The 519,728-nt window shown below is 43.4% G+C and overlaps 30 protein-coding genes, 2 long non-coding RNA genes and 2 pseudogenes across 64 annotated transcripts; 16 read left to right on the top strand and 18 right to left on the bottom strand.

Moving 5' to 3' along the window:
- Window positions 1–1,293: 1,293 nt before the first annotated feature.
- LOC125022684 lies at window positions 1,294–3,305 on the top strand. Its single transcript, XR_007114471.1, has 3 exons — window positions 1,294–1,434; window positions 2,167–2,276; window positions 3,057–3,305. It is a non-coding gene; the product is annotated as an uncharacterized LOC125022684 (long non-coding RNA).
- Window positions 3,306–5,295: 1,990 nt separating this feature from the next.
- Window positions 5,296–18,317, top strand: LOC125022752 (serine/threonine-protein kinase BRSK2-like). Of its 7 annotated transcripts, none has more exons than XM_047609670.1 (19): window positions 5,296–6,676; window positions 6,767–6,861; window positions 7,053–7,138; window positions 7,400–7,540; window positions 7,716–7,832; window positions 7,997–8,030; window positions 8,570–8,638; window positions 8,742–8,888; window positions 9,661–9,692; window positions 9,820–9,984; window positions 10,870–10,967; window positions 11,531–11,684; window positions 11,805–11,865; window positions 13,432–14,062; window positions 14,275–14,323; window positions 14,455–14,578; window positions 14,878–15,131; window positions 15,232–15,321; window positions 15,522–15,674. In XM_047609670.1, the coding sequence occupies exons 1-18, from the start codon at window positions 6,592–6,594 to the stop codon at window positions 15,293–15,295; spliced, it is 2,406 nt and encodes an 801-aa protein (XP_047465626.1). In that variant the 5' UTR covers window positions 5,296–6,591; the 3' UTR covers window positions 15,296–15,321; window positions 15,522–15,674. The 7 variants fall into 7 exon arrangements, with proteins under 7 accessions (XP_047465626.1, XP_047465625.1, XP_047465624.1 ...); XM_047609669.1 differs by having other exon boundaries at window positions 5,297–6,676; window positions 15,510–15,641; XM_047609668.1 differs by having other exon boundaries at window positions 5,300–6,676; window positions 14,921–15,131; window positions 15,522–18,317.
- A 614-nt stretch (window positions 18,318–18,931) lies between these two features.
- LOC125022753 (carnitine O-palmitoyltransferase 1, liver isoform) lies at window positions 18,932–32,768 on the top strand. Of its 2 annotated transcripts, none has more exons than XM_047609675.1 (19): window positions 18,932–19,089; window positions 21,848–22,012; window positions 23,139–23,278; window positions 23,551–23,722; window positions 23,920–24,021; window positions 24,314–24,451; window positions 24,641–24,718; window positions 25,728–25,835; window positions 26,907–26,991; window positions 27,926–28,121; window positions 28,204–28,392; window positions 28,507–28,612; window positions 28,700–28,816; window positions 29,143–29,307; window positions 29,686–29,814; window positions 29,981–30,136; window positions 30,246–30,359; window positions 30,643–30,735; window positions 31,519–32,768. In XM_047609675.1, the coding sequence occupies exons 2-19, from the start codon at window positions 21,872–21,874 to the stop codon at window positions 31,642–31,644; spliced, it is 2,355 nt and encodes a 784-aa protein (XP_047465631.1). In that variant the 5' UTR covers window positions 18,932–19,089; window positions 21,848–21,871; the 3' UTR covers window positions 31,645–32,768. The 2 variants fall into 2 exon arrangements, with proteins under 2 accessions (XP_047465631.1, XP_047465630.1); XM_047609674.1 differs by lacking the exon at window positions 26,907–26,991 and adding an exon at window positions 26,314–26,401.
- Window positions 32,769–35,513: 2,745 nt separating this feature from the next.
- On the top strand, window positions 35,514–40,673 carry LOC125022758 (troponin T, slow skeletal muscle-like). 4 transcript variants are annotated; one of them, XM_047609682.1, is made up of 13 exons: window positions 35,514–36,205; window positions 38,305–38,334; window positions 38,448–38,461; window positions 38,549–38,575; window positions 38,745–38,760; window positions 38,857–38,905; window positions 38,998–39,114; window positions 39,213–39,290; window positions 39,395–39,508; window positions 39,605–39,714; window positions 39,828–39,918; window positions 40,006–40,046; window positions 40,330–40,673. In XM_047609682.1, the coding sequence occupies exons 2-13, from the start codon at window positions 38,312–38,314 to the stop codon at window positions 40,373–40,375; spliced, it is 726 nt and encodes a 241-aa protein (XP_047465638.1). In that variant the 5' UTR covers window positions 35,514–36,205; window positions 38,305–38,311; the 3' UTR covers window positions 40,376–40,673. The 4 variants fall into 4 exon arrangements, with proteins under 4 accessions (XP_047465638.1, XP_047465637.1, XP_047465636.1 ...); XM_047609681.1 differs by having other exon boundaries at window positions 35,515–36,205; window positions 38,742–38,760; XM_047609680.1 differs by having other exon boundaries at window positions 35,515–36,205; window positions 38,272–38,334; window positions 38,742–38,760.
- A 63-nt stretch (window positions 40,674–40,736) lies between these two features.
- LOC125022756 (dynein axonemal assembly factor 3-like) lies at window positions 40,737–45,483 on the bottom strand. The gene is made up of 12 exons (XM_047609676.1): window positions 45,177–45,483; window positions 44,835–44,917; window positions 43,446–43,552; window positions 43,256–43,349; window positions 43,005–43,159; window positions 42,638–42,838; window positions 42,429–42,551; window positions 42,231–42,353; window positions 41,616–41,754; window positions 41,310–41,424; window positions 41,053–41,127; window positions 40,737–40,890 (listed from the first exon to the last, which is right to left on the bottom strand). The coding sequence occupies exons 2-12, from the start codon at window positions 44,914–44,916 to the stop codon at window positions 40,749–40,751; spliced, it is 1,356 nt and encodes a 451-aa protein (XP_047465632.1). The 5' UTR covers window position 44,917; window positions 45,177–45,483; the 3' UTR covers window positions 40,737–40,748.
- A 152-nt stretch (window positions 45,484–45,635) lies between these two features.
- On the bottom strand, window positions 45,636–50,051 carry syt5b (synaptotagmin Vb). Its single transcript, XM_047609677.1, has 9 exons — window positions 49,830–50,051; window positions 48,800–48,994; window positions 47,833–48,008; window positions 47,638–47,736; window positions 47,305–47,472; window positions 46,899–47,066; window positions 46,595–46,709; window positions 46,320–46,453; window positions 45,636–46,229 (listed from the first exon to the last, which is right to left on the bottom strand). The coding sequence occupies exons 2-9, from the start codon at window positions 48,987–48,989 to the stop codon at window positions 46,020–46,022; spliced, it is 1,260 nt and encodes a 419-aa protein (XP_047465633.1). The 5' UTR covers window positions 48,990–48,994; window positions 49,830–50,051; the 3' UTR covers window positions 45,636–46,019.
- A 1,042-nt stretch (window positions 50,052–51,093) lies between these two features.
- Window positions 51,094–53,224, bottom strand: zgc:56095 (Ferritin, lower subunit-like). 3 transcript variants are annotated; one of them, XM_047610017.1, is made up of 5 exons: window positions 53,055–53,224; window positions 52,380–52,483; window positions 52,098–52,244; window positions 51,871–51,996; window positions 51,094–51,653 (listed from the first exon to the last, which is right to left on the bottom strand). In XM_047610017.1, exons 2-5 carry the CDS (start codon window positions 52,479–52,481, stop codon window positions 51,504–51,506), a joined length of 525 nt encoding a protein of 174 aa, XP_047465973.1. In that variant the 5' UTR covers window positions 52,482–52,483; window positions 53,055–53,224; the 3' UTR covers window positions 51,094–51,503. The 3 variants fall into 3 exon arrangements, with proteins under 3 accessions (XP_047465973.1, XP_047465974.1, XP_047465975.1); XM_047610018.1 differs by lacking the exon at window positions 53,055–53,224 and adding an exon at window positions 52,634–52,798; XM_047610019.1 differs by lacking the exon at window positions 53,055–53,224 and adding an exon at window positions 52,588–52,613.
- Window positions 53,225–54,283: 1,059 nt separating this feature from the next.
- On the top strand, window positions 54,284–66,151 carry LOC125022280 (receptor-type tyrosine-protein phosphatase H-like). The gene is given in 24 exon segments (XM_047608804.1): window positions 54,284–54,634; window positions 55,319–55,427; window positions 55,756–55,830; window positions 56,174–56,251; window positions 57,089–57,346; window positions 57,706–57,832; window positions 57,834–57,881; window positions 57,883–57,956; window positions 58,319–58,576; window positions 58,936–59,184; window positions 60,192–60,452; window positions 60,715–60,969; window positions 61,134–61,364; window positions 61,672–61,941; window positions 62,058–62,148; window positions 62,243–62,293; window positions 62,504–62,585; window positions 62,730–62,820; window positions 62,955–63,025; window positions 63,233–63,367; window positions 63,520–63,642; window positions 63,882–64,042; window positions 64,890–65,025; window positions 65,625–66,151. Coding segments are annotated over 24 exon segments (3,450 nt in total). The 5' UTR covers window positions 54,284–54,565; the 3' UTR covers window positions 65,772–66,151.
- si:dkey-197c15.6 (putative nuclease HARBI1) lies at window positions 65,954–68,243 on the bottom strand. Its single transcript, XM_047608806.1, has 2 exons — window positions 67,077–68,243; window positions 65,954–66,609 (listed from the first exon to the last, which is right to left on the bottom strand). The coding sequence occupies exons 1-2, from the start codon at window positions 67,753–67,755 to the stop codon at window positions 66,179–66,181; spliced, it is 1,110 nt and encodes a 369-aa protein (XP_047464762.1). The 5' UTR covers window positions 67,756–68,243; the 3' UTR covers window positions 65,954–66,178.
- A 172-nt stretch (window positions 68,244–68,415) lies between these two features.
- LOC125022283 (phosphatidylinositol glycan anchor biosynthesis, class P) lies at window positions 68,416–69,807 on the bottom strand. The gene is made up of 5 exons (XM_047608807.1): window positions 69,603–69,807; window positions 69,409–69,493; window positions 69,140–69,212; window positions 68,909–69,027; window positions 68,416–68,774 (listed from the first exon to the last, which is right to left on the bottom strand). Exons 2-5 carry the CDS (start codon window positions 69,488–69,490, stop codon window positions 68,659–68,661), a joined length of 390 nt encoding a protein of 129 aa, XP_047464763.1. The 5' UTR covers window positions 69,491–69,493; window positions 69,603–69,807; the 3' UTR covers window positions 68,416–68,658.
- Window positions 69,808–70,010: 203 nt separating this feature from the next.
- On the top strand, window positions 70,011–73,373 carry rexo4 (REX4 homolog, 3'-5' exonuclease). The gene is made up of 8 exons (XM_047608805.1): window positions 70,011–70,507; window positions 70,605–70,930; window positions 71,022–71,168; window positions 71,822–72,015; window positions 72,146–72,234; window positions 72,327–72,401; window positions 72,481–72,555; window positions 72,674–73,373. Exons 1-8 carry the CDS (start codon window positions 70,322–70,324, stop codon window positions 72,818–72,820), a joined length of 1,239 nt encoding a protein of 412 aa, XP_047464761.1. The 5' UTR covers window positions 70,011–70,321; the 3' UTR covers window positions 72,821–73,373.
- Window positions 73,374–80,578: 7,205 nt separating this feature from the next.
- Window positions 80,579–128,350, top strand: LOC125022296 (annotated as a pseudogene).
- A 2,391-nt stretch (window positions 128,351–130,741) lies between these two features.
- On the top strand, window positions 130,742–135,648 carry LOC125022166 (potassium voltage-gated channel subfamily A member 7-like). Of its 3 annotated transcripts, none has more exons than XM_047608551.1 (3): window positions 130,742–131,040; window positions 131,310–132,069; window positions 134,461–135,648. In XM_047608551.1, exons 2-3 carry the CDS (start codon window positions 131,392–131,394, stop codon window positions 135,352–135,354), a joined length of 1,572 nt encoding a protein of 523 aa, XP_047464507.1. In that variant the 5' UTR covers window positions 130,742–131,040; window positions 131,310–131,391; the 3' UTR covers window positions 135,355–135,648. The 3 variants fall into 3 exon arrangements, with proteins under 3 accessions (XP_047464507.1, XP_047464506.1, XP_047464508.1); XM_047608550.1 differs by having other exon boundaries at window positions 130,743–131,040; window positions 131,306–132,069; XM_047608552.1 differs by lacking the exon at window positions 130,742–131,040 and having other exon boundaries at window positions 131,288–132,069.
- A 1,353-nt stretch (window positions 135,649–137,001) lies between these two features.
- On the bottom strand, window positions 137,002–139,093 carry fgf21 (fibroblast growth factor 21). Its single transcript, XM_047608553.1, has 4 exons — window positions 138,329–139,093; window positions 138,111–138,188; window positions 137,903–138,006; window positions 137,002–137,809 (listed from the first exon to the last, which is right to left on the bottom strand). The coding sequence occupies exons 1-4, from the start codon at window positions 138,474–138,476 to the stop codon at window positions 137,519–137,521; spliced, it is 621 nt and encodes a 206-aa protein (XP_047464509.1). The 5' UTR covers window positions 138,477–139,093; the 3' UTR covers window positions 137,002–137,518.
- A 964-nt stretch (window positions 139,094–140,057) lies between these two features.
- Window positions 140,058–163,426, bottom strand: LOC125022165 (liprin-alpha-3-like). Of its 2 annotated transcripts, none has more exons than XM_047608549.1 (32): window positions 163,117–163,426; window positions 156,721–157,496; window positions 154,162–154,263; window positions 153,510–153,674; window positions 152,028–152,102; window positions 151,863–151,922; window positions 151,521–151,649; window positions 150,690–150,782; window positions 150,378–150,430; window positions 149,739–149,832; window positions 149,435–149,569; window positions 149,257–149,340; window positions 149,022–149,153; window positions 148,865–148,927; window positions 148,654–148,733; window positions 148,106–148,250; window positions 147,824–148,017; window positions 147,493–147,736; window positions 147,267–147,406; window positions 147,032–147,180; window positions 146,807–146,903; window positions 146,409–146,490; window positions 145,966–146,166; window positions 145,792–145,854; window positions 145,342–145,368; window positions 144,497–144,672; window positions 144,258–144,355; window positions 143,985–144,160; window positions 143,783–143,851; window positions 143,216–143,378; window positions 141,310–141,378; window positions 140,058–141,184 (listed from the first exon to the last, which is right to left on the bottom strand). In XM_047608549.1, the coding sequence occupies exons 2-31, from the start codon at window positions 157,054–157,056 to the stop codon at window positions 141,326–141,328; spliced, it is 3,678 nt and encodes a 1,225-aa protein (XP_047464505.1). In that variant the 5' UTR covers window positions 157,057–157,496; window positions 163,117–163,426; the 3' UTR covers window positions 140,058–141,184; window positions 141,310–141,325. The 2 variants fall into 2 exon arrangements, with proteins under 2 accessions (XP_047464505.1, XP_047464504.1); XM_047608548.1 differs by having other exon boundaries at window positions 148,106–148,292; window positions 163,117–163,425.
- Window positions 163,427–164,418: 992 nt separating this feature from the next.
- si:ch211-234p6.5 (pleckstrin homology domain-containing family A member 4) lies at window positions 164,419–178,294 on the bottom strand. Of its 6 annotated transcripts, none has more exons than XM_047609759.1 (24): window positions 177,944–178,271; window positions 175,378–175,447; window positions 175,194–175,292; window positions 175,033–175,105; window positions 174,826–174,926; window positions 173,985–174,103; window positions 173,684–173,896; window positions 173,318–173,561; window positions 172,664–172,723; window positions 172,312–172,461; window positions 171,614–171,673; window positions 171,415–171,495; window positions 171,018–171,170; window positions 170,821–170,919; window positions 170,521–170,629; window positions 169,738–169,802; window positions 169,362–169,466; window positions 169,189–169,279; window positions 168,875–168,930; window positions 168,353–168,484; window positions 167,863–168,261; window positions 167,224–167,345; window positions 167,022–167,131; window positions 164,419–166,040 (listed from the first exon to the last, which is right to left on the bottom strand). In XM_047609759.1, exons 1-24 carry the CDS (start codon window positions 177,982–177,984, stop codon window positions 164,902–164,904), a joined length of 3,891 nt encoding a protein of 1,296 aa, XP_047465715.1. In that variant the 5' UTR covers window positions 177,985–178,271; the 3' UTR covers window positions 164,419–164,901. The 6 variants fall into 6 exon arrangements, with proteins under 6 accessions (XP_047465715.1, XP_047465714.1, XP_047465716.1 ...); XM_047609758.1 differs by having other exon boundaries at window positions 168,353–168,487; window positions 177,944–178,269; XM_047609760.1 differs by lacking the exon at window positions 177,944–178,271 and adding an exon at window positions 175,689–175,894 and having other exon boundaries at window positions 168,353–168,487.
- Window positions 178,295–183,805: 5,511 nt separating this feature from the next.
- On the bottom strand, window positions 183,806–185,799 carry LOC125022523 (stonustoxin subunit beta-like). The gene is made up of 5 exons (XM_047609230.1): window positions 185,639–185,799; window positions 185,124–185,165; window positions 184,989–185,051; window positions 184,744–184,883; window positions 183,806–184,669 (listed from the first exon to the last, which is right to left on the bottom strand). The coding sequence occupies exons 1-5, from the start codon at window positions 185,679–185,681 to the stop codon at window positions 184,259–184,261; spliced, it is 699 nt and encodes a 232-aa protein (XP_047465186.1). The 5' UTR covers window positions 185,682–185,799; the 3' UTR covers window positions 183,806–184,258.
- A 651-nt stretch (window positions 185,800–186,450) lies between these two features.
- LOC125022483 (stonustoxin subunit beta-like) lies at window positions 186,451–189,803 on the bottom strand. The gene is made up of 5 exons (XM_047609168.1): window positions 189,622–189,803; window positions 188,023–188,055; window positions 187,877–187,939; window positions 187,644–187,786; window positions 186,451–187,338 (listed from the first exon to the last, which is right to left on the bottom strand). The coding sequence occupies exons 1-5, from the start codon at window positions 189,668–189,670 to the stop codon at window positions 186,910–186,912; spliced, it is 717 nt and encodes a 238-aa protein (XP_047465124.1). The 5' UTR covers window positions 189,671–189,803; the 3' UTR covers window positions 186,451–186,909.
- Window positions 189,804–191,889: 2,086 nt separating this feature from the next.
- LOC125022618 (tripartite motif-containing protein 16-like protein) lies at window positions 191,890–193,814 on the top strand. Its single transcript, XM_047609438.1, has 5 exons — window positions 191,890–192,370; window positions 192,475–192,507; window positions 192,589–192,651; window positions 192,768–192,910; window positions 192,980–193,814. The coding sequence occupies exons 1-5, from the start codon at window positions 192,319–192,321 to the stop codon at window positions 193,400–193,402; spliced, it is 714 nt and encodes a 237-aa protein (XP_047465394.1). The 5' UTR covers window positions 191,890–192,318; the 3' UTR covers window positions 193,403–193,814.
- Window positions 193,770–195,228, bottom strand: LOC125022619. Its single transcript, XR_007114465.1, has 3 exons — window positions 195,138–195,228; window positions 194,211–194,256; window positions 193,770–193,903 (listed from the first exon to the last, which is right to left on the bottom strand). It is a non-coding gene; the product is annotated as an uncharacterized LOC125022619 (long non-coding RNA).
- Window positions 195,229–201,254: 6,026 nt separating this feature from the next.
- On the top strand, window positions 201,255–223,947 carry mybpc2b (myosin binding protein Cb). Of its 4 annotated transcripts, none has more exons than XM_047609211.1 (30): window positions 201,277–201,375; window positions 206,541–206,558; window positions 209,403–209,423; window positions 210,769–210,792; window positions 214,916–214,984; window positions 215,105–215,253; window positions 215,352–215,469; window positions 215,582–215,630; window positions 215,832–215,891; window positions 216,000–216,169; window positions 216,393–216,525; window positions 217,060–217,184; window positions 217,267–217,372; window positions 217,665–217,831; window positions 218,194–218,359; window positions 218,468–218,574; window positions 218,677–218,706; window positions 218,843–218,985; window positions 220,219–220,378; window positions 220,496–220,600; window positions 220,723–220,911; window positions 221,015–221,149; window positions 221,243–221,410; window positions 221,525–221,613; window positions 222,026–222,221; window positions 222,325–222,464; window positions 222,601–222,760; window positions 222,887–223,023; window positions 223,307–223,493; window positions 223,802–223,947. In XM_047609211.1, exons 1-30 carry the CDS (start codon window positions 201,354–201,356, stop codon window positions 223,825–223,827), a joined length of 3,369 nt encoding a protein of 1,122 aa, XP_047465167.1. In that variant the 5' UTR covers window positions 201,277–201,353; the 3' UTR covers window positions 223,828–223,947. The 4 variants fall into 4 exon arrangements, with proteins under 4 accessions (XP_047465170.1, XP_047465167.1, XP_047465171.1 ...); XM_047609212.1 differs by having other exon boundaries at window positions 201,306–201,375; window positions 210,772–210,792; XM_047609214.1 differs by lacking the exon at window positions 210,769–210,792 and having other exon boundaries at window positions 201,255–201,375.
- On the bottom strand, window positions 223,948–233,331 carry LOC125022512 (testicular acid phosphatase homolog). 2 transcript variants are annotated; one of them, XM_047609217.1, is made up of 12 exons: window positions 231,674–233,331; window positions 231,380–231,513; window positions 230,338–230,433; window positions 229,082–229,168; window positions 227,895–228,050; window positions 227,539–227,637; window positions 226,566–226,661; window positions 225,989–226,121; window positions 225,619–225,701; window positions 225,438–225,544; window positions 224,998–225,179; window positions 223,948–224,256 (listed from the first exon to the last, which is right to left on the bottom strand). In XM_047609217.1, the coding sequence occupies exons 2-12, from the start codon at window positions 231,467–231,469 to the stop codon at window positions 224,147–224,149; spliced, it is 1,239 nt and encodes a 412-aa protein (XP_047465173.1). In that variant the 5' UTR covers window positions 231,470–231,513; window positions 231,674–233,331; the 3' UTR covers window positions 223,948–224,146. The 2 variants fall into 2 exon arrangements, with proteins under 2 accessions (XP_047465173.1, XP_047465172.1); XM_047609216.1 differs by having other exon boundaries at window positions 231,380–233,331.
- A 7,612-nt stretch (window positions 233,332–240,943) lies between these two features.
- Window positions 240,944–251,091, bottom strand: lrrc4bb (leucine rich repeat containing 4Bb). Its single transcript, XM_047609956.1, has 3 exons — window positions 250,552–251,091; window positions 246,274–246,874; window positions 240,944–246,170 (listed from the first exon to the last, which is right to left on the bottom strand). Exons 2-3 carry the CDS (start codon window positions 246,514–246,516, stop codon window positions 244,176–244,178), a joined length of 2,238 nt encoding a protein of 745 aa, XP_047465912.1. The 5' UTR covers window positions 246,517–246,874; window positions 250,552–251,091; the 3' UTR covers window positions 240,944–244,175.
- Window positions 251,092–262,075: 10,984 nt separating this feature from the next.
- On the top strand, window positions 262,076–267,887 carry LOC125022951 (heparan sulfate glucosamine 3-O-sulfotransferase 2-like). The gene is made up of 2 exons (XM_047609964.1): window positions 262,076–263,373; window positions 266,574–267,887. The coding sequence occupies exons 1-2, from the start codon at window positions 262,748–262,750 to the stop codon at window positions 267,190–267,192; spliced, it is 1,245 nt and encodes a 414-aa protein (XP_047465920.1). The 5' UTR covers window positions 262,076–262,747; the 3' UTR covers window positions 267,193–267,887.
- Window positions 267,888–279,258: 11,371 nt separating this feature from the next.
- Window positions 279,259–292,645, bottom strand: LOC125022944 (ubiquitin carboxyl-terminal hydrolase 31-like). 2 transcript variants are annotated; one of them, XM_047609950.1, is made up of 17 exons: window positions 291,080–292,645; window positions 287,854–287,991; window positions 287,562–287,650; window positions 286,352–286,444; window positions 285,985–286,120; window positions 285,718–285,868; window positions 285,347–285,527; window positions 285,149–285,260; window positions 284,968–285,062; window positions 283,998–284,075; window positions 283,701–283,830; window positions 283,385–283,504; window positions 283,064–283,289; window positions 282,821–282,979; window positions 282,584–282,736; window positions 281,212–282,484; window positions 279,259–281,172 (listed from the first exon to the last, which is right to left on the bottom strand). In XM_047609950.1, the coding sequence occupies exons 1-17, from the start codon at window positions 291,617–291,619 to the stop codon at window positions 280,947–280,949; spliced, it is 3,900 nt and encodes a 1,299-aa protein (XP_047465906.1). In that variant the 5' UTR covers window positions 291,620–292,645; the 3' UTR covers window positions 279,259–280,946. The 2 variants fall into 2 exon arrangements, with proteins under 2 accessions (XP_047465906.1, XP_047465904.1); XM_047609948.1 differs by having other exon boundaries at window positions 279,259–282,484; window positions 291,080–292,563.
- Window positions 292,646–294,198: 1,553 nt separating this feature from the next.
- Window positions 294,199–301,838, bottom strand: cog7 (component of oligomeric golgi complex 7). The gene is made up of 17 exons (XM_047609955.1): window positions 301,351–301,838; window positions 299,741–299,889; window positions 299,496–299,612; window positions 299,190–299,358; window positions 299,023–299,105; window positions 298,802–298,924; window positions 298,513–298,711; window positions 298,301–298,428; window positions 298,031–298,185; window positions 297,803–297,919; window positions 297,644–297,709; window positions 297,024–297,210; window positions 296,767–296,907; window positions 296,518–296,601; window positions 296,213–296,327; window positions 295,094–295,237; window positions 294,199–294,970 (listed from the first exon to the last, which is right to left on the bottom strand). Exons 1-17 carry the CDS (start codon window positions 301,514–301,516, stop codon window positions 294,804–294,806), a joined length of 2,310 nt encoding a protein of 769 aa, XP_047465911.1. The 5' UTR covers window positions 301,517–301,838; the 3' UTR covers window positions 294,199–294,803.
- A 921-nt stretch (window positions 301,839–302,759) lies between these two features.
- Window positions 302,760–303,809, top strand: LOC125022954 (myeloid-associated differentiation marker-like protein 2). Its single transcript, XM_047609966.1, has one exon. The coding sequence runs from the start codon at window positions 302,807–302,809 to the stop codon at window positions 303,701–303,703; it is 897 nt and encodes a 298-aa protein (XP_047465922.1). The 5' UTR covers window positions 302,760–302,806; the 3' UTR covers window positions 303,704–303,809.
- Window positions 303,810–305,828: 2,019 nt separating this feature from the next.
- LOC125022953 lies at window positions 305,829–308,139 on the top strand (annotated as a pseudogene).
- Window positions 308,140–308,409: 270 nt separating this feature from the next.
- Window positions 308,410–309,811, top strand: LOC125022955 (myeloid-associated differentiation marker-like protein 2). Its single transcript, XM_047609967.1, has one exon. The coding sequence runs from the start codon at window positions 308,853–308,855 to the stop codon at window positions 309,699–309,701; it is 849 nt and encodes a 282-aa protein (XP_047465923.1). The 5' UTR covers window positions 308,410–308,852; the 3' UTR covers window positions 309,702–309,811.
- Window positions 309,812–309,961: 150 nt separating this feature from the next.
- On the bottom strand, window positions 309,962–314,392 carry LOC125022952 (putative protein MSS51 homolog, mitochondrial). The gene is made up of 7 exons (XM_047609965.1): window positions 313,968–314,392; window positions 312,951–313,156; window positions 312,330–312,479; window positions 312,055–312,179; window positions 311,402–311,965; window positions 311,200–311,293; window positions 309,962–310,500 (listed from the first exon to the last, which is right to left on the bottom strand). Exons 2-7 carry the CDS (start codon window positions 312,965–312,967, stop codon window positions 310,296–310,298), a joined length of 1,155 nt encoding a protein of 384 aa, XP_047465921.1. The 5' UTR covers window positions 312,968–313,156; window positions 313,968–314,392; the 3' UTR covers window positions 309,962–310,295.
- Window positions 314,393–314,798: 406 nt separating this feature from the next.
- On the bottom strand, window positions 314,799–325,532 carry LOC125022950 (putative protein MSS51 homolog, mitochondrial). Of its 2 annotated transcripts, none has more exons than XM_047609961.1 (7): window positions 325,343–325,532; window positions 323,765–323,940; window positions 322,490–322,639; window positions 320,007–320,131; window positions 319,144–319,707; window positions 316,132–316,225; window positions 314,799–315,485 (listed from the first exon to the last, which is right to left on the bottom strand). In XM_047609961.1, the coding sequence occupies exons 2-7, from the start codon at window positions 323,920–323,922 to the stop codon at window positions 315,278–315,280; spliced, it is 1,299 nt and encodes a 432-aa protein (XP_047465917.1). In that variant the 5' UTR covers window positions 323,923–323,940; window positions 325,343–325,532; the 3' UTR covers window positions 314,799–315,277. The 2 variants fall into 2 exon arrangements, with proteins under 2 accessions (XP_047465917.1, XP_047465919.1); XM_047609963.1 differs by lacking the exon at window positions 325,343–325,532 and adding an exon at window positions 324,026–324,137.
- A 445-nt stretch (window positions 325,533–325,977) lies between these two features.
- Window positions 325,978–364,508, bottom strand: capn15 (calpain 15). Of its 4 annotated transcripts, none has more exons than XM_047609953.1 (12): window positions 362,827–364,508; window positions 346,780–348,433; window positions 341,039–341,247; window positions 339,087–339,270; window positions 337,944–338,167; window positions 337,235–337,360; window positions 335,407–335,559; window positions 333,292–333,453; window positions 332,952–333,187; window positions 332,660–332,829; window positions 329,856–330,034; window positions 325,978–328,923 (listed from the first exon to the last, which is right to left on the bottom strand). In XM_047609953.1, exons 2-12 carry the CDS (start codon window positions 348,409–348,411, stop codon window positions 328,746–328,748), a joined length of 3,453 nt encoding a protein of 1,150 aa, XP_047465909.1. In that variant the 5' UTR covers window positions 348,412–348,433; window positions 362,827–364,508; the 3' UTR covers window positions 325,978–328,745. The 4 variants fall into 4 exon arrangements, with proteins under 4 accessions (XP_047465909.1, XP_047465910.1, XP_047465907.1 ...); XM_047609954.1 differs by lacking the exon at window positions 362,827–364,508 and adding an exon at window positions 361,511–361,643; XM_047609951.1 differs by lacking the exon at window positions 362,827–364,508 and adding an exon at window positions 358,793–361,475.
- A 1,330-nt stretch (window positions 364,509–365,838) lies between these two features.
- LOC125022942 (ankyrin repeat and fibronectin type-III domain-containing protein 1) lies at window positions 365,839–499,420 on the top strand. Of its 4 annotated transcripts, XM_047609946.1 has the most exons (24): window positions 365,839–366,070; window positions 370,670–370,770; window positions 397,524–397,705; window positions 403,374–403,615; window positions 453,170–453,210; window positions 467,441–467,563; window positions 480,802–481,021; window positions 481,286–481,493; window positions 484,320–484,517; window positions 484,731–484,844; window positions 485,042–485,139; window positions 486,144–486,234; window positions 488,585–488,692; window positions 491,090–491,189; window positions 491,352–491,484; window positions 491,639–491,758; window positions 491,832–492,047; window positions 493,147–493,313; window positions 493,418–493,568; window positions 494,337–494,505; window positions 494,633–494,799; window positions 494,921–495,128; window positions 495,220–495,962; window positions 496,071–499,420. In XM_047609946.1, exons 2-24 carry the CDS (start codon window positions 370,754–370,756, stop codon window positions 496,377–496,379), a joined length of 4,125 nt encoding a protein of 1,374 aa, XP_047465902.1. In that variant the 5' UTR covers window positions 365,839–366,070; window positions 370,670–370,753; the 3' UTR covers window positions 496,380–499,420. The 4 variants fall into 4 exon arrangements, with proteins under 4 accessions (XP_047465902.1, XP_047465901.1, XP_047465900.1 ...); XM_047609945.1 differs by lacking the exons at window positions 365,839–366,070; window positions 370,670–370,770 and adding an exon at window positions 387,319–387,851 and having other exon boundaries at window positions 495,220–495,956; XM_047609944.1 differs by lacking the exons at window positions 365,839–366,070; window positions 370,670–370,770 and adding an exon at window positions 387,319–387,851.
- Window positions 499,421–514,927: 15,507 nt separating this feature from the next.
- nog2 (noggin 2) lies at window positions 514,928–517,605 on the top strand. Its single transcript, XM_047609968.1, has one exon. The coding sequence runs from the start codon at window positions 516,265–516,267 to the stop codon at window positions 516,895–516,897; it is 633 nt and encodes a 210-aa protein (XP_047465924.1). The 5' UTR covers window positions 514,928–516,264; the 3' UTR covers window positions 516,898–517,605.
- The last annotated feature ends 2,123 nt before the right edge of the window (window positions 517,606–519,728 follow it).

Below are 519,728 nucleotides of genomic sequence, written 5' to 3'. Positions count from 1 at the left end.
GGGGTGTTTTATGTGTATGCCTTGCTCTTGATCACAGGTTTTCTTCTGAGACGCTGTCATTGACTTCGAGTCGAGATACAAGCAAAATAAGGTATTAGAAAAGTGTTCCAAAAGATGTTAGGAAAAGGATTAGTCATATAAATGTGATCCCCTTTGTTTAATAATGATTCTGTCTGGAGGCCCATTTGACAAGAAATCCATCTTTGTTTGTGTGTGGGTGTTTGCTGCCCTCTAGTGGTAAAGATCAATACTGTAACTGAAATACTGTACATAGTCACGACTAAAACATTTCATTCTTTAAATATTTCACACGTTTTGACGCACTATAGGTGCAAAAACATGGCTGACAAAGTGACTGTCATATTTTGGCATGTCTTCCTTTCACCTACAGTATCTATAACATGAAGAAAGGACACGTCATCCCTTACTTCTTGATTTATTTTGATGTAACTTCAGTATCACTAGATCACCTGGTCTCTTTATGCTGTGTCATTACGAATGGGCTGTAACCATAGACACAAAAATTATGCATATAATATTTTGATCATGCAGGGAAACTCAAATCTTCATCTTGAGAAAAAACAATACTGGACTTTGAAGACTGTTAAATGTGCCTCATCAGTAGTTTTGCAACTACCACTGTTGCCCTTAAAGTTGGAATAAAATATTTTTGATAGACAACGATGTCACAAAATGTCATGAGCAACAGTGTTTTTTTTTTTGTTTTTTTTTTTTTTTGAAAGAGTAGTATATTTTACAGCCATTTGTCAATCCATGCCACATCCACATTTATTTTTACTTATAAAAGTCTAAATATTCTAGATTATTTCCAAAGCATCATCATTCCCACAGGCTTATTCAGTACTTACAGTTTTATTAGCTAAACAAATGCTACAACTCTCAGCTCAACCCCTTAAGCTAACAGTATAGTTGAATACAAATCCAGCAACCCTAGTCTCTTACCAAGAAAAAGCCCTCTGCCAGCTCCCCTGGAGTCACTATTTTACATGCATTAGGAGGCTTTTGTAATTCACAATGGCTGACTTAAAAGGTCAACCGTCTGCATATTCATTAGAAGAACATTAAAACAAAAAAAAGAAGGATGAAGGGATTTAAGAACAGTTAAACAGGTTGATTTGCATAAGTAGGACAAGTAATTAAAGTCCAAATTTCAAATAAAGTGCTCATAGACCGTTTCTTCTCCCTCATCATATCATACACGGTCACTGCCCCCCCTCCCCTCCCCTCCCCTCGCTCTCCCCCTCCCTTCCTCTAGTTGTCTCTTCCTCCATCTCAATCTGTCACCATACTTGACTATAGCTCCTGCAGCGGCACATACCTCCACAAACTCCAGCTCTCCTCTGTCAAAATGCCATACTGTAACGACGCTTTGCCAGCACCATGCCAGGTTATCAGAGAGGACGCTGACAAGTGGTGAGTTCTGACAGGAATGATTCTGAAAATGGGACTCTATCAGTAGTTGTTTTTGTTTTTTACTCCAGATCGTGTGACAGTTCACAAACAAAACATCCTTGTATATGTCCTCTAGGAAGATTTGTTCATTAACTGTGTTTGGGTTCCAGTTAAATGTAAATGGGTTCATATTAACTTGTCTTGTAAAAAAAAAAAAAAAAAAAAAAAACAACGGGGAAAACTGTTAGTAACTTTATGTAAATCATCATAGGAATATGTGTAATGCCATCTACACGTGGCCCCTTACAGTAACATAAACGTCTTGAGGGCTGAGAATAGACCTGAGGTTTAAAAGAACATGTATGACCTATTGCAGAAGACCGGCACATTCCAGGCTGCTGGTTCATGTTACACGCAAGAAGCCACAGATATTTAGCGCATGTCCACGTGCAGCAGTGATTAGTGCCAGTGGAGCCGCTGTCCAGATTACTCACTTGCTCTGCCATACTTCACTGAATGAAGATAAGAGCTGCAGTGGATGCCGCGCTGAATTAATCCCTTCGATGCACATGTCGATGTTGTATTTCGAGGTATTCCTATGTGCCTGCACGTTTCAGGGGAAGTCGCTTTCTAATGTGCTCATTTGTGTTTCAGGACTCCGTGTTTGCATAGTATTATTTGCACGAGGTGAACTGAAAACTTAAAGAGCAGAGGCTGGTAAGTCTGCTTGGTAAATGTGGCTTTGTGTTTCAGTGTCAAAGAGAAGGGAGTGGAGCACTGTAAAGATCTGATGGATGCCTTCCAGGCTTGTGTGAAAACCCTGTCTGAGGGATCATAACACATTATGAAATACAGCTTTTGACGTAAGTTCACACAGATGGCTATGAACTGTTAACACAAAAACACGTACAAGGTCACGACGTACGATCAGGCATTACATTATGACCACCAACAGGTGATGTGGATAACATTAACCATCTTGTGACAATTCAGTGTTCTGCTGGGAAACTTTCAGCTTTCCCCAGCAGGATGCAGCCTTTCACACACACACAAAAACAGCACATGGTGTTGACTTGGCCTCCAAATTCATTAGATCCCAAACTGATCAAGTACCATGCTCATTCTCTGATGAGCCACAACTGTTTAGGAGGCACAAGGGAGACCTACACAGTATTAGGAAGGTGGTCATAATGTTATGCCTGATTGGTCTACACTGAAGAATAGTAGTTAGAGTAGTATTTAGAGTTTCAAAGCTGTAAAACAGACCGTGAGTGGAGTTTACTATGTCTTATTTTTATTTTCACTTCAGTTTCAGTTTCAATCAGCAGATTGCCAATAATGAGTTCAGTCAGTAAGAAACTCCACTAGAAAGTCCAATAATATTGAGCTTAAAATAAAACTGAAGCAGGAAATTAGATTTAGAAACTACAAATCAGTATCCTGCTCCATTTACAACCTATAAATAACTGACTTACTGATGGGTGTTTGGGATTTTGTGTCAATAACTGGGTCAAATCCTGTCAAGCATTTGATGGATCTCTATAGAAAGCTTATTGTGGTTTAAATGACATACTGTGCCACGCGTTCTTTACCGGTCGATCCTGCCATATAACTTCCTTCGTCTTGTTTCTTTTTAACCACAGCTCCTTCACCTTCCCATCTACCTCCTTGCTCATTGCACTGGACTGAACCATTTGAAATCTGAGGATGGGGGTGATGATAATATATCACTTCTGAGAATAAATACTTCTGTGAATGTGTATTTTTTAATTTTTTATTATAAGCATTATTATTGAGGACTAGATTTGATCACTGGTTATTTATGCACTATATGTTTTATTTATATATATAAAATGTAACATTCAATAAATATAAATCTTGTTCATTTACAACGCATAGTCTATTGCTTTTCTGTTTAGCAGTCACAGATATCATTACATTAGGTTACATTAGTTATTAAATGCGCTGTCCGTTGGCACGTTTCTGGCTGAGCCGATGTTTCCAAGTGGAGTAGTTACTCTTAATAGAATTAAGAAGAAGAGCTTGTTAATCTCTGCTTAATCCTCACATTACTACCTGCACTGAGCAGTCTAATGTCACTTTTCCAGTCTGAGCTCTGGCTGTGAGTGCGGGGCCTGCGAGAATGCACGAAGATCTGGAAAGACCAGCTATTGTAGCATGATAAACAGGACTTGGGGAGACATTGCGATGTCCTACAGACAGGATTGACAAGGAGGAATCATCATTTTGGTTTCTGACAAACTTCATTCTGTTACAACAGCAATCACATAATCCCACAAAGACATACATTTTACACTCCATCTGTCTAATATGGGGACTTATCTGTTATTTTGTCTTAAGGCATGATTTATTTGTATTCTCCTGCAGGTTGTACCATTTACAGTCCTAATGTAGGCCTACTAAACACCCCCTTTTTAAAACCTCTAACATCAGAGCAAAACCGAGAGTAGCAGGATGTGCCTCTTTTTCGTTCTATTTCTGCACCATGATTGGAGACAAATCCTCCTGGCTGCGTGAAAATCAACCGGCGCAGATGAAGCGGAGCTTTGGGGAATTATCCACCCACACACAACATTTCAAATTGAGATTGTAGAGATTTTTCAAGGCACTTTACAGATGATGCGTTCAAATGTCCTACTTATCCTTTTTTATAAAACTGTCATCTCTGTGTGATTCACTGGAATTCAACAGTCCTCTGACGCTTCCTCTCCAGATGAGGATGTTTGTTGGGTCACACTTCTTCCGCTCATCATGACATATTTTTTAATGTGGGTGTCGGTGAAGTTTGAATGTCCCGGTCTGTGTTTTAGAAGCTTTATAGGATTTTTTTTCTCCCATTAACTGGAGACTAGTGACTGTGACAGAAACAACCTATGTGCTATGTGGCTTCAAAAAAAAGGAAATAGAGAGTGTACACAGAATGTCAGACACTGTATGTGGTTTTAACATGAATGCATTAAAATAAACAAACACGCTGTTTTTAGAACTGGTATTTGGACATGAACTAAGAAAAGCACAGCTACTAATTCATCTGTTCTACTTATGGCCCACTAAGCCATGACACAATACCAAGACTGTGAAACTGAAGCCGTTATTTGTCCGCCAATACTTTTATCATTTACTGGTGTGATTTTCCTTTCTTAGTGTCAACAGCTTATCAGCAAACCTTTAACTAAACGAACATACAATAATGAAAGTAATAGTTTGAAGACAGATCTTTCAACAAATAATTAATTTATCTATTCTTTAAAATTACTTGACAGGTAAGGCTCACTAAGATAATTAGGGGGGTTACAACTTTTTTTTCGAGAGAGAGAAAAGTCAAAAGCCCAACGTATTAAGTACACCAACTCTAATCCCCAGTCCTTCAATAATTCAATGTTTTCTTAAAGTACAAAACAAATGACCATTTATAATCTTCGACGCATTCTTGTAGCTGAAATCAAGCAATAGTATAAAATAAAATGACGATTGTCTTACCGATTAACAATATTAAAAAATTGTGTGCTATTATTATCATTATTATTATTATAAATAAACGAATTTATTTTCTACGCCACTGTATATTTCTCGTTGAGTATCATTATCTTGAATGGCAAATCATAATAATAATAAATTAAATAATAAAAAAAATGCACTAAAAACTTTAAGTACATATTTTTGATAACGCCTTTAAATTATAAGTGAGGAATCTGAAGTGGTACAAAAAGGGGAGGCATTTTAATATTTTAGCAATATTTCAATACGTTAAAATGAAAAATATTCAAGTAACTTTGGTTTACACTTCCTATGAAAATAACTCCGGGTGAAAATAAAAGGCCACCGCACGGAGCACCATGTTGTTGTGAACGCGGCGCAGCATCTTCCCAACCAGCCGCCGTCCCGTCCGCTGCCTCTGGCCATGTTTACCAATGTCTTTCATCACGGGAGAGAGAGGGAGGTGTCCGCTCGCTGCGGCTCCCAGCGAGCCCGGAGCTGAGGTGAATGCAGAGATAAGCTTATTTTGAGGAAGACGATCGGGAGGAGGAAGAGAAGAGGAGGGCGGGGGAGGAGGAGAGAGGATGGAGAGGGAGTGAGACCCGGATGCTGATGCGAGTGAGGCGAAGGAAGGAAGAGGGGAGAGAAAATATCGATTTACGGCAAGAAAACCGAAGGGAGTATAATACGAGGGGCCTCTACCCTGCGGGAAGTACGGCCAGGAGCGAGGAGTGGGGCCCGGCTGTTATTACAGCGGCTCCGTCCGCGGGTATCTTCGTTTTTTTCACCTGTGCATCCGCCGGTGAGGGAGGAGGACACGCCAAAGGAGAGACGAGAAGATGCTGTGATCGGGCTACTCGCAGGGATGTAGAGGCGGCGGAGGGACAGGGAGGGGGAGGACTACGCTACGCTAAAGATGGTTGTTTTGCGGGGTCGTCTTCCAGATAACACGAGAATGCGGCGGCCGTGTGATAAATCCGCGATGTCCAGAAACTTCGGGCGGTGTGGGTTTTTTTGACAGGCGCTGAAGCTACAGCTAGCCTCGCTGCTGTGTGGGAGAGCGGCGGCGGGGCTAAAATAGCATGTTGTTGCACCTGTAAAATAGGCCCGGCAGTCCGAATAACACCGATTTAATTCTCCGCCTGACGTATTGGACGTTTTTGTTCGTATAGTCATCCGGTGAACGGCTTAAATCTCCGCAGGAGAAAACCCGTTTCTTATTAGTCGCCATTTACAGTTAACGTCATACACGTAACAAGGTGTAAGTTGTACACATAAGCTAATGTACATAGGAAAACTCATTAGTTTGTCTTTAGCATAGTGGTCGGTATTTAAAGTAGCCTAACAAGTTAATGTCACCTGGTTTCTCTTGCTTTACTCTATCAATATTAAGCTTTTTATGTTAGATGTTTTCCGCCATGTTTACCGTGTTTTTACACTAAAATATTTAGCTCAATTTATCATCCGGGTGTTGTAAATCAAATCGCTCCATAAATAACATCAGAGTAGCAGTGAATTCAAAGGCAGTCCTTCTGAGTTTTAGCATCCATCCGACTTGTATCCCACAAAAAAAAAAAAAAAACAACAACCTCCTGTGTAAGCTGTACAATATCACAGTAATTGCAATAATCACAGTGCAGTAGTAGTACTAATTGTGTATTAGCCTCCAGTAAGAGCAGTATGAGTAAGGAACTGTCTCTGAGTCAGTCAGCTCAATATGTTGGGCCCTATCGACTGGAAAAGACTCTGGGGAAGGGACAGACAGGTGAGTACGAGATGCACGTTGCGAGTATAAAATGGTGAAAATAAAAGTTCCCTCTGTCCTTACGCCTCCACGTCTCATTCTGTGTGCCAGGACTTGTCAAACTGGGGGTCCACTGTATTACGGGTCAGAAGGTAGCGATCAAAATAGTCAACAGAGAGAAGCTGTCTGAGTCGGTCCTGATGAAGGTACAGTACGACGGCGCTGGCGCCGAAAACGACGCTAACTTTGTTTATAGCATGGTGTCTTAGGCTGTTCTCTGCCATCTGTATTAGCCCATTAACATCAGATGCTTCATAAATGACAGTTGACTGGCTTTTGTGCTCTGCTTCAGCGCCTTCTCCTCTTCCTGTCCCTTTAAACCCTTCTCTCTAAGCAGGTTGAGAGGGAGATTGCCATTCTGAAACTGATCGAGCATCCGCATGTGTTGAAGCTGCATGATGTTTACGAGAATAACAAATATCTGTGAGTTCCTTCTGGGCTCAGGAGCCATTCAGTCTGCATGGTTTTTGATCTGTGGTGTGTGATCGGTATAAATATTACACTTTTCGTCCCACTTTTTCTTCTCTGATTTACTCTGAAATGCCTTTGTTCTTTCTTGAGTAATAAAACCCTTTAATACTGTTAAGTAGATTGTCTGAAAGCAAGATAAATCTCGTTTTGATGCTCTTCAGAAGCTGTCACGTCTCTTAAAGATGACGGACCTTTTCCCCCGGCTGTCGACAGGTACCTGGTGTTGGAGCATGTGTCTGGAGGAGAGTTGTTCGACTACCTGGTGAAGAAGGGCCGGCTAACTCCGAAAGAGGCCAGGAAGTTCTTCAGGCAGATCATCTCTGCTTTGGATTTCTGCCACAGTCATTCCATCTGGTTGGTTTTTAGCACAGAGCAGCGTATCGTAGACCGTAGTCCGGGTCACACAGTCAGTGGAAATCTGATGTAATAAATGAGTGGAAAATCTTGAATAACATTCAATAACATTTGTCTAAAGTAAAATACCATAAATCGTACCACGGCGTGAGTAGTGTTTGTTGTATTTGTGCAGTCACAGAGACCTGAAGCCGGAAAACTTGCTCCTGGATGAAAAGAACAACATCCGTATTGCAGACTTTGGCATGGCCTCCCTACAGGTGGGGGACAGCCTGTTAGAAACCAGCTGTGGGTGAGTTCATAAATAATCAGGACACTCGTAATTTACATTTTTATTTCGGTAACTTGCAATGTGAATCTATGCTTTTCATGTAATACAGCGCGTAGTGCTTGCTCGCACTATTTCCACTGCTGTTTTTTATGAACATAATCATGTACATTTATCTTCCTTTGCAGATCGCCACATTATGCTTGTCCTGAAGTTATAAGGGTATGTTTATAAATTGTTTGAACATACAAATGATTACAAGACAGGAAAAAAACCTTATTTTATTTTCACTCATCTATTTTTGTTGTTTTTACTTGTTTTTTCCATGGCATCCATCATAAATACCATGTAATAATAATTCATTACAAAAATATTGTTGTGTTACATGAGCTGAATTCTTATCAAAGACATCACAAGTGATGTTAAAAACACACACAAAAAAATACTATAAAAGCAGGCCCATAATGGCTTATTGAACCTCCCACTGTGCTGTTTTATGAAAGCTCATCTTTAGTAAAGAGTGGATCTTTAGGGCAGCAAGAAGATTATTCAGTTCTATCAATGAAAAGATGGTTTCACAGTCTTATGGAGCGAGTTCGACTAAGTACTGGATTAAAATGGATTACAGCATTTTTTTTATTTTTTTGACAGAGATATAGTCCGCCTCAAAATGATCTTAGCAAATGCTGCTAATTATTGTGATTCACTTGTGAGTTCGGATAGTCTGGTGAAGGGATTCATGGGGAGTTTGTGTTTCGCAGGGAGAGAAATACGACGGGCGGCGAGCAGATGTGTGGAGCTGTGGGGTCATTCTGTTTGCTCTTCTGGTGGTAAGTAGTTTACTCGCCGTTTTCCCTTTTCAAAGTGCCCCCTCGCGGATCTGCAACTCATGCTCCCTTGTTTGTTTACTTTCTTCCCTCTGTCCCCAAACAGGGTGCCCTGCCTTTTGACCACGACAACTTACGTCAGCTCCTGGAAAAGGTGAAGAGCGGCGTGTTCCACATGCCACACTTCATCCCCCCGGACTGCCAGTCGCTGCTCAAGGGCATGATCGAGGTCAACCCTGAAAAGAGACTCACGGTACGAGACAGCTCACAGCAAGTCCTGTTCACATCTACGCTAAACTGTTGTCCACCCCGCACGGAAAATTCCATCTCCTTCGTTAACATTTTCTCTTCTCGATTACGTAAAGTAGAGACACTGTTGCATTTTACTTTGGGTTGATTCCATTATAAGCGTTTTAGGTGCATCTACACCAGGATTTAATGTTTTTCATTATATTAAATCATAGAAGAACATATATGTTTTTAAGGTCATATTTGAGAAAGGGCTGAACGATTTGGGTAAAATACATAATCACAAATTCATGGACACACTTAATTCCGTTGCTTGATGTTAATTTAAAAATTATAGTTGATCATTTCCTCATGAGAAACCATGGAAACATTAACAGCTTCATGTACAAATGTAAGGATGAGAACTGGAAAACACGTTTTCCTTTAAGCCTGTATTTATTACACATTCTGTAATCATCATATTACACAAAGTGCTAATAAATAATAAGAGATAATTGGGTCTGCATAAACTATAGTCCTAATTTGAGTTTCATAAATTTGACACATTACTTCAATTACATTTTGCCAGACCATTTAGTTGCGCACGATTATTTTGTAATTCTTCTAAAAAACAACTCTGCAAGTTGTCGTTTTAATATGTAGTACTCAGCTGAGTTGGAATATGCAAAAAAAAAAGATCTGGTGTGAAGTGTTTACACAGCATTGCTCTGTGGCCATGTGGCAGTTAACAGACTGCATAAACTAATGGCCCCATCTGCCCTGTCACCCCCTTACAGCTAGAGGCCATCCAGAAACACGCCTGGTATCTGTGAGTATGCGTTCGTTTTCACGTACTCGACTGCTGAAGTGAATGGTGTTTAGTCACATGCACTTCGTCACATTTGTATATTGTCCGTGTTTCATGCGTGCGCCACGTGTTCCGCCTTGACTCCTAGGGGTGGTCGTAATGAGCCGTGTCCTGAGCAGCCTCCTCCCAGGCGAGTGTGTGTGAGGCGGATCTTGTCCCTGACTGAGCTGGACCCAGATGTGTTGGACAGCATGCACTCGCTGGGCTGTTTCCGAGACAGAGGGAAGCTCACACGTGACTTGCAGTGTGAAGAGTAAGGAATATGTAGACGATTATCTTCATTGCTGGACTGTTCATTGAACGACTGGATAAACTGAACACTTGGCGAACGTAAAATACAATGCAATGGACGTGAAACATGATAGAAATAATTATCCTTGTATCTTTAATACTTTTCAAATCAACATTTCAAACTGAAATGAAATTTGCAATTTTAAAAACAGACGCATAGTAAAAAATTAATAATAAATAAAAACAGTAAAACAGACAAACAACGTACACGCCTCAGTTAAAACAGCGAAGTGCAAGAATAAAAACTGTGATTTGCTCAAAGTAAGTATTTTACCCGTGTGCTGAGTCAGTTTGACAAACCTCGCTTCACTTAAGGCTTAAACATGACAGACTGTAGCCTCACACTCCGTCCAACTTTGAGGACAACATCCTCTAGAAGAAACCGCAGTGACGACGGGCTTTTATGCCCTTCTCAAAAACGTAACCTAGCCCAAAGTAATGTCACCATCATTCGCTTCTCCTATGGTAAAATGACCATTTGTTACGTGACGTACTTGCTGCGTGATGCGCTTGCTTGTTTGTATTCTGCCTTTGCAGGATCAGTCACTGAATGTACAGTGGAATGAAACGTAATATAGAAATGCTTAATCATACAGCTTTGAGTTGAGGTGCACAGGTTACAGTTCTGTTCCCTTTTGTTCCAGCCTCTGTCAAATACACATGATCTGTTAAATTGGGTCTGTAAATGTACAGATATTGAAATTTTGTGTCATTAACTTGTTAGAAGTCATGATTTTTTCTCTTTGGTGAGGTAACCGATCACAATCTGTAGTTTCAGTTTTTTACCTTTACCGTTATGTTTTTAGTCTAGCACCTCTACCAGTAACTTTCTTTCTATTTGTATCAGAGAAAACCAGGAGAAGATGATCTACTACCTACTTCTAGACAGGAAAGAGCGCTACCCCAGCTATGAGGATGAGGACCTGCCTCCGCGCAATGACGTAGGTCAGTCTTTAGAGGGCAGGAGGGATCCACTCACGGGACGGAGCTGCTTTTATCTGCCTCGGCCTCTGAGAAGCAAATGTAAAACATACATGTGCTCATTGCCTCTGCCAATAAATCTGAGATTACATACAGACAGAGGTCATATTTGCAAATTTTATTTTGCATACTCATAACACACTCTGCGGGATATTTGTCAGATTTCTTAATGGGACAGAGTGCAGCCATTCTGCCACTTCAAATGAGGCCTCGTTTATCACAGTCACAGATGGTGCACTGAGTGAAAGGCCTGTGGAAAAATAGCATTTACCATGATCACCCTTTTCAGAAGTACAAGACACAAAATAAATGCACAATGAAGATGATTAAGATCCAGACACATCCTTAGCAACAGTGTTTGTTAGGAATGTGTTACAGCGCTTTGAGACAAAAAGCCGCCCACCAGTTTGTGAGCGGTCTCATTGTGTGAGACAATCTATCATGCAATGTTAATGAAATGTGTCTTTAGTGCATCTGTTACGCCGTTCAAGGGAAATTTGTAAGACGTTTATGGCGGTGTTTCTCAGCAGACCCTCCGCGAAAGCGCGTTGACTCTCCCATGCTGACGCGCCACGGCCGCTGTCGTCCCGAGAGGAAAAGCCTGGAGGTGCTGAGTGTTACCGAACAGGGGTCCCCTACCCCGCCTCGCAGGGCCCTGGACACAGCTGCACACAGCCAGAGGTACGGTGTGTTATTCTCACACATGCAGAGTACATACCCTCTAAACAGTCCACATCAAGAACTCGTCCTTCCACGGTGTCTTGTTGGTTACAGTCTTTTAAGCATTTGTCTCTGTTTCAGGTCTCGCTCAGTCAGCGGAGCCTCTACTGGCCTCTCCTCCAGCCCTCTCAGCAGTCCCAGGGTAAGAGTCTGTTAGAAGACCGATAATAAGTGTTCACACCATAGACTGTATAAGTATGGACAACGTCTCGCCACTCCTTTGCGCTGGCCAAACTAACGCTATTTTCCCGGGGACACGGGCGACACCATCTTGCGACTCCGGAGGTCCGAGAGTGGAGCAAAGTTATCACACACATCTGCCAGAGTCACTCACGTTTACGTTTAATTAATAATACACTCTACCTCCACCGGTTACAAAGAAATGTTGAATTATACACTGTAGTTGTTTTAAATGTTTTTTTACAATCTCACGGCCTCATCGGATGACATTAAGGAAGGGTTGGCATGGCAACTGGTCGTCAACATTATGCCACATCCTGTTTTTCAAAACAGTTAACATAAAAAAACTTATCCAAAAGATTGACACGTGAGTATGCATCATCATTATGTTAACTACCTAAAATGACTGAGCCATCTTTGAAAAAAAGTGACTTTTTGTATATTTTAGTGTCTTAGTTCGGCGCAGAGTGCCGTCCACTAACAGGGAGGAGGTGGAGCTTGTGACCTATACAGCAGCTAGTCACTAGTCTGGAGCTCGACTTGCTTTGTTCTGTCGTCCATCTTTATACGGTCTATGCTGTACACAGTCTTACTGTTTTTGAACCTCACACAAACATGCATTATAATGTACAGATTTTAAATGAGCGCTACACACAGACGAATGAATATATTCTAATATATAACAGTCATGCACTAAATCTACATTTGTTTTCACTAGTGTAGTTCTAAGCTATATTGTTGAATATGTGTGCGACTGTGAAAATATTATTGACATTAAGATATTACACAGACTGTCCAGTAAATCAGGATTGTATGTATCTATGTATCTATTTTCAGGGGTATTTCACTGTATTTTTATGTTGTATTTTTAAAAGCCTACATAGACACGTGCCTACATTTTCACATGTTTATTGATTGACTAATTTTATGACAAAACAAATGTTTGATGATGTCAGCTGCCCCTACGGATTAAAAAAAAAAAGGAACCACTCTTTACAGACGCCAAAAATATCTACCTATCAATCTCCTAAATCATTTGTACACATCACTTCCTCAAATTAACTGTCATCCGAGGGGAAGTTTGCACATTTGTCTGTCTTCATGTCACTTCTTTTTTCTTGTCTGTGCACGAACTAGTCGTACTGCAAGTTGTTTAGAATATTTAACGTGATAGTACTGAATTTGTTAACCTCAAAGCCTATGTGGAGGGAAATCCTAATAGCCAGCAGTTAGTCCACAGTAAAACCTTCACTGCCACTGTCCTCTGTCACCACATTCTTAACCCTGTCACTACCACTGCTGTCACTAAACCCTCACTTGCATAAAATAGTGAGAGATGTTACTGTTACTTACAATAGGCCAAAGGTAAAGCATTAGTAGATTTGAATTTTGCACTTTCACTGCTCATAAGATGCACTCTTCTGTCATTAAGCATGATATTCATTTCCATCCTTTCTCCATGTTCCATCCCTTCTCTTTCTTGTTTTCCATTTCTCCAACCCCCTCACCCCACAAACCCGTACCCCAGTCCTATCAGAGCCCCGTCTTCACTTTCAGCCAATCAGATGTCACCTCTGCCACCGCTTCCCCCCTCACAAAGGAGTCCAAGCAGGGAGGCATCACTACTCCTCGCTCCGCACGGGCTCATGACAAGCCCAAAGCTCCCCCCAACCCAAAGACCCAGACCTTACCCACCAAGGGACCTGCTGACCGACCCCATCTGCAGCCCATCAAATCCCTGCCTCTGCACAACCCATCCTCCCGCTCGCCCTCCCCTTCCCCACTGCTGTCACCCATCCCTCGTTTCTTCTTCCCCTCGTCCTCTGTCCTAAAGTCAGTGACTAAGAGCTTCTACCCAAACTCTGCCCACTCTGTGCCGCAGGTCACTCCCCAGGGCTCTCCGTTGCCCACACCCTTGGGCACCCCTGTCCACCACCCTCACCACCCTTCCTCCACCCCGCCCTCCTCCTCCTCGTCCTCGTCCTCCTCGCGGGCGGAGGGAGGGGGAGGGGTGGGCTCGCTCTCGCTGACTCCGCCCTCCAGCCCGGGAGGGGGAAGCGGCATGGCGGCCAGCAGCTCGGCCCACTGGAGGACCCGCCTCAATTCGTTCAAGAACAACCTGCTGGGCTCGCCGCGGTTCCACCGCCGCAAATTACAAGGTGTGTTCCTTGCGTTCAAATAATATCGTGAGTGAGTTGTGTTTTGACTGCAACGGTGTGGAACAACCACTTTGAAAAGGTGTCTTTCATTTTCTCTTTTCAGCGTACAGTGTTACAAACCTCAATGTCTCTAATGAGGATTATATCTTTTCTGTGTTGAAATGGCTACATTTAATATGGCACACATGTATTAATAGTGATTTGTCTGTCAGTTCCCACTTCAGAAGACATGTCCAGTCTAACACCAGAATCCAGTCCTGAGTAAGTCACACTCCTTAAAATAGTTGATCACAGAGTGTTACCCGTTTTGTGGTTATAACGCTGTGTTGCGTGTTCCCTTACGGTTCCCTGTAAATGCTTAGACTGCGTATATATTTTTGTCCGGTTACCAGGCTGGCTAAGAAGTCATGGTTTGGGAATTTCATCGGCTTGGAGAAAGAGGAGCAGATCTTTGTGGTGATCAGAGACAAACCTCTGAGTTCTGTCAAAGCCGACATTGTCCACGCTTTCCTGTCTGTGAGTATCCGATGCTGTCTGCCATTCACGCCTCTCTCTCTGTCTGAGCTCCTTTGTAGAAAGCATGGCTCTCACTGGCAAAGCTGCACTGAGTTCACTCCCATACTCTGCACACTTCATTTCTGTCATTATCTCAGTTTTCTTATTATTTGATCTTTATTTAATCCTGCTCACTCGTGGCACGTAGGTGGATCACTTTGCTTTCACCAATGGCTCACTCTTTCTCTCTCCTCTCCTCACCCTCACCCTTTGTCTCCCTATACTCACGTTGGCCCCCCACACCTCTCCCGCCTCGTAAGTCTGTCGGTCTCTCTGCTTCTTCTCTGTCTCCCCACCACGCAGATCCCGTCCCTCAGTCACAGCGTCCTCTCCCAGACCAGCTTCCGGGCCGAGTACAAGTCCTCCGGCGGCCCCTCCGTCTTCCAGAAGCCCGTCAAGTTCCAGGTGGACATTGCCTTTTCCGAGGGCGAGAGGGAGCGGGACAGGGACCGGACCGAGAGGGAGGGCAGGAGGGAGACAGGAATCTACAGCGTGACGTTCACCCTCATATCAGGTAAGCGTGGCTTTTGTTAAAATATGTGTTTGCGCACGGAAAACGTGGCTGAGAGTCAGGTGTGCAGCGTGACATGCGCATGACATTGTTGCATCTCCAGGTCCGAGTCGCAGGTTCCGGCGAGTGGTGGAAACGATTCAAGCTCAGCTTCTCAGCTCTCATGATCAGCCATTGGTGCAAGCCCTATCTGGTAAGACTGCTTAGACACACTTGTCCACACACTAATGAAAAAAGGAAAGAAAGAAAGGAGAAACAAAAGTGCATAATGCTCATTTTTAGGCTCCCCCCATATTTAGTCCCTCCCATATTTCTGGTCCTGACCTATGTGCGACTGTAGCCTGTTTACATTTAAAGTGACTTTCCTGTCCTCCTCTCCTGATCCCTTCCCAGATGAGAAGAACGGCCGGCCCCACGGGACCCCCACCCGCCAAAACTCGAGGCGCTCTGAGGGTGGGGGCGACAGGTGCGAGTGGGGCGACCGAGCAGATGGCGGAGGCATAGGAGGCAGCGGGGGAGTTCTGCAGCGCAGAGGCTCGGCAAAAGAGAGAACCCGACTGCTGTCCTCCAACGGAACCCAGTCCCAACCGTAGGAAAAGGAAGTGAGGCCACACAGCAGGAGGTTTGAACTACACCAGAAAGACAGAAGACAGTCTAACTTCATCTCCAAGTATCCCTGCAAGCCATGAGCAACTCCTATTCTTCCGCGAATAAGTTATTGAAGGTGCTTGACCATAGCGAGGATCGAGCCTTTTCCCCATCATGCGTTTTATTTACGACCCGGCATTTTCTCGATCTTTCGGATCACCTGGATTCCTTCCCTTAAATGAGAAAGAAGTGTTAAGGAACCACCCTTTAATGAAAAAAAAAAATAACATGTGAATGAGCAGTTCGGTCTCCATCATAGATGCAGCTTCACACAACAAACTAGGAATTTTGAAGTGCTAATGTGCATGCCAGTTAGCAAATCAGCCTGCTCCAGGATGCTGACACGATCAGATAGGCTAGTCTACCATATCATTGTAATACAATACCTGACACCAAAAACAAATATTAGTCTTGTGACCGTCCTCAAGATTACTTTTAAAATTAACCAGTATCACTTATCAAGCAACATGCAGTCCATACTGAAACATAAACGCATCTCAAAAGAAGAACCATAAAGAGGCAGCAGCCTGCGACCACCTCAGTGAGTGGCAAAGAATTTAAGAATAAAAGGTCCTGTTTTTCTCAGGAGAAACTAGCGTCTTCTCCTGAGGCAAAGAAAACCAACAAAGTAAGCTAAGTAAGTGAATGTGAAAAAAAAAAATAATATTTTTTTATTTAGTTATTATTTGTGTTTACATGTTTCTTTCGAGGATGTCAGTAGCACCGTGATCGCAGTAAAGACAACAACTAAAACACTAACAGTGTTTGACGGGGGAAGCGGACCAGTTGCTTTTTGGGAGGCGTTCATTTATTTAACGTTTAATGTTTTGATTCTTTTGTATTTCCTTTTTACTCAGAGACGATATGATGAAACAATGCATCAGAGAATTTTGCATTGGACCTTTTGTTGCTCTGGAGAAATGTGTTTTTGATTTGAACAGAAATATGAACATTATTATATGAAGAAAAAAACGACGACAACGACAACAAGAAAAAAAAAACACTATGCGTGAGTAGTTCCATGAACCTCATCACAGCTATTTGTGCCCAGATTGAATGAGAAGAGCATCCCCGGCCTTTGGATCAAACAGAAACCACCTTCCTCGTCACGCTTGTCTCCTGTTGCCATAGTATTCACGTACTGACATGTAACAAAATAAAACTAAAAAGAAAACACTCGAAGTAATGGACGTTTTCATAATGCCAGACTTAAAAGGCTTGACGGTGTTGACCCCTCGTCGAGAAGGACTCGAAACCCGGGAAGCGAGCAGATTCTCCTAACCCCACTCTCCTCATTTCAGTGTTCACAACAAGCCAAGTAGTCCATCACCGCACCCACGCTCATCACCGAGAGTCGCACCATTCTGCAAGCAGACGTAGCAACTCGGACAGTCACGTATTACTCCAGTACTCTGTCAGACTAGTCGATGTTCATCACCAGTCTTCCATGCAGCACGATATGCAACAAAAGTACAGAATGCTTTCAGAGAGACACGCACAGTGCAGCGCTGCAGTTCTATTTATTTTAACTGCATTTTTGTGTATTTCTCCACTCTATCCGCAAATCTATTTATTCATTATTTATTTATTTTTATTTATTTGATTATGTCATGTATTTGTTTACAAATGAGATTCCATGCCAACAAAAATGTATCATTATCATATCCAAGAAGCCTTTTCTATATTATTTCTTTTTTTTATTTTTTTGAGCACCTCTTTTCACTCAAAAGAACGACATTGATAGCAGTGCTGACAAGTTGCTCTCATCTTACGTCAGATCTCATGTCTCTTTAAATTTTACCTGTCTCTGCTAAGTGGAATCTATGCGTGAGACGGGCGGATGAGCTGAAAACTTGGCGGCAGATGCATTTTGAGCTGATCACGTACGGAAATGTCGACTGATCCAGTAATATTACATCGAGCAAAACGCTAACTGGGGTATAATTTCTCTCTCACACATTGAATGCTTGCCAATTCGCTACACCTCTTGCTTTTATGCCTTGTCCCTTTGACCTGTCTGCCTTTTCACCTCTGTCGTGTAGTCATCATCACAGGACAAAACTGTACGAAGTCGTTTGCCTCACTGTCCATACACACCTTATGATTGCTCACCGTCTTTCACGTCACCTTCACTTTCATTGACCCAACTATGGCTAAGATTGTAAACTATTCTCCATTCATAAGGGTCAGTAGAATAAGGTGTTTAAAAAATGAAATGTCTGTATCATAATTTAAATATAAAAAGTGCACTATTATAACTATTGCCTGTGATAAAAAAAAAGAACAATTATGATTGAATTGATGGTTAAAATAAAGAGAGATCCACCTTATTGTTATGGTTACAATAATAAACCCAAAATTCATATGTGTGTCTATTCAGTTTCTGGGGTAAAATTATGTCTGTGTTTGTTTGTTTTTTGTTTTTTTTTTGCACAAATTTTGCACAGGCTTAAAATAATTGCACCATCTGGGTGCATTATTGTGAACATTATTTGTATGTGCTGTAGTGTCAAATAACATAAAAATAATAATGAGAACCTACTAATGGTCATTACTGTCCAGGTAAAAGATTCAAATTAGAAAACTAAACGTGAAATCTAATTTCTGACCAAGGAAATAGTAGTTTGACAGATAAACAAAACCACTCAAGGTGTGTTTTGTATGTTTTTCTTTGTAAAATTGCTTTTTCCCCAGAGCTCCTGAACTCATCTCAAGGTTCCGCAGATGGGGATCCTTCACGAGGAAGACTGAAAGATGCGGTTAAGGACTTCAGAGAAATCTGGTAACTTGGTCTGAGGTAAGATTTTTCAGGCATGGGAATAAGATAATTCCCTCGTCTAGATACTATCTCGAATACACTGGCGTATAATGTTTAACATAAGTACTTGAGATGCAGTTGACATTATTGAGAAAGAACATTTTGTTTTCATTTACTGGTAAATTCCGTTTACTGGTAGCTTTTGAAAATTTGGTTATTTTTTAATGTTTTTGTTTTACATTGTTTGCGATAACCGTGCGTCAAAACACCGAAACCTGTATCACACAAGTCAGACACATCTAATTATTTTATTATCAGATACTGAGTTAAATGTCCATACCTCAGTCCCGTGGTTGTGAGACTTCCGAAGGACAATGAAGGCAGCCTCATCTCACCCGCTCGAGCATCTGTAGTACAGTCGCGAGGAGGAGGAGGAGGACAACGGTTGGCCGACGTTCGAGACGCGTACACCGGACACTCGCGCAACGTCAGAAGTTGCCAGTCGGTTCCTGCTTCTCTCGGTCCTGGTCATTTCTCCACCGTAAACAACAACAGGTACGCCCGTAGCCTTCTCACGATATTGTAGCGCATTGCAATGAAGACTCAAGCCCTCGCATCTTTCAGCGTTAAACAAGCCTTATCAGCAGCCGTTTGTGGCTCGCTAACTCCACAATGGGCTGGGCGCAAGGCTAGCACTAGCAGCAGACGCAGCTAGCGTTCACGTTAAAACCGTGAACTGTCGTTAATGTCCAGCAGCTGGCTCACTGGAAGCAAACATAGCGAAATTGCTTTAATGTGATGCTTTCCGGTATAATGATAACACGATAATAAGATAAGCTAAACACGGACTGTTACAGCTGCTGAACGAACTGCTACTTTCCCTTCACGATCAAACCTTACGTTTTATTCGATTCAAATGTATCAGCTTGCTATAATAACCCCTTTTCTGGTTATTTTATCACCTTGGTGTTTTATTATCTGCGCCATCTCATCAATAATTTGCTTTGTTTGTGTAGTTGTTCTACCGTTTGATTTGGTTTGCCGGCTGAAACCTGCACAGCTCTGACTTGATGAAACCCTGATAATAAATGAGACAGGAGAATACAGTAGATGAGATGAGCTTCCTCGTCTGTGTAATTTAAATGTCTGTGTGCTGTAGCACTGAGGTTGAGAAAACACACTATATTATGTGGTCTAAAAACGAATTCGACAAGTTTGGGCTGAAACTAGTTTGCACCAGTGCATTCTTCCATGAAAGGTGAATATGACTCCAGGAAAAGTTGGATGTTCCTATCCGATTTTAAGTTACCTTGATGAAATTCTATGTGATTCCATAGCACCATGTAGTTTAATGAAGTTACTGAACAGGTTAGAGGAGTTTGGTGAGTTATTCCAGCCCAGAAGGCACAGCAGGGAAGGCCGAGTCATCCGGGATAATGAGTTCCTTACTCACTAAGGAATGTCAGGTCGGTAAGAGACTGTCTTTACTGGGACAAGAAGCCATTATTATTGTCAACAAAATGATCAAATCAAATCTAAACCTACATTATGAAGAGAGACGATCATTGTGCTGCACATCATGTGTCTGAGAATTGGCAGTTAAAATGAATTACTCCAGTTACTCACCGGTAAATAGTTTTAGACTCAACAGCCCTATTCTGTAATTTTGTGAGCTTGACAAATTAGAACATGTCCACAGTGGACGCCCTATACCCTCAGAGAATAGTGTTGTTTTTTTATTTGATCGGGTTACACAGGATTTGTGTATTCTGCGTGAGAAAAAAAAACCATCTGCAAGTATACATGAATGAAGAAAAAGTAACTCTTTACTTGACCCTCCTGTTGTACGACTCAAACCTGTTCCTGTAAGTCAGATTTTGTTTTCCTTTGATATTATACTGATCACACCTGTCTTTTTTAGTTTATAAACTCTATGTGTACACAGTTGCACTGTTTATTGCATTTAACTTTGGAATATACCTTTTTTATCATCTTTTTCTCTCAAAAGTTAATGAGCACCAGTGTAAGTCATCTCATTAATATGGTAGTTGTCAGATCTAAAATATTGGTCTCAGGTCTTTGTCTTTACATATTGCTGTGAACCCACTACTATCTATCTACTGAACGTTTTGTCTGGCAAATTTTCTCAGATCAAAACTATCTTAGTTGTTAAGTCCTCTAATGAGGCAATTCAAATACATACAACTATCAAAGCCCTCTGTTCTCCTATCCATATAAATTGTACCATATCTGTAGCTTCATCAAAAAAAAAAAAAAAACTGTATGTGATATTGATTGTACAATATAGCGGATCGGTTTCCACATAGTCTTCCTCTTGTGGAAGTGGTCTAATCTCAATTGAGCAAGTGTATTTTGTCTGTGTTGGCAATGAAATAAAGGAGTTGAGGTTACCAAAGCTAAAATTTAGTGTTGTTGTCCTCGGCTGCAGCGTGACAGTATCTGCCAGATCTGACATAAAGATCAGAACCTCAATGGAGCCTTCGGACAGTGAGAAAATGTTCTTGGTTTGCAATTTATAGACCGACAAAAAGAGCATACGTATCCTCCATTGAGGTGCAGTCCAGCATCGTAGTGACTGAACCTCAGGGCATCATCCATAACCTATTTGTGGAGTAAAATCAATTCCCTTTGTGAAGAGAGCAGTAATTGCTTTAAAACAAAAATACCCAGTCACATCAGCGTCCAGTCAGCGCTTCCAGCACCAGAGTATAACACATCTCTGTGGAGCTGTTCTTAAAAGTGCTTATGTATGTGTAATATTGATGTGTTTTGTCTGGCTAACGTGAACTTTTCGCAATTCATCTTCAGCTTGTTTCAGCTTGATTAATTGTCTGTGCCTCCCTGCACAGCATTTCTACCAGGGTTCAGTTTGCCATTAGCTACTGAGTTCACATGAGAACTTTGTCAGAACATAAGTGATGTTGCTGTAAGTTGTTTACATTTTTTGTGTTGTTGTTTTGCATGCAGTCCTCTGCATTCTCTTATTAAATGGGTCAATTCACGCTATAGAGGGAAGCTGCTAAAATGTTGTTATTCGTGCGTCCTTTGTTGTATTCTGCCTCGAGAAACCAAAATGCCATAGTCAAGGTCTAGGAAATATTGTGTATTGTTTCTAACCACTAATTCAGGAAGCAATTTGTCCACAGTGCAACAGTTAAGTGAGTCTTTAACTATTTTGCTGCGTATCCTGGGGTTTACAGGAGACTCAGTCCTTCTAGCATTTAGCTTGTATTTAGCTAGCATTGTTAGCTCATCAACATCGTTCCTCAGTTTTGCTCTGTTTGAACTACAGGGGGTTTCATTGTGCACGGTAATCATGGCAGAAGCCCACCAGGCGGTGGCTTTCCAGTTCACAGTCACCCATGATGGCATCGACCTGCAGCTGTCTCACCAGGCCCTCACTGAAATCTACCTCTCTGGTGTCCGTTCCTGGAAGAAGCGGATCATCAGACTCAAGGTGTCTCCTCTCTGTTTTGTTTTTTCTTGTGTAACTTGAGTCCCAAACCCTTCAGTAATAGTCCCAGCTATGTTTGTACTGTCTCCCTTCCTCCTTGTTACTCCTGCCTTTCCTGTAAGTTAGCACTAGTGTTTTGGTCAAGTATTGTGTTGAGTCCTGGGTGGGCATTTTTTTTTGCTCATTCCACTCATTCTTTTCTCCTTTGCAAACCATTTACAGCCTCTTTTAAGTCCATAGGCAATGTACCCTCAAAAACAACAGGGAAACTGAAGGAGCACTGAAATGAACAGTTTGCTTCAGGTCCTTCCTCAACATTATGGTCAGAACTTTGTCTTCACTATAGCAAAACATTTGTTTAGTTCTCTTTTGACCATTCTTTAGTACAACAACTTGTGTACTTGGGGGACATTGTCTTCCTGCATGATGCAGTTTCTCTCAAGATTCAACTCAAAGACAGATTGTTTTAGAATTTGTTGTTATAATTCAGAACTAACTGGTTCATGAGTGATGTCAAGCCACTCTGGCCAAGAGGCAGCAAAACGGGCCCAAACACCAGCGTCTCATTAGACTTAGACAGACTTTAAGATCCACGAGGGAAATTGCTTTGTCGCCGTAGCTTCGTTATACATAAAAGTAAACACGCGTAAAAACAAGATTAGATTACAATAAAATAAAAATGATTCTATCTAGTAAGATAAGCAGTGTAATGAAGGCAAATTTACAGGATTCCATTGATTGGAATGAAATGAACTTGTAGTGCTTGAGATGCACTTAATTTGATATGTAAAATTAAAACTAATGTAGAGAAATTTATTTTCACTTACAGCAGAATAAGTGCACTAAATTTGCTGGCTGATTGCCACATATTATGACACATTTTGCGAGTGGGTCGTCACTTCATCTCTAATTGATTTTAATGAAGCATCGTGAACAAGAATTCAACACCTTGTATTTGTCGGTAAATCAGGTTGTTGTGTCACTGAGCAAAATGTAGCTATGCCAGTCAGATTTAGATGGTATCTGTTATCTTAATTTGGTCCCATCTGTACTATCAGTGTGTATGCCAGGGTAGTGATACACAGGAAAGCTAACATTTAAGTGAATCTTTCTTCTCTCGCATTAACAGAACAGCGTGATAACTGGAGTATATCCTGCTAGTCCTTCCTCCTGGCTTTTTGTGGTCATAGCAATCCTGGCTACTATGTACACCCGCTCTGACCCCTCCATGGGACTCATAGCCAAGATCCAGGAGCACCTGCCTGTCAGGTAACACTTCTATTTAGGTTACCAAAGTGCATTATTTGAAAGTTAAAAATTAATTTTTACACATTTGCAAGTAAAGAATTGGGTCAGTGTGGTTTTCATAGCTTTATATTAGTGTGAAAAGTGTGGAATGATTAGCTTTTGTAATTTAATCTTCCCTGCAATATCTCTAATCAGCTGTACTGTCCATAGCTCCTGATCTTGTTTATCTATTTGTTTTTGCACCTGTTTTGTTCTGCAATTTCGCCCACTTCTCTTTTTGCCTCCATTTCTAGCCAGTCGATGAGTACGCAGTGCCAGGCAGTGTTGTCGGCGGTGCTCTTCAGCACCATGCTGTGGCTCTTACTCATCTTCACCATGCGTCTGTGCCTCAAGCAACTCCTCTCTTACCACCGATGGATGTTTGAGCAGCATGGCAAGATGTCCACCACCACCAAAGTCTGGGTGGTCAGTGTTTTTTATTTTTTTTTATCACCTTTTCCTCTTGCCACCCTAAAGTAATCATTCCTCTCACTTGCATCCTTCTAAAAAAGCATTTCAATACATTTTTAATGATTTTGATTAAACCATGTAGCCAAAGTTAAACTTAAAGATGTCTGTACTTTTGACATTTTAGCATGTGAATTCTTGTTTGTATATCCCAGGCGCTGGTGCGGATCTTCTCTGGCAGGAAGCCTCTGCTCTACAGCTACCAGGGCTCGCTGCCAAACCTCCCAGTGCCCACCATCAAGGACACAGTCAAGAGGGTGAGATGTCACGCGAAGCAGAGGAAGTGAAGACATACTGATTACTGACAATAAAACAGATGGATCTTTTCTCACATTCATTGTTTTTCTATGTCTGACTGATGACGAGTCGAACAGGCAGAATAGAGGCGAAAAAGAGCTGTTGTATTACATCGACAGAATCAGATGTGGTTTTAGCTGCGGAATATTTGTACATATCACCAACTGCAAGTGTTCATTAATTAATGTAGCAACCATTTTCTTTATTTAGTGAACCATTTTTTTGTTGTTGTTGCATTGTCTCCTTGTTCAGTACCTGGAATCAGTACGTCCGCTGATGGATGATACACAGTATGAACGCATGACCAAACTGGCCGCGGAGTTCGAGAGCAGCATCGGTAACCGCCTGCAGTGGTACCTCAAGCTCAAAGCTCTCTGGTCCTCCAACTACGTAAGTCTTGTCAGCACTGCTCTTGTTACATGTGGCTACTTAAATGTCAAAAGCAAGGCAGCGGAAAAGAAATAGAAAATCCCATTAACAATGTATATCTTTGCAAGGTTTTGTGGTTTAAATTATTTATTCAGATGCCAGTTGGCTGCTCTATTAGCTTTCTCATCAAGACTGTATGTGTGATTTTAGGTCAGTGACTGGTGGGAGGAATATGTCTACCTACGGGGACGCAGCCCAATCATGGTCAACAGTAACTACTACGGCATGGTATAAAAAGCTCTCTGTAATCTATTGATTTTTTTTTTAACAAGGTGTACTCCTCACTTTGGATTGAATACTGCATAGTCTAACCAGTGTCTCGACCTTACAGCTGAATTACTTTTTTATTGTATGGCCTTTGAAGCATTTTAGTTTTTTTCTGGTAGTTTGTTTGTATCAGAATGCAAACGCATATCCAAATACTAATTACAGCAGCATTATCCTGACAAATTACTATTGCGATCTTAATCACTGCCCAAGTGAATAATACTGATTATCTGGTTATCATGGCACCTGTGAGTGGGTGGGATATATTAGCTCACTGAACTGCACAGGGGAGGCTGGCTTGTGTGGTCAGACTCAACAGACGAGCTACGTTAGCTCAAACTGAGGGAAAATGTTTATATTGATTCTAATCAGATGACATCAGAGCACACAGTGCGTCACTGTTTGTTTTGTGTGATCAGATCAGTCGCTGTGCCCACTCTGAGCACTTTCCACTAGTGAAAGCCCCTGCCGTGGATACGTTAACATCAGAGCTAGACCAAGTAGCAATGCAACAAGGTGGCCTGGTCTGATGAATCACATTTTATAGCCGTCATATCCAGGTACTTGTGCGTCACACATTGCACCAGGAGTTTAAGAACGCCCCCTGCCTGTTGCCATGGGGCTGTGCTTGTAGGTGGTGCTATATCAAAGTAACATCCACACATTGTAAATGCCAGGATCCTGATTTACAAGAAGAACATCAATGTTATTCACTTCATACAGTAAATTGGAGGTTTTAAAATTGTGATGTGCGTCATATGGGGCTTTTAAATATGTCCTCAGACATGAAGCACAAACATTTCTTTGTCTTTCACAGCAAGAGTTCAGGAGATCAGTATTTATAATGTAAACGTCTCCTATGACTCAAATCTGTGACCTTTTGTGTTTGCAGGTGTACTCTGGGATCATTTTGTTAGGCGATAATGTGTACACTGACCTGACTTCCTGTATCCGTTCACTCTTCCCCCAGGACTTCTTATATGTGACTCCAACGCCCATCCAGGCAGCCAGGGCAGGGAACAGCATCCACGCATTCTTCCAGTACCGTCGCAAACTCAACAAAGAAGAGATTAAACCTGTGAGTTCAGCTACCAACCAAGCCTCCCTGCTCCACATATATATATACATACACACATACATCATATACAGGCTTGTTAATTGAATGTCTTGTATTATGAGACATAATATTTATTTGCGATGCCTCAGTACATTATTGGTAAAGAAATCTTTGTAGTCCAATGTGTATATGAGGTAATCGGTATGTGGGATTGTGTTTTGACTCCAACATCCATCCGTCCATCTTTCCGTGTGTAAGCATGTGTATCTCCATTCACTTAAGTTTTTTCATGTGAAGGCATTTCCCCTGTGTCACCATGCCCTGCTCGTCTCTCACCCCTAACCTTTTGTTCTCCTTTCAATCCCTCCTTCACTTGCTTGATTTCTCTCACCGCTTTCCTTTTTTGCTCCCACACTCTTCTTGTTTGATCCCACGTTTCTTCCACCGCTCTCTCCTGTTATTCTCCCTATGCCCTCGCCTTCTCCTCTTCGTTTCCCAGAGTCGCATACCAGGCACTGTCATTCCTCTGTGTGCTGCTCAGTGTGAGAGGATATTCAACACCACACGCACTCCTGGAGAGGAGACTGGTAAAGAGACTGACTTGTACACACACATAGACGGCTCACAGCTTGGTATATGTCAATTTACTTCAACAAGACCATCTGCTCCAGTTTGCAACCGCGTAGTACACCACTCCTTCAGTGAAGATGAGGCCTCCTGAAGGAGTTTCAACCCTCCAGAGTCTAAGTGTGGAATAGAAAGTTGTGTGAAAGATGGTGTATGTTAGCCAGCCATCAGTGGTTCACTCAGATACAAATTTGTTTCATCCCGTCATCTCTCATCCGTCTCCTCTTGCTTTCTGGTCTTATCTCAGGTCTCCGTAGGTTTCTGGAAAGATCTGTCCCAAACTAATTTCTGTTTTCTTCTGCTCATACATTTTGTTCTCACCTTCTCTTTCTTGTCTTTCCTTTTCCCTTTTCTATTTGATCCCAACTCTCCTGCTTTATTTATTTATTTTTGTCCTTTTCATTTACTCTCTTTCTATCCTATCCTTTTTTTTTGTCCTGGACTATCCTTTGTTTTCCTGCTCAGTGGTTGTTGAGGTCTGCAGTTCCTTGCTGTTCCTATCAGTTTGAGCGGATGTTTGATACTTGTCGAATCCCTGGAACGCTAACAGGTAGTGTTCTTAATGTTACACAACTGCTGCAGCTCTAGATGAAAGTCTCTACCACATACAAATAGAAATGTGTTCAACATATTTATAGGGTAGAATTTAAACAATATCACTGTCTCATTTGTAATAACAGTTCATTGTCCATCGTGTCAATGAGTAACTGTTTTTTATAGTGATCCTATGAGTCATTTCAAATACAGTTCAAATACAGTTCAAAGAAACATAAATGTCCACATTGCAGCACTGATATTCCCACATTCCCATTTGTTTAGAAAGCTTGCTCTGTCACAGGCTATGTTAGTCTATGAATGTGGCCACAATCATTCAGCTTTGTAGTCTATTTAAGACTCACTCTGCATAACATGTGTTTCTGTTCTGACAAGCCCTGAACTGTTCAAGCAGATGTGTCCGGAGAGTTATGAAAATATCTTGGTAATCTTGCTCTGGTGTGTTAACCATTATCCAATGGACCGTAATAATGGTTCCTCTTTTTTTTTTCTTCTGTTTACAGTATTACATCACAGCTTACTTTCAAATAACAAAATATAATATTAATACAGCAAAAATATTGTTTATGTAGAATATATATCTCTGTATTTATTATGCCACTTTGGTAGATTCTGTTATGTGTTTGTTTACATACAGGAACAAATAAAAAAAGAAAAACGAATGCAGTTCTGAAGATGATTAACATGAATGTGAGGGACGCTCATGCCAGTAAGGCACAGGAAATGTTTTGACTAAATCAGAAACACGCCTAAACCCCTAAGTGCATCTTCTCTGATGAATTTGTGTTGCTGTCACATGGTTTCAGCACCTTGCCACCATCTGCATTTTCACCTTTTCTAAACTGGTCCAAATTCATACCTTAGACTCAGTGAAATATTTACACTTATTACACTCTCCAACGTTGCCCTTTTTCCTTTTGTGTCCACAGATACTCTGCAGCATTGGCAGGACAGTGACTACATAGTTGTATACCACAAAGGCCGCTACTTCCGCCTTAGGGTGTACCAGGCTGGTCGACTTCTCTCTCCGAGGGAGATTGAATATCAGATACAGAGGATTCTCGATGACCCGTCACCTCCTTCCAAAGGGGAGGCCAAACTTGGAGCCCTTACTGCTGGAGACCGGTCAGTTTGATAAGCTTCTTTTGTTAACACTGTCATGACCGTTGCACAGCATGTCATTATTGTCTTCTCAAACGTTTACCAGAATCCCATGGGCTAAAGCCAGGGCGACGTACTTCAGCAGCGGAGTCAATAAACGCTCTCTGGACTGCATTGAGAAAGCTGCCTTCTTTGTGACCCTGGATGATGAAGAACAGGGCATGATGGGAGACGACCCAGCAGCTAGTTTAGATCGCTATGCTAAGTCATTGTTGCATGGGAAATGTTATGACAGGTAATTTTACCCCGGACCCATCACTGTCCTGCTCATTTAGTTCATCTTTTTCATACTGTTGGATTGTGACATGTTTTCTTTCAGTGTTCACTCATGATGTCGGTTGTCATACAGGTGGTTTGACAAGTCCTTTTCAGTTGTTTACTACAAGAACGGGAAGAATGGCATAAATGGAGAGCATTCGTGGGCTGACGCCCCAGTGTTGGCACACTTATGGGAGGTAAGGAACATGAAAGCTGGTTTTGCAGTGTTACCATCTGGCTCTAAGAAGAAGCCGTTACTTACAAATGTTGCGTGTTTGCCCCAGTACACCCTGGCCACCGACAGTTTCCAGCTTGGTTACAATGCAGAAGGTCACTGCAAAGGAGAAGTTGATTCATCACTGCCGCGACCACAGAAGCTGAATTGGGAGATCCCTCCAGAAGTAAGTCAATCAATTCAAAATTTTTATTACATTTTTTATTGCTTCTCATGCCCAACTATATAGGCTATAATCACAAACATGGCACCAAGCAGCAATTGTTGTTCTGTGCAAAGTAATTTTGTAGTCACCTAACCAAGAATTGTTCAGAAAATCTATTTGTAAGCTTCGGAGGTAGTAATGTTGTGTGTCAACGCTTTGAGGTTCTCAAAAGAGAGGATACACTACAAGTTCGCTGCTTGTGTCAATTTCTTTTCTTCCTCCATACACCTCGGTAGCAAGTGATTTTTTTTCTTCCATCATATTGATGTTAACTGTGTCTGTCTCAGTGTGAGGAGCAGATCTCCCAGTCTCTGGCCGTGGCTCAGGCCCTTGCCAATGACGTGGACTTCCATGTTTTCTCCTTCCAAGACTTCGGCAAAGGAAAGGTCAAGAAGTGTCGAGTCAGTCCGGATGCCTTCATACAGATGGCTCTTCAGTTGGCCTACTACAGGGTGAGTCTCTCACTAAAGTGGAACACATGTAATGTAATAGATCAGTTTACAGCCTGTCTGTTATTTTGGCTATGTGTGTCTGTTGAGTTTGATCTGAAAAGAAACAATAAGCATAAATGTGCTGTCCCTCAGTACCAATAGTTAGAAAATCACAATATAGAAACAAGATCTTAAGATCATTTAGTATTTGATTCCAGCTAACATCGGCTAGCTTGGATTTGTAAACCGAAAGCTCCAAGTCAGATATTTGACCTCAGTTATTGAATTTTAAATTGAATATGTAATACAAAACAAGATTGAACATGTGACAGAAATGATTCATTTTGGCATTTCTTCAGCATTAAGTTGCATATGATTTTGTACGTCTTTGTGTTCCAGGACCGGGGGACTTTCTGTTTGACCTATGAAGCCTCAATGACCCGTCTGTTCAGGGAGGGCAGGACCGAGACCGTTCGCTCCTGTAGCAATCAGAGCAGTGCCTTTGTCCGAGCACTGGAGGGTGGAGAGGTGAGAGTCTGACAACAGCCGCTGTTTTCATCATTTTTGTCTGATGTATCATGACATGTATGAGGTACAGTTGTAAATCAGAAGTGGATGTAAATACCCACATTACAAATAATGATGCCCGTTTTAAGTGAGGGCTATACCAAGCAATTATGCCATTCTTCTCCAGGAACCAGATGTGTGCAGGCGTTTGTTCCGTGCAGCGTCAGAAAAGCACCAGGAACTATACCGCATGGCCATGACTGGAGGAGGCATCGACAGACACCTCTTTTGCCTCTATGTGGTGTCCAAATACCTCGGAGTGGAGTCTCCTTTCTTAAAAGAGGTTCATTCCTGTGCTTTGTCACCTTACTCATATTAGTCTGTCCAGGTCAGCGTGACTGTCTATTTCTTAGTAAATCCAGTACCTCAGCAAACTGTTGTGGGTGTTGCAGGTGCTGTCTGAGCCATGGAGGCTGTCCACAAGTCAGACTCCAGTCCAGCAGGTGGAGCTGTTTGACATGGTCAACCACCCAGAGTACATCTCCTGTGGAGGAGGCTTTGGACCTGTGAGTATTGCCCCTGGCGTAACCTGTTTCACTGTGTACGATGTGGGTTTGCAACACTACATAATAACAAAAAAAATAGTCAGATAGGGGCTTTTACTCTTGTTTTTTTTCTGGTGGAGGCCTCACATGTTAATGACCATACACAGGTTTGATATATGGTTGTAGCCTTTTACCTACACAGACAGTAGGTAAATGAATGAAATATGTCTTGAATATACAACACAGTTGCTTCTGATACTCATGAGGCAGCAGGGAGTATGACTATTGTCTGTGTCTCTTTCAGGTGGCTGATGATGGTTATGGGGTGTCCTACTGCATTCTGGGAGAAAACCTGATTAACTTCCACATCTCGTGCAAACACTCCTGTCCAGACACTGTAAGTTTAATTAAACTAGTCATTTTATGCTTCAAAAAGAAAGTGAGCACAGCAAACTCTTCGGTTTGTTTTATCACATTTGCCACAAAAACAGACTTTTGTGTACTCAGAAGGAGCCAGCAACGTTTGTGTATTTTACACAAATGTAAATTCAGATGCATTTTCAAGTATAACATTTAGTATTCTCATAAGTGGTGCTTTCAGTCCAAACTGTTCTAGAAACCTTCTGAGGTTAGCAAGGCATTGGAGAACATATCCAATAACTAAATACGTTCAAGTTTTTTTGTTTGTATGGGTTTATGACACCAGTAAGGTTGTTCAAGTAGTGTAATAAGCACCTGACGGATATATCACAGACACTTTTGACTGACTTTTAACTTACAACAGTGTTGCTGCGCTTATTTTTCAAATGACTTTTCTCTGTAGTAATTCTCTGTTGCCTTCGTGTGCTCGGTTCAGTTCACTTAAATCATTCAAAGTTCCTCTTGAACCGGAAAAAATTCCTCTCCTATAGCAGGAACTTATCAAGGTCCTTAAAACAGTGTTTTCAGTTCCGCTGATGGCGCACACCATTAAGAGAACACTTCCTCTCATATTTATAAGAATTACAGGAACTAAGAGCTTAGAGTGTCATTTAAAAATTAAGACTTTCGTTGTGATGCACTGGTCGGGTTGCCCTGGATTTCTGTGGCTTGTACTGATATCAGTACTTGACAGTGTAATACATCCAGTACTATGAAGCTATTTGGACTTCTCATTCTGTTTTCTGTGTCTCCCTCCAAGGATGCCCACAGGTTTGGCAGTCAGATTAGAAAAGCCCTGCATGATCTGATGCAGCTGCTGGGCCCAAACCAAAAAGAGCCCAACAAAACAGAAGAGAGACGGCACCAGGTCAAGAAAGATCAATAGATGCTTCAACGGAGGAAAAGGAGGTTGAGGAAGGTGTGCCAACATAAATGTTCCGTTAAAAAGAGAGAAAGAGCTGGTTGATATAGAAGAGGTGATAAGTTAGAAGGTGATGTTTTTATTGATATGCATCTTAATTCATGTGTGTTTTTATTAGCTGTGTGACGGATGTGTGGAGAGAGAACAATAAACGAGTACTGTACGGTTTATCGATTTAGTTTTAACAGGCGAACCATCTGAAAAATAAGAATCCAGAACAGAATAAAAATGTTATTATTGTGCCATGTGACTATTATAAAAAAGCCAGTACACACTGCACCACTCAATGTTAGGGTAGGAAATCCTAACGGCACCTTACTGCAGGGAATAATTTAACACATATTCAAGTGCAACATGTTTCGACACTTTTAAGTATGCCACTAACATTATGTTTCTGAATTTGGAAAATGCTGTTGGACGCGTGTGATATATATTTTCATCATCGGAGAGGAATCATACAGAACTGTCGAGGCGATTTCATTTTCTACTATCTGAACGCAACATTGCTGTGACAGTGACACCGGGTATTTTAAAATGTTGGAAGTCTGTGACTTCTCAGAGTTTACTCAACGTACATATGTATTTAATCTGCTTTTTACATACATGATTGTAATGCTGTGTTGAGAGTACCATGCCGTTGATATGCTGTATGTGTAGTGAAATGACACGGCTCCTTTAACTTGACAGGTAATATATTCAGTGCCAAATCATCCAGGAGATAACTAACTTACCTGTGCGGACTACGTAGGTTAGGCTTTGTTTCAGTGGTCAGTAACCATTTCAAACACGTTAAAAATGTGCCCCAGTTTTTTTCTGTTTTATATTGTTTTGTATTTACCACTGTGCAAACACGCACCATAATAATGCAATTGTATTTATGAGCATCATGTGCTATGATGCCTTGGACAGTGCTGCAGGTCAGATGTGGGTTAGATATTAAGTGAGTTACCAGTGACGCAGGTTCCTGTTTTTTTTTCCTCCATTGATTCTTTTGTTTTTACTCTAGATCAGATCAGCTTGTTTCACTATATTGCTATTGTGAGCCTTTTTAATGAAATATTACAAGGGAATATAAAGAAATTCTTAGAGAAAAAAGGTGTTTGTCTGTTTGTTTTGCCTCGCTTTAGCTTAGAACTAACCTTACCCAAGGTGCAGTTCTGCCCTGAGGACAGTGATGGCGCCTTGTGGAAGGCCACGTGGAAGACACCAAGTCTGTCAGTATTTAAAAACAGAAACAAAGGAACTGAGAATTGTTATTGCATAACATGGTATTAGGGCTTGGCAACACATCCACAGATAACTGTTGGACTTTACTGTGTGTACAACTGATTTGAGAGGATGCGTGGAGACAGAAGTGTTAATAAGCAGTGGGTCATATGTTTTATTTAGAAACCTCACCAACAGATAAATTCAAATCCATCTGGGCTTGTTTGAACTTTCTGTATAATGTTTCACCACTCATCTAAATCACATCTTCAGTTCTGACTGACTAATGGGGTAGTTCAGGGTTTTATTTTCAGAACATCTCTCAGCGTTGTCCACCTGTTACTCGCATCACTGGCTTGTGACTTGTGCGAATGTTCCAGTGGAAATGTACTGGCTAAACAGTTCTAATGGAATCCGCCATTAGCCTGACAATCATGTCTGTGCTGATGTTAAGCATGTGTAAGCTACACCGTTCACTTTCATGTCCTGAGATTAGGATTTTATTGTCCGAAGTACTCGTTGTAAACTCCAATGTTTTGATATTTATCTTATCAATGCAGTTATTCCCGGACCAAAGTACGAGATGCACGTCTGCCATCGTAACAGTTTTCACGTCCACTGAGCCGCAAGTCCAGCATGGTTAAAACCGGTCTGACCTTAAGTCAGAAGTAGTCTACTGACCTCACCAGGGTTAGTTTTTCATTCAACAAAATCCTGTTGTCAGGGGCTGAGTGGAAGCTAATCCCTAGGCCGACTGAAGGAACCTTCATTTCAATTATTTAATTATTTATTCAGTTATTTTGCAGAAAGTTTACTCTCGTGTCTAGACAATAAATATGAAGCCACAGTCATCGGCTGGTTAGTTCATCTCATCTTGAAAGTGGCTCACCTTTTTCTTGGCCGGGAGCTGAAGCAGAAGAAGACATCAGTTGCGCGGCAGCTTCGCACTGCTCTCAGCCATGAGTGCAGTAAAACGTGGTGGTAGCGTGCTGGTGAGCTGATTTGTTATCGGGGCAGAGGAAGTCAGCTGTTTGCCCCTCTTCCTAGATAATCCAACCAGCTGCTTGTTTTAGCCTTCGAGTGCCATCACTATCTCGTGAAAGCACTGACCTCCCTGGCAAGTTGAAGGAAGTGTTGTCGCACAGGGAGCGGTGAACCGTTTCCCATCGTCCCCGATGCCTCCACAGCGGAATCAGGTAAACTGGTGCAGTCGGTGTAGTCGACTAACCCTGGTCTGAAAGGAGTTTCTCCCACAGACCACAGCCAGGACGCCGGCCCGATCTTTGTCAGACCGATCCAGAGCTCTGAGGTCACACTATGGGGTGCCATCATGCTGTCCAGCCTCTTCTTGTCTGCATGGTTGCCGATGGTAACCAGATTATTGTAGTAGCCACTGAGCGCTGGTCCATCTCTTAGACGTGTTTATTAGGTAGTTCTCATTATCTAATACCTCTGCATTACCTGTAGAGGTACATGCACCAAACACGTCATTAAGAATTATCGTTATTATTATAAGAATATATTTAATTCACCATTTAATCATTGAAGCTAGCAGTAAAATAATTGGATATATCGTTTTTTGTTTCTGTGGGATATAAAATGACAACTGTTTAAAAGTTCACACATTGAATTCTATGTAGTGTATCAGCAGTATTCCTCTTTGGCGTAGGTTTGGTGAACATCCATTTAAACTGCTCATGCTCATGTAATAAATATAGCTTTATTTTATATATTTATTCATGTTTTTAAACCTGAAGTTACAAAGTGCTGTACATTAAAAACCGATGCAAAATACAACCCAAGCTCAAATAATTAAGGTAGATTCAACAAATATGAACACAATACAATTTGATATACGGTTCTTTACATCACAATACGATACACTATGATGTCATACCATACCACACCATACGATTGATATACTGCGATGGGACGTGTTTTTATTTTTTCATATATAAATAAGTAAGTAATACGATAAAAGGGGACAATGAGTCCATTTGCAACCACAACCACTGTTTCCATTTGAGGAGCGTGTTCTGGTTGATAGAAAACATACATTCTGATAATTGATCATTCTTGCTGCCTGTCTGTGGCTCTTTGTAAACTTTACATTTTTGGATTTTAATACATTTAATGGCGTCAGAAGGAAAAACGTGATCGATGAGTCAAATTTTGTTGAAAAGAGCAATTTGTTCAACAATCTCCATTTGCCTGAACCATTTTGAACTATATATATATGTATATGTATATGTATATATATATATATATATATATATATATATATATATATATATATATAAATAAATTTATTTAAATTAAATTTAAATAGAGATCCCTACATTTCACAATCAATTCATTTATGTGCAAGAGCCGTTTACAAGCCTCAAACTGAATACGTCATTAAAAGTGAAGTTCCCTGAACATAACCCTGGTATCACAGAGTTATTTCATGACAGTCAATAGTAATTCAACCTCCTTACCTCCCTTAAAAAGTGGGAGGCACATACACAAACTGTTGTAATTCCAACACCGTTCCCCTGATTTGAATGTAAATACCCTCAAATTAAAGCTGGAAGTCTGCAGTTACAGCACATCTTGTTTGTTTCATTTCAAATCCAGTGTGGTGGTGTGTAGAGCCAAAAAAGATTAGAATTGTGTCGATGTCCCAGTAATTATGGACCTGACTCAATGTCCGTCATGGGCCTTTGTGCCCATACAGACAGAAATCGTCTTGGTTTTGCCTTGTTATTCTTTCTCTGTTTGTCTGAGCCCCTGCCACCTGTCTCTCTGTCTCTTATTTCAGCGGTGAGGTCAGCTACAAACCCTCCGCTCATTATCCCTCCTGTCAGACTCCCCGAAAGCCGCCAATAATCCAGCTGCAGTCCAGTCCTTCATTTCTAAGTCATGGCCGCCCACATAATCACACATCAGGAGTTCTTGTTCCCGCTGTAACCTTAAGGTCTAAATTAGTACTATGCTGACTATAAACTAATTCGTACCCACGAATCTGGTTTACACGACAATGAAATAGTTCTTGAGAGATTTGTCTTCTGCTGCTGCGGCGTCGTCAAATCTCCACAACGGTCCTCAAAAAGTCTAAAATGCAAGCTGGTTTTCAAAAGAAAGCAGTGCAAGTTTACAGGCACACAGACCGATCATGTGTCTACATATTTATGCCCTCACGACATGAGCAACACACACACACACACACACCTCCTTGCCATCCCAGAGGACCCTTTATAAGGCTCTGTTCCCCTCCTGGTGGCCTACTACTCTTTTTTCCAACATCAGTGAACCCCTGTGTCTTGTGCTGTTAAAGGTACGTGTTTTGGCTTTTTTTTTCCTCTACTTTGCTCTGATCCTAAATTAAGATGTTTGAAAATATGTGGTATTTGAAATATGTGAACATCCTGCCTTTGTAAGATATTCGCGCTCATTTAGAAAGCATCTGGAGCAGCACCGTAATAGATTTGTCTAGTTTGTCACCTTAAGAGGTGGCAGTAGATTAGATAGGTTTTAATTATCGAAATTCAGTTAAATGTAATTAATCCAAATGTACGGAGTGACATTAGTGCCATAAGAGTAAGAAACTAAATGCAGGAACACAAAGAGATAAAAAAAAAATCTGTTTTATTAAAAGAATAAATAAATGTGACAAATGACAAATTTATAAAGAACAATTACAAAATGTATATTTAGTTATTTAGTAAATTTTCCCTATTGCTTTTCCAACAGTATTTACTCTTTGATTTATCCTCTTCTTATTCCCACATTTCTTCTGCTTTTTATTTTACATATGTTTTTACAATTCCATAAAAGGATGCTGTTTTATAGCAATGTCACATTGTCACAGTTTTTTTTTTTTTTTTTTTTTTGCCAGTGGATGGACACCTTAGGCCTGCAGAGCTAGGCATATTTGGAACACACATTTAAATTCAGTGGGCCCGTAACAGCAGAAAAAAAAAAAAGTTTAATACAACGTTTTTGAACGCTGCTCTCAACAGTGGGGGCGGATGAAGGTGTAACGCAGCTCCAGCGTGATGGGTTATTCTCGGTGCCCTCCGCCCCTAGGTCCATCTGTCCCGCTCAGTGTGACTCGGACGGTCAGGTTAGCCAGCAGTGAGGCGATGTGGCGAATTCCTCTCTCAATCCTTCATCCGCCTTTTCTCTGTGCCCGTGTTTATTCAGATTCACATTCTCATACTCTGAGATCTTGGCTAAAAGCTAGCTATGGAGGGATCTGGGAGACCCGGGGATTGATCTGCTACAATAATACACTCAAAGACAGGCAGTCTGGGGTGGGGGGGTTTGAGTAGTTTGAATGGACTGGTGTTTTTTTCCTTTCTTTCTTCTGTTTCTTCTTTCTGACTTTGCACGCCGTGCTCGATCTGCTTTAAGAAGTTGCAGTGAAATATTCATGTAAACGTTTGAAGTCAGGGTGGGAAAGCTAAAATATTTACAGGGCTTTACACTTATTTTCAGCTGAGTGAGACAGCGAGTAGATCAAATGATAATTAGAGGACTTGGCTGGTGTTAATAGCAGCCAGCCAACCAGCTTAATTTCTCCATCCCACATTCTCTCTCGTAAATCAAATTAAAGAAGAAGGATTGGACAGCTGGTACCTTGCTCTTATCCTGGGCAACAGGATGCTCCTCTGGTCTGCGCTCCCGCTGGCTTATTCTATTCCTAGAGCATCATGTACAATGAATTTCCCCCCCGTGTTATCCCGTAAACAGGAGACGGTGGGCATTACTATTCTGTTTTTGGAGAGACAAAGGGCTGTTTTTACAAGGCTTATCAAAAGCTCAGCCAGGTTCTCTTTGCGTTTCTCAACACTGCCAAGTTAATTTCTGTAAAGACGCCACCATTAAGCGGCCAAACACGCTACGTAACGGCGGCTTAAGCGGGGAGGAGGCATGTGGTCCAGCAAAGTTGCGCAGAAAAGGCAGTAATATACATCTGAGGTTACATAACGTTGTCCTAAATTTGAATATAATCTATAAGCTACTGGTCATACCAGACCAAATAAGGCCGGAGCAGCAGATGTATCCAGCGTATTTCATTTTTCTATTTTATTGCCGAGGAAGGCAATAAGACTCACTTATGTATTCTTTCTTTTGGAAAATATATGCAAATACATGCAGATTTTTTGTCAATTTTGTTGTGTTAGTTGCGTATTTAAACAGAGCATTTCAGAAAACGTATAATGTGACATTATATTAACCTATTAACCTGACGTCAGTCCACTCAGGCGTAGAGAGAAAAGAACTCCAAATGTAGAGTTTAATAATAGACAAAAGGGCGAACCGCCTTTTAGAACGTACACATTTCTGGAGCCAAAAATAATCACTCTGACACCGTCATGTGGTTGTTGTCTTTGACAGTGTGCATTTTGATTCTTGTGGTTTCCTCTCCAGTGTCACCATGTCTTATTTAGAGGAGCATGGGTGAGTTAACCTGTTGTTTGTCATTTCCGAACCTTTCAGCATTCTTAATACTTCAGTCTCATTTCATAGCATTATTGATATATTTGTCCCATTCTTTTTTTTTATTCGTTTAGAGGGCACCAGGAAGGTAAGGAAACCCCTTCATTCATTAATAAATCGCAAAGCTATGTTCATTTCAACCACCCAGTTGAACCATCACATTTTCTTTGCCCAGACGAAGATGAGGAGCAGGAAGAGGGAGGTGAGGCTGCTACGCTGTTTCGTTCTGACCATATGTAACACCTTTAATAGAAATGACACATCCAGATGCCCTGTCATTAAAAGTGTCACCACACCACAACCTTGTAAATATTTACATATAGTTTTATTTATCTGTCTTTATTGCTGTTGTGGTTACCGTGTTGAAGAAGAACGTCCCAGATACAAGTGAGAACGAATATTACACATTGAAAATACTGTGAGGTTTTACACCAGTAAACAGCCTGATCGGTCGTACTGACACGTTCTGGTGTTATTTTACAGGCCACTAGCCGCTCCGAAAATCCCAGAGGGGGAGAGGGTTGACTTTGATGTATGTTATTTCAGGAGTGCCGTGAAAGGTAACAATTACACAGCCACACAAAAACCAGCCATGAATGACCTGTCTCCGCTGGTCCCTGTTAGGACATCCACAGAAAACGGATGGAGAAAGATCTTCTGGAGCTGCAGACTCTGATCGATGTCCACTTTGAGCAGAGGAAGAAAGAGGAAGAGGAGCTGATTGGACTCAAAGACAGGATTGTAATGCTTCTCCCCGTTGTGTTTTCGTGTCTATTTCTCACTTGTTAGGCTACAGACCAACTAGCTACTAAAGAGGAGATGGTGTTTTTGGTTTTAAGGAGAGTCGGCGGGCAGAGAGAGCAGAGCAGCAGCGTGTGAGGGCCGAAAAAGAGCGCGACAGGCAGACGCGTATTGCGGTAAATAATGATTTTATTCCATATGTTGTTTAATCCGTGCGCTAATCCACTAATGGCACTGACCCAGAAGGGCAAATTGTGTGAGCCGATGACGACTTTTTCAGGAGGAGAGACAGAGGAGAGAGGACGAAGAGGCCAAGAAGAGGGCAGAAGACGAGGCCAAGAAGAAGAAAGTGCTCTCCAACATGGGCGCTCATTTTGGAGGTTTCCTAGCAAAGGTCAGACAAATGTAACTCAATGAAGGCGCGTGACGCCTATACCGCAAGTATGCGCGCCACTTGGCGTGATGGCCCGAGTGTTTTTCCCTCCTGCAGGTGGAGCAGAGGCGAGGCAAAAGCCAAACGGCAAGGGAAATCAAGAAGAAGACTCTGGCAGAGAGACGCAAGCCACTGGCTATTGAGCACCTGAGAGAGGACGGCCTGAGGTTGTAAAACGTTAAGAATTATATTTTAAACCAGCTCCGAGTTGTATAATTGTTGTCTGGCCCTAGCACACAACAATCTGCCATCTCAGGTTGTCAATGCTGTTGTGTTTTAGAGCGAAAGCCAATGAGCTGTGGGAGTGGATCTACCAGCTGGAGTCAGAGAAGTTTGACCTGACTGAGAAGATGAGGAGGCAGAAGTATGAGGTGAGACGTGTAGCTGACAGAACACAAACCTGGCATCTTAAAAAGGGCAGGTAACATCAACATCTCTGTCCTTTTTTTCCCCCCCAGATCAATGTCCTCCTGAACAGAATCCAACATGCCCAGAAATTGTAAGTCAATCTGCTTGTCTTCACAGATCTCTGGACAAACTCAGACCACTGTAGTGAGCCACTCTGCTTTGACTATGCAGATCCAGTCACAGATCAATGGCTGCAGCCACACCTTTGCACAAGAAATGCACGTCATGGCTCTTTAGTGTTTGTATTTTACAAACAGGATGCACTCGTATGAGATATTTGCATGACATAAAAGTGAGAGATGGGGAAATGGTAGTTCCTTTTCCAGTGACAGTTGCTCGTAATCGAATTTAAATGTTCTCTTGTTTTAATGCAGCAAAAAGAGCCACGGCAAAGGGAAGGTTGGAGGACGCTGGAAGTGATCTCTCTCTCTCACAAACACACACGCACGGGAAACAAACAAGAAGATGGTCCACTCCTTTCAGAACGTGGCTGCAGCGATGTTTGCAGTGTTGCTCCTTATATTTTATTAAAAAACATCCATTTAAATGTGCATCTGTAGTTTTTAGAATGCATGTACACATTTTCTACCAGTAACATTTAAATTAGACATAAAGTCAGATTGTATACAAACAAATATGAATCTGAGGCTTCTGGCAGTTGCTACTCATTCGGTGGCAAATTGCCCTATGAAGAAAAAATAAAAATGCTTGCATAAGATGTTGTAAATGTCCATGCTGTCTCTTGCATCCTGTAAAGATTGGTCTGCTGACAATGGGAATGGATAATCAACCTTTATGTCTTCTGTCCTATAAAAATGGCGTGGACGTCATCATTTTTTCCCTCATGCCACGGTTCAAACCCAGCCTCTAGAGCGATACTCGCCACTTTCTCTGCAAAGCCTGCTTCCTGCTCTTTGTCCAAATCCAAAATGTACCTGAGACACATAATGACATACAAATGCATCAAAAATAGCCCCACTGTTGAGTTAGGATATTACAGCAAACACAAAATATCTGACACAGAATACAGAATCGCTGTACTCTTGGTGACTGAACGGTCACCATGGTAACACGGCTGTTTCTATAAAAATCCTCACTTGGCCAGCTCCACGACGAGCACGGCGTCTGGTGCTGCAATCTGTCCCATCATCGGCCCCAACTGGTGCGCGCAGCTTTACAGCAGACACCGAGAAGGAAACAGAAACACAGAAACGAAACGTGTTCAGCAACTCATATCAGTCGTCTGCTCTGTAGGAGACCGGATGGTGGATGAATCCTGTTTTTAGTTTGGATATTTACACTTTTACAAAACGCGGTAATTAAAGATATAAGAAATATGAATAAAATGTCTTGCCTGGCAGAGAAGTAAATGCTGTTAAAGTAGTGGGAGTATTTCTGTTTTTCTGGCAGTTTGTGAAGTGAGTCCATAGGCAGGAAGGTCACAGAGATCCCGTGGAGATGCATCAGATCTGAAGAGGATTTGAGAAAATTCGGATTCGAGTTTTACTTGCAGTTTTCTGTCAGTAAAAAAGGAAATGATGCAACACAAAGTAATCTTCTACTTCAGATTAATCTTTTTCACTGAGTTGCACTGTTTTCAGTGTGAGCTGCTAATGTGTTACCTAAAGTCAAAGGCCTGCTAGCATTAAAAGCCTTTTACCGTTAATGGTGGCAGATTTCTGTTCAGTCCCTGCGGATGGCTCCTCCGCCTCGGAGTGAGAAGCAGTGGGGCAGCCCCGTCTACTGGACAGGGACTGGAACAATCCCTGCACGTTTGCAAAGGATACATCTTGGGATGTCTGCGGATGTAGACGTATTTTGTCTGTCAGTATACACACAACGATCCGCAAAAGAGGATTAGGGCCACTGTGAGAAAAAAAATGAGTTCTGACTTTGAACTCAGAATTCTGAGTTGAAAGTCAAAATTCTGAGAAAATAGTCAGAATTCAGAATTAAAGTTAAACGCAGAATTCTGACTTCAAACTCAGAATTCTGACTTTTGAGTTTAAAGTTAGAATTCTGAGTTTAAATTCAGAATTCTGAGATTAAACTCTGAAATCTGACTTTAAACTCAAAAGTCAGAATTCTTAGATTAAACTCAGAATTGTGAGTCAGAATTCTGACTTTAAACTCAGAATTCTGACTTTTGAGTTTAAAGTTAGAATTCTGAGATAAAAGTCAGAACTTTTTTTTCTCACAGTGTCCCTAATCCTCTTCTGTAATGATGAAATAGAACAGGATCTAAAATGTTATTTGTGCCTTTTCTGCTTTATACCTTGATGTGTTGCCCATTCTGCGTCTTCAGCAGGCTCTTGTCATCCGTTTCAATGCCAAAGGAGAGGTAAGGGCTGGAAACAATGTCTCCCCAGTAGCCTCTGACACCCACTTTGTCCCCTCTCTGTCTACACACATGAACAAATTAAGTTCTCTATCATCTTCGCTGTGTGGAAGACCTACGTAGAGAAACACTTGCCTGGTTAAAGACCCTTGAAGAGAGCAAAGTCGGATTGGGTGTTTGGTATACACCTTCTCGCAATTCGAACGCCAGCCCCCGTTCCCTCCATCGTGCATATTGTTGTTTGTTGATGACACCACACTGCAGATGACAGTCAGTGCAGACAGGTCAACTCCGTCAGTGGAAAAATAACAGTTCCCTCTAACAAAGAACAAAATGTTCAATACCCCCTTCTCATGCAGCTTCATTGTGAGGTCCCAGTCGAAGCAGCCCTTCTTTGAGTCGTAGCGCGTTCCAAGATGCTGCCTGACCCGATAATCCCAGGCTCTGGACATGGAGATAGGAGCAGGAGGCTCAGATGACGTTGACGAAGACCGCGGTTGCTTCCATAGTTTGAATATCCTGGCCAGTTCGTCTCGCTCCTTAAACTGAAGAAACACTCAGTGAATAAAACATATATACTTTACAGAGTACTTGTACAACTGTAAGTCTAGTATCAGATGGCTTTGACTGGGAAGGCCTTAATGTCGGGTTTTAGAAATATGGGGCCTGCTGATACAGAAGGATACGCCTGTTTACGAGCGCTGTTTTTACCTTAAGAAGAGTCGTGTTCAGACATGCATGTGTGGCTGTCTCCAGTGTTTCAGTAACAGACAAAGACAGCTGTGATGCTGCATGGCTCAGAGTCTCCTCTGTCTGACTGCGGATTTCACTATTCCCAAACACCTCCAGGAAAACTTCTGTCTTCTCTGCAAATAACAAAAAAGCAGGGCACACTGTAGCTTTATAAAACGTTTGAATTTTTACAAATTTTTGTGATGTATATTAAAATCCCACCGACCCACCATTTATTCCCATGCTTTCCTGGGGCACCAGTGCCAGATAGAGGAACAGCAGCTGTCTGGCCACCACCTCCATGCTGTTTTCTACCACCCAAACCTGCAGCACATCAGAAAAAGAAAGATTTGTAGCTCACAGTAGAGTGGCATTTAAGGATTAAGGAAACCAAACTTTTCCGAGGGCTCCAAGACTCACATGAAGACTTTGTTGATCCTGCAAACCAGCAACGGTCTTCAAAATATGACGCAGATCTCCGCTACCAACCAGCAAGACATTGACGTCTCGTTCGTATCTGTGAGGTCCTGGGTGCATTACATGGTCACAGCTTACAGGAGTCATTACAGAGTTCAATGCTGAACCTCAGCACTTTTTAGGAAAATGTGACCATTCACAAGTCTTTATTTACACATTTAAATTCCAGAATGAAAAGTAAGGTTGAAAAAGGTATTATTCTATGTGTATATATATATATATATATATATGTGTGTGTGTGTGTGTGTATGTATATATATATGTATATATGTGTGTGTGTATATATATGTATATATGTGTGTGTGTATATATATATTTGTGGGTGGATGTGTGGGTGTATATGTGGGTGTGTGTGTTCAGCACTTGTGTATATATATAAGATATTTTGAAAACCACATAAATCAGTCAGAGAAGCACTTACTAATTCCGTCCTGTATCACTACAGTAGATACAGTTGACGTTGGTGTGTTAAAAAGGAAGTTATATTTTAGCTTGAGGAAGTTCGGTAACACACCTGTTGAACACATCTGTGCCTCCGGTTTTGTATCTTGTTACAGTGTTAATGATTTCTCTGGTTTTGTGCACATTGCCAACTTAATTATAGCATCATATCATTATCACTGATACATTAATATGTAAGAAGTTCTTTATTGTTGTAGTCGGCCAAGACGAGGCTTAATGGGACTCAGTAAGGGACTGTTCAGCTGTTGTGGCTTCAGTGTAATCTTCAACACGGCATCAAATTTTATGACAATGATTTGTATCCAAACTAAACAAATGAATAAAAAAACAGAAAGCAATTACAATGATTTGGTTGGCTTTTATAGTAGTTAGTCTACTTGTACTACCCTATATTATTACAGCAATCTCTATTTTACATTGTGAACATTTGTACTCTCTCTGGCTCTGTTTTCGCAAATCCCTGGTATTTGTGGGCATATGTAGCAATAAATCTGATTCTGATTTTATATTGTATCAGCAAATTGCACATGACACATATATATTTCATTAAAAGTATATGAGATGAAACCATCCATTGTAGGTTTACTTACATTTGCCATGACAGCTATATGATTACACGATATACTCACTTGTTCATTAGATACACTATTGAAAATGCAGTCTGATGTAACAATCTTGCTCTAGCTCTCAGCCTCATGAAGGTTATGGGCACTGCTGCTGATTCATCAGTGTCATCAGACACACTGACGTGTTTTTCATATAATCCAGTTTAACAGCGCCACAGAGGTACTTTATCGCACGTCGGTAATGCATGTGGTGCACAGCGACCACAGCATCCTCGCGCACCAGCCGCGCATTCCAGACTCTTACCCATATTGATCAGGTCGCGCGCAGGACTGAAGCCCCACCAGGTAACGCAACCCGCGCCCTCAGCTGCTCGTCCAGCACTCATCCTGCAATGTCAGCGACAAACCAAGCCTGAGTGGTTGTGGTTTTCACCGAGACTGACTAAACAGAAGTACACCCATGTCTGTGTCCTAACAGAGCGCCGTGTGGCAGCACAGAGTCCGGACGCTAGCTAATGCGAACATAATGTTAGCTTGTAAATGTAGCTAATATTTGGGGATACGTGTCTATAATTTCAGTTTATATAAATATATATATGTCATAGGCTTAAATTATAAAGTGAGGCAGAAATATTTTAAAACTCACCCCAGTGAATGATGGTAGTCGTGAAAAGTTTGCCGTCTCAAACCAACCGTCTGCACAGAAAGTTTGGATTGTGTTGCTAGGCAACACTATCAAAATGGCGGAATCAATAGTCATGTATTGTCATTATTGAGGACATAACGAAATTTTGAGCTATAGCTCCTGGTTTAAGTGGTGAAAATGTTAAAACATTGGAATAAGCACTATATACAAAAAACAAATTAAATAAAAAACGGAACTGTACAGATTTGTAGGTGGGGGGACTGTGCGTCTATGTCAGGAGGGAGGGTTGAGTGTGTGTGTGTACGGGAAGGGGTGATTGATTTCACAACTCTGGGGAAGAAACTGTCTCTCACTCTGCCGGTCGTTTGGTGATTTTTTATTTTATTTTTTATTATTGTATACTCTGACCAATATCCTGTATTATTAAGACAGGTTACACAAATGATTGAAATGATGATGTGAAAAATGTACATTTTAAGTTTATTAGCATTTTCACTAATAGCCTATGTCTAACATCCACAGCACTACAAAATGAGCCAAACTATTTCCCCACTGTAGGATAAAAGACTTTCCTTATCTTATCAGCCCACACAAAAGACGCACGTGTACAGATAAGTGTTTTCCATGAGTCACATGGGGAAGCTAAGGATTTATCAACAATAAAATATCAAAAAATGTTTGTACAATATACTTGCACACACATGGTCCACACATACACATACTTACAAGAAAGCATTTCAGAAAAAAAAACAAAGTGGAAAACAGACCATGCAATTTGAGAACACACCAGGTTTGACACATAGTAACATTTCATCAGCCTGTTACTCCATTGAGATTGGGACTCTAACGAGGTTTTGCTTTGAGCGCTGCATCAACTTCCTCTTCGGGCATGAGCGTGTGCCACTGGGCGACTGGACGCCTGGGATTGGCAAGCATATCTGACCAGTGGCGCAAGCCGACTCCTGTGGCTCCATAGCCCATGAAAGTCTTTCCAATTGGGTCATTGCTCCCGAGTTTATCGTAGTCAAATACTGTGATGACAACCTGCACTTTCTGCAAGTTAAATATAAAATCCAGTTATGCTACTTACTGACACCGTACTCTGTGTTACATTTTAAAGCTGACCGTCGATGTAAAGCTTACCTGTATTTGCGCAAAGGGGACCTCAAAGCTGAAACTCTCATTAAAGTAAGGATTGAGTGTGTTTTTCTTGACTGTCGTCTTCTTCTTCTTAATCCGTTTACCATTTTGTTGCAGAACAATTTTCACGTAAGGGTCTTGTGAAAGAAGAATGAGAAAGGTTATTTTGTTGATGTGTTTTGTGTGGCTATTTGGCATCTTCATGTATGTAAGTATGTTTTAAACAAGAAATTAAGAAAACATCTGATAGAAAGATTTATGGCACAAAGCTTGATTACCGGATAAGCCACCAACGTCCATTTTCTTAAGATTCTTTGCCTCCATAATGTTCACTGTCAGTTTTCCAGCAGTCGGTACATAACGTAAAGAAATGCAGATATCGCCCAGTTTTTCCTATCGAAAAAAATAAAGTGAAGATTTGCAAGACATTTTTATACAACTCACAATTTAGTCATTGCTCACCATTTGTGATATAAACACAAATGATGTTTAATTATAACATATATAATTACTGTATAATTATAATATTTGTCCTCAAAATTTACAATAACCAATTTTTAAATAAAGACTAAGACATCTCACCTCCTCTTTCTCACCACTCTCTAAGTCCCTCCATTGTTGCATTGGCTGGCCCAAATCAATACTGTTCATCGGAATCTTTATTTCACCAATCATATCGTGCTTGGAGAATCGATCAAAGTCAAAAACTTGCAGTATCAAAATCTTTCCACCCAACTCTGCATATGGAATCTAAAAAGAATAGTTAATAAGACATTGGAATGAAAAATAGTTGAACACGACGTTATGAATCGAGACAGCCACTTTATAGGTCATTGTTAGTTTTGGAAATACATGTTCTATATGTTGATAGATGTCATTAAGGCAATGAGGAACTAAAGATGAGGGGAAGTATAGATACAAGCCAACACCAAAACCAACACAAGATATGTGATATGAAGACAAAACGTGCAACATCAAGTTGTGGTACCTTGAAGATGAAAGTCTCATTGAAAACAGGGCATAAGTTTTTGCGTTGAACTTTTGTCTCGTACTTCTTCTTTTTGTCTGGCATAAAAAAGACTTTAACATAAGGGTCTGAAGTTCCTCCCATGTCCATAGCAGCAAGATCCTGAGCCTGAAGGATACCCACTATGAGCTGCAAAGGAAACACAACAATGGCAGGATGACAGTGGTCAAAAATCATGCAAGAATTTGTTTATAACAGCTAAGTTTGTGTCCGTATCTACTTATCGTTTATATGAATTCCTGATGAATTCAAGGATTATTGATGAAATAGTTGATGTATTCGGGCAGGGCCTACCTGGGAATCTGTGAAGTTATAGTCCAAGGAGAACTCCAGTTTACCCAGCTTCTCCTGGTCTTTCTCCTCTTCCTCCCCTTCCTTCTTCATCTCACCATCCTACAAGATAAAACATCGGTGAGATGGCTATTCATCATGTAAACCTGGATCAGGTATGTAGAATAACAGGTTTCTGGAAATACAGTAATGATTTACCTTCTCTCCAGCCTCTCCTTCACCTTCCTTTGCTTTTCTGCGGCGACCTGTTTTCCCCTCCCTTGCTTTCTTTGGCTTTTTCTTTTTCCCAAAGCATTTTTTGAAAATACAAAAGATGAAGCACGCCACCAACACTAGGACCAGGACAACAATGGCTCCTACTGCCCACATGGGAACTGCAAAATTGACAGGCGAATTGGCTCGTCAGCCCTCACAGTATTGTACAGAATGAGAATATTTTTATCTAGGCAGAAAGTAGTGGACATTCTGATATCTTTTATATAATTCACATCTTGAGTTTACATAAAAATGTGGAAAATCCACTTTGATAAGTCAGTTTTCTATAATCTGAACAAGTTCTAATAATATTGTTTAACCCCAAGCTACCATGATTTGGAAAAATAATACCTCATACATGGTAAAATAAAATATGGTGCTTCTTGTTAACTGAAAGTTGTTGTTTTCAGTAACAAGTTAGTAACACCCTTCTCCACAATCTGATAATAACACAGCCAGCAGGGTGTGACCCAGTACAACCACAGATATCACCAGTGGCAGCACTGCAGCAGTTCATTATTAAGGGCTTTATTTTTAACATCGTAAGCAGTAGTTGTTTGTTTCTAGGGGGAATGATGCTAATGCATCTTTCTACATGGACTTGGGCATGAACATTGTAATTGTTGATGTAACAACCCAGAAAACAAGATCATATTTCTTTAAAATCATCTTTATGATATGTTGGATTTGTTCAAATAATTTCCCCCTCATATCTACAATAACTATTACAAAATAAATGTACAAGATGATAAACACTACTGGTCAATGCGGTTATGTAATAATATTAATCTCTCTCAATATAAATTCTGTGCTGTAGTATAGTGGATTTCCTCCTTAAAAATCAAATGTATTCAGTTTATGTTAACCCGGGAATTTCTCAAGCGTGTTGCCAATTGTAGAGATGACTTACTTGGCAGATGACTTAGTTCGTTCATGAACTTTTCCTTCATGTTGTTGTAGTCGTGGTGTTCTGTGTGTGCGTGTTCATGGTGCTCTGAGTGAGAGTGCTCACGATGAGCTGGCTCTGTAGCTTCCTCTGATTCAGGTTCGGACGGCTCAGCAGCCCTCTGGGCTCGGACGCCAGCACTGACCAGCCTCATGTCAACTGTCAAAACAGTAGAATCAGTGCAGTTATTCACACTGTGGCGATTTATGATGCGATGAGTTGGCGCCTGGAGTGGGTGATCACACAAATTTATACATGTATGCTGTGTAATCCCTATGTTCATGGGTTGCGGTGCCGTTGAAGAGCATTGGACATCTCTAAGCCAGATGCTCCACATGGCTGACCCTAATCCCTCTGTTACTGTCATGTTCTCTGCCATCTCCTCCATCCCATAACCCACCCTCTCACTCCCACTTTCATCTCATCTCCATTTTCCTCTCTCCTCACTGTCTCTGCTAGACTGGATTAAAGTCTGGCACAACAATATTAATCCAAAATCCCAGATTCTCCATAAATATGGATTGGTCTTCTCCTTCAGTTTTGCAGTTTCACCCCTTGTTAGCTCTTTTGGAAAGCTGCAATGATGAGCGTTTTATTAAGGCATTTCAAGAAAGCAGACTGGGCTATGGCCATAATTAAGAAAAACACATCTTTTTATTTGTAGTTTTAGCTGATATATATTCCCATCATTTGTCCATTACAGTAAAATAAACACTGTAATTCTTGTGTTCCATATACGTGATACATTAAAATCCCAATAAATATTTTGATCAAAGCAAAAGTTAAATGGTGAAATAGGTTTATGGAAATTTACATTCCTCAAATTCTCTTAATTTATGTGTCATTTGATTTGGTGGGTAATGTTTATGCCCACAAAAATCTGAGCAAATGACATCAAATGAACCAGCTGTGAGGTTAGCTATCTTTTTCTCGCCAGCTTGAATTCGTTCTATTGTTGCACACTTAATTGTGAGCATAAAAAAAAAATCCTTACCTACTGATATGTCCCTTTAATTCCCTCAATACTGAAAGAGCTGTTGGAGCAACTTTACTTCTGCGTATATTTCTTGTTGCTTTTCTTTTGGCGTGTTGGGAGTTCTCACACACCCATCAATCCTTCGGTACGCTGCTCTCCACTCTCTACATCAAAGCTAAAACGCTGGCAAATCACTAGAGCACTGTTGTCATTTAATCCCCCCTGCCCCTCCTACTGATATTAGAAGGCTGACAACCCATCTATTGCTTTATGTTTGAGCGAGAAAGTCTAGAAACCAACAGTCACCCTTTCTTGTATTACTACTGTAGTGTTGAAAATGTATCTCATTGAACTAGTTAAGGCTTTTCCTTGTGTAGGGGAGGAATGCCTGTGCATTACATCAATGCTGTGGTGGTTGTGTTTATCCATTAGACTCAAGAGATTGTGGTGTGTCGAGTCTTTAACTAATCCCCTCAGCGTAGCTGTCTGTGCAGTCAATCGTCAATCTACCAATGACTTTGAGTGGATATGCCATCATCCCCATCCATTGGCTTCCATTTTACTATACAAAAAGCATACCCATATTAAATGCACTGTGAACAGTAATCCCTTGGCATGCCGACATGTGTTTGCACAGTCGCATCTGGAGATCTCAGAGGGCGATCCAACACACAACAGCCGTCTTTAAGTGGTAGCATACAAAACTCTTGAGAAAAACATTAAGACAGCAACAAAGGAAAATATTTTGAGCTTTCTTGGATTCTTTGAAATGCTGTGTTACTCGTTGCGTTATATTCTCCAAAAGTGTGAAAGAAAAAAAATACATGGATTTGTAGTCAACACCATTTGCTAATTAACATGAGCCTATAACAGCTCTCCTCTAAGGTACATGCTATATTAGAACGAAATATACGAATAAAGAAATTCTGTGAATGAATTAAGCACCTGAAACATGAAGAGCAAAATAGGACATAAATACGACATGCTTGGCTATGATGCACTATGTTGACAAGTCTCTGCAAGTGCCTCTTATCTGGGATGAAACGTATAATTCACTAATAAGCAGTGCGGACCACTGAAACCATAAGATGTTCAGTACCCTAATGTTAAACATTAAGCCAACACCCACTGGTGAGTAAGCAAAGTCCTACTGTTATCTTTACAGCACTCTATGTACTGTGTAGACATGACACTCTGTTCATGCCCAGACTGCTTGACTAAATCAGATGATCTGTATGAAGGATGGCACATAGAGTTAAAAAATAGAGACTGAGAAGAAAAGTTGTCAACATTATCAGACTTTATTGAATGTTTCAATGATATTCCAGATCTTAACAATTTGTTTTAAAAAAAAACAGCTACGAAAGCTGAAATCTATGACACTGGGAAGCATAACACATAACACCATGTCTATGTGAACAAGCGAGTCATTTTAACAGCTTAGAAAAGTGGTAGTTTAAGCACCACAAAAGTGAGAACATTATTTTTACTTTTTTGCATTAGAAAAATTGAGGTATTTTCAGTCGACTTGGTCTGAATTTCTCTTGTGCCAGTGGTACAAGAATGGAGTTGCTGGTAACTTGAAAATATTGTAACATTTGGATAACGGAAAAAGGGACTATTGCCCTTTTTGTTTCTATGTAACTTTGTAAATGTGGAGTTTGTGTCATGCTACATGTTTCGCTGTGACCTTTACAGAGTGTGCTTATCGAAGAGGTATTCTCCCATAGGTCCGTGTGTCTCAGACGCAGTGATGCGGGTCAGACTGCCAACATAATCGCCCAGCTTCTTGATGGTGTCATGGCTGTCGGTGAGGAAGTGCTGCTCGAGGAAGTCACACAGCTACAAAACAAGTAAGACAGAAAACAGTGAATAGGATGTTAAATGAATCAATTATGATGGTCAAACATGCACTAAATTAGGAAAACTTATATTCAACACACCTCAGATTATCCATGCTGTGATTTAGCTTGACATTAAACCCACAAACACTTATTTAATTCGCACCAGTGTAGGTCTACAAGTGGCATGTATATCTCTTTAATAAAGCCAGACTTACATGAGGGTCTGTATGGGCGCCAGCTCTGCGGTGAACATCAAGTACACAGGTGTTAAGGGATTTCTGGTGTTCCAGGGAAAAGGACATTGCATCCAGACCACCTCTCCAATCCTCCCTACTTGGTTTCTAAAACGGAAAGTTGATGTTGATCAACAGAATTGCAAAGAAATATCACAATCTTCAGAATAACGGCTGTAAAGTGCCATCTGTTATTGTTTAGGACGTACAGCAATGGTCTGAAGCAAAATGCGGCCTCCTCTCATGTTCTGATATTCCAACAGCTTCTCAGCTTGTTCCCTCTCCTTCACTGAACGCTCCAGGAAAAAAGTGGAGAACTTTGGCAAAGCAACATCATCCCTGTCAAAATACATCCCCTGAAAGAGAGGAGGGAAAAACAATTCTTATATATTATATTGTGCAAGCACAGAAGAGAAAAATACGCTATCTCTTCAAATATAAATTGCATTTGAAATATTCCTATGGTTTATACCGTTGTGGACAAATCGTACCAGTGCAAGGTAAGTGTAGGATGCATTTAGCTTCAGGTTGACGAGCTTGTTGATGTCTCCTTCAGTTTCAGAATGAAGGTTCTGTTTTACCACAGACTGCATGTCTAACAGACAGAAGAAAAAAAAAAAAATACAGTTATCAATCAGCATGAATGGTAATATACTAAACCAGTGCCAGTTAATATACATTTCACACAGACAAATTTACCCGTTCTGTAACAGCAAAGCGCCCAGGGGAAAGAAACACTCCTTACCGTAATTTACTCAGGCTAAGCTGACTACCAAACGCATATGACCAGTCGATCGTCCCCTGAAGTCAGCTTGATAACGCTCTTAAGGTCGGGTTTGTTGCCGAGCTTTTACGCAACTGGTATTTAACATGTCAGTCGTGTAATCATGTTGGTGAGTTCAGGTGGGCTGTAACGTTTCCTGTCAGGTGTCTAGAAGGTCGGGCTAACATTAGGACAATTTGAGCTGTTTAGTCAGTCGCTCCAGTGCTCGTTGAAAGCGCTTTAAACAAGATGGAAACACTAGTGCTTCCTTAACATGTAGCACATGTAAGTTAACCACGGTGGGTGCTAGAAGTTACAAACTGACGTATTAGCCACCGTTAGCACAAATTGAATATTAGCTGGCTGAATTAGCACAAACTAAAATATTACCAAGTTCACTTACCCGCCAGTCAATAACAGGTCAGTGTAACGTTTCTATTTGTTTCACCGACTTCGTTTGTCGCTTCCACAGCTTGGCAGTGCTGCAACTGCCTGGCTGATTTTATCTTGTTTACACGCCACGAAACTGCAACAGCCAACCTTGGTTACCTCGCTTGTGTTTTCATGCTTTGTGCATCTTTACTGCCACCACTCGGCTTGGGTGACACATGGCACACTTCAGATAATGAGAATGATTAACCCATACATAGCCAAAGAGAGTATGGTCATCCTCGCCTCAACCGAATGTTTTACCACTTGATCTGATATCTGCTTTGTAATATTATTTGAAATAAGAGTAGGTAAAAGCAGAATTAATATATGGTGGATCTTGACATCCAGAAGCCTAGGACTTCTGCCCTTGCTATGTTTTTGGAAACATTCCATTTCAGGTGCTGAAATGCCATAAAAAGGTAAATATTGTACAGACAGTTCCCCCCTAAAATCATAAAATACTGTAAATGTGTATCAATTATGACTGGATCCCTTTCCAAATAGTTTTGTACTCACTATCAAACACAGAAACTTATTTTATTGACTATCATATCTAATATGGACCATAAACACTGACATGACTTTCTGTTCTGGTAAAAGTATATTGGTGCTATTTTTTGGTCACACTTCCTTGTAGAGCTCAACCGCAAGGAAGCTATATATATCACCTCCTACTGAGGCAGTGTAAAGAAACCAAAAGCAAATCTTTTTTTTCTGTGAAACGAACTCAGCTGAAGAGACCTTACAGTGATTTTACCTTAAAAAAAGTCCTTATTATTAGAATTATAATTTTTTTAAAAAACAAACAAACAAATCGCATATTTTGTGTTTTTAGACATCTGCGCATAAATGTGTATATTTTGAGAATGTTCTCTGTATATATGTTTTCATGTGAGGCTCTGGACAGATTGTGACAGATTTCCGTAAAGGGAAAATAAAGAATAAAGAATCTGTTACTTTTCTTATTTGAAAGCTTTGCCAGTGTTCAGAAATTAAAATAACAAAACAAAAAACACATGTTTTTTTTTACCCATAAAACCGGGGCAATCCCTAGCATTAAACCGGCAGTAATAGCATGAAATAACCACTGGAACATGTGAAAAGCCGACCAATTTATGGATTGACGGACCTTTGACAAGCGGCACACTATGGTCGTTAATAAGGAAGTAACAGGCGGGGCAAAGGTTTCTGTGGTTGTACACGGCCAAAAAGGAGAAGCAGCTATTTACTTAGTCACTTGCCAATATGAGAAGAGACCAGAGAGTAGAAAAGGAGGACACGGTTAAGAATTAAAAGTCAACACCGCTGGAAGTTAAATTGGCAATTAGATTGCACCAGTTTTGGAGACAACCTGGAGTGTTTTTTCTTTTTGTCAAGAAACTAGTGGCAGTACTGAAAACAGCAAGTTGGACTTCATCTTGGGGCAACAAAGGAATTTAACAAGTTCATAGAATGTGTGTAGGATAGTGATACTTGGCAACGATGAGACTTTTATCTTCCAAAACTAACATAAAACACTTGTTGCTGTGTGTTTTCTTGGGCCATCTTTGGGTAAGTCTTTTTTAATCCTTCCCTTTGATCGTAATCAGATAAACCTCAACAAAAGGAAACAGTCGAAAAAACTGTCAAAACCACAAAGAGGCTTGTGGCCTCGATACGTTTTAAATTCATCAAAGTTAAGTGAAGACACAAGGACTACACTCTCTGAGTTTGCACAGAAAGCTGCAAGAATTGCGCAACATCAAAACGATGGACTTTTTTAGATGGTGAAATATGAATTCAGTCATTCTCTAGCAGTTATCTATTCTCTCACTTCCTCGGAAAAACAAAAGCCTGAATGAGGAAATGACACTGTAAAGGTAGTGGTATCTCAGACACTTATTGTATATTATAGACAAGATTATATAGCTGGGTACAGTTTTTATTATATTCTGTACTATATTTATCAGAATTATGAATTATAACTGGGACAGAAAATGTAAACTATGTTTTATAATAGAGCACAACGAGTGAAGTATAACACAGTATTTGCAAAATATTGAGGCAGTTTCCGGACCATAATTTGCATTTCACATTGTCAGATGTTTCCTCAAGTTTCCTGCACATCAATCATTTACTCAGTACAAATGAACAGCTTTTTGTAACACCCTGTCATGGCAGTTTAGTGCAATACAGAAGTAAACATTTGGGATTATTATTTTTTCTTCCCTGAGACGATTCTTTTTCTGTATGTAGGGAGTAGCTGACTCCACCACTACATCACCAAGCCCAGCGAGTACAGTAGCAAAGTCAAGCCCAACAACAACAACGACGTTGCCACCAACAACTGCAACTGCAAGGCCTTGTAAGAATGAACTACGGTCTTTTGTCTTTGATTGGAGACATGTGACACTATGGGCGCCAATCACGAATGATAGTTTGTGTGGTGAAGGTCAAAAGAAACTGCAGAAGTGCGTTATTTACGATTTTTGACGGTGACAAACTAGTTTGAACTGAATCAAACTTTTTTTATCTGTATGGCTGTTTTTGAAAAAATGCAAAACTAGAATGAAACTTACAAAAAACAACATACAAAGATATTGAATTATTGTTGTTTTTAAAAATAAAGTAAGACTCTGCGTTATTTTTAGTTTTTCTACTGAAATAACACTTTGTCTTCTGTTTTCTTCCAGCTACCCCAAATGTTAAGAATGTGACGCAGGGAGCACAAAACAAGGCTAACAGCACTGAATCCAATTTAGTGACAGGTAGGTGATTTATGAATATTAATTGGAAATTTGATATTTTATGTACAACGCCCAGTTCATCAGACAAACTAAAAGGATTGTTTATTTGTAAATATCTGGTGAGATGTAATTAGCTGAAGTAGCAGAAGTGTGTTATTTACGATTTATTGACAGTGACAAAATAGTTTGAACTGAATAAAACTTTTTACCTGTATGGCTGTTTTTGAGCAAATATAATAGAATGAAACTTATAAAAGAACATACAAAGATATTAAATTATCATTGCTTTTAAAAATGAAGTGAGACTCTGTGTTATTCTTAGTTTTTCTACTGAAATAACACTTTGTCCTCTGTCTTCTTCCAGCTACCCCAAATGTTAAGAATGTGGTGCAGGTAGCACAAAACGCTAACAGCACTGGATTCAGTCTACCTGGAGTGACAGGTAGGTGATTTATGAATATTAATTGGAAATTTGATGTTTTATGTACAACACCCAGTTCATCAGACAAACTAAAATGATTGTTTTTTTGACAGTGACAAAATAGTTTGAACTGAATAAAACTTTTTACCTGTAGGCTGTTTTTGAGCAAATATAATAGAATGAAACTTATAAAAGAACATACAAAGATATTAAATTATCATTGCTTTTAAAAATGAAGTGAGACTGTTTTAATTTTTTATTTTTTATTAAATGACAGTTTGTCCTCTGTCTTCTTCCAGCTCCCCCAAATGTTGAGAATGTGGAGCAGGTAGCACAAAACGAGACTATATAACTTGAAGGACAAAGGTTAATAACTCGACTTACATCCTACGTTAATCGACACAGAAAGAAAATTAAGGAAATGATTACCGAGACGCAGACGTGTATTGTCATCTGGCCTGATCTGGAGAATACAGTTTCACTCTCATCACTGTGTTTGAGGCACAACACATGGATTCACAATTAATGGATGCAGTAGGTGATTTATGAATATTATGAAAATGATGTTTTCTTAAAACACCAGTTCATCAGACAAACTAAAGGATTGATTTATATTTGTAATACTGTGACATAATTTACTTAATGCTGTAGCTTCAAGTTACTTTTGTACGAATGGCTTAGTTTTTGACGGGCAAATGATAAACTTTTACTGTAGGCATTTTTGAGCAAATTAATAGGAAACTTATAAAAGAACATACAAAGATATTAAATCATCATTGCTTTTAAAAATGAAGTGAGACTGTTTTAATTTTTTATTTTTTATATTCAAATGACAGTTTGTCCTCTGTCTTCTTCCAGCTCCCCCAAATGTTGAGAATGTGGAGCAGGTAGCGCAAAACGAGACTAGTATAACTCTGAAATGGACAAAGGTTAATAACTCGACTTACATCCTACGTTACATCGACACAGAAGAGAAAATTAAGGAAATTAGATTACCAGAGACGCAAGACGAGTATGTGGTCTCTGGCCTGACTCCTGGGAGAATATACAGTTTCACTCTCATCACTGTGTTTGAGGACCACAACAGCACTGGATTCACAATTAATGGAGTGACAGGTAGGTGATTTATGAATATTAATTGGAAAATTGATGTTTTACTTAAAACACCCAGTTCATCAGACAAACTAAAAGGATTGTTTATATTTGTAATATCTGGTGAGACATAATTTACCATATAAACTGCTGTAGGCTTCAAGTTTTTCAGTAGCAGAAGGGTGTTGTTTAAGATTTTTGACTGTGACAAACTGAATAAAACTTTTTACCTGTATGGCTGTTTTTGAGCAAATATAATAAGTGAAACTTAAAAAGAACATACAAAGATATTAAATTATCATTGCTTTTAAAAATGAAGTGAGACTGTTTTAATTTTTTATTTTTTATATTCAAATGACAGTTTGTCCTCTGTCTTCTTCCAGCTCCCCCAAATGTTGAGAATGTGGAGCAGGTAGCGCAAAACGAGACTAGTGTAACTCTGAAATGGACAAAGGTTAAAAACTCGACTTACATCCTACGTTACATCGACACAGAAGAGAAAATTAAGGAAATTACCAGAGACGCAAGACGAGTATGTGGTCTCTGGCCTGACTCCTGGGAGAATACAGTTTCACTCTCATCACTGTGTTTGAGGACCACAACAGCACTGGAATCACAATTAATGGAGTGACAGGTAGGTGATTTATGAATATTAATTGGAAAATTGATGTTTTACTTAAAACACCCAGTTCATCAGACAAACTAAAAGGATTGTTTATATTTGTAAATATCTGGTGAGACATAATTTACCATATAAACTGCTGTAGGCTTCAAGTTTTTCAGTAGCAGAAGGGTGTTGTTTAAGATTTTTGACTGTGACAAACTGAATAAAACTTTTTACCTGTATGGCTGTTTTTGAGCAAATATAATAGAATGAAACTTATAAAAGAACATACAAAGATATTAAATCATCATTGCTTTTAAAAATGAAGTGAGACTGTTTTAATTTTTTATTTTTTATATTCAAATGACAGTTTGTCCTCTGTCTTCTTCCAGCTCCCCCAAATGTTGAGAATGTGGAGCAGGTAGCACAAAACGAGACTAGTATAACTCTGAAATGGACAAAGGTTAATAACTCGACTTACATCCTACGTTACATCGACACAGAAGAGAAAATTAAGGAAATTAGATTACCAGAGACGCAAGACGAGTATGTGGTCTCTGGCCTGACTCCTGGGAGAATATACAGTTTCACTCTCATCACTGTGTTTGAGGACCACAACAGCACTGGATTCACAATTAATGGAGTGACAGGTAGGTGATTTATGAATATTAATTGGAAAATTGATGTTTTACTTAAAAAACCCAGTTCATCAGACAAACTAAAAGGATTGTTTATTTGTAAATATCTGGTGAGACATAATTTACCATATAAACTGCTGTAGGCTTCAAGTTTTTCAGTAGCAGAAGGGTGTTGTTTAAGATTTTTGACTGTGACAAACTGAATAAAACTTTTTACCTGTATGGCTGTTTTTGAGAAAATATAATAGAATGAAACTCAAAAAAGAACATATGAAAATATTAAATTATCATTGCTTTTAAAAATGAAGTGAGACTGTTTTATTTTTTAGTTTTTCTACTGAAATGACAGTTTGTCCTCTGTCTTCTTCCAGCTCCCTCAAATGTTGAGAATGTGACGCAGGTAGCACAAAACGAGACTAGTATAACTCTGAAATGGACAAAGGTTCATAACTCGACTTACATCCTACGTTACAAGGACACAGTTAAGGAAATTACATTACCAGAGACGCAAGACGAGTATGTGGTCTCTGACCTGACTTCTGGAACAAAATACAATTTCACTCTCATCACTGTGTTTGGGGGCTACAACAGCACTGGAATCACGTTTACAGGAGTGACAGGTAGGTGATTTATGAATATTAATTGGAAAATTGATGTTTTCTTTACAACACCCAGTTCATCAGACAAACTAAAATATTTAGCATGAATATCTGCTGAGATGTAATTTATCATACAAGGTTTACAGACGGGTGAATATTTATTGTTTCATGGAAGGTTTACTGGTGATATGCAATTTCTCATATGAATTACTATATTTTTCACCAATAATATTTTTGAATGTAATAAAATAATAAAATAATTCTAGTGAATTAAACTGCCATAACAACATTTTGTATCCATCAGTATGACCCACAATTAGGACTAAGTTTATTTCAGAAAAACATGAGAAAAAGCGGAAAAGATACACTGCAGTCACTAGTAAAATCTCACAAAAGAGCTAAGACAATGAAACAATGTCTAATTATAAGTTTCTCCACAGCAGGTGGATGTTGACCGTTTATTTTATTTCGACTGTAGCTGATCAAATACAATTGAATAGATTTAGCAGCTGAAATGTCTCATTTCAAAATTAAATGTAACAGTTTCTTCTCCATGTGCTTTCACATTCTCGCTCCTCGTAACACGAAAGAGTTCAAAGCAGTTGGTCAAAATGAGACCAGTATAAATCTCCAGTGGACACAAGTGAGCGGGATCCATAACTATGTAGTTGCTTACAATTACACAAATTTCACAGTTTCTGCTGCTCTTCAGACATACACAGTTGTAAATCTGACAAATGGAACTAGATACGAATTTACTCACTTCACTTTGTTTGAAAATGTCAAAAGCAGTGGGGTAACCATCTTTGCAGTTACGGGTGAGATTTTTTTTCTCTCATAGAGACCTATAAGATTGTACAAACAAACAAATAATTCTGTTAATGATTTTGTGTCATTTGTAACATAAAAGTTTGTGTTTGTTCAATCTAACTTTAATTTTATTGCTTGTCATGACACACCCGTCGCCCGTTGGACAAAAACTGTGTGTCTTTCTCTAATACAACTGTTTGTCCTGCGTCCTCTTTCAGTTCCAAAAAATGTTCAGACTGTGACTGCGCTGACACAAACTGAGAGCAATATCACTGTGAGATGGGACAAGGTTAACAACATTTCACATTACAAACTACAAAGGGATGGTAACGACACGTGCAACATCAGTGATACCACCAATAATACATCGGTTACATATACTATCAAAGAACTTCCTGCTGGGAAAAACCACAGTTTCAAACTCATCACTGTGTTTTACTATGCCTCCAGCACTGGATACACATTTACTTTTCCTACTGGTAGGTGATGTTTCCCTCCTAAACAAATTGAAGAGAGAGAGTCTTTAATAACTCACTTTGCAAAAAATATTTTTTCTCATAGTCTTATACTGCAGGGCTAAATCAAATGTGTTTTATAAAAATATCATTTCTAAACGTTTGTAGTGATCACACTAACACTATCGTATTCTATCTAACTATCATAGCCTGTAGTAATTTGAAGTGACAAACAAGTTCAATCTCTAAGTTTTGTGCTGAGTAAAACAGTTTTTCTTCTCATCAGCTCCTCCCAAGGTGCCTACGGTCAACGTGACCAAACGCTTTGTGACCAATATAACTCTAGAGTGGGAGGATGTGGATACAAACTGGGAATACTTGCTTCAGAGTAATGACAGTGATGTGAAAATCAACCGCAGATCCTCGAATATTGTGTCCTACTCAGTCACAAATCTCAGCGCTGGAACAAAATATTTTTTCAGAGTGATCACAATGTTCTCTGGACTCAACAGTACCTCTCATGAATTTAACACCATAACTGGTTAGTAGAAACCTTCTCTCTAATACAGTATTGAAGGAATATATCTCAGCCCAGTAAAGTTGTAAAGGTTAATGTTCTATTGATTGAATAACTTCAACCAATAGAAACTCATGGTACGTAGTAACAAGTAGTAACTAATTATTATGTTATCCATTTCTTTTCAGCTATAGACTGTGCGAGTGCAGATTGGCAAGTTAGTAGCACATCAATCCAGGCAACGATTGATGGCTTGTTCTCGAATGCAACTGCCAACAATGGATCACAAAATCATGTCAGTTCTGGAAGTAGACATGTGTCATTTAATGAGCTTTACCCTGGTGCAACCTACGAGATTCATCTTGTGTATGAAATGAATTCCATGCTTTATACACAGTGTCTTCACAACGTAACAATCCGTAAGTACAAATCTGTCTGACCACAGTTTTTCCCCAAACAAATTTTGCTACATTTTCTACAGAAATAATGTTGAGTACATGCATATTTCAGTCTAGCTTAGATTAATGGCCTCAAGAATTTAGCCATGATGGTAGTGGAATCTTTTGTGCCCTTAGAAGCAAGTATATATTAACACTACAGCAGCACTGTAATGTGTTTTATCTACATACTACAAGTTTATACTATTAAATGAGTTGCATTTAATTATTTTAAATACCAATTCATTGATTGATTGATTGAGTGAGGTCTCCTTTCTCTTTTTATCAGAGCCTCAGAAATTAAGTGCTAGATGTAAGTCCACGAATTCTGGCTTCTCCATCTTCATTGAGTGGGATCCACTGGATGGTGTGTGGACTTCTGTGGAAGTGGACGTGACTGGAAAAACTCCTACCTCAGTATTAAGCAATACACAGTCTCAGACAGTAAAGACAGTATCTGACTGCCGACCTGGTGCAACCTATAACGTGACATTAACTTCACTGTCTGGGTCTGTACGAAGTGACGCGTTAAACTTTGACTGTAAAACTAGCGCAGCTGGTGAGTAAAAGTCACTATGAACTGTAAAATATAAAGATATGTCACTGTGATGGAAACATGGTCTACTGTAAATAATTTGTTTTCTAAGCATTTAATTATTTTATCCCATGCATTAGTCATTGTAGGCCCTGTGTGTGCTGCAGTGCTATTTTGTATCCTGGTCTGTCTGGCTGTCTTCATTTTCCTTAAAAGACCAGGCATTTTCAGGTTGGTGCCTCCTCAGTGACAACACCAGCTAGATATTTTCTCTGAACGTGTAGTCTGTTCAGTCTGTTTGTAAAACTCTGATTTGTTCTTACAGCAGAAAAAAGTCATTCATTAGTGGATCCAAACAACCTAACACAGAGAGCAAGTAAGTAAGCTTTTCATCATTTCTTCATAGTGTTGTCAGTTGCCCACTTTGTTTTAAAATAGTTCATTATCTTTTGTATTAAAATGCCCAGCCACATGTGAGATATGTCCTGCATCTAAAATGAATTTAAATCCCGATTGCTGTTTTTATTTTATTGTTCCATTGTGTAAACAAAGTGGCATGAATTCTGCTTTTACTTTCGTTTTTCAGACCCATATCTGCAGCAAAGTTTCCAGACCACTTCAATCTGCTGAGTTTGGATGAGAACAGAGGTTTCAGCCAGGAATATGAGGTGCAGAAATTGAATTATATCTTTCCCTCTTCCATATGTATTTTTCTGACAAAGCTCGACACTGTGTGTGAACTGGGGTATTGTTTCATTTGTTTACGTGTTGGCCTTAATTTCATGGTGTGTCACTTGCCAACTTTAATATAGGACCTCAGTACTGTTGGCACGGAGCAGACACGAAAGGTAGCCATTCTACCGGAGAACAAAGTGAAGAATCGTTTCACTAATGTCCTGCCATGTAAGTCTGTCCTCTCACTGCTGAACCACGCTACAAGCATTACATACTTCAACTCATGAAAGATCTGCTTACTCCTTCTGTGGTTATTTAAGCAATGTCTACTTCCCAGTTAAACCATCTACTTCTTTTTCTAGATGACTGGTGTCGGGTGAAGCTAACTTCATCAGATGAGACTTCAGACTACATTAATGCCAATTACATGCCAGTATGTTTTACTTTATAATTGCCGATCATTTAGCGAGATTTCTGCGACCATGACATAGCAAGCTTTAAAAAATCTTGACTCAAACTATACTTGAGGGAGAAAGGCCTGGTAAAATATCTATACATGTGATTTAATTTTTTATTCCCCACTGACCGATGTTAGACAGTATAAGACATGCACATACTAACAGTGTCTACTGCTTCTCAGGGGTACAACACCAAAAGAGAATACATTGCTACTCAAGGTCCTCTGCCGTCCACAGTCAACGATTTCTGGAGAATGATCTGGGAACAAAGATCGAAAGGCATCGTGATGGTAACCAACTGCATCGAAGGAGGACGGGTAAGGCTTCAAGACAAATGTCACGGCAAATTTAAAATCTAGAGATGCGTTGTGGTTTGTGTGCTGGTCTGATTTGTCCTCACTCCACAAAAAAATATACAAATCAAGTATTTAAGCAATACTTGTCTTGTGTTTATGTTTCCCTTTCGTAGGCCAAGTGTGAACAGTACTGGCCCGCAGACAGCCAGCCCTGCCTCTATGGAGAGTTGCTGGTCACTAAGAGATCTGAGCAACAGAAGCCCAACTGGACACTGAGAGAATTTAGTGTGAAACACGTACGAAACATCTCTGATTATTTTACAGTGTCAAGAACATTAACATATTAACATATATCTAAGTCGAAAAAACAAATACACACAACAACTTAAACAGCATTGCTGTAACGGACACACATTTGGCGTTGAAGGCTTGGATTACCATGACTTGGATGACTGAGAACCTTCACAGACATCTGAAGAAAATAGAGTACCTAAACCTAAACTAAGTAAACTGCTCTGTATGGACTTCTTCACAGAAAAGCACATCAGAAGAGCGTGCAGTGAAACATTTCCACTTCACTGCCTGGCCCGACCATGGAGTCCCTCAGTGCACTGAAGTCTTGATCGAATTCAGAGGACTGGTGAGACAGCACATCGAGGAAGAGGGGTTTAAATCACCGACTGTGGTTCACTGCAGGTACAGAATAAGTGTTTTCTTTGAATATGGGATCCAGGAAGAAAACCATACACTTTGGCATGGTGCCTTCATATGAAAACCAGTTTCAATGAATAAAAAGGTCAAAGTCCACATGGTTTTATAAGCTACATAAACACCAGTTATCACAATCATGCTTTTGCTGGTAGGAACAGGTAGGGCCAAGGGTGCAGTGTTGATAAGGTAGGAGCAATGCAGTTAACAAAGAATGACAACACCTAAAACACAGGTGTACTGTACATAAGACACAGCTTGAAATTATATTGAATTGTTTATTTCTGTTCTTGTCGTGGGTCATATTCCCAGCCTATAGGCACACTAAAAACAACTGGTTTTGTGTGCCACAGTAAACTGTTGTCAATTAGCTCTAAGTTCCACATAGAAAGCAGCAAGTGCATAATGTGCAGATTACCCAATGTACCAGCAATCAGAATAAGTAAGAGACAATAAGAATAAGTAAGGGAATGTTAAAAATATGGGAAACATATATATATAACAATATGTACAAGTATAAGTGAAGTGAACCTGTGTTCCGAGTTATTGCTCTACAGAGAAAACATAAATAAATATTGCACATAACAAAAAGTACAAACAAATTCGGTCAAAAAGATACAGTAGATATAAATAAGAAATAGTTAGAAATGGGCAAGAGCGAAAGGTAACAGGCCGCATACACGTTCTTGCATGCACACTGACAGTGCGCATGTGTGTTTTTGTAACGCCTCAAGACGCAGTGTTTTGAGGTCAGATGTCGACCATTTCTACACAAAATTAAAAACCATCAGGAGTATCCTGTGATAACACTTGCGCCGTGTTGTTTCTCTTTTAGCGCTGGAGTGGGGAGGACGGGCACTATAATTGCCCTGGATGTACTGCTTCAGCAGCTACAGAAACAACAAGCTGTGGGCATCAAAGCTTTTGTGCACAAGATGAGACTGAATCGACCGTACATGGTGCAGACAGAGGTAAAACGTGTATTCGTCTGAGCAACCGCTTCCTCCTATTGGTACTCTTTCACTTCCTTTTAGAACCAGTTGGTGATGCTGAGGCATTTGCTCGCTATGTGTCTGCTTAGTGGTAATCTTTGATCTCGACAACAGGGGTCTGAAAATAACTTCTCAACTGCCCCACTTAAACTTCACACAACTCAGTCTGAGTAGATTTATGCACACATTTATTTTCAAGTGCTTGTATAAACATTGTAGTCATTTTGAAACTTTAGTTAAATAAAAAACAAAGCAACTAGGTGTGGAGGCCATAAATAGTTCCACTTCAGTGAAAGGGTTCACCTGGAGGTCACATGCAAACTATTATCTTACTTTTAGTTAAATGAATATAAACCACACAGTGACCTTGTTTATATGTACATTTGCATTTTCCTGCAAATGAATTACAAATGCAAACATATGTGATTCATCAGCAAATGCCGAGGTGTTGAACTCAGTGGAAATCTTGCATACATGGACTTCTCAGTAACACCGCAATGTGTACACAGCTTTTTTAAACACGAGATATTGTTTTTACATTTCAAATGACCTGCGATTTCTGTCCAAATTCTTTTCAGTCCCAGTATGTTTTCCTACACCACTGCATCATGGACTCTCTGCAGCCAAAGGAGATGCCTGAAGAGAGTCTGTATGAGAACTGTGACATGATATATGCTAATGCTACTGCACTCAGAGAGTTTAACAAAAACAAGATAAATATATAGTGGCAAACTTGCACCCTGGCCTTTAAGCACTTAATCAAAAACTGCATGGTGTGTTTTATTCTATTACAGTGATTTTCATTTTATCTATTTATTGTGTACAAATGGCACAGCTGAGATGTTATTTATCTTTTACATCCTGCCAAATGTGTACGATCATTGTTTCAGAAAAGATGACCAAAGAATGTTTTAATATTACATTTATTAACAATAACAGATGAGGGTAGAAAACAATCTTTTGTACATAAAAATAAAAAATATTTTGTATTTAAAACAAATAGCAGAATATAGTACTACCAAGTTTGTAAATGAAATGCAGTACACTGTCGGATTCGTGTATATTTTCAAACTAACTGTGCATAAATCTTCCAATGTAAACTGGGGTTTCGTTGCAGTGTGTATTCTTGCTGTCAGAGATCGTCTTTTGTAATGTTACTTCCTTGACTGTCCTGGCTGTTCAAACGGACAGAGAAGTGACTGTCAATAAGTTCCTGTCTGGCTTTCAGAGCGTCAGGGTTGATCTCCACTGGCACTGAATGCTGTTTGGCAGGAGGCAGAGGCTCAATTTTACCAAATGCAGGCGGAGGGGGGACAGAGAACTTTTTGGCGATGTTGTGCAGTACACAGCACGCCTTGATAATATTAGACTGTTTGTTCAGGGAGCCTTCTTGTGCAAAACCAAGTTGCATCAGGCACTTGAAACGCCTCTTCATGGAGCCAACCGTTGTCTGCATGACATTGTGGATCTTTGCGTGGGCCTCGTTGAAGCGGACCTCGTTGTCGTTTGCAGGTTCAGACACAGGAGTCAAGACATGTTTGCTCAAGTGGTAGCCTTTGCCCCCTTAAAAAGGAAACACAAGGGACCACAATTAATACAGGACAAAAAAACATCAGAATGTCAGATTTAAAGACTGAATTTTAATACTAAGAATGATATAAACTGGCCTTGCCAAGCAGAGAGAGTCATCTGTATCCAAGGAGTAGTGCATTGAATACTGTGTACTTAATATATTGGCAAGTGGCCTTACCAGACCAAAACGAACCAACATTAGACCTTACTCCATGGGAATTTGTGAGTATGTGATTCTTGACCTAATAACCCAACAACTGAACCTTTCACCTAACCTTTAAAGTCTTCCTCAAATGCTGGTACCATGGCAACTAAGTGAATTCACTCTGCTGAAGGACTGTGACGTGGTTGAAAGCTGCGGGAAAACCTAATGATTGGACCTCAAATGTATTATCGGTGCCATTAAGTACTACTCTATTTCTTGTGTCCACTGGAACGAATCTTTTTGAGTATCTCACCAATAACCCAGAAAGGGCCGTGCAGCTCCTCCTCCATTTCCCTGCCCTTGGTAGAAGAGTCCCACATGTCCTGCTCATAAGCGCTGCCCACACAGCACTTCTCAGCGCTCAGTATGTTGCCGTCGTTGTCGCATATGATCTGGCTGACCACCGATGTGTAGCCCTGGGCGTTGACAAAAGACCTGAACGCGTCCTTCTCATAGGGGGAAACTCTGGTCTTGAAGTGGACCGGAGCCAGGACGCCCAGAACACCTGGGATGCCGCAGAGTCTCTCTATCTTCGCGGCCACTTTGACTCTAGTCTTTGTAGTCAGTGGGAATGATATGAACTGGTCGGACAGACCTGCTATGACACCGGAAACCGTGCCAACAATATTGGTGAGGCACTCCGTCTGACTCAGTCCGAATCGCTGCAGGATGGCGGCGGAGGAGACTCCGTGTGCGTAATAGTTAAGCGCCACCATGACCATCGAGTCCACGGGCAGCACGAGGTCCTCTTTTTTCATGCGGACGCCCACGGCGTCTGTGATGAACTCCATGCAGGGTCTGGTGAGGTGTAATATCTGAAACAAATTGTCGTCGTCGAAATCATCGAAACAGCTTCGAGTCCCGTCTTCTGCCTCTCCGCGTTTGAGGAGCTCGTCCTGAACTGCAAGCCATATCGGCACAGCGAATGCCATCTGGTTACTACTGTAGTATGTTTAAATATATGTATCTTTCTGGGTCCACTAGCAACGTGCACCACAAGTATCAACAACGAGTAAACAGCTGGAAAATGGATGTGCGAACAGTGTCTTCTTCTGTATTTGGCGAAGCAGATAAGGCGCTGCATTGGTGTTTTGCTGCCCTCTGCTGTTTATTTTACCCCTTTACAACAATTCCTTATAGTTTGTAATATAGTCTACCACTGCGCAGTTATTCCTAAATTTATTTATTTATTATCCAGTTTACCAGGATGACTAAGCTGCAGTAGGAAGTAGCCTGAATGTTTCATTCACAGGCACCCCGTAGAGCTGTGGGTTGTCTCCACCCAGCGGACAGAAATAGTCACCGCATGCCAGTGTGACTATCTTTCAATAAACGTACCGAAGTGAGTTTAAATTTTCTTTTGGGAATTAACGTGCTTCAATAATTAAATAAACCTGCATGCCTGGAATCTCAATTGCCTTTTGTTACAACCCTAGTTTTAATTTATGCTGAACTATAAGTTTGAACCTCCCCTTATGATTTAAGTATCATGAATGATCTGAATTTGGTAGTTTGAGGTACCCTATAGTTAATTTATTTCTTATTATAATGGCATTAAATGTGAAGTCTTTGCACAAAATATAGATAAAATCTTTGTTAATTAATATATAATCATATTTTATTCAATTCAAGTTTCTTTCACAATCAAATCCTGATGTTATTACATCACATTCACAATATTTATCCATTTGCCCAGTAAGAACATGTAAAAGATCACAAAAGTCTAACCATTCAGGATATCTTTTTATAAATAAAGTATAATGAATCTCTCATGAACAAAATGTAAACAGTGACACCACAATAAATCCCCAGAAGCTTCACTCCCCATCTGTTTGTTATAGCTTGGGTGATAAATAGAACATCTTGTTGACTTCACTAATGGAGACATCCTTCAGGCGCGGTATTCCACCCTTACGGTTGCTTTCTGTCCTCTGGCCTTGTGCATACACATCTGCAAAAGAAAGGACATGTTTAAGGGTGACAGAAAGCTCTTCACTCCATGACAAAGTCTTTTCATGTCAGTGTTTGCTCATGTCTTAATCCTCGGTACATCATACCATGAGCTTTTAAACTGTTTGTTCTCACCTGTGATGTTGTCCACAGAGTCGAGCGGGGCTGTGTTGTTCATGTTGACTCCAAACAACAGCACTGTAACGATCGTTAAAGTGACCAGTAGATAGATTGGCAACGCAAGAGCCCAATACCTACAAAGGAAAAAAAAAGTTTGACTGAGAGCGTCACATGCATTTATTTATGAATCCAGAGAAGGAACGTAGAACCTGATAATTAGTGTCACATTAGAGCAATTCTACTTACTTTTGAGGCCAGTAGGTGAGCCCTATTGAATGAAGCCACTCCTCTGGTATGAATGCCCAGATGCAATACAGAACTGTAGAGAAACGAGAGGAATATTTAATCAAGGCTGACAGGCTGGTTTGAAAACCACACCTATTTATTTAAAGAAACGCTTTGAATCACAGTATTTTTGTACGCCTGAATTATACACCTGTTTGTTTTGATTATAAAATGTGTTCAGTAATTTATACTTTGAATTCGAAGAGCGAAAATAGCAAGCGTTGACTCACACAAGCCAAACTGTGAGCCCAGGAAAAGGACAAACCCATAAATGGCTCTCTCGGGAAGAGGAGAGGGGGAGTTTTCCACCATGATCTGAAACCAAAATAATAACAATAATGATAGTAAAAACAGAAACACGAGGAAGCCTTGTGAAAAAGAAAGAATTAAACTTTCAGACTCAAAGATTGCTGTAGATACATACCTATAAAAGCCTATTTGTTTGGCTCGTTTTGTAAATAAGGTCTCCTGCCAACGCAACTAAACCGAGCTTCCTTGACTTAATGTTAATTACAGATGAAACATAAACGCGACGCGTTTATTATACGTATTCTACATTTATTCTACGTGTAAATAACACACAACACCATCAACAGCTCAAAACACTGTCCCATGTGATATTCAGTACGATGAGAAACGTTGCGAAAACACGAGTTCCGGTTTGTGGAGAAATATGCAAAATAAACCGCAGAACAAAACACTTTACATGTTGCAAGATTATAAAATGTTATTTATATCTTTATTTTTGACAAAGTACAGCAAAGGTTTTGAGTGTTTTGTGCGTTACTGAGCGTGAACGTCAACATAACGTAAAGTGTTTTTGACGGACACGTTTGACAGATGCACATCGCGGAAATACACAATGCAGCATGGCGTACATGAGTACATGAAGTGGACGACTGAGCATTTTTATCCACACTTCAGGAAATCATCAGCAAGAAAAATTTACACTTGTGTGTCTACAAAGTAAACCTAATCTGTAGATGCATTTTTTTCTGAGACACTACGGATCTTTATATTTGAAAGTGGTATTTGTCGTCAAAGTGACAGAGCTCTGATCATCCAGCGTGGCTGAAGAAGACTGCTTGAAGAATTCACACGCCTTGACAAATGACACAGAATATTTAAGCAGACGTGTCCACAATGTCTAAGGCAGCGGCAAAGAAACCCCAGCCCCCATTTAAAGGTAAAATTAACAAAATAAAGAAGAAGAGCAGGATAAAAAAGAAACAGAAAACACTCTTAAAGGAGAAAGTGGCTAAAGCTCAGCAAACTGCACCTCCAGATGATGCCCAACAGTTCTCAGCCAACTGGAAAATCTTACAAGAGGTCTGTAAGCTGTTTAATTTCCCCATTTTGTCTTATATGCCTATTTGTATTTGCCAATACTTGAGGATAATCCTCCACTTTGCTAAACCTTTCACAGATTTTAAAGGCCAGTGAACCAGAGAAGAAGAAGCCTGTGATAGCCAAACATCAGAATGGAGTCCTGGAAAAAAAAGCAACAGAAAAGTCTGCTAAAAAGGATTCCAAGGACAATGCAGGTCCCAGCCATACAGACACTGAGAAAAAAGTGAAGCAACATACTGTTCCTAACAGCGTTGTCCCCAAGGAGACTCTGAAGAAAGTGCCTGCTCCACCAGAGTCGAGGCAGTCTGCTGCTCCAAAAAGGAAAGAGAACAGTGCAAAGGCAAAGAGCGCACAAGCAGCCAAGAAACATAAATCTGTGGCTGAAGAGACAAAACCTACAGAGTATGTACCTGTCAGTTTTTTTTTTTTATTATTATTTGTAGGTCAAGAATAATAATAGCTGCTAACCTCACCTTGTTACGTGCATTTGTAGAGAGGATCTTTGGTTTGATGATGTTGACCCGGATGACATTGAGGCAGCGATGGGAGCAGAGGCCGCAGAAATCATGAGGAAGAAGCAGGGCATACGTAAGACCAGTAACACAGAGAGCAACCTGGTCAAAGAGAAAGCCTTTGAGGGGTAAGTAAATACAATCCTCATCCAGTTTCTAATTTGAACCCCGCAGCTATGCTCCAAGAGAGAATGCAGAATGAAACACTTGTGCAAGTTTAGCATTAAATAAGCAGAACTGACCTGTGTCTTCAGTGTCAACTGCGACTGATAAATCTGATTTGACTTCATGCTTTTTCTAAAGAAAAGTTTAATTTTATTTTTTAAGACCACAATCTTTATTCTAATACTTTACCACACAAACAAAATGTTTATTGGTTTGAACTATTTTCTTTGGCATGTCAGAATGGTTTAATTTGTTGCTACTGCCATACTGTATGGTCAAATCTGTTGACACTTAATGTTTTAGTATCCTATATCCTTAACTCAAGAATTCACTTGTTTCTATTGGAAAAGGTGTGTACTTATTTGTAATTTATTTTGTGGCAATATAACTTGTAAACAACAAGGTGACTTCCATATAATACTTAGCCTTTATTACAGGTGAAAATGCTTGATTGTATAGAGAAGTGTTATGTAGACACTGGTTAGATAGTTGGGTTTTGTTGTTTTATTTGAGATGAAGGAGGAAGACTGCAAAAACTGAGAAAATGGAGAGGCATCACTCAGGCCAGTTGACATAGTAGCTAAAACTGTCTTTATGTTTGTGTTCATCAACCTAGCATTACCAGAGTCGTGGCCATTGATTGCGAGATGGTGGGAGTCGGTCCTGGTGGAGAGGACAGCATCTTGGCGCGCGTGTCGCTTGTGAACCAGTTTGGAAAATGCATCTATGACAAATACGTGAAACCAACAGAGAAGGTTACGGACCACAGAACAGCCGTCAGTGGTATCCGACCAGAGGACATCAAAGATGGTGAGATGTGAAATTAATTATGAAGCATAACTGCTTGCTTAATTGAAAAGAATTATACTAATTATAGTAATAGTCAAATATGTGTGTGTGTTTTTTTTACATATTATCATGCTTGATATTTTAACTGAAGGTGAGGATATAAAGACTGTGCAGATGGAAGTTGCCAAAATCCTACAAGGGAGAATAGTCGTTGGACATGCCATACACAATGACCTAAAGGTAGCCTGGATAAACTCTCTAAGAAGCAACAAATACATTTTAAACTAAATGCAAGTACTAGAAAACTGACTTTAAACAAACTCTTGTTTCAGATTCTGCTCTTGGATCATCCAAAAAAGAAAATTCGGGACACCCAGAAGTATAAACCTTTTAGGAAGGCTGTGAAGGTAAACATTTAATACAGTTCCCTCCAAACACAAATGAGGTAAATGGTCTTATCATAAAGAGATGATTTTCTTCTTTTAGAGCGGTCGGCCTTCGCTGAAAGCCCTCTGTAGGCAAATCCTCAATGTGAACGTCCAACAGGGTGAACATTCATCTGTAAGTTGTCAGCGAAACAAAACAATGGGAACATGCATCAGTGTTTTAAACACCTGTGAATTACTGCCTGTCATTAAAACTGATTGATTGCTGCCCCCTTTCCTTCTGCGTTATCCAGGTCCAAGACGCTCAGGCCACCATGAGGCTGTACACACTGGTGAAGAAACAGTGGGAAGCTGAGATCAAAGACCATCAGAAAAACAAAGACTCAGAAAAGAAGAGTCAGAGAAAGCCAAAGATTCCTAAGTACAAGGACAAGAACTGAAGACATTTTGAATTTAAATCTAGGACAGACCATGTCCTCATCAGAACACACCTGGCTGGAATTATCAGAGGTTTGGATTTGTTTTCAGATGAAGAAACAAAAAAAGTGTCCTTTTCAAGTAACAGATGTTAGGATAGTATAAAATTGGGACTCTTTGGGCTTGTGTAACATATACATATACTACATGCCACCCTCAAACCATTATAATACCAGCAGAAATTAAAAATGGCAGGAAAATGTGTTGTTTAGCTAGTGGTGACTGGTTTCGTAAGAGCTGTTTATTAAGTCTTGGGAACACTTCAGTGCTTGGTCAGGAGTTCTTCTGCAGTGACCTTTTGAAAAAAACATTTCCAGTATTTCAAAATTTATATATAAGACCCAATATGTTTATCACAGTAGTCAAAAGGGAAGCGAACGTTCTTCACCATCGAACTTCCTCTACTCTTGAGAAATGTCACTGATTTTTGTGCCATTTCGTGACCTGGTAATGATGCTTCCTGTTTTCTTGTTTAACTTTTTTGGAAAAAGTATGAATTAAACATGTGAGAAATTATTTTTGCCTTGAACTTCTCTGTCTTAAAAGCAGAGGATTCACTGTTGGAATATGGAATACCTGGTGGCGCAGTGGTGCTTAGCACTGATGCCCCACAGCAAGGAGCACAGGGTTATGGATTGTGACTGGGGCCTTTCTGTGTGGACTTGATGCTCTGTGTCTGCATGGCCACCGTCCAAAGACATGATTGTTAGATTAATTGGTGATTCTAAATCGGCTGTAGGGGTGAGTATGAATGGTTGTCTGTGTCTGTGTCGCCCCCCAACACACACACACACCTTACAGAAAAATGAATACGGAATACCTACAATAATTTTTTTTTTTTTTGCTCAAGTAATTTGTTTGGATTGCAGTTGATTCTTATTAAATTTCTTGACATATTTCCTTCATATTAACCTTAGGGACGGCCAAAGCCTGACTTGTCTGTTGGATCCGGGTCTCTCATGGTTGCGCGGTCTCGAATGAATGAATGCGTTTCTTAGGCTTTTGGCTCCTTGTGTGGCCCCAGTATTGTTGTGTGATTTGCTGCCTCTTTTGGTACAAAGGTGTCTGGTGGACAGGATGTTTTCTTGGAGTATGTGTCCCTTGTAAACCAGTGTGGGAAATACATGGATATCAAATATGTGAATCCCAAAAAGAAGGTAATGAACTACAGCCATCAATGATGGTGTGTTGTGCAAAAGAAACTATTAGAACAGCAGTGTCAATTAAAAGATGTGGTATGGTTGTTGGTACCAGACGGGCTGGTCTAAGTATTTCAGAAACTGCTGATCTACTGGGATCTTCACACACAACCATCTCTAGGGTTTACAGAGAACGGTCTGAAAAAGAGAAAGTATCCAGTGAGCAGCAGTTGTATGGATGAAACTGCCTTGTTGATGTGAGAGGTCAGAGGAGAATGGGCAGACTGGTTACGTCCAACCTTGAAGAAGATGGGCTACACCAGAGACTACAGTTCACACAGGCTCACCAAAACTGGAGAATAGAAGATTGGAAAAACGTTGCCTGGTCTGACGAGTCTCGGTTTCACCTGCGACACTCAGATGTCAGGGTCAGAATTTGGCGTAAACAACATGAAAGCATGGATCCATCCTGCCTTGTATCAACGGTTCAGGCTGGTGGTGGTGGTGTAATGGTGTGGGTGATATTTTCTTGGCACACTTTGGGCCCCTTGGTACAAACTGAGCACACAGCCTGCCTGAGTATTGATGCTGACCATGTCCATCCCTTTATGACCACAGTGTACCATCTTCTGATGACTACAGCCATCAGGATAATGCACCAGGTCACAAAGCTCATATCATCTCAAACTGGTTTCTTGAACATGACAATGAGTTCACTGTACTCCGATGACCTCCATAGTCACCAGATCTCAATCCAGTAGAGCATCACCTTTGGGATGAGGTGGAATAAAGCCTCTGAGGAATGTTTCCAATACCTTCTTGAAAGTATGCCACGAAGAATTAAGGCAGTTCTGAAGGCAAAGGGGTGTCCAATCTTTTACTAGCAAGGTGTACCTAATAAATTGGCCAATTAGTGTATATGCAACTTTGAGATGCTAGGGGTAACACTTTGACTGTGGTGTGTGCTTACGGACCAAAGAGCAGTTAAACATATATGGAATCCCGGAAAGTAGAGACTACATAGTTCTTCATCTGGTCACCAACTGATGGTAAGTAGGATCAGTTGGTGGGAACTACTGCCAGACAGGTTAACTTATACCTGTAATGAAGGTGGTTATCATGCCTCGCAAGGAAGTTCAGGGAAATACAATCCAGACTTGGTTTGCCCAGAGGTCTCTGGAAGCATCAGAGAGGTGCAGAAATGCCCCACATCTCTTGAATATTTACGGTAATGTTTTCTGTCATTTGCTGTGGTTTGAAACTTGGTACTATGACATGTCTCTTGTAATACCATTTAATGGTACGGCGAGTGATGGAACGGCGAGTGATTAAATAAGCTGATCATTCTTATTCCTCCTCTTTTCCACTGCCACAGATTGTGTTGTTGTCTCTTGTGTCCTAGTTCCTGAATAAAATCTTCGTTGCTGTCTAATCTGGATGCTTGAAGAGGTATGACTGAAATATGTAAGAAACTTTCTCTGCAGCTCTTGTCTTTGTCCGAGCCAGAAGTGAAATTGGTTCAATATTGCGTAAAACCTACTTCTTTAAACAGCAGAGGACAGATGGTTGACCTGTGGAATACCCCAAATCTCTTCAAATGTTGAATATAGATTTACCACTGTGATTGCAAATAAGTTTCATTTCTTCATTTCTTGGATTTGTTGGTTCATATTAACCTCAAAGTTTGGCTTGTCATTGATTTTTGAGCTAGGGTTCTGCATGCGTTTTGTACGTTTCAGTTTCACTGATGGAGTGAGGGATTCAGGCTCCTCGTGTGCCCCCATTATATCAGTGTGATTTGCAGCCTCTGTCATACAGCAGGAATTAAACTTACACCCTTGGTCAGAACAGTCTTGGCCTCCAAATGACACTCTTAAGTTATGGATCTCAGTCACAGTTTGGATGACTTGGACATATGAAAACTTTCAATCTTTTTCTGACAAGCACAAAAGAAGAGATATTTTAAGAAGGATTAGCTGTCTTTTTCTTCTAATGTTATGTTTTTTATGGTTGTTTTAAGTCTCAAAACAAAAGTACCGTACCCAGGTTGTTAAATGTAAAGTCTAAAAATCAAGTCAACTGGTTGTGGTTATTTTAGTCAAATTCAGAATGAAATGATAAGAAAGAAATAAGTTGTTTGGTGTTTTTTTGTGTGTTTTATTTGTCTCTACTATGGTGACGAAGTGATGAATGTCGACTTGCCTGGTCGCAGCACTTCGTCAGTGTGATTTGCTACGCAGGGACTGATGCACTCTGTGCCGTACATTGCTGAAATTAAGCCAGCGCCCTTGGTCTGCAGCCTCCGGGCTCTAAATTAGGTCCTGTATGGAGCTCAGACAGATGCTGTGAAGGCCTTGGGCAGAACAGAAGAAATTCATTCCATCATACACCAGGTATGTTGGAATAAAGGAATGGCCTCATTTGCTGACACAAATTGTGTCAGCAAGTTTTCTGGGGAAAAACAGGAGGTCCGTAAAGTTGTATTACGGTCTTGTATTGCACCCAAACAACAACCGGGATGATTTATTACTGAATTATTTACTAAATAAGAAGCAGCAGCAGCCTCACAAACACTATGGGTTCTTAGGTCCTCATATTTTATATTCACTTTCTGAAATGTCTTTACTTGTAGAACAAAGAGGGGTGTAAATTAAAAGTCAGGAAGCTAAGCACAATTATTAAACTGTTACACTTCACCTGTCTTTTTAATGAGGACACCTTCTTATGAAATGAGCAAGTTTGACTAGGAAAGGATTTTGTATGCCTAGAGAGTCTGGGGTCCTTAGACAATGAAGTAATGTAAGCGAATACAGCCATTAAGTAGGAAGGCTGAACAAAAGACTCATCATCATACCCTGCCTAGTCTAAGTGGAAGAGGATACAGCCTAGTGGCAGATTTAATTTAATTAAACTCCACTGTGTAGGAAACAGACAAACCTCAATTTTGACAAAACACATTTCAAATAACACAGTCAGCACTAAGAAAGGACCAGCATCTTTCTCACATTTAGGGGGTTCTCTGCCTCAAGTGCAGGTTGTGTGCAATTTTGCCAATGTTCAGTGTCTTATATCTGCATAAAGGAGCCCAAAGCGTGTGTCATGAAAGATGATATATGTCAAAAACCCAGTATTGTATTTTTCAAGCTCGCCTGAGACCGTACTAAAAATACAAATACCATTAAATGTCATTATAATCAAATCTTCACATAACATTCATTAGATTTATTGTAATTATTGCAAATATCGTACTGCAAACGAAAGAACAAAAGCAACCAAGCAAGGTGCAGGAAATAACAAGATTGACCACTTATTTGACAGATATCATTACTGATGCATTTTTGCTACTACAATGACACCATGGGTAATAATTCTGTAAAATGTTGTCCCACCGTCCCATTCTGCATATAAACTGTGCCTCTGCAAAGTGTGTTTTGTTTTCCTCCCTTAACAAAGCCAGTTTTCTATCCTTGTACACCTTCCACTGAACATACAACATGTTAAATGACTGAAGATCTCTACAAGTTTTATCTCTCTGGTGGCATTTTTCATTCTGAACACGAGACGCATTAAGTCAGTGGACACTGCTTTTCAGTTTGTGGTGCAACATTGTCAATGGGTATTTGCATTCTCAAGACCAGTATCTGTTTACCATATACTACTGCCCCATCTGTGCAAACACATAGTAGATATAGAGGAAATGCAGAATAAAACAGGCCAGTTGTTAAATATAGTATTTAATGTGCCAGACAATCGTTAACTGGCAATTATAATGAACCAGACTGAGGACAGAGCAATTTACAGAGCTGCCTGAGAATCCCATCCTGTCTGCTGAGGTCTGTTGTTCACTACTTCTTTATGCATGAGCTGTGGTATGCTGCCGCCGAGAGATTGCCTGCGAATGTATCTGTGTTGACTAATGCTCACTCTTAGCCCGAACTAAGTTGAACATTCAGTATTTATGCAGGTTGATGAAGAAACAGTGTCAGCTACTTTCAGTGGATGGCTTCCTGCTCATCTGTTCTAGTCGTTGAAGGGTGCATTCACTTTGAGCTGAAAGCAAAGAATGGCACCGTGATGAGCTGTGACTGACAGTTTTGTTGTTATTGGGCACACTTAATTGTGACTGAGAAATGTGGTGCTATGCCAAATAATGCTGAATATCGTTTGTATGTAGTATCTATATTCTATAGTTACTTATGGGAAATAATCCAGGACCTGAGTACATAATTTCATTCCATGTCATGCTTCTGTAAGGTTGCAAATGATAAATAAAATTCCTTGAATCATTGCCCTTCTGCAGAACCCATGTTCACTTCAGCTTGAGGTCACCAACAGATGGCCGGACATTCTCCTTCAGGATTTTTTGGTAGACGGCAGAATTCATGGTTCCAATTATCACAGTAAGTCTTCCAGGTCCTGAAGCAGCAAAACAGCCCCAGACCATCACACCACCACCAGATTTTACTGTTCTGTTTTTGAAATGCTGGGTTACTTTTACACCAGATCCAATGGGACACACACCTTCCAAAAGGTCAACGTTTGTCTTGTCAGTCCACGGAGTATTTTCCCCAAATTCTTGGGAATCATCAAGATGCTTTCTGGCAAAACCTAGATAAGTCTTTATGTTCTTTTAGCTCAGTAGAGGTTTTGGTCTTGAACTTTGCCATGAGGCCATTTTAGCCCAGTCTCTTTCTTATGGTGGGGTCATGAATACTGACCTTAACTGAAGCACGTGAGGCCTGCAGTCCTTTGGATGTTCTTGTGGGGTCTTGGCGACCTCTTGGATGAGTCGTTGCTGCGCTCTTGGGGTAATTTTGGTCGGCTGGCCGCTCCTGGGAAGGTTCACCACTGTTTCATGTTTCACCATTTGTAGATAATGGCTCTCACTGTGGTTCACTGGAGTCCCAAAGCTTTAGAAATGGCTTTATGACCTTTTCCAGACTCATAGATCTCAATTACTCTCTTTCTCATTTCTTCCTGAATTTCTATGGATCTCGGCATGACATCTAGGATCTAATTTGAGGATCTTTTTGGTCTTTGTCAGACAGGTCGTATTTGAGTGATTTCTTGATTGGGAACAGGTGTGGCAGTAATTAGGTCCTCAGTGCGGCCAGAGAAACTGAACTCAGGTGTGATGTGTCATTTAAAAACTGCATTTCGTGTTTACTTGTGCATTTGGTCTTATATATAAAATTGTCTGAAGACCTGAGAAAAATAAGCAAAAACAGAAAATGGGGCACAAACTTTTTCACATAAATGTAAATTGCTTCCTATTTTTAAATCAAGTTTTCAGTTTTCCTCGTACTTTGATTTATGACACAAATCCTTCAAATTATATTTTCCCATCTGCCACAGCTGTACTTTATGTGTTTTAACTAGCACATGAACACGCTAGGAGGGGAAACATTTCCTGCTAAACATTAGTATCTCTTACTCTGCCAAACATTACCATTTGTTACCCTGCTCACATTTCTTGCTGTGCTAAACATTAGCATTTGTTAGCTAGAAACTCCATGTTATATACTGATCACACTACCAGTGAAACAGTTTATTTATTTTCAAAGGATGCAATACAAACCAATACAAAACAGACACCTGTCCCCTGTGTCTACGTGACTGGGGTAGCACCACACAAATCAAAGGTCTTCTTTTTTCAACCTTCCAGTCAAACACTTAACATTAATTGTTAATTCTTGCATAATGTACTAAGTATATGTGAAATGGTGCACAGTATCCTGTAGTTTTGCTGATTTAGTACTTCTGCTCTCCATTGTTCAGATACTTTTCTTTAGACTCCAGGATTTCACTCCTTAGTTTCACAGTTATGTTGGATTAAAATGCATGATCAGTAAAACATTCATTTCACAATAAATCGCCAACGCCAAGTTCTGCTTTGTAGCTCGTGTGGTAGAATGTTTTCCCTGGTGTTTCTTCATGGCGTTGTCCTTCTTCTTTAGTCTGTTGTTATCCAGCTTCCTCGTGTTCTGCATGATCTTCTCCATTTTGGTGGTCTATACGGATGCCTAGGTCTGATGTGAAGGGGCCTGGGAGGCCCCTTAAAACCGACATTAAAATACACACATTTCATAAAGAGCATATCAGCATGCAAATATTAGTAGTTAGGATGCAATTAAGGCATTTTAGAACTGTTACTCATAGTATTGTTATTTATTTCCTCAAACATACCAAATGCTAATGCAGACTTTTGTCATATGTGCAGTGACAGCTTTAGTAACATTTAAAATTACCCATGAATATTTGAGTACAACATCTGCATTAACCTGTTGTTTGACTGATCCTAGATTGTGCCACAGGGCTTTGGGAGGTGTAAATGAACAAGAAGTGATATAGTGCAGAACAGACACGTTGAGTGTTCCTCGGGGTGCAGACAGAGACCTCGCTGTTATTAGAGGTGCTGTTTGGACGCCTTGTAAGACATGAATGCCTGCATGCTGAAAGAAAGCAACCTTACAGCAGCCCAAAATACTCTTGCGCTGTGAATGCAGCTCATGCTCAGCAGACATGCAATGTCTTCCTAATGGACATCTTTTAACACATAAATTATGGCATCAAACCTGTGAACCTGTGTTATGGTTTAGCCAAAAAACACAGAGGGCTTCTGAAAAGCCTTTACCAAACTGAACAGTGACAACACAAAGTAAAAGTTCTCTAGGATGCTTGTGATGTTACACGTTATACATCAGTTTCAGTTTCCTGTATTAAACAGCTAAACTATTTTTCCCCCCTTTATGTAGCCTAAACACCAGGTCACCAGGAAAAACAAATGAATCAACAGACTTCTGTTTATTTTTCTGTGAACATTTATTTGCGAATGTCAGATTTCACAGTATGTCATCTGCACTGATTCTCAACGTGCTCCCATCTTCTCTCAGCCTCCTTTACACAGCCCGTGTCTGTCTCCACTTTGCTTTCAGAGGAACATTTTGTGGTCAGAGCACAATGTTGAACGCACCTAAGGAATAACCTTTTACCCTCGTACTGCCGTTGTAAATTTTATGAGGCGATGTTGCACTCCTTCAGAGTTTCCTGTCAATAAGTGCGTCAGCAGTATTGCTTGCTGATCGCTGTACTTCTGTGAGAATATGACCATTAGCCTCCGGCAAGAAAAATGTATGCACAGTAGAACGCACTGAGCAATTCCTCTGACTCTTTTCTAAAAGAGTCAGAAATAATCAGGTGATACTGATCATGCTGCCTGACTAACATTTTGAGGTATTTGTTCGGTCTTATTATAATTAATAAATGTGTTACTCTACTCCAGACTCGTGCAATCCACCTGCTCCTCTGGTACCACATGACTGCTGATGTCAGCCAAGCCAGATTCAAGGCTGGGAACCTGTAGACAAAATGGTGTTTGTGTGTCCATCCAGCAGAGTGTGTGGGCTCTACTGGCTAAAGTGGGGAAGAGAAAAATAATCAGTTGGACATAACGATAAATCAAAAGCAGTATTCCCTCTTAAGGTCTGGCGTATGTGTTTTTATTCCATATGTATTTATGAAGTTCAGCAGCCATATGAGAAATTAGCCTCTGTATTCACCGGGGTCCTCCCACCCTTCTGTCTTGCACTCTAATCCGCCCACATGTATCGTCTGAGGAAAAAAATAGTGCAGAAGGTGACGCTTCTCCAAAGGAACAGAGAGAGGCACAGAGAGGAAAAGGCAAAGAGAGAGCTGTCTACAAGCTGCATCTCCACTGAAACGTTTGGAAGGGGGAGACAGAGGAAGAGCTGAATGGTGTAGCTACACCCTGCGCCTGGAAGCGTAGAGACACTGTAACAAAGGCTGGCAGTTATTTTTTTTATTTTTTATTTTTTTTTTGGCAATAACAGAGAGGTGTGAGAGGGGCTCTGAAATCGAGGGGAATTCTAAAAAAGAAAAAGAAAAAAAGACAGTTTTCAGGGGGACTTCTGCTTCATTTCATCCGAAAGACTCATCCCTTGCCATCATCAGCATGACCATAAGCTATAAGTAACATTCGGCAATAACGGTATCAAAACGAGATTTCCAGCAACAGACGCGCGCTATCCTATTTTGATTTGTTACAATCGGGACAAAAAAAAAAAAAAAAAAAAGATCCACTGAATGCCTGCGAGAGACTGGATACTCTCTGAAATCATAAAGAAAGAGCGATCTAACAAAGAAAACTACATTTTGATTGATCTTTAAGCTTGATGTGCGTGTTTCTGCGCGCACTCGAAACGAACCTGAACCAAAAGCAAGTGAGTATTAACCGTGTCTGTGTATATGTCTGTATTTTGGTGGCTTTATTCTACGTTGATCCGCGCTGATACAACAGAGACTTGAATGACCAGGGCAGAAAAAGGAAGGCACAGACCCAGCGTCTAACCTACATTCAACAAGTATCGTTTTGTGCTCAATTATTCCGAAATTATCTGTAGCCTGTTTGTGTCCTGATCAATATCTGGACTGATCGCAGTGTGTGAAAATGATTTAAAATTGGACTCGCCGCTGTGTTTTTGTCATTATTTAATACAAAGAGCAATGCACTTTTGCAGTCTGATAATAATCACCTGCTTAAAAATTATTTTTTAGAAATCCGAGCATTCCTCATTGCACGCGTGGTGGGTGTTTCCCCATGTACACCACCAGATCAGAGCAGTTTCATGCCTCTCAGAGGAATGTGTGCGTGCATTCCTCTCTGCATCATTTTTCGTGTCTGTGTTTTTGCCTCTTTCCATGTGTGTGTGTGTTGCTTTGTGCGTTTGTTGGCATGCATTTGTTTTACTTGCATGTGCCCTCAGCGTGTCTGTGTGTGCCTGTGCCTGTGCCTGTGCCTGCGCGTCGTGGCAGCACTGGGTAAGTGTCAAGGCCTGAAATGGAGGTTTGATGAAGGAACCACGGGAGGCAGGGAGGTAGGGCGAGAGGGCTGCTGACACACAAACGCACAAGGGAGAGGAGAAGATGTTGCGAGGAGGGGATGGGGTTGGGAGCACTGGAGCAGAACCACAGGAAGGACATAGCGTCACTGAGATCTCACCTGGGAAGTCTGGGGGGACAGTTAAATGTCTAGACACGGTCTTCTTCCCCTACAAACCCCGCCGACACATCACCTAACCTCGGACAGTTTGCCTCGTCCGCATTCCACTGCATTACACACCAAGTCTCTGGTTTCATAACGCCTCTTCTGCCTTCACTTCCCAGCACACGCGTCCCTTTTTCTGCCAACTGGCTCCAGCGTGTTCGCCTCTTAACGGGAGCTCTGCTTTTCTTTTTTTCCTCCATTTGCTCTTTCTGCCGCTGTCTCTCTCTCTCTCTGGTTCTCCTCCCTTCAGTCCTGCATTATAAATCTACAGCTGGTGCTATTTTTAGACGAAGGGTAACCCAGAAAACACCCCTTCGATTTTAGCAAACACACACACACACACACACAAAAAAAGATGAAGCCTCCCCACCAGAGACAGTGGTATCCCGTCAGTGGGTTGGCGGTGAAGGGAAGGGGTTTAAAAGGAGGGCGCTGCTGTTTAAGCAACGGGGGGAATAAATCTATTTTGAGGCTGTGATTGAATTACGCATGTGTCGTGTCCCGGGCTTGTGTGTGTTCTTGCCTCTCTGACCCGTTCCCCTCTCCTCGGCCACGCCGCTTTCTCACTCATCCCCCATCTTTGTACCAGCTACAGCTGCAAGAACTCTCCCTCTGTCCTTCAGCTAATTGGAGCTGATCCGGCCTTTTAAACCCTCTCCCTTTCAAATGCTTGACCTTGAGGCTCACCTCCAGCTCACCCTGCGTCTCCTCTCATGCCTATTGTTCCCTTTTCCCCTCCGCGTTAAAACTCAGCCTCTCTCCCTCCTGTCTGGCTGTTTAGAGCCTCACATGGGACTTAAACTTCCCTCCTTTATGTCTAATTGCCGGCTAGTTCACAGGTCAGGGATCAGTGCAGTAATACTTCATCCCCTGTCCCGCTTTGTCTGTCTAGCCCCGTTGTACCACATCATAGCTCTGCTGGATCGCATAATGGTCCTAATCACGCAGGAAGGGCAGGATCATTAATTAAGAGTAGACAGGTTTAAATGACCTAAGAGAGAGTCGGGAGGTGCGCGGGTTCAAGCTATCTGCTCCTGATGCAATTTCTCCAAGAAATTTAAAGAGGGATGTTAGCTTGGATTTATCCAAGCCCAAAAATAGAGTTCCTTACCGACGTGACACACTATCCTGTCGCTCCCCCCCCTGTACTCTGTGAGGTTTCAGGATTAGTCTGAGTTCTCCTACACCAATAATTTATCCTTGAAGGGAGATTTAGTACCTCTTCTATCATCGCTCCCTGATCCCTGCATCCTTCTGTCACCGGTGAACTTTCATCTGGGTTTCAGCCCCCACCAAAAAAATGAAAAATAAATAATAATAATGGTAATGATAATAATAGTAATGGTGCCAGGCTTTATTGTCCTGTGGGCAGGAAAGATTTCAGCCATGGACACTGACTGAGCTCTCAGCGCTCTATTACAGGCTTCACTGCTGCTAGTCTATTCCTAAAAATGGCTTTATGTATTAATCATCGCCAGCCAGCTAAAAGGAGAAAACCAGGAGTGCATGGTTCTTTTTTTTTTTCCCTGTCGTAAAAAAAAAAAAAAAAAAAAAAAAAAAAAAAAAAGCTGGAGAGGAGCATACTAAGAGAGCAGCAGCTGCACGCTTCTGGCAGGGGTGATTGACCAATATGGACAAGTTTCAAGACCCCCATGGGGGGTGTTGGTGCTGCTGTACATGTGGATTGGTCAGCCCCTGGAGATCTGCTCAGTGGTGTTGCTGAGTAGAGGAGCTGCCTCCGGTAGATTGGTAGTTTCCTTTCTGCTTGCTTAATTGATTGGCTACTTAATACATGTTCTGGGAACTGGCAACTAGCGAGCTTTATTTCTTTGATGAGAAATGCTTTGTTTTTTCTATTTCTATCATATTATCTGCCTCAGAGCTGCTGGGTCACTGTGTAACTCTGTTTTCTCTTTTTGTCTGTGTGCTTTTTTTTCCCCCTGCATCCATTCATGCAATTCTAGTCATTCCAATTAATTAATTCTACCTCGCCATGATCCACTAAAACACACACACACACATCTTATCTGGCTTCTCCTCTCCTGGCAGAAGCGTACACGGTGAGGAGCAGTGACGAACCGAGGGGGGAGAGGACGCTGTGTGGTGTGACACTGCACTAAAAGGGGAGGTGACCGCAGTGCTTGCGCCGCGCTGCAGTGCTTCACTTTCTCCTGTTGGGGTCCCCTCAACACTGGGGAGTGCGTGAGAAGGAGAGGAGAGAGAGATAAGGTAGAGAAGAGGGGGAAAGGAGTGAGGCAAGGAGGGGAGGGAGTGCGGCGATATGGACGGAACAGCGTGAAGCCTTGTGGTTACATCCTTTGATGAGGTAGCGGGTGGGAGAAAAAATGGCTGTGCATCACAGACACACGCTCTCTCTCTCTCTCTCTCCCTCTCCGGCACACGCACAGAAACATACGTTACACACTTGCCTGCAGAGCCCCCCGTACCCCCAGTGGTGCATTTACCATTCAGCTCAGCTGTGTGGCTACACTTGTTTTCCTTCCTCCCCTCCTCTCTTTTAATCACTGCACTGTTTCCGTGCCTCTCATTGGTACCGCAGGACATTTCTTATTCACCCTCCCACACCTTCGCAGCCATTCAGGTGCTACTGCACTGCACTGCACTGCACTGCAAGGTCTTTTTCAGCCTCTCTCCTCCCCCACCTGCTTTCCCTCCCCTCTTCCATTTTCCCCAAACATCATTCCCTCTCTCTCTCCTTTACCTTTTTCTCCCCTAAGCTCTCTATCGTTCGCTCTTCTCCGGCACTACTCCTCCTTCTCATCACATCTCTCCCCTATCTCCCCCTCCGAGGTTGGTAAAGGTTTTTGCTTTTCCTGCCAACTGCTGGTTGGTGCATAGTCAGCACTCCTCCAAATTCCTCTCCTTCTCTCTCTCTCTCTCTCTCTCTCTCTCTCTCCCTCTCCCTCTAGTGTGCGCTGCCCTCCCCTCCCCCCGGTTACTGCTGCTGGTACCTCACAGTCAATGCATCCCATAATCTCATGCTCCCTCCCCCCTCTTTCTGCAGTGTTTCTGCTAATATATATTAGCGTCAGTGCAGTCTTCGTACATGAGCCGGGCGCACGCTCTTTTCCTCCCTGAGCACCATCCTCCGTGTCTATCAGCCCACTGCAGAAAGCACATGTGGTCCTTAAAGGTTGAGAATGATAAAGCCTCGTCTCAAAATGGCTTTTTCCCCCCAGCCTGTTTGTTGCAGCCAGGTGAGCGAGCGAGCGTGTGTGTGAGTGCGCCCCCTCCCTCCGCCCTCCTCTAGCCTCCTTCTCGTTTTTTTTCCCCCCTGTGTATGAGTGCAGTGGTGAGGCAGGGTGGCGCAGGACATGGTGGCCAAGGCAGGAAATGCTGCAGGAGGGAGAAAGTGGTAGTGCTGCAGGGGAAGGAGGGGGGGCTTGTTCCTTGTCTCAGTTCCTCTGCACCCCTTTTCGCTTATCACTCAGTTTTTATTCTCTTTCTCATGTGCACTCCCTTTATGCGTTCTTTCTCTCCTCTGAGCTTTTTCATCTCCACTGGCACTCGACTTTCCTCCTCCATTTTACGCATAGCCATGCTTGTCCTCACGCTGCCCCACCTCCTTTTGCTCTCTGGTGTGTTTGTGGGCTGCCGTTAGTGATAAAGGTGCTGAGGCAGGCTCTTTAAGACGTCTGCTTAGCTCCCCTTTATTAAGCCGAAAACTGCAGTCATTCTCTTCAAATGCAGCTGCAAAGTGTTCAACTCACGTGCCCCGAACTCCTGGAAATCTGACCTTGTCGGTGACTGCTTGAAATTTTGTCTTATAATTCTAAGGAAATGTGGACGCACACTTCACCAATTACCCTCCAAAATAGTTCTGATACATAAAAGTGTATTTATAAAATCGATAAGCTCACCGCCCACGAGGGAACAAACAGTCATTTAACCACAGTTACAGACTTGCGGTCGTCCATGTATAAAATATTCAGCAGTTCAACTATAGCCCTACAACTGCCTATGAAGTGAAGTCAGGGTGCAGAGTTGCAAAGTGAAGCCAGAAAAGTTACTTAAAGCATAAAAGTCCCCAAAAAAAGTGAGTTCAAAGAAGCTGCATCCAAAAAAAACTTGAACGTCCCGTTAGAGGGAGTTTGTCCCAGAGAGGGAGAGTGCCGCTGTCCATGGTTCTGAAATGTAATCCATCCCAAGACACAAGTACTCCCGGCTGAAAAGTCCCACAGGACAAAGCTGACTCTGGGTTAAGATCTTCTTACACGCTTCCTGCATAGCTTGACTTTCAAATATTCTCACCATTTATGGTTATTTGTTGTATATGCTAAAGGTTGGATTAAAAAACTCTTTTTTTTTTCTGTCAAGCAAGCAGATTTGATGCTCCTGCAGCAAGAATACTGCAAAGACTTGGGAAAGCTGGGGGGGAAAGGTAGAAATCTGAGGCATTTGACATTTTAAATGCTCAAATTTTCTTATCTGTGCACTTATATAGATTTAAATTCTTGTTGGCTGTGCACAGTTTGTTCAGTGATTGTTATCCCATGCACTAGTCTTGGTTTTAGTAGATCTTACCTGATTGTTGTCATGTCTTTTTTCCAGTATTTCCAAAAAGAATAAAAAATTTAAAACAGGACAATGAAACCAAAAAAAGAGGCAAAAATAAAAGAAGAAAGAAACTAGCAACAAAAATCTGAAGAGAAAATAGAGACAGCAAACTTTTCCATGAACAAAAGTTGTTTCCACAGATAAAAAAAAAGTGTTGCGGAATGATCAAAACAGCAAAGTAAACACAAATAAGAAGACAGCGAGAAGAAAGGCTGCAGCGTCCTGCCTGAAACAGAGCAAAAGTCTGAGGGGACAGAGGAGGGAAGAGTTGACCCAAGTGAAGGACACTTACTTTGGTGAGGGGAAAGGATGAGAGAGAAGAATGAGTGAGTCAAAAGTCAGGGGGAAATGGAAGAAAACAGTTTGAGGAAGATGCAGCAAAAATGGGGGATGGAAAGAACAAAAATAGATAGATGGAGGAAGAAGGGGACACCAGAGCGGAGTATGACTGTTGTGAGAGAAAGAAGAGATGAAGAGTTGATTCCCCCTCCTTCAATGAAATGTGATTCCTTTATGCGGAATATGAGAGCGAGAGAGGAAGAGAAAGTGAGGGAGAGGGTAGTAGGAGGGAGAGGGGGAGGGCCAGTGAGAGCTCACAGCAGAGGAGGGAGGAGGAGAGTGGTGCATTTCTTTGAATAGAGAAAAAGGTTAACAACATAGATACAGTGCCATGTATAGGCTTTTTTTAAAGCTGTGAACGTGTGTCTTTTCTGAGGCGCCGTGAGCCCCTCTGGATGATGAACGCAGCCCACGGGTGAACAATCAGACCTCACCGAGAGGAGAGAGGGAGAGAGCAAATAACTCAGGCTTTTTACTGCAGCAGAATTCATTCACTTTTATAGTGCACTCTCCCTTTCGGTGCTCTTCCTCCTCCCCCCTGCACACTCTCTTCTACCCCCTTCTTCCATTACTAGAGCAGAGACAATATTACACTAGCTGTTCACTGTATCTGACCCCAGTCAGTGTCCACTTTCTGTCCCTTTTCTCCCTCTTTTGTCCCCGTCCCTGTTGTCTTTGTTTGCCTCGTTGTTCCTGATTGTTCTGTCCTTTTCGATCATTCCATTAAAAATCAGATTTACGGGCCGATCCTCCCCCTCAACCTTCCTCACTCTCGCCCTCTACCTTCCTCCCGTCTTTGCCCCCCCTTCCCTTCTCTGCATGCCTTCACACGCACACACATACATGCACTGTACATGGGAGAAGTGGCAGAGAGAGCACTGACATAATTGTGCATCGCATGAATCTCAGTGCGGTCGGAGGGGGCTGCAGCAGTGTGTGTAGCAGGCACATAGGCTGATTGAGGAGATCTAACATTAGTACGGACACCGCACTCTCGGGAGGCAATTAACACACACACAAACACAGTGCTGCACCACCACGTCAGAGAGGCTGGATCCCCAGTTTTCTTCTCTTTCCCCCGTGTTTCTTTCACTTCTCACGCGCTCACGGGTGCCAGGGCAAACATTAAAGCGTTTTTTTTTTCTGTAGGTGCAGTGAGGGTGCGTGGTAAGTGGCCTAATTAGAGAGAGGGTTTGAATGAGCACTGACTTGAATTCAGAGGTGGTTAAACGAAAGCATACCACAGAGGGATTAGAGTGATGGTAGCAGGCCTGGGACTCGAATTGTGGCAGATAAGACTGGGATCTCAAATCTCCTCATCTGTGCTGGTGTCAACAATGAGCCCGTGAGGATGCTGACTCATGAATGTGTTCGCAGCCACCTGTTTTCATGTGATGCGCTGACATGTTTTTTTGCTCCACGGTGCTGTGTTAAAAACAACTTTGCCACGCATCCTCTTCCCGCTTCCCCTTGTCACCCTCTGCACCTGCACAAGGTCGTCCTGTGCCCTTCCATCATCCGATTATCAAGTGAATAATTGCACATACATCTGGCACCGCCGTGGCGTTCGACTCTTAATTTGTATTGCAATGTTGATAATCCACATCTATTTCTCCCTTCTGCTAAAATTTCTACCCTTTTTTTTTCTCTCCCCGCAGACTCCTCAGACTCCTCCCTCCTCCTCCCTTCGGTTTCTCTCATCCTCTCCCTCCCCCCCGGTCCTCTATGCTCAGTTCGGTGTGTGTATCCTCTTTCAAAGGGCGCAAGGGTGGGAACAAGTCGTCCAACAAAGCATGTTACAGCGCAGACATGACTTGTCCGTCGGAAAGCGAGAAAATCGTGATAAACTGCGGGGGGGTGCGGCATGAGACATACCGGAGCACCCTAAAAACGTTGCCCGGTACCCGCTTGTCGTGGCTCACCGAGCCGGACGCGTTCAGCAACTTCGACTACGACCCCAAATTAGACGAGTTCTTCTTCGACCGCCACCCGTCAGTGTTTTCCTTCATCCTCAACTATTACCGCACCGGGAAGTTGCACTGTCCCAACGATGTGTGCGGTCCCCTGTTCGAAGAGGAGCTGGCGTTCTGGGGCATCGATGAGACGGACGTGGAGGCGTGTTGCTGGATGAATTACCGGCAGCATCGGGATGCAGAAGAGGCGCTGGACAGCTTCGAGACTCCAGAACCAGACGCGCCGGACGACGACCCAGCTCTGGGCGGTGCGGATGGGGACTTGAAAAGACTGTGCATGCAGGAGGACGCGAGGAAAGCGGGCTGGTGGAAAACCTGGCAGCCCAGAATCTGGGCACTGTTCGAAGACCCGTATTCCTCCAAATATGCCCGGGTAAGTTTCCCCATGTCTCTCCTGGAGGGACCGACTTATGTCTGTACTGTTGTATATTCTGCCTCATGATGTCTCAGACCACTGCTTGAGTCATGATAAGTTTTATAAACTTTGCTTTTAAACGTTGTGTTGCCATTAGATATCACTGCAGAATGGGGGGAAAAAAAACAATCCCTCACAACCGACTGCCGGTGTGTTATCTCCCACAGTATAGCTCATATTAAGAGGCGAGATGTGCTGTAGACCTACTGATATTGAATAATTAATGCTGATAGCATAGGAAAAATCGGAGAATGGTATGTCTTCTGTGTTGGTAGATGGGCACTCGCTGAAGTGACAACCAAGGGCGTCAAACCCATCGCTTACACGTCTTACACATGATGTATATGGGGTTGTAGACGAGCTGGATTCACACTGAATACCGTTTTTATTGCGATCATAACTCCTATCGTCCTGCTCCCCTGCTTAAGCGGGTATGATACATGCGTCCAAACACAGCATCCACTGCGCCTCCTGCATCCAAACGCCTTCATTAGGTTATACTTGTCCATTTACGATGCACATCAATGCGCCCTATTTCATGGTAGTCATATTTATTTTATCCCATCGAAGGAGAGGCTTGTACGACGCCCGATCGTCCGCGTTGAAGTGCATGTCTTCTTATATATTTGCCCTTGGTATAGCTGCACTCTGCCGTGTTGGTTTTTGTCAGTGCTCCGTCTTCCAGTTGAATGCTACATGCCTTTTACGCACGGGCTTTATTGCAGTTACGCACAACTTGAGCCTTATTGTTTTCATGTGGTGGTGATGGTGCACCTCCTAAAAGCTGCCGTTTGATTGCATTTGATCATACAGGTGTACTAGTAACAAGTATCCCTCGCTGTGCTTTTGATCCGTGCTACATGAAAACAGTTACAGTGGTTTTCTGGTTCTTTTTCCAGCTGCTTGATCATAGCTGCTTTGATTTTTGTTGGTGTTGTGGTTTGATCCTCCTCCTCCTCCACCCGGTCTTTGCTTTTCTTAGCACCATTGTTTTCTTTAATGAGAGTGTGCGAGAGCCCCTCCATACTGTCAGTGCACAAATCCTGTAGGTCCAAATGCAAAACCAGACAGTCAGCAGACACCTGCAGTGGCCGGACACTCGTGCCATCTCCCTACAAACAGCAGAAAGTCAAAATCTGAAATCTTAAAATGAATGCACACTCAGCAATACATACTGTGTGTACAAGCACAAACAAATATAATACCGGCACACAAAAGCTCTTTCCTCTATGTTCTCATTCACACTTGTTCTGGCACCAGGTAAAGACCCACATACCAGATTCAGTTTCCTCCAGAGTAAATGGAAAGTGCTTGACTGTGACGGACACATAGTCTGGTTTAGGCCACCTGATCTGCCTCTCTGGACTTGGGATCTGGCAGGAAGTGCTTCTCTAACCATCATTCTCATCCCAGTTGGATTGATTTCTCACTACCCCCACCCCTCTACCCCCACTTCATGCAAAAAAAAAATAATAAAAAAAAAACAAACAAAAAAAACCCCAGCTCATTGGGGTACTATTTACAGATTGTGCAGGTGTTGCATGAGAGGGAGCTAGCTTCAGTGTTTGACTTTTCAACAAAACAAATTTGGATGCTGCAAGTGTGCCCGTGCACAGATTCAGTCTTGGATTCTTACAGCCGAAGCAGATTCGATTTTTACTCTTACACTGGATGCAAGCTGCTGCCATCTAGCTCCTCTATATTATGCAATGTACAGTTAAACACCATGCTCACTGGCCAAGATCATGAATCGGAAACAAAACAGTGTTAAGTGAGCACATAGTGTCGTTTGTGATACTAGTGGGGTTATGGAGAGAACAGAGCAGGTGGTAGGTGGGATTCATTTCAGTGGCTGCATGACACTGGCTCCATTTGTGGGGAAATGTAGCCCCATTTTGCTGTTTAGGTCTAATATGCCAGCACCATACGTCAAACAGCGATGTGACCCAGATCGCTATTTTTTTTTCCCACCCTTGCTTGCTTTTTTTCTTTTAGATATTCTGTCCAATGTGGCAGAACCTTTCGGTCTTGAGGATGATATATGAAGAGGAAAGACAGAGTCGCTGAGAAATGCTAGGGAACAGGGAAAAAAATGAGATGCTGATGTGGAAATACAATGAGGCAGATGAGAGAGAGCGAGAGACAGAGGGAGACGAGAGGAAATAAAGGGAGACAGGAGGAGAGACATTACTCCAGTGATTTAAAGGGGGGTTTGTTTGCATGGCTGTGATGTAACTCGGCAGCAATCAGTGTGTTGATCAGAGCGTTCGACGGGCACGCAGGGCTTTTTCTTAATTTCCCCTTCGCCGCTCGTCATCGTGAGGGGTTCGCTCGTGGATTTACCGTAGTAGCACAGACATGTACAAACGCACACATGCTGGTGCCTGTGCTGGCTTTTCTGCTGCAGTAGACATGGGAGAGAGGAGGGGGGGTGGGGGGGTGGGGAGCTCTGGAGAAAGAGAAAAGAGGTGGAGGGGGTGGGAGGGAGAAATGGAGAAGGGGTGAGATAGTGGAGAGAAACGGAGGGAAGGGGATTGAAGGGGAGCCTGTGAGGGACGTGGACGGGGGAAAGAGGAAGACAGAAAGGTAAAAGACGGCTATTGAGACAAATAGGGAGGAGGTGACATCCACAGAAAAGAGAGACGTTGCGTGATGGGGGTGGGCACCCTCGTCTTAGCTCGTTCGATCATCTGTGAAGGCTTGAGCCATCCAATCTGCCTAGCCCGGCCCTCCTGCCTGCTTATTGATTGATATTTTATTGATTATCTTCTCTTTTTGTCAGTTTTTAAAGCCATTCTCTCTTTCCCTATCACCTCTCAAAGTGCACAGCACTTGGGCTCATCGGACGCCCCTGAACGGTCGTACAACTGTTGAACCATCGACAGTATTTATGGACGTATATGCCTCTCCTTGATGAGGCGTTATACAATATGATTTGCATGTGATTTCTTTATTGATCCGCGCCTGCTCGGCATAGATCTCCCAGCAGAGCTAAGGTGTCATCGAGCTATTCGACAGGTTTTGTTCCGGGGGCCATTTACGCCCTTTGTTTGATGTGTTTTTAATACACTTTAAAGTTTTTAAACTCAAATCTGCATAAACGACAGCGATCTTAATTGAATACCCAAGGATTTGTTAATATTGATGGACTGCAGTTAATGCTTTGTTAGTGTTCTGTTATTACCCAGCAGAGGTAATGGAATTTGAAGACCACTTGTCACTTTGGAGGTTCGATTGATATTAATTAGCCTTTAATGTTGTATTATTGTCAGTACTAACTAGTCACTAAATTCATACCCAAACTTACTGATTCCTACTTAAATCTACTTTGCTTATGTGTCTCACACATTTAGCTGTGTTTCGGTTACTTCCAGTTTTGCGGCAGAAGGGCACGGTCGTCTTTGTCAGCAAACCCCTGACAGCACCATTTGTAGCTCAGCGTGCATGGGACGCCCCTTTGCCCCTTCCGAATCTGACTCTGTGTGCCAGTACTTGATTTATTTCTGGGGAACGGCACTGTATCCCGAGCCCAACTCTCCCTGAAGGTCACGTCTTTTGGTTCATTGTTTGCGCTTCTTTTTCCACTGCGTCCAGCATCAAGAGTGCACAGTGCTGTCACAAACACAAATGTGACCTGCCACCACGCTGGACAGCCTCAGAGCAGGTTGTCTCCGGGTAGAAAATCTGCAGCTGTAGACCAAAGAAAAAAAAATGATAGGCTTTATTATTTACATATGTCCATGAAGAAGTTTTATGTGTTCAGAAGAAGAGAAAAATTAGGGTTTCAACTGTCCATTTAGCATTCTATACACCTGTGGATTCAGAATTGTTAAAATAGAGAAAGCCATAATATTAGCCCAGAATAAGAAGAGCAACAGAGGAAACCTGAACCAGACCATTACACCACAGGAAATCCAGACCATCAAACAGAGCTAGAATTGGTGGTCAACTATTTCACTTATGTCACTAACACCTTGTTACCCCCGAAAGAAGTATTTTAGTCCAGTGTAAAAGCGGAACTGAGAAGTGAAATTCTTTGAGAGAAGGGGAAGTATTTGACTTGTGAGGTTAACAGATCAGTAAAGCTGCAGGATCACGGTCACCGAGACCTGAACATTGTGTACATTTCTGAAGAATTAACCAGAACTGTTTTCTTTTTTTTGTTTTGTTTTGTTTTGTTTTGTCACATCTCTTTCTCCACCTGGTCTATTGAGCACCTGTGAATGAATGAATGAATGAATGCAGGACGTCCATTCAGAGGAGCAGCAGAGAGCGTTCATTGCCCTGACTAAAGCAGAGGAGCATGTAAATAACGGAAAGACTGATGGAAATAATCAACTTCCTAGAGGAGCAGGTCCTAGAGCTTCAGCAGTACCCAGCTGCTTCAGACCCTCTTAAACACTGTACCATGGAGGTACACCATGGAGGGAAGAATATAATTAAGACTAATAAATGATTTTTTTGTTTGTTATTTTAAGTACTAGTGGCCTATTCAGTAGCAGAAATACAGGATTGTATAAGTCTAGACAAAGGCTCTTGTCTTTTATATGGTTTGAACAGGTCTCTTATAGTGGAGTTCCTTGGCAACAATCTTCATTAAAGTGTGCCGCACTTTTTTTTTTTTTTTTTTTTTTGGTATTAACCGTATCAGACACATGCCTTTGTTCAATACTAGGTCACTTCTAATTTAGCAAAGTCTTGTGAGAGCACCATTATTTTTTTCTTGCCCCAGAGCCACACAGTTCCTCCCAGCGTTGGCTGGATTTTAATGGGAGCTGTGGTGAAGGTGACTGTTTATTGTCTGCGCAAGCCCCAGCCAACTGTAGCCAGTTTCTGACTTGACCTTGTTTTATTGCACCGCTATGTGTTGTGTATACCCATCACATTACAGCACTCCTCCTACCCTACTAACATCCTTTTTTTTTTGAAGCTCAAAGCAGTAGCTTCCCTCTGTGCCAGTGATGAGACTGGGATGCGTTTTTGTTACTTTAATATGCTCTATTGTGATCTCATGAAAGGTTTTAAGTGCGTGGATTTAAAATGTTACTGTGTGGAGCCTGTCATGCGCGCATCCAAGTTGTCTCCATTCAATCCCCGACCCGGCTAAAAGCCCTATTTCCCACTTCCATTCTTGTTCCTCTCCCTGTGGGCCGCATCTGAAAATAGCAAAATAGGAAAAAGAAAGGAGGCCTTAATTTCATTCTCCGGTGGCAAATCTGTTCCTCCATTACTGATGCGAGATGGATGAGTCTGTGCACCTGTATGACCACTGGGCGCACAAGCAACACTTAACACAACACTAGTCTGAAAATAGCTAAGGCACCCAAGCTGCCCTGACAGAGAAAAACAGATATTCCGAGGTGCTTACTGAGTTAATTAAGGTAAACGGTTTTCTTGGAGCGCTTGCTGCTGGAGGAGGCGTGGCAATAAGTCAACTCGCCTCTCCCGTGCCTGCCAATGGTAAATATATCTCCCTCTGTTTCAATTTTCCCTGACAAGGTTTTGTACTGCAGTTCGTCTCATATTGTGTTTGCATCCTCGGAACATCCCTGTCCCTCCGTTTGCTGCCTTGTAACTTGAGCGCTGTGTGTTGGCGATACTTAACTGGATAGATGCTCCATGTCTCATAACAAGGACAAGGGCAGGATGGTTGTGTTGAATAAGCAAGAAACTCTTTAAATAAACCGATGAACAAACCAGGGTTTGGTTTAGCTTAGTGTGGGGTAACACAATATGTTGTATGAATATATTTCCTCAGTTATGTAGGGTGTTTTACATCCTGAATGCCACACACAACCTGACTGCTTTATTTATTCGGGGATGCCTTTGCGGTGCCAGAATACTTGGCAGCTGGAAGTTAAATGCTTCAAGATTTTGGTAAATACACTTAGTCCCTGCCTTGATGAGAATTAGACAAGACAACTGATACCACTCTGATGTCTCTCCAGTAAATATGGTGCTGCAGCCAGCTTAGCTTAACATAAAGACCGGAAGCAAGTGGAAACAACTAGCCTGGCTCTGCCCGGTAACAAACTACACCTACCAGCACCTCTTGAAACTCACTGTAACACATTAGATCGTGTTTCTTTGACCCCTATGAAAACTGAAGTGTAAAAACAATGATTCATCGGCTTACAGTGGGGTATGTTATGTTAGATGTCTTAGGCAGGACCAGTGACTATCCGGAGTCTCCTCTGGTTGCCTGGCAACTGCTCTGAGCCAAGATCTGGTCTGACACATAGCCCTCTGTAAAACTGTGAATTGTTTTCTTTTTTTTTTTCCTTCTTGTTTTTTGAACACTTGGGTTTTGTAGAGATTAGAACAAATAAGACGTAATCAGTGGTTTCTAGGAGCTTATATGGAGATTTTGCTACTTTCGGCAAGACACGGGAGCGATCTCACAAAATCTCAAACTCACCGCGATACATTACATCTCAGGCAGAAGCACTGAGCGTGTTTATGTAGTTATTCTGCAAAACCAGCTCCCCCCATTTTCCTCCCTCACCTCAGCCTCTGCCCATGTAGCCATGTCAGTTAAGTGCTGAATCAGCGCCAGCCAGCCCTGTACAGACAGTCAATTAGTCGGACCTCGCCGTAAACCCTGGCAATTTTTGCTCCTGTGCTCTGGAACCGAAACGAGTCAGAGCAGCAGCGCGGCTTGAGAGCGCGCACGGTGCCAGAGCCGATTACAGTGGTAGCTCTAAATTCTCTAAATGGGACCAAGTCTTGTCAAGTCACACGAGGGAGCAGCACATTGTGTTGCAGTGGTCACAAACACATGTATATGTAAACAAACAAGTGCACGGCGTGCACATAGAACTGAGAGGGAAAAATTGTTTTAATTGCGCGCTGAATCAGAAGTCCCTTTACAGCATCGGGGCTGTCAATTATTCATAAACAATATCCAGTAACTAAAGAGAGGCCTTACATATTTACCTACTCCCACTACAATGTGCATCTTTCATTTGACCCCTGCAATCAGCTGGCTGGACATAAATCATTCTCAGCACTCTCACCTTTGCACATTGGCCCATACTCTGTAAGTGTGGCCGCCCATAAACCATTCAGCTGAGCGCTCACACTTATGACACACAGATGAATCACATCATTTGACATGCCTCCACACGTCGCCCTGAAGATCACTCTCACACACACACACACACACACACACACACACACACGCATGTCATGCGGCAGCGACCGGGACCAGCAAACAGGAGTAGCCTTTTAAACGAAGCAGCAGATATACCTCCTGTGGTCTTTTTTAGGCCTAAACTAATAAATGTTTTTCTATCTAACAGTCCACAGAGAAAAAAAGCAAATTGTTGCATTTTTTACATGCAATTTTTATTTTATTTTATTTTTTTTACTGATAACAAACTAATTATTTTTTATCAAAATACGTTCTTTGTTAATTCTGAAAGTTTTTACAATATATGAAGGCATTTTTAAAAAAGAAACATAATTTCTAAGTATTTTCAGATGCAACATTACTTTCATGTGACGCCAAGAAACACTAAAATAATTTTTCTGGTCATTCAGCTAAACAGTTATTTGACTAATAAGATTTAGTGATGCCAGTTTTCCTCATTCCCTAATAATGTGTTAAATGTTCAAATTTGATAATAAATCATCATGAAAATGGTAAAACACCAAATGGATTATTCAAAGCACATGTCTAAGATTAAGCCGCTCCACACAATAAATCACACATTTATCAGAACTGATCCGCCAACGGTCACCGCGCCGTCGTTAAACCGTCTGCTTGTGCCGCTCCGGTTTTGTGGGTGTCTCTGCATGGTTGGCCACATGTCATCACGTGGCTCTTAAACAGTCAAACTGGATCCCTGCTCGTTCCCTTGGATAATGACATCGGAGGGTGTTACTGGGACGATTCCTGTGTGACCATCTGCTTCCTTGTGATTGTCCCTCCTGTCCAAGTGGCTGCAGAGTGGAGGCAGAGAGCCCATGTGCAAGCGAATGACTAGAGAAATAGAAACACGACGCAGAGAAGTCTGATCCCAGAGCGGACTTGGATGAAGATGTGTCAGATTGTGCTGTAGAGGTTTGTTTGGAACAGGAATTTTTCTCACTAATCAGCAGTTTCGCAAAGTTGTAGGTGTCTTTGTTGAGCAGTGAGGTTCATTATGGACAGAAGCACAGAGGGAGAAAGGACAGAGGGAGTTCTGAAAAAGAGTAGGCGGCGTCAGCACAGTCGGTCATCACAGCTAATAGAACAGACTCGCTTTAGAGTAAGTGTCAAACGGTGCAAACGTGGCAGGAGAGAGGGCGGTTAGAGAAAGAGGTGGAGGACAGAGGTACTGTGCTGCAGTAGTCAGAAAATGGAGGGCAGGTGAGATGGGACAGGCATGTGTGCAGTTGACTCACCTCCATGGAGAATTAGTTTGTCTTGAGAATTGTTTCACAGGACTTGAGTGGGGACCTGAATGCTGCATAGACGACACTCTGACGTGTCGACTAGAGAATAGTGTGTGTGTGTGTGTGCGTGTGTGTGTGTGTGTGCGTGTGCTCTCCAATTCTACTGTTTCACCGTTTCATGTCAACAAGTTCAGTCATTCAGGGAATCTCTGAAACAGTAGACTGTGTTGTAATTTAAATTTAACCAGGATGACTTCCAAGGGCATTGACCTCAGAGAGTCGGTGTTTCTAACAGTCAGAAAATAAAATATATGCAAGGATTACCCTGAGCAGGAGCTAATTATATCTCACTACCGCGCTCCAACATCCCTCCTCCTCCTCCTCCCCCGTGTGGTCCTGCATTGAGGTGTTTAGGTGCATGCATATGAGGACACTGGCCCCGAGCCTTGTGTTTTGCACATATGCAATCACGCAGCCGTCCCACTACGTCCCGCCCCTCCCCATCCCACACCTACATCTACCACTCCCGTCTTTTTTTCACGCCTCACCTCTCCCGTCCTTCAAATTTCCGCAGTGTCCCGTGGTGTTAGATGCTGGGCGACCCCTAATAAGGGCTCGCGACTGTCTGCTCCAACCGCCCAACCCCGGCTCGGACTTTCACCAGCGTCGCCCATCCACGCTGTTTACTCAAGCGACAGAGGATTAGGCAGGGAGGAGGACAGCGTCACAAGAATTAGACGTCTCAGCTGCTATTGTTTTCGGCCACTTGTCACCAGAGTCATGTGACCTTGGATCAGCGCACCTTGAAATCGAAACCACTCTAAAATGATAAATTTCTGTCTTGTTGATTGATTTTCAGTTTGCTAAATGACTTTCTATTGCTTCACCATTTCCTACCTGGGCATAGTGTAAGTTAAGCTTACTGTCTGGTGGCAGACGCAAGAGTAATGAGCGCATCTTACTTTCGACAAGGAAGAGAGTCGTCTTTAATCTCTCCACAGGAAACCCAAAATTAATGAAGTGCAGCCTGCATTAACTGTTTTAGATGGAGCTGACACAAAATGATAAGTGTGATTAACATTCTTAGACACATGTGTTGGACCATGCCACTATAATTTAAACTCATGCAGAGAGGTCTTAATGTTTTGTTCATAAGAGGCCACTGAACTAATTTATAATTCATCATGGAGAAAAAAAACAACATACCCCAAAAAAGAAAGGAATTTTTCTGTACTGGTCTCTCTGTCTCACTCATCCTGCTCTGCCTCTCCACACTCTCATTGCTTGTCCATTTCGCACGGCATGTCCCTGAAGGCAACTCTCTCTTTTGACATTTTAGCTGTTCTTTTTGTCTCGTTCAAGACTTGTTTTCTTTTCTTTTGGTTTCTCTCCCCCCGTTTTGTTTTTTTTCGTTGCAAAGCGAGCAGCAGCACCACCTTCTATTTCAACATTATTCTGCAGCGATGATGACACCCGTGATAATGATGGCACAAACGAAGGCTATTCCTGTAACCCACCCAAGGTTACACTCACGCTGCGCACTGAGTGGTTACTTCGGAAGTCTCTGAAGGATGGCCTCAGTCATTCCTGAGATAATAGATTAATCACACGACTCCAGTCTTAACCACTGCTCGGCTCGCCCTTCAGGAGAACGTTCTGGGTCTCGCATCGTTTGAATTTTCGTTTTTATGCCTCATTCACACGCAGATTTCTGATCATCCTTCAGCATCTCCTTATCTTTTGCTGACTCTGCAGCGGTGGTCGCCCATTTGCTTTGCCCTCAGAGGAAGACTCTGCTCGCTCGTCATACTGATGCTGATTAGACGTCGCCGTCGTCAGTGTACACTGAACAAAAGCCCTGTTAATGGGGAGAAAAAAAAATCTTTCATGTGCCTTTTATATCTGTCAAGGTCACTCACCCCTGACCTGACCAGTTACAATCTTTCACTGAACAATCAAGAGCCGGACGGAATGATAACAGGACGATCTCGATTTGGCTCTTGCACCTCTATATTCAGCCCTTTACTCCAGCTGTAGGAGCAGTATTTGGCTTAGTCTTGTCCTTGGTGCCTGAAAGCAGAGGCTAACGCAGTGGTTGTCATGGTGACTGAGAGCCAGGCAGGGCTGTGGTAATACTGTAATGATAAAGCTCTTCTGGATGGTGCCGCAGTAAACACAGCGCCACTAGGGTCCCGTTAAGGAAGAGCGCAGCGCACTGCCGTGCATGCAAAAACGCCTGTAGGGCTAATATGAGCTCCGACAATCTCCCCTCGGTTATATCACTTACATCCGCGCTTTCCCAACACCTCCTCCTTTCTTCTTCTCTATCTCTTTATTGCAATCTCACTCTCCATTGCCCTGCTCTCTCTCTTCTTGATTGGTGCGATTCACATCATTGTCTTCTCTCCTCTGCTCATCTTTTCATCTCCTTCCCCTCCATTCCTCCACTCTCCCTTCTTCATTCATCCATCGAAACACAATCAGCGCTGTCGATCATCAACTTCCTTTCGCGCCCCCTCCCTCGTTCTCTTTTTCTTTCTCGAAGGCTCCTTTTCATTTGCTTCTCCCCCCCTTTCTGTCTCCATCTCTGACTCCCCGCTCTTTTAAATTTATGTTGATGATCTTCCCAAATCTAATTTCAGAGTCGAGAGACAGAGAGGGGGACTCTATCGGACCTTGAAGGTCATTGGGCTGCAGGTGTCACACATGGGAGCTTTACTGTAGGAATTTCAGCATATTGCACCCCAGCCCCAGCATAACATTCAGAGCATTAACATGGCCGTTTGAACCGGAACACACACACACACACACCTTCCCATTCCAGAAAGAAGAACGATGGGTTGAGAGAACAGAGACAAAGTGCCCGAGGAGATAAATAAGTGTGAAGTGACAGATTGCTACTCCTCCTTTTATCATCTTCCTCCACCTCTTTCTCTCGTTCTCTTTCCGTCTCCGCGCTCCTCCCTCTCCATCACTTCAATGCAGTGCTCCTGCAGCTACCACTCACTATCTGTGATCAGCAAGTGTGCACACACACGCACACCTCCTGTGCCCATAGGCTGTTTGTCTCTCTCACGTCGTGAGTCATGTCCACACACACATGTGCCAGGCACTTATGCCAACAGATGTATACACATACAGTACACACTCATCCACAGGTTTGATTAATAGTTGAGTTAATGTTCTAGCAGCAGGAGTTCTTCTCTGTCCCTCCTCTCAGACAGAAATCCCCTGTTTGACAGCTGTGTGTTTGCTGCTGTATATTGTAAATAGTCAGACCTCTGTGATGGATTGATCAGTATTGATGTGACGTTCGGCTCTGCAGTGTAATCCACTGTACACTGTCAACTTAAAATACTGCTCGATTTAATTACTGAAACCACAACTGAACGTTTGTTTTATCTGTGGCAACATTCGATTGTGGCTTTTAACTAATCAGGGTCAAATTAATTGCCTATAGATTACAGCTGCGTCCAGCAGTAACAACACTCTAGACTGGGATACATTTAGCTGTCACAGTGAAGTCGAGCTTCCTCCGCGCACACCGGCCCTCTGCTGCCGCCTGAGTACTCGTTTTGTATTTCAGTTTCAGGTTCTTGGATTAGAATACAGATGTGCCATTTCCTGTGTGTATAAGATTTCCCGCCAGTGAAAACAGGCAAAGTTTAATTTAGCGAAGGGGGGCGAAGTTGCGAGTCAGGAGAGGATTTGCGGCAGCATCACAGGTCTCTGGTGTGCTTGCCGTATTTGTACTGCGCCCACTAGAAAAGATATGACAGAGCATCTCTAGTTGGATGGAGAAAAGAACAGTGCACAAAGAACACACAAAGACGTTGCTTCCAATGAACTTAAACCTACAACTTTATAAGAATCATTAGCCTCATACACCTTCCTCTGCCTTTTCTGCAGTAATCGTCCCTCATCACTTTTTTAAATTGATTTTAAATGGCAAAGGACGGGAGTCAATGGTTTTGCACACAGATCTGCAGCCAAAATGTGTCTTAGTTTTTATTTAATCAGGAATCAATTTTAAATTGAGTTGAATTGTGAGATTGCTGGAGATTCTATTAATTCTGCCATGTCTAAGTAAAGAAGCAGTCACCTACCAACTAGCAACCAACGACAATACACCAGCTAACTAGCCTAGCCAATAGCAGTAGGTAAGAAGTGATGGGATATGCGACTATGTCAACCAACACTTCTCCCTTGTGCCAAGATTCAGGGCAAGACACATTTGGAAGCCCTGTCCAACTAAAAAAAAAACAAAAAAAAAACAACAACAAAAAAAAAAAAACAGCAGACTAGCCACCAGCTACCAACCAGCAACGAACAATAAGACATCAACTAACTAGCCTAGCCAACAGCAGTAGGCAGTATGCGGCATATCAAGTGGGGTTTTCAAGTGGGCACCTCCCTTCATCGATGTTTCATTAAGTTTGGCCCAGGACACCTCAAGAAGACTTAACAATGAGTTCCAACGTCCTGGAGTCACCCCCCTCCATGCAGACAACCGTGTGACTTCAGCGAGAGATTAGCTTAGCGCGACTATTAACTCCTAAAACTGCTCAGCCAGCCTTACCTTTAGCATGCTCCCCAGCTATTATGTTTCCTCCTCAGCCACAGACACTGATTCATTTTAGATCAAATAGTCAAATAAATCTATACTACATGTAGCGACAGATGTAGCAAGGCAATATATTTGTAAATCACATTACATTAAATGTGATAGTTATTAGATAGTCTCTTATAATATATTACATTTGTGACCCCCTTGTGTGTGACAATTTTGAGTCACAACATGGATGTGTATGACCCTGAACACAGCATCTCTTCTAATGCAGCTTTGAGTCAGATTTGTTCTCTGGAACTCCTTTTACACGAAGGTTCAACCTTCGTTAAGATCAAGTGATTTTTTTTTTTTTTTTTGGACTTTGGAAAACCCACACGCAGAACTCCCATCTGTCCTTCTGCTTGACAGAAGTTGTTTTTTTAATGTCCAAGGCCTGTCATTCACTATTAGCCTTCCACCTCTTGATGGCTTATTTTTTTGTGCCTTCTCTCTCTTCCTCTCACTGTCATTTCAGTCATACTTTCTGTCCCTTTCTTTGTCTCATGACACAGTCGCATCGCATCAAGATCATCAAAACAACGAACCACCTTTGCTGATACTCTACTCAGTCCAGTGTTTTAAATTAAACTATTTTGGCATTCGGTTCCTCTTGCGCTCTCTCTCTCTCTCTCTCACTCTCTCTCTCTTTCTCTCTCTTAAATGTTTCATACTCTGTCCTTTGTCCTGAAATGCCTTGAACTTTTTCCTTTGTGCTTCTTTATGAATGCATTCACATCGTCTGGTCACCCTGCCACCTGTCTGTCCCCCCGCCTCTTTGTAGCGTAGCTGAGAGCATCCTACACTATGCAAACAACTTTGAAGACACATGATTTGTCACAAACCATCAGTGCTGCTCATTCCCTCAGTCCAAATGTCATTGTAACAAATATGGTAACATATAGATAGCACAAAGGTATACAAAGAGCACAACCCTTCAGGGCAAAACTCTCCCCACTGCCCTGATTTCTACATTGGAAGTGTTTCTGGTTCTCGGCCAATAAGGGAGACTCCTGAGCCGGTCCCGCTGGTGCTATCCTGCTTCCCTGGGACGGGGGAGCTGGTATCGGGGTAGAGGTAGGAGGGTGATTGAGAACCACAGTGCGTGTGTATGTGTTTTCACGATACAGAGGAGGAGAGCACTGCAGCAATCTGAGAAAGTAGGTCAGACACAGACTAGTGAGAAACATGGCAGAGGAGAGACGAGGTAGGGATTCGAGATGGAGAGGAACGGGGAAGAAGGACGGATCAGAGAAGAGAAGGAAGAGCAGGAGCTAACCTGATAACAATAATGACTGAACTGTATGGAATACAGAGAGGAAGTCCTATTAAAAATACATGAATGCTAACATAATTGATGTAAGAACAAAAGACTGGACACTGACTTTCCTAGAAGGTCACTTTGTTGGCTCAATGCTTGTCGTCCGATCTCCTCAACAAGTACAGCAGCTCAGAGTCTGAAGCCTTCTGCTTAATCTGTTTCTGTTATAAAGGCACTTAGAGAAAATATGTGTAGGCCCTCCAATTCAAAGAAGAGGGGGAGAAAGAAGCGAGACCTTTCAAGAAAAATAAGTGAAACAGGTTCCCTCCATTTGCTTAGTTATAAGACCTCCTGTTATAAGCATGTTGCTCTCGATATTACATAAGTGCATAATGTCGAAAATATGGCAACGCGCACAATGCACTGATGGCACTCAGGCTTCTTATATATATGGGCTCCACTCAAGTATGAATTACCTTTCTTTTTTGCTCTTCAGGCCATGTCTGCGTTTTATTATTTATTTGATAGAGCACAAAGTATACTGCATCTATAAATACACTGCAGGGCTTGTAGCGATGGAGCGCAACTGGAAAAGACTGGGCAGTAGCCTCTCACACACCGGTGTTGTCATGCCACTGTAACTGGTTCACTGACAGCTGAATAATAAGTAATGAGGTGACACAGATGGCAAGAAAATTCCCTTTAAGTTATGATAAGTAAGCAAGTTGGAGGCATAAACGGAGAAAACTGAGTTCTCTATGGTGGGCCGCCCGTTAGTTTTTTTTTTCTTTGTGTCCAGGAAAGTTACCCCAGGGATATCATTTGGGAAATGAATAAACATTAAGCTGCCGGACACTGCACTTTGTAAAGGATGCCACTTATAGAGTGTCTGCCAATACTCCCAAGAGGTCTTATAGAATAGAATATGTTTGATGTAAACCTCAAATATAATTCAAGACACTTAATATTTTGGATGCATATTTGTACAATTCCATAAACTGGCTTCCAATACTCAAAAAACATTGAGTACTCATCGCACCCTGCTCATCATAAAGCAAATTTGAAGAGACAACTCAAGCAGGCTAAATGATAGCATGATTGAGTGAAGGGTAATGTTATCTGAAGCACTGGAGACCTACTTGTTGATGCTGTTGTTGAATGTGTATTACATTCAGATTTTTAATATTGTATCATTTGAATTGAGACTACAAGTAGACAAAAATCTACTTTTGAATCATGACACCTAACATCATAGCTTAACCACTACGGGAAGCTACGGGAATAGACGGGAATCTCAGGTATTAATTGGATTTATCATGCGATGATCAATTATTTATTCATCTTTTCTCATTCCTCCATCCTACCCTGTGGTCTTGTTTATAATGAGCTTTTATGCACTTGTGTTTCCTGGTTTGGGTTCAGTATTACATCTAAGCATTTCAGCTTTCCTCCTATCATGACACTATGATATGTAGTTATCATTTAGTTTAATGTTGAGCTGATGGTAGTGTATAAAGTCTTCAGATTTTAGGCCTTTTGGGGGGGGAAACTTTAGGTGAAAACTGTGGATTCTGAATTTGTATCACTTCTCTGTATTTGGGTTTGACATGCACTAGTTGGTTTTCTTTCACGTTTGCTTAAGGTTTCACACTTTCCTATTTTCCCTTGCTGATTATTCTTCATTTGCAATTGACTCTTTCTTACATGTTTTTTCTTTTTGTCCTTTTTTTTTGTCTGTGTGTGTTTTTCGTTTGCTGGTTTTCTCTTTTCTTCCAGTATGTGGCATTTGGCTCGCTGTTCTTCATCCTCATTTCCATCTCCACGTTCTGCATGGAGACGCACGAGGCCTTCAACACCATCCTCAACAAGACGGAGAACGTCACGTTGGACAACGTAACCCACGAGGAGATCGTATACGAGGTGGTGACTGACAGCTGGTTGACATATGTGGAGGGTGTGTGCGTCATCTGGTTCACCATCGAGGTGCTCCTGCGCGTCACCTTCTGCCCGGACAAGCTGGAGTTCTTCAAAAGCACCCTCAACATCATCGACTTTGTTGCCATCCTGCCCTTCTATCTGGAGGTCGGCCTGAGCGGTCTGTCCTCCAAAGCTGCCAAGGATGTCCTGGGGTTCCTCCGTGTTGTCCGATTCGTCCGTATCCTCCGAATCTTTAAGCTAACCCGTCACTTTGTGGGTCTCCGTGTCCTTGGCCACACCCTTCGCGCCAGCACCAATGAATTCCTTCTCCTCATCATCTTCTTAGCCCTCGGTGTCCTCATCTTTGCTACTATGATCTACTATGCTGAACGAATCGGTGCAGACCCAGATGACCCAACAGCCAGCGCCCACACCAACTTCAAGAACATCCCCATAGGATTTTGGTGGGCCGTTGTGACCATGACCACGCTGGGTTATGGAGATATGTATCCAGAGACGTGGTCAGGGATGCTGGTGGGTGCGCTGTGTGCCTTGGCTGGTGTGCTAACCATTGCTATGCCTGTACCTGTCATTGTCAACAACTTCGGCATGTACTACTCCCTGGCCATGGCCAAACAAAAGCTGCCCAAAAAGAAGAACAAACATATCCCCCGAGCGCCGCAACCAGGTTCCCCCAACTACTGCAAGCCAGATGCCCTGGCTATGGCTACCGCGTCACCGCAAAGGATCTTGGGAAATGTTTTGGGTGGAGTGATGGGCTCTGGAGGCATAGGGGGTGACTGTCCTCTCGCCCAAGAAGAAATTATAGAGATCAACAGAGGTGAGTGATATTTTTTCATGTTAAGTGTCCTTATTCCTTAAACAGTTGAAGTATCTATATTAGGAGTCAGATTCTTTGTGTGTAGTTTACAAATTCACAGGCAATCAGGCTTAATTCGTTAAAGCTTCAAACCAGGGGTCGTTTTTTCAGGCCAAGGCCAAGTCCAGGCCTTTAGCGCATCACAGCAGTCTTAAAGGTCTAGTGGAGACTAAAAATGTCAAAGAGTTCAGAGAATGAGTGGGAGTGGGAGAAGACGTCATGCATAGTTGATTCTCGAGCCACTCTGGAGAAATCACTTGCCCATCAGAACTTATGAGTAATTTACCATCAACTGGTAGGTTCACAGTTGCCTTAAGGCTCCCATCTGTTGGTGATGAGCAAACACTAAGGAAGGAAAATGAACTCAATTATCTGTTAAAGCTGCTTAATGCATCACAGTTTGCGCTGACTTCACATGTTTTCTCTCTGGCATTAGCGGTAAAATCAGGAGGAGAGGTAATCTGGCTCCTTTCTTGCTTTTTACAAGCTGCAGCATCAAGGGTCAGGCACATGCAACAATAATGCACACGTTAATGCATCTCTTTACTTTTTGCTTAGTCATCAGAGTCAGAAAATATTGGTTTCATCAGTGCTTTTACTACATCTTGTGCTTGGCTTTCTTCCAGTCAGTTTGTAGGTTGTGTCAATGTATTTGCTTTATTTATTTATTTATTTTTTAGCAGGAAGCAGGAAGTCAAACTGCATCCAAGATACAGCATCATCAGGCTCTGTGAAATATCTTAGCGTAACGCCTCAGCGAGCAGGGTGGTTACTGCTGCTGAGGCCACTCCTAATCATTCAAGAACATTATTCACTACTCGACATGTTTGACAGTTTTATGGTTGTATACCAATGCTCATGTCTACTGTGCAGTATTTATATGTGAGTGCTTTCTGTTGTCGTGTCGTCTTAAAATCTGACATTAGGAGAGTTTAAAATGAGTAAGAAAGTTAAAAGTCGTTTCCATAAATTCAGATCGACTCTCATTTATTCTCGCAATTCTGTCAGTAGGTATTTTTGATAAAGTGTTTCTCTTTGCCACGAACTCTCCTGAGTGTGCTTTTCCCTTTGCGTTTGCCCCATCTAGATTCCAAGCAGAACGGTGACGCAGCCTCGGCTGCCTTGGCGAACGAGGACTGCCCCACCATCGACCAGGTGCTGAGCCCAGACGAGAGGAGCCCTATTGGGCGAGGTCCTACCCGGGAGCGCTACCAGCAGGACCGAGCCTGCTTCCTACTCAACACCAGGGAATTCCGTGCCACAGATGGGAATGTGCGGAAAGGTATGTGTCGCACCGTGAGACGGATTTGTAGACATGCACACCTTATGTAAACAGATCCACACAGCGAGATGACAATATAATCACTTATTTGTCCAGTGTGCAGCCAATGCAGATAAAGCACATACAGGACAGTGTATTATTTTAACATTTAGGAAAGATGGGTCGGATGGGAGAACACATGAAGACTATAAACTATAGGGGGAAAAATCCAATAGCAGGTAGCAACACACACACACAGTCTACAGTTGTACACTTCCAGTACATACAGCTAGCACTTCTGCTCTGCTCTCTTTCTTTCTTTCCACCTTTTCACATTCATGTCGTCTCTGTGTTTCCATCACCGCTTGGAATTATCTTTTATTTCTTCTGTCAGATTTTCTGTCCCTCTCCTTCTCTCCATTTTCATTCTCTTCTCACTGCCTCAGTCTTCCATCTTTCTGCGGTGTCTGTGTGTTTCGTTCTCCGTCCCATAATGTCACATTCATTCATGCTCAAAAACAATCTCTGTCTTTCTCTGTCTTCTGGACTCAGACAGTTGACCATGCATTAATTTACTTCTCGTCACTTCTGTTTCTCCTTGTCTGTTTCTCTCTCTCTCTCTCTCTCTCTCTCTCTCTCTCCTGCCTTGCATCGTCCTTTTTTTCTTTTAATTTTGGACCTCTCCTCTCCTTCACTCCTTTTTGAGGACTTTTCCTTCCTAACCTGCCCCACATTTTCCCTCCTGGTTCCTCTTTCCCTCCCCTCCATCTTTACTCACCCCTCCTTGTTTTCCTTTGTGCTTCAACCATAACTCCTTCCCCCTTTTTTTTTTTTTTTTTTTTGCCCCCATGTGCATTATTTTCATGCCCGTGAAAACCTGACATTCATTTACTACTGCAATCCAACCACCACCACTGCCGCCAACCTGCACCAAAACACTCCCTCACACTCCCTCCAAACTTTTAACACCCCCTGTTGACAACAAACTAGAGGCAGCAGCCCTGGCACCCAGCCCAGACTCCCCTCTGACTGAGGATTGGTATAAGATGGAAGGGTCTCTGTTACAGCAGGACCTCAATGCAAACTCCACCTCCTCCTGGATCAAACCATAGACCAGAGGTAACACTTATTCCAGTTAAACTATGAAGGAGCCCGTAGCATAGTCAAGTGAAAACATCAACAGTGCCTCTCCATGACATAGCATGCTTTGCAACTACTTCACAGCGACATAGCACCCACTTTAACACAGATGCAGCTGCACACAGTATGTACGACTTCAACTCACAGGTACACCAATATTTTCACTGTGTTGTGTCTCTATGTTCAGTCTGAAGTGTCACCTCTAAATAGGCTTATCTGTGCCTGAAACTGTGGAAAGCAGATGCAAAAAGTTGAGCTAAGGTTAGGTACTAACATGAATGTAAAGGTTGGCATTTTAGTGCTCACCATGTGATTTGTGGGGATTTTTATTTTATTTTATTTTATTTTGTTCTTTTACAATGAAACCTAACCTCAGCCCAATATCCTACTATATTCTGTGAACTCAGCGACAATCTCATTGAACAATGTAAAAAAAAAAAAATGTATAAAACAAAAAATGGGATTGATCTGTGACACACAGTAAGCAGACAAATGTGTGTGTGTGCGAGAACTTACAACCTGCATATACTGTAGTCATGAGTGCGAGAGCGCGTCCGTGTGGTCTCTGCACGCGTGCAAATGCGTCCAGCGGCTCAAATGAGAATAACCCAATGTTTGTGTCCTGTGCCAGTAACTAATAAAGCACACACTGAAGAAGAATGAACGGGAACGGCGGGTCACGTTGTTGTCTGATGTGCCTCTGTGTTGTTGTTGTCTCTCTCTTCAGGTTGTGTCATATCACGCGTGTGTATGTGGGCTTTTTCATTCCTACATGTTATACACTGTGTCTCTGTCCTCTCAATGCCGTCTGAGTGTTGTGTTTGTGTTGTTGTGCGTGGCTTAATTTTCCTTCTACTGTGTTTATTCGTGTTATTCCCTACCCCACAGACCTCCTCCTTGGCAAACAAAAGCACACACTGCAATTTTGAAAGTATTTTCTTACTCATATATATATATATATTTGTACATGAAAAATATGTAAACGTACTCAGGCGCGGCTTACCTGCCTTTTTCCTTCTGCAATATACTTCAGGCTCAAATATGTGCACACTTACATGTGCGTTTGTTAGATTTGATGTGAAAATCAATTGGCCAGCCTTGATGGCTTCACACAGATGTGACTGTGAGTGCAGTGTTGTACATCATATTTCCAAGGCCTGTGGTTACTGGGGTCAGTGGAGCCATCTATGTCGAGGGATAGTACCTCTTGAGACATGGCACGCTGGAAACTCGCATTTGAAGCTGTCTTACGACGGCAACAAACCCAATTCAACTTCACGTTGTGAATCAGCTACGATGCTGCGACACTGATTCACGAAATGTGAGCGTGTAATGGATCTGAAATACTATTCCCTAGTGTAACCGTGCTTTCAGTGCCTGGTGTAGTCCAAAAGTTCAGGACCTTTTTGTATTTGCAATGCGGAGACCTGGCTGGAAATCAAAAGGAACATAAGCTGCACTCGGTGACTGAAACACTTATACAGATACAGACAGACAAACGCTATGACAGATTTGACTGAAAAGTGGCTACGTGCTGTCCAAGGTAAGAAAACCTTTGAGCTGTCCAAGCTTATCACATAGAGGTCGCTGACATCTCTACTGTTTTCAATTGTTCTTATGTATAAACTGCAATTTAAGTGCTGCTAAAAATCCCTCTTTAAAACAAATCAGGAGTTCATTAAAGGAAATAAGTGCTACTAGGATGCACCTTCACACCGGGGACCTCTAAAGGACCTTGTGTTTTTTTTTAGTCTGTAAACGTTGACCCTTGAGCACCGGAGAAAGAGATTGAACTTCATCAAAACCATAGAAATGTGATCTTCCTTTCTCTGAAACCCGATTCTCTAGCATTTCATAACAAGGGCATGTGTACGCAACCTTGTGAAAGACAAATGACCTGTCCACAGTGTTATCCGCCTCTTGTTTGTTTGATAAAAGTTTGAATGTGTTTAGCCGTTTAAATTTATGGCTGCCCACAGAGCTGGTGGTGACACCAGACACCGTGACACTCCTCGTTTTTAAAGAGGGATTGTGCCGCTGCCCTGAGCTCCTTCCTGTGTGCTTCGTTTGTGGTTTATTTCGTAGATCTGCGCGTAACATGTCTTTGCCAACTTAATTTCTTAGCTTTTAAGTTTCTTCTCTTTGATTGTTTGACTTCCTCTGCACCCAGTGCTATATGCATGGCTCACAAAGGTCAAACGATCAATCAGCCCTTTGATTGCTCTCTCCAAAACACTCCTCCAGACCTCGTTCAAGGTCCTCAGTCATACCGGGCTCTGTCTCTTCCTTTGTCTCTCTGCCTTCTCCACTCTCTCTCCTTAATATAAATGTATAGTTGTGAGTTGTGTTTTTTTATTTATTTATTTGTTATTTTCTTGTGCTTTTGTGCTTATTTATGGTGTGTATTCTGTGTCGAGTATTACGTAGCAGTTCCGTCTGTACAGATTTCTTTTTATGGGTTGCACTCTGAATGCGTTATTTTTTTTAAGTATATACAGTTACGTTGTGTTCATTTAAAAGTGTTGTATTTTGCTGTTGTCTGTTTTCTCTTCAATGTCTTTGAGTTTTGTACAACTTGCTGTTTTGTGTTTTTGACCTCCCCTATGTTCTTCCTGTGTTCTCCTTTTGTTTCACCATCACCTGCCAAATAAATCGGAACGGCCGACAAAACAAAGGCATTGGCACAAGCGGTGCGAACCTGGTTAAGGACGTTCTCAATGACACGTTTGACAAAAACGTAGATTTTATAATCGAGTAACGGGGATAATAGTTTAGTTATCAAGCACCGCCATTCATAAATTGGTCGTGGTTCAGCCGGTGCCTATAAAGTTGCCCTCAATCCGCAATTCCTCCCGCCCTTATTAAGCCTTTAGCGCTCACAATCCTGATTAGGACAGACTACAGTCTATTAAGATAGACTGTAAACTGCGGACATATTTTCAAGCCCAGACGTTTTGTAATATTCTCTTATCGGAAACCGCAGCACATCTTTAGTTCCAAATTATTCCCAACAGTCTTTTGTAGACCAAGTACATCAAGTGGCTTAATACAACAGGCTGCAATCAAACACAAGTGAATAAGCTTCGTCGTCTAAAGTAACTTGTGTGAAAATGTGCTTTATGTGGTAACACTTGTCAGTCCTCTTGTGTTTTAGGTTTACGCAGTGTGTAAAAATTTGTTGGACATCGTCATGCATGTTCTAATGTGTAACAGGACCACTCTGTGTGTGTGCGTGTTACTGTGTTACCTCATCACTCCTGCAAATATCCTGTCAGAGTTTTACCTCACAGAGGAAATAATACACAGCTCCTTAATACGTATGTGTAGCACATGTGGTATATATCCAGGAATATGTATAAGAAGTATAGATATAAAATATTAAATGGATTGAAGCTTTAACAATGACATCTGACGCACACTGTATAGGCCTCTGTGACCTACATACAGCTAACGAGGAGGTGCGGGATACGGTTGCATGTCATTCAGTTTCCCCAAAAGGCATGGCATGTACTGTATGAATGCATACATGCATTGTGGCTTCAGAAATGGTCATAAAGAGATCAATATGTCTAATTATGGGTAACGGGAGAGCACGCCGTCTTTAACAGGCAATTGATCCCATGTAAGAATGATACCATATGGCCATACTAAGAATAGACTCTGAAGAGTCAGCAAATCATGTGCACCCTCCTGGAATTGCAGGCCATATGTCAAGTAAGAGATAGAGGTGGTCAGGCAGCCCTCAGCCTTCCGCACGCATACAGTACATACACAAGAACGTGCGCCGGATTATTTCCCTGGTGAACACTCTGGCCACAATATTTGCAGTTCTTTCTCCGTTGTCCTGTGTCGTCCCTCTACACAACCTTCTCCCGCTGTGATTAACACTCATTCTCCATCCCATCCCCAGGCCGCCACTGCAGTGAAAGTGTAACTAAAGTCTGACTCTAGGTAGGTACATGCTCCCTCCATAGTGTAAATTAAGTGTGACTTTGGGCAGGAATTATGTCATCACTGAATACAGTGACAGGCAAGCCTCGCCGCTTTCCCCTGACAAAGAATCCCAGTGCACAAAACCCTTGTTGGTGTTGTAAATACACTAGGTAGCACAGAGAGGAGGAGGAGGAGGAGGAGAGCGGACTGTGACAAACTGCAGTGGCTGACACATGATTAACTCTAAAAGCATTTTTGGTTGTCATTTGTGAAATTTTCTTGCAGTACAATGTTTTTTTTTGGTTTTGTTTTTTTAGCAAAAGCAAGCTAATGTCAGTCAGTTTCTGACTGCAGAGCAGCCAGCCAAACGATATCACCAGAAATCATCACTTAACTGCCTGACCCTCATTATTCTCCATCACTCTCACCTTTCATCCGGTCAACAGATGGGAACTTTTTTCTTTTCTTTTCTTTTTTTTTGATATCCCCTTTGACAAGTGTTACAAAATTTCTAACTCTACATGAAATCGACAAAATCCTGACGATCACTAAAGCCAGTATGAAATAACATAAACATTGACACCTTTACTTTTAGTGTTCTAGTTTGGTCAGAGATCATAGTTACGTGAAACACAGTGTTATTAGTTTTTTTTTGTTGTTGTTTTTTAATCAGATGAGCAGTTCTTCTTTCTCTTCCCCCCCTGATTATTACAACAGATACATCTAAAATTGCATATATAAACATTATGTATAAATTACTCATAAGCCCCCAAATGCTTCAACTCTGCAGGGCATTCAACTGTTAATCAGCATGCAACAGCAGCATGCAAGTAAAGCAGTTGAACCAGCATAAAACAGGTTGGAGCATAAATGTAATTGGGCCATTACTGTTAGAGCTTTTATAGCAAGATATTACAACTATCTGCTTCCTAGTTCGCTAATTAAAATAAATACATTAGAGTATCCTTCAGGTTCCTGTCTCAGCTGATTTGGCAACACCCTACATGATGAGGAACTGGAGACGTGCAGTCTGTCACTCAGATGCCAAATCGTATTCAATCACAGTCACATTTATAACGCAAACACATTTGATTTCCTGGGACTGCTCGACAATAAAGGCCAGGTCATGAATCCTTTTAAGCCGCAGTAAATGCTCCGTTTGCATTAGAAGAAACTTAATTCAGTTCTTATTGTGTCAGAGAGTGAGCACTAAATAGTAAGGGTGATATAAATTAGATGCAGAAGGACTAAATGCTAAGATAATTTCCTGAGAATTCCTCGTCTATATGAAAGCCTGTGGGATTCTTTTTGTCATTGCCTCTAAACTTGGTCAGTGAACGTCAAATACTGCGTGTAGCTGCTTTTTGGATTTGTTTGCGACATTTGGGACCGAACTTGAGCATGAATCAGCACCACAGATTTGCCAGACAGCTTCTCAGAAACCTCTGTGTGACGTGAAGCCTAAAAAGCCAGAGGAAGGTGCATCATCAATATTTTACCGAGTTGCCATCCGACTAATGTTCCCGAGCTAGTCAGAATAAAAAAAAAAGGACTTTTATTCATGGTCGGCTCAAACGATGCGTTATCTAGAGTGGCCGAGTCGACCACTGTGCAACGCAGTATTGATGCATTTTTCCATTTCAGCAGGAAGGCACAAAGGGCGTCATAACGTACCGATGGGTGTTCTTTGTTGTCTCGCTGGCGTTGTGATGGCTGGAGTTTCACCTTCCGCAACCACCACGCAATCTGTCGGCGCCACAGCTACATTCAAATACCAGCTAATAAACACATCCCGTAAAACTCCACCCATTATATGTCAGCTGGCCATTGTTAGAGCGGGCGACCGCCGCCTACCAATGGTGTGTTTCCCTTCTCCCGACGCAACAACACTCTGTCAGCACAACCTTCTCTGTGACTGCTTCCTACAGGGAGAACTCAGCGTCTGCATGCTATGTTATATACTATAAATACAGCGGGAAAGGACACGGACGTGCTATTCTTAGATAAATTGGTTGTTGCAAAAGATATCTTGCGAGCCAAGAGTCACGCACTGTGCTTTAAAGTCACTTGCGCAGCTGGATTGAGTCACTAAATCACTCTTTGGTGTCGCTTCCCACTGTAAACACAGAACGAATCGACCTCGTAACAGGATGCAATTATTGGGGGATACGAGGTGTTTTAAAGTAGTGAGGGTTTTTTTTTTTTTTTTTTTTTGCGTTGGCCATTTGAAGTTTACAAAAATCCGAAGCAAACACTAAGTGGACTCTTAATGAAGAAATGCACTGCATAAATTAATGAGTGGTAGACACTACATAAAAGCTTCCTGTGGTCAACTCATACAACGTATCCGTGACGTACGTACTTTCTGCCGCGTGTCTGTGTTCAACTGTGGCCTAACGGTTGTCTAAAGCACCTTAACATTGCACATTAGGCTTCCCATAATAAAATGTTGGGTGATTTATGCAATGGGCCTATTATTATTGGTGTTAAATTTCTATATATCAAATAATCTTTTGCTTTTGTGTTTTTGTTTTTTTAAAGAAGAGACATATCATAACTCACATTTTCTTGTTCTGTCTTGTCTTGTCTGTCTTGTCTCTGGCTGTCCTCGTCTGTCCTTTATATGTTTTTATTATTTAATAACATTTTCGATTTCTTATCCTCAATGTGTTCTCCTCACCTGTGTGCTTTTTTTTTCTTCTATTTTGACTTCTTCTACTGCCATTTTAAACCCCATGTTCCCCTGACTGTGGAAAATTTGTCATAATGTGCATTTCAACAATTATTTCCATTTATTTTTATCAAATATCAAAACACCAAAACGTGACGTGATCACATGAATCGATTGATGGCGAAAATTACTTTCTTAAAGCTACAGGCTACGAGAAATCTCGCAGTCTCAATAACATATCGGGAATGGCTGGGTCATCACTGCGGCTCGCTCCTATCACTAGCCCACCCTATGAGACCTACGAGGCCCCAGGGCCACTGCGCCGCTGTCGTTCCCCCATCCCCTCCATTTTGTAGTGGAAACGGTGTCCGTGATTGGATGATAAGATTTTGCAGTGGTTTAGCTATATACCGATCACATTGAAGCCTCCATTTGCTTTGTGCAAATACAATAGCAATAACGTAAAAAGGAACTTGAATGTAGAAAGAATGACCTCTTGTCTCGTGAGTCCAGTGGTTTATGAAGCATGCGTCACGTTAGAGGATCGAGTTAAATTAAAAAAAAAAAACAAATATATACCAATAATAAAAAAAAAAAAGTTTTTAAAGTAAATAGTTATTTTAAATTACTAGATCAAATGTAAAATAATACTTGGACTGGTAGGTAAATAAAATAGCATCATGGGTTAAAAAGAAAAAAAAAAATGACATGACGTAAACACGCACAGTTACATTTTAAAACTTAGAAGTAAATGTCTCCGTTTTTGTGTGTCCTGGACCAAACTAAACTAAGCTCACAGCACTGTCGACAGAAATGACCATGAAACAAGATACTTCTGTTCATTTAGCCAAAGAAAAAAATAACATTTATTTGTTAGATAAATGTTTATCAGGTTTCTACTTTATGTCCTTTGTGAGTATTAAATAAGTACAACTTAGACATGATTTTCCTAATCTTCACTAAAAAAAAGTAACACTAACTCAGTCTTTGTGTATTAGAACTTTGTTTTGCATGCTATTTCTGTGACAGCATTCAACACTGAGAAGAACAACACTGCAAAGAAAAGTCGAAGTGTAAATGAAAAACAGACATACTGTATCATGCAATCTATCTTAATTACTCAGCAGTGCACAACATGTATCCATGGTAACATGGTTGCTTTTATTACATTGTTGTCAAGATGTCATATTACAATAAGTTATGTAGTTAAACCTCTTTCCACTCGTTTTTTATGTTATTAGCTGCTAGTCTGTTATCTAATACAATCCTAGGATTTTATCACCATCGTATATATGCAGTTGTAACAATCATCCAGGACCAACAATTGGTTTCACTTGATGCTCCAAATTAAACAAACTAAAACTATTAGTACTATTGTCCAAGGACAAAGACTCACTTATGCAAGAAGAGGAGAAGAGTGAGGTTAGTTGGAAGAAGGAAGAAGAAGAGGAGTTAAGGCACAAGACAAGGGTCTTGTGATCAATAAAGGTAGCTAACTAGTGCTAGCTTGTTAAATGCTACTGGCCTTAACATGTACATGCTCAAAAGCCCCATGAAATTGCAAGTGGATCCCTATTGGCTTGTGTTTCCTACAATTACCAATTACAGGAAGTTAGGGAGAGTCTGTTCTGATTGGTCAGCGTCAATGTTCCCACCATTCACCAGCCGATTGTGTTCTATCGGAGACTTAAGCTAGCAGTGCTGTCGGTGAAGGAGAGACGCAAAGAAGGGATTTTACTGGATGCAACATTAGTACACATCCCAGTAGTGTGAGTCTGCAACACCGTTAAGCCTTTTTACAGGAAATGACAATGTAAAATACATTTAAAAATACTAATACAAGTCAACTTGTTTTGCTTGACCCAGATACTGAAGTACAGGTGACATATAGTTTAAGACATACATATATAAAAAAATAAATAAATGCCACAACGTCCAACTTGATTTCATGGGGACTTTAAGCTGATGAACAACAAAGTCAGATATGGATGTCTGCATAATTAAATATACAATTAAAACACATACAAGCACTTTATTAACAATTAATATTAATGAACTAACCTTTAAAGCTTGCATGTTGACATAAGACAGACTATATAACGAAACATAAATAGACTGAGCACATTAGACCACACGATCACACACATCCCTTCAGCTTGATCTGTCTGTTTTACTTCATCATCATATGCTTTTATAATCATTTTATTTACTCATTGTTTTTCTTTTTATTTAGAACCATGACCAATCTCTTGGTTAATTTTGAAAAACATGTGGCAGTCGTTACAATTTAATATTTTTCTCAATAATTAAAAAAACATTTTTATTATTTTTATTCTTATGTCTATGTCTTGTTCATATATGTTTTTCTCATGACTAAATAATTTCCCTGCGGAGATCAATGAAGTGATCTTGAATTAGGCCCATTATTGCTTCTCATTTTGTAACTTAGCCTACCTTCTTCCGATCACCATCCTCACATGTTAATAGATCTGAATAGACGCTAAAACCTGAGCAAAAAAATAAAAGATTTTAAAAATGTCACATTCACATATGCAATAAACATGCAATAGTAGTTGAACAATGGAGAATATGCTGCGCACATACATATGTAAATACGCAGATATATTTTTAATCCTAAAAAAACGCACAGACTCAGCAGAGTTATTGTCTTTACTTCAGCTGTTCCAGTTGTAAGTGTACAAACGTATGACAGTACCATGAGCTGTCTGTCTCGTGTTATTTCAAGCCAGTGTTGTCTGCCTTTTTGATGTTCTAGCTGCCATTTTTTAACTGTTTTGGTTTTGTAACTTATATATGTTCTTCATTTTGTACTGGTAACGTGTATTTCATTGTAAGGAATGTTTTTTCTGCACACTGAACATTTGTCAAAGACATGTGATGCTAACTGTCCTGAACATCTTTAATCAACAAAACTGTAGTAGGACTGGAATCAAGAAAAGAGAAGTGCATCTAAGTCAAGTATTTTTTGTAAGTTTAAAGGGAGAATATTTCCATGCTTCTTCAGAGACAGGTCTTGAGAACCCATTTTGTCTAAAAATCAGCGTGCTTCCAGATAACTCTGAGAACTTAAATATGCAGTATTAATAGTAAAGCTAAGACATCACTTGAATGTTTGTCTTCAGCTGGAGTTGTAGAGCGTCATCTAGAACAGGTCGTTTGTTTGAAGTCCATTGCACATATTTTCAGACCAAAGTTGCTAAGTAGTGGTGGTCATTCTCCGTGTCGCTTAATTTCACCATAATGATGTCAGAAAATTCCAGTAATTGAGTGTTGTCTGAAAATATCTGAAAACGCATGCGGAGAATTATTTCTCTAGTGAATTCAACCATTTTTGATATATAATGTCGAGCTGTACAGTTAAAGGTAGGGAAAACTCTGGGATAGTGCGTTTTTAAAGTGATTTAACCTGTAGAGAAACCTTTTATGAGTGCATGATGACATACATGGATTGACCTGGTTTAAATTCTCAAAGCTAATCTTAGTCCACTTGAGCAAACCTAAATGTTGGTCTGATTTTGATCTCTATGTTTTCAAAGGCTCGTTATATCTTTTAAGCGCACATGCATACTGTATAATCATAAAATGACTCCACAGTGTGGACGTTGCAGTTTGCAGATACATTGACTTACACTGCTGTGTCACTTTATTTGGAATGTGCATTTTCTGTTATTGTGAAAGGAAATGTCCACCTTTTTATCTGCAGGGGAATGTTTTTCAATGCTAGAATTGACAATGGGTGAGAGGAGCAACACGATCTCCACTTTAATTGGAACAGTTATCGTGTAGAAGTTTGTTTAGTGTCTCAAATTGATTGAAATTGAAGATTTATCTGAAGAGTTAAAAAAAAAAAAAAAACAAGAGTCTTATGTTGTGGCCATTGCAAATTAGCTGGCACACTCTGGAGGAAACATTGTTTAATTAAACAAAACAGGCATTTGTTCTAAGTGCCTCTATGAGGCCCCAGTAGGCTCTGATGTCAATTTAGGATGCAAACTAGCTAGATTTAACTAGCCAAACCTTTGAAGCAATGCTTAATAGGTCAGTGGTTATTATTGAATATGTACATATCTGTATCTACACATGTGAAGACATTAAAGTCATATAAAGTCAACGCTACTATGTACAGTATACTTTGTGAATGTGGGGGAGACCGTTTCTTAAGCACAGTTCTTACTGATCTTACATGTAAGGCGTCAGTGTGTTTGGTTATACCCTACAAACTGCTCGGTGAAATGCCACAAAAACTTAAACTACTATCTACATACATGAAATAATAGTTTCTTTTTTATCATTATTTGTTTATCATTTTACTGCACCATTTTCACGTAATATGGATATGTCTAAATGAATATTGTTACTGATTCTTTTGTAGTCAAAGCTTAAAGTTGCAGTGCAGAACTTATAACCAATAATAATAATTAATTACTCTAATAATTAGAGTAATTCCAACATGTCATATGACATCAGAGGCGTTCCACTGTCTCTCAGTCTCTTCTGTTCTTTCACTGCTCTCATACGGTGAGTCATCGCGAACCACAACAATGGTAATCTGTTGACGTTGCCCTTGATCATTTTATTTTAAACCGTAATCCTCCCAGAGAATGCAGAGTTCCTTTTTCATTTGACACATTAGACACGTCTCTCAGAAGCTTCCCTAGGCTGGTTGCTCACAGAACCCAAGTTACATTAGTAACTCCCGTTTCTCTTCCACGGGTCTCCATGCTCCTACTTGTTGTAGGTTACTCTGTCTACTAAAGAGACAGATTTACCTGGCTCAGATTAGGCAAATTGCTGTTGTGTAAATGAATTTAATGACAATGAAAAGTTCTGCACTATAGCTTTAAAAGAAAGCGTTAAAGAAAGTGTTCTTGGTTCTGTGATGTTTGGTTTTGCAATGAGTACAAAATAGTTGGAATGGACGGTATTTGATTGAACATAAATGTAAACATAAACATAAATGGTCTTTGATACCAGTTATTTGTGCCTTTTACTCCTGATCATAAGTTAACTTAGTCTCCTGTATCATTCATGGAAATTGTCAAACTAATATACAAATGTAACTAATGCAGCAAAATGCATATGTCAAAAAAGGTCAAGAAACTGGGCTGTTCCTTTAATTGGCAAGGAAGGAACCGGATTTATTAATAAAGTACAATGCTGTTTGAATAACTGGACTTCTAGAGGAACTTATGGAGCCGGCCCAAGCCTGAAATGACAGTAGGACAATTTGAACAATTGTGATCCATTTGTTGTAATCCTGTCTCCTCAGTGGTGACGGTGACCTTCGTTCCAGGATGGGGGTCATATTCCATTCTCTGCCTTGTTTTATTTCAGCTGCCCACTTATAAGTCTTGTCTTGTGAGACACTTATATATATGTCCTTGGGGACCGCCTTGGTTGATAAGCCCTTGACTGCAGAGAAGCTGATGTTGTCCATTTCTTCAAACAGCGCTGACTTTTCAGTTAGCCAAAACAGAAAGTGCACAGCTCTTAATTTCAGACTTCCTGCACAATCACTCAAAGAGAACTGTGCATGTAGCGAGAGCCGTATAACTCAGCTTATCAGTCGCCTTTCATTCTTTTAAACTAACTAACACACTCTGGCAGTGTGCTATTAAATGGTTTTGTGCAGCCATTAATCAAATCTATACATCTGAAACTGGGAAAACATGTCAGGCATGGTATTGCCTTCCTGCTTGCATTTAATGCTTTAAAACTTTAAATCTAGATTAATGTGCATTTTGGTGTTAATTATATTCTCAAAATAACAGGTGGTGACTTGTTAAATCTAAATCTAAATGCCGACAATTTATTGTACAGCTGGTACTGTGAGGTATGACCTGTGTCTTGCTAACAGTTTTTTCTTTCTTCTGGAGAAAGCCACACCTATTCAGTGGATAGTGACAGAAGAGGCCAGAGAAACGAAGAGCTCACAGGAAGAGCTGCGATAAATGATAATGTTTGTATTCCAGGTTAATGTTTGCTGGTTAGACTTGTTGGAACTGTTTAATCTCCCAGTAAATAATGAGTCATCATCATGACACAAGAACTGTTAGCCGTAAACACGTGGAAAAACTAAAAATGCACAGCGTACTGTTGTTCACCATGTCTCGAATTAGCGCCTGTGTTTGCCTGATGTGAAGCTTCCCAAGGTGTGTGTGAACCCTCCTGAAACAGTGTTTGGAAGTAATTCCGTCACTTCACTCGCATTTATGAAAGTCACGACTTCCGTGAGCAGCACTGAGTATGTTTGTATCTGTCCATGTCTCCAAATGTATGTCATGAGCTGTGCATCATTCAAATGAACATGTTTCCACGCACACATGCACATACACAGAACCAGTAATAATCTCCCTGTCAACTAATCTTTTTCACTTTGAAATATTCTGTACATGAATCACTCCTGTGAAAATATTTTTTTGAGGGTTAGGACAGTGGAGATCATGGTGCTGGTCAGTTGGCTGGCAGCTTCTTTCATTCACTTTGTTTTTTTTCTTCTACTGTCAGCCACACGTTTTAATGTCACGGTTTCTTTCTGTCTGTGCATATTTATATGAGCTAGACTGTTTTCTTGTACCAGTTTAAATTTGTGCACTTCATTTTGACACAGTTAGCCTGCAGTTTACAGGTAATGGTAATCCCTGATTATTTCCCTATTGTAAATACTTTTAGTAACATTATAAAACTGTGTTGTTGCAATTGACTAATCCAGAAGATTTGTTGAGCACTTTTATAGACATAGATACAAGTGCTTATACATAATGTTTGACAAATTATGTTTATTCAGTGAACGCAACATTAATGGCTTTCTGTTCTTGTCTTCACAGTGTTAAGTTTCTAGCATTCGCCTTCTCTCTAATGAGGAGTCAGTAACCGGTAAACACAAATTTGCGGCGGGAGCCACGTAAGCGGCACGTGTGACACGGATGGACAGTTTAAAGGAGATCTTTGGGGTGACAAGAGAGACCAGAGGTTAATCATGATTTCAAAAATCACATGGTCTGCTCCTCACATTTTTACCAAAGCAGCCTCTCAGAACTCCGAGCACACTTTTTGACAACTGTCTGACTTTTTTTCCCCCCCTCCTTTATTTTTCTCCTTTTTTTTACACTTTGGGAGAGAAACGGACTCCTGATAACACATTCCAGATGACATCTCTTTGACAACATTGTAATCGCCGTCTTGTGTGACGACCAACTCAGTACCTTCTGTAGTGCTGGACAACTGAGCAACTTCACGAGTTTTTGGGAGACGCTCGTCTTCAACTGGACTGAACGAACAATGTAGCATCTCTGCTAACATATTGTAGCATTTGTTGGCTGGGAAATCACTTGACTTAATCCATCAACAGTTCAAAGAGAGAGGAATTTATGCATTCAAGGGTTTTTTCCTAGATGTCATCCCCCCCCTTGGGTTCCACTGAAGAAAAAAATACAGAGGGTACGTGAGAGATAAAGAATAGGTCTTACTCACTGAAATACATTCCAAAAAAAAAAAAGTGCACAAATACTAGCCACTCATTCAAGTTTAGCACTTGTATAGTATATTTGCCACTGAACTTATGTCTTCCATTCACTTCTATCAAACTGAAACACTGTCCTCCTCACAAGTACCGAAACAAAGCACTAGCTATGGAGTCGAACAAATGAAGCACATGTAGCATCAGCTCAAACACAGATGGTGTAAATCTCCAGAAGCTGTCACCGTAACAAAATGGTGGAATAAGACTTATGTTTATCTCTCATGCTGCTCGCCCAAAATTCCACGTGGGATACCAAAGGTCCTGTAGCATGCACTTGCTGAACGACCTTGTGTAATGTATTATAGAATAGGACGAGTATTCCATTCAAGGTGAGGCTTGTGCTCACCGTCATACTGCCCGTCGTCTCTGTTTGGCACAAAGTTATTCCTCTGAAGAAACAGAACAAAACAAACAAACAAAAAAAAAAACAGTCTTTTAACTGCCACTGACATCCTATACTTATATGCACATTAAAAAATATTACAATGTAGTTTTCCCACATGCCTGACCCAACGCTCGGTCATGAGGAGCAAAAAGACTGACTCGAAGAGGCAAAACAAGTCCTAGAACCTCATCGACACAGGGCCTAAATTACAGCAAAAGTGATTCCCCCCACAAGGGCTGTTTTTAGGTCCCGCAAAACTGTCCATTAGCTGGGAATTTTAAAAGGGTCCAATGAGATAAATATCCCCCCTGAACACAAATGCCGACACTGCCAATTAGGCGCAAGACTACCCAGATGCATACAGCCCCATTTCTCTCTTGTCGCTCTTGCTGCCAACTACTGCTTCGCTGGCAAGTCGATGTCAAGGAAAAGTTGGCGCCTTTAGCACAAAGGGGGTAAGCGAGAAGAAATGGACCAAGAGTACAGCAAGGGAGGAAGTGTATAAAGAGAACAAATATATATTTTGATAAACAAATGTACAACACTCCATGACTCTGGAGGAGGTTTATGAGTAGAAAAGATCCAGAATGATGAAAAAAAAAAAAAAAAAAAATCAGATGCAAATGTGAATCGAGTATATGGCATCATGGAAAAAAAGTTAAAGTATTGATAAAAGGTGGAGAACGAATATTCTGTCGTGGGGGTGTGCAAAAGATGTTTTCCCCATGAGCACTGGGAAAATGCTTCTTTCTTTTTCTTTTTTTTTGAAAGACAATGAGCAATGACAGACTCTTGCCTATAAAGACGTGAGGACAACAAAGGATGGACGCTGAGATAAACAACTGAAAAAAAAAAAGATAATGCATTTTTGTAACTTTGTTTACCAGCATGACTACTTTGCATGACTGTCTTTTCTGCAAGCCCTTAGTTGAATACAAGGGTGCTAGAGATACAAAAAAAAAGTATATATAAAATGAATTAAAAAAATGTTATATGCAATTAATGTTTAAAAAAAAAGATTATAATGAAAGAGAAGAGCTATATTTTGTTTTCAAAAGTAAAAAAAAAAATGTGAATATGTATGTTTGCAAAGTACACCCTGAACTATGTTTCGTTTGATGAAATCTCTCTGCTACTACTGCCCTACATTCTTCATTCCAGTGTTTGTGACCTCTGCCATAGTTTTATTTTCTAACGTATTGAGCAGTATTTTTTCTAACTCTTCAGTCTGCAGCGATCGTTCAAGACTTTGCCTATAGCATCTGCGCAGAGGACGTTTGTCGTTAATCACAAAGTCCGCGTTTTCCTCCTCGAATCATTTGCACAACTTCCGTAGCAGCAGCAGCAGCAGCAGCAGTTCGAAAACAACGGCTCTCCATACTACAACTCTGACAGCTTGATTAGTAGTCATAGTTTGCTTTTTTTCTTTGGCAATAATACATGAGTTGTCACATGATTGTAGCAGGTCAAACGGAGAACCTCGAGTCCTTCAAGTATCTTCAGGGCCTCGGTGTTACAGAGATTCGTGAAGGCCCTTGGATGGCCCATGGCAGGATTTTGCTCGGATCGGCAGTTCTGTTCCACACTCTTACGTAGAAAAATGCGAGTGCGAGCGTGGGTTATCCAATACGAGAGATACTATGTCGGCAAACAGTCGAGAGAGATTTCAGGTTTGCATGGAACCAACTGCCATTCCAAAGTTTGTGTGTGGTTTTAAGGACTCAGGTGTGTTGATGGCGTGCGTGGATGTAGGTGTTTTTTGATATTTTCTTTCTAACATAATAAATTCTAGTATATAGACAACGATAATGTGAACACCTCACAGTGATGTGTAAAAAACAGCATGCATTATGACTTGATAATCTCTCCAGGGGGGGAAACAGAGTCTTGACATATCCCCTTAGCCTCCTGTCATTGTTCGTCATGAATCCAGTCCTGATAACTTTAAACACTGTGCCGTGTTGTAGAGCAGAAACGTCTTCCTCCGAGAGGCAACTGAAAACTACTCACACTCACAGTGTCAGCATGAGTGTGTAGAGGTAGCTCGTCTTCGTATCTGGTTTTCTTTAGGTGGTCAGGTCTTTGCGTCCGTCATTTACCATGGAGTTACCGTCATCCGGCTGGCTAGTTGGCAGCTCATCACAGCACACAAACACAGTCATGTGAGCACCAATCAAAGAGACCCAGAGCTTCCAAAATGATGTCAGAAAGCGAGTAGTAGAGGATGAGGAATACCAAGTGTCCACCAAGGGGAGATTGATGATAATCTAATAATATGAAGTCAAAAGTATCTCAGTGCTGAGTGCTCTTCATGCACCTCATCCTTGGCTCGGAGTTCCAGGTGAGTTTCAGGCCCTGCTGGTCCAGGGCTCAGCTCAGGCAGCTGAATGGTCCTCTCTCCATTCCTAGTACATTGCTGTTGTAGGCTCACCAGAATACGAGACTCAATGGTTGTGATGTAGACTACACAGACTATCCAAGGAATCTGAGAGAGTCTACGCTGGTTTTACAGGGTCAAGAATTTTTTGTCTGTTTGCAAAAAAAAAAAAAAAAAATGGTCTGTGGGATTTTGTTTTCGGTCCCGTTATCTTTTTAAAACTCACGGTTTCAGTTGCCATTTTGGAAGGTACTTAAGCTACGCGGCTTTGATGGTTACAGCGATGTTTACGGATATTCCAGAAGTCAGGCAATGGTGCGCACACTTGCAAAATTGCTGTGCTCCACTCAGCTGTTGTCTGTGTTTCTATGGCCAAGTAGTGTCCCTCGTTTTATTTTTTATTCTTATTTTTCCACCGTCGCCATTTCTTCATTCTCTCACATTGTGACTGCTCTGCCAAATGCCAGGCTGAAAAAAAGATGTCTTTCCTTTTCCAAATGCATAATACTGCCATTTGATTTATAGACACGTTGAAGAGAATGAGTTACAATGTTGAGAGTGCTAAGTCTGTTTTATTTTCTGAGGTTTTCAATCTGTTATAAAATGTTATAGGTTTCATGTTAAAAAAAAACACACACACACACTCAACCAAAAGAACATAAATGCTTTACATGGTAAGTAGGTGCCACTGTTAACTCCTCTGCAGGTGTTTCATGTGGTCCTTGGATGACACATCCTTGATAGCATCCTGTTTACTTTCTTTACATGCCTCTTTTTGTTTAATGTGTTCCTTTATTTTTATTCGATTTTTACTGAGGACACTGTATGCAATCTGCACCACGAATGCCACTGATCGACACTTACTGTATGCTCCCTGAGACGCAGACGTTCTGTCATCAGTTCAGATGATTGCAAACGCATATGTAGAGGCTTTATGGCTGTCCATAGAGTGACTTAGCAATCACACTAATCTAGAAAAAAACATTAAAGGGGAAAAAAAAGGAAATTATTTTACAAATTGATGAATCCAGAGTTGTTTTAGAGGAGATGTTATCACACCGAAATGATTTTTCTAATAGATTTAATATGTTATTTTAATCAGAACTAACCACTAACTAACCAATAGACGCGCGTCGTATACTACATGCTAGCATCATGCATCCACGTAGGCATTCCAAAGATAAAGGTCATTTTACGTGCTATCAAATTGTATAAAACAGACTTAAGTGCTAGTCCATTGTACTGCGGTCTAGGAGAGTGAATGGGGGGAAGAGGTGGTCACTTGAGTATCTGGTTGTCACTTATGCCGAATTTTATTTTTGAAATGTCGGGAACACAAAGAACAACTCATCAAGAACTGTATAAAGTATATTTCAATGGAATGTTCATGATCTATCTTTTTATATTTTGAAGAAAAAATAGAAACATATCAATAAAGTGTAATAATTGAACATATTTCTACTAATGAGACTTAAAATGTATGAATGTCAATGCAATCTAATGTGAACCAATCTCCATAGCAGCTTGAATGATTAACTGATTAACAGTCATGAGATGCTTTTTCAGAGACATTAAAATTGCTTAAAAATCATTGAAATCAACTTAAAATAAATGAAGATTAACGTCGGTTAAGTGTGTGTCAGTTTATTTTGGAATATCTGATGAAACGCGGGCAAACGCTGACAGAATATACTGCGACGTTCTGTACTGACACTGTCACGGTTAAGACTCTTCATCGGGCCGTCAGGAACAGCACACCACAATACACTGACTGATTTAATCTGACTTGAAGCAACGGAAAATCCAAAGTCTTCCAACAAACTAAAAGATGACAAATTTCTCACCGAAACTTCATGGAAATGGTTTATTTCATTGCCAGCATTTCCAATAAGTTTCTATTTCAGTGACAGAGATCATTACCTTAAGATTTCATTACCTTACCTCTAAATAAATATCAGGAGGTGTAATATATGTGTAATATGTGTAATTTCTTACTATATATTGTAGGTGAGTTATGAACTCGAATCCACCAGTCAGCAGTCTCACCTCTGTTTTTTTAATAACATGCCTCAGACAAACTGCAATTTAAGGCAAGGGAAGACGTCGCAAAATCAGAAACTCAAGCGAGTTAACATATTGATTTGAGCGAGGTAGTTGAAGCTTAGTGGAACAAAAGCCAACCACACAGTGTTCTGAAAATTCTTGCATCCCTGATGAAGGCACAGAGGGTATTACACGGACCACATGCTAAGAAACACTAGTGTGGTCTGATGAGTCATCTGTTTTCTACTTATGGTTACCCGCTGCCTGTCTCAAGCTGCGTTGCCCATATTGTGGTGGTACATGTAGCTGTCTCATGGGACATGTAATGATCCGCTCAGCAAAGAGTTGAAAGTCGCTTTACTAAACCAGGTGCACTTTATGTATTATTCTTTTATCAAAGTTTGTGGTGCATAAGTAATTTTGTATATATATTCATATATACATATATATATATATGTGTGTGTATATATATATATATATATATATATATATATATATATATATATATATATATATATATATATATATATTTGAAATGATTTTGTTCTCACATGCTGTATATTCTTGAGCGTATTGCTTTATAAACACTTTTACTCAAAGTCTCATCATACCCATATCAAGTGATGTCAGTTGATTGCATGACATGTGCTCAGACGGGAATGCAATGCACCAGCCTGGGGAGCAGGGAATTTTATTCTACTGAGGAAATGTCGGCTCAGGCCTGTTTCAGGTTTTTCCTCCTTGTGTCAAAGCATCACCCCCCTCTGGTGGTAACACACAATAGTGTCTGCCTTAGCAGATTTACATTAATGTTAGAAGAAGGTACCGTGCAGTGTGACGTGACCACGTGATCATTTTTAATATTTAAAATGTTGCAGGAGAAGCATCTTATTTCCTTTCTTCAAGGACAAATGTTGACAAATGCCGCGGGCAACTGGAGCAGAAGACGGTGGCATCACTAAATTCCTTATCACTGTGGTGTACAAACCACAAAAAATCCACATCGACAAAATAAGGGATATTCTTTTTATGTCGGCCTTTTCCCTGCACCACAGATTGTTTTTGCAGCTATCTAAATTAACTATTAGACCTGAAATGTAGGCCTCAGAGGTTTCGATGCAGTGGCTTTTCGTCCTGATGAAGCCTGTGGGGTGACACACAGCGATTGTGTAGGGATCAGCCGCAGACTGGGAGATTATGATGATCCGGAGGTGGAGGTGACGGGGAGGCAGAAAGGGGATAAATTTCCTTTGAAGTCAGGGTATCATCATCCTTGCACGAAGACTGAAAATGTGACAAAGATAAATAAAACTTGGCCGTGCTGTGAAAGGGAGCCAATTCCAGCACCTTTCCTCTAATTTGGACGTGAATGCGCTTACCGTAAATGAAATCTGAGAGCTAACAGATTACGTAACTGTAACTTTATAATGGTTGATTACAAAAAAACACTAAGGTCTAAATGCCATATTTCTCTCACGAGGTGGCACATGTGTAGCCACGTGCTTTATATTTAAACCTGGTGTAGACACACAAAAGGGAAATAAGCTGTTCCACACGTATAGGAGCTCTGTAAACACACTCTTGTCTTAATGAACTTCATGGATTTCTAATCGATTTGATCTTGATAATATGATTTTGAAAACTGAAAAACTTAAAAGAAACAGGAATACACAATAACTATGTACCTCAAATCATGCCAGCAGAAACTATAGTAACACAATTTTTTAAATGGGGTTCAGGAATGGAAACTATTTTCTGCTTATCTTGAAAAAATAGGTGAGGTCTGTTAAATTCAGTAAATTTCAGGGCAACGAGGGACCTCCGTCAGTCATTGCACCATGCTTGTTAGAGAGGGTTGCACCATGCAGCACTGGCCAGAGGTGACATTTGATCGGAAGGTTGAAGGTTGTCATGCTCCATAGCTAAAATGGAGGGAAAGGACAGGGAGGGGTTGCATGGGTGTAGCGGAGATCGAATTTCAACAGGACAGCATTCCCAAAAAAATTTCAAGACAGACAACGCGAGGCAGGCGAGGCACACGGCAACACCGTGGATGTTGCCTGAGCAAACAACTGGAACCAGGTCAGAGAGTTAAGCTGGACGCTGTGGACCCTCTGTGTGACCGACCTAAGGTGGACAGCCTAGCAAGGACTTCGTGTACATGACAGACAAACATGACGTCAGAGAGAAGAACAGACAACCTGATGAGCCACAGGAGAGGAACAATGTGATTTTTCATCCCGCCACATTATTCTTTCTGAGGAGCTTTCTTAAACTTAGTGAGTAACTTCTTTCAACTGAAGAAAACTGGGTGCATTGCATGTTGTTTTCCCCCTTAGTTCATGAATAAAATGCAACCGTTAAGTAACTTTTAAAAGAAGCCATTTGGGTAAACGAGAACATTTAAATGGGAGGAAATCTGTCATGGCACATATTTGCTAAACTGCTACCGTATCATCCCTTCAGATATTTGCCTCTATTGCCATCTGTAATGCTAATCAACAGAAAACCAAACCACTGATGGAACTATCACTCTGGTTTCAGACAGGGTTTGCTTTTAAGTCCAGGTGTTCCACCAAATCTCTGGAGAGCTGGTTTGCAGCGTTCCCTGACTGGGGATACAAACAGGGATGGAAAGTGAGGAAACACAGACCAACGAAGGTGGAGTCAGTAGCAAAGAGAGCGACGGAGAGAAAGATAAACATCTGAAGAACCAGCTCAACAGTGAGGAGAAAGGAGAGAAGGAGATTCAAGGGAATGAGAAAGAGAAGAAGAAAGACAGGCGGCGTTCAGGGTCTCTGTGGAGGAGTGGATGGGCCTTGAGTGAAAGACTGGCCATTAATGTCTCAGGGATGCGTTATGAGACTCAGCTTCGCACCTTAGCTCAGTTCCCTGACTCCATGCTCGGAGACCCGAGGCGCAGGTCACGATACTTCGACCCCCTTCGAAACGAGCTGTTCCTGGACCGCAATCGGGCCTGCTTTGATGCCATTCTGTACTTTTACCAGTCAGGCGGGAGGCTCCGGAGGCCTGCCAACATACCCCTGGACATCTTCATGGATGAGCTGGTTTTCTATGAGCTCGGAGAGGACGTCATGAATCGCTTCAAGGAGGACGAAGGTTTTCCAAAAGAGGAAGTGAGGCCCCTGCCAACCGGCGAGGTCCAGAGGAAAGTGTGGATGCTGTTCGAGCACCCCGAGTCGTCATCGGGTGCACGCATCATAGCCATCATCAGCGTGATGGTAATTGTGGTGTCCATCCTCATCTTCTGCCTGGAGACGCTGCCCGACCTCAGGCATGACAAAGAGGTTGGAAATGTAATGTTCTGCACTATTTGTGTGGCAGATATAGAGGTGTCAAAGCTAGAGAAGTTCTTCTGTTTAGTTAACTTGAGGACAGTTGTGGAGAGGGAAATTTAGTGACAGGAAAAACTGCAGATCCATGATAGGTTGAAGGGTTGACTGGTAGGTCGAGGGTCAAAAGTAACAGGTTAGAAATAACAAAACAGTTATTTTATTGTCACTTGCTTAAACAAAGACATCATTAACAAACTATTAACAAACCTTGAGTCAAACCAGCAGCATATGAGCTCTTGAATGGAATGTGTGTTACTGTTGGAGCCATGGGAAGCAGGTGTTTAGGTAAACACACGCTTGGTGAGTACTACAGAGTGTTAGGAGGAAAAACACTGACGCACTATTGGCCAATATGTCTGGAAGCAGACCAGAGAGAGAGAGAGGCCGCATGAAGCCTTGGGGTGATTATTTTAGTCGGCTGTTAAATCTGATACACTCGGATTCAGGAAGTGCTAGAGGGTACAGGGAGTAACGGGTGGGGCTTGGAATACAAATAATAGAAAAGAAAGACAGAGTGAGGAGACAGTGAGGTCTGTTGATGAAAGGTCAGAAGTGACCACACACTTAGGTAAAGGTGAGCCAAAGCCTTCCGGTGGCTTAGAACCGGACACTAAAAGGTCTCGCAGGATGAGTAGCATACATCGGGTCATGTTAACACATTCCTCCAGGATTGCAGAGCTGGGCCAAGCTGCCTTTGCACCAGGGAGCTGCCAGGAAACTACTGTAACTTACTCCTGTTCATGACAGCGGTAGACCCACTGAACTGCTCTTGCAATGTCAGCCTCATTGGCCAGGGAGATGGGAATAGAAGGTGGAGATGGATGAGCAGCAGTGCACAGAGACACTCATGTTTCTCTTCGAAGATCTCACAGGGTTATATTTAGTCTTAGGAGAGCCCTTGGAGCAAATCAGCACATGGATGTCTACCTTTAGTAATAAACACTGTCACTGACCTGCTACTGAATGTCCTAAGGAATACCCTAGATTTATTTAAATTACCTTGAAACTTTATATACTGCACACAACCCGTTGCAGCACGCCGAACTGATCGCTTTACATCCGTGCCATCCGTTTTAATGCGTTAAACTGGATGTTAAGCGTGATAAGATGTTTTAAATAGCCACCGCCCAATGCTCAAATCTTACTGACACGGAAGATGGAACGACAGGTGGACTGAAAAAGGGTTGGTATTGCAAAATTGAAAACCACAGATGTCTTTTATGATGCTGCCAAAAGCGAGAACCAATGGCATGCGAGAAAACCTGCTGACATTGAGTTTAGTAGTTTATTAGGATACCATAACAAAACTGCACCTCTGTTGCATTCTCTACAACCTTTAGGTCTAGACCAATCAGACGACTGTCTTCCACCGTCTGGTGGCGCCACCGTTAATGCAAGGCAAGGAAAGTCTGACTCGTGTCAGCACTATGGAGTTGCACTGAGTAGTTGGACTAAAGGCATCAGGCTTAGTTACCTGTTAGTGACAAATGAAATGTAGAAAGATTTATCTTAATAACAATATATTAGCATCAAATAATAGCTAATTCTTCCATAGCCATTCCTACTAAACACATGGCTGCTGGACAGCGTAACAGGCCTACATAGAGCAACTAACACACAATTATTCTGTTGACAACCAATATCAGCTTCTCTTAACCAGCTAACACAGTGCTAACTTAGCTGTTACTGACTGTTAACTGAAACCTACCTACTTTCTGTTGTCACACCAGTTCTTGAGAGCCACATCTTAGTGTTTTTTACACCCGGGGAATCTATGTAATATATCTGAGCGCAGGCAGAGTCAGTTTTCGTGAAATAACAGCTTGTGTACTTGGCAATTTGTACTTCCCTGGATATGTCTATAGACTAATCACATTTACATGAATTGTAAAGCAGTTATTTGCTTTCTTGTTGAGATGAAAAGTCATACAGCACACTCATGCCTGTACACTGAGTAAATATACAGCTGGAGCCTCACTCATCTTAGCTTAGCACAACTGTAATTGTTCTATATTTCAGCCACCTCCCTCACTTGCCAAGTTTTTCTTTTAAAGGAGGAATGTTTTGAGATTTTAGCTTGTGTCTGTGTCCTTGGGTCTTCAGTCACAAATATGAACTTCCAGAAGAACTGGCATACATATATATATTTTTTTAACCTGGATGGTTACTGGTGTAGAAGTTAGGTGTTTGTAGGCTTGATGGCTTAACAGCTTGATGAGCTTTGGAAGTGCTGGTAAGTGGATTTTGTTACCTTTGACAGAGCTAGGCTTGCTGTTTTCATGTGTATTTTCTGCTAAAGATGCTGCTATTCTTTCACATATTTTTCCTGTCTGTTCATTTCAGGAGTACCACTTGCCGACGAAGAATGCATCTGAGAACAGGCCTTCTTCTCCAAGTGTTTTCCAGGACCCCTTCTTCATTGTGGAGACCATGTGTATATGTTGGTTCTCTTTTGAGCTCATCATGCGCCTCTCTTGCTGCCCCAGCAAGATGCACTTCTTCAAAGATGTCATGAACATCATTGATTTCAGCGCCATCCTCCCTTACTTTGTCACTCTGGGAACAGAGCTGGCCAAGGACAACGATGCCTCACCCGCCACATCCTTGGCTATCATCAGAGTCATCAGGCTGGTGAGGGTCTTCAGGATCTTCAAGCTCTCTCGGCACTCGAAGGGCCTCCAGATCCTTGGCCAGACGCTGAGGGCAAGCATGCGTGAGCTTGGCCTGCTTATCTTCTTCCTGTTTATTGGCGTCATCCTCTTCTCCAGTGCTGTCTACTTTGCTGAAGCTGACCACAACAAAACGGTCTTTGTCAGTATACCGCATGGCTTCTGGTGGGCGGTTGTCACTATGACCACAGTGGGCTACGGTGACATGTACCCCGCAACAGTGTGGGGCAAGATGGTGGGCTCCATGTGCGCCATCGCTGGTGTTCTTACAATATCGCTGCCTGTGCCTGTCATAGTGTCCAACTTCAGTTACTTCTACCACCGGGAGAATGAATGTGAGAGTCAGTCTGAGTACACTCATGTCCAGACAACTCTGTGGGAGGACGAGGAGCCTGAGGATGAGGAAACAGAAGAACGGGACCAGGATCTAGAGGGTGACTACTATGCCGTTGAAGGCATATGCAGCCCACTAAATGGGACTTTGCTCGGTGGACTGTGTTCAGGACAAAGCATAGAGTACAGAGGAGGGAATATGTATCTGAGGGAGCCGCTTGTTACTCAAGTTTAAGGAGGGTCGGTGTGTCTTTCATCACCAAGGTAGGAAATGAATGAGAAAAACACATGGATTCAAGTACAGGTTTTGAGGTCCTGAAGAGAACTAGAAAACCAGCAATTAGCAATTTGTGTGATACAACCAATCTAACATACCTCCTGACAATCTTATTTTGTTTATTTATAGGTATTTATTGCAGTGAAAGCCAGTCAAGTGTCACTGAAATGCAACTTTTGTATACCACACTCTCATCAAAACAGCATTTTTACATTCTCAGGGTCATGAAATAAATATATGAGCTATTATTTATTAAAGCTGTCAGCTCGTGTTTGAGGTAGAAATTACTTTGTGAATGTCTGCACATTGAAACTATGATGTCTTAGCAATGTCACTTTGTGCCTTAAAGTTTGAAGTGGAAGTCAATGTAGATGTCACGTCTCATCAGAATTCAGCCAGCGGAGCCGTCATGGCGGACAGCCCGAGATCTCATGTAGACTAACCCCACATTCTCAGCCTTCTTCTGTAAGCAGTGTATAAAGTTCACAGATTTGCTTTGGCTTATGTTACCTGAAACGTCTGACGTGACCTTTATCGTGTCACCTGTAGGAGCTGTAGGATGGCTAATGCAAGTATTTAAGTAGTGTTAAAGAGGATATATCTATCTGCTTAATTATGCTCTCTGTGTTTTTAATAAAGATTCCATTTTATTAATTTTCTTAAAAAAAAAAAAGCAACAGTGTCATCTTTCTTGGGTGTGGTAAAGATTTATAGCGATGCCATAAAACAAATATTTACCTTATATAGCAGTTTTATTTTTGGATATGAATGAATCAAAGAAACACGATACTCACATGCATACATTCTTAGTTTAATGCACCTCTAAGCCGCACTGTGCCAGATGGAGCCTGTGTTTCACTTTTGTAAGGCTGCGATCAGCCCTTTCAGCAGCTACTAATCTCTTACAAGCAGTTCTTTCCAAACGCTCTCAGTTTCACAGGAAGACATGAGACTTTCCACGACAGTGATCACCCACGGAAGGTATGATTAAAATGAAACATCGGTCTGTATATGTGCTTCAGGTGTTGGTTTAACCAGCAGTGAAAGGACAATAAATTGAAATAAACAATTATTTTCGGTGGGATACGTATGCATGTATGGGATCTTATGTCTGGAACACAGAAAGGTGACCCAGTCTAACTTGAGATGTTTTGTTGCTGTAGCAACACATACCTTCGATTGTACATGGATTAGAATATGTATGAGAGCAATGTTCAAGGCAGAAATATCTACAGCTCACTGCAACTTAATGATTTACAACATTAAAAATTAGTCGAGTATGATTTAAGTTTCATTTTCACAGAAACAGAAACAAGGAAATTTTAAGTGTGAAAACTGCAAATACTGTTGGGCACAAGTCAACACAAGTTCAAAGGTTTCTTTAGGGTTCAATATATGCAAACCTTATGCCTTTAGGCTGCTAACAGACTGCACATAGCTGTAGTAACTGAATAAACCAGCTCAGTCCAAAGGCAAAACTAGTTTTATTTGTCTCCAACGCCCACCCACAGGAAATGTGGCTAAGCCCTACTTTGTGTCATTTTCCATTCGTCCACTAGAGGGTACTGGTTCTATCACAACAATGAGCACATTTCTTTACTCATGTGCAGGAACTCTGTGATCACTGGCCAAAGTATGTTCGTCTTATTTGGTAAATGCATCCTCTCTGGTATGCCTACTTGCTCCATAACACAGGGGACAAGTAGCGCTGCGTAGCATTGACTCAGACAAACAAATGGGATATTTATACCATATTTATTTTCATTGAGAATTTTTCTGCAGTAAGATAAATACACACTTGAGCTGTGTAAAGCTTATTGGACTTTCCAGGAACAGCTGGTTTAGAGAAACTCCAAAAGCCTCACGTATCAGAATCAACATTTCTCTCTCACACGACAGGAGGAGGAAACTATTAACCATAAAGTCTCCCAAACCTTGATGAAAAGTATTCTGTCTTTAAATAACTTAGAAATACACAGTGGACATAATAAATAAATAACTTATAGTGAGGACAACAACAACAACAACAACAACAACAACAAAAATATCCCAAGCTACTTTTCTCCTGACAAAATCAAGTCAACAGGTTCATCCTAAATAAATGTGTTTGAGATCAGCGTCTTTACTTGTCCACTGAAAACTGAGGACTGACCATGGAGTTTAGACCCATTCCAAGAAGGTCATCGGAGTCCATGTTGAAATATCTCGTATTCCCTGATGGTTCTTCAGACCCAGTGTCGGCTGTTAGAGTATTCCTAAGGGTCAGAAATCGAGTGAAAGGGGTTGCGCGTCGATCTGGGGAAAGCTTCGACGCCAGAGACACAGGAAATCCATAGTGTGGGGAAAGGAAGCGGGTGTATCCATCGGCCAGCAACAGTTCCCTGAAGCAGCAGTGAGCCTCTGTGTAGTGACTCTGAAACACATAGCAGCAAGTGTAAGCAAGTGTTAATACTTGAGTATCATGGGACAGCGCGGGTATTAAAGAAGATGTTCTTTTATGACTCACCTGTCCTCTCAGACGGCCTGTGCTGTCCATGCAGAGGAACAGGGATGAGCTCTGCCCCTTGATGACTGTGTGTCCTGATCTGACTGATTTCAGCTGCAGCAAACCTGTAAACAAAGAAACAGAAACCGATTAAATCAAATGGCCTCATGTCGCCCAGTGGATTCTGTTGAACCGTGCAAACCCAAAGAGTTGTCCTCCTAATACTCACTGTAAGGACTCTGAGCATCACTGCCTGTCACTCTCCCATCCAGACTTATCTGCAGATACATCCCACGTCTGTGGTTATCTTCAAAGAGACACAGAAGAATTAAAAAAAAAAAAAAAAAAAAAAATATTTTTAAGAACAATGTACGAATTTCCACATGTACATTGAAATTTTTGAGAGTTTTGCAAAATATTAATAAAATAAATTCAAATAAAAAATACCTGTGTAGAGATGCGCTTCTCTGACTTGACTATCAAAGGATAAAATGGGGTTGGAGTCAGTGAGATAAAACGATAGAGAGAAAGGAAGCGTGATGATCAGGAGAAAAGAGGACAGGTAAGAAGAACGGGTACTTTGAAACAAAAACATTTGGAAGACAGATTAAGGAAGCCCCAAAAGCAGGCAGATAAGCAATAAATACAAATAAATAGCTTCTAAAAAAAATAAATAATAAATAGAAAATATACAGCTCTGTGCAAGAGAGATCTAATCGGGAGGAAGTTTTGTGCTCTTATAAAGGAGTTAGGGGAAGGAGGTCCTGAGAGTAAGAGTGTGAGTCAGACATTTCTACATGTTTGAACTGTGATTAAACGGCTCTGTTCTCTCACTATGTATGGGCTTCTTGCTGTTGTTTACTGCAAGAGTGGCTCTTCAAGTTGGGTCTTTGGACGCCCACGAGGTCAGGTGGGTTAAAAAACCTCTGAGGCAATAGCAAGCCATAAAAACATGTATATTTTAATTATCCACTGAGGTCATCGCTGTAAAATTGCTTAACGACGTCTGAATACCTGATTAGTTAGCAGATTAAGCACTGCCCACTTTACCTATTTTGTTTTATTTGGGATGTTTTAGCACAATGCTCATTGTGACGACAAAATGACAGCCACGAGTGATTGTTCTGTAAGCACTTACTGTAACACCGCGCACTTTCTCAGGCAGACCACCACTTTAAAAATATACACATTTCACCATTGCCGGAAGATAACACGAACGCTCCTCTCTGCGTCATCTGACGAATAAAATAAAGCAAACAGTTACGAGTGGAAGCCTTGGAAGTGACGAGCACTGTTTTGAGTTTCCCAGTGTTTATCTTATTTTAATGTGCGTGAGTGGGTGAAACAGATTTATTAGCAGAGGAAATGTTTACAGGACCGCAGCTGTGACCAAGGCACTGTGTCTGCTCTACTAGACTGTAAACCCTGATACCAGGAATGTTTCACTTCCGATTGCATCACCTGTTTTATTAGAGTGTGATGAAAGGATGGGTTATCCATCTATATATCTATTCAGATTGACTGACATAAGCCCAGAAAAACATTGATTCATGTCTTCATTGTTCCTGTTTAAAGTTCTAATAGCACCTTGTTAGTGAACAGAAACTACTCCACGCTGCGTGCCAGAAATATGCACAAGACACCGTCGTACACAAGTCTGATTAAAGTTTACGGTTTAGTTACTGTATCATGCCCATAAAGCATCGATTTAAATAAATCTTTGGCCAGAATGCACTGGGGATTCCTCTCCCTGCGTTGGCTCATCTCCAGTGTTCAATTCACCTCAACTGAGTATGTTGTGATCAGAAGAGTACAACTGTGTCAGTCTATTGGCTGGAATATATTGACATTAAGGACATTAAGGGGGTTTAGTTCCCAACAGGGAGAGTGGAATAATTATTCACGTCTATTACGTACAGTATCAGTGAAATAAATGCACCATATACAGTATACATAGCAAAAATAAGGCTATTCTGTGTCTCTAAGCTCTATGCTACGTCTTCGTTAAATCATATCCCTGCACTGCTATGTTTTGAAGCCACTGTAAAGCTGACAGTTCAAGGTTAAACTAAGCATCTGCATTTTAATGAATCGTGGTGTGAAATTCAGCGGAGAGCTTCCTGTGATCTTCTGTAACCAGCCGGCGTGAAGGGAAACAGCAAAATGACTCATCCCGTAGCATGTTACAGGTATGTTTTTTAATTACAGCTTTTACAATCATTATCATTATTATTATCGTATTATATTCAATTATCATCACTACTCTCCAGTAATAGGAACTTAAATCATAACACAATTTGTTTTTCAAAATGTACACATACAAGTAGCATATCTTAAATGTCCATAATTTAAAACATATTTCCTTTGTCAACCTAAAATGAAATTACAGTCAGTCTTAAAACTAAGTATGAAATGAACATACAGTTTAATACACACACATACATACATACTGTACATACATACATACAATAGCAGTTATCATAAAAAAATGATAAAAATAAAATACACACATTTTACAAAGTCCCCAAGCTTTCACATCATTAGATGATTGATATCATGACGCTCACTCTAAAATGGTAGATTTTGGCATGCATATTAACACAAATGCTCTCTAGCTACACTCGTATTCCCCGGTCTGAACAGAATTTCATCATAAAGCACTAAATTTCTCATTGTCTTTCCCTTTCGCATTTGTGCATCTCGTCTCTGTTATGGCTTAAGAACATACATTTAAATTCCCCTGCATATTCTCTCCTTGAAGCCTCCCTCTCCCCAGACTGTACTGTACTGTGATGTTACTAGGAGTATGTTCTACTATCAGTCTAAATCAGACCAACTGAAAAGGATGTGTGTGTGTGTCTCTTGAACTGAGCAGGAATGCATTTTTTTTTTTTTTCCAGGTTAAAAACTATAAATTCATTGTGTCAATATTGCCATCTCTCACACTCAAAAACAGAAGATGAATTCACGATAGGCAATGGTCACTTTCTACAGGCCACTTTCTACAGAGTCAAACAGCATCATGCCACAACTATGGATCAAGATGTAGAGAGAGAGAGAGAGAGAGAAAGAGAGAGAAACTGATGGGCAAACAGTCATTCACACATCACTTTATTTTCATCTTTTCATCAATAATCATTCACTCAGGGTCTTTGATTTTTTTTTTTTTTTTCGAGACACGCGTCTTGAATGCTGTTGGTCATCTTTTAGTGTCCATCTGTGTTTTTGTTCTTCTTTTTTTTTTTGTTTAGTTTTTTTCAAAAATGTGTGTTTTTTTCCCCCCATTTAGGTCGGGATGGAGTTCTATAAAAAATGGAAGAAAAAAGCCGTTAAAGAACCATAATAGCTCCTGCTGAGATGAAATGACAGATTTCACACAAGCTAAATTTAGGTGATGATACATCCGTCAGTGTCTGCGCTTTTCTCACCTGGTGTGCTTATCTTTTAGCAGGAATACGTTCTCACGGACCCCGACTCCCCTCTTGGACCAGAGTTAACTGATTAAGAGAAACAAGCAATTAGTGAATACAACTCATTGCATCCTGAAAAAAAAATAAATAAAAAAAGGCAATTTTTGTTACTTATTTGAGTCCAAACACCAGATTCAACATTTTGGGGACAGGTGTTGGGACTGTGTAATAAATTGATGGTTCATTATGCCTTAGTTCAGAGAGGGTTTTCCTATATTTTATTATGTTTTTCCTATATTACATACAGCAGGTGACTTTGTTTAATTATCTCTCAAGTCTGGGTTGTTGGAGGACCATTCATTTGAGGGGAAAAAACAACATAAAAACTAATTCCTACAGTTACAGGTGAGTGTCTGGTCATTAGCAGGTCCTAGTGATGTGAGTTTAAAGTGGGCAGCACCCACAGATGTTCCTAATAAAAACCAAAGCTCCCCACCAATTGAGAACATAGACAGCATAAAGATAGACAGTGGAAAAGCTCCTGGAAAATGAAGACAGTAGAGCTCCCCCTGGTGACTGGTTGCAGTATAGGTCATAAATACCTCTATGTTGGTGGATGGGGCTTGGGCCAAATTAGAACAGGAAAGAGAAATCTCGTTTTAGGTAGTTGTTTGATGCTATAGATACTATAGAAACAGCATGTCTTGATGGATCACCATCACTACAAGTTGCCATGCCAACCAACCATGAAGTGGCCCCGCTGGACCGAGAGAGCTGGAAAAAATAAATAAATAAGTACAGTGTATAATCCAACCAAGAGAAGCACCTCAAGTGGCCATTCAAAGAACTGCTGAATGCTGAAGAATGCTGGCTTCATTTTACAGGCCCAGCAGGCTGTGTGTGTTGGTAAATGTGCCCAATTCTATGGTTTTTGGCTTCATTTACATTAGACAGATATATACACTTACTTGCCACTTTATTAGATACACCTGTTCGATTGTTTGTTAATGCAAATAGCTAATTAGCCAATCACATGGCTGCAATTCAATGCATGTAGGCATGTAGAGGTGATCAAGACGACTTTCTGAAGTTCAAACCAAGCATCAGTATGAGGAGGAAAGGTGATTTAAGTGACTTTAACGTGGTATGGTAGTTGGTGCCAGACGGGCTGGTCTGAACATTTCAGTAACTGCTGATCTACTGGGATTTTCACACACAACCATCTCTAGGGTTTACAGAGAATGGTCCCTTTATGACCACAGTGGACCCATCTTCTGACGGCTACTTCCAGCAGGATAATGCACCACGTCACAAAGCTTATATTACCTCAAACTACATCTCAAGTTTCTTGAACATGACAGTGAGTTCACTGTACTCCAATGGCCTCCACAGTCACCAGATCTCAATCCAATAGAGCATCTTTGGGATGTGGTGGAACGGGTGATTCGCATCATAGATGTGCAGCCGACAAATCTGCAGCAACTGCGTCATACTATCATGTTAATATCAACCAAAATCTCTGAGGAATGTTTCCAATACCTCATTGAAAGCATGTCACAAAGATTTAAAGCAGTTCTGAAGATAAAAGGAGGTCCAACCTTTTACTAGCAAGGTGGTGAGTAATAAAGTGTTCGCGGTGAGTGTATATATCTTAATGTTTTTCTAACTTAGTCATCAAACAACTCTGACCTTGTCAACGGATTTGTACATCTTTACGACCACTTTTTCTACTGACATTCTCTTCATTGTGAATGTACTTAAAAGACGGGCAGCAGGCTAAAGAAACAAACAGTAGAAACCTTTGCTGTGTTTCAGTGTCACAAAGTCTGAATTTGTATCTGGCTCAACATTTCATAGCTTCATTTGATTTTTTTCTATCAGCACGTGGCGAACCCAGTTTTGCAACTAAGCTGCAACTCCTCACCTTCACTCTGGACTTTTCTCAGTGTGACAGAGGGGGTCGAGATGGCGGAGGCACGGAAGTTGGCAGGTAATGTTTCTGAGGAGTCGGAGGTCACACCGCGGAGGTCCTTCTCTCTGAACATTTTCCTCCATGATGGCGACCGCGTAAATGTTTTCGTGCCATCCTGTGGAAGAAATGAAATAGTACTTGCGATAAAACAAACAACCACAATCAAAGTGGAGGATATCTTACTCATTACGCTTGGGGGCAAGATAGTATTTGACTAATCAGGATTTGTTATGACAGTATTCCACAGTCGCACAGTTTTTAGTTCTAATGATGTAACTAAGCAATTAACGCCAGTGTAAACACAGCTGAATCTGTTTGGCAAGACAATGATGTACTGACTCTGGTACACAGATGTTTTTTTCACTGAGTAGTCTACAATGACACATATTTAACAAAGGGCAAAATGTATTCAAAGGCAGTATTGTGAAGTAAAACATGTCTTCCTCTGGGTTGTCTCTGATCTACTAGCAGAAAAGATAATCTGGACTGATTTTCTAGTGACAGTCTGCTGTGTCGTACCTCGTCTGGCCTCCTCTCTGTTCCCATGGAGATGAGAGCATTGTATTCCTTCTCTAGGAGCTGCCTTGCCTGCGAAAGGAAACACAAAACAGATTTGAAGAGTCAAAGATGAAGATAACGTTGGCATTAAGCAACAGTTGAGTTGTACTCTATTGTATTATCAGTTCAGTGTCTATAAGCAGCAAATGTTTGTGTTATGTACCTGCGTGTTCTGATTTGGTATTTGTAGAAGGAGGGCCAGGTCAGTGTAGTCAAAAGTGTCATCTAGTGCCAGGAGGGCTCCATGGACGCCACTTTCTAATAGGTTGTCGGCAAACTCTTTCAGACCAATAGACTGCACCCAACACATCACTCGCTCATTGGACCACACCATCACATCTGAGGGAAAACCACACAGAAAGACAGTAATTATTGGGGGCGTGAGTAAGTGAATGCTCTGAAATCAGATGTGAATAGATTTCTCCACAGGCCTCACCTTGGTTTTGATGTTGACTCTCATCCCTCCTCCTCTCAAGCTCCTTCCTGTCATAGTTCAAGCGCTTCAGGCACATGATACCATAGTGAAGACTCACCCTGTAAGTGAGAAGGAAACATTGGTCTAATGTTGCACGACAAATGACAGGGACCTGAGAAATGCCAAGAGGAGGGTTTAAGTAAGATGATCTAATAATTCAGATAAAGACCACAAACAGTCCACCGATTTCAGTTTCAGACCTGTGGAAGCTGTCCACCATCTTCAGCTGGCCTCTCAGTTCTTTCTTGGTGAGGTGGTCCAGCATGCGGGCATCCACCAGTGACTCCATGAAGTAGGAGCGATACTGTGGCAGACCCAGGCTGGGCAGCCATTCATTTCCCACCCACTCGTGGTTCATGTCTCCATAGGCCAGGATCTGGAGGAAGGTAGGAATGATGCAGAGGAATGGTACTAAAGAGCCCAAACTAGGTGCACGGCACACAACAAGTAACACCTGACTTGGATTTTAAACAAAGCACTAGATTCCTACCACTAAACTGTAAAATGTTTTCATAATTCATTACATAACCTCTTGTACAGAGAGATTTCATGTTTTTATGCATTTTGATGCTGCACAGTGTGGTATATAATATGTGTAAAGAGCTGCCTAATGTGTAAGTGGAGCATAAAATGCCCTGAATCCTCAAAGCATAACTTAAAAGGCTAAAGAAAACAAACTCTCTCTGCCTACAGGTTTTCCTCCAGCTGTGCTCTATATACACAGCAGTAGTGTGTATAAAACAGTTGGCCTGTCAACATCCTTCTACCAAGCCAAAACAAGGCTCACTGGCAACAGGAAACACTGGCTAAAATGGCAAAATAATAATAATAATAATAATAAAAAATTGCCTATATTGGTTCATTTTGTCTAAGGTAACGTGGTGGCTTTCTAACCAGGGGTTTATGCCTGACTAATGACTTATTTTACATGTTACATATCATATATTATAAGCTCACAGTTCATATTGTCACTCAAGCCAGGTGCTGGTTAAGATTTATTTATGTGATCAATCCACCTTATCACTTGTGTTTTCCAGAAACTCACCTGATCCCAACTGAACTCCTTCTGCTCCTTGTGTTTCAGCCACAGAAGGATGTACAGAGATAGGGACAGGGAAAGATCACCAGGGAGAGTGTGTTTGTGTGTTTGTGTTTGTGTGTGTGTGTGTGTGTGTTATGGTGTATCAGTGTCAGGACAGAATGGAGAGGAGGAGAGGTAAGGCAAAAGGAGGAAAAGCTTTGTTAGTTGAGTGAGAATTAGTCGGAAAAAACACTACATCAAAACAGATTTTCAGGGAACAGCAAGGGAAAGGTGTAGCCAAACATGCCTAATCAGAGACAAAGAAGAAGAAAAAAGCTTATCAATAAGAGAGCTTTGCTCATAGTGTACTATGTATCAGCCATGTCTGAGTCTAGTGCAATATTCATGAACATTGGAAACAAAACAACGTAATAATGGATTCTCTTTCAGGTGGAATATAACAATAAGTCTTACTGGTTTGGTGGCAGCAGTGAGAGACTCCATCTCAGCATGTGTCATCCAAATGTTACTGGTCGACTGCGAAAACAGCGAACAAACAACAATCAGTCTCCCACAATTAGGAGCATGTATGGATTTGCCCCAGCTGTGTGCGTGTGTATTTGCATCGTGCTCTTTACTGAGCCTTACAGAGCGAGTGCTTGCAGGTGCAGACGGACTAGTGAGGGAGACCATTTCCTGGATGGCCAGGCGAAGTTTGAGCCTGTGCAGAGGGTTACTGATGCCAATCTCCCTCTGGATCTCTGTGTCTGACAGGTTGGCCATGATGGCGCCGCTCTTCACGTTGGCCCGGCACGCTGCCACATACCACGCTGGCATGCCCACCCACAGCTGGGAAAACAGAAAGAAGAAGTGGTAAGGCAATACTTGTAGTGCACACAAACAGATGATCAGGTGACAGAACACTGGCTTTAGACCTTTATATTTGTCTTTGTTGAGACCCTGGTAAGCTGCCGACTACTTTTCACATCAGCAACAGTGGCTGAAATTCACTAAACTCTTTGTATCAGGCAAACGTAAACTGGACCGAATCTGTTTTGGATTGGCACAGGAAGAGGTCACATGACACGCACCTCAAGCCATGTAACAACAGTCGGGCCATCCCACGAGGCGAAAGGCAGACCCTGACGACAGGCTTCCTCTAACAAGTCGTGCCTGGCAGGGAGAGTGGAAAAGGATGTTTGACAGAGATTCATTTCATCATATCTCACCTTACCACTGTCTCCTTTTATAAATAGAAAATCACACTGAACATGAGATGTCGCATACCAAGACATTTGCAGCTACACAAGAGCATGTATTTTTTAAATTAACTGCGCCAGGGGAATAAAAGTGTCATCTAAGACTTGGTCAGTGTCACGCTCTCCCAGTGGCACCTGCCTGTGTAATTTACTAATAGGCTATTATCTACAGGGAGGCTCAAAGCTCTCTGTATAACATGAGAGGTGTGAAGAAAGATGACTAAGCTCACTTCTTTTTGCTGCGGCGGTCTTTTTCCACTGTTCCGGTCCCAAGTTTAGCCAGCCCTAATGGGTCAGCTGAACCCAGGTCATCAGAGGGTGTGGAGGCTGTAAAGATCACAGGTTAAAAATTATAATAACTGTCTGTATGCTTCTCTTAGTGCAAACTGATAAGTCTGCCAATTGGACAACAGAGATGGCATTTTGAATGGCTAGTTTCCAATCTGTCCACGGACCCAGTGACGCGGATTCACGTCCAGGTGCACCGATCCTTCCCTTTTCCTTTTTGCCAAAGAGGCGACCTATGGAGGACTTAATGCTTTTCTTTTTGCTGGCTTTGTGGAGGGAATCTTGGCTCGCTGTGGTGGAACCGTCAGCAGAGAGACTGGACGGACGGAGAGGGGAGAAACAAGGATCAGCGGCTGAATCAACAGAACTTGCTTCAGGCATATCAGACGCTCTCGAGAGTACCTGCGATATTCGCGGTGGTCATCAAGGCCTGCCCCCGGGTGAGTATGTGTCATTCGGTCCAACCGCAGAGCCCGAGGGACAGGTGGAGGGGTGGAGTCAATCAGGGCGAGTGCCCGACATTCTTCACCCTCTTTGCTATTCTGTAGAGCAGTGAAAAGAAAAAAAAAAATTCAACAGACATGCTCCTCAGTTTGACTTTTCCTCTAAATCAGCTTCAGCGCCGTACCTGTCTATCACTCTCCCTTGCAGGTGAATGGGGCAGACGAGGGGTGGAATGTCCAGAGCTGGGCGGGGAGGGAGACGCCAACGTGGAGGAGGTGATGGAGGGAGTCATGTAACCTCTCCCAACACTATCCCGTCCTCCCAGTGAGGAAGGTGGAAGGGATGAGGCATCAAGGGCCACGCTGCTGACCCGACTCTCGATCTCCTCCGCCCTCAGCTCTGTGCTCTCCTTTTCTTCTTGAATCAACCTGAGAGGAGAATGGAATAAATTTGATATACCGGCTGCCCAAATGGCCAAAAGGACGTCACATTATTCTAAACTCTGATACACGTACTTAATCTCTTTATTGATGGCCTCCAGTTGCTCCTGTAGCATGATGGCCAATGTCTGTACATCTGTCTGTCCACTGGGAGAGAGCAGCTCCGACCCAAAAAGAGTCTCCCTGTCGTCCTCGTCATCAGAGCAGCCTCCCTCCACACCGCCTTCAAACCCAGAACCCAGCATAGTGCCGCTGTCCCATTCTCCATACTGGAAAGGACGCAAGACATTACTTCATCTTGACAACAAATTATCACCATCACCACATCATGACACCAACTCAGCTCGAGATCAACACCTTGCCACTGTCGTCTCTAGACGGCCCCCACCGGCCGCGGTGTGCCCGCCTGACCACAACCCCGCCAGAGGAGCTGCTGTAGCCAGCAGGGAGTGAGCCACCACCCTGGGGGTACCGCAGCTCCGAGGCGCTCCCTGGAAGAGATCTTCGAAAAAGGGTGGAGGGAAGTGAGCTCACGCTGCCCGCCCTATGATGAAATCCAGAATTCATTCGTTATGTCACAGCACTTGAAAATGACATTGTCCCCATTCCCTGGGTGAGTGTGTACAATCATTGAATTATGACAAAGATGTGAGTTTCTGGAAATAAAAAACACATATAAAAGGGTGCATTAGCGGGACTAAAACTCATTATTTGCCTATTTGTCAGGCAGACAAACACCCTCCAGGAACGGTGTGAATAATTATTTCAGGGAGCAGTCTTTAGGAGTCATTAAACAGAGGTGGAAATAAAAGCTATAATATCCCTTGGGAGTCTTTGTTTATATTTGAGGCATTCACCAAATGTATTGCATAAATACATTCACATAAGTATTCGCTGCTGCTAACCTGGAATATGAAGAGCCTGGCCTTCCTCTCAGCTGATCCAGCTCCAGTTGGATTCGCTCCAGCTCAGCAAGGAGCTGCTCCTAAAATAAGAAAGAAGAGAAGAGACTGTAATCTGAATTTCTTCCAACAAAAAATGACCTCTGACTGTTCACCACATCTGTGAATCTATAAATATATACACAATACACAATAAAGCTGAGCAGGTAAATACCTTATTAGCAAGGAGATCATCTTGGATTTTCTTCATGTTGGACAGTTCCTCAGAGAGAGCATTCTAGCAGTGCCGAAGGATAAACAGATATTTTTAAGAATTTTTTACTTTGTAACAATATACTGTACCTGTTACCACTGACCGCGTTCCTCCTTACCTTCTCCTCTAACGCTGCCATCCTCTCCTTGAGGTGGAGCTGAAGTCTCTCGTTGGATTCAGACAGAAGCTTGTCCACCGTGTCTGAGAGGCGTTTGTTGTGTTCGTCGTTCATCTTCTCCCTCTGCCTTGCCTAGGGTGAAAGCACAAGGGGAGGGCTCAAAGTAAAATAAAAAAATACACAGGTTTCATTTTGCTGAAAAGTGAAGTAAGTAGAGAACCGCAGTGAACGTTACCCTCTGCAGCTCCTGATTCTTCTCCTCAAGTTGAGCTTCCATTTGCCGCAGACGCTCCTCAAAGTTTCCGTGGCGCTCCTCCGCCTGATAATACACAACAAAAGGATGTTTCTTCAAGAATTACAAAATATGTGGAAATAGAGTTAAGTAAAAGCAAAGACTGAGTGATTCAAATGACCTTGTTGAGAGCAGCCACTCTTTGTGCAAGCTGGGCCTCAATCTCAGGTAATGTCTCAGCCCTCTGTAGCGTCTGCTGGAGCTTCTGTTTGGCCTCATCCAGACGTTCCTGTAGTTGCCTGTTCTTCTCTTCACTCTGGACACACGGAGGAAAACATATCCTTATGAGCTCTGCGACTGGAAAAGGCACTCCAGACCCATTTAAATATTTGCAAGTACTACTGCAACTCCATCAAACACAGAAGGAGTTGGCTGTTTTACTTTAATGATAACCTGGAGGCCAGGTTATTTGAGACAAACTTTACCTGTCTGTGCAGGGACTCCTTGCTGGCCAGCTCATTTTCTAGCTTATCTTTAATATCGTGGAGAGAAGTCGCCTCCCTCTGGGCACTGAGGTACCTGCACACAACAGAAAGTCCCTCATCTTATACAGTATGTGAGTATGGTATATAGTCTTGTATTTATTCAGTGGTTTTCTATTGTGCTTTACAGACACATCGACATTTGGCATATTCTGGTAACTGAACTTCTAGCCCTCTGATTTACAGACAACCCACTGTATCTACTGAGCCACATTTGCAAAAGAATTGCCATTGATTTAATTGTCTTTTACATGAGAAAAAGAACACTAAATCTAAACAATGAAATCCCACATTCTTCTACATACAAGTGTTAACACATGGAAAGAAGATATTTTACTTCCACAGTCAGCTACGCTGAAACAAACTGGGCACCTTATTCTATTCGGACTCAGCTGAAGTCTTAATACGAATGTAATGCAAATGTCATTATGTAACAGACTGCATAAAGAGGTGTCAGGACACCTTTGCGACATATTGCCAGCCAACAGGTGAAGCATATTGTCCCCCTGCTACATGCATTAGAGCCGGTGCATGAAATGCGTGTTCAAACAAAAGAGTCCCCACAAGGGAACTAAAGATTACCTCCTTTCTAGTGTTGTGATTCTTTCCTCCATGTCTTCTCTTTGGCAAAGAGCCTGAAGAAGAAGCAAGATGATACACACTCAATGAAAACTCGACCGTTTTATATTACACAGTTATGAGTAAGAGATTTTATGTGATTATGACATGTGCAGAAGTCAATTTCTTTGTGACATGCGTATATTTATATTAACAGAAAACAACCAAAAAACATGATAGACATTATTTACTCTCTCTCATTTAGCTCAAATATACACTTTGGTACTGAGAGAGCTCGGGGTCTTGGCCAGGAAGAGACAGACTGGCCCAACAGACCTCTTTCACTTCTCTTTGGAGCTTCTGATTGGCCTCCTCCGACTTCGTCACCTCCCTCCTGGCGGCCGCAAGCTGTTCCTCTATTTCCCCAACCTGACGTGACACCACAAAAGGGATTGAACCTACGTGAGTCAGTGCTAACTGCCACAGCACTGAATGTAAGCAGATACGACGGCAATTGATCACAAATGCCCGTCTGGTCAATGAAAGAGTCTTGAAAAACACCACCTCCACTGTTACTGGTGCTACATGTTGACTTTAAGTGCCTTTTTTTATTCGTCATTTTAATTTGCTCCTTTGTTCATTTATCTTTGCACCAAACAGTCAGAGGGTCCGAGAGCAAATATTCTTTCCAATTAGTCATCTACATCAATTTACACCCATTACACAAGGCTGTTTTGCACAGGCCTATGATTGAATTCAAATGGCTTCTCATTGCCTGCTGTATGATATAATTATGGCTCTTTTAGCCAGGTGTAATAGTGCAACCAGCCACAAGAGGGAAGAGGGTGACTGGCTGAAGTACATGACATACATTAGATTTCCTCCTTCTTGGGATATACTATGTTATTGGTATAGCCTGTGGGGCATGTCCGCATTGATTTATTATGGTTGACGTACATTAGTTAAATAAAACAAACTGGAAACAGAAAGGCACTTGGACGGATCATTTCGCCTGTGTTCTTCACACTGGTCTGATGTGGGCAGCACTAATTTAGAAATGTGTGAGCTTTCATTGTTGTTTCCTTTATGTTGTTTGACCTTTGGCCAAAGCTCCAAACCTCATTTTGGTGCCCACTATCACAGATATACAGGATCACATTTACTCACCTGCCGGCACATGAGAGCCAGCCTCTCCCTCAGCTGGGAGAGCTCGGCTCTCTGCCGCTCTATCTCTCCTTCTCTCTGTCTTTCCAGCTCCCCATCCTCCAGGCCAGAGGAGGGACCGTTGGGTAGTCGCTGGAGTGGTCACGGTACAGCAGAAAACGAGAGTGGCGGAGAAAAAGAATCAGTTAGAAGCAGTTGCAGATGCGCAAGCGTTAATGAGCTGTAGATGAGTTGAATTCACACTGACACACCATGGTACCCACTATCTACTGTTCTACTGACTGTCAGGACGCTAACACATACACAAAAACAACTGGAACCAACATGCATAAAACCCTCCCTTACATCTTTCCCGCCGTCCACCCCTTGTTGACGTCTTTTAATTTGGTCTCTTAAAGAGATTACCTGAACAGAGAGAGACAAAACGGACAAAAAGACAAATCGAGTTGATGTTTTTATCACACACTGAAATCTATTGAGATGAAGGATCTCTTCCAAGTTGGACTTTACCTCTTGAGAAGATGCTGCAAGTTGATCCTCTAACATGGACACCCTCTCAAGGGCCACGCGGAGCCTCTCTCTCACCTGTGGGGTGTGAAGGATTAATGCAAGTCAAGGACTACTGCGGCATTAAAATGAAGTCTTGGGATAAATTTTTTATTCTTCGCCAGTAACAAAATCAATCTACTTGACTTGAAGCTTTTAGGACAGAGCACAAAACCGTTATGAGCCAGTTAATGAGAGGCGAAGGCACGACAGAAATTCACTGTGCAAGGTGCATCACGTTTTATGTGAACCACATTGTATTGCAGAACAACCCACACCAGCACTGGGTGTGATCATTCTCATGAGACAGTCTCTGAGTTTGATGAGATTTATTGCTCTATTTATCACATCGAATCGTGTTCTAATGGCAACTTCAGGGTAAAACAGTTCTCTGCGGACAAAAAAAAAAAGAACTATTCATCCTACTTGTAAAGAGGAACATCTTAGTGACTTTATGAGTGACCATACTGCCTATATTCTCTGAGCTGAAATCATATCATCTGCTACATTGTACAGTTTTTTTCCCCATAATATACACAGTAAATGCCTGTGGAAACATACTGCATACGAAACATGCAAAGTAACAGCTGCAACTCGTGAGCTTGAACTACAATATTCTGATTTCATTATACTGTTAAAAACAGAGCTATTTTGTGAGAGTTTGCGTCCGGCTTAAGTTTATTTCAAGTCAAGGCAAAATGTGTCAATTGTATCTTTTCAATCTGCAATAACTGATTTTCTGGCCTCTTGGATGCAGCAGCAGTATGAAAAAAATCCCCAGTTAAGCGAACAAGGCCAACATCTTAGCAAAGATTCACATCTAACAGATAGCGTAAGATAGCATTAGCATTAACTTGTTGTATAGTGTAAATGACTGGCAAGTCCAATATTCTTTTAGCTCCATTTTTGTTCTCCACCACCTGTGTGGCTGCTGGCGGCCTCAGTCTGTTGGTGTTGGTCTGTTGGTCTTTAATTATTGTTTGAATTACAGTAACTAACCGATGGACAACATTCAAAGTGTGGCTCAACACTGGGGAAAAAAGCTGCAATTACGGTAATAATGATGCACCGCTGCTAATGGCTACAGGTTTGGGAGCAATGTAGGACCAGGAAGAGAGAGTTGTTTGGAGGAATTTGTTGGTAAAAAACGAAGTTAGTTAAACCCTTGAGATGCCACGATGGTCTTCCAGACAAAAGCACAACTTCCCGGTGTTCAGCAACACTTTGAATTTTGTCAACAGAGCAAACCATTGTGAGTTACGGTAATTCAAATACCGCGTACTTTAATGTATCACAAGCCATATGTTCCAGCTTCAAAAAGGGTTAATACTCAAGAGAAATAACGAAAATCCCTTCAGAAATGAGCTGAAATTGACAATTATGTTGAAGTTATTTGAACCATTGTTGATGAAAAATATAATTAACAGTCGCTTTTTTTCAACCCACCTTCTCATCCAGGGCCTTGTGGTGCTCAAACAAGGATTTAAGGGCCTTGAGGACTTCCACCTCACTGGAGACCCCTGCAGGGGACTGGGCTTGTCTCTTCACCACTGTCATCCTCAAGCTGCGCTCATGGCGAGACACTAGACACTCTAGATGTTCTAGCAACAACTGCGGGATTGAGTGGGTTGAAGGGGAAAAGGGATGTTGAGTTGACAGGAAAATGTAAAGGGATGAGCGCACAGAGGCAGTTTGAAAGATGGGGACGCAGCAGACGAGTAGGAAAAAGAGGATAAGACAGAAACAGCGAGCACAGGATGGAAGGCAGCATGCGATGTAGAAAGAGAGAAGGTTCAGAGGAGAGGCAGAGGAGTGAAGGGTTTTCAGAGTGACAAGCAGACGAAATTGGGTTGTGGGAAGCGTCCCGGGTAGCAAAAAGTGACAGAAAGATAAGGACAGCAGATACCGACCAAAAAAAAAAAAGAAAGAGGGAGACACAAAGAGAAAGGAGTGAGTGTGGATGAGGAAACAAGGAAGGCAAAAAAAAAGAGAGAAAGCAAATGAAACAGTGTCACACCCACACAACCACAATGGGTGAGGAAGATAACACAGAGTCTGTTACAGTGCTAATAAGCAAAATGGCCGCTAAACATCTTACACGTGTGTTGTTTCTCTCCGCCTTGAGCTCGGCAATCTCCTCCTCCCTCTCTAGAAGCTGCTCCCGGCAAACGTTCAGCTCTTTAGTCAACACAGCAAACTCCTGTGGAATACACAAGGCGCGTTCAGGGGCAAGAAAACAAACTGTTTACATGCACGCACGGCCAGCTGGGCCGCAATGAGGGTTTATATAACAAATAGTACATTTAGCCAGCGCAGAAAAAATATAGTGACTTTGAAAATATAATACAATTGGGTGCTGGAGGCATACACACAACAACAACTGCACGCATTAGGTTAAAAATACGCATAAGCAAAGACTTGCAGACCCACACTTTGCGAAACACCTGACACCAGGAATGTATGAGGACGTACATGATGTAAAGCTACATAATAATCATGTAAATCACTGACACAGTTTCCAGCACCGCTCTCTCTTGCTCATCCGCCTCTGTGAGCTCGCATTCATGGATGGATTACATCACACTGTTACACAATGGCTCGGCACCGGATTGCACAAAAGAGACCCCAAAAAACACAGCATCGATATGCCATTTACAACAGCACTGCTGGGGATACATTTGCTACTCCTGCGTGCCGCTGAAACAAGAGAGCGTACAGGAGAGCATACCTCACAGGATTTGCTTTAAAAAAAATAAAATAATAAAAGAAATAACACCCAGCGAGAAAAGCTCTCCGAATCCACGGTCAATGATTTCTTTATGTCTCCATAAAACACACCCGAGACTCTCAGCTTACAGGAAATTGCTGTTTACGAGTGTAATATGCAGATGTTTACAGTCAGGATTACATGCTTTATAACTCAAAAAACAGTTGAAAGTAGACACATGAAATGGGCCAGTGTTTGCTAAGAGGTTGGAGAGGGGTGGGGTGGGGGGGCAGAGAGAGAGATCTCTACAGATGGTAACACAGTGGGTTCATTGGCTCTTGGCCTTATGGGATTGTTTCTTGTTTGGATAGGGGTCAGCTACTCAGTGGGGTTTTCTTGTACCCTTGTTGTTTCTTTTCTATTTTATCTCGCTCTATCTCTATAGGCTACGATCTCTATACATTTAAAGGTTGCTCTACAGTTTTATGTTTGGAAACTGAGTTTGACATTACAGGGATGCAGATTTGATTTGTCTGTGGAATGTATTTTAGGATCTGTACTCAAATAACTTCAAATGCAATAGACGTTTAGAACTATAAATAATAGTAATAATAATAGGAAAAGCCATAAATACCCATTACAGTTTTCTCAACCCTAGAGGATCTGGATGTATGTTATTCTTCAGAAATTACATACATACATAGGTCTAATGTTTTTCAGAACATTATGTAAAACATAGGCCTCCACTAGGGGGTCCGTGACCCCTAGGGGGTCCGTGGAGATACTGTGGGGGGGTCGCAAAATCTTTGGGCGATTAGATATTTTCATTCATTAACATGAATCCAACATATCTTTGTAAACTGATAAGCAGAGACATAAGACGTTATCTTTCAGTCAACACTTCACTCATTCAGCGATACAGGAGCTGAAGCAGAGCGCCACACTAGACCTGTCAATCAAAGCCTTCTGTACACAGTAGGACCCGCCCCTATCGCTGCAATCACAAGGCCGGTTTTACACGCTGAATAGCTTAATATTGAAAGCAGAATGATAATAATGTATGTTTATAATTTGCACTAGGCTGAGATTAATGTAGTAGATACGGGGGTCTCTACTTAATCTCTCCATCCGTTTGGGGTCCTCGATCTGACAAATGTTGAAGACCCCTGATTTAAACCATACATAGAAGATCAAAATAGATGTTGTATTACTGTTATATGTTAATATATATTATAGAATATGTATTAATGTTATTTGTATATTTTTGCAGGGGATAAATGACAAAGAAAAAAGAATATATACATATATATATACATATATATATGTTAATATTGACATATATTATTAGGCTGGAGAAAGCGTAATGGGCTCTCACATACGTGCTGAAAAAATGTTAAATATGATAGCAAACTATAAATGTGTAGACACAATATTCACAGTCAGAGCTTGAGATTTGTCCCAAAGGGCAAAGAGAAAGCAAATTATATGTGCAGGAAAAAAATCTTCAAATTACACTTATTATCTATGAGCAGTAAACTCAGAGAATGAACAAAATGAAGTATGCATTTAAGTTCAGCTGAAGCCAGTGTTGTCTTCCAGCCTATTAATCATCCTCTAACGGCAAATATTATTACACTACGAGGGGAAAACTGCAAATGCAAGTTCAACTAGCCAGAGAGAAGATGATAGGATCATGAACCCGTGTATTAGTAGAAAAAACATTTGGAGACGCAGAGGAAGCATTTCTCGCTGTGGCTCTCTCCATGAACTGTCACTGCAAAGGCTTACTGTCTTATGAGCTCACTTCACAATGACACATTCATAAAAACACACTCACACATAACTAGTCTCTGGCACCACATCGGATGAGCACTCAGAAACACACACTTTCGCATCCAAACAATTAGTCCGCATACATATATTCACATGCTGTAATACACACGGCTTTACCTGTGGCAGGGCGATCGATAGCTGCCTCTGAAGTGACTCCTTCTCATGGCCCAGCTCGCGGAGGCGGAGCTGAGCTGTGCCCAGGCTATCCTGAGTCTCCCTCAGGTTCTCCAGCAGCCTCTCCCTCTCTGTCAGCATGTTAACCATTAGGGACTCCAGGTTTCCCGTGCTGCCTCCTTCGTCTCCTCCGCTTCTGGCCTCCCTGCCACCGAACCCTCCTCCGCCCATCGCACCGCCGGGGCCTCCGACTCCGGCCCCGGCGGGCGAGGAAGGGCCTCCGCCTGTCCCGCTTCGCCCATCCTCAGATATGGTGGGCATCACCTCGCACATCATCATGAGACCGTGGCGTGTGTGTCAGGTTTACTAAATAGGGGATTGTACGTGCAAAACGCCTGTTGTCGTGCCTTGGAATATTTACGAGCTTGTACTAAAACTTGATGTACAAAATATAAACCTTTGCATCTTCAGTTTTCCAAAAATATCATTGCTTTGGTCTACATCTACATCTTATCTGTGTTTATTGCGCTTTTATGTTCACTTCTTCGTATGTCTTTGCTTACATGTCCCGACTTGCATGGTAAATGATCAGAATGCTTATGAGTCTCCTTGTTATGCAATAGGAGAAAGTATCTACAGGGAAGCCGCTCTGTGGGTGGCTAGGATTGGCGGAGGGTGAGGAAGGGAAAGGGGTTATAGGAAAGAAAGGGATAAAGGAGGGCTGCTGCTCCTAAATTGTGTCCACAAGGCAATCCTCCTCACGGCACCGCCAGCAAGAGCTAAAAAACAGAAGAGAACAGAGCAGAGCGTTGCATTAGATCTCTTTCACTAAATCCCACTGTGAATACAACAAATGTGAATGGACGTCACAAGCATGGGCTGGTAGTTTGAAACAATAAGATAGACTGTTCTATAGAAAAGTGACAGTAATACAAACTGATAGTTTGAAATTAGGTATTTTTGACAAGATAACACAATACTGACCTAATATATAGTGCAGTAATGTATATATAATACAGAAATGCTTATGCGCGCACTGCAAACGTTTGCATTCTCAAGTTGCAGCAAATCAAATCAAAGAAAGGTGTTTCTGGGTAGTGTACACACTGAGTCACACAATAGGAGAACTGTCTTGAGACGGGAATGAAACTGCTACTACTGAACTCAGTTATCTTCCAACTGAGAGTCCCCCTTGAAAATGCGTTTCAAGGAGGAAAAACTCAACACTTCTGAGATACAGACGAGCTCCGGCTACCATCTAATGAGCTGAGCTTAGAACAAAGATATTAAACAGGGAAACAGCAGACAACTTTAAGTGCAAATAGTAATGAGCTCAGATAAGAATTAAGAGCGTAAACAAAGGAAAGAGTTACGTTTGCTATGGCTGAGCCTCTGATGCTAATGAACCTTTATTGTTCAACACAATTTTAACCCAAATAACACAACATTCTGATTGATATTGTGTTTTCTAAAGCTACAGTTCACACTTTTTGGGAATTACAGTAGATGAGCTGAGGCTAATAGCTAATCAGCTGAACTTAGAATACAAATTGTAAAGAGCTAAGTCTACAGCTGCTGGTTGACAGACATTATAGACCAAATAACACAGAAACTTGGAACTGTGTTCATTAAAGCATTGGGCCAAAATACTAAGAGTTAGATGAGCTAAGGCTAATAGCTAATTAGCTAAACTTAGAATAAAGACTGTAAACAAGTATGTTAGCTAACCGCTAACGTTTTCAACCTCAAAGGCAAAGCACAAACCCCCCAGAAAATCAAAACATGTGGGGTTCTTTCTTTCTTTCTTTCTTTCTTTCTTTCTTTCTTTCTTTCTTTCTTTCTTTCTTTCCTTCATGAGCATCTGAGGGAGGCTATTTGCGGGTTCTATTTTCCAGTTTTTCTTCACCCTGCAAACATTGGGCCAAAATGTTATGGATCCAGGCAATCAGCATTATTATATCGCCCTCTCTCCTTCCTCCAATATTCTTCACTGTCTTGTCTAGAGTGCTCAAGGGTTTGCACTGGCCTTTATACTTTTAAGTGGTTTGGACTCATTTAGTGAACCATGCAGGGCTTTTTACATCAGTGCGACTGGGCAGCACAGTAAAGTATTCTTTTGTTCAACCAAAATCATCCATTTTCTGTATAACACGGGCCTCGACACCAGTAAAATAGCGAGCCTATGCTAGTGATCATATTGTTAGGAACAGTGACATATGTGTTTTGTCCTTCGTCCACTCTTGCAGAGTGAAAAAACTGGTTGTGTGCACATATGAATGTTGATGGCAGGACTTCAGAAGAACTCTGAAGGAATAAAGGGAAAATAAAAAAAAGTGGCCAAAAACATAAAAGAAATGAAAACTGTCACAGCTTGCTGTCATTGTAACTATCATTGTATCACTGAGCCATCATCAAGTTTGATAAACAGCCAAATAGATAGAATCAGCTCTGGTCTCGTTTCTAAGGGGAAGCTGAGCTCCTAAAACTCACTAAAAAGTCATTTCACGGTTCACACCGAGTAGTCCACGTAGTTTTACTTTATGCTTCAATATTATCTAAAGTATTCCTTTTTTTCAATGCTTTATATACACAGTGATTCTCAACATTATTTACTTTAACGTTTTGATTAATTATACGGATATAAGTACATTTTCAACAGCATCAGAAAAGTTTAACGTACTAATAGGCTGAGCCTTTTTTTTAACACTAATCTCTGTATCAAGGGGTTTGAGGATGACAGCAGGATCTAATCCTGAGGCTCCAGTTCTAATACTCAGACAGGTTTAGTATGTCTATTGCCTGTGAAATTTAAAGTTTCGCTATGGTGTTTATGCTAATTATGATGTTTCTCATTTCGCTATGCTTACCAGTGTCTGAGTTAGCGATGGTATTAAAGAAATTCACCTTTCATTATCATACACCCTAATACAATAATCCCTCATGCAGGTGCCACAGAGAGATGGGTTTCCACCTTTGTCTTATGCTCAGGGTACAATGACCAATATATAAAACATCACGGTAAAAGCTTTGCATAGTAATTTAAGCATATTGAGAAAAGACGGCTTAAATGTGCGGAGATTTCGGATTGTGCAGACTTTCTTGAATGCGTTTAAAGCACTTCATTACTGATAACTCTAAGAAGCAGTGCAGACGCATGGATTTACACTTCAAGGTGTAATTCTTCATACAGGTAGCAATGAACAGTACCTGCTAGAAGGCTATGGGATGGATATGAAACTGCTAATGTAAACCCAGATTACTGTGCAGCACTTATGCTTATTATTGTTACAGCAGCATCCAGGACCAAAGTCAGTGTTGCTTCTAGCTGGTAATTGGAGGCCTGATACAGCTCTGAATTAGCTCCTCATGCTGGTGAGCTGGCTGGAGCACTTGGCAACCTCTGTGTGTCCCACTAAAAAACAACTTATTGCCTTTCCTGCTTCACTGATGGATAATTACTGACGCAAGACTGAGCTGGCGTTCTCTACGATTCTTTAAAATTCAGTTTCAAAATGAAATGGGACTCATGAGCTCATAAGAGCTTCGGACTTCCCTGCCACGCTGATGACTCCATATACAATAGTACATACAGCCTTCCCAGAGGCACAACATTTGGAGATTAAGAGTGGCAGAAAATCTTTGCGTGTGAAACACTCTCATGGAAGACACCTGACTGAATAACATCACAAATAAAGGTCCACTTGTCACTAAAGCAGATGGTTGTGATCATAGCAGCTACCTTGATTAATTCAGTTTTTATGGGTCTGTTGCTACGGCTCAGATTCAAGAATAGATTTAACATAGCAGGCTGTGTAGCAAGCATGTATTTTTAAGGCTAAGGCCCCAGATGACGAAGAAAAGAATGACAGTCAGCTGTTTTGAATGAAGCTACTCCCTTTTTTTTTAAATTGGACATATTGTTAACAGTGTTAATATTTTTACGGAGGGATGCATTTGGTGAATGTCTGTCCTTAAAAAAAAATGCTGCGTTAATCAGAGCTGCCTCTAATATTCGGTTTAGACTTTTCCCATGCGACTCAAAAGATAAAACACAACCAACAGCTTGTGACTGTTACTTTGTGATCCAAGTCGCCCAAAATGAAAATTCATTTGAGATCGCCCACAAGCTTCCAACCTCTCAACTTGGAGTAATCGTGAAATCATTGTCCTTACCAGCAGCTCTTCATTAGCCACAGAAGGGGCAACACGAAAAAAGGAGTACCGTAATTACTATTTTAACAGTACCAGACACTGCACGGCTCGCGGTAGTAGCAGTGGTTCTGTGCACTCTGTGTCATATGATGAGTTTGCACTGGTAAAAAAAAAAACAAAGCCTTTGCTGGAGTCCTGAATCAGTATAGGCGGCAGATAACTGTGCAGCCTGCAGCTTTGACTGAAGCGTCAGCTGGGCTTCAGGACCTGTGTGTTTCCAGGCGAGAGAGATGGATCACTGGGAAACAAGAAGGAACACCATCGAGTGCTCATCATGCCATAACACTACAATTTTACAGACATTACAGAGGCCTTTGCTTTGAATGGCTGCGGTTTTCGCGACTGTGGAAACGCCGGCATTGGGACTGGCAGCGAGGCGGCCCTGAAAACAATGAGCCGGTGATAACATTTTCCTATAATGCAGAGCTACAGTGCAGCTACATTATCAGGCACATTCATTAAATTCATTGGCGTAATGGGTGAGCTCATGTCACAGTGTCACCTCACCGGAATAGATCATGAGTGTGTAGTGTCTGCACGCGATTTCACATCATGATTGCCCACATCATAATAATCATCATCATCATCATCATCCTCATCATCATCACACAGTCACACTGAACGCTTCTTTATGTAGCCCGGATTGCACAGTCTGGTTTTACAGTATCTGGTTGCTTTATAACCAATTAGGACAAGGCCCCTAATCAGGGGTGGATCATGTTACTAAATGCCCAGGACTGGGTAAAGGGACATATCATAGGCGTGTGTTGTGAGCTCTGTGTGTGTGTGTGTGTGTGTGTGTGTGTGTGTGTGTGTGTGGGTGTGTGTGTGTGTGTGTGTTTGTGGGAGAAACAGAGAGAGAAAGAGAGGAGGGAGGAAGAGAAAGAGCAGTAAAAACAGCTCTCATCCACCAGACACTGGGGCGGGGAGAGGGGGTTTGGAGGCTCACGCCGCCTCCGACAATGGGAAATTGAAGAATGGGGCTCTCTTTTAACACTCAGTTAATCACCTTCACTGCGAAAGAATGCGCGCACGTCGGACGCTTCATTGGCGTTTCAATAAAAGCGGTGCACATCGCGACTAATAACGAACGCGCCCTCCTCATACCATGAAACGGTACCCCCTGGGCAAGAAACGCATCATTGGAATCGATAAGTGATTGTCGGCAGCTGTGTGGAAGGAATGGAAGCGCCGGGATCGGGGAGCGAAAGAAGCTTTTGTTTGCACTCGCATCCACGCCGCATGACAGGGAAATGACGAGGCTTTCCGGGCGCCAGGTCCACTGATCTGCGGCTGTAGCCCATACCTCCATGTCTGAATGTATGTGGACTCACTGTGCAGGAAAGACCGTTTGGCGAAGGGGCGCACGGGCGCGCACGCGCAGATCAACATTCTTATAGTAAAAAGCTTGGCAGCTGTGTATTGGAGGGATCTCAAATGTTTCCCTTGCGTGTGTTAAAAAAGACCATTAAACCTCAGGAGGGGGATAAATGCGTGTCAGAGATCCCGGTCGAATAAAACCGTGGAGGGAGCCACACAAATACTCACATTTGCAGCAAAGGGCCAGCCTCTTCCAGACATTATAGAATTATGAGCAAGCCCAGTGACAGCAGTGAGACGAACTGGGTGGTTTGACTACAAAGCCCCCAACGGCAAAGAGCTTAGTTTCAGCCATGATTAATTACAAGCAACACATAGTAGGCCAATATACAGTGGCATCTTATGATCTTATGAGGTCTCTCTCTCTCTCTTTCTCTCTCTCTCTCTCTCTCTCTCTCGAGTAGCTATCACTTCACCTAACTGTATGTAAACGGGAGCGAGCGAGCGCGCCCTAAATAAATCGTGCTGTGCGCTGCCAACACACCTGTCAATGCCTGACACTGACAGTCAGCAAGCGTTATTAGTCTACCTAATATAAGCCTATCTGCTTCTATTCAAATTGCCCCCCTCCTCCTTACACACACACACACACACACACACACACACACACACACACCCATACACATACAACCCCCCCAACCTTTCACAACATAACGCTGGACATCCTATTCCGCGCCCGTGCGCACACATGCATTCGTCGCCAAATTCGCGCGTGCACATTTTCTCTCCAGCATCTTTCGGTGAATATTAGCCGCCTTCTGAATGGAAACTGGGTTGCGATGGGGCGGCGTGAAGTTGCATCCTTACCACAGTCATCGGGGGGAGCCTGTAGTGTCCATGTTTGACGTTAAATATTCCTTAGCTCCATCTCCGCGGATCCTGCCTCGGTGTGCGAGCCCCCCTCATCCAAAAAAAAAACCGGAGTAGAGCTCCCTGAGCGTGTTCTCTCTCTCTCTCTTTTTTTCAAATTTTATTTCGGCCCCTCTTTTCCCACATGTAAACGGAGGAAGGGGGGAGAGAGAGACGATACGCCACCTTAGCACAGACTCCCCCTCCGCCGGATTGGAAGGTAATGGGTCTTAAAGAAACATTCTCTCAGCATTCTCCGCATCTCTGTGATTTACGCGCGCGCCGCGCACTCACGCGCACTCCCAGGCCAATCAAACACCTGATTAATTATCCAGCGTGTGTGTACATCGCAGACAAGAGCACAATAACTCACGTTTTCCTTGACACTCGGCGCGCCCTGCCCTTAGTTTATTATTTATTTATTTATTTGAAATTCGCCACTAATAGAAATATAGTGTGTATCACGAGCAGCATGTCAATTATTTTGAGATCCACGAATTGCTTTGCAAGAGAACGGCCACAGGATTGTGCACTGCAGGCCCAAATTTAGAAAAACTCCTGCAACATATATTGTAATATTTCAAGCTATAACGGGTTAATGTGTGAGTTATGCATTATATGCAATGGTTTTATGGCAACAGCCTCTATAAAACACACAACCACTCACACACTGAGCATCACTGTTTCCCTATTCTGCTGCAAACGCACAACATATAGCAGTAACTCTTGAAATGTATTCAAGGATGTCTCTAATGCTTGTTATGTGGTTGGGGGTGCATGGCAGTGGTATTAAATCATGGCAAGAATGCACTGAAAAACTAATTTTATTACATTTGTGTGCCATATCTATATGCTCAATCCTTCAGCACACAATAGATTCAGCAGCCCATACATAAACGTAATCTCTGTAGTTAATATGCATGTTGATATTGAAAGCACATTTGTAAACAGATCAGTAGGTCTGGCTGTGTGTGTGTGTGTGTGTGTGTGTGTGTGTGTGTGTTGCTCAGTAAACATAAGGTGGTGCTGTCTTTAAGAGAGGGAGCCTGGGAAGGGGTGATGTAATGTGTTCTCAGACAATGATGTCATCGACTGAGACACCGCAAGGATTTAAAGTGACAAAGGCATTTTCAGCAGCTCCATGCGATTCTGCATCAGGTCTCCTCCGGAGAGCATCGCCCGAGCACCCGTGGGACCTTCACTGAGGAGGGGGGGGATTCAACGTAAATGGTGCACATATATAACACAGGAGTCTGCGGCTTGGTGTAGGACACAGCATGTTTATTAATCAGGATATCAGAGATACAAAACACATTCTGTTACAGTGGATTACCAAAGGCAGCCATCATCTAAAGTTGGATAGGTGCATATTCAGAGAGGAGCAAACACGTTTACCTGAAATATACTGGGCATGTACTTGATAGCAACTACACTTAAATACATTATATATATATATATATATATGTGTATATGTGTATATATATATATATATATATATATATGCTGAAATATTAAGACTTTCCATTGTATCTGCATCAGTGTTTAACCACATATTATGAATGAAGGAAATGTTCAAGTATACTGAAGATTATGTGTATGTCTGAAATGCAGTGTTCCCATCATACGATTAAAACTCAACGTTAGGTCCAAATTCCGCCATTTTCTATCACAGTGAATCACTTAACTGTACTTGCTTGTTCTTCTCAAGTTCATTCACTTTAAGCTCCTTAACCGTTCTTGCTTCTACAAACTTGTCCTCAATACTGTGACTCTCGCCTTTCCAAACGAGGCACTCCGACTCATAGCTCTGCCATCGCACACAGAGCTGGTCAGAGCGACGGCGTGCTTGTCACCTCGTTCTTCTTTATTGTTCTCCTCACTCAAGCTAGTGCATTTCTTCAAATCTCCAGATTTCTCTTGGTCCTCCTTCCTGTCTCCGGACTCCTTCGGCCCGCCGCGTTCCTCTGTTGCCTTTGCACATTGATCAACGTCCTGAACCTGAGCTCCATCGCTACGTTCTATAACTTCCTGCTCACTTTCAAGCCTCGAGTTGTCCTTGCATTCCTCTGGTGCGATCTGTTCATGAACACTCGTCTCCTTTTCTTTGCCTGGGATTTCCACTGTTGAATCCTGAGGTTTGACATCAGCTGAATTTTCAGATGGTAAATGTTGACTGGAGTCTTTGCTCTCTTGGTCAGATGATGTCCCGACGGTACTACTCACTTCCTCTGCCACAGATTCAGTGATCAACAGTTCCTCTCCCGGTTTGGATGGTGCTGGAGCATTTGAATTCCCATCGGTCTTTGTTATGTCTGAATCTGAAATACTGATGTCGCATGCAATCTTATAGAAAAGGGAATGGTTCTCCTTCATTTTCTTCAAGCTTTCACTCACCGCTGATGACATTTCATTGGAATCAGTGTTGTCATTAGTGCAATCTGTTTGGTTGTCAGCGTCAGCTCTGTCCTCTAGACCAGGAATCTGCAAAGGTATGAACTCTTGCCACTGGTTGGTGGAAAGGAACCACTTGGCTCTCAGATCGGAGGACTTAGAATTGCATTCATTATCATCAGTTGGATGTTCTTCAAGCATTTGTTGCTCTTCGCTTTTGGAACCTATAAATCCTTTACCTCCATCTTTCTGGTAGACGGTGATAGATGAGATGTGATACGATGAATCTGGATGTCTGATTCTTGTTTTGGCAACCCCTGCTCTCCCGCTGCTCAGTGTTCTGGTCACAGACTGGGCCTGACTTTTAGATGTGTTAACATGCTGCTGATGTTCCCCCTCCTCATCCTGAGATTGTACGCTAGAAAACGGAAGTTCTATGCAACTTCTGAGGTCATCTCCACTGCTTCCGTAGCCACCGTGAGAGTCGTGGCCTGAAAACAGGAAACCGGGCAGTATTTTATCACTTAGTGAAGTGGTATTTGATCTTTTATGGCTAATGGCTAGTAGAGGTCAGTTTCCTTACTGAGGAAGTAATTTATTAAGCCTTCACAAAGGAATGGGTCAAACTACAGTCTTACTGTTGCATTTACACTCACCAGCCACTTCATTAGGTACGAGAAAACAAATGCATTCTAATATAACAGTCCTGAACTAAATCTCTTCACGGAGATTGATGGGAAAGAACAAGTAAAATTATTGATACAGCAGTGTTTTTGTTTTGTAGGTGGGTGGTTTGTAGCACTATTGAATTGTCTTGTTGTATTGTTGTTGTTGGACTGACACATGACTCACTGACTCATCAGAGAATGGACATGGGCCTTCAGAGGGTGTCCTGTGGTGTCTGGTAACAGGATGTTGTTAGTGTGGGGTCTTTGGGTCCTATGGGTCCTATGAGGGGAGGGGCCTCTGTGGATCATCCCACAGATACTTGATCAGTTTGGGATCTAGTGAATTTAGAGGCCAGGTCAAAACATTGTGCTGTTTTTTTTTATGTTTTCTTCAGTTGTTCCTAAACCGTTTTTGTGTGTGTGTCAGGTTGCATCCTGTTGAGGATGGCTGCTGCCGTCAAGGAGTGACATTGCTATGGGGTGGGGGAGCCTGGTCTGGTCTAGGTGGGTGCTACAAGTCAAAATATCATCCACACAAATGTCAGGTCCAAACATTTCCCAGCAGAACAATGAAGTGGTGATCAAGATGATCAATGCTATTCACTTCTCCTGTCAGTGGTCATAATGCTATGGCTGATTAGTGTGTATCCTTCACAGTGACCAAACTGTTGCTGTTTCAACATAAACTGAACAATGTAACAGTCGTGAAGCTAAGATTTAATGCATTCGCTTTGAGTTGCGTATCTAATGAACTGGCCACTGAGTGTGTATCACCAACACGACGCTTGTCTTATTTGTAAGTACCTGCTTTCATCCTTTGTTTTCTAGCTGTGTCAGGGGGCACCTGGTGAGCGTCCTTCACCTGTGCCCTCACTGGGAGGTGACTGCGGGTAGTAGCGCTCTCTCTGGCTGCGCTGATAGATAGACGACAATCACTTTTTGGAGACTTTCATTTAAACAACTAACACACAAACCAAACTGAAAAAAAGAAAAAAAAGAATCCCACCTCCGTATGACTCTCTCCCGTATTCGCTCCACCCTCCGTAGCTTAGCTTCACGCTGCTCTGGGGTCAGACAGAGGTCGGGGTCCATGTCCCGGGTCAGGAGGGCAGGGGGTCGCTCGGCTGCCTGTTCAAGTAGTTTCGCATTAAAATGCACACATCGATATGATCTCACCTGCAATTCATCACTTAATGCAGAAATATGTACAGGAAACAATGTGAAGGCATCAACAGATGTTTTATTACCTTGTTACTTCACAATGTTTCCTAAATTGACCGGAATTTCCTATGAACATGATTTTGATATTGTGTTTCAGAAAATGAAGGAAAATGATGGAGTGTTTACACATGATTTAGATCTGTGACTGGTGTCAACAGTGAATTTTATGTTTCTCCAAGCTGTTTTTTGGAGCAGTAATAACAAAGACAAAAATATATTGTGGGGAAAAAAAAGGTTTGTTTTAGAATTACATCCTGCCACACAGAGGGGGGAAATGCAGTGTCAACGGAGCAGAAGGTTTAGATTAAACAACCGACAGTGAGCAAGTAGATTCATGGATGCCGTAGATTTATGGCATTAATCATCTTTGTAGCCACATGGATCTTTAATTAAAAAAAAAAAATCTTATTTCATTATTTCTTACCCTAATGTCTGCGTTTTCACCTCCATTTCCTAAACCTGCTTGGTCTTGCACTCGACTGCCCGAGGCCTCCGTCCCCTCTGTCGCGTTCACTTCCGAATGCGTCTCCTTCTTGGAGTTCCTGGACACTCCTTGCTGTCTGCTTGTCTTTCTGACAGCCTGGTCCTGGTGGACGTCTACCGAGGACAGGTTTGGACCGGGGCTCTCCAGCAACAGCCGCCTGGGCGGCTTGTTCAACAGCTTTCTGCTCGGCTCGTCCGGCCTCTGCGTCTCAGTTGAGATCTGTTCGGGAAGTGGAGTGTCAAGTTCGGCCGGGGGATCCTCAACGGAAACGCGCCTGGCCACGAGCGAGGAGGGCAGCACAGCTGTGACAACTCGCGTCACCCTCAGGGGAAATGGGGTCTGAGAAAGATGGATTAGTAAATGTGTGTTCGTTTGTATGCAACGTAATGCAGCGATTCAGACATTTATACGTATTAATGATCGGGCTAACCTCGTCTCGTGTTTCTGAACTTTGACCCTGGGAAGCGACGCTCGGAGCAGGTACAGGAGGTTTCTTTTTATTAGTCAACCTCTCCTGATTCCTCCTTATCCTCTCAATCTGCTCCTCCTCACTCATCTTCATCTTCTAGAAAAGATATACGCTTTTTAGGTTGTCATTATATATATATATATATATAATATGGAATTCAATGAAAAGGTGTGTCCAAATTGTGTGTGTACATATAAATATATATATATATATATATTGTGTGTGTGTGTGACTGCACGTGAGAAAGGGGGGTTGGGTGGCTGAAGTGAGGAGCCACTGTATCGAGACACGAGGCTTTACCTCCCCCTCTCGCCTCACACAGGCACAGCAACATGCCCTAATTGCGAGGCAGATGAGAGAATCAAAGAATTGGAATTTGGCTGTGATTGCAATGAGGAAAAATCAGCTTTGACTGCTTCTATATTTGGACGGTTTTGGATGGCGCTGCATACCGGCATATGGGAAATTACGACAGAATCAAACCTTGGTTGATTGGCTGGCTGTGTCTGGTGGGATCCACTTTGAACCAGACTGGAATTCTAAAGATGAAATAAAAATAGGGGGAAGGAGAAGACAGAGGAAATGAGAGTGGATTAGTTGAAGGAGAGCGGCAGGAAGAGGGACGGATATGAGGGTGGAAGGTAGAACAAAGCCATATGGTGACTAACGACGTTTCGCATACAGCGCCCATCAAAGCTATTAATAATCTAGATGACACACAATATGGATGTACAGCGCAGTGTATTTCTAGCACTCCTTTCATTTATTCTATTTGTATTGAGCATATGTGTGCCAACCGGATGCGTCTTTGTGTGCTTTCACATTAAGGAGGTCAGGCTGGCTATTTCCTCTCCTGCGTGCAGGATCGACAGCGTGGCTGTAGATGCCCTGAAACATAAGCAGAGAAAAAACATTGAAATCACTGTCAAATCCGATCACGTCCACCGCTGATTGTGTCACTGTGTCTCACCTCGTACGGTGACTCTGTCCAGTCATGGCCCTGGTCCCTGGTCGGGTGACTTTCCTGTAGCTCCTTGGGTAATGGAGGGCGGACTGGTGGCTCTTGGTCCACTTCCTGCAGGGATCATAGTCACAAAGGGCAAAAACTGTAAACTTTTGATGGGCGATCCCACCGTATCAGCAGCAGACTGAAATAAATGCTGTCCTCTGCGGATCCTGTTGTGCTCTCGATACTCTCTCAGCCTCCCTAATATCATGAATGCTATTTTCAGAAAACGCCCGCGGGCTCAAAAATCAAGTCAGTGGATGACAGCAAATTGATTTTAAACGTCGCCTTGAGCGGACAAGCGTTCCCTTGACATCGGAACAATGGAGAGGAGTTGTACCGCTGGCAAGCCGCTCTCTGTAAGAGAGCCTGGAGATCCAGGATGTGGAGCTGAGGACTGGAACACTGCGGGGGAGACAGAAAAAGGTCAAAGTGTTGTTCATTCACTGTCAGGTTTCATGAGCATAATCAAGATGGACAAGGAAACTTTACACAGTGGTGTCCCCAAGTGGCAGACCGGAGTAAATGCATAAAGTGTGACATCCATTCACTACTTGTGCTAAAGCAAAGATACAAAATGCATTTTTTTATGTAAAATGCTGCGACATGAACAAAATAATTCAAAGAAATCCCATCACCCATTAAGGCTAGGAGGTGGTGAAAGCCGCACTGATTTATTTACTACGTGGACTCACACCATGTGGTAATTTAAACAATTCACAACATGTTGTACATATGTCCAGGACTGATCGCAGGGTTGGTGGCGTAATCCCCTGCTCCTCCTGTCCACATGTCGATGCACGGCAACACACTGAGTCACAACTAGCTCCTGATGGTTGGGCCAGCATCTCGCGCATGGTACCTCACGGCACGGGTGTGAGTGTGTGTGTGTGTGTGTGTGTGTGTGTGTCGATGATTGAAATGAAATGAAAAACTGAAAAGCAACTGGGATAAAAGAGCTGGAAAAACGCAGCCCTTCGCATTTTCGAGCGCTTATTATTTTGTTTCATATCATAGTCTGTGAGTTTGTTTGGTGTTGCTCATAAGCCTTTAAAATGATTGCAAGTACAACTCGTCTGTTCATGATGGAGTGAAAAGAGGAGAAGCAGCAGCTGATGCTTACTGTGGTGTCTCTGCAGTCCCAGCAGGAAGCGGAAGTGATCCCTGTTGACCTTCAGTCCGGCAAGGATGTCCTCCATCATCCACAGCTCTCTCTGAGCCTGAGACTGCTCCTGATAAGATACAAAGCGACTCATGAGACACCTTCCAGCAATAACATTGTGATGGCTGGAAAGGTACTGCTAGCTCTGAGGTCACGGTTCAGCTCTACGCATGCACATGTATGGAATGTGTACGGAAGGGCGACCCCAAAACATAGCCTCACACGAGGTTAATATGCATCTGGCTCGTGATTTCCAAATACCTGCGGCATTCCGAAGTTGCAGATGTGCTGCAGGTGAGAACGGATGACAGACAGCTCACTCTCCATTCTCTCATACTGACCCCACACCTGCTCCATCTCCTGAATGAAAAGATTACAGGGTTTGTGGATTGTGACGTTCACCAACACGAGAACGATTCTACAGCAAACTGTTGATGTGGAATGGTCTTATTACTCACCAGCGATACGTCACACATTCTGGCCCGGATTGTGACCAGCTCTTCTTGGAGCAAAGCTTTCTGGGTCAGTGCTTCTTCGTGGGCCCGGGGCCCTGGGCTCTTCCACTCATCCAGTTGCAGCCTGGACACCTCTAATGCACACTGGACGCTGTCCTGCAGCAGGAACATACTTTGTAGTTTACATTTTTTCTTTATTATATTTAAAAACCACAGCTATTAAATCAGTGTATTTCCCAAAAAGTAAAATCTACGTTAAAATCTGAGGATAACTGAGAAATAGACTTTTTGTTTACTACACTACTACCAGCTCATCTTTAGCATTTAACTAAATGTATTGGCTGGGTTTTGTCATCAGCCCTAAATTTGCAGACTTGTGTTTTTTTTTTTAATTACCGACCTTATCCATTTGCAGCTGGGCCAGTTCTACAGACAGAGACTGCAGCAGCTTATCACACCCACACAGCCTCGTCAGCACGGCCTGAAGAGGGAAAATCAAACTCGTGACTACTCAAGAAGAAATGTGGAATTAATTCGAATGCTACGCCATATTCTCGTGACTAAGATCCACACACTGTGGCTAAGTTATGTACGCTCACATCTGCTTCGCTTTCAAGAGGCCGGACCGGGGGCATCTCCCTTGGGTCAGGTTTTGGAGCCTGAAAAGCATCATTGTTATGTTTAGTAGCACTTTTTTGGGCACACGTTCTTCCATTTCAGGAGCATTTAGTGTACGCTGCAAGATGTAAATACATGTTTCTAGGATATTTCTTTAACGAAATAATGTTGCCACTTAAGTGAACACACATTTTAGGCATTAAGAGTGGGTTATTGCTTTAATGTTAGTGCTTGCATGTTAAAACTGTGTGCACCCTGCAGCAATGTTTTACGGGTTAAGTCTCAAATCTGACGTGGAAAAAAATTCAAAGTGTACTTACATATGACGCATTTGTAATTTAGCGAACAGTAACAGCAGTAGCATAATCGTGTACTTGTCATAGACAAAAAGCACAATATAGTACAAAAGAAGTAGAATCAAACACAACGACATGTGATTTATTAGTAACAAAAAATATGCACAAAACAGTGACATGGACATAAAACAAGACGGTGGCACACGCATGACAAATGCGGGATGACGTGACAGATATCAGTACTGTTAGAGTTCCTTTATTAAAAGCCGGCACAGTTAAACAGAGTTTAAATCTAAAAATAAAAAAAACGCCACGACACGATCGACCAAGCTGCGCCACACAAACGGGGGAACACAGCGCAGCTCAGCGGGGCAGGGCTGTACCATAGCTGGCGGTAGCACGCAAACAGACAAATGGCTGCGGTGATGGTGATGGTGGTGGTGGTGGTGGTGTGGGGGGTGGGGAGCATGTGCTGCCCTCGATGTGGGGGGCAAAGGGGGCAGTAAGTCTGCCTGTGCCCCCGTAGAGTAGCTCTGAAGGAAGAAAGGGCATGTACATGAGAAATCCATGTTACTAGGGATTTGACATATTAAGTGTGCTTTAAGTAGGTGTAATTTAATAACTATAATAAGTCCATACTCCATAACTGTGATTAATGGTAATGTAGAGGTTTTGTGAATGTGTTTAATGTCATATATGTATATATATAAATATACTGTATATAAATATTCTCACCTTGCCCAATGTTCTTCGCCCACTTGGTGTATGATGGACTGAACCATATGTAGGTACAGGCTATGAACAGAGAACAACATAAGAGTGAATGAATGACTTGTGGACAAAAAATTGCAAGTTGAAGGGACATTCTTCATAAGAGAAGTTACACAACTTTGTCCCCCTTGCCCGTTTTCTCTCCTACCACACTCTCTATAATAGAAGCTATTTGCTTAACTTAACCGGTTACAGATGAAATGTCAATATTTGAAATGTGCTGCAGGGCCGTAGAATACATTATACATCATTTTAACAATAATAGACCACGGAAAAAGAGCAATCTATGAGAGAAATGTGTGTTTTTGAAGCAAAACTAATAGAAGTAATTTGTACGCTCAAATTCCCATTTCTAAGAAAATAAAGAAGTTGTGAGACGCACTACTAGAGCTAAAACTTGTAAGACTTGTATCTTGGTTAATGTTTTCTGAAAAAAAAATGAAATAATTAAAGGAACTAACTGCTTTTTATTATAAATAAAATCAATGAATCTTTCATTATGTTGCAGCTAAACTTTAGATTAAACTCTTTAATACTGAGAGATATTATCCCACATGGTGACTCCATGCCATTGGAAAATACTTTATGATGAAAATAAACATTAAGACGAGTCCTGACCTTGCTCAGGCTTTGCCACCGTTCTGTGACTGGAGTGGTCGGGGTGGATTTGAACTCCAGCTTGGGTGAGGCAGGTGCGTAGTACAGGGTCTGCGGAATCATGACCAGGTCATCGTGTGGTCGGATGTCGACCCTTCCCACCGGCGTGTGGGGTCGTGATCCCAGCTGACCTCTTGAGGTCAAACACCCTGTTCCCATAATTTCGGTTTGCGGCGGCGTGTTTAGGCCGAGGGGGCTGGGTGTTCTGTTGGCAGACATCAGAGAGAGCAGAGCAGAATGCAAATTTAGGACCTTTCCCTGATATTTCTGCTGCCTTTGAGGAAGCCACCGGGACGTGCCATTCACACACACTGATGACTTGACAACCTGCTGTTCCTCTGACGTCCACTCCGCCTCTCCCTCCGCTCCGACTGTGACATCCCCATCCTCCCACCGCTGAGCTGACTCGGTTCGCTCAGAGTCCTGCTGACGTGCTTGTGTTTTCTGGAGAGACCCTCTTCATCAGACGGGGATTTCGGAAAGTCCACAGATTCACTGCTGCCGCCTATCTGTGTAAAGTCCTGGTAGCTCGAACAACGCCTGAGAGGATCAGAGATGCGAGGGGAGAGAAAGGTTCATGAAAACAGACCGACATCAGTCTCTCAAAGCTTCAGTTCCTACACGGTACCTGCTCATTGAGCTGTCAGGCTCCATTGCAGCAGACTGACTGAGGGCTCGGACCCAACCCAACATGTCCTCCTGAGTGTCAGCACTGAAGAAGTATGAGCGCATTCCTTGGTGCACCACCTAGAAGTTATTCATGGATAGTTATGAGCACATACACTTCTTTTTTGAATATTTTATTTTTAACCTTTTCATGAACAAAGTCACAGTTACAGACTGACCAGACACAATCAAATTAAGGAAAAACTCAATATGCACAAGGTGGCCAAATAAAAATGAAGCAAACTCACAATGACTTGACAATAGAAAATGGCAAAATAAATACATTAATTAAAAGAATTAATAAAGAAAATTGAAGATAGTGATAAATGAATGAAATGCATTTAATGAAAATATACATGTTATGCAATAATCAAATATACAGAGAGAGACTAAGGGGAGCACAGATCATGCCACGCCACGCTTGAGAGGGAGATTAGTCAACCTGGTGTGCTGGTAGGTTTTCCATATAAATTAAAAATGGTTGCCATACTTGGTAATAAAAAGTCTTACTTCTTTTCTGCATCCAATAACTTATTTTCTCTATTGATAGCAACTATTGATCTCAGAGAGTAACATTTTAATAGAAGGGGGACATCAGATTTCACACTTTACTGCAATACATTTCTTAGCAACTGTCAAAAGGCCAAACTGTCTGTAAGTTTCTTAGAATAATGTGTGCGCATATATATTTCTGTAGAAACTTTCAACTTTCAAAAATTTAAATTTTTATCTCAAAGGCTATACATACACACAACCAGAAAACGGCTTATATTTCAATAATCTTGAGTAGCTTTGTGGCGTACCTTGAAGGTGAACTTTCTGTTCTTGCATTCCCGAGGTGTACAGAAGAGGATTTTGTAGCTCGGGAGTGGGATGCTGCCCAGCACAGATTCTTCTCTACTGTCTGATGGAAAAAAAAAAGAAGAACATAAGAAAAGACCCATTGTTGCAAATTCAGAGCTCAGAACGGTATCTGGAAAAAAGAGCTCGGCTTCAACTGTGTTTCCTACCTTTGTAGTAAAACAGACAATAGTTAGAGAGGACAAACCATCTTCTCTTCCAAAGCTTCAAACCAGAGCTGTCCTGCAGAAGGACAATTCATTATTACAGTTGGCTCCAAATGCAGTGACGGAGGCGTCATTGTTCTGGCTGGGAAATTAAACAACGTTACCTTTTTGTTGAGCCATCCTCTGATGACCACTGAGCAGTTGGGGTCTCTCTTGACAGCCTGGCACCTTTTACCAAATGTTTGCACCTTGCCGTCGCCATCCTGTAGACAGAGGAAGGAATCGCACATCAGCACGCACGTATTTATGCACAAACAGTGTCAGAGTATGTTACACGCGCAGACAAACCTTCGTGACAGGAAAGTAGGAAATGGTGGCCACGCTGGACGCCTGGCTCACTCTGTCTTGGTCATCCATTCTACGTACAAAGAAAAACATTTATTAAAGGTAGTTAAAAAAAAAAAAGATATAAGAGTACGTCACAAAAACAGAAATGTGCAAAAATATGAAAAATAGATGTCATGCATCTAAAATATTTTTAGAAAAATACCTCCTGAACACAAGAAATCCCTAGAATATGAATCCACCCAGTGCTGTTGAACAGCCAGGATACACACTCAAATGAGCTAGGCTGCTGTGGCTAAGACATGAGGCCTTACCGACACCACGTGAACCAGAATCTCTCTGAAGAAGCAGTCAGTCACTCCCACGAACAGCACCCCATAACCTCCGAACGCACACATGCCACATTCCTATATAGTTGGTATTTTTTCCCCGGTCAACTGCTCGTTCCCTCGGAGGCTCTGTGCCGTTCTCTCCCACTTCCAGGCAAAAACTCTCCCACAATTCTATTCTGAGCCATAACAGGCCGGTGCGCATCCCTGCCATGAAAACTGACAGGTGACAGCTGCGTCGCCGTGGTAGCAGGGAGGGGCCGGGACTGTGTGAAAACCAATCTGGCAGCAGGGACGGGGCTGGTGTGAGAGACGGGATTTAAAATATGTCCCGTGCTGCAGAGGGGACTGGGTGTGTGGGGTGGGGAGGGGAGGGGAGGGGGGGCCGGACGGAAAACCAAAATAAAAGAGCGCGGTGCCGGGGAAGTGAAGAGGCATGTTGAAGACAAATGTGTAGAGATCTGGGGTGGGACTCGCTGTGTCAGAGGCTTGTGTTCTTCTGTCATACTCACGGAATCATCAGCATATTTGCGTCTACAGTCAAAGAATTCTGCTGTCTATTTTTTTGTGCAGTAAACTCCATTATTATGGAAGAAGAAAACATCAGTATGAGAATTTATGTGATGCACTTGTTTATTTGTGCAATTTACAGCTAAAAACACTCACATTTTAGTCAGGATTTGCTAGATTAAGGAGATTTTTCTGAAGTATTTGCACAACAAATTAGCTATATCTTTTTAGAATTTTGAAGCTATAGTATATTTTGACATAACATTCATTACATTACATTTGGGGCAATGCTAAATGAGTGATTCAGTGGTACTCAGATCTTTCTTCGAGCAACATTAACTGCCCTGGTTTACACTTCATATCAACCAGCAATGATTGACTTACCAGAGCTGCAAATGGAAGGAACTGAAAATAGAAACTAAGAAACGTTCAAGAGAAGACTGAGAATCCAAATCAAAAGGAACCTCTGCGTTCAGAGAAAAGCTAATAGTACAAAAAAAGAAAATGAAACGAATGAAATTGCTATTGAGGACGAACATGGCAGTGTTAGTGTTGCTTTTCCTCGTTGGCGAGGTCTGAAAGATTAGAGGCGACTGCAGGACTAGGACGTAGGCATACATCCTACGCATGTGTCAGGACTATTTGTGTAATTACCCTCACTGCCTGTAGGGGGAGCGAAAAAATCCGCACTGTAGCTTTAAAGCTGTTTCTGAGCTAATTTAAGGAACAAGCGCAAAATCAGACTTATTGTTGATCTTCAAAAAAACGGCAATACAGATGAACTTGAAGATTTCAGGAATAAATATCATGAGCTGCGCCGCCACAAGCCCTCGTGGCTGACCCAGAGGTTTTGACATGGTTTGTTGTCCACAATCTATGCCAGCATCACCACAATCCCCGGCCACCGACACACGGAGTAAATGAGAGAAAACAATCACGTCTTTGTAAGGGATGAGAGCGCAGACTAACAACTTCATAGCCGCTGGGGGTTACGTGGGTGTTGTGAAATATTTGGAAAATCTCCTTCTTAATCAGTGGGGGTCACTTGCTTGGAGAGGAGAAGACTTAAATGCTAAAGAGGGATGTAGGGGAGGACAAACGGTGGGTCTGTGCACGACACAGTGTGCGCTTTGTGATGCCCGACCACTCTGAGGCATCATGTGAAGTCGGGACACAGAGCATGTTGAACACACAGGCCCAGGAAATAATCCTTTCTCTCTCTGTACCAACAAAAACATTTGCATGTCTCGCACATTCTCGTCCTTTTTGATGTCAGCTAAATCATCAAAATGCGTTTGGCCCTGCAAAGTGAAGCGGTGACGCAAGCCGTCGGTCTCCGCCGCTCACTTGGCTGGTTAAGATGAGGGCACGGGATTGTTGTGTGCAGCACATTTAATGCTGATACAAGCATTAATGCAGCGGCGGCTTTCGTAAGATATAAAGCTCATTTGGTAACCACAGCTGGGAAATCAGAGCATGGCATACGTGAAAAAAAGTCCCCCAGTGGGTCTTTAATGCTTCAGCCACAGATAATACATCACATCAGCCACCGTTGCTGCTTCACAACATTGTTAACCTTGAGCAACAGGATTTCTGCTGACTGAAACAATTGTAAAATAATATATATAACATATATAAGTACTATACTATACAATAAGTACTTTCTGAAAGAGTAACTGGTGAAATACCCATAATAAATAAATGATAATAAAGATGCCATATTGCTGTACCTGACTAATTGTGCTCTCCTGCTGGCTGTTTTAAGCTCCATCACTTGGCACGCTCCCTCACAGCATCTCCTCGGGCTTGGCTGCCTTCTTCCTGGCTGCCACCGGCGCCTGTTGCCCAAACACTCTTCTGCCGCACGACACTTCTCAACTCGTACGTGTGAATCTCCAACTTCGCCGCCGACTGTTTCACTCCGTTCTGACTTGTACCGGCGGTCCGCCCGTGCCTACCTACGCTGGCTGTTGACACTCGGCCTGCTTCTCTGTCCTCTAACAGTGCACTCTCTGTGAGCCCCTTCTTTCTTCCTTCCCCCTCTTCTCCTTCTTCTCCGTCTCCTTCAGTGTCCCTCCCTCCCACCATGCCGTGGACGGTCTCTCTGTCGTCTGCTGCGTGTGGGTTTTGTGGCCTGAGAATTTGCAGTAAAGCAGCTGTTTTGTCATTCTTCTGCTTTGCATTATTTAAATTCTCAGTGTAGCTTTGTTACAATTAGAGATTTGGATGCCAGCCTTAAAGTAGGACTTGATAAAGGGCCAACCATTCAGAGAATGAGGGGCACAGCGAGACAACTGAGAGTGACCGCTTTCAGATTTTGCTATACAAATGACAGCTCTGAACAAAAGCTGTATAATTTCACTCATTTATTGGCAAATTAACTTTGGGAGCAAGAAAATGGTTTGAAAAAGATTAAATCATTTAAAAAAAAAAAACAACCTTGCAAACCATATTGTGAAGACCAGTCGAATGATGCTGCATTAAAGTACCAAGTGGCATCTCATTGTCATATGATTAGTGTGTCTAGACTCAAAACTTTGTTTCCACACTTAGGTAGGAGCATTTTCCCAGATGACGGCATCTTGTTTGGATTTTCTGCTGCGCTGAGTCAGCGTCTCGTGGAGTTCTTGAAGTATTCTCGAGAGAGAGAGAGCGAAGTGCCTCCAGATGCTCTCCACTTGCATGAAAAATGGTAAGAACACAAGCGTGCAGCGCTTTAAGGTGAGAGGCACGCGCGCATTTAAAGTTATGACTAATATCAAAACGAAGCCCGGGAGAAAGGCGAGGGCTGATACTCGACAGCAGGTCGCCTCAAATGCCTCAGGAGAGCTGGCGTTATTACAGTACAAGAGGAAGATATCAGAGGCATTTTAAGTGGTGTGATAAGAACAGGGACGACAGGGGAAAAGTCAAGCCTGATACTGTTCTCGCACGCTGTATTTAGCACGCTCAAAAATCCTGCAACCTCGACGCGAAAGCCACTCCACGGAACCCTCAAACCGCTGCTCAGCACCCAAATAGTAATCATGCCGTCTTATTATTAGTGTCTCACATGTCCAGGCCATTTGTTTTTTTTCCCAGGAAGGTCATGACCTCAAATGCCCAGGATGTCCAGGTCTCACAGGGGACATATCAGTCTGCCAGTGGACATTTATGACCCCTCCCTTTTAGCTCACAACACAATCAGCCCTAGTGACTGGCAGCTGCACGGCTACTTGTCATCTCCGGTTACAACCTGTGAGGCGCTCTCATATCTCTGGGAGGCAGTGTCTTTAAGGCTCATGGGAAATGGAGTTCATTTTTTGACAGTGGGCATATCCACATTAACCTGTAATGTGTGAATAAATCATACTATCTTCATGGTATTTTACCCGACTGCATACATGACTCTCAGCATGTCTCTGACTCCAGCTGTAGTGTATTTTATACACACGCACAGTTGTGTAAGTGATTGTAAATTGTAAATTTAGAAATAAAAAATTGATAAATAGGAGACTGGGAGAGACCGACTTATATTAATCTGCATATTATTCTTTTTGCTAAAGAGGTGGTCAACCGTTAACAAAAAACTCATATGATGGTCCAGACTGACTTCTTGCGTAATACAGAATTAGCCTGGTCGTTTGCTGACAGCTGCATGACTGCTTATCATCTCCTTTCACACACTTAACAGCATGTGCAGTACTCACACACGAGAGGAAGGAGCAGTTGCTCTGGGCTCATGGGAGTCGTAGTTCTTTCTCAACCTGGCTGAATGGGCGTCCTCATAAACCTGCAATGTGGAGACCGACCGAAGGTGTTGAATCAATAAATCAAACCACATTCATGTTGTTATCACCAACTACATAAATCACACGCAGATGTCTCTGAGAAGGGTTATGGGAAGTGCAGAAGGTGACTTAACTTAGTTTTGCCACTTGTTGACTTTGGTGAAATATGCCTCAATGAAATAAAGGAGAATTTAGTAAGAAGCAGGTTAATTTTACTTTCCATCCACTTAACTCCAGTGAATATTTCTTTCCTAATCAGAATTTACACAACTTCAATGTGATTGATTCCTTTGATTGATCATAATCTGTGATGTTCTCTATTAAGTTTTTTTAATTAAATCAATTCTTAATATCATATCACATAAAGAGCTGGTAAAATCCATGTCAGCATACACTCAGTCCATCTTCTCTTTTATGGTGTACTGACACCAAGTAACCAGCAGGCGGGGCTGTTTAATCAATTTGTAAAAGTACAGTTGGCATAGACATGTTTGTGTGACATGTCCAAAACAAAAGCATTATGATGTTACTATGAAACAGTGTATATGTATAGCACCATTGTGACAGATGTTGATGTCTTTATTTATGTAGAATAAATAAATTAATGAATCTTACATAATACAATGAAATTGTTGGTCCACTCTCTCATCTTCAACAGTCCTTCGTTGATAACGCTAACCCTACACATAAAAGTAGAAAAAGCCATCAAAGCACAAATAAAATAGCAGTGGCAGAATAAAAAAAAAAGAAAATGGTAGCATGTTTGGATGGTTAAGTGCTTTTAGTGTATTCCTTGTTTCTGTTTGCATGTGCTGTATATGTTTCGCTACTTCAGTTCGAGGAAGTGGAGCGACGGAGAGCACAGCCCCGGGGTAAATGCTGGTTTTCAGTCTGTCAGTCCAGGCTCTTATTGTCCTGAACCATTTGCTGAACTGCCTCGGTTCAGACAGGGAGTGGCCGGGGCCATTAAGCTATTTAACCTTCCTCACCAGCTGGTCGGGGTAGATGGAGTCCAGACTGGGCCACTGGCCATCAAACATGGTTGGTGACACCAAACCAACAATCCACAAAGATGTGGTTTGATGTATGAACTCTGTAAGCTAAAAATACCAATGTGGAAAAAGTGCAATAAAAGTAAAGTACCAACACATGAGTTAGTGGAGTTAGTGTTCCTTCAATATATTTTATTGAATTAAGTCAGTTAGTCAAGATTACATACATTGATCAGACATAACATTATGACCACCTTCCTATTATTGTGTAGGTCTTCCTTGTGCCTTCAAATCCAGTTGTGACTCATCAGAGAATGGACATGGGTCTTCTGAGGGTGTCCTGTGGTGTTTGGTAACAGGATGTTGTTCATGGGGGTCTTTGGGTCCTATGGGTTAAGGGGAGGGGTCACCGTGGATCATCCCACAGATACTTGATGAGTTTGGGATCTAGTGAATTTGAAGGCCAGGTCAACACCTTGTGCTGTTCTTCATGTTTTTTGAGTTGTTCCTAAACCATTTGTGTGTCTGTGTCAGGCCACATCCTGCTAGAGATGTCTGCTGCCATCAAGGAGTGTCATTGCTATGTGGTGGGGGTGCCCGGTCTGGTCTAGGTGGGTGCTACATGTCTAAGTAACATCCACATGAATGAATGTCAGGTCCAAAAGTTTCCCAACGGAAAACACTCTCACAAGATGATCAGCGTTATTTACTTCTCCTGTCAGTGGTCATATTATTATGGCTGATCAGTGTATCATCTTTTGAATGACTGGAAATACTCGTACACTCGTATCCACGCTGTAAATCTATACTTAAATGTACAGGAATGCATACAGCATATCACTAGACTTGGCATGTCAAAGGCAAACATTGACTCCCTGCCAGAAATACTGAAAATACATAGCACTGTAACCAGCTCTTAAATTCATTCAGCTCAGACATAGTTTAGCATGTATCTTAATAAAACGGCAGCTAAACATAGCGTTTAATATGCACACTTGTTTTGTATTTTATCCTTATATAAGTTTATACATGCATAAAACAGTTTTATATCTCTGATCATAATGGGCTCACACTTCTATAAAATCCCTACATGACAGCACGTCTGCTGGGACGAGAACTGTCAGAATAAATGAGTGGTGCATATCATTGATATTGTGGTGTTGGACCAGCTGGGAGTGATATCATGGGGGCACACCGAGGAGATGTAATTAAGAAGCGGCTACCGACCACGGTCAGTCAAGCTGCTGCGCAAGTGTTCACATAAAGCTCATAAACTGTATTGGAGGAGAGGATCCTGTCATGAGGACCGCAGAGAAAAACTGATTTATGTAGTGATCGAGTAGTAATCATTTAGCAAGAGTTTAAAGTTTGAATTCACTTGCATTCAGTGCGCATTGTTGCAGCAGCACGAAAAGTCTGACCCCCCCCCTCCACGCCATCAATCTATGTGTCATTCTATCTGTGTCACTTATATAGCTTACGCCACTTTACTCATGACACTGGCTTAGAGTTACCACTCACCCGCATGCCTAGCATAAACTCACACATGCACATATAAACATGTAAGGCCGCAGCTTTCTCGGAGTGATTAGTCCTGGATCATGCGTCTCCAGTTCTGTTTTCTTGGACACACGATTGATGTTTGTACCTGTCATGCACAAACACATTTAACCTTGTAGCGGGGTGCAGGTTAAATATAAATACAGTTATGTGAGTATATGGGTACGTTGTTTTCCCTTCAGACTATAGAGTGGTCCTTGACAATGAAAGAAAAAGGTTGTGTTTGTTTTTTTTGTCTTTTTCTCAAATTGAAATATTCAAATTTATAAAAGTAGTGTCTCTGTTTTATCTTCTACACTCTAAGCTGAGTCCACTTGATCCAAATCCAAATAGATTTAGATAACTAAGCTAAGAGGTGGAGAGAAGTGACCTTTTTTTAAGTAATATGTGTCAAAATCAAATGGGTTTAGATGTTAAGATTTAATATATTTTTTCTTCTTGGTTTTTGTTCATTTTTTTTTTTCAATTTTCCTTTTGACTTACTTATATGTGTATATCTGTACAACTCTATTTCATTTATCTATCTTATTTATAATGCTTTCTATTGCTTTTATATGTGCCTGTGTGATATGTTAGCCAGGAGCTACCATTCAAAATTTCTTTATGTACATAAATAATGACAACAAATCATTCTTGAATCTTGATCCTAAAAAAGTGTCAACAATTACGCAACGTTTTAACCATCTGTCTGTTACATAACTACTTTTTTTTAAAATTTACATTAGCTGTAGATGAACTTCTGTCATTACTAATTTAGGAGTTATGTAACTGTTTAACAGCCACAGATTCATTCATTTTTGAGATTCATTATTCATTATTAACATTTATGTTGCACATATTTATTGACTTTTTTTAAAATGATATGAAAACAGATCACGTAATTTGTTATCCATTTATGAAAAAAAACCAAAAAAAAAACGTAGTCCTGAGGGAATCACAGGATTAAAATGTCTTTACACGTCCTCTTCGCGAGGCGGATCAGTGACAGCCGTTAAAATGTGTGAAATACTGGCACGACTTGCACATAGTTGTTTACCGTGGCTCTTTTTGGCACTCCCTTAATGAGTTTTAGTGATGCACTTGACCCGCACTGGTGTGAGCGCGCAGTGTTTGTCAACGTGCCCCGCTTTTAGTTCCTGTAAAGCTCATGCTTTAGGTGTGAAAGTGGAAGGAGTTGAGGCCCAGCTGTCAAATAAGGAAATTGATATTTGGGCTGGAGCCTCTCACATATCAAAGTGAGCCCCCCCTCCCCCTCCACCAAACCCAGAGGGAAGCAATCCCCTTTCTTTAATAAGAAAGACCAAACAAACAGAGAACAGAGAGCTTTACACTGTTTGCACAATTATCCATTATACATTAGTTATTTGAGGACGCTAACAGAGAAGCAGTGAATGTGGTGATCATTTTACTATAAAATGGTTTTAACATTTTCCTTTTCACAGTATTCTGATTATTATCACAATCATGAATATCCAATCAACCAGCTATAGAAGTCTAGAGGCCAGAAAGGAGGCAAAATAAAGAAAAATAATCTCAAAATCAAATGAATTATAAGTAATCTTATCCTAATAACAACAATAAGCTGCATGTTTTATTATTGGAAACTTATAGGAGTATATTAACGACAATTACAGGAATATGTGAATAAAACTTTATCCACGTGTAACCATTGTGAGTAGCTCACTGTGACATCACTGGCTCAGATCTGATTCATATGATTCATTCATTCTGCTCTCTTCAGTAAGGTGCATGAAGACTGAATTCCTATCCAGAAGCCTGGAAGAATCTTGCTGTCAATACTAATTTTAACTTGATGCAGCAGCGTAACCTCTCTCTGCACCCCCTCACCAGCGACCGTGTAAAAGTTTAGAATCCCCGCCGGCTGGTCCAGGTAAACTCCAATCGTGGAGCAATACGGGACGTTGTTTATGTCCCTGTTTTCGCCATTGAACCAGAACTGGTAGCTGGTTCCCGACCAGCAGAGACCCCAGGACTGCTCGTTTTCTCCAAGGCCGCTCGGCCCTGAATGCGCCCTCCTTCCCGCTCCTTCGTCAGTGGCTCCAATTACCACCCACCCCGAGTACTCCACCTCCCAGTAAGCCCTCGCGTTCCAAATGCTCTCCCTGCACACCACCTTTAAAGAAAAAAATAGTTCGTTATTATATGCACCATAGCCATTAACTGCATCCGTATTACTTTGTGCCATACCTGTGGAGAATATTCATATCTCTCAGGTCTGTCCAGGACAGGACAAACTTCCTCTGTTCTACGACACACCTTGGAACCGCCATCAGAAATCCACAGCATCTTGTTAGCAGTCCGGTCGTCCAAAGAAAAATTCATCCAGTCTACAGGAAAAAAAAACAGCAATTATTTTATTACATTTACAAAATGACATTTGCTGAACAATAAAAACAAAACAGGTTATTTGAGAGAAAGCAGTCTGCACTCACACTTCATGAGCTCAGCGCGACACGTTGGCTCCGGCACACCCGGCAAGTAAACGGAAACGTTCTCTGCATGGAAAGAAAATAAGCTTAAGAACTGATATTGAAACCTAAAACATGGCGCATGGCGGACTTCATTACCTGCAATCGTCTTTCCATTGCTGTTGGATTTCATTTTCTTTCCTGAAAATACGAAGGCAAAATGTCAAACTGAAAGACTTGTTTCCTGTTTCACACAAACACAAGAAATCTAAAAGAAGGACTGACATATGTAACTGCCGAAGAAGAATGACATAGCGTACCACGGCGTACATTTTCAACAACCTTGTAAAAACCCACATTTGTGAAGTTTGATGAATGTGTCGGCACTCGTTGCTGTAAAGTTTAATCTCATTCTGAAAAGCCTGTGCCGTCATTCTCTACCTCTCACTGGTGTCCCCCGCTATAGCTGAAGGTTCAGTCAGATGCTACTTCTTTGATAACAAAAAATTCTATCCAATATCTCTTATATTGGAGACTTGGCATATAACAGACAATGTGGTTCTATATTTAGTAATGACACTCCTTTCAAGATGCAAAGCATGCAGCAGCTGCTCACTTTCTGACACTGAGGTTTTAGATTTAAGCCAGTTGAGATTGTTGTCACGAGGGCATACCTGGTTTGCTGTTCTCTGCGCGCACCATCGTAGAAGAAGGCATCTTGAGGCTGCGTGTCCACGTCCAGATCCTTCGAAAATTCTTCGATTCCCCCCGAGATAAAGTGCGGAGTCCTCGTCTTTGACTTGACTTTTATACCCGCGGGACAGATGAGGGCAGCTTTAGAGTCTTAGTGTCTGAAGGAGGCGCTGGGGTCAGGGGAACGGGCGCTCGGCGGGGGATCAGGCCATTGACTTTGACATATGGATATAAGTTCGAGTAACACAGATATTTGAGACCCGCTGAAACTTTAGGAGTGTTAAAAAGAGCGAGAAGACGGTTCCAAACGCGACATTCAGAGACGGGGGCTTGTCAGCGTTGTCAGCGCAGGTGGTGCAGGAGGAAGAGGAACCGCATTACACACAAAAGCGACAAAAAGACAAAGGCAATGTGAACTGGGTGGCAGATTACGATCTACGGCCACTACAGTCCAATTAGTTTTCATTCTTAATTCTTAGTAAAACTAGATGTACAAGAGCCTGTGACAAATGTCTTTTCAAAGTAGAGAATAACTAGTTTTAATTGGCATTATCATTTAGAACATCTGCTTGAAATTAAACTTTTTTTTTTTTTAATTTTTTAGTGTTTCTTGCAGTTTCATCAATTCCAATATTTACTATGTGGGTAGTTTGTACTGCTATAATTTCACCTTAATGGATAACGTCAAAATATACATCTGTTTGATTTTATTTCAGTATATCTAGACATGCCCAGCACAGATTTTGACATATCTGTCAGATGTCAATATTCAGATCAGCAAACAAGGAGAAAGTGTGTCTCATTATTTATTGAAACTTGTACATATTTAACATACACTCGGCATACACTCATTGCAAACAAAACACAGGATTACAACGGAGGAATAAAAATATACATAGAAATACATCAGTACAAACTGTGCATGGTCCGGTGGTTTCAGAAAAGGTGGATGGTCAAAGGATGAATCCTTACTGAATCCCTACCTGATTGCTCCCTTTTTGAAATATACAAACTACTGACTGTTTCTGCATCAGAGATACTGTAAGAAAGCCATCTGTATTGCATGTGCGCTTTAAATCTAAAGTTCCAATAACATGGAGGGCAAATGTCAAAAGACCCGGTTGTTGTGTTCAGTCGTTCTGTTTCACGCTGCCATGTTAGTAGCTGTATTACCGTATGATAAAGTTTCATCCATCATTCAGTCAGAGCTCTGCCATGTGAGCTTCACACTGTTTGATATTAACCGAAGCGTTTATTCCTCCTTCTTTAAAATCACACAGTGAGACTGCATCCCCACCCAGAACCCTGGGATCATTTTCTCCTTAAAGGAGCCCCTGAACTGCTGCAAAAACGCGACTTCCTTCACACCCGTGCCCTCCTCTCCTTCCTTCGACTCCTGCACAGCATAGAAATTGAGAATGCCAGCAGGCTGGTCGAGATACACACCGATCACGGAGCACTGAGGAACCTCCGCAATCTCTGTGCTTTTGCTGTTGAACCAGGAATGGTAGCTGGAGCCGTTCCACCCGAGACCCCAGGACTCCTCGTTCTCCCCCAGGCCGCAGGATCCATCGGTGTTCCTCCTTCCTGCTCCTTCGTACGCGACTCCGACCACAACCCACCCTGTAAACGCCACCTCCCAGTAGGCTCTGAAGCCCAGGATGCCTTCTTTGCAAAGAACCTTATGGAAAGTGGGCGAGAAGTGTAATTTAGAAGTAAACTAACATAACGTGTTATTTAAAGTAGCTGCCACTGACGAGAATTTACAGCAGCCTTGCCTTCTCTGGTTTGCAGCGCCATACCAGTTAGTACGGGATTTAAATAACCTCGGGGACCTCTGGTAAATCATGCTGTTTCCGCCTCTTAAAAATCACCTCAGGCTCCACCTGCTACGGCGTGGCACTTCCATCTCACTTTACATGCTGTAATTTCAGACCAAAATCACACACTCACACTTGAATTTGTGGAGGAACATGGCGGGGGTACCTGTGGAGTGCACTCATATCTCTCCGGTCTGTCCAAGACGGGACAAGTGACATTATCCGTCATACGGGCCACTTTAGCGCCGCCCTCTGTGATCCACAGCATCTTATTGGCTGTCTTGTCATCCAAGGATAAAGGAATCCAGTCTGAACAAACAGAAACACCGATTTAACGGCGGATTATGTTTTGGACCAAATGGTGACAGGATAAAAAATATAAATAAGTGACGTTCTTACGTTTGATGAGATCAGCTCTGCATTTGGGTTCAGGGATATTTGGCTCATAGACTGGGATCTTTTCTGAGAAATCAAATATGAAGAACCGTTAGTTTTCACAAAACATTCAAAAATCAAAAGGCCCCACCACAAGGTTAAGGTCTTACCTGCGGCTGGGTTTCCGGCTTTGCCCTTCTTCGCTGCAAAAATATTAACAGCAATATTAACATTCTTCCTGATGGTTTCAAGCTCCTCAACAGGTGACGGAGCGAGCCTCTACAAAACGGTGTATACTTAGAAAACCATCTGCCGCGGTCAAGTCATCACGTCAGTGACTCGCATGCTCCGCCAGAGCCAGCGGTTGATTCATGCCAGTCAGTTGGAAATGCCATGACACCTCACAAGTTGTAGGTTTCAGTCACACCGGAGCTCAGCGTGAGGCTTGGCACAGATTATCAGATGAGAAGCGCGACGCGATCTGTTCGCACGTATCACATCGGCAGGGCATGTAGATCCAACGCCGGCTTACGTGGGTAAATAATAACTCGGAGATTCGGGGAAACGCATCCAAAAAGGTCGCAAAGCACATTTGAAATTTTGTCCCAGAGCACAAGTGTTTACGTGAGTCGGATGAATTGCAACGAATCCAATTTGTTTTTCCCCAAAATCAGTAAAGCAGATGCAGCATTTAGATTCAAATTTGACATCAGGCAGAGGTATTGTTTCATACTTTCCTTGATGTAATAACCTATTAATGCCAGTGGCTACAAGTGGCTTAGCACTTACACCAGTTTAGTAAATGATACTATGGTATCAAGTGGAAGCATGCAGTCTGTGTGTTTTGTTAAGGACAAGGATAAAGAAGAGGAGACACTTAATCCTCGCAGCATTAAGATGTCAACAATGACAAATACAAGTAGTGGGAGTTACTTATATCTACAAGCAATGCCGCCTCCAAAATAAACTACTGGATCCATTCCTGCATTTGATCTCAGACTATTAGCTTTATATGAACTAGAATATGTGTAACACTGCAAATTTTGTACAGTGTCGAGCACCGAGTTCAAGGAGAGGCCACGCGGTGTAAATCTGCTCGTCATCATTATCCGTGTTTTTCGAGCTTAAAGGCTATTTTTGTATCACTCAGAATGCGTGTCATTCCCAAATGAGTGGATATTCATCTCTTTATAGGACAGAAGGTTGACAGACACATGCAAGAATGTTAAGACCTCGGCCTGAATATAGAAAAAGTTGGTGAAAATAACTTCTTTGTCTGCTCTCATTACAACCTGACATACCTAAAACATTTTGTTTTTTAAGCTTGTTTTCCTCAGCCGCACTCTGGCGATCTTCACAAGGATCTGTTGGTTCGCCCTATGAGTTCCCTTCTTAAGATGACGCTGGCACATCTCGCAATCCCGCTGAACATCCTCCATTGTCAAGACAGTACAGCGCACATGCGTTAAATATATCAAGTGCAGCGCGTTCAACGTTCTGTAATCAGACGCCGCTCACAGGCTATAAAACTATTAAACACCCCATCATAATGACAAGCATGAAATCACCCAGTGAGTTATTGCATTTTTAGCACACGCACACTCCCGTGACATTCGCAGTGCGTAATAAAAGGCGTGAGTGGTGCTGACACAGGGAGGTTATTAAATCAGCACATTTAAAGCGTTAAAACATGCCGCATTATTATTTAAAGGTTTGACAGAAAATTAGATAAAGGGGGTAAAAAAAAAAGTGTAGAAAATCAAGTTCACCTTTATCTGACTTCCGGGTTTCAGAAATGATCCTGTTGGTGGCAGGCATGTTGACACCGGCTTGAGGCTGGACTAACTCTTAGAGCTGTGGCAGTGAGCCTGTCTCGGCCTGATGACAATGGTCTCTGTGCGTATGATGAGACTGTGTTGGATTGGCTGTGTGACAGCTTTACTGCCCTCTTATATACCTTTAATGCCACGCAGAGGGGCAGGAATGACAGCCAGCGCTGCGGACACGTGCGCGGGATTTAAGTTGCCAATAGAAAAGAGTGGGAGGAAGGAGGTTTTGAAATCTGAGCTGTGTACGTATGTTTCTTCCTTAAAAAGGTTAGATGGATGCTTCAGGGCCTGCAGGGCGCCCCCCTGCCCCTTCGTTACAGAGTAGACCCCACCCCGCCGTCTGCATCACCACCACCGATCTCCTCGCAAGCGCGCGCACGGTGATGCCACTGATGCACTGATGGTGGATGAGATGATTTGTGAGTGCAAACATACACGGGCTAAAAAACACACACATGCGCTCACACACCAATTCCAAGTATGCGACTGGAAAGGAATTAATCACCGGAGACTTTCGGGTGTTGGACGTCAAGCAGTGAGAGGCTCAACAGGTGCTAGTTCACGGAAGAAGAAACTTACGTAAGGTTGTGCACTACTTGAAAATGTTAAACGTAAACATATGTGCAATAGTAACTGTCAGTGTGCTGTAATATAGTGTTACTACTATTCTTGCTTCAAATGTTTAAAACCATGGGAAACATGGGTCTTCAACAGGAGGTACTGGAGGGGGTTCACAAAATCTTTGATTGATTAAACATTTTTTATATATAACTTTTTTATTTTCCCACACCATTTTCCTCCCCAAACTTAAATTTCTTTAAATACACATTAAGCTGAATCCAGCATATTTTAGGAAAGGGATAAATGGAGTGAGAAGATGTTACCTACACCCTACTGTTGTTTGAAATAAAAAAATAATAATATTCGCTTAATACTGAATGCAAAATGGTCATAACAATGTACTGGGCTGAGTTTATTATAGAATACATATAGTACTTAATCTCTCCATCAGTTTGAGGGTCCTTGGCCGGACTAAGACTAAGTTAATGACAATGAGTTTTTCTGGTTTAATTTAACGATAGGAAATATCAGATCTTTATATCAAGAAGTAATTTTTTTGTCTTTAAATTATTAATTTGATACTTGACATGAACTTGAAAATATCTATTGGCTTATTTTTGCAGTTTTTATATAATCAAATTAATAAATTATATTTAATAACATCTAATAATAATCTAAATCTAATAAAACTAATTTAAGACAAAAAACAAGCAAATTCCAAATACACGTTCACTGTTCACTGTTTAACTTCAGCTTCACTGTCACTTGACCGGGGGTTTCGTGGTTTGTCATCCCTGAGTTAAATACATTCTCGCGTTGCATTTTCACAGCAGTTGTTTGCCATTAACAAAGCTTAAGACGCACGGACTCGGTTCAAAGAAAAAGCATGTCAGTGACCCTTTTCTCGAGATCAGCTCTCCACTGCAGGGCTGCGTGTCTGTTCCCAACATTCTGGCTAACCTAATGTCAAGGCTGCCCCGTCCTTCTTGCGTTCCTGCAGATGACTGCCTGAGGCAATAATTGTGGCACAGCCGACATACTAAACAGCACATGCCGGGCGCTACAGTGTCAGAACCGAGTGCCCTCTGAATATCTAGAAAATAAAAAGAGGAAAGTTGATAATGGGTTTGCAGATTAGTTCCTTCGACTCTCATCTCTCAGGACTGTAAATAAACTTGAGAAAGCAGGCTCGTGAAAGAGTGCTGACTGATGAGTGAATTTATAGAATCTGAAGAAGTTTCAATATGCAATCATCTTTTTAAGTTTGTTCTAAAAAAACAAAAAATTGTTATATTTTGGAACCTTAACATCTGCCTTTAAATGAAAAGATAGTGGAAAAGAAATGGTTTTAAAAGGATTATATAATTAACTTAATGTAATGCTCTGTAAAAAGTGCCAAGTCCACTCAAACGAAACCCCACTGAAGTGAGTTTCTGTTCCTTGCATCACTGTTTCTGACACTTAATTTATAGCACCACAGCACGTTGATGGCGTAGCCATGACTAAACTCCGGACCTGACGTGCATCTCCCCAGAAATGTAACTAGGCATCACATTGGTTCAGACCGGAAAGAACTGGTCCAAAAATGCAGTTCATTACAGACCAACACGCAGCACACAGGTATAAAAGCTTTCTACAGGGTAGATATGCTGTCAACGTGCCGTGGTGCTATAATTTACCCTGAAGTGTCTCCTTATCCACTCTTGTACAATCCCTATGTCCGCAAACAGGCTTCAAAAGGTCTCAAAGATGTATTTGATTACAATGATATGACAGGGTAATTATCGAGACAAATTCAGAACTGAACTCCTCTGATATATGAGTCAGGTCGTAAGGTGTTGGCAATTACCTTCGTATCCTGGTTTGGCAGGGTCTGTGGCACGCCCATTAGCAAGCACATCATCTCTACATACCTTACCAAAATGACTCTCAGGGAGTCCCAGGAGGCCCCCAAAACCTTTAATACTTTAATGCTTTTCTGGGAGTATTTAAAGAGACCACTGGCACCACTGTGGCAGTGTGCCACTGACAGACGCCGACATTTAAGAAACCTCTGCAGGGTAATAACTGATAAAGATGCCAACCAGTGATCCCAATACAACAATCGTGCACGCAGCCGGCAGACATGGTGAGTGAAGTCCTCTGCCGATAATACTCCATGGTGAAGAAAAGCTAAAGAGGTGTTCACTCGATACCCAGAGGGTCAGTCATGTTTCCTCCTTGTGTTCACAGGAGCTAAATCCAAACATGCGGCTACTCCTACAGGTAAGTTTTTTCTTTTACTTTCACACAGTCTCACTTCCCTTCAGCTTGCCCTTTCATAATGAGGCATTTCTGATCACTCAGAAAATATCCCAGCCTATGAGCCCAACATCCCTGAGCCCACATGCAGGGCTGACCTCCTAAAACGTGAGACCAGTCTTTCGAATTCGCTTGCATAGCTCTGCCAAACTTTCCCCTCCACTTGTCACAGTGCAAGTTTTTCTTCCTGTCTGTCTTGTCTACGAATTCTACATCACCCACAGACTGGATCAACCTCTCCCTGGATGACAAGACAGCCAACAAGATGCTATGGATTACAGAAAGTGGGTCCAAGGTGTCACGCATGACTGATAATGTCACTTGTCCTGTGCTGGATAGACCAGAGAGATATGAGCATGTCCCTCAGGTAGGTCTTGAAATGTAGTCACAAATTGTGTTTTTAAACACAACTAATACTTCTCTAATTTTCTTTAAGGTCCTTTGCAAAGAAGGCATCCTGGATTTCAGGGCTTACTGGGAAGTGAAATATTCAGGATGGGTGGTTATTGGAGTTGCCTATGAAGGCGCCGCGAGGAGAGGAAGTGACGGGCAGAGCGGACTGGGAGAAAACGAACACTCCTGGGGCCTCGGGTGGGGTGGGTCCCACTACCAAGTCTGGTTCAATGGCAGCAATACAGACATTTGGGATGTTCCACAGTGCACCACTATGGGGGTGTACCTTGATCACCCAGCTGGTGTGATGAACTTTTACGCAGTTGAAGAAGAGGGAGAAGGCGGCAACGGCAGGAAGGAGGTCCGACTGCTGCACCGTATCAAGAGAACCTTCCAGGGGAGGATGCTGGCTGGTTTCTGGGTAGGACAAAAGTCATCGTGTGTGTTAGTTAAAAAAGAGGAGTAAAGTCAAACGCTTCACATTGCCATTGTCATTCATTTCCAATAAAACTTCCTCTATAATACCTTTATGTGTTTGCAACATAATTCAAATAAAAAAAAAAAGATTCACAGGCTAAGCAATATGGAATCTTTGTATAAAAATGTGTATTTATTAAGCTGCTGTTTACTCATTTTTATTCTGTGTGGATACAAGATTTATGTTATGTATATTAGTGTTCTATATATTGGAGTGGTGTACACAGTTTCTGTATCTCTTGTATGCAACTGAATTTTTAATTTATAAATGTGTGAAATTTTAATGTATAAATGTGTGAAATTTTAATTTATAAATGTGTTGTATTATCTTTAGTTATGTGTAAAGCAACAATGGACTAACCTGAACTGTTTAGAGGACACAATAAACCATGGGACATCAATGTGTGCTTCTTTCTTGATTGTGAAAACAAATCAACCCAGAATTCATGATACATGATTAGGCTTTCAATTTTGCTGAGAGGGCCGACACCTGCAACATCGCAAGAACATCAAAACCCATCAGAGAGAGTTTTTAAAACAATAAGGCTACCCCATCCAGGAGCTCCAGTATGGTGATGCTAGCTTGTTAAAAAAAAAAAAAAAATACTGGATGAGCCTCCTATCGATCAACAGCCAGGGCAGATTTTTACGAGAGGATAAACAAGACACTGTTCTTGCGCAAAGCTCCACTGCTTTGTGTTACACTGGGGCGATAAGTCAGAATTTATAAATACAAGCTCACAGAACGGGAACAGTAATCCATCAATGTCAGGAGAAGCATTCAAACTGAACTATACCTTCAGCTGCTGTGGATCTTTCATTCTTCACCTTGCCCTGTTAACACTGAGAGGGGAAGCCAGAGGATTAGACTGATGACATGCAAGGAGATCCTGGGAGGCCATAAACAAGACCGCATATGAGCACTCAAACGGGGCCAGTGCAAGAGAAAACTGAATGGAGTACAGGAGCTGATGGACGAGAGAGAAGACACAGGGCTAGACTCAGTGTTGAGGTCACTGATGAGAATTCAGATTCAATCTTTTATCTCGTCTCATCATTTATATCAGAGCAGAGAGATCATCAGTCTAAAATGTGTCGCTAACCTCTGCTGCAGAAAACGTGGATGAGGGTGAACAGGAGCAAAATGCAGTTTCGCTTTCATTATATTTTGCACATTGTAAGTATGATACAGTTTTCAGGCTGAGTGAGCAGGGAAAGTGTCTCTGGTCAGCATTAATGTAAGACATCAATGACAACCTTAAAGTCTGTCTCTTAAGTCTTGTTTTAAATTATAGACTTGCATACACAACAAAAAGAACATTGCAGAACTACCATCATCAGTAATTTTGAATTTCATTGTGTTACTCAAGCATGATTTCACACTGTGAGGCCTTTGATGAAAAGGCCTTGAAGAAATAGTAAATAAATGGTAAATTGCATATTGTAGATCCAAGTAGCATATTGTTTTTCCTATTTTACAGACCATTACACAACTCTAACCAATATACTCTAAATAATCTCCGTTGCTGGTGACAGTGGTGGTGTTATTGATTGTTTGTTTGCTTTCTCCAGAGTGCCTTAAGGGCCATGGTCATCCTCCGATCAAAAAAGACTGTCTTTGTCTCCCCCTACAGACTATCATTAGAAACAGCAAGCCTGGAAAACAAGTGTAGTTATTCATTCTAGGAAAAGCATGTTAGTAATAAATTATATAGAAAACTGACCTGGATCTACCAGTAATGAGGCAGTCATGGCTCTTCCGACCCCTCATAGGTCAGCTGCTGGGGTCGCCCGCAGTACGACTGTATACACAGATCTGCCACAACATTATAACCACTGTTAAGAGAAGTACATAACACTGACCATCTTGGGACAATTCAGTGTTTATGAAGGACCTGGCCTTCATGCGAATGTTACTTCGACATGTATGCACGATGTATGCATGATGAACTGGAACAAGCTTGATCCACAGAGACCCCTCCTCTCAACACATAGGGCCCAAAGACACCACATGACACCCTCAGAAGACCCATGTCCATTCTTTGATGAGTCACAACTGTTTTGGAGGCACGATTAGCAAGGTGGTCATAATGATGTGCTTGATCGGTATGTTACTGTTCGGCCTACTACAAAAATATTTTCCTAAAACATACATATTTACTCGAACATATATGTGTAGCCTGAATTATAAAACACTGGCACCCAGAAAAAGATCACAGTTCAACAAATGGATATTAGCTTTCATTAGCTGTAACTATAGTTCCTTTGGCGTCGCACAATTGATTGAAATTATACTTGTTTTCAGTTGGAGCAACTACGTCTTCACAAGATGAGTGAAACTGCGGCACACACCCGTCTGTGGCTGGTCAGAAATGGCATTTCACTTTGATAAAGGGAATTAACATCAAGTGTAATAATCCGTGGTAAGTGACTTTAATGTTGGCCTGTCCAGGAATGTAACATACGTGCATTTAGGTTTCGCCCTCATATCTAATAACAAAACAACCATACATTAGAGACATCAAATGAAACAAGAGTTAGCTTATTAGCTAGTTAGTTTCCAGCGTTGCTAATGGGAACCATGCTAGCATGTTATGCTAGCTGGTGTTTTCTCTGAGAGTAGTTGGCTAGCAGTGTGAGAGAGTAGTACAAACAAAATTACCATCAGTGCAGAGGCGGACACGAGTCGACTTTAAAAGATTTCCCGTATTAATTTTACTTTCTAGTGTCTTTTTGTGATGCGTCTGCATTTTGAACCCACTCCAGCTTAAGTTACTGGTGGTTTGACTTACTTGGTCATTCAACCAGTTGTTGCTCCTGCTGCGGTTCAATAAACCGCCACTAGGTGTCCTGCTTCTCACTTAATTATAATGTGTTCATATTTACAAAGTAGTTTAATAAAATAAGTATTCGTTGTTGTTTTAATCTTGTGAAGTCTGCTAGAGCTTTAAAGTGAATTTCTTCTAAAGACAGAGTTGTTGGGTTTTTGCAGAACTGACTACAAATGATCAGCGTAGTCCGCTATTTTCCTCTTTAATCTTGAACAGAAAACATACAGTATGCCTAAAGCGGTAAAATGACATTGTACAGTCACTTGCTGTTCATTAGTTATGCTATTGAAATTGTTGCATTCTAATACGAAAGTCACACACCAAATCTTAGCTTCATATTCCTAACCAAGACCTGTTGATTGAACTGTTGGAGGCAGCAGTTTTTAGTGCCATTAAATTGCATTGTGGGGTGGCATGAATTGTGTAAGACACATATTCTTTAAATTTCATTCAGCCACTACAAAAATGATTTACTCGCAACAGTGCCTTAGTCTCAGTATGGTTACATAGGTAACCAAAAATGTGGCCGAAAAAAATAAATTAACAATTATCATGGCTTAACTGAGCAACAACTCAAAATATTATAACACTGTGACATGACACAAGAACAATCCCTCACCATGCAACAAATAATAAATAAATGTCTCTGCTTAAGTACACTACCAGGACACAATCCAGCATAAACCACAGATGGCGCACAGCGATCTTCCTGAAGCAGGTAAGTTATTTTCATTAAACACACTTCTGTTTATAATCTTTTAAATTATGAACTTACATTTAATACACTCTCTAGCATAATACAGTTTACAGTAAATAGCATCTCTGTATATATAATATGCAAAATACACAATGCACAATGAGGAGACTGAATACCTAGCATTGTTTTATCTCAAGCAGAAATTGTGGAGCATGAAATGTAACCAAACATAATGCAAAACACAATTAAACTCAATAAACAAGAGAAGCATTCATCTACTCCAAATCAGTGAGAAATCAATGATGGGACTATGCTGTTATTATATAATATGGCAACGTTGGTACAAAATGAGGATATATAGCATGCACTCACTTAGTCACAAAATTATTTTTGCAACCCTTTTTAAATAAGTGGGTTAGGCTAAATAACAGGAACAATTTAGTGTTAAATTCAAACAGTTTAGCTGCACCACAAAATGAAATTTTCATACAGTTAAATCACCACTTCTTACTCAGTTACAACATTAACAATATGAAGGACTCTTGCTTTAGACTGCATTGGTTTTCACCAGTGAACCTAATGAACAGGCAAGTTAGTGTATATTGCCATTTATTTTATCATTCACAGCAGTTATATTGTAATTTAAATAAGTTGAGCCACCACAACACATGAATGTTGGTCACTCTGCACAGTCTGGTTCTCCAGCGAGGCTTTGCATGTTTCTGTCTGAATTTTAGATCTAAGATTTAGATTTAAATTTAAATAAAGCGATTTAAGGATCAACCAAGTTATAAACTAACTTCAAGTAAATTTGATGACATTTCCAAATGCTGCCACAAGATGGAGCCATAGTGTCATACATTGATTTAGGGTGACCTGACCGTGATGAAAACTATTTATACTTTGACTTTAAATTCCTTCAACTCCATGGGGCAATTATAGGATTCATCTCACACTTCTAATAATAATACTTGCATAAGCCCAATATAGACTGCATTAACTACATAAGCCAAACTTTGAACTGATAATAGAAAACTGGGGACCACTTTACATCACTGTAATTTCAAGTTCCAGATGACTGATTCGTGTTCTACTTAATAAATACGGATAATAAATAAAGATGTGTTGGAATCTCACATGGTGTCTATTATGGATATACTTATAATTAATAAATATCTCTTAAACATCTTTATAGTTTATTCATTCTACACATACAGGAATTACAGTTAGCATATATCATAAATAAGTGAAACAACCCAATGAGACTGCATTATGCAAACAATAAAACTACACTCAAAGCACCATAATACACAAATCAACCCAATATACCCATATTGCCCACCAGACAGTGCAGTAATTGTTCAGTCTTAAGGTAGATTATCAAGCTGTTGCAGTGAAGGGAAACGCTGCTGATGTTTTTTTCTCGTCGAAATTACGCTGTCTTATTGCTGAAGGAAGGAGATTCTCATCCGTTGCTGTTAAATGTATTCATGGCGAAGGAACACCAGCGACCACCAATTCCTACGCACGCGGAAAAAGGCGTTCGTCTTCCAGCACGTGTCTCCGCGTCTGTCTCAGATTTGAGTTATTTGTGTGTCGCTCAGAGCACAGTAACTATATTGGGGTTTCTCCCAACGTTCCCTTCAACAACTGCAACGCTCACAGTCAGCTAAGGCAATAAGGTCTAGTAAAACAAGGGCATGATGTTAGCTGTCTTTAAAAGATTTCATTTTCTGTCGGGGAAAATAAAAAGCAAATCACAAATGATCTCTGTGACGTTTTGTGAAGTTTGCTATCTATAAAAGTCCCCAGTTATTTATAGTTGTCCTCCAATTCAATTCTCTTATCAGATCGCTGTGAGGGGCGCAGCCTGTAAACTACTTACTCAGATTTATTAAGTCACCAACAACACAGTGAAGCATCCTCATGGAAGATAACTACAAAATGCCTGAATCATCTGCAAACTTGATGAAATGTCTGCCTACAAATTTGTTCCGGCGGTCATAAATATGAATGGCTGGATGGCAGGAATGGAGAAATTTATACAATCCGGGAAAGAGAGTAGATAAAAAGATGAAATCTGAGTACCAAAGTCTGTCTTTTAGAGTTTCTGTAATACAATTTACGTTGTTTACATCAACCTTGAGAGGAAGGAAATGAAAATGCACATAAGAAAAATATTAGGACTGGTGAGCATCTCCAGACTCCAGATGCAGTATGCATACTTTATCCTGACCGCCTTCTCCTGGGTTTTGTCAGCTTCACAGCTGTTGAATGCTGGAGGCCTGAAAAGTTCATTGCAGCATTTCTTTTGAAAATCAGCTCGACACCTTTCCACGCAAAGTAAATTTTCAGTTAAATTGAATTTGAATTTCTTCTCGTAGACTCTCCATTAAACTGTGGCTTCACATATTTCGGACTAATCACTGGCTAATCGCATTAGTTACACATTTTTTATGATGCCAATGAATCTTCATCTCATCACTATTTAGGATGATTTTTCTACCTAAACTGAGGGTAGAAAGAGAGTTGTAGGAGAAACTTAAAATACATGCTGCCCTTCCTCATCTGTCTTTATTTCTTTTGCACGCACGCATCATCGTACTGAACATGCACCGGCTGTCTGTGCCATGGCTCTAAACTGCAGAGCGGTTTTATTTCTTGCATCAAGGTTATTTTAAATGACTCACTCTTCTTCTCACATGTGCACTTTACTGTTCGCCGCTTTATGCCTCCGTGACTATCACTGTGCAAATAAACGCATTAATCCCAAAGGGCGTTATAAAGCAGCCGTTTGACATTTACTTTCTGGTGTCGTAAGGTGTTGGAAAGTGAGGTGAAAAGACCACATTCGCCCTCATCTCCGCACACCGACTATTAAGCCAGCAACCAGCGTGCCATTACCTCGGCTTAGCATAAAGACTGGGCTCTCCATACCGCGTCAGTCCCTGTCGTAGGCTAACATTCCTGCCCCGTTCACACTTTAACCCCAGCAGCAGGGAACTTGTCTGCTCCGTGGCTCCGACTGACACAAGCACATTTGTGATGAATGAAGGGGTAGATGACACCAAGTGATGAAGACATGCCTTGAACTTTGGCGCCCTTGCATGCCAGGAAAAAGCAGACAGGCACTGGCACAAACGGCAACTTTGTAAAAGTACACAGTTGTCGGTCGTCGCCAGCTGACCATCTCCAGTGAGTCTGCCACCAAGGCTGGTTATTGGCTGCCGGTTACAGACCATAGAACTACCAGGGGTGCATTCAGCATTTGCACATTTGATTGTCAATCATTACCAGCAGTGATAAAATATGGGTCGTAAAAATGTAATGGAAAAACGTTTCCAAAGCATCTGTAGTTTAATAAGATTTGTGTTGTGGTGCTGTTACCATATTTGGAAATACTTTTGTGACTTTTGGTGTGTACAAGTTTCAACATGACGTCATAGACAAGGAAGCCGCACAGATCATTAGGGGTTCAGGGTAAACTGATTTGGATTACTTCTTCCTGTGATGTTAACAACTTGATATTTCTACATTTATTGTACACTTCCTGACTCGTTCTGACTTTTGGAGAAAGACTAATTTGTATCACATCATCACGGGCTGTAATAAAGTGTTCCTTATTGGTGTTTGTTTGCTGATGTCATTAATACTAATTTCCCCTGTTTTCGGTCTTTATGGCTAAGTTAAGCTAACAGGTTGATGGTCCACCCTCGTATTTCCCGTTCACATCAAGAAGATTTGCGAGCAAAATCTGTCTGTACAAGACGGAAACACAAAACGTAACAAAATATGCTCAATTTGCTGGTATTTTCAATCTTTTAAACTCTTCATGAGGAAGCAATTATTTACAGCGCAATTCAGCTTCGTCATGCATCGGCTACAAACAGCATGTTGTGTCAGTTGTCTGTATTGTGGTATTCACTTCTCCAGCCAGCGGAGCACATCTAAAGCCCACTAAGTATTTAAAGAAACCGCAAAATAGTTTTCAAACGCTTGTTGATCCTTTGGCGGTTACAGGCGATAATTACAAGATTAGCCTTGTGCCATAAGGCACAAGATAAAGTGTCAAAAACTGGATCAGTCGTTGGTCATCTCGTTGAATTCCTCATTTCTCCCACCAACATCAAAGCTCAACAGGTTTAGTCAGCCCATTAATCGCATAAAGTGTAAGACCCTTTCACCACCGCCTCATGCTCTTGTCTCTCCTCCTTAACACACTCTTGCTCACGCTTCTCCTCTTGAACTGCTCAGGGGTGTCATCAGTCTCTCCAGAACTCTCGTTCACGGGAGGGTGTGGGGGACTTGAGTGCCAGGAAGGCTTTGAATAACAGAGAGAGGGGAGAAATAAAAGGAATAAGCCCCACAAGCCCTCAGTCTTCCAGCAGCGAAGAGGAGACACAGGAATAACCATGCCTGAGCCAGTCCCTGAAGGTATGAGGATGCTTTTTGTAACACCATAATTCCTTGTAATTTGACTGGATTTCAGTGCCAGTGTTGATGCTTTGTAGATTAGCTTGGTGCAGAATATTAACTTATACAACGGTAAATATAGATTGTGGCAGAAATAGATGGATCATATCATTTTTTCCCTGATACTTTTTCTTATATTTGCAACAAATCAGTGATTATTTAGTCCAACTGTAAAAAGGAAAACAGCACAAAAAACACCTATATATTTTATTTAAAAAAATTAATATGATAAATAATAATAGTATTTTTGAGAAAATAGAATAAAAGCAATGTGGTGGTAAATAGGATCGAATGGCATCAAATACAAACATACCATATCAATAATTTTAAAACATTCTGTGAGAGGAGTGATGAACCTCGCAGGGTTCAGGTTTTGCCCCATGTGACTCTCAGCAGGAGCTGACAGCTATAGCAGGGATAACGTATCAAATGACCGGACAGAGAAGCGTAACTAATACACATGTTTATTTTGCTGACAGTTTCTCAAATCTTGTCCACTTTGGAGGGACCGTTAATAGTTACTGTTAGAAAAGACGGGTAGAATAGACGGAGTAAAATGTGAAGGAAAAACTGCTGCTAAAACATTTTGCCTGTTTGTTTCCATTAATAATCATACAGTTATTACATCACTGGGGTCAGTATGCTAATGACATCAGCGCAGCGTGCCTTCTTATTGACTGAACTGGAAAGCAGCCAGAAAATATTGTGGTAAATTAGCTTTAGCAATTTACACTACTGGATTAAATCTGCTTATTGCTCTAGTAAAACTAAATAATTAACTTTTTAAAATGTCGTGCTAAAATGACTAATATTTTTTCTTCTAATATATCACCTGAAAGTTGCAATCTTGACTATTTTCAATAAAATCAATGCTAAAATGCAGAATGTTAAATCATCATCCGAAGATATATGACAAATTTAAATATGTTTATCAGTGAGTGTTTAGCACTGTTTATCAAAATAAATTCAAGTCATTTCTTTTGGCATTGTTTGACATCGGATCAATTTGAAATACTTCAGGGAGTGATAAAACAAGACGCGGCCGCAGTGAGCTGTTAGATGAAGAGCTGCAGGCGACAGGGTGCACACCCCCATTGAGTGAAGTACTCAGCTCATCCAGTGTTTATTTGTGTATATTTTGCTCGCTCATAAAATCAGAACACGTTTAATCACAGAATAACAGAAAAATAGCCCACTGTAGCCTGCCTTCTTGATCAAAGCCACTGTAGTTTGTTTTGCTGCCCTCTACTATTAAACCACATTTGCTGCGTCGCCAAATCAGCCAACACTGAAATGCTTTTGAGTCCGTGACTTTAAATCACTGAGCCGATGATACAAACCTAAGATTAGAGGGTGACACAGCAGACCAGTCTGCGAAGACAGCTGAGCTTTATAGCCCGCGATTGCACAGAAGAGTGTTGAGCCTTTCATACCCCTTCATCCAATTTCCACGCTGACCGTGTTGTGATAGTCAATGTGAAAGGCTTTGCTGGACTCGTTAGCACATTGTACCTAGTTCTTCTTTGCAATATTTAATTATTTTCCGTTGCTGCTGTCTTCCTCTGTAATCTGTTTACAGATCGCGACCAGACCCTCTTTATTTTTATCTCAGAAACCTAACCAGGCACAACATTTATTTACCATATTCAGCCTCGGTGTTTATTGGAGTGATATGGATACAATTCCGCTTTGCTCTCTCTATGTCTGCAACACCCACCGCTCTGTTTCTGAAAGCCAAACTCAGCTGCAAAGCTTTTAGTCTGAAGCTTTAGATAACCTGTCACAGCTTAGTTTGTTGCCCTACTTGGTGTTTTTTTTTTTTTTTTATAGCAATACTTAATATACTTATTAACAGCTCTGCAACTACAGTATATATGTCCAATAATAATCCCATGAGAAAGCACTGGCCTTTAACCTACAGTGTATCACTACTTTTTTAGCAACAATATGAATTATTCTGTTTTTTTCTGAGAGAATTTTCTGTGCTGCTTAGTAGCAACATGGAATATGACCTCAACTAACAGCTAAAAATACTCTGTACTAAGCCTTGACCTTTTTCCACTTAGTTTTTTTCCCCCCTTCTAAGTTCATAGAGGTTTCCACACCCTAATGTATCAGGTTGTGCTGCAACACCTTCGCAGGCACTGTGGAGATAAATCATTACGTAATACGTCACTTTCACCCAGAAAGTTCCTCCTTGGTCAGCAGGCCCGATGCTCCATGCTGAATGTGGCGCTACTCCCATGTGCTCAATCAAGCACATGACAGTTTTGTAGTCGGTGGTTGGAAGCGATAGGATTCATGGTCGTAATGGCTTTCATCGCTGTGTCCCGATGAAACACTATAAGGGCAAGTTGACGCAAAACTGCTCTGTGAAGTTTCTCCAACCTTTGGGATAGAGAAAACCTCTGCATCAAAATGATTAATTGTTTCTCAGTGAGTGAATGACAATAAATTAATTTGTGATGCCAAAAGCAAAATCTGCTGTCTCTTCCATGGTGAGTGGCAGGTCTTTAATTTACTTTTTTTTTTTTTTAATATCACAGTTGGATCAGTTGGTTTGTTCCAGTCCTAACTCAACATCTTGTTCATGCAGATGCATGGACAGTGTGTACATGATGAGCACAGTGACGTCTCCGATTGGTTGTAGACTACTGTTTTAGAAGCTTTAAATTTGACATTTAGCTGTTGCAGTCTTGTTTTTATGGAGTTCAAGTTCAGTGGTGCTAATTGGACAAGCGGGATGAGCTGGGGCCGGGGGCGAGGGGTGAATCTGACTGAGAACCCAACTTCATCCTAGCATTAACCTCAAAAGCACAGTGTTGAGAAGGGGCTAGCTAACTAGCTAATGACATCATAATTACTCGAGGAGGCTTCCTGTTTTAGACCTCGCCCAGGCTGCTTTTACATACAGTCAACGGCTACAACACACCACAAATACCTCCAACTTTAATGAAACAGATAAAAGTTATATATGTTATACATATATATGTGTTTGTTTATGGCAGATCTAATGAGCATGCATTCATGCTTTATGCGTGCCAATATCTTCATAAATATTCAGTCAGTGTAGCGTTGCATGTAGACTACCGACCCTCATGTGGCTGTTAAGGTCAGGCTACCTAATACCTGTCTCTGCGTCTGGGCCTTTACACACGCAGTAAATCAGACTTTTAGCACTTACAAAGGAGTAAACAAACAGTGAGGTGAAGACGTGCAGTACTTAAACAGAAAGCAACGCAAGTATTTTCTTTGTGAGTTAAGCCTTCAGGTAAAAAAGTAGGACAAATATACAATGATATGTAGTACTACAGGAACCATAAATCCTTGACAAACACAAATAAAAGAAAGTTTTTTTTTATTTATACATTTACACCCGCATAAAAAAAAATCCTAAAAATTATACGGCTCTACTACATATGAACCCACAGATTAGTGTCTGAGGGGAACATTCAAAGTCTGAGGAGCAGCTGTTCATAAGTTCATCACCCGGCTTTATCACAAACTTGATGGAGATGATCAAGATTCTCACCCCAGGTGGATTTACTTAGCAGATGCTGGTGGAGATTTACACTCAATACAGGTGTTAAACCCTCGTACAGGGTGTAGGACGTATCTATAGCAAAGACTTGCTGTGCTGAGGATGTCCGGAGGATAACTTCGTGCTGAGAAAATAAGAAGCTGCCTAACCTTTGGACTTTTCTTACATGTAGGCACAGTTTCACCGTTCGACACAATTGACTGTTGACTGCTGTCATTTCACCACCCCTATTTTGGACAGAAATGTATGACAATTCCCATGTGAACAGCAAAGTGCACAAGGTCAAGATGACTATTCAGGGAAACTTTCTGCAGCTCAAGAGAATGTGGCATGACTTCAGGGAGGTCATAAGACACCATCCCTGGCCTTTACCAGCTACTGCTACTGACCCATAAACAGGCACTGAGCTGGGTATCTGGGTATATTATATGCCTCTATTTCAGTTGAGTATTTCGGTTTACCAGATTTAGGCTTCAACAATGCTCCCATACTCCCATATTCCCCTGAAGCTCAAATTAAGCCCGAAGTCTTCTAGATCAGAATGTCAGCAAATGTGTGCCAGAGGTTACGCAGCTTAACAGAAATTTACATAAAGGTCGGCTGTATATGAAATACATCCTCTTGCCTGACAGGTTGTATTTGAGATTTACGGTTGAAGATCACTGGCCTCACTATGAAATCAGATTCCTGAATGCCATCAGTCCGAACGCACAAATAAAAGACAAACAATATCATAAACTAGGTGGGATTTAGAAGAGAGAATAATCATCCAACGTTTAAATCCTTAAAGATAAATCTTTATCAACATATGAACAGAAATATATGTCTATACGGTTGAAGTTCTTGAGCTAAAGTTGTCAATCTAGCACTTTTTTTTTTTTTTTTTAACATTTTGCAGCGCATACCTGTCCCTTGTTTGCAGAAGGTAGTGTCTTGTCAACAGACTTTCGTGCTAATATTTTATCACCTATCAGCAGCCCTCTCTTTATGGGCTATCGCACCCTTAAAGGAGGAGCTGGGGGTGAGTGAGGGGTGGATTTGGCTTTGTGCCCAAATCACTCCAGACCGGGCATGTCAATCAAACTAGGGGTGCCTCAAAACACACCTCTCTAGTTACACTTGTATATAATAATATAATTTAATAGCTTGTTGATACTGATTTAGTATTTTCTAAGGGTGCAGGTTGGCATGTCATCCGTTTACTGAGGATGCTCTGTGTCTAATGTAAATAGATAAAAAGAGGATAAATGAGACAGAAAAAGGGGCAGATGTGACTGAACTTGAAGGGGAGGAAGAGGAGAAGAGATAAGCAAGCAGATAAATTCGTATATGCTCGTGAGCGTGGGCAATATTCATGCAGCGTATATGCAGTAGCTTCGAAAGCCAGCCTTAATTTCCCCTGCCCACAAAAGTTTTGTGTGGGAAAGTTGGTCTGGAATCACTCTGTTGGGAACTGATCAGGCAGAACTGCCAGACCAATCAAATTGTTTAAACAGGAGGACGATAGAAGAGAAACAAAAACCACACTAGCCTAGCTGAATATGTGTTGCCTGCTTCTAATCGTTTTCTTGTTTGTGTTTCACAGCTAAACCGGCGGGAGAGGGTAAGTCAGCTGCTCCCCAGCATTTACCTACTGACCCTTTATGTGTGCCTCGGATTATCACTCAGTGACGTGATTACAGCTCTCACATTTTCACTCAAACGTCACGACAAGTGCCTGTGTCAGGCAAACATATTCCCCAACTTCTAATGTCGTGTAATCAGCATGGCCCGAATCTTTTATTCATAAACCTTCTGTCAGGAGAGCACCTTTATTTTATTCATGTCCGCCAACATGCTGCTGTATAGGCACCCGTAGAGCTGCTGTCGGGTTCTAGGCATTTCACAGAGAATCTTTTACACCGTACATTATAAGATCACTGGAGCTGTTTACCCAACTGTCCACAAATTACATAGCTACACAGATGGTGCTCCGAGAAAAATGCTTCAGTGTCCAAGCCGTGCTAGAGTGTGGCCATGTGATACTAGTCTGGCTTTTCAGGTGTTCCACACTAATGATGCATTTGCTCAGCTTTGCTCAGCTGTTGGAGTGTCTCTTATATTTGTTTTCCAATGGGGCTACCGTGGGATTACTTTGCATTTGCACCGCCTAACGAAGATCTCTTACCCTAAGCGCCAGCGGAGGCAGCTGAAGAGGATGAGCGACCTTGATTTTCTTGTGTTTTTTTTTTTCTTTTTTTTTTGTAAGTGATTCAAAGCATTTACACATAATAATATCTCACACGGAGTGGGTTTGAGTTGAACTAAACGTAAAAAAAGAAATAAATAAATAAAACACAATTTTAACGAATAATTCACGAAAATTGTCCAAATAATACAGAAGTGTTTTTTGCTATGGATGATAAGTTGAGCAATTACTGAGTGGAGACATTACGCCTGTAAGTCAATCATGAGACAACATGAAGCTTCTGAGGGGAATAATGCAGTCATCATGCCACTCGCATTCAGCGTGTTTGCATTACTTAGCTAGCCTGCGGCATGCAACACTAAAACCTCTCCTAGTTTAACAAGTTTAACAACTTTATCATCACAATAAACCACTCTGATGTCAGAAATCCTGATCGCTTGTTTTTTGAACAAGTGTGTGTTGCATATTACCACATAAAAGTGAATCTCTTTCGCATTTTAATTTTGTGTGTGTGTGTGTGTGTGTGTGTGACCAGTCTAGTTGAAATTAATATTCTTGTTTCCTTATACATTTTGATTTATTTTGAAGAGAAATATGTATGGCGGTTATAAGAAAAGCCACTGGTGTAGATTTTTACTGCATACACTGACTGCCTGCGGCAAGATCCATTTCAGTGTTTGCCACACTGACCTTTGGGTAACATTTCACTTCAGGCATGGGAAGTGAAAGAAAATATCTTTAAGTGTTTGCTTTTGTTCCCAGAAATAGATATTTTGCGGGTCTTGGTTGCATCTTTTTGCCTTCTGTCTCTAAACCTGTGCTCAGCACAATGGACACCCATCTGAATACCCGACCTCCCGTTCCTTAACGCAAGTTTAAAATTACACGGTGCGTTCAATAACACAGTTATTTCGACAGCTCTGACTGCGTGGTGGAAAATCAATAAGCTATTCAAATCCACTGCAAATACACCCCTATTTGGAATAGCCCGAACTTCACACAGACACATTCACCCCCAACACTTCGTCACCTGGAAAGAAAAAGGAATCACATACCTACACCACCTTCCATAATGACAAATTAACCTCATTGGAAAATCTAATTCACTCCTTTGGCATTAGGACTGATCAATATCTACAGTATTTCCAATGAGTTTTCAATGCCAAAATCAACATAACTAACAATAATCTACAACCACCAGTACTGACAGAAGAGTTATTTGAGATTAAAAATACATAAAAAATACCAAACTATACAGACTATTAGTAAACCAAGACACAACCATATCGCATCCCACACTCCTCCACAGACTTCACCTCACCACACACAAAATAAAGTAAATGTAATCCACAGACACCTGCTCATCATGCACATTAAACACTGTAGACAACCACGTGGCTCTGCCCACCAGTACAAACTTTTTGGGTGGGTCGTTGAACAAATTGTCAGATCTCTTTGGATGCATCCTTCCATGAGGCCCCGACCTCTGTTTACTTGGAGACCTCACAGTAATCAACCCAACACCCAATACTAATAGCCCTAACCACTGCCAGAAAGACCATACCCAGGAGCTGGAAAACAAGACACGAACTCAGCACATCACACTGGTTAAATATCCTCCCAGAGGACATTTCTATGGAAAAACTCTCAGCCGCTCTCCAAGACCAAGACCAAGACCAAGTCATTATTTTGAAGCAACCTGGACCCCTCTTCTTCTCAGAGCTTTACATCTACTGCTTGTCAGCCCATGCCCTTAACCTGATGTCATCTTAAAACATTAACAATCTAATTATGGTTTATTTTGTTTTCTACGTTCCTTTTTCAGTTGCTTATTATTATCACTCTTTTTTTTTTCTCCTCAGTTCTACATGAGGTTTAGCCCACAAACCACTTCACTCACCCACACTTATGACTGATTCCCCTTACTCCTGTCTTATTTGTGTTTTATTACTGGTCCTTCTTTTATCTTTTATTTTGCCTCTTTAGTTGTATCACTGGCTTGTTGTGTTTGTTGTTGTTGTTGTTGCTACGTGTTTTTGTTCTGATCCAGTCCCCTGCTATCGTATTCTGTTCTTTTTTCCTTTGTATGTCCTGTCAAATGCTGGAAAAAATAAAAAAATAAACCTTACTTGCCCAGTCGAACCATAGCCAGACAAATATGGTGGGCTCCACTTACAAAGTTTACACTCACTACTAAATACAGAGAATGGTTTCCGTCTAAAGTGGAACCCAAAGATAATTTCTATTCATATTCCTTAGATGCACCCCCTGCAGATGGAGGTAAGACAGAAGCCTGTGGGTGAATTGTCTCTATAACCCATGTAATGCATTCACATACAGTATGAGTGCATACATGTGCCACACGGTGTGTGTACCTGCATGATTCTTGGATGTTTTATAGAGACTTTCAGGTCTGTCTCAGGTGACCTACATAATGTTTTTGTGATGAATAAATGTGTTCAAGAGGCACTGTTATGCTACTAGTATGACATAGATAACAGGATTATTAATTTTACATGGAATGCCTTATGGTGCCCCCGCCCCAACTTGACTGATATATACATATACTGTACTGTATAGTATATGGTATGAGTGAACTTAACCGTCATTTAGTTTTACGGTAGTAAATCTGCAACATAGAGTATTTCCAAACATTTCCAAGGATTTTATGTTTGGTTTTCTGTGTGTTTCTACTATCTACTAAGTGGGATGTGTATTGTTATACCATGGTTTGGGTCAGTACTCCATTCTGATTGGCTGCAGGGTGATTATTTGCTGGTATTTTAAACCCATTAAATAGTTCCAGTGGCACTGTTTGTCCACTGTTGAATACCCTGGCTCAGGCTGTATTTGATGTGGGTAACCATAGCAACGCCTACACAACAGCATAGCCGCGATGCACCGGCCGTTTAAAAGCCTCCATTTACAATTTATTGCAGCGCGTTAACAATCTAACATTAAATCCTCCAGTGACTCATCTTCTGGACACCACATCGCCAACTGTTAAACGCAACGTTGTAATAACTAATTGCAGCCTGAATCTATTGATAGTCCATATCACATACTTTGAACGGCCATCTTACATCCAATTTGTTATTTAACTTGTTAATTCAGGCTGCAGTGGACAGCACACATGGCCTGCGATTTCTTTGTGGAAATCTTGTTATCAGTTCTGGACAATATAACATTAGATTTCTATCTTGTGCATTAGCTAAGATGTGGAAGTCTCTGCTGTGAGGAGTGAATTGTCTTGATATTTAATTACTTGGATTGGGACCATGGTGTAAGCAGGATAATGTCCAACGTCCATCCATTGTAAGGAATGAATGACCTCCACTTCACCAATTAATTCCTGAGAATTAATCGATATAATGTGTGTCAAGCATTATGTGTTCCGTTTATCCACTGTATTTATTTCTGCATGTGGTAACTCTGAACCTGTCAAAAGGAAAACATGTCATTTCTTTAAGGTGGATTGAATGTTCTGACGAACCGTGGTACTGCATGGTGCTTCTGTTGTAGCCATGTTTGTCGGTCTCTTTTGCAACTGTATATTTTTCTGTGCAACAACAAGCATTTGCTTCCTAGCTGCTTTTTTCAGTTCCGTTTGCTTCCTTGTCTGCAGCAGAATCAGACACTGATGGGGATGGTAAGAACAGAGCGACACTGATACTGGCGTGCTTGTTGGTGGTTTACCTTTTTCGTCTCCACACTGTTCAGTTTGAGTGTTAATAACATTATCTTGATATTATGTGCGAGTCAAAATGTCACATAATATAGTGTAAGTTAATGGAGCTAGATACATTTTATTATTTGAAATAATTTTGACTACTTTGGTTTGGACTGATTTAATGTTTTTATATGTATGTGCAAAATTGGGTGTTTTCCAAATTACATATTTTGTTTGCTTAGAATGAGCTCTTCTCATCAAAGGGGCAGGTTCTCTTCCTGTCGGCCATATTGTACTGACATGTTTCTTCAGTAGTGGCTATAGAGAGGGCCTTTCACTTTTATACATGGAACCGTAGAACAAATACGTTCTGCATTTCAATCTAACCTAATAGCTGTCAATACATTTAAGACACTGGACATTTAAAGTCTTCATAAGTTAGATTTAAATTCCCTCTCAGAGCTTGCAGCTTGGTACTTGCAACTCAGTGGTGGCTAACCCCAGAATAATTCACACCTCATGCATACAGCCCACCAGATCTTTGGCTGCGACAGTGAAAACAAAGAGGTAGTTCAGTGCAGGATGCTATGCTTATCTTGTTCACCTGCTGTGTACCCAACTGCTGCCAGACACCTCACTGGCGAATTATTCTGTTTATGTTCTTTTAGCAGAACAGAATTTATTTAGTGTCCTGTCCCTCCCACCTGTGACCTATGATACAAGCTCTATTTCACTTCTGTCCTTCAGGCAATTCAAACAGTGAGTGGAAACACAGCTGTTTTTCATGTGCAACGCTCATCTTGCAACAATGGCAGCTGTTGCTGTTAACATACCAAGTGTCATCTGATGTGATGACACGTTTTACGATTGCTTCTCAACGCAACATCACAGAGCGTCCAAGCACCAAAGTCATCCAATAAATTGTCAGACTCTGTTCCTCCGAAGAGCACAAATCCTGTACGTGGCGTCAAGTCGTCTTTGACAATGGCCATGCATTCCTAGGTCCTGAGACTGCATTTTATCAGCTTCACAAGTGAAATCCAAGAGTGGTTGTTCACGTTACGAGGCTGTCCCTGACTCCTATGGTCTTTCAGGGGCCACAGCTCCCGGATGAGCTGAACGTCTGGTCTATTTTGACCAACTGCGGAGGTTGGATGGAGGTTGGGTTATGGAAGTGTCAAGGCTTCAGGCAGGTGAAGGCTGCTAATTCCTTGGGGTGCCTTTCAAATATGTGTGAATTACCCAGTAGCTGCTGTGCCTGAGGCGGGAAACACAGACTTTAACAAGCTTTTCCTTTCTCCTCATGGACACCTGGGTCAGCTTGACAATAGGTGTAGTGGCAACATGTTGAGAAGAGGTCTGTAGTTCAGTCTGGTAGACTGGAGAATGGGAGCCTGGCCAAGATGACCGGGAGGATGGTGTTTCCTTTTTAGGCTGCTGAGTGACATGCAGAAGATGGAAAGGTGCGAAGCCACAGACTCATCCAAAGGTGGCATGTCTTTCTTGTGTCTTCACAACAAGGCTGTCATGGAGGAGTGGTTGGCTGCTGATCTGAAACTCTGCTGGCAAGGCGAGAAGGGAGGGGGGCGTGAAGCCTCCGGGGTGAGGTCATTAAATGTTAAGTTTAGTTACTACCCTGGATGTCACCTCCATCAATTCCTCGTGAGTCTAGTAATGCTTGTCCTGCAAGTTTTTCGGTCGATTCCTGTCCATTTATTTTTTTCTGAGCGTTTCTGAGTGTGCATCTCATCTCATCAGTGCCCGTCACTGAATGTCAGACTCAGCAAGCTCCTCCGACTGTGGCAACATTGGCCCAGAGGGAGGAAAGGTATACTGTGCTGCAGATGATCCAGACAGGGCTCAGCATGAGCTGCAGAATACAGAACAGGAGAAAAGATAAGTGCTGTGGTAGGAGTGTGACCGGAGGAAAATCCGGAGCATGAAACAAAGTAGGAAATGAAGGTTGAGCAAGTGCAAACTGTTTTATGAGGGAAAATTTCAACAATTTGTGGTTTTTTACTATCAGTAATGTTACCCCTGACAGTTAGAGCACAATTTCTCCTCATCATCAAACATGCATCCAGCAAGCCACATTTAGTATCAACGTGACTACCAGGCTACGCCCTATCCTAGCTACCAACTGAAGGAAGTTCAAAGGGAAATCTGAGGTGTACTTGGTACAAAACTCAGTCTTGACAGCCAGTTTGTATCACAAATACCCTGTCATTCATCTTAATCGTCCAAAATTACGTCACATATTCAGGTATTTTTTTTTCAAAGATTATGCTTGAGGAGCGTATTTTGATGTATGAAATAAAACTTTTACAGGCTATGTCAATTGGAAATGCACATTATAATCGGCGTGCACTTGCAAAATACCTGAAATTTAAAATCTTATTCTTGACCTGGAGAAGATCCAAACACTGTCTCCTGGTGTCACATGGAGTTTATTAATTGATTCTGGTTAAAATAAGAATCACACGCACACACGGTAGGAGGACCATACCATTGGATTTGGTTTTTATTTTACATGTCTGGCGTTTGTTTGATCCACTGTCCTGACTCCAGAGTGGGTATTGCACCTCACTGCATTTGCTTTCCATGTCTATTAGGATTGGAATTCCTGTGTGGGAAGTGCTTATCATACCAAGGCTGTTTAAAGCCATACCCACGGGGGTATAGTGTGTAGGGGGATTATCGTCACTTGGCCAGCTGCAGTCTGTTTTGGGGCACTTGTGCCACTTTTGCTGATGAATGTTAGCTAGAAGTTACTGCCAGTTTGTCTAAAAACAACCTGAAGTTCCTTCTTGAAATTCAACAAACTTTGACACTAAATATTAAAAGCAAAGTAGACTTTTTTTTTTTTTTTTTTTTTTTTTTGTACCATGCAGCTTTAGATCAGTCCAAAAATAAATAATCAAGGTAATTTCAAATAATCTTTGATAAGTCTGATGATTAGACATGCAACTATTAACACGATTCATCACTTCCTGTTGTGGTTGGTACCAGTCATGATCTTACCATCATGAAGAAAACTGGTTGCATTCCACTGTGTGGTGTGTTAATGTAATAATTGTACAGAATAATCATGCAAATGTTCTCTGGTCTTGTTTAACTCATGAGTTAATAGTGACTTGCAATAGACTATAACTTCAATATGTTAATTAAAAGTATTTCTAGCTGAGAGTAAGCTGGAGGCACAGTGCAGGAGGCACAGTGCAGCATTGCATGAACATGTGATGAAACGTCAGTGAGTGCATCCTATTTGTCAGTGAGTTACTCAATATAAACTGAATTAAATTCTATTGTTTATTATTGTATTTAATTCAGTTCAAATGTGTCAAGTCCATATATTCTCAATGTGGGAAATCTATGCATACAATAATACTTGACATAAGAGACTAATGATAATTGCGAGTGTGCTTTGTTTATAGCTTGAATGCCAACTACTGAACTGGGGTAGAAAGTGCTGATGTATGAGTGTCAACAGGTGCTCCTGTTAGGGGTTCTTATACTTAGCGCAGCCAGGGTTCATTAACACATTCTGGACCTTATAATTACTGATAAAAATACTTTGCCGTTGCGATTATATATCAGTGGAGCTTTTGCTTGCGTGAACACTTGGAAGATTTCGTCTGCTATGACTATGAGGGATAATGATCCTGCTTGCTGCTTCAGGTGTCAGATACTGTCGGTGTCCAAATAGTGTCCTGTTGCACTGTCCAACTCTGCAATGCTACGAACATTTAATAGTTAACTGTCAACTGTCAAATAACTGCTTAAGTAGAGCTAAGCAAGGAAAACCAGCCAGAACAGTGTCAAGGCGTTTCAGCCTTATAGCCAGATGCTATTTGTTCATTTATCATTTAGTGATTGTAATATTTCATATTTATTGTATTTATAGTCTGTATGTGTAGTGTGATTAAGAACTTTGTATAAAAATATCCAGACATTTTAATTGTCACTTGGTTTGTTGCACACTGTGGACTGTGTCAGTGCCAATGTAAGCCTGTGTGTGTTGTTATTTGTTTTTTGCGTCAGTGTCTGTGTTGGATGAAATCTGAATGAGTAAGTGAACTAACTTTTTCCTCCTTCTTCTCAGAGCCCGGGTCGACTGAGCTCACTGGGCTCTTTGTCGAGAAGCCGCCGGAAAGTGTCGTCGCTGTCGCAGGTTAGACACACAAAAGGATAGAATAATTGTCCCCACAGAAAGGACAATGTACCATTCTGATTATATAATTTTGTATGATTTCATTGTTTTTTGTTCTGTTTTTTCTTTTGCGAATGGCAGGATCGGATATCACTTTCACAGCCAGGGTTGACTCGACCACCTTGACGAGAAAACCCACCATGAAATGGCTGAAGGGAAAGTGGCTGGACCTCGGCAGCAAGGCCGGGAAGCACATGCAGTTCAAAGAGACTTACGACAGAAATACCAAGGTGTGAAGGCGATTCACTCATTCACTCATTTCTGTACGATTCCTCAGCGATAGCCCTAACTGACTAATGAGGAACAAAATTATATTTTCTACCCCAAGATTTACACTTATGAAATGAAGATCGTCAAAGTGGTCGCTGGGGACGCTGGGGGCTACAGGTGCGAGGTGACGGCGAAAGACAAATGTGACAGCTCCACTTTTGAGATCTCTGTTGAGGGTAATTAAAAACGACCTCCGGGCCTCCCGGGGCTTACGCGGATTCTATACATGCTGGTGTTTTGATCTGATCCAGCAGTTATGTGCTTTCTCTGCAACTTCTCTTGTTACAGCGGCACACCAGGATGAGCAGGCGGACATTTTGTCGGCCTTCAAGAGAGCGTAAGTGCTTTGGGTTTTGCGTTTCAGCGGCCTCTGTGTGTCTGTGTGGACGTGAGCGAATACATGAAAGGGAAAATGTGCATGTCGACTATGCTGAATGTCTTTCGGCTCATGTGTGGATGGCAGTATACATTTAATGCTGTGCCAAGCCACTAGATATTTTGAGCGTGGTTGCACCGCACTGTGTTTGTTTCCGTACAGTGATGCTGGAGAGGATGAGGGAGATCTGGATTTCAGCGCTCTCCTGAAAGCCACTAAGAGGTGAGAAGAGTTTGCAAAATTATCACACTACGATTGTTTCCCTTTCCCCGATTCCCTTTTGCTGCGCCAGTCCCGACTGACAGGTTATCCCTCTTTCTTGACTGGCAGGAAGAAGAAGCCTCAAAAAGAGGAGCCACCAATTGATGTGTGGGAATTGCTTAAGAATGCCCATCCTAGCGAGTACGAGAAAATCGCCTTTGAGTACGGCATTACCGACCTGAGGGGCATGCTGAAACGTCTGAAAAAGATGAAGGCGGTTGAGCCCAAACATAGCGAGGGTAAGTCGGGTCAGCTGGGGGCAGAAGGGGGGGGGGGGGGGGGGTAGGCAAGGGGTATTTGAAGTATGAAGGAGTGGGATTAAGAGGTGAGATTCTACCTCGAGGGGATGGAGAAGGAATGAGAGCGAGGGGGAGCGAAATAAAAAAAGGGGAACCGAGCACGGTCGTTTCTGTGAGCTGATGAGGTCATTCTTAGCTTTTCTCTTTCTTTCTGGAACCCCAGCTTTCCTGTCGAGGCTTGAATCGTGCTACTCGGTGGACAAGGGCAAGAAAATTGTCCTGAGATGTGAGGTGGTCGATCCCTCTGTCCAGGTCAAATGGTTGAAGAACGGCCAGGAGATCAAACCCTCAGCCAAGTACATGCTGAAAAAGCATAAACACACACACACACACACACGCACACATCAGTTATTTATTTTTTTTTTTTTTTCAAAAGCTCCCTGCAAGACATTGCTTCATTAGACATCATGCTGAGATGGAAATGATGGGCAGTGCTTTAAAAATATCAAGCTAAAATTATCCGCGCCACAACGTCACTCTGTCGAAATGATGCTTCCATCAACATGTTTTATTTTTAGGCAGTCATAAGGAGCCTCCCAGGGAGTTAAGCAAGTCGCCCTGCCATGACATCTTATGCCCCAAGAACATGTAGATACACCCCTGGCTCAATACACACCTGTTAATACATGAAAAATTGCAGAAAAATACAAAATTACAAAATGCAAATTGACTTCAAATAAGTTGAACTATAAATTAAATGTCATTTTAAAAATATATATATATATTAAATAAAGTACATAGAGAGGATAGTTTGAAAAGCGTTTTTAATAAAACACTTTTGTGTGACCCACAGACTGTTTGCTCTCGCACTCACTCTCTCACCTTTCCAGGTACGTCATGGAGGCCAACGGGAATGTCCGAACGCTCACCATCAACAAGACTAACCTGTCTGACGACGCTGCCTATGAGTGTGTGGTGGGAGAAGACAAGTGTTTCACAGAGGTGTTCGTCAAAGGTGCCCAAGCAGTACAAATCTGAGATCGCAACTGAGCATGTTGAGTTTCTGCTGAATTCGTTTCCCCAACGCCCATTCGCAGAACCCCCTGTGACCATCACCAAGCTGATGGATGACTATCACGTGGTGGTGGGAGAAAGAGTGGAGTTTGAGATTGAGGTGTCAGAAGAGGGTGCCCATGTCATGTGGTCAGTAAATATCACAGTATTTGGTAATATAAGCTCAGCATGAGTTTTGGCTTGCTTAACTGAGTGCATATTGAATTACGCACATAAAATCTAAATCATGGTCGGGGTCATCACAGGCAAACTAGGCAATTGCCTAGGGCTCCATCCTTGATCTCTTTGCCTTTGTTTGTAACTTTTTATTTATTTTTTTTTGGCAAAGGTCATTCATACTTCCTGTTCGTTTATTTTAAATTTAACATTTAACAGTGACAGCATTCAAAATGATATGTACATATTTTGAATCTATTTCCAGGTTCTTTGAGGATCAGGAGCTCCACAAAGAGAAAGACTCTAAGTATCGCTTCAAGAAGGATGGAAAGAAGCATATGCTTATCATCCAAGAGGCTACACTGGATGACATTGGAATGTACCATGCTTGGACAAATGGGGGTCACACCAAAGGAGAGCTGGAAGTGGAAGGTACCACAAAAAATTCTAATAATCCCCCTTAGTCCCTTACATTTTGAGAGATTGTTCAGTTTATGAAACATATTAGATCCACTTGTTAAAAAGTATTTAATGGACATTTACTATATTTAGTGTGGGCTTTGTATCTTTTACTATATGTATTATATGCTGCTCAGTGCAGAGGTTGCAGCTGAATTTAACTGCTGCCCCCAGGGCTTAATGTCTCTCTTTATAAACCAAGTAACAACCCATGGCAGTGGGTGTCAAGATGTTGCCATCGTGAACCTCCCTCTACCCCTATACTTCACATGCTCCACATACTTCACCATCTCCTGTCTTATCTATTCTCTTGTGGTTTCCAATGTCTCTTTTAGAAAAGGAACTGGAGGTTTTGCAGGACATTGCTGATCTAACAGTCAGGGCAGCAGACCAGGCTATGTTCAAGTGTGAAGTGTCTGATGACAAGGTTACAGGAAAGTGGTATAAAGATGGAGTGGAGGTCTTGCCAAGCGAGCGCATCAAAATGACTCACATTGGACGGTACGCAGATTAGGTCAAAAACATGCAGACTTTTTTAGGTGGATAATACCTTTATTTCATATAGTTCAAATAGCTCCCCATCATCATATCTTTCATTGTTTCATTCAGGTTTCACAGATTGATTATTGATGATGTGAAGCCAGCGGATGCAGGAGACTATACATTTGTTCCTGATGGATATGCTCTGTCACTTTCTGCCAAACTTAACTTCTTGGGTGAGAACGACATAATAATTACAGTAGCTATTGTGGATGCATTAATCCTCGGCAGGCCGCATAAAACTGTCAACTCTTTTTTGTTTTTTTCTCCCCAAACAGAAATTAAGATCGACTATGTGCCAAGACAAGGTAGGCAGCCTTAATTTACTGCACAAATAATCAGAATCAATGTTTCCCATTTTAACGAAAGCCCTGTGTGTGGTTCGTACACTATGACAACCATCTTCCACACAGCCTCTCTTTTTGTGTGTTTTACGTTGACCAGATCCTCCAAAGATCCACCTGGACACCACTGGAAACATGGTCTCCCAAAACACTGTCATTGTGGTGGCGGGCAACAAGCTCCGTCTGGATGTGGAGATCTCAGGAGAGCCAGCGCCCACCGTTGTTTGGTCCAAAGGAGACAAAGTAAAACTGACAACGTCCACTATGGAGTCTATCATATGTTTAACTAGAAATGCCATTTGATAATTGGGGTAAAAGGACATACGAACATCAAGGCAATGACAAAGGCAAAGACACAACAGCCAAATTAAATTTTATGGGATGTCAGTGATGAGCACCCATGAAAAATTTACCAACCTTCTCTGCCAATGCCAAACAGCTTATTTTAGTGTTGCTATTAACTCTTGTTTTGAACTTCTGGTATCTACCACCTCCAAACTGAAGGCCAAGTTCCATATAACGGTTGCGAAGTGGGCCTACCAAGAAGACGACACCCCAAGAAGATAATTTCCTCTGTCAGCACTTAGGTACTGCAGGCTGTCTTCTACAGATTTGCAGTCAAGGTCTACAGGACGATATGGCCGTCAGCTCTCTGCCCAAATAATCTGGAACAGACTGCACACAGTCAATCTCTGGGCTCATAGGGCTGCCAGGAGGACCTGACCTCAACCCCACTGAACACTTGTGGGATCAGCTGGGGCAGTCTGTTTGAGTGACCAACACAACCATGTTGGCTGACTTGCGACAAATGCTGGTTGAAGAATGGGATGCCATCCCACACCACAGCAGTGTGTGACCAGGCTGGTGACCAGCATGAGGAGGAAGTGCCAGGCTGTTGGGGCTGTGTATGGTTCTTCCACATGCTACTGAGGTCCTGTTTGTTAAATGGATAAATTGTTAAATTACCAATGTGTCTTGCACCTTCAAACTTCAATCATTCAATCCACCAAACAAGAGTCAATGGCAAAATGAGCTGTTTTGGACTGGCAGAGAAGGTTTGCCAACTTGTTCATGGGCGCAACACACGCTGCTCCACACAAATGCATGTTCCTTACAAATGTGGCTCCGTTTTATACGTAGGTGGACCACTTTGACTTGGTCATTGTAAAAGTAGCTCACTAGCCAAAAAAGTTTGCCAGGCGTGACAGATGGATGCCGTCCCAGGTTGCTAGCAGCCTGCTGAGGAGCATTTTTGAACTGAGTCGGAGTTAGGAGGAGTCAGGCTCTGCTAAGATGCCGACGACCAGAGCCACCACACTGAACTTGAAAACTGCTTTTCAGCAGTTTCAGTGGATTGGCCCAAGGGCTGCTTATTTAAACCTAGTTCTTTGTTTTTTTTTAAGCAAATGTATGCTTGTAACTCACACTTCTTTTGCAGTTCATTGTCCCTTATCACTACCGTTTCCTTTATGTTAGCCAATTACGGACACCGAAGGGCGTGTGAGGGTGGAGTCCAGAAAAGATCTGACCTCCTTGGTCATTGAGGGGGCAGAGAGAGATGATGAGGGCAGCTACAGTATCTGTGTTACTAACCCAGCTGGAGAGGACAAGGCTATGCTCTTTGTGAAGATTGTGGGTAAGGAAGATTTTACAGTGAAGCGACAGCCACTGTTATTTCTTAACCAATGTGCTGTGCTTTCAGCTGTTTTATGCGTTGTGTTGAAACTTTTCTGATTTACAATTTTTTACTCAGATGTGCCTGACCCCCCTGAGAATGTCAAATGCACAGGAGTGGGAGAAGATTGTGCCACAATCATCTGGGAACCCCCTAAATTTGATGGTGGTGCACCAGTCAAAGGTGAATAATGGTCCCCAACTTTTTATACTTACCTCTTTACTATAGCTCATGTTTAATTGTATGTATATCTTGAGTTATCATTTTATCCATTACCAGCCTGACACAGTTTCTAACTCTACCAGGTTATCTCATGGAGAGGAAGAAGAAAGGCTCTTCCAGATGGACAAAGCTCAACTTTGATGTGTACGAATCAACTACATACGAGGCCAAGAGGATGATTGAAGGCGTCCTCTATGAGATGAGGGTGTTTGCAGTCAACAGCATCGGCTTGTCTCAGCCAAGTCTCAACTCCAAACCCTTCATGCCTATTGGTACGATTAGCGGCCATCTTGACTTCCTGTCCCTCCTTTTGTCGCCCTTCTTCAGCCAAGCCAGTCAGTGTTACCCTTGAGTCTCTCTTTCTGTGACTCCCAGCCCCAACTAGCGAGCCAACGCGTCTGACAGTCAATGACGTGACGGACAGCACGTGCACCCTGAGGTGGCTCGCCCCAGAAAAGATCGGAGCAGGGGGCCTGGATGGCTACATTATTGAATACTGCAAGGAAGGAGGTGACAATAAACACACATTATACTCACGGTGAAAAGTGTCACGATTCAGATCCCACTCTGAGATTTACTGCGTCCAACTCACTTTTACTTTAGACACTGAGTGGGTGGTGGCAAACAAGGACCTATGTGAGAAGCAGGGATTTGTGGTGCGCGGCCTTCCTGTGGGAGAGAAGATCAACTTCAGGGTGGTGGCGGTAAACGTCGCTGGGCGCAGTCCTCCTGCTCTACTGGGACAGCCCGTCACCATTCGTGAGATTGTTGGTGAGTCAGTCGGGTACAAATTGTATTCAGGGAAAGCATTTTTCAGTTTTCTTCGTACATCTGCCACTATCTGTCATAGAGCCTAGTTATTGAGATGGTCTCTTTTTACTGCAGAATATCCAAAGATCCGCCTCCCTCGTGACCTGAGAACAAAGTACATCAGGAAAGTAGGAGAAAAGATAAACCTGACCATCCCCTTCCAGGTTAGGAAGACCCCATTTTTTAATTAAAAGTATAAAGTAATGTAACAGACAAGGGAACATACATCGATCAGGCATAACATTATGACCGGCTTCCTCATATTGTGTAGGTCTCCCTTGTGCCTCCAAAACAGTTGTGACTCATCAGGGAATAGACATGGCCCTTCTGAGGGTGTGGTGTCTGGAAACACATTGTTGTTAGTGGGGGCTTTGGGTCCTATGTGATGACGGTAGGGGCCTCTGTGGACCATCCCACAGATACTTGATCAGTTTGGGATCTAGCAAATTTGGAGGTCAGGTCAACACCTTGTAAAGTTGTGCCTATTCGGTGTATGTTACAGTGGTCCTGTCACACATTTCCATATTCATTTCCAAATCACACATTTCTATGAAAAACCATGTCTTTGTATTGTAGGGCAAGCCACGTCCTGTCGCGACCTGGTACAAGGATGGTCAACCCATTGACCCCAAGATGGTCAACGTCCGTAACTCAAACGTGGACAGCATCCTCTTCATTCGCTCAGCAGAGAGAGAGCACTCTGGGAAATATGAACTGGTCCTACAGATTGAGAACATGGAGGACAGGGCCGCCATTGAGATCAGAGTTGTTGGTACTGTTGCCGGGAGTTGAAGACGGCTTCAGTTTAAGAAATAATTGACTAAAATAAATATAAACAGGACTATGTAAAATTCATCAAGTTTATCTTTTTACAGAAAAGCCTGGGCCTCCTGTGAATGTGAGGGTGACGGACGTCTGGGGCTTCAATGCTGCACTGGAGTGGGAGCCACCCAAGGACAATGGCAATTGTGAGATTACTGGATACACCATCCAGAAGGCAGACATGAAGACCAAGGTGAGAAGAACTGGAAACATGTCAAACCGTATTCACCAGCACCCAGCCAAACTCTGGGTCTCTGGCTTCATAGTAGCAGGTTTCCTCCAACCAGCATTTGTGGACCTTTGAATCCAGTGCCAACCTCTCTCTACAGGAATGGTTCACTGTTTACGAGCATAACAGACGGACAAACTGCACAGCTTCAGATCTGATCATGGGCAACGAGTATATGTTCCGAGTCTACAGTGAAAACCTGTGCGGCCTGAGTGAGGAGCCACGCGCCAGCAAGAACACGGCTGTCATTACTAAGACAGGTTTGACACCGCGTGCATGGGCTATACATACAGTATTTGTGCTTATTGTGTTGTGTTGCATTAAATCTGCCCATTTTGTGCTCTTAATTACGAGGTTTAAATCTCAGTTCCCATCTTTTTCAACAGACCTGGTGCTCAAAGCAAACCCCTACAAGGAGAAAGACATGGCCTGTATCCCCAAGTTTACCCAGCCCCTGGTGGACAGATCTGTAGTGGCCGGCTACAGCACTGCCATCAGCTGTGCTGTCAGAGGCTTCCCCAAGGTATATGAGCCAAAATAGTCTGTGGAGCGTGATTCACAGCAGGGGGCCGACAGTGCCACTTGTCATATTGTCATAAGCAAATTATAGTCTGAAGTTTGCTATAAAAAGGACTTGTTCACAGATCTGTCTATAGTAAACTTTTTTTTAATCAGAGGTCACATTTGTCAGCAGCCTGATTATGACAAGAGACACAACAAAAACAAAATCACTTCATCAGATGTAAGCTGTGTAATCATACCTGTCATGTTTTGTATTTAATTCATTATACATGTCTTAATTTTAGCCTAAGATTATCTGGATGAAGAACAAAATGATCATTGGTGAGGATCCCAAGTACTTGATGCAGAACAACCAAGGGGTGCTGACCCTGAACATTCGTAAGCCCAGCACCTTCGACGGAGGCAAGTACTCCTGCATGGCTGTCAACGATCTGGGCAAGGACGAAGTGGAGTGCAAGCTGGATGTCCGAGGTAAGAACAGGGAGGGGGAGGAGACTGAAAGGATAGAGGGGAGCTGGTGAAAGGGGAGTAGGAGGGGCTCCAGTCATTTTAATGGCGGTCGGTGAGTGACAAGATGCTTGAATATATCATGTGACTGAAGCCTTAAGCGGAAAGCTGTCTCTGTTTACAGCGACTGCTGCAAATGACGACATTTTACGAGCGTTAATTTGGAAATGGTCACATGACACTCACCGAAATAGATTACAACGCGCAATTTGTTGCCGTTATATTTGACCCCATGCCAACAAAATCTCATCATCTGTCCTGTTATTCCACAGTTGCCACAGACCCGGACAAGAAGTGAGAAACCAAACCGCAATGAATGTGAAATCATACAAACCAAACTGCAAATGAACCGTCACTATGTAGAGAGTACACACTATCTAGAGTGAATCTAATAAAATGTAGTGAAACCTGCTGTAAATGTGGTTCATTTTTTATTATATTACATTACATATCTTTATCATCAACTTATTCCTTAACCTTTACAAATACAATTCATAGTAGAAAAGCCCTCACATACATAATCAGGATCTAAATGATTAAAAATACAGAGTACAGTCATTAGAGTCATGTCCACACTTGGGAAGGTTTTGTCTGCACATGTGTTAAAGTCCTGTGTGCTACACCTCCCTGGAGTAGTGAGGTCTCCGCCTGTGGACGGCCACCCCTATGCTGATCAACAGCGCCACTGCCAGGACTCCCACAGCCACTGCAAGAGCCGCTACAACACCTGTCGGAGGAGACAACTCTGCTTAAACTCATGTAGTGGAACATTTGGAACGTTTCCAACCCGCTTCATATTTTAAACCGGGCAGTCTGTTGTGAAAAATCCCCCAGCTGCTCCCTGACATGAGTGCATGAAGAAACATACTGCAGTGAAATCTCAACAATGCGTAAAATAAATAAATAAATTTAAAAAAAAAAAAGCGTTGAAAGATAATCAAATAGTAATGTAGAACATAGGTCTTCAACAGGGGGTCCGCGACCCCTAGGGGGTCTATAGAGGTGCTGCGGCGTCTCAACATCTTTGGTTGATTAGACATTTTTTATATTTTTTTTTTAAGTTTTGCCCCCACAAATTTAAAAGTTTTTAAAGTTAAAATTGTCAAGACAATAATTATATGTATGTCAAATTCACAGAAATATACAAATAATTGACAGATTGACAGTTTTAACTTTAGCTAAGTGTCTTGTCGTGAGGGGAACCTGACAGAGTTGTGGCTTTGTGATTGGCACAGTCGCAATAGGGGGTGGGGCCTACTGTGACCAGGAAGCTTAGATTGAAATTAAAAAAAAAATATTTGACCCTGTGTATTATTTAAATAGTTTGCTATTGAATGCAAAATGCTAATAATGTATATTTATTTTTTATGTATAGCACTATGTTAATGTAGGGGGGTCCTACTTAATCAGTTTGGGGGTTCTTGGCCTGAAAAACGTTGAATACCCCTGATGTAGAATATATTTTTACCTGTGCTTGACCATTTTGTCCTGAACCCACACTCGACCTCCCAGTCCTCTGCCACCACTTCCCTCACCAGCTCGGTGAACATGGACAAAGGGCAGGGGTGCAATCCATTGCATCCTGGCACAGTGTTGGGGTAGGGGTCGGGCCCGGAGTCATTGCGGTAATACAGCTCCAGAGAGTAGGATCTAGATGATAATTATTTGCATGAAAACAGAGAAACAGAGAAAGAACACAGTTGTGGTAGGCGTTATGTAAATCGGTTCATGCCGCACTAATTTGGCCGTTGCAGCCCTGGACGGGAGCCAGATTCGCATCTAATTGAAAAGATAACTGAAGGGTTCACGCAATCAAGCAGTGGAACGGAGTTATTTTTTTGACCCGGCCTACATACTTAAATGTGCAAGAGAAAAGCACGTCGAGTAAAACAGGAAGGTAGTCATTACCCATCATGCTCTTGGTAGAACTCAAAGAGCTGACAGGCGGCATAAGGTGGAAGAAGGCCGTTGTACACGTCCAGCGCTGCCTGGAGGGTGATGAGTGTGGAGTCGTGCTGGAATGAGACACAAGCATTGCAGCAATAAGGAGGTGAGGAGATGCATTATGGGAAACGAACATGGGACTTACAGCTGAGTACATGATGAATTTGAGAGAGCTCCCTTGCTCTACGGCCTTTGAGAAATTCCTCAGGATGGCGTTCAGCAGGACCCCTGGCAAATTACCACAGTGTTAACAGTGCAAATTAATTTTTCTCAGTTACCAACACAATCCCTTTGACCTTACTGAGCATCTTGTCTTGGCGTTGTAATCATCTTTGTCCCATTAGCTCACATGTGCTAATATTCTCTGGGGAAATCCGACCCAGCGCTTTACACTGTCTGAGGCATAAACAAAGCCCCGGCCAGCAGTCGAATTAGATGCACATTAGATACTTCCTCTAATAACATCTTTCTGTGAACCGTGCTTTATATTAATTGCCTCTAATGTGAGTTCCCACCTCCCGAGAGCCTGGCCTTCTCTTTTCGCTTGTGACTGAGGATGCTGTACATGACCTCGAAGGACGCAATTCTCTTCAGGGTGTCCAGGACGTCCTGGGTGGCCCAGCGTGGGAGAGTCAAGTTATGGATCCTCTGCACGAGAAAAGAACATTCATAACCCCCGCATCACGCTAATAATCACATTAAGTAAGACGCGAATGGCAACAAATGAGGTTTAAACAGCTTTATTTCATCGTTTCTTTTATCCCGGGCTATTTTTAGCGGCGGTCTGAAGATAACAGATGCTCATTTTGCAAGTGTGAATGAGCGTATTCAACCTGGCCTAGAATCCACCCGTTTCATAATGCGTTAATTATCATTGCAGTGTTTGGCCGCGTTCAATGCCCTACTGTATGGGTACAAAAACGAATCCCCCACACTCCTGCAGATGTCTTAGAAAAAGAGCATTATGGTTGTGTCCTCAATTTCTGTTTCACCTTCCATGTCTGCAGCTGTGAACAGTTACTAGAGAATATAATACAGGTTAGTAGACAAGTCCCATAGTGTTGTTACGGCTGTTTATGCGGTCGTGTATACCTGACAGGTAAGGGTGTCGTAGACCCTCCACATTTTTTTACCAACCAGCTTGGAGACGGGGTAGCCGGTGTGGTTAGAGAGTCCCTCAATGATGTACTGCGTGGTGAAGAAAAAAAAAACAATAGTTCAATCTGAATGCTCATGCTCCAGGGAATACAACACTTTAATTATCATTTTCATGAGTGATGTTACACTCAGTTGTGACTGTTTTCACACTGATCAAATATCTATTATAGTCGTTGCAGTTCAAACTCGCGCGCATTACCCGCTTAATTTAATGGATTCAAATGGTGCTAATTTAGTAAATGCACATTTGGTCAGACGAGACATCGGTCTAGGCTCTTCCATATACCTTGCAGGTACTCTGCCTCCAGCAGAGGGTGTTAAAATTCAGCGCAGAAGGCCCTGGCATGATCTCAAACGGCACTTTAATAGGCAGCGCACGCGACACAGTTTAATTAAAACCTTTTTTATTGTAATTTGTAATCTAATTCAATCCAACCGTTAATTAGTGTCTCGGAGAATGTGAGAGAAATTGCACTGTGCAGCTTTTTGTAGGCGCTGGAGTCACCGTGCCTGAGAAAACCACCGAGAGGACATGATGTCTACCGCATAACTTACACGTCCACCGGAGGTGCTGATTACGCTGGCGCCAACAGCTGAGAAGTGTATATTTCAGTGAAATGTGCATTTTCACCGCGCGTCAGTTGATGTAGAAAGCAAGGTATGGGTAAGTGGAACGGAAGCGACCGAGGTGAGGAGAAGAACTGGCCGCAGCACTTTTGATCTGGCGATGCGAAAACAGCGGAGTTCCAAACAAATATTCACTGGTTAACAGGCACATGAGTCACGATGGAAAAGTAAACACGAAACCAAGCTGCGAGTTAGAACATCCGCGTCACTGAACAGATGCTGTGGTCGAGCTGCGGCGCGGCGTGCTCAGGCGACTGTCTACTCCCGTGGTTCGTCTTACCTGGTGAGCCCCGAGGAACCTCTGGTATGGCTCACTCTCAAAGGTCTCCGTCATCAGGGACCTGAACCTCGGACAGTCTCTGCCCGGAGACCTCAGCAGCTAGAGAGATCGAAAACAACAGCAAAACATCAGTGGAAAGGGATGCGCGTTTGCTGCAGGTAGCGCGAGTCTTCTGGGCACAATTAAATGTTCATTTCACACTTCAACACAGTAGATTACCAGGTTCACAGCTGAGGTGAACACACACACCAACACAGAGGAGCAGAGAGGTGCTCAAATGAACCGTGCAGGCTTGGGTTCAGCAGTGTACGGCTGCTGTAGCGGAGAGGAAATATTTATGTGGCTCGGCAGCATACCTTGTCCTGGGCCCTGGGGATGGTGTGCACCGGAACAGGCCTCCACAGTAACTGGGGCATGATGGGAGGTGGGCGTCTTGTTGGGAGGAACATCCCGGAGAGGCAGGCCTGGGCGCTCATCAGAGTTCGGTCGTAGTCAGTGCTCCGCACATACAACTGTTGTACAAAGGGAAATTGGCAATAAAAAGCACATATATGGTGGTACTAAACATGATCTACTATCTTTGTCCAAATCATAATTAGTTAGATTTTTATGGCAAAAAAACACATTTCTAAACCCAAAAGTAATTGCACTTTGTAATTTTAAAATAAATGAACCCAGCAGAGCGTCAGTTTGTAATGCGTGTGTCTCCATCCCAAGTTAACTCAGGTATTCCCTCAACATAAAGAGGAATGGAGAAGAGCTCCAGATGACTGAGAGAAGGAGGAACGAAAGATCCGTCTTGCCGTGATCTCTTCTGACATCAGCCTTCACTCGACTGTATCTCTCTGTCACTCCGTGTCAGGTTTTTGCACACGGTAAATCACACTGATGAGGTCGGATGTTCCTGTGATGCACAGAATGCCTCCCTTTTCTTTTCCCCCCTCTTTCGCCCAAATTAAAACAGACGCGGCGGCACGGGGAGAAAGGTACAGCACAAGCTGACTGAGGTCCGGGTGACAAGTTGCCAGCGACGGGTAATGAGGAGAGTTGTTATTTTTGTGCTAATTGCCTGTTATTTAAGAGAGGGAGGACTGTGCGCAAGCGTGGACAGAGGGAAGGGTAAGAGATGGTGAGAGAAAAAGGAAAGGCAGTGAGTGTAAAAAGAAAAAAAAAAAGGGAGCGGAATTTCTTTCCTCATGATGACATTATGTTGGGTATGTAGCCCCTGGGCACACTGAACCTACATGCATGCTGCCAACTGTACTGTACATGGAGCCCAGGGGCTACGTTACCCCACATGTTTCAGCATATGACAAGACTATAGCAATGATATCACCAACATGAGTCATGCCCATTAACTTGTGAATGTGCTGCTTTACAGCCATTACAGATAGAGACTGACCGTGCATTAAGTTGATTTCACAAGGCTTGACAACAGGATTAGGTGTTAGTGGCTCACAACGGCTCTGCCAACCAAAGACGGGGGAACATACTCACACACACACACATACTGGACCATATATGCATACCCAAAGGCACTTACCTCTTTGTTGTCGTAGTCTTCGCTGAGAAAGTTCCCGTAACGCATCCGTAGAAACCTGCCCAGCTCAAACTGCTGTTTCATGCCCAGCTGAACAGAAAATAGCCAGCACTGTTAATTGTTTTTTGTTTTTTTGTAAAATCTGACCTTTCATTTTTTGCAGATAACCTGTCGGATTTACGGTCCCATTCCACTCATTCACATATAATAACAAATGCCCCCACATGTCCTGGGCCCGTGAGACCGCAAAATAGTAGTCTCTTTCCGCTGTAAACCAGCTAATTGCCAAAAAGTAAAACCGTGTCACAGCAGGAAGGAATTTAATACAAGTACAACTTAAGACAAGTTCTTTCTCCCATCACAATAGGTTGGTCTATTAGAAGCTCAATTTATGATGTAACATTGTGAGTGAAATATAGTTTTTGCTACGAATGTTTTTATCCCCTGCGTCTTAAACTGCATCCAGGCCTCCATGGAGATGTGCAAAAGGAGACTGGAACTGTGCGTTCTTCAGGCATTTGAGGCAGTTCACCCTGTGGTGTTTACAGTATTTGTTGAGTATAGCGTAGAACCAGTGCCCGTTTCAGACTTTCAGACCGGGAAACTTGTTCAGTGTTCCAATACAGTGGCCTGAAACTTTCAGACGTTAAAATGATAGAAAATAATTTACAAATCAACAAAGCTTTGCACTAGAACTCCAGATATCTTTCATATTGCTTATTAAAGACAAGGAGCAAGAAGCAATACTAGAGTAATACACGCTGTGAGCTCTGCCCACCTCCATTGTCCAAGTCTCTCATACAAGAGAACAAGAAGATAACGTGAAATCACACTCTTCTTCCATTTTTTGGAACCAAATGAACATATGCAGCCCAAGTAACTAATAAACAACACAGGTGAAAATTCACATTGTAGCAGCTTAACAGTCCTTGTGTTTTCTATTCTGCGTGTTTCGTGAAATGTTATATTTTTCTTGTTGATCTTGCATTTTTAAACTGCATTCCTTTTTTTTTTTTAAGCTGTTTTTGTATTCAGTTGTGTTCAGTGCTGCACTTCAGGGCCTCCATATTTCAGCCCACCTGACCTTGTTCAGGAATAGTAGGTACAACAAAATGGGTGGCTGGATCAATTTTATGCACTTTATCCACCTAAGAGCTCTTCATATTTTGTTGTTGTTGTTGTTTTTTTTTTTTTTTTTTACCAAATCCTGCTTGACAAAATACTGATCGCACACACGCACACACAGTAAGGCCGAGTACCTCAGTGAGCTGTCCAAAGCCATGAGCCCACACTTCCTCCCCGTGTGGATCCCTGGGATACGACTCAATAGGCGATCGATCACCGTGTCGGAACACCTTGAAAGTCAGAGGAGATAATGCCGCATGAATTCAGATGCCATGCTGCTGCTGCGCTTTCCATTACACTGTGTACTTAAGGGAGAAATGCACCCCGAGACACAAGTCATAAATAGAAACCAGAGATTGAGTTCAGTCTGGATTTGTGGCTTGGAAGAGTCATGCCGATGACGTGTTCGGGACATGAAAGCTGCTCCGTTATCATCATTAGTACTGTCACCTGAGGACTCATTTTCTGGGGAGTGACATAAACCCACGGTGGATTAAACTGGATTAGGATAGATCTGAATCAGTCGTGTTTACACATATTATTTGAACTTATACAAACAGTTTGATTGCAAAGTACCAGCAAGAAAGTGCAACTTGTGGAATCACCACCATCAAGAAAGTACAACTTGTGGTAATCACCTTTCTGAGCTGGTAAGAACTGTGCTAAACTAAACTAAACTAAATTAAGTAAACTGTAAAAAGAAGAAAAAAAAAGATTTGTAAATCTGAATTTGATTGGGTTAAATATGCATGCAGAACAAGATATCAAGATATGCAAGAATTTTGTCCAGACTCCAGACAACATATTAATGTGAATTATCGTATGGAGTACAAATATTATTTATTTTCACTTATTTAAACCAGGTGTTATATAAAGAGGTTTATGAACAAAGCTGTACTGTCTGGGAAAGATATGCTTGACACTGGTAGAGTTTAGGCTCAAAGTAATCCTTAAAAATGTAAACTGCGCAGAAAAACGCAACAATACAAAGCAAACATAGCTTTGTGGCAGTAAGAAGCAAGTGTTGTCTGTAATGCTGTTAAGACACATTGTATGTGACTACACCGTGGCACCAAAAAAAGCCGAATGCCAAACTGCAGTAAAATGCTCAAATGACAAATTGATTTGAATTATTTTCAATCACATGCGGAGGAGAGACAAAACGGGCAAACTCACGGCCACAACAAACTTCAGCTCTCTGCACTGAGTTGGGCAGATGCAACAAAGAAGGAATAAACAGCCCAAAGTCTTCTGGAACGTCTGCATCTTTTTGACTTGTCGATCTCCACCTCCTTCACAGAGTTGTTCTGCTGATGTGAGAGGAAAAAAATGCCAAAAACCTTAGATTATGAAATATTGGAGAAGTGTCTTTATTTGGTTGAAGTTTAAACACTCAATGCGAGAGAGAAGTATCATACGTACGTAAGAAAATGCCTTCTAACCCTAACCCTGACCCTAATATGCACTTACCTCAGCATCTTTGTTCACACATTCTGCTGTTTCAGTTAAATGATTCACAGAGACGTGGACCTCTGAGCGTCCCAAATCTTCAGTCTTCACACCCAGAATGACATTAGGCGCGAGTTAGGAGTTAGCTTTTATAGCCCTCCTCCTTGACCTCGTGTCCCCCCCCATGGGTTTCTGGTCCCAGTCTACTTCATCGTCAACTTGAGTCCAAATCACTGTCTCCGCCAATCCCCCGCTGTGCACATGACAGGACAGCCAACCCCCTGGGAGGCGATTTGGAGTCAAGCTTCGATCTCCCCGGGATAGGCCTATACTTTTGGACCTTGAAAATATGGACAGCCTGTCACATATTTTGGCTTTGGAGTAACACCACGACAAAGAAATGAGTTCAGTGTTGATGCACCCACCTGGCTTCTCAAATTATCCTCCTACGTGCATAAACACATGCACACACTTAGGCACTGGCCCAGGGCCACAAACACTCATTAAAACTTGCCATGTCATCCGCCGTGGGTTTGGCCCCAGAATTACAGGCCCTGGAGTGTTTTCCCTGACTTGGCACGCGTGTAAGTGTCTGTTAGTATCAAAGCAGCTTTATGAGATACAGAGGGATTAGCGAGTGTGAAGATTTAGAGCTATACAGCGTTGACATCATATTTGATAAGTGTAAGATACGATCTGTTGTACCAAGTCATTTACAGTATTCACAGAACTGGCTTGTCAGAGCAACTTAAAGGTCTTAAATGTGAAATGAAGTGATATAGATAATAATCTGCAGTGAAAGAACACACACAACTGGCAGCTTTAGGCCGAACCAGAGGGATTCACTTTCACCTACAATGTAAAACCACTCCATTATAGATAAAGCCTATCCAATTCTGCTTTCGGTTTGGTGATAACCTGTATCTTTATCATAGTTATGGTTATGACCAATAAAATCACAGTAGCATGAACGTAGAATATCTGCAGTATTATGTATAAGGGCCATGAGACACCAATCTAACCGCTGATGTGTCTGCCAGAGTGCGGTTGTTGGTGAGTGTCTATGACCCTAGATTTTGCGGAGTGTCCTGTACCGTCTGACCCCGCCAGTCTGCTGGCGCCTTTTCAGGGGACTCAGTGGGTGAGATCACTGTGATTGACTGATCAGCTTATCAAAGCATTGCCCAAGAACACTCTAGGTGGCACACGCAGGCAGCTTTTCTCATTTTGCATCTACATCATGTCTGCGCAGACCAACAAACGAAAGCAACAACAAGGACATCTGCAACGAGGGAACCGTCGACCATCTGACCAGTAGGATTCCTACACATATACAGGCTACTGATATACAGGCTACTGCCCTCTGCCGCGTAAAGTACAGAATATTTGTTGTTTTTCACACAGGCACAGAATGTACGTGTCGACTGGATGTTGGCCGTAGTCCTCGTGTTGCGTTCAAGTGTAACTTTTTGGCATCGGTAGCCGTAGTGCATCAGTACACTTAAGTACGACTATTACACTGTAGCATTAACAACAACTTTTGAAAGATCCACATTCCCTTACTTTCAGCAAGTGTCACAACAAATGTGCATCCTAGGAATGCACTTTAATAACTTTAATACACACATAAATAAATATATGTATATATATGTGTGTATATGTATTAACTGCGCGTTGCAGGTGAAAAACTGGATCAGTGAGTTCAAATACTCAAGAGTCTGAGTGGTGGAAAAGAGAGGAGTTTTAACCTATGGAACCAAAACACACACACACACACACACGCACATTTACTGGAAAACGCTACGGTGGATACCCACCAGTTCATTGAAGGGTCACAGAGCATCTTTCTCTCTATCTGTCTCTTGCTCTTTGTCAGTCACATGAACGTAAAATACAAACTCGCACACACACAAACACACAACTCACAAGCCATCCCTTACCCTCCCTCTACCCCTACCCAAAGTGGCTGTAGTGTGTGTGTGTGTGTGTGTGTGTGCGTCCCTTTTTTTTTTTTTTGTCTTTGTTGAAATAATTGCAGTGATTTTCAAGACCGTTGTCATGGCAACACAGAGGTTGATGCATGTTGACAGAATCTGTTGCAGGGCGACCGAGAGACTGAAAATGAGAGATAAGAGGTGGGAGGAGATGCAATGAGCGTGTGTGTGTGTGTGTGTGTGTGTGTGTGTGTGTGCGCGTGCGCGCACGGATGAAGCCGATGATGGCGTTGGAGGTGGTGGGGCTCACATGTGCTTCAATCTATATGATGAATGGCAATCAGCGGTACAGGACATCTCAGCCTGATAGAACGAGGGCCGGGATCAGGAATGAACAGTTATGACTGTATGAAGGAGAGAGAGAGAGAGAGAGAGAGGGAGAGAGGGAGGGTGGAGGGGGTAAAGCGGGGTGCTATTTTAGTCTGGCCGTTGTCATGGAAACTGCAGCCTCACTACAAATGGAGACATCCAGAACACATGGATCGTCAAACAAATGGCGTGCGTAAGGCTCAGCGTGAAGATACGCCATGGCTGTGCGACACTGTGCCATCTCAGTCAAACCCACCCACACCCACACTGCCACCCCACCCACCCAGCCTGATAACAGTGGTGTCCTTTTCACCGCAGACACTGAATATCAATGGGAGAGTGTGGGTTTTTGGGGGCAGAAGAGGAGGACAAACGGTCGGAGTCAGGGGCTAAGTGACAGCCAATGGCGTCCATTCACAGCCACTCACTGGCCGCCTTTTAATTAATAGTCTTTTCTACACTCCCTTCCTTTTCCTCCTCTTTCCTCTTGTCTCTTCTTATGTCTACCCCTTAACACTCTGTCTGCCTCCCATCCTCTCCCTCTTCCTCCCTGCCTCTATCACTGCCCCCCCTCACTCTGAAGGACGGAGGTATTCCCACATTTCTCCGTTGCTATAGCAACACCGCAGCGAGAACAGGAAAGAGAGGACGCAGGCAGGGAGGAGGAGGAGGAGGAGGAGGAGGAGGATGGAGATGTGGGGGAAGGGAGGTAGAGGGGGGGGGGATGGGGTGGGGAAGCGGTCTGAGATGAGGGGATGTGTGAACAATGCTAATGCTAATGGTAGCAGCAGCAGCAGCAGCAGAGCAAGGGAGCGTTGGTGAATTCCCCTCTCATCGCATCATGCTGGGCGTAGACTCACATGCCACATACACATTTGCATAATTGTCAGTTGGAATCTGTTTGCTCGGTACATCGCTATGTTCACGATGTCTCCCAAGAAGTGATACATGAGGATTTTGGGTGCTCAGCCGTTTGACCCCTCTTTTCTTTCCCCTCTGTGAAATTGACCGGCTCTGCAGAACTCGCCTCAGTCTCAGTCGTTTCTTAATCATCATTTAGGAGTGTAAGAAAACATACCAGACTCCTGGTGATTCTCTGTACCTGGTGTATCTCTGCAGAAGGCACTTTGCAGCTCAACTGCTGTGTACTTGTGTGATTCAATCAGCGCAAAACCAGTTCCAGGTCAAACGGCCCACTAGACCGTTAAAGATGTATCTGCTCGGCACACACACACACACACACACACACACACACACACACACACACAGAGAAGCCATGGGAAAAAGCTGAGCTATTTCATATTGATGTCATCATCCCCATCAGTCAGGACTGAGACAATCTCATTATCTCTCCATATATATCGTAAGCCATTAGAACAAAGAAATGTTGCACCAATTTTCCAATATGTAAAGATGTGAGGCGAGCAGCAAGACTCTAGTGGCCTGCTGAGGAGCGCCCACATCCCCCTCTTTCCCTAATGTGTGTTTGTCTGCATGACATGTGCAGAACCCAGATTTGTATCGGCCCAGACTGAAATGAATATTCCGTCATGTATACTTCCGACATGAATGACTGATTAAGCTTTTCAGTAGCCTACATGGCGAAGTCTGCTGCATGTCAGCTGTCTTGCCGTCCTCTCAGTCAATAACTCATCTCATGATGTCAATATTGTCGTCCCCCATGGGACAAAAATGCCCTTGTTTAGGACAAAACGAAAATAAGAAAGATGGGAGGACAAGGATGTGGAAAATAGGAAGGCCGTCCTGCTAACGTACCGTTTTTAAAAGACAACAGGATTTTTTTTGTCAATGCCAGACCCTTTCTTCTGACTACAATCTGAGTGCTCATCTATTATTTGACTACATGGTAGGTTCATCAGACACAAGAACAGTAGAACAGTGACACTATGGTGATTACTTGAGGAATTAAACTTGGAATCAAAACGTGTTCATAGTTCCACCTATAAACACTACCACACTGCTAAGACCACCAGAGTGTCCCAGGGTCCCCACTATGGGAGCCCTGGACAATTCAACATCAAACACCCAAGACTCTGTCAGACCTCACCCAATTCAATGTGCCTCCGTCTACCAAAAGAATAAAATTATTCATCAGGCTTCTTCTCTTTCTTTGATAAAGTTTCATCTAGCAGATTTGCTCTGTTTTGTGAGCTGGGACGGATCCTTTTGGACATCGTCCGTAGAGTTTGAGTTCATGTAAAGTACTTTCTGAGCAGTCACTGCAACAGCAGCTTCGATGGATTATCCTTGTCTGTTTTTCAATGTCAAGTTGCATGAATCACATTCCACGGGACAGTCACTGTGTCTTTTGTCCCACAAATCAGAGCCTCCACAGCTGTAACTGTGTTTCAGCTTTTGGTCAGTGGCTCACTAAAGCTCTTACACTCCCAATCTGGCTTCTTCAGGCGCTTCCATTAGTTGTGGCGCCGTGTACTTGTATTGTGTATTACACACACACACCTCGAAAAAAAAAAAAAAAAAAAAACTATGACTAAACTGTGGTGCTCAAGGTTTTTTCTTTCAACCACATGCATTAGTCAGTGAAATTTACAGAGTAATCATTCAGGTCATAAGTAAACTTATGGGATGTATTGCTGCATGGAGGTTTTATTTTCAATGTGATCATCAAACCTGCTTGTAAGTCAATGTTTGTTGGCTTGAGAAAGGGTAAGAGCCCTCAGAGTGGTGGTATCTGGAAAAGCTGTAATAATAGTGTCTAGGTAATGCAGAAGCAAAACAGCATGAACATTAGCAACTATGCTAATGGCAGACATTGGAAGTATTAGCAGTCTTTTTACTTCTTTCTAACTCTACTGTAGTGGTAAACAATGAGTTTCAGTGCTAACTAAGCCTCCACAGTTTCACCATGGGAATACACCCCTGCATTGCTATTGTTTGCCTAACCTTGACATAGTGACAAAGGATGTCAGGACTAGACGGAGGAAAGGAGCTGGTTGTCAGCAGACTAGTCAGAAGAGCGACAAGGGGTCAATTAAATATATAAGGTAATGCCCAACACTTAAACTCAACACTAGTGCAGTTGTTGTAAATGATACAACTTTGAATCACTTAACATTTTAGTGTCAAACAGCACTGTGCTCGATTTTGTTGTATACTCCTTTATCTTGCATGCTAAATATCAAGCTAGCCACTTTTTAGCACAGCCTAGTAAGAAGGCTGGACACAGTTAGCTTCTGTCTAAAGATAACAGCATGTTGTCAGTCAACCACATGTGCTAGCATTACATCATTAAACTGTACAAACACATACATAATATGGGCTAATGTTTGTTATTAGTTTTATCCTGGGATATGCATTATTCTCTTTTTACTTTACATAATAACAGATCGAGCTAGAACATAGTAATGTCTTATTTGTTTTTGGACAGTCATGCTAGTTTTTCTGCCCCCTTGTTCTCAGCTAAGCTATGCTAGGCTAAACTGAGCTAACTGTTTGCTAGCTTGTTCCTTGACTGACTAGTGCCAACGCTGAACACCACTGAACCATTAACAAGGAAAGAAGCCTCTGCATAATTCATACTGAAGTAAAACGTGCCACAACAATAACCAGGCAAAGGGAAAATATCGCGCCCATCTGCAGTTATGGTAAATCAATACTAAAGTAAGTGTAATAATCTAATAACAACATCAACACAGCGCCAGGAAAATGTGTTTGCGTGTGGGAGTGTATGCACTGGGGAACAATTTGCTACATACCTTCCTCCAGTAAATACAAGGGAGGTGTCTGTTCATAATGCATGCTGGAAACAAAATATTAATAGGAAAGTAATTAATCTCGTCTTCCACCGCAGGCCTGCAGTGCAACAAACACCAATTTTATGGACAAACTCCTTTCTTTTTGGGCTAATTCTGGCAACACATAATATGATTATAAAGCAATATAACACAGCACATTGTGTGCCATTTTTAACAATAGGCTAATTCAGATTTTCATTTGGATCCAGCATCAAGAGGGATATTTTTGTCTGTGACCCATAACAGCAAATTCTAGTCTGAACTAGTCTAATTTCACCAACAGTTTTTTTTTCTTTTTTTGAGGCATTTTGAATTCACTTATGTCATTAACATAAATAGATGAAGAAAGGAGAAAAAAAATGCCATACGCCATGTGAAAACCCAGCATAAGTCATGATCCATCTAGGTCCCACACACGCATGTACTACCTTACTCCAACTCAGCAGCATTTAATGGGAAGAAAAACAAACTGCGTTTTTTCCGGGTGACATGTCTCGTTGGTCAGGTTGAGTGTTTTATCCCCAGAAGAGGTGAAGAACTGTCTGAGCTCCTGAGTGCTTGTAAAACACACAATACACTATACATGCACACCAAAATAACTTCCTCGTGGCGTGTTTGTTTATCTCCTCTGCCTGGATTATTAATTAGTAATTGAGATCTTCGGGTGAAAATGAAAACTGTATCACCCAGTGAAAGGATCTGCTATAAGGCTCTTAATAACAGCGCATGAAGAAAAGGAATCTAAATATAGACTGAAACAAAAGCACACTCAGTACAGTATGAGAAAGACCTCCGAGAACATCAGTAGCATAATTCGCCAACATAGTTCCATGTAATAACAGTCAAAGAAATGAATCTTTAAACAAAGAGCAGACGTGGAATCAAAAGGCCTCTGGTTGTCTTATATTCATCTTAGCTACACAAATGAAGCCAACTGGGTCACTGTCATATATTTCTCCATGATACTTTGGATTTTCATCCTGTTAATGCTGCCAGTGGTTCTGTGCAGGCCGTCTTCGTTATCATTAACTAGGCCACGGGATCTTGTTTTTTGCTACATGGCTGCAGCCCACGCGGCCGTGTCGAACTCTCTCGTGTGAAACGTGTGTGTTTTCTCGCTGCAAGCTCAAAAAGTGTGAAGAAATAAAAGGCTTTCACATTTTCATGGTTCCTCGATCAGCGGAGACGCAGCCCACAGACTCTGACACCTCCGCTGCACAGTGGAGTTTATGTTGTGTCAGGTTCCCCACAGACTCCGCAGTCTGTCTGTGGGCCAGGGGAGCTGGGGGAATCCCTGGAGAAATACACAGCTGGGAGGTTATTGAATTTGAAGGAAGAAGACAGCACAGGGAAGAGGAGCGGATAGCGCAGGCACAGTGGATTTCTAAAATGACTGCAACATAACAGTGCAAAGGGGAGATGCGCCTGCACAGGGAGGCTGTTCCTTTTTACAAACAGAAATCCAGCTTGCCTATTTTCTTTTTATTACAGAGAATAGTTTGAAATTACAAGAGGGGATTTATGTTGATATATATATATACCTCCAGTGGATTATTCTTGTTTCTTGCTGCAAGCTACGAAACCGGTATATTTAAATTCCACCTTTTCTAATTTAAAATTACCACCACTGCATCACATTATATTCATTCCAACATCACAGAATGCTCAAAACGTATTTGCATTCGAGCATTCCTCTTTCATCTTCAGTGCATATTAATGTGTTCTTTTCTGCTGCATACACACTCTTTGCTCAATCTTACACCCCCAACTTCACATGAGCATTTCCCTTTTCAAACATAGCAAGAAAAGGACACATTCACCATATGTTCGCTTGTCATTAGCACACGCAAGGAAACTTAAAAAAGAAAAAAAAAAGCTGCCAAACATGGATATTAATAACATCTTTCAAAATGTGTGAGCTCAAGGTGTTGTAGAAGATCCGGCTTGAAATGTTTCCGTTAGGTTATAGAGCAATGCATCCATGCCATACTGAAGCTGTCTCTTCTATTGCTACCTCAGCGCACTCGCCTTCAGTGTTATGTCCATGAACTCTCATGGGGACTGAGGTCTCTGGAGACCCGCGTGCAAGCCAAGGACAATTACATTGAAGAAAATTACTTTACATAGTGCCTCCTAAGACGCTTCAAACTCCATCTCACTGCTGCGAGCCCTAAACATTTTATCAAAACATATTCAAATTCACAGTCACGGTGGCCGACTGATGCAATTCTTACTACGTGAATCCCTTGAAGTTGTTGTTTCTTAATGCGGCTTGTACTGCTCAGCGGGCATCTATACTTAATCGTATTTTAAAATAAATAGAATCTACAGTCGGGAGCAGGCAAACAAACTGAAGAACAGAAAACAAGATCGTAAAACGAGAAAATGATGCACTGAGGAAGTCCCTTTGCCAAAGTAAATGTGGGAGTCACAGCAAAACAACACGAATCCACTGAGCTGCTTCTACACTTGCTTTGCATGGAAATCGTCTAAGCGATCAATTAAAGATAGTGATTGGTTCTTTTGGTTTCCTTTTAATTCTTCCTTTTAAGGTTTGTCACATTTGCATTTCAGTTCAAAACATTCTAGGCAAATGATAAAAAAAATGGCAGCGCAGGTTAATGTACAATTACGTTAATGTAAGAGGACGGCCCACCTGATTTATCAAGGCGGGTGACGCGCTGCAGTGATTACAGGATGTATTGGTGTTGAATTTGCTGGAATAATGCAACTGTACTTCTACGACAACCCCTCTTAATCTATTAGTCGACTAATTTCCTCTCAAGGTTGCAGTCGCCAAAGACTAATAGATCAGTCAGATGTTTGTTGTTTTGTTGTTTTCAAAGAGTCTGTCTCTTAATTGGCAACAGAACATAGTTTTCGAAGTTTGCATTGTTTTTTTTAACTAAAGTCACTTAATTGTCTTTTATAATCAGATATTTCCATTTAAAAAGAAGAAGTGGATGATTTTAAGCTCTGAATAGCCACATTTTCTTTTACTTTTATGTTAGACTATTACAATATAACGGTGCAGTGTTTTCACCTATAACCTTATAACCTTAATTTGCATTTGTGTTTCCTGTCTCCATATTGATTAAAGCAATCACACAATTAACAAACGGTGAAATGAGACCTCAGTCACTGAAGTGCACATACAGCGCATGTTGGTTTTGCTATAACTGAAGAAGTACACTTTTCTGCCACACTGTATATCTGGTTGAATGAGTTGGGAAAAAAATTACATTTAATGACAATCCATAAAGACCCAAACTGATAATATCACATACTAAGATACAACCAACGACTGGAAATTAAACAAAAGAAAAAAAAAGGAAAAAATAATTAAAGAAAAATACAAAATGACATTTTTTAAAATATCTTTTTCTTCGTTAAAGAAATCTGAACTTTTCTAGCGCTTAACACTGTCCTTTTAAAAATCTTTCAAACCAAACCAGGTTGTTTTTATGCCATTTTATCAAACAGAACAGCTTACCTTTAAAGGAACAAAAGGTCAGTCCATTTCCTTGTCTTGCAATTTGGTGTCTGAGATACCATAATCCATTTCATTAAGGGGTTTTGCTTCCAACAAGCCAACAAATGTCATCTGGACTGAGGCATCCATTGTAAGCGACGGGTGGTGCCGAGAATACACATATGTCAGTACTCCATCTGTAGCCAAACTGCATAATACAGAGAGCTACAGTTGGCCAATATGTACATATTCAGATTCCAGTCTCAAGCCTGTTCGTCATTAAAAGGGGTCATATGTCTTAACTAGAATGAGCTTCCGTTTCAGTAGCATCAAGTATATGTACAATGGTAGCCTCTATACTAAGATGCAACAAAGCCCTTCTGCATTTTCTCCGAATGTTAATAATAATAATGATGATAACTGAGCACGTTTGCGGCATTCAGAGGTACATTTAACATTTAAAAGGAACATTTCAGTGCCGAGCAGGTCAGATACCGTCATAGGAAAGCGCCGCAACAGTAATGTTCAGGTAGGAAGATCTGCTCCACGGCTAACGTGCAGATATGTACCCTCGCACGGAGCACACAAGGATGTATCAAGTATGCTCTTTGAAATCTGACGACAGACCCACCGAATGTAGCACATCAAGGGAGCGGCCATATGTTGTGTCTTTAGCCTTCATTTATATTCTGTTTGTGTCTCTGCGGGGCTACAGATGAACCCGGCCCACCAGATCTGTTGGTTGGATCACGCGCTTACATTTACTATGGAATTAAATTCATGGCCACAAGTTGAGAAAATGCATGCCTGCATTTTAAACAGCCTGACTTCTTTGATCAATTTGTTTGTTGTTGTTGGTATAACCAGACATACCGTAAAAGATGTCATTGCTTATGTTATCATCATTATTAATGCTACTGTTACTACATGTCCTTTTCCAACAACTATGGGCACATTGCTGGTAAAAATAAAAATAAATAAAATAAAATAAATAAAAATTAAAAACCTTCATCACGCACATAAAACACCTTTTTTTTAAACGGTTTTGAAAGACATTAGCGGCTAAAAATACTAAGTCGGAGGGAAGGGTGCAGAAACAAAAGCCCAGCAAATTCATTCACAGAGCTGCATTACAGTCAAACATGATTCTGTACTATCGGTGGAATAGCTGGTCACATGTCCAGTCTGTGCTCAATTGCAACAAACATTTTAGGTTTCTTTTTTTTTAAAAAAAATTGTAATTAGCATGGGAGAGGCACGCTGACTAATTTCAGTCAAAAGTGCCTTCATTAAGAACATGATCACAAAAACAGAAATTTCCCCAACTCGTAGTTCCTGTGATCTACCGAGGACAGAGTGACTAAAAGGCTGCCTTAACATGTTAGCAGAGCACACTGCACCTACTGTATCATTACCAGGATGACTAATGGCTGAACCACAAACCATACATTCAATCCAAGTTTAGCACAGAGGACTGCATAACGTCTCACTCTTCACTTGTGTGGTTGCCATATTGACCCGCCACAGCCCAATATATGATTGATTTATTTCACACGTAATGATACATGGCTAGACAACTGTACACATTATATCAAACTAACAAAAATAAAGAAATACATAGTTGAAACGCAAGAAGCGTAAATGGCATTTAACATATGAAAGTTACACTGTAAAAATGTGGATCTTACAATTGTCATACAACCAGACATTATTATTATTAATATACTGTACATTTCCATTCATTCCAATCATCCAAAGATGGATGTTTAATCCCTTCTTGAATGCTGCTGCAGATAGATGTCTAATCATCCTTATAACAGCATTTTATGGCATGATTATGGTAACCATGAGCAAGGAGGTCATATCAAATTCCAGTCTAAAAGCAAATATCTGGCTACTGATCCGATTCAAATAACACATTGTCAACACTTTATTTTACCCATACAGGCCTTTGCATCGAATTACCTTTTCGTGTTTGTGAAACATTGTTTTATCATTATTTGATGCTGGCATTTAAGTATCAGAATTGTCAATTCAAATACCAAGTAGCTGGCTTTTACAAAATACATAATACACTCTCAGAACACAAAAGTTTGTAATGATTATTACTGAAACAACAGACAAAAGTTTGTCAAACAGAGATCTGCATTTACTGTTCTACAACCTAAATGGACTTAATGTCACAAAGCCAATTCAAAGATTCACAATGAGTGTTGCAATTGAGCCCTTATGTTTCTGAGAAGTAGCCAAACTTAAAACGTATCATAACAAACCTCCACTACCGGTGCCCCTGATTATTCACAAAGAAACAAACTATACCAGCTTATACATCCACCCCAAAATATGTCTGCATCGGAGTCTGCAATGATACATATTTAGATGAAAATATATTTATATAATTTGTGGATTTTTCACAGTAGTTTGTACTGCACTGTACCTTTTTGTCCATCTATTTATGCCTACATAATTTTCACCTTGTGGGAGTCTATTGAGTCACTTGAGAGAGAGCGTGGCTCATGTTTTTTTGTGGATGAAAAATGTCTCTTGGATTTATTCTGCAATATCTCTGATCCTCAGTGTGGTAAGTGCTGTGCGTGTCTTTCAACTCTGCTGGCCAACAACGATTTGGGGACTGATTACTCTGAAAGGCTAGTTTTTTTCCTATGAGAACACAGCTTGTAGAAACTGCAAAAAACATTTGCTTTGGCACAGATTTACATTGTAGCAATGTCCATTCCTTGATCTCCATGGTCGTTACTACAAACACAAGTGGGCCATTGTGGTAATCCTTGGCTCAGTACACTGTCACAGATAAGTCTATGTGTTGGTGTATTGCCGTGTCAGTCTATCCTCTCTCCTGGTGTAATGTCAATGCACTCTTGTGTCTAATCATTCCGCGCATAAACCCGACATCAATCCCCTCTCTGTCTTCAACTCTTGCTCACTCTCTCTGTATACTGTCGTTTTTGTTTTTAGATCTGAGTTTCTTGGACGTTTTCCTTTGAGCTCCCCTTGAAGAGAAGAGGCTCCATTTGGGGATTCTGGTTTTGGCCCATGAAACCCTTGATCGATCCATGTAAGCCCATCGTAGGCATGGGGAGAGACATCGGCAGTGGTGGCGACATAGAACTCGGGTTGGTGTTGGTGCCATTGCCTGAAGACGTGAGCAAATTAGATGTAGAGATCGGGACGGAGGTGCAGGAGATGGGGATGTCCTGGCCTTGCTGGTTCTTGCTATTGAGGATCCCTCCTGGTCCCATCCCGTCGGGGCCAATACTAAGACCCATCACGTTGTTGTTGAAATGATGCGTCTTGTAGTAATGGTTAAGGGTATCTGTACGGCCAATGTTGGGGAGGTTGACGATCTCTGGATGATGTATCCTCAAGGTTCCTTCTCCACCAGGGCCAGAATTCATTGTTGAACCCCCCGAGATGCCACTTCCGGCCCCTGCTCCGATCTCATCTTCTACATTGACTATTTCAATGGCTCTGGCTGGTCCGTGGTGCTTATGTAGCTGGTGTTGCTTCCGGAGTTTATAGAAGACCACCAACATTACAGCTGCCATGAAAGTAATGGCCACAAAGCACCCGATGATGATCTTGGTTGTTTTCATTACATCGTCCAGGCCGGGAATGTTAGTTACATCCATTATGGACACAGTCACTGGATTTTCTGTAGCTCTGGTGGCTCGAGGGGAAAGTGAGGAAAGAGAAGAGAGCGAAGGTGATATAGTGATACCAGGTCTGCCGTCTAACCCTCTTTGAACAGTAGAAATAGGAAAATTTATGAAGGTCTCATTAATATACTGTCTTGCCGAGTTCTCCTCCTCTCCTCTGACTGTTTCAACGGTTTCCACAGTGACAGTGGTGAAATAGCTGTAGCTGTTTATGGCGTCTGAAGCTGAGACATTGAGCACGGCGGTCGCGGTGGTGTTTCCAGCGGAGTTGGTTACCATGCAAGTATACTGCCCAGTGTCTTGCACGGTGACATTTGTGAAATTCAGCGTTCCGTCGTGAAGCACGGAGATCCTAACACGGTATGATCCGTGGGTCATCAGAGTGCCATTTGGAGTGAACCAGTTCACAGAGGTCATCGAGGTTCCAGTACGACATTTCAGCTCTGCAGCCATGCCTTCAGTGACATTGAGGTCAGTGGGTGGCTCAACAATCACTGGGGCATAGCAGGTAAAGTGGCTCTGGTCTAATTCCCCTATGTACTTGCCCTTTAGACCTGGGGGTGCATGGCAACGAGCACAACATGTTGTGTTGCTGGGAACTGTTTCTTTCAGCCACCAGCTGAGCCACAGAACATCACAGTTGCACACCCAAGGGTTGTGGTTTAGATGTACCCTCTCCAGCTGGTGCAAAGGGGTGAAGAGGTCATGGGGCAGGGAATGCAGGGAATTGTGGGACAGGTTGAGCTCCTCCAGGTTTTTGAGATCATCAAAAGCATTTCGTTCAATGACTGACACTCTGGAGTGCATGAGCCACAGCTTGCGAAGTGACACTAGACCCTGGAAGGATCCGGGTCGGACTATCCCCAGCTGGTTCCCTGACAACTCCAACTCCTCTAGTCGCACTAATGGTGTTAGGTTAGGTATGTCCTTCAAGCCACACATGCCAAGATTCAAGAAGCGCAAGTTTACCAGACCTTCAAAGGCAGCCTCTGAGATGAAATCCAGCTTTCTGAGCTCCCCTAGATCGAGGCGCCGCAAAGAAGGAACCCGGTGAAAGGCAAATGCCGGCAGCGTCTCGATGGGGTTGTTTCGTAGCCATAGTTCCCTCAGCTTGCTCAGGTACTCAAAGGCTTGTGATGGAACCACTGTGAGACGGTTGTCAAAAAGCTCCAAGGTGTTGAGATTGGGAAGACCAATGAAAGCTCCCACCTCAATCTGCCGGATGTGGTTCTTGGACAGTTGGAGGATTTCCAAATGCCGGAGATGTTTGAATGTGTCAGACTTGATCACCTGGTGTGAAAATAAAAACAGGAGGCACATCGGAGCAACATCAATATACAGTACATTATTTAGTCCAAATGTATGCTCTGTTTGACAATGAAATCATATTTACCTGAATTGTGTTCTCTTGTAGATTGAGGTATCTTGTGTTCTCTGAAATACTGTCTGGGATTTGATCCAAACTCTTCCTTGTACAGATGACACGGCTCGCCTGATTGGAGCAGGTACAGGGGGTGGGGCAAGGGGGTGCTGCCTCTGTCAGCTGAGGTCCATGGTTGTGAAACCACAACAAAAGCTGGACCAACCAGAGGAGGGGGAAAGGGGTACAGGGGCTGGTCACCATGACAACACGCATGGCAACTGAGTCATGACCCACCCCTATTGCTATGATGTTGATAATTCACCTCCAAACAAGGGAATTTAAGTGCTTATCTCGATGTTCATGTTTCACTCTCTGATTCAGTTTTTCTCCTTCAAAACGTCACTTCAAAAACTGAGAGAAGATTGTAATGTTATATTAAAGACTCTATTTATCATTAATATGTTCCTGTTTTGCTTTGTTCTTACTATCAAAAGCCCCGATTTATTTTTCAGTGTGTCATTTTTGGGAACACTGTATTTATGTTCCCATGACAATTATTAAAAGGGGAACTCAAATTTGGGGGATGATTTGCTTTGGAAATTGTTGTCGCAGAGGAAGCCGTTGTTTCTCACTGTAAGGGAAGAGAGACAAGAAGAGAGAGGAAGGAGGTCAAGCAAGTGCACAGCGCAGTAGCTTTAATATATTTGCACATGCATGCATGTATTCACAGGACAATCTCAAAAGAGCACAATGTCCTGGGTGCATGATAAACTGGCTCTGACTTTCTTTTCTAATGAGGTGTCTCAATTTGAGGCCTGTAGTGTAAATGGTGACTCAGCTGCCATTTTCTTTAAGGACTGAACTTAATATCGAGGTCATGGTCTGAGATGGCTACAAAATTCTAAAACCTCAAGCTGGGGTCACACATGCTGCAGCGGAGCCACTGGGATGACTCTCCACCCACTATAGGATACTGGGATGCTTGTAGTCAAACACGTACTGACAGAGGTAGTATCTCACATTTTAAAGAATACAAGGTTGTGAATTGTATGCATCTGGTGGTATGCATCAAGATGTAAGGTTAATGCAGAGACTCGTGCAATCCATCAAAAGGCAGCAGCACAGCATTACAAATGAGATAACAAATGATGCCTGCATGCAGTAATTTAGCAATTAAGATATGAAGGAACGATTATTGACTCCTGATATTATACTGCAATGCACATGCTGTGTACAATATGAAATGCTCCATCATACAATATCTCCAACCACTAAGGTTGATGAACCAGACATAAAAATGATAACTAGATAAACATGTATTGTATTTTTTTTTCATTTTCCTTGTTTAGGTTCAGGGAGGTTCACGCATGCCTTGAAACAGAAATGGCTGCAAGCATCGGCAGATTCACTAAATTTAGAAATGCTTGGCCCTCGTACTGATTAGGAAGTGTTCATTGTTTCATCAAGCACATTATGCTTATGACTCAAGCGGTCACAAGACATCGCGGCCTTGTGATCCTGTTTTCATGTCACAAAAATGACTGCCGTGTTCCTGTTGTTCCATATAAACCATCTCTCGGATTCTTCATTTTACGAAGCAATCTCCATCTTCTAGAATAAACAGACTATTTAAAAAAGAAAAGAAAAAACGGTTCTACGGCAGTCCTAAGCATCTCCTCTCCTATGCGGCGACAATGCTTGCGCTCCTAGAAACACGGTTGCTGTGGCAACCTGCTCACTCACCATCTTGTGTTTTTACTGTCCAGTGCCCTATTGCACATTACTGTGTTTAGCTGTGATTTATGAACATTTACCGTTCAGAAATGATCAACAGCACCTCTGTGATCTAAACAGACTTAAAGCTTAAAGTATATTCCCACCGCAAAAATTATTATTATTGCATATGTAACATCAGTAGAATGTTGATTATAGAGTTTTAGGCTTTACAAGTACAAAACTGAACGCTGATAATCTGCATATGCATGACAAAGCTTGCGGCTGATGAGCCTCGGCCTTCAGTATTGTATCGGAGGGAAGAAATGAACCATGAATGTTAATATCTACGAGGTCTAAGGACAAGATCAACGTCCTGAAAACTCTTAGGGTAGCTATTAGGGAAGCTCATAAGGAAATGTATGCTAAAAATAGACTTTTTCAGATGCTCTGCACATCCCGCAGACTCTCTCACCCTCTCCCCCTCTCTTTGACACACACTTGCACAGACGAACACATGTCCATATCTACAACCATCTTAACTGTAACTGCCACTGAGAAATGACAACACATTGTCCGTATCTCGACGAATAAAAATGATAAACCCAAATGTTTCTGCGTGAATATACGTGGTGTTCTTTATCTTGCTGCCCTTCATCTCCTCGTCACCCATCCTGCAGGTAATTATGCATTTCAACAAAGTGACTGAGTCAAAAAACATATATTTCAATGTCACTCTCAGGAATCACATTTATGTCTGAACCAGACTGACGGTCTGATATGGACAATGACACACATACAAGCATTAAGAAACAGCATCATTAATATTCAGCTGATCAACAAACCAATCCCAGCAATGCTCTACAGTTCAGCTGTTATTTATTTTGGATGGATTTCACTTCAAATGTGTGAACGTGATTACAAGGAGGATCCTAATTTTACCAGTAACCACCACCATTATTGACATGCACAAATACGGATGTTGGAACAACATGTTGTATTTGGCAGAGACGAGTGTCATCTTAGTGCGACTTGTTTTATTTTTCAAAGGAGAGGCCAATTTCCCATCAGATGCTTGAGGCCACTGGCACCAGTAAATACTACCGTTTAATGCAGTGTGTTTTTCTTTAGATAAGCGCATATATGGAGCTGAGCTACATTTTTTTCTGTCTCTGTTGTGTGTATGTGTAGGGCCTATAAACGACACCGTGGAGGGAGAGACCTTGAATCTGCAAACAGGACGCCTGTTGCCTTGACCTCCTATTTTCAAGTTCTCCACCACATAATAGCTCAAGAACAGCGGCAACTTGCACCGTGATGATCTTTATTTATTTTAGAGCATTACACCTGGACTCGTCTGAGAGTCAGTGGCCTTCAATCCTCATCCTTGTGCAAAATGTGTTTTCCTTGACTGCAGAACCTACGGCTATTTTTTTTATTTTTTTTTTTTTATTTATTTTTTTTACTAAACATTTCCCCTGAAATGTATTTCTCTTTTTTTGATCTTTGGCGTTATTTCATGTCAAGAACAGATTGCTACCATGTAGATATCGATTATTCGATCAGGCCTGAGAGAGCGCTCAGTCGTGAAAAGACAAATTAGCTGCAAGCTGCTGACCAATTGCTGCACACCAATCACATCATCTCGAGCACCTGATTGTATCAGTGTCCCGCTCCCTCAAACAACACAGTCATTAAGGTTTATGAAGAGGCAAAACAAAAATCGCGGTGTTGTTTTCAGCAAACATCGGGGCTGAGGGCTGTTTTCCTGTACACAAGGCCCAATTAGAGCTCATGTATTTACAGATGGTCTCGATGAGCACAAAGCGGCACAGGTGCAGCAGGGCCAACATCGCCTACTGTAACTATGACAACACTAGATTGATTCAGGACGTGGGAATCGGGGGGAAAGGATGAGACGCATTTCGCCAGTATAGAAACAAACTGATAAGAGGGAGAAAATGACACGCCGGTGCCAAAATGCATTCAAGAGAAAAGAAGTATATTTTACACATTTCCCTCATGTGTCGTTAAGAAAAAAAAAAGAAAAAAAAATACTGACCATTTGTTTCCCCTCCTGCAGTCACAGCCTCTAATCTGCAATCTCCGCTCATCATATAGCCTCCAGCATAATATCTCCCACAATTGGACAGAATGGCCTTATTCATCTATGCAGCTGCGCTCGCTACGGCGCACCTTCTCGGGAACGCAATTGAAATTCTGAATAGGCCTAATTCTGCACATGCTGCATTACAAAATGGCTTGCATCCATTCTCTCTTCGGGGTAATGACAACATGACTGCACCCAAAAAGAATCCACGAGCTCGACGTTTTATTTTTACTGAAAATCAGACACGCACAGAGAACCCGGTTCTTCTCATCCACACAGAACTGATTTATTCCACTTACGCTGGCTGTATCCTTTTGCTCGTATTAATTATTTACTCACACCGTTGTGCATCTTCGACTTTCAAATCTCACAGTTCAAGTCTTTTCTTTTACACGTATGTGTATCTTATCCATGCAGATTAGGTAACACATGCAATAATTACGCCGGCCATTTCAGCCTCTTCTACCTGTGCAGCCAACACGTACCTTAATGTTTCCGTGGCTGCGGCGTAAGGTCGATGTTTTCTCTCCTCTCGTCCCCTCTCCGTTCTCCCGTTTTTCCAACCTCGCAACCTAGTCTCTCCTCTTTTTTCCCCTACCCTAAATTGATTCGCTTGTTTCCACGGCTGTGAGCTGGCTCTTGTTCTTGTGGGCTAGATCCGCAGCGCCAACGCAACGCGGGGGGCTACGACGATGGCAGGTTAAGGATGAACATAATCCACTCACACACGCGCGCACACACGCGAGGTGGGGGTAAAATAGAAAGAAAGACGAAAAAAAGAAGAAGAGAGAAACAAACTGAGATTAGATTAAGGAGAAAATGGTGTTATAATTGTCACATTCAGGAACGAGGTCGGGGACGAGTGCATCGATGCGCCTTATCATCCTTGGAGAGGAACGCAGGCAGCAAACGCGACGGCGCCCGCTGGGCAGAGCAGTTTGCGTCCAGCATAAGCGACTCTTTACGCACATTCCGTATGCTTCAATCTGAATCGTACTAAGAGAGCATTGAGAGAGCGGACCAAGGACCAAATGATTTAGCTGCGTTCTCATAGGTTTAAACACGTTAAAGTGCACTTCAAGAGGGATGCACTACTACCAGAATAAAAGATATCTCACATGGGGTTTTAACTGAGGTTTTTTTTCTCTCTCTCTCTCTCCATCCCTGGCGTAACATAAGCTCCCCGCATGTAATGAGTAGTCACATATTTATTAATATGACTCAGCAGCACTGACTGATGAGCAGGGGGATCTGAGCCAGCGTGCTTTTGCTAAAGGAGTGAGATTTTTGGTCAGTTTGTGAAGTCATGTTTATAAGCACAACGTCTGCACCGAGAAGCACTCCGGGTCCACTGAGTCTTAAAAGAGTTTTGCAGGCCTACTAATGTCCATATTCATAATGAATGCTCGGTGCTACCACATGCATTTTGGCAACGACGGGCTAAGATTAAACCTAGCAAACTAATGAGGTCTGTTTTCTGCAGACTTTGCATGCGAGTGTTTATCTGTCTTTCTGCCTCTGTGGTGGATTTAAGACTACTATGAAGTGAACATCACTATCACTTGCTGTCAGCATCCAGGCGCGATCAGCAAATGCTCTGCAGCCCTGCGAGTGTTGCACATTGCTCCTGAACTTTGCGCAGGTCCACGCGAAGCACGGCGAAGCGGCCTGCTGCATGTTTTAATTAGCCGATTGAAAAGAATGCCGGCGAGTTATTAGCCAATGAAGGAAGTTTAAGTCGTTAAAGAGATGCCAGCCTCGCTAAGTGACCTCCCCATATTGATCTTTGTCCTGTGGGTGCCCACATGCGTTGAGTGCCTTGGCTCCTCGATATCGCCATTGTTTTCTACACGAGGGATTGTCAGTGCAGAAACTGTGCAGAGAAGGAGCAGAAGTCCCTTCTCCGACTAGTTTGTGGGTAAAAATAAATCTCGGTTCATCTCTGCCCTGTCCCAGCTCACACTAAAGGTCAAAGGACAGAGAAGGCCAGCGATGCTTTAGAAAGACCCCCAAGATATACGCTCTCTCCTCCTCCTCCTCTCCATCTCTCTTCTTCCCTCCCTCCCTCCCTGCCTTCCCCTCTCCCTCAGTCCTCCCCTCTCTCTGAATGCCGTAGTGAGCATTGTTCACGACCACTAGCTTTTGCTGAAAGCTGCACAGCAATGAGGTCTCTGTGCCTTTTGCCTCTCTCTTCCTCTCCCCTCCCCCTCCCCTGGCTCCCTCTCCCTCTCTTTCTCTCTCTCTCCCACAAATCCACCTCTCTCTCCTTCTCTTTCTCACTCCATCTCTCCCCCTCTATTAAATTTCCAGTCACACAGTGGTGCAGAGGATATTCCTCCTTTCCCTCTTTCTCCCTCGTCCCTCATTCCTTCTCACTTATGTTAAAATCTTAGCCCATATCCAGTCTCCCATCCAGCCCTGGACGCCTTTCAGTGCTGTTTTCTGCCACTCTCATCCCCTCTCTCTGTACATCTTTTTGCTTTCCAGCCCCCGCACCGTTTAAAATGATTCCGCGCCGCCCGTGCCAAACCCACCCCGCGCCTCTGCTCTCCTTCCTTCCCCCCTCTTTCCACTCTATGTCCTCACTGTGTCATTGCACATTGAATCTGATATTCCCCTTATGCATGTATGGCGCGCTCGTGTGCGCGCAGGCACCCTTGAGCATGAGCGCGCGCGCGTGTGTGTGGGAGCGACGGAGAGGAGGAGGAGGAGGAGGGAAGGACATGCATTTGTGCACAGTAAATGAACAAACACCCATTGCCGTATTGCTTGTGTCATCAGTACGGGAAGGCTCTTGAGTAGAAATACGGCGGAGAGAGCTAATCCCGCTATCCAGAGGACGGGTGTATGGCATTTCCAATACAACCCCATAAACTCTTGCGCTGCGTTAGGAGCCACAGGAGAGGAGAAGGGGAGGGCGATGAGGATTTGGCAGCAACATGTTAGTGCCAAGACATATGTGGCATGCTGATAGCGCTGGAGAGGTGCAGCTCACACTGTGTAAAAGCTTTGGAGTGGCGCTGATACACATCCATCACTTCTATCATTTCGGGAGCTACAGGCCTCACCACTTCACCGGCTGAGCGATTGCACGTAGTTCAAAGCAAAGATTAACAACGTGTCATTTTTGCAGCAATTGCTCTGTTGTGTGAGCGATCTGCTTAATGGCCCCCGAGCATCCAATCGGGATCGCGAACAAAGCGATATTTTTCGGCGGTTATTTTTAGAAGTGTGACTGAAAAAGTTGACTCGGTGCTCGTCGCCATCTGCGCAAGAGAATAAGAGAGATGCGAGGGAGAGTTTCGACTTATTCGCGGTGACATCCCTGTGTGTTGGAGAGACAGAGAGGGAGAGAAAATAGAGAGAAAAATCCTAGTGTCACAGTATCTTAGCAACTGCCTCCATCTCCTTGGAGACAAGAGCTGACATCATTTCCTGTCTGTGAGAACTCACTTTCGGGTCTGCACGCAGTGTGTTTGTGCACACGATTGTGAGGACTCGAGCGTCTGCATGCATGTTTGCTGGCGGGTGTCCATGTTCGTATGCAGATGTGGCCCCGCGGTGCGAGCGCTAATGCAAAGAGGATATGCTCCGGTGTCTCAGTCACGGTGAGCTCAAGAATGTGGCTCAGTTTGAAGTCAGCAGGGAGGCAGAAAACAAAAGTTCAGCTTGCCCTTAATCTTTTTGTTTTGCGAATTAGCTGTTAAAAAGATGACGTGAAGTGGGAACGTCAAACCCAATTCTGAATATTTTTGCATTCTAAAGAATTTAAATCTTTTATTTACTTTTTTTTACACAAGCTTAAAATCCTTCTATATAAATTGCTCCGTGTATCCAAGATCAGTTTCGCCGCAGACCTGTCACAAATGCACTGTTGAGCGATTGCATTTTCATCATCTTCTCCTCTGTTTCTACTGGATTATGCATTTACGCCAGCAAGTTCATCCGTTTCTCGAATCTGCTGGTGGCGGAGGCCTACCAAGCAGCCTGCATGGCTAATGGAGAGAAAAATGTCATCTCCAGCTGCCATCTTGTGAGCAATGGAGTGAAGTGCAATCATGAATAAATGCCGTTACAGTTCACTGTCAGGTCTTTATTTGCGTCACACTCCATGAACCTTAAAAATACGAGACAACATTAATTTTACTTCAATCACAGACTTTAAATCACGAAAAAAGGAGAAGTCAAATAATAATGGCAACAGGTTTTAGGATACGTAGCTTTAGAAGAGAGGTCTGAACTTGCACGTAGAACTAAGCAGTAAAACTGCAACTGAACTGAACTCGACACGATTCTCACGGTTACATTTTTCCAAGGGGGACCTCAAAAAGTCAAAACTAGCGCAACATTTAAAAGCTTGCACACAACAGGAAATGAATGGCAAAAGGGTGGGTCATCGATTTTGTTACGTTCAACTTGGAAACATGTTTGAAGGTAGCGGATTTTGTTTTGCAGGTGCACTGAGCAGGATCTGCAGAGGGGTTGGTGATAGGGAGTACACAAACAACCGTCAGAAACAGAACAGACTGTAACATCAGAAGAAAGAACTAACCCCCAGTATCACAGATTTACAGCTCAAGTGTTTGTACAGTCAGGTTTAACGGTGATCACGGCCTGGCAACGTGATGGCAGGGTTTTAAAATGCTAAAAGATGTAAAAATGACATGAAATGAAATGGGTAAGAAATATCACAAAATTCAAAAGCCCTGTGATGGTCTGTCTCCAGGGTGCTCCAGCTGGGATAGGCTCCAGTCCCTTGAGACCCTCCACAGATTAAGTAGTTTTAGATAAGGATGGATAGCTTTAAAATAATCTTATAACTTATAGGTATGTCGCTTCCTGCAACAACAGATGTCCACTTTCCAATCAAACACCTGAGCTTAACAATCAAGTCGAAGAATTAACATCTGTGGCGCACTCTCCAGTGAGAAAAACAGGGCAGTCCACATGAATAATCGACATATACAATAAAGGAAACTTTAAAGAAAGTCGTTAGGGGAGACAAATTCCTCCAAAATGCTATGAATGTGAAAATCCAATATGCCTCCGCTTCAACTAGCAGCTTTTTAAATTACCACCTTTGATGGGGAATCAAATATTTTAGCAGCAGGAGAGGTACTGGCTACACTGTACTGTAGGATGGCTGATTTATGCAACCCTGCAAAGATCGCGAGGCCAATATACTGTAAAAGAAATACAGGTTACGGCTTTCTCTGTGTCACAGGTTATATATGAAGTGTGCTGTTGTCATGGCAGTGTCTCAGGCCGTACAGTTTCCACAAGGAAAGCAGCATGTGGTGAGTGTCTTTCTTGTGACAGCATCATTCCTAACAGTTCTGGCTCATTTTTAAAGGTAAGCAGAGGTGGGTAAAAAGTCAGTGCTTGTTAAATATTCATTTAATCATTGAAATCGATTGACTAAAGTGCATACACATGGTTAAATTCATGTGTCCCAGAGGATGAGTTTCAGGGTTGTGAAGTTTGCGAACGAACCGAATCTATTGACCGACTCTTTAAAATGAATAACAGGAACTCAGTCTGAGTTATGAGCTGTTCAACCAGGAGGTTCCTACTTTGCTTTAAAGCGATTTTGGTCCTGGGAGGAACCGGGTTTGAACCCCAGTCGGCACAAAGGCAAATTTCTCACATGATAAATAAAGCATGCGTCCATCTAGAACAGTGGCGTAAACTCATTTTACTTCAGGGGCCACAATTTGATCTCAAGTGGGCCGGACCAGTAACACAACAGCATAATAACCTATAAGTGACTACAACTTCAGATTTTTTCCTTATGTTTTGCATTTAATAAACTATCCCTGACATAAACATGTGCAATTTGGACACATTGCCATCTGCTGTTTACTCCTGGGTCTCAGCGTCGTGTTCCGTCCACCTCTCTGGCTGAAACAGCACAGAAATCAGGAATAGCAGTTATTTTCAACGAAAAATTGCACTCTTCTATGTCATTTTCGCACTTCGCAATTTCACGCTGGGGGCCAGATGAGCCCTGCTCATGTTTGACACCTGTGATCCAGAACGTATAGATAGACTCCCGCCAAGAGAATATGTACTGGTGGGATGTGAAGTTTGAATGATTCTGATGAAAAACTTACCACATCTCAGTATTTATTTCGAGGATAAAATAAGCTACTCCCATACTGGCATCTCAAAACTGAATAAATATCAGAATGAGCAAGTCTTTTGAACAGCTCTTTGAAGATCTGGCTCTCTTCTCTAATGAGTTTTAGTGACTGGTGAGGCACTGACTTTTAATTCAGTCTCTGTTGTGTGAAATGTCTCAAGAACTATCTTATTGGATGGATTCAAGTGTTAGTTCGTTTTTTAATGATTTACTTTTATTAACTTATGGTGCTTACAGTATATGCTATACTATACTACTACTAATACTTACATGCTTCCTAAATATCCTGACTGTGGTATTAGCATTCAGCTCAAAGCGTGCCCCAAGCAGCCACACATGGCTGCTAGCGCTCTGCACACTTTTGCTTCTCGAAAGCATCTTATGTGAACCGCGATAAGCCTTTTCTATCACAGTGTGTGCAGCGCACTAGTAAAACTCACACACAAAGATCAGAGTAGACGTGTAAGCATCGGATTGCTTTATTATGCCATTTACAAGGCTACACTGACCGTCATAGATTCCAGTCAGTATATACAGTAGATTAATCTAAGAATTTACGAAACCGTGAAATTAACATTCAAGCGAAACAAAATGTCTTATGAGCACATTGCGCAACCTAGCACAGCAGCACACAGTAGATCAAGCATCATAAGATTAACAAAGAGACACAATGCTCAATTCAAATTTCACGTATGTGCATCAGAGCCTTAACGCAAATTAAATAAAGTTAAATAGCAGTTGCGTCAATGCTTTGTGGGAGTGCTCCGGTGACTAGTGTGGATCGGTTGAGCTCTCTCTGTTGTCTTGGGTACAGCTGGAGTCATCTGAGGACGCTCTGTCACTGCTGATCACCGTCCTTGATTGCTTGTTTTTTGTTTTTTCAGCTGCGAAAAAAAAAGAAAAGAAAAATGGTGCAATGAACATAGCATACACAGAAAGACGTACACTTAAATAACCATTACGAGTTGTTTTTCTTTAGAAACTTTTTGTAATTAGCATTTAAAGCGACAGATTTAAACTGTGAGTGACTCGTGGTAACTTAGTAATAGATTTCTGATTGACTGGAGACAAACATCTGGCTATCTTTTGTACTTCAGTTACGGAATGCAGGAAAAAATATTATTATTTCTGAAAATTAAGAATTTTATTAATAGTGTCAGAAGGTTTTGTCATGAGACAAAAACAGTCAGTAAAATGCGCTAATTCACAATGGTAGCCATGTGTTAAAAAGTATTTCTGAAAGCAGACAGTAACATTCAGGTCAATGCATTTAAGTAGAAAACTAGCGAATCTTCAGCTGTTCGGTCACAGATCCTCTCTGATGGTTAAAACTACTTTCTTGGAGGCTGAAATCAGGTGAGACTGAATGAATCCATTAATTATAATGTGATCATGAGAATATAAGAGTTGCTTCCTAGTGATAAATTATTTTGTCATACTGAGAAAAAGTCATTTTGTTTTCTTGAGATAAGTGAATCAAATTACTTTATCACCAGAAAACGAGTTTAAAAAAGTTCTCGGATTCCAAAAAAATCACAGTTACAGTTATTGCGCCCCCTACTACTATTGCCCAACACAGTTGACCAGTATTTGGATAGTTTCATTAGTGCGTCAGATTATTTAGCTCTTAAGCTAGTTTTCCTGTGTCCTTAGCTCCGAAGTCTTAAACCACGATGACAGTTGAACATCCACCTTTTGTGGAAACGTCAGTAAACACATCACAACTTGCAAACTCTGAACTTATTGTTAAGTTTCCACTTACAAGGTTGTGAATGCAAAATAGGAAAGGTGGCATATGAGACTGATGAAACCTAACCTTGATATCTAAGGTTAGTTGAACCAATGTTTACATATTTCTTGTCCTCACGGGTTCAACTGATCGTAATCCACTTAATTCTCGATCAATCACTTGTTGCTACGTTGCTGTTGCCTCTTCGGCCGTGGCGCGAACGCAGCATTGCATCATTAAAGGCTTTTTTTTCTTGCGCTGGGAAAGTTCCTACCACGAATCACGAGCTACAAAGACCCCGAAAGCCGAGTTCTAAGAATAATGATTGCCCCTGCAGTACGTACTCACAAGAACTCTCCGATAGTTACAGGAACTATGAAAAAGTTCTATCTGCCTCTGGCCTCGCTCCCCGCATGAAAACATTGAGCTCCACTCAGCGGGGAGCGGGGAGCTGCAGTACTGACGCCCCACCTGCTGGGGTGAGAGTGGAGCTTTCTGAAATGAACTCGACAGCTTAAGCTTGTCTCCGCGATTAAGAGGAGGTGTTCGATATGGTCTTCATATTTCGCAGGGAGAGGTGTGTGTCAGGGGAGTGTGGCAGTGAAACTGAGCTACCTGAACTAGCTCGAAAGAATCACATTATTCACACAGCACATCGATCAAACACATTTATACCTTTCATTCTTCTCCTCTGCTAGGACTTAATATGTTGCATGGATTACAATACTGTTATACCACACTGACAGAAGGCTACTTCACTTGTGACATTACCTCTGCATAGACCATCTTTTTTGAGTTTTTATTGCAAGGGCACTTCAGAAGCCCCTGTGTCTCAAAGAACAGAAAGTCCACCAAAAGTATGACTGAGCTTTTTTCGAGGTGGCTGTGGTTCGGCAAAACGTAGTTCGGGTCGAAGGTGTGATGCAGCGCCACCACAATCACTTTCTTGTGATCTTTGGGAGAGAAGGAGAATGTGGAAATTAGTTTGAAGCTTCGAACAATATTAATACCTTCCACCTGCGTCTGCGCGTTTACCTGAGACGCCGGATAAAGCCTCGTTGACGTCGGTCTCAAAACGACTGACGATGGGACAGAAGACAACAGTCAGATCACTTTCCTCGTGGTTGTTCACCACTTTCGCTCCTTTTTTTTGGAGCTTTTTAAGAAGCTTCTCATGACACCCCAGAGTCTTTCCGGCGACGTGTGTATAAATGTTTACCATTTTTCCTGTAAAAGAAAAGACTCAAATTTAGGCCTTGGCAAACATATTTTTGTCAGCTTGATTCTTTTGACCGCCAGACATTGTTTTTCTAAGACAGCATCTTAGAAAAACAATGTCTGGCCTCGACTACAGGGTGTAAGCCAACATACAGGTCAGGCAGGATAGTCTGTAGCACAATGAGTCAAACCCACTTACGGTAAAATATATTCACGATCCTTGGCAAAGTCGATTTGAGGAAAGGAAAGTGTTAAAAAAGTTAAATTAATGTAGTTACTGAATTAACTTGTTTCGGTGTGTCAACAGCAGTGGTGTCAACTCCAAACTACTATTAAGTACAGCTGCTACTTTACAAGAAATAATAGAGGGAGTGGATGCAAAATCAAGCCAGAGAAATGCTGTCAAACATGTTCTTTAGTTGCTGAAACTCTGCATCTCTTAACATTCAGCTTATTTCCACACATTTATAAAGCCGCTTATAGTTTAAGTCGACTTACTGTTTTCGTTGTGTTTGTCCCACCGCGTCTGGAAAACACAGGAAGTCCAACGATCAGCTCTGGAAAGCTTTCACTTTCCCTTCATGAGCAAACATAGGTGTGTCGACACTGTCAAAGCTTGACCAGCAGGGGTCGGTATAGTAACATTATAAGGCTCGCAACATCCTCACAAGAGCTTGGTTGTGGTTAGAGGCCTACACAGCGGTATGGAAGAATAAAATCAGTAGAGATTGAAAGTAGCTATTGCATTCTCAACTCGTTTCTCTTCTTATTTTAAACACAATGTGTTAATGCGACACATGACTGTTAATCAGCCTGCGGTGGAGAGGAAACGATGCGCGATACGTTGCGTTACATTAATCCTCAGTTCGAGAGTCACGATCAAATGGCTGGTTTTCGCTTTCAATCTATATTAAAGCGACGCGTTAATTGGCATCCTGACACGCAAGTAGCGCTGCGAGCGCATGTTCTTGTCGCCAAACAACAACAGTTACGTGTGAGCACTTTTTGTTTTCACCCAGAGAGGTTTGAACTGAATTTGTGGGAGTGATTCTTCATCCCTCTGCAATGTAAAGTTGTGTGGATCATCTGTTTCTCGGTGTCTGATCAGAGTAAAGACGCTGCAACCCCCCCACAGGCTTCACTTACCTTTGACTAATGGGCGGTGCTGCTGATGGAGTGGTCAGCAAGCAAAGTGTGGCCTACATACAGTCAGCTCCAGAAGACAAACAGTGTAGAAAAAAAATGTGTTTCTTAAAGATGAAAGTTGAATATTACTGTTCTAATCTGGGAAGTTAGAAACAAAGGGCGTCCTCTGCATTGCACTTCTGTTCCATATAAATCCAAAAAGATGAGAATCGGTTCTGTAATAAGCTTAAACAAGACATATGTTCTGTAAATGAAACAAACGGTGATTTTAGTTAGGCGTATTTTTGGACAGTGCTTCTGAAAAGCCAAACTGGGCACCGTGGCAGAGGCGATTATGACATTTAATCACAGAGCCCAGTCGCTGAGCTTTGCAGCTTCTCGCCCCAAGGTTTGATTTACCCGCCCTCTTCCTGAGGAAAAATCTCATTCACTAGACGGATTGCTGAGCAGGTCTCTCCGACCAGACCCTATAAATCATTCTTTAATCAGAGGCCTCTGAGATTGGGCGCAGACACCCGCAGGAGCACCGCTGTGACACCCCAACTCCTCCCCATGCGTCTCCGCAGTCCCGGGAGTTTTTATCCTCTCCTGTTTCCGCCCTGGGCTTGTCCGCATTTGTATCAGTCATCAGGAAAGTAAGAGGGATGACCACACAGCAGCGCCCCAGCACTTCCTCAGCTAAGAGGAGAGGGATGCCAAACAAGATGAGGGACGAGATTGCTGGTGTTTGAAGCTGCAGAAAAAATGCAGAAGGGCAACTTCTTCAGAGGCTCAGAAGTCCTGTGCCCGTGGAAGCTGCAGCCTTGCATCTGGTTTGCATTCATTGCGCATGCAGGGATGAACTACACAGATGCACACAAATTGCGAAATTTAACCAAGCGGATTCTGGTTTACAAGATGGAGGCTTTTAAATCTGTGCCAGTTCTGTTGTTATTAATAATACACACGAAATTCACTTTTTTATTCATAAAAGGATTGTTTGAAAAACCGTCCATCAAAAATAGATTTGCATATGAGATATAGTGGCTGTTGACTTTTCTTGCTCAAAAAGTTGGACTGTTAATTGATTATTAATGGTTAGCTGCTAATTATTTTTTCTGTCTGGTGGTTGAGTATCACAATGGGGCACTTTACATGATGTTCTAAAACACAGGTCTGGGGACCAGGGGTTCTGGGACCCCTGGGGGGTCTACAGAAGAGGGGGTCGCAAAATCTTTGGTTGATTAGACATTCTTTTTATGTTTTTTATACATTTTTTTCCTGCAAACAAATAAAAATTTCTTTAAATACACATTAACACGAATTCAACATATTTTAGTAAGGCGAACTATATATTGCATATTTTATATTTATTTATTATGTTTATGGCAGTTGCATAATCAAAATACTGTTGCGCATATCTGAAATAAGAAAATGAATATTTTAGCCTGTATATTATTTGAATAGCTTAATTTTTAATGCAAAAATGATAATGATGTATGTATTCATAAATAGCGCTAGACCAAGTTTAATATAGAGCACATATAGTAGGTAGGGGGTCCCTACTTAATCTCTCCATCAGTTTGGGGTCATTAGCCTGAAAAACCTTGAGGACCCCTGTTCTAAAGTGAAAGGGCCCATCTCAAGGTTGACTAACACCGCTAGTCTGGAACTTCAGGTTGTGTCACATCGTCTTCATCAGCAGGATCAGCAGATGAGGGGTTCAAACGTGTGTTTTGTTTCACAGAGCATCCAAACGAAACTCAACGAGCCTCATAAAATAAAGCGTATGCTCAGTATCCAGACAGATGTGGTGTGTTTGCTGCTGTGATTTGTGCAACAGGAAGAGAGAATGGAGGGGTAGTGCTGGGTCATGAAGCGTTAAATTATGAATGTTTATGGATTTTTTTTTCACCCCCTCAAGTTTTTTTTCTTTTTTTTCTTTTTTTTTTTCTCGCGCGCTGTTCGTTTAAATGAGCCCGAGCTGAGATTTCACTGCTATTTCACTTTATTTTCATCACGGAGTTGAAATAAAATTTCAGACCCAATCACGCAGCGCGGGATAAAAGCACGCAGAGTGTTGCGTTCAGCTTGCACAAAAACAGTCAATAACAGACAGACCAGGCTTTGGCTGTTTTCAGCAGTTACACGATGTGCCAAAAAGAAACAAAACGCAAGCAGCTGATTTATTTTATTTTTTATTTTTTTTTAACGCAAAGACACTCTGACGTCACTGTGTTGAAGTATTATCCCGCCGCTCAGCTGGTTTGGAGCCGACAGTCCGCTCCAAGTTGCAGGAGAGCGCACTCCCTCCTGCTTCTCCACCGATGACCATGGGGACGTCCGGGACGTTTAACGCAGGATGCCTCTTCTTAACTCTGCGCACAGCGAAGGGCAGCTTCACACTGAATGGGCAGAGGAGACGGGACTCGGACGGATTGTGTTAATGTGATGGAAGGACTGTTATATGAAAGAAGTTTTCTATTTTTTTCCTGAGTCAGTGGACAGCCCATCCACTGAAGCGACTTACACAATCAGGGTGGCAAGATCAGTTAGAAAATCATGCACTGTTCATATCCATGGAGAGATGGCATGGGTGCTCCTCTTCACTCGACTTCTCCCCTTCTCGCACCGCCTCAGAGGAACAACTATTTTCTTGCTGTCCCTTCTCCTTTCGTATTTGTGCTACTGCGCTCTGTTCCCCGAAGGGAATTCACTATTCCCCGTGCAAAAGTCAGGTGATCCCATGCCCAGCTGCCAGCGCGCCGATGGAGCCAAAAGACGCCTTCAGAAATCCATCTCCTGCCTCTTACCGCTGGATGTGAGGACGAGCGGCGGCGAGGCGTCTCGGCCGAAAACCGACCAAAGACCCCCCTCCGCCCTTCACATCGTCCTGAACGACACGCCCAGCCCCCCCATGAGCAATCTGAAGTTTGGCAACAAGAAGTTGCCGAACGCCATCATAGTTGGCGTGAAAAAGGGAGGCACGAGAGCCGTCCTGGAGTTCATCAGGATCCACCCAGACGTGCGCGCAGCTGGGACTGAGACGCACTTCTTCGACAGGAACTATGACAGAGGACTGGAGTGGTACAGGTAAGAGCTCACCTGCGCAGGCGCGTGTCAGTCTCTTAAGGCGATGTTTGAACGCGCAATAATTAAAGGAAACTCCAGTGTACTCGCAGTCTGGGGCTTGGGATTGCCAGTGTGCTAAACTGTCTCAGTGACTGCTCCGAGTCTGTCTCACCAGACAGCTGCTTACTTTGGACAAAGTGAAGCATTTTCACTTGGATGCTGAACCTGTGAACCTCCATGAGAGTCTTAATGGTTAATGGTCAGCTATGGATCCATGCATGATCCTGCATGTGTCCATTTAGGTCATTTAGCTGCACCTCAGCCAAAGGAAAAACATGACACATTGTGCAACTTCTTGCTTTGCATTATAAAGGAAAATAAGGAATTTAGTAATGTAGTTATTATTCATAATACTATAATATAAGTATTAGATTTAAAAGAGCTCCAATAAGATAAGCACATTAAGCCATTTTTGTTATTTTTTCCTATGTAGGGTTTCACACTGCTGTATTTCCTCTACAGTGACTGAACAATGTCTTTAATATTTTCTAAAAAACAAAAAAAAAACAAAGTGACTGAAATGATTTAAAGAATCAGAAAAAGCACATTGCAAGCACATTGTCGTCATGGTGAGCTGCATCCACTGTCTTTCTGGTCTTTAGAGTCTTTATGGTCAGCTGTGCTTGCAGGATCCTGCAGGCATCCAACTAGATAATTTCGCTCGAGCTTACCTAAAGGAAAGTAATTTATAAACTGTATACGAAAAGACAATAAAGACAACGAGGTAAGAGACAAATTTATTACAATACTGCTGCATTGTAAAAGGAGATCAGGTAAGTTCATCTTAATGGTTTAATTTGTGTTTAGTGACTGGATTATACCGTTAGAATTTTCTAAAAAAAAAAAAAAACAAGAAAAAAAGTGGTGACTGAAATAATTTAAGGAATCATAAAAAAAGCACATTTGTTATTAATTTATGTAAGTGCTTTCACATGAAATCTGTTCCAGGGCTGTAATCACCACCCCTCCCCTCCATGTGTGTGTGTGTGTGTTATCTTTTGAGGTGGCTAAATATGTGTTTTCTGCAGTCTCTTGACTCATTCCGAGTTTCTCATCGTAATGAACCTCAGAGGACTGAGCTCTGTTTGTACTGGCAGAATGGGCCTCTCTTTTTCTTTACTTTATTTTTTTTTTTCTTGAGGTACTATAGAGCGATTCCTCAGATTTCTCATAAAGTCCTACCTCTGGAGGCACACGGTGTAAACTGCAGACAGTGAGCAGACCTGCTGTTGCTCCGAGGTAAAGTTTTGATTGTTAATGGTAATATTTCTAAATGAGTCATAAAGAAAATCACTTATTGATTTTAATTTGCCACCCAAGGCCCCGCTGAACAAAGTGCATTCCCAGCATGTTTTCTGTTTGACTGGTGTTCAGCCTTTATGAGGTAATCAAGGATAATTATTCAAACGTCTCAATTACAGCTTTAAAATATGTCGACTTAACAAACGGCAGAAATGTGCATGTTCTGTATGCACACAAACAGGCAACCATTTGTGGGAAAACACACACATATACCGGCTTCCAAATACATCTCATGTTAACGATTGGCTGTCATGCAGCCAGCAGGAGGGATGTGTACCAGTAGTATTATATAATAATTATAGGCTGCAAGTATCTTCACTAATTGGCACTCTTCAGGGTGGTTGGCAGCTGAAGCCCTTTTATCTCAGAGATGTGTCTTAGAGATGTGAACCGGCACCCATTACTGTGATTTGATTGTCAGCTGTCAAAAGCTGTTGAGGAAAGGTCAAATGAGGACCGCTTTCAAAATAAAACAATTGCTTCTCGGAGACTCTCCAGTAAATGTCAATGAAGCCCCTATTATTTTGGGGAGTATTCTGAATATGTCATTTAATATGCAGTGTGTAGGTTTTTATTTTTGTGTCTCACCAAAAGATATTCTGAATTTAACTCGTCAGTGATGGAATGCTGGTGTCGCCAAACTCGGCAGTGCTCGAGGTGGTGCTCCTGGAGAAATGAAACACGTTTCGAGCACAGGACAGATATCTGTGGCCGCTCTGCATCCATTTTGATGCTTCAGTGTCCGTTTTCAGCTGTCTCAATCGCCTGTATGCTGTTGAGAAGAATTCAGCAAGTTTAACAGCTCGTTGGCCCTAGACATTGCCCCCATGCCTTTTTAAGCACCAGTCATGACTGTAACTGGCTGACTGGCTTTACTTTCCATGGTTGCCACATGGCTGCTAGTCTCTTCCAGTGGTGGACTCTTAAGTGCAGTTGCCTTTCAACGAATCATTCAAATTACAAATTTAAGCGACTGCGCCCAGGACTTCAAGACTTTACACGGTGGTGTGTTACAGCCCTAGGATCTGATTTACTAAAAAGCATCAGCCAACAAAAATGCGTATCATTTAAAAACTGCCAAACTATTTTATTACAGGGACACACACATGTTAATGAGTAATTATATTAATAACAAATTAATCCGAGATCATATTGCGGCTCTCCTGTGATGAAGAGTCTTCTCCTCGTAAGAACTGGTTAACTAAAAAAAAAAAAAAAATGACTGCAGTACAATATAATCATATACTGTACTGGAGCCCTGTTTACGGGCTCCTTTTGAACTTGGCCTTTGATGGTTCCCAATCAGTCTTCAAACTTTTACTCTGTGAAGGTCTGCCTGCTCAGATCACTTCTTGCGAAGACCATAGTGGCCTAGATTTTAAGACCCAAAAGCAGCCTAACATGGTCACTGTGCTTTATGTGTTCTGTTTGCATTCATGGTGATTTATTACTCTTGAACCGTGCAGGGCTGATACACAGGAAAGCTGTCGGCGAGACAAGTCTCCAGTGACAACAGACTACAATGACTTTGCTTCAGTGCTCCTATTATCATTTACATCAAGAAACTGGGTTCACGGCCGAACTGGAGCTAAGGCGGTTTTGTGTCTTTGAAATTCACTTGTGCAATCCTGCCCTAAATAGAAATCTAATATACACTTCTTACTTTTGACAGAGTGAGTGCAAGGACACAATGTCCTCTGTGTCAGAATCTTTTTTTTTTGTCTTTGTGGTAATTCAAGTAACTAACAAAGAGCGAGAAAGTGTTATAAACTAAAAAAAACACGTAAATGAATGTGAATGTAAATGAGGAACTTTTATCTTACGGAACATTTTACTCTGCTTTTTCATCTTTTATTCAGAAGTTTAATGCCAAGGACTCTTGAAAGCCAAATCACAATGGAGAAGACACCAAGCTACTTTGTGACAAAGGAGACTCCGCACCGGATTTCTGCCATGTCCCAAGACACCAAGCTCATTGTGGTGGTACGTGACCCAGTCACTCGAGCGATATCAGATTACACCCAGACTCTATCCAAAACTCCCGACCTGCCAAGCTTCCAGGAGCTGGCCTTCAGAAACCAGAGCCTGGGCATTGTGGACATGTCCTGGAACGCCATACGGATCGGCCTGTACGCCTTGCACCTGGAAAACTGGCTCCGCTACTTCCCTCTGGCTCAGATCCACTTTGTGAGCGGAGAGCGTCTTATCACAGACCCAGCGGGGGAGCTGGCTCGGGTGCAAGACTTTCTTGGGTTAAAGCGCATTGTCACTGACAAACACTTCTATTTCAACCGCACGAAGGGCTTCCCTTGCCTTAAAAAGCCAGAGAGCAGCGGCTCACCCCGCTGCCTGGGCAAATCCAAGGGTAGAACTCATGTGCAGATAGACAGAGACGCCATCGAGCAACTGCGAGACTTCTACAGACCTTACAATGTCAGATTTTATGAAATGGTGGGACATGATTTTAAGTGGGAGTAGAGAGATATTTTTACATGGTAAAGGAAAAGTATATGTATCACAGATTTTTTCTCTAAAAGTGGATGTTCCACAGTAAGGCAGATAGTGAACTATGAGCCGTCTCCAGAGAATTTTAAAATGAAACAGCAGACTCTGTACTGTTCTTTGAATTGACTCAAATGAACCGAGCAAATCTAAGACGGCGTTGCTTTTGCACTTACCCGCATCAGCACCCTGTACGTTGCTTGTTGTAGCCATCATTTCAGCTTCAGGATCACATGATTTCAGCCCATATTACTGTATATTTCTGCTGACAAGATTGCTGACTGCTTCATAAAGAGAAGAAGAAATTCCAAGGAATGGGATTAGCTCCTCTTAAAATCTGCTTCACTAATCAAGGCAGGGTTTGAAAGCAAGACCTTGGAAAATGTCAGTGAAGTCTTCAGGGAGAGCAGAATTAAGCTGCAGCACAGTGGTGGTAAATCCAAAACGTAAAGCCATAAGGCAAGTATGAACCAAGAACTGACGTTACTTACTGTTCATTTTTTTTGCACCGGGTGAAGCATTTTCTTTTCCAGTCTTTCCAATTTGAATCCAATACGTTATGCTGTAACAAAAAGCACTTGCAAAATCCATGTTTTAATCTTTATTTTTTAATCACTGCATTAATCACAATGCTTGTCCATGAACTTCATTAAATGAAAAACGAAGCACAATTTATGAAATTATTCATTCTATCTCATCTAAATAGCTGACCTTGATATATTGCACTTTCCAAATTCCCTTCCCACTCCCTGCATTTACTTTATGTTTAGAAAACCACACAACAAAGCTAAAAATTCTGAAAACGTCTGAACCTTCAGAAAATTGATTGGATCTTTGCATACCTCCATTTTCACGTGTAGTTTGTACAGTTACAGCTGGGACTACTATCCTTTCAGGTTTATTGCATTCTGTAAGATTTGTTGTGTGCCTCGGTTGGTGGTGGGTGCATGAGTGGGCGTAGGTGTGAGGAATTTCAATCACTTTTCAAAGACAAAGCAAGGAACACCTAGTCGTGGCGGGTTATCAAATAGATTCCGGTACTGCGTGTCACAAGATTGCAGTGAAAAGTTTGAATTTGGCTCCATGGTATGAATACTAAACACAGGCTGTCAAAGCGTGAGTCAGATTGATACAGTGCTGAACAAACAAAAGGGGGAAAAAAAACACTAAAACAGGGAGTACATCTTGTGATTTGGGCCAGTGTGTACAGTAGGGTAACGTGGTATAGTAAGTATTTCTTTAGATTACACAGAATGTGTAAACACTTGATATTAAAGCACTTTTATTAAATTAATTAGCAGCGGTGGGGAGCAAAAGCATTACCTATTCATAGGCTACATTCTTTTTCTGCATTTTTTTATTCATTTTGTTAGCTTTCAAGACACTTGAATTTAAAACGCTTAAGTAACTTCATAAAAACAAGTGTAAAGTCTAAAGTGTATATCTACATAATGGTAGGCTACATAGTGAATCCTACCTGTCCGTATGCACCATGAGAGGATGTAGGAGGTGCCACCCAGCCAGGGCTTCCTGTGTCAGAAGACTCCACTGAAACAACTTGAGGTAAGTTTGAATTTCATCTAGCTAAAGTTAAATACTTGCTGGTTAAGCTGTCTACCTAGCGAGCTGTCTACTTTGTCTACTGTCTACTTAGCCTCGTTGCTATTGTTAGCCTGTCAGTCTTGTCTAGCTAGCTTGCTGAAACAAGCTTATTTACATAATTTATTGTGTACTATGTTTTGAGTCAGTTGTTTCTATCCGATGACGTAAGCTTTTAAACAACATGCATTCGTAGCTCAGTTAGCATGGAGTCTGTAAAGGTCATCCAACTGCTTGGACTAAACTAAGGATTTCTAGAGCTGAACAAGCTACTTCGATGAGTAACTTAACATCTTCAAGCCCTATATCAGTTTAGTTTTTTTGGACAGTAAAGTGTAAATGTCACATGTATTTATGCTATTTTTAACATTAATAATGCAAGAAACTGGAAATGGGAAGTATTTATATAGGCAAATTACTTTACGTGAACTAACCAAATATGTTACCAATTACATTTACAGGTATGTGTAATCTGTAGTGACATACACTGCACAAGGGAAATTATAAGTGGTAAGAGACTATTAATTATTAATCAACAATTAATGGGTCTGTAACAGGTCACAAGGAAACACGCTTTCTGTGATGAAACTAAACTGAATTTGTATGTATAAAGGTTTAAAAGATTTTAATATAGGCTACGGACAAAATAATTGGGACATGACAATTAAAAAATATTATATCAACAAGCCATATTAACCTCATTTACAAGTTTATACATACATACATAATTCTTTATGAACAAAAAAAAATATCTATTAAATAGATGAAATGAATAATACATGCATTTTGTTGCATCAGCTCTGTCTGAAGGCCACTGTTTTAGCTCAGTTTTAGCCTCCTCCTGAAAAGCATGAGCTGCTCTGATTGGTTAACCGCTTTAAGTCGCCTTCAAATTGAACCAGTGAGTTTGCGGTCACGTTGTGGGAAGCTGTTTATACAAATAATTGATGTTGAAGTTTGTGCTGTTGGAAATGTAAAGGAATAATGAAATGACGAGACCCAAAGGAATATACACATTTTTGAGAGGCGATTATAAATTTATGAAGAAAAGTAAATTATACAACGAAATTACAATATGTGAACTCCCCACCATGCTTGAAAATGCGAACCCTGACCTTAATGAAAAGTTTAATTCACATCTTGTATTACCACAAGAGGGGGTCATTGTTATGGATCTCTCTCATTAACGTGGTTAACACAATTCCATTTTAATCAAAGCAGCACAAAGTCTTGGTTGTCTGACTCATCACCACTGAAAATGTTAGATATAAAGAACGGAGTCTGTTAAACAAAGGTAAATGCCACTTGCTACATTTAGGATGCTCATCTTTTGCTATGATGGTTCTAGGCCAGCAGAGCAATAAACTGAGTCGATTAGCTACAGCATGATGAAAAATCATGCAGGTATTAGACATTGCTCAGTAATTGTAGGTATCTATAGGTTAAGGTTAATGTGGATTTGAAACTTATTAGTTAGCATGTCAGCCAAGGCAGATGTGGGCACTATAGCTGGATACTTGGTGTACGTGCTGGAAGAAGGCGTGTCAGGCTATTAAGGAGGAGTATTTTCGACATTTGCTTGGCATTTTTATGTGTATCTTTTAAAACATTGTGGGAATACTAAATTCTGAGAAGTTGTTTTCTTAACAGTGCTCATTAATAACAGTTCCTCGCCCAAGTGAAGACCGCATTGCTCATTTCTTATGTCTACATACTGCAGAGGCCTAGTACGTTAATCCGTTTGAATACTAATTCAGCAGAAGCCCTCCTTAAATGTACATGTAACCGTGTAGGTTTTGAAGAAATCCATAGTGTTTGACATTAGAAATCTGCAAAGTTGAGCTTGGTAAAGTCTTATTCTTACACCGTTGTATGTTCAGATTCTCCCACTGTCCTCATTCCTCGCTTTCTTCTGCAAATGGCCAAAGTGCATTGTTAAAAGAAAAAAAAAACATGAAAGATGCGCCTCTCTGTGTGACCCTCTCTCAACCCAGACGTCTGCGTTTTTCTCTCCCTCTCCTCGCAGCTTCTCTTTCACTCGCCGGCTCTGCCTTCCCTAACATTCATTAAACTCATGCGACCTCCAGGTGGGGGAGTAGGCAGTGTTGCCGCGCCGTATCTGATGCCCTTCTTGTCATCATGTTCGCCAGCACCTCATTTCTGTGGCTCACTGAGCGCACACAGGTGAGCGTCTATCCACCCGTCACTGTGAGCGGCAACTTTCTATATGGTACACAGGGGTCCTAATTAGGCCTGAGGGCTGGAGAGAAGCAATCCCCTAGAACAAGCATCAGCCAGCGTCTGATTAGACTCTGCTAGTGAACGGCTCTCCAGAGATTGCTCCCAGGTCAAATCTCTTCTTCCCTTTCTCCCTCTCTCACTCTGCTTTCTTTTCAAATATGAATCCCCCCAGGAGCCGGCCCATGCAAATCCCGGAACCCTTCGCATCTCGGAGCTCCGCGACGTGACCTATTTGCACTCAAGCTAATGAGGTGCTTGTTAAACTTAACGAGCATTTGTTAAAACCGATGAGTGAATATCGTGTTGATTAATATTTTCTTTTGTTGGTATAAAACATTACGACTAAATGAGCCATTTCATTATGTTAAATGTGTTCTGGATTACAATTTTAATCAAAAGATTTTTTTTTTTTAATTTTTTTTATTCGGTATAGCACATCACTTCATCCCCACGGAGTTGACTGGTAATTATTAAACGCTCACCGTTAAATGAGGGGATCACTTAATCCTAAGTGCGCTGCTATAATAATCACTAGACATTGTGAAGGCCAACGAGACGTCGAGGACGGGAGCAGCAGCCGCGTGATGTTCTTTCCTATCGTTCCCGCTCCGCCGAGGTTTCCGGAGAGGCTGAGAGCGTTTGTGATGAATTTAGATTTTTTGCTGTGATCAGATATTGATTAATGCGCAAGGCAGCTTTCAAGCAGAGGAGTGACAATCAGAACAGAGAAGGCCTCCTTTTCTCTAAATCGCCAAACATAATCAGGGCAGCAGTCGAAGAGAGAGTGCTTAAATGTCACAGAGATGTAGTTCATCTCATGCAGAATCCCCGTTGCTTAATGTAGCTTCAAACATTCACTGGCTTGGATTTTTAATGAGCGTGGAAGTAAGTGGGAAGCAGCAGCACAGCGTTATCACCAAAGGAATCTTCCCCAGAAACATTAATATTGCAGCCATGTTTACGTGTAATCGTTAACAATGGGATAACGGGTGTTAATGCACACCTACAGTCGGATGCGTCTCGCGTGCGTGCTCCATTTAAGCCGCACCGATTCAAAAAGGCACACGCGCGCAGCCGCCCTCGTCCTTTGCTCGGCGTTTTCTCGGGGGATGCGGCGAGGTTCCCTGGTATCCGAGCAAGACAGCAGCTGACACTGCAAAGGCAGAGATTCTGCAGTGTGCCTCTCTCGGTCCGAATGCTTCAGAATAGTTTAACTTCTGCAGCCGACAGGATGTCCCAGCGGTCGAAATCACCAGTGGCTTGTGAGCCAAATTAAAATGAAGCGCTGACAACTGTGGCACAGTCTCAAGTACGTAATGATACATGTTCTACAAGTATTTGCAGACCAGTGTTGGAAGCACTGTCTGTGGGGAGGACACTTAATAAGGGCCTGTGTGTGTGTGTGTGTGTGTGTGTGTGTGTGTGTGTGTGTGTACATAAACTTCTGGAGGAAACCAGGGAAGAATTAAATTGTAATACGAAGCATTTTTCTTTTTTTAAAATGTGGGTCATATCCTTCCTGTGTCATTTATTTTGACATACTACTTTTTTTCCCCCCAAGGGCTAGTCTGAAGGCAGCGAGACATTTTCATTTCATTCAGATCTCCGCGTCTATGTGGGAATCGTCAGCCACCTGCACGCCCCTTTCTAACGCGTCTCCAGCAGAGAGTGAGAAGAAGTCGGCAAAGATGTGAGATACCGTTGGGCGCGTGCCTCTTCGAGATTTAGATCTGTGAAATCCCGCAAAGTCCTCCAAATTAGAAACAGTTGTTCGGTGCCATCTCCTTGTTGTTGCATCCGTTTGTCAGACGAGCGCCGGGCTGTTTTCCGTGGAGCAGCTAAAAACGAGGTGGAAAGCTGATTAGACTGGAGGAGTAGTCAGACCTCGGCGTCTCTCTCACCAGGAGATGTGTTCTAATTAGAGTACGTGCCTCGTGTCTCGCTGAGGAGAATAACAAGCCTCATCCCAAAGCTGCCTCCAGATGAACCTCACATCCTGCAGCAAATCAAAATACATCTGATGCGTCTGCAACCCCTGGACTTCAGAGCGCACCTGAGCCGACACGCGGCACATTAGGATTTTGATGAGGGGTTTTACATCTCTTAGCAGGGAGCCTCTCAAAGCTGGAGCAACAATCAGGGAGAGCCACGAGTGGCTCCGCGTGTAGGTTTTAATCCCCGGAAATGTTCTTCCACGTAACGAACGTAGTTCCAAGCGCCAGTCATTAGCAAATTTGAAAATAAATGTACAGATTCACACCGTTCCCTTTTTAAAAAAAAAAAAAACTAAACAAAACACGTAAGAGGTGTTTATGATCACAGATGACATTCCCAGGTGTGTGATTATTGGATCCCTGAAGCAAAGATGATCCGGAATAAGCCCGTTGCATTGTGTGAAACTATTTTAAATTACATGCCAGTCTTAATATGTTGTGCACATACGCCCCCAGCAAACGCCTTGACTCACACCGTATGAGTAAAATAGGCTCCAATTATCCTGGAAAAGAGCAAGAACAGACAAGAAAATGGCATAAAAATCCTATTAGAGTTCTTCTTTTCATCAATTATTCTATGAAATATTTGTCATTAATAAGTTAGAGAATTGTGCTTTTGTTCTAACATTATTAGAGCAACACACAAAATTGATGCATTTCTCACGTATTTTCACGAATAGGCCGTATTTAATCAAAACTGCTTCCTCAACCAAACATTGAACTTTAATACTTGACTTTTGCCGAGCATTAGATCATCTTTAGGCCTTTCAGAAGTAATCATAGAGCGCTCCCCTTCGCAAAATATTAAATCGTACTCCATCACACGGCAACACATACACACACTCCAGCAGCAGAGGATGGTCCAACCTCCCCCGGGCGGCTTGTCTCAGATTGGATGTCAGATGCCGGAGACAGCTGCACTCATCACAGCTTTTACGAATACATTACCTTTTATGTTCATCCCAACGCTAATTTATCTTCCTCAGAAAATCAAACGGGACAGACATCCAGCTCGTCGGTCCGCCGGAAAACTGGGACTTTCGGAAAGTGCGCGTGTAAGACAAATATCTGCAGCCAAAATAACTGCAAATCTCCCAGCCATCCGGGGTGGTAATTCAAACCTCATCTTTGACAGAGTATATTTGCAGATGTTCGTGCGCGCGCGTGTGTGTGTGTGTTTGTGCTCCCTGTTTGTGCCTGCGTTTTTTTTTTTTTTTTTTTTTTTAGATGGCTTGCGAAATATCAAAGTGTGTTATTTGCCTCCATGAAACTCCGCAACATCAAAGACTTCCACCCTCTCTCCCACAAGAACCCGAGAACCTTCGAGTTTTTTCACCCGCGCATACCTCGTCTGTCTTCCACCGCAGCGTTGCTCAAAAGGCAAAAGCCTCTAATGATACGAGATACAAGATGGAGAGACTGCTGCCAACAAAATAGAGAGGAGAGAGAGAGAGAGAGAAAAAAAAAAGGATCAACAACCGAACAGACACATTTTTTTGGGTGATGATTGACGTCCCTGCATCTTTTTATTATTCCTGTGATGTTCGTCCAGACACTCTGTTGCCAGAAACTGTGGCCTCACACTTTGGCTGATGCAGCAATCTGGTGATATGCGCCTCTCTGCCTGCCAACCACCTGGCTGGAAGACGCATAATCAAACCTCGCAGTCAATCACTCCTCTCCACAGCCAATGGTGTAGGATGGGTGTCAGAGGGAGAGTGGCAGACATGCGCTGGCTGTATGTCCAACTTTGACACCTCACACCTTGCTCTCCAGCATCCTGATGAGTCCTCTTACACTGGCGAGGCCTCGGGATTCCAGCTACTGTGCATTATGTAGGAGAAATGAATGTGCAGCATGTGGGATGCGCGCGGCTGCCGGGACATTTTACAGGTTGAGGCTTTAATGAGCGGATCCTCTTCCAACAGCAGATGAAAGAGCACTTAGCTTCTTAAATGTCAGAGAATTAATTAAAGAAAGGAGTCGGAGGGAAATTACACTAAAATGAAAAGCTTGTACGTCGGCACTGTGAGGGCGGATGGTGCAGATTGAGAAGGTACAACGAGGACTAATTCCGCTGCCTGTGGCCCACAAGCAACAGCGGCGTCTCCCCTGGTGTTAAAGTTTTATTTTATTTATTTATTTTTTTTGTTAAGGCACCACCACTTGCTACTTGGGGGTTATGCAATTCAGCCGTGGCAGTCCCACATGACGTGTCATGTATATTGCATCCGCCTAAAAAGCAGCCCTCGCCCCGGCTGCACTCTAAGCTCGCTAGATTTTTCATCTCCAATTAAAAGAGAACTAAAGTACTCCATCACTAGACTGGAAAGGAGAGAAATAATTGACACGCCCGCCCCTGAAACAAGTGAATCATTTAATTTGTTTTTCACTGGGCAGGGGAGGAAAAGAAAATGTCCTATGCTGAGGGTGCATTTGGTGACGCGTAGGGTGTTTAATATTCAACCATAACATAATGAGTTGACGCGGGAAGAGTCGAAAGCGTTTTTTTCCGACTCGATCTACAAGGAGAGAAAATCAAAGGTGTTGTTTGTCCATCTTGGGTTGTTTAATTGATGCAAGCTGGGTCCAGTCACATGGGCCGGAAACCTGCAGAGAAAGAACCGCTATGCTCCCAAATTATTTTTGTCATCTCGGATCCTTTTAATGTAAAATTTACAGACTGGAAGGAGTTTGAAATCTGGCACAGGATGAAATGTTGTGTGTGGTACGATTACGAGGCGCTTGTACTTTCATTTTGTGCTTCTTTATCCTTCTGCCGCGCGGCATTTCGGGGGAAAGTAATAACAGTGTTTCCAGCTTCGCTACGTGTATTTGGGTTAAAGATTTTTCAGAATGGATAATGTGACACGCTTTTCAAATCCAGAACCGGCTCTTACACCCTTCATTAATCCTTCATTTTAATTTCAACAAATGAAAGGAAAAGTTGAAAAAAAAAGACAGCTGGAAGCAGATTTGCGTAGCAGGAGATTTCTTCTTTTCTGTAACATCAGTCGGTCGTCTCACTTCCCCTCAGGTCCGTCTGCTGTAAATAAATCTGTACATAAAGTAGTTCAAACTCGCTTACGGTTACTAACAGTAACATGCTGCTGATGCTTCAGTATTAACAATGCGATGGACCAAACTAGGACTACATTTTGCTCCGCATTTAATTTTACATCATGGGAATTTTTAATGCAGAAATTATACTTGTGCATTGCATAAATTATTCTATTTGTTCTTTTGCTCGAGCGGAGGACGTTCTCCCCCAGACTGAACGCCGTTTCTTCTGCTAATGCGGCTGCCTCCTCGCATTTCTTCACAAGCTATTAGCCGTTCCACTGTAGGTAGGTAGGGGCTGGAGCGGCAAAACGTCTGCGCATAATTTGAGCGACCCCCATACATACAGATGAGTGTGCGGCCACAGTCACTGGTTCTAATCCCCCCTCACACACGCGCGCGGCTGAAGTGCCCTTGAGCACGACGCCTAATCCCCCAGAGCTGCTCCTTTGGTGCCGCCGCGCTAGCTCGCTGCTCTGAGTGTGCCTCCTGTTTGTGTGAATGGATTGGTTCTCCGCATGGGTTAAATGCAGAGGACCGTTCCCACTGAGGCATCAGTTAAGATAAACAGTTCATTCATTTATTCAGTGTTTCATTTCTTTCAAAAGTTTTTTTTTTAATATAAAACTGCAGGCTTTAAGATGAATCTTCAACAAACAGGGATCGATGCCATCAGGTTAGGATTCCGGATTAAAAGCTAAGAGATATTAAATTACTTAAAAGGTTTTCTTTCTGTGAGCAGCACTCTCTGATCTATTAATACCAACACATCTGACTTGAGGAGTTTTCAGTTTAGCTGCTGCCACCTGCCTTTAAAAGTATCCCACTTATCCGCTGTGGTCTAACATCTCTTCTTGTTTTTTTTCCCCCCACCATCAATGTGGAGCAGGAATATGCAAATGAAAATGCTTAAGGCTTTTTAAAAGCCCTAGATTCCCAGCGGACCACATATGGATAAGTACAGTAAAATGTCATGTGGACACAGTCTCACTGTAAGACGCAAAAGCCAGAATGCGATGCTAACAGCCCCGTCGTGCACCGAATTGTACATGATATACAAAGTGCACGCGGCGGGAGCGAGGCCGTATAAGCATCGCAATGCATGCGGTGAATTTTAATAAAAGCCTCACAGCGTAGCGTTTATGATGGTGCGGCCCGCCTCTGCATGTCACCTTCAGCTCGGCGAGGAGGGAAAGCTAATCATGGAGATCCTGCTCAACGTTTAGAGGCGCAGAGAATCTCAAAATGGAGACTTAGCGGCCGATTGAATTTGGCCCCCGGAGAGACCAAGATTGGATTGATCAATACAATTAGATTGCCTTTCCACAATGCACAGGGCAACATTAATGTAGCAAAGGCGAAACATGTAAACTAATCCTTCAAGTTGGATGTGTTAAGCGCATGAGTCAGGAAGGGCAGCGTCGCAGTTTGCGTGTTAAATCCTGGTAAAAGTGGCTGAATTCTCCTCCGAGGTCTTGCTAATGATGTTCTCTTGGAGCTGATACAATTGGCAAATGATTATTGATTTCAGCACAAGAGGAGCCTGGCTCCTTTACAGAACGATCTTGAGCCGGGTTGCGGTCTGTGAATTTTTCTAATTACATTCAAACACGCATATTAATTTGAGAGCATTTTCCTTTCTTTGGCGTGATCTGCTCTGGGAAGACATGTCCCGAAGAGGTCCCGCTGCGTGTGCAGTAGACGCATGTTTCAGCTCCGTCACACCTCAGGCAATTTTTGAAATTTCATCGTTTTTTTTGCGACTGCAAAAGAGGTGAGAAGTGAGAGGGTGAAAATGTAATTCCCCCCAACTGATGACTGTTATACAAAATTACTAGAATAGAAAGACAAAGCGGTGACATTAACTCTTAATATGCCCAGCCTTGGGCCAAACTAATAAAACCCACAATTGAATCAGCTCTAAATAAATGATGGTGCCGTGGTTTAATAACATATCATCCCCTCCGCTGACAGCATTAGATGTGACACTATTATATATCTTGATAAGTTCAAATTGGAGAAACAAATTTGCGTCCAGTGCGGCTTCGTTTCACTCGCACGTTATTTCTGGCTTTGCTGAGATTTTTAGGAAAACGCTGAGCACCCCCAAGTGGAGGCTACAAGAATTGTACAAATAAGCTAGTTATAAAAGAGACAACACGTGGTAAAGGAACCACCTCAAAATAAATCTTAATCTTGCATATGCTGCATTTAGACACAACCATTCTCAACACTACAAGTTCATAGAAATAAGTCCACGCAGTAAAGGTTATATTTTTTTGTTTATTCTGCACTGCATGTGTCATGAAATGGTCCAAACTCCAGCAACACTTACTGAAAAACTTCATCAGTCCAGTGCTATAAAAAAACTAACGAGTTCTTAAATAGTCCTCCACCAAGTAGTTTTGTACTCTTCTTGTTTTTGCCCTTGTCCTTGCTTGAACATTGCTCCTGCTATGCCAGTCTGCTACAACGATGAACCTGAAACCAGATGCCCTTTCACCGGTATGTATCTGCTCCCCCTTGGCCAGAAGCCACAGGCCCATATGTCCAACCCAACTTTGCAGGGTGCCTCACTGACTCATATGTGAATATATTTTAACGTCATTTAAGATGTTTCTTGATGACCCTGATTAAGGTCAGAAGCTATATGAAAAAAAGTTGCTCTGTATACTGCCTGTGTTAGAGTGGCGCACGCAACTTTGAAGCAGGTGAGGTTGCACCAGAAATACAGCTTTCACAACACTGCATGTACCGGGAAGGCATCTGAAGCAGGTTGTGGTCTGGCTACTAGGGCTAGCGGCTCCTCCCTGAGCAGGGCAGTCAATAAAACCAAAGTATTATTAGTACGTTTTATTAATAGAACTGTCATTGATCAATTTGTCTTCAGTTGGATTCCTGTTAAATAATTAATTCATGATGCCTTTCAAGTTTCACAGTGAAAAAAACGTTACAGATTATTCATCTTGTCAAGATATCAGTATATGTGTAGGTTCTGTGACAAGCGTTTTAGGCATTTAAATGAAATCAAAGTTTACATATCTTGAGATGTAGAAGACAGTGAGGTCGTACAAGCAACTTTCAGTTAAACCTGTGACTGGCTCTTTGGACTGATGTCATTTTAGTCTGCTAATAACGTCTAACACGATCACTATAAATCTCTATTTATTAGCATTTATTTACATTTGTCGTAAATTGTTACAGGTAATGAGTAATAAAAAAAAAACAACATACCACAAGTTGTAAACTGCAACAAAACTTTAAACCTTCGTGTTAAAAAAATGGGACCGTGGAGAAGAATAAAAAAGTGAGACAAATGAAACCAGAAAACGTTCATTTGCAAGTGATTTACTTTGAGAGGGTGAATGAGCAATACTTATCATTCATACAAAATGTATATTACTTTGATTTAATGTGCAAACAAAGCTTTAATAAAGGATGCCTTAACATGCTCTCTGATGCTGGCATTTGGAAAAAAATAAACGAAAAAAAATAAATATACAATTTAGAAATAAATACACATCCAGGAGTAAGCACTTCTACATACTCGGTGTGGGCATTAGCAAGGATCTGCTTGCATAGTTAAGTGCATGCATAAGCAATTTTATCATGCAACAACTGTCATATACTTCAAGAACGGTGATTTCCTTTCTCGGTCATGTCAGCGCGTCGACCTGTTCTGAGATTGCGAGCTGCTAAAGATGTGCGCAAGCTGGGATGTCACGCGTGAAGACAGAGGATGGGGCGGACTCAAACGCACCATGCGCACGTGTGTGGTGTACAACGAAGGCATCCGAGCTGTCTTTGAATGTCGTGTGCATGGTGGCTTTTTACATTAGACCCTGTGTTCATCTGAGAGGAATGTTTGGAGATGTCTGGCAGTCTGAAGAGGCTGATCCCCATGAGGAGCCGCCGCTGAGTGTTGGCATCAGCAGCCGGAGGGCAGAGGTGGTGACAGGCCGGAGGCCGGCCGAGGCGCAACGGGCCGTTAAACAAAACACAAACATCGTAAGAACCGCTTTAAACCAGGGCCTCCGGACGTTCTGCGCCAGCAACGCGTGCCTCGGCCCTGCACTTCTCCTCGGCCTCTCGATGACAGTCAGATTTTGGCTGGACGGAAATGTTAAAGGCTGTTGCAGGGTTACTACATTAAAGAGCATATGTAAACAGCAGTTCAGGTTAAATAGGCGTAATTGTGTTTGACTTGAAATTACATTTTCAGTGCTAAATAAATATTAAAATTGAGTTACAAATTTACCAACACCTGCAGTTATACAATTTAGATTAAATATTTCTCTTTGATTATCTGAGGCACTGACGTTTGTTGTTGTTGACATATGGCTCTCGGTACTGAAGGAGAGCTGTACATAAAGATTGTTGAAAATACTCCACTGCATCAGCATGTTAAAAATTGCCAGTAAACTTCCTTTGGTGACTGAGCAGTCCACGTTTGATGTGTCTCAAAAGTTTCTTTCCACCATTTATATCCTCTTCCCTTCTTGTGCAAAGTGACTTTTATTTCCTCCTCCGGCCAAGACGTCTTTCTCCCAACAATGCTACAGACAGAACAAGGCAATAATTTCAATACATGTCCATGCTTATTTACAATACAGTATAATATTCCCCAAAATCAATGCAATCCATACAAAGTGCTTTGTTAAAATCCATTCCTAAATAGCTATTTAACAAGGTGGACAGGAAGTGTCCAATATGGCAGCTGGTATTCAGTGAACACTGAAAAGCTACAGGTGCTTCAAAGTTGTTCGGACACCTAGTCTAGTTTGATGGTTAAAACACCCCAGAGCTGCACAGGAGAGATTGTTGTCAGACCCTCAGTCACTTGGATCTCTGGCTAGTTTGTGTAGAATTGATGGGGATCTTCCTGGACTGTAACGTCTTTTTAGCAGGCTCTTTCTTTGAAGGGTCCTTCGCTGTGGCAGAGGATTGGCTGTTAGTTTCTGCTGCAGAGAGTTTAGACTTGGTGTTGGGCAGCAGCGAATGTTTCGATGCAGCTGACGCTTTAGAGGATTCCTTGTCTTTGGCTGTGGTCGCATTAGTCTGGGCGTCTGAAGCCGCGTTCTTTTTGCCTGCACCGTGTGGGATGCCTTCCCTGGCTGCGTCCCCACTACCATCCTCGGGACTTCCTTTGGCGTCTCCCGCCCCTGCTTTCCCACTATCGCTTGGTTTACGGGTCTCTTTGGGCCTCAGAGCTGTTTTGAAGAAGGACAAACCTTTGTCCTCTGTCTTACTGTTCCTTCGAGGTCCCCTTGTTGGTGGAGCTGCGCTCGCAGAGGAAACACCTACGCTTGAGGAACGGAGGCTAGCCATGGACGAGCTGCTGCTTGAGCTTCGACCTGCTGCCCTGTTTTCTGCAGGCCTACCTGGCCGACCATCCCCCTTACTAGCTGAATTCAACCTGGAGGGGGGACCTCCGTGGCTAACTTTCCTCTCTGACACTGCATTGGTCCGTGAGGATTCACGGCTAGTGCTCCTGTCTGCTGCTTTAGTCCTTCCTGAGGCTGAGCTTTTTTCGGCACCCGCTCTGGGTGACGGCTTCCTCTGAGGGTGTGAGCTCTGTAATCCCGGAGAACCACTCTTCCTTTGCTGGGCTGAGTCTGGATGTAATACCTCTGAGGTCTGGGCTGACCCTTTCTTGGAGGGGGTTGCTGTTCTTGAGGAACCACTCCTGCTGTTTTTAGGTGGCGCATCACTTTTGTCCTTAGGGTTCGACGCTGATGCTACACCCTTGGGCTGCGTTCGAGACGGTGACTTGTCGATGGCTGGAGATGCAGGAGAGAGAGAGCTGGATGATGTTGAGGAGGTGGCAGGGCGTTTCTTGGGACTCCTTTCACTCTCTATGCCAGTCTTGGCTGAGGTTCTTTTCGCAGCTGGACCATCCGCAGTCCCATTTCTTTGTTTGGGCTCTTTCGCAGCGACGCCGTGTCGAGGACTGACCTGTTCAGTAGATGTGACTCCATTGTTGTTATCCCCTGGCTGAATTGAGCTCCTCTGCTCTGTCTGTGCCACAGCCTTGGAGTGTACCTGCTCTGTCAGCCTCTTACCGCCTGCATTACTGTCCAAAGTGGCAAGGGCCGACTTGCCCCCTGACAGTTTCTCTGGCTTAGGTGACCCAGGGAAACATGAGGCTGACAGCTTGTTATCAACCACCTCTCCTATCCTCTCCAGTGTCGGCGAGGAGGAGTGGGACTCCAGGGAAAAGCGCGAAGGTGAGTTGGAGCGGAGCTGGAGCTTAGCCGAGTGTGGCCAGGATGGTTTTGTGCCATTTTCACTCAGCACTAGCGGGCTGGCAATGGAGGATCTTGAGGAGAATGTTTGCCTTTGCATGCCTCTCACTGCTGGTCGATTCGAAAAGCCTGCGTGGCAGGAGGATCAATGTTAGATTAATTAAGACACCTTCAAAAGAAACAACAAGTCAAAAGAAAGCTTGTGCTTTTTGAATGAGTGTTTTTCACCATCGTCCTCGCTCCGTTCACCAGCAAACTCAGCGGACTCAGAGAGGGAGGCCAGTGAGGTGCGTCTGGAGGAACCAGATGAGGCTTGGCTGGGTGGACGACTTCCCATCAGCCGGCTAATCCAGTGCTCACACAAGGAGGAGCTGGTGGATCCTAACGAGGACAGGAGACAGTGGTTAAACATATACTGAATACAGGACATCTATATGTAAGAGCTGTACTATTATTACAAATTACCTCCCACAGAACTGTTGGCAGACCATGATGGGATTGTGGCACGTCGCTGATAAAACAAGATGTAGGCAGTCTGCTTGCAGACGTCATCTTCAGATATGGGATTAACATCGCTATCATCAAAGCAATACCACTGTCCATCAATGGAGTTCTTGCAGTGAGCTGCAAGTCACAAGGCAATAAAAAATATATGAAAAGAAACTCACCTAATGCACCACATATTACTTGTCTATGCAACTTCATTACCTGTGTAATGTCCTCCCTGCATGGTCCCATGATGGTTACACACTGCGTATAGGTCATAAAGGTAGTCCTCCGGATCACGGCCCATCCCATAAGGCCGTCTCCACGGCGACCAGTGTGAGGGGAGACTCCAGCTGCTTTGGCTCCTCTTCACCATATGTGGTGCCATGTCCATGCCAGTCAGAGGGAACTTCACCATGTTCTGCATCTTCATTCGTCGATCCCCATCCTGAAGTTGTATAGTGATTTTTTTATTTTTTAATAACAGCAGTTCCTACTACAGTAATGTGAAAAGATGTCTTTTTACTTCATCTACATTGGTACCTGTCTAAAGCGTTTCAAGTGAAGTATGAGGATGTCTGGCAGCGTCCACAGACTGAGCTTGATGCTTCCCTGCTGGAGTTGCTTACAGTGAGGACATCGCCATGCATCGTCAGGCGCAAGCTGAAATGAATGAGGAAAAGCCCCAGTTTTCACGACAAAACAATTCAACTGGTGCTATTTCCTCTACAGTTTTGTAGCAATGTGACATAGCTTAGCTAGCAAGCTGTAAAACTCATTGTCATCATACGCTTAACTGAACAAACATGTATTCAGTATTAGTGGTTCTCATGCAACCTACATGACAGCTGCATCCTACCTGTTCCTCTTTGGTGTAGAGTTGAAAGCACTGGGCCAGCGAGCAGGTCTGAGGCTGCAGGTGCTGCTCCTTTACTTGACGCACACTTTCAGCATCTGGGATGTATTCATCCTCGGTCCTTTTGAACAGACTGTGTGTGTAACACGGCACAAGTCACAGTGGAATCGCACAGAAACTCAAGACAATTACTGTTACTGTGTGCGCGGGGTTTGCAATCGCACATATGTCTCGGAGAGGAGACATAACACCTCACACATCTGAGCTCAATTTAGGTGCATGTTTGAGTCGCTCACGTACTAGTCTTTCGTCTCCTTGTCCCATTCCACAACGATTTTGACATGAGGGGGTCCTCCGGGACCACAGGACTTGAATGCTCTATAGAAAATGAAAGCAGAAACACACATTATGTTTTCAGTGTTATGCAATTAACCGATATTGACATGTAAGTTAGAACACTGGATACACCAGAAATGTATAGTGGCTATTTAAACTATTCTGGAGCTATTCATCTTCACTAAAGGGTCAGTCCCCTGTGAAGAAAAGAAATCACAAGGTCTGATGCTGACACCCCCATGCCCCACTACAGGTATGGTTTGCTCATGTGCTGTATTGTTTTTGAGACAACATTGATTTATTTTGGGATCAACAGTCACATGTGAAGACAGGTTTGTACTGTTAGCTTGATGACCGCTTGATTCTGAACACGGGCATGCACATAGTTATGTAATTATAATGCATTCATTTTTTTTCTCTCTTTTTGCACCACAAATCCTGCTAATAGGGATGTATACCTTTAAACTCATATTTCTTTTTACAATTACAACATATAGTGTATTTGTAGCCCTTAATGACCAAGTGTTTTAATGGATGTTCAATAGTTTTAAGACTCATAAAATCTACTGGACAATTAATATATATTTAAAGTCTTAGAAGTCTTAGAAGAAAAGTAAATGTTATATAATCCCAAGCTTTAATTGAAGGAAAGGGGAGAGTTTCTTCTTTAAATATATTGGAATGCTGGATCTGATTTTTCTTCTCATGCTTTTCATTTTTAAAAAAATCCATACGGCAACCTCAGAGGTCAACACGTTGTCAGAATAAAATCTATAGCGAAACCCAGACAAGCTATTACACATCTCAGGAGATATTCTGAATACCGCTGAAGAGCGCCGAAGCTCTTCCATTACAATCGAGTGAGCACACTCAAAGATTTAAGGCAATTCAAGTGAGACAACACTGCTCCCTAGTGGTAAAAAGTAGTGATTACCTCTCCACAGAGGGATGGCAGAGTGGCTGCTCCTCCTGGGGCAAGAGGTACGTGATTCCAACCACTCCTACCACACGCAAAGTGAAGGGTCCTACCTGGAACCCACGAGGGATAAGACATTATAAACCTTAACACGCAATGAAAACATTATCCAGATGTACATTTTAAAAAGATGATGCACCTGCACAAGAACTCCAGGGCGCAGAAGATGCTTCATCTTCTCCAGGATCTCTTTCTGCAGAATGTCCCACGTCACCGTACGCTCCAAGTATAGAATGAACGGATTACCAAACCTGCGGGAATTACAAAAACATCGAAGCTTTAATACACACGTGGTTTAGCGGTTAAAGTTCCTACACGTTGTCGTCCACTGACGTACCTGCGTCCTTGCTGTCCTGCGCAGGCTCTGTTGCACACCAGCAGGACGATCTTCTCGGCCTGCCCGCTGTTCTTGTTGGGGCTCTGCGGCGGCGTCGTAGGCTCTTGTATCTGTGTGGATATCCTGTTATTATCCGTGCCGTACTTCAGGTTGTTCTGGTTGAGATTGGCATGTGGGCTCCCTGAAATAAACACACAGAATTACTGAATAAAGTTAAAACCACATACTTTGAAAAGTCAAAAGTCAGTGTAGCAGCTTCCTGAAAAGGAGGCATTCCTCCCCCAGTTTTAGTCCATTTCTAATCTAGTCTCAGCTCCTCCTGCAGTAACAGGAGCTAAACTCGTTCTTGGGGGATGAAGAGGATGTTGTACCGCCTCGCTTGGAGCGGATCTGCTCCGGTCTGAACAGCTCGGGTGTCTCGAAGGCAAAGATGGAGTCGCTCTCTTGGATGATCTCGAGGTCGTCGTCGTCGTCGCAGAACGAGCGGTGGAAGCCGTCGTAGTACATTTCAGTGAGGACAATCTGAGCAGAGAGAGCGAACCAAAACATTCTGTCAGAGGAGCCGCTGACAGTAGGTCCCACATAAAATCTGACCTTAAATCCTCCTCATTTTGACACGTTAAAAGGCGAGCCGGCACCTGTTGGTTGGGGATTTTGGTCTCTTGGGCCACAGCTTGTCTCAGCCTGGACACGGTGCCAGAGAGAGGCACGGCCACACCGACTCTCATACAGTGGGAGCACTTTCCCTGGTACACCACTGTCACATACAGGGGCCTGCGAACACAGAAAGACCAAAACTAATTGGCTGTTTCATAACCACGGCTGGACTGATGTTTCAAAAATAGACAGCGCTGACTAATTTTAGCCTTCTCCTGTCACATCTTTCACACTGTTTGTCTCTGACACTCTTTTTAATGCCGGGTTCAGACCGGATCTTGTCTCAGTGAATTGCGGGACGCAGGGACAGCCAGTCATCGTCTTACTCATGAACACGAGCCGCCTTACCGTGTGTGAGGTACCGGGATTGGCAGTGAGATGCAGAGGAAAGGATCAAAGGTGTTGCTCTGCTTCTGGCAGTGAGGGCAGGTCAGGGAGGACCTGGGCACGGACGGGAGGAGAGTATGAGAACACAGCTCAGGTTCTGGTAGTATAACATCTGAATGACTTAGACTTAGGAGCTAAAACAAATGTTTAATGTTAATTAACAAATCTTCCCGTGTAATTGTGTAATCAGTACGAAAACCTGAGGCACAAAAGGAAATTATATTTTGTGGTGGTTACTATTTTTGCTGTGATGATGATAGAAAAGAAATATTCCAACGGTATTAGCAAATTGTTATGAAAGTCCTAATGACCACAACTATGAGCTGCACTGTGTTAAATTTGACAATTCATAAATTATTGGTCTACATAAATATACTAATCCAAATCCCAGAGCCTTGCTCTAATCACTTCCTAGAAAGTTTTCTTCTTGTGTTCTGTGCTTTCGTTTGGTTGCTTTGTTTTATAACCCAATAAGGTGCAGCTATGTTGGATTCACTCCGTCCATCCTGACCCTGATGAAGGCCGCGAGTTGAATTGGTCGACCTAATAAAGTTGTTCCACGCGCTACAAGTGCTGCCGGAGTCTGGAGCTTCCTGCACATTCGCCCCATCCCTTTACTCTGCAGTTTTATCTCTGTTGTTAATGGGGTTGTTAAAACAATAGCTGCCTTAAATAACACTCGCTCTGGTGGAACGTAACAATGTGTATATTCATCACAAGTTACAAAGTTGTATTTCACGTGTTCATGTGTCGTCAGATAGTTCCACACAGAGTCCTACCCCCACATTAATCTCTTTCTAAACATTTTTAGTGCAACTCTCTGTTTTCTCTGTGTGTTGGCCAGTGGTCATTTGCTGGTAAAGAACTCAAGCTTTCTACCTGGTATCAGAAAACAGATTACATTGTTACTAGAATCCTTAAACTCTTCTTGCAATAAGATTCCCCCCTCCGGCGATCCTCTTAACAAATATTTCAAAAACTATTGTACATGCTTTTACGGAAGAGTATTAGGGATCCCCATGGGTGAAAAAAAAATAGAGGAAGTAGTTTTTTTTTTCATTATGCACTTTGACAAAAACGTCAGTGGTTTTAATGATGTGGCCGATGGATGTACAGATAACAACATTAACATAACGTTAAGTGTGTAACCACTAGAGACTGCTAACTTCACCTATATTGTGCCTGAAACAGTTCCTGTACAAAAGAGCCAGGTGCTGGTAGTGGAGATCCTTCAGGGACAGTTTCTTCTTCTACTGGAGGCTAGAAATAAATGAGATATAATAATAGATTTGACAATAAATTCATGTTTCAAAGCAGCGACAGACACCGAAGCTAATAGCTTATAGTATTTTTATTACAATATGGATCAGCTGGAAACATTAAAGGTTAATTCAAATCTATAAAATACACTAGTTTGTCTATGATGCGTTGTAACATCTAACTGTATCTTAATAGCTGCTTACCTTCCTAGGAGGTCTGCTGTCGGGGTTGATGATCTGGTTGAGGTCTTCATGAACCCTGTCGAGCAGCCAGAGGAGGAATTCCTGGGCGTCGTGCTGGGAGTTACCCCTAAACTGGAGGGCGCTCTTCGACACCACATTCTGCAGCCAACAAAAGCAGCACCGACACATGTTTGGGTTTCAGTGGACGGACCTGAAGCGCAGTGAGCTCCAGGTCTGTTTTCAACATCACACGATCATGAAATATTCAGTGCGCTTGACCAGGACGATGATGAGCGCAGTCTTAAAGGTCAGCGGGAAGATGGAGCAGGGGCGGGGAGGAGAAGGACGGAGGCCCTGAAAGCCGCTGGAGATGACAGCAGTGTGTGTGTGTGTGTGTACTCCACAGAGCTGCCCGGGCTGGCAGCTGTGAAGTCACCCCTACTCGTTGGCTATCACATGTCACTCAAGGACGAAGGCGTGAGGGGAGGGGGCCCGTGCGCCTCCTCATCCTCTCCTGTGGGACGGGCCTCCTCATTCTGAAGGCAGCGTTTTGTGCAGAACGTGGCACAAAGACCTGACCGCAGAGGTTCTCTTGAAGTGAAGCGGCGATGGTGAAAGTAGATCTGAGTGCATATTAATGATTCATTGTCTAAACATATCTCTGAAACGGCACGCAAAAATAGTGCGTCCTTTGAACTGTTACACTGTGTGTGTGTGTTTTCGGTGAGAAGGGCTCTATTTTTCTGGTGAGTGACATTATAATAGGCATAAACACAGAAAACACAGAAAATAGCAGAGAGGAAAATACTTTAATGTGGTGGCTAATTCATCCGGGCAGATGCTGTCAAGCATTATTATCATTTAAAGGGGCACACCACCAATTTATTACTGCGGGAATAAAGGGTTGTGACAAGAGGCTGAGAAACCCTCACTTTTAGTAATAGAGCTAAGAGTGTCAGCTATTACTGCTTTCCCGTTGCCTTGTAATGAAGACTTTATAACAGTCCGCCAGACAGGTTATTTAGTCGTACGTCGCAAAACTCTTCACAGGTTTGGACGTTATACAACAGTTTGGCTGATGTTTGTCACGTTAAGATGTGAAACGGTGAAACACACATTTCAGTTTCCTAAGTATACGTGGAATATGAAAAATAAATGTCTGTTGAGTCACAGTCCATCAATAAATTAGGTAGATATTTGCATTATTGTGAGCCGGGTGCCTGTGGCAACGTTGCTGAGGAAACACACTTGAGTTGAAACAAATATATGTGGACACGAATGCGAAATGTTAAGTCGTCTTCGCAGGAAAGCAGATGGGTTGAGCGATTGCCGCTAATGCGAAGCATCCTACAGCTGCAGCTTCCCATTAGGACCGGCAAACAAGGCCCCTGACACCAAGCAGTTGCAGCAAACGCGAAGTGCGTGCCAGTGAGCTTGGGATTCACCGCTGTCGTTCATCAGCGTGTCTTCGGAACGTGGTGGCAGTCGTTTCTGACATCTTTTGCAGAGAGTCATAAAAAAATAGATTAAAAAAAATGAACGAGCGGCCGCAGTGATCTGTTAGATGAAGAGCTCCGGGTATCAGTGCTGCGCCCCCCGAGCGACATAACCGACTTCTTTCAGCGCACAAAATCCAATCACAGTTGCTCACAGGATGATGGAAAAGGGTGGTTATTGTGTGACTTCTTTCATAAGGCAGTTTGTCTCTCTGCCGTCAGCATTCAGTGGCCCGTAGCATTAAAACGCAATTGTTGTCCCCACCTGCAACCCACAGGGTCAAATATGTGCAAACAAGTAATGCGGCGTGCATTTTAGAGGTGATTCTTCCTTCCTGATGTCTGCTATGACATAACTTGTGTTTGTATGGATTGCGCTCTTACAGGCGTTTGGATGGCGTAGAGCAACATAAATGAGAGAAAATGGATTCTGAGACCCAGTGGATAATTCCCCTGAGTTATTATTACCGACGTCTCTCTAATGATCTTTAAGTGCTCTCAGTTTGGGCTCAGATTGTGGTCCGAGGCGGTCACATGCGCACGCTCAGCTGTAATGCACACTAACCATGAGGAATAGGCTGCCTCGCCAAAGTTCAGCTGACTGCTTTTAGGGTTGTGACATATATGTCGGAGAGGAGAATGCAAAACATGCCAACGGTGTGAAGAGATAGTTTGATAGTTTGCAGGATTACTTTCAATCTGTCCAAATACGACATTTATGAGAAATTAGAAAAGGTTTCCTAATCTTATTAATTGGATACAATTCCTCACAAATTACGTGCAGAGATGTATAAATATTCTCTAACACGGTGCCAGCACTTTATTTCCCTATCCGGTTCAGTGCCTCTCACTCTGATGAGAACAATCTATATCCAATCAGACTGTTTGTTCTCTGGCTGGAAACCAAGCTAGGAGGGAAAAAATGGACAGAAATAGCAACATGTCAAGAATAAAGAATGGCCTTGTTCAGTGCACTTTCTCTCCATTTTATATTTTGAACTTTTTTGAAAAATAGGTTATCGGATACAAAAATAAAAAAAAAGGATCCCAGTTTCCGAAAGAACACCCCTTTGTGTTTGTGACAGGCAAACTTTTTCGCTTCTGGGATGCAGGTCAAAGAGGTGACAGGAAACTGGAATAAAAGCTTGGGGGAGACAATCAAGCTGTAAAAGGAAAATAATGTTAAAAAAAATGCTAAAGCAGGCTTTTAAAGAAAGGAGCGGTAATCTGTGGACACTGACTGGATTAATTCTGTTATAAGAGGACGTTTGTATTTACAAGTATTGCATAAACCCAATTATGAGCAGGGTCTCTGGGTATGAAAAGACATCCTTGATCAAACTGAAATTACTTTCATATCTTCAATGTGAAATGAATGGAACATTTTGCAGCAGAGAACCAGAGAAAGGATCATCTGAACTTTTAAAGCTCACTGACAAGCAAACTCAACCATCTGACGTGAATTTCAGGAGGTGATTTCTCTTTAGCCATTTGAAACAAAGCCTGGATTTATAGTCGCCATACTCATTTATTTGCCACCATGAATTTAAAGGGTTGGATTTTGCAACAAGTTTCTTGCAAGTTCACTTATTTGTACATTCGAGGTATAAACTGTGGCTGCAGATAACACGTTGCTTATAGTCTATTTTAATTTTTTTTTTAACCTAAAGCTAATTTGTGTTTATGGTCACTGTTTAGCTCAAACTTTAGGAGATCCGTGTGAGAGCCCTCCTCCCTGACGCACAGCCTACCTTGAAGTCTCTGCTGTGCTGAGGTGTGTACTCGAAGGTCCACAGCGCCCGAACCAGACCGGACAGCTGCTCGGTCACCTCCCCCGACTTCTGCTGCTGGAGGCACCCCTTCTTCTGCACCAGCACCCCGTTAGACTTGGCCTTGTCGTTGGCGCCGCTCGTCTCCGCTCCTTTGAACTGCTCCAGGGCCAGGTACTCGGCGAAGAGCTCCGTGTTGCTCAGGCACTGCAAGATAGCGTTCATGAAGCAGGTGTTGCCGTGGTTCTTGAGCCCGGCGACGCCCGGAACTTTGTCGCCGAAGGTGAAAATGACCCCGCAGTCGCTGTCGTCAGACGGCACCGACCCCCCCGTGGTGCTCGGGAGCAAAGTTGCATCGTCCTTCTCGTCCTCGGCGGCCTGCTCCTCGGTGCCGAAATGAGATAGAGTGGAAAGAGTCCGGAGAACTCTGTTCATGAAGCTCCCCACGGAGCGCACCGAGCTCCTCCTGAACAGCTTCTTGCTGAAGGATTTCTTCTCCTTGTTGCTGACAACTTTCGACATGGTCGGTCTCGATGGATGTCCCCGCTTTGTTTTAAATTCAGAGAGGGGCCCCCGTCTCAGAGCGTCGTCTCATCGCTGCGCGGTGACAGCCCGCTCACTTTGTGTTTTACGCAAGGCCTGGGCATATTTCACAGAAACATAAAAAGGCCTGGCAGTTCTGGGGGGGATCATATCATTCACGGGCGGCGGGGTAGCTTCAGATCAGCCCACTTGCAACCACTGCGTCGGATTGCATAAACAGCCTCCATGGAGGAGCCGCGATCAGGGCGCTTTCAGATGAATGCCAGAGGTGGTCCCGCACCGGCCAGCGGCCACCGTCGTCCCTCGCGGTCGCTCCGGTGACATAACATCACCTGTGTCATTGTTCGGATACGAAAACAAGGCGCCGAGGTTGAGTGTCGGCGTCAGTCAGACATAAACATCAAATCCACCTTTCACAATTAGAGCGGAATTCCTCATCATTTATTAAAGGAACCGCAGCTCCACCCTTTTAAAAAGGTACCTCTTCACCTCGCGATCAAATCCGCGGTGCCGCCCGTAGCTGTTGGGAGGGGTTTGGAGATGTCTACCCGGTGAACGTCTTCCCTAAATCGCCTCCACGGGAGCTCCGCCAAACTGAGGAACCCCCCGACCGGAGCGACACAGCCCGCCGCTCCCTCGCGTCCCGCAGTTGCGGGGCATCTTTGCTCGCGCCAGACGTTAAAGGTCCACGATTCGGTGTCCCCATCCGAAAGTTTTCTTGTTTTTTTTCTCTCCCCCTAACACTTGTCTCCGGGGGATCTCGGTGCAGTTTTTTAATTCCAGCTCCGGATGGGATTCACGACGAGGCCGCTTTCTTCAGTCTCCATCCTCCTCTGTAGGCTCCGATACTGCAGGCAGGGCGGTAACGGCTGACGTCAGGACCAAACACTGGTCCATGTTGGAGGAGAGAGCAGGTACAGAGGCATGTGATGCTGGAGGATGCTCCATCCCCGTTTCTGGACAGAACGGGGGGAGGCGATCACAGCCATTCCGACGGGAATTATGATCTCCCTCACTAATATACACCATCATTTATGGAAAATAAAAATATCAATTAAGGGTAAAATACGCAGCCTGTAATATTACTGCTGTCAGTCTTCACTAATTTAACTGTTCCCGGTCATTATGTAATGGAGGTGTTAGAAGCCCCAACAAGCTGTATTACCTTTATTTACATTAAACCATGTAGGTCAGCAGCACTATTTATTATTTTCATAAGTTAATGCACGGATTAATTCATTAATCATTATTAATTGCAGCACTATTAATTATTAAATTAAGTTTGGTTACTATATAATGGAAACAAAGTACATAACACTGTTACCTAAGGCCAGTGTGCTGCTGTTTTATTTTGCCCTACACAAAGATAGGCCTTTTAATTTGATACGCTGATCAGTCACAACATTATGACAACTCACAAGGAGAAGTAAATTGGCCATCTTGCAAAAATACAGTGTTATGCGGGAAAAAAATCTTTTGGACCTGGCATTCATTCATGTGTATGTTACTTAGACACATGTCACCCACCAAGACCAGACCAGGTACTCCAACCTGATAACAATGACACTCCTTGATGGCAGCAGGACACAGACACAAAAACGCTTTAGGAATAATTATAAAACATGAACCCAAACTGATCAAGTATCTGTGGGATGATCCTCAGAGGACCCTCCCCTCATAGGACCCATAGGACCCAAAGACCCCACACTAACACCTTCCTGTTACCAGACACCACAGGACGCCCTCAGAAGACCCATGTCCATTCTCTGATGAGTCGACCTACACGATATTAGGAGCGTGGTCATAATGTTATGCCTGGTCGGTTCATGTCACCGGCCAACAGCAAGCCTTGACATCTGAAAGCTGATACTGGACAAATGATTCTGGTTAAGTGTTTCATTATTTCTACAATTAATAACTCAGTAGTGATGAGCTGTTTGTGACACTGTTTAAAGTATTAATTTGGTCCATATTGATGTTATCCTTGGTCTTCTTAATAAGCCCCCATTCCTCAGTTTTAAAATAAATACTGGTTCATTCTTTCAGATCTTCACAATTGTTGCACATATTCAATAACATCATTATTTGTAATCTTTCATATTAGCACTGCAACTTTCTTGCACATGAGAAACATTTTTCAACTTTAAGAAGTTTTTTTGAAAGTCCTTTTTTGAAACTCCTTAGTAGTAAAACTGAGATAGTTTTTAATACATTCATACCCCAACAGTAATTACTTAGGTGAAACATGTAATTAAATGAAAAAAGGTTAAAAAAACAACTAAATAACCATAAATATTTACTTTTTAACGCACATATTATTACTTCGTCTAAAATAGTACAGTTTTAAGCAGTGCTTCTTATTCCTACCTTGATTCCTGTGACAGTTATGGCGAGAACGTGCAAACAAATTTAGCTTTAGTTAACTTAAAATCCTTTTAGATATCAGACAGAGACAGGTCACAACTGTGGGATTATAATATGGGCGAAAAAGGTCAAACATAAAGTTGAAAAAGTCCTACTGGGAAATAATGAAAAAAAAAACACAACAGCCTACTTTATATTGTTGATGCCAATGTTTTATGTACATATATTCAAGATACTGCATGAAAAAAACCTATGGAAAAATGTCTACATGGAGAAGTGATTAGTCCAGTCACTACGACACCGATAGAAAGAAGGAGAATGAGCCTCCTGCTTTACTTTTAACAGAAATCAACACAGCCCATATCAGAAATATTACCTTAATTTAACTGAATCGATTAACTACATTAGTATGTCAAATATATTGATGATATAAATGAAAAGTGCTCTGACGCAGACCCTCCTCACCAAAGAAATGCAGGAAATAAAAAGGAGAAGTCAAGACACATTCACCGTTTGCCTTGACCGGAAGGCATTGTCACTGGCGGGACATCACTGAAAGTCACACTCTCATCAACATCCGTGAAAAAGGTCACAATCACCCTGATTTCAGTCTCTCAACATTCCCCTGAATCTCTACTCAGCAGGAGGAATGTCCTGAAACGCCACCGCCCTAAGTGAGAATCGCTGTTAGCAAAATTGAGATTCTAGGAGGTGTAAACATGGAAACCAGCTAGTATTAACATCACAGGTAATCTCCAGTGCTGCTCTGGGAGTCACTGTACCTATGGACAACGTGTTGTTAGTAGTCGATGCACCGGAGTGCAGCGATGGTGGCGGCCAGTCTGCGAGGCAGCAGTTTGGCGGTCTGCCTGTAATCTTCTGGTTTAGCTCTGAGCAGTGTGACTATGTGTTGCAGGGCACGTGAGGGCTGCAGGCCCAGAGCATCCATCACATTGCTCAGGTAGTCTGTGGAGCAGAAACACATTGAGATAACCGGTGCTCTCATTAACCACTCATAACAATTTCATCATATGTCACGGTCCTGCAAAGTATGGGACTAAATGTGTCCAACATGTTTGGTTACCGTACCAATATCGGTGGCCAGCTGCTTAGTGGAACGGGTGCCGAGTTGGGGGATAAGCAAAATGGCATCACAGTAGGTCTGCATGGTTGCCCGAGCGATGGAGCCCAACCAGTAGTCCGCTGTGTTGTCCAGCTCAGGGAGGTCGTCACCTGAGAGAGAAGAGAGAAGGAAGGGGGGGTTTAAAGTGCAGCCGCTCACAAGGTGTTAAGGGAACAAGAGATGAGCTGGGCTTCGACTAGGGTTCTCCTGATGAGACAATCCAGGTATTATTAAAATGACTGAATCAGTTAAACACAATCCTTTGTAGTTACTGGGACATAATTTAAGGAAAAGTAACCTGTAGGAACGTGTATGTTTCAAAAGTAGCGGGTACACACTAACTTAAAAATGTACTGTACATCAGTAAAAGGAGTAAATTTGTGGAACAGCTGTAGCGAATAACTGAAAACATGTATGTCACCAAGCAGGTTCAAACAAATCTTTACGAACAATATTCTGAATAGCTGGAAAGATTGACATGGACACACACAAAAAAAAAAGAATGAACAATGTGCCTCATTGATTTCTGTTTTGTTAATAATATGACTGATAAACTATAAAAACAAACAAAAATGGGGGAGGACTAGATCAGTTTTTATTTTATATACCCTTTCAAACATGGAACGGTGAAAAGGTTATGGAGTTTATGGTGTTTATGGTACCTTTATGAATCTCTAAGGGGAGGAAATGTTGTTCATTTAAGTTTGGATCAAGATTCGGATCAACCGGTACTGAATATTAAAAGATCAGCATTGGAGTTTTACAACCCTATGTGATACAGCAATTTATTAGTGCATATACCCTCTTAATATTCTGCAACAGTAAAATTTAAAAGATTTTAATTTGAATTTTTCATATTTGTCTACAGTAGCATGATGCTAATGTTAGCAATAAAGGTTAAAATGTTTACAGTCACAGCTCCACCTCCATGGTTTCTCTTATTGACTATTTAGTCAGTGCATTAACACAATCCAGGCCAACCCTTTGAGATATCTCAAATGATTGTTAGGAATAGTGTATCGACCCAAAACTCCTGTAGTCTGAGCCTAAAACAAGTGGAATCGAAGAAAGTTTCAAACAGTAACCTTGCTCTGGAGGGAAAGGCAGCTTCCCAGCATGTAAGGCCATCTCTAGTGCTGGATCTTCCTGCGTCACAAAAGGCTCCAAGTGTAGAGGCAGGGACATCAGGTACTGTCCTATCTGTGTGGATGAAAATAGTCATGTCACCTGGCGTCTGGGAGTACCATATACAGTGTAGACAAATGAGTATAGAATGTGTACAAAACACATAAGTCTTTAGTTTGTTTCATCTGATGTGTGATGCACACAATTATTTCATCAGTTACTATTCTGAACACAACGTGACAGGTTTCATTATATTCAAACTAACATTTGTAATGTATTCTTGCGGCGACAGGCTGAAAGTAGGCAGGTCTTCAGTGTAGCTCTCTCCAAAACCAGGTGCCTCTTGACTCTAGACGCATACAAGGAACACAAATCAAACAGCATGAGATCACATTAAAAGAGGCTCAAACACTCAAACGCACAAAGACGATCTAAAGCTCTCAGCACTTGTGCGCTCAAATCGTATCTATCCTCGTCTTAAATCGGATAACGTGGAAACCTGACACGTAATCACCTCCATCTTGGAGACGAGGCAGAGCTGGTGTTTGATCTGCAGGAAGACGGAGTCGAAGGCCAGCTGGTTGGCCTGCTGATTGAGTCTGGTCAGAGCTGTTCTGGGCTCTGCTAACAAGCTGGAGTTCCCTGTGCCCTTCTCCTGTGAGACGAGGAGAATAAAAGACTGAAACAGCTGCACGGGGCTCTTGATGAACCAACAATTGCCTTCAGAGAAAGATATCTACAGAGAGTGTGACACCAAGCCCTGCGCCATACCTTTAATGAGTAGAGTAGCTCCATCAGGTTGTTGTATTCAGCCACGTTTCCCCTCTGAAGGTAGTTGTATTCCTGCCAAGGGTTCTTGGTGCCGCTCTTCCTCTCGCCGGAGCTCACCTCCTGGATGCCAGCCAGGCTGCGTGGGCTGTACGACTCTGACAAGTACTTACCTGCAGTGCCGAGGATCCTATCAGAAAGATCAATCACAAAGAACATTTGCTTAAAATGTGACATCTTGCCTTAAGACAGTGTGCTCACTGACAGGTGAGATCAATACATTCGAGGAGGAAATCAGGTTAAAAAACAGTAATAACGTGGCCATGTCTCGGCTCCAAGTGATCCAAGCAGCTCATTCAGCTCTAAAACTGGTGGGGAGTTTAGGTTCTTATCAGCTCTGCACTAGTGTTTTTATTGGTCAGCTGAACCCCAGCTATTTTACTATGGCAGAAAAATCACAACCAACTGACTGAGCTTAAATTGGGATTGCGCACAACAGTGACCCCTAACACACCCAGATTCAGAAATCTGTAAATGTACTGATTTTAAATAAGTTCACCAGTGGGTCTCAGGCGACAGATTACCAAAAACATTTAAGATTGACGCTTTCACATGTCTCTCACCTGTTTGACAGCTGTTGCTCAAAGGCCCCACATTGCCTAAGCAGTTCTCCACATGTGGCAATGATCCTGTAAAGAACAAAATAACCACGGTTAAGGTCTTCTTGTGTAATGATCTGTCATGTAATTTAATGATTGCAAACCGAAAGAAAAGTCCTCCACCTGACAGAGTTCTGGAAGGCTGTCCAGTCCTCCTGGAAAACAGAGGAACTTGGCGTATCCTCAAGTTTGCACTTCTTCCTGATTGACTGGAGTGTCGTGGAGAAGTCAGACACATACCTAGAAGAGTCACAGCATTAAAGCTGGCGACAACAACGTGTCCACGTACAAAAAATGAGGCTATTTGTATGCATAAAGAAAGAGGTTTAATGTTGTGAAAAGCGTGTTTACTTGGTGAAAAGGGCTTTGAGGGCTTTGAGGAGGCCACACACAGCAAGTCCATCAGTCAGTCTGACACAGCGGTCCACAGCAGCACTTGCCAGGCCAAACAACTTGCCAACAGAGTGGCTCAACTCTTCTACGCAATCAATTACCTCTCCATGCTCCTAAAACGAGAGAAAGCACCAAACAAGAGTTGGCATGTGAGTCAAATTAAAATATTTGCTGTGGTTTTAATAAATCTACTATCTTGTGCATGCGTATATATTTGAGTTGTCTAACCAAAGGTACAGCGCTGATCTGGATGAGGAGGTGAGCTTCCTCCAGATCTCCATACTGCAGTTGGTAAGATTTATAGGGGTCGTACAGCGCACAGACCAGCTCGTTCACCTTCAGCAGGTTGTTCTCACCTGTGGAGGAAACGCAGGAAGAACATGAGAACAAAACATCCCACGTTGTCAGCACCTATAGTAACGTCTCATCTACGCACAGACCTAAATGTGGCAGCATTGCAGCCTCCAGGTTTTGTCCGAATGTGGACGTGGTTTGATGGAGTTCCAGCAGAGTGTCCAGGCGCTGCTCTTGGGCTGCCCGCTCCATGGCCGTGCTCAGGCACACGGGGATCGATGGCACCAAGGCCCCCAGCGTCTGGATCAGCAGCACCGTCACCACTTCATCGGGGTTCTTGAACACCTGCAGCAATTTTCAAATAACGGGTTAGCGTTTGATCTTGAAAATAACACCAATGAAGTGTCTCTATCTTGGTACTGAAATGTGTCTCACCTGGCTGCTCCACTGAAGCTGAGCATGCCAAGAGGAGAGCAGGGTGTCGTAGAATTCAGCCAGCTGCTGATTCAGACTGAGCTCGCTCTGAGAGAGATCCTGCCATACGCTCACCAACTGGCCCTGGAGATGGCAAAACACAACACGTATACATTCACACGATTTCATTTAGTAAGAAACTGGATTTTGTGATATTGTCATTAATGACCTACAGTCCCTACCTTGTGACACTTGTAGTAGTATGCAAGGAGCTGGGGCATTCTGTCTATCTCTGTGAAGACTTTAACAAACAGCTTGGCTTGGTCTGCGGAGAGAGAAAAAAGTATGTAAACTTAGAGCAGACTGGATGCTAACTACGGGTAAGAAAAGCTCTCGCCAGAGTTCTCACCTAAAGACATGGAATTAAAAGTTGCAACTATCTGCGGGCTGGCCATGGCCTCCAGTCTGTTTTTCAGAGCCTCCAGATGGACACACTTTTCAGAATAGTCCGGTGTGTCCACCAGCATGGCCAGGCTGTTCTGCATGCTGGTCAGCTTGGAGGAAATTACTGCAAAGTCCTGGAAACGCATAGAACAGTGTTATTAATATTATTAGGAACATATATGGATCAAGAGGAGCAGCAAAGTCAACGACCACTAAGCAAGAAGACAAACTATAACAAGTGAAGTTTTCCGGCGGCTTCTTTCATTATCACCTGTGTTTTGAAGGTTTCCTCGATGTCCGCACTCAGCGTGCTCCACTTATCTGCCTCCTGAAGTGCTTCAGCTGCCAGCTGCATGCGACCCTTCACCTGATCGATCTCCACCAGGACCTGATCAATCGCGATCCACACAATGTACAGTTCAAGCATAAAAATATCATCAGAGCACCTTTGGCGGTTCTACCTTCTACATCGCTTGCAAATCACGAATAAGCACAGTTGTGGGAGAGTTCACACACCTGCATGGACTGCACCGTTTCTTGCTCAAACTTCCTGATGTCCTCTTTGACCAGGACCATCTGCTCCTTCAGGAAGGAGGCCTCCTGTTTCAGAGCCTCCACGTCTCGTAGCACTCGGGGCATATTTTGAAGAGCTTGATTGCTGCTCTCTACACAACGATACGCAGTCAGCAAAGGCTCAGTTATTAAAAGATGCAAGAAATTACAGCTTTCATCTCATAGGAGGTGATGCAATGGCTCTGTTTGTAAATGAGTCAAAGCCTCAAGGAAATTTTAATTTTTCAGGCAAAGGCCAGATTTCCCTGTGCTTCTTACTCATTAGTCAGTGTATGGAAATGAGTCAGAATATTGGTCTTGTTCTAATTATCTTATAATAAATTGAAACGGTGGAAAATCTCCTAAACAGGGACACCATTTTCCTGGACACGGGCGGAAGATGAATCAGTAGACAGAACATAATCAGCTAATATATTGATAGTTTATTGTCAGATGTTTGCTTTTTCTAACTTATAATGATTTTATTCATTTCCTCTTTGCCCCATGCGGTAGACAAAGAGGAAATGTTTGGGCACTATACTGTGGCACTTAGCAGACAAAACAATTAACTGAAAACTTATCAGCATATTAGTCTATAATCCCCAGTTGCAACATATTGTTAGGATGCAATATGAATAGAACCACTTGTTAATTACACTGAAGTAGAGATGCATTTCAGTTCCACTGAAAGCTTTTTCTAACATGTCATGTCTCATATATGATTAAAGTAAAACAGCCCTCATGTAAGTCAATGGGTAGCATTAACACAGATCAGGCATAACATTATGACCACCTTCCTAATATTGTGTAGGTCTCCCTTGTGCCTCCAAAAACAGTCCTATGGTCCTACGGGTTGAGGGGAGAGGCCTCTGTAGACCACCCCACAGATACTTGATCGGCTGGGGATCTAGTGGGATCATCAGGTCAACCACTCACATACTGTAAATCCACATCAGGCATAACATTATGACCACCTTACTATTATTGTGTAGGTCTCCCTTAGACATTCAGAACAATCAGAGAATAGACGTGGGTCTTCTGAGGGTGTCCTGTGGTGTCTGGTAACAGGATGTTGTTAGTGGGGGCGTGGATCACCAAACAGATATTTGACCAGTTTGGGAACTAGTGAATTTGGAGGCCAGGTCAACACTGTGTGCTATTTTTCATGTTTTTGTTTGTTTGTTTATTTGAGCCCTTAAACGTTGTGTGTGTGTGTGTGTGTGTGTGTGTGTGTTGCTTCCCACTGGGGATGACTGCTGCCATCAAGGAGGTGTCACTGATATGGTCTGGTCTAGGTGGATGGTAAATGTCTAAGTAACAGCCACGCGAATGCCTGGTACAAAAGCTTCCCATCAGTACATTGTATTGTCACAAGATGGTCAATGTTATTCACATCTCCTGTCAGTGGATTTAATGTTGTGGTTGATCGGTGTATTGAAGGACTCTCGCATTAGCATGCGTTAGCTGGGTGTCGCTAGCTGCTTTAATAGGTATAAACAGGTAGCTCCCAAGAGAAAACTCTGACAGTAGCAACATATAAATACATTAAGTGGTAGTAGTTAACTTGAACTCGCCCTCGATAGCATTGTTGACTTCCTGGATGAACAGCTGTAGCTTCATGACCAGTGTAGCTGCGTGTGTGTCTGCTTTCCCCGGCGCATCCTTCTGCACCACCTTGAAGGCGCCGTTCACCCAGTCTTTCACATCAAAATCATCGTCCAGGAACTTGGAGAAATCCATCCTTCACCAGAGCCGCAAGCTGGGTGGTGTCCACTCAAACTCTTCTGGTGCAGTGGGTGTCATCGACCCATTGCTAGCGACGGGCTGGCTAATTTTTCCCAAGCAACGGCTTCGACACGAATATAAAATAAATAGCCCAGGAAAATGAAATAACCATTACGACTAAATATAGTTCCAACAACGCGACCGCCTCCTCCAGAGTTGTTTTTTAAAGGTTTACGGCTTCAAAGGGAGAAAAGTTAAATCATATTTCCAAATGCTAGCAGTCTTACTACTGATAGTGACAACAACTTCCTCTTGTGCTTTCTATTTACCTTCCCCGCAAACAAATACCAACACAACGGACCTACTTGTTAAAAATAATAGACAGTTAATAAACAACATACGTTTTGTCGACACAATATCAATAATTGTTTGTTTTTTTAAATTTATAATTATTGTGTCTTGACTGAAAAAAAGAGGTACAAATGGGGACGACCAGCTTAGCGTGGTGTCACATATAAATAGGTCCGTGCAGAAAAAAAAGTTGCTGAACTGCATCCTGAACTTGATTTTCTAGTCACCCTTTTGTCTGGGTTATCTAATACCTTAAACAAGTATTATAAGAATAAACATTAGTTTATTTATCACATGTACAGAAACACTGTATATATATATAGGACTAACTTCTCTGATTGTGTTTTCATATGTAACAGTGGTGCTTGTATAAATAACATTTTACAAAATGAAATACTACTACTACTACTACTACGACTACTACTACTACTACTACTACTACTAATAATAATAATAATAACAATAACAGCATATTATTATTATTATTATTATTATTATTATTATTATTATTTTGAGTTTTGCACCTATTAAAACCACTCCGGATATTTCTCTTGTCAGACCTAATAGTGGGTTAATTCAGAAAACCACACTCTTCATGTATTAGGTATAATAATATTAATACTTCTTCTGCTGGTATTTGGAGATCATGCACCTTAGCTTAATGTTTCATTCAAAAAAAAAAATACTTTCAATAATAACTGTCATCTAACATGTTAAAATAGTGGCTTTACACAGTCATGCTTTCAGACTCGAAGTATTAATCAGCTGTGGCAGATAATTATCACTACACACAGCCTGTTCCATGAATGCTATGCAAACTATGAAGGTAACCCGGAACAGGCTGCATGGAAAGTGCAGCTGGAAGCTGGCAAAGCAGCAGAAGTCCAACAAACCTCAAGCAGCAGCTACCTGGGAGGACATCCACAACAACTGCTCTTCAGCTCATTTAAAGAGATGGGAATAATTGACCAGGTTAAGGACACGGTGTCCAAGGCGGTGTTCACGCCTTCTACTCTGTTATCCGGAAGAGGGGCGCTGCACATGGCTCAGATCATTCTGTCTCTGGTCACCTTCATCCTGGCCTTATTCAGAGGAGGGAGCAGCCACAGCTACTGGAACTACGCTATGTTCGCCTGGGCCTTCTGCGCCATCATGACCCTCATCATCACCATTATTGAGATGATGAAGCTCGACATTATACTCGATATGTTTTGCATGGACTGGTCTGACTTTGCCACGGGGATGGCCATGTCTTCTTCACTCATGACCGTCTCTGTCGCTATCATCTATGTCAACTTCTACGCCTGCCTGAAATGTCTGTACGGCTTGATAGTGAGCATATTTGCTATCCTGTCTGGAGTTGTCTACGTGCTGGAGGTGGTGAAGGAGAAATTTATGGATAAAAAGAAAGGGAGCTACCTGTCTGCGCTGCCCGGATTCTGGAAGGTGATGGAGGCCTTCGTGAGCTGCATGATTTTCGTCTCACTGACTGGTTACAGAGACAAGCCAGCTTTGATCATATGCGTCATAGCATACATCATCCCGTTTCCCATCCTGCCAGTAATCATAGCCACCAACATCCTCAAAAAGCTGAAGAAATGTCTGCCATTTAACCTGGACAGGTTTGTGTTCATATTCCTGGTGATATCTGTTGTGCTGTACATTCTTGCTGCTATTCTGTGGCCCATTTTTATGTTCAGAAACAATCCGCGTCCCAGCGACTGTCCACCCAGCTTCTGCATATGGGCCATTCAGTTTATGGTTGCATTTCTGACATATGTGAATCTCATTCTTTTCACAGTGGACCTCATTTTTACCTTGCTTGGTATCTGCGGCTTTAAACGCACATAAACTCAGAATTCTGCCTTTCTGTCTTTGCCATATATTTCTCCATGCAGCATTAAACATAGATTAGAGGAGTTAAGACTTCTCTCTAAAGTTTTCTAGATGTGTTCAGTTTTTATAAATCTCATTAATAGGGAATCTGTGTATGGGTTTTGGTGTTCTTCAATTTTGACTTGTTTTCTGCAGTAGTTGTCTTCATTCATAGGCTGCTCATTATCACAGCACTCCTCAGGAAAATACTGCTGTTATCAGCAGGTCACAAAAATGGTGTAGAAACAACTCACAAAACAGCACAAGGTGATGACCTGACCTCCAAATTAACTAGATCCGAGACTGATCAAGTATCTCCCCTCCCCTCAACCCATAGGACCCAAAGACCCCCACTGGGAACGTTCTGTTACCAGACATGTCCATTCTCTGATGAGTCACAACGGTTTTGGAGGGACAAGGGAGACTTACACAATATTAGGAAGGTGGTCATAATGTTATGCCTGATCGGTGTATGTAGCTGTGCACAAATCAGAATTCAAATTTTCATTTTGTCATGTCAACAGTGTATTTCAACTGAAAAACTAGGTAGTTGCGAATTCAAATGTTACTTTTATCTTTATTGTATTGTCCATTTTTTTTTATAACCAAATGTAAAATTCAATGCATTGTGAATAAACACACCTGAATTGTGATTCAAGCTATGTGGATATTTTTCTCATGTGCTATTTTGACTAAATGTGAAATGCTTGAAAATGTAATTACGGATGAATAATCACACCCGTGTTTTATGAAAACCGTCACACAGACACACACGGGTCTGGATGCGAAAAGTGATGCTCTAAAACATGACAAAGGCTTAAAAAGACAAAGAGTAATTTGATATAACAGTAATTGAATGTTATACCCAGAGTGTAAAATCAATAATAATTGAGGCAATGTAACCAGTGTTTGTGAAATCAGGAGCAGAATAAGAAAAACAGGATACAGATATCAGACAGTAGGGGCAAAAAGGAGAACTGAAACCTGTTGTCCAAGCACGTAGTTAGTGGAAAAGTACAGAAAATGATCTACACAGCAAATTGAAAAAAGTTGAATTCTTGGTGTTAAACTAGACATACACTAGTAGAGTTAATTATACTCTGGGTAGAGTTAATCCATTATAATTAACTCTCAGTCGATATATAGTAGTTGTCAAAACCGAGTGTAAAAAGGAAGTGTCACTAAATCAAACCTCTAGGGGTAAATGTCTAAATATTGCCGCCCCCAACCCCCATTAGCCACGGAAACTGTACTCGGCGCGCTGTTACTAATTACCCGAAAACCAGCTTAATGAGCTAGAGGTTAGCACGGTGCATGCCTGGCCTCACTGTAACATAGAAAGTGAGTAACGGCAGTAAACGGTACGTTTGGCTTGACGTTTTGTCTGAATGAGACGAGTCATGCACTTTGTAACCACAGATATAAAACGTGATAAGATGATGCTAATGGTTCGGAGTTGCTAGCTAGCGTGCTAAAGTGGTGCTAACACTACATACCTACACTGGATCTTACTGTTGCATGTTCTAATATTTGTGGTGCAAGTTTGAAAATAAATGTTTTTGAACTGCCAAACATGACTACCTTTTTACTTTAGTAAAGTTTATTTTCCAAGTATTTTTGTAGGATTATATAAGAATTATATTGACACCTTTTAAGTGTTATGGGGGAACACTTGCATAGTTAAGAAATAGTCCTCTGATAGAGTTAATTGCTAACACTACATAAAAGTGTTAAAAGTGTTAAAAACTAACACTGGTTGGTATTAGGCAGTGTTAAATTTAACTACAAGAAGAGTCAAATTTACACTAACCTAGTGTAAAGGTACCAACACTCAAAAAAGTGTTAAATTAACACTGAGGTGTGAACCCATATAGACACTTTAAAAGTGTTAAGATCAACTCTTACAGTGTTAATTTGGGTATACTGATTTTACTGTGTAAGGTCCAAGTATTAATTAATAAGTCATGAATGTAACACCTTTATTGGATAAAAGTAATGGGGGGATGGTTAGTCATGATGACGTATGGAAAATAGGATGTGTCTCAAATTAAAAGTATAAAAGATGAAATGCAGAAGTATTTTACGGGAATTTCACCTCGGACACGGACTGTGCTGCATCTGGACTGAGCCAACTCCCTTGCAGTGCTATTTCGGCTTTAAAAGTTCTGTCTAGATTCCCCCTGCTTAGCAGTCCAAGTATCGGTCGTGAGGCTCACTCGACGCCTTCCCTTCCCCAAAAGGATTTTTGGACACTTTTGGACATTTTTTATACCCCTTCCTCATCCACCTAGCCCATAAGTAATTCTTTTTGATTAATATTTTTAGATCGGAATCTGATAAAGATTATACTGATTTGACATCACATGATTGATTTTAAGCTGTTTATCTGATTTATGAATACCAGTTTAACAAATATCTGATTTGATTGATTCCTTGAGCTGTTGCAATTGCTAAAGCTGGGCCTGAAAATAAAATTTTACTCTAAAGGTCAGAAGACTTTGTTGACAGCTATTTCCCCTTTTACACCGGTACAAAGATAACCACAAGACAGTAAAACTATAGGCAACTTGAACGGTAGCTCCGAATCCTAGCTCTTACTGGTCACACTAGTTTATTCCACTTAAAACTAATATATGTCCCTAGGGCTTTCAGCCTAGCCTTTAAATTATAACCTGGCACGTACCAAGTGCACAGATCCATTAGGGGTAAGCCACCACAACTGACGGGACTAAACTTCAGACCCAGCTGCGGCAGCAGAAGTCCAACAAACCTCAAGCAGCAGCTACCTGGGAGGACATCCACAACAACTGCTCTTCAGCTCATTTAAAGAGATGGGAATAATTGACCAGGTTAAGGACACTGTGTCCAAGGCGGTGTTCACACCTTCTACTCTGTTATCTGGAAGAGGGGCGCTGCACATGGCTCAGATCATTCTGTCTCTGGTCACCTTCATCCTGGCTTTATTCAGAGGAGGGAGCAGCCACAGCTACTGGAACTATGCTATGTTCACCTGGAGCTTCTGCGCCATCATGACCCTCATCATCACCATTATCGAGATGATGAAGCTTGACAATATACTCGATACGTTTGGCATGGACTGGTCTGACTTTGCCACGGGGATGGCCATGTCTTCTTCACTCATGACCATCTCTGTCGCTATCACTTATGCCAACTTCTACGCCTGCCTGAAATGTCTGTACGGCTTGATAGTGAGCATATTCGCTATCCTGTCTGGAGTTGTCTATGTGCTGGAGGTGGTGAAGGAGAAATTTATGGATAAAAAGAAAGGGAGCTACCTGTCTGCGCTGCCCGGATTCTGGAAGGTGATGGAGGCCTTCGTGAGCTGCATGATTTTCGTCTCACTGACTGGTTACAGGGACAAGCCAGCTTTGATCATATGCGTCATAGCGTACATCATCCCGTTTCCCATCCTGCCAGTAATCATAGCCACCAACATCCTCAAAAATCTGAAGAAATGTCTGCCATTTAACCTGGACAGGTTTGTGTTCATATTCCTGGTGATATCTGTTGTGCTGTACATTCTTGCTGCTATTCTGTGGCCATTTTTATGTTCAGAAACAATCCGCGTCCCAGCGACTGTCCACTCCAGCTTCTGCATATGGGCCATTCAGTTTATGGTTGCATTTCTGACATATGTGAATCTCATTCTTTTCACAGTGGACCTCATTTTTACTTTGCTTGGTATCTGCGGCTTTAAACGCACATAAACTCAGAATTCTGCCTTTCTGTCTTTGCCATATATTTCTCCATGCAGCATTAAACATAGATTAGAGGAGTTAAGACTCCTCTCTAAAGTTTCCTAGATGTGTTCAGTTTTTATAAACAATCTCACTAATAAGGAATATGTGTATGGGTTTTGATGTTCTTCAATTTTGACTTGTTTTCTGCAGTAGTTGTCTTCATTCCTAGGCTACTCATTATCACAGCACTCCTCAGGAAAATACTGCTGTTATCAGCAGGTCACAAAAATGGTGTAGAAACAACTCACAAAACAGCGCAAGGTGATGACCTGACCTCCAAATTCACTAGATCCCAAACTGATCAAGTATCTGTGGGGTACTGGGAGGCCCCTCCCCTCAACCCATAGGACTCAAAGACCCCCACTGGCAACGTTCTGTTACCAGACATGTCCATTCTCTGATGAGTCACAACAGTTTTGGAGGGACAAGGGAGACTTACACAATATTAGGAAGGTGGTCATAATGTTATGCCTGATCGGTGTATGTAGCTGTGCACAAATCAGAATTCAAATTTTCATTTTGTCATGTCAACAGTGAATTTCAATTGAAAAACTAGTTAGTTGGAATTCAAATGTTACTTTTATCTTTATTGTATTGTCCATTTTTTTTTTTTAACCAAATGCATTATGAATAAACACACCTGAATTGTGATTCAAGCTATGTGATTTTTTTCTCATGTGCTTTTTTGACTAAATGTGAAATGCTTGAAAATGTAATTACGGATGAATAATCACACCCGTGTTTTATGAAAACCGTCACACAGACACACACGGGTCTGGATGCGAAAAGTGATGCTCTAAAACATGACAAAGGCTTAAAAAGACAAAGAATGTGTGTGTGTGCGTGTGCATATGAAAGAGATACAGTTGTAGTTAAATTAGTGGAAGACAAACATGACAAAGATGAAAGATAAAAAGAAAAAGGAAAGGCTTATTTATTTTGGTCATCCTGATCTTGCCCGCTGAGTAAATCATTGAGTACAAACAAATGTACATGAAGAAATCTAAATAGAAGTTAATTACTGCTTTAACTAGGGACAATATGAAGAAAGCTGCAGTTTTTAGGAGTGGAAATACAATCTGCTCCGTATTAAAATGAGGCAAAAGTCAACAGCAGCCTCCTACCACTTCAGACATTCATGGGAAGCTGAATATAACCAAGAGTCTAAAGAGCAAATCATAAAACAGGACATTTGAATAAAAGGAACTGTAACCGATATCTGCATGTCATGCAAGACTTGCCCCTATGGGGAACTGAACAAGGAATGATGTGGTCACAGTGTCTGACCAAGAGGCGGCGAGTGCTCTTCATCTCACAGAGGAGCTACTTTTTTCCCACTTTTTGACTCCTGGATTTCGAGAATCATGTGTGGCCCTTTCAAAAGCCCCAAAGCCATTTTGCGGCTCTTGGAGATAATCTTCAGCACTCTGGCTTTCATCACGGTCATCTCCAGAGGCAGGATGGTGAGTCCGTGGGGGATCTGGTGTGAGTTTGTCTGGGTTTTCTGCATCGTCGTGCCTGTGGTTCTGCTGGTGATGGAGATCATGAAGCTGAATGTCCTCCTGTCCGCCATACTCCCCGACTGGGACGACCTGTCCTGCGGCCTGACGCTGCTGTGTGCCGCGATGATCACCTCTGCCACGATCATCTTCGGAGCCGTCTTTCTCTGTCTCGAGTGCGTCGGCAGCATCCTGGGTTTCATCTTCTCACTCGTCGCCGCTGTGATCTTCTGGGTGGACGGCGTGATGCAAAAGATGAAGTGTCCAAAGGGCTACTTTTCCACCGTGAGAGGAATCCTCCGCAAACTAGAGGCTTTCATAGGATGCATTATTCTCGCTGCTGCCAGTGATTTCTTAAGGAGCATGAGCTGGACTGTTCACCTTTCCTGGACGGTATTCTGCATCATCATTTTTTTTGTTTGCCTCCTGGTCACTGTGATCATCATGGTTATCCATCTGCTCAAGCTCCTTCGGGCTCTAATCCCATTCGGGCTGAACAAGTTGGAACTCGTGTTCGACATACTGGCAGCGGTGCTGTACGTGTTGGCCATCATCGTTTGGTGCGTCTATGCTTACAAACTGTACCACATCGGGGAAAGTTATTACGGCTGTAGAAAGTGTGTCAAAGCAGACTTGAACACTGTCACCTTGGGAGCCATCATCAACTTTGTTCTTTACATCGTCGACCTGGTTTTAGCGTTTAAAGATCGCTAGAAATTAGAAATGACAAGATTTGTTTGTGTTTATCTCTTGCTTAGGAGTGGATATAATATACTACAATATGTGTATTGTGATGTCATAAATGAACTCAAAACCAATTTAGGCAGCTATATGTTACTAAAAAATACATTTTATGCTCTTAAATGTTCCACATTTTAAGTGATATAAGAATGTATTTCAGACGATACCTATAAATGAGAAGAATCATTCAGACGTGTTTTTAGTGTGACTTGAAATGTCAGTAGGCATTTGAGTATTGCTACAAAGTTTTATTGCCTTTCTGCAAACATAGCATAAGGTCACAGACAATATATGCAAATTTCACAAGCGTGGCAGTTGCGAGAAACTGAGATAGCGAATGCAAATGTTGCATGTGCACATGTACCCACTAAGTAATAGCACACTAGCTTTTTAATTACAAGTAAAACACAAGTATTCCAACACCTGTGTGTGATTTTTTACAGGATTAAACGTTAATAACTCCGTATATATATATAAAAATGAAACTTCATAGTCCAAAAAAAAAAAAAAAATGTCCAGTAGAAATAGGTAACAGGGTGTCTGTGCATCTGCACTTAGCTCCTTAATTCAGGTCTCCTCTGGTTCCTCGAACTCCACAGTCTCCAGCAGACCCTGGAAACAGAAGTAGTGGGAGTTGCAGTAGACGGGCGGCTTGTTGAGACACGTGCCCACCACCTCAGGCTTCAGTGAGCCAAAGGGGTTGGCCCCGCTTCCCTTCATGTCCATCTCCAGCTCCAGCAGGATCTGCAGGGAGTAGGTCATCTCCGTCTCGCTGCAAGTGGAGGAAGAGTGGACTTTACACAAGCTGTGCGCAGAAGTGGATGTGTAACTTGTACACAATTAGTCTCAGTGATAAGGAGGCAGCACCGTGATATGGTTTACTGTGGAGTTAATACATTCATCGAACGTTTGGTATATTTGCATACTCCAGTTCACTTGTGAAACAGTACAGTGATGCAAACTAGAATTATAGCCTTGCAGCCTCCACGAGTCAGTGTGCACTTCATAGCATATCTACATTGCATTACATCAATGTTCACCTTTGAGCTTCTGACTATAAATTGTCATCATTAGCAGCATCCTTAGAATACAAATACTATAGGCATGGGTGCAAATGTGTTTTGTGCGGCCACGGTGATCTCGTCCTTTGACCTCCAAAATGGAATCACTTCACTCTTAAGTTTACGTGAATATTTATACAAACTTTCAAGAAATTCCCTCAAGATATTTATAAGGACGTGACAGATTTATTCATCATGTACAGTAAAAGGCGTTGTGCATTTGATGTCGTGGAGGACGAGAAGCTAGGTTGAACCATTTTACCTAGTTTTGCATAACTGAAGCTACTGTGCTGCTTTAATTTTAATATTGGCCAAGAATATGTCGATTAAAGGTAGAATATTTCCTCTAGTGAATGTATAAAGGAAGCAATGCAACTTTAATGTGAGTATAGAATTGTGTGGCCACTCACCTGAGAGCAGTGAACAGAGAAGGAATCTCATAATCCCTGAGGAGCAGAAGTGTCGGAAGCCAACCTTGGTCCAGGCCTTGACTGGCATCAAACCCTGAATACACACACATAGAAAAGAATCACACAAGAGAATCATGGAGGGTTCTGAATGATTAACATCTTGTCTAGAAGGAGCATCTGGATTCATATGTGTTGTGCTCACCAGGATTAAATCCAACCACCAGGTCTGGCTTGGCAGCTTCCTCCTTCTCCACCACATCCTCCCAGAACTGGTGGTAGAGCCCCTTGTAGGCACTGATATAGACCCTATCCTTGGGTCCAGTCTCTCTAAGAGGAGGCCTCACGATGGGGCCGTCCAACACCTCCGGTCCCACCATGACTATCACGATGCCCTGGTGTCCGGGGAACATGTTGTTCAGCTCGTCGTAGTCAGTCAGCCTGGCTGCCAGTGTCTCACTCTGGCCCACCCCCACCAGGTGAATGGTGAGAGGTCTGGAGTAAGGGTTGAGGCCAAACAGCCTCATCCCCCAGGCGATCGTCATCGGCCTGGAGAAGAACTCACTGCAGACCCTCCACAGGGCCTGCTTCAGGTCGTCATCGTCGGGCCGAGGCCTGCCGGCGCTGGTCCACAAGTCTTTCATGTTTGAACCGTTTAAAATGGGGTCGAGGCGCGGCGTCAGGTCTCCCTGCATGGCAAGCCAGTCGTCCCAACCTTTGATCTCTGACTGCGGCTTTGACCATTTTTCTGTAGGGAATGGAAGGTCTCCTGACGATGGAAGAGAAATTCGAAGTTTAGACAATACATGTAGTAGTAGTAGTAGAGGTAATAAAAATACCTTACTCCTTTCTTAATACCTTTGACCAAAAGCCACTCCACAGCTCTATCAATGGCGGCTAAACGTAGCTGTGGACAGAACTTCTTGTGTTTGGGCCAGTCGTTCTTCTGGCAGTCTTTACAGCAGTAGTAAACATTTAGACATCTGGCCGCAGAGATGACAGAACAAGGAAATCAATTACTTTGATTAAGTGCATCTGGGCAGCACAGGAAATGAAAAGAACTATAAAAAAAAAAAAAAAAAAAAAAAAAAAAATATATATATATATATGTATATATATATATATATATTTACCTGACACAGCGCTTCAGGCTCTGTGGGTTTGAAAGTTCATTTGGCCGCTTCTCGCAGGAAGCACACACTTTGAACGACTCCTCCATCTTCTCAAACATCTCCTTCTGGGATCGGAAGGCCATAGGTTTACTTTTGGCCTCTGGACCAGGTCTACATAGGGAGCGTTAAAACAAGATGATTGATACTGAATAACACCTATAAACACACCAATTATCTGTCTTGGTAAGCTGTGTTCAGGCCATTGAACAGTGGTCCACAGGAGTCATACTGTTCTATTCTTAGACCAGGGCATTTGCTAGGCCCTGACTGAATGCACAGGCAGTCTGATGTTGAGTAATGCATTACAGACATGAGGCTTGAAACTTAGTGGTGACAACTCCAGCAGAAAGTGAGGAAAACAGCGGGGAACCCTCGAACAAAAGCGACAAAACAGTGCGCGCTGCCTAGTATCTCAAAATGCCATTCAAATGTCAAGCTGCCTCTGCTGACAAGCACATGGAGGTTGTGTTCAATCGTGGCTTCACACATCTGTCAGCTCCAAGACAAACTTTAGACAGAGAAATGTACTCCAAAAGTAAGTGGGCCGGCAATCATATCTAGAATTAAACTAGCTCCACTTACCTTTCGGTTTCTGTCATTTTAAGTTGTGTGAATGACACAGGAGCTGTTCAGCTGCTTTCCCTTACTGCTCCTCCGCTTGGTTTGATATGTGAGCGGCCTGCCGGGGGGCTGCGCTGCCAGATATAGCACCTGTGCTCTGCCTTCTAGAAAGGTCTGACACGTCCAGACCTTTCTTGACTTCGCAAGAGGAAGACTCCTGTATGCAACTGATAAATAAAAACATACGGAGGCAAGTGAGAAAATGCCACACACACCAGCCAATGACTGAAGGATACAATTCGACACAGAGCTACCTCTAAGCAGACCTCCCTTTGCTAAGTAACATATTTCTGCGTCAGTTCGAAAACACTGGTTCATTCATTTTAGGGCTGACCCACCAGGACACAGTCTGGACTCCTTAGCCCAGGGGCCTTCAATGTTTTTTAGGTCAAAGACCCTCAAACTGATGGAGAGGTTAAGTAGGGACCCCCTACCTACTATATGTGCTCTATAATAAACTTGGCCTAGTGCTGTTTATAAATATATCACTTTGCATTCAATATTAAGCTATCTTCATCCCTGCTAAAATATGTTAATGTGTATTTAAATTAATTTAAATTTGTGGGGGAAAAAATATATAAAATATCTTATCATTTTAAGAAATTGCGACCCCCCCTACAGTCCTTCAGTGGAGCCCCTAGGGGTCATGGACCCCTTGTTGAAGACCTGTGCTTTAACCCCTTAACCAATCTCTGTGTGCTTTTGCCACATTCATCCACAAGAGGTCAGTGTCACCCTGTTAAGGCACCAACACAGGGTCGTTGGTGCCGTGACAGAACACTGTTAGTTATTTTAAACATTTAAAAGTTATATCCTAAGATAGCCACATGGGGATACTTGCTTTACTGCATATGAGAAGATCATTGGGATTAGACTGGATCCCATCCTGAAGTAACTTCACGTTATGTTCCTTGACTGATATTTCATGTGCTTTATCAACTGAAGTGAAAGTTCAGTAAGAAAGAAATGTCGCCTCACGTTCTGTTTCCCCTCCTCTGAGGTGATTTCAGGCTGTTCCCGCCGCTCCAACTCCTGACGTCTTCCACTGTCACCATCACCTCATTCTCCACGTCTTTTCCAGTGCTCCTCAGTGTCTGCCTATATTCTTCTGAGCCAGTCAATCCAATGTCTTTGTTCTTTAGATTCACTCCAGGACGTTTACTACGCCACCCAATTCCTCTTCATCTCCACCTATTCCCGGGTGTCCTAGGAGCCTCATCTGAGGTCTCCATCAGTAGCCTGCCAACATCCACTACTCAACCAAGAAATCATGCCAGTGTTACTTAGACATGTTAGCAGCCAGGATGCAGCCTGACACACACACAAAAATTGTTCAGAAACAACTCAAAGCACAAGGTGTTGACCTGCCCTCCAAATTCATTAGATCCCAAACCGATCAAACATCTGTGGGATGATCCACAGAGGCCCCTCCCCCCAACCCACAGGACCCAAAGCCCCCCACTAACAACATCCTGTTACCAGACACCACAGGACACCCCGTCAGAAGACCCATGTCTATTCTCTGATAAGTTACAACTGTTCTGGATCCACAAGGGAGACCTACAAAACATAAGGAAGGTGGTCATAATGTTACGCCTGATGTGGCCATATGCGATTGTTTGACCTGACGCCACATAACCGAGCCCATTTTACAGACTCCCCATCAGTTGTTTCATGAACTGCAAGCGTCTTGACCTCCTTGGAATGTCCACAGCCACCACGAAGCATCGCCCAGCACTCCAGCTTCACCATCCGGGAAACAGAATGTCACCCAAAAGGAGAAAAATGAACGACCAAATGAAATGAATCTTCTGTGGCACACTACAATTTATTCAGGTTTCATTTTCCGATTGCGTGTTCCATTAGTATGCACATGTTCTGATTTTTTGCAGCTATTGTGAGTTCTGGGAATTGGTCTAGTCGCGGAACAAAACACAGGAAGCCACCACGTGATCGCTGAAGTCATTTTGGTCTCATTATGCATGCGTGACAATGACCCTTTATATCAAAGGGGCATGTCACCTCGGGGCACCAACGGAGCAGAAACCTCTGAGCCTTAAAACGAGCTTTGAGGGATTTCTGTAATCTGCCTCATTAATAAACTGCATTAAAATTCAAAGGAGGGTGTTTTGACGTAGTGAATGTATATTTTTCAAGATGAAAAAGCTTAAATGTGCATATTTGTGTCGCAGCATATCAGACAAACGTCCACCTCATAAGGGCTGCTTGAATTCCCAAAGCTGTTTTTTTCAAATCTTTTGAGTTTTGACGTGCTTCATGATGTGATGTTAACTGTCTGTGTGCCGACCCTCATCGTCCTCTTGTGGCAGCAGGCCCTGGAAACAGACGTAGTGAGAGTTGCAGTACACTGGAGGTTTGTTAGGGCAGGCCTGGACCTGCTCTGGTTTCTGGGAGGTGAATGGATTGCGTCCACTGTCCATGATGTTCATCTCCAGCTCCAGCAGGATCTGCAGGGAGCACTTGAGCTCCATCTCGCTGTAGGGAACAGAAAGATGGTGAGCAAAACGATTAATGAAGCCTAGTTCTAGCTACGTGGCACTCTTGAGAGATTAAACACGTCATCACAGACACGAGAAAGTTGCTCGAGAACAGAAGACAACAGCATCATTAACTTTGCTATTTCATCAAGGGGAACTCTGCAGGGAGAGTTTGTTGCCAGCGCCTGCAGCAGAAGAAACAGGTCTTTTTTAACTTTGCCTTTGCACAAAAAGGAAACTGGTGTCGGTCACCAGAGTAAAAGAGCAACTAGTGGTAGGTAGAGGTACTGCAGGAGGTTGGCAAGATTTTTGGTTGATTGGACATTTTTTATCTATATATATATATATATAATTTTTAATTTCCTTCCACAAATTTAAATTTCTTTGAATACACATTAATATGTTTAATAAATAGATAAGGGATAGCTTAATATTGAATGCAAAATGATGTCAGTTTGGGGTTCTTGGTCTGAAAAACGTTGGAGACCCCTATCATACAGGATGTGCGAGTCTCCTGTTTTATACATTTCCTTCTGGAGGAGGTATACAAAATGAGTTGTGTAAATATTCACTTACAGTTCTTAGAGATTTTTTTAACCTCTCGAATAAAATGCCAAAGAAGAGATAATGGCCTTGTGACGTACCTGTACATGGTGAAGAAGGAAGGGATGTTGTAGTCCCTGAGGAGCAGCAGAGTGGGTAGCCAGCCTTCTACCAGACCCTGGTTAGCGTGGAACCCTGGTTTTAAGAAGAAATAATAATTGTCGGCGGGGCACATAAGAAAAGATCTCAGACGGACACTACCAGAGGCACTTTACATGTGGTGAGAAAACGCAGCACCAATTTTCAATAGAAAAAAACATTAATTCAAAAATGATTTGAATCACTTGGTCTTGTCTGAGGGGTGAAACGCGTCTCTAACCATTCAGATTCCGGATGCTGAAGCTGATTACTCTCTCTGTACTTTTAAGCTAAGCCTTATGTCTTATGTCTTTTTTTTTTTTTTTTTTTTTAAAAAAAAAGCTTATATGAACCAGCTTATGCGACTCTGACCCATCCATTAGTTATCTTGCTATAGTCTGCTGGGGGACTTTCCTTCACTTTCTTCTATCTCATTACTCAGTACTGCATTCATGTTCTACAATTGTACAGCATGTCATTAATGCTCCCTCTCCCTCTTTCCATCTATTTTCCATTGCCTTTTCGTGAGCATGATTTGATCTGCGGAGCTGCATGTTTCTCATCTGTGTTACTGGCCCCAACGACCTGTTCAAAGTCACTGCCTACGGTTTTCTGAGACAGTAGAGACTAGAACAGTAACTCTTTATGAATAATTACCGGCTCTACCCATCATTCTTATCCATTATCAATCTCCCAAGTATCATACACCCCTACTATTGTGTGCTCTTGTTCCTATCATGTGTGCTCTGTATGCTGCTTTAAGTTTAACCCCACCACGTGACAACTGTAAGTCCATCACTCCCTCCACCATCCTCCCGTCTCCGTGGGGGAAGTGTGCGGATCTTTAGCCACTAAATGTTCCACCCCGAAATGGAGTCAAACGCTTGACACTAAAAGCTTAGCGGCTTTTCTCACCGTTCCAGTCTACAAAGACCAACAGAGAAAATAAAGAAAGTTTCCCCACCGAGGTGAAGATTGAACAGATTACACTTGATTAGTCCCCTGCTGGTCTTTCTTTTGTTAGCCAGAAGATAATGCGTTCTGGAGAGCTATCCAAGGCTTTTAAGAACTTCAGCTGGACTTCAGAAAGCACGAATCAAGGCAGCTGGAAAATTTATGACTTTCCCACTCAGTCACACAGAACGCAGCAGCACGGCTATATTTAAGATGGGTTGAGGCCATAATCCTGCCACATATTAACTGACAGATGTCACTTTACCCTGCGGTTTATATCTGTTGCCTGTTTTTTTTTTCGGAGCAAGCGGGGGCCTAGGGTGGTGAAAAGTTTGCCCTTCAGCCAGATTACTGAGGTTTAAGCTGCCGCGGCAGCAGATAGTGTAAACCCATCCAGCTGAAGTGTCCTTGAGAGAGACAAAAACCAGGCGAGCAACAGATGAAAACATCTTTCTGCACTGATCAATGAAGTCATTTTGCGCGAAAGCGGGATGCGATTACAGATATGGCGAAAGGATTATTTATTAAACCTTCATTAAACATTTAGCTGTATGTTCGCCACAGATGCAGAGAACTGTTAGGCCTGTGATTCTGGCTCACAGATGGTGTCATGTCATCCGCCGCCTGCCACGTCCTCCCAGAAAACCCAAACTGCAGGAAGAGGGGATTTCGCTTTGAATAATGCATGCTGTGATACGAAACATCACAGAGATTACTCTCCTCATCATGATAAAACATTTAACAGGGAGCCGGTGTTTAGACCTCCAGGAGATAGTAAGGTGACTGGTAATGACTGCAATGATTGTCTGGTACTGGTGCAAATGTGGTCCATATGGCGGATAAAGTTAACGATAATAGACTTATTTTGTTCCCCGCTCTGACAAAAACAAAGTTGGAGAGCAATGAGAAGCCTGTTTATGTGACGGATATCAAAAAGCAATTTGCGTTCACGAGGCATCCGTCTCTGTAAGGATGACATGACTTGGCCCGCATCGGTCGCCCTCCTGTCTCACGTTGTCAAAGGTCAGAGTCTCGCTGTTTGTCGCGCGTCCCTTTTTCTTTTCCTCCCCCATCTCTCTCCTGTGACTTTCACACACACCTTTCCTTTCCATTCCTTTCGTCATGCTGCCTGCTCCCCTATCGCTTTAACAGTGTCATAATGCAGTGCTCTGCCAGCCTCGCAGCATGAAACGCAGCCAGGCTCTCAGACAGTTTACTCACAGGATGACGGATTCCTGTATATTTAGCTGCGATGGAGCCTGCGGCGATAACGGTGCCAGGGGTTAGGGGCACTTCGGGGCTGGGGCTTTACTGCCGATTAACAGGTGAAAGGGTCAAAGAATAGATTTAGTGCGGGGGGCTTAGGAGGTGTAGGGTTATAGTACCACTTTAATGAGGGGGGTGTCTGTGAGAGTGGGCAAAGGGGTAGGTAGGAGTCGGGACTTTCACTCTAATATGCTTTTTGCTGGTGCCCTTTACACTGCGTTAGACGTATTTTTAATTCAAGATGAAGGGTTTTATTAGGCAGCAGCAGACCCTGGAAACAGACATGGTTTCCTCATTCCTCATCCTTATACTCAGACTACTACATATCAGGGATTTTGCACCAGACTGGAGGTGGATGGCAGAGGGCAGAGGCTCCCCTTTCAAAAGGGCAGCTTACTGGCATTATGCTGAGTCCAGCAATCGCAGGCCAAACTCTTTCCCAGCTGCTCCCATTAATCACCCAAATCCCCAATAAAAGCCTGGCGTTAATGAATAGGCCAGATCCACCGAGTTACACATCTCCCACTTTCTCTGTTCTCTGAAAGAGGTAATTGTGGGATGAGCGTAAAGGGAGACAAGCCACTGGTTCTCTGAGACAGCTGACCACTTAAGCTAAGCTGTTTCTATTCACAGCCACAGTGATCGTTACGGTCTTTGCTTTCCTGATTTTCAAACATTTCGAGTTCAGGCCCCCTCTCAAGATTTGTTTTCATTTGATAATCACTTGTCGACTCGTTGGCAGCTTGAGCACATACCAGGATGAAATCCAACCACCAGGTCTGGCTTGGCCGCATCCTCAGTTTCAACCACCTCCTCCCAGAACTGGTGGTAGAGGGCCTTGTAGGCGCTGATGTAGACCCTCTTCTTTGGACCAAACGCTCTAAGAGGAGGCCTCATGATGGAGCCGTCTATCACCTCTGGTCCCACCATCACTACCTCCATGCCCTGGTGTCCAGGGAACATCTTGTTCAGCTCGTCATAGTCGGTCAGCCTGGCTCCCATGGTCTCACTGTGGGACGCTCCTGCTATGTGAATAGTGAGTGGCTTTGCATACGGATCCAGCCCAAAGCGTTGGATGGCCATCCCAACTGTGAGGACCCGTGAGAGGAACTCGCTCTGGATTCGCCACAACGATTGTCGTAGGTCGGCGTCTTCAGGCCGAGGCCTGCAGGCGTTTTTCCAGAGGTTTACCATGTTGGCACCGGACAAGACGGCGTCGAGACGCGCTGACAGGTCCGTCTGCATGGGAAGCCAGTCGTCCCAGCTCTTCACCTCAGCGACTGATTTGGACCACGTCTCAGTTGGCAGTGGGAGGTCTCCTGGAAGGGTGGGAGAACTTAGGATGAATTCAAATTCCACAAAGCTGAGGACACAGCCTGGAGCTAACTCTGTCCAACGAGTTCACCGCACGTTTTTTTAAAAGCGAAAGATCCAAAGGCTAAAAAGAGTTTTAATTAAAACGTGCTAATATTGCACTGTGACTTTCTATCACTATTTGTCTCTCAGGCATTTCATTTCTGCAGCTGAGTTTTAAAATATGCAGTTCAATCATTACTGTGATTTCAGCTCCTGTTGATTCAAACAGCCGCCGAGGCTAATTCAATCTTTCATTCCTCACCGGTGAACATCAGCCACTCTACTAGTCTGTCAATGGCCACGAGCCTCAGCGTCTTGCAGACCTTTTTATGCTGAGGCCAGTCCTTTTTCTGACAGTCTTTTGTGCAGTAGTACACGTTCAGACACCTGTTAGAAAGCAGCGGGGGAAATGGAACACAGGAAATTAAAGATGGTAGATTAAAAAAAACATCACTTTAATTGAAAAAGCTATTACTTGACTTTAATTGAATTTCCACGTGTTGGTCCATCTCTTCACAGAAATATCGGAAACAGACAATTGGCAATTGCTGCAGATATTCAGGGTCCCAAGAGGCTAAATGACTTGGTGACCTTCTGCACCAGACGCAATAACAAAGTCAACATTAAACTTTGTCCACTGCTTCATGACAAAATAACTGACTGGATTTCTTTTAGGATCAGATTAGCTTCCGATTTGCAAATTCTATTACGATATATTAAACATTGTAAACATGCAAAACATTAACAGTTTAGCAATTTTTTGTGAGTATTTCCTTCACGCTAGTTTGACCTCTGAGAAAGTGGTAGTACATTTTTATCTACTACGGAGGCCACGAGTCTGCAGTGGATATTTAAAAAACTGTATAAGCTAGAGGGGATGGCATCCTGACCTTTTTTAGGGTTATACCGTTGGGCAGGGTGTGACATGTAAAGGAGGTGGCTGACATCCCACAGGCCATATTTTATGGGGGCAATAGAGACTTACATATATATCTATCTATACCACAGAGCGGTATACTTTTTTAATGTCCTGTCCTACTATCTGTTTTAAGTTAAAATTCATTATATCACAGGTGACAGTAATTTGACAGAAGCAGAGAGAATTTTAGTTAGACCTGCAAGTTAGACTGGAAATTGGATCATGAGTGGGTTGGGAGCAACATGTAAGATTAACAGTTAAAAATGTTAAGGTGATGTTACTGTATTTGTTTGACAGGATGACAATCCAGTTTAAGGTTTAAATCGGGGGCCCTGCAGGGGCATTTTAAAAATTCTGATTCTGATCCTTGATCATTCACACTATAAATGTTGTTATTTACATTCAACAGACTCCAATAGACTCACAGAAATCCTCAAACTTTAATTTTTCTGGGTCCTCAGAAGTTAAGCGTTTTGCTCCCAGATAAATTAAGGCACAAAAACACTGCTTTAAAACACGTTTCTCTTTTTTTTCCTCCTCTACTTGATGCTAAATCGAAGGCTTCAGGTGTTTAATTAGCTGAGACTTGTAATAAAAAATCTTTAATGGTATGTCAGTTGCAACCTACATCGTGATCGCCTCTTTACAACCGGACCTCCAGCTGGAATGCGTCGTTTCGTGAGACGCCAACAGCACCGAGTCGTTGTTCTGGAAGCAGCCCTCCGACTTTCTCAAGACTTTCTCTGTCAAAAATAGTGGCAGCTGGAATTTACCGCTGCTATTTGACCACTTGATACGGATGCGGGCCTTTGCGTTGCCACATGGGTCAGATGATGAGGTAATGCGTTGGATTTGAGACGTGACAGCCAGCAGCAGTTGGTGTTTTATTACTTTACATTGCAATCATTTGCAGGCTTAGGGGCACCCAGATTTCCATAAAATCTTTTATCAGCCACCCTGTTCCAGCACGGTTGCACTGTGTGCTCTCTAATCCTCCGAAAGAGGCTTAGGAGTGGACGCGGCGAGTCAAAATAAGGTGGGAAAACAAGCGGTGGCCTTGAAAGTTAAAGTATGACACACTTGTGCAGAGATACCTCAGCGTTAATACGGGAAATATGTAGAGTTGGATTCTTGGTGGTTATCCGGCGTATCCAGTTCTGGTATTTTTTTTCTTTTTCTTTTCAGAATTTCTGGGTTTTTTTTTTCGTCTAAAGCCTGAGCTGCTGCTGCTGGCATTGAGAGAGAGAGAGAGAGAGAGAGAGAGAGAGAGAGAGAGAGCCAGTGGCAGCTGAGAATTTAAAGGGAATTCACATGCGAGGCTGTGAGCGTGTGGATCAGAGAGAGGGGAGCAGAAAGTCAGGAGACAAACGAAATACTCATAAAAATGCAAAATACCATATTCCACCCTCTGCTCTCAGTTCGCTCCTCGCAAGTCACAGTGTGGCAGAACTAACTGCATTAAGCTGCTCTTAATAAGCTGCAGAGTAGCAGAGCATCCGAATCACGGTCAGGAGACTGGGAGGAGGCTATATTTGCCGCTGGCCATAGTCCACCTCTGTAGGGCTGTCTGCACCTTTGGGGGCTTATCATCCCTCTGCTGATACAAAGGCAACTGGTAATGCTTCACACATGACAGCTATTGGATAACATCCTGCCTGCGCGATGACAGAGGCGGCCAGAGAACGTCGTGCGCCCCTGCTTCCTAAAATATCCCGATTGTCAGCAATGATTAATGTTAAGCTGTGTGTTAATGCTAGAATGCAGTAAATCACGGACAATGGGACGCCGTGCAGAGGACCGCTCTCCGCTGGCGGCTTTGCACTCACTTCACGCAGCGTTTCAGGGCCTGCCCGTCGGCGAGGTGCTCTGGGAGTTTGTGGCAGCCTGTGCAGAACTTGAAGGTTTCCTCCATCTTCTGGAACATCTCCTTGTAGCTGCGGAACGAGATGGCCCTCGGCTTTCCTTCCACGGCAGCCCTTGTTGGAGTCAGACGGCACAGTTTGTTACAAGTGTGTGGTGGGAACTGAGACAATGAAGTAACATGAGGGGGAAGCGTTGGCTGGACATATGAGATTAAATAGATCCCCCCCGCGTAAGTGTAATTTAGACTTTATTGGTCCACAGGGGGCCTTCGGTAGTTGGCTGATGGGAGCGAGCCGCACTGTTAGATTCTCTTCTGCTAATACTGCGGCGCGTCTGGGATTTCAACTGGAGACTGAATAGGCTCTCGGCCAATTGCGGGGAACCTGACAGACTCGTGACCGGCTCAGCAGGGACGGGGGCGGGTGCTACTCGGTACGGGAGGCTTAGATTGACAGGTCCCGGCTAGTGTGGTGCTCTGTGTGAAATGGTGCTCCTGTATCGCTGAGCTTAGTGCTGACTGAAAGATAACCTTGATTTATCCCTTCACTAAAATATGTTGGATTCATGTTAATGTGCATTTAAACAAATTCTTTTTTTGCGACCCCCCTGCAGTACCCTTACAGACCCCCTAGGGGTCGTGGACCCCCTGTTGACGACCTTTGCCCTGAGTCAGGGTTCTTCAGCGTTTTTCAGGCCAAGGACCCCAAACTGATGGAGAGATTAAGTAGGGACCCCCTACCTACTATATGTGTTCTATATTAAACTCGACTTAGTGCTATTTATAAATATACACCATTAGCATAATTTTGCATTCAATATTAAGCTATTCAAATAACACAGAGGTTAAAATATAAAACATTTTTTTATTTCAAACATGTTCAACAGTAGGGGGTTTGAGGGGGAATAATGTCGGAGAAAATTAAAAAAGATGTATATAAAAAATATCTAATCAACCAAAGATTTTGTGACCCCCCCTGCAGTACCCCTGTGGACCTCCAGGGGGGTCACGGACCTCCTGTTGAAGACCTATGCCCTAAGTCATATTTGAAGTTTTTCTGAAAATTGGTATTTTTATTGATATTGTAATGTAAGGCAATTATGCTATTAGGCTAACAATATGAAGAATAAATGATATGGTGCAATAATATGGGTGGAGAATAATAATTAAAGTTGAAATGGTTGTAACATATAGTTAACTTATTAAACTTAACTTATAGTTAAGTTATTATTGTTTTTACCGGTATTCTCCATAGTCCTTCATGTTGAGCTTGTTGAGAATCACCCTGGAGAGTCCGGGTACGTTGGAGTCCAGAGAGTGGAAGCCAGACTGGTCAGAAAAGACGCTGTCGGTGCCTGGGGAGTAGGACTGAGGGAGCGCTGGGATGTGGGATGCCATGCTGTGGCCCTTTGTGCTCTAAGGATGGACACAGATTAAAAGAACAACATTTATCCACTTTCTGCTCATCTTACTACTACGCTAAGGTGCAAGTCCACTCAACCTTGCAAGATCAGAGTCTGATTGGTCACCAAAACAGTTACGTCCGCCCCCGCTTGTGTCATCCCGTTAAATGTGAGCAAGCTCCTCACAGCCTGCCTTGTGACACAACTGTTTCTGCAGCTCGCCGTGTGATTATGGCCGTTCCTTTTAAGAGTTGGACCCGTCACTGAAGCCAGACCTTGAGGCAGATTCCTGAAACAGCACAGGCCTATCGATGGTGCTGTTGGTTTGCCCTTTGCTCATGGAAGCAGGACTAAGAGGGGGGGTGGGGTGGGGTGGGGGGGTGGGGGGGGTGGGGGGGTCAGGGACCCCCCACCAGGTCCGACTGACAAATGAGAAGAAGCAGCAGGGCTAAAAAAAATGTGGATGCCGCCGAGAGGACGGGTCCAAGCCGCACAAATGATTTGTTACTATGATGGAAAAAAACACTCACAAAGCCAAGACTCTCAGTCACATGACTCCAGGTTTGATATTCTGCCCTTACCCGCAAAAGTAAACAAACAGCACAAGGTATGTATGGAGAACATATCTGAACAGACTCTGTGTACTTTGCTCTTTAAAACCACACACTCTTGCACACACAACCACTCCGGCCTCATGGCTCCGACGACAGACGAGTGGATCAAGCAAGCTCTCAAACGAACCGAGGCTCCTCCAGGCGCGTTCTCCGGGGCACGTCACTCGGCCACTGCCCTTGACTGAAATCCTCCATCCCCACAGCCCCTCCCCCCGCGTGCAATTCACATGATTTATTTACTTGGCCGGCCATTGGGGGGAAAATAAGAGGAGAGCGAAATGTGATCATCCAGTGGTGGCGCTCGCATGACTCCTTCGGGCTTTCTTTAGATTTTAATGCAACTTAATGTGGAGGAGCGCGCGTCGAGGTTGCCTGTGATTTCCCCCCCACACCTGTTCCCCGCAGTGAAACCGCGAGCCTCCCAAGTGGCATTTAACCTTGAAACGTTTCAAATTGGCAGTGATAAAAACTGATAGCCGCACAATAAAAGATTCACTTTATCACGCCGAGACACCACATTGTAATCACCTCTTCCCATTTTTCCACAAGTTTTCCTCCACGTCTGTATCTTTTCAGCTTTCATGAGCATTTCTACAGGGAGTGATTTAGCCTTATCACGCCTGCAGACAAAAATTGAAAAAGCCAGATCTAATTAGTTATTTCGTATCTACAGAGCACCAGGGGAGCGCAGATACCCCTGAGCAGGGCGTCGCTCGGTCCTTACGAGCATTTTCACATGGAGTGAACGAGATGATGCCTTCCCACAACTATACATTGAGAGATGCAGTCAAGATGCCATACCTTCAGCTTCCAGAGGAGAGGAGCGTCTTCTAGAAGAGCTTTCTTGGTGCGAGATAAAGGAAGTGACTGACGGCTCCTTATGCTGGACGTCACCCCCCGGAGTCTGTATAAGTTACCCACACACACACACGGGCGACATGGGAGAAGGGCGCTCCTGTCATCTGAGGTTAAGGGGAACTACTAAGTGGGAGGCAGGGCTGGATGGGTCGGGGAGGGCGGTTGCCATGGGAGGAAGGTGGGAGCAGGAGAAGAGTGGAGAGGAACAGAAGTACATTTTTGGAAAAAGGAGGGAGGAGTGGGGCGAAGTGCTGGGTGGGAGGAGGGGGAGAGAACTACAGACTGTTCAGCACCCAGCAGAGAAGAGGGAGTTCCTGAGATGAGAGGAGGAACATCACAGAAATCCACGATAACAAACACGTCAGACACATCAGTGAAAGTGAAGTAAACAAGTGTAAGTGAAAAACATGTTTGGTATGTAAATGCATTATCCTTTCATCAGTATGTCCCTATTTAAATATTTGCAGCTTAAAAGCTTCAACCTCCTCTTATTAACGCAGAAAAGCCTGAGGAGAAAACTTGATGTTTTTTTTCTTCTTTTTTTAAAGATGGTTGTTAAAATAAAGACCAAGGCTTCGTTTTAATTTAAAAAAATTTATTTGGTCCATCGGAACCTGAGATTGAAAATTAAACATACATATGTTTGTACACATATACCCCTCCCAAAAAGAGATCAATAAAATATATATCACATTCGTCAGTTTTTTTTTTTTTTAGTTTGATTTCCCATTTATTTCTACTGTTATATTTGATTGTTTTACAAGTTTAAAAGTAGATTTATTTTCTCATCTCTTTTTTTTGTGATTTCACTTTGCAGTCTGTACAATTTACAAGGAGGGAAAGTGGTCAAAGGAGAAGAGAGAAGGCGTTGTGTTGGCTGCTCTGCCGCTGACCTCCTCCTCTCTGCTTGGCGCCTGTTGAACAGCAGGGGGCGCCCCCGACGCACAGGAGAGCCACCAACACAACTCGACAGAGGAGGAGTGGGTTTATAAGGACACCAAGAGCCAGAAAAAGACAGCTATGACAAAACAACTCAAAAAAAAAAAAAACAGAAACAAAAACAAAAATGAATCTCATGTAAGTGGAAAGCGATCCAGCAGGGACACTTCATTCTGAGGTCTTTGCATGGGTTTCAGTGCAGGGGTCAAGCTAATCCCTCTGGGCTCAAACCGGACGTCACAAATTATCACATTCCTTTAGCTGACGCTCACCAGCTCAGTGTTCATCATTAGAAACCACACCTGCGAAAAAAAATAAATCACTTGCACAAATAAATTAGACGCTAAGAATTCACAGCTACTCAGCCGCGACCATGCACGCACTCACACGAAGCAAACAGACATCTGAAAGTGTTCGTTACACACGATGTTTCTTTGGAAAACGTATTTACAGCTACTTCAGCTTCGGGTTTCACCAGAGAAACAGTTTGCGGATGCAGGGATCGGGAAGCAGTACTGCCATTTACCATTAATGCTGACAAAAACAAAGAAAAAAAGAAAAAAAGGGACAATGCACGTGAGATGATTAACTTGCTCAAACTGCCAGGAGTGAAGCGTCTCATTAAAGTTTCCATTTACTTATTTTTTGCTAATAAAAAAAAATCATCAGTTGCACGAATGCTGCAGAGATTTTGCTCATTGGCGTTCAAGTTTTTCACCATTTCACTACATAAGAGTAAGACATCAACTTGATAAAAGTCTCCCGCTCCATCCTGCTGCTGTAGTACCGCATTAATCTTTGCCCTCGCTATCTGACGAGACGTCCACGTTGCCATGGTGAGGACTGAGAGACCATCAGAGAACCAGGAGTAATGGCTTCGACACCGGAGAAACTGGAACCTACATGAAACAGCTACGGGCGACCAGCCTTACGAAACGACGCTGGCTGGGGGAGGTTTAAACTCCTTTCTGTGTCGCAACGCGTCTCTGGGGCGTCTCGCGAGCCCCGGTCTGACGAAATGGTAATTTTTGCTTGGCTCCGGCGTTTGTTGTCGGCGTATTCTTGCGGGAGGGCGGCCCAGACGTCCCGCGCCGCGCCCAAGCAAACAAAAGCCGTCCCTGACCTCCCAAAGCAAACGCGCCGGCTCCTCTTAAGAGCTCCCCTATGGCAGACTGACAGCTCAAACAGCCCCCAGCTCCTCCGGCGCTCCTTAAGTACACTCAAGTGGAAATCAACCATACTGGCTTAATGTGTTAAAGTGTGACAAATAGACGCTAACTCGCTCTCAGTACCGGGAAAAAGGGTCAGACGCAGACTGTGGGGTGCGAGAATAAGCGAGTCGCGATAGTGCATGTGTAAACTGACTTCTGAAGTGAACGCGGGAAAAAAAACCTTGGGGTTTGGAAATGAGTTAAAATTGTTATTTGGAAGGAGGTAAAATGGCTATTTCTCTTCTCTTACGTTACGTCTAAGAGACTCTTGGTCACGACGGTGCTCTCAACGGGAGACACCAGACGAAATGAGAGAAAGACGCGATTCCAGCGAGGGCGCCGCGCGCCTGCCACGACATGCGCTTGAGGTTTTGCTTGAGCTTTTCTGTACAAATCACGGGTTTGGTCCTGAGCTACGGAGACAGCAGCGCGGTGCAGACGGAGCGCGGAGGGAGGAGACAGACAACGTCGTGTGGATGGATGATGGCTTTTTCTACGACCTCAAAAACACAAATATGGATGAGGGCTGTGTATAAAACAGGTAAGACTCACGCTGAAAGTAATTAAAAAAACAAAAAAAAACGTCTCACTATGAGTAAAACGAGTTGGTTTGGCTCATAAAGTACCGTACTGAGGGTGGGCGACGTGGACCCAGAAGCGTCGTGTTTTGTGGACGACGTGGAGAGGGAGGGGAGGCGTCTGATCGGGTGATTGGCTCATAGGCCGTGGGCCTGGCAGATGGCTCAGTAGTTTCAGCACTCCACCCTGGATTTTTTTTTTTTTTTTATTAATTCATTTTTTAAATTTTTTTAATCTCCATGCGTGTGAAACTGAGGGCACACGTCCGTTTCACGCACAGATCTTGCTAGCAGCTACCAGCAGCATCCAGAATTAGTCAGAACTGGATCCCCTCAGTTTGCTGCGGTTTGCGTCCCGGTCCCTCGTTTCACCCGGACATGGCACATCCACTTGGCACGGGGACAGAGCAGGTGCGGGTCAGATCAAATCTTCAGCATTCGCGAAGCACGAGGAGGAGAGCAAATTTTCTTTACATTCAGGGGTTCATCCGAGAGGACGCGCGGTTACACATCTTTCTTGTCGGGGTCAGGGCTCCACGTGGCTTCCCCCTACCCCCGTGCCTGATTCTTCCAGTGGTCTGACAGTTTAATGTGCTGGGGCCGGGGCACCGTCGGTGGTCATAGCGGCCGGGGTCGGTGCAGGCCGTCTATGTCCGGGGTGAGCTGGGGGCTGTGGGTGGCCTTGGTGGGGGTCCAGTCTCCCAGGGAGGCCTGGGCTGCCTTGCGGTGGGCCAGGCGGTGTGTGATGGAGAAGCCGGCGTTCCCCTCCAGCTGTGAAAGCACCACCAGCACCTGCCTGTAGGGGGCGACAGAGAGAGAAAGAGAAGAGCCCGTTCAGTAAACATGGAGGAGCAGGGAGAAGTCTCCAGTTTCAGGCATTTCCAGGTTCTGTCTGATGCATTTAGTAAAATGCGTAGTTCTCACCAGTATAATTTATACTGCCTATTGGATTCCCCACTTTGAAAAAAATTAACTCAAAATTAGCTACTAATAAAAAGCAAAATAGTAAAAACACAGAAAGCAAAAAACAAAAGAAAAAAGGGGACGGTTACTGGGAGTTGGAGCTAGAATTAGAGGAGGGAAGCTGACTAACCAGCACCTCTGACTCACTCTAGTTTCGAGAGAAAATAAGAAATTCCGATGACATATGGTGACAAATAAAAGCTTTTCCTGTGTCATTCACACCTCTGCGAAGATGAAAAGGATACGATTTTCTGCCGAATTAGATTACGTGGCTGCTAAACGCTTTCACCTGTGATCTAACCGTGTAACACTGAGACTGAGCTGAACGCTGTCTTTATCAAGCGCTGATGTTCTTGTCCGACGGAGGGAACGGCAGTAAAACGCCGTCTCCTGGCGCGCGGTGACTTTTTACAGTATCTCATTATGTGGACCATAACTTTGGGGCGATAAGCTACTAAATTTACTTTAATGTGAGCTGTAACGTGCCAACTGAACAACATCCAAAGGAGCGAACGGCCGCACCGCGCTCGATGCTTCGAGCCACAGTGCGAGGAGTCCAAGAGGAACCAGAAGAAAACCTAATAACGGCGCTGAAACCAGCCTGAGGTAGATTATTAAGAAATATAGAGCAGCCATCCCTGTGGGACCCTCGTGTTTACACAAGTGCGTGCGTGTGTTGAATGTTGGCTGCGCTCGTGCCAAATTGTTCCCAGAGCATTCAGTCTCTCCTCTCTTCTCATTGCGTTTCGAAAACGAAGCGCGTACCTGTGCAGAGGCGGCACGCTGTCGATGGTCTTGAGGCTGCCGCGCGTGGACACCACGTTGAAGCTGTCAGTGCAGTCGCAGGAGACGTGGAGGTAGTACTTGGGGTGGCGGTTCTCCACCACCACGATGAGTCCCGCCCAGCCGTGGGTCAGGTAGTAGCATGTCATGCCCTCGCGGCCCTGTAAGCACACAAGGGAGAACATGTGAGAAGATGATGTGCAGCCCTTTATCTGCAAAGACACTGGTGGGTTTTAGGAGGTGTGACTCTTGACCCGACCGTATTTTGAGTTATCACCCAGATTTGTAGGGTGAAGGGATCCAGGAAAATGTTACACCTTTACTTCTGCAGAGCGAAATCTCAAAAGTAGAGAGGAAATAAGAGCCTTTAAACAACCCGTCGGTAAACACAGAAGCTGCTGAACCTGTTCGCAAAAATAACGCTACGGCCGTTTTAGTCTCGGCAAACAGATCCAGGCAGACTGTCACACGGTGCGTCGGCTGTTTTAATAACCAATACTGCCAGGGTGCAAATTCAAATAAAGGGAAGACTGACAACAGAAATAAAGCGCTGACTGCGACGTAGCCCCAGCGAGAAAGTACATCTCCATAAGCGCTGAAGTGCTTTAAAGGCAGCACTTTGCATGCGGAATAAAAACTCTCTCTGAAGCTAAGATGACTTTCATCTCTTGAAGGGTGGCAGCTGATCTCTCTTTTGGGGCCGGTGATTGTATTAAAGCGAATATGAGCGGCGCTAACTGCTTCAGCTGCTGTCATTTCACGTCCAATTGCGCAGGAACAGCGTCCGGCGCGTGAAGAAGTCTGTCGGCAACACGTGTGTGCGACTAATACAAAGCTCGTTTCTCCCCTCACCGCTCAGATGATTTATTAATGACTAAAAAAAAAAAAAAAAAAAAAAAAAATTTGACCACGTAGTTAAAACGCCGCTGTGGCCGTCGTGTCTGGTCCCTGAGTGCTCGGCCCACCTATCGCGAGCGGCGGCTTCCTGGAGAGCTGAATGATTTAACAAAGATGATCTCCCAGTGCTTAAAAAGCCCTGTCATCCTACAAGACGCGAGCCGATGTCACAACGCTTTCAGGGGAGCGCTGTTCAGGGGAGCCAGAATAATTTGTCTGCTTGCGTTTGAGTGGCTGCGCGTACGTGCGTGAGCGTGCGAGAGAGACGGAGCGCACATACTTGTACGTGTAAAAGCAGAATAGGATTCAGGACTCTGTTGAGAAAGGGTTGTCTCAAAGTGGCTCGCAGAGCTGCGAGGGTTCCCACACATGTGAATGACAACATGTAAATGTTTTTTTTTAATCTTACAGCTCTGTGCTTGGACACTCAGTTTGAAATACAATATGATGAGGGATTGTCAAGCGTCACCTTTAGTGCAAAGAACAGTGCAAACAATGAATATCAAGTTACAAGGTTTCAAAACTAGAGACACTAGAATAACTACATGTATTTTAAATGTACAAATGTTTCAATATCTACTGAGACACTTAAGCGAGTCAAGTTTGCCTCCAGGTTGGACTGAACTTGTTTTCAAACAAACCGAGTTGTGTAGCAAGTTCTGTGGAAACTAATCAGCCTCTTATCAACACGACGGGGAGCCCAAAGCAAACAAGACGGTCGCTTTGGAAGTGGCACACCGGCATTTATTGATGGTTCCAGTGATGAGGGGAGTCACGGGGTGAATCTAGAGCTATATACAGGGTATATAAAGGGTATATACAGGAATCTTGAAGTTAATTTCAGCACCTTTTTAGGACTTTTTCAAGACCTTCTCAGTATTTTTATTACCTCACCATCACTTCAAATTGTAACCATTTACATCAGTGACACCTTTAACTAAACAGTTTTAGTTTACGATAAACACTATAGACCACTATCGTACAACTGAATCCAAACCGGCTGGGAGAATAAATCCAAGGCAAAGCTTGAACACAGGTTTAGTGCATAAACTCTTGTATAACACTTGAACGTTGTTTGTGCCTCTGAAACATTCTGGAGACAGTTTACAAACGCACCCATAGCAGTCACTGGGAGTCACTGGTTCATCTTGGTTTTTTAATAAAATAATAAATTTGCACGCTTTTTCAAAATTCTAAATTTACCTCAAAAGTGCCTTCAAATTTTAGGACCTCATAAAGTCGTGACTTTTTAATAATAATAATTTAACTTCCCCACAGATACCCCGCACATAGGAGCGTTAAACCCATCAGAGGACTCATCCTGTACGACTGAAACCATGAATATACAGCCAGAGCAACCAAAGACACTTTCAGGAGGAACAGTTCCTTGGAAGTCCTTGGACTGGTTTAACCAAACAGACAGAAAGAACATTATCTCAATAAAGGGCTGAAGAGAATCATCAGTTAAAGTAACAGCGTGTGTCTGCGACTATTTTTTCTCTACAAAGTCTTGAGAATGTTTCTTGGTTTAGTGTGAGTTACTGTAGAACCTCCACACATTGGGGAATATGCGTTGAGAGATTCATCTACCACACTATTTTCACATGTTGGTGGAAAAACCCATTATCTTACTCAACACTATATGTGTTGAAGCAGTGAGCCCAGAGAACAAAGAGCAGGTTCCTGCTGAAATAGCTACGGTCTGGAATGTAATATCACGTTGAAAGATGATGAAACCGCGTGTACGTGAGCGAGACAAGGAGACGGGAAGAGGGAGACGGTCGACTTTTTTTTTTAACGTGATACAGTTATCGATGATTAAACTGAACCGTGGGGTTACTTCATCCTGTAAGCCTTCCTCCTCCTGCTCGGGAATGAGCGCGCCTCACCTCGTGTCTTTCGCCTTTGTTTTCCGTGAGGAGAATGATGGCGTCGGCCAGCGTGGTGGCGGTCGCCTCCACCTGCTCCACCATCACCTGTCGGGAGCTGTAGATGGCCAGGATGTAGCCGGGGAAGTCCTGGCTGGGCCGCCGCGCCGCTGCGCTGGTGGGGCTCGAGACTGGAAGCAAAAGCAGGAGAACGCTTCAGAATAATTCATTTGAGGTTAAGCGAATGGATCCGTTACGTTGGGCAGCAACGGCAAAATCGCCGCTCGGTGCCCGTTTCCACATTTCCACCTACTGGGCGTTGGCGGCCCTCCCGTCCCGCTGACGTTCATCTGCCAGTGGTTGAAGGCGCAGCAGACCACGGCGTACTCCCCCGGCTCCAGCATGACATCGCAGCCGACGAATTTCTTCACAGCCCGCTTGCTGTGGGCCAGCAGACGGCCCAGAGTCAGCTTGTTGCCGCTGCCGAAGGAGGCGCGGAACACCATGATGCACAGGTCCAGCAGGTGGCTGTCCGCCGTGTCTGAACGCCTGCGGAGGGGACGGGGAGGACACATGGGAGGAGATGGAACAAACAACATAAGAGGACAAAAAAAAAAAAGCGGAATAATGGGGATTTTATGAACGCTGCTTACCTGCTTCCCTCTTGGAATAGAGCAAACTCCAGCGTGGTCCTCTCCAGCACAGTGAGGGCCGTGACTGTGACCGGGCCGCTGGCTTTGCTGGGGAAGCAGCCTTGTAGTCTCACCTCCTGCCAGTCTGAGTGGATCTTGCAGATGTCTACCGAGTCAAAGTACCTGCGCAGGGAAAAACAGCAGTCTATACATGTGGCACTGACCAGCGAAAGTCTGCACGTCTGCATTAAGCCGTGTGAGTGGGTGGTCTCTTCCTATCAGGAGTCAAATCTCTGCGCGTCACAAGGAACCCTGAAATATTAACGCAGCCTTCCGTGGGCGCTGCTGTACAAACACAATTTACCTCGCTAACATATCAGCCCAATTATCCTCCGTTTCCACTTTCCATCCTCGCTCTGACGCATTTCCCTTTTGTCTTATTGACAATCTCGAAGAAAAGAGGAAGAAAATGCAGTAATGTTCCTCTTTTACTGTTGGTTTACACGCAGACAAACATGTCTGTCCATAAACCCTCTCGTTTCTGTCATCTGTCCTTGTATTTGCCGTATTCTTTCTGAACCGTCAGTAATCAGCGGCCCTTTTTTGTCCACTTGATCAGTTGATTTAAGTGACTTGTTATTCATCCGACTCTTTTTAGCCCGGGTCGACGCAGGCTGTGGGTGCAGCGTGCAGCAGGAGAGCAGAGGGATTATCGTTCGGTCAGAGAAAGAGAATAAACAGCCAGAGGACGAACGGGACGAACGTCTAGCACGAAGCGCATTTTTCAGGTTTCAGTTGTTCAGGAGGAAAGGCGCGTTGGACTTATTGGCGCTCTTATCTTGTTAGATACGAGCTCCATAAATCACTCACAGACACGCGCACTGCAATCACATAATTTATCTTTAAGTGGATCTGCTCTGTAAAACTTTAGAGTTCGTAAAAAGTGTTTCGAGCCGAGACTGAGAAAAACTTTTTCAGTCGTGTCCACGAATTCATGTTTCCGGTTGAGTAATATCACCCCTCTTTTCACGGACGTCTGATTCATATACAGCGTTTCTGAACTCCCACTTCACTCATTAAGTGGTTTTGTTGTGAGTCTCAGATTATATTCAAAAGTTTTTTGCTTTAGATTGATCGCAACCGTCTTTTTTTTTTCCCCTTCTGTTTGGAACAATGTAGCGGCGAAAAAACTGAAAGTCATGGGCAGCGTGTCTCTATTATGTTTCTGATTCTTTCAGTTTTCTTTTCAATCAGGTTCTACAGGCGACGGCGTTTACTGAATTCTCCAAAGTCACTCGTCAATGAAATGCCTAGATTGACAAAGGCAGGGATATGCGAGCGCACGCGCGGGAACACAGGAGACAACTAGAAGAAATACAAGTCGATACTCGATTCGCCGTACGAAGAAATGACAAGATTACTCTAACAACTGAATAAACAGAGCACCTCGACGAGCCTCCGCCTGACAGACTCAACCATTAAAAAACAAATAAACAACAAAAAAAAGAAACATTCTATAATTCTGGATGTTATATAAAAAGTATGAGTCAGCAACCGCAGCGACCGCAGTGTACTACACACAACAACAACAACACCGACATTCAATATGGTGTTGATACCAGATGGTCAGTAAACTCAACGGGGGCATTAGATTATGAAGCCATCCATCACGTTTAGAACATCACGTGCGTCCGTTAAAGGACACTCGGTGCTATTTCGCCGGCGCTCTATCATTTGTTGGTGTTGGGTAAATAAACAGCTGGCGGTGGGTAAATATTTCAGGGGATAAATCATCAGAAGAAGTCATGCGTTTTACATTTTTGACCGTAGTGGAATAAACAGGAGGAAAGTGAGTAAATCACACTAACGAGCACAGGCAACGAGTGTAAAGTCACGCAAAAACATCCCAGCGACGGTGCGTTACGCCGACAGGATGTGCCGTGACTTTGGAGGGCCACTAGGGGGCAGAGAGGCTAAGTGGGAATGGATGAATGAATGGCAATTTACCAAAGAAACCAAACTATCTTCTTAACTCCATCTGCAAACAAGCTTTTAGATATTCTGAAGCTCTTATTATTGCATTTGTCCCTCTAACCCAAAGGTGACCAGAATGTGTGTGTGCGATTGAATTATTACTTTATGAAGTCCGAGTACTCCATCCAGAAGACGCCCTCGCTGCTGCCGTGCGCCATCAGCTCGTGGCGGAGGTTCTGCGGCCACTCGGTCCACTCGTCCGACCAGCTGCCGTTCCACGAGAAGCGGCCCCACGGGTTACGCAGCCGCAGCAACCTGGAGCCGAGTGACAGGTTAGGGAGGGGGGGACGATAAACAGGCGCGCAGAGACAAACACAGGGACCCGTTACCGCGGAGACGCCTTTCAGTCAATGCAGCATCCCCATCTCCGCAGACTCATATTGCTCCTTTTATGGAAGATTGCCTACATTTTAACAACCCATTTCATTTTTTTAGTGCCTCCTCCGTACAGTGGAGGTCTTAGGAGGCATAATGGGAAACCATATTGGAGAAAATGGGGCTCACTGTTTTCATCTCCTCAGGCTCCCAGCAGCAGCAGCTCATTTTAGATCAGGTGCCACGACAAGATCTTCCACTCCGATTGCTTTGTGGCAGTAAATTAAAGTGGCTGTGTGCGACTCTTGAGTAAATTACACCTGGGATTTCTGGCTACTAACTCTCAGCTTCCTCTCAAGGGTAAGACAGAAGAAGTCTCCATTGTGTGGACTCACACTGCCGCCCTGATCAGACTGAACTGATGCGCACCCGTCCTCAACCGGCCTGAAGCCCATTTGCGCCCGAGCGATTCAAGAAATATTTCACAAAGAATGAACGAGTCCTTGAATTAGAATACCTTTTCTTCCCAGTGTGTGATATAAAACACATTAACCTAACTCGGCCAGGCTCGGATCTTATCACGAGTTGGTTTGGTTAGCGGATTTCATGCTGAGGCCTGTTTCAATTGATGTAGAGAAATAAATCTAAGCATGCAATTGGAAAGTCTTAAAACCAATGGGAGTCATTGTGTTGGCAGCAAATTAGACTGAGATGTTGGATGGATGACTACATCACTGTTACCCTCCACTCTCCATGAACCCAAATGGTTTAACAGACCCACAAGGTTGTTGTCCCAACATCACTTCCCAACAGAGCAGTTCTAGACCAACGTCTGCACCGACAAATGTGGGAGTAGGGAAGCTGGTCTGGCTTCCAGGCTAAGTATTAGTTTAGGAGTAAAGAAGATGAAAGACAATTAGGGAATGTAATATGAAAGATACATGAACATAAATGGTATTATAGAATGAACATAAAACTAAAGAGAATTAAAACTGAACAGTTAGCTTTTGATAAAAAGAAAACAAACCCTGATCTTACATTTCCACCTGAAATAAACTGGAATGATCCTTTAACTGCTTCACTTCTTCAGTATACACACTTTTCCTATCTTCTACTGGCCTCAGATCTAAGGATCTAAGTAACAAGGACCAAAACTAAAACAAATAACGAAATACAATAAATGACTCTTGCTAAAAGCTATGTGTAAAGAAAAGGATATTAAAGAGCAGGAAGTAAGTATGGGGGAGAGTGCAAATGAAAATATATATAAACAAATAAATGTAAAAAATAACCAAATAATTAATATGCAGACAATTAAAAGAGTGTGTGTGTGTGTGTTCTTTTTTCATTCTACTTTCGGTGCATTTGATGGGATATTCATTTACGGAGTCATTCATTTATTTATGGATTCATTGATTCTGGCAGTTCTTGTCCTCCGTATGAAGTTCCCACTTTAAAGCACTACTCCTAAGCGGTGCCCCGATGTTCGCTTTAAGTCAATGAACTGTGGAATTTTAAATATGCGGACACGATGCCAACTAAATTTCATTTAATGTAGTCTTTCAGAGACATAATAAATGGAAAGGGAAGCATAAAAAGAGTCGTCCTCCTCTACCTGTAACCCTGGACGTCCCGTACGTCCAAGATGGAGTACGCGTGCCGAGGCCTCAGACCCAGAGACTCGTAAGCGACGTCGTCCACCTTCATGTTGCCTCCCCCGCACGACGCGCCCATCAGAAACCTAAGAAACAAGCGCCGTCTTTAGTGAACAGTCGCAAATAAACCTCTCGTTTCATCGGATCGTTTGTGTTTAACAGGGAAAACCCGGGAATTAAAATCTCAAGAATTACTCTTCAAGTTTGGCAGCAGAGCACAGCCCGCACTAAAATAATAATACTGGTTATTTGTGTTTACGGCGAATGCAACCCAGTGATGAGCCTCGGTTCGTGATTTGTGCTCTTCTTCTTTGGTGATGAACTTGGTGGGTGTTTATTATAGTCTGTGAATGATGTCTTGATTTCCCAGGCTGTTTCCCTCCTTTGATATATTAAAAAGCACTTGAATCCTGGCAGATGGACTTGCAGTTTGGCCACAGATGATTTGGCCCCTTTGGAGTTCTGCTAGCTGTCTCATGTCGCTTGAAAGCCCACATATCAAACTGATGATTATGAGACCTTTTATTACAGGCGCGCGCTGAAAATTGGCATTCAGCACCTTTGTAGCACCTTCCTGTTTGTAGTGGCAATTAGAGCACATTGATTCGAGTGAGATGTTTATTGTTTCTAATGAATATATCTGTTCTCCGCGGAGTGGCGCCCTCTCACCCGGCCTCTTTGGAGCTCAGCATCTTGGCCCAGATGAGGTCCGTGTCGATGGGTTCCTCCCGGGGGTTGGTGGAGCTGACCTGGAGCATGAGGGAGTCGCAGGGCGCCCCGGTGAGCGTGGCGAGGCCCTCGATGGCGCGCCCCGCCTGCAGGGCAAAGTAAGAGCCGTGGAGTTTGGCCAGCGCTTTCTCAATCAGCGCCACCCATAGCTGTTTCCTCTGGGCCTGCGATGATGGGAAAGAGAAGGAGGAAATATGAGTCAGCAGGCACGGCTCGCTGAGAGAAAGGTGAATGTGTAGCAGCATGTTTTGAAACGGCCTGACGTGACACAAAGGTTGATTAATTTCTGAACACAATAACCCGATAAGGAAGTTTTAGTGTCTTATTTATAGTTTCTTATCTCGGAATTGCCAGTCACGTCACTGCTCAGTCATCATGTTCCAAGTGTCACTACTTCTAGTTTAGTTTCTTTTCCACTAGAAAAGGTCAACAAACTGTGGTGATAGTAGGTTCTGAGGGGGGAGACGCCATGCAAAGGTGTACAAGTGCTATCCCCCATGTATAAAATAGCAAAATCTGCCATAGGGTACATAGTGAAAGAGGGAGAGAAGTGTTGTAAATTATTGCCAGCGCACTGGAACGCCTTGTTGTCATTGTAAATATGCCAAAAGGCAGCCATCTGGAAGCCCCTTTCCCATTTATTTATTTATTTTTGCAGGGCCCAAAAAGAACCGCTCGTTTTTTCCGACCTGACAGTGCGCCCTTATTGATGGTCCCGTGTACTGGCAACGACATAAAAAGCAACGCATCTCTGGTAGCATGTGCGCCTGCGTTCCTGTGCCCGGGCTTTATTTGTTGCATAATTCAAACCTTCATTTGTCCTGTAATTGCTGACTGTTAATTAATTAGATATTCCTCCTCTGTTAAGTCCTTCGAGATGTGCTGCTGATAAAATGAATTAACTTGAACTCATTAACATTAAATTAATAGATTATTATTCGGGGTTTCTTCAGGGTTCACCCAGTTAAATTTTCAGACATCTGCCCTGTTGAGTTGGTATGTGCAGCTCTGCAGGAAGGGAACCTTTCCATCTACGTTCCCGCTTTCTTTTTATTCACGTGAGCTTGGACACGTCCTTCTGACCTGGGAAAAGAGGAGGTAGCCGTAGTCGTCGCAGGGCAGCATGTCATCCACCAGCACCGTCGTCCACGTCCCATCTTTACATAACCGGACCTGGTAGGCCCCCTCCGGGCAAATAGTCCTGGTGATCATCACCCTCTCCACCAGCTCTGGACGCTCCGCCAACACGGCCAGCGCACTCAGGAACCTGGACAGAGATACAGATCAATGAACAGGGAAATAAAATGAAGGACAGACGGAAGAGCGAGAGGTTGGGACTGAAACAAAGCGAGGAGAATACATCCGCTGATTGCAACAGGCAGGTGGACGGCTGAATGGACGTGAAAAGACAGACTCAGAGAGCGTCAACTGTTGCAATCAAAGAGGGGTAAAAGAAAAAGACCGATAGGCAGCCGTTAAATTGTAAATGTGGAACTAAAGCGCTCTCTTCCTAATGCTACGTCGAGCATTTGCCCTCATTGAAAATCAATCACATTTGATGAGTCAAGCCCCCGTGCCTTCTGGTTACCTCCACACTGCGGTTAATTCAGCCCGCAGCAAAGACAAACCGACTCGCTTCTCCTAATTAGCTTGCATGAGAAATTAAGTTAATCAAAAATTCAGATACGTCTGAAAATGCTAATTCTTTACACGAGAGAAATGTAGCCCGGGACAAAGATCCAACTTAAAAGAAACACATTTGAGAGTGAACATCGGATCATTTGAAAACGTGGAAAGGAAATCACAGTGATAATGAAATGGCTACAAGAAGTAGACGTCTTGGGACAATGAGCTAAAAATACTCGTCTTCGCTCGCTGCTGACTCACCGCTTATTTCGCGCATGAATGATTTTGACCCTTGTTATTTACAACATAATAGCGAAGAAATTACCCAAACTGGGGAACTGCTGCTGCCGCTCGCAACGCCATCACGATGTCTGCAGACGAAACGAGCGTCTCTTTCAGTCCATCTGCGTGCGTTAGCGCGGCAGGAGTTTAAAGACAGAACCCTCTTGTGTTTGGTGTATCATAAAAGCTATATTCCATCTGTTCAAGCGGCGGCTCGGCTAGGCCGATCGCTCCGCTCAGTCACTGATGAAATAGCAATCGGCCAAAAGAATCCAATGAAAATCCAATTAGCCCTGTCACAGTGACGCCGGCTCGCGGTGCCATCGTACTCGGGGTGACTGGTGCGACATTCCTCTGCCGTTATTGGCTGGCGGGCAGGAGCCGGGATGTTTGCTGGTTTATTAGGACAAATGTGTGTGTGTGTGTGTGAGAGAGAGGAAGTAGGAGAGTGATGAAGCCAATGAGGAAGAATTTAGGTTACATCCTGTTGCGAATGAGAGGATTCGACTCAGGGGAGGGTTATTTTTGATGAAGCGAAAAGCCGTATTGGGACAACTTTGAGAGTGACTGTGCTTTGTTGTGTGCGTTCCCATCTTCCACTACACACACGTGGGACGCACAGAACAAGGGCAGGGAGATAAAGTGTGTGTCCAGACCCCCGTACTTGTGAATAATCTCCCCGTCAGGTAGATCTGTACATCTGTCCGACGCCACCGCGCTCTCTTTCGTTTCTTTCTATTTCTCGCCTTAACAATTTTTCAGTTTCCTGCTCTCTCGCTCTTCCTTTACAGTTTTAAGGCCTCTTTGTCACTGTCTCCATCTCTTCTAGCTTCGGGGTGCAGTGTTCGGCTAAAGCGGACTCACACAAAAACCACACAGATAGAAGTGTTATCTGTTGTCTGCTTTATATTCTCCTGCCCTTTCACACAGACTGAACAGGATGAAATATTTCCTCCTACTTTTTGGATCCTTTGTTTTTTTTTTTTATTGTCCTGGGTGAGAGCATTAATCAAGGCACTGGTCCCTTGTTTTTTTTTCTTTTTTTCTTTTTAATAAATGTCCTGTCTCTAGGTTACCTAAACTGATTAGCGGGCCTTGTGCCGCCGTGTTGAGTTGTGACAGCTCACCAGCAGTTTCCGAGGAGTCCTTGCAGGATGTCGGAGGGCCTCGGCGTGCGGAAGACGGACCACTTGACACCCCGGTCTTTGAAGTTGCTGCAGTTGATCTCGTGGGGACGCAGCCACTTTTTGATTCGCTGCTGGACGCTGTCGCCCTCGGGGAAGCCCACGGAGCGGGGCCCCGGCGGGAAACTGTCATCCACAAAGTTCACCGAGTTCTGGAGGAGGACAAGGGAGAGACGGCGGAGAGTGTGAGGCAGACGAGTTATCAACCTTAAATTACTGTCACTATGACTTGTATTCAAGTGGATTTTATTTTTTTACTATTTTGCAGGCTAACAATGATTAACACAGGAAACTCCAAGGCCTGGATTTTGACATAAACAAGGGCAAAAGACTGAGTCAACATTTACTCATGCGGAATTATTTCAACTGTTAGCAAGCGCACAATAGAAGACATGACGAATGTGGCACCAAGTTCTCTACAAGCCAGGCTACAGGATGAATATGCAAATGGGACAGAGCATTTATTTTAACAACACTTGGAGAGTGGATTTTGACACTGCAGCCGCCTCTTTACTGTACATAGGACGCCGACTACACGGACACACTAACAGATCAAGACATCCAATCCGACACACTATCTGCCCATCTAAAACTCTCCTGTACAAACCCGAGAGGGCCAACAGCTACACACGCCTATCCTGTTTCCTCTCTGCGGTGTCAGAAGTGGACCTGGCCAGTCGCGTTGCGAGGCAGGCAGGGGATGTGGGCACCCCACTGGAGGCTCGCAGTGAAGAGAATTGATTTGTAACCGCTCACCGCAATTTAATTCTATAGCCTCGATGCAGGATTAGCTCCCGGACCGAATCGCTTTAATGCTCCCTTGTCACCCAGACCATCTGAGGTCTCTCCGCGTGGCTTACAGATTCTGCAGTTCACTCGTTAGGCATGACCCCTGCGCTGGCATTTATTCCGCGGGCTTAGCGGCTGGATTTGTGGATGTACACATCGGCGATGTCGATGCGGATGGAGAAGCTTTAGCCCTGAACACAGACACTAAAACTCTAACTGAAGCATTAGAAGAAATAGAAATAGAAGAAAAGAGGGAGGAACATTATTTCTGAGAAGGACAAGACCAACTGGTGACCAAGGGTCAAAAAGTCAACAAAAAGTCAAAGGCAACAGACAGAGCGTGGCAGGTCTACCTTGTGAGACACAACAACCGATCTTATCGCGCTTCATGACACACTACTGGCAGCTACAAATTTTAGGTATTGTTTACAGACAAGAGCCAGAAGTTACGCTGAAACGTAGCCAGACTTGTCCGGCAACATGCTAATTATATAGTATGTGGCACTAACTGCTCGTCACGCTTGTTGTATTTAGCCTTCTTCCAAACACCTGCCAAGCGTGTTTCCAAAGACTACTTCTCAGAAGGTTGTGCGTAACAAACCATCTGGTGACACGTTCTTTATTATCCGACCTACTTATTGGCTTAATCTGGTTGGTCACCATGATGACTTAAAATCTTATACCATGAATCATACATTTTATTCTGTGATTCATTCACTTTAGTGTTTGTCACGTAGACACGCATGAAACAGAAAAGACGGTATCGTCTGTCAACATGGAACTTCAGCATATGAACTGACCTACAGGGCGTGCTGATGTTAGCATGTGCTCCAACATATTTGTAATGCATCCTCACCCTACAGAAGGTACTGTGGTTAGTGTCCCGTTGCACTCATGTCTCACATCATGAGACATTTGAAAGACGTGACGATCAGCAGATCAGCTGAAGTTTTCCTTCAAGGCTAAATGATGGGATATTTGCTACTTGCTACTAACTTTTGACAAATGAGACTCTGAAACATGAACCCGGAGGCTGGCCTTTGTCACGTGTCATAAATATGACTGCGAGTGCAAATCGCTATTTTTATGAAACAATAAATATTATTGGGACCAATGTGCGTTGCGGTTTACAGCCACATACAAAACGACTGCCATGTTGTTTAGTTTCTGGTGTGGAGGCTTATTTCCGTGTAAACCTATCTGACTGTCCCCACTGAGTGAACTTGGTCCTGCTGTCTCCGATACTATCCCTGGGTGCGTGCCAGCATGCAAAATGCAATCAACCAGTTCAGTGCTGAGCTAGGAAAACCTGCTGCCTTCCCGTCATCTCCTACACTGCACACAACTGGCAGCCTTACAAGGTTTTTTTTTTTTTTTTTTGAGGATAGTAAGCCTGCGGATACATCACAGCTCAACATTTTACAGACAATCAACTGATCTCCTAAAAGGTGGTGACAGGGAACTATAAAGCTGAATTTCACAGTGCCGCACTCATTGAGAACAAAACAAAAGCTCAGAAGAGCAGCCTTGCACACACAATGCGGTCCCAGGCAGCAGAAACCTGTCACTACGGGCAGTCAGACCTTCCACCATGCAGCGAAAATAGCTGCGAAAAGAAAGAGGGAAATCAAACAAACCGCTGCCAATCTGTTGCCATGTGGCATATTTGCTTGCTTGGCGCAGTGGATAAGCGGACACGCTCTGGGACATTGGCATGAAGGACACACCTCTTGCTCTCAAACCCAATCAAGGTGAGTCAAAAAGCTACGAGATAAGAGAAATGACTTGTTCTCCGGGAAAGAGAGAGTAACCGGAAAATAAAATAAATATCAGTTTATCTCTCAATATTGAAATAAATACAGAAATTATGTTAATTTCTTTAAATGCCAAAATAGCAATGAGGTAACTTAAAACTTGAAATACTTAATGTTCATGTACTTAATTACTTTAACAGATTTAACACAGAGTTAAATCAAACACAAGCGGGAAATGTCCAAAATTATATAACGAAATAAGAAAAGCAACTAAGCACTTGTTTTTTTTCCTTGTCCCCGGTGATACAATTCAGTGTGGTGTCTTAATTACACAAGCAACCACACAGTTTGTGAGGACCCATGAGCAGGTAGGTAGGTACCACAGCACACACCGTCACACAATAAAGCAAAGGACTCTGGGACATACAGCCTTGATTTACCCAGAAACAAAACTTCTCTTTACTCCTCCTTACATCCTCATACTTTTAAGGTCCCTGCATGAAGCCCCATCTGTTTAGTTCAACCAGTCCAAATAGAAAATCCTGCAGTCAGAAACATGTGGTTTCTGGTCGGCCTGTGTCCGCAAATCTTGTCGCAGGGTAAACCAAAGCCTTTTATCATTATTACGTTTTCGCCACTAGTGTTTAGGTGCTTGCCAAGAGTTTGTCCCCTGATAGAGATGGATTGCAAATATTTGCAGCCCTTGCTTACCATTCCCCCCCTCCAATATCTGTTTGGCGCCTAAAACCTACATACAGCTGTTGATGCTGTCGGTGACTACATTCACTATAGGGAAGCAGATCATCTCTGCTCCTCTCTTCTCCGGCTCTGCTGCTAAAAATAGGCAAGCCCTGTGTTCACCTTAGCACGTACACACACACGGTGACTGTTACACTGGAGAATTGAGTGCATTCGTGTGGAGACGGTGGGCTCGGGGTAGGGGGGGGGTTGTAGTGGGTGGTAAGGGGAAAGTATATTTTGAGGTATTAGCAAAGAGGAAGGGAAAAAAAAACAGAACAAGCATGAGGGGATAGATGTGATGGAAGGAGAGTACTTTGAAGAGCACGTGGGCCAAGAACCAGAGAGAGGCAGAGGTAAAAGAGAGGAAGAGGAAAGACGATAAAAGAAAGTGCAGCTTAAATGATCTTAAATTAGGAAAAAAGGGGAGGAGAAGGTGGGGATGAGGGATCTCCGATATCCTTCCTGCCTGCCGAGCCGACTTCCCTCCCAAGCTCGCAGCAGTCAGCCCCGTGACTTTCAAAGAAGACATTAATAATGCATTCTAAAGCTCACTACATGCTATTGTAAACATGGCATGGTAAGTGCCATGGTAGTGTAGTAAGTGGGCATGCATAACACACCCAAACAGATCCAGTAAAGAAGTAAAGAAGCCTGCTCTAGAATTAAACTGTTCTAAACTGTGTGTAAAAGTTAGTTCAGTCAGATATTATGGTTTCAAATGAACTTCTGACAGTCTGGTACATGCCAGTGTCAACATAAGGCTTATCAAGGGTTTAGCCTAAGATAGAAGTGGTGGGAGTCAAAGGAGCAACATAAAGGTTGTCCTATCTTCAGACAGTGGCATCAAAGAACTACCGGCAGGAAGGCTGACTGATGTTGCCCATGTCACCCGTGTCTGGGCCATAAAGTTGAACTTAAATAAACCAGCTGACACACAGGTTCTGTGATTGCTTGAGAAGAAATAGCCAGGGAACCGAGAGAGCGACTATTAGCTGGGGATCCTTGCGAAAACATCGGAGTATGTGCGTGTTCAGACTCTTCTCGTGAACTGGTTCTCTAAGGTGAACAGTCAACCAGAGAGATCCCCGTGGCTGCCTTGTTCTGCCTCCGATTTCAACCCGTTAAAAAACGGGTGACAAGAGTTCAACTAGTGACAGCGGCGTGGGGCACACTGGAAAGACACGGGCCACTGACTCTCAGAGGCCGTTTGAAACTGGAAAACAAATGGCCGTTGCCTCTGTGTGTCACATCCCTTAATTAGTTGCTATGGAAGAGATTTCTGCATGTCCCCAATGCTCTGACACTGAATCACACCAATCAGGTCAAACACACAATCAAACAGACAAATGACTTCTCTGTGAACGTTCTGAGTCATCCAGGTCATGTTACTCTAAAAGGCGTTTAAAAAGGCAACTGGACTTGGGAACACAATTGACTTCTGAGTTCTCTTTGTCTTTTGAACATTATAATGCAAACTCAGAAGCTGGAGCAGGTCATGATGCATCATCATTAATGACGACAGACACGCCTGTAATTACAAAAGCATAATAGTTTTTTTCTCCATTAACAAAACGGATGCCATGTGTGATATTTATGCAACCTGGTCTGTTTAAAAATGTGTCTTGATACACAAATAACATTTTCTGTTTCAACTGATCTTTAATAAAAGATCAAATTGAAGCTGCTTGATTCAAGGAGAAATTAAATGATAAATAAATTAAATGTTTTAGGTCTCAGGGATGGGAGGGCTATTACACAGTGAAGGGATATTCCTAAGATACATAATATAACACAACTCTAAAGATACAGAAATAGAGCCTGACTTCCAAACAATAAAACTGTCCACTGCCAATACATTATTTACTGAAACTGTTCCGAATTTTGGGAAGTGACTTCACTGTGACTGAGGGCAGGGTGTAGTGTGGATATAAAAATTAGACCCTCTGTATGTGCAGCTCATTTAGGTAGCCAAGATTCACCCGCCGGTCGTTTGAACTCGACTAATGAAGCAAGCGCAAACAGAGGCAATAGCAAAAGCTATTAGCATTTCTCTGAAATGAGAGAGATTGAGGGAGTGGGAACAATGCCAGAGCGGTAACAAAAAGAGGAATTACAATGAGGAAAGTGTGCTCTGAAAGACAATGTGCACACTGTGACGCATTATACACTGAAACAATACTCAAAGAAGTCACCAGCAAGATAAAAAAGGACAGACACAAGTAACTCATAGCAGTTGGAAAACAAATGACCGCAGTAAGTTGGCAACAAGTAAGTTGTCTTGGTCATCCTTAATAGATGATGCAAATTCAATTCTGAACAGACACATCTCACCCAAGAAACAAGTTACAAATAGCAAATAACTTTATTGAGTATTGCTACTATAACTCATGACTCTCTTACCTCTCTGCAGAAGCTGACAATATTCTCCCACAGCTCCTTAGCCTCGCCCTCATCATTTCGTCGACGGGCCTCAACGTGCATGCTCTCCCTCCTCTTCAGAGGTTTCACCACCTTGCGAAGCGTGAGGTACTGCTGGGGCGTGTGGCACGCCACACAGTTCTTGGCTTTGACGTCATTGAGCAGCGTGCATGCCGGGCAACTCCACTGTCCTACCTTCTCCTGAAGGCTGGATGAGGCAGAGGAGGAAGAGGAACCAGAAGGAGCGATAGCGGTAGAGGAAGAAGGGAAGCCCCGGGCCTGTTTTCGGATTTTGTGACCTGAGGAGGACGAAGATGACGACGGAGTGCAGGAGCACGACGCGGTGCCTGACCCAGCGGGGAGGCCACAGTGTGTACAGCAGCGGGGGAGCGGCGCCTGTTGCTCCTGAAAGCCGTGCAGTTTGGAAGAACCACAAGCGGAGCACTTGGGCGCACCTGTGGGGTTGCGTAGGGTGCACTTGGAGCAGGCCCAGGTGCTAAAGTCCGGACTGGAGGGGCTGGCCGGGGTAAATCGTACCGTCTCGCAGCCGACCAGGTCGATGAGGTCGGCGCCACCCCGTGACGATCGGCAGGCGTCGCATTTGGCCGAGTTGCCTGGGTTGGACAAAGAACAGCTAGGGCACTTCCAGGTGGGGGCGGCTGAGGAAGCAGCGGGGAGGTGGGGATTCAGCGGGTGGGTGTCTTCTTCTTCTAAGATAGTGAGGCGCTTGCTGGGGTATGAGGGTTCCTGGGGTTGGGCGTGTTTGGGTTTGGCTGGCCGCTGCGGACCGGGCTGGGGCGGCACGATGGCCGTCGAAGGGGAGGTGGGGCTGGGGGTGTTGGTGCCTGTGTTCGGCGGGCGCCCTGGAGGGGGTACTTCCCTCCTGCTGCGAGGCACGGGGTTATTCTGAAGGGAGGAGAAAGGGGTGAAAGGGGAGGCCTGTGAAGACGCATGGGGAGTCTCTTGAGGATCACTCGGAGGTGCTGGGGGTGAGTCGTCCGTAAGATCGATGAGTAGCGGCGCTGAAGGGTTGTTAACGGGAAACCCCAGCACAGGCGTGCGCACCTCGGGCACTACCAGTGCCTCTGGGGGAATTTTAGGCAGAGACAGTTTCCTGGGGCCGCCGCAGGCTGAGCACGACAGCGCCACGGGCGTGTTGTGAAGCGTGCACCGAGGACAAGCCCAGCCAGAGTGATGCCCGTCCAGACCGACCACCTCCCCGTTGCTCTCCGAGCGCCTCAGCGCTTCCTCCTTGGCCGGGTGCTGTCCGTGGGGCTCAAGCAAAACCGCGGGCGTGACGGTGGGCGCGGGGGGCTCGGCCGGAGCAGGGGGGAGGCCGTTGGCAGTGGCGGCTATGGTGGTGGTAGGCGGCGTGTGAGTGGCGGGGGACGGACCGAAGCCACAGACGGAGCACGCTCCGGATCCCTGGGGGTTGTTGAGAGTGCAGCGCGGGCAGGCCCAGCGATGCTCCTCGGTGCTGCTCAGCCGCAGGATCTGGTTAAGGTCAGGTTTCTGGCGCGGCGCCTCGCAGATGGAGCAGCGAGGCGCTGCGCCGGCATTTAAGAAGGTGCAGCGTCCGCATGACCACTCGCTGCCTCGCACTGCCGCTGCCATGGAGCCAGGGGAGTGAGAGTGGCTGGAAAACAGTAAAGAATCAATTAGAACAAAAGTGAATAAGTTGATGATACGTCATGCTGTAAAGCTGAAACAGAGCACGCGAAGTACACCACAACACATGAGCCATTCTGTCCGTAATATTTAGTAGTGACGTTTGAGCGAAGTTTCAGTAGAGCCAAGAGGGAAGAAAGCAGCACGGGATGAGCCAGGGTGAGTCATAAGAAATTACGAGAAAGCAAGAGAATGAACCTATGCTTCCAGTAAACTAAGGGTTATTATCTAAAGGAAGAGCATTCCTCAAAAATATCTCGGAGACCGCAGGAGGAGGGGAGACAGACGGAATTAGAAAAGAAAACTAAAGTGTGAGAGGGAAAGATTAGCCAGTGCAGGGGAAAAATCAAATCTCCCTCCTGGGGGCACTGAGGGCAGTAAATCCATACACAATGGCCATCTGATTAGAGCCAGGGTGACAGCACACCGAGAGGAGAGGAGAGGAGAGGAGAGGAGAGGAGAGGAGAGGAGAGGAGAGGAGAGGAGAGGCTACTGCCTCAGAATGGCCAACATTGCTCCAGTCCTTCTGACTGACACTTATTAGAATGGGAAAAACGCATGGGATCTCCAGCACTTCATTTTAGCACCTTTCTCCCCCTTCAGTGAATGTTTAATGCTGGGCAGAAGGGAGCAACTTAAGGTCATGCCAATCTCACGCCAAAATGAATTTCAAACGAATTTCAAATGCGTGGGCGTATCATCTCTGGCAGCACTTATGACTTTGGCATATTTTAATGGCAAATTATTAGCGCAACTGGAGTTGGAGCGTTTTACCACCTACTCTCATCAGATTTAACAATGTAAACAGAGCGGAGAAAGTCATCCATCAATCTATCTAGTCAGGCTCCTCAGTTTATTTCCACCTACAAATAGAAACTTAAAGCGGTACGTTATTGCGGATTGGCTACAAATTCATTGTGTGCGCGTGCAGTTCAGTCAATCTGACTTATTGATAGCGTGTTAGTGCCTCCGAACAGAAAGCAGCCCAGTCAGGCGCCTCCCGCTGTGAAAGGGAAGGTTCGGAGGGGGACAGCCTTAAGGGACGGACAGGGTTGGTGTCTGGACAAGCCCATAAATGTCACTGTCACTCAGTCTGCTCATGTGTGAAAACACCAACAGGGAGAAGGTAATGTGGGAATTTTAGTGAGGTGGAGGGCATGGTGCTAAAACACTGTGCTGCTTTTCACATTGATCCCCAAAGCAAAGATGTTTCCTACAAAGTGACCCAAGCGTGTGGATCTGGTTACATTTTTTCCCCCATTTGGTTGGATCGGTTGGTTTGGACAACTATGTCGACATCTAAGGAGGCTTTGCCAAAAAAGGCCTTTATAAGAAAGCTCTGGTTTGTGGTTATTTGTTAAAAGTCTATACTCCCAATGGAAATAAACTCTCCTTCTATGAAAAACACATTCTGATAATCCTTGGTAGTTTTCACTTTGGGGAGTGGAGAAAAACAACTTCACGATCCATGTGCCATTTTAATTCCACTAAAACATGCGATGACTGCTGGTTGGACAGTCTACGCCCTGCTATCCTCCACTGTAGCACTAAGTGTCCTGGCCAACTAGCCGCCCTTAGTTTAACTCCATTAAACCCTTTCAAATCAGGCAGCTCCTCTGAACCCAGGGGAACCTCTTAAAGACTACTCTCTTCCCTAAGGTAAAGAGGAAATGACGGTTCAGTTGTCTTTGAGCGTGTGGGTCCTTGCCGCTGGCTTGCGTGCTTATATGTAGCAAGCATGTATTGTGTGGTTTGTGAGAGTCCTAAGGCCCTGGGCAGCTAAAGTTTAAAAGTAGACGTCTGTTAGCAAGACTGTTAGTCCTGCATTCATTCTCCGGAGCTGGAGTAAGCACTTCAATATAAACCAGGGCCCCCCACAGCGCAGAGGAAACTCAGCTTTCCAAAGATAACAATGAGCAAAACAAACATGTCGGTATTTAAATGTGTGAAAGGCTTGTCTCTGCAGCATAGGCAGCCAAGAAATAATCTTTTTAAGATGATCGAAATTTAATGTTATTTTTCAGCTATCCCCAAATGACCCGCGTTGTCTCCTGGTGCAACAACACATCCCCGAAGCCCTCGGCGTTTAAGTTCATCGCTGAATTAAATGGCAGCCCCGCGCAATCTTTTCTGGCACGTCTTAACACTGTGCTTGGCTCTCCAAAGGCCCGCGAACAGGAATGACGACGACGACGACGACGACGACAACAACAACAAGTGTCAACACCTCATGTTTGATGACAGGTTCTGCCCCGTGGCCATTTTCATAACTGTCAGGCCTCTTTCATCTCCGGCAGGAGAGTAAAGTCACTGTGTCAGCCTCGCGGATACTTTGTCAAAGCAACTGATTTGGTTCCAGCTCGAGCACGGGGACCGCAGACGCAATATGTTTCTGTCTGCGGCAGATGTTGCAGGAGCTTTTCATGAAAATGATCAGCCTCAAAGACCTTCCTAATATCTGGTTTAATTATCCGATTATTAACTGCTGTCAGCAGCACGCCCATTAAATAATGCAAGATGAGCAACTGCCGCCATAAGTGTGGGTCTCAAAAGGATGAGCTTGGAAGCATTGTGAGCGCACGCGTGTGCGCACCTTTGAATATACAGTGCTGCGTGTCTGCAGCAGAGGCTGAACCGTTTCAGCTCGTGATCTGAGGGCCCCGTGTAAAAGGATGTGTTCCGCGTACATGCTCCACTCAATCCCAGGAGTGTGCACATACCCGGAGCGACGCACGCACACACCTTGTGTCCTTGGCCCTGCGTTCGGTGGCGCTGCTCTGAAAAGTGCCCACTTCAGCTCCTCGGTGTCGCGGACTTGGGCGGGCAGCCAATAGTTTACAGTGGAGAGAGAGAGTAAAAGAAAGGCCTCACCTCTAGAAACCCTATCATTTTGCAATGAGGTTCTCAATGCAACTTGCAGCTGATAAATCCCCCCCAGCCTAAATCCACTTAAGCAAGTGCATCAGTGACCCCTGACCACTTCTTCAACGCTTCACTCATCAGACCATCAGCTTCAGCAGCCTGTTGGCAGCGTGAGAGCGTGAGCCCTGAAACTCGCTAACCTGTAATACTGCGGTAAAGGCAAATGACCTGTCACAACTCACGCCTCCAAGGAAACCTTCACACTTTGGAGAAAAGCCATAATCATGAGGCACGGACCGCGCGCAGCCCCGGACTTAACCCGCGTCAGCAAGGCTTTAAGAAACGCTGTTAAAGCTCTGTGTAGGCCGGCTACTTGGATGCATTCTACATACTGAACTCTGCGGAGAGATCAAGTGAGCCAAATCTCGCCAGTTTCTCCCTGCCTCGCTGTGAGACATTTGGCCTTTGTGCGACAGTCATTAGCACTGCCTTTCCAAGGTTGGCCCCGAGCCCGGGGCCTGAGGGGAAAGTGTGGTACTGTCCTGGGCCATTAGGAGCGGAGTAATTCTGCTTTACTCATTCTGCACACCAACAAGCTTCAAAGTGGACTTAGAAATGATCCGTTTCGGGGGGCTGTCATTCGTTGAATATATTCGTTCTCGTTGCTGTGTTTGCTACGTAATTATAATATTCTTTAATCAGTTATAATCTGATACTGTCTAAGATGTTCTGTACCACAGAGGCACATTTTCATCTAATTTAAACACATGAATGACAAGTCATTCTCTTAATTCTTACTTAACAAATGAAACCTCCAACTTGACACCTAATGAATGAATCCCGCCACAGACTGAGCCCGAGTCCAAAACGAGTCAGTCAGCACGCTAGATAGATATTATATAACAGATGGGCCGTCAGTCAGCGTACAGAAAGTGTCACACAGATTCTCTGCAACAGCCTATCTCGAGGCGAGCTTTAAACATTTCGCACAGCACAAGGCTTCTCGGTGCCTCGACAACAAACACGAGCGTCTACAACGAAAACCAATGATCTCGTCACGCAGACCTGTGTACTCTACGTGCTTGGTCCCAGCTGATAGCAGTTTGACGACATTTACGTTTCTTATCACGTGTACGCACACTTTAAGTGTATCTGTGAGCAACGTACCGCGTCAGCTTTCTGGTATGAAAACATACTTGGGTGGGAAAAAAAAAAAAAAAAAAAAAGCTGTAGCCTGGCCCTTGTTCACATCACACCGGCCAGTTCAGCGGGTATACTTGTTCGACTGCTCGTTGCTGTAGGACGTTTTCTTAGCACACTGTGGGCCCCTTTGTACCAATGACAAGTGTTTAACGCCTCAACCTAAAGATTGATCATGGCCGTCCCTTTATGACACTAGTACGCCCATGTTCTGATAGCTAACGACAGCAGGATAATGCATGATGTCACAAAGCTAAAATCATCTCAAACCGGTTTCTTGAGCATGACAAGAGGCCCCCTATATTCAAATGGCCTTTCTGCCAGATCTCAAGACAAAACAAAGGCTGTGCATTTGCTACTGTTAAATCTAGCTTAACTAATGTCTCAGTTTGTGTATTTGACGCAGTAGTGCTAGTTAATAACGTAGCCAGTCCGTACCGTGCTTAGTCAGGCGCGTCAGTACACCTTACATACTCACTGACAGCGAGAACTGTAATTGTACTTAGGATTTTGCGCAAACTGCAGTGAGAAAATATGCAAAACACACTTCTACAACACATTCTTGCATATTTAAATGTAAATTGAAGAAACAACGTACGGCGTGCAGCAGCGCTCAAACTATTGGCCGGCTAATTAAAAACCTTTTTTTACTGCAGGTTAATTTGATTAATCATTCCTCATTCCAAGTAAATACGTCAATGGATTTGCATCATTAGCAGTTGGATGTCTTTGGATTCTTGTGCTGCAGGTGAGGTTTTAAGGCGCTCACGTGCGGTCAGTTGACCCTAATTAGTTATCAATAGGGCATTACTAGAAATAATTAGAGCCGCGCTACTTTGGTTTCATGCTGAAGATGCAAAACACAATTTTCTGCCTAGTGGTTTCAGATCTCAGGCAGCCAAGTGTCGGCGTCACCGCGTCCCGATGTGCTACCGGCACATGTTGCTATTATTTTGTCCAACACGTTTTTTTCTTACCCCGACATATTAACTTACCCCTTTGAGCCTATTTCAATCCAGTTTAACAGCACCACAAACCACATCATCCAGAATAATCGATCAGCTGACCAAACGCCTTCTGTTGCTCTCTTTCAACATAAACTGAGCAGGAGGTCTGTTACATTAGTGTTCCCTTTATCTAATATTACCTCATATTTAATGCCATGTGAGGCCGCCCGAGAAAGGCTCCAGATGAACAGCAAATAAACAAATAAAGTGAGCTGAGATGCATAGAGAGAGGCACAGTTTTGAATGAAAGGACAGGGGAAATGGAGACACAAACACTTTTAGGTTCATGAAGTGGTCACATTGGAAGCCCTTTGGTTATTGTGCTTATTTGACTATGAGCCCCTTCAATAGCTGCAACTCTGCAAGTGACAGCGATGCAGACAGTGACTTTCATAAGTGCCAACTGTAATGGCATTACCCAGCTGACTGACGGCTGACTGCTTGTGCTTTTTGTATCTTTTACTTCTACCACACAAACACGACTGACAGTCAGAATAATGACGCCAATTTAATGGTAATTCCTGTTTAACAGCGCATGGCTTCTTTTTTTTTTCTCTTTCAGTTTTTGTTAAAAATAAAGGAGACTTATCAGAGGCCAATAAGCTCTTGGATCAGAGAGGCACGAGCTGTAAAGAAAGGATAATGAAAGTTGAAACATTCGGCTGCGTTCGGACACACCCTGAAAACTCCAGTGTTGGGAATTAGATCAGCACATTCACACATTCTTCGCCACACTTGAGAAACCCGCCTGAGAACTTATTTCACTTAATAATGAATGTGGTCTGCCTGTAACAGCAAAGACTGTTGTCTTAACTCAAGTGTTGCTCAGAAGATCAGAGCAACTGTTCCAGTTCAAATGATTCACCGAGAAACAAGCAAGTCTTCCTGTATTTCCCATCAGTCAGAGACGATTACCTGTCAGGTGATGTGTTGTGGAATACATATGTCGCATTAATCAACGAGGATGAGTTGGCAATTCGGCCCTTACAACAAACCCTGCTAGACTGAGCCACTGACTCATTTGAGGCGAGTATCTAGAGTGTAGGAGATAAAGAGTTTCTGCTCAGACACACTGCAACTTGATGACGTGAAACAAGGGATTGGTGACAGTGAAGTCTTAGTCACAAGGGACAACACAAAGATAATTGGGGGAGTTTTAATGACGTGACACGTTTCAATGAGAAGAGAGTCAGTAGATTAAAGTTTCCTACCAAACAGCTCTTTTGAAAAGGCACCCTGAGGCCTAAACATTCCTAAGCACTGCCGAGGCTATACACTAAGAGCAATTTAAAAAAAAAACTGAACAAACAGGAGACTGTTGTGAAAATGGAACGCTATGGGAAGAGTGTGATGCTGCAGAAACAAGGGCCACGTTGTGTGAATGTTCACAACATTATCAGAGGAATACCACGAATGAGAACGTCTGAGCCCGAGATGCTTTTTATCCTAAAGTTCAAGACGGCTTGTTCCTGCTGTCACTGTTTCTGACGCAGGGCTTCCCTAGATGATCACGCACCTCACGATCAAGGCTCCACGACCCGAAACTACTCCAACGCTGGATAAGAAACTGGGGATGATGAGGAGGCAAATATTGTTCATAAGCGAAGAGAAGAAACAGAAACAATAAGAGGAGCTTCTGACCTCCAGCTGTGCCCTCGGTGAATATTTCACGACCGGCGCTCATTTTTGATGGGCGAATCTGTCAGCGGTGGAGACAGCTTTAGACATTTGAATCTTTAAACAGAGGAAACTGTCTGACTGGGTTTCAGCAGGCATCAGTAGGACGGAGCGGAGCGAGCGCGAGCGGGAAGCCGCGGGTCCGGAATCGGAGAGGAAGGCGAGGAGGAAGGGGTGTCGGGGGCATGGTTGCGCTGCTGCTGCTGCTGCTGCTGCTGCTGCTCATCTGAAGTTCCGCAGGGCATCCAAACCTGGAGGGCAGGAGCACTGCTGACCGCCTCCAGCCGGAGAGGAACGCCTCTAACAGGCAGCCCAGAGTAAAGTTTTACTCCCCGTTACCAAAATACACATTCAACCACTGAAGGTAGAGCGGTAAACACTTGCCATGAGGATGCTCTAGCTCCTCCTGACATTTACAAGGGCTATCAGAAGCCTGCGTGACATACCTCCAAAGGTGTAATTCGTAACCATGCTTTTCTTCAACTGCCAGGTTACCATGTGCAGCCTAATCTAGGGCCCGGTGGAATTAGGTTACCGAACATATGCTACAGATTCCCATGGCAACAGGAGCGGGGATATTTGGAATCATGTCAGTCGCAGTGCTATTTTTTTCCCCCGTTTTTTTTTTCCAAAGAAGGCCACACTGCGAGACAAAGCCTGCATGTCAAATCTAATCCGGAGGCTCTGGGACTGCCGTGACGCGGATCTGTCTTCGTCAGACGGGCAACATCTAGGGAGGGCGCGATGAAATAATTAAGATATAAACGCGGGCCAGCGACCGCGCCTGTTGAGCCCAAGTGGACCCATTTTTAATCCAATTAAAGGGAGGAGAGTCGGTGGAATGGAGCCGCGAAAAACGGCGTCATCCATCATGCCGGGACAGTGGAAACACTCGGATCGACTGCAGGGAGAGCGCGCGCCGACTTTAAAGGCTTAGGACTCCCAAGGCTGCGTGCGATACGACGCGATCGCTCAAATCAAATGAATCGCGCTCGCATTGTTGACTTAACAATATTAGCATTGTGTTAAAACTGCGCTGGGCTGCTGTTGATTAAGATATTAACAAGACTGAGATTCCAATGTTACAAAACATTGCAGCTCACGCAATTACACATCTGTTGTATTGCTAAATGGGTTTTTTTTTTATCCCGAGTGAGCCCTCGCAGTTTAGCTACCGATTCAGGGCACACAAACACTTCCCAAAAATCAATGGGTCGCCGCTGGATGAAAACTGATTGAAATTATCCAAGGACAAGTCTGATCGTACGGTCTCCAAGGCAACAAAAACAAGGGGAAAAAATGTTTAATAGGAGAATAGTTCGGAGAATGAACTGAACAAGTTTGCTGAAGTTAAGCTGGGCTCACAGTGTTCTGTTGTTTTTATATTTCATGCTCTGTCACAGCTCAGCAAAGCTTGCCTAACGTTGTTAGCCTCACGCAACGGTGTGTATATGTGCATAAGACTGTTAGTGAATGTGTCTGAACGGAGGGCGAGTAGGGGGTAGATGACGGGGGTTATGTTCCAAGTGCTACTGCACAGTCTTTCTAAAACATCTATTGTCAGAGTGTGTGTGTGCGTGTGTGTGTGTCCCTCTATGCCTTCCAGCAGCAGGCAGAAATGGACTATAAAGTACATGAGGTTCATTAGGTACACTAGTGAAAATGAATGCATTCTAATATAACAGTCCTGCATTAGGCCTCAGCTTCACGAAATGAACGCTGTGGCGTTTCATCTGCTCACTCAACTGTTGTTTTCGTTTTAAAGGCTGTGGTCTGTGGCACTGCTGAGTTATTCTGCGCTTCTTCCTGACAGTTTCAACATAAACTGAACATTATCAGAGTCATGAAGTGGTGTTTTATCAGAACGCATTCGTTTTCTCTAATGCACCAAACGCTACGGTCCAGGCAAGTGTGTTCCGCTTAGAATTAAGATTATACGTCAATAAAACCAAGTCATGCGAGTCTTGACAAGAAAGGCTGCAAACTAATAAAGTGAGTCACCGTTGAGAAGATGCATACTGAGAGGCACAGTTCTGTGTGAAGGCAGAGAAGGAGGTGGAGACGCATTAGACGTTCACTGATGTACCTAATGAACTGACAAAGGAGTGCACATCTAAGTGTTTATGAACTCAGCTGACTGAGGGTGTAGTCTGATTGGTGATGGAGTCATAGGATTGTTGCTACAGAGATGCGCAAACACAACAGAGTATTCCCCTCAATAACAAACAAGCTGAACGTACGAGGCAAGGGTGGACGGACAGCATGAGCCGCTCTTGAGTTTCATTCAAGAACTGAGCCTCGTTTGATGGAGCGGCGTTTGAGCTCGGGGCTGAAAATCAACCCCGTCTGTCTTTTACAACAGTTAGATGAATAAGCAGTGGAAGCCATGACAGCCTTAACTGTTAAATGTGGAGCAACTGCAAGGAGAGCACTGACAGCAGTGGGCAGGAATCAAGAAACATGAAAGCCCGACTGGAGACTGATGCTGAATAAATAATGACATCCATTGTGGGGAAATGTGATCGCGCTCTCTGAAAATCAATAACTAACAACCAGACCGTGATGCCCTGAGTGACTCAGCAACAACTTCAATACACTACAGGCGGTCGATATCAACTGCCTGTTCTCATTCTGGGAGACATGACCCAAAAAAAAGCTGGAGGAGAACTGGAAGCACTTCTGAACAAGTTTGCGTGAGGGCGGTTGAGAAGATCATCTTTTGGAGGAAAGTCAGTCAAAAATGGCCGGACGGGCCACGCGTTCACAGCTCCTTACAAACCACTCGCCTGCTGACAGTGATTCAGAAGGCAGAGGCTGGAACCATGGATTATTGCACCAGCACGGCCCCTCTTGTAGATGGAGTTACTGAATCCATCTTTTTCGTGCAGTCGATACGGAACCCGCTCAATATGATTAGCTTGTCTCAAGCAAAAATAGTTCGCTCTGTCAGACACAAACCTCGCCCGGTTACAGAGCAGCTGCTGGTTCAATAAAAGTCTGTTCTTAGAAATAATCTAAGAAATGGGTCTATGTTTTCAAGATTTCCAAAAACATGCATGAAAGCTCGTCTTGAAGCCTGATAAATAGCACAACGGCAAAAGTAATTTTAGCAAAATTCGAATTACCCTCGGGCTGATTTTCATTGGCCTCACAGAGGTCAGGTTATCTGAAAAGGCAATCCACTCAGCACTCCAAAAAAAAATAAAAAATCTAGCACATACTGTACAGATGAGCTAGGAGGAGGTGGGATTTTGTTTTACAAATCCGGCTTAACCAGATTTTGGGTACATAACAGAAAAACATCAAAACGCAGGCTTTGATTAGATCGGCTTTGATGAAACGGTGGATTTGATCCGTAGCCGCGAGGTTACCGACCCCACAGCGAGCGTGACTAAAAGACGGTGAAAGAGGAGATCACCAAAACGCACACTTAAGAAACAACAGCTTTGAATCAAAGCGGACCCGTGTAACGCGACCGCTCTCCCGACTTTGCCAATAACCGGCGCGAGCCAGGCTGGTCTTCGCCAGAGTGCGCTCAGTTGAGAGACGCGTTCGCACCTGGCAGGCTGCGCGGCCCTTACCTGCGCTCTCTGTGAGGCAGCGGGTGCTGCTGCTGCCGCGTGATGAAGGTTGTGCCCCACACCGGGCTGCTGTGGCTGTTCCTGAGCCACCCCACAGGGGGTGAGGAAGGGTAGGGGGTGCTGCGAAAGCCATGGTCCGACTCGGTCTCGGCGGTGAGGGACGAGGCTGAGCTCCCCATCACAAACGGAGATAGGAAGTTAGTCTCTGGACGCTCTCCGATCGCGATCCGATCCGTTTATTGAGTTTTTCCCCAGAGTTCAAAAGTTGACACCCTGATTGAGAGAAATGGGGCTTTCTGAAACCTTTACTGTGCGCGTCCTTCTACTTCAAATAGAAGAATATCCTCCTGAGGGGGCTTGAGCAGAGAAAAAATGAAGTAAAAAGCAAGGATACTCAGAAAAAAATGAGTATTCAAGAATGCAGATGAGGGAGTATATCCCGCAGTGTGTGTGTGTGGGGGGGTGGAGTTTCAATTTGAACAGTAACTTGGGGCATGGAGTGTCAATTCCAAAATATCAGCACGTCTCAGAGAGGAGAAATTACAATTTCCTCAAAGCAAAGTGTTGCAGTTCTCTCTCTTATTGGCTTGAGGCCTGGCAAACTCTGCACACGGTCCTCCAAGGTGTAGTTCCTCGCTCCTTCCTTCTGACACATCTCCCCGGCCTGTGCAATCTCATGCCCGGTTCCTCTTTCTCCTGCAGATGCTCAAGAGATCAACAGAGGGAAAAGCCTGCGCCTTCACCGTGTCCCGACATCACAGCGGCCGAACGGGGCGCCTCTGGTGAACGTCCGAAAAGTCCACCGTGGACATCACGGCGAGATAATGCTCCGTGGTAGACGGCGGTCAAAAGTGGCACGGGGCTGCGGAGGAATAAGAGCCACGCAGAATATATCCACAGAGTTATTTACAACACGGGCACAAGAGTGAATCAATGCACTGCATTTCATGGGAGGGGTGTTGGCAAAACTGCAAGTATGCTAATATCCAAGTCTCCTCTTTCAGACATCCAGTCTGACTAACAGCTGCTGTGGAGGTTTACAAGTAAAACACCCCAGCTGCATTTGTCCCACTGGATGAACACTCCACGTCTTAAACCCTCCATAGGGACTGTTTCAGAGATTAGATCACTTTTGGCATTTGCAGGATTCCACGCAAAAAAAGAAAAACTCGCATACATTTAACCAGAAGAAACACAGGTATAGCACGTTTTAGACGGCTTCTCCAACCGATGCCAAAGGGGGAAAAATGTCCGAACCTCTGACGCTTCAAGTTTTGAGTAGCATCCAAGTCAATTCCCGAGAGGTACGTTCCGCTTCGAGCCGCGGTGCCTCTGCCAAGGAAAGGGAGGTGATCCCAGTGTCCGCCGTCTGAGAGCTTAATTTCTGTCTGATCCCACCGCCGAGGCCGGACAGTCCAGTCCAGTCCAGTTAATCAACTCCAGCTCGGCTTCGCGTGGAACTGCCAGCTCGCCACAGCAAGTCTCCGCCGGCGTGTTAACACCGCAACGACCCCTGTCAACGTGGTGAAACTACATTTGCATGCGTCGCGGCGAGTATCACTAGTTTGTCAACAACCCCGATGCGGGAGTCTCGGCGCGGCGACGCTTCCTGGTTCGCGTTAACGTGCGCGTCTGGTGTTACCCGATCGGCGGAGGTGATGGCATGGATCGCATGGGCTAGAATCCGTAGTTTAGCTTTCCGTGTTGCACGATAACTAATCGCCGATCCTTGCATGCGGGCTTTCAAATCAGCCAATTAACGGCGCAGCAAAAAGCGCCGCACGTTTGAGAAGGTGATCCGTCCCCCACGCAGCGGTGCACAGGCCAGAGACACCGCTGGGTTCAGATTCGGAGAAAACAGCCGAGGAGCTTTCACCGTCTTCCGTCTTGCCCATTCCTGCCTGCGTTCGCCTCACATCCCCGGCGTTCGGGACGTAGACGCGGAGCCCTGTCGTCTCAGATTAGGAGGCATCCTCCCGCCTCGGATGTGAGTTTGCCCGTGTTGCAAAGCCGCTCCATCTCGGAATCTGCCACGGCCCCGGCGTGTGATCTCGTCATATGCGCGTATATATATAAATATTTTCTCCCCCCATCTTTCAATTCTCCCTCACTGATAGCTCGAGCGCAGTGGACGGGGATGCAATCTCCTCCAGCGGATTACTGGAGTGTCAGCAGAGCGCAGGCGCACTGGCCTGGCAGAGCAGAGAAAAGCTGGAAGGCTGCGTTCAAGAGATTTAAATAAACCTCAATAGAGCCAGAGCTGTAGAGGTCTCACTCATTAATGTGAATAGAATCTCAAGGTAGTGGCTAATGATGGAGGTCAGAAACAGCCCGGGCGGGACGGGGGCATATTCATTATAGGGAAGCACATCTCAGGCAATGAAAGCAAAGCACGACTGTCTAATAGCATTATTTTTTACTCTTCCTGTTGGTAGTCTAACAAAGCCCTCATATGTCTTTGCCAGAGGAGGTAGTGAAGGGTTAAGCAGAAGACGGCGGTGACTGCGACGCTCATCATTGCCCAACTGTCCCTGCACATTACCGAGATGAGCCTTCAAACTTTCTCCCTCGTCTCTTCCACTTCATATAACTTCGCTGACCTCATTCCTGATCTCTTCCTCCATCTCTGAATTCACCAGCAGAATAAGTGCATTACACAACAACAATCACCGGGGCCTTTAAAGCCAGCGGTTTAACCGTGCGCCGGCAGCTACCTACCCTTTCCACAGAAGCAGGAAGACAGCGCCGCGTTATCTTGGTGGATGGTTCCAAGAACAAGTCATGTGTTGAATGTGTTGAAAGACTGAAACCGGTCTGTCTGCTAGACCCCGGAGCTATACGTAACGCGGGTTCAGATGTGGCCTTAAGTCCGTCCGAGAGTGGAACAGCTGGAGCTGAGTCATAAAAGCTACACGCAAACAAGTTCCTTGTATTCATGACGCAGTTCCAGCTAATTTCCAAGTCGCGCAGGAACCGCGGGGTGGTTTCATTTTGGCCTAAGCGTGTATGATTTGCTCTGATGGCAGAGTTTACAACGATGCAGATTATCAAAAAAGTGGCCGGCAAGGATTGATGGCAAAGAGAGAGAGTCGGGGGACTGCAGCCCTTTGTTGAGGGCGCACCTGTCCCGAGAACCACCTGTCCCCCTGACGAGTCAGCACCCTGAGATACAGCAGCTGACACAGTCGGTGCCGCCAGAAAGAAAGGCAGAGCGAGAGAGACAGCTAGAGAGAGAGGGAAAGCGAGAGATTGGATTTCATTCCTGTTCTCCGGGGACACACTGGGGGGCGAGAAGAGAAAGGGAGGATGTGAGCTGATTTCACAGTACATTGTAAGTTGTCATTTCTACACGACCCAACGTGTCCTGCCTGACACGCTTTCCAACCCCCCCTCCTCCGTTCCGTTCCTCTTCACATGTCAAGGCATGAACACACATGATTTGAATGATGTCTAAATGTTAACTCTAAATCAAATCACACAGATTGGAGAAGATCCGTCTCCTTCCGTAGCCCCGTCTGTTCTGACGGAGGAGCCGATCCTTCAGCTGGAAATGCTGGGAACTGAGGCCTCAGGTCCCATTATTGAGATCCACCTCGCTCAGGTGTCCATGAGAAATAGTGTCTCTGCACTGCATCTGGACACAGGTCAACTCCCCATTTAACCTCGAGTCGTGACCCCAAAATCTCCCCCAAGAGGACAAGCTGAAGAAGAGTCCTCATGTTGTTGTTGTTGTTGTGCTGCTATCTGTGGTCTATTTAAGAGACAGCCCGGATAAAACCAACTCTTTCTTTGAAGTCGCTGTGACATACATACGAAGTGCTGTCACATAACCAGTCTATTTGTGAACGAAGTGTAAGCCCTGTCACTAACACAAGACGTTTGCTACAGGAAAACTCCGAACAATCCCATTGCTACGAGGACGCCGGGAACCTTGTAAACAAAGACGCTCTCATTCAGACACTTCGAGGACATAATGGGCGCTGCTCGACACCCTCGTACTTCGGGAAGTCCACTCACAGACTGTCCGTCCTTACCTTTAGTCGGGAGATGGGGAGTTAGTCCTGGTTTTTCCGACGTGACCGCGTTAACTTTTCACAGCCATGGAAACGGTAAGTTGTCCCCCGGGTTGTACTTTGGTCACCGCTTTGGCCAACGTTAGCTCCGCGCTCCCCGCTGCCGCCTCATACCTGACACGTTTGAGTCCGACGCGTATATGTGGGGTTTGTTGTCACTCCGTCCGCTAATAACGATGCCGTGCGATGCCACCGCGTAGGTTTTACCTCAAACAGTCCAGGAAGGAAGGGGAATCTCCAAGGAGCAAACACAGAGCGCACGTATTCTACGTCATCTGCGTGCCGGAGCGGCCATCTGCCCCATATCTACCGCGCGCGACCGCACGTAAAGTCGCGTAAAATGCGTTCGAGAATGCGAGAATGGGAAACTCCATTTCCCATCTTTACTTTGAAAACTTCAACCAGGATATCCGGGTGTGATCGTCGTCACCTCTGAAAAAACATAAATAACTTAAATGAACGCCTCACTAAAATAATATTATACTACCTCTTTTTTTCTATTCTTAAACTGCAAAATATTCTGTTGTTAATTCCCTATTCAAATTTTAAGTTTCCAATTTCAGACTAGGTTCCCATTCTACCCACAGTCGGTGTCAGAGAGTGGCACTCTAGTGACATCTAGTGGCACTGAATACGAACCTAAGTTGGATGAGCGGGGTGTGTGGACTGGTTCAGTCTGATTGCAATATTAAACTGAAGTATAACATCTTCTCCTGAACGTGGACAAGACCAAGGAGCTGGTCATTCACTTCAGGAGGAAGAGGACACCAGTGGAGCCCATCGCCATGGATGGCCATGGTCTGGAGGTGGAAGTAGTGGACTGCTTCAAGTACCTGGGAGTCTACTTGAACAACAGGCTGGACTGGAGAGACAACGGTGATGCTGTGGACAAGAAGGGCCAGAGTAGACTCTACTTCCTGAGGTCAGGTCTTTCAATGTGTGCAGCAAGTTACTAGAGTCTTTCTATCAGTTTGTTCTTGTAAGTGCCCAGTACTTTGCTGTGGTTTGTTGGGGGAGTACTGTAGTACCAGTATAAAAGACATCAGTAAGATCAACAAATTGATCCAAAAGGCTGGACATGTGATTGGTAGGTAGTTGGAGATGTTTGTCTCAGTGAGGGACAAGAGGACACTAGATAAACTGCTTTCCATCACGGACAATCCATCCCATCCACTCCACCAAACATTAGAGGGTCAGAGGAGCTCATTCTCTAGTAGACTGGTTCAGCTCTGCTCTCATAGTGAACGCTACAGAACTTCTTTTATTCTCTACTCTATCCAGCTGTATAACAGCCCATCTTTTTGTAACAACTATGCTACTATGACCAAGTAAATTCCCTTCTCCACTCTAAGTCTATTGCATGTCAAATGTCAGCAAACTAAATTAATGACAGTTACCTTTAAAGCTTCCAGTATGGATGTTTTAATGTATTATCTATTGTGTCAGCCGCTCTCTGGTTTAAAAGTTTGTGGTTTGACAGAAAACATTCCCCTACAAAGTCCCCTACAAGAATTTTCTAATGTAAATAACATCTTTTAATGCCAGAAGTCAGTTTGATCTATACTATCAAATGTGGATTTCTGTATTAAGATTTAATTCACTCATTGTGTTGTGTTCAGAATCTGTGTTTGTGTTTACAGTAATTTAATACAATTCTATACCTGAGTATTTCAATTTTATGTCACTTTTTACCTCAGTGCCTCTGTATTCCAAAAGAAAATAATGTGCTTTCAAAATATTGTGTAATTAAAAATATATAGTTCAATTTAACAAATGACACAAAATGAAACACAAAACGTATACAGTAAATTCAGTCACCTGGCCAGATATAAAATAAGACAAATCACTTCTACCCCAGCAAGCTGCACAATCCAAATGCACGTTGATGCATAAGTAATTAGTCAATAGTATAATAAATAGATGACCGACAGAGACTACCTTGGTGTTTATAATTTAAGCAATGTTTAGAAGTCATAAATTTGCTCTCAGGACATGATAGACATTCCTTGTTATGATTACTCTCTAAACTTCTGTTTATCTGCTTTCAAATCTATCAGACAATGGAGTCGTAAAGCTCATAGCACGTCTAATTACAGACACTATAGACAGAGTACATTTTATAGCAACCTAGTTGCAGGCCACATTGTTTTATGTCTCATTGTATTTTAGGTAATATCAAATTCTTGAATGTTAATTATTGGTTGACATCACAATATTGTAAATCAGATGTTGTAATATGACTCTAAGAGTCTAAGTTTTCTCTAGTAAGTGAGCTTATTGCAGCTTGTACACAGCTTGGTGCACATAATACAAAAGTATGAACTTCTGTATTAAAATATGCCCCAGTAATCCAGTAATATGCGCACATACAGTACATGTACATAAATAAACATACATGTTAGTAAATAAAAATAGCATTGTTTGGGTCCATGCATAGATTGCTCCAGCCAGCCTAAACGATTCGTGCTTTTGAGCCTAGCTTTTCACTAAGGTATGAACATAATTCAGAGTACAAAGAATCTAATTGTGTTGTTCTGTTTAGCAGACTTATTTATCTGCTGCCCCTTTAAAACAGAAGTGACATTTAAATTTCCTCAGGATAAAGAGTAGCATGTGAAACGTTCAGTGAGTCTGGATTACATCCGTTAATGCCGGTGTCACCCAGGTTGTTTGAACCGGGGAAGTTCAAAGGATTAGGCTCATATCAGCAAGTTGGGTAATGAAGAAAATAGCGGCACCAAGTTTTAAAACCCATTAAAGTCGCATTAGGATTATTGTCATGTCCGAAATCAATCACCGCGAGTGACTGCCTGCCTGCGCTTGGGTTTGACTTTAATAGTAAAGGCTACAATGAGCGCGCACTCCAATGTGACACGACATAACATTTCACCAGATAAACAGCGCTCGGGTTAAGTGAAAAGGATCTCGCCTCGGGCCGCTGTGATTTATCTGCGAGCGAGGCGGAGCAAAGCATCCTTTGATAGAAGCAGGCAGAGGAGTTGGAGAATGAGTCTGGGCGGAGAAAGTTGGACGGCGTCTCTCACATGTCGCCGTACGGCTCGCCTCGCAGTGCCCACAGGATACGCGTAAAAACACCCGGTAACAAACTTAACACTTTTGAACAGAGCTAGAAGGCGGAGCGGCTAATTGACGTTAGCTAAAAGGACCCGGGAGCACACGTTTGAGGGACCTCTTCGTCAAGAAGGTATGCATCTTTGTACACTTTTATTTTTTTGTCCAGTGCACTTGTTCTTCGCTAGCAGGCAGCTTTTTGTGCGTTTTGTGTGTTATTTCGCTCTGTTTTCCGGGCTAACTTTAAAGCGACGAGTGAAACTTGCTGGTTAGCCCCACTCCGGTGAACTTTTTCTTCGTGGGTGTATTGTTTTCAAAGGCCAGTGTCGGTGCGTACACACTGTTGTCATGACAATGCTAGGGAAACCCAGCGCGAGGCACGTTGAGAGACACAAAAGGCACCAGCGTCAGTGTTGGGCTTTGCTTTGGGACTTCTCCTCCGAACAAAAACTAGCCTTAAAGTCCACAGAGCACATTAAACTAACCCTCCACAGAGTGCTGCGTAAATATATGTTTGTTTTGTGTCTGAAAACGTCAGAGCTGTTCTGCCAACATTTTTTACTCACTGGTGTCCCGTGTCAGTGGAAAAGAAGAGCACTTTGAGAGGTAAGGGGGGGTTACATATGTGAAAACTGTTGGACTAAGGTGTGTCCTGTGTTTATATGAGACGAATTGTGACCCTGCTACTCAGGAAAGGGATGCTTTTAGCTGGCTGTTTTATGGCCAGCACACATGTGGAAATGACCAGCTTCCACAATAGAGAGTGAGCAATTGTCTTAGGGGAAAAGGAAAAAGATGTGTGTGTGTGTGTGTAAAGCAGAGGAAACGGTTGCACGAGGGACAACAAAAATAAATACGTGTCACTGAATGTTCGACCCGAGTCTGCGTGCACTTGGAGGGGTCACTTGAAGGGTCGCGGCCTCGTGTGAGGACAGATTTTATTTGTGTGCGGCCCCAGGCGTACAGTAGACACGCCCGCGCTGGCTGGAATCAGAAGAGGATAAGCCCTCACCTCCGATGAGTCACGATTATGCTTGTTTATGGTCTTGTGCAAAGGAAGTTTTCACAACTCCAGGTGCCAGAAGATGAAAGCAGCGTGGACCGGTGCCATGCTTTTTGGTTAAGTGCGGAGCCAGCAAAATGTTCGAGCATCAGCATCCGCCGCCGTCGCTCACTTGGCCCGGGCCGCAGATAACTTTGTGTGTCGCAGCTCTTTCGACACTCACTTGCCAGTTCATTAAGTACGCTAGTGAGGACATGCAGATATGACAGTCTTGTACTAAGAGCTGCGGTTTGCTGTACTGTACGAGTACAAGTTGTATTGTGTTGTACAGTCACGTTTCTATTATTCTGACAACGTCGTTTTAGCCATTTAGTCATGGGCTGGATTAAATAACACAAGCTACATTCTCCAAAATGATCATCCAGTTGAATCCTTTTTTACATAGCTTCAACTCAAACTGAACATTACAACAGTTATGAAGGGGATGTAGTGTAAGAGTGTAATAATTAGAGTAATAATTAGAGAATGTAATAATTAGTTTACGTTAGTTTCCACTAGTGTACCTAATGTTTGGGCGAGCCTATATATTCAAACCTACTATCTATCTGTTGAAATTTAAATACAGGCTGATAACTGATGAATTCATGCCCTTGCCTCATTTGCCTTGCTGCCTGCGGCCTTGTGGACGTTGCTGGACGTCATTTGAAGCCTGGCCTCCACCACGGCTCTTGTGTGTACTGGCATGTTGTTCAGGTTGATTCTTTTTTTGATGCTACTCCCGTGGGACAAATGAAGAGTTTCTTACTGGATGACTAAAACATAGGGAGACCACGCTATATTATGAATAAAATGATATGCCTGTGGCAGATTTCTCACCGTTAAAGTATGTAGAATAATTGTTTGGTTTCTCAAAAGTTAGAAAAATTAGAAAAATAAAGCCCACTTTCTCCGTCTTTATTTGTTGATTTGTTTGACTAGCGATCCATAACCCAAACACGTTGAAAGGATTAATGTCTGTACATTTGTGTCTTCAACCCTCAACACATTTTTGTCTTCATTGACTTATGGTTAGTCGATCAAACTGATTCCTGAGGCTTAACTACATTATTGGCTGGTCATTTCATTTCCTCTGCTGTAATTCTCTTTCCTACATCGCCCCATGTTCAGTTTGGGAAATTTCAGTTTCATCCAGCGTATACATAAATTCATATTCCAAAGATAAGAAGCCTAATTAAAAGCACTTTCGTAGTTATTAATATTAAATAACAGCTATCAGCTTTTTTATTTCAACTTTCTTTTCCCATTAAGACAAATGTGATATCACACAGGAATCGATGTAACTGGCAAACACACTTTTTGTGCTATAGTTAAAAATACGCAGTGTCGCTTTCACAAGGTAGATGAAGAAAAAAGGTGAGGAAAATATTTTTGAAAGTGCATTACAACAGTATATACTGTATATGTGTCACAGATCACAAGCGGTGTGAGGCAGAGAGCAGAAAACATCCAGTTTAAATGTTAGTGAGAGCACACGTTTCTTTTCTGTCAGTGCGCAGGCACAGCAGCAGCAGCAGCAGCAGATATACATCACAGTTAATAAATAGCTTCCAGTCATTCTGAATTCTGCATTTAAAGATAATGTATGACCTTTTCTTCCTTGGGCTCCGTGGCAGCCCTCCCTCTCTCCTTGTGTGTCGGGGCATGTCGGTGAGCTCCCTGGCCTGGCTTGCGCCCGCAGGGGCCGGGAGCGCACCGCCAAAGACACATAAACACACACACACACACACACACACACACTCGCACACTCATGCGCGTGGGGCAGCATGAACAAGCCGACATCAAAGTTACATCTGTTTCTTATGCATGTTTGATGGGACAGGCAGGCAGCGGCTGGCTGCGGCTCCTGGTTGCTGCGCGGATTAGTATGCATGACCGGGTGGAAGGAAAGCCGCGAAGGTTTGGTGAAACAGAAGGTACATACAGTTCAGATGTATAAAAAAGCGAAATGACACATGAGTAATGAGTGGAATTGTTGCTTCTTGTCTGTTTTGAACGATGGTTGGATAATCCTTTTGGCTTGAGATGAACACAAATGCCAGGTGTTCATAGTTGGAAAACTTTGCCTCCTGATTGATGGAATAAATGGAGATCTGAATAGAATCAGAGAATACCCAATGAGCCACCAGCAAGTTAATCGTACTTTCCTCTTTTGTGCAGTTCCCTTTTGTTCCCGCTGTTTGATGTATTGTTATCTTTTTAGCGACGAGCAGCTGGTAGAAATCCTTTTGTCTGGTTGTTAGTCTGTTGCTTAAACTTTATCATTCTGGGACACAAACTGCTTTCCCAGAGAAGGATTAAGCCCCGTCCAAGGACATTTATCCTCAGTGGATGTCTCAGTTTATTTGTTTTTGCGTATTGTATGTTTAGGAGTTAGCTTTCAGGGCATCATAGTTCCAGTTTAGCTCTGTTGGTAAATTCAGTTTTGGCCAGAAATGCTGCCCTCGCTTTTAACAAAGTTAAATTAGCTTTTTACTTCATGGGGTAAAGGTAGTAATTTTCGAAATGGACGTCCCGCTCTGCGAAATTGGTAAATGCGATATAATCTAAATGTAGGAGCATGTAAATATAGGAGCACTTAGTTTGCATTCCTTGACCTCGGCTCGCAGCGCACCCATCAACCGTCGACATCCGCTGCCTCTGCTCAGCCAGGATATTTCAATCAGATCAGTGGAAGCAGAGCTTGGCCGCTCATCGGTTTCAGCATCTTGGCACAGGGAGGCACGCGCATCCTAAATGTAAGTGCAGTTCACCTTCTGAAATATTCAGCGCTTCGGATCAAGGGAGAGTCCCGTCGGATCAACCCGACAGTGTGTTTTCCCTCTCGCCAGATGTTGTGCTTAATTAACATGCAGGCTCGGGGCTAGAGAGGTGTTACTACCCATTATCCAGGTGCTGCTGCTCTGCATAATTACCTCGCATTAATGCCAGTAATATTAATTAGATTCATGGCGCGCTTCCTGGAGCGAGAAATAGGTCAGTGTTATTGGTGTACACAATGCGTTGAAAGCGCTCGCATTGCATTGAATGGATGTGCATTTGGGTGACGAATAAAAAAAGAAATAACTCAGTCTTTTTTGACCCACAGCAATTGGTTCATTCATCAGCCGAATTGAATTATTTCAATTATTCTAATTAAATAACAGCAATGTAGAGGATAAGAAATCAAACTTTTGCTGGTTTTAGCTTTTCAAAGCAGATGAGTTAATTCTTTTGCCATGCATCACACTCGAAGTGCGTTGATAGGGGATGATGAATGAAAGAATGAAAAATGACTGTCACTCAGTGTCATAGGCCTCACTAAATGTAAAAATCAGATTCTTTAGATGTTTGAGATGATGTATGGGACACGCACGGAAAACTCTGTGCCGAGCTTTGTTTCCGTCGTAAATCACAGTGTGTGAACTACTTTGAAACTCAACACCTCAAGATCTGAGAGGATTTCAGAGGCCCTTAAAGAGACAGAGAATGCGTTAGATCCAGAGGACAGAGAGACGACAAAGTCTACGTCTGGATGATTCCACAAACATCAATGAAGCCCCCGGTTTGTAATGAATGAGTGAAAGACTGTGTCACCCAGCATGTGCTTATTCATAACTTCTTTCTTCATTTGGTAGTTGTCTGTGCGTGCTAAACACTGTCGGGATAACACATGTGTGTATATGTTCTCAGGTAAAAAAGAAAAAGCGAGACACGGCGTAAGAGGAGGACTACAAACACAAACCCGGGGAGCCGTTGGAGCCCCAGGGTGCTGGAATGGAACAACTCATAGAGTAAGAGAGATTATGTCTTTATTCATCAGTTTGTGGGTTTAGGGGGTTTGTTAACATGTAACATATTGTGTTTACTAAATGAACATCCTGCTTCTATTTCGGAGCTTCCTGGAACTGTTGTCGCCCAAACGTCAGCTGCGTAGCGCTGGGAGTAGATAAGCATTTTAGGTATATATAGTAAAGAAATGCACATGACTTCAGCTTCAGAGTCTTTTGAAATCTCTCAAATATTCAGATTATATAGGCCATGGGTCGGCCATGGACACAGATGGGTGGCGACCTGTCAATCTACGGTTGCACAAACAGTCCGTAACCACTACTCCACAGCCCCCCCTGTAAACAGCTGTAACCCCCCTGCTAACATCCTTCACCACACAGTGTGTTAACTATTGCTCCACAGCTCCCCTTTTGATGACAACCAAACACACGCTTTGTGTTTCTTCAGCCTTCGGGTGTTATATTAGGACAGGTTGACGTGGTGCCTGAGGGTTTGCTGCCCAGCGTGTGTGGACATTTTGAAACCTTGTCATTTTCCATTTTTAGTTCGACAACACTCCGCATCATTCAGCATGCAAAGCGGTTTTGCTTTGATCAGATGAATGGAGTTTCGGAGAAGTGAGGGCTGGAAGCACAATCACGCAGGGCCCGCGGAAACAATGACAGCAACGAATTCAACGAAACTCTCATATATAATCGTGAATAGTCCTGGGAGCTGTTGCCGCCTGAATCCCATTGAGACAGACAATTATATATAAACTGTGTAGCGCACAATGCACAAACAGTTACACCCCTGGGTCTCCTGTGGAAAGCAGTGAGTCAGCAGAAAATATGAAAGAGGTCTGGTAATAAAGGGAACAGTAACAGGACAGGACAGTCTGGGGATGGACCTATCCACCTCCAGTCCATCCATCCTTCCATCTATCTATCTATCTATCTATCTATCTATCTATCTATCTATCTATCTATCTATCTATCTATCTGTCTATCTGTCTATCTGCACATATTTCATCGTGCATTGTTACTCCTTCTTGGCTTCTTTCCCTGCCTGCTGGCTTCCTTTGTAAATGAATCCCTTCCCCTCTTTGCCAGAGCTGCTGTAGCTGGGCAGAGTGTGATAAGGGGGAGCCGTATCGTCTTGGCTCCCTTGCGTGTCCTCTCCCCTTCTCCTCAGCACATTCTGCAGATAGCTGAAATGAGCTCGTCATTGTGTTTCTGGCCTGTGCGCTCGTACAGTAAGTCCCGGGTCCCTTCACGCGCACCTACGTGACTGTGCGTCGAAGAATGCGCCCGCGCGCGCGTGTGAACTGTGAATCACGTACTTGGCATTTCATTATACGTATCTTTCGGCGGCGTCGATGCGGCATGTATAATTCATACCTGCGACTGCGCTTAGAAAAGGGATGCGTGCCCGCACGCGTTCCCTCCTACTCGCTGCACCCCGGCCCGCCAGGTGAAACCATTCATTTGCAGCGTATCAGCAGCAGCCCGCCTCACGTCTCGCGTCGACTGTGACACACCAGCGATCGTTGAATCACCCTCCCGCGTTTGCGACACCTCGGGCTCTTATGCCGGCATGACTGGCTTTCTCTTAATGAGCAGGTGACGTCAGTGACCCGCCGCTGCACCGTGCCAAACTGTAGAGTGACGGAGAGGGGTTCTTGGTTTGCGCAACTATCCGCTCTCCTGACTGACCTGTGACTCACTGGTGAGTCACCGCAAGAGGGAGAGTGGCTCTCAGAGCAACCCCATGCACGCGCTCACACACTGTACTTGTGGTGTGCACACACACACATTAGACACACTTACATTAGGTACACTGCAAATTAGAACTCACACTACCACACACACACACAGACCATTCTTTATAATAATCATCACAATTGTTCTAGTTTGTCTTTTTCAGATAAAGCCCAACAAGCGTTGAATCAGTAATTGTTTGACACATTCCAATTACTGTTGTGTTGACTCGGCCTTGATAACATGCGGCCGTACATAATGATGAGGGCTCTTCGGGTCCGTGATAAATTGGCCAACAGAGGGAGACACAACCATTAGTATTTAGCACAAAGAGTTGAGTTCATAGAAAGAAGGATTTTAGGTGTTTCATGTCGACTATTATAGCAGCACCGTTTTCCACACTTACTGTAAGAATTTAAGGGAGGATGTTGATGTATATCCCCAGTTCATCCCGTAACTCAAATGACTATTTCATATTTTAAAGATGTGTGTTTGTGGGCGATAATGACTTTCTCAGTTTAATGCCTCGTAACATTTCTGAGATTTGAATTCCCAAGAGGCCCATTCACTGATTCGGATATTTGTTCTGCAAAAAAGCAGAGAACTTCTGAGATTGGTTAGATGTTTATGAGGGAAGTGTACTGATGGTTGGACGTGTACACCCAGCGGGCCTCTAAAATTCTCCTAAAGATTCATGTTCAGTCGCATTTGCACTCAGACGTACTGTTGTGTGGGTTAGACGTTCTGCTTTAATACATAATTAAGCTTTCAAGCTGTTGTGGTAGTTGGTTCCTGTCAGACTGTCATCATCATTATGTTGTCAGGACCTTAAACTGTGCTGAATTTAATGTGACTGATGGAGCCTTTGTTTGATTGAAGTAGGGCTGTGTTATAAAGCCCAAAAAAACTAAAATCCCGAGTCTTCTTATGGGAATTGATAACAAAAATCAACACAAGGTTTTTAACATTTGTTAAAAAAATACATTTTTAAATATTATATATTTTAAATATAAAATAAGGAGCTTCTGGTTCCAGTTGAGTGAAAAATGGGACCGTACCACCTCCGCTCAATGGCTCATAATTTGATTCCATTGTTTGCAAAATCTTTACAAACCAGGCTTTACAAATGTGTAAATGAGATGTCTCCTGGTATGGATGTGGAATGCTGAAGCTTTGGTAATTTCCTTCCTCCAGTCTTGTGATATAGGAAGACACTGGAAAACGAGACTCGTAAAGTTTGCTGCTGTTTAGTTGTGAGCTAAGATCAGAATCTCCTGGACCCATATTCTCCCATTCCCTGCATGTGTTTGCTTCGGGCCTTGCAACACGTTCGCCACACTTGTACTTTTAGTCTTAATAGTTTGTTTTGCACGCTTTACACACCACACCACTCTATTTGGAAAAAAAACACAGACACAAGTATTGTCTAGAAAATGGGATGAATTAGTTTTAGTTTTAATTCAAATGCGGCTTCTGTTTTGGATGGCAAAGAATGAAACTGCAGCAGTGTTTTGAATCTCTTAATAGCTCATTAATTTCCCTCCGTGGCTTCGCTCGCATCTGCATCTCTGTTTAAGCTGGCAGCAGAATGTGCATGTCTGCAGGATGCAGATCAGACAATGCTCGTCGCTAACATTTCCCGGCGTTGGCATGCTTTTGTGGCTTTTTTTATTTGTGTAAGTAAACAGATAAGAAGCGTGAAACTAGATTAGCAGACTCAAGAGGTTTATTTTTAAATCCTCAATCTGACGAGGTAAGTAAATACTACTTGTCGCAGCTAGAGTGGAGCTATAATGGCCCTAATTGGTTCATTTGGGGCCGAGCTGTCAGACGGAGAAAGAGCTGAGGTGCGCAAACAAGCCGCCGCTGATACTCGTGGCCTTTACACTGCGGCAATTTACGTGGATTTTTCTTTAAAGATGATTCACGGGTGCCTCCTTGTTATTTACACACTTCAGAAACTTTACACAAAGCACCCCTCCTCCTCCCGCACTGCAAAACACACAGGTTGAGAGACACGTCACTGACAAAGCGACTACTGTCGAAGGCGGTATTTTATGCATTCCTGTCAGGCTGCAGGTTTAGGATTTGATAGGACTAATGGCATTGACGTCAGATCAGTTGGCTTGTTTTTTTTTCACGCTGAGTGGAAGTCTGCTGCATGCGTTTGAGTTGAGAAGACAGATTATCACCGCCTCACAGGGACTCACTGGTGTGTTTGTGCGCTCCCGCTTTCCTCCGCGTGACTGACAGCGTCTGATTCTCCGAGGCTGTGCGAACAACATAGTTGGAAGGTCTCATATCTGTGTCTTCAGATAGACGTGATCTCAGCGCGCTGTCAAATCCCTCTTCAGACACTCCCATATGCACACGCTTACGCACTAACGCAGCCTTGATCCCTCGTAGCCTTGATCCCTCGTAGTGCCAGCGTGTTTTTCCGCTGTCTGCCGTGTTTCAGCTTGTGTTTATTTGTGTTTGACCAGCGGCGGCTTCGTTACAAAACACGGCTCGCTCGCACAAGATTGTGTTGTGAAAAGGGCTGGAAGGGCACTCGCACTGAACGTCCCACTTCCACACAAACCGCACAAATAGATGCAGCAGCAGCAACCTAATGACTCTCAAGCACAATGACGACAGTGACGAATGACACTCAAATCGAGACGAACTTCCGCATAATGAGTCATAGAGGGCAGTCAGCTGGACGTCGGACGTGATCAAAAACAGAAGCAGCGGTCGGCGTCCATCAAAACAGATTGTGTGTGTGTGTGTGTGTGTGTGTGTGTGATGATAGAGAATGTGTTAAAAAAACAAAGACAGCAGTAAACATACTTAGTTGCTGTGTGAGTGTGAGTCACTTGAGAATTATGAAGGGCGCATATCACACAATATGTTGGAATAGATTAGAATAATGAGGATGTGACATCGCACCATATCCAGATCATGTTTGTGTGGTTGTGGTTTTTGATTCTTCGTGTGAAAACTTTCCACTTTCAGCAGATGAATTTTAGAACAGACCAAACTCTTAAGACTTTATTGATCTAAATTATTTTATACAAATTCTCCTTTTAGGTCTGAAGCTTTGTTAACTCATTTGTTGATTCCTGGATTCTTACTAGGACTAAACAATTTTGGAAAATAATCGAATTAATCAATATTGTGATTATGATTTAATATGCAATTATTATTATTTTTTTTAAAAAAAAGATGTTGAATTACACTCATGGTACTGCATTCACAAAATGTGCTCCTTTGGGAGCGCCGGTAAATTTCACGGAGCAGAAAGTCTCACGATAACACCAACAGAAGCAGATTTTTCTGCGTCATTTTACCGACCTGTCTCCTGGGGTCAGACTCATTGCACCATTTTATATCACTAACATTCGCTAACATGCTAAAAGGACAACAGCGCAGTGTCACACAACGTAAATGGACTTTCCAATTGCCTGCAAAGCCCACAATGCATGTGTCTGCTGTGTCTACCTTCTGAGCCCTCTCATGCTCTGCCCTGATCAGGCAGCAACCTCCAAGTCTGATTGATGAAGCCCATGAAGTGCAAAATTTGCAGTTAAGTTTTTTTCTAACTCATTTGTTTGTTTTTTATTGAGTTTTAAAATTCTGCATAATTAAGGGTGTTCGTGCTTTGAGTGACGGCGGTAGCCTGAGCTAACGGGTAGCGGATAGTTGGGTGGGCGGGTCTCAACGCTGCTTTAACTTCATCCCAACATCACCCTCATGTCTATATTTCCAACACCCAACACGGTGACTGCAGGCTCTGCCCACTTCGGGCTTCATTTTCAAGGTTCAGAATCCAAATGGGTAGTGTCACGATGGGTTTGTCCATAGTGTATACAGTCAATGGCCCTGACACTGTGCAGCATCATCTTTTTAAAAACTAAAATAATTCCAGACCTTGACGTTCCCCTAATGTTGTGCCAGTTGTGTCAGTTTCAGACTGTTCAGTCAGCCTGACGCTTATTTGAACAAGCTGAGAGCTACGTCGCTCCTCAGTCACGTGACCACTGTGTAATTGCATTGTTTGCGGTATGAAAATCGCACTTTGTTATATTGCGATGTAATTGCAAATTCAATTAATTGTTCAGCCCTACTTCATACCTACATAGGTGGGAACCTAACTTGTGTGGGACACAGACAGTCCAATGTCAGCAAACTGCTGACTGTCTCATTGGAGTGCTGTAGCCTTTATCCTGACTTTAAAATGACAATGTCATTATACTAGTAAGTCTCTGTGCATTAACAAATGCACTGGGCAGCAGTGTTGCCTTGCTAGCCATTGCATTTACTCCAGAGAGTTTTTGCATTTTTTTTTCAAGAATAAGACAAACTAATAGTCCAGATAGTTGCTGTCTTATTATTTTGAGAGAAATTCTCACAGTGTTCTCAGTTGCGTTGATAGCATGGCGCTTGTGCTGCTGTGGTTGGCCGTTTCCTTTTTACAAAGCGTCCATCCTATTAGGTCTCTTTTGACAGACTTCCCACACTTTTGATGAATAGGTTTTTACAGACAAAGGTGCTCCCGTCCCTTTCAAGTTCCAACATTCTTTCAAAGCAACAACGGCCAAAGCACATTTTTTTAAGTGGTGCATTTTTAAGTAGTTCCAGTTTCACATTCAGAGTATCCAGTGGATGTTCAGACGGAGGAACAGGGTGCCTGCCGATACAGTGGCCTGAACCTGTAAAGTCTTTTCCACTTACTACACCATCATGATGCTATAAAGACTGTGTGTGAGTGTGCAAGCTACACTTTCACACATCACTGAATCCCCCCAGGAAGAATTGATTAGTGCTCTCTAATCACTGCGGATTAAGTGGGGAAATCACTACTGAGAGCAGGAACCTTCAAGAGGAGGGGTGGAAAGGTTGGAACAAAATGCATTCTTTTCATCTGTTTCCACAACTTCGCCTCACAGTCCCTCTTACCTTCTCATTTTGGCAAACAGCTTTTAATTATATGGTTTTGACATCAAGAAACAGTTTTAACTAGCATCCTGGAAGTGATGTTTCATCCATAGTTTTTACAGGTCAAAGAAAAAGAGGATCTAAGTCAGCAGCCAGTACTTACATGGCTTCATCTTTTACTCAGACCAGCTCTCAGGACTTGAAAATTACAGTTTGTCTGACTGGCATTGCGCAGACATTGACGTCTGGAGTGTCGTTATAAGCGAAGCAGGAAAAGATTGAAGAAAAGTTGCGTCGTTTTAACTCCTCCAAGCAGAGTATTTCCAGTTTTCTCTCCAGTGTTTTAGAGGACATTACACTGTTGTGCACATGTTCCTGCTTAACTTGTATCTTTGTGGGAATATGCTGAATTTGTAAAGAATTTGTAGACCTTGTTTAGTCCTTAGAAAGCTTTCAAATGTACAATTTAATCCAGTGCTGAGTTGAATTTATTGCCCATTCATTCTTAGGGACTTGCTTTGGTGAGATTGCAGTGTAACACAACACACTGGTAGGTTATTGTATAAGTAGACTTCTGTAAATACAGAATAAAGCACCATAAAATGCTGAGAAGACAACAAGCTAAAAACACACACAAGTACCAAAGATTTATTGCTCAACAGTTGACCAGCCTCAGAGAAAGACCTTCTTTAGAAGCTCTCAGGTCTAAAACTCGCCATCTGTATCTCCACCCTGAGGGCATTTCCATGGAAGATCACCCTGAACACTATTCTGAGCTTTTTGTTGAAACCAAAGTGTAAACAATGCAAAAGGAAATGGGAACAGTTGCTTTACTGTCATTCATTTGTCTGTGCCAGTGCAGTCACAAGAAGCTCTACTGCGAGGAAGCTTAAAGACTGACATGGGGACAGAGAGGGACATTCGTTTAACTACATGATGTATGTAGTTATAGTACATTGTTATCTACATTGTTTAAAGTGCATAAAACAAACAGCATATGAACTTAAAGGTTTTTGGCCGATTATTACAAGTTGCATATAGAGTATATTGCAATGAGACATTTCAAAAGGCACACAAGTCTAAGTTTTTCTACCTCCCACACAACAACAAACATTGACATATAATAATAGAGCATATTTACATAAGTAATGCAAATAGGGTGAAAGGACCTTATCGTGAAGTGATATGATCTGGCCAGGGTGTCATATTTCACATATCAAAGAGCCTCACAGTCACAAACACGTCTAGCCATTTGCATTAGCGTTTTACATATTTGTTTTGATATTTTTATATTCTATTCTTCAGTCCACCCGTATGTGCACTGTGTGCACTGTTTGTGATGTTGAGTGTCTGCTGCTGTTAACAATCAGTGCGTTTACATGCAGAACTTAATCGAGCTATGCTCAAAATTCGACTTTCCGACTATAGGTCCATGTCCCAGTTTACATGCAGCGCAAGAAAATCGAATAACTGTTCTCCTCTTCTACACTAGGTGGCGATACGTGTCTTTTCAGCGGGTTAATACCACGTTAATACGGCTCGCTTTCCGGTTGACCTATTACATCGTATAATAAACAAGAGTCGTTCATGCCACCGACCGGTGTTTCAAACAACAACCAGACCGATATAAGTACATTTTTCAGTCTCGTACGTAATGTGCGCGTTAATTCTGGTGCAGGTACACACATTCACACACACATTCACACACTGGGAGCAACTGAGGGTTCAGTGTCTTGTGGCACTTTCTGGGGATTGAACCACTAGTCACATGAGAAATCAAAAGTCCAAAGGAGGTTTTAGTGCAATCAGCTGAGGACTTTTTTTCATTCTGTACATTCTTGATTCAATAACATAATATTAAGCCGTCTGAGGGTGATTTCACACACAAGTCCTTGTTCCTATACCAGGAGTGTCCCCCCCCCAGGTCAGATCGTCTGGGCTGGTGTGAACACTGCAGTAGCAGTCTGTTCCAGAACAAATCAGTCGAGCTGAGACCGGGTAGCATTTGTCCATGTCTAATTCTTTCAAGGTATGTGACAGCAGCTGTGCGTCTCCTCAGCATATACGCTACCAGTCAAAAGTTTTAACACACCTTCTCATTGAATTGAATGAGAAGGTGTGTCCAAGCTGCTAGTGTACACTGACGATATCTTGTTTTCTCCGTCAAATGAACATGTTGTTCACACACAGAACTCTGGTACATGAACCACAGAACAGCAATAAATGTCGGAGCCCACACCCTCTATTGATGCTTCATTTTCGGTTTGGTTCTCTCCCGATTTCCTGAACTCCAAATATCCCCCAAAGTCATGATTAATCACAGAAGTACTTGCAAAAGCCTGGTGTTGAGGGCATGTCAGAACTTCATCTCTATTGCCCTGAAGTAAACTAACTTTACAACATGGTAACAATAATGTGTCATCTCACTCCCTGGATCCCGACTCCCACTGTGGGTGGTAAAACAGCTTTAATAGTTGCACAATACCATGTGTGGCTTGGTTCTGGAGTAGACAGTTGTTTCTTGGCTATTGTTTTCATTGTGACTTCAAAGACAAACTAAGAAATTGTGTCTAATGTTCTGTTAGTGGTCTGAAAGAGTGATTACTCCCATCAAAGCATCCCTAATGTTTCCCTTTTGCAAGGACATAAATTATGTGGGAACCAGCTGTTTGTGTGCCCCTCTGAGCGCCCCTTGACCTCACAACACAATGCATGTCTGTAATTCTTAAAAATTCTCTATAAACTTGAAGTGGGCTGAAATGCATGTGTGAAGACAGATGTGTGCAGGTAGATGATCCAGTGCTGTAAACCTGGATAAACTAATGTTTAGTCTGATAGATTTCAGTGTTAAGATGCATAGAAGAAAACAAGTAGGACATTCTAAATGTTTGCCTCTGTCCTCTGGTATAACAAGCTAAAATATCTGCCGTGAAAATTTTTTTTTTTGCATGTGTGTGGTCTGAAACCACATCTCAAACTGCATAAATATAACTACGAGCACCTAAACCAGCCACCCGGCTGCTGGCCTCACTGCCACAGCGAGTGGTGTTGGAAACGTCTGTCAAATGAAGCTGCTGTGTTGCACTGATTTAACCTTTCTGTGCCGTCTGTAAATGCAGTTTCGAAACAAGGGGTGACACCTGATTGTTAGAGGTGTAATCAAACAGGCAGAGGATATAAGACGATAAAAGAGAAGCTGAGAGCTCGTGGAAGAAATGACTAAAGGAAGCACAGATAAAAGAGGTGATGACTTTTTCACAGGAACACACACACACACACACTTTGTGTAGAGGCGAACATTATCCTGAGGCGCTTTACTGATGACTCATAATGACGGTTCATCCCCTATGCATTTATTTGTGTCTGTACAGGGTGCTTATCATTCCAGGAGGATATCAGAGATTCCTCTGGTGTGCTTCACAGTGACGTTCATTTTATTGTGAATAGCCGGTGTTTTTGTGAATGGTCCTGTGTGACCGATGCCAGTGGGGATGGCTGCTGCGTGTCGCCACAGTAATTACAGGAACAAGCTCCCACTTTCTCCGTGCCTGTTTCTGCCATAGAGTGGAATGATGCATTCAAGGGAATGTTTATTGTCGCCCGTCATTGTGTCATAAGATGTTACTAATTTCACAATCCCAATGATGTCTCGTGAGCATGAGATCTTTGATTTACAACTTTAAGTGTATGTTCTGTATCAAGGCGCCTTGAAACAGAATGTACTGAGCACAAAGGTGCGGTCTTAAGGTCTTAAAAGTGTATTGACGTATATTATAATATACAAATGTATGAACTATAGTCTGGCTTTTAAATGTTTACATTTTTGAGGTAGCTATAACGTAACTAGAAAACGGAACTAAAATACCTGTGCAGCCCGGTCAGAATTTATCGAGCACAACCGGCTAGCTAGTATGCTGTGTGCGCACCGCGGCGTGTTAGAGCGGAGCATAGCAGCGGAGAAAAGTTGGTGGAACCCCACAGCATCACTTTTCTTTGGCCAAGTTGTACTAATACAACACTTACTAACAAGTAAGTTACTAATGAGCTAACAGGCTAACTGCTCAGACTGTGAGCTGAATATTATCCTTAACATTATAAGCTGTTGCCATACAGTAACTAGTTGTACAACTGTGGTTCTTAGCATTGATGTGACTGAGGAGCGGCTAATCAGTTAACACTGGGTTCTGAACAAATGTTAGGTCATAATAGATAGATAAAATGCCTTTATTGTCCCATAAGGGAAATTCATTTTCACACTCACAAGCAACATATAAACATCACCAACACTGAACCACATGAATACATAATCAAAAACAGAAACATCACCAACACTGAGCCAACGCCACCAGACACTAAGCAACATATACATATACACACATCAGACAACCAAACACTTGGGACGCACTCAGGAGGGCTGGGTCCATACAGAGAGGCTTCTTTTGTTTTTAAGTTAGGTTAAGCGTGTTGTATTCCAATGTGAAAGTCTGTGTCTGAAACTGTGAATAAATTCATATATTTGCAAGAAATTCCAGGCCTCCTTTTTGCCAGTATGGACGTGAAATACACATGCATTATATTGTATTATTCATTATGGTCGTAAATAAGTCTTAAAAAGTATTAAATTTGCCTTGTTGAAACCTGCAGAGAACCTGTCATAGTGTTTTTAATATTGGCTGATACTGGAACTGGGTGCCCTGTGCTGCTGGAGACACTGCATCCTGTGCAGCCCATACATTGCCTCTCTCCCACTAACAGAGTGCATGCAGCTGGAAGCTGGAAAATGCTTGTGCTCTACCTTTTTTTTACCTGTTTATTTTGTATGCATATTCTTTGAGTTCAATACATGTTTATGTTTCTGGTTAAACTGAGACTTGTAACATCATCATTATCATTGTGTTATTTCCATCATGTCAATGGAGGGAGAAGTATCGATTCCAAATATCAGCTCAAAAAATCAGCAACACGTTTCAACCATTGGCCAAAGCTGATAAAAAAAAAAAAAAATCAATATCAGCCCTAAAAAGTCCATATCGGTTGATCTGTAATGGTAATGGGGATGTTTGACTAGTAGAGGAAGGGGTTTTTCACTCAGATGCCAAATATACAATGAATAAATGATTAAAAACAAGGTATCAATCGATCATTGTTTATAGATGATAAAACATGTATGAAATGACGGGTCTCACACTCTCTGACAGCTAGTTTAATAAATTAATAATAGCTTTTTTTTTTTTTTTTTATAAAAAATGACCTCATCTCCATTTTAGCTCAGTGGAAAAGGCTCCTGCGAGCCAAGTATTGTGTTCCCAAATGGATTTTGCTTGAGTGAGCATGTTTTTGTGTGTGGGTGTGTGTGTTTGAATGAAAATAGCCCTTAAAAATAGCATGATATGATTTATTTATCAGCCAAAACCATTTTAGAGCCAAATGCAGATGAAAGCTGTCAATAGTCTGAGCTCAGCTCTTCCTCGCTGTGGTGGTAAATTCCCTTCAGAGGCTTGGTGGTTGCTCCACTGCTGTCGTAGGCCTTTTTATTTATTTTCTTTAATTTATTTCTTTTTGTCAAGATTCACTCTCTTTGACAATGTCTCCCTCAAACTGCTGAACTGCTGCTCCCATTTCTTTTTCTCTCTTTAGCTATTAAAGACATGCATCATCATTTCCCATCCCAATTTCCCAAGTTTTTATTGGGAAATGCTGGAGTTTTCATTTGAAACATCCGATATCACTTCATAAAACACATTTTTAATAATATATTTCCTGGATCCTCTCCTTAAAAATGATTCTCAAGTTCCAAATCATGACAAAAGCTACGCCCGAGAGCACCATCAGGCCTGAATCAAAGGATTGAGGAGTCCCTTTGTTTGTGTCTTTACTAAATGTCAGATGTGATCAAAACTTTTTGATCCGTATATTTTTTTTTACACAACAATTATTAAAAACTCTTATTCTATCTTTCTCTTTTTGATCTTTATTGAGTGGAGGGAGTAACCTTGTGTGGCAGAGAGGACAGTGCCACACCTCACTGAACAGAGCAGGAGGACAAAGGACAGAGAGGGTGTGGAAGCATGGACAGGGGAAGGGAGGCATGGGATGCTTTGTGCTGCTGGTAACTGGTGGAGTGTGAGATCCTGTGCTTTCCGTGTCACCTCACTCAGGATTTTTATAGATCTCTGGAGAGATGGGAGAGTCCGGGAGGGTAAAGGTGTCCCAATAGAGGAGCTTAGTCAAAGATAGGGCACACAGTGATGGGATGAAAGAGCAGCCCAGCCCTTCTTAGACGGGAGTCATCAATTTGAACTCAACACGAGCTGGCAGGTGACTCCACACATGCATGTGAGACCATGACCAGGGCCCAGAGTTGTGTCAGGGGACACGGCCCCCCAGAACCATCACAGAGAGCACATGGGTACCGAGCCCAGAGAACCACCACAGTCACGGGGCACGACACAGCACCGGTGCACATAGTGGGCGACGGCGATCACCCCCAGACTGCGAAGGCAGCACACAACTGTCCTGCAGTCTACCCTAACGTAGCGCCCCCTAACCCGGCCCTAAGGTGTGGTGCATTAAAACATGTGTAGGGTATTTGCGGTGTACATAACTGTGGCTGTGATAAGTTACAATGGTGTGGAACGGAGCATGATCTGAGTGCAATTTAGGAGGCAGGCAAGTGAGTTCCCGATCCCCGTCTGCAGGGGAATGGCATCGTGCAAACCCCCAAGTTTGTAGAGGGAGGTCAGCCAGTGTTATCATCACTGACTGTGCCTCCGTTCACGTTTTGAAGCTCATTGTGTGTAGCACTGACAGTCGCCATCAGGGCATCGCTTCATTCCACCGACTTTCTAATTCATTCAAAAACGGTTGAAGAGGCGGAGCCACAGTGGAGCTGAGGCTTCTGGGTAACAGCTAGCAACCTGTCACTCAAAGCAGCCACACCTTCAGTTATGCATAATTTAAGCCTAGTAATAATTTATATGGATAGAGTTACATAAGAAATCACCCACACCTGACCCATACAGTTCTTAAAATGAGCAAAAATAGCTGTGGAGGCCCTCATTGTTATGCTGTTTTTTTGTATCATACTGTAAACCTGTTTCCTTTAGATGTAAAGTTGGGCATTTTAACCCCAGGGTTTGTGGGGACTGACCATTGATTAACTTGCTTCTGGGCTCTTCCTTTTTATCTGGGGTTTCTGCTTAGTCTTTACTCAGAATTATGCATAAATTATGACTTTGTTGCAGATAGAGCCAAGCACCTTCAATCTAAGCGTTCTATTTCTCCTTATGGCCACTGCAAAGAAGAAAAATCAAGCAAACACACCCAAGTGATTCTCTACACGTATCTGTTGATACACCTTCAGAAATATACTTGAGTGAATCTCGGCTACAGTAGGATTTTATCTTAGTAACGCTTAAATTAAAGCGCAGCCGCTCAGGATGTCCATGCATAACATTGATTCATTTTATGCAAATCTTTTACACCTACCACAGAGGATTTATTGAAATATGATGATGAGAACCCCAGAGGCTTCATTAACCAGTCATTAATATTACACTAATAAATTCACGTTTTATCTCAGTTTTTTTATTTTATTTTATTATTATTATTTTTTTTTTTAAATCCTCCGTGCCTGTCAGCTCTCTCTGCCCAGAGACTTGGACTCAAAATATTACAATGCCTGCTGGGCGATATAGACAGACCCCGCTGCTTCTCAGATCAATGGGCAGCGCAAATCACGACGGAGGGGAAGGGAAGCAAAGAATTTTGATGGAGAAAGAGGGAGACGGGAGAGGCCGATCAATAAGCTGAACTCTTTAGCACAGGAAACTGCAAACACACACGCAGCCCACACCTTTCACACAACATTAATTGCGGCGTGGGATCACAGCTAGCAAACACACCCACGCGCACGCACACACACACACACACACACACACACACACGCACACACCCACGCACTAGCCCACCAATCGGCACCGCTGTTACCGAGGCAAATTCCTTCACTTGCATCGATTCGAATGCTGCCGTGCAACTTCACAGAAGGACGGTTTTGTTTTGCCAGGGTTATGTCTGTTTTAATAATGCGATAATTCACAGCGTTCTGCAGTTGAGCTGAATGGACGGCGGCCAGTGACCATTAACACAACGAGAGTGTAGCTTTGGTTGCGTGAACGTTTTGTTCAAACATCCATCTACATTTTAGCTGCAGTTGTTTCGGCTTCGCTCACTTGGAACCGTCTATCCATCAGTGTCAGGCGCAAATTGACTCGGGGGATTTGTTTTCCTGGTAAATAACGTCAAATTTTGCTGCTTCTTTCCTCTTTTGTAAAGTGCAGGAGGAGCTGCACTTTATTACATTTTGTCCACTTTCATTTCAGCAGAGTTATCTCCAGTTTTCACTTGTGCGTGCCTAACGCGGAGAGTTGCACAGCAACCGGAGCAAACTGCCAACATTTAAATCTGCGCCTTATGAAACTGTTTGTAGCAGTTAGAGGGGAAACAAGTAGTCCGACAGCAGATTAATTAACTGATATTGTGACGTTTAATCATTTACGTATTTGCTTTCAACATAAAAAAAAGTAATTATCTTTTTTTTCTTTGCGTTGAATAAAACTTTAAAAACAGCCAAAGCAATTAATTGAAACAAAATAATCATGAATGTAATTAAAAAACAAAAAAACAAGTTGCAGCCCCAGCGGCCATGCTCACAAATGTATAGTTAGAAACACCGAATTTTCTCTCATCACAGATTCATCACTTCATTTCCATTTTGCATCCGTTCCTTGTGACGGTGTTAATGCGGCTTCGCAGATACCGGAATTCCACCAGTGTTCTAGATTAGTTCTGAAAATGAAAACCGCGCTTCCCTCTGGCTGTTAGAGTGGAAAAAAAAAAAGAGCAGCAGAGAGCAGGAATAAGGGAGGGTGATGAGAGGTATAGAAACGGGAGGCATGTGGTGGCAGACGGATGAAAGGGAGGAGAAGCAGACAGCTGGAGGGGATGGGGAAGTGAACGGAGGATGCGGGTGAGAGATCTTTGCCGCTCAAAGTGGAGGGAAAGAAGAAGACGCCTTATTTTGAAATGAAAATGAGGAACATGAGAGAGTGAACAGGCTGAGGGCTCCGTGTATGTAGCTGTCTGGATGTGTAGGAGGGAGACGCACACATACTTAGTCACTAATGAGCACTTCACAAAGAGCCCTCCCTCTACACCTTCTTTTCCTCCTCCTCCTCCTCCCCCCTTTTCCTCCCCCACCGTCCTTCCCTCGCTCTCTCCGTCCTCCCGTCAGCATTTTCGCCTCGATAAACGCGTGCGCTTCTGACGAGCCCCGCTGCTCGTGTTCCGCTAACCGATCAGTCAAAAAAGGGAGCGTGTTCGCACAGGCGGGTCCAAGCGGGGACGAACAAGTGGGGAAAGTTATGACGGAGGGATGAATGTGTGAGACAGAGTCAGAGGAGAGGGAGGAAGAGGAGAGAGGGCTGCGAGACCCGGCGACGAACGCACACGGCGCTCCACCATTACCACCTGCTCTCCAGCTTTGATCGAAGGTGGTGTGTGTGTGCGTGTGTGTGCGCGCGCCAAGAGTCCATTAGTCGTGTGAAAGAATTCATGCATGACAGAAAGAGAGAAACAGAGCGGAAGAGACAATATGCACACACACAAAAAAAAAAAAACAGGGACAGACAGAGAGAGAAAGGGGCTGGGTTTAGGTGCAAACACCACAGCATCTCCTATTCTCTCACAAGCTCTGCTTCCTCCAGCACACAACAAGATCTACGCCAAGCCACCCTCCCTCCCTCTCCTCCTCTCTCTCTCATTTCTCTTTCCCTCTCTCTCTCTCTCTCCATCTCCCTCTCGTCCTTCTTGTCTGCTCTCCAGTGGGGGGGGGCAGCGCTCCCGCTGTGTCGATTGGTAGGCAGTTACAAACGTTACTATTTTGAGAGAGTCAGTGTATGTGCTCTGCGTGCGCAGCAGCGAGCGATCGAAAGAGGGGGAGAGACGAGGCAGAGAAAAGGCAGAGCGGGCTTTGGCTCGTCCTTCTGCACATCAAGCGCTCTTCGGGGAAGGGATGAGGGAGCGCGGGGCGGCTCGCACCTGCGGCTGACGCCACACCGCAACCGCCGAGTCCAGGTAGAAGTAGGGGGAAAGCAGGCTGCAAGTCAGGAGGTCGCGCGCCGAGGAGATTCGCAGAGCAGGAGCGTCTTTTTTTTTTTTTTTTTTTTTTTTCCCCCTTCTTCTTAACAGATCAAAGGGTTTCCGAGGCGCGAGGAGTCAGGGAGGTGGAGGTGAGCGGACGGAGGAAAGATGGCGAGTTTCGGGAAACTCACAGACTACTTTAATCGGCGTAAGTCTCGGGAGGAGCTGCGGGTGGGCAGGAGCTCGCGGCGCAGCGGCAGCTACTGCTGCACTGTGGCAGAAGCCAGGTAACCCGTGTTTATGTCTGAAGCGCGCGCGTGTGTGTGTCCGTGCACAGGCATGCCTGTCTACACGACGCATGGCACGCTATACGTCTCCGTCTGTGTGGCTGTGGACCGAACGCCGTCACTTCTGCACATTCAGTGTGTGTCTGCCTGCTGCGTAGTGAACGTTCCCGATTGTGCGCCCCTTGTCACACGTTTGCGTCTCTTTGTCTGTGGCAGAATTCAATACGGTAGTAACGTACACTGATGCGAATGCGTTGGCGAGAGGGGGACGCTTCGGTGGGGTCGACCCAGACGACGCTGCCGGGCTCACAGGTGTCTGTGTACCTGTGTTTGTGTGTGCATGTGCTACGCATGTGTGAGCAAGCGCTGCGTTACATAAGTGTGGAGGTGCAGTGGATGTCTGCTGTCAGGCATGGTGGTAGCTATTATAGACTCTTCCCACAGACGCACGGTTGACTACGGAGCCTCGTCTATAGATAGAAATGGAGATGATAAAGTCAGCGTGGTGCATATCGAACCCATAGAAAGTCTGCCTCGACGCCCAGCATCCAGCCTCACATGCATCACACTGACCCACACATTCACACCCCGAGCCGCTCAGCAGCAAGCAAAACTTTCTACAGTTTATTAGTCATAGCAGAGAGTTTCGGCGTTATCTCGGCGCCTTGCTTCAGGGTGAATTGACAGTAGGTGTCAAGGGGACAATTTGAAGGAGTGACCTTCAGTCTGAGCGTCTAGGTTTGAACTCCTTTTAAAGTGGGCGTAGCGGCACATTTCATCGCCCGTCTCTGGTTATTCTAGACTCATGCCTCTAAATCGCCTCTCAACACAACTTTGCAAGGAGACGCACAAGCATGTGAATTATACTCGATTGTGACTTAATTTTGCACTTCTGCGATTATTCATTTTCAAATATCAACTAAACGTGACGGAGAATAAAAATTGCGGGGCTACGTTCAGAGTCTAATCGTTCTCCTTTTGCTAAGTGGTGTTCTTCTGAAGAATAACGTTCCATAATCCAGAGCTTAACTGGAATCTCATTAACTCGCATTTGAGTTTATGTCATATTATATAACCAGGAGAAAAATGCAAAAAAAAAAAAAACTGTATATTAGTGTAAGAAAAACCTCCTACTGCTGCCACTACTCCAGACTCTGAAATAACATCCATCAAAACAGATATCATTTCTTCACAGATGAAGTGTTAACGTGGGTGGACATCTGGTATATAAATATATATTTTAGAGAAACTCTCAGATTCTCTGCCATTACAATTCCAGCATCTCTCTCATCCCCACAGTCTCTTTGTCCCTCCCACTCACGGTCTCTCTTCCTCTCTCTCACAAGCCACCCCCTTCCTACTCCCCTCCGTCTCTTTCCATCTTCTCCCTTTAACTCTCGGTCTCTTTTATCACTCTCTTTCCCTCAGTAGTGGCCTTTCTTTCTTGCCAGCTCTGTCAGGACTCTAATATCCAGAAAGGAGGAGCCAGAGCGGTTTGGGACTCTCAGAGTTGCTACAAGTGTGTTTGTTAACATTGGGCCAGTCTCTGTTGTGGTGCGTCTTTAACTGAATAGGAGCAGGGATTTAGGTTTTGTTGTTACGCACATGCCCCACGACCATTAATACGTGACTTTAGCAGTGGTCCTTCACATAACGAATGGAAAAAAATGGAGCTTGTGGCCTGTTTGTCATGGCCCTGAATATTGGTTGGTATGTGAAACCAGACGAAAGTGAACAAAATGACAAAAGCTTATCTTGTTTTCCTACATCTAATTTGAACAAACAAATATTTTCCCAGTGACACTATCAATTAGAAACAATAAACTGAGCTGATCAGCAGCACTCAAGACAGGTCACTCTACAGTTCCTTCTAGCATCCTAGCCTCCGAGCTAATAGTAGCTTTATCAGTTTCCCACAAGAATTACTTCCTTTCACGCCGACATGCAGCTAATTTCCTGCCTGAGTGTTCGCTGTATGGTGTGTTCAAGTGTAACTTTTTAGTACATGAGGTGAAATCAGAGATGGCCTTTGTTGCTGATTCGTCTCTGATGTTGGTATCCTCCTTCCAGATTCCATTGAGATCCTCTATATAACCTTTAAACATCTTATTTGTTGCTTTAAAACGGCGCCTTTTCACCTGAAATGCTGTCAACTTTACACGTCCCCTCAGGTCGATGCATTTTGCTGTTACAAAGCGTCCTTTCAGACTGGAATTTCTTCCTTTTAATCAGAACAATTGAGGATTTAAATGAATAGCTCATACTGACTGAAATGCTAATTTCCTGCCTGGAAAAGAAATAGTGTAGATTCAGCAGTCTTCGCACAAACGGTGTCCCGTCCGGGATAATGAAGGGTGACCAGACGGTCAGTCCTCAATAAATAATGATTGATGGCCATTCAGTCTGAATTGAACAAGTCGCCGTCCGTCCTTCTGTAATGTGGAGGGATAAGCCTGCGAGTCCACAATGAGCGGCCTTTACTCCTGCTTGTCACTTAGCTGCTCCGAGCTGCTCCATTCAATTCATTTAGTTTATTAACTGCTCGACCAATGTATGCTGAATGAGAAAAAGATAAAGACGGTGGTTAATCTGTTCGTATTGTAGAGCCAGTGCCACGTTTTTCAGCCTGCTTGACACTTATGTATTAGGTGCCAAGCAGGGGAGACGTATATATATTTAAACACAGCTATCAGCATTTGGTTTTATCTCTAGTTTATTATTTCTCTTTGGTATATCCAGAAATAACGAAGATGTCTCAACAGCAGGAATGGGTGATAACTTAATGTACACGATATACCACCAAAAAAAACACCATAACAATTTGCAATCTCGCGATAAATATGACAAACTCAAGTTGATGACATAGGCCTGTACTCAATGTCTTCGCCGTCGCTCACAGCTGCTCACAGCCGCTCACAGCCATAGCTCACCTGTTGCTAACAGCTGAATGAGGCTTTTCATCAATAATATGGAACTGGTTAGATACCATAAGGTGGATGTGGAACAAACTCGTCCCATGCCTTAAGATAATTGTAGGGATAGCGACACAACAGATTTATTCCACCACCTGAAGAACAGCCACAGTACTATGGAGGACTAATTCTGACATAATAAATAAATACCTGCCATAAATAAATAAATATATGCCAGAAATAATGAATTAAATAAATAAATACTTAAATATACGACATAAATGCTATTTATTTATCCATGTGTTTATTTATTCATTTATTTATTTATTAATGCACCACTTCAGTCATCAGTTGTTATTCAGATGAGGGGACTGTCCACACTGACTGAACGTTCTCCGATTGGTTGATCGATCCATGAGTGCACGGATCGTCTGCACATGCCTTTTCACAGCCAGCCTGGTAGTTTGAAATGGAGCAGCGGCTGCAGGCTGGAGCTGATGTGGCAGAAAGTAACACTCAGTGTGTTTACATGCACATGAAAAAATTATTGCCTTAATCGGTCTATAACAGGAAAACTTAAGTGCATGTAAGTCGGAGTTCTCATTATCCCGATTGAGACACCCAAATAATGCGATTTTCGATTTTCTCCGTTGCATGTAAACTAGGATAAGACTAGTCAGAAAGTCGAATTTGAGCACAGACATAATAAAGAGTAGACACTGCATTGACTGCTACCACATGTAGGAGCTGACCGTATATACGTATATATACGTATATATATGTATATACATCTATAGAGCTGACGAGCTGTGTGGCCGCCATCTTGGACTGGTCATCGGCTCCATTCACTCACCTGTTTAAAAGGAATTACTGTGACCAGAACTCGCAGGATTCTCAAATGGTTTTCCTGTGGTTTTCTTCGTCAGATATGTGACTATCATACAGGAAGATTGGTTACGTTGAAAATTAGTACTTTGCTTGCAGACAGTAGGCTTAACAGTAATAGAATATTTTTCAGTCTGTGACTCTGTAACAAACTAAAAAAAATATGTATTTATATTAATATGCAATATATATTCTATCTACATCCTGTCTTCCTTATTTTATCTCATCTAATCAGTCTTATTCATTTTATGTAACTTAATAATCTTATCTAACCTATTTTATCTATTCCTTTGTGAAGGAGTTTGAGCTAAAACCATTGAAAGAGGATAGTTTTGAATAACATTTTTTTTTTTTTTTACTGCCACTCTTTAATGTAAGAGAGGTGAGTTTGGGATGTGGTGAAACCTTATTTTAAGGAACACGGACACAACCAATGACAACACGTTGGAATGATGGTTATCAGTGGAACGGTGTCTCCTTAATGTGTTTCCTGAGCGAGAAAACATCCTCTGTGCCTCGGAGCTGAAATGTTGTCAGAGGACAGAGGACATGTCCACTGCAGACAGGGACACAGTGTCGTCCTGCACCACCATGTGGTCTCACTGACACCAAACCATCAGATGGTGGAAGATGGACAGGAACTGGTGTGCAGATGGATATTTGTTCTATTCCCTTTGTAAACACATACAGAACATACAGCGCAGAAAAAGCATGAACGCTACCAGTGGCTCTGACTGATTCAACAGAATTCAGTGATCCTGGCTGCACCTGTATCATACAGCATATTTACTCTGAACCAGCAAACAAACATAATGCTATAGTGTATGAAAGTAGGTGGAGTGGGCATGTGACATGAGAAATATTTTACTAGTTAGAGATGGATAGAGTCGTTCTGTCTGTGCCATCCTGTATAAAATACTCTAGTCAATTCAGTTCATTTCACTTTTATTTACGTAGTGTCAGTAACAATACAAATTGTCTCAAGACACTTCACAAGGCCTGAAGGCCTGAAGGCCACTGTGGCAGGAAAAACTCCCTTTCAGTGTTAGTGTCACACTAGGCTTATTTCTACAACGGCATTCACAATGTCAGCTGTGATCTACAACTGTTTTATAAATACATGATGAATGACTCATAGATTTAACTTTCATAACATAACTTTTAGAACTAGCACTGAACATGAGTTAGCCCTAATTAGCTAGACACGACTGAACAGATTATTACAGGACAGTAACTACCGAATCAACAACCAATAGAGATGTTCAGTCTTACTTGTGAAAAGTAATTCCTTGTATCCTGTTTTGGGAGAAGCTGCATGGTTCTCCCGTCCAGTACTTCAGTACCTTAGCAGCTGCAGCTGGAGGCTTGGAGGTTTGGACCAGTGCAAGATGGCGGCGAAGTTTGTCGCCCTGGAGCAGCGTCTTTCTTATGTCCACAAATGCGGCGCCTACCCTTCATTGTTCATGAATGCGCCGGCATCCACTCTTTATTACCAGCATGTCTGTATTGGCTCCTGCCTGCCGTCATTTCAAATCAAACTACCGGACTGCCTGTGATCAACCAATCGGAGAACGTTCAGCCACTCTGGACAGCCCCCTCATCTGAATAACATTTTGTTGTGCGTGTGAAGTGGTGCGTGAATAAATGAATAAATGGATAAATAAATAAATAGCATTTATGTCATATATTTAGGTATTTATGTATGGCAGGTATTTATTTATTTATTATTATGTCAGTATTGGTCCTCTATACAGTACAACAGGAGCCAGCAAATGAGTCAGGAGAAAGCAACCACATCCTCTGGTCAATTAGGGTGACCAGAGGTGCCTGATTTCTGGCTAAACCTGTGCCTGAAAATGTCCCTGATTTCAGCATTTTATGAAACAGAAGAAAAAAATTTGCGCGTGGACTACAGCTATTATGGTAGTTGCACTGCTATTGACATTACAGACATAGCAGTTTAAATATGTTGAATTATGAATAAATATGTCAAAATAAATGAAACCATAATTGGCCCTTTTTCATCATTTCTTTTGAACATTTAATTCTTTTTTATCTTCTGCTGTATATGTCCCTGGATTTCATTCTAGAAATCTGGTCGTCTTACGGTAAAAATATAGAAAAAATTCTCTTATTACTGACGCATCCAGTCAGTCTATTCTGTGTGATAAGCAAACAAGTGATGGAAATATAGAACCGATGGGATTGGTTTTTGCCTGGTGGAAGACACGTTTTCACATTTCAAACTTATTTGATCATTTACTACAGTTTTTTCCACAACTTCCTACTTAAACCTGGGGTTAAACAGCATATTTGACTATAACTGGTCAGTATCGTCTTAGAGCTCCCAAGACGGAGCGTAGTGACAGACTGCGTCAAAAACATCGTTTGCAATTATAATATTTTTATCGTGATTTTTATGGTTATTGCTAGAATGGCAAAATTTATCGTGATAGATGTTTAAGCCCATATCGCCCGTCCCTACTCAACCGAGGCTGAGTGTGGGGAAAAATAAATGAGGATGAGGTAAAGTATAGCACCTCACCTCCCAAAAATGTTCAAAGCGAGAACACATTAAAACTGAATAGGATTTTTTAATGAATGGCTCAATGTGGAGAAGCAAGTTTGTTTTATGAATGAATAACCATGAGCTGTTAAACTGCCTTTAGAAGAACTAAACATTAACAATTCATTACGCCAGTGTACGATATGATTTAGAGAAGGATGAAAAGATACATGGAGCTCATTATTCTGAATTCTTTTATGGCATGGAAATTATAGACCTACAATCCTCTTGCCTTTTGTATCAGAGAGAAGTTTAGAAAAAGGAGGATGTGCATGGACTGTGCTCCGTGCTAAAAGCAGATTCAGCACCATAGATAGTTCTCTCCACGGCGGCAGCCATTCCGAACAGGATGGGAAAATACTTCAACGGCTGCGGTTCGCGTACCCGGGAAGAGTGAAGGGGTAGCTCGTGCTACTTTTAGCGTCGAAATAGGTCACTGAGACAAATTGCCGTACATCTGTTGCACTGAAATGTGTTCCTGTAGAAGCGGGAGCTAAGTGTGTTCGCCTGCAGCGAACAGAAGCTTTTGCAAAGTCCTCCGAGTTCTCATTTATCGTCAGTCAAGCACAGACAGAGACAGAGAGAAAAAAAAAAGAAACGAATGAGTTCTTAAACGCGTATGCGTCCATCTCTAATGGATCACAAGATGTTACACATATATCACAGCATTACTGTCAATATATCTTTTGTTTTCTCTTTAAAACTTATTCATTTTTGTTATTTGTATTTCATATCAAAGAACTGACACATGTACTCTAAAAACAAAAGTTAGCTGTTTCCCAAAAATTTCGATATTTACAACAACTAAGGGCAAGACTTTGTTTTCACAAAGTATAGTTTCCTCCTCTCCTCCTCTCTCCTCTCCTCTCCCTTTCTCCTATACTCAGAGTCGCTAAGCAACAGATTTGTTGGATGAGTGAAGCCTAAATTGTGGTAGTGGCCTGCGCTGGCTGTTCAGCCCAGTGTGTTCTCATCATGATGCGCTGGTGGGAGTCCGGCAGCTGTGTTTGTGCACGTGTGTCAGTGTAGCTGCACGTGTGAATGTGTTTACCGGTGGACCCTGACTTATTTTATCTTCTGCCAACTGTGAGGAGTGTGTGTGTGTGTGTGTGTGCTTCAGGCAAGTGCTTTTTCATGCGAGTCAGTATGGATTGCTGAGGAGCGAGAGAGTTGTCACTTTTCATTACTGTCAAAGAGCGTATGTGTGCGCCCCCTGCCTACGTGTATGAAGTCAATATAAAAGCGTTTTTCACTATCCCACCATCCTGAGCCGTGCGTTTGATTCTCATCCAGGGATTCTCTGATCCCAGGTCAAACACTCACAACTTCAACACCCACCTATTCTATCCGGTTCGGCGTTTAATATCCGACGGCGGGGCGCAGATGTCAGTGCTTTGCCTCTCCAACCAGCGGATGTGCTGACTTAGCACCTGCTGTTAGTTTACCTGATAGATCCCCTGCGTGAAATAGCCTCGAGCCTGCAAACGCATGCAGACATCCAAGGGACTTAAAAGAGAACTGAAGTGTTTTCCATCTAGAGTTGGAGTTAGAATTATACTGAAGAGCACTTATCTCTAAAATGTAATGCTAATAAGTAGCTTGTAACAACATGCTGGGCCTAAGAAGCTATTCGCTCTTTAGTGCATGTACAACTGAATCAGCCTGCAGCGCTGCATTCTCATGAATTCATTCACGATTAATAATCTTTTGGAAAGTCAAGCCCTTAATGGATTAGATATAATCCTATTTGTAGATGAAAGGTGATGTAAGTCTGGGTTAGATCAGCTGGATTTGATATGCTCTTTTGGTGATATTTGAATTTGTATTCAAACTATTGACTGCTTTGGGTCACATTTATGACATGCTTGTGTGTCCATTGTTCTGTAATGCTTTTGAGTTAGATTTATAGATAGATACTTTTTAAAATGAAGTTACAGGCCACAGGGATACCAACCAACCAGCAAGAGATTCAGGATCACAAGCTCACCACTCCTAGATATAAAGATGGATGAATCCTGCGAGACGCCGCCCTCAGCAAAGAGAAGAGTGATTTAAAAGCTGAGTTTTGTGACTCCAGCCATCCGCATCTTGGCATTGCCTGACTCTGTTTATCCCCTGGCTGATTCAACAGTGGCCAAAAGGATGGAGGTGAGGCAGACTGTAGACTTGTTTATTTCTGCTGTAAAGTTGGGCACGGAGGTCTATGGCGATTGACTCTTGGAGCCAGCCCCAAGTGCTTGTTTTGAGAACTGCAGTTTCTGCCACTTCTACTATGGCCGGAGCCACTTGAACTACTTCTCAGTTTTTCCACAGACGAAGCATAATAATCAGGTGTTTATGAATGAACATTTAAGGTGCTCGTAGCTGTATTTTGTCACCTCTGGGCAGATAACTCCAGCCTCCCGCTTTCTGTTTAATTAATGAGTAAATTGAGGCATGTCAATTGAAATGGACTCTGAGAGAAGATAAACATAGAGAATCAGGGAAGATCAGATACAGACATGCATTTTAAGTGATAGCGCGTGCCGGCGCAGTGACGCACGCCGTCCTGCCGGCATATGAAATTCAATTACTTCTTTTGTAACCACGTTATCATAATCTGCAAGTGATGCTTTTGTTCCATCTTCAAAATCGAAACGGGGAAAAACAAATCTCAAACCCCACAGCGTGAGCCCCTGTTTTATGGAATGCATTTGAGTTTAAAAGAAAGTCTGTAAAGCCCGTCTGTGGGAGTGTCGGGACTTATCGGCCTGGGAGAACTCGGCTGGCGTGTCCTCAGCTGGTTCTCAGCCTGGGACCATGTGTTCAGCACCCAAACTTATCATGCAAGGGTCTGGAGGTCAGACGTCTTCCACTTCTACCGTGCTGACTGATATGAAAAGCTGGCTGCATTTTATTGGATTTGATTTCATCAAGCTCAGAGCTTTGCAGTCACTGGAGCCGTTCTAATATACATGACCAGAGATTTGTACTGTTCTATTATCTTGGAACAGAAGGTACCGAGAAAAATCTCCTGTGATTTTGGATATTGATTGCTGTTCCTTTGGAGAGTGTGTGGTGTTCACTTCTTTTAGCTGAATCTGCTGTTCTACTGTTGCTAATGACCTTCAGCTTGATTGTGCTGAGCTCGAAGAACTTTCACCATCAATCCATGAAGATGCTCTTGTTGCTCGTTAAGAACAAGCCGTATATTTGTATCTCAACTAAGTGTGTGTCTGTGTGTATGTGCAGGTACTCGTTCTCACTCAGATATCTACTGTATATATATGCATTGCTCCATGTAATTGACTGTTTATGTTCTCCGATCAGGTCACTGGAAAGGAAGCTGCAGAGACCTCTACTGGCCAAGTCTCGTACTCTCCCCAGCATCCCCCAGTCTCCGACGGTCTCCAGGGTCCACCACTCTGATCTCATTGGTGGGAGTCCTCCACGCAGAAAGACCCCTCCCTCCACCAGCAGCCACTCAAAGGCCTGCACCCTTCCACCCGCAGGTATAGACAAAACAGAAGCTACAACTTCACAGCCACAGCATTTCTATCGCTATTGTTTTATTCTCATCTTTGCCATTCTCATCTGAGGGAATTTCTTCAGATTTGGCACAAATGTACGGTTGGTCTCAAGGATGAACTGATTAGAATCTGGTGATTAAAGGTCATTTAGATACATTTAAGGACTTTAATTATTACATAAATGCCACACAGGATTAATAGGATAAAGAATAATGAAGTATTCGAGTGATATTTTGCATCCAAATAAGTATGTCATATTATATGAGTCTGGGCTGACCTACAGTAGTACTAAACTGCAACTTGATGTTTTGGCTGATGCTTTCATTGTAGTTCTAGTTTAAGTAGCCAGTGGTTGGGGAAACAATACCAGGCTATCTAGCGTATTTGAAAAGCAAGAGAAACAGACGAGCGCAGGAGACAGGAATCTTTTCTGTGTAAAGTTGGGAAGCCTCAAGTCTGGAGGAAGCTAATCTGGACATCTTCCAATTGCGGGAGAGTATTGGGTTGTAGACTGTTCGTGATTTGAGTTTCATGTGCGCATGTAAGAAACCAAGCTCACAACCTGATATTTAGAACTAAAGAATCTACTTGGACAAGTGGAGAAATGTATTCAAGAAAACTACGACAAGTCTAGTTACCTTTGTTTTAGCTTTACAGACACATCTGGGTATTAGGTATTAGTCTTTGTTTATTTAGTCCACTAATTCAACTCTTGGAAAGCTTGCTCAAAAATTTCCTCCGAGCTCCTTATATGTCAGAATTAGAACTTGATGATGGAAAAACATAAAGGACACTAGAGCTTAAACTAAGGTATTCTTAGATGTGTCAAACATAACCCATTTGTTTTTCCTTTCGAACTTCCACACCTGCTGTGCCTCTTTGATATCTGCTTCACCTGACTGTCTCAGCTGTCTCACCGGCGCCGTGTACGAGAACGATATACCCTCTCTCGCTTTCCTCTCTCACACTCTTCCTTTTAAATCCAACACCATGAACCTTCACCTGAGAGGGAGAATTATTACAGACAATCCTCAAGCTGTAGCTAACATAGATAGCTTTCTAAGGCTTATATTTATAGAAACCAAAAAAGAGCGCCAGACCAAAACAGAAGACAGGAGGAAAGTATTTTAATTCAAGCGATCTTCCAATGTATTTATTAAAATATCAGTTTGATTATCCCTGGAACCAGGGATTTAAAACTAAGCGCACAAAAACCTCTGCTTGCGTCAAAACTGACCTATATTCAGTATCTTCTAATGCATTCATAATTTCTCAGTGGATACTTAACATAAGTTGATTCAGCGCTGATACTTTTGCAAAGTGGGTCATTTGTAAAGTAATCTTTCCTCCGAGCCTGAATAAGCCAACAGCCATCGGATTAGAGCTCATTGCTACAGACTGACAGTATGAGCCTGAGGGTAGACATCCTTACACCACATTCACATGTAGCGACAGACATACACAGTCAACAGTGCTCTGCCACTACTGATTTATTCTTCTCAACTTTACAACTTGAGGTCGCCCTTCGCCTCCTATCGGATGAGATCTGGTGTTAAGTTACGAATGCTATGTGATGTTTAAAACAATGAAATGTTGCAGATCATCACCTCTGTGTAGTAGAGGGAAAACTTATAAAGAGACACAGTCAGCATTTTGTGTTCAAGCACATCCAGAACACGACTTGAACAAGTATCACACTAATATAAGTCCATTTTATTTTGAGTTGTGGTGAGACAGATATACAGGGGTAGGATGCTGACAGCAAGGGCAAATTTGTGGCGTTTCTTTCTTGATTTATTTCTCTCTTTGGCTGCAGCCTCGCTATCTTTGCTGACTCCTGATTGCTGCCAGTGCTGGTAGAAAGTTTAATCAAAGCTGATTGTGCTGTTGTTTTGATAATATATGTTCACAGAAGAACTTCAGGTTCAAGGAAACTGTAAATCACATCATGTCATCTAGCAATAAACCTACCAGACAAACCCTCACCCTAACCTTAACCATTTAAGAGAACGTTTTGCATTTAACTCAGGTTTTCTTAAAGCTTATGTGCCAATTTCTTTTGAAGGAATTTGCCTTTTGATTTGATTCAATTAATATAAAGCACTTGAGCATTTTCCTGAATAATATTTAATGTCAAAACAGCGTTCTGTGATTAATATTAATGAATGGTGCCTTACAATTGGATGCCTCGACTAACCAGTCAACCTGCACTTTAGCAAAATAAAATGTACTGTGTGTTTTGGTAAGATTTACGTTCTTATTGTATTAACATTTCTGATTGCAGTGAATATTTTCCAGTGCTGTTTTCATTTCTGCCTGGATCAGACTACAGGAGTTGGGGAATGATTCATCTCCAGATTCAGGAATCTTTCTCAGTCTTTCTTGCTTGTTCTGACTATGTGCCGAGGTCCGGCCTAGGTTGTCTGGTAATGCAATCCAAGTCTGGACATCAGTGCAATAACCCATCAGAAATTAAACAAGTCTACATGCATCCAGACCAGCAGACGGTTGTGTTAAGCAATGATTGACGTCCTCACTAGCCCATTAGCTAGTATGTGTCTGTTGTGAGTTAAAATCTAATCTTCAGTTATTACTGAAAATCAGACACTCTGTTTTATCCGTCTTTCCCCCAACCACTGTTTTTGCTTTTCATTTAAAACCTTGCAGTGTTTGCACGCTTGAGATTAGAGAGAATCTTAGCTGATTTAAAATCAGGTAAAATCTGGTGCGGAGGCATAACATAGAAAAATGAATCTCATCCTTCTGTCTAACCCTCTTTACATCACTCTGTCCATTTCTGTGTCTTGTTTGGACCATGAGAATGTTACTTTATTAATAAGCCCACTTTGTAGAGTAGCATTGACTTTAACCTTAGCCCTCACTGCTCTAATCCAATAATCTCTTCCTGTTACTGCACCTAATGATCCTGGACTAAACCGCATTGTCTATGACAGGTTGATTTAGCCCAAATGGTTCCATTTTATGTCCTTTACATCTTGACTAACAATCTGAGTCTCATGTTGTGTCTGTCTCTCTGCCTGTTTTCCCTTGCAAATATCAAATTGAGAGAGAGAGACCAGTCTCACGTGCTTCCTTGTTGCCTAGCAACCACTGTCATTGACCGAGATGCTGCCTCTCTTTCTCTCCCCGTCTCTCTCGTGGGGTGACAATAATTTAAAAAAAAAAAAAAAAAAAGTTGGTTAATAACCCAGCTAGACTTCATACGGGGATTTAGGCTACATCCCCTATTAGGGCCGGGCACGCTTCAGAGCTCACGTCGGGAGTTATTCTGTTGCGGTATTATTTGGCTCAGCACTGGAAGTCAGATGCATTTTGGCTTCTGCTCAGACAGTGGAACTGATACTGTAATATTTCACTCTCTAAAGATCATTCATGAGCTCGCTCAAAAGCAGTGCCAATAGACCAGCTGTTGACTTATTTTAATAATGAGCATTTTTTTTATGAGAAGACAAGTTAGGGTGAACACTGAAACCTTACTTCAGCTAGCGAGATTTTGAATTTATTGCTTTAGGACAGTGGTTCCCAACCTGGGGTCCGTGCCCAGAGATCAGAGGGGGTCAGCCAAAACCTGTCTGATCTGAGCTCACCATCAGTTTTCACCTGTTTGACCAGTCAGTTTTTAACCAGTATTGCATGCGTACAATATGCAGGGCTTAAAGTGTCCCGGCACTGTGCCGGATCTCGGGCGTGTGGTGTTTGATCGCAATTAAAGAAAAGATCAACATTTAGAAAAAAAAATGTTGATGCAGGATATTGTCAGTTTCAAGCAGTCAATTGAGTTGGTCTATCAATGGATTGACAGTATTGACCTTTCCCTCCAGACTAACATCACACAGGAGTAGGGTGGGGGTGGGTCTTGGAAAGCTTGGTTAAGATCCAGCTGCAGCTGATGCTGCATTCAAGACAACTTGGGAAAAAATGAGCTCTGAGTTATCAAACTCAGAAATTACTACTTCGAAATAAAAAAAAAAAGATGTCTACCCTGTTGCGTGTATTTTATTGTTCAGCAAGTGGTGACAATATACCAAACTCATTTTTTCTCCTCCGTGTTAACCTGTAATGTGAACGCTATGATATCCGAAGTCTGAAATTTTGAGTTAGAATACAGGATTTCTGAGTTTTAGTGAAGACATCATGTAAGCTGGCTTGTTTCATCAAATTCACTTGCGGGAAAGATGGAGAGTAAATTTATGAAGCTAGAAGAATGTGTCCTAACTGCAAACAAAGGACTTAAAAATAGTAAAAATAATGATAATAACTAATATCAAATGTTAGGATGTACAATTTAGAGTTAGAATATGATCTACTGTTGTTTTTGAATAAATTGAAACTGAATAAAATGGTTAAATTGGTAATTTAATAAAAATTGGAATAAAAATGAATTAGCTCCTTGTGGGCTCTAAGGGAAAAAGGTTGGGAACCACTACTCTAGGATACCTTTGTTATCTGTCTGCAAAATAATCATGTCCCTGATTTCAAACAGTCTCAAATTGATTTACTAATGTTTTAATTAAAGTACTAACTTGCAACAAGATGTGAGTCTTAATGTTTTGATACGTTATTCTGCTCTTTCATTTGCAGTGATGATCTATTTTTCAAAATTGATATAGACAGCTGTCAGATTAAACTTTAAATTAAATTAAATTAAATGTAAGATATGAAATCAGTCAGTATGTACCATGATACCTTAAATGCAAACCATTCCTTCTGCACACAAGATATTTGTCCCTCCTACATTCATAGCCTCCTCCAGCCGGTCTTCCCAGGGAACAGTTACAACAAGACATTTGCAGCTTGTTCACAATCTCGCGTTGCACTTACAGTGATGGTTTCTTTATAAAATGCCTCTTGGTTTTACATTACACTGCGCTTAATGTGATGTCAGCAGTCGATATTTTATTTATGAGCGGCGGGGCGAACAACCAAAATGCTCATTTTCCATCTGTTGCATAAGCCCCGTAATGATAATACCGTATTCAAATTATGCGGCTGCGCTTCAGTGTTTTACTGCCTAATAAAGTAGGGACGGAGCCTGTAACTTTTTTTAACGTCTTGATGGACAGAGTTGATGTAGCTCACCCAGCGTACATCAATAAGTAACTGAAAAGCCAGTGAGTGTTTTATGAGTGCTGTTAGTCGGGCGTTTGACGCTGACAAGACGTCTGACGAGCGTCGAACGCGGGGCGATGGAAGTCGGCTGTTATTAGCGCCGCTGAGCTACGTTCTGACAGCGCACATCCATCTCTGTTGTGTGACTGGGAAAGCTCAGCCTTCATGTCAGAGCTGGAGAACACCACCACCGCTGCTGCACATCTGCTCCTTCCTCCTCATATTTAGATGAGCTGTCACTTCTGTCCAGCGTACGAAATCACAATGAAGCTGTTAAGGAGGCCGCGTGAGAATGGTGTTGTGGTTGTGAAGTATTGTACCTTAAAAGGAAGTGTACTCACAGTGTGAAAATATTTCATGGGAGCAATCACCGTGTGACAGACTGGGATGTATGGAGTGAGTTTCCAGTAATTGTGCTGTCCAATCTGTCTTGTTCTCACAGATCCCTTTTCTTTTTTTCCTCCTCTCTTCTTCTCCTCCTTCTGGCCCCTGATGTCATAATTATATTGTCCTCTCGTAGGGGAACTGTGGCGTCTGGAGGATGACATGGAGGGCGATGACGAGACCGAGCACAGTGGCAGCACCACGGCGGCGCGCCCTCGCTCCCAGTCGCCCTTCTCCCACTTCCGGGCGCGAGCCGCCTACCTCCGCAAGAGCGTGTCGGCAGACGACCACCTGGACATGGGCTCCGACTACAGCTCGGGGACCGCGGTCGAGGACAAGCCAGCTCGGAGCAATAAGGGAAAGCTGAAGAGGAAGTTTGTAAGTTCCATCCCTTAACATTTATGTGAAAAGAAAAATGTTTGAGTTTGTTTCCCCCCCAACTATACAGCTAAATTGAGAATCATCACTCGGTTCAAGCCCTTTGCTCTTTTACACGCGCAAATCCAAAGGAGCGAATTCATTCTGACGCTTTCGCACAAACATCATCGCAGGAACGTGTGCATAGATGCTCATTAGAACACGACATCACCCTTGGCTTTCAAATAGATGGACATGTTGGGTGGATCGAAGGTTTTCCCTCAGAGGCTGTTACTGTACATATGGCCATTTAGTCGAGCATGACATGAAGTTTTCCCTGCTCGCTGTGAATGTTGCATCATGGAAACATTCACAGCAGCTCTCAAATGAGGACAGCTTGCCTTACTTGTTCTTGGTACTTGCAGTTTTTGAAGGAACTCGGCTGGTAGGTTGTTCCAAACATCATGGGGAACTAACCACAGATCCTCTGTGGATGCAGGCTTCCTAAAATCCTTCTGTGTCTTCAAGCTACTTCATTACTCTTTTTCTGATTTCCTGGTTGTAGACATCTAAGCAACGTGAAACAAACACAATGGCACATTTTAGTGTCTCTTTCTGAACATTTTATTGGTTTCTAAAAAAAAAAAAAATGAATAAAATAAAAATAGAAAGTAATCATTTCAAAGGGAAGTGGATGGTTAAAACTGAGGGAAATTCAGCCAGGGACAGGGCGATAACAGTGACACCTCGCACCATCTCTGCTCCAGGAGCAGGGGAACATCTACTGAACCCTGACCAGCCTTCACACAACCTTTATTTTAGATGGAATAATGAAATTTGGTGAAAATTAAGTGAAATTGATTTTATTTATTGCTTGGTACCTGAGATAAAGCAAAGATTTCCACACACTTGAATTTGTGCAATGGTTCCTCTTTAATATGGAGCTTTTAGTCATAAGACCTTCACCAGAGCATTCATGATACAATGAGCAGGCAGGTTAAGAAACAGTCAGTCCCAATCTAGTCACTGACAGAATGTCACCTGTGCACACAGTGCACACTGGAAGAAACCACACCTACTGGGTAGTGTAGTTTATATAGACATACAGTACAAGATTATTCATTTTTCCTTCTTACATATATTTATATAATTATGTGTGTGCCTTGTATATCTAGTTTGTAAAATCTTTACACAATCCAGCAGCCTCTGAATCTGATACAGCAGATTCAGAGGCTGTTACTGTACATATGGCCATTTAGTCGAGCATGACATGAAGTTTTCCTGCTCGCTGTGAATGTTGCATCATGGAAACATTCACAGCAGCTCTCAAATGAGGACAGCTTGCCTTACACTCTCTGTCCTCCTTTCATTATTTCCTCTTTAATTCGGTTGTACACTTTGCCTTTATCTGCTCGACTTGCATCACTGTGGCTTTTATGTAACATTTTCACATTGACACTTGTCCACCTGTGGGGATGTGCACAAATGGATGTTCAACAAAACAAAGATGATTATTTGCATGCAACAAAAAAAATGAAACCTTTAAAGAGATAATTAATAGTAATGAAGAGGAGGTTTCAGCCACATATCTGAATTCAGTCCACGTATAAACCAATTTGCTTGTTTCCCATCGCTTTGTACCTGACAGTTGTTTGCTAGTGGACGTTAAAGGTTGCCTAAGTAAGCGCCTTGTAGTTCCCACCCCAAATGTTTCAGAATAGAAATACTGCTTGTTTACGGGTGGAGCTAGCTCTTCTTTTCATCAACGATACCATCAACAATGCCCTGCCCCTCAAAGTTGACATAAACTAAACCACTCACGTCACCAATAGTAACTAGCTGCCCTCCTCTTCTCTAAGATTGTCTTAAGAATATTACACAAGGTGCAAAACTGACAGTATGCTTCAGAATGTCTGTTTCAGTCTTTGAATTTTCTATTGAACATTTTGTGTGGCATATACACCAATCAGGCATAACATTATGACCACTGACAGGAAAGGTATGTAACGCTGTCACAATACAGTGTTCTTCTGGGAAATGTTTGGACCTGGCATTTATGTCAGTATTACTTGTAGAACCCCCCAAGAACAGACCAGACACCCCCGCCCCATAGCAAAGACACTCCTTGATGGCAGCAGCCATCCCCTGCTTCATTGTATATAATATGTATATTATATTAGCTTGTACCTCCAAAACTGTTGACAAGTTTACAGCTTCAAAATGTGTTGGACCATGGCCTCTTTCTTCATAAGTTGTGAAGTATATTTGGAGAAGTATAATTGTCTTGCAGTCTGATCAAAGCTTTTCTTTATTTCAGTGGGTTTTGTGTTTGTTTGCTTGTATGCATGGGCAGCAGCAGGCTTGGTGAATGTGCATTAAAGATTGAAGACCTGTATATTGTCTCTTGGTCACTGGATCAGGTAATTGGAGACCTCATTACCAGACCTAGCTTTGTAATTGATTCTCCAGTGTCACAAGCGCAACAGGACACTGGTGTAGGTAGGGGATAGCATGGTGGGAAACTTTAAGGTGTGTGCTTTTTGCAAAGTACTGGATGTAGATGGCAGCTGTCTAAAATATGGCTGGAAAGAAGATATTGCAGTTACGATTGCTAAGTGCAGAGGCAGAATTACTTTTAAGTAGCTCTTTTTTTTTTTTTTTTTTTTTTGTAAAGCTGACTCCTCAGTCTGTCTGGGCTTCAAACAGGATTCACATGTCAGGAATTGAAAGGGCTTTTTGTTAATCTCATTTTCCATCTCATCTTTGAGCCCATGAACTCGACCTTGCTGTCGGGAGCAGCACTTGTGGCTACGATCCTAGACCAGAGTCAGGCCGTCGTTGAACTCGGAGGGAAGAAGTGTAGAAACCAATTTTCATCACTCTTCGCAATTAAGCATTTTGACTCGCAATGGGAACAGCACTGGACTTGATGACCTGCCGTGCGTGTTTTGGGGTAAGGTGTCACACATCGTTGTCCTGTAAAATCATACGGTATATATGCAAAATCCTTCATAAGGCGTCGTTCCTGCTGTAAAAAGTAAAATGTGGCATGGTGTTTAATGCACTGCTCCATAGGAACTGCAATTCAGCCAGATGGTAAAAAACCGACAGAAATAAAGGCATATTAAAAGACCACCGGGCAGATAGGTTATATAAGAGTGCAGTGTTGAGGTTTGAACACCTTCCATCCCCTTAACAACGCCCTAGTTCATCTCCACTTATGAGGAAGAGTCTTCTTTGTTAAAAGCTGGGAGAAAGTCAAAGGAATGTATTTTTTTTTTTTTTTTTGCTGCAGGATGAATTTGATGCCTTTGAGGCAATTCATTTATGTTTTCGTCTCTCTGTCAGTCAGCCCTTTCCCTCATTCTTTTCTTTCCTCCGTGCAAAACAGCTGAGCGGCAGCGCTGCTCGTTTGTCACGGATGCGAGGAGAACGCGTTTAGCGCGGCGCATTGTTGCTCAACACTCTTCAAAGCTCCGCTTGCTTCATGGAAATTACAGTGACAAAAACAACCGCAGCTTAGCCTGCTGGCTCACTCGAACAATACACTGATCGGGCACAAGAGTATGACGGATAAAATGACGAAAACATTATGAGTGAATAACACTGACCATCGTGGACACGCTCAGGAGGCCCATGTCCATTCTCCGATTAGTCACAACTCTTTTGGAGGCACAAGGGAGACTATGACAACATTATGAAGGTGGTCATGATGTTATGTTTTATTGTGTTGTGTTTAACTGTGTAGGTTGACAGTGACATAGCAGAACAGAACATATTGAAATCCGCTCAAGGAATGAATGCTGATGTCTGTTGGAAATAATCTACTGTATGGCCAGTTTTTGAGTTTAAATGTCAAAATGTCGTGCAGACAACTTATCCTGTGTGAGTGACAAATTGCAATCACGGTAAAGAAAGGCCAAGGCTGAGTGGTAAAATGTAAGCCTGCCTTTGTAAGGCTTCCAGGCTGTGCATTAGGGTAAAAGTTAACTATCTACTATAACATTCATCTCGTCTCTAGCGGTTTTCCCTCTGCACTTTTCTCGCAGGGCTGAATGTGTTCTGCATTGAAGGTCACATCTTTCCAGTTTGGCAGTAGATGACACAGTGCAGTTTTAGTTTTATAGCTCAAGTTATAGTATGATCCGCTGTATTTGCAACAGAAGAAGCTGCCCTTTTACCTTAATCTTCTGCTTGCCAGTACTTGTGTTGTACTTTTGGGCTCATTGGTACCCAGAGTTAATCTGTCAATAGTTGCGTTTCAATTACGGTTTTTCACAAAATAAAAGCGATATTTCTGACATTTTGATAAAATACAATTGTGCTTTGTACATGTTTCCATTGAAAGGTGTTTTGTGAATGAGCTGTGACTTCATAAAGTCTCTATAGCTATATATATATATATATATAGCTATAATTGAGTAGATTTTTGAAATGTAGACGTTTCCATTACCATTTTTTTTATAGCGATATTTAGGTTCTGTGCATTTGTAGGGGTAATGGAAACACAACAAATAAAGATAGTATGTTATCGTGGGTGTGTACTTGACTGTGTGCATTTATGTGTCTGTCTGTAACATCAGTTGTGTTGGGTTGACATCTAGGGATTTGGTCTGAAGTCACCTTCATGCCTCTGGAAGCATCTTGACATGATGACAAATTATAGACTCCATTTTAAAAATAGCTTAGACTGTAGCCAGTGATGCATCTGGACTTTTCTAAGGCTGATACCGATGGAATTCGACATTTAAAGCTTATTCTTTTCCGACATTATTTTCTTAATGCACAGGTGCACTTGCAGATGCAGTGTACATATATGTGGGTGTCTGTGTGGGTTTTATTTATGTATAAATGTGTCTGATGTGCAAATGCACTCGAAGCTTAATAGCGGCAAGCTGAGCAGCTGAGTGACCGCATAATCAAAGCACAGGCCGTATCATATCTGCTGATTGGACGGATGTAACTGCATAATGCTTTGTTTGTGCTTATTCGAAGCACTGTTGCCTGACACATCCTCTGATGACTCACGGAGTTTGTCTAATAAATGAAACAAGGGGAGTCAATTTGCTCGTAAAAACGGAGAATGCAAATAGTTGTTTGTCAGTTTCTCGATTCACTGGAAATCCACAGGAAACATTACAAGATAAATTTCAAACAGATCATGTACATGGATAAGCAGGACTCCTCGTGCAGTACTGGCAGGAGATTCATTGGCCCCTAGATTGTCCAAAAAGACAAATTCTATTCAAGATGTTGCTTTGGTCTGAAGGCTCAGGGTTGTCTGGGTTGGTTTGAGAAACTTGTCTCTGTCCCCTGTGGCTAAGCTCTGTCTGTGTTACAAATAATTTACACTGTCAGGGAACATGCTCACACATAATCATTCATAAACACTTTACGCACATGAAAAACAGCCAGATAACGTGTTGTAAAAATACAGATATTGGTACGGCCACAGCTAGACTTTAATCAAGACCTTAGAAGTGGTTCACTAGAGATCTGTCTCAGCACCAGATGGGTTTGTAAATCAGACCATTTGCATCTCTAAGAGAACTTTACTTGTCTTGGGAATTACACAGTGAAAGGGAAGCATCTTTACAGTTTGAAATGCACTCTTTCCTTGACAGCAGTTCACATGTTTATTTCCCATCTGTTTCCACCAGTTTGGCTCTGCAGACAAAACCTCTTAGGGCACAATGTTCTGTTTTTCAGTGAATCACGGAGCTTTCTAGTGTTTTCATTTCTAAGTCGCCATCTGAAGTATCCTCAGATGGCATGTAAACATCATGGATGTCAAAGCAGATCACGCTAGATGTTTGTCTTAAATGTAACATATTGTAATAACACCTAAATGAACAAATAGAGTAAAACAATAGAGCTAGATGTGTGATACATTCATTGGTTGTTGTCTGATTCAGTACCAAGATAAAACCTTGAGTTAATAAAATGTACACATTTTAGGTCAATTCTGTTATGGAAAGAAAGTTAAAGCTGTATTAGGTGATTTTTATCCACAAGAGGGAGTAGAAGCTTAAAAATAGTTTCTTGAACTCAACAGCATATAAGTCATACCACGTGCTGTCAGTGCATATTCCGTGCTTTTGATAGGATTGCCTGCCCCCGTCCTTTACCCTGAGCGTCTCAAGATTCAAACTTAACATACCAGTAGCTAATTCACGTTTCATGATGAATACCTGGCTAGTGTGTGATTTAACACTTTACCACTTAGGTAGAAGCTGAAGATAAAAGATTTGGGGCCGCATCGATGCGAATGGACCGAAAAAGAGAAAATATCCAGTGACCAGCAGTTGTGTAGATGAGACTGCCTTGTTGATGTGAGAGGTCAGAGGAGAATGGGCAGACTGGTTGGAGATGATAGAAAGGCAACAGTAACTCAAATAACCACTGGTTAAAACCAAGGAATGTAGAATACCATCTCTGAACTCACAACACGTCCAACCTTGAAGAAGATGGGCTACAGCGGCAGAAGACCACACCAGGTGCCACTCCTGTCAGCTAAGAACAGGAAACTGAGACTACACTTCACACAGGCTCAACAACATTGGACAATAGAAGATTGGAGAAACGTTGCCTGGTCTGACGAGTCTTGATTTCAGCTGTGTCATTTGGATGACAGGGTCAGAATTTGGTGTGGTGTAAACAACATGAAAGCTTGGATCCATCCTTGCCTTACTAGCAAGATGTACATAATAAAGTGGCCTGTGAGTGTATATGTCATCAGATTGGCACAGTGGTGTGGTGGTTAGCACTGATGCTTCCCAGCGAGTCTGACTCAGGCTTATCTAGGTGGAGTTTACATGTTGAGTGGGTTTTCCCTGGGTAGTCCGGCTCTTGTGTTTTTGTTGTATGGGTATTGATTATGATATTTCTGGATTGCATTGTTTCCTGCATGGAACCTACCAGAATTTCCAAACCAAAATTGACACTGAGTGTTTGATGTTTTAAGAGTTAAAGCCAAGACAGAATGCTCAAGCATATGTTCTTCAATGTTTTTTGCCGCCACCTAAACAGTGTTGGAAATGTTGGGTGGCTGTGTTTTAGTTGGCTCTATAGTCAATCAGAGAACTCGTCACATTCCATGGCTAATATCCATAGATGTATTTTGTCACTGAAAGACTCAATGGCAAGAAAATCAAATAACTAATGGTAAAAGTAACAGTGGTGAAGGATTCAAATCTGAATTCTACTTTACTTAGTATTTCCTATATTTCTCCTTTTAAACAGCACTAAGATAAAATAAAAATAGACTGCTTTTTCTGTGCGGGAACTTTGGGAATCAAGATTACTGGGAAGGCACATCTTGATGTGCTGTATAACAGTCCTGACAAAAGAATCACAATGGATGTGTCATTCACAGGGTGATATTGCTGGTAGGATCTGACTTATAGGCATAGGAATGATGATGGCCAATTTGAAGCAGATGGACACTGCTGACTGGTTAAACAATATGTTAAAGACCACTGCAAGACATGTTTTAACATCGCCACAGTTCTTTATCTCACAGGTTGAGTTCAATCAAAATGAGGCACACTGCAGCAGAAAAATCCTTTTCATGACCTATTACTGATTCTAGTTGTTATCTCAGGGAGAGAGGAAGACAAATTACTGATCACAATCACATGGCAATGCAACAATTTATTGAAATAAAATCAAGAGACAATAACAATGAAATTAAACCAAACCAAAAAAAAAAAAAAAAAAAAAAAACGATGGAGGTGATGGAGCCAGAGCAGATTTCAACTTTCACAACACCATAAAATGAATAACAAATCAAACTAAATAACACAAAATGAAAATGAAATAAGTAATGAAAACAAAAAGGTAAATGTAAATGAACTTGAAGTAAAATGATAAACAATGAAAACGAAATAAAACTGAATAAAACCAAAATGAAACTAAACTAAAGAAAATGAACATGAACAAAAATGCCATGCACGGAAATGATGCAAAATGTGCCACAGAAAATGAACCGCATGCATGAACTGTGAAATAAAAACAAAAACCAATGAAACTAAAATAAAACAAAGAAAATAAAGATGGAACCAGAACACTTGCTGGAGCTTCATCTGCAGTGGTTTCAGGTGCAGGTGGAGGGGGTGGAGCCACAGCAGACTCAGGCTCTGGGCTGGATGTAGTCTGCTGTGGAGATCCAGTGTGGGTTTGGTAAGACTGCAGGGATGGAAGGAGATCCATCAGTAGAGGGTACAGGAGCTGATGGAGCTGCAGCCACAGAAGACTCTTGTTCCTCCACTGCATCCAGGGTAGTATACAACGCCACTGGTGATTCAGCAGTGGTGGCAAGAAAATCTGGAGGAAACAACAAACAGACCTCTTTGACTGCAACATCAACAATGGTGTTCAGCAACTCTGCAGCCAACCGGTTGAGACTCTTCTTCCAGATATCTTCAGGGTAATCCTGTCTAACTTTCTCCTGGATAGACTGGACCATGTTGTCTAGTATGGCGCGGGAGAAGGTGAACTGCATGAAGATGGAGGACAGAGCAGCGTAGACCCTGTCCTCTGCTTTTGTGACTCGCAACAGCCATTTTACACAGCTTCTTGGAGGGCATGTCAACACAAGTGTTTGGAGGATGGTCCCAGAAGCCCTGCAGGACTTTGGGAACCACCTCCGCCACCACCTCCCATGGTTCAGGCTGTTTGGAGCTGGGAGAGTTAAACTGCTGCTCTGTCAGCCTCCTGGCAAACTCCTTGGCCTGGCTGATGATCATGGGATGTCTGTGGGTTACAGTTATTTAGAGTTAATATTAAAAAATTTCAGAGAATGACACAAACCAGACAACTTAAGTGAAAAGAAGTGATGGCAGATGTAACTTACTGAAAGTTGGGAGGCATGGGCTCTGAAGAGTGGAGGAGCCTTCTGGCTTCAAACTCCACATCTCTGTTCTTCATGCTGTTGCTCACGTCCCACACCTGAAACAAGAAAAGAGGTGATGAGCAGATTGAACATATTTACTGGAGAAAATGAAGTGAATCAAGTATCGGTTGAATTCAAGCTAGTGTGCAGTGTGTGTCCTTACCAGCTGGGCAAGAGGTTTGGCGTAGGTCTTATGGAGGCCATCCATTTCCAATTCCCACATCCTTCAAACACAAAGAAAGTAAGAGTTTAATCTTTACACTCATCATGAGCAGAGTACAAGTCAGATGTGGTGTGTAGTGTATATTGTAGTGTATATTTCTATACGTGTTTCTCAGGTACGCACTGGATTCTCAGAGTCTTCTTGGTCTCCTCCATCAGCAGCTCAATCATATCTTCAACAGATATGTTAGGTGGGAGCTGTTTGTTCTGCTATAGCCTCAAAAGTTCAGCAATAAGTGCAATCTAAATAAAAAAAGAGATCGATTAGGTTAATGCTGTATCTTGTATGTATTATATAGAGAGATGGGTATAGTAGCCTTGAAGCTGTAGATCTTACGTAACACTTGCAGGAGCTGAGATGCCAGCAGGTCTGAAGAGGCCTCTCATAGACGATGGTGTCAAAGAACACCTGGGGAAAAAAGGCCAATTTGTTCATTAGAACAGTTTTCACCTCTTTTTTTGTCTTAACTACATCTGGAAATGTTTAGAATCAGACTTAAGAAATTGAAACTGATGGGACTGTAGATGCCTCTACTTCCTTCAGTGAATGCCATGACTAAGACGCTGCTGTGTCTGAATACCGGACTGACTAAACCAACGATGAATGTCTTACAGCGAGTCAGATGACACGTGTAAAAGCACTCAGGAAATCCTCGATACGCAAGTAAACCATAAACATTCTAGACCCACATTCTAGAACACCTGTAGATGACCTTTGACACAATTACACAGCTGGAATAAGACATGGTGCTATGAGCCCAATGACTAGTGATTACATGACGTAAACATGTGTTTGAGTGGAGGAACAAAAGAGAAAGTGAAACATTTTGATAATATGTATTAATATGATAATAATATATAATGATAAAGATAAAATATAATGATAATAATAATCCCCTGCGTTCTAAATTTGAGTTCTCTGTCTTCACCATAAGATTATAACTTCAACTTTCTTTATTTACAAGGTAACTGTTTGGTCACAGTCGCTTAGTTTCACACATAAAAACTGAGAACCACTATTAGAGACAATAATAGGTGAAGATAGTTAAAAAATAAAAATAATAAAATTATAAAAAATAAAATAAAATATAAGTAAAAATCTAGTTACATAAAATAGTATAAAATAAACATGTACATAATCTGCATATGAACAAATGCACAAGAAAGGGAGACAGACAATCCAGTATTTTAGCTGTTGACATGCACACAAAGAAACACATCGGATGATTCCCAGGGCCGTCGCAAGCGGACTGGTCAACTAGAAAATTGCCAAGAGCTGGAAGAGGCCCCCTGAGATGGCTGATATTGGTCCATATCGATGACAATGATGGAACCCCTGTAGACGCTGCAACGACAGCACACTGGGAATCCCCCCCAGTGGCGCCCCCTCTAGGGACTGCTTGCTAGTGGCATGAGGGGGCCTCCGGGGGACTGCTGACATTCGGTCTGTAATCACCGACAACTTCAAACCCCCTTAGACACTGCAACAACGACACGTTGGGACTGAACTCTTCATGGTCAGTGATATGTTTTGTGAAGTCATGTGACCTTTGACCATCAGATTCCGTCTCTTCAACCTAGAGTCCAAATGGACTTTATGTCACCCTATGACGTCACGCTCACAAAAACCGGATGGACGTCAGGTTGCCAAGTGACAATCACAGTCTGTTTTGTTTAGTTTTTTTTTAATTATAGGTGTTCCCAAGAACAATACAACAATACAGCGTCGGTACACCGCATGTACAGCACACAAACAAGTAGTTTAGTATGAAAACAAGTTTCCCTCAGGCAGCCATTTTCTTCTATCCACTATCTTGTGGGTACATTGTGGGGTAGATGTGTGTGCGCTTTGAAATGAGAGTGTCATTTGAACCACTGAGTTGAATGTGACTTTGGCCTGGGTAAATGTGTGATTTTTTTCTTGGTGCTAGTCCAATTAGTCCAATTACAGCCTTGTCTTGTAATGATAACATAGTTATTTTCTACTGTGTAGTCTATGGAGAGTTGTGCGCTTGTGTTGGTTCTTTTGGATAAAGCAGTGAGAGATAGTGGAGGAGCTCCGTGTGTGCGGCCACTCAATTCCCCTTTAACAGTCGTCAAAATGTGAAGTGGTCTCTCACAGTGACACCTGCTAATACCAGCAGCTGGGAGGTCTCGTTGAGTATTATCATGAAAATGTCTCTTTTTTTTTTTTTTTTTGGAACAGGATACAGCTCTTACACATTAACAAGTACACACTTGGACAAATGGCCCGAAAGGCTGGCGGTGACAGATGCTGAACCGCAGCAGTTGGAGAGCTCCGCTGTTCCCTCTAGCTGTCTGTCTTCCAGTGGCCTCGATCGAACTGGGACAGGAGAGAGCAGCCTCAAGGCCTTTGCAGTATTAGCGCAGTAATTACTGGGGTAATTAGTCTGATGATGTGGCCCGTGCGGAGTCAGGGGAAGGAATGAGGAACTCTTCCAATTTGTTTTCCTCACTTATTTATTAATATCTTCATTTATGACTGTGTTTTTTTTTAATTCTACTTTCACTATTTTGCATCTGCTAGACTGTTACTTGGCTTGTTCTTTCATTCTCCAAGATAAAAGGAAATTGAAATATAGCTACTTTGACACAGAACAGTTCTATGGTCTAATCAATCCTAAATGAACTCAACCCTCCAAGTTTTTTTTTTTTAATGTTTTAATGTTAATTATTGATTAGCATTATTTACCATATACCCATAATTATTTGAGCTTCTGTGTCACATGTAAATTGTTGCCATGTGTACACTTCTATTAAAACAGGCACCCTGTCTGCCAAACTCTAGTCGTAGTCGATCAGCCGCTGCGAGGAGGGTGTTATCAAGATAGCAGAGGACAGATTTTACGTTTCTGTAAAGATTATTTGAAAGGCTTTTTCTCGTTAGGCCCTGATCGGGTTGATGCTGTCCTGCGAAATGTGCCATTTCCCACGCAAACATTGAACGATGAGTAAAAAGAAAAGAAATGTGATAAGATTGCTCTGACATTTACAAGACACGCACATCAATGGGTTCAGATGGCCGTGCGGTCCTGAGAAGAGGAGGAGGTCTAATTTGTCAGAACATCTGATGTAGACGCCTTAATCATAATGACGATTTTATGTATATTCTGAATCACTTTCCATCAGGAGTAGACTGACTCATGAGACTTGAACATACAGTATATGCTTCATTTAAATAACCTTTCTTTTTAATTCCGATCTGATAATATTCTCCACAGTTTGCTTTTGTCTGCCTCTGCCATCGCTGATCATTCATTTTTTAACCACTTGGTGGCAGCATCACGCCACACATCAGAGGCCCTCGCCTGGCGCTCTCCTGCCCGCTCCGTTTCAATGCCGCCTTCTCTGAGCGACTGAACTGTTACCTGGGTGGTGCTTGAGGTTTCTCTCTGGTGACTCATTCATCCTGAGATGACTAACACACAGACACCGCAGTGGACAGTCATAACTGCCATCGGAGCCAAGGTTTGGCTGCGGACAGCCTACTAACGTTCATTATCTATGGAGACTTTTATTGGAATGCACAGCGGCGGGCAAAAAAAAAAAAAAAAAAAATGCAGAGCGAAGCCAGGCCCTTGGCTACTTTGTCGAAATAAAACAGTGGTGTTTTTGTTTGCTCAGCATTCCTGTGCTGAACGCCGGTTTGACAATCACGACGCAGAAGGCCCGTACAGTAGTGGAGCGTCCGTCCGGTTTGTGCGCTTTTGCCTCCCTCGGCCTATATCTTTTTTTTTTTTGTCACTTATAAAGCAGGTGTAAGATGGATGAATGCTGCTGTAAAAAGGATCCATGCGGACAAGGCGACCGCACCGAAATGGGATTTTGTAGCGTCTCTTAATGTGTAAAACATCATTTCTCATTAAGTGCATCAGATGTGGTTTGGGCGCAGCTTTCACGGCTGGTTACGCGTGAATATCGATACACACAACGCGCATTATCTCACATAGCTGTCTTCGGCCGTGCCCTCCCGCTCTAGCGGTGCAGTTTTTTTTTTTCCCCCCGGCTATTCCTTTCCATCGTGTTTCTGAAAGGCTTCGGTGGAGTTGGGCCAAAGACGAACACCACAATCTGCTTGTTTTAAAACAGAAGGGGGAAAAAAATACGGCTCATTTGAATGCGCTTGTTCGGTGGGACCTCTCTTTGACACACGTGCACGCACACATGCTCAGCTAAAAAAGAGCGAGAATGGCATGGGAATGTTTTCTGCAGCCACTTCGGTTGCTGATGGTAACCGGTGAAATGGCGTTCATTAACCATGTAGGTTCAGAATCGCTCTTCCCCTGATCTTTCTCTCCCTCCGTCTCACTCTCCGTATGTAGCTCTCCATCACCCTCCTTCTCCTTTCACATCCTTTCTTCTTTTCTCTGGAGTTCGCTTTTTTTATTGACATGGGAGCTCTTGGATTACCGCGCTAATAATGATGTATAATAATCTCTCTTTTCTTTCTCTGTTCTCCGCCATTTGTCTTTTCCCCCCACTTAAACTCTTGACATTGACTGTTTCTGCTAAAGATTTGGGCTTCTTAACCACAGGGCACATTGGGGGCAGCAGAATTACACACGGTACTTATTAGCTTTGAGTTTTCTTGTTGTCTTTTTAGCCTGGCTCCAGCGCTTTACAGGCTGTGCAGACTTCAGGAGAAAGAGGGACTTAAACCTACATGCGTGTACTTGAACACCCGGGACGTGCCCAGTCTTTTCTTGATCCTCATCAAATAGCGTTGCACTTTCACCAACTACAGGGCATTTCCTGCAGTTTTTTTTTTTTTTTTTTTTTTTTTTTTTGACTGCTTGCAGCACCTTGATATTCGAAGACAAACTTGATGGTGTCCAACTCCGCCTGAGGCTGTAGCTCTGACACAGGTTAAACCCAACTGACTCCCCAGTTGACGTTGACTGATGGTGACTTGGATGCAGGGTCTGAGGCGCTCTCCCTCACCTCACCCAGTTCCTGGGGCACGGCCACTCTCTCATTTAACGTGGTGGCTGAAGTAGATTTTCCCTTCAAAACATCCCGACTTTCTATAAAATGAAGGAAATATTTTCCTTTTTCTGTAAAATTCAAATGGCGCTATTTTGCGCTTCCCCCAAATTCGGCTTGACATTCTGGTTGTGGATTATTCTAGCTTTCCAGTTTATTGTTTCAACGGCACCTTTCCCATCCTCAGCGAGAGGAGAAACGGCGTCGCCGGTGTGTGCTCTAGCGAGCTATATGGAACACGCTGCCCCTTCAGCAGCTGTTCGTCTGTTATGGTGATGGGGCTCTTGGCAAGCCCTTTTCCAAACAGAGGCCCACACACTGCTGGCTATGGGAAGGCATTTCACATGCCTGTGAGCTTGCAGACTTAGACCCCCTGGAGCCATCCGAGCACACTCCGCCCGGCTTTGGAGGCTCTGTTCAGTAAAGCATCAGCGGAGGATACCTGTTTGAAGTTGTCCCGACCCCGTCCAGCCTCCGTCCCGCCCTTTGATCCGTTGTTACTCTTTGAATATTTGTAGATCATTCTCAAATCTCAGTCAATGCTCAGTTTATAGGCTGTGGACCTTAAGGACAGATTTTGCTCTGCTACTTTTTTTGGTCTCTGACAGTCAGGCGAGGCGGCGTAAACCTGGACGGGGAGGACACGAGGCCGGCCCGCGTCCAAGCTACTTATAGACGTTCCCGTCCCTGTGCGTTTACAATGCGCGGATGATTTACTGTACCCTATGTTGCATGTTGTTCTCCTGGCTCCAGTAACCAATGCGTTTGTGCAGCCGCACACTGAAATGATCACAGAGGATTTCGGGATGCCTCGAGTCTAAAGGGCTCACTGGAGAATGTTGTCTGTTTTCAGAGAAATCATGTTACAGCATGTAACCTTGATGCGCTTGCATTATCTGACCCTTTCACCATCTTCACATGAGATCATTTCCTCACATTGGTTCTAGTTTGAAGTCATTTTTAATAACCAGCTATTTTTCTCTGTGTTCTCTCCCATTGTGTCTGTCTTCCTGCTTTCCTTACAGCGCTTATTTGCACTGTACTCATGTTTTTTTCAAAGTAATGCCGCACGAAACCAACTTCTCCCTCATCCCGACTCACGTTTTCGCGTCCCATTGCAGACAAACTCATCAAACTCAGTCATTCCCTTCACCTGTGCCTTTCCCCGCCCCGGTCCCTCCGCCATCTGCCCTTCCATTCTTCTCTCCTTTCCAGCTCCGTTTCCATGGCCTCCTCTTTCTCTTTCTCCACGCTCCCCTCCCTCCTCCGCTGACCTGCCTTAGCTTGGTCCACTGGAGTTTCACCTACAGGATCCAACCAGCTGTCAAACAGATCCCTGCCTGTTGAGGTTAACCTGAAGTGGGCCTGATCCAGGGCCAGGACCCAGGTTTTGGAGTGGTTCTCAGGGTCTAGGGCCCTCCGGCACAAAAAAAGCAGGGCCAAGAGCATTTCTTTGAGAGCACCAAATCTCCTGTCTCCTCTTCTCCCTTTCCCCAGGCCTCCCTTCCTCCATTCCCTTCCTCCTCCTAACCTCCTTCCCTCCCCTCTACCCTGTCCAGACTCTGTGTCTGCGCTGACACCGCCTTTAATAAGGGGGGAGTGGGGTGCACTGTTTATTTGTGTGGTGCGAGGTTAAAAACTTCCCCCTTAATTGACATTCCGGTAACACTTTCCAATAATGGGGCGAGCAATTTCCTTGAAATTGATGTGTGTCCACCGCAAGGAAAAACACCGCTTCTAGCTTTCACTCACCCATGGATGACCTACACTTGCGCTGCGTCTTTGTCTGCGTGTGTGCGTGCGCGCGCCCGCTTGTGTCAGCGTGAGAAATTGTATGAATGGCCCGTGGCTGGCGACGGCGGCGTGTTCGTGTTTATAAGGCGGCGAGCGCACGTCGCTCTCATCTCCCTCGCGCTAATATGTGTTTGTCGGGGCGTTCGATTAATATGAACGAGCTCACGATTTGTCTCGTGTCGCGTTCGCGCCGGAACATGTAAATCTGCGCGCGTGTGTGCGGCTTTTTTAGCCTATTTATCGCCTGTGTGCCCTTTTATTTCTGTACCCGGCGAAGGCAGATATAATTCAGATATTTTTATTTATCCCGCACACCAATGGGTGACCAGTGAGTGACAGTCGAAATGCGCAGAGAAATCCACAGTAGAAAGCCTATTTTGCCCTCTGCTCCGTCAATGTCTGCCTGTGAGAAAGTATGCAAACACAAACATTTCCCTCGGCTGCGTACAGCATCCCTGACCTAAATGGTGACCGCTGGATGGGACTTGTGGTGTAATGACAGTTGGTGTTAAATATGTGTGTGTGTGTGTGTTGTTGGGGGGGGGAGAACGAGAGGTGGGGGGGAGACAGTGTGTAAACGGCATTATGTGTCAATAAGTAGATGGGTAAGCGTGATAAATGCGTAAGAATGGATGTGTGCGTGTCTGTGTGTGGCTGCAGGCAGACGCTGGCTGGTTCCTGGCCTTGTCATTCTGTCTCCCACACACTCTCTGATGTGGTTTGAGGCTGTGGCTTTCACTGCGGAGGGGGATAGCCACCGCACACACTCACACTGTTCTCACATGTCTGTGGAAACACACATTGCGCACTGGTATGCAGTCACATTCTCAGAAATGCAGACACACATACTGAACAAACGCACTCACACACACACACACACACACACACACGCATACAGCTCAACCCTTGAACGAACGTAACAACACGGCGGCGGCCTGCCAAAGTGTCTGAGTGGACGCCGGAGCGCACGCATAGATTAACACACACACAGCGCTAGACGCCATCCGTGGTGCTGGTGGGCTCCCACAATAAGCGGTTAGTTAAATAATATCAAAGACAGATGTTGGCTCCGGTCCCATCATACTTTGTGTGTGTGTGTGTGTTTTTATCGTGTGTCTGTGATTGAGAAAAAGAAGGGGAGCCTGATACGCAGAGCCTTGGGAACACATGTTTCCTTGGAAATTATTACGTGTCCGTAGATTCGCATCGTTCGCTCGTCGCACTGCAAATGTGTGGAAAGTATAGATAGCTGAAACTTTAGTTGTTTTGAACAGCATTTGAAATATTCCTGAAAAAGGTTGTGTATTACTTTGATCATGTCCATCAGTTTGTGAGCATACATTATTTTTATTAATTTTTTTAGTGATAATGTGTCATCATAGTACTTTGTCATTCTGGAGTTATCTATATGATAATTAAATTATTTTGAACAGGGTCAGGGTTATGGATGAATAATACGGCAAATTTAAATGAGGAAGTGGGAAATAAGCACTAGATCTCAACAAAATAGAGCAAAGAGTCTTATAAAACAATACAAATTCACTTCTGCTTCAGCGAATCAACTATAATCCAGCATTTTAAATATTTTTTTTGTGTTATATTAGACGTCTAACAGCTATCGAGTGGCATGTGCACAGAACACAGGCTCTTTTATCGCCGCCGTTAATTTTCTTGTCATGCATCTTAAGAGCAGAGCTCATCTAGCGAAGTGACGGGGCCATCTGACGCGCTCATGTGCAGACGCACACACATTTATCCGCGCACACATATTCTGGACAAACCACAGTCTCTTGTGTACTTGTATCCACAAACCAGAGGAGTTCTCCCTCTCTTAAACACACTCTCACCCTCTCTCACTCACACACACACGCACACACACACTCTGACAGTGAACCTCTGCAGAATCTCTGCGTGACTGACCCCTTCTGGTCACACAGCGAACTGGACATGTGGCGTGACACACATGCATTTGCACTGATCTCGGTCCCCCACACGAGTGAAATATGGTGTGTGTCATGAAAAGAGACAGGGCGGGAGGGGGGAGGGACGGAGTGGAAAAAGGACCGGGCTTGTTTGAATTGACGGCCTGTCATACAAACGAACAGTATAGTTTATTTGCAGAACAGTAAATAAGAACTGTTCATGTCATCGTTTTTGTAAACATCGTCTTTAGCGTCCTTGTTTTCCGGCGTCAACAACATGAGTCCGTGGACCCAACCTGCCTTGTGTCAACAGCGGAGACATAATGGATATACTGTATGTGTTGGAGTATGCACTGTATATGTTTATAAATTGATACAAGGCTGCTGGGGTCTATGGATTCGTGCTGCCGATGACCCTGCCACCAGTTCTGGTGAGCCACTGAAGCCTCACATTTCTCCCCTTGGCTAACGAGAGCGAACCCGATGCGGTCGTCTGCTGTTTGTGACCCATCCGCCTCCAGATTCGATGCGTTATTCTGAGATTGCTTTTCAGCCCCTCTGTAGTTGCAAAGAGTGGCTATCTTAGTTGCTGCGAGATGGCCCTTGAGGTTCGCCCGTAGGTTTCCTGGAGAGGGTTTTGAAGCTCAGTGTGGTGGCTCCGGCTGTCGCCATCTTGACATTGGCCGTCTCCACCTAACGCCCGGCTTATTCAAAAAAACGGTCGAAGAGGTGGAGCGCGAGTGGAACTGAGGCAGTTGTTTGACGTCTAGGCAAACAGCTAGCAACCTGTGTGGGCACCCACCTGTCACTCAATGGTACAACCCCCTTAATATGCGTAATTGGAAAATTAAACATTTATTTTAATTTTTTTGTACCGGGCTGTAAACATGTTTATTTCTGCTGTAAAGCCTGGCTTTTTGACATGGGAGTGTCTGGGGGACGGAGCCAGTCTAAGCCAGTCCCTTCTAAGAACTTTTGGCACTTCCACGTTGGCTTCATTTTTCAGCGCCTTCAGCTCGAATCAGTATTCTCCTCTAACCTCTCTCATCAACAGGTCTTTTTCTGTCCTCGGAGCTGCTGCTGCTCCTCGCTCAAATGACGACCAAGGTTGGTGAGATCAGACAGCTTACCCCTTTCTGATGCTTCGTGTCGACGTGAAGTGAAGCTTCGGACCTGCGTGGATTTATGCCCCGCGCTGCTGCACACGTCACGTCTCATTATTATCTCGTCATCCAGATGCCCGAAACAAAATCTAACTTGTTGACAGGAGGACAAACCTTGTCATCGCCGCATTCTTCCGCTCACCATTCCCATGTATGGTGATCCCCGAGTATCAATAATGGCCGCTGCCACTCCCCGAGTTGTTTGTGTCTCTCAGAGGGCTCTTGAGGGGCCCTGCCGTCCCTTATTTTCTGCAAGCCTGTCTCTTTAAGGTGGTGTTTGTTTATGCCGAGGCTCAGCTCAGTGAGACCTGTGCAGGCTCAGTGCTGGGCTCCTTTCATAGGGGCTCCATTTTGTTCTTAATAAAATGGCACTCAGTGGCCGGGGGACTGGCAGGCACCCAGCTCCCTGGGAAACCAAAGAATGCCGGCCTTCATTTAGCGACAAACAGCTACTGCCTGAGGAGGCTAGCTCTCCACTCTGCTCCTCAATACTACTGCTGCAGAGGCTCGGCGTATGTGTGTGCGTCTGTGTGTGTGTTTTTTTGTGTGTGTGTGCGTGTCACTGTGGAATGGGGCCACGGTTGAAGGAGTCAGGTATGGCGGCTCCTCACATAGCTTGTCTCTTGTTGACGTTTGCTTACACCATTCTGTCTCCCCTGTCCCCCCCGTCTTGGCCGGCCGCTCGAAAAACACGCAGCACCGCTTCTCCTCGTCCCCTGCTCCTCTCGCCCTCACTCTCTCCATCACTTGGTGTGAATGGTGGGAACAGAGCGGCCATTAAGATGCATATTTAGAAGGGCTCAACCCCTCCTCCTCCTCCTCCTCCTCCTCCTCCTCCTCCTCCTTCCATCTCCCGTACACTCTCGTAACGCACACATACACATACTGTAAGTCACTAAGAGTGCCTGTCACCAGGGACACACGCATCATTACACACACACACACTCATTCACACACACACACACACACACTGAGGCATACTTGTTGGAAAGCTCCTTGTTATTGGCTGGGCTTTTCCTCATCCCATCATCCACTCCTACTCTCCATCTCCCCCTTAAACATGTCAGAGGCAGAAATCGCAGAAAGTTTTTTTTTTTTTCTTTAATCTGTATTTTTAAGAAAAGATTCGCTCACACGCCAGCGGGAATGCCTGCGGTTCCAGGGACGCTGTTTAAAGCACAGCGCCATGTCAGAAACAGATAAAGTGAAATGTGACAATGACATGTGTGTCCTGCGGACTGGGAAAGTTTTAGTGATCAGATAAGAGAGCCAACGGAGCCTCCCTATTACCAAGACACGGCTACAGATACCAGGCAAAGAGTCAGCCTGCTGCCGAAATAGCAACGGAGCACTGAGTGAGTGATACCGAGAAAATATGTGGGGTAGCAGATAAGACGAACCACGACATGAGAACGGAGGGAAGGATTTGATCAAAAACGCCATTTCTTAGCGCACTTCCACTTCAACTCAACGGAAGACGAAGGACACGAAATAGAGTGGGGGGACATGAATGAGGTGAAGATGACGAAAGTAAGACCAAAATCAAAACGGCAGGAGAACGCAGAGCAGGGGGGAAACAGGGGAAGAAGGCTGCGAAAGAAGAGGGAGGAAAGAGCAGAGAAGTCGGTTTTGTCTTTTGTCTCTTGCTAATGCGACACATATGAAAGGCCTTGGAAACAATGAGTCACCCCAGAGTGGGACTGTCGCCACTATCAGACCCGAGCAGGCTCTCTGCGCACCATGATTGTGTCTTCGCTCGTCGTACGGTGAGCGCAACCGACTGATGTTTGCCAGAATAAGGTGACGCATGCTAATTGGTGAGGACGGAGTCTTTTTATTGTAAACACACAAGGGAACTAAATGTACATTTACAAGCGTAAATGTACATTTAGTGACACAAGAGTCACAACAGGAGACACAGTCCAACCATGACCTCACAACATAGGATACTGACTTGGCATCTGATTTGAAATTGGCTGCAGTGTGTGCGTGTGTGTGTGTGTGTAGAGGGAGCAGCAACGACAGCCACTGATGTATAGATGAACAGGTGGAAGTTGGACAATGAGGAAAGATACCCCTAAACCCCATTGTATGTCTGCTCTCCTTCAGCTGCTGCACTCCTTCATTATGAAAGAAACAAATCCTCTCACTCTCCCTCACTGTCGCACACATATTCCAACACACACACAGTCGATCCCTGTCAACTTTTCACTCCGCGTCCTCCAGTCTGGCAGCGTTTTCATGCCTCAGACCAGCTGACTGATTGACAGTGAAAGCCCTGTTTATTGCTTTTTTTTTTTCTTTCTTTTTTTTTTTTTTAAAACCGACACAGTGTTCCAGCGCAGTAAAATAATCACTTACTGTTAGCCATGTGTGCCTTCTCATTAGCCGCAGCGAGCTGTCGCCGCGGTGATTGATTGGCAGGCTGAGCTGCTGGTGCGGGAGGTTATGCAGAGAGGTGAAGCAATCAGGAGCATGTTTCAGCGGGCAGGCGGTGGCCTTTTTTCCGTGGGGCCAATTAGAGGGGAGATTTCCCAGCAGATTGCCGCAGCCCCGTCTGTGTCTGGGGCCGCGCTTTGATTTGATCCCGCAAAATTAGCCTGAAACAATGGGGCCGAGCCGTCCGCACCGCCCCTATCTGCAACCTGTCCGTTCTTTACATCCTGTGATGTCCTTTCATTTCCACCGTCTCGTTATCTGTCTCTTTTGTTGTCCGTGCTTTCGCGTGTACCTTTTTCTTTCCTCAGCCAACTTTCCGCCTTTCTCCATTTCTTATTCATACTGTTCCATCTTATCTCATTCGTACTGTTCCTGCACACATGGACAGTTTTATCCTTTTTATATATGTTTTTTTTTTTGTAGATACTGTGAACAGATAATAGAGATAGTAGAAAGGAGTCAATTATTTTTTAATTTACTATTTTTCACTTTTTTTTCACTTACTGAAAATGACACTGCAATTTATCTTCAGAAAACAATACAAATACACAACGCTCAGCTACATTAAAACCACTGACAGGAGAACTAAAGAACATTGACCATCTTGTGACAATTCAATGTTCCACTGAGAAACTTTTGTGCAAAAACTTTTTATGTGGATGTTACATCGACATTTACCACCCACCTAGACCAGATCAGAAACACCTCCACCGCATAGCAATGACACCCCTTGATGGCAGCAGCCATCCCCAGTAGGATGCAGCCTGACACACACACAAAAACGCTTTAGGAACAACTAAAAAATCATTTGATCAGGTGTTGACCTGGCCTCCTAATTCAGTAGATCCCAAACTGATCAAGTATCTGTGGGATGATCCACAGAGGCCTCTCCCCTCAACCCACAGGACCCAAAGACCCCCACTAACAATATTCTGTAGCCAGACACCACAGGACACCATCAGAAGGACCATGTCCATTCTCTAATGAGGCACAAGGGCGACCTACACAATAATTGGAAGATGGTCATAATCTTATGCCTAATTGTTGTCGTTATTATGCAATATAGGCATTTCGTACCATGTGTTAGAGCGGAAATGACAGTGATGGACATCTGCAGAGATATGTGTGTGCCAAAGCCAGATAGCCTGGCTTGATAATGTAGACGACAAGTTGGTCACTAGTTGCTGTTCCAGGCTTAGATAACCCTCTTGTATCTTTGAAACAAGCGGAGTGTACCATCATTGCAAAATTTCACATTCATGGTCTCTTGTCGTCACATTGCTACTAGTCTCTTGCTTAGTGTATGGCCCCATAATAACAGCATCAACTACCAAAAACCTTGTATCATTTCCACTGGTGCTGATTGGTACAAATGTGTAAAATCCGTGATAATCAGTATTTCTGAGTCAATCAAGTATTTTGGAAGGTAAGTTGCCATCTTCTGATTCATGCTCATGGTATTGATACCACATGACCTAAACCTACTTAGGAAGAGCTACAAGCTGTCGTACAGTTCTTTCAATTCTCAATTTTATTTATGTAGCGCCAGTAATAATATAGATTGTTTCAAGACACTTTACCAAACCAAAAGGCGATGGTGGCAAGGAACAGCTGGCCTCTCCTGAACTGTGCTGATCGTTTGGTCGTTTGGTTTTTCCATTCAAATCATATCATTGTGAAAATATTATGACCAGCCAATCAGAGTGACCTCTGCTCTGATGTGACCTGCCGACAATAATATATGTCAACATTTGGCAACGGGCTCTGAAAAGTGCCAACAATGTGGGACACACCGTAAAAATGAATGCAACATACGCACACAGATGGCCCAACACCAACCATCAGCTTCATGTGTCACAGCCGTTAGATATAAATAGACTGGTAGCCTATGTATTCAGCACACATGGCATGGCAGTCTTTGTTTTAATTGGTACGTCTACACAGGAGACCTTTCTTTCTTCCTTTCTTTCTTCTCACGGTAAATACTTTATGAGGTTGCTAGGCGATAGCTCGCTCAGTCTGCAGACTGTGCAGGTCAAGGGGTCTAGGTGGATGAGTGGAGTAAACAAGAAAAGACAACAGGGAGAGGAGGAGGTGAGCGGGCCAGAGCGAAGAGCTGTTAGGAGATGAGCCCGGGGATGAGGGGGGGATATGGAGAGGATGAAGTGAAGAGCGAAGAAGGATTTCGATTGTGAAATGAAAAATGGTACTGGATGAATCGGGGTGGTCTGTGTGAGTGAGCATGCGAGACTGAAGTAGTTCCGTGTGATAGGAAATTGTTTTAACTTTATGCTTATGGTTGCTACAGTATGATATGAGGAAGAATGAGGAGAAGGACATGACAGTAACCGTTATTTGTGTTGCTGGAGAACAAAACTATAATGAATATATGTTAAGCTAGTATTTTAAACAGTACAATATCTTGGGAAAAATAAATAAAATCCGTCCCATGGTGTTAACACTCTCCTCTGTGTGTCACTCGCTGCATTTCCATTACAGTTTTTCGCACACTAAAAGTGATAATTCTAAAATTTTGATAAAGTACAATTGTGGTTTGTACGTGTTTCTGTTGAAAGGTGTTTTGCGAATGAACTGTAACTCTCGTATGGTCTCGTCTCGCAACACCCCATAATTCTCTCAAAATCTCGTCACGCGAGGCTTCACCTTGAGGAAGATGAACTTCAAATGAACTGGTCACACGTCATCTCCGGTGATGGGATAATAAAGTTTACTTTTGAGATAAACTATTATATCAGTACATCTGAAAAACCACCTCACGAGAGCGTAAAAATGTTTTTGGGATATTTGAGAGGTTTTACTAAATGTAGGTGTTTCCATTACCAATGTTTATTTTATTGTGATATTTGGGTTTTTTGCGCATTTCTAGGGGTATGAAAACGCAGAAGTTGTCTGAAACAAGAAGTTGCTTTTTTAGGGGGTAACATGATAAAAAGGTTTCGAAACGCTCATCTACTTTTTTTTTTTCCCTTGATAACTTTGTGAGTTGTCGAATTCCTCTGGTTTATTGCCGATTTCAGCAGGGATGCCAAGCCTTTTAAGTCGTACTAATGACCCAACACACACATCTACTGTACATATATGCTGGACACCAGCACACACACACACACACACACGCACACACTCTTTTCTCTAACCCACACGTCCTCATTATATTTTCTTCACACCAATGCACAAGCTACCAAGTGAGACGCATTTCCCCATCAAAGGAGTTCTACATATACGCATTACATTAAAGCCACATTCCTCCTCTCCCGCCCCTTGGTTTTTCCTTTATCTTTCTTTCTTTTTCTTTTTTTTTTTTTTTGCCGAGGGCTTTTACGGAAGATCAGAGTAGCAGCAGATACCTGCATCCATTAGTGCTTGCCAGTCACTCAACGGCAGTATTGTGATACAAGAGGGCAGGCTAAGGGACACACTTGTCGCTCAGTAGCAGCCTTAGGGAGTGCAGCCTCCATCTTGACGGATATCTTTCCTCTAATGGCCCCCAAGAGAGGCTTACCTGCCCTCTTGTTGAATGATGCACGGGGAGACGTGAGGGACAAGGGGTGATCTCCTGAAAGACTGTACCATAAATTCAGCATGCCCGTTCTTCGTGTAAGTGTATCCTCGTGTTTTTGTGTTTTTTCTTGAGTGCGAGCTCTGTGTGGAGTGGAATCAGTCAGTTGTGTTGATGCCACACCCAGTTTGGTCCCTTTATTTTTCCAACTCAGCTCACCATAACATATTTAAGGAAGGGAGTTTAAAAAATTGGACCTCGCGGCTCCCTGCCTACACGATCCAGTGATATGTCACGTCCGACTTTAACGACAATACAACAGGATGCAACACCCGTCTGAACAAACAGAATAGGGGAAGATTCCTTGGCCCCTTGTGCTCTAATTTGCTGGCTGACTGCAGAAAGACAACACTGTCTCTTTAATGTGGGGGGGGTCAGAGGTCACTGTATTGCATTTGTAAGGTCAGCAGTTGAGGTCGCGCTCAGCTCTGGGCCTTCCTGCTGCAGACAGCTGGGTCATGCCACCTACATAGAGTCCAATTATCCCTGCCAACTAATAACTCTTCAGCTCATTCCATAGCACGGCACAGCACACACACGCACGCCGACACACAAAACCCTCTGTTATACAATGAATGTCCCTCCGTCATGCGCATACTTCTTTCAACACGCACGCTGAACAAGACACTTCGTACCTATTGTCATAGGTAACATTTTGCCTGTGCTACACTTGTGTCTTGTATATACTTACCGTGTCATGTTTGTGACCAGTGAGGTTTCCGGATCCATTTATCACAGTATTAGTTGAGTGGCACTCTCAGTTTTTGCCAGTTTCTATTATAGCTTAACATGCTTGTTATAAATATGCTTTTGCTTCTTTTTTACTCTTCTGAAAAGTACTATATTTCCTGGTCGTATGAAAAGCAGCCCACTAGAAGCCACAGGTCACGTCTGAGGGGAAGAACCTGTTCTCTCGCTTGAACTGTACTGACCTTGTCCTTTCAGTTAGTGAATCTTTCACTGGAAACCCCTGACTTTTTGAATTTGTGTAACCAGTGGCAGGCCTCGAAGATGAAGCTGCAACAGGTATTCTGTTGAGAGAGACAGAAATGGACTTGTTGAGTTTTGGGAAGACGTTTCGCCGCTCGTCCGAGCAGCTTTTCAATTCTGAGAGACTGGCAGGAAGTTGAGGTTTAAGAAGGAAACTGTTAATGACAATGATGATCAGTTTTATCAAATGTTATTGACAACAAAATATATATCAAGTTGTCTTCAGAGTCCAGGCTCACCCTTTTCCTGACAGACCCAACATCATTAAAAACTCCAGTAGTAACTTCTGGACTGATATATGTGTGTTATTGAAGTTATTGTTTTCTGATTAGTATGAAATATAATGTCTACAATGTCTTGAACAATGAGCGTTTAATGCAGCAGATGATCCTTTTTTGTCTACTCGAGGAAACGGCTGAATTTTGGCCTGCCCTCACAGACACCGCCTTATCATAACCCACTGTTCTGCCAAGCACACGTGTAAGAAACAAATACAGACTGCGAGCGAGGCAGAGAAGGCCAGAGAGAGGAGATATTTTGAGGTGTATCCTGGCTGTCTGACTCTGGCTAATGCCCTCTCCAGTGAGGTGGAATGGCACATAAGCTCCCATTAATACGGGAATGAGTTGAATTTAGCTCCGTCTGCCTGCACGGCTGGCCTGGCCAGCCCCCCTGGCTTTCCATGAAGTGTGGGGCGCAACACTTACTGAAAAGCTCTATGCTGTGCTCCGGCATGCCACACCCTCCTGACACCCCCAGCGCTTTCCTTTGTTCTCTAACTATAGCCGTAGCCATGCCAAGGCCCCCTGACTTAAATATTCCACTATAAAACAAGTGATAATGAACATGAAAAGCACCCAGTGCTGGTAGTTGACTGAGCCGCTAAGCACATACTGCCGGGTGCATTCACATACAAGTACAACCAGTGTTACATATAGGCATGCACGAAGCTACATTACACGCAAAATTTGTACCCATACCCCCACTCCCTTTACTGCATATGCACTCTGACTGCAGAATCAAAAAGGAAAGTGAAGAGAGAGTGGATGAAAGGTGTAGAGATCTGGGAGTGGAAAATGATTGATCCGTTTTAAGGGTCCTATAAATCCACCAGCTGATGTGGGTATAAATGGGAGATGCACATGTATTTCCTACCTGGCAACCCATCTCCGCATCACAACAGGGATATTTATACTGTCCATCCTACAGTAAGACCTTGACAAACCCCTCACATGTCAGGAATCGACTAGGAAATTACCATACGTAGCTGTTTTTCTCAGCCGCCACAGTGACAGTTCTGTGCCGCGTCCCCGGGTGTTTTGTTACTCGGCGTGGAGTGTGTTTGTTGGTGAAAATGAATGTGCTGATTCATGAATGTTCCTATTATTGTCTGTTCGTTTGACAGTGAGTATGGCTATTGATGAGCGGTGGGAGCTTTTACAGTAAACCGTATGTAACTGACTGTGGAGCGTCTGTACCGAGGGAGGCTCCATGTAAAGGTTGCCTGTCTCTGGAGCTCCCTGGAGTGCCCAGGCAGCCAGGCACCTTTGACCAGGACTAGGCCCCCCTCAGGCCTTTTCGCGCACACAAGACACACACACATCCACCTCTCTGTGGGCCCCCCACTCTCCCTGGGGTGAGATGAGCCCACCGAGGCCCCTCCTGGAGCTGTTCCCCCTCGCAGTCCAGGATCTCCACCTCTCCTGCTGACCGCTCCACACAGACGTGGCCGAAAGCCAAGGGACGCCACTGTCTGGATCAGGGGTTGAGGCTGGGTGGAAGATATGCGTGTGTGTGTGTGTGTGTAAGTGCGCACCGGTCTGTATACGTGCATGTGTGAGTGTGTTCCTGCGTGTTTGTGTATATGTGCAGGAGGAGGCTTGGGGGGGGGGGGGGGGGTGTATCCCCAGACACAAGTTGCTCAGTTTTTTGGAAAGTCTCTAGCCCACCCAAGAGGAAAGAGTAGGAGGAGAAGGTGGTGGGGGGGGGGGGGGGGGGGGGGGGGGGGGACCAAGGCCTTGGGGGAACAAAGCCTTATTTCAAACTTGCCGAAAACAGGGGTCTTTATGCTGTGATGCTGGGGCCCCCTCCTATGTAGGGAGATGTTATCGCAAAGATGCAATATCCACCTCGGCGTAGGGCCGGGGGGCGGGCGCATAGGCCTCCAGTGTTACACTAAGTACCCTGGGGCACTGACCTCACTAATGAAGTCTCCCTTGGCTGCTGCTGCCCACTACTGTACCCTCCTTTGTCTTTCACATGGAGATCTCTCACTCTATTTGTCTGTCTGCCTCTCTGTCAGCAGGCCTGGCTGGCTGCTAACAACAGCTGTGTGTGCGACCATTGGTCATATTCCGTCTACTTTGATAGTTTGTTTATAGAGCTTATTGTTAGCGGGGTTTTGTTCTTGCGCGGCGATGTTTGTTTATTTTGTCTGCTGTCTTGAATTGCTCCATGATCCTTCTCTTTGAGTTCGAACGTCTGTCTTTCCCTGCCATTCATCTATCTGCGCGGCTGTCTCCATAGCTTACTTTGAAGTGTCTCCCTGATTTACAGTCCGGCTGTCTCTTATAGTCCTTCTGACTTTGAAGCTTTCGGTTATCTAACCGTAGAAGCCTCCTCTTTTAAGCTCGCTGTGACTTTTATACGTGGCCCTGAGTCGCGTTTAAAGACGTTGCACCGAGCTCTTCGGGGGAATCCGAAAAGTGGGAAAAGGGAAATTTGATTTTGTGAGATGGGGATCGGGAGAAAAGCACAATTAAAGTGGACGACCCACATTCCTGTGTGGAGCCAGTGGCCTGGGGTTAGGATTTGCTCAGTTTTCCTGACAGCTTGGAAATCCCACCACTCCGCTGCCTGATCCTCATCTCAGCTTGCATCTTCTGCCCTAACCCAAAATTTAAAGAGGGAAAATGATATTCATTTAGAGGAGAGACAGAGGAACACTGTGAGGAATTTGTGCGAGTTGACATTAAGCAATTGGAGGCTACGAAGCCAGAACTTGATTTCTCTGTGAAAAGGCATAAATAATCTTTATTTAGCACACATCAGGGAATTGTATGAGAGACTGGTAGTTCTTTGTTTTTGTTATGACTGTTCCTAAAGTTCAGCTATTTTACCAAACTCTACCCCATCAGCATCAAAATGAACCGGACTTAATCACAGAGATTCATCATGGTGGATTTTACACAGTCGTCATACAGGATGGATCAGGATCCTGTTGATGCTGCCAGGCTGACACCGGTGTCCGAATCCACCGCACCCCTTGAGTGAATCCATCACCCCTTCTTTGAGGCGCTGAAAAAAAGAGAAGTCTCTCCACAATTTCACAATGCCCAGACCCTAGAGAGCCAATGTGGAAAGTTTGCTTTAGCACCCACTGGGTCAGAAGATGAAAGAGCTTTGGGATGACATGGGTGTATGGTTGGGGGACAAAGGGGAGGACTGAGCATGTGGGTGGGGGGGGGGGGAGCTTATATCTCTTTATCCCGTCTGGCGTTCTGTGGATGGGCTCGACCCACGTCAGCTGTCCACTTTTCTCCGGCTGCCAGTCGCTGCGCGGTCCAAAGCTGGCCTGTCTGCTGTCGGATTACCTGGGCGAACGTGTGTACCCCTCCATCGCCCTTTGCTCCGAATATACAGCTCAGCCTGCCCTGGCTGAAAGCCTCCACCTGAGCACCCCTGCACGGCCCTAGGGTGCAGTTATAAAAAGATGAAGGGGTCCGGATCTCGGGTGTGGTGGAACCGGACTAAGGCTTTGGCAGGGGTTTGCAGGGGACCGCTGTAGCGGTGTTTATGGGGGCTAGCCAGGATTAGTTGGCGGCCGGTGGTTATTGATTCAATTTGAGATGCTTTTTTATCTGCGAGCCGCCTAAGGCCGGTGCACATGCTAGCTTCCTCCAATGGGCCCTAATCCCCGCTGGTTATAAAAGGAATATGCCTTTGGTGTCGGAGGAGATGCCCTGAATGCCTGCGCTGCAGCAGATGAGGCATCTGTCATGTGTGTGTTTGGTTGAGCCGGCACTAGGATCAGCGGGGCTCGGCATGTTGGCTGCAGGTTTTAGCTGGTGCTGAGAGCTGGAGTGGAGAGCGAGTCGACGCACTTTTGGTATGCGATAATAATTTGCTGCTGGCGATATTCATGTGTCCAGTATTAAAACACACGCACGTTGTAGTTCAGCTTGTTTCACCTCAGCTTTACAAATTAATTAAGAAATTAATGATATTATTAGCTTGTGAAAAAGCGATCGTGGACACGCGGTAAAAACGTATAAGTCCGTAAGATGCGTTCAAAGACAAATTGCCTCGTGTCGTCACAAAAGTGGGAGAGCGAGCGAAAGGGAAGAAAATGAGTGACGGGCACCAGAAGAGAGTCGGGGGCAGAGACCAGAGGTTAATGAGAAGACCAACAGAGGCTGATGGATGATGAAAGAGTGAATCAGCTCTTTTTCTCCTCCCCTCCCTCGCTCGCGTGTTTATTCTGAGATTGTCATTTGTCATTGGTGGAGGGCCTTTCTTTCTTTCTTGCGACAGCCAACTCCAAATCATGCGCAGACAGATGGAGGGGCCGGCGGCCCAAATAGAGACGGGACGGGGGCAGAACCAAGGCCAGCATCCCACGTTTGATGTCTCTCCCCTGGGCCTCATCCGCTCTGTCACCCCCACGGATGGCGCTGACAGATGGAACTTCGAGACACTAACCCACTGGGGACAGTGACACAGAAGTATGAAACAGAAGGAGGGATGAGTGTGAGAGATGAATGGCTTAATGAATGGGAGCCGATGTACGAAACAATGCGAAAGGCAACAGAATCTCACAGTTTCAGTCTTTCATCGCGCGCAGAGCATGACTCCAACTTCGGTGAGCGCTCTGTTAACCGGTAACACGTTTTCACCGTGGTGGTTCACCAACGCGCACTTATAACACTAAGACACAGGATCACCGATAGTCGTGATACAGCTCCTCATTATCCGCGCCGCCTTTTTTCCAGAGCGGTCAGTTAAACGGCATTAATGTAACGACGTACAATATGCTGTATGTGAATTGTGTTCGCTATGTGGGAAATAGTTGTCACTGCATGCTTCTACAGTGTCAATAGTTACTGTTGTGGTTTTACAGGTAACCACTAGAGGCTGACAAACTGCTGTGACCAGCCACAGCTCATCACAGCCACTGTTCTACAGTGCCCCTCAAATTAAAAGCAAACAATGCAATCAACTTAACGTTCAGTCCAGCATCCAGTTTACTCACAGCACTGGCATTACATTGGGGTTCATTGTTTTTAATGAAAGAGATTCAGTTTTGACCATTTGTTAAACGTCCACACTCTCAGCATACAGTCTGTCATTTTTCTTGACAGACCAGACGCTACAGGAAGCTGCATTAGCAGATATGGGTACTGCTGCGTAGTCCTGAAAGCATACTGTTATTGGCCCAGAACATTTAACTGCTCCGCTCGAGACAATTAACCGGATGTCCTGGATGCGTAAAATGGGATGATGTAAGTCGACCACAGTCCCCCAATCAACCTACATCTCCTTGGCAGCCGCCAGCAAATGGGCCTGCCTCTGTCTAGTTTTATTCCATTCATGTCTGTGCTGCTTAAGCATGAATGGATAATGGTTGTTGCGTATCTCCTACGCAATAGGGAATTGGAGGAGCTGGATGTGCTGGAGGGGTCAGTGGCAGTGCCAGCTGTGCCAATGAGCCAATCAGTAAATCTGGATGAAAAGGGTTTTAGGAATTCAGCTCAGCTGCCTGGAACACACATCAATTTAGCCATCCTCTTCTTTTACTCATACCTAGATGAAGGAAACTTGTTTTCCATTCCCTCCGTGGCTCAAAGTCCATGTCAAGACTACAAGAAATAGAATGGTTTTTCCTTGCAGTAAACACAAATGTTAGTGCAAACTAAAAAACTGTTCACACATATGGGTGGTGTGAGGTTTTCTGTTGTTCTTTTCTTATCCAAACTAAACCAAATTCCCTGAGAACCGGCACTAACGCCCACACGGCCCAAATTTCATTAGAACATTTGCTGATAAACTCAAATGTTTCACGTCAGCTTTTTCGAAAACCCACCAAGAAACTAAACACATTAAGGGCTAACAGCTTCCTTTAAAAGCTTGTCGGATGTTTCCTGTCTGGCTTACCTTTCCTTCTCGGCTTAGCTCTCTGCTGCAGGGCCGGCTGTCCGTCACGTCGAGCGGGTCAGCTTGGCTAGTGTGTTACCTTTTACACAGCATCCCGTTCTGCACATGAACAGTTTGTTCAACATTCGAGCCTGTAATTCTACACGGAAACTGAATAAAATTTGACACCTTATGTTGTACTTGTTGGATAACATCGTATAAAAAACCGGTTTGGTAATGCGGATCGCACAGTGAAAGAAAGACTGTGCCCTTACCAGATTCACAATTCCTGGCGGCCGCGTTCGTGCTTGGGCCAAGAGGGCAGGTCAAGTTTAGCTTCCCTGGCCTTTGCGGCACAAAGCTCATTTAGCCCCCCTGTGTTATGTACTGTATTTGTCTGCTGCAAGCCCCGTGGAATGTAGTGCACTTATACGCAGTTGTCGTTGCAGTGTCATTCCGCGAGCCGTATGCGACGGGGACATGTGTGTGTTTATGTGTCACATCCACTGCGACAAGAACATATGTCACTGAGTTCAAGTGTGCTGTACGCTTTTAAATGGCAGTCTATCAGCGGCCCTTCTTCTGCTTCTCTCTAGTACAGTGCGTGTTGTATCTCTTTCCGTCCCTCTCTGTGACACAGCAACATAACTGCGAAGGTTCTCACGTTCTCGCTGCTTCTGCTCTTCCCTGCCTCGTCCTTCATGCCTTTTCTTCCCTTCTCTCGTGTCTCTCTTACTCTCCCTCTCTTTCCATTATGCCAGGCCCGTTTAAACCGAGACCTGTTTTCCATAGTCACACTCAGCTAGACCCTTGTCTAGCCCATAAACCTTGTTTTGAAAGTCAAGGACCAGACCTGAAAGCCCTTGCATCCCATGTAATGGGAAAAACTCCCAGACATTGTACTCAGTCCCTTGGTATTCTTTCATTTGTACCAAACCTCAAAGGTTCCCTGTGGACTTTTTTTTTCTCTTTTACTTCTACTAGTGCTATGAAGCAGTTTTCCTTTTAGTAGACTTTTTAGTTTACTTTGTGCACACACATGTTCACACCAGTGTTGCTGTATCCAGCTCTACCGATGTTCTTGCTGTATTACAACAAACTACAAGTGGCGGAAACACGGCAAAATACGCCAGTGTGGAGTGATGATTGTCACCTCTACAATAAGCCACAAGAAGCCTGGAAAGAGAGACGGTCGTGTGATTTTTGTGATCTTACAAACCCCGGAAGAATCCAGCTACCTCGTGAAGTAAGGGTTATGGGAGGTGACTGAAAAAAAACCCAACTGTGCTGAAGTTCTTGGTGGTGCTGGTGAGCACGTATGAATGACAAGTGAGTGAAGGTGGAATCAGAGAGGAGCACTTCTTCAGTTCCTCAGCCCTGTGTCTACCCTGCTCCCTCATCCAGGCAGTATTCAACACCCTAGTGATGATGCAAGTGCGGGGTTGCATGCCCCTCTCTCTCTCTACCCCTTCTTCCAGACTTCGTGACTGCTACTGGGCAAGACACATGAGCCGGCGCACATAAATGCTTCAGCAGGGGATGGCAAGCGTGGTATGGTAGTCGGGTGCGCATACGGGAAATCTCGTGGATGCGATCCGGCATTGATGCCATGTTCCACGTGCTCAGAATAGCTAGCCATTCACGGACGTCTCAGTGCACACAAACACTATAAAGTGGAGCAGGTGAAAAAAAAAAAAAAAGGCCTGCGAAGGGAATGGGGTGGGGGTGAACCAGACTTGGGAGGGAGATGCTTGTCGAGATTTGAGGCTGACTGAAGGGTGGGGGTTGTTTTCTGGGTTGCGTGTGGCAGTGTGGAGTCAGCAGGGGTTAGGTTTGCTGTCTTGGGTATCAGCATCCGGACAGCAACGCCAAAACAGCACAAACTGCAGAAACGATTAGACGCTGGAGAGAGGGGGGGGGGGGGAGTTGGAGAGAACTCCAGTGTGGGTCCTGCTCTTTCACGTTACTGCAGCCCCTTGGAGAGATGAAGGCATGCCAAAAATGGAAAGGAAGAAGGGGGGGTGCTGGAGAATGAGACAGCAAAGAGGAAGAAGAAAGTCTTGGTGTCAGGCGGGGGCTGTGGAGGGGTTTGTCGAGTCATGGAAATCCCAGCCTGTTGGTTATGCTGGCCTGTGTGGGGCTTTGAGCGGCAGGAAGGCCTCGGAGTCCAGCCTGGCAGCCTCCTACCTGGCGTTGGTCGGTGCCAGGATACAAGGAATGAACCTGTCACTGACTCCTGCTTGTAAACAAACCAAATACCGTGGGAAAGATGAGGTGTGAAGCAGAGGATGCTGCTGTCTCCATGCCCTGTCTCTCTCTACCTCTTGGTCTGGCTCATCAACCCCCTGACTTTTTTCCCCTTGTGTCAGCGAGAAATCAAACACCGCCCCCTTCCTTCACCGATGTCCTGAACTTGTGAACTTTTCTGAAACCATGTGCCATTTTATTTGTTTGCCACGTGAACTGTTAAAATAGAGATCTGCTTTGTTTTCTTTCGGTTTAAGATTCCGACCGCATGAAATCATCTGTCCCTGGCACGCGCTCCTAATGATACAAGCTATGGATATTAACTGATATAGCTGCTGTAGTTCCAACATTTCAACGTGCGCTCCCTACAATTTTACACGGCTTCTTGCCTGGTGGGGATAAATATAGATATCTGTTCTGGTTCTGCATGTTTGAGTTTGGTTTACTCTTTTAATAATAACCCAGAGTCCCAGAATAGGCAATATTGTGGGTCTCTATGACAACTCCTCCATGGGCTCTGCACAGAGTGAGATAGAGAACATGACCATCAGCAGCCAGGGAAGCAGGCAGACATTTCTAACCTTGACATTTTTGGAGAGATTCCATGACATGTTAGTCCAAGGCTTCCCATCGTCCAAATCAGCCGTAAAACCCACTCTCAATGTTCTTTCCAGTTTTTGGATTAATGACTCCCTCCCCCCCACACACTCCTTTCCTCTACGTCCTCTTCCCAACAGGTCTCGCAAACACAGCCTGTCATTTTTAATATACGCTTGAAACTAAGCACTACTTTTTGTCCTGGAGAATCTCGAAAATTACCAAGCGATGGCTCCTTGCAGAGGCTCTCTGGAGAGGCCCTGGGGTGAGGGAATGGAGCTGGAAGGAGGAGCTGGCCCCCGAGACGCCTGCAAGCCGTCGGGATACACACTGGGCTGGCCACAAAAATGAGCCTCTGGCCAGTGTTGGCTGCCCCTCTGGCTTCACACAAGTACACACACACACCAGTGGAAAAGTGTGACTGGAGGTTGCTGAGGAGCATGTAGAGAGGAAGAACGATGATGGGAGACTTTGGGAATAAAGGATAGAAGCTTAGGGTTGGAGTAAATTCATTCATATTTCTCCCCCTCCCTCCCCCCCGCACAAGCGAGCCAAACCTCACTGGGCGAATGAGTGTTCCTCGTAAACAAGCCACAAGAACACAATGGCGCCTCTAACTCTAGAGAGTCCGAGGGAAATAAAGGGGTGCAATAAGAAAATAAAAGAGGAGACGGATGCCAGAAAGAAAAGACACAATCCTGACTGACTCTAATAACAAAAACAACAGTTAAGTGAAGAAGTGGTCCGGGGTAATATCGAGAGCTTTGCAGGATCTGGTCCAAAGTCTCCTGCTGGACTGTAAACGATCCAATCCATCAGTTATGGCAGCAGATATCATGTCGAATCTGGTGACTCTCACCAGTTACTTTCAATCTCAGATTGTCCCCCGTGTCTTATATTCACCAGAAAAGCCCAGAAATTTCAGAGACCACCATTTTTTATTTGCAGCCCATTTAATCTAATTAAGATTCATAAACATTCACTGATATCTATATGTGTATAGCTTGTATGTGTTGTCTAATACCGCATTTATAATTCATGCGCCGTTCCAAACTCTAATCCTTGGTGGCTCGCAGACCGCGATGCATGTTTCTTACCATCATATTTTAGTCCTCGAGCTCTACCATGATTGCACACAAAAGCAACAGGACTCTCTTAGATTTAATGTATTCAGATTACAGGCAATTATGGCTTATTACCATTTTGTGGGGGAAGCGGGGCTAATTTGCAGTATTTGTTCAGTGACTGTCTAATAGCGAGTAGGGGAGGGAGCCTTGTACTTCCTGCTGTGCAAGCTGTGATGCTGCGGGAGAACTGTAGCGTAGCGCAAATATTAATGACTCATTTCCCCCTCACCTGGAAGACGAAAGTGGAGCTAATCCAGATACATCAGAGCTAATAGCCCAAATAAATCACTCGTGAGCTCACTTTGTGGCTTGTTGTCTTTTAGAGGAACGGATACGGAAAATCAAGCCACGGTCTGGTACTCATGAAACTCCTGTGTTTGAACTTCTTTTAAATTATCTCTTCATTGTTACAGAGTAAATGCTCTGACTAAACGCCTATGATTCTGCTCTGAGAGGTAACGTCAAGAAGATTCATATTTCACCAAAGATCACACAATCAACTTTTGTTTTGATCTTACATTTCGTGTTCCTTTGAGCCGGTCATAGTTACGTAGTGACGGAGATGCTTTTTTCTTCACCCTTTTCAGTTCCGTGCCATGATTCTGCTATTAATCATAATTTTGTGTGCGTAAGAAGTGGTGAGCGGTGGAGCTAAAGGAGAGCAGCGCTTTTAAATGAATGCTGGTTCCCAGTTACAGGAAAAGCTGTCATCAGAAATACTTGGATTTGTGAAGTCTTTGCGCCGATCAAACTGCTGAAAAAGGGTTGGACCGCCGTCACTCCAACAACCAGAAGTTGCCAGTATATTCACGATGTGTGCTCAGCGAGGCATTATAGACGTGGCTGAAATAACATTATTGTTTCTTCAGAGCGCTTTTCAAATCACACTGAGTACTTTGGTGAGCAATAAAGTGTAAGGAGGACTTTCCAGCACTACTCAAGAAATAGTCTGACGGGTTCAGGTGAAGGACGACTCCATTTGCATCTTAAATAAGAGCTCCGTGTCTCACTTCCTGTTTGCGTACGGTTCAAATTGAGCTTTACAGGTTAATTATTTACAATTTTAAATTCTGCTGCTCAGCACAAATAGACGGGTTAACTGCCATTTAGTCGGTGGCCTTTTTGTGAAACTCCATTGAATTCTTTCACAAAAAGATCATGCACGATATGTCCCTACTAACTGCGTTCCTATTAGCATGCAAGCTAAATTGTGCATACTGGTTAATTGTTTACCATGTAATGCAATGCTAATTTCTCGCCCAGTTTAACAGATTAAATCAGTGCCGGACCCATTTACTTTACTGAAAAACAACAACCCAAGCTGAAGCGTCAAGTTGCCGTTGGTAGATTTTCAACCAGATCTCCTCCACTGATGGGGGCTTAGTCGCAGATTATGAATTAATAGTGAAATTCTGTCCCAACAGGCCCCGCAAACATCCCCGTTTACCACTACGTCAGTGCTGCTGATTTACCTCACCGACGTACCAGGAAGAAACTGCCAAAAGACACTCACTTACTGGCTAATACACCGTGCTGTCAAACTTAGCATCCTTCCAGTGAAACCTTTCGCCACAAGAAATGTGAAGCATGAAAGGGTCGCTGTGTAGCGCTGCGTCTCTCCTCTGGACCCTTCGTTTCTGCTGCCGTGTGATGGTGTCTGTGGCAGTATATTTAGCCGTACGGTTTAGGACAGGAAGAGGGGAAGCGCTGAGGTTGTTTGATTGCTTCATTATGGTCATATATACGGCCATATATTTATGTATACTTTGTTACGTATGTCATTACATGTACACCAGTGAGTGTTTGTTTGTTTGCGTGCATGCGCTTGTGTGTGTGCGACCGAGTAGAGAGGGCTCAGTGTTTGGACCACCCTGCGAGCTGGGCTGAGTGACAGCATGGGCCTCAAGACTCTTGCAGTGCACACACACTCACTCACAGAGGCGCGCGCACACACACACACACACACACACTCGAGCACATACAGTGCTCAAACACACACGTCAGCGAGCTCATTTTTCAGCATGTTTTCTACTTTGTTAATGTCTCATGACCGAATTCGCATGATGCTCCAAGGCAAACACGCCGTATTAAAATGGAATAAATCACTTTGGGATCACACACGCTCATTAATATGACACTGTACCACCTAGTATCATCACAGCAAAAGCACCAGTTAAATCTCATGCAAACTGACTGCAACAGGCAGCCAAACATTTTCTCCGTCTCTGTAAACCTTAGCAAAATCGGGCGATGACATAAAGTTAAATTGGAATAAACGGTTCGTTTCTCTCCAGTTGTTTCTCTTCATTACGACCTTTTGTTTGTAAGAAATGAAGGCACAGGTCCAGTTAACCACTACAGTGAAGTGCAATCCTCGCTAAATGTTTCTATGTTTAGACTTTGAGTGATCAAGCTGGCCATTACCATGGTGATCTCATTCTTATCAAAGGCTTATTTTTCATCAGCTAGTGTCTGTGGCCCGACCTCCGCTATCATGTCGAAAACATTGCCATGAAAAGTTGTGAGGACATTGAAGACACTAACTTTTATTCCTTATATAACACCACTGAAATAATATGTAAGAATATATATGAAATATATGTAAGGATTGCAGTTTTTTGCATGCCATGCGTATGTAGTCTTTTTAGCTACAGACAGGTTTTCAAATGCATCACACAACATTTCTCAAAATATAAGTCATCCAACCTGTAGAGGTACGGACATGCAGAACCCATTAATGAACTAGTGACAGCAAAGATCGACTGTGGTGTCACCTCACGTGTCCTGTGTCCGGCCAAAAATCTGCACTTGGACATTCTGCGCCTAATTTGAAGGAAATAACCCTCCGTACCAGCAGGTGTCAGTAGTGTCTATTTGTCTCTATTCCTAAACGGTGGAAGTGGTGCAGGACACACATTAAGCCAGAGTCATAGACACACACTAGCAGCCAGACACCTGCAAATGCCCCACCATTGGCTTGGTGTGTCACTGCTGTATTCCACATTGCATCTTCAGGCAGTTCTTCCAGCTTCTAGTGGATATGTTGCAGTCAGAAGGTGACGTAACCTTTGCTCGCTTATGAATGTGCTTAAAAGTGGGACGGTGGATAAGTGGTTTAATCAGCTGATACTAGTCTACACAATGAATATACCACAGAGGATCAAGGGCTAAAGTGGGTTAAAGTGAAAAACGTAATTATCATATCACACAGGAGAAGTTGTGTCATGAAAAAAGATACCAAACATGGGTACGGTAAACTTCTTTTTATGTGGTGTATAAAGGCAAAATCAACAGTATTCAAAAACAAACAAAATAGGCTAAGAACCCCAAGGGTTAAGAACACTGTTCTTGCCAATCCCTCATGCCGTGGATAGGGGAAAAAATAGAATGGAAGCTTTGATCCAGTTTTTGGAAACGCTAACGGCCCCTGGATCCACGACCGTGAAAAATAACGTCATGAAATAATCAGTAGCTGTCGAACAAAAACCATGGATCTGTGTTTGCTGGAAGATATCAAGGGATAGGTTATTTCGAAAAAAGAAAAAAATGAAGGAGAGCTTCCTTGGCCACGAATGTCATATCCTTAATCGCTAGTTTCTTATACGGCTTAATGGCTGTAGAGAGATGATAAAAACTAATTGCGATAAATGTTTCGTCTGAACTCTTAACCTCACCTCCGCGGCGTCTTCTGTTGTGTGATGATTACTGCTAAATGCCGCGTCTCATATTCACATTCAGGCGTTTCATGTTGTAGTGGCTCAGAAGCACCGCATCTAGAAACTGATAAAGCAGCCAGACGATAGGAGAGCTATGTCCGAGAGACATTGTAGTCAAGTGTGCCGCTAAAGTGCTCTGGGTGAGCGCGGCGTATTTAAACATCCCTGTAATTTTCCTCACTGCACTTAGCTTGTGCTAATTAAAAAGTGATCTGAATACTTATTACATTAGGGTTGATGGACGTATGAGTCAATCTGAAAGGAGCTTTGCAAAGTGCAGCAGAGTGGGCCGCTGTTTGCAGTAGCAGGAAGGGAAGGTGGGGGTGGGGGGCGACTTGCTGGTTGGCCGGTGGACTGACTGGGGACATCAAAGAGGACGAAGCCAGCGCGGGGCTGAGCTTTCTCCAATGATTAAAAGCAGGGGCCACAGCAGCGTCTGGATGGGCCATTTAAAACTAATGAGGGAAAATAAATAGAGCCATTGCTGCTGGCGTGTGTAGGTGGAGTGAATAGAAATGCGCGTGTGTTAGCATAATATGGACGTATTTATAGGTTATATCACTGACAGCCTCGGAGGAAGAAACATGTGTAAGATCCCGCGGAGTCGGTTAAACACCTGATGATGAAGGCAGACGCAGCCGAAGCCTTGAACATTATGTGAAATGTACACGGTGACACGGGGAATTTGACGCAAAGTGCAGGCGAGCGAAGCCGGCCCGACGTGTCGCCGCCTCGCTCGTCGATCTATTTCCGACCCGGAGTTGATCTTTGCCGATAATCACCGTCATCGTATTTTACATCAAAATTGACTCACCCCCGCGTCGGTGCGTCTCCTTTAGCGTTGTGTGTGGTGCGCTCTGAGGGACGTAGGCAGGTGGCATTTGCTTTTGTGAATGAGTCATGTACTCTGGATCATTTGTCCCATCGTCATGCTGTTGTTTTGACACATACAAATGGGAGCACGGGCACCGAGTGAGTGAGATGACATTGAGTGGAACTGAAGTGCTGACACACGCGCATCAATTTGCGAGGGAGCGTGTGGGGCCGACAACAAAACCATGTGTTCTGATTCATTGAAGGTGAAGGCTGTTGTCTATAAGTAAATTGCGGACGTCACGGGTGACGTCAATGCCGGATGCATCGCAGGCATTTATTAGTCATCGTAATTGCCTATAATTACCTCACAGAAATGCAGTTGAAACTTGTGAAATAAGTTTTCTTGGAAATTTTAAAGGTTTTATTCACATTTTTCTTTGATTTCTTCATTAAACTACCATTTTTTTCTGCTCCTGTTCTCTCTCTACTATATTTTCCAGTTTCGTTTGGAATAATTTCCTCTCTCCTTTCATCTTATTTTCTAATTTGCAGTTCTCTTCTTCTCCGTCGTCTTCTTTTTTCCCCCCTTCTTTTTTTTTTTTTTTTGTTGTCATCATCTTTTCCATGTTCAAAGCACAGCTTAAGCAAAGGCACAGACTGCTGAGCCCCTGCAACAAGCCATCATTTTCTTTGTTGATAATCCAAGTGCTTGGCTGCATGATGGTACCAAAAGCCAACCCATCTTAACGGATTCCAGGCCCCTTTCACAATGTGACTTTTTTATTATTACAAGTTGCGTTTAGCGTCAGAGTTGAGTTATTTCTCAATCCAGCGCTCTTCCAAGATCTAATGGGCAATTATCTGTGGAGGAGAAGTTAATGGGTGTCCCATTTCACAAAGTCCCCAGTTATTTATGTCAATGAGCACCATTGTGTGGAAACGTGGCAGACCCGTGCTAACCGCTCGACTTGTTTAGATTTTCTCTATGGAATCCCACACCCATTGTAAGCCAGCAATAACCACAAGACCCGTGTGTGTGTTTTACTTGAGTGTGTAAAGTCCTGTGTGTATATATAGACAAATGTAATATGTAAATTCAGAGACATGATGAAAGTATATACTGACGTACAGATCCACGCGTGCACACACACACACACACACACACACACACACACACACACACGCTGACCACCCCGGCACCCGCAAACCCATATAAACAGACATCGTGCCTCCCACATACACCACACACACACTCACCACAGACACTTACACAAGCAGAACTGTAGACCTACCACCACATACTCAGACAACCCCCTACACACAGACACGCATGCACATAGCTATAGACCCACAGCCACATATGCAGGCATCCCCCCCTCCATACGCACACACACACACACACACACACACACACACACACACAGACACACACAACCGGAGACCCACCACCAACATCAACACCCACAGGCTCGGGCTCGGTGACATCATGGCTTGGATGACAGCACGTCTTCCAGCCCTATTAGTCTGATTGTAGGTGGCTCCGCCGCAGTGATTTATGGGTAAATATCCATAGTCTGTGTTGATTTATGAGCCATGTTTTGGTCCCTTTGGTCCCCAGACCGCACGATTTGGGAGTGGGAATCCTACACAAATAATGACATTGTAAAAGTGGAGACAGTGAGGGAGAGGAGAGGAGGGGGGGGGGGGAGAGACCCACCCTGTCACTCTCTCATCACCCAGCGCTGTTTACGTGTTGTGATCGGTCAGTGACACACACGTATTTCAGCCTCTGCTGGCGTACACCTGTCCACCTGTACTCTCTGAGGCGCTGCCTCCCCGCTCAGCTCGCTCTCCGTTCGTTCCTCTGGCCACTTCTTCTGCCGCCGATGCAGCCGTCTGTCAGCTACCCCTGTCATCTGTTTTCTTTCTTTCTTTCTTTCTTTTTTTTTTTGGTCCGTGCCTCAGAAGTGTCTGCATTTTTTAAGAGCCCTATTAATTCCGTCTAACACTAGAGTGGAAAGTGGATTAGCGCGAGAAACAAAGAAGGAACGCGCTGTTCGTATTCTCCACATCATCTTTGCATTTGTTTGGGTTTATCGCGGCTCCGCCTACTTAAACAAGAAAGGCTTTTGTGTAAACCCAGAAACGGCGGGTAATTACTGGAAAGGTTCTGACCGGCATTATTAAATTGATTAAGTTTTTCTTTTGTCGGGGTGTATTTCCACCAAAAAGTCCGCAATAATCTGTGATTAGAAAACATTAGTCATGAGTTGACGGCTGTGAGCAGTTGCTGTTCTTTCAGAACATGTCAGAGCATTCTGAATCTTAACCCTAGTGTGCAACACATGTGCACATTGATTAAGCAGCAGAAACACCTCTGAGTGAGGGCAAAAGATAGCTGAGGAAGTGTTAAGGAGTCTCAGTTAGTATCTTGAAACCCCTTCACTTTTTTGTTTAAGTGGTAGAGTGAAATATTAAAAGATTTAAAGCTGTTTTATGTGAATAAATATCATTTAACACATATTCATAGAGGCTCTATTAAATCAGTGATACTCAGAATTTAGGTCTAATTATTAAATTGTAGTTTTGTTAAATTGCGATCGGGAGGCTTGCTGGTTTGTATCCTGATGCCAGCTGTCACACTCGTCTCCCGTGAGCCCGCAAAGGAAGGATGTACCAAAAGGCCACCAGGAACCCACTGAGAGCCCTTCAAGGAAGTTGCTAAATATATGTGTGGTAGCGTGCACGTACGAGAAGGAAGGAGGGAGATGTGCGTGCATTTGCATTTACATGAATTGGCCCGTGTGTGTGATGTCGGGAGATATAATTAGAACACCTCCTTGTGACTGGCAGGTGATGGGACAACCTGCTGCGGCCCCACAGTGGCTCAAGCTGTGCGCTCGCATCCCGTATAGTCACCGCCGCTCCAATTGGCAGGTGTTTTCTTTCTCCTTTCTTTTTTTTTTTATTGTTGTGGAGGAAAGCGAGAGTGGGCAGCGGTATGGATGGACGCAAGTAGAAAAGGGAAGACATAAAATTTTAAAAAAAGTATGACAGTATTTCCTGTGTAGCCTCTCAAAACATTGCCAGTGCGTTTGACATTTCTACCAGCTATGAGTAATGTTCCCTATACAGCTCTGTGCTGCACAGTACTCCCTCCCTGGACAATGAGGTGGCAGAGATTGGTGTGTGCCCACAGATACAGTGACTCATAATACGCCATACTCACACATACATGCGCATACAAACAGAGAATGTCGCCCACAGCAGTCGCCCTGCAGTCGTGCTGAAGGTCAACAGCTGCTCAGCCAAACGCTGATTTCATCACTAAATTGATTCATATTGACATGATAAGATGAAGGTCTAAGTGGTTGCCTGCGTCTAAGATACTCTCCATTAATGTTGGTTTTCATGTGTATTAGAGTACTTTAAACTGCCACTCAACCTCTGGCTCGACATTACACTCTTATGTGTCTGGCATAAGAGTGAGATGCATAAGATGTGTCCTGATCAATAGGTCTTAACAAACAAGCATCATTATTTCAGCTGAATGTTAAAAGTATAGAGCTGATCCTGATTTTTTAATGAATTATAATGTTGATGTGACCTTGTTGAACAAACAGAACAAATACATTTTTGTTTTCCTACTCCTTCCCTAGAGAACTAAGCAGCACATAAAAATATTGCTAGTGTATCGGCCTAATTTATTTATGTATTTATGATAATTTACCAACCTATTATTTACTGTACTTTACCCAGTGCAGCTATTAGATGTTCATTATGGATCTCTGATGGTATCATACATAATCACAGGTTCACGACATTTTCCTAGGAAATAATGTAGTACATTGACCACGGATGCACTATTTTAGTGTGATGATGAGTAAATATTGTGGAATATTACCACACCAGTAGTAAAATATGTTTGCATGGCCCCGTGTTAGCGCTGCCTGCTGATGTGGAAATCCAGGGGGGTCTGCGGTTCGCAGAGAAAAGAAAAGAAAAAAAAAAGAATTAAATGTTATCAAGATGAAATTTATTTTGACATATTTAGCAGCGCGTCCAGCTACCGTAATAATTGTAGTCTGTGCGCAACATTTTTTTTCTCATTCATAAAAAGCTGAAATCGGGGACATTTTTGGGGACAGCTTTAGCCGGGGGGACAGGTCATCCAAAACAGGGACTGTCCCCAGACATCGGGGACGTCTGGTCACTCTAAAAAAACCCAAACAACCTACATGGCACCTTTGCTGAAAACACTGTCAACAATGGTGCAGATCCATCTGCTACCAGCACGGTGACTTTGTTGGTAAGAACCAAAGTCATGGACAATGTTTTGTTGTAGTGCTTTGGAGAATGCTGTGTTTTAATCACATAGCCATCTCCCATTGGCCGTCGCCTCAGTTGAGTCACCTCAAAGCTGGTACCCGGTCATTTCACAATGGCAAAGTTTTTCTTGTTGTTTTTTTTTTTATCTATCGCCGCTACAACTTACTGAGCGTCATTAAAATCTCATGGTCTCTTGGTGCCACATTGATGCTGGTTTCTTCCTTTGTGCCCCTCTGGTTGGAGTAGTCACACATAGTGCCAGATGACATATTATTCAGTGTGACTACTGCAACAGTGTCGTGGGATTACATTTGCAGTGCAACTCACAGCGAATACATTTAAGCAGCTTTAGACACCTGTGCACTTGAAAAACAATAATTAGGACCAGAGGGCTGTGGCAAAGTGCTTGAATAGGTAATTAGCTAATGGTTTCTTTGCTGCTGACTTTACATGTGATTTGTAATTCCAAAGACAATTGTAAAATAATGCTGCTGTGTCTGTGGCGTTTTTCTGCATCTAATGAGCAGGAGGCAAATCCCAGCCCAAACAAAAGATCTTTGGTACGCAGGCAGAAGATTTGTGGAAATGTGCGCGCGGGCATTCTTGAAATGCCATTGTCCGTTTAAAAGTATTCACGGCAAATCCTCCAAGTCAGCTGTTTGCTCTGGATTAAATGCTTCGAGTTGCACAAGGTGGTCCCAGATGGCAAAACGAGGAAGTTCACCTGAGGTCTCCACTCCTCCATTCATCCGTGTCTATCATCTGCACGCTGCTGGAAACCTTTCCCCTCCCCTCGGCCCATCATCCTCTTTAGGCTACTGTTTCTATAATGAGCGTTTCCTCCACCCCACCACCACCTATTCTCCCACTCTCTCCCTCTCCCCTCCTCTCCTCTCCTCTCCTGTCCTCCCTTTCACTCTGTGAGCAGAATTGGAGAAGCTTATCGCCTAGCAACTACAATTAAAGTACAACAAGTCAGTGGCGGTAGCAGCCACCGTTGGAGCAAGCTTTCGCAAACCTTCGTGTGACCAACAGCTTTAGACAGAAAAGCGAGGAACATAGAGAGAGTTGCACGGGGAGGGAGGGAAACAGAGCTGAGGAGTTGAAGTTGAACAGGTGAACAGCAATTAGAGTCGCCGCCGAAACACCACGGTGAGGACTTTGGGTTCTGGAGCCGAGAGTGAACGGCAAGACAGGGAGAGTGGAGTAACCGTTCCCCGAGCTGGGTTCACTGGGTTGGACTCGACAGGTATGTGCGTGTATGCTGGAATTTATGGACGCTAAGTGGAGGCATTCTACAAATACGATGCTTGGATCCCTGTGCGTTTTTGCTCCATGTGTATTTTACATTTCACTCCTCGCGCACTCTTCCCTGCTCGTGAGTCAGTATTTGAAGTAGCACATGTTGAGAGGATTTATGCTTTTGAGGCATTTGGCAAGAAAACAGCATATACTGTCACAGTGATTTCACAGCTGTGACAGTATACCTTTTTTTTTTTTTTTTTTTTTTTTGGTAGCTGCTGTATAGGTATGTGCTCACACATCTGCTTCCATACATGCTCAGTAATACAAATGCTGTTGATGAAGCTAAATGAAGGATTGAGGATTTGTATTAATTATCTCTCACTCGTTAATACTTAGCGTACAATTCTAAGCTGTCGTCTCATCTCTGCCAGAAATATGCCCTGCAGCTAATTAAATCTCACACACTCCCCTGTGCCATTAAAACCACTGACTAAGGTATTAATGGCAGCGGCCAGGTGTGATGCGTCCTGCTACCAGAGACGACTCGCAGCCACTCCTGGGGACGCTGGGAGGTGAAAGTCAAATCCCCACCAGGAATTATGAAACCTGTAGACAAACTAAATATGTACAAAGAAGTCAGGGGCCTGTCAAAATGTCAACGCGCCGCACACATAAAAGCGCACAAGGTCATACCCACACAAGCGAGCTCCAGAGAATCGGAGTCACTTGCTGGTCAAAATGTCACCGTGCTGCTCACATAAAAGATCGCGCACACAAACACAGTCACACCCCAAACAACAGCTCTCTCTGATGTTCAGTTGGATTCAAAGGGATTTTTTGTCACTTCTTTTTAAAAGGTCTAAAACTATTTGTATGAGTAAATCCAAAGTCCAAAAGGTCTTATATTTTTTTTGTGTGTCATTCGTTCATACGGAGGATATCAACCAGTTCAACCAAGACTTGAGACACGGACTTGTCCAAAACATGGCTTCTTCCTGTATTGACTTTGTTGGTCTAAGTCCAGGTACTAACCAATCAGTGTAATGAATCTCCTCACATTGTTTCTCGTCATATATTTTGTGTCTTTAGTATCTGTATAACAAGAAACCAATCCAGAGAGACAGTGCTCTGAAGAATATAATCTCATCAACTGATTTATAAGCCTGGGAAACGTCCCTGACCACTAATTTACAGAGAATTCTGTCTTCAAACTAGACTGAGTTTGTGTTTCTTTATATGACTGACAACTTCCATATAGTAATGGTGTCACAACAAATATTTTCCCGTTAACTGCTAGCATAAACCTTTCTGAACAACAATGCAGCTGTTGCAAAACCAGTGAGAGAATATTAACATGAAGACATGATGTTAATTCAAAGTTAACAACTTAGGGATTTTCACCTTTTACAGATCCAGATAACCACCTATAAAGGTGGTTAAACAAGTTTGACGAGTGTGACTTCCTCACTGAACGTGATAGCTATGTGACACCATTTGTATTCAGGCTTTGGATTTCCTCTAAGTTGTCCCTGAACTGAAATGCCACGTATCCACAAAAAAAAAAGAAAACTCTCTGTGTGCTCTTTTCCCACAATTTGTGGTGGTGCTGCACTTGCCGGCACTAAAGATGTTCATCGTCATCTTAGCACAGATGGTGATGGTTCAGCGTAGAGTTCCTGTATCCAGTATTGGGACCGGGTTAAAGAAGAAAAATAGTTGATTTTTGTGAATGAATGAAGATGATCTTTAGAAGGTCGCAGGTTATAAACTTTCTACCCATTATCATCCAAAAACAAAAGGTGACTGGACTCGAGTTTCTTTACTTCGCCTCTCATCCAAGTAGCTTTTTCAGTTCTAAAGAGCTGGTGGATGGTACTTATCAGTACCATTCAGGAGCTAAACAGTTCCTCTACTATTTAGCTGGAGTTTAACTTGTAATTTAAGGTATTCAAACCAGTTCGCATAGTATTTCCAGCACTGTATTACAACTACAACTAGCAGAACACATTTCTTTGGTAGAAGAAATCAGCCAGCCAGCCACTACCTCTACAAGTACTTTCCCTTGATTTTAGCTCGGAGAACAGTTGCATCAGATTTTCATCAGACTTACTAGTAAGCAATGCGTTACACTGAATTACAAGCTGAAAATGTTGTCGAATAATTGGCAGTATTGGCCCTTCCATTTAGAGTTCAGTTTCTCAACCGAGTACCAAGGTACCATTAGGTGCTTTTAGGATAATGGGTTCGATGAAAATATTAAACAGCACCACGGTTTCACTCCAGAAAAGTCTCCAGCCTGAGGCCAGTGGTGTGTGTGTGTGTGTGTGTGTCGGATGTCTTGTGTGTTTGCGTTCGTCGCAGCATGTGTCACCTCCGAGTGCCATACACCTCCAGAACATGTGCGGGGGGGGATACTATTTGTGTCTCCACCTGCGTGTATAGGTGTATTTTTGTGTCAAGTGTGTGCGCGGTGTGTACGTGCACCCGATAGGTTGGTCTGCCGGAGGGATGCGTTCAAAAGTCTCCTGTTGAGCAGAGCTGGCAGGAAGTGTTCATTTTGCACTGAAACTGGTTGACTTCTCATCAGGGAAATGGCTTTTTAACTTTTCCCTCTGCCTTTCTGCTTGCTCAGTCTTCTTTTGAAACACACGTGCAAACAGTTTGATGAATGCACACACATGCAGTAAATCCACGACATGTTTGTAAATATAGCAGGGGAGCTAATTATTTTCCACTGGAGACAAGGTCATTGCCCATGTAATTGGATCTTACAGGGTGGTAGTGGTCATTTGATTGGTGTTGTCTAGAAGGTGAAGCTTCAGATTAGCAGGAGGACTGTGTCAAGCATTAACTGTCAGTCACCTCAGCTGTAATAATCCAAACTCAATTAAGGGAAAAGCAGGGTATGTTTGTGTTTGGTCACTGGATTGTTTTCAGGTAATTAACTTACTGATCCTTTAATTGTGAGCAATATATTCCGTGCAAACCCTATGCCCTCTTTTTTAAATATTTTTTTTTTTATCTCATTCATACAGAAGTTGTTCTTTGCAGTATACTATTCCCACTGTATTGTTCCTGTTATTAGTGCTATTCCTCAGTTAATTACACACTGAGCTGTTTGGTTGCCAGTTTTGCATTCAAACAGCTCTGGGATAACTAGATGAAGCCATCCAAGGACAGTCAAGCCTATTATAATGCAACAATACGGAGTCAGTGCGTATTTATGTAAGGTGTAAATGCCCTCTGAACAATACCAAGCTTTTACAGCATAGACAGTAGTGTTCTCTTTGAGACTTTATAATGGAAGACCACAAACTCTTTGATGGTGTTTCTAATGTGTGTTTCTCTTTGCTCATTTCCAGAGTCTGGGCTCCGCTGATAGAAAGGAGAATCAGAATAAGAAGTAAGTCCCTTTTTATTCACCTGCCCTCTGTACGTCGTTTAAAGGAAACATTCAAGGAAAAAGGTTTTTACCAAAAATGACAACACTGATGTTTGGTGTGGAAGACACAAACGCCAGAAGATACGGAACTGAAGATATTATTGTATTTTGGAGCTAATTGTGTCTTATTACATAGTGTGACTAGAACATTAGGCAGCTTGTTCTCCGAGGTAACCTGAAGAATTAGACCAAATTCATCTTGGTTGGATGCCAATACATTTCTGTGCGTTTGTGTGTTTCAAATCAAGTTAAGTCTGCATAAGCCTGACTCATAATCCATTCCGTAACCGTAATACTTTTCGGCTATTCCAAGGCTTCAACTCGGCGCTTGGATTGGTAAGAATATGTGAATAGGAGTAAACACACCTACAGATTTTGGAGCAGCTTAAATCAGTTTTGCAATTGTGTTTTTGTGGAAGGGAAATGTGAGGAGTTTGTGTTTATTGTGTAACTGAACGTCTCTGCCAAGTGTTATGTTGACTGTGACACCTTCTGTAGGTTTGTGATTCACACCTCGGACCTTCTCACTGAGAAATGGCACTATTCACCACAAACCCTGTTTCTTAACAAAATGTATCAACAAAATGCAGTGCCAGGGGAAGACGACAAGAGGACTGTGTTGTATCATAGTCTAGGGAGAAACATCTGTTTTCTGATGTGCTACTATTACATTTGCTCGGTGGTGCTATTTGCATTCTCTTTGCACTTCCTAACAATGCTAACAGTTAACTCATGTGACTGTTTAGCTCCTGTAGAAGAGAAAGACAACACTGGCCATTTATAAATAACATAGTACGTGAATTTCAGACTTGCGTACTCGGTAGTTTGGATTAGACAAGTTTGACACTGGAGTACAGACGGGAGGACGCAGTATGGCCATTCTGTGATTGAACCAGCAGCCTCCACATGTGTAATTGATAAAACAGGTGGACAACGATGATAAATAGTCTCGTATTTATGTGTTTACTCTCTCAATGACGCATCTAAACATTTATTCAAATAGACAGGGATCACCTCTGGGTTCTATCTCTTGCTCAAGGACACTCACTCTACCCCCTTAAAACAACACATCCAGGCATTTGGACTTGTCAGTGATTTGAATTGAAACACTGCTTGGACAGAGAGTTATGACGCTTTAAAAGTCCACAAGACGTCAAATACAGACAAGAACGCTTATTGAGAAACACTAGTTGGCTCTTTCCTGTGTATGGCGCTCACATTTTGTCACATCGACCTGGTGAATAACTAGTTTACATAAATGAATAATTACAACTCACCCAATGGGGAAAAAAAACTCTTTCCAGAGATGATGCCCAAGGTTTTTCCCTCTGTTTTGCTTTTGGTTAGCTACTTCTTCTGCTCTGTTTATAAGCATAACGTAGTCCACTAACCCTAACCCTAACCCTAACCCTAAGGCCAACTTCTGATGTCACCGCACAGCTTTGTTATTCTCCTAATGTGCATGTTTCCTTTTGTCTTGCAATTTTCTCTCAGTTACTCTTGGCTTTACCACTTTAACCATCTCCAGTAGCATTTCCTACTTTATGTTGGGGCCTACATTAGGATAAAACAAGATCTTATAATGGAGAAAATTCCTTTTAAATTTAAGAATGTTGTGTGAAAAACCAAACCTTGTGCTTCCCAGAATATCAGTCTAATGTTACAAGTGGATGGGAAGTTAAGTCGCACCAAATTAGCGATATGTTTCAGTTTTAGTTTCCAGGCAACCAAACATATGGTATCTCCTGTCTGGTTCTCCGAGTGGTTCATTAGGAGAATGTGGGGACATTCATTCATCGAGTGTACCCATGTGTAGTACATACTGTTGAATTTATTGCTTGTTTACCTCCATACAGACAGTCTCGGGTGGAATTATGTGTTTGTTTTAGTGAAATACAGCTTTGGAGATGCATATTTGAACCGTCTGCGTTCCCATGGTTTCAGAGCAACAAGCCTCTCATGAAACACGGGAGCTTGCATGAGTAAAGGTGCGACGTTTGTGTGTGCATGCGTGTGATGTCCTAAAGATACCCAGCCGCAATTCTGTCGTAACTTTAATGAACACGAAAGGCAGAGACATAATCAGGCTCAGTCAAAGATCCTCTCTGACTCAGAAGTTCGCGTATGCGCCGGAAATTTGAAATTCACAATGGCCGATCATTTTTCAGTCCGTCTCTGTGGAAGTGGGTCGTGTGCGTGTTTGAGGCTTCGGCTCCAGAAGCCGCTGATTAGCTACTGCATTATGGATTTAATGTACACTCTTTTGTCACGCCTAATGTGTCGGTGTGCTGGCACAGCGAGCACTCAGTGTGCCAGACTCCAAGACATCTGTTGCCAGGAGACGAGCAGCTGTATTCAAGAGAGGCATCAGCGGAGCCAATGTGGGATGTCAAGTAACTATTTTCAGTCTGCGTTCGGAGGAGGGAAAGACGACTGTTCAGCATTCACAACCACACATTTGAGACGCTTATGATGAATGAGCGTCGGTGCACGTAGAGCGGAGTACACAGCAAACATTATGCGCACGCATATTGTGAACATGTCCTACGTCGCAAAGCTATCATTAACCTGAGAAATGATAAGATAACAAATGATAAGACGCGGGCTTTTCATCTCAAAAAGTGTGCGTATTTATTTTCCTGTGTTATCTTTGACATCCCATATGTGTTATCTCCTCCTCACCGATGTTTACAATCGCTTTCTCCGATCCTCGGCTCTTAGTCTGCTTTCTGCTCCGCTTCCCGTTGCAAAATCTGATCAGTTCTTGCGTAGATATAGCGCAGCACTGCAATGTCAAGACTGTTTAGTTATACTGGCCTCAAAATGTGAGTAAAATTATTTTATTTAGCTGCTCAAATTCCATAAAAATTGTGTGTCCAGTCGTTTCCTGAAACTCAATGCAAATGCGAGCCGTGCTTGTTCCCCTGTCAGGCTGCCGTCAGACGTCTGTTCCCCTCTGATTCTTGTCAGTGCGGACCTCTTGCTCTGGAGAATATCATATCATTCATGCTGTTACTACATCCTACTTGGACCTCGGCAGCATTCTTTTTACGAGCTTTAGCGGGTAATCGCTGGACCATTTACAAGTGGTTCAGAATGCTTCTGTAAAACTCATAACCAGATGTGCTAAAATGTCTCACTTTACATACCATATATTTTGATATGTCGGAGGCATATTTCTGCACGGACGTTTCCAGAGAGGACACACGGATGAAAGTAACTGTTAATATCTAATACGTATCGATTCGTCTCACTTGTGGGGCTTTTATTCCAAAATCGTGTAAATCAGCACATTGAGTCGTCGTACTCCTCCCCAGCTTTAGTTTAGAGTTACATTTGGATGCACTGGCTACAGTTAACACTTCTTATACACACACGAGACCTGCATTTTATGCACGTTTTAGATTTGAGAACACAGAGCTTTAGTGTCTTTGCTCATCTCTCCTATGCATGCTGTGTGCAGACAGTGGAGGAAGACGGGAATAATCAGGGAGGGATTTAGGCACAGATGTCAGGGACGAGAGAATTTGATTAGACTAATTTATTCACAGGAGCACACCGTGTAATTGTTCTCATATGTGTGGGATCTACGTAGGTGTGTATGTGAGGTGGGCTGAGTTAAGGTAAGTAAGAGCCAACCATGTCTCTGATATAAAGTGCCTTGAACTAACATTTTCAGTGTCTCTTTGGGTTGTTGTTACGGCTTGAGGGGCAGTTTTCCCAAATGGAAACTGATTTTTTCAGTTATATATCAGTTGAAAATATCTATATTGACAAACTGAAACATTAACTGGGCTTTATTAGTTCAGTTTACGTTTCCGTTTGTCGATACAAATGAATAACTTCATGTTACCCTGTATCAGTCATAGTTTTTGACATTGAGAAAGTATGGAAAAGATAACGGTTTTCTAGCTTTCTCAGTGCTTAATTGCGTAAAACATGCTAAAAGTTTTTTTTTTGATGTTTAAAAACTAAAACAAAGGTAAAAGAGACTGCAAATAGTAATACATAGATCAGGCAAAACATTATGATCACCTTAATATTGTGAAGCAGCTGTGACTCATCAGAAGGATGTTGTTAGTGGGGGTCTTTGGGTCCTGTGGGTTCAGGGGAGGCGTCTCCCAACGATGCTTGATCAGTTTGGGATCTAGTGAATTCAGAGGCCAGGTCAACACCTTGTGCTGCTCTTCATGTCATCGCTATGAGGCGGAGGTGCCTGGTCTGATCTAGTTGGGTGGTACATGTCTAAATAACATCCACATGAATGCCAGTTAGAAAAGTTTCACAGCAAAACACTGAATTGTCACAAGATGGTTAATGTTATTTATGTCTCCTGTCAGTGGTTTTAATGTTGTGGCTTGTCGGTGTATATGTAAGCAATAAGTAAATAATGCTGTTGGGTGGTCTTCTTCTTGAGCTCTAACATACATGCTCAGAACTTGTTGTTGTTTTTTTTTTATACCTAACTGTTTTGTACATATTTCAAAAGCGTAACTGACTAATCAGTGGAAGGTTATAGTTAAAGTTCTGTATTTTAAGCTAGTCATAACTGTTTCATAACTCCTCTCGCTGTTTAAAACTGCGTCTAAGACCCTGCTGTTGTTTCGCTGCCACGCTCCTCACAGCTGAGCACTTTCCCTCCCAGCTGTAGCTTCTTGTTTCCGTGGTTACAGGTGACACGTGAATGAAATCGCTGCGGTGATTAATTCACGGCCTTAATGTTGACATCACAGATTTTGATTCCAGTTTTATTTGGCGCATAGTACGGAGAGTCCGAAGGTCGGAAACCGCCACGGCATGTTCTGTGTTACCGTGGAAGATGTTCTCTCTCTTTCATTGGTCGACACCAAGCAGAGCAAAACACACAATTAGACAAAAACAGATACAGAGCGGAGACCTACCGCATCACTCTGCCTCATCCTCCAAACCATCCAGGGCAAAACATGAGAAGGACTAAGGGTTCCCACTGTCTGACCGACCTGAAACACATTCCTTCATTTTTCCAGCCTTTTTTTTTTTTTTTGTCTGGGGTTCTGAAATCCCAGTGTAAATACATACTGAGGAGTATTTACAATAGTGGTAATGGTGGTAGGAGAGGGAGCTAGCTCAGCGGGCCCGGCGGAGACTGCCGCTGGCTAACTATCCGAGTGTGTGACTATTTCTGTTTGCGCAGTTGATCTAGTGCGCTCGCGTGTACACACGCTCAGAACTGCAACGTACGAGTCCGTAGCTATACTGTTTATTGAGCGTTGTTTCATAAAATGAAGAGAGCGTACATATGTTAGCGGAATTTATCCCACTATCTGTGTGTGTGAGAGAGTGTGTGTGTGTGAGTGTGCTTATTTGATGTGGTTTGGCTGCAGTGATGTTGGGTTGTTTGAGAGCTTCCCAAGAGCAGACTGCCAGGCCAAAGAACTGAGCAGGCAGAGACAGCCATTGTTTTGGTAAAGCATCCTGGTTGTAATTCTGTATTTGTGCATGTGTGTGTGTTTGAGCGAGTGAGAGAAGGAGAGACAAAGATGGAAAGGCGGAAAGAAAAGTATAATCTGGAGTACTTGAGCATTGCTGTTCTATGAAGCGCAACATTTTCCATTCTGACTTTTAATACAATGGCACTCACCCACACCGACTCGCATGCGCACACGTACACTTAACAAAGCAGCAAACAAACACCCAGTCCTCACGACCGCACTAGCTGTTGGGAGTTCTCGGGGAAAATGTCTTTCTGTCATGTTGCACAACGGTGCCTTTTACCAAACCTCTCCCTCCAGTTTCAAACCACACATCAAAATTTGATCAGCTTTCCCGAAAAACATCTCGACACTTTGGATCCTCGCAGTCTGCTGGCTCCCAATCGCAAACTTGATTTCGGGGTTAAGCTTTCTTCGGTAGAACAAATGCGCCAACTCCACGTTTCGACCGAGATCACCGTTTCCAGGTCACTCAGAGAGCTTCTACAATCTGGTTGATCTTTTTTTTTTTTTTTTTTTTATTAAACTTACCTTTTTTTACCCGGCGACTCCTCAGTAGGATCCATAATGGTGGCCAACTTGTGGTTCTGACTCATTAACATTAAACCGAATTCTTAATTCAATCCAGGAGCCCTTTACCCGCAAATCTGCAATGTGAGACAATTTCTTCTCCCATTAATTTTGATCGTTTAATTTAGCCATACATGAGCATGCAAGCAGACTCTTAAGACCTCATCTGGAACATAATTCGCGATCTATATGCGGCGCTTTGGTTCGGGCGGACTGGTCGGATGATTCAGGTTGACACATTCAAATGGACTTGCCAGTGGGAGTTTAACTCATGTCACATTTACTGTCTGTAAGGCGTATTAGCCCGTGTGGATTTGAAAGTGAGAAGTGTATGTTTCCCCGGCTCCTCGGCCCGCCGCTCACCGCTGCAACACTTAACCTTAGCAGTTAGCTTTATAAATGGGGACTGGAAAATGTTAACTTTGGAGCGTTTTCTCATTTTTTAATCTTTAAGGCAGACCTTTTGGTTCTCACAAGTATAGAGGTGCTTCAAACACGCACACATCTCTCTCCCTCCCAGAGGTTTCCTTATCCTTTCCAGCATAAATAATCCCCTCAGTCTGCTGGCTCAGCCCTGATTGGAATCTCGACGCCGTGCTCAATTGTGGCTGGATGGGGAAAAGTAGGGTGCCCTGAGCGTGTGTGTGTGTGCGTTTGTCTGTGTTGCTGTTTTAAGACCATAAACATTATACCAAAGGGGGGTCCATCTCCATCAGACCGAGCCTCTAAAATCCCCGGTTTAAGACTTAAGTTGGCACACGGATCCTCGTGTAATGTGTTTACTGCAATTTGTAAAGAGATGCACTCTGGAATACATGCACACTGTTATATTTACACTTTTTTTTCTCCTTCTTTTTCCGAGTGTGAAACCGTAGCAGGCCAGGAACGGCGCGGCAATACTGAGCGCACCGGCGCAGGGGGTTAAGATCCAGGCTCCACGAAGTTTTATCAGCTTTTCTGAGTCCTAGCTGGAGGCCAGCTGGAGTCTTATGCAGAGTTTTATGTGGATATTCGGTGGATAAGTGATGAGATTTGGGGCGGAATTATTAGCGAGTTACGGTGTCGTGTGAAGTGGTGTTGTGATTGTTTACTGTTGTCAGGTCAGTGAAGATTCCAGGAAGCAATAACAGTGGCTCGCAGGTTTGATCAGATAAACTGAGCCTCCCAGACATACTGTATGTATTTCCTGGATCGGAGTCAATGCATTTGGTCATTTTGGACATAACTGACAGCAATGTCTGCGGGTGCTATACAAACTGCTGTGTTTTCGGGTTGGGTGTTTCCACATCTCCACGACGTGATCGCTATTTACCCCTCCAAATTACATTCACCATTATCTCATTCCACCTAACCGAAAGCGAGTGGAAAGTAAAAAAACTGTCTGTGGCACTGTTTGCTTTGCCCCTCCTCACTCAAAGACACGGTGCTCCAGCTACAGACTCTAATCATTTGCTGGATTCCGTGCGCTCGTCAGCCCAATTCAAGACTCATTTGACGGCAAATCCATCATCGGTGTATCTCGCCGTGTTGAGTCAGCCTTATGCCACACATCAAACGCGAGAAGGGGACACGGAGGGAACGGTATCAAACCCGACACCGCAGGGATCCGACCGAAGCGAAAAAGCAGCATTGAATTCCTCCGTCATTTTTGTCTCCTTGACAAATTCTGTATGTGCCGACTCCGTGGAAAACAGGAGTGAGAGAACACAGTAATAAAAGGGAGACGTTAAAAAAAAAATAAAAAATGATGAAACGTTGACTGTGACTCAGAGACGTGCAGGGGAAGGGATGGAGAGCAAGAAGCTGAGATGGAAATATCTCTGTTTACCAAAGTGGGTGGATGGGCAGCATATGAGAAGACGCGTGTAGGACGATCACAGAGTCCCTTCCTTTGGCACGTATAACTCTGATTAGATCATTAGCACTTCAAAACGAGGCACTTATTGTTCAGATTTATTTGGTGAGGCAATGAACTGACTGTTAAGTGCCTCCTCTCATCGTATTTGCCGCTTTGACTTGTTTATAGTCAGGCATTGTATCATTTTTTTCTGATCGTTTTATGATAAAAAAGAAAGAGAGAAAAAAAAAAGCCAACCAGACTCATTAGACTCCAGAGTGCGTCAGGTATTATGCAACAGGCTGCAGTGTTATTGCTTTTCATTTATTGACCCTCGCAGCTACCAGCGATTTAATATTTCAGATAATGTAACTGTATCACAGCTGAAGGAAAGGCTTGTTAGCTTGAAGAAATATCAGTATGTTTTATTGGCGAGACCTCGGTCCAAGTGAAATAAAAGTGGCCTCTACCATGTAGGGAGACGTACACACAGACATGGGTCTGGATGGAGATGCTGAGTGGAAAACAAGGCTTTCTTTGAGCAGATTTTAATTAGCAATGTTCATAGCTTTGGCTGGGCTCTTTTATGATTGGACCACTGAAAGCTTTTTTGTTTGCCTAATGAAACGCATTGAGGGCCATGTTCATGAATTAAATCGTGCTTGTGCATATGTGTACACGCTCGCCTACGAACATCCCCCCCCCTTTTTTTTTGTTTTTGCACGTATCTCTTATATTGGTGGGTGCCCGCATTCTTTTTGGAGTATTTGTTCCTTTGGCAGCGATGAGAAGCAATTACAGGAGACGGAGATGAAAGAAATCATAGTTCTTTGTTTTCCCTCCTTTCCAAAATAGTTGTTTTAGGTAGGCGGCCATTGCCCATAATTGCTGAAACAGGGTCAGGTATTTATCTGTCCTGCTCAGGATTTACTAAAGTGTCTGTTCCTTCGTATTCTGAAATAAGGTCTGTGGTTAAGGGGCAGCCTAACCCCAGACAGACCGCATAGATTGTGTAATGCATCGCTCTCTGCTGGTTTCAGTGGGATCCTTTTGTAAACGCGGCTCACACAAGCTATGCATATCATGCTCTCATGGAAAACTAAGAGTAAGTTATAGCCGTTCATTCATTAGAAGAAGCAGTTGAAGTTATTCAGTAAATCAGGATTCAGGTTTGAAAGTGATCTAAAAATGCTAGCCATGTGACATTAAAACCTTTTTATCATAACAAAAAGTCATATGAATACATTTTTAATCTTGTAAATAATGCAATCAATAAAACTGACGCTTAAAACCGTAGCTCGCTCCAGCTCGGCCCTGGAGCTGCGGTGGACTTTGCTGGAAATTCCACGCGGTCTTAACTCTCCAACAGTGGGTTACTGAGTCTATGAGCGGGGTCAGAGGGCACCGCCGACAGCTTTGTGCACTGTGAGCGAGAACAATCAGTTCTTTAGCAGAGCGTCTGCACATGAATAACGCTGAACGGTTAATTGCTGCCATGGCAACGGAGCGCAGAGCGAAAGTGGCATCAGGTGAGTTGTTTGCGAGGAGGCAACCCGTCGCTGTCACACTGCGAATGTGTGTGTTGGGCCTGAATGTCAACATTTTCACCATATCATCACACAAGCCTCTCAGTGCTGACAGATACACTCTTGTGCTAAAGGATCGGGGGGAAAGTTACTAATGCTGGCAAGATGTTAATCTAAGTCACACTGCAGTGAGGCAGTGGCAGGGTTTCAAATAGAGGGGATGTATTAGGATTTTTTTTATTATGCTTTACAGTTACTGGTTCTATAAAAGGTGCAGATATTTTATAATAAAACAGAATAAAATTGGTGGAGTTTTTTAATTGCATAAAGCATGTGTATAACTCTATATTAAAGTTGTCTACAGCCAAGGAGTTGTCTAAGGCCGAACATGGGAGCAGCAGTGCTACAAGGTAAATGTCAACGTGCTAACATGCTTGGACAAAGGCAACACAGTCATACGGTGTTTAAAGCAACCTCTACTTCTGAAAAATGAAGCCTATGTGCAAACTGTGTTTGCTCAAATTGCCACTTGAGGCTGGCTTCCCAAACAAGTCGATCCACATAGACCTCAATGTTTTAACGGCCAACTTTACGGCAATTAACATGTTTACGGGTTCAAAGAACGGCCTCGGTCTGCGAAGCTAAATTTCATAAAGCTCACTCGTTTAAATTATATCGAGGCCTATAGTTGTGCATAATTAAAATCAATAAGATAATTACAAGTGGGTGCCATCACAGGCCTCTCCGCCTATTTGCCGCTCGTCCACTTCAGCTCCACTCGTGCTTTCCCTCAAGGCCAATTTTAGAATTTGCAGCGATTTAGTCGCCATCTTGGTATTACCATGGCCAAAACAGCGACGGCCGGTCCCAACCACACTCAGCTTTAAAACTGCTCTTCAAGAGTCCTGTGTGTGACATGATTACCCACCTTTATACACAGTTAACGTTTCCACCAAATATGCCATCACAGTTTAACATTTTAATGTGCTAACGTCTGCTCATTATTACTACATTCAAAGAACCACATGTGTGCGGCCGTCATTCATTTTGTATTTTGACACGAACCAAATTTAGTGTTTCAATTTAAACTTTATAAAAAAAAAGAAAAAAGGCACTGCATGAAAAGTTGCTGCAGCGCACTCTGTCAATAGTGCCTGCACCAAACTGTAGAGTAATCCATTTGATTGCTGTTGAAACATTGCATTCGCAAACCGCAAGCGCCAACCTCATGGTGGGCTACAGGAAAAGTGAGGGATCGCCGAAAATCACGAGAACACATTGTCTCGGAACCGCAAATGTCTGCACAAAAAATTATGGTAATCTATCAGATGATTGGATATTTCCCTGGTGAGTGGAGACCGCAGCTTTATCCCTGTAGGCACCGTGGCTATATGTACTACATTTCAAGGCAATCCATCTAATAGTTGTCGAGAAATATCAGAAAAAAGGAAAAAAAAAAAACACAGTGGTGTTAGAGGAATGGGGAGGGGATCAGACAAGTTGGTAGGCTTCATCGTGTCAGGACCACAAGCGTTTTAAACAGCTGTTGAGATGTTTGAGTCTGGACCGGTGTCGACCTGGAGGTTTGCTCAGAAACCACCATGTCCATCTCCACAGGTAAAGGGTTCCACATTCCAGAAAAATAAGCTGCAATAAATAGAAGTGCGTTTCTGTGCTTTCAGCCTCGCATATCTGAGACGGAGTAAAAGCACTGATGCAGGGCTTCTGTCCGTGCACACATGCTGTGCAGCTTTGCTCACTGAGTGATCTGCATGTAGTCTGAAATGACTTAATAGCCTTTGTCTGTGCTCACTGCGAGCAAGGAGAAAAGGGTGAGTTGTGGGGTGAGAAATGACTCTCATAGATGTGTCGACAGTCGCTGTTTCTCAGGGCAGCTGCGCAGATGTATTTTTACCATCGCGCTCCTTTGTGTGTGCACTCTCCTCCTGGTAGTTATATATTTGGTCACGTTTGATTTGACGCACCCTCGCCCAGCCTCGGTGCTATAAAAACAATCAATCAAACGGCTGATTTCTCCAACTGTACTCAACACCAGCGGAATGAAAGGGGAAAATATAATTCCGATGAAACGATAATCGACCGGGATATCCTGAGTGGGCCTCCGGTGGGGATTGCGTCATCGCAGTGTGCCTGCTGTGATGATGTTATCAGGGACAGCTGCGCGAGGTGGAGCCAGGGTCGGGGCTCTCTGGGAGCCGAGGGGCATCCAGTTGCCAGCAGATCCCCGTTTCGCTGAGGGCCACCTGCTTCACATGTGCAGTTCTTCTCTAAACCCCTCAAAGGGATTCCCCGAGTCCTCGTCTGTGTCCAGCGGCCCCCGTGTCTTTGAAGCCGTGATCCTGCCTGTTTTCATAGCATTGGCGTTCTCAGCCTACGGTCGTGTCATGTCGTGTGTTTGATCCCAAAGTTTTGTTTGAAGTTTTTTCAAGGATTTCTTAATGTAAGTGTTAGCGACAGGCCGAACGTATTGGACGCACCATCAGTTATTAAGAAACCCCGACGCCCGTTTATGAATCTGTGTTTTGCACACTAGTGACTAAGAGTGCACGTACATGGCCATCAGTTGTTGGCAGTCGCCGGCCTCACACAGGGCACTGGTGCTAATTTAATTAAAAGCCCTTGAAGGAGAGGAAGCCCAGACTAGCTTAATACCGTCAATTAGAAGGTTCTCTGCCATCTGACTAAAATCCCACACCCCATTTGTGTGATTCATAGGGGAAAATGTGGCTCTTTGTCTTCGAGGTCAACCAGAACTTTTGGAGAAAATTGGCACCGGGTTAGGAAACAGTAGTTGAGGGTGTAGGAGTGGGAACGCAGGCAGTAAGGCCGGGGGATGTTCTTCTAGATAAGCCATGGCATGAGGTCATTTTCAATGAGAACTTGTGCATTTTCATCTCCGTCCGTGGCAGCGTCTTTACAGTGGAACAGCTGGTTTTCAGGGAAATATCTCATGGAGCATCAGAGAATATTTTTGGGGGTCATTTCCATTGTAAGAAAACGCTTCCTAATTGAATGGCATTGGCTGATGTTGGTGGATTGACGGTGCCTGTCAAACATTAGAGAGAGGAAATAAAATTTTACCAGTTGATCATTCTTTTTAGTGTCAGTATAAAGGATCTTGCAGGCAGGGTAGCGGAGGCCCAGTTGGCACGTAACTTTAAAACAGGTTTTTACTTTCATTTCCAGTGCCACGTCTTTTATTCACCCCAACGGGAACATTTACAGGTCCTTAATGCAATGAAGTTCTCAAATCGAATTTTATCTTTAAAAAAAAAAAATTAATTCTTTCAAATATGATTCATGCCTCATGGAAGCATTAGACTTGACAGGACACTCTCAAGACTGTCTGTCCTCTATCTGTCTCCTGGAGAAAAACTTATGAATTACTCATTCAAGGTTCTGTCAGACTTCTGCCTCAGGATGCCAGAAAAAAAAAAGTATGTAACATTATGCCAATTTTCAAATTTAATTACGCGCAACTGGTCGAATCACTGGCCATCATTCATCCGTGTCACTGCTCGGTAATCAAAGTATCGGCATGAGCTATTGTGTACAATTTCATAAATCCTGATTTATCGAAGCCTTATGTGAACCGTTATTCCCGTGGCATCTCACAGAAACCCGGTGATGGGCAGATACGCGTCTTGTTTTTGAGTGGCAGGGAGCGCCCCAGCAGTCTGCGTGAACCTCGGCTCAACCGTTCCTGTAGTTTGTCTCCAACAGAGCTCACCATGGAGACTAAAATGCTTTTTGGCTCAGGTTGAGAGGAGATCTATGCATGTGTATGAGTCATTATTAGGGATGTTGTGGCGTTTCATAATGAAATGGAAACAGCATGTGCGTGAAATCGGCGGAGGGGAGAATCCCGCACAATACTTGAGGGCATCATCGTACGTAATCCTCTGTCATTTTAAGTGTTCAGGGTGAGACATTTATAAAATGAAAAATGAAAGAAATGCTATTTTGATTGTTTTTTGTTTGTTTGTGTTTTCTACAGTGCTTTGATTTACTTCAAATTATCCACAGACTGTTAACCAGTTTGGCTACAATTATGTAAACCTCAGTATTGTGATTTTTTACATCACGGCAGTTTTTCCTCACAAGCCCGGCACTTTGATAGAGAATATTATTACATTTTGATTAGTCCCCAATGTGACCACAGCAATATTGCAATGCTGAGTCTCATCAAATGTGTGCTGGGCCGGAATGGAAGAAATATTACATTTCCTTTTTTTAATTTTGTGCAAAACGCCGTAGTGGGACATTGGCAGCCCAGTAGAGGAGATTAAAATGTGTGTGACTTCACTTTTTTTTTTTCCCCCTGTGAAAAAGATTTGGAGAAAATTAGACGGGAAGTATGCGGCTTTCCCTGAAACCTAATGTTTCCTCCGGGAACTGAGGCATTGTTACACCGTTTGTCAACTACGTTTCCACTGAGTGCGGTGATTTCTACAGAGTTTGAGTCATGAGATCATGCATCTTACTGCTATATTAATGTTACAGCGACATCTACATTCATAACACTTTCTACAAAGAATCTCCATGATACTGTACATGGCTTTAGTGTGTTGACAAGAAAAGGTGCTGGCAGCAATGGACTCCAAGGGCACCTAGTGGATCTGAGTAAGAATTTCAGGTTCTCCTGAAGTTGGTTTCAAGAACTGTTAATGTATGACAAGGAAATATGAGCCAAATGCAAGGTTTTCTCAATATTACCCAAGGAATGTGTCTTATTCTGATTCCCTTGTTGTTGTTCTGTCCCCCAGGTCAGAGTCGGGCATCTCTAAATTCACTCATCGCCTGTCCCTCAAAGAACGTCCAGCTAAGGCGGAGAAGACGAGCTCGGAGCGGCCTCCGTCCTACAGGAGACGATCTCTCAGTGTGGACTGGTGAGACGACAGACCATTTCTTGATGTATTTAATCACAGTTTTACCCGAAACGTTACTCGCTGATGAAAAAGCCCCGATACGCATCTAAAGACATTTAGATACTCAGACTGTAACGATTATGAGCTGACATAAGAAATTAAACTTGTTTGACAACCAGAATGTTGAATAGGAGGATATTATAGTGCTCCTAATTAAAACCAGAAAATAAACCGTAATTAGAAATAGACAACTGCAGACGAGTCTCGCTGTAACGTGTCTGTTTATAAAGTGGAGGCTCAGGTTGACGAGGATTGGGGGGGCTGGCGTTCGGGGAGCACGGGGTGAGCGGAGTGTTGATAGGGTCCTGTTCTGTCTCTGCGTCTGGGTTTCGTTGTAGAGCGCCAAGCCGCTCCAGTGGCGCCGGCTCATCTTGCTCTTGTAAAGCTCCAGTCTTCAGGCAGCCGATGAAAGGAGTTTGAAAGCTTTCCATCTCGAGGCTGCCTTCCCGTCCCCACCCATGGGAATCCTTCCCAGTCTTCCCTCTTGTTGCCTGGCCTCCACTCGTTTATCTACCCATTGATCCTGCCGTCCTTCCATCTGGCAACCCCCCCCCCCCCCCATCTGAGCTTCCTGCTATGTATTCTTGGCTCTTGGTTTATACTTCTCTCAAGTTTGAGAGGATCTTATACTTCCTTTGCACTTCATTTTGTCCAATAAAAAAAACGTGCCGTCGCAGTCCTGAATGGTTTTGGGGTTTCTAATTGCTGCGCGTTGACTACAGTAGCTATGCAGTCGAGCTACTTTGCGGTCGGCGGAGCTACAAGTGCGTGAACCCCTGAGGTCCTATCCAATCACGCTAGGGCCTGGTGTGAGGTCTTACGAGGTCTTTTGTTGGCCTTACGAGACCAACTGTGTGGTCTCGGACTGACGTTGCGATGTGTGGTCCCCCGTCCGACGTAGTGTTAAGTGCGTAAGCGTCATGAGCGTGCGTGCGGTGTGAGGTCCTCCGCTTTAACAGCTCCGTGTTTTCCTCCCGTGTTGCCGAAGAGGGGACCTGGCCTTTAAAGTTCAGGCCCTGATTGATGTGGTCTGGTTTTAATGAAACGCAGTGGGTAGATTGGACATGCCCATTTACGAGAGGGACGGGGGGGAGGGGGGGCTCGGCTACAGCTGGATTCTGACTTTCTCCGGGTCGAGCCACCGTTACAGGAGTGTGACTGGCCTTTTGTGACTTAATAAATAAAGGACCCCTGGAGGAGAGGTTCAAGGTAGAGGCCTGAGTCATGCTACTGGGAGGTGAAACAAGGTTGGTCCGACTCCTGACGAGACCTGGGCGGCTCTCCTGGAATGCACAGTCATCACTGTGGTCACGCGTGTGTGCGTGCAAGTAGCATTTATTGAAAACATCCCGTGAGTCGGTTGCATATTTGAAATTGTTCAACATATGTAGCACTTCCTGTAGTCTGCAGTCTGCATCGCTTCGTATTATATTCCATTAGAGTTTATCTAACTTTAAATGGGTCCCCATTTTCTAAGGAGTGCTGGATGCCTCGCGGACTACTGATGAACGTCTGAGGCAGACGCTGTAAAACACTTAAGGAAAGCGCTGGAATGTGTTTGCCGTAATGGAAGTGAAATGTGGAAATGTAGGGTTTTATCGACCAACGTGTGCTCTTAAATTCAGCTTTCATTGTGTGTATCTGTGAACTGCCTCCCTCTTCCACTCTGTAAATTGGAACTTTTAAGTGAAAACTGAAAGTTATAGTGAGTTATATAAAATATCAAGCTGGAAACCTACTGGCAGCCCTGCGCAGTAAAGCAGCCTCAGGTGGCGTAACAGCTTTACTATCTATTTAGTGGACCATTGCCATTTATGTCGATTTCAGTCAGATACCCAAACAAACTGTGACTATTAAGGGAATTCTGAGCCAAGGCAGCGCATATACAAGCTTGAAACAGGAGCCGTTTTGTAGCTTTATCAAAGTCTGTGAGGGCTGGCAGGGCCTTGGGAAAATGCGATAATAAAAGATAATGGCGGTGTTATTGTTATTGGTAATCATAGTAAATGGGCTCTTGGGGTATGGGTGGAGAAAAGAGTGGAAGGAGGGGGCGAGTGCGAGTTTTAAGGAGTGTTAAAGGGAAAGTTAGAGGGCAGCTGCTGCCTATTATGATTGTTAAAAAAATATTGATGTGTTCCAGAAATTCCAGGAAGCCCTCAGTGGTAAAATTTATATTGTAAATCAGCATTGTCCTTAAGTAAAAGCTGGATCCCTTTGAGGTTTTATGTCATCAGATCTAGTCTAATGCAATTTCTGCTATCAAGTATTTCAACAAAACTCCAGTTTGGTGTGCTGCTGATACTACACAGGTCCCCATATAGTGGACTAGTGGATTGTCATTTCTCCTCCTCAATGTTTTGAGTGAAACAAGCAGAATATGTAAATGTGGCCAGTTTACGGAGGCTTCTTTTTGCCAATCAGGGAAGTATATTATCTGAAAAGATAATACTGTGGACACTGACGAGCAGGGTGTTAACATTCAGCCCAAGTGGATCTATAGACGGCCAGGCTAGTAACATAATAGCGTAATAACCTCAGAATAACAAATTTTAATGTTATTTAGTGTAAAGGAGTATAAGTACATTTAATGAACAACCTGAAATTTCTTAAGAAAAATAAGTGCAATTTTGGTGCCTTGCTGGTATCTCCAGTTTAGTTCTAGGTCTGTTTTATGTCAACTCTTACTAAAAATTTGCGACCCCTAGTGGACAAATTAGGATCGGCACATACTTTAATAGCTAAAGCTAAAAGAGCTGTCCTGTGACGGATCTGGCAACCTGCGCGGGGTGTACCGCGCCTCCCGTCCAATGACAACCACGACCCTCTTGAGGACAAGCAGTTACAGAAAACGAATCTACGAGGGAATTACTTTTATTGATTATTAAATTTTCAATCAATGTCTGCGATGTCATTTTTCGCACTTTGGAAATCCATCCCTCTGGCGAGCAGATTTTGGCTCGCCGGCTGTCTGTTTAATACAACTGCACTGGAGTCACTGCTTAGGACTATAAAGGGACACTGGTCGTGCTCTAGCATTGAGCCAGCAAATAAGTCTTTATTTCCGTACGTTTCATGGTGACAGGGACGCAGCATCGGTCCCTCGTCGAAACCCCAGAGTACAATAGGAGACATGTATACGGGCCAAGCAGCTTTTATTTCCCAAGAAAATTCCTCCGCACTGCTCCTTGGGAGGAAACTCCGAATCTAAGTATTTCAATGTGTAGCAAAGTATACTGCAGTAAAGTCATATCCAAAGAGCACCACCGCACCAGCGAGCGTTGGATCGTAATGTGCGTGTGGTTATGCAGTAAGCACTGTGGGGCTTAAATCCTCTCCATCCCCGGAAGGCCCTCTGCTCCGCCTGGTGCCACCCTGTCTTCATGGATAACTCCGAGCTGACAACACTCTCAGGATGACGTCTCAACTTTGATGTGAGGAGAGAAGCTAGCCTGCCCTGCCCCTCGGTCGACATATTAACACACGCTCACAGAGTGGCAGAGGCCCGTGTCTGCACGTCTGATTTTCCCCTTCGGATTCATGCTCGCACATATACATGAGCGAACACACGCTGTAACACTTAGCACCGTGTTGAGTTGGATGTATGGGATGGAATGCGGGGTTACCAAGTGCTAATCCTTATGAATTATACACAAAGAGAATAAAAAAAGAACACAGAGAAATCACCAAAGTCTTAGTGGAAAAAGGGGCAATGCCCGAGGGGCCCTGGTGTAAAGTAGCTTTGGACAACGTGCCGCTCGCTTCATTTGGATCTAATTCGATTTAATATCCCCGACTTCTCTACTCCTTCTTTAGATGTGTCTCTTTTCTTCTCCAGTGGCCGAGAACTGTCAGTTCAAACAAAAGGGACAAAAAAGAGGTTAAAATTCCTGTGATTTTTCGCTGATCAGAACAAATCAAAAATCTAATAAATATCCCTGTAGACTGAGGCTCCAGCTGGAATATCTGACACCTTGTTCCTGACTTGCGGCTGCAGCAAAATATGTTAAACACATCTGAGCTTTGATGCATGAAAAGTAATTGTGTGTAGCCCGGTAATAGCTGGTAATAGCTAAAGATGTATACAAACAATACAAACTAGAAGCAGTCCACAGTATGATCAAAACCCCGTGTGGCGCCGTGAGAAACGTTTTTTTCAACTATTTTTAATGCTCCCAACTAAAACGAAAGCTTTTGTGCCGTCTGAAGACAAGAATTTAGCTTTTATTGATATTCGAAACATTTTCCTCAGGACAAAGCTGTTTATCCACATTGTTTCAAGTGTCATGTTAGGTTTGTACTTCAACTGCTTCTTGGCCTGCGATATTAATTTGTTGAGGCTGGGTTGTTGGCGAGATGAGGCTCCAGATTCCAGTCCACACGAGGGAGCAGAATTTCTGCTAACCTCTCTGCTTTTACTTAGTTCCTGGGCTATTCTTTCTTGCACACACATACAAAGTCATGTTTCTGCCTTTGAAAGGACTTTCCATTGACATGATGTATCCCCTGGACCTTTACTTTAACCCTAACCGTGTCAACCTAGTGCCTAACCCTAACTGAATTCATCTAAACTCGCGAATCCCAGAAAAACGTAATAAACTTAATAAAAACAAGACCACACAGACACACACACACACAGAAAGACACATGAAACCCGTTGTAAAAACATATACACAGGGACTGACTTTAACCCGCACACACGCGCACTCGTACGGATTAATATACGTTGCACCGAATGCATATAAACACTCGAGACAAATAATCGCACAGCCTCGGCACACAGTGTTCATGACTCTGGATGCTGTGGGCTGCACTCGGGGAGATTTATGAGGCTGGCTCCCTCTTGTCCTGTGTGTCTCCGACTTGATACTCTGGTTTCCACTCCAAACCTCAGAGACGGGGGTGGGGATGGAGAGGGAGGCAGGCTGAAAGAGAGAGGCTGGGCTGGGGTGTCAGAAAAGACTGAAATAGGTAAAAAAAAAAAAAAAGAGAGAGAGAGAGAGAAGGAGTCCAGAGAACAAAACAGGAGTAGCAGAGAGCTTGATTGATTGAGACGGGAGCAGATGAAAAGACATATTGAAACGATGATGAAAAGAGACAGTAAGAGGGAAGGGATGAAGAGCTCTGAAAACTGGATGGAAGAGTTGGAAGGATACAGAAAAGGGAGACATTATGAAATAAAGAAGAAAAAGGTCTGCGCGGAGACAGACAGCTAGTAGGTCAGAGGGTCAGTGTGGCACCGTGCATTCCTGATAAGTTGATAAAAGACAACCGTGGCTGGGGGAACTCAGGTCGGACGATACGCTAAAATTTTCCAGCCCCCGTCAGTCCAACGACTAGATGATTTATTCTGGGAGGTGTGTGTGCAGCACACTTAATGGCATTTTAAGCCACAACTGAAACAGCATTATTATTCTCTGGGTTGGGTTTTGGCCCGCGTTATGATTGGGTATAGCATGGTGAAAATTGTGTAATTCTTGTGGGCCAGATATTTATTTGGTTTGAATAAATTCGCCTTCACCCGATCCTCCCGACATCCGCGGTCTTAATTCATGTGAGAATCTCAGTTCACACAAAAGAGGGATTGTTGTTTCAAACCAGTCTTCGAAATGGTCAGCGGGCTGACGGCGAAACCTCAACTGGTACCTGCGTCAGTGTGCGCTACGCTGAAACAGATGCACTGTGCACTTTTCTTATTCCCACCTCCATCTCGGTCCTCATCACATTTCGTAGCAGCGTGGTTAATGTGATGACGCTCTGTGTTGATAATCTGGACTGAACGTCCAGATTATCTGGTAATATTCGGGTTTATAGATCTTCTCCTAAATCTTGGTCTGGATAATTATTTCAGTACGTTCATAAGAACCAATCAGAAAAACTATTTGCTCATCATCATTTGTTATAACTTTATTTTATATTATTACTATTATTTTGTTGTTTTTTTCTGCTGCAGTGTCTCGTGAAGTTACAGCTATTTTTTTCTTTGTTTTATTTTGTTGTTTTTTTGTGGACACTCCCATGAAATCAAGTGAAGGGTTGCGTTCAACACTCCATGATCTGGCACGAGAATCAAAATAACATCCTGTAGTCGTGTTGAGCTGTTTATTTTCAAATCTTGTTGTGTGTGCCAGTTTGAGATTAGAGAGATGTCTGAAGAAAATCTGTAAAGATTGTCCTTAAATGCGTGATGCATTCGGATTTCAAAATGAAAAACAAGATCTTAACCCTTTGAGAACTAAACGTCCGCTTAAAAAAAGCTTGCGGTATTTGAATTTCCGCAACTCGCCGACGGACAAAATTCAAAGTGTGGCTGAACACCGGGAAGTTGCACTTTCTGGGAAAAAAAAGATGCCATTACGGTAATTTTGATGCACCGCCGCTGTCGACTGCAGGTTGGGAAGCGGCGGAAGTTGTTTGGAGGAATTTGTTGGAAAAAATGTAGTTATACTCTTGAAATGTCACAACGGTCTTCCAGACAAAAGCACAACTTCTCAGTGTTCAGCCACACTTTGAATTTTGTCGATAGCGCAAACCACTGTGCGTTACGGTAATTCAAATACCGCGTGCTTTAGCGTATCACCAGCTCCGGAATCCAGCTTGAACTAGTCGCTTCGTCACAATTTAATTCTGCTCTTTCTAGGATGCTGTCAGCTGTCTTATCAGTGTCTGGTTGGCATGACCCGCCTCCATCTGTCTTTTTCCAGAGGCTAAAAATTTTAGGAGACAAAGAGATGGTGGAGACCAAAAATGGAGTTCAAAGAATGTTTGACTTAATACTCAGTACTCACCAGAAACATAATATCCAAATTAATACTACAGTTATCCTGTAACTGATAGACGTCAATGTTTGCTAATGTTTGATAACACAACAGCGTTATTAGCCGAACAGCTGATTTGTCAGTAAGCTAGTAGTCAGACCCATATAATTGCCTTTCTTTAGTGCGCGCGCACACACACACACACATGCACCGATGCCATCAGTTTGTCACCGTTTCTCCTCTCTGTCCTTCATCTGTCCATTCATTTTGAAGCGTGCATGTGTGCGTGAGCCTGTTATCATTTCTACAAAGCACCTATCAAAGTAAGAAGAATAGCCTCCTCACCCATCCGGCCTCCTCCCTCCAGTCCCGTCCCAGATAAATAGCCGTGGGACTTTAAACATGGCGCCCGGCCGGCGTGTGACTGAGAGAATGAGCCAACTGGTGGCTTCAGTGGCCAGGGGTCGCCCCCACCCCTGTCTTCTCCCTGGCTGGGTGGGTGGCATATGGTGGCCCAGGCAGGGACCCCATTGGTGTGATACACACACACACACACACATACACACTGAGAGAGACACAGAAGGCCTGGAGCCACCCAGGCTGGACCCATGATCGCCGTGGGAGACATGGTGTCACCAAGCCTCTGAGAGAGGAGGGGTTGTGTGTGTACGTTTGTGTGTGGGTGATCCCACCTTGGAAGCGCCCCCCTCCCTCCTGAGAACGTCGGCCGCCGCCCGCCACCACATCCCCATGGTGACTCCGCTGTTGTCTCTGCTCATCAAAATTAGGGAGATTTACCTCTGCGTTGCGCACACAACACATGCACACACACAGGGCCAACAGGTGGCAGGCCTTGCTCGGCACAGCAGGCCCGCTTCAAAGGTTAAACATACAGCGGATCGCCCACCCTTCCTCTGCCGTCCTCCCAAGGGACAGCAGGAGAAAGCGAAGAGAAAAGAGGACAAGATAGAAAGAGAGGCAGAAACACAGTGTTACAAGGCATCGTGCGGAATGGTGTTGTGTATACCTGGTGTATACATTGGTTCCCTAAATCACATTTGGCTCGACATTTGACTGTTCTCACGTCCAGTTATTTCTTGATTAACTGTATCAGACCTCAGTACAGGCCACATTTGTAACACAAATCTGAAGAGAATAACCTGAAGCTAACATCAAACATCACTTAGGAACAACAGGGATCTACAGAGCACCACAGCTTATCAGAAAGTGGAAGCTGAGGCCTCGGTGGACTGTGTGACAGCGTCGACGAGTCAGCAGTGAAATATTATTGGTGTAAATCTGGTGTAAACAACAGAACCCGTTGCTTTATCCAGTCTGGTATCAGCTTTACTGTCTGGTGCCCGCGGTGCAACATGCTGGGAAATGTTTCTTACCACTTATCAGCAAGTTTGTTATCAGCAAAACTTCATTTGAAAACCACGGGCCGTGTTAATAATCTCGCTCATCAGCCACATTACTTCCAGGCCAGTCTGCCATTTCTCAGATACACATCTGGTAGAATAATCCGTCCGCGTCTGCTGGTGTGCCGCCAGCGCACTGACACGGGCGAAGCACACACCTGACGCACACGGCGCGGTCGAATCTCTTCCGTGAGATACGACCCGAAAGGGCTGTAAGAGTCAATCTGATGGATGTGCGATCGCGGCGAATGCGCGCGCGCTGTGTTTAATATTTGAGCGTGAGCGTACACATCTTCATTTGTTGTGTTGCCATGCCGACTCAGCGCGCACGAGGGCCTGCAGGTCACGGTGTTGCTGTGGCCTCATGTTGCCTATAAGCTGATAAGAGCCAAAGGCAATTCTAGCATAAGCGTCCCCAGTCCTCCCGATCCCTCCACCTCCCCACCCAACCTCTCCCTCTCCCTCTCTCTCTCTCTCTCTCTCCCTCTCTCTCCCTCTCTCTCTCTCTCTCAGTGCTTCCAGCCTGTCTGGTGCCAAGACTCAGATTTCAGAATTTCCTTCTACAAGCCACATTTAGAGCAGCCAGCGTACTCTGCGTATGTGTGTGAGTGTGCACATGTGAGCTTGTGCGACTTTCTCCTCTGACTGTCTACCTCTCTGACCCCCCCTCTCACCACCACCCCACCACCCTTCTTTCAGTGTGCGCTGCCGTCCTTCGTTTGCCACTCCCGGCCTTCTCCGCGTCCCCCTGAATCCATCCACCTACGTCCGTGTCTTCATTTAGTTCGTGGCGCTTCATCTGTGCAGATATTACATGTCAGCTAATGTAAAAGGTCATTTGTTTATGTGTAATAAACATGATTAGACGCACGCTAACATACGGCAGAGTGTAAGCGAGACCCTAAGAAGCACTGGGATTATAAGGCATATGATGATGATAAAAAAAGCAAAACAAAAGAAATGATTTCCTAAGACTGTTATGCAACGTTTCTTTTAATGATAATCCCTGGCAAAGCGTTTGGCACGGCCTCATATTTGTCCACATCTATTTGCGCCGTTTTCTCTCTTCACTTTACATTCCAATATAATTGTGTTGTTTGCCCCCTCACTATCAAAAGATCTTTCTTTGTGTCGCTGTAGCTAATTTAGGCAGCGGCCCCCTGTAATCTCTTTTCTGGTACCTACATGATCGTACACACAGACACGCGCGCGGTAGCACATGTAGCTTTGGACTGTGCCAGCGTGTGCGTGTGAAAGACATTTTCCATTGTTTATAGTTTAGCTTAACATTATCTGTATTTATAGAAACACAACACACCAGCCAAGAACTTTTGTTTTTTTCTGCTCGCATTTGAGTTCTCATTTGTCTTGACCGTTCCATCAGGGCTTAACAATTAATTGTATGAAAATAGCAGTTTCAGTTCTACGCGGTCTCACTCTTACCTCGTGACAGCCCGCTGCTTCGAATTTTTCCCTCCGGCGGCATGAACAACAAATGTCGAAGATGTAAGCGGATTAGGCAAACAAAAGGCGAGCGGAGAAAATAAAGCAAATGAGAAACAGCTACGACGTGTCACAAGCGAAAGGAGCCGGTGATGGGGAGGAAGAGGACGATGTTTCCAAAAACAATTCTGACATAACCGAGTCACTAGAAAAGAGCAGGTGTAGCGACTGTATGTGATTTACTGCGAAACATTATGATGTTGTAATGTCATTCGTGATGTTATCGGTATTTGAGTGGGATATGTGTGTTTCCATGGGTGTGTGCGTAGCTGCTCCTGTGCTGTGACAGGTTAAAGGGGCCGTTCATTCAGGTTGTCATTCATAAGAGTCGATATAAACTGGGATTTATCAGTTCTTGCAGCCTTTCCCAGTTTGAAGTTTTGCTCCGCGATGTCCTGCACACCACTATTATTATGAGCTGTTATTAATGCATACTTGTGGCCGCCTTTTAGCTTGAACAGAAAGCCACAGAAACTTTGCAATTTCTGCAGTCCTTGATCCTGGAATTTTTCCTTAAATCGTCGGTATTTCCCATCTTGACTTTTAGTCAAAGTAAATGTCTAGACACCCGAGCAGTTTCTTTTTTTTTTTTTTTTTTCTTCTTTTGTAGAAAGGCTGACATAACTAATAAAACGGATGCCGTGTTTATGTGTGTTTGCAACTTGAGGGTAGTTGATTATTTGTGGGGTTGATACGGTCTCTCTGCAGCAGTCTGGGTGTATTTGATGTGGGTGGATCTGATCAAGGGCCAAGCATGGAGCCTGGTTTTTGGTAGAGGCTTTTGGTTTCCCCAAAACAACTGCTTCCTGCTTCCCAAAACTGGTAAAACTGTAGGAAATTGTGAGCAAGAGGCTCCGTCTGTGTTTGTTCAAGTTCAAGTGAGTGCAAGCGTGACTGTTTGTGTGTTTGTATCAGTTCTGAATATTTGATATTTATGCATTAGTTTGTGCGTGAATATAAAAATGCGCCGCATATCCAGACTTTGCCGAGATGATTTTTACATTTACGCGTGGTGCGTGTCCACATTAAGAACATTCAGTCCGCCCACCAGTGTATGTGGTGAAGCCGACTACAATTGCAGTCCAATTATCCAAAATGCATCTAATGCCAAGTGGAAATGGGATCTTTTATTCTCTGTAAAGTGCCCTAGCAATTGTAAAGGTATTCTTTCTCAGAAACTTAATTGTTAGTGTCTGATTTTGTATAGTTTTTGAAAATATCACTCTTTGTTATGTACCATCGCATGTCTTCACCCGAGGCTGGGTGCATGTCATTGGGGAATGACATCCCGGCCTCACGTGTTGTACGCTGCATCTCTTTTAAATCACAGACGTACACACACTACGCTACACACACCCTAATGTCGTCAGAGAGTGATGGGGCACCGTCCTGCCGACAGAAAAAAAGTCGTCTGTTCCATCTCAGGCAAATAACAATAAGCCTAGGGCTGGATTCCAATGGGCTTTCTCTTTGAAATGGGATACCGTCACACGCATTACAAATATATCTCTTGTTTTATCTTCCGGGCCAGGCCCATGGAAAAATTATTCCAAATACCTGCCGCGCTTTATCTGGAACCCTGGAATAGGTTAGGCCCGGCCGGGAACACGAGGATGTCTAAAATAAGGCCTCTATTACGGGATGGAGTGGAGATGGATGGGACGGAGCGGGAAGGGACGGGGATCGGGGGTATTTTCGGTGTATCGGCCCTGTGAAAAAGGCCTTGTTGCGGGGGCTTGGAGCTGCTTTAAAGTCGACAATGTGGGCCGCCGTCAGCTGTTGTACAAACTGCATGTGTTAGGGGAGGGTGTGTGTGCGTGCGTGTGTGTGTGTGTGTGTGTATATGTGTATATATGCATGCTCATGAGGGCCCATGGCGGAACGGGAATATAAATAACATTTTTCCTACAGATGTTCTCACCTTGACAAATCCGTTCTTGGCCTGGGTGATACTTCTTGGCATGTGACATGATGACCCAAACCTTTATTTGCTTTACCTCAGCCTGCTCCTCTTTGAACCGCTGGTATTAAACTGATGATATTTTCCAGGGTTACAGACAATAAGCCAGCGCGGGTCAACGGAGCAGGACGCATGGCTTTAAAAACAACCACTGCTGCACAACTTATATTGTGATACTTTTGTTCCTGCGGTGTCTTTTATTGATTAGAAAAATACTGATCAACTTCCTCTCAAATATTTTTACCTTAAAAGTAAAAAAAAAAAATCTGATGATATATACTTAACTATGCTCTTCAAGAAAATGTAACGTCATCCTGGACCCTTCCAGTTGGGATGTGGTTCTTAAATGATTAAATCAAGCTGAGAAAAGAAGTATTTCGAGTAGAAGAAGAAACTGCAGGAGATGTTAAGAAAGAAATGGGAGGCGACAAGAAGATAAAGTACAAAAAGCGGCAGCGGGAATGAAGAAAGTCAGAGGAGGTGATTAGAGGGGAAAGAGTTTCAAACAATATTAAGAGAGGTAGGACAAACGAGAGCGAGAGCTGTTCAGAATACATCCTTGAGGAATTCATTTATCTCTCCGCTTCTGTTTGCTGGGACCCGGCACGGAGTCTATCACCGTCGCCTTCAGAGCCCTGCTGACATTTCCTTCAGCAGCTGAGTGTGTGTGAAAAGACGTAGCAGACTCACCCTAGAAATCTGCATCTACATAGTTCCCATGGCAGAATGGAGAGAGGCGGTATGATTATCGCACCAGTGATGGCAAGATGTCTTGAAAAAGACAGAGCGGCATTGTCTAACGGGCCACCAGACTGGCTCAGTTCAGTTCAGAATGGCACCTGTGACTGTGGACCGATGCGCCAGCATGACGCCCATCTGGCGGATCAGTGTAGTTTATCACCAAGCCAAAGATCACTGGTGGTGTTCTGGGCCCTTGTCCCAGGGGCATTCAAACTATCTAACAGTTTTTTTTTTTTTGCTTTCACTGACCACGTTTTGTGTTTTTTTTCTTTCTTCCGTCCTTGATAATCCTACATAATCTAGAAAGGCAAAACTTGGATTAGCTGTTCAGCGTTGGACAAACTTTATGGAATCACAATGCAAAAATGTTGACAGGCACTGCTGTACATACTGTTACCTCAACACTGCACATTAAATATGTTTCAACAACTGATCTGCACAGTGGAGACATTGCACAGTGCGAGTCATGCAAGACCCTGATGCTTAAAATTCTCAAAACAGTAATCTCGCTATCATCGCCGTGGATTTTATGGACGCTCTTCCAGAGCTGGAATATGTATTTGTTTACAGATCTTTACTAGGGTTTTTACCTCAGGGTTTCATCTGCTTTCACGACAAGAAGTTTTTTGTCAAGTTACCATTTCTGGAGCACTGCAGGAGGGAACTTGCTTTTTTCAAAGAAACTTTTTTACCTTAATTGTGAGAATAGAGGGGCCTTGTGATTTTAGTGGTAGAATCCATGACATTTTCTTTCTCCATTTTCCGCTACTATGCATCGCACCACATGTCACGCTCATCTGTCCCCCATCTCTCTTCCAGGGCTGATTCTATCAAGATGACGCAGCCCATGAGAGGGGACCAGGCCCACCAGCCGCCCTCGGCGCGCAAGTCAGCCAGCCTGTCCTCGCCGAGCGCTGCCCGCCGCCTATACCGCAATTTGTCTGGAAAGTTCCGCGTGGGCACCAACCCCCCTTCCCTGGAGGACAGTGTGGTGTCAGGACGGGGAGGAGACAAGGAGAGGCTTCGCAAAACCACCATAGTAAGTCAGGGAGAGAACGAGAAGGAAAAAATAATAAGCCCAGAAACATTGTAGTCTAAAAATAGCCAGGGAAAACACATAATACTTGGACAGAATCTAAAGCAGTGGCATCACACACTAATACGTCCAACTGCTGTAAACCCAGGCCAGAGGTGTATAGACAAAAACATTGCGGGTGTAGAGGGAGGTAGTTGCGTACAATCACTGATAAAAGCTGAAAGGTCTCACGCCATGTTTAAAACGTGTCTCTTCTTTGTGTGCCAGTTCCAGAGTAACGAAGCTTTGTTTGAGGCGGTGGAGCACCAGGAGCTGGACTTGGTTCAGCTGCTTCTGTCCCAGTACAGTCTGGAGGAACTGGACCTCAACACTCCAAACAGTGAGGGCCTCTTGCCCCTCGATATCGCCATCATGACCAATAACGTGCCCATGGCCAAGCTTCTGCTGCGAGCCGGCGCCAAGGAAAGCCCTCACTGTGAGTAGAGAACCAAAACGTACCTACTGGTGCTTTAACATCATGAGAGGAACGAATTGAATCGTCATTTTTTTAGGCAAATTACTCTACGCTTTGTGAGCCTGCTCTGTAGGTCTATTTGATATACATATTGTGGTATTATCCACACTATAATGGGATTTTTTTGTTATAATTTAATCCATTCTGATGCAGCATTACAGTCTTTTGTCATTAACTTAACTCTATTGGCTCAGTTCGTCTTGTTTTCTGAAATTTACTAAATCTTGTCATTGCCCTGTCTCCACACAGGTGGGAGCAATAGCTTTCTCATGTATTCACTCTGTTCCCGAACTTTTTACTTTTGTTCATAAAACTTCCCAATAGATCCCAACGTAGCTTCGGTCGGGCAGCTGTGGTGTGATATGTGGTAAAAGCCTAATTTAGTTGCCTTCTACCAGTAACAACTCATACACTTTACAAGCTAATGATGCGTGTGAGGATCAAATTCACATCTGCCGTTTACTGCCAGCTTTCCCTTTGTTGCTTTCAGTCTGCAGCACATCTCAGAAATAATTCCAGAGAGCGCTTTGTTTGAGCCGCTCTGGAAACCTGCAACCGGCAACTGCCACCAAAGCGACCGCAGGTGTTGCCCGAAGCGACGACGCATAACTCATAACGCGATCATTCGCACCAGTAATGCATTTATCCCCGGCGTATTCGCAAACTCACGCATAACTTTGTTGTTTTCTGCTGGCAGTGAAAACATATTAAAGGCACTGAAGGGCTGGTAATCATGATGCAATATTAGTCATCTTCGTAAGCACTTTTCATTGTCTGTGATCTGGTGAGTCTCCGCTTCCCTCCTCTGTTAATGATTAGAACTCGCCAGTAAGGCTCCCAGGCTGTTTGTGTTTGTACTTCACACACACACACACACACACGCACACACACATTTTCAAGAGCTGAGCCAGACGTCTTATAAAGGTATCATTAAACTGAAAACACTTGAATGGAAAGTGGTGTTTACTGAGGTTTGCTCTTTGATTGTTCTCTCGCTCCAGAACTCAAATAACTCATGAGGCGGTGTGAGTTGTGCGTGCGTGCGCGTGCGCGTGCAGAAGACTAAAACAGAGACAGAAAATGAGCAAATAACTGCGCCGAGGAGAGTAAAAGCTTTCTCTCTATTCCTCTAAGCGCGTTCTAATCAAACTCCATCTGAGGAGAATTGACATCACAGGCGCTGCAGACTCTTTTCTTGAACTTTGAAAGAAATTGATTCTGGTGCTTATTGATATTGCCATGCATGACTTCACTGCGTCTGGTCACCAGAGAGGGAGGCGAGGGCTGACAAAGGCGATCAAACAAATACTGCATATTGACATTATAAATCTCTCGGTGGCGCTCAGTAAGAAAAAGACACTTAAATGTACTGTTGAGGATCCCAGCCTCGATGTGAAATAAGGACAAATGGAGACACGTACACACTGGTGACAGCCTCTGGACCCCTTTCAAGGCCTGGACGTGCTGGAAATGTAAATCAAAATGGACTAGTATTATTATTATTATTGTTTTCCCATCCAACATTCCTGGTCAAAACACCCTTATGAACAATCCTAACCTTAACCTCACAGTTCAACCCTGCCCCCGATATAATCCCTTCCAAAAGTCTCGGCCGTCTTTACGCCTTCGCACAAGCGGCCCGAAGGCAACAACAAAACTGACACCCAGAAGAGACGCTCGTATTCAAAGAGAAGCTCGCAGCCGCTGTGGAGACACAGAGGGAGCCGCAGAATTAAACACCCAGATGGACATTTTGACACGGAGCTTTAAACTTACTGTCAACAGTGGAATCTAACGCTCAACAGTGGAATCTACAATGAACAAACACAGACCACACAGACTAAACACAGACACACACCAGCCCCAAACACGCCAAGAAATGACCAGCCACCAAAGAAGGAGTACAGTATGCTACTGTCCTTTGTGACCTGAACAGCTCGACATTACCTGTTACATACTTTTTTATTTACAACGACCCGTATGCGTCCGCGATTGGAGCGACTGCACCTCTCTGGTCTCCGTGTTATGCCGCCACAAATCACTATCACCGACCGCGCGGCTACGGTTTGAATATTTTCATTGGGTGTTACATCTCATCTACTGTAGTGGTGCTTTAAACATCATTGTTCACAGTGTTTTAGTAACACCCTACCCCCTTTGAGAAAAAACATTCTTCTGATGGCTGTACGGGGCTGTGGTGCATTATATAAATAGATCCGTTGTGCAGAGTTTTTTCCACGGCTTTTGCAGAAAAATAGTTTTTACAATGGCAGTTTAAAACGATGCCTATGCACGTTCCCACCATCTTGTGCTCCCTTATAACCGCATATGAAGAACACTCCTCCCTCTCTCACCCCTCTCACTTTCATTGCCCCATTTTCTGTGTCATTTTCTGGGTGATGTCATCCCTAAAGAGAGACTGCTTAGTTACATTAAATGAAGTTTATTGAGGAATCTGCCGCAGTATTTTGGCAAACAAAGACATTAAAAAGAATGGCCTGCAAAAGCCATTTGTGACATCGCAGGCAATGGGTTTCTTGCCATATTAGCATGGGAGTTCTTGAAGCACTTGTTAATGGTAAAATTAAGTGAGATAGTAGTAAAGAACTCTTTGTTCCTAAAATCTTGAAAAATTGATTCAGATGGACTAACAGCAAATGTACTTTTTGATAATTGCTTATCAAACCAGCTCAAATGTCCAGCATTGCTCTACTTTGAGATGCCTGCGCTAAATGTGTCAAAATGCATACTTTGACTCTCGCGCCGCGTCTCCTGTGTCGCTCTTAGTCGTGAGCCTGGAGGGCCGAGCCATGCATCTGGCCACCTTGGTGCAGGAGGCTGAGCAGCGGGTACTGGAGCTTCAGGCCCAGGTGCGGAACGAGGGTCCCGGCGAGCGAGAGGGATCCGACCGGGAGAGGCAGCTGAAAGCCTGGGAGTGGAGGCTCCGGCTCTTCCGACGCATGCAGACGGGCTTTGAGCACGCTAGTAAGAGTGACTGAGAAAAGACTTCTCTGACAGCTGATGGAAGCTGTAATAAATCATACTTGGATGCTATATGGATGCTATATGGATGGACATCAACCCTAACCCTGACCCCATACAACCCTAGGGTTAGGGTTGTATTTATCCTAACCCTAGGGTTAGGGTTAACCACCTGTGTATGTACCTGAGCCTCTTTCTGTTTCTTTGCCCACCCAGATCCTCCAGATTCTCCTAGCGCAGTCTGTCTGTCTGTCAGCAGCAGCACCAGTCTCAAAGTCGACTTCCAGGAGCCTCTCTGCGTCAACTCTGCTGTGGTCACCAAGTACAAAGGTCAGCCGTCACACCCACCCTACCTTTTCACTCGGATCAAAACACTCAGTATTACAACATGGACAGTTTGTGAATTTAATACAATGAAGGAACTTTAATCATTTAAAATAAGACCTACATGAATAAGATTTCTGTACAGCTTTTTCTAACTGAATGAAAATGTTTGTGTGTGTGTGTGTGTGTGTGTGTGTATGAAGTGAGTTGGAGCAGTTCTCCTTCATTCAGTCCTCTGCTGGGTGACATGGTCGTGGATGACACCAATCAGCTACAGTGCAACATCACTGGACTCACTTCTGTAAGTTGTTATCTCTTTCTCTGCCACGTCTTTTGACTGCCTGTTGAATCAGCGGTTCATTTTAAATAGTTAGTCAATATGAATCAGAAAAGATCTTTTAGCTCCTTTCATATGGCAGTAAATGTAGCTTAGAGGCATTTTTTGATAGAACTTGCTTCCATATACTTTTCACCTCTCCAACACCCTTCCACAACAAATGTCGTATTTCCTTCCTACTGCCAGATGAAAACAGAGGCCATCGCGCTTTATATGGTAGCTCTTGGATAACAAAAAGAAACACTAAGCTGCAGCTTCTCCATCTGTTGGCGCTGACCGATAAAGCATTTCGAGGCAGTTCTCCCACAAATTATTTACACGCAAGCTTGAAACGTTTGCTCGGGCGACATTTAAAAGCATCTCCCAAGTGACTCTTCTTTATTACATGGAACTCCACACACAAGTTGTAGCCGCCATCAATCCCAAACGACTGGCTGTGAGAGACTTATGACCCGGCTCCAAACACAATTGGAAAACACAGTTTATTTTGTTATTTGTTGAAAGTCTTGGCTCCTGACCATTCATAAGCAACAGTTGCAAGACAGCCTCCAGAATGATAAAAAGAGCAGCTTGGTAGCCTGCCACCTGATTTATGTTTGGCATTTTAAAGCGGGCATGTAGACAAATGGACACTCCACTGGTTGTTTGGTATTATGCGAGAGAAACCCCTTCCCCCATTTAAGACCCCTGCTACCAGCCAAGGCTCGCTCCTGTCACAAGACAGGGGTCAAGGCGAGGCCAGAAAGTGTTGGCGGCTGGTTTGATTGATCTGGCTGAGAAAGGAGAGACAGAGGCTTGCTGTCTGCGCACTGAGCACAGAGACAGACAGAGTTTCTAGTCCACTTCGCCCTCCTACACATGTTCATAAAAGGTTATATGCATATGTGCATTCACAAAGACACTTTTCTTTTAGCCGTAGTGCCTACAGCTGAATTGCACCCTAACTCTCACGTCTCCTGTCTTTCCAGGGGACCTATTACTATGTGCAGGTGTCCGCCTACAACATGAAGGGATGGGGGCCTCCGCAAGTTTCCACCCCGGTCTGCTCCGCGCCTTCCAGTAAGTCTCCATTATGCCTTATGTTAATGCGTGTGCCTAAACGTTACGTGAAGCAAAACATAAAGAAATTTATAACAATTCCAAACAACCCCTGAAGGCTTTTTTTTGGCTGGCCTCATTAAATTAACACCGTTGCAAAATAGTTCTCACACCAGGCGCAAATTGTGTGTGTGTGTGTGTGTGTGTGTGTGTGTGTGTGTGTGTGTGTATGTGTGTGTGTGTGTCCTGCGTGGATGAAGCGGTTGTCATAGCTGTCCCTTACGCCCAACCGCGTGGACATTGCTCCAATTCGCCCGATTGATTTGGTTACTCCGATGTCAGTGTGACGTTGGTTTGAGAGCTTTGGAAGGATGACAGCTCTTGGCCAGACGGGCAGGTGGGTTTTGGGACCCCCCGCTGTGAATGTCAGTGAATGTAACCATAGCCTCAGGATGCCCCGCCCTCGGCAAAAGAAGCTTCCCCGGGTTCAGCCAAGAAATTAACCGTGAAGTCATGTGCAACAGCTGAGGTGTTGACCACTGCAGCTCTGATCCTCTTTCTCCTTTCCCTTCTATCTATCTATCTATCTATGTAAAGCACATACAGTCTTTATAGTTGGTCCACCTACTGTAAATGAGTGAACACAGGTACGATCATTGCGGGCATGTTGGCACACTCATGGCACATCTGGGCAACACATGACCATGTTTGCCCTCATCAGCACACACTGTTTTTCTGCCAGTGTGCGTGTGTATGTGTCTTCATTTTAAGAAAAACTAGGCTTCCCCTCTCTTTTTTTTTTCTACTGTCCCACCTCCCTCCCTCCCTGCCTCCCTCCCTCCCTCCCGCCCTCTCTCAGAGCTAATTTCGATGTTGCGTGTTTGTGTTTTCCATTTGGGCCTACCACTGGAAATATTTGCATGTCTGTGCTGTAGCGCGCGGCACGTCCCCAACAGTGGGGGCCTTATACCGGGCCGTGGACGCCCATTAAAGGGCCCGCTTGTCTCGTCGGGACAGGCACCTTTCCGGGAATAGAGCTCACCGTGTTTCGGCCCCACGCGCCCTCCGGGGGGCTCCGGGAGAGGGAGCGGGGGGTAGGGAGGCAGGAGAGGAGAGGAGGTGATGGTGGTAGGGGGGGGAGGTGGGTTATCGCTGACACATCCTCCCGTGCTATCACCTATGAGAAGGGAAGGCAAATTGTGTGTTTACGGTGCAATTAATTAAACTGCATATTGATATAAGTGAGAAGGACGCGGTAAAGATAAACACAAATTAGTTAAAGTGAGGGTACAATACAATAAGTGTAAACTGATTTTTTTTTTTTTTTGCTTTTGGAGGTGTAGTGACTTGTGTCAACTTACCAGCGTTTGTGTACTGTATACATGCGCATGCTTCACTTCTGAGCCCGAATATGTTCAAGGTGTCCAGTAGCAGTGGAGCTCAGTGGCTCTGTCTGTCAGATGCCAGGACTGCTCTTTCCTATAGTACACACACTCTAGCCCTGTTTCAAAAGTCGTGTGTCAGTCTTGCCTACTATTGGTAGCCTCAGGGAAAAAGTCAAGGGTTTTTTGGGTCCCAGTCATATATGTCCTAGACTCCCAACCTCTGTTGAAACAGACTGACTTGGCAGAAGCTAGCGAGTCACAGCGGACTTGATAGTGGATATTACTTCCTAGTGGGATGGTGAGAAGGCCAGCTTGGCAACTGTCTTGCAGACTTTTATTTTCTATATTTGTCCGCAAAAGTTTACCCAAGAATTTCTCTTGTCCGACACCTTTCTCTGACTCTGTTAACCTTATCTCCACCTCCTGCTCCTCCAAAATAACATCCCTCCTGAATACCAACCTGTATTCTCCTTATACCTAACTCAAGACCCGTAGTCGGTGCAGTGTCTGGTGCCACTTCTCCCAGTTGATCGAACCACGTTTTCTTCTCGCACCTTTTGGTATTAGGTCAAATGCCGCCAACTATGACTCTTTAGATAGAAGCAGGAAGAAGCTAGCTTGGCATTCCCACTACCCAATTAACCCAAGTTATGTGGTGCTGAAACATGAGCTCCGGTTGCATAGGAGGAATAAAAGAGGCATTATTCCTTGGTATAAGTCAGTGTAACATTGCACTTAGCACTTAACACAAAACATGAGCTTAAATCTGTAATCCAAGTCATGCATTGGGAAAAAAACTATTCTGACCTGGGAAGCATAAATGTCATTACAATTTTCTCGACAATCCATCAAATAGCAGCTGAAATATTTCAGTCTGGACCAATGCGATGTACCAACCAGCTCCTTCTGTTTAACTGACGCGACCTACCGAGAGACTATGTAAATGTAGAACATAACAATTTTTCTTTCCTTACATCTGGCTGCAGGTTGGAGGGATATCGATAACCGCGCTCCGCGTCAGAGGGGCCAGAAGGAGGCTCTCGACCAGCTCCTGGGCCAGATAAAAGAAGCTCACCGCCACTGCGTCTGCCATGGTATCAGCAGCTCCTTGATCGATTTGATGGGCGTGTTTACCCAAAAGACCGGACAGTAACACGAGAGCTTTAACTATTTGCATGGTTGACCCCAAGTGAAACTCAAAACCCTAAACCTGGAAGTGATAGTGACTTGCTGTACTCATTGAACCGCACGAGCACATGTTACGCTCGGTGCGTTAAACTGTGGTTTAAAATAACAACTTGATGACTACAAATACACTTGACCCTAACCTTAAGATCAGTTTTTAGTACAGGTATCAGTTGAGGAAGCGTGAGCCTCTGACATTAACCTGAGCTTCTGTCATTTTTACTACACCCGTCACATTTTAAACAAACAGAGCTGCTTTTTTTTTTTTTCTTTTTTTTTTTCTCCCCGCCAACGGTCCAGTTCGTGTTGCAGACATATTCCGGGTGCAAACAAACACCGAAATGGACGGATCAGCTCGCAGGTGTAACACGTCCGACCGATTACTGTGTTTCATCTCACCTTGACAGACACTTTACAATCTGAGGCACGACAAGTACTTCAGGGGCCGTACACACTAAGATGGCATGCCACCTCAAAAATAATACCCTCCCCTCTGCCTCGACACCCCCCCCCACCCCCTTATGAGTCTTTCCATGACTCAGCCCTTCCTCGGCTGAATACCTCTCTCTCTGTGACAAAATGCAGATCAACCCCTCTCACACTCAAGCTGTTTATATCCCCAAACACTGCTGGCTGTAAGCTGGTCCCATAAGTGTCAAAACCTGTCCACACTGACTCTTTTACATGACAGCGAACTGCATTTAGCGTTGAGCAAGTTGTCTCTCTTTTTCTCTCACACCCACTCGCCCAAACACACTCGCCCACTTACTATTGTCCACTGTGGCCGGGCCGTATTCGCGACAGGGCGAGATGCAATATAATAGTCAGTATTGAGTGGCTCTTGGTTCGTCAGGCGGCGGCTGATTGAGCTTGAGGGTTCAGGCACGGTAGTCAAGGTGGCGTGTCCCAGGGTCATGTTTGTTATTCCTGTAAGAGACAAGTCCCGAGCTGGAGTCTGGGGAGGGCATAAATTAACACTGACTACTGCCCCCCCCCCCCCCCCCCCTCCCTCCCTCCACGACCCCCCTCTCGCCCACCACAGCCCACCAGTCGTCCTGTCTACTGTCCACACATAAACGCACACACGTGTAAAGATAGACAGGCTCACACGCAGATACACATGTACACGAACAGGCGCAAATATTCGAGTACATGCTCTCGCTTTCAACTCTCTCCTGCATGTCCATGTACGCGCCCGCCCGCCCGCCGCCCCCCCTCCATCGCAGCCCAACTTATAGCCCACACCACCTTCTCCCTCTTGTCCAAACACTATTAATTAAACTGTGAAAGAGGCCTTGACTAACACAGGCACCCCAGCAATCGGCCCTACTTGTCTGTCTTACTCAGTGTCAAACGGGGACTGTGGCCGGGAGGACTGGAGCTGAACAGAGTCGCGAGTGGAGGGAAATTTGGGGAGGTGAGAGGGGTCGAAGGGTGCTGTTTTTCCTCGACGCTCCGCCTCAGCTCGTCCGGCTCGGAGGAGAAAATTAGTTCTTTTCGAACCTTAAACGGGGAGATTTATTGACTTTAGGCCAGGAGCTGGAGTAAGATCACCTGGGAGGGGAGGGAGCGCGTGAAGGGTTTTGGGACTCGGGGTTTTCTAATGAGTTGGGAGGGTGCGTTATCTCACCGACAAGCACCCACACAAACACACACATACGTTTATATACACGCGCGCGCCTCCCTCTCTCGCCTCCAACCCCCTCCTGGCCCACTAAAAATAAACACGTCCCCACAGACTTAACTGACCTCCCTGTCAGTGAGTGGCAAAGGGTTAAGACACATACAGACATACACACACAAATTACTACAGCTCCATGGCTCCATGCATATGGCTGTAGCTCAAGGCATGCCATGCTCCAGCAGCTATAGTATGCACAGGTAAACACACACACACACACACACACACACACACATAGTTAGTGGCCCTCTGGGACTTGAGAGCTAGTGGTTCCCTCTAGGCCCATAGTCTGCTGTTGGCTGCCAGCATGACTGTCAAACGGTGCCGCGCCACTGGACAGCATGAAATGTCAAAAAACATTCCATTCCGACCATGTTGTTGAACGTGTCAGGTTTGTTGTCAGTTAGGTAACGGCCTGTCACCGGCTGAAATATTTCGAGAGTCGCCCGGGACAGAATCGGGGCTTTCATTTAGCAGGGAGACGTGACAGGCGATCAGCGCGATGTCCAATAATGATTTGGAGCACGCTCGCGTTAAGCGTCGGGGTATCATAATATTCATTCAGGTAATCCAAGTCTGCTGCCGTCGCCGTGGGATTAACACAATCGTGCCTCTTTTCACACAGAACAGTGCAAAGCTCCGGCACAGGGCAGGAAGCACTCGGTATCCAAAAGCCTGCGCCACCTCTTTCAGACCACCAGCAAATTCGTCAAGAGCTTGAAAAGGTACGCGTGCGCTCGTTCGTGAAGTGCGGTGTCACAGATTTCATGCCAGCTGCACGCTTTTAGATCAGACTCTCATCATTTTAATTGTGCGTATTTAGTTTGAGGGCTGTGATTAATGAAGCCGCTGTGTTTCTCCTCTAACATCTCTGCTTCGCTCTCCAGAGGTCTCTATCTGACGTCCATATTCTACAGAGATGACAACGTGTTGGTCACACCGGAGGACCAGATTCCCATCGTGGAGATTGAAGATTCCTACTCCAGTTCACTCATGCAGGACTTTCTATGGTTTACGAAGGTAAACAGGTTTTGCTGGATTTTTCATTTTTTGAAATAAATTCCATGAATTCCATAAATTATTAATTAAATTATTCAATACTAACCTTAACCCACATAAAACTTGAAAAAAAACAACAAACAAAGACACTCTAGTATGTATGAACCCTGTCCAGGTGTCCTATCTGTGGGAGGAGATTTCCTGGCTGCAGCAGTGTCTCGGTCCGTCCCAGTCGTCTTGCTCCTGTACTCTGCAGACACGCCTCAAGATGCTACAGGCGGTCTCACATCTACAGGTACGTGTCGTAAAAAACCTCACGTCACGAGGCTTTACACTTCCAATTAATATTACCTGATGACTTTCATCAGGGGACGCTGGGAACCCAGGACCTCGGCCAGGTGTATTTTGAGCCGATCAAAGACAAGCACGGAAACGCCCTGCTGGTGCTCCTCAAGGACATGAGCGCCTGTCCCAACCTGGACGGGGTGCGCTGGACGCAGCTGTGCAAGCTGCAGCTCCAGCGGAAGTCCATCTCGTCGCCCGAGGAGCCCACCGCCTTGGACATGCTCCTCATTACGCTCCATGTGAGTCTTGCAGGAATAAATGGGCAGATGTTTGTTTTGGAAAAATGGTTATTTTTGCATTCTGCGTTGGAGACAGAGTGCTTCCACGGCGGAGAGGCATTCTGTCAGCAGCTTTTGACGGTCAGTCGGGCTCATTCCTGGCATTCTCCGCTGCCCGCAGATTTGCCCAGATTAAAGAGTGTAGTGTAAGGGACTTTGTCAACAACTAGATGCCCCTAAATATTTATTGAAATTGCTGTAATGTTTTCAAAACTCTCATTCACAGAAAAACCAAACAGGACATGAAAAACATGAGACTCTGCGCCTGGAACAATAGGACTGTAAATTGAAATGTGCTTCCAATTACAAATGCTGCTTGTGCAGACACTCTGTATTTAGGCAATCATTAATCATTGTGACACCACTCTTTCATTCGTCACCTTCTTTGTGAGGACACGCACTGAAAAGGCTCCGCGTCCGATGAGTTCAGACATCGGCTCGAACGTTGCACGCCGCCTCAGCATTAACATCGATCAGCTCGCTTTTCTTTTGCAACGGTTTATTTGGGCATTAGCGGTTTGAACATTTGAATTTCAGCGTTTTGGATACGACGCTAATAATTTACTCACTGTTTTTATTTATTGTGCGCAACTTTATCCATGTGTGCGTTTTGTTAAAAAAAGAAAAAAAAAAAAGAAGGAAATATTCGGAAACTAAACCACCGGCTGATTTTTGTCTAAATAGCCCAGTAAACCTGATACCATTGTTGCAATGCTGCTTTGTCTCCAGTGTACGTTGGTTTGACTCTGTGGTTCCAAAACAATGGTGGAGACTCCCTTTGGCAAAACCACAGTTCACTGAAATATTTGTTTTGTGGCCAGTTCTGAACAAATTGTATGATGAAATGCACAAAAATGTGCTGATGGGCCATTTTGCAGGACCGGCTTCCACTTTAAACATGTCAGAACGACTTTAGACTGAAGAGCAGAGCATGAAAACAAGCCCGTTTGACTGAACGTGAGGATGATTGTGGAGAGCAAACTAGAATGACTATCAGCTCACTTTCAAACCCAGGTCAGTGCTACCGTACGGGCTGAGTCTCTGTGCGCTCTGTTCCCAGGAGAAGCTGGCGTATCACAGGCGCAGCAGGAAGCTTCTGCCTCCAGGATTATACTTGGGCTACTTGAAGCTGTGTACGTCGGTGGAGCAGATCAGAGCGCTGGTACCCCAGAAACTCCCCAACGTCCTCTGTCACACCAAAATTCGGGACAACAGCAATGTGTCAAGGTGGGGTCACTTTTAGCTAAAGTGATGCAGTGGGTTGAAACTGTGACCATGCAAGAACCTAGACGAAGCGGCAGAACAATTAAAAGGTATTTGTGATGTTTCAGAGAGGAGTGGCAGTGGCTGCAGGCGCTCAGCTCCCTGGAGGAGTCGTTGGAAATGGACAACGACGTACAGAGCGCTCCCCATCGCCTCCTACAGGATCTGCGCAGCGCCATCAAGGACCTTATGGCTCACATCAACGTCCCTGGCAATCAGGTCAGAGCAAGGACAGGGCCGCGCTGAAACTCCAACGCTTACCATGAGGGTTTTGATTGATACCGTGGACACGGGTGTACAGTCAAGTTCCAAAATCAGACAGAAGCAGCAGCACAAAGCTCTTGAAATAATTCCAATGGATGTGGAGCCAGTTCTGGTTAGACCACTAATTCTACATGATTTCTCTGAAAGAACATGGTTTGAATTCCTGCACAATGGCAGTCATTGTCCATTTGACTTGTACCACCCACTATTCCAACACAAGCACCATACATAACTTTACTGCCCCTATGTGCTATAAAAAGTTACACATCTAGGAGCTTTATTATACATATATACTGTATCAGCAGATTAGACTTTTATCACAATGCAGAAAGAAAATGTTTTTTCTTTTCCAGATGGAAACCACCAAAAGCAAAATATAGCTTTATGACTGGGATCGTTTTGCTCTACTGTTGTGCAAACGAACTCAACGAACATTAGTGATATGAAATAACCCCCAATTACAGAGAACCATGGAGGCGCATATTTCTTACCGGCTTCATGGTGGCCTGACAGTCTGTGATCAGAACTCTTTAACCGTGACTTTCATAGTTTAAGTGCAGCCAGTTATTCGCTCCTCACTGCTGTATATCAAATAAAAGCAGAAATGGCCTTGAAAATAAGACGTTTTAGAGCATAAAAGTGTGTCTAGTACTAGCGTTATGCTACATCTTTCTCGGGTCTTAAAAGACATGAAATAAAACGCCTGTGGTTCTGTTTGTGTAGGCGCAGGACTTCCGTATCTATAGCCAAGAAGTGTTGGAGTTTGGGGAGAAAGTGTCCTTCCTGCTCCTTCTGCCACCTTCAGATGAAGTGTGCACAGCTCCTGGTCAGAATAACCCGTACTCCCCCCGCTCCGGCTTCCTCACGCTCCCCCTGCAGATCTTTGAACTCGGTCAGTATGTCAAATGTCGGCCGAGTAAATCCGATAATCCCATAATGCATTATATCAAGCTAATATCTGACACTAACTGCTGTTGCTCTATATGTTTCTGTTACATTTTTATATCTTTCTTTCACAGTTCACTTTAATGCCTATTGCCCCAGCTTCATCGGCCAGTACTGCCGAGTGTCCGCTTTGCTGGAGCTGGAGTCCCTCATGTCCCAGCAGGCACTGCGGGAGGCTTTCTCTGAAGCTGAGCTCCTTGCTGCCAAGAAGAAACACCAGCAGGTCCAAGAACACATACAGGTATGACTATAGATTGTCTTCAACCACGCAATACAGCTGGAATATTTAGTTGTACGTTTCACTGCCTCTAGAACTGAACTAATCCAGTGTTTCTGATTAACGTTTCTGATCTAAACGGCAGCAAATGGAGGAGGTGTGGCGGGACGCGAGGTGGATTATGGACGCCTTGCAGTATGCCCGCTACAAGCAGCCAACGGGGGGCATCTCTATTAGCTGGATCATCGACTTCTCCAAGGAAGTGATGCCCGACAAGCCTCACTCCACCTCCTCTCAGCCAGACTTCATGCCCTCCCCGATGCCTTCACCCGAACCCTGCCACAAGCATTCAGGTCGGCAACATGTCCGATCCTGTGGTTGCATGATTCTGTTTCCCGTCTGTAAATTCTCATATTCTGGTTCCATTTTTGTCCGTGCCATTAGATTTTGCCGGTCTGTCTGACGAGGAGGGCTCCTCTGAAGTCTTCCTCACCACCGACAGCGACTACGACTCGAGTCGAGCCCAGAGCCCCCGCGAGCTGGACCTGCTGCCCCCTTCTCCCCTCTCGTCCTCCGCGCCCATGGAACCTCGCGGTTTCCTGCGAAGTGACGGCAGCGGCTCGGGAGGAGGGATGTGCCTCGGCGGTGGCGGCGGCGGCGGCGGTCGCGGAGCTCTGCGGGACTCCACCCCGGACGTGCTGCAGGCGTCGGAGCCGCAGCGCGGGAGGGAAGGGGAGAGGTGCGGGGGAGGGGGGGGCGGTCGGTGTGGAGGAGAAAGGCGGCGGCGGGCCCCCGAGCTTTTTGACAGCGACTTCATCCTGCCCAGCAGGCAGATCGAGCTGCTGCACATCACGGAGAAGAGACAGGCCTTCTGTGTGAGAACCAGCAGCCTCGAGTTCCCCTCCACCACCTCAGCCCACCACCAGCCTTACTCCCACACCACCTGCCCTTCCCCTTCCACTTCGCCGCAGAGGAGATGGCACCGGCCCTCGTCGGTGGACCGCTGTTGTTCTGCTGAGCGTTGCCTACCGCAGCTTCCTCCGGCGCGCACGTTATCAGAGGACAGCGGCACCCAGAGACTCTCCTCACCGTCACCTGCCGCTCTCAGGAAAAGCTGCCACGCCACGCTTAGAGTGTACCCTCAGTATCACACGGGCCTCCCCAAGGAGACCAGTGTTAAGGTATTGGTATGTTCTGACACTTTGGAGTAGTTTGATGTGAAACAGTTGCTCTGTTTGTGCTCGTGCCAACGAAAAGCTAAACCGTTGCTTGTCCCCCCCCCCCCTGTATTTCAGCTTTGTGCAACTCCAGGCACATCAGCGCGGGAGATGGTCCAGCTGGTAGTTCAGGAGATGAACGTTGTGTCTCGGCGCCTGCTGGGTAGCGGCGGGGGCGGTGACGAACAGGAGCAATGTGTTTACTACAGCCCTGAACAGTTTAAGCACTTCGGCCTCGTGCTGGTGGTGGACAATAGAGAAAAATGGCTTCAGGACGACTTCTGTCCTCTGGAGCTCCAAAACCCCTGGCTGAGGGGCAAACTGTGCGTTCGCATTAAGGAGTATTCACCGCTAGCACTCAAACACAGCCGGGCCACCACGGTGTGACACTTCCGAGAGTCAGAGGAGGGGCAAAGAAGAAAAGAGACGACGTCGCGTCCGGATTCTCTTTCGGTAAATGTGTCTGTCGCGCCGTCCACAGGCTCCTGAACTCCCTGTTATCACTGTTAGTGTGATGATATCGTGCTTAACAGCAGCTCGTATTTTCTGCTCCGTTCCTGTTATCTGAAATGCCACTCCGAGAATCTGTTTCCATGAAATCTGTTCTCCCACAAGTAGGACTTTTTTTTTTATGAACATCAGAGACCCTCATATGGACACCAAATGAACAATAACAACGTGGAACAAAGAGAACCCGTTTTTTGTGCTGCCAGAAATCATTGGGGGAAAAAGATGGGGATGCTGAGTGAGATTAATGGACTTCTGGCGTGATTGACGCCGGCACATCGGCCCGCGCGTGTTGCCAAAATGACATGGGCAGCGTCGTGGCCTCCTCAGCCACACGCGGACACTGCTTTTCCTATGAACTCTCTCATTGTGTCGTTCCCAAAGAGCTGTCGGCTGCAGCCGTCCGGCCCCATGTTCCCAGGATGTGGGCCTTGGACCCGGCCCAGGACGTAGGAAGGAAGGGAGAAGTACAGAGGTGGCCGGCGTCTCCGCTTGGGGACGCAATCGACCCAGCGATTCGGCCCGTCAGCCTGTCACTCAACTGCTCTTGGCCACTGTACTGTCTGGCAGCAAGCTGCCAAGCAAGGAATAGAGAGCATGATAGAGAGTTAGAAAGAAAGGGCGAGGAGGAGGAGGAGGAGGAGGAGGACGAGGACGAGGGTGGCGGCTGCATCTTGTAGAACCTGGCACTAACTCTGGTGCTCTTTTTCTCCCTTCTGCAACTCTGTATAGTAGTTGTAGTCATAGTGTAGCTGACAAATATGATCATCTCATATCTTGTGAAGAGACACAAAATAAAACCAGCTAATTTGGGTTTTCGAAACAGAGGGGGGAAAAAAACAAGCAATATTTTCTACGTTTTGTTTTTCTAATTGATGGGAAAAGCATGTAAACCTTCCACAATTGTGCTGAGTGCATTTAAAGTACTGTAATCATGCTGTACTAAAAGTTAACCAGTTCAGTGTTTTGTTGTGTTTGGTTCAGTGGTATTCCCAGACGCACCGGAAAGCGGTGCCCTTCAGTCTAGAGCAGGGTCTCCCGAAGGATTCTTCCCTGAAACGGATGACTCAATTTGTTAAGGGGCCCGGCACGTTGAAGCAGAGTTACACACAAAACCGCATAGCCCGAGCTGTCTTCTAAACTACTGCAGAGCAAGTTAGATATGGAAGAACGAATTAATTCAAATACGTATTCGCATTTTTGGCCCCGATCAACAGTTACAACCGGCAAAGCGAGGCTTATGTGACCATCAGAGACAACCAAAGGCATCAGTATTCCAGTTTTCAAAGGGAAGAGTCAACAACGAAGAAGTCCAAACCACAGTTGTACTCAAAACACAAGTACAGCAAGGGGAATAGCACAAAGTAAAGCTCTTTAATCCGACCTCCTTTCTTCAAAATATGACATAAATATTCTTTCAAACATAATTTCCAGCCAGTCAGATATTTTAAAACCACATCTAAGGACGCTTCAGTTCAAATTACTTCCAATTTCTGTATTACAGTTTTGTTATTTTCTATGGGAAGCATTCATGGCTGTCTCCCACGCAGTGAATGAGACAGTCCCAAACAGAGCTACCGCCCAGAAGAAGGCTTCCACCGGCTCTGTTCACATCCACATTGATCAGTTCCATTGTAGAGAACAGACAAACATGTCATTTTGATTAGTCAGAAGCAAATACGCTAGGGGCTGTAGAGCTCGGCTATTAAATCTGACCCCGACCTTCCAAGTCTCACTTCTTTGCCGCCAAGTGAGTTGGGAGATGATGCCTAACTGTCAGAAGCTTTGGGTGGATTGTCACAGCCAAGACGACCGAGTACAACTTTGTGACCGCCATTAAAAAGACAAAACAACAGAGCTTGTAAGCTAGTAAGCATAGGCCGAAGAAGAAAATGTAGAGCTACACTGAGGATGTTCAAGGAGGAGGCAAACTCTTTGGTCCTCGAAAGAATTTCCGAATAAACCAGAGGGCGCTTCAAGAACAAAACAGTATTTGAAAGCAGAGGAGCACAAAGTGACGTCATGGCGGCCTATCTAGCACCAGCCCAGAACCAGAGGCTCAGTTTCCCTTAACGAGTCTCCATGACAGGTCCCGTATTTTGTTATTCTCATTTTCATTCTCACTACACAACGTAACCGGCCTCTTAACGACTGAAACTTTTTAACCTGTTTCTAAATCACTAAGGACTGATGTGTTTTATTTATTTTCTTATTTTTATCTGCTATTTTTCTGCATATGGTTAGTATATGCTCTAAAATGTCAACCGGGCTCAGCAACACAGCACCGTGGTAAAGACAGCAATTTCAAATGTAGCACCAGAAAGGTCCAAAGGAGGAGGAGCGCTGATGAGTGAGGTCGGCGGACCTGGCCTCGATTACTGTAGCAATCCAGGAGGAGCGTTGTTTCAGAGTGTTTACAGAGTTTAATTTCCTTACACCCTCAAAGATGTGTTTACGTGTAACTAACTACTGTATAAAGATGTCTCAAGACTAACTGATGTTATAATAAGTTGTAATTGGTTTTACTGATGGCTTGAACTCTTGTGCTAGCGCTTAGATGTCTTCTTTATTCACATTGTTTAAAGCAGTTTTTACGAGGGCCGTCTGCAAAAACAAATCACACGGCCAGAGACTGTAAATAGACAAACAAGACCAGGGGATGAATGTACTGTATCTGCCCTAAATGTGAAAATAAGTGAAAGGAGGAGGGAGGGGAGGGGTGGGGAGGGTGGTAGCATCACTACGGAGGTCAAAGATCAGCAGGCTGCCGTATTAAGATTGTGCTGAATGAATTAAAAATAAAGCCCAATGTTTACAAGGAGCTGTTGGCAGATCCATCAAGCAAAGTCATGAAGGAGACATCACGTCACTTTTTTTAAATCTATTTTTATTGAACAATAAATGAATATTAGAAAATGAAAGCCTTGGTTGTTTTTGTGGGTTTCTTCTCTTTTAACAGATCGCCGCACACAAGTGGAGGAAGTCTCTAACCTCCGTGTATGTCCCGCTGAGCAGTAACAACATCTTTTACGTGATATTATCTTTTTACGCTTCCTGTTTCTGAGACTTCTAAATTAAGTGAACCACACTTTTCCTAGTTGAGAATTTGATAGTTCCACTAGCGTCGATGATCATTTCTGGCACACGTCATGAGTCGTAAGGACCAGAACGAGCTTGTGTTTCAAGTGTGTGCAGATCGGATTCTCTTTGGGGCTTATTCTTTTAGTTTGCAGTTTCACCCTCGTGTACGATACATTCCCAAAAGCCATTCATTCATCTGATATGAATGAGAATGACAAATAGAGGGCTCTTGTTCCTGCAGATGCCATATTTCAATGACCTCATCACTGTTTGCCACCCAGTTGATGAAAACTGAATGGTGGGCAGCTGCAGACTGAATCTAGGGCTATACGTATCGGGCATGAGGCCTACTGAGCGCACTCGTCAGGGATGAACAATGATGTTACTATTTTGTATGCTGAGGGGAGTGTTTTTACTGTCAGATTTTGTAGCTGGTTTGAATGGAGTTTCGACTTAGCATTAGGAAAATACACGACATAATGACACCTCCTTCGCCCGTCTCAGGGTGATGGTGCATGACCTCAGCTTTACGTTCTCAATGCAGTCCTGTTAAGAGGAGATATAGCTACATGCATTTTGCAGAGCCCGTAGGCTGTATAAAAGAAGAATATGCTGTATACTAAAGGTATATACTGTACGAAAACACTGAAATTCTGGCAACTTTAACGTGCTTTATCTCTAATGACCAGTAGGGAGCGTCTCCTTTGGTACAAAAAAAAAAAAAAAAGTCGTGAGAAATTAGATGAGAAAATAACCCTACATCTAACTAAATACTGTAGCAATGAAATTATGAATTAAATTACTTTTAAATGAGGGGGACAGTCCCCGTTTTGGATGACCAGCCCCCCCGGTTGAAGCTGTCCCAGATTTTAGCGTTTTATGAATGACAAAAAATGGTTGCGCGCAGACTACAACAACAGTTATTACGGTAGCCGGATAAGAAGCGCTAGTGAGCATGAATGAAACCGCAATCGTCCCTGTTTATTCCATCGTTCTTAATAACATTTATTTTTTAACTAACTAACTATAAATGTCCACGGATTTAATCTGGAAATCTGGTCACTTTAGTTCAGTGATAATCCCATTTAGAGTTACTCACCTGACAGGATGACGTAGGTTGTAGGGCGTGGCTTCGTGTTGAGCTGTCAATCATGATAGAGGCGTACCACTGGATACTATGGATGAACCAACCTGCTGTGAACCTGTTTTAGGGGGACGACTATATTTGTTCAAGTCAAAGTTAATCATAGCATTTCCTATAATGCGTTTTTTGTGTGTTTGGTCGAAATAAAAGGCACTCAATGGAATCGGCTGCTCAATTTTATTTCTGGTAAGTAGGCTACATATCCTGTTTGGCGCAGAATTAAGCTAGCTAGCTAGTGCGAGCATTTTTTTATTGACAAAATATATTCAGAAAAGTGCAGCAGTGCAAAAACGCAGGATAAAATGCAGTTACAAAACTAATAGAAATGAAGCAAAAATGCAACAAATAATCAAAAACAGGCTCAAGGTTGAGTAGTTTGTGCAATATTATATTTTTCTACACAAACTTCTTTGCAGTAGCTGATAACTCCCCGTTGCTACGTTACGCTCATCCCCGGTTTCACCTTTATGTCCAAATATGGTCACGTCCATTGACGTTAAAAATAAACGTCATTCCTGTCTCGTTAAAAAACAAACAAACAAATATGGCGGCGATCATAAAGGTAGGTTAACACAGTTGCTATTTCCACTACGTTTACACATTCTGTGCAGAACTTCACTTTACAGTATCTATCTAGCTAGCTACCTGGTTAGCTATCAAGCTAATTTAGCTGTCTTACTAAACACATTTACTGTACAGGTATACACACCCTGGTAACTTAATAAGGAACACTGTTGTGTAGTTAATGAAACTTTTGTACATATTTAAATATGGTTTAAAAGCAGCCCAAACCACATCTTCCAAAATGATCATAACAACCACCCTTCTTACTCTGTCTCAACATAAACTGAGCTGTTGTATTAGAAAGTATTTGTTTTAACTAGTGTGCCTAATGAAGTGGCAGGTGAGTGTATGATTTATCCTAATAGCCCTTGTGCATTTCAAAATGTTTCTTAACTTCCATCCAGTCAAACTGTTGACTCAGAGGAATGCTTGATTATAAATAAAGGAGTCGCAATTCAACTTAACCACAGCTTGTTTACATACATATCTGTTTACATATCTATTTTTCTGTTGAAGGCTTGATATAGCAGCTGGAGCCAAGAGATATTTTGTTTAAAAGCTGAAATCAACATGTCAGCTTGCAGCAGAATATGCATTTTTGTGTATGCATTAATAAATCTTTAAGCTGCTCAGTGCTGTTTATGTAAAGTGTGTTAATATGTTTATTGAATCATGATCCCAGGGTTGAATTCTCGCTGGCCAGCTTGCTTTCAGCAGTCTCGTATCACGGCGCTCCCTTGCTAGCGCCATGTGTTTTTTCAGCCCTTGAGCAAATAAAATGCTGCGTGCTTCCCTGTCAACAGATCCTACAAACACTAATGTGGAGATAGACACACAAACCTTCACTGTTGCACACACGCGCGCTGTACCCACTCAGGAATCTTGCTATGTAGATGTGTAAATGCACATGTGTAGCATGTTGAAGATTTACGCTTTTGTACTACATCAAGGCAAATCCTCACACGCTCTCCCAAGCAGCTTATCACACACAAATCATGCCATGAGGCATCCGCGCCAGCGCGCTATGCCTTTAAGAGCAGCCCTTTAACGTTTATTGACAGTAACTTAAGAATTGTACTGGAATTCTGACACCTCCTAATTTTAAACCTTCTGACTCCAGGAGGACCCGAGCTAAATATAACCCCTGGCATATATCTGAATACCTATAAAGAAAACATTCCAAAAACGCCTTGAATAGTGGCTATTCATGCTCATTAAAGAGATTCAGCGAGGAGTGTGCAGAGCTCTGGCTCTTGACTCATCAAAATACGTGCGTCCAAACTATGACAAAGTGAAGTTGTGTGCGCGATTTGATAGGGTGATTTTATCAACGCTTTCACTGGCCCAGGACTCCCTTCTGGAATGGATAAGCCGAGCTTGCTAATTGCGCGTTAGCTCCCGTTTGTGTGCAGCTAAACGGCTTCACCTTAAAAACGCCGGTGAAAGAGAAACTTCAGGAGCTTATCTGCTCCGACTGGAGTGCTCCACCTTTTGTCCCTTCCTGAGATCATCGAGCCTTAGGGTTGGTCTACACCTTGACCAGATAACATACATGTATTTAAGCTTCTAGGTTACACCAATTAGAAATGTGCACATCAAAACGTGCATCTATCTTAACAAGAACTATATTTCTTGTCTATGCAGATGCATAGTACCTGATACTGTGCAGCCATTAATTAAAATGCAGGCTGCCTTTGCGCCTATCTGGCGATTCCACAGTGGCATCCCTCTTCTGTTCCATTTCTACCCCAACCGATCACCTGTTTCTCTCCCTCCCCCTTTCCCCCAGCCCCTCACATCCTCAGCCGCCCTCTGCCCCACCCTGCCCACCGCCAGCCGGTTTCAGCTCGGCACTTACTGGTGGATTAGCGGCAGCGTATATATGTGCGCGTATGCCGGCATGCGCTTGTTTTTGATATGTGTGTTCGGTGGGTGGGAAAAGTGAAGCCTGCCACTACTGCATCACTCATTTCTCTTTCTCTCTCTCTGTCTCTTTCTCACTCTCTCTCTCTCTCTCTCCCTCCCTCCCTCCCTCCCTCCCCAGGGCCCATAAACCTTTAAAGCACCTATAAAACACTTGGCGAGGCCTTTTTGAAGTTTTTATGAAGATCTGGCTTTATTGTTCCCAAGAGATGAGCCCCGCTCCGCTGGCGCCTTGGAGCTTTCTGGAAGTGCCAGTGAATTCAGGAGGGGGGGTTAGCTGGGTGGTAGCAGAGGAGGGAGTCCCATGGAAAGAAGGGTTTGGAATTGGGGGGTGGGCATTACGCAGCCTGTGTTTTTATGCCCCCCCACCCCCCCGTGCATATGTGTGTAGTGCGCGATGCATTCATGTGCGTCAGATGAGATGCGGCGCGGACAGCAACAGTGACAGCTTTATCTCAGGTGTTGAGATTTTGTCCTTTCGGTCGACTCTGCTTGTAAGACACGTCAGATCAAATCCGAAATTCCAATAAAAGCACATGTGCTGCAGCATGTGTGTGCCTGCGTATTTGTTCGCAGACGACGGGGCCAGCAGGTTGCGTTCTTGTTGTTTGAAGTGGGGCTCTGTTGTTCTCATAGAGCTAAATGAATGGAGCCGGACCCCCCTCCATCTGTCTGATCCAGCGGCACCGGCCCTCCCTCCCAAATCCCAGCTCCGACGCCCGACGCACTGGCCCCCTCAAAGGAACAGTTGGCAAACGGGCGGCCCATTAAACAGGCGAGGGCGACGAGCCCTCACCTCAGAGCAACACTTGTAAGAGCAGAGAAAGTGTGCAGACAGACAGAGAGGGAGAGAGCTGAGGAGGGAATGCTGGAGTTTGTGTACATGTGTGTACTTTCTGTGTGTGTTAACCTGCTTCTTAACCCTGAGGCCTGTGTGCGAGGGCAGACTTCTGTTGTTTTGCGAGTGGCTGTTGCGAGTCAGTGGTCGTGACATTAGCCATGCTGGTGGCTTTGACTGTGCCTTTGCCCTTCACCACCATCATTATCACAAAGGTGTGTGTTGTCGCCTTCTAAGCAAGCAAGCGTCCGCAGCATCTTACCTCATTCACTGCTTTAGATATCAGTGGTATAAGTTAGGGTTTAATGACATCACTGGTTTACACAATTCCAACTTTTTCTCATTAAACACAAACACAAAACAGCACAAACGCGTCCATCACCTCTCAGTGCTTGCGCCTAAATGCACTTAGTGCCATCCGTCAAGCGAAAGGGTCAAATCTTGAAAGGAGAGTTTTGTTGGTAGTCATAGAAAAAAGTCCCGCTTTCTCAAAATATTTGTCATCATCCCCACAGTTATGAACGCCCCAAATTGTTTGAAAGCGATCCAAACGTCCCACGCCCTGAGGAAAACAACAGCTTGGGTCTCCTCTCAGAGCGGCTTGCATGCAGAGTCGCCAGAGGACAAAAACTAAAGGAATCCTAAATAATAGGCAAAGAGCAGGGACGGCTCGTCCAATGGGCACGGTGCATTCAGTGTCAGTGCCCTACTCGGAGCAAACAATCTGAAAACGAGATTTTTTCTTCTCTTTAATTCCCTGACACATTGAAGATCAAACCCATGTTAGTTACTGATATAAAAGGATCTTAAAGATCCGATCTAAGCCTAGAGCATGTGTGTGGGAACGTGGTGAGTCAGATTAGCAGGAAATAAAATAATGTACAAACTTTGCTTTTTGACTGAAGGATGGGACTGATGGACTCGTACCCTACGCACACACCCACATCCATATTAACCCCAGCTCCAGCGCCCTTTGTGCGGAGGATGATGTCATGCTTTCTGAAAACACAGGGGGGAGGGCGTTGGGGGGTTTAGGAGGGATTCCTTTGGTCCTTTCAAGTTTGCAGGGGGAGACTTGGGCCGCGGCAGGGTAGACAGTACGAGGGCAGGAGGCTCAACGCTACCACCCCCTCATCCCCCCCTCCACCCCTCGATTTCACCCCACCCCAGCAAGCAGTCACATTAGGCACGCTCCGGCCACGCCATCAAAGGCCCGGCTCACCGCGCACACACACACACACACACACACACACACATGCATCTGCACACACAGGCCGCTTCCACACTCGCATGTATGGACCCGCAGACGCTCGCTCAAGTCAAATGAGCATGTTCACACTCGGCAGAAAACAAACGCGTGCCCAAAAATAACAACGCACACAAAAGTCCGCACGCACACACACTCGCATACCAGCAGATCAAACACGCACACACTTCAATCATGCCCACCCCCCTCCTGGCTGTGTTATTGTTTTGAAAATATGATTGCGGTGACGGATGGGGTGGGTGGAGGAGAGGGCTCTGGCAGGGGCGAGTGGCAGGGCCCCTCCATTGTCCCCGACCAGTGTGAGTCTGTGTCCATAGCTATAGAAACTGGGGCCACACTGGGAAGGCATGCTTTCATCTTCACCACAGGCTCACCACTGGCAATAAGGGGTCAAATAAATCCCCCTGGATGCAGTATGTGTGTGTGTGTGTGTGTGTCGAGTTGGGGGGTGGAGGGGGTGGGTGGGGTGTTATACGCACACATGCGGGCACACACACTCTCTGAGCGTGTTTATCTGAGCTATCTGGCATTCACTCTGATTGCGTCAACTTATACAAATAAATTTCAAAAGCATCAAAGAATGAAACTTTTTTAGGCATTTGAAGCCGTCTCGAATGTTTCCGCCGCCAGTCCGTCAGCAACACGTTGTTTCATTCAGCTTTCAAAGGAGCAAAATGACTTCCAATGAAATGTCACCTCTGTTCTGATACCGTCTGATTCTTAAGTGCTTCCATCTAATATTTGCACGGGGAGAGAGACCCGCGTCTCACCACAACAGACGCGGCCGGAGCCACTTTGGGTAAACGTGCCCTGAGCCTGCGAGCACATGTAACACGGGATCACGATGTTGATCATTAGGATTTGCAATGTCTTGAGACATTCCGGGCTCGGTGATTGCGCACACTTAAACACGCAGACTGCATACACAAACAAATGCATGCAAAACTGTACAGACATGCTCTTTGACACACACACACACACTTGAGCGCTGTCAGCAACGTACGAACACAGAGTTGGGCTACAATGTGGTGCTCTGCACATGTCCAGGCCCTGAGCCCTGCCCTGCTGAGCACCAAACGCTTATGGATTAATGTCAGACTTAACTCATTTCACTGCCCTCTGTGTGAATGTGTCTGTAGCCGCGGACCATGAAGATGTAAGAGCTGGATGGAAGCACTGATCATCTGAAGACAAACTACGGACAGATAAATAATAGCTGGAGCCAATGATCACTGGATTCTCTGTCTTTCACTCGTTCCAGGTTTTGAATATGATTTGTTGTTGGTGTTTTTCAGGGAGGGCTTCACCTGACGATAAGCGGTGCTGTTAACACCTGTAGAGGAGAGGAGAGGAGAGGAGAGGAGAGGAGAGGAGAGGAGAGGAGAGGAGAGGAGGGAGAGGAGGAGAGGAGAGGAGAGGAGAGGAGAGGAGGAGAGGAGAGAGGGAAGGTCAGCACCACCACCACATGCCACAGACAGACTGACGATACTTCTACTGGGCTCCATGCCGGGGACCTGGCTGTAATTACACCACACACACACACACACACACGCACACACACACACTGTTAACAGACAGACGGCGAAAGGTGCCCGGCTCCTGAATTCTGCCCGGCTCTCTCTATCTCATTACAGTTTTATGTCCACAATGAAATCCTCTATCGCACACCTGAACAGGCTCGGAATCGCGTTCTCAACAGAAACACCTGAACAGTGGAACGAAATTGTTGGCAAATTGAATGTTCCCAAAAGTAAATCTCAACTGGCGAGCTAACGTCAACTTTTAGACGGGATTCCCTCCCTTAACATATATGTGAGGAAAAGCATGTGCTGCTGTAAGTTCCTGGTTTGTGTAATGTCTGAGGGTATCCACCACAGTGTGAGCTCATGGTCATTAGAATTATTAGAAATAAATTAGAATTGCAGTCCGATTAAGGTTAGGTATCGAAAATTCTTGGCTATGGTTGAGGAAGGTCTGCAATTATCCTTATATTTTATGTTCACAAAACTTTATCGTGTTTTATACTTCTGTTGTACATTTGGGGAGGCCTGGCCTCCCAGCTCACCCCAAGGGCTCTGTGCAGGCCAGGAAAGTTCTTCTAACCCTAAATGGGAACTTAACCTGAACCACAGTGAACGGGCCGCCTGGAGACTTTCGGTCACAGAGTATGTGTCAGTAATAAGAGTCGGAGCCCTCACACAAACGCGGATTTTGGTATTTTCTTTGTAAATGGGCGCTTGTCGTCTGACCTCTAAACTGGCCAAATCCAAGGTTAAATACGGTCAACACGGTTATTGGCACAAACCACAATTGTGATCTTGTTTGGCTCTCAGACTGACACCAGCGCAGATCTCTGGTATCAATAGCTCCTTGTTGATCTATTTGGCCAGGCAGTTTGCCGTCTCTCTCCCTCCCTCTCTCCCTCCACGGTCCCTCCGACTTGTGAAAGTTATTGGAGTGTAAATGCATTTAACGGCCTCTGTCTGCTGCTGCACGTATGCAGAGTGCTGTCCGTTGTCTGCTTCCTGCTTCGGAGCTACAGTAGTTTAAGGTTTCCGGCCGAGTCGCAAAACAAAGCGTGTGAATTTATTAGATAAATTAAAATAATTAGTCCAACTGGCTGCTTTAATGCCTTGTTGGTGTTCAACGTTTCTAAGACTAACAATAAACTACACGTTTTACACCAACTTTTACACCGGTTGCAGTCTAGGTTTACAAACAAGAAGACTTTCTGGATAAAAGTTGCCTAATTGTCTACGGTTTATTACGCACTGCTGTCATTCAAGTTTCTAGAAGCCTGTCACTCATTTTAATCTGCAGCTGCTCCCTCGCTAACATTCATTTCAGCCGGCAGTCAATTAAGAAGAGATCCTTATTTACAATGGCAGGTGGGTGGGAATGGGTGTTCCCGCCTGTCGCTGTGTTCCTAGTTAAAAAACCACCTGAATCCTCGATTGAGACGAAAGCAGTTTGAGCTCGAAGCCTAAAGGAGCTTTATTGTTCCGCTGTATTTTAACCTCGCCACCATTTCAATTTCGCATGACCTTGCCACTTCATTACATTCTGTCAGTTTTCGTGCGTGCCCGCCCCCACTCTAAGCCCGATTCCATTTCCCCCGGGGTGACAGAGAAAGGCAGACGCTGCTGTTTGCACATGGCTCCAGGGGCTTGCGGCTCCCGATTAGCAAACCAGTGTGAGTCAACATCTGGTACATCCCTTGGACAAACTATCTCTCTGAGCGCGCATTCAGGCTGTTGTCGAGCTCCGTCCCTTTCCGCCCGCTTTCCCAAGCAGGCAGGCACCCCCTGTGCGCTCACACACCGGCGAGACATTTCCCAAAGCCTTCCCAGTCCTCCTGGCATCTCGGCAGGCTGTCACCTTTCCTACCCTCCCGCGTGTCCCGCAAACATGCCAGAGGGCCAAAGGGCACCGGGGGCCAGCGCTGCCATTTGTAAACACGCTTGATTGGGGGGGGGGGCGGGACTCGCTCGGGACGCGACACCGATGCGGCCCGTCGTGTCTGCGCAACCTGCAGCGACTATTCGACTGCGTTCCATCCATGACGCGTCGGTTTTTAATGCGGCCGCCAGGTTTAGACGGGGCTACCTCGCTCCGAATCCTGTCACACAGCAATGAAGACGCCATCGTAGAATTTCCCTCCCTTTGTTTTTGTTACGCAGTGCCAGTCTATGAAAGTATCTTGGCTCTAGACTCAACAGAACACACATGCTGAGGAGAGTGTCGGGCAAGGGAACATCTGTTGTGGTCAGTGGCTGTGGGCAAACTGTTTCATTTCGACAAGATGGCCTGTGGCAACACAATGGCTTAGTGGTCGGGAGAATGAACGAGTTGCCAGTTACTTGTGGTCGGGGTTTACCTAAGTTGGACAGAGCTTCTGAAAGACATGTGGTCACATTTTACATCAAATTACTCCTTAGTTAGTGATAAAAAGGGCAATGACATTGCCTTGACACAACTGTGTTTCAAAATTTGATCTTTTCAAGTGGAACTGCAGAGTTTGAAGTAACCAGATTGTTTTCGTCTGAAGTCTTTATTCCACTGTAGTTATTTTTCCATTTTACTTCTTGTGTAAACCAAGAGCACACTAAGTTGTTTCATCCCAACAAGCATGGTGAGAATGATCGATACAGTATGCCAACAATGATTTCACTGAGGAGAAAGTAGATTAGAATGACAGATTAAATCTTTAGGAGTTCCGAATAGTGGAAACACATGACTTAACTGTCCAAATAAACCGTGATATACTGTATGTTCCACTATCACAGCTTTCATATCTCTGCCATGGCATCCATTCAGACACCGCTTGACGTCTTCAACCAGCCAAGTCTCTCCGGAGGAATGTGGAGCGCTGGTCAGCAGGGCTGTCTGAAGACGTTTGTGTGTTTGTGTTTTAAACCGTAGGCCTTTAGACGTTAACCTTACTGACGTGCTTTTTATTTCATCCCTGTGCTTTTTTTTATTTTTATTTTTCTCTCACTCTCTCTGCCCCTCTTTCTTGCTTGGCTGTTGTGCCACCGTGGAGAAGGCAACAGTGACCCTATTGTGAACGGTGGGAATTGGGCAGTCGGCCAATGATGTCATCCTGCCATAGGGAAGACCAAGGGGAACGCCCTCCTGGCGTTCGGAATGCACTGTTTTTTCCTGTTGTTTTCCGGAAGGTGGTGATCAATTTAATTCCACCCTCATCACTCCCTGATCTGGGGGGGTGGGGAGGGGCGAACTGAGAGGGAGGGAGTGAGGGCAAGAGGAGGAGGATATGCAGAGAACAGAAAAGGGATGGGGCACTCTCTTGGACTTCCAAAAGGGGATGCAACAAAGAAAAGAAGGAGACCATGGGATGCTTTGAGCCGCTGCGATCCTCTTTTTATTTTAACTTAATAAGGTGTGAATAAGGGCGATCACTCAGGAATTCCACAAGGTTACATCGACCTCCCCAATTAAAAGTTGCCAGGAATCATTACAGAAGAATAGTGATTCATGAACAAAGAGGGGGACTGGCTTACGGAAACTAGAAATCCTTAACTCCAAGTAACCCCACTAGCACGCTCAACTTGAACCACTTTGCTGATACACATTGTTGACACAGATACTTTGGAACTTCTACTGAAATACTTTGGAACACTATACTTTTTGTTGATGATACTTAAGGATGGCTCAGTTCTGCTTTTCCATGTCTGATACAGAGGCCTCAACCCTGAGTGTCTGCCGTTACCGATACCAGTCCATTGTGTCTGTTTCCCTCTCTTTAACACAAACTGTTAGTAACAAATGGATGCACTCCATTCCATGATGGATAAATGACTTCTCACTGTTTTTTGTTTTGTTTTGTTTTGTTTTTAGCACTGCTGACATGATGACAGTGCTGCTCATATGTATAACTCATGCTAGGCTAATGGATAGTATCTGAATAAACTAGTGTACTGTAACACTTTCTTCCTAGACGATGAATTGTAGATTTTATGGTAGTATTTCAACAGTTGCTGGACTGATAATGACATGAAGTATCTCAACAGTGTACAGTTTTAAACCATATTTCTGGTTTATCACAGCTTGGTTCTTATTTTGTGACATGACATTTGGCGCAGCTATTGTGAGATCATATTTCAAACGCAACAACTTTCTTATCGACCTCAAGTCTTCTTTTTGTTCAGTGTGAATTAGCCACGGTTGCTAACGACATAACATGGTAAACATTATATTTGCTTTACATCATTGTGTTAGCGGGTTAGCATGCTAGATTGTCACAGCAAGCTTGTGAATGTGCTGACGTTGGCGTTTAGCTCAAAGCAGTGCTGTGCCGCAGCCAGCTGCTAGCGCGGCCTTTGTCTTGTTATTTGTTTTGTATCGTTTCTATCAGTAAAAGCTACAGTGCTCTCAGCAGACTAATCCTTGGGATCAGATTGCTAGAGTGAAGTCAGATTGGTAAATACAGAGGTTCAAAACAACACAGGCTAACAGCTTGCCTTTGATTACGAACAGGCTGGCTTTTCACTGTCACAAGCCACTGCAGTCAGATCTCAGGAAAAGCTTTTGTGCACTTTTATTCTAGTGACAAGACCCACGATTACTCTTTGAGCTGGATAAGGCGTCTTCTACTTAAGTCAAATTGTTTTCTCTACTTTAAAACCTTCCCAACAGGCAAAGTAAAGACTACAGACAGAGTATTGTGCAGCTACTGTGGTGAGTGACTGTACACGTAGCCAACAAAATTTAAAGCAAAACATTTATATACATAAGAGTGGGTGTGCCACAATAATGCTTTCTGGCTTTGCTCGGCTTCTTCTGTCTCCGACTTCAAAGTGGGCCCCACCAACACATTACAAAGCCCATGAGCTGTCTACGATATGATCACCATTAATCACAGCTTTTGATCAGGCATCGAGCAGCATTTTCTCCATCACGTCTGGAATGCCGTAATAGAAACAAAGGATGCGGGGCCCTGCTCAGATTGACTTCAGATTGAACAACAGCATGGCACGGCGCTCTCTCAATAACAAGCTATACACTTAGTCAGTTTTCTTTTCTTCTCTTGGAGAAAAGGGGAAAATTTCACTTTGATGCTGTTTACAGGGTATTTTGCAAAAATAACTTTATGATGAATTTTAGGGCAGAGAAAAAAAAAATGTAGAGGGGGCTTCAAAAGTAGTGTTAACGGGAGACAGATTTTTGAAATGCTTCCCGAGCCATCTGCTTTGGGTTAAGGCTCGGAGACAGAGTCGAATATGGGGGAGAGAGAAGAGGGGAGTAAGACTGGAGAAGATGGCAAGGCAGCAGGGAATAAAGGGAATGCAATATTGACAAGCAGCGGTGGAGTTTATTTGAATTGCGAGCATTTATGTTTTGAATTGTTGTGGCATGTGGTGTATGTATGCAAAGCGAGAGTTATCTGTCTTAGCGGCCCAAAGAGAATGGCTGGTCTTGTTCATGCAGCCATAACAACGAAAATACTTCATCTCGCTGTCCATGCTGGATTTTTGCAAAAGAAACAAATGTGCTGTGGTTCCGATCTCGGGGTCGATGTACAGCTCCAAAGAACTGCTCAAGTTGACGTCGGTTCCGCAATCTGTCAGCCTGCCAAAGATCCAACGGAGAGCGTTCTGCTGGAGACTCTGCAGCACAAAACTAATAATGAGATGTGCTCCGGGCATATCTATTGGCTTGAAGGGAGGGCGGCTTGGGGATTTCAGACTTGCGCCATCTCTGCCAAATTCTTTCGCTTTCCTTATCTCTTGACCACAATGGTGTAAGAAAATATGAAACTCAAACACGATGTTGATTTTCTTGGGGTTTCTTCGGTCTCAGTTTCTCAGTCTCTCTCATTTAGTCCCCCTCTCTCTCCTCTCCAAACTATCAGTCTCCATCAACCCCTCTGTGCCATTCTACCAGTCCCCAGTGGGCACAGTCAGCCAGTCTGGCCAGGCTCGCCCCTTGCTGTGCCCCTGCACTGGATAAGCTCCTGTCTGGGCCTTGGGTAGAGGCATTTGTATAGAGCTGTGGGGGGAGTTCGTGTGTGTATGTGTTTGTGTGTTATGTGTGGGTGTGTATGTGTGTATAGCATTCAGCAGAAGGGGAGAAGGGGGTCCTATCTGTGCCTAAGGGCTGCCCCCACAGTGCACCCTCACATGCGCCCTATTGAGACCTAAGGGAGCGTGAACAATCACTGCAAAACCAAAGAGCTAAGTCCCCTTGTTATACAAGCCCAATTTTCAGCACCAGTCCCACCTCTCTCCTCCGTGGTGCGTCCCACCCCCGGCCCCACTCATCAGAGGTTGACGGGCTTCGTTAAAGCGAGCCGGGGTCCTTTAATGTCGTTATTTAATTAGCTGTTCTCCAGCAAACTGCCCTCACCCTCACCCCCTCCCCACCCCACCCCGTCCTCTTCTCTTCACTGAAACCACCGCCATCTTCATCACCACCTTCTCCCCCCCACTCGCTCGACATCACCACCCTTCCCTACTGTGTTCACCGGTCCCCTCCTCTCTCCTCTCCTTGTCTTTATCTCCAGTAATTAGCCAGAGGATGGGGGTTGACTCATTGCTGGGTTGCTGAGCATTAACGCTTGAGACTAGGAAGGAGGGGAGTGTTTCTCCCCGCATGGGGTTTCTTTCTCAGTCCACCACCCCAAGACCTGCAGAGGAAGACAATGGAAACGGTCAGTTCTACAGTAGCCAGCTCAGCCTTACTGTCCCCGCTGCCCACTGTGTTCTGTCTATGTTGGCACCCTAATCATTAACCAGATTATGACTTTGTGTGTCTGCATGTTGGAGGGGTCAGTGGGACGGAAAGAGACGGCTCCATAGCTTGACGCTGTCTTCCCATTTGCTTAATGCAGTTAAACGTAGATAATGAAGTTTCTTAACTGCACAAAAGATTGTTGTGATAATGGTTATTCCACGCTTCAACATATAGCCTCCAGTTTGTTTTTATGTCACCTCGAGGACAATTGGGGTTAATTACTTCATTTTGCCGTTGTCTTTTGGATGTTTGATCACAGAGCTGGCGAGCAGATTCACTTGAGCTGCACCATAACTAAGAGCGAACATTCCTTCCCCGTGCCCTCAAACATGAGTAGTGAAAGAGTGAGGGAGAGAGTCTGGGGAGCCCCTGGCTTCATGTCTGCACCATGCTGGATCAACGCCCTCTAGTGACCACTACAAAAGACAAGCACAATGACAGCTTATCCCAACTGCGCAGGATAAATACAATAAGGATGAAATTCAGGGTGGAAACACATCTAAAGGGAACCCAACAACATTTTGTGTTAATTTAATAATATAATAAGAATCGCATATTTTTTTGTCTGTGTTTGTATTACTTGTTTTTTATTTGTAAGTGTCAGACTGAAGGTCAACTTCACAGTTTCTTCACGAGAATTAACATTTGAATAACAACTGATTGTGGCGCAATTCTGACTTAACAACACTCGATGGTCATTAAGTGTAACTTACCGGGCTACGTTTCAAGCATTGTGAGGACCATCGTGGTTCAAGCTAAAGTAAAGAGTTCAGCATGGCTGCTGATTTTCTCGTAATGACTGCTTAGCATGGGAAAGGTACCGCTTAGTTATCCGTGGCCATTTATAGCCCTTAATTATGCGCCTATTTTGTGACCCCTGAGTTCAACGGGCCAATTCCTGTGTAGACCCAAATCCCGATGAACAAAGGTGGAATGTGATGCCCCTTTTCCGCAGACGAGCTACCAAACGTTTCCCATCAATTTCATGGGAAAGTTCGAGCCGAGGAAAGTCTTACACGCTTGAGCTGAATATTGACAGCGCATTGAACCTATTAGTGCACCACAGACAGTGCCCTGATGAACACCGCGGGAGAAACCCGTTGCCATAACTCTGAAAGTCTGCCTCTTATATGCATAGGCTGACTCTATTCGTGTCGTGGAATATTACTTTTGTAATACGGGATAAAACTGGTGCTTTAGGACCCAGTTGATCCCTGTCATTGTGGCTGATATTTTCCACGTTGTGAAGGGGAGGGGGTAGCCTGGAGAGGGGGGTGTCAATCATAGTGAAAGTGGCCGGTGTGGGCAGGCCCCTCTGACACTTTGTACCGTCGGAGGGGGATATTTAACTTGGGACTGAGCACCACTCGCTACAGACACACTCACACACAGTGTGCCTAAGCAAAGAAATGCTCCAGCGCCAAGTCTCTCAGACTCCTGAAGTAGGAGCGACTCAGTAGGAGCTTCTGTACCAGTTATCAAAGGAGTAGAGACGCTCCCTCAGGAATTGACCGCTTGCACCGACGGAGCAAAAAAACGCTCCAGATTGTGGACTGACTCGTCATGCAGCGATATTGCGACCTGGAGCTTTTCTGAAAGGATTCCACACTGAAAGGAACTCTGTAGTAACAACGTTCACTGGCTCTCTGCAGTTTGCATTTGACATGCACCGACACTGCAGTTTGCTGTAAAGCCTTTTTTTTCATCGTTTTTCTTATTCCATGCACAGCCAAGAGTTCTGTGGGAATATCACAACCTGAGACTTTTTCGCGTAAAATAAAACTGCTCAGCTATTTGGAACATTCTCTGGAAAGATAAATGGCTGTCGCTGCTTGAGTTGAGATTGTTTCCTGCGGCTCGGCTAAGTTTTTTTTTTTTTTTTTTTTTTTTTTTTTTCTGAGCATTTCAAGGAAAAGTGCACATATCAGCGACTGGAATACCACACGAGACTGCCTGCAAAGACTTATTTCCTCAGTGCACGGACCGTGCGCCCTGGGACCGTATCAAGCCCGAGAGCGTCAGGCGACGTTAAGAGAAACCACGTTTATAAAAGCCGTGCGTAAAAATAACATTGGCCAAGGCAGCCCTCATTGCCGGGCGCGTGACATTTAAAACTTGGTGAAGTACTCTTTTGTGCCCCCTTCTCTCTCGGGACGCTCCGGATCTATTCTGTCTCTTTAGAAAACACTTCATTCCATGCAGCTCTCGCCTCGGCCGCTGTCATCCAGTGTAGACAGTTCGTCGTGGCTTCGAGTCCCCGGGGTAACCATGACAACCGAGAGAAACCCAAAGTGAATCCAAGGAGCGGGGTGAGGCAGGAGAGAGTGTGAATAGACTAGAGTTTTCCCCGTTTTGTTTTGTGCTTCTTTTTTTTTTTTTTTTTTTTTTTTGTGTGTGTGTGTGTGTGTGTGTGTGTCAGACTTAACACTTTCTGTAGAGCAGGGGCACCGCTCCACGCTGCAGAGTTGCATCAGCGGGCAAATTGCAAAGTTGAAGGAGCCCTAAAAAGCAAAGCACTCCGCTCCATGTCATTCAAACCCGACCTGGTCTATTAAAAGTATCGCCTTGCTGGTGACTGAACTTCTACTATTTATGAAGCCCCGGGCAAGTCATTGCAGAGAACATAGTAACGAGGAAAAGAACTGAATTATATATCACGCGTCAAGAGCCGGTGCGTAAAACAAGAGGAATAATGGGCCTCTCGCAAACGCTACTCGTTTACGTGCTGGTGTGCGTTCACCTTGGAGTTTCCCAGCATTACCTTCGCCTCCGTCCATCGCCCAGTGATCACCTTCCAGTGCCCGAGCTGAAGGAGGACCCCGACCCGGAGTACGACCCCCGGGAGCAGGACTTGGCCGAGAGGACTCTGAGGAAAAAACTCGGCAGTAACTTTGACCCCAACTTCATGTCCATCAGCTCGCCCATGCTGGTGAACTTTTCCGCGTCAGACAACCAGGTGAAGCTGGGGCCAATGCCTAACGAGCTTAAAAAGCTGGACCTCACAGAGACCCCCTATGGAAAGCGGGTAAAAGTGGGCAAGAAAGCCCGTAGGAAATTTCTGCAGTGGCTGTGGACCTATACGCACTGCCCAGTGGTGTACACCTGGAAAGATTTGGGCGTGAGGTTCTGGCCACGTTACATCAAGGAGGGAAACTGTTTCTCTGAGCGCTCTTGCTCCTTCCCCGAGGGGATGTCTTGCAAACCAGTCAAGTCAATCAACAAGATTTTCCTGCGGTGGTATTGTCAAGGGTTTCTAAGACAGAAATACTGTACGTGGATACAGGTGCAATACCCAATCATCTCAGAGTGCAAGTGTTCATGCTGATTCTTCCCCAAGGAAGTGGTCGACGGGGGAGTGGACTGGAAATACGGTTTCTATTGCACTGTTAACTCTCTACAGAGGTGGGCACCATAGCAAATCTATTTTTTTATATAGCATTTTAAGTGAAATACCAACATTGTACATATTTAAGAAAAATGCAGCTATTTTTTCTAATTGAACCAGGACCATATTTTATTCTCAACCCTGAAACGTTGCTTTTTGGGGGAAACACGAGCACTTCATAAAGAAGAGCTTTTTTTTTTTTTGACTTTTTTTTATGAGACATTGAGGATGGATTGCATATGCTACACTTCTCCAAGAGGTGACCTTTTTTTTTCAACTGAACATTGATGCTGACTGTTATTTCACTGCAATGCTGCCTAGAGTTTTTGTATAATATTAATATCAATAATAATTAAATTGTAAAAAAGTTGAGGTTAAAGATATATATAAAGGCGTGAACTCAGCTCTTTTGGAATACATAGTATTGTAGGAATAAACAAATCTGTACGTTTTATTTATTATTTTAACGATTTGTGAGTATAGAGCATAAGGACAGAGAATAGCAGAGTATACCAGAAAAAAAAATATGGGAGATGTCTACTTGAATATTTCTAAAAATGACAAAAAAAAATAAATAAAAAAGTAAAACATATCAGTGTACATGTTATGGTTACACGTTTTAGCAATAAAGTCTATCTTTTCAACATGTGTTAGTGTCAAGCCATGTTGCTTACAACGACTGTCTATATCCAGGGGGGCGTGTACGCTGTAGGAGAAAAAAGAAAAGTATCATCTGGACATGTTCAGCCTTAAAATCTTTCCTTGCAAAAGGAGAACTGAAGGCGGGGTGAATCTCTTCCAAAAGGGTTTGATTGAAAGTGATTTTCTGTTAACACTTGTCGCAACAATGCCATTTCATCCTAAATCACTTATGAATTAACTTTTGTACAGTTGGAAACAAGTGAAATCGGGCCACGGTTTATAAGTTCCCAGACTGATTTTTTTGCAGCGTTAGACTGTCGGGCTCCGGAGTGGAGTGGAGTTACTAAACTGCGCTAAGTCCAAGTTTCAGTGGCTCTGTGTGGACTGCCTGACGCTCCACGCCGTCACAGTGATTTTAGAAAGGGCTGATTTACTACGCTGCGTAATGCGCAACACATACCTCAAGCGCCTCAACAGAACTGGCATTCATTTGTCTCAGCCAGAGAGAGAAGAGGCCGCGCACATTCATCTCCAGTGTCTGCGCACACGCTCGCTCGGGGCTCCGAGGTGTTAACATAATGGGTAAAATATGATTCAGACATTTCAAACAGTGTCAAATGATGAAATGTGGAGCGCATACGCGCAAGCCTGGAGCGTCTGGGGTCTGTGCTTTTTACTCTGGAAGCTCCACACAAGTTCCACTGAGGTATTTGTATAGAGGTGGACTGGAGCAGACCGGCGCCTATTCAAGTCTGACCGCCCTGGAGAGAGAGGGAGAGAGAGAGCGAGGGGGGAGAGAGAGGGAGAGAGAGAAGAAAAAAAAACACAAAGCCCATAAAACAATGGTCAACTGTTTTTGACGTTAGCAGACTATTAATTGGAGAGCTGGGGTATGCTGTCTGCAAGTTAAAGAGATATGGCCAATTAAACGCGCTGGAGACGCGCGGGGAAATTAAGCGAAATCAAAGCGAGGAGTAATTTTCTGTAAGTTTTTATAGTGTTTATATTATTCTTTAAATACAATCAACGACTTAAACAGAGCTATGACTAAATGTCTGAAGGCTAAAAGGAGCTTGCGTAGTATTTCCAATGAGCGCATCTCGTGTGCCTCCGAGTGATTTGTGTTTTTTTGCGGGCAGAGTTGGATTTGACACTTGCCGCCCGGTTATTGTGACAGAACCGCTGAGGGGATTTGGTAAGCAGAGGAGAAGAACGGCAGCATGCCAGCGGAGGAGGAAGAGAAGGAGCAGGAGGGGGGTGGGAGGGGGGCTGCTTTCCTTACTGTCAGCTTCTTTCTTGATGATGTCTCGGGGTTTTTAGAAACTGCGTCTCTGACTCGACGGCGCCACTCAGCCGCCCCCTCTCGACTGCGCAGAATGAGGCACTTTGGGAAACAGTAACCCTTTCAGGCTCTGCCCGGAGAGTATTTTAGAAGCGTGTGAAAGGCAATACGCCGCCCTGGCTCCAGCCAGTTAGGTGCGCACCTTTTAGAAACAGACCTTGCCAGCCAGTCAGATCGCTGGTTCTCAAAGTGGGGTCCGGAGACCTCCAGATGGTCCTTGAGGGGATACCAGTGGGTCCTCATTGGAATTATGAGTATTCACATGTCTGGAAAGTGTACAATTCATTAGAAATAAGCACATTTAACTATATTATTACTTTAATCCCATAGTACTCTAAATTGCCCTGTCATAACAGTGCCAGGTTCTCACTAAACCAGGACAATGATCTCATGTGGAGGTCCTAAGTTTGTTAGAAACATATAAGAACATAGATGTCACTTTATATTTTAGGGTTATGTCTTTATAAATCATTACTTTCCTGAAATCTAATGGCTCCTTTTTCTTCTAACTATGACTATTTGCTCAAAGTCCACTTGCAGTTTAAAATCCACTGTACATTCACTAAATTAATCCTATTCTACAAATAGAAACCTTTTGAATACAGAGCGAATATAGAAGCATCTAATACGGTTGTCGGTTAAATATGGACCATGTGGGTTTTTCTCCTTACACCCAGGGAAAAATGCCAGTCCTCAAATGAGTAACCGTCCTGTCTTCGGGCGTAACTGCCATGTTGACTACATAACTACTTCACACCACTGATGAAATCTACACCTCCATTTATCA

Source organism: Mugil cephalus, chromosome 16 (assembly GCF_022458985.1).
Source record: "Mugil cephalus isolate CIBA_MC_2020 chromosome 16, CIBA_Mcephalus_1.1, whole genome shotgun sequence".
Taxonomy (NCBI): Eukaryota; Metazoa; Chordata; class Actinopteri; order Mugiliformes; family Mugilidae; genus Mugil; species Mugil cephalus.
Note: the sequence above shows the minus strand (reverse complement) of the source record. Positions and strands in the feature narration are given on the sequence as shown.

What these genes read in the sequence shown, in the direction of transcription:
- mybpc2b (XM_047609211.1), top strand. Translation starts at nt 201,354, where the DNA reads ATGCCTGAGCCAGTCCCTGAAG. An exon ending in TTTTGAGATCTCTGTTGAGG is followed by an intron (nt 215,470 to 215,581) that starts GTAATTAAAAAC and finishes CTCTTGTTACAG; the next exon opens with CGGCACACCAGGATGAGCAG. An exon ending in GCTCTTTGTGAAGATTGTGG is followed by an intron (nt 220,379 to 220,495) that starts GTAAGGAAGATT and finishes TTTTTTACTCAG; the next exon opens with ATGTGCCTGACCCCCCTGAG.
- LOC125022523 (XM_047609230.1), bottom strand. Translation starts at nt 185,681, where the DNA reads ATGCCTTCTTCTACGATGGTGCGCGCAGAGAACAGCAAACCAG. An exon ending in CAATGGAAAGACGATTGCAG is followed by an intron (nt 185,052 to 185,123) that starts GTAATGAAGTCC and finishes CTTTCCATGCAG; the next exon opens with AGAACGTTTCCGTTTACTTG. An exon ending in TCGCGCTGAGCTCATGAAGT is followed by an intron (nt 184,884 to 184,988) that starts GTGAGTGCAGAC and finishes TTTTTCCTGTAG; the next exon opens with ACTGGATGAATTTTTCTTTG.
- cog7 (XM_047609955.1), bottom strand. Translation starts at nt 301,516, where the DNA reads ATGGATTTCTCCAAGTTCCTGGACGATGATTTTGATGTGAAAGACTGG. An exon ending in AGGAAACCTTCAAAACACAG is followed by an intron (nt 299,359 to 299,495) that starts GTGATAATGAAA and finishes ATGCGTTTCCAG; the next exon opens with GACTTTGCAGTAATTTCCTC. An exon ending in AGCTACTCTACTCATTAAAG is followed by an intron (nt 296,908 to 297,023) that starts GTATGGCGCAGG and finishes CTCGTCTCACAG; the next exon opens with GAGAAGGGCACAGGGAACTC.
- si:ch211-234p6.5 (XM_047609758.1), bottom strand. Translation starts at nt 177,984, where the DNA reads ATGGAGCTTAAAACAGCCAGCAGGAGAGCACAATTAGTCAG. An exon ending in GGTGGCAAAGCCTGAGCAAG is followed by an intron (nt 172,724 to 173,317) that starts GTCAGGACTCGT and finishes CTCTGTTCATAG; the next exon opens with CCTGTACCTACATATGGTTC. An exon ending in AAAACAAAGGATGAAAGCAG is followed by an intron (nt 166,041 to 167,021) that starts GTACTTACAAAT and finishes TCCTGTTTTCAG; the next exon opens with GCCACGACTCTCACGGTGGC.
- nog2 (XM_047609968.1), top strand. Translation starts at nt 516,265, where the DNA reads ATGGGCCTCTCGCAAACGCTACTCGTTTACGTGCTGGTGTGCGTTCAC.
- LOC125022944 (XM_047609948.1), bottom strand. Translation starts at nt 291,619, where the DNA reads ATGTCGAAAGTTGTCAGCAACAAGGAGAAGAAATCCTTCAGCAAGAAG. An exon ending in AGCACAGCAGAGACTTCAAG is followed by an intron (nt 287,992 to 291,079) that starts GTAGGCTGTGCG and finishes TGTTGGCTGCAG; the next exon opens with AATGTGGTGTCGAAGAGCGC. An exon ending in ACTTGAAACGCTTTAGACAG is followed by an intron (nt 283,290 to 283,384) that starts GTACCAATGTAG and finishes ATACAACTTCAG; the next exon opens with GATGGGGATCGACGAATGAA.
- LOC125022753 (XM_047609674.1), top strand. Translation starts at nt 21,872, where the DNA reads ATGGCAGAAGCCCACCAGGCGGTGGCTTTCCAGTTCACAGTCACCCAT. An exon ending in TCAAGGACACAGTCAAGAGG is followed by an intron (nt 24,022 to 24,313) that starts GTGAGATGTCAC and finishes CTCCTTGTTCAG; the next exon opens with TACCTGGAATCAGTACGTCC. An exon ending in AACACTCCTGTCCAGACACT is followed by an intron (nt 30,736 to 31,518) that starts GTAAGTTTAATT and finishes TCTCCCTCCAAG; the next exon opens with GATGCCCACAGGTTTGGCAG.
- LOC125022618 (XM_047609438.1), top strand. Translation starts at nt 192,319, where the DNA reads ATGCCAACCAGTGATCCCAATACAACAATCGTGCACGCAGCCGGCAGA. An exon ending in ACATGCGGCTACTCCTACAG is followed by an intron (nt 192,508 to 192,588) that starts GTAAGTTTTTTC and finishes CTGATCACTCAG; the next exon opens with AAAATATCCCAGCCTATGAG. An exon ending in CAGGGCTGACCTCCTAAAAC is followed by an intron (nt 192,652 to 192,767) that starts GTGAGACCAGTC and finishes CATCACCCACAG; the next exon opens with ACTGGATCAACCTCTCCCTG.
- LOC125022955 (XM_047609967.1), top strand. Translation starts at nt 308,853, where the DNA reads ATGTGTGGCCCTTTCAAAAGCCCCAAAGCCATTTTGCGGCTCTTGGAG.
- syt5b (XM_047609677.1), bottom strand. Translation starts at nt 48,989, where the DNA reads ATGAGGCTGGTCAGTGCTGGCGTCCGAGCCCAGAGGGCTGCTGAGCCG. An exon ending in AGAGTGGTGAGAAAGAGGAG is followed by an intron (nt 46,710 to 46,898) that starts GTGAGATGTCTT and finishes TTTTTTCGATAG; the next exon opens with GAAAAACTGGGCGATATCTG. An exon ending in TCCCCTTTGCGCAAATACAG is followed by an intron (nt 46,230 to 46,319) that starts GTAAGCTTTACA and finishes TTTAACTTGCAG; the next exon opens with AAAGTGCAGGTTGTCATCAC.
- LOC125022756 (XM_047609676.1), bottom strand. Translation starts at nt 44,916, where the DNA reads ATGAGTGCTGGACGAGCAGCTGAGGGCGCGGGTTGCGTTACCTGGTGG. An exon ending in AGGATCAACAAAGTCTTCAT is followed by an intron (nt 43,350 to 43,445) that starts GTGAGTCTTGGA and finishes GATGTGCTGCAG; the next exon opens with GTTTGGGTGGTAGAAAACAG. An exon ending in CTTCAAGGGTCTTTAACCAG is followed by an intron (nt 42,354 to 42,428) that starts GCAAGTGTTTCT and finishes GTGTGTAGACAG; the next exon opens with AGAGGGGACAAAGTGGGTGT.
- zgc:56095 (XM_047610017.1), bottom strand. Translation starts at nt 52,481, where the DNA reads ATGCAGTCTGTGGTAAAACAGAACCTTCATTCTGAAACTGAAGGAGAC. An exon ending in CCTACACTTACCTTGCACTG is followed by an intron (nt 52,245 to 52,379) that starts GTACGATTTGTC and finishes CCTCTCTTTCAG; the next exon opens with GGGATGTATTTTGACAGGGA. An exon ending in TTTTGCTTCAGACCATTGCT is followed by an intron (nt 51,997 to 52,097) that starts GTACGTCCTAAA and finishes TTTCCGTTTTAG; the next exon opens with AAACCAAGTAGGGAGGATTG.
- LOC125022165 (XM_047608548.1), bottom strand. Translation starts at nt 157,056, where the DNA reads ATGATGATGTGCGAGGTGATGCCCACCATATCTGAGGATGGGCGAAGC. An exon ending in CGGAGAGAAACAACACACGT is followed by an intron (nt 153,675 to 154,161) that starts GTAAGATGTTTA and finishes TCAATCCCGCAG; the next exon opens with TTGTTGCTAGAACATCTAGA. An exon ending in CACCTGCAAGCACTCGCTCT is followed by an intron (nt 145,855 to 145,965) that starts GTAAGGCTCAGT and finishes CTGTTTTCGCAG; the next exon opens with TCGACCAGTAACATTTGGAT.
- LOC125022942 (XM_047609944.1), top strand. Translation starts at nt 387,733, where the DNA reads ATGGCGAGTTTCGGGAAACTCACAGACTACTTTAATCGGCGTAAGTCT. An exon ending in TGCACTGTGGCAGAAGCCAG is followed by an intron (nt 387,852 to 397,523) that starts GTAACCCGTGTT and finishes TTCTCCGATCAG; the next exon opens with GTCACTGGAAAGGAAGCTGC. An exon ending in CGATCTCTCAGTGTGGACTG is followed by an intron (nt 467,564 to 480,801) that starts GTGAGACGACAG and finishes TCTCTCTTCCAG; the next exon opens with GGCTGATTCTATCAAGATGA.
- LOC125022283 (XM_047608807.1), bottom strand. Translation starts at nt 69,490, where the DNA reads ATGGTGGAAAACTCCCCCTCTCCTCTTCCCGAGAGAGCCATTTATGGG. An exon ending in GGGCTCACAGTTTGGCTTGT is followed by an intron (nt 69,213 to 69,408) that starts GTGAGTCAACGC and finishes GTTTCTCTACAG; the next exon opens with TTCTGTATTGCATCTGGGCA. An exon ending in CTCTGTGGACAACATCACAG is followed by an intron (nt 68,775 to 68,908) that starts GTGAGAACAAAC and finishes TTTCTTTTGCAG; the next exon opens with ATGTGTATGCACAAGGCCAG.
- lrrc4bb (XM_047609956.1), bottom strand. Translation starts at nt 246,516, where the DNA reads ATGCGTGTTGTCATGGTGACCAGCCCCTGTACCCCTTTCCCCCTCCTC. An exon ending in TACAAGAGAACACAATTCAG is followed by an intron (nt 246,171 to 246,273) that starts GTAAATATGATT and finishes TTTTCACACCAG; the next exon opens with GTGATCAAGTCTGACACATT.
- LOC125022954 (XM_047609966.1), top strand. Translation starts at nt 302,807, where the DNA reads ATGGGAATAATTGACCAGGTTAAGGACACGGTGTCCAAGGCGGTGTTC.
- capn15 (XM_047609951.1), bottom strand. Translation starts at nt 358,971, where the DNA reads ATGGGGAGCTCAGCCTCGTCCCTCACCGCCGAGACCGAGTCGGACCAT. An exon ending in CTATTCCAAGAGGGAAGCAG is followed by an intron (nt 333,188 to 333,291) that starts GTAAGCAGCGTT and finishes TCCCCTCCGCAG; the next exon opens with GCGTTCAGACACGGCGGACA. An exon ending in AGCGTGCCGCCTCTGCACAG is followed by an intron (nt 328,924 to 329,855) that starts GTACGCGCTTCG and finishes CGCCCCCTACAG; the next exon opens with GCAGGTGCTGGTGGTGCTTT.
- rexo4 (XM_047608805.1), top strand. Translation starts at nt 70,322, where the DNA reads ATGTCTAAGGCAGCGGCAAAGAAACCCCAGCCCCCATTTAAAGGTAAA. An exon ending in AAAGAGAAAGCCTTTGAGGG is followed by an intron (nt 71,169 to 71,821) that starts GTAAGTAAATAC and finishes TCATCAACCTAG; the next exon opens with CATTACCAGAGTCGTGGCCA. An exon ending in AACAGGGTGAACATTCATCT is followed by an intron (nt 72,556 to 72,673) that starts GTAAGTTGTCAG and finishes TGCGTTATCCAG; the next exon opens with GTCCAAGACGCTCAGGCCAC.
- LOC125022950 (XM_047609961.1), bottom strand. Translation starts at nt 323,922, where the DNA reads ATGGCATCCCACATCCCAGCGCTCCCTCAGTCCTACTCCCCAGGCACC. An exon ending in AAGGACTATGGAGAATACCG is followed by an intron (nt 322,640 to 323,764) that starts GTAAAAACAATA and finishes GACTCCAACAAG; the next exon opens with GGCTGCCGTGGAAGGAAAGC. An exon ending in TCCTTCTTCACCATGTACAG is followed by an intron (nt 315,486 to 316,131) that starts GTACGTCACAAG and finishes TGTTCCCTACAG; the next exon opens with CGAGATGGAGCTCAAGTGCT.
- LOC125022512 (XM_047609216.1), bottom strand. Translation starts at nt 231,469, where the DNA reads ATGCAGACGTTCCAGAAGACTTTGGGCTGTTTATTCCTTCTTTGTTGC. An exon ending in AAGACTACGACAACAAAGAG is followed by an intron (nt 228,051 to 229,081) that starts GTAAGTGCCTTT and finishes TTTGTACAACAG; the next exon opens with TTGTATGTGCGGAGCACTGA. An exon ending in ACGACACCCTTACCTGTCAG is followed by an intron (nt 226,122 to 226,565) that starts GTATACACGACC and finishes TTTCTCGTGCAG; the next exon opens with AGGATCCATAACTTGACTCT.
- si:dkey-197c15.6 (XM_047608806.1), bottom strand. Translation starts at nt 67,755, where the DNA reads ATGGCATTCGCTGTGCCGATATGGCTTGCAGTTCAGGACGAGCTCCTC. An exon ending in CGGCCCTTTCTGGGTTATTG is followed by an intron (nt 66,610 to 67,076) that starts GTGAGATACTCA and finishes TTCCTTTTTAAG; the next exon opens with GGGGCAAAGGCTACCACTTG.
- LOC125022952 (XM_047609965.1), bottom strand. An exon ending in AGCCTGAAGCGCTGTGTCAG is followed by an intron (nt 312,180 to 312,329) that starts GTAAATATATAT and finishes CTCTGCGGCCAG; the next exon opens with ATGTCTAAATGTTTACTACT. An exon ending in TCTCTGTTCACTGCTCTCAG is followed by an intron (nt 310,501 to 311,199) that starts GTGAGTGGCCAC and finishes CTCCACTTGCAG; the next exon opens with CGAGACGGAGATGACCTACT.
- LOC125022752 (XM_047609667.1), top strand. Translation starts at nt 6,592, where the DNA reads ATGAGTAAGGAACTGTCTCTGAGTCAGTCAGCTCAATATGTTGGGCCC. An exon ending in TCTGGGGAAGGGACAGACAG is followed by an intron (nt 6,677 to 6,766) that starts GTGAGTACGAGA and finishes TCTGTGTGCCAG; the next exon opens with GACTTGTCAAACTGGGGGTC. An exon ending in ATTGGTGCAAGCCCTATCTG is followed by an intron (nt 15,322 to 15,509) that starts GTAAGACTGCTT and finishes CCTCCTCTCCTG; the next exon opens with ATCCCTTCCCAGATGAGAAG.
- LOC125022166 (XM_047608551.1), top strand. Translation starts at nt 131,392, where the DNA reads ATGGAAAGTGAGGAAACACAGACCAACGAAGGTGGAGTCAGTAGCAAA. An exon ending in ACCTCAGGCATGACAAAGAG is followed by an intron (nt 132,070 to 134,460) that starts GTTGGAAATGTA and finishes TGTTCATTTCAG; the next exon opens with GAGTACCACTTGCCGACGAA.
- LOC125022951 (XM_047609964.1), top strand. Translation starts at nt 262,748, where the DNA reads ATGAAAGAAGTTTTCTATTTTTTTCCTGAGTCAGTGGACAGCCCATCC. An exon ending in AGAGGACTGGAGTGGTACAG is followed by an intron (nt 263,374 to 266,573) that starts GTAAGAGCTCAC and finishes TCTTTTATTCAG; the next exon opens with AAGTTTAATGCCAAGGACTC.
- LOC125022483 (XM_047609168.1), bottom strand. Translation starts at nt 189,670, where the DNA reads ATGCCTGCCACCAACAGGATCATTTCTGAAACCCGGAAGTCAGATAAA. An exon ending in AGCCGGAAACCCAGCCGCAG is followed by an intron (nt 187,940 to 188,022) that starts GTAAGACCTTAA and finishes TTGATTTCTCAG; the next exon opens with AAAAGATCCCAGTCTATGAG. An exon ending in GATATGAGTGCACTCCACAG is followed by an intron (nt 187,339 to 187,643) that starts GTACCCCCGCCA and finishes ACTTTCCATAAG; the next exon opens with GTTCTTTGCAAAGAAGGCAT.
- fgf21 (XM_047608553.1), bottom strand. Translation starts at nt 138,476, where the DNA reads ATGTTTTTGTTTCAAAGTACCCGTTCTTCTTACCTGTCCTCTTTTCTC. An exon ending in TGATGCTCAGAGTCCTTACA is followed by an intron (nt 138,007 to 138,110) that starts GTGAGTATTAGG and finishes CTTTGTTTACAG; the next exon opens with GTTTGCTGCAGCTGAAATCA. An exon ending in CAGGCCGTCTGAGAGGACAG is followed by an intron (nt 137,810 to 137,902) that starts GTGAGTCATAAA and finishes TATGTGTTTCAG; the next exon opens with AGTCACTACACAGAGGCTCA.
- LOC125022758 (XM_047609679.1), top strand. Translation starts at nt 38,312, where the DNA reads ATGTCTTATTTAGAGGAGCATGG. An exon ending in ACAGGCAGACGCGTATTGCG is followed by an intron (nt 39,291 to 39,394) that starts GTAAATAATGAT and finishes CGACTTTTTCAG; the next exon opens with GAGGAGAGACAGAGGAGAGA. An exon ending in ATCCAACATGCCCAGAAATT is followed by an intron (nt 40,047 to 40,329) that starts GTAAGTCAATCT and finishes GTTTTAATGCAG; the next exon opens with CAAAAAGAGCCACGGCAAAG.